The sequence below is a fragment of the Eurosta solidaginis genome, chromosome 2, assembly GCF_040869045.1.
Source record: "Eurosta solidaginis isolate ZX-2024a chromosome 2, ASM4086904v1, whole genome shotgun sequence".
Lineage (NCBI taxonomy): Eukaryota > Metazoa > Arthropoda > Insecta > Diptera > Tephritidae > Eurosta > Eurosta solidaginis.
The window spans coordinates 307,979,723-308,510,718 of NC_090320.1; the positions used below are offsets into that span (position 1 = coordinate 307,979,723).

Genomic DNA, 530,996 nt, shown 5'->3' on the forward strand with positions numbered 1-530,996 from the left:
ATAATACACGATATGTGATCTCCAATAGTGCGAAAACCTACAGAAAGCGAAAATAATTTAAATTAGAGTGAAAAAAGTCAGGAGAAACTTAACATAATATGGAGCGCCCAACTTGTAATATGTGTTCCTAAAGCACAATTTCAGCAGGGCTGTTTACACAAGTCGATTGTCTGAACGATTTTTCTACGTTTAATCAAATGTATAAGAGCAAATTTACATAAACGCTTTGGTCGCTTCAAAGCGAAGATAACGGCAAGGCGTTTCATTTTTTTTGCGTATAGCGCTGTCAAACCGTATGCACGCAACCAAATCGTGTATATTAATCCGCCTTTTTTTGCGATGCTTCGCCAGACTGATGCGTTCAATTTAAGGCCGCACCTATATATTGAGTTGAGAAATTGTCAAAGGTTTTTACAACCCTTTCGTTTCAAAGCGAAGAAAATGGCAGAAAGTCCCATTGTTATATTATGGGCCTGTCAAAGCGTCAGATCGAAGCAACACGACCAAAGCGTATTTGTAAATCCGCCTTAACGTATGGCGCTGTGAAAGTCCCTCGCAAATAAAACATTTTTTCTGCAATAATATTGTTGCTTTTTTATTTAAAAATGCTGTTACCACATTCTTGTATTACACAAATATAATGGACTTGGGTATAGAAAATGAAGAAATACAAAAAAATATTTTACCGATCTACATAAAAAGCTTTTAACAACAATTTGAAAAACTGCGTTTTCTTTGCTTTTTAGACTTAGAGAAATTAACCTCATTTAGTAAATTATTTTAATAAATATCTCTAAGGCAAGGTGCACATGAGGCTACGCGTCATAAAAATAAAAATAAATGTAAGGCGCGATAGCCTCCGTAGAGATTTTACGCCGAGCTTCTCTTCCAATTTGCGTCGTGCACCTTTTAATGTTTCCTGCAAATTGGCCGGACGGGACCTACTTGTTTTATGCCGACTCCGAACGGCATCTGAAAGGCAGATGAGTTTTCACTGAGATCTTTTCATGGCAGAAATACACTCGGAGTGCTTGCCAAACACCCGCTTAGACAAATTTTCTACTAATTGAAAAACCTTATTTCTAAAATTTTGATGTTGCTTTGCCCGGGGCGTGAACCCAGGATCTTCGTTGTAGTAGGCGGAGCACACTCTCATCACACCACCGCGGCCGTCATAAACGCGTATTCGACGCTGCAACCGAAATATGTACGCTGTGATGTCGAACACATGTACTTGAATGGAGAGCTGCGCACGAGGCGTCAACTGCATGAAAGCGACAAAGCATGAAAGTGGCATGTAGCTAGGCGTACAGCAATGTTGGTCGCTAGGCGTAAATAGTTACGCCTAGAAAAGAGCAAGAAGATGTTTGTTTACAATTTTTCGTGTGCAAACTTTTTTTTTACTCTTTTTCACTTATGCGCGGTGGTGAAAACTTTCCTTCTTAATTTCATACACAATCAACTTTTGTATAAGGTAATTATACAGCATAAATTAATTTGTTTAATTTTGTTAGAAATATTTTTCTTTTTGTAGCGACGCATAGTGTAACTTTTTTCACTTTTAGGATGCCAAAATTAATAACAGCCAAACCAATGGAGCAATTCATTTGAAATGTGTGGTTGCAGATATCTAAATCTGATTTGAGAAATAAAATGGGCGTGATCCGCCCACTTTTTCCCCTTGCCCTCATATAAGGTGAAATTTCACATAATCATATTTTCTACTTTAAAAGCATTTTCCAGTGCCAATATAAATAAAAATAGTTTATATTTATTTACTTTAGCTTAGAGGCTTTTGATTAATATTTAAAAAATTCAAACACAACATAGGTACATATATTTGTAAAAACTGAATCGAAATACATACTTATAAATAAAAGGTAATATTTTAACTGGTATAAGGTTAGTCGGAACCAATATCGTCGACATGCTCTGGTTCAGATAATAAGCCAATAACTTCACTAGTTAATGCTCGCCGCTTTGACCTAAGGGTTTTCCGCAAACTGTTTGTGAACGGGTCTGACGATATCAGCAATCTGGGCAGCAGATCCAAATTACTACAAATTCTGGACTTTTTTGTGGTGAAAAGTTCACGATAGTTTCGTGCATCTTTGTTTCTGGACTCTTGAGCTTCTTGCGAAAGTTGACCAACTTCTTTCCGGAATCTATTTTGGATATGTTCGTTCTTCTTTTTCATCTTTTCCTTCTTTTCTTCGCCCCGCACACACCAGGTCTTCATTTCCATTCGATAAGCGATGTGTAGCATACATTCCATGCATCGTATCCAAGAATGTAAAGGGGGAAATTCCGAAAGCCAGAATGCTTTTGTCAACATTTCGCTCCGAAAGGGCTCGCATATTGTTCATATCTTTTGGAGAAGCCCCACATATGTAGCACTTTTGCGATGATGTATGTATATGCCGACAGAGCGTTAGGTAGACGTTTATGTGATGTATACATACATATGTATATTCCCGAAGCACTCAATTGCTTAGAAGTATCACCCATAATGGCCGACCCTCAGGTAGGCGTGCATACATAACATAAGTTGATGGGATAGGGGCACAAATCGTTAATTATGGGAAAACTCATATGACGAACAATGAAGGCTATTCAGTGCACAAGTTTCCTTTTTCTGGGTTTTCTACCATTTCAGGTATAACTGTCTTTTTTGGGATCTAGTATTGTAGACTTGAATTTAGGACATACCATTGTTAGGTCACTGCGCTTCTTACGTGAGCGAGAGCATAGATACCTTAAGTTGGCGATTACAAAGAAAAACACAAAATTTCGCAATGGTTTGTTTTTTTATCTAAAAATATATGAAATTCCCTTTAATGTGTATGTATTCGTTCACTGGAATTGGGCGGAATCAGGCAAGTTTTATTCTATTGAAAACGAAAAATTTTCTAAGCTTACCAAACTTTTAGTGGCTGTCTAAAACAAAAAAAAGAAATTAAAAAAAAAATGCCTACATGGGTGAAACTTACCAAGGCTGTTATAAACTACCCAGGTATATTAAATAAAATAGTTTGAGGTCAAAACAGGTATCGAAAAATCCACCACGTGACCACAAATTTTGGATTGTGTAATGATTTTTACACTTGTTTCAATTATCCAAGTTTCATAATGCTTATCATGGTGATCGTGGGGTTTTTACTTTGCTGTGTATACATATTCTTAAAAGTTGGTTATTAATCTGTTGCATGTCAAAACATTTTTGAGATTGGAGAACATTGTTTTTTGGACTTTTGGCATCCTAAAAGTGAAAAACGTTGCACTGTGCGACGCTTGGAAGTAGAGGAATTGTAGCTACATGAAATATCTTGTACGCGTCTATGACATGTAGCCTCGTGTGCACATTGCCTAACTCTGAACTGGAAAATTTTCACCACGATATAAAATTAAAATGTTGCTGAACACAGCAGCACTTATGTGACTACATACATAAACCCTGTTTCAATCTTTTATGTCCCTGCACAGAACCTAAATTGACCGTTTTCAACAGAAACAATAATAGCAACCAAGTTTTTCCCGTTATGCCGAGTGCGTGTTAGAAATAAGTCAACACACTTGTACTTATCCACAATGGGAATATCAACAGGTCGAAGAGGGTTTTAGGGAAAAATTTCTGTGCGGACCTAGAATGCACCAGTGATACGGTGCGACTGAGGAAAGTCCTATCTATGGGAGATGCAGTCCAGAGACTATTAAAAAAGGTCCCCGGGCAATGGTCACACAGAAGTGAAGAGTTCCTTGAGGCAGATGATGCGGAAGAGTCATGTAAGAACGTCTACTAATACGGACCTGGCAATAAAAACTTTTGCCAAGTTCAAATCGCAGGGTCCAGATGGGATATTCACTGCTATGCAGTCACCTGCACTCGAAAGACTACAGGCTTATTACTTTGACATCTTTTGTAATTTAAACCCTAGGGGGATTAATAGATGCGTATATTAAATCAAATACGAATGAGAAATTATTATCTTGAATATCACATCATTACACTATAGGCAAGTCTGTCGATACTGCATTGCATAGGATGGTCATGAATATAGAGAAAGCCCTGGAACACCGGGAATATGCCCAATGTGTTTCTTGACATTTCTGGAGCTTTTAACAATGTCTCGAAATGAGCAATCATGGACAGTCTCAACTCGATTGAAGTAGCGGCCTTAACTCATTTCTTCGGCTCCATCTAAAGCTGCATATTGTTCACATCGCAACAAGGTGTATGCGAGGCAACAAAATCTGTAATTAGAGGAACACCGCAGGGTGGGGTTTTATCACCATTGCTGTGGACGCTACTTTTCAACCAACAGCTTAGGCGGTTTTACGGAGGACCAGTCAAACTTACGGCATAAGCAGATGACGTTTCAGTCATCACAAGCGGAGAATGCCTAACAACAATCAGCTCTCTGATGGATCAGGCACTTTGAAATGTACATGTATGGGCATCTGGAGCCGATTAGTTGGCAAAGGAGGGTGCATAACTCGCTGCATCCATGGCAGAAGTAGGAACAGGTGACCACGGGAAATCAGATGATTGATACTTTTTTTTATATGATTTGACACTTCAACTTCCGACGCAGAACGATTTTAACATTAGCCCATTTATTTACAAGAACAAAGTACATGGAATTTGAATTTATATTTGTTTGTACATATGTCACCGTGCCGCCATCTTGTATGGTTCCGCCGTGGCAGAATCGACGGTGGACGTCCCAATCCGTATGGGAGTAATGAAAAGGAGACAGGAGTTGCCTTTGATCAATCAAGCAGGAAAGTTGTCGACAATAGCGCGGGGCAGCAAAATTTCTGAGATCATGTGCAAAGCCTACGATATTATACTCACAAAGTGGCTCATAACTCTGAAGAGAGAAGACTGAAGGCTCACGATGGGCATACTAACTGGACACTGCCTTCTAGCGTCATATGCTTATAGATTAGGCCTTAGCAGTAACAGCAAATGTAGGAAGTGCGAGCTGCAGGAGGAAAGGGTTGAGCACGTTTTGTGTTCGTGTCCTGCGCCTGCTAGGTAAAGACAACAGTTATTAGCGGCGGCAGAGTTGCTAGGTCTCCGGGCACCAGTTAAGCTAGGTCCTAGAAAATTTCTAGTATTTGCCAAGAGTACGGAGTTGTACTATTTCATAAGTCCTGGCATCTAATTGGTGCTCATTTGCTTGGTCGTCAAACTAATTCTGGTAACATTATGGACACATTAATTGTATGTGGGGTCTACATTGACCGGCCAGTTAAACCTAACCGAACATGGAAAACTTTCTACGTTTCCTTTTTTTCTAACAGAGAGAAAACCTCTAGTTTTAAACTTTTCAGTGAAAATACCTCAGGAGTCATGCTATTTCCTTATGAGCCTCGCTAAGCAGTACACGAATCGGGGTAAGAAAATTTCCAAAAAACTGCAAAATCTTGAGTTAAGAGTAAGCCCCGGGATTTCGTACCTTATACTTGACGAGGCCTACAAAAAAAGTAGCATTATTGTCCAGGTATTTTTCGGTGTCACGCAGTGTTATTCGTGATTCTGTTGTACTCACACATCTTTGCGGAAGGGTGTTCTGCGCCGAAGGGTAAATTGCTTAGCCAATGTTGGGCGTAATAGCTTTTTCTGAATATAAATCCTATGGCCCCGTCCCTAATTTTTATGTAAATAAGTAAAATGCTTTAATTTTCACTCACGGATTATTGATACCGTTATCAAGACACGACTTTCGACACCTCTTCTGACATTTAGTTTCTAAGGCCGGTGTGGTGTGGTGCTAGCGTGCTCCGCCTACCATACCGAGGGTCCTGGGTTCAACTTCCGGGCAAGGTAACATCAAAAAATTAGAAAATAAGTATATCTAATCGGGGTCGCCCCGGAAGTGATTTGGCAAACACTCCTAACGTACTGCTGCCATAAAAAGCTTCTCAGTGAAAATTCATCTGCCTTGCATATGCCGTTCGGAGTCGGCATAAAAACATGTAGGTCAATTCGTAGGGAAATTTAAAAGGAGCACGACGCAAATTGGAAAAGAAGCTTGGCCCAAATATCCTGAGAGGTAAATCGAGTACTTAACTTTTTTGATCAAGTATATAAATAATAGTCCTTAGTTGGTCCAACACTATATACACCATCCATGGTATTTCTAGGCAGAGAACCGTTTCGCTAGCACTGCCTCCCGATGAAATGGGTTTCCGCGGATAATTTTCGAACCGGAAAAACATTAAGTTTCCGCCTCGGATTTTAAATTTTTTCATAAATACGCGTGCTCGAATACCGCTTTCAATCACTTTTGGAAATCAAAAATTAGACCACCAAGGTGCAAAACAGGCCAAACTTTTTTTTAAATGAATAAATATGATTTTGTCGATCAATGGTCAATGTTATGAAAATTAAACAATTTCGCGTGCTCTCACAAAGCAAGGAGTCTTATATTTAAGTATTCATCTAGCGTCCTTATTGTTATACTTACATACTTTATTGGCGCTTAACCGTTTAAACGGTTATGTCCGTCCAACAAGGCGCGCCAGTCGTTTCTTCGCTGCTATAACTGGCTTCGACCAAGGGCATTTAAATCGTTTTTCACCTGCTTCTTCCTATGCTTCCGATAAAAATATTTTCTTTCATCGCATTTCTTGGATTGCGGTGATATCTGCTTTTGCCTCCACTAGTATATGAACCAGCTGCACCAATCCCATTAAGGGAACGGACATTTAAGGTGCATGTCATCAAACATTTGCAGGGGTCGCCATCATTAAATGGTTGTCATTTTTATCCGTGAATTTTTGTTGCTTTTCATTGGAGTGTGGTTTAACGTGTGCAGGTCCTAATCGCAGCGCAAAAACTGCTCAGTGGCGATACTTGTACGTTTATATAGCGAGCCGCTTGAGCCAACTTCCTACATCTGCTATCATTGACCTAGCCTAATTTAAAGGCATGTGACGCCAGAAGGCAGTGTCCAGTCAGAATACCCGTCATTAGTCTACAGTCCTCTCTTTTTAATGATAGAAGCAACTTTGTTAGTCTAAGGTTGTAAGACCTGCACATAATCTTCGACACTTTACAGCCCCGCGCTTGAACCCACGCCTTTCCTGCTTAGTCGATCATGTGCACCTCTCGCCTTCGCTTAATTTCGCCCAGTCTAATTGGGACGTCTACGGAGCATGCTTCAAGGGATGCGCCCTTTTTAGCCAGTCCATCCGCTTTTTCATTCCCATCTATTCCCATATGCCCTGGGACCCAATATAGATGTATGCTTCTCCCTGTCCCGATTCTCTCCAGGGACTGCTTACACTTAAATTACTTGTACTGCTCCGTACAATAATCTGGGATCCAGAATAAAAAGCGAAGACAATGCCAACCCACAAACCAATCGGAGAACCAAAAAGTGCTTCCATAGACTGGGTAGAAAATTTAAAAACAGAATAGTCTTTCGAAGCCTATATTAATCTTTCATCATATCTATCCTGATATATTGCTCGGTATCATGGCCGGTGCCGAGAAAAGATGCGATGACCGTGATACAGTATATGTATATTGAATGAGGTTTAATCCTCAGCTGTAGGAGATTTGTGCAGACATGAGCATAGTGCAATGTTTACAAGTCAGACGGGTTCTTAGGAGGGGAGGGGAGACCTCCACTGAGTTATGAAAATAGGCACAACCTTTTTGGTGCTCTCATCTGGCGCCAGTAAGCTGGAATGTCTGGATTAACTTGCCGTTTAAAAGACTAGTGTATATCGTTATAAATTTTGCAATTTATGCAATGTTTTGACCATTGGAAAGTGCTATAAAGTTTCTTGAAAACAAGTCACTGGTTGAAAATTCCATTGAGAATTAAGGGTAAAAGTCTTATTGAGAGGTCCACTGCTAATACGCTACCAAAAATATCGAGAGGTGTCAAACGACGCGTCTTGACATCAGTATTGAGAATCCGAAGGCGGAAAATAAAAATTTTAACTCGCAAAACACTTATGTTCACAATTTTTTTGTGGGTACATCAAAATTACAACAACCACATGAAAATCGCCAACTTCAACTGCAAATATCTCAGGACAGAGATAAAGTTTTTATTTGCCGGATTATTGTTGTCGAGGTCAATACGCATCTTTTGACACCTCTCTCGATATTTTCGGTAGCGTATTAGAAGTCGACCCCTCAACTAGACTTTTACCGAATTAAGAACTAAGATATTAAAGTGATGTTTATTTCCTTATTGTAATGCTGATTTTATTTCATAAAAACTTACCACATCACCAAGAGGATAAATCCTCTTGTCATCACATTGAGCGCCGTTTGAAGCATCTTCAGTTAACGCTGATAAGGCACTTTAATTGACAGAAATCGTTAGTTTATCTGTCGAATGAATTGTCGCTTAGCGTTAAAACAAAATAGAGTAAACGGTTCTAAGGCTACAATTAAGTTTCAAATACGATCAGTTGATGCATACTAGAGCGTACGATTTCTCGAACTTGTTCGAGAAGAGATTTCTCGCGAGTCTCGCCTTTTCGCGAGATTCTCGAATCTCGAATTACTCGTAAGGCTCGCGAGCTTCTCGACTTTCAATTCTCGCGAGATTCTCGAATCTCGAAATACTCGCGAGCTTCTCGACATTCAATTTAATCGATTCATTGGCTGTTTTATATAGAGCTTATGATTTCTTCTGAAGCGCAAGCGAAAATTTCCACAAAAACACAACTAAAAAACACCGAAATGTATAGAATACTGCCAATGCAGCGTCTGAATTGAAAGTCGAGAAGCTCGCGAGTATTACAAGTATTTCTAGATTCGAGAATCTCGCGAGAAGCTGTGCGCTCGATGTCTCGTTAAAAAAATAAAATATTGTGAACAAAATTATATGTATAATAAATATGTTTTGAGTTAAATGTCATTGAAAAGCAATATAATAAAAAAAAATTCACAAGTAAAAAAAACCAAGTGTATAAATACTGGCCATACAGCATTTAAGATTATGTCGAGAAGCTCGCGAGATTTACGAGTACGTCGAGACACGAAAATCTCACTTGTGTTCGAGAATAAATCGTGAGCTCTAATTCATACTGAATTCCGAATAAAAATCGTTGCTGTTTTTCGACATAAACAGTAAGTACACATTTATTTTTATTTTTCCTATTTTTGTATTTAGAGTCTGTTTTTTTTTTTTGCAATTCTTGTCAATATTTTTTATATTTTCTAAAAAAATCTTTCTAACTAATACATGCATATCAAAAAAAAAAAAAAATTAAATTTCAAACAATTATTTCTTATGACTAAAGTCCAGTTAAACAAGGTACAATAAAATTTGTTTATGTGTTTGGTTTTTCGACATCTTATATATTTTTTGTATGTATTTTTAGTGTATGTACATATGTACGTATGTATGTACAGCTGATGGTAAAAAAAATATCAGCAAAAACTATTAGGAAATTTAGTCAGTTATTTTGCTCTTATTGAATGAATTTTATAACTAAACTATCTATAGGGGCATTCACGTCATATCTTTACCAACTTATCTGCTTAAAAATTATTTCTCTACAGTGTATTTTGTTTTTGTAAACTGTGTTAAAAATATAAACATATAAGCAACTAAGCTGACTATGTTTTTGAAAAATGCGAAAATTCGAGAAATTTTGAAAATGTTAGATTTTCACAAACTTCTGGAATACTCGAATTTTTTGGAAAACATTTTAAGATAACGATAACAATTTTTGCTGCTATTTGTGTACTCGCAGATGTACGTGCTTTCAAATGATTCGCATTTTCTAGTGACGACTAATAAATCATTTTTTTACAAAAATTGATGATTTGAATTTCGTTGTTTTTTATAGACAAATAAAAAATACATACAGGCAAATACATTCTAATCAGTCAACGACAATAGACATTAAAGCACGTGGCACGTCTTAAAAAACATCTAGCACATACACACATTCATACTTACTTATGCATATGTATGTATACATGCATACAAAACTTATTATTTTTTTTTTTTGTTAAGACTAATCGACTACTATATACAAACATACATAGGTATGTAATTCATACATACATATGTCATATTAACAGTTCAACCAAAGAGGATAGATATAATAATAGGAGCCGTCACTCGTTATTTTTTAGGCAATTACTCGATGTAAACTGTGAGGTAGTCGCTACTTTTTTTATGAGGGACATTTTTGAATTGCCTCCCATTTATCCATGCGGTGTTGTCACTTTATGCAAACGTGATTTTTGGAAAGAGAGTTAAATAAATAATTAAATACAGTCGGAAAAATAAACCCAAATACCCCATGAGAATGTATAGAAGACATTTATAAACGTCACGCACAGTTTACATCGAGTAATTGCCTAAAAAATAACGAGTGACGGCTCCTATTATATCCATCCTCTTTGGTTCAACCACGTTATTTAATGCGTATTTATGTATGTTTGTACACACATACATACATACGTATGTATGCGTGTACTTTGTTTATTCTTTTACATAAATCATTTTTGTTTTCTTATTTTCATATTGTATAAATTTCTTATATGTTACACAGTGTATATTCTCATAAAAAATATATAATAAAGAGTTATACCGTAGAAAAGATATAGTAAACATATATGTGTGTACATACATACATATGTAAGTATTCATTTTGAATATGTATAGTATGTATGTATGTATGTAGTTACATAAAACAATAGTTATCAAAAGATTTTTTACGTTTTAAAAACATTTAAATTCTCTAGTTCTAGTTTTACTTATTTATCTACGCATATTCATACATACATACACACGCACGTGTATGTATGTTTGTATGCATTTAGGTTTTCTTGTATACAATGTATATTTGTTTTAGATACATACATATATGTATGGGTATGTGTGTGTGTGTGTAACTATTTTTATGTATATATGTAATAATAATAAAAAAGACGACTGACAAAAAAGCGAGGTACATAATTCTTTGAATTCATTCTAATAAATAGATTCTGCTCCTTTCACTTGACTAATTTTATTTTTTATTTTTGTTAAATTTGACTTGACTTGATTTTAAAATTGTATATATGTGACCTGGAATCATGAAACGACCCTATTGTGCGAAAATACCGTTCTTCACTTTTTGAGTAATTCTCATAGGAAATTTAATGCTCTTTCCAATGGAACAAATCGCACTTTTCTATCTTTCTTAGTTTTTTCACAAATCGCATTCAAAGCCAAATCGGACCATATTCCAAAATTCGTTCACAACGGCCGGCCGCTACACAGAGTCAAACTAAACAAAAATTTTAAATGCGTTTTTCTCGAAAACTTGTTTTCGCACAATAGGGTCGTTCATGATTCCAGGTCACATACATATGTACTTTTTTGTTTTTGAAGAATGTTAGAAAAATTCAAGGCTCATCACGCTAAAGGTTCGACTAGCTTTTTCCTTTGTGAAAATAAGTCAGGGACCGTTAATAAATATATATATACATATATATATATATGTTGCTACATTTAAGTAAATCATATAGAAGATGGTCGTTGACACTGAGGATACTAGGAGCTTCGGAGCTAGGAAATTTGTTTTATAGAATCGGAACTGGAACCGAAAGCGGAAGTGGAAGCATGGTATAAAACACATACATATGCATGTACACATATTAAATTTAAAAGGAGTATGAATAAAGTAATATAAAGGGAATGATATCAGAAGTTTCTTTTGTCAGTGGTTAGGGTTGGTGGTATGAATTGCTAAGAAACTGAAAAGGCGACTTCTGTTATTCATCAGATTCCAAGCAAACGAAACCGAATAGAAGAATCAAGGCGCACCTATTTTGGGCCAGAGAGAATACTTAAAAAATGGAAGCACTAAAAAAAAGTGCCCAACAGAAAAATTTATATCGAAGTTGTAGCAGTCGTAATGATATCTGGTTATGTACATAGCTTCAAATTCTGAGATACACTTTAGAATCAAGAGGACGAAAATTTTGAGCTCGATTAATATTCGATTCATATATAATTAAATGGATCATTTATTTTTAGTATTCCAGTATGGAAAATATTTAAATAAAAATAAAAGTAATTTTAAGTTGTTTTCGAAGTCGCTAGAAGTCGTCCGGAAAATTGGCTTAGCCATTAGTTCTAAACGGTTTCTTCTAGAGCTTTAAATCAACTGATGTGAATGATGATAGGATATTGACTCCTATAAAAATGGAAAATCGAAAATTTTGTCGCTTAAGCCCATTTGGCGGTTATGAATATACATGAATCTGCATATATATGTATGCGTGTGAACGTTCTTGAGTTTTTTAAAACAATCTCCAACTGTAACTCAATTAAATGACATTTAACATAATCTTTTTTTGTTCCAGAAGAATCGTCTAAAGTAATGCATCGCAATTGTAAATAATTAAAGAAGTTTAACTCAGTATTTCTTTAAGTGTTTATATGGTATGCATTTATGTATATATGTATTTATGTAAGTAAAAAAACAATTTGTACTGTAAGGATTTTTATTTAACGTTCAAAACGTGCATTGGTGTTTTCGATGTATGCAGAAACACCCTGTATTAGTTGGTCAAATCTTTGAATCTTTTCCCTATATTATTCGAGTCTTAAATTCGATGACTAAAAACCAGGGCAGCACATTAAAGCAATTTTTTTTATCAATCAATGAAACAAAGAAAACCCTCAACTATTTCACTGCAGTTGAAGAAGTACATTGAAGATTTGCTTTAAGATTATATGAAGGAAAATTTTTTCCAAGCGGGCTCGTACCTCGGCAGTGATTAAAAGCTTTACAGTGAAAACTCTTCTGCTTTGCAGATGGCGTTCGAAGTCGGCGTAAAACAAGTATGTTCCGTCCTGCCAATTTGAAGGAAAAATTAAAAGAGAGGCTCGGCCTAAATTCTCTACGGAGGTATGTCGCGTCTTGTATTTATTTGTTTATAACATCTTCAGCTACGCACGTCTTGAGTTGTGGTAAAAAATTGTTTCGTTGATAGAAAAAAATTGTGCTTTTTTAAAATCCATGGGCCATGTGTCGTATTAGAGTACGACACGTATGGAAAAACAATTTCACTTAAATGATAGATATGAATCTGGCAAACTATTCGTAAAAATGATAATAAATTATGGATATTATGAGTGATCGTAGTCACTATTTCACTTATTTCCTTAATCCAATTCACGGCTTCAGAGCTATTGCGATTTAAAGAATTTATTTCCATCATGGATCGTATAACACGATACGGTCCCATAATTTTTGTTCATACTGTTGTGCAGCCCAGTTAAAATCCATGAAAGCTAAAGATTATTTAAATACGATTTCTTATTATGTTACGGTTCTTCTGGAAATGTTGTTATCTGTTTTTCTTTTGTTCAAACTTAATTATAGGCAACAGAATCTACAAATAAATGATATCTTTATTTTTGTGTGCATTGATTACGTTTAGAAACCCTTACGAAGCTTTGGTAGGAGCTGTCATTTGGGTTGAATGTGAGCACTCCTTTCCAACTCATTAAACTGTCCATAAAAGAGTACTTCACTTATCAATTTCTCAGCTATTATTCTTTGTGTCCGATCCATTGATCGTAGCTTTAACGACACATTTGATCCGATAAAATCGCAATCATCCTTGTTCAGACTTTCAGCGTAAAGAGCCGCCGCTGCCGCAGCTGCAGATGTGGATGCGGTTTCTTGTGATCCGCTCTTAATACGCACACTCGCTGTAGTAGCCGTCTCTTCTGATAAACTCTCATTTGAGAGTAATGAGTTCATGAGCATTTGACCAGCTGTTGTAGCAGTCGTCGATGCAGAATTTAATTTGCGCATATTTAACGGACCATATTTCTCATCAATGGATTCGGAGGAACGTCGTAAATTTCTCGGTAATACGAATTGACTAAAGTCTAATCCTTTGGCGGCAGCGGCAGCAGCAGCACTAACGCGCAAGTCTTGAGCAAAATCATCTGGATCTACACCGGTAAGGCGGTTCTCATCCGTGGAGCTGTATGAGCGATGCGATTCCGGCGGTACAGGTGGATGCGGTGCATGAAAATAATCGACGAGTTCACGTTTTATATCCAAATCGTCTTGATCTCTTGTGGTACGGCGACGTTTTTCATGCGTTACCATTGAATTTGTATTTGGTATTGGACTAGAACCGCCTTCGATTGGCTCCACAATAGCAACCGTCCCTATACCTCCATTACCACTTCCAAGAGCACCACTACTGCTAGCATTACTACCGCTGCTAGGCCCCGTAACACCACCAATACCAGTAACAATGGCGCCACCATCGCTACCTCCGCTAACGTTGTGTATGCTGGACGGTGTTGTGCGTTCGCGTTTTGTTAACATTTCATCTTTGTCTTCGATATCGGACGTTTCCATTGGCTTTTGTGGACTGGAGGTCATATCGCTGTTACTACTACCCCCAAAAAGGCTACGTGTTGCACTACTCCCCACATTAAGTTCACTTTGGGAGCTAGAGTAGGGCATTGGCAAAGGTACACGCAATTGATTCCGATCGCCACCGATGGGCGGTGAATATTGGCCGACGGTATTCCACGTGTCAAGTGTTGTGGTGTTCGCTATGAGCATCGGTAGGCTAATGCCCATCTATAAACAAAAAGAGAAAAGAAAAATTAAAATATTCCGTTCTAATATGTTAAGATTTGAATAAGTTTTTGTGGTATTGCAAAAGAAAAAATAAATAAATGTGGGATCGTAGAAGTAATGTCTTTTATTATTTAAAACGCTTTTAACTGCTTTATGGATACACCAAATTAGGACTTTTTCTTGCAATGATATTTTTCATAAAGCCCATTTCATTCGGATAATTTTCGCTGAAATTACTTAATATCCAAAATCTGGAAAAGTGACAACTTTGGTGTCCTAGAAAATATTGCTCCCCGTACAAAGCTTAACATTTCATACTAACACTTTAGCTCCTCACGATTTGCTATTGTACCCCAGAAATGAATATGCAGAGTAAATCGTTTGCAACATGTTGCTCATGCTAGCTGCGGGAAAAACTGGAAAAAGTGGTGGGACGCAAAATGGTTTAATTGTATGAAATGTTACGCACACAAGTCCGAAGGACACTATTTAACAAGTTCAACCTTTAAATTCAAATTAAAAGTAAAGTGTTTAACAAGTTAACTTTGAAATGGAAGTTGACACTACAGTAACGTTTTTATGTATAAGCCCTATAAGGCCTCAAACCTCAATAAAAAAACTTTACTTAGTACCAAAATGTGTGAAGCTAACAATTTAGACAGCACCAAATGCGTAATTTTGGGTGAAAAATTAGAAAGGCGGCGCATTTTCTCATACAATTCGCGTTTTCCAAATGACTCATTTGATAGCATTTCATTCGGCCTGCAAATGAAAGCCACATACCTGATTCACACGCACTTTAAGACATTCCTCGAGTTCCAATGAACAGTGATCCAGATACCGATAAAAATGTAACATGCAAATGCAACAACAATGTGATCCATATGTAGCAATTTTATTATACTCAGCAGCAGAGCTCACAGAGTATATTAATTTTGTTCGCATAACGGTACCCTGTAACGGCATAAACTAATCGAGGTAGATATACAGCCCAATTCTAAACGAAAATTTCGTGCGAGTTTTTTCCCTTCTCCCATTCCTCGTATTCTAAATAAAAATTCCTTGTGAGTTTCTTCACTTCTCCCTTTCTTCCTATTCTGAACAATGTTCAAAAAATCTGAAACCGGTTATGGGAGAAAAGTAGGTATTATGAATGTGAGGGAGAGGGAGATTTCTCTGCCATTTCTTAGGAATGTTTTCACTTGTTAAATTAAAGGGAATGCATTAAGATAGTTAAAGGAAATTGGTTCTTTTAAGAAAGAACACTTATTTGTACAAATTTGCGCTAAAATATGTATTTACATTCTATGACAATATTCTCACTGTTAATACAACAACAACAACAACAACAACAACAACAACAACAACAACAACAACAACAACAACCACAATATTCTTTATTTTAAGTCGAAAAGTATATCATAAGCAACGGAAGAGATCTTCGCATATTTGATGCAGCCATCCAGAAATTGGGCAAGGATTTTTTAAGAAGGCTTAAATAGATTTTGGCATATGGCGAAAGGGGAACTGAACTCGACTTGGCCGCCAGAAAATTGCTTTGCAGAATGAATGCAGGCAACTTGTGTTATCCCGCCGGTCTTCTTCTTATGCTCCTCTGTTGATGTTGCTGTGGCACCAATTCTTTACTCATTTCAGTGAATACCACATGAAATACAATTATGTGCATTGTTTATACCTTTTAAACAAAGTGGCAACAATAATTAAACTTTACAATTTTTTAAACAAAATAAGAAATGCGCAACGAAATTTCAAACGACAAAACAGCTGACTTCGAAAATTCGAAATTCCTATTCCCCAATTATTCTTCTCCCTAGGAGAAAAGAATTGGAGGAATTTTTCCGCGGGAATAAAAACATCCGCGAGAACAAAATTCCGCGAGAATATTTAGAATTGGTCTGATAGACTTCTACATATATAAATGATCTGGGCGAAACAAGAAATTCATTTAGCCATGTCCGTCCGTCCTTCCGTCCGTAAACAGGATAACTTGAGTAAATTTTGAGGTATCTTGATGAAATTTGGTATGTTAGTTCCTGGGCACTCATCTCAGATCGCTATTTAAAATGAACGAAATCGGACTATAACCACGCCCACTTTTTCGATATCGAAAATTTTGAAAAACCGAAAAAGTGCGATAATTCATTACCAAAGACGGATAAAGCGATGAAACTTGGTAGGTGGGTTGACCTTATGACGCAGATTAGAAAATTAGCAAAATTTTGGACAATGGGAGTGGTAACGGCCACTTTTAAATTAAGGTAATTTAAAAGTTTTGCAAGCTGTAATTTGGCAGTTGTTGAAGATATCATGATGAAATTTAGCAGGAACGTTACTCCTATTACTATATGTGTTCTAAATAAGAATTCGCAAAATTGGATGACGGACATGCCCACTTTTTAAAAAGAAAATTTTAAGTCAAATTTTAACAAAAAATTGAATATCTTTACAGTATATAAGTAAATTATGTCAACATTCAACTCCAGTAATGATAAGGTGCAACAAAATACAAAAATAAAAGAAAATTTCAAAATGGGCGTGGCTCCGCCCTTTTTCTTTAATTTGTTTAGAATACTTTTAATGCCATAAGTCCAACAAAAATTTACCAATCCCTGTGAACTTTGGTAGGGTTATATATCCTATGACGATAACTGTTTTCTGTGAAAATGGGCTAAATCGGTTGAAGCCACGCCCAGTTTTTACACACAGTCGACCGTCTGCCCTTCCGCTCGGCCGTTAGCACGATAATCGATATATCTTTACTAAACTTAGTTCACGTACTTATCTGAACTCACTTTATCTTGGTATTAAAAATGAGCGAAATCCGACTATGACTACACACACTTTTTCGATATCGAAAACTTAGAAAAATGAAAAAAATGCCATAATTCTATACCAAATACGAAAAAAGGGATGAAACATGGTAATTGGATTGGTTTATTGACGCAAAATATAACTTTAGAAAAAACTTTGTAAAATGGGTGTGACACCTTCCATATTAAGTAGAAGAAAATGAAAAAGTGCTGTGGGGCGAAATCAAAAGCATTTGGAATCATGGCAGGAATACTGTTCGTGGTATTACATATATAAATAAATTAGCGGTACCCGACAGATGATGTTCTGGGTCACCCTGGTCCACATTTTGGTCGATATCTCGAAACGGCGTCCTCCATAGGTCCTCCGTAGGTGATAACGATCACTCCCTTTTAAAATGCTCATTAACCCCTTTCATTTGATTCCCACATCGCACAAACACATTCTAGAGTCACCCCTGGTCCACATTTATGGCGATATCTCGAAAAGGCGTCCACCTATAGAACTAAGGCCCACTCCCTTTTAAAATACCCATTAATACCTTCCATTTGATACCCATGTCATACAAACACATTCCAGGGCACCCTACGTTCATTTTCCTAAATCGTGATTTCCCTTATTTTGTCTCCAAAGCTCTCAGCTGGGTATGTAATGTTCGGTTACACCCAAACTTAGCCTTCCTTACTTGTTTTTGTTATTTTCCGATTTAGTGTCAAAAACGTTCTGAGCCAGAAATCGACGGTATGGTTCCGCCATTATGAAATCGTTTAGCTAGTTCGCTCAAGCTCGCTTGTGAAAAAACCACTTATAACAAAATTGTTTTTAATCCATACTATACAACGTCAAGAATTCTCAATATATCAAGATCTGTTTGCTATTGTCATAAACAAAATTTCACATATAATGACGTATTATGTATTTTTCTTTTGTGTGCTGTGTTTTTATCTATGATCGTAGGTATGTGGGGATTTCTTCTCAGAAGCGCGCATTCCTAATTCGATTTTGGGGGATTAAAAAAAAAATAAATGTAAGGCGCGATAACCTCCGAAGAGATCTAAGGCCGAGCTTCCCTTCCAATTTGCGTCGTGCTCCTCTCCATTTTCCCTACAAATTGGCCGGACGGGACCTACATGATTTTATGCCGACTCCGAACGGCATCTGCAAGGCAGATGAGTTTTCACTGAGAGCTTTTCATGGCAGAAATACACCCGGAGCGCTTGCCAAACACTGTGGAGGGGCGACCCCGCTTAGAAAAATTTTCTTCTAATTGAAAAACCTTATTTCTAAAATTTTTGATGTTGCTTTGCCCGGGGTTTGAACCCAGGGCATCCGGTGTGGTAGGCGGAGCACGCTACCATCACACCACGGTGGCCGCATGGGGATTTGGGGGATTTGTACCTGAAAATCAGATACCTGGTAGCTCTGAATGCTAAGCCTTTATGTTAAGACCAGTTCCCAAGTAATGCAGGGTGTATCGAACTTGACTTCTTTTCGTATCTTTTGCCAGAAAATTTAAGGGTAGAATGGCGAAAGTTGGTTTGCAGCAAAACAGTTTTCCGCAGGGCATGCACTCCAAAGGTCGAGCTTCTACGGCGGAATTTTGAAATGACGCAAATTGTCGTCATCCTAAGAGCGTTGACTTTTTTGTTCGTTTATCAATTTCTTGCTTTTGTACTTGAAAATTTATTCATTTGCCATTTGTTTTGTTTGCCTTGTTATTTAGCAGCGAATACAAAATTCAGAGCAAAGTAGAAGCAAAACAAGCCAACTGAATAAAGCTTTAAAAATTGTTTCACGAGATGGGTTAAAAATAGAATCATTGGCTAATAAAAGCTAAATCAAGTTTAATATGAGATTTAAGTGTTTTTTTAGTTACTTTTGAAAAAATCATATCTATACTGCCAATGCTAGATTCCCGAGTACGCTACTTTTAATTCTAGGAATATTGAGCGTCTACGTTTGCGTAAAACGTCTGATTCACCCCCAATATGAAAATCATCTTGATTTTCTACGGGTATGCCACAACAATGTCTATTTACATCGGCATAGTTGGGCACAGTGCATTAACTCTATCACTAAAAAATCTTTTTTAAAATCAATTTGTGGAATGTTTCGTGCACTCTGCCCAACAAAACTAAGTAAATATTAATAAAATATTCTCAATAACACATCCGAACTGCCCATGAGCCAGATGTACCGTGTATAGTCTCTATTAAGCTAGGTGCAGACTTTTGAAAAGTTTGTCTGATTTGTTCGTCAGCTTCCAAAATAAAACTCTGAAAATAAGGATTTGATCACAATAAGGGTAACGGGACACGACTAAATGAATTTTATTAACAACAACTAGATGAATGCAAAAACTGCCTACACAAGCAAACTTTCGCCAGTTTCGTTGATTTCGCTACCATTATGAATTATGCTAAAGCAGCATAATTAACTGTTTGAAGTTGTTTTTACTGTTGTGGTGGGGTTTATAAGAAAGTTACGCATACGCCAAGGCCGTCAGTGCGGAGGGCGCAGTAATTTTTATTTCATTTTTAATAATTTTTTGGACGAATACTGCTTGTACATACATACGTATGTATCTCACTTCCGAAAACAGAATGCTTGAAAACATGTATGTGTGTATGTACGTTTGCTTTGAATTGAAACATTTGTAAAACAGACCACTATTGACTTTGTTTCGGCCCAAGGCGAATCTGTACAGGTTGATGGCAAAGCGAACTCAACCCAATTCACCGGGCAGAAAAATGTCAAGTCAAAAGAAAATGAGCATTGATATCGATAAACAGACATATTGGTTTGCCAAGGCAGAGTACCGCCTCTAAATTTTAAATTTTTGGAGTAAATAAATAAAAATATATATAAATGTAAGGCGCGATAATCTCCAAAGAGACTTTGAGGCCGATCTTCTCTTCCAATTTGCGTCGTGCTCCCATTAATTTTTCCTACCAATTGGACCAACCCGTTTTTTGCCGCCTTCGAACGGCATCTGCAAGGTACATAGATGAGTTTTAACTGAGGTTTAACTGTTTTTTTATGTTGCTTTGAACCCAGGATCTTCGGTGTGGTAGGCGGAGCACGCTACCATCATACCACGTCGGCCGCCAAAAAAGAAGATATTAAACTTCTATAAATTGCGTTATATTTTTATCTTTGATAAGCTTTTTACAAAAGCTATTTGTATAATTTCAGAATAAAAATTCACCAGCCATTTTTTATTTTCCTATTTTCTTACATTGCGACATTGCCCTGAGCTATGCAGGTGGAAGTTTCCAGTTCGTTCGATTTTTATAAATATTACGATCTCTGCGATACCTAGCGAAAGTTTTACTCCCTTATGTTGCATTATCATCGAGTTCTGGAGTATCTTTCCAGACTCAGCTCTACGGCAAATTATTCAAAAAACTAATGTAAGTTTACCCAAAACCAGAACCCCTCTACAACCAAAAATTTAGTTTAGTCAGCAGGTTTCATTGTCTGGAAAAGTAAATATTTTGGGTTTTGGGGAACTCATGGAAATTGTTAATGTAAATGTGGCTGAAACAAAGGTCTCTGTCGGTTAATTAAGGATTTCGTTTAGTTTAATTATAAATGGCATTTTACATGAGTCCATTTTCTGGTTGATAATTTGATGTTTAACCAATGTCACAAAGCAATTGACAGTTGAGCAAAAGGACCAGATTATCGACTCGTGTAAAAGGTTCCTAGCTGCATATGTACATATGTATGTATGTGTGTAGATATAAATTATACATATGAGTGGTAATTACTTTTTCTTTCGATAAATTCATTTCAAAAATAGACTCGTCTCTTATGATATTTATTGACAGCTTGCTTATTTTTTATATCAAATTCGATTTTTTTATGTACAAATGCACGTGATTTAAAATATCTTTCAGATACATATGTGTATAAACATATAATATACATATTAACACATGTATGTATGTAGTTAGCTGGGTATGTTCACATTATTTTTTCTTTATTTTAATTATGCTTTGGTTTGTTTGAAGATTTTCTCTTTTCAACTCGAATATCGGCAAACCCACAACAAAAGTTTAGTGACAGATAAACATATCTAGTTACATATGTATGAATATAGTAAATAAAAAAAAACGCACTTTGTCACTATCTTAGCGAATAATAAACAGCATAACAATATTTAAATGAGTGACTAAGCAAAATAAAAAATTATTTTCTATGAATCCACGAGCGTTAATTCCGTGCTGCGAAAATTTTAAAATGCAAAATTTACACACACCTTTCTTCCTTATTGGCTCACAATCACACATAAACACATATCTTGGCGCCACTGGCCGTACTTAATCTGTACACACATACATATGTATATATGTATGTATGTGGGTAAATGTGTTTGTGTTTAATAAAATGCGGAAAAAAATAAGTGGCCCTCGCGATCTTTCACAATCTTGTTGTTGCTACTTTGTTTGAAGCAAATAAATAGGTGTGGAAGTAGAAAAAGGCGCATCATTGCTGCAGCGCAAAAACACAAAGTTTTTCGAAACTACACCCCCCTTCCTCCCCCCCCCCCGCTCTTTTTTCCATGCCGTTTTTCAATAAACTTTGAATACTATAAATAAAATTTTGTATTACGCGCGTTTTCGTCTTTGAACAACAAATTAACAACAAAATATATTCACAACCGCCCAGCACATCACAAATGTAAACAAAACAGCAAACTTTTCGATTTTTTTTCTTATTTTATTTTCGAGGTTTTTTTTTCTTCTAAGAATTTATTTGCTCGCCGATGCACGAGTAGCTGGTCGGGGGTATTTACATACACTTTTGTTTGAATGCGGCGTCGTCGTCGTGAGCGTTAAAGTATTTGTTTGCCTGATAAGCGAATGACAGAGACTATTCACTATTTTTTATTTCAATATTTACTAGATTTATAAATTGAATGACGAGCGATGAAAATGTTGCGTACGCTGCTGCTACTGCTGTTGACGACTGCTCTGAATGTTTTTGCCCAAATGTGTTAAAGCACTTGGTAGTGCCCCATCACATCCATCGTATGAGCAGTGGCGTTTTTCAAGTGTGCGCCGCAGCGCCGCTCGATCCGCTGCTATCGCAAGCGCGCCAGCCCGCTGCCGAGGTGACGGCGTATGTACATTCGTATGTGTGTAAAGATAAAAAACAAAACCAAAGGCAGGTGGGCGGTGAGCACAGGGGGTGGGCATATACATACATATATATATTTATTTATTAGCAGCACAACTCATGCTAAAAACCACCAACATAAGCGCTTAACGACTTCTACCCCTAACCGATGCCCCCAAGTTCCACCGTACAAAGCCATTCACTTGCTTGCGCATCGGTGTGACGTTATTTACACTATACGTAAAAATACAAAACAACAGAAATTATAATAGCAATGTGCCTACAACAACAAAAGCTTAATACTGAAAAACAATAAAACAAACGAAAAACAAGAACATCAGACAAATAGTGAAACAGCAAAACATGAAAAATTCCATATTCCGTTCCGAGTAACACGCAAATACAGTGGAGCACGAATTTTGTCAACACCAGCAAAACAACAGAATGAACGACTTGGGGCAACAGCACCGGCAAAACCCCTCACTGCCCCGCTCTTCCACTAGTCATTGTTCCTTAAGAAGAGGAATACAAAATAAAAAGAATTGGAGGTAGGAAACGAACATAACAGCACAAGTAGTAAATATGTATTTATGTAGTATATACGCGTACAGCGCACACATCTACATTTAAATACATATACATACATACATATGTACGTTTTATTGCTTGTTTCAGTGTTTTTCAGTTCTTCAGCCTTTTCATTCTGTCTTGCTCTTATTTCTTATATGTAAAACCCTTCTCACTTCGTTAAAGCCCGTTCAATTAAGAAGTTTTTCATATAGAAAGGTAGATCGAGCGACACTGGTGCCATGTGACATGAAAAAGTAGCCAACTTCCAACTTATGTTGCAAGCAAAGCATAAGAATAATTTGACATTTGCTTTGGCTAAGGGTGCTTTCACACTTTGCAAGTGAAATTATTTTTACTACTCGTTGGTAACTTTTATAACATTTTTCGCAATTAAAAACTGCAATATAACAAATGAATATGACACCAAATATGTTAGCAAGTATCTTTCTTTCAAGTATAGTGAGAATGTTTATAGCAGTGCTTCGCGAAATTTTGTATGTGAATAGGCAAGGCGAAATAAACTTCAATAATGCTCCGACAACAAATTTACCGGCCATGTTCGGAATAAGGTCGCAAGACTCAATTTTACAAATTTCATAATAGGCCCTTCGGACAATCTGAATTCAATGGCTTTTTAGTTGTATGAGTTCTTTCAGTCCGCAATGTCGGAACCAAGATATCGTCTCGAAAAAATTTAGCTACTCTATTTTTGAAAACTTAAACAGCATTATACAAAAACCAACGACAAAGCAATACAAAAAGTCGAAAAAACCAACACTAGTTTTTAACTTGACCAGTAAAAGTCAATATTTTCGCAAAAAAGATACAAGAATAATAACATTCAGTATATAAATTTCCTGGAATACCACAATTGCAGAAATCGTTGCAAAATTGATAGATCAATATGTGAATAATAATAAAAAAAGGTTAAAAGAAAACTAAAAAACGCGCAAAGATGCCGTTTTAGTATCTGCAATCCACTTAGATATTTGATGTTGATAGCACCGTAGCAGAGGTTCGTGTCTCCGCTGTTAAGCACAACTCATTTTGTAGCGAGTTATTTAACCACTACCGCGAGTCTTCAACAACTGCCGCTAGATGGGTCTCTAATTTGTGCGAGTCGAGCGTTGGACAAGATGTTTCACATTTCTAGAACTTTGGGTTAACCGATAACGCTCGTTATCGATTACAATTCAATGTGACGATGACACGTCGATAGCATGCCGATAATAAACCGAGAACAAATAGACACCACGCCCATAACCCATCGATAACAATTTGACAATTCGCCGATAACGGTTGTTACCGATGACGAACCGTAAACACTTCGATAACACGACATCCGGTTTTCCTTTTTCTTTGCTGTGCCTTTCCTTACCACCACTCCCAGAGATTATGCCTACCTTACCCTACACTTACATACTTCCGTTATGCTAAAATTATGGATTTCACCATACCGTGAGCAAAAATTTAGGAGTTTTGCAACCTTATTATGTCGTATGTGGACCGACCCAGTCAATAACGCACCTCTAATAATAATGCAAGCATTGCAAATGGATTAGCGGGTTTGTAGTTTCATTGAAGATACATAATGTTTTGGCAACTCTATTCTCTTGAGTCGGTACCTCATTTTATTTGGCGCCCATGGCCTTTTTGCTTATTCATCGCTTGCGGTTGTGTATTTTTCAGCGCTGTATATTTTATTTCTTTTATTTTCATGTTGTGCGTATTTACATTTCGTCGTAATTGTTGTTGCTTTCATTGTTGCTATTACCATAGTCATTGTTGCTGTTGTTGTTCTTTGTTATTGTTACTCTGGTGTATGCGTGCGAGTTGGCCTGTGTGCATGTTTGTGTGCTTATTATTATTATTTTGTTAAAGCAAATAACAACAAGTAAGGACGGGACTGTCCTCGGCTGTGCCGCAGACTTCATACCTTTCATGAATGGGGCTGAACAATAATCTTATCCCATTCGTAATCTCCAAATAATCGGATGTATAAGATAAGAAATATATAGTGAACAGATGTACATACCTAAACGATTTTTAAGATAAATATAAAATAAAAAATAGCAAAAAAACCCCTTATCTGAACGAGCGGTTGTATGGGATATATATTATATATAGCTCCGATCGAAATGAGTTTTACAGGAAATCTTCTATGATATATTAGAATATATATCACCAAGTTTCAAGTTTTTATATTGGAAACTAAGGGAGAAATGGCCAAAAATGTTTCTATCTGAACGATCGGTTGTATGGGATATAACTATATATAGCTCCGATCAAAGTGATTTTTTCAGGATATCTTCTATGATATATTAGAATATATATCACCGAGCTTCACGTTTATACTTTCTAAATTAAGGGAGAAATGGCCAAAACTCTTTCTATCTGAACGATCGGTTGTATGGGAGATATATGTTATAGTGGTCCGATCCTACCGGATCCGACAAATGTCTAATATAATACAAAAATACATCCTTGTGCTAAATTTCATTGAGATATCTCAAAATTTGAGGGACTAGTTTGCGTCTTTCGAGGAACCAAGCCTTTAGTAACAATACTTTTCGCCCTTTTAAAGAACGCATAAAAGGGGGGGGGGGTACATTTTTCGCTGTCTGAGCTGCTCTATTTAAAGTTTTTGGTATACTGCCTTTTTATCTTTCGCACACATTGACGGAAGCTACATGTTTCACGCCGACTCCCATTGACACCTGAGAGTAAATAACCTGATTATTAGGTTTATCATCCAGGTAGAATAAGGAATAGTATGCCACAGTTTCTCCTAATTATAAATCTTATTGCACATAAATCAGACTTGCATAGCACTTTCAACTTTACTTATCTTTATAGTCACCTATTTCAAAACTGTATTATCACCGAAAATCCCTTTTCATTTCCTTCGTTTAAGTAACAAGACAAAAAACATTAAAAATACTTTTTGAAAGTTTTTTAAACAGGCTCACTCCTTGGCAGTGTCTCGACCAGCCATTGAAATGTTCTTTTCAAAAATTCAATTGCGATATACATATGTATCTGCTCAGAAAGTGAGATATAGAATTCACATCTGTTATGGGTTCTTTGAAAGGAAAAAAGGTACATTTACTTATGAAAACAAATTTTTTAAAAATGTTACGAAAATTTATCTGTCAGGAGTAAAACCAGTATTCCTTATTGCTAACAACCGCTTTTGCCAGTTTTTGCTGGGTATATTCGCGCGCGAACTGTGCACCTTGACCGTATCTTCCACAATAACCAAAAGAAAAATAGTTCAAGATATCTGACAAATTTAAGTCTGCCGTTGATTGCAGTAATATTTATCATATGCTATTTAAGGTTTAAGAATATGATACATACCTATATCGATCTTTGAGAATCGGCCATTTAATTCAGAAAAGTTTCGAAATCGTTTTATTATATATCACGAGGCTAATTATTTTGTAAATTGCGAGTGCTAGCAATGATAGCAATTTGTTCACCGTTGATTTCGTTAGACGCATTTGAGAACTACGTTTGAGATTAGCGAATATTTTTATTTATCAAATGCTTCTTGAATTAAAAAGGAATAAAAATGTTTATTGGGTCAGCACCAGAGTAATGTGTGAATGTTCATTTGTATGTACATATATGTTTAGTATGACGATGAATCAGGTTATGGGGCGGCGCTGCAGTGTTATGTGCGCAGCGAGCAACTAAAAATGTAAACAAACTGATTATCATCCAATCCAATGAATAAATAACATAGTCGTACTACCAGAAATTGTGCGACAGCGACATTCGACTGCAGCAACGACATTTAATCGACAATTGTAGGTACTCGTCGTCAATCTCGCTGTTGCCGCAGCTGCCGTTGCTGTTGACGTAGCTTGACGCTGCTGCATTTGTTATTGTTGATCGCATTTATAGTAAACGCATAATACCTACATACATTAATATACCCATATGAACATTTGTAAATATGTCTGTATGTATATGCATCCATATGTAGGTATGGATGGAAGAGTTGGTAAAAACCTAACGCGCTATGAGTCAATATGAGTTTTATAAAAATGTGTGTACAAAGTATGTAAGCTATAACTAACTAGGTTCCATATGTTGTCCCATCCAAACATTTATACCCTACGGCATATGGATTAAACTATCAGTCAGCCAGTACGGAGCGATCAAAGAAGGAGCGAAAAGGGACTCCCCCAATTCACACTCGGAGGAGCTCTTCGCGTACGAACTAAAATGCCACCGTTTATGGGCTTGCGGGTTAAAAAAATAAATTTAAGGCGCGATAACCTCCGAAGAGATCTAAGGCCGAGCTTCTCTTCCAATTTGCGTCGTGCTCCTCTTGATTTTCCCTACAAATTGGCCGGACGGGACCTACATGTTTTATGCCGACTCCGAACGGCATCTGCAAGGCAGATGAGTTTTCACTGAGAGCTTTTCATGGCAGAAATACACCCGGAGCGCTTGCCAAACACTGCCGAGGGGCGACCCCGCTTAGAAAAATTTTCTTCTAATTGAAAAACCTTATTTCTAAAATTTTTGATGTTGCTTTGCCCGGGAGTTGAACCCAGGGCATACGGTGTGATAGGCGGAGCACGCTACCATCACACCACGGTGGCCGCCGGGGCTTTCGGGTTACTTTCAGTTAATTTGGCTTACAATTTAAAATTTTTTTTGCCATTTATTACTTTACTTTTTTTAAACCGCTTAATTGTTTGAAACGGGCTACTTTTTTAAATCCATAATTTTTTTTTTTAAACCGGTAACCTTTTTGAATCTAGAAGTGTTCGTTGCGCTTTAAGTAATGTATCCGTTATAAAAAATCCGCATCCAATTAGTGATATTAAAAAATTATTTTGAGAATCAGAATTTATGGGTTTTGAAAGTTTCTATTGATTGTACAGTACTAAATACGTAATAGTACTCAGTATTTTCTTGCTGCTTGCCGCCGCTAATCGAATGTGAATTTGTTAGCATTATTGTTGTACTGTTTACCGTCGATGTTAATATTATTGCTATTTTAGTTGTCATTGTTGTGGAAGTTTTTGTGGTAAGGGGATTTCACTACTGTACAAATGGTTCAGCAAACTGTAATACATACTTTAAGGTGGAGCGCTAATATATATTAAAAATAGCATACTATGAATTATAAATACTGTGAAATTAGGGTAGAGCAAACATTTGGAATAAAAAATTAAGAAATGAGTAAAAACATTGCACTTTTTTGATGCCAATCGACATCTATTTGATCACTAAGGGGGGATTTTGTATAATTTCAGAGGAACCCAATATCAAAGAGGAAAATCTAAAAGGATATGCATATTTATTCCTCTGCACATCAAACATACCAAAGAGGTCCTACGGTTGAGGTTAATCCCTCGGAATATAACAATACTTGCACTTACAGATGGTTACTTCCCACTCAGCATTTAGGTAATTCAGTTTTGAATTCCCCTACATATCAATACAATTTGATTTCTCTTTCTGACTAAATACTGAGTTATCATACAATTGAACAAAAGAAATAATCAAATATGAATACTCTTGATGATCAAAAAGCGAAAATCATTTTTCGATCACATTTTGGAATCATTTTTGAAGTCCTTTGATGATAAAATTTTAATATTTCAAAAAGAATAATCAAATATGCTTACCTTTCGATGAACAAAAACTGAATACAGTTTTTCAATCACATTTTGGAATCATATTTGAATCAAATGTGTTTACTTTAGGTGATCAAACATTTATAATCATTTTTCATTCAGCTTTCTGAATATTTTCTGACTATATTTGTTGACTGAATAATGAATTTTATACTTGTTGAAATTTTACTTTTCATTAAAAATCTTATTTTTTTCTCATACACATATTTTTTCAATCATGAAGCTAAGAAAAAATATATAGAAATTTTATTATTTATGCAAAAGATATTCTTCAAGACAAAAAATAATGTAATACTGCTCGTGACCGAAGATTTCCCCAACCATTTCTCCACCTTCCGCTTCCCAGAAAATACATAATGATTGGACAATACAAAGGTTGTGAGCTATTTGAACCCCAGGTAAGTGAAACTATCTTGACATACCTGGATACGGCTTCAACATCCCGTATCGTATCCGTATTTTAAGATGCAGACGATAATGCTGATGTTGGATTTGTAGTCGCAGGTGTATATCGGTCAAGTTTGTTTGCTAGTTACCTGTGGTTCGAATATGAAATAAGATTATTATATAGTATCTTATTTTGAATGAGATGTGAAGAATAAATGCATGATAATCGCATTCAAAGATGATTCAAAAATCTCAACCAAAACGATTGAAATATGTTAACGAATATGATCAGAAAATACTGTGAAAAGCAGCCAAATATTACTCTAAAACAATTAAAGCTCCATTTTACAATGATATCAAATATGAATAAAAAGCGTTTCGAAATAGGAATCATAAATGATTATTCAAGAATAATCACATTTAAGGTACATTTTTCTCCCGACGATACATTAATTTTCGAACAGAAAATGCTTTTAAATTTGAACGTTTTTAATCATCTTGGGGTATGATAATTAAATATTTTTTGATCAAAATTTTCAAAAAATGCTGGCTGGGTTGTAACAAAAACCAGGGAAAAGGAGCTTTAAAATATAAATCGGGAACAAATTTTCGAAAAAAACATTGCGTATATTCAATCCAATTAAATGTTCATTCAAAATAAAACAGTGTTAAGAATTAATTATTTTCCATCTTATTGGAGTCATATAATAGCCCTTTATCTAAGTATGATAAAATATATTTATAAATTTTGAAACTCATATTCCTCCCCATATTTTATTTATTTATTACAGCGTAAGCCTAGTTTGAACAACAATTAATAAAACACAACGTAGAACTTATCTTCTAGCCTGCTTTTAAATACACCAATTTCTTCACAATTGTTTATTTCATTAGGCAATTCCTATGTTTGAGAGGGATCCAAAAACCTCTTTTTCATATGTGTCAAAAAGTTAGCTAATAATTTTACTTCTGTTTTTTTTTACGAACAGAATTGACTGAGGGTTCTTATGGTGTATAAGCACGTAATTTATTATCTCCAGAATTGTCGAAGAAACAATGTAATATTTAATTATTGAACATTTCATTATTTAATTTTGATCAACGTTTTCATTGAATCTTTTGTTTGGCCACCAACAACTTTGCCACTACCATCTGTCACTTTTATTGTATGATATAAAGATTACCATAAAAACTTTTATGGTGGTTTACTAATATTTACTTTTAAATTGTGATTGAAAATGAATGATTGTTTTGCGTTTTTTTCATGCTATTTAATGTCGGCCGCCGTGGTGTGATGGTAGCGTGCTCCGCCTACCACACCGAAGATCCTGGGTTCACGCCCCGGGAAAAGCAATAAAAACATCAAAATTTTAGAAACAAGTTTTTTTTTCAATTAGAAGTAAATTTGTCTATGCGGCAGTGTTTGGCAAGTACTCCGAGTATATTTCTACCACGAAAAGCTCTCAGTGAAAACTCATCAGCCTTGCAGATGCCGCTCGGAGGCGGCATAAAAAACAAGTTGCTTCCCAAGGCAGCCGGAGTGACTCGGAATTTTTTTTCCCCGACCAAGGGCTTTCCTTTCAATGTTACCCCATTTAAATTGTTGCGTCCCTCCCACAGTCATACTATTGCCAGGGTGTCACTAGTAAAAGATGGTTGCATCGTTCGGGCTGTTTTGGGTTAGAATCATACGTTCGTCGCCCGCGAAATTTCTAAAAAACCTTTATGGCTCCCTGCTGTTCACGTCCAAGGACGTCCCGCGATTCACTCTCAAGCGTACCACCGCCACCTTCTAGCAGCGACGCTGCCTAGCAGGCCATATCAACTGTCCGCCAAACGGTGCCTCCACCTAACGCGGCCGCTGCAATTAATCACTACAATCTACGTTGCATGGACAGTAGCAATAACGAGCACCAGCTTTTACCCCCGTCCTTCCCCTCCTTTTCCGACGACGCACTCGCGTAAGAAGGAGTCATCAACTCCTACTCCCCAAACCGTGTGTTCCATATACTAGCTTAGAATATTTGCGATCGCGACATCGGTTCAATCAGTTCATGCCTTGGCCGATGCCACCTTCAAAGATGCTCTGGGCTTAGAAACTGTCAACCGTCCGACCAGTACATTCGTTGGACCGTGCTGCCAAAACGCAAGTACCAACTCATCGACACCAGGTACTCCAGCAGAAATCGGACAGCTAACTCGACAAAGCCGATATGCTCCAAGGCGCCTTCACCCATCTCTGACTCTGACGACTGTACAGAGAGTTTTTCGCCGTGTAAATGAGAGCAGTGAAACATTACACGTTCTGCGCTTTTCAATTCGGAGGTACAGTGTGGATAGAAAGGATCCTCCTCTACCCCACGCTTATGTAGAAATTCCTTGAAGCCGCCGTGCCCGCTGAATATCTGTGTGAGGTGATAATTTAGTTCGCCGTGTTTTCGCTCGTACCATTCCGCTATATTCCGAACTATCATGAAGGTCCAGCGCCACCTAACTATTGTTCGTGACCTTGCCCTTTTCTTAGCATCTTCTGATCGTCGGCTGATTCCAATGCCATACAGATCGGCCATTTCACCTGAGTGTAGATCTATTGCGATTTTCCTGGATCGCGTCGTCGGACACCGTCCGATAAGCACATGCTATTCGTATAGCAGTAATAAGGTAGGCTGCTAGTATATCTTTTTGGTGGACTATTTTAGATCCGTGCCGTACTGGTGCTGCATATAATATTATAGAACTGGTTACTTTGGATAATAGCTGACGGGTAGCTTCGCCTGGGCTGCCGATGTTGGGCATTATTAGCGTTAGGGCTCCACTAACTCTAGATACTTTCTCCCTCACCGTCCTGAAGTGCTCCTTAAAAGTTAGATTTGACTCAATGATTACTCCTAGATATTTAAAGGAAGACTTTGAATTTATTTTATAATCTCCTATGGTTAGGACTGACTCATCCACAATCCGCTTTGAGTTCACCAAAACCACTTCTGTCTTATTGCCAGCCATCTCCAGCCCCATGTTCGTCAGCCATTCCTTTATTCTTCCCACGGCGTCATTACATAATGTTTGGAGCAGATCAAGTTCTTTGGCCACTGCTACTACGACAATATCATCTGCTTAGCCGACAATTTCCATGCCATGTCGATTTGTAGTACACCGTCATACATCGCATTCCAAAGACTTGGACCTAGAACAGATCCCTGAGAGATACCGGCCGTGGTTGCTTTGCCTTTATCACCCATCACACCATATAGTCTATTTCAACCTAACATCAGCCGCAGGGATAATACCTTAGAAAGTCAAGGCATAACCATCCGGTCAGGCGATGTTGACCTAGAAATAATTAACATCTATATTGCTGCTGCCACCTACTGTCCAAGTGGCTATCGCCCTGATATCAGTACGCTACTCTGTGGCGAAAACCGCCTTATCCTTGGCAATTTCAGCGCTCACCATGATCACTGCAACCTCTGGTATTCCAGCTTGCCAGTCAACAGCAGAGGCAGGCAGCAGAGCAAATAGACAATACGACTTTCTGCACGATAAACGGCGTAAGGTAATTGTCACAGCGCAGGGCTCATAAACTGCGTTCAATGGCAGCCGATGCTTACTTTAGCATCTGACCACCTGCCCATACTGCTTTCAATACAGCAATCTGCCAATTTCATCACCTCTGAAAAGCGGACTTTTATTAATTTAAAAAAAGCTAACTGGGAAGGCTACACAATTTCCCAAATCAATCTTTTGCTGGTCTCCCCATCCCGACTGATGTCCGGCAAGGCGAGCTTCTGCATGCTTTATTCCGGCCGGTAGAATGCCTGAAATCATACCCCATTTCCCAACTGAAGCCGCAAACTTGGCGAGAAAACGTGACCTAGCGAGACATCTCGGCCCTAGAGACCCCCATATTAGGATTATCAACTTGGATATTATGCGGCTGGTAAATGAACACAAACGTACCAAATGGGAGGAACATCTAAAGAACTGCAACCTCTCTTCGGGTGTTGCCAAATTGTGGTCAACCGTCAAATCCCTGTCCAATCCAACTAAACGCAACGATAAAGTATCCATAGTCTTCGGCGAAAAAACTTTATCTGATTCGAAGAAATGCGCGAGCGCCTTTTGCCGACAATTTATAATGCACCCTTCTGTAGATAAAGCCAGACGTCGTGCAAACAGACAGGCACGTATAGACAAACGCGACGTGCCGCCCATTACATTCACCCCCACAGAGCTTGAAGCAGCCATTCACAAGGCCAAGCCCTCCAAATCAATAGACCCGGACGGAATGGCCATGCCAATGCTAAAACACCTTGGCGCTTAGAGAATAAACTACCTAACGCACCTTTTCAACCTGTCGCTGAAGTCCTTTGTCATTCCTGAATAATGAAAAAATGGCAAGGCTAATTCCTCTTCTAAAGCTTGGCAAACCAGCTAACGAAGGTCAAATCGACCGATATCACTATTTTGCCAGTAGCGAAGACTTTGGAAACCGTTTTGCTCCCTCATTTCAAGGCAAATCTTCGCCTAGCCACGCACCAACATGGTTTCTGCAAAATACACATCACCACCACCGCGCTAAATGCCATAAACACCCAGATTAATTACGGACTAAATCAGGAAAAACCTCATCATAGGACGGTGCTCGTGGCATTTGACTTGTCAAAAGCTTTGAGACAATCAACCACGGCACGCTACTTCAAGACATAGAAGGCCCACACCTTCCCCCTTGTCTAAAAAGATGGACGCAAATTATCTGAATGGTCGGCAAGTGTCGGTTGAATTTAGGAACGAAATCTCAAAACCTAGGAAAATTAAACAGATGTACCACAGGTGGTGGAAGAGAAGCTTCTGTTTAATTTTTACATATCAAAACTCCCTTCCCCATCAGAAGGAGTTACAATCATTTCCTATGCAGACGACTGCACGATTATGCTAACAGGACCTGGCCTTTCAATTGATGACTTTTAATTGTAATGTGGAACCTACGGCTCTAACACCAATCTCCCTATGGTACGACCCTGTTGAAACAGCCACTTTGATGACAATTTGTGAGTGGTCGTGCCCATTGAATGTGGCGAAGCACTGTTAACACAACAACAAAAACATAAAAAACAAGTAGGTCCCGCCCCGCCAATTTGTAGGAAAAAATTAAAAGGAGAACGACGCAAATTGGAAGAGAAGCTCGGCCTAAAATCTCTTCGGAGTTTATCGCACTTTAACATTTAAGCCCCGATTCTAGTGTGGTAACAACATTCTTCACCACGGTAACGAAATCATGTGGCAACTTTTACACCCTTTTGGTATTCTACCTGCGAAAGTAGCCGGATAATTTTTTACCCACAAAAGTAGGTGGTTACATCGAAATAACCACACAACAGCTGTTGTTCATAAAAGGATAAAACTGAAAAATAAAGAATTGAAAGCGCAAATAAGTAAATATAATAGTAAAAAAGTGTTGCCTCTTGCTATACATATTTGTTTACATTATGTATTTTCACAGAATAAATTACAATATACCTATGTAGAAACCTAACATGCATAATATGCATATACACATCGTCCCGTTTATTCGTTAACCTCGTATCTACAAGTGAGACATTTTCGGTAAAGTGAACGCGGTTGCCACACCATTTCATTTGAGACCAAAATTCATCGAAAAAAGAACCTAATTTTTGTTTTATTTTATTAGTATAAAATACAAAACTTTAGGATGTTTCTATATAAAATTTGACTAAACATAGTGAAGACTTTCCCTTAATTCAAGCTGAAAAAACAAATATATGGGCATGTGTTATCTTATCCGTCAACTGCCTGACAGGCTGTTCAATATGGCTACTTTTCAGCGTTTTGACAGGCTGTTCAATATGGCGGCGCCTATCTTCAGCGGGTGATAGAAAGAGATACAGAATGAGACAGCGAATTTTGACGTTTATGCAGAAGATATCACACTTAGTCATCATTCACAATGATTATGTTGTTGATTGCAATGAAATAAAATGTATGGTGCAGTTAGGTTTTAGTAAGAAACGGTTCAAAATTTGCGTTCTGGTGTTGCCGAACTATGTATGTGGAAAACTCAGTAAATCATAAATGAAACTAGGCAATTTTGTTAGTGCTATTTTTATAGATGCTTACCTTTTCTCTTAGCGTTTAAACTTAATATCTGAGCCTAGATTCAGTAAGTGTGAGTTTTGATCCCAGGACTCAGGGATTCTGCTAGCGCCTACGGGAATTATTTTATACAAAACATTTCTTCCGAAGTCAAATCTCTTTTGCATTTGCTTCCTTCTGTCTTCGAGTTAAAATATTTCTTGTGCGAAGATACTTAGTTTCCTTGAACTCATTAAGCTGGGTGAGAAAGATTTAAATATCAAGTTCCAAACGAGAAGTAATACATCGAATTTCTTTGTATAAGTTTTGAAAGTGTTAGGCTCACGACAGAGTGCTTGCTATAAGCTATGCTAGGCGAGAAGAAATTTTTATTTTCATATATTTTACATAGTGTTGTATAACCGATCGAAATATCTAGCTATTATTAATATTAATATAAACCAGAGTTTTTTTTTTTTTGATTAGTCGGTTATTTCATCAACAATTAACGACAATGTGTTTGCCAACACTTTTCTTTTTAATGCCTGGCTTAGTTATATCCTAGGTGAAATGTTATTGTTCTGGTACATTTGACTGACTGAGCAATTTTTTATGGTGAGAGTTCCATTGAAGTAAATTCAAAATTATATGGGGGCTAACGAAAGTGTGGCGAATTTTTGGGCAATATTGTGAATTTTTACCTGAGTGAAAAAGAAAGAAAAGTACCAATCGTGGCTACTGCCTAAAAGGACCAAAATTGAAGAAAAGGGACCAGCGGAACAAATGGGGTTGGAAGGGACCATTTTTGGTCCAAATGGACCAAAGTGGCAACCGTGAAAGCGAAGAAAACTACCATTGAAATTTCTCAACAGACACTGGTGAGTTTCTTGGTGCTGACAGCGTTACCACTTGGGCCAGAATCGCGAATAAAAGAACTGGTAACTATATTCGGTTACATAATGTTCTGGGAACTATTTTACCGGTAACGCTCAGAATCGAGGCGTTAATGGTGTTGGGGAAAATTTCTGCACGAATGTACATACAAAAATTAGCTTCATCCTAATGTACTTTTATGCATGCATATCTGGGCACATTCACACAATTGTGTTTGTGTTTTTTATATGAGCATGTTTTGAAGAAACAATAACAAGAGTGAAAGAAAAACATTGACTCGAAACGTAAACACGCATCGACCGACGAACAAACAAAAGTATTTATGCGTTAGTTTTTATATATACAAAAACGTATACAAGTACGTTAATATGTATATAGGTATATCTATACAAATATGAACATATGTAAGTGTGTATCTGAAGCCGTGCGCATTAATTTGGGCTTTAAACCCCACAGGAAAAATTATAAATTGCGAAAAACGGCAGGTGGGTATAATAGTAGGGTTTTTCCAAATAAGTAACTCACATTTAGTAATTGCAGAAAACTAGTTGTTAACTAGTTGTAAAAGCATGGATTGTCGCTAAGGCAACTTACATATGTATCTATGAAATTAAACAAAGTCGAATCGAGATAGGTCCCACCAAGATTGATTCATATTTTTATTTTTGTCTATTTAATGATATGTATTGATAATTTTGAAAATCTGTATAACGTTTTGCCGCTTTCAATGAAGTATAAATGTATAAGTCTTATTCTTTTATATTTATTTATTTGAATTGCAAACTATTTTGTTCACCAGTGAATATGTGAACATAAATGCGCCCTCCGTCAATTACCTTCGTAGAATGAACACAAATAAAGTTTTAGCCAATGTATGCTTCAACCCCTGAAACAAATGTGTTTGGCCTTATTTTTAGATTTTAAGGCTGTATTCGAAACTCTAAGTATGCAAGTTTTTGAACATCCCACTAAAGCTGCAGCTTCAGGTAGGTTTCCCAAAAAGAATGTACTGTCGAACAATGTAATACTTTGGGTGTCGTCGTTGCGCCAACAGAAACCGTTACATATATGTATGTAGAACACGGTATTGGATGAAAGATATGGATAGGATACTCGCTCCAGAAGTATTGGGTACCCGTTAGTATCGAATCAAAAAGGCTCGATACTCAACGATCGGTAATGAATTGTCAAGAGAAACGTTCGGATCAATAATGTACTTTGAAAGGAGATCTCAATTTATCTTGGGATGTGTAAATATATGTATGCACTAGGGCCGGATTTACAAAGAACGTTCTGCAACCTTGACGGAAGACATTTCACAAACTGTTGATTGTGCATTCGCCACATTTAGCCGAAAATTCAATACGATACAGCGGTCGAAACTCTTGGAGGCAAGTAGTATCGCCATAATAGTATAGAGTATAAAGTACCGCAACGAAATTAGTGTCCCTAGTTATGTGATTTTCGGTAGTTGTTTAGTAGACCAAAAAATAATTTTTGTTTTTTCAGAGCATTTATGGTAGTTTAAGCAAAGAGGATAAATATAATAACAGACGTCACTCGTTACTCGTAGCCATTTGCTGGATGTTCTCTATGAGGTAGTCGCGGTTTTGTTTTTTTTTATTGGCTAGCTGTGCATAAAATGTCTTTTATAAATTCCCGTGGGGTATTTGTCGATAGTTTTTCGACTGTATTTAATTAATTATCTTTCCAAAAATCACATTTGCATAAGGTGCCTATACCGCATGGATAAATGGGAGACAATCCAAAAATGTCCTTCATAGAAAACATTCGGCATACATTTTTTGATTTCCAGCGAGTTACTTGCCACTCGTAGCAGACTGGTGGCTCCTATTATATTTATCCTCTTTGGTTTAAGCACCAGCCACCTTTGATTTCTCCTTAACTGAAAAAAATAACAAAAAGTGGAAAACGAGTGTCCCATGACGATACATATAGAATGTATGAGCAATGTATATTATCTTTATGCTAAGCGGGGTATACAGATCACAAGAAAACGCTCAAGTTATGTCATAAATTAAAATTCGATAATTTTATAAAAAAAAGTATACTTGGACTAGAGAAATCACAATACAGCTATGCATAACGATATTATTTTTTTATTATAGAAAAATCAACTATTTGAGGCCGACATCATCCACAGGGACAAAATATGAAAGTCCAGTAAAGCAATGCAGATTTGGATACTTCAAACATCTACATTACTAAGTTATTTACCAAACTGTATTGTTTTTTTACTAGAATCCTCCTAAATTATCTTACGAAAAATATATACATTTTTATTTTAAACCATGCAATATCGTAAAATATATAAATATTTCCAGAAATGAGAACCTAAGTTGGTTGTGTTAAGATATTGTTGCGGACTGAATGCTTTTATGTATGTATGTATGGTTGTGTATAGTTTAGTGATAACTGCATTATTCGCTGTTGCAACCGACATATCCTGACGGTGTTGTTAATTTTTCCTATTGCTATGTTGTTGCTTTGCTTACTTTATTTATTTTTTTCTTTCTTTGTTACACTGTTGTTTTTCCAGTTTATGCTGTGTTTGTTTTTCGCGCTGCTGTCACCACCGATTCTGCTCACTGACCCACAAGAAAAACAACATCTACCCAACAACTGAAACATAAAACAACGCCTAACAAAAACAATAATAATAATAATAATAAAAAAGTGAAAAACAATAAAACTAGGAACAACTGAAATGTGAAAATAATAGCAGCAACAGTGGAAGCGACAATAATACAATAGAAATGAAAAATAAGTGGAAACAGCTACGCTGACAAACTGGCAATGGAAGAATAACAGTAAATATGAGTGATATGTAGTTTAAACAAAACAAGGAATAAAATGGATTTTCGGGCAGGTGGAATGCTACAAATTTAAAAAAAGTAGAAATAATAACTATTATATTGTAATGCCTGGTATCTCATAAACGATTTTTTTTTGCAAATATACACTCCTCATACTCCTTCAGGAACAAGCCCGACTGCAAAGGGAAATATTTTTTCGACCACTCGAATCTTGAAGTCTGTGGATTTCAGTCACCGTGGCTTATCACGGGAAAATTTTAAGCTCATTAAGACTCCCGGCAGTCGACAAATCCCTGCCTTTATATATAATCCGCACGATATGCCGGTGCGTCCCTTATGTCTGTTGGGCGGGTTATGGTGTGTAATCCGTTGAGCATTTTTATTATATTTGAATTCCACATTATATCGCAATGAAGTAGTCCGGAGTTATGCCAATTTTGCGCTAACAGTCGCATATTTAAATTAGTATTAAAAGAATGGATATATCGTAATACATTAAAGGGATAGGTAACAAATTTTTGATAACAATTGTTGTTTTATGCCTAGTTTTCTTTCAATAAGACCAAGTTATGTAAGTGAACTCAAGCCCTCGGTTAACAAGCTAGCGGTATAAATAACAAGTAAAGGTGTCTAAGTTCGGGTTTAACCGAACATTATATACTCAGCGTGAGCTTCAATTGTACATTTCATTTCATATAAATTAGTTTTCTACATAACATGTGGCATCGCCCGTTTAAAAGAAAAATGTCTCCCTATTTCCTCTTACAGTAAAACTTGATAAGTGAAATATCATTGATACAAAACTATATTTTGCTAAGTTATAGCTTATTATTCTAGTCTACGATCCTCTTAAACTTTTTTTATATCTAAGTTGTCGTGGTCTTTAACCGATCCCGTCCATTTTTACTAGAAATATTGTCTGCTATAAGGAAAATATATGTACACAATTTCATTAAGATATGCTAATTTTTCTTCGAGTTATGGCTCCCGAAACATAGAAAATTGCTTAGTCAGGGGCGGTGCCACGCCAATTTTTTAAAATTTGAAGTTTTTCCTATTTATTGTTATAAATCCACTTGGGAAATGAAATACCATTGATATAAAGCTCTTTTTTGCAAAGATATAGCTTATTTTATTCGTCCACGACCCTTTTAAAAATCATTCTAGGTGTACTATTTACTATCATCCGATTTCGCTCATTTTCAATACTAATCTATTCTGGGTCCAGATAACTCCTGTACCAAATTTAGCGAAGATATCTCAATATTTACTCAAGTTATCGTGTTAACGGCCATACGGACGGACGGGCGGACGGATGGACATGGCTCAATCAAATTGTTTTCGATACTGATGATTTTGATATTTGGAAGTCTATATCTATCTCGATTCCTTTATACCTGTACAACCAACCGCTATCCTATCAAAGTTAATATACTCTGTGTGCAAAGCACGCTGAGTATAAAAATATCAAATATTCCATAGCGGTGCGGAGACACATTCATAAAATTCTCGGAAATGTTTTGCTCTGATATATTTTGTTTTGATCCTCATTTGCAAGTGTGACGACAGTTGAGCTCAAGCACACGGTCAATAAACGGAGAAACGTATAAACACGTATAAAAGTACATATAAAAAGCCACCAAAAAATTAGCACCTTATATTAGGTTGATTCAGATCGGAATTTGAAGCGCTTATAACACTAAACTGCTGGATCTCTCGGTAATCAGCAGAAAGTGTATCATTACATAGCAGCACTCTTTAGCTCCTCCTAATAAACTCATTTTGCGAGCGCTCTAATGAAGCTCGTTGCTGTAAAGTGTCGAAGATTATGTGTGGGTCTTATAACCTTAGACCATGGTGGAATCGTTCCGCCATGCCTTATACTATGTTCAAACAGAAAAATAAATTGAGGCTATTTCGATTTAAATTGAGTGGTGTTCATACAACTCTATTTAGCTTACACAACAGTAATTTGATAGCTGGTTGGCTCATCTCTACAGTAACAACATATCTTTGTTGAGACTGTCAAAATGTGCGTGTTGGTATTAGGTGAATGGAATGGAATGAAAACATAAAACTTTGAAACTTTTGTGTGTTGTAAGAAAATGTGTTCAATGTTTTGATTTTGCCATCTTCTTTTGACGATCCCTACTGCAGTGAAATGAAAGACATAAAATCAGCTGATGAAATGAGCCAACCATATAGTTCAGCCATGCGTAATTGACGTTTAAGTATACTCAATAAACACACTTTACAATGTTGCATTTGCAGTTTGAAACAATTTATTACGCAATTTTTTTTAAATTGGCAATTTATTATTACAATTTATTATATGACAAATTGCGTAATAAATTGCCTAAACAGTATAAATTGCCAATTTGGTGTGTGTTTGAACCTAGTATTAAACGTTGAGCACGGAAAATTGAGCAAAAGAAAAATGGTTAAAAAAATTAAGTCTTTTTTTTTGCGAAACAGCAGTTGCAGCATATCTCTGGAATATTTCGTAATTGTTAAGGTGCCTCCTACCGTGCAATTATTTAATTTTTACTCGGTAAAATAGCATAAACTGCGGAACTTAGCTGCTCTGGAACAATATTTAATAAAACCTGAAATTACTGACGACCTTGGCTTTATAGAAAAAAGGACAAGAACGATCTGTTTTATGGTGAAAGACAACAATATAAAGTACTAGCTGTCATGAAGCAAATAGTTAGTTGGCAGCCACAATTTTGAAATGATACAGAACTTCGCTTTTCGCGTAGGTCTAGAAATTCAACTTTGGCTGAGTAGGTAATTGAAAAATATTTCTCAAAAAAGGAAAATAAAGCACATAAAGCCACTTATGCTGCTGGTCCGTGAATGCTGACATCAGGTGGCGCCGTCCTGAGAGTTTGTCAGATAAAAGTAATAGGAAAGATCTATTAGGATATACAAGTTGGCGACGGCGAATACGCGAAAGATTCAATGAGTTGTATGCAATATACTCCAATTAAATTAAACAAAACCATTCAGAGAGGTAATTAAACTTGTATTGTGTTTAATGACATTTAAGCCCACAGCCATTGGTTAATGCAACATTGGAAGCAACTGTAGTCAGTGGCCCCGCCCCGCAAGTAAGAACAAGTTATTGATATTAGAGAAAAATTGTAAGTTTACAAACGGCGATGGTTACTAGGACATGTCCATCGCCGTTTGTAAACTTACAATTTTTCTCTAATATCAATTACAAAAACCATTGTATAAAGCAATATGAGCAAAGCTCGCTAATTAAATACATAAGAAAAAGTTATATTTGAAATTTTATTATACATATATGTACTTATTATGCTTGTTTCTTTGTAAATATATGTACATAAAAATAACAAACAAATAAATACTTAGCGTCTTGCTCCTTTCTGATTTTACGTATAAATTGACAAGACAAGACTTAGATGTTTTATACCGATACCGAACGGCAGCTGCAAGGCTGATACATTTTCACTGAGAAGCTTTTCAAGGCAGAAATGTACTCGGAGTGTTTTCTAAATCACAGCCAAGGGGCGACCCCGCTTAGAAAAACTTGTATTTTCTAGTTAAATGAAAAAACTTTTTTCAAAATTGTTGATGTAACTTTGGCCGGGCCTAACCCAGGACTGCGCGGCCGCCAAGTTTACATATGTACATGCCTGTTTTTTCTGAAGGAACCTGGAATTCGTTTTCTGTTCTCCATTCTATGCTAAAAGGGTAAAATTATTAATATTCTTACTAAATGTTCTATTTTTACTGATTTATAAAACATTGTTTGACATCTTAATCAACTAACTGCATTCCCTTAAGTCTTAAAAAAAATTGTGTTTACAAGTTTAACTTGGCGACACTCGTCTATGAAATAACGAGAAGGAAAACGATTTGAGTTCCCGTGTTATTTTCAAATGGCACAATGAAGAAGCGAGATTTATTTAAATTCTTTTTTGTTTGTCTATTTTGGAAAATATTTCCAATTAGGGATGCAAAAGATACATCGATGTTTTCGAAACAATGATGTTTTCCCCATTAGCTAGACGATACATCGTCGATACATCGGATAAAAAATCGAGAAACATCGACAACATCCACTCCTAACTATTTATAGAAAAAAAACGCGCTTTGAAATTTGGGTTTGCATCATTAGTAAGCTTTATAAATATTTTCTGTTGGTAGCACCTGGGCTCTTTTGTATCCATTGCGTTGTTGGTAAGTTATATATAAACTGTGCATAAGTTAAATGTGCATATTTGTTAATCTTTAGTTTGCTTTTATACAGGAAGCAATACTTCCCATAAAATTGAAAAGTAAAATTTGGAAATATTTTTCCAAAATTGATGATAAAGAGGCTGTGTGTAAATTATGAAATAAGAACCTAAAAACGTCAGGCAATACATCTAATATTCGTGGTCATCTGCACAAAGGACTTTCACTTGAATTTTAAAATGCAGAGCTACCAAGCAAGCGGGCGAAAGTGGCTATTACTGACGTTATAGACGTAGATGATGCAACGCCTGATAGCAGTGGTTTAAGTAAGCCCGAAGCTCATTCAAATGCGCGTAGCTGCATAGACGTCAATCCTTCGAGCAGTTCTGAGAGCGGTATACCTGTACGTGTATCGAAAAACTCAGTTGCTGGTACGAGTACATCACGCACACTTGTTCACAGTAAAGTCATGTGATGACTTCATTAACAAAATAAAAAGCATAACCACACATGATGAAGTAAAGTTCAATAAAATTACCGATGCTATAGCAAATTTTATAATCATTGACAACAGACCATTTTCCACTGTGGAAGGTAAAGTGTTTACGCAGTTAATGAAACAAGTTTGCCGCTATACAAAGTACCATGTCGAGAGGCTATAAAAGCTAGGATTGATGATAAATACGAGAAAATGAGTAATTTTTTTAATGCGTATATAAATAATGCTGATCATTTCATTTGTAGGTGTTACAATACATTTTTTGGATACGCTTAGATTCCTCAGTGGAACCCTGGGAATTTTTGAACTGACAGAACGCCATACACCTGCATATATAAGAGAAAAGCTTACAAATATTTTCGCAGAGTGGAACATTTGTATAGACATATATTCGGCAATCATTACAGATAATGACCACACGGTGATAGTCAATCGTGAAATGTTTGGAGAAAAAAATTATTCCTTGCTTTGCTCACAGGATTAATTTAGTCGTAACTAAATCTATTGACGATTCAAGGGACTGCGCCGATTTGATAAATAAAGTTCGAGAAATTGTAAAGTTCATAAAAAAGAGTGTTAGTGTAAGCGACGAAATAAGAAAACGACAAAAGGAGATGGGGTTAAAAGTAGGTCAAATCAAAAAATTGATACTTGATGTTCGCACACGGTGGAATTCGTGCTTTTACATGTTACAGCGGTTCATTGAATTGGTGCCCATTGTAGGAGCACTACTTTTGACTAGACCCCTAGCTCCCGCAATGACCTCAAGTCACGAAGTAGACTGCCTTAAAGAAATTGTAGAATTACTTTGTCCATTTCAAAAATTAACAAAAGAAGCTTCTGGAGACAGCTACGTAACGGTGAGCAGTCATTCCATTAGTAAATTGCGTCAATGAAGTCTTTGAAAATATTAAACCGAAGAATACAATAATTTTGAATTTCAAAGAGGAAATTGAAAAGAATTTACTAAAAAGATTTGCTGATTTGAAACATTCTGCGATTCTTGCGATTTCAACTGCTCTAGATCCTAGATTCAAGTTTATGCATTTCAAAAATGCCTTGGCCAAAGCCAAACTAATTAACTATTTAAATAAATATGTGCGAGAATACAGCGAACCTGTAGCTGATTGTGAAATATCTGACGGATCTGATAATGTTGACTCCGAATTTGACATCTGAAAGTATCACAAATAATTTACTCGCAAGAACATGAAATATGACTCACCTTCTGTTTCGAAAAATGCTGGTGAAACTGAAGTTCATATGTACCTTTCGTCTCCCGTTACACCAACAAAAGAAGATGGTATTGAAATTTGGGAGGATATGAAATCCGTGTTCCCAAAATTTGCGAATATATCAAGGATATACCTCCCCAACTTCGACACATCTGTGCCAAGTGAACGCCTGTTCTCAGAAGCTGCCGAAACCGTCACTCAGGATAGGAATAGGCTTTCCGGAAGTAGATTGTCAAAGCTTATTTTCCTAAACTCGATCTCAAAACTTTTTATGTAATTAAACAAGTAACATTTGTACCTGTGCATCACAATCATATTGATGAGTGCAATTAATGTTAAAGTTCCTTGAAGGAAATCCCTAAAAATACATATGTATATAAAAATGTTCCTATTTTATTAAGAAAGTGTGTGTTGTTTTTCAACCCATTGGCTTGTAATTAATGATAATTTTACACCGAAATTTGCGTTACACTAATGGGATTTTCCATTCAAACCCCATTTTCGTTTAGCGCGAGTTAGTATGGAAAAGCCCGTACTTTCAAAGTTAAAAAGTAACTTCTGGCAATACTTTATATCGGTTGTTTGATCTAAAATGAAAACATTGGAAAAATATCGACGTTTAGACCGATGTTTTTTAACATCGATGTCGAAAAACATCTATGTTTTTTTGGCAATGTTGCATCCCTATTTCCAATACTTCGTCCGGCTCAATAAGAAGACCTAGCCCCTTCAGGCTAAGCACTTCAGCAATAACATTCGTCGGCTGCAATGTGCCAATTACGGGAAGAAAAGTATAAGCTGTACCGTCGTAGTCCAGACGTAATCCAAACTAATATTATTTTGTGCTGGGTAAGTAATTAGCTTGTTTACGATTGCAATGCGCTATATGGAGAGGAAATAACACATATATCCATATAGGGGTAGGGATATACATACGTACATACATATGTATGTACATATGAGTCTCTAGGATGTTTTCTCGAAAATAAAGTGATGTGTCATTGGTAGATACTCACCGCACCAAAATATTTCATCTCTTTCTTCATGCGCCGATGATGAGAAGTGCTCGGCCCAGCTGCTGAGATCGCTGCTGCAACGGCTGCACTTGTCGTTTGCTGCGATGCTGTCGTTGTCGCATCATAAGCGTTAAGACCGTTTAAGCCTGCGGCTGCTGCTGCTGCAGCTGTAGCTACTGCGGTATGTCCATTCGTACCAGATCTGCTTGATGACCGTCCACTGCCACCACCTCCTGCTTCCATAAAATCGAATCGTTTAAATGCGTACCACTTGGACGGGTTTGGTTGAATGCCTTGATATAGTTTTACAAGCATTTTGTGCTTTTCGCGCCTATATTGTGTGAGTAAAACATTCATTTTGCGCTCCACCTCAGCCTTACTACATCCGAAACGTTCTGCTATTTCCGACCACGCTCGAAAACGGCATAATTTGTCTTTGTATTTGGGATCAGCACGATTCCATAGCTCCGTATGTATGCGATATTGTTCGATTAATTCTAATGCATCATCGTTAGTCCATTCCATGATTTTTGTACTGATTAGCATGTGCGGATGCGCGGTCGGATTGAAGTTGATTGGCGCCAGCAATGCGGATGATTGCGGCTGTTGCATCAGCGCGATAAGAGTAGGGAAATGTTAATCGGCGCTTTGGTGTTTAATATTAAGATATACCTAAGAATATGAACTCAAATCCGTTAGGCGAAATCCGTTTCGTGAATAAAAGTTGGTTTGAAGGAATGTTCTCAGAAATGCAAAGCTTTTTTATCGTTGGTCTTCATTTGGCTTTTGTTTACTTTTTCTCATTTTAGAAGGTATTTGATATTAATCTATGCATATCAAAAAACACCATATGAACACAGATACATACATATATACATATTTGAAGATATACGTATGATTTAAGCACTCCGATTATATATTTGTTCATCACATTAACCATTATTTGGTGGATACAAAGTCATAAAAAATAGGGGGATTTGCCGTGTCTTGCAAGGTGCACGTAAATATACCTACAAGACTACGAGGGCACCCCATTGCAAAGTTATAGCATAATGCATCAGTAAGAAGCGTAAAAAATGTGGCACATTAACATACATACATACATACATATGTATAACAAAATATGAAAAACAATTGCTCAATCTTTTCGTGATTGAAATGAGAGGATTAAGAGGAATACCGCATATAACTTTGTGCGTGTATTTTGTTGCTGTGACTTTACACTCCGTGCAATCGTTGCATTCCGGGTGCAATCCGTGCACCGTTTGGAAGGCAAAGCCTAGGGGAATTGTAATAATCATACTACAAGCATAACCATTTCTATTGCCATCGATGACTGGAGCCACAAAACAAAATTGGTTATGAAATTCAAAAAAATCCTCAAATCATAAATTAATAGGTTACAGTCTGGCTAGGGTATGTATTAGGCCGGGTCGATTTGTGGGGAGGCAAAAAAATCGCCCATTGCTGTGTGAAAATCATATTCTAGGGATCAAAATAAGAAACTTTGCCGAAGGAACCATACCTCTAAAATGAATTCTGATGTCCCCCCTTTGGATCATAGGGGCAAATTTTGAAAAATCCCACTTTGAAATGCCTATGTTTTTTCTTTTTTGAGTTTATTTTTCTCTTTAGAAATTTATTTAGTCAGAACATATGTAAATGAAAAAATGAATTTAACTTAGTAATAGAAAAGAAATTAAAATAAATTATTAGAAATTAGCGTTTTTACAACCCCCTTTTAAAACCAAGGCATCACTGTGATGCATTTGCATGTCGTAAACATAGTTGTGTGGGTTTTTTATTCAACCGTTTTAAAAAATGAAGGTATCGCTGTGACAAAATTGCAGATCGTAAAATTGCTTGTGTTGTTTTTTTTAAGCCACCACAAGACACAGTAGGTAGGATTGAAATTGCCCCTACCCAAAAGTTCGACCCAAAGGGGGGACATCAGAATTCGTTTTAGAGATATGGTTCCTTCGGCAAAGCTTCTTATTTTGATCCCCAGAATACGATTTTCATAGAGCAATGAGCAATTTTTAAATTGACCCGCCCTAGTATGCATATTAGCTATGGTTTGTTGGTGGTAACCAATAATCGAATACATCGTTTGCCACAAGGTTTGTTGAATCAAATGGTTTACCTTCATATATGAATGGAACCACGCCATCACTAAATTGTAGTTTTGATTCATAGGCAATATTTATATTTTAAGGAGTTATTTATTACAATTTTTGGAGAAATACAGTGGTTTGCATAAAGCTAGAAGAATAGCTTAAGCTGCAACCGTGTTAACTTTTCTATTGACAGTGAAGCAGCAATTAAGGCCAGGAAAATAACATTTTTTTTCGGAGTCGAAAAAGTCCTGGTAAAAAAATTGTCCAAGGTGAAAATGTTTGGATTTTCAGGTATCCCTATGGCAATATCATGTCGAATCATGCATCCTTTATATTTTTCGAACTTTTTCCATAAAAGTCCACATATAAAAGCAAAATCTGTACTTTTATTTTTAGAGTCTGATAGAACTAGTTAAACTCGGACTTTTAAAAATAAAAGTCCGGAAAAAAAAGTTGAATCAAGACTTTTATTTTTTAAGGCCAAAATAAAAGTCCGGCCTGATAACAAAGAAACGGCTTATCCGAAATAAAAAAAATTTTTAATTAAAGTTTTTTTATCGGACTCAGGTAATAAAAATCCGAAAATAAGTTGTATCTTGATCCAAATATATTAAAAGTCTAATACTGTTTTCACACAGACGGCTTATTGAATAACAAAGGCAGTTTTCTACATTAAGACGCTTATTGAGCTCAATCTTCCCTACAAAATTCGAATCTATAATTATTTCATTAGTAGCTAATCGAATGCCTAATGAAGTCAAAAGCACAATGCAACTCTGTTGGCAGCATTCCGCTTCTTAGTTTTTGGTGTGTTCAGTGCTTAAAAATGTCATTTGTCAAAGTAAATGTCATTGTCTGCATGGCGGAACGATACAAGGTGGCCGCATCGAACAGCTGATTATAACCTTTTTTATTTGATTTGATACATCAACTACCGGCGCAGTACGATTTTGACATTTGTCCATCGAATTTACAAGTACATGAAATTTTTTTTATGTTTGTAGGTATGTCACCATGCTCCCACCTTGTATCGTTCCGCCATGATTGTCTGTCTCATCCTTCATACTAATCGAGCAGTTACTTCTGTGTGAAAGCAAAAAATTTACGATTTCATTAGCAGGCGAAATGAGATCATTAAGTTTTTGTGTGAAAACAGTATAAAATTAATAGTTTTGCAAGGAATTATATTATAGAAGGAATAACAGTTTCCTGCCCCTCTTTAAGGCAATAATCTCGCATAGTACAGCATCTAAATGGGTGTTAGAGTGTAATCAGTCTCTGGAGAGAATCGGGACAGGGAGAAGCATATATCTATTTTGGGTCCCAGGGCATAAGGGAATAGATGGGAGTGAAAAAGCGGATGAACTAGCTAAAAAGGGCGCATCCCTTAAAGCTTGCTTTGTAGACATTCCAATTAGACTGGGCGAGATTAAGCGAAGGCGAGATGTGCACATGATCTACCAAGCGGGAAATGTGTGGGTTCAAGCGCGAGGCTGTTAAGTGTCGAAGATTATGTGTAGATCTTACAACCTTAGACTAACAAAGTTGCTTCTATCATTAAAAAGAGGACTGTAGACTCATGACGGGTATTCTGACGGGACGCTGCCTTCTGGCGTCACACCCCTTAAAATTAGGCTTGGTCAGTGATAGTAGATGTAGGAAGTGCGGGTTGGAGGAGGAAACGATCGAGCACGTTCTGTGCTCGTGCCCTGCGCTTGCCAGGCTAAGACTCCAGCTATTAGGAGTGATACAGCTGTCAGATCTAAAAGCAGCAAGTGGCTTAAGTCCTAGGATGCTTCTAGTATTTGCCAAGAAGACGGAGTTATTTTATAACATAGGTCCCGGTTCTTGATTGGGTTTTTCAGTTTGGTCGTTAAAGCAAAGTTCTGGTAACACCACGGAATCATACAGTCTGTGTGAGGTCCTCATGGACCGGCCAGTTCAACCTAACCTAACCCAGAGAAGAATTACAAAAAAAAGCTAGCTTTTCGGGAGCTTGTGTAGAAGTGAAATTCAAAACTTGGTCGTGTGCAAATTTTGTAGATTTTCTCTAATATCAACAAAAACAAAATAATAAAAAAAAAACAACAATATGAGCGTGTCTCGCTAATTAAATACATACACATATATAATAGTTTTTCATCAAGCTTTCAGACAGAAGGAAAGGTACTAGGGGCAGAAATTAAAGGAGAAGCTTTAATCAAACTAAAAATATAATTTTCTACAAATTGTTTTAAAACAGACAAGCGAAAATAATTCTCAAAACTAGATTGGATGATGCCCGGGTAATGCACGGGTACTCGGGTTATAAGGATCCGGGTAATACTCGGGTATTCGGTTAGATGCGAATTCATTCGTGCAAATAAATACAATACAATACAAAATATTTGAAAAAATGTATATAGACATAAAGTTATAATGGTTTTAAATTCACACTGTATGTATGTATCTACACATACATATGTATGTATTTTCCACAAATCCTAATGTAAACTGTGGGTATCTACAAAATCATAGCAGTATCTACACTTTTTGTAGGAAATCAAGTCATATAACAGGCTTCCCAATAAAAAACACCGTATCTACCCAGATATGGCCGATTTTTTTCAAAAACATTCTCAGATTTTTTACGACTACTTTCCTGTTCCAAAGATCTACATATAATATTGCAGATACTGCTCTTGCATAGGTTTTGTAACAAATTTCGCGTATAAGGAATCACAGTTTAAAATTTTTTTTTGCATAAAGCAAGATCACATAAAAATTAGTCTATTTTTAACTTTTATTTGACAAAAAAAAAAAACATGTTGAAAAGTATAGATGCAAACACGTTATGTTCAATATCTCGATTTCAGTTCAAACCTAGATGCCAAATTATTTATTAGACTGACAGCATACGTATGCTTGCAATAACTTTCATTCAAATAAAGGTATTGTAATATAATATGGCATTTGCAACAAGGTTTAAGGCCCCGGGGCAGCTTGAGTGCAGGCCATATGACCGTAGCAGGATAGCGCCATCTAATATCGGGCAAACGGAATATATGGTCCCGTGCCTAAGCTTTAAGAGAGATCTTGGGGCAACAATAGAGCCGGATGCGGAAATGGTAGATAATACTAAACACATGCTGTTTACTCTGTCGATCCCGATATAAGTACAACCAACAGGCTACCAGATTACTGCAGCGTTTTTCAGGCGGAAATTACAGCCGTGAAGAAAGCAGCATAAATTCTGGAGGAAGCATGTTGTTGTTGTTGTTGTTGTTGTGGCGATAAGGTTGCTCCCCGAAGGCTTTGGGGAGTGTTATCGATGTGATGGTCCTTTGCCGGATACAAATCCGGTACGCTCCGGTGCCATAGCACCATTAAGGTGCTAGCCCGACCGTCTCGGGAACGATTTATGTGGCCACATTAAACCTTCAGGCCATTCCCTCCCTCCCTACCTCCAAGTTCCATGAGGAGCTTGGGGTCGCCAGAGCCTCGTCTGTTAGTGAAACAGGATTCGCCGCGGATAGGTGAGGTTGACAATTGGGTTTGGAGAAGCTATATTTTGCGCTGGCAACCTGAAAGGTTGCGCTACACAGCTCTTTGAATCTGGTATTTTAGTCGCCTCTTACGACAGGCATACCTACCGCGGGTATATTCTGATCCCCTAACCCGCTGGGGTGAGGAAGCATGCTTAAGCTGCAGTTCAGTCAGGCGGCGGTTGAATGGTTGAAAGATATTAGTTAATGGAGTGAGGACAATCGACTTCACTCTTTCCCGAAATGTTTTCATATCCAGTCCAAAGTTTAAGCAATAAAAGATCTATAAAGCTACATGGCTGTTATCCAATCGAAAATTCGGCACAAAGTACAGGAAAAATTTAAAATGTTACCAAAAATTCGGTCCCAAGTCCGGGTGAAATTTCTGTCAGGACGAAAACGGCGACCTGGTAACTAATATAGTGTAAAAAAAACTAAATAACACGCAAATATGGTTCCGTTTTAGTATCTACAATCTACACAACTCCTTTTGTAGCATTTTATTTAACCACTGCCCCGAGTTTTCAATAACTGCCGCTAGATGGTTCTAACTCTCCTTTGCTCGCCTAGCCTAGAGAGTTACAAGCAAGCATACATACAAGTTAAGCTAATATAAGCGGGCTTAAAATAAACCTGCTCTTGCTATATTTGTATATGTGTGTGAAAAATGCAACAAATCATCCGTTTGTACCGCACACCAGTCAGTCAGGTGAAAATTCAGCAAACTATTAATATTTAAAAAATAAAACTAATACTACATTTGGTAGTTGCTGTATCACAGTTTGGTAAAATAACAAAAAAATATTTAAATACGTTTATTCGTACAAAAAAGTATAGTTTAAAAATAAATTGTTTGTACGGGACACCTGCGAAATTTATTTCATTTTATTTGAGTTATGGCTACATCGACTTTACAGACTAGATAACAATATTGACTTAGTACTAAAGACAAACTATCTTAAAATTCATTTAAAAACTAATGGTAATGAGATATAAGCTTTGACAAAAACAAGTCTAAATCAAAATTATTAAAGATTTTATCATATGTACTTAGTTAAAGCCCTCATTATGTGCCCAAAATTATAATAATTATATTTTGTGATTTTTATATGGAAGGGTAAATTGCATCTTAAGGATGTGAAGGTACATTGAAGTCTAGGAACCCGAGAAGATCCGGAGAATCAATAATTGTGAATGTCCAAAACGAACATAAGAGAATGAATAGTCCTTCTGCAAGCTGGAGACTAGAGACAATAAGCATACACCGGCCTGGGTAAGATAAGATGGGCTCACTAAAATGAAGTCGCTGCAAAACAAACCCTACCCAGCAAACACAGTTTCTAACGTTAGAGAAATATTGTAGTTTTACATTAGAATTCTAATGTAGTTCTCTCATGCATTTCGAATCGAAAACTAGGTTAGAGAACTAGGTTAGAATTCGACTGTGAAACGATTCGAATAACACTAGAAATGCGATGTTATGATTATTGTCACAGTTATCGATTATTTGCACGACATGATCACTCATTCCTAGTGTTATACAAACAAAATAAAAATAGTGGACATATTACAAGTTGCGAAATTAGTTTTTTTTTTTATAATAATAAATACTAGTAAGTGAAAATGAATCAAAAAAAGTTAAAAAAGGAAAGCAAGCGTACCTCAAACTAACGCTGAGCTCAATCTTTAAGTACGGTTTGATTTTTTATTATAATAGAAAAAGCTTTTGAAATATGTTCATTCTTAATACATAAGATAATAATCAAATAAACGTATTTGATATAATGAAACAATGAAAATTTGGCTGATTTTAAATAATTGAACTTAATTGCGCATCACTTCAAAAATTCTCATTAGAAACTCATTAGAATTTGACGTTAGAATTCTAACCCTTTTCTCGATATCGAGAAGGAAGTCCCAGTTTCGCAAATCGTCCTCGAACCTTCTACCTTAGAGAAATTAGAATTCGATTCGTTTTCTAATCTTTTTCTAACCTAAATGTTTGTTGGATAAAGATTGAGCTCAGCGTTGGTTTGAGGTACGGATGAGGAAGCGTTTTCTTCATGCCATTCAAATAGCACCTCAATAATCTGCTCGCTTTCCTTTTTTAACTTTTTTTGTTTCATTTTCCCTTACTAGTATTTATTACAATAAATAAAAATAACTTATTTCGCAACTTGTAATATGTCCACCATTTTTATTTTGTTTGTATAACACTAGGAATGAGTGATCATGTCGTGCAAATAATCGATAACTGTGACAACAATCATAACATCGCATTTCTAGTGTTATTCGAATCGTTTCACAGTCGAATTCTAACCTAGTTCTCTAACCTAGTTTTCGATTCGAAATGCATGAGAGAACTACATTAGAATTCTAATGTAAAACTACAATATTTCTCTAACGTTAGAAACTGTGTTTGCTGGGTAATGAAACAACTCTGTACTCTTTCCACTCTGCGGGAGTGTGATACATAGATCGGGTTCCAGATTATGGAAGCATACTCCAATTTTGACCACACTAAGTAATTATAGAGAATATTCCTTGTGTAAGTACATATCTTTAAAATCTTTAGCATATCGATTTACAAAATCTAACTTAGAGTAGGCCTTAGGGAAACCTGAGTGAAAAAGCACACCGAGATCCAGATTTAAAATCTCGATTTTCCCTTATACTATATAGCATAGCGTACTGCCCTTACCACACCAAAAAACCTGGGTTCAAGTCTCGCGCCAAGCAACATAGAACATTTTGAAAACAGTTTTTCAAAGGGGGGTCGACCCTCGGCACTAATTTCGAGTGTATTTCTGTCATGGAAAGCTTCTAAGTGAAAATTCTACTGCCTTACAAATGTCGCTGGAAGTGGTCGTAAAACATATAGGACCAGTCCCTCCAATTTGAAGAACAAAATTAAAAGGAACGCGACGCAAGATTGAGGTATATCGGAGGTATATCGCGCCTTATATTCTATGTAGAAAAATTGATGTAGTGATTATCTATACAGGTACAGGCTAAGCCTGTTTTTTAGATATGAACATTCTGAATTTTTATACCCAGCTGTACTTGTACACAGGGTATTATAACTTTGATTGGATAACGGTTGGTTGTACAGGTATAAAGGAATCGAGATAGATATAAACTTCCATATATCAAAATCATCAGTATCGAAAAAAAATTTGATTGAGCCATGTCCGTCCGCCCGTCTGTCTGTTAACACGATAACTTGAGTAAATATTGAGAGATCTCAATCACCAAATTTGGTACACAATCTTATCGGGACTAGATAGGTTGGTATTAAAAATGAGCAAAATCGGATGATAACCACGCCCACTTTTTATATATATAACATTTTGGAAAACACAAAAAACCTGATTATTTAGTAAATAATACACCTAGAATATTGAAATTTGACGAGTCCAGTATTGAGACTTGATAAAAATTTGAAAAAAAAAATTTTAAAGGGCGCGGCACCGCCCACTTGTGATAAAATCAATTTTACAAATATTATTAATTATAAATCAAAAATCGTTAAACCTATCGTAACAAAATTCGGCAGAGGTTGCCTTTATCATAAGGAATGCTTTGAAGAAAAATTAACGAAATCGGCTAAGGACCACGCCCACTTTTATATAAAAGATTTTTAAGAGGGTCGTGGACGAATAAAATAAGCTATATCTTTGCAAAAAAAGAACTTTATACCAATGGTATTTCATTTCCCAAGTGGCTTTATAACATTCAATAGGCGTGGCACCGCCCCTTTTTTGTCTAAGCAATTTTCAATGCTTCGGGAGCCATAATTCGACGAAAAATTTGGTGCACATGTATGCCTTTTAACAGGAAATATTTCAGTAAAATGGACTAAATCGGTTAAATCGGCTTCTTTTACATAAAAGATTTTGTAAAAGTGCGTAGATGCAGGTAATAAGCTATTTCTAGTAAAAGTTTGAAAATTTCGTTAGCAAGCCTGCCCTTTTTTTGTAATAATTGATTTTTCAATTTTTTTATCTTCAAACTTTTTTTCCAAGCTGATACTTATTTTAAATTCTTCTTCGGTATATTGAGGTATGATACATCTTAATATATAAAAAACACGTGTCACAACATTTTTTGCCGCGATGGACTCCTAAACTACTGAACCGATTTTGAATTTGTTTTGCACCCCGTGTGTAGTTTGATCTAACTTGAGAGATAGTATAGGTTATATCTCAGTTTATAAGCGCAATATTATTTTATTGCAAATTTTTTTATTTGTTTATACGTAATAATAAAATGTTAGACGGAAAAAGCTTATTAAAATGTATGCAGATAGGCCAAATTTAGGGCAGGACAACGTCTGCCGGGTATTCTAGTTACATATATGTACATATATTTCCATTGCAAAACCAAGTACATAGAACTTTTGTTTATGTTTGTAGGTATGTAACCATGCTGCTACTTTGTATCGTTCCGCCATGGCTGCTACTAATAAATGCACAACAACAATAAAGCAGCCACTCTTATGTAGAAGGCGACGAAGAGATATCTCATCTCACACATACAAATATGAAGTCATCAGCCGAAATATACATGTATACATACATATATGTAGCTGGTAACCAAGCATGAAGTTCGCGAAATTACTAGACCTTGGGAGAAATGGGTAAACGAGGAAACCGAGAGTATAAAAGCAGCGTAAACTGAGTAATAAGGGCTCAGTTTTGATTTAAGCACGCTATGGGTTGTGAAGTATAACTGTGAAGTACTACTCCCAAAGTAATTTAAAAAAAAACCTAGTTTAGTTTTAGGTATTTTTTGCAACAGGCAATTTTTCTATGAATTTTTATAATAATGAAGAAAAATTTAATGCATATTGGATAGGTTTGGCCACTGGTTTAGGTGTAAATTAGTAATGGATGCCAAATAATGAAATGCTCTTAGGATGATTTCAACATAAGACCGACGCCTTATTGTAGCCGTTATTTCGAGTTTTGAAGAATTTTCGCCGGAATTGTTAGCAGCGATAACGCAGAGATGATCAGGCTAATACCTTAATGGTGTTTTGTTACCGGAACGTACCGGATCTATATCCGGCCAAGGACCATCAACAGCGATAACACTCCCCAAAGCCTTCGGGGAGTGCATACAACAACGCAAAACAATGCTCAATTTGGCAAGTATTGCTGTTTTAATAATACCGATTTGAATTCTGGAACATAATTTTGGCATCCAAAGCAGGTAACAGCGAAGTTAGAGGAATGTTCCACAATGAAGGACACATATTAACATATGTATGTATGTACATTTAGTAATAAAAAATATGTTTAACTGCCAATTAAAATTTTAATAATAGCCGTGTTTTTTTTTTACACGCGTATACGTTTCGTTTGCGCGTAAAAAAAACGCCTATCCTCGCTTAGATAATGCTTAGGAGATCCATCTAGCGGCTGTGGTTAAAAAACTAGCTACAGCAACAGGGTGTACCGAAAAGCGGAGACACAACGCTCTGATGACCATAGGGTATAACATATAGCTGAATCAGTTGCGATGAATTGTGGACACACATAGAATACATAGAATTAATGTAGAGGGTGAAACAAAGACACATATTTCAGTTACATCTGAGTATAATGCGCATTGAAATTTAGTAGGACAAAATTTATGCACAGCAATTTCAGAGGTGTATTTAAAATTTGTCGCTTAGCAGTCCATATAAAGTTTAAGCGTAAACGGATATACGCGTGTTAAAAAACACGACTAATGTATGAAAATGGGAGCATTTCATTTTTTGTATAAAGATAAAAAATAAAAAAATGAAAGGCGCGATAATCTCCGAAGTGATTTTAGGCCGAGCTTCTATTCCAATTTGCGTCGTGCTCCTTTAAATTTTTCCTACAAACTGGCCGACTCCGAACGGCATCTGCAAGACAGATGAGTTTTCACTGAGTAGCTTTAATGGCAGAAATACACTCGGAGTGATTGCCAAATCATTGCCGAAGGGCGACCCCGGTTAGAAAAACTTGTTTCTAAAATTTTGATTTTTGATGTCTCTTTTGTTTTTTCACAAGGAACAATATTTCGGGCGTCGTTTGAGCTTTCAAAAAATTTCTTGAAACCCTCCGGTATATGTATGTATATTGTCCATGTAGTATGTAGTAGGAAGATACATAAATGTATGTATGTATATATAGCAGGTGTACTGTGATTGACAATTAGAAAAGTAAGCTAAATAGGCAAAATATGTACATATGTATACATTGCTATGACCAAGTACTTTGAGTTAAAATAACTTTGTCCATAGAAAAAGGGTGACACACTCGTAATTCTACGAATATTAATATATATATGTATGTATATACATATGGACATACATATGTACATATTTATAGATACAGACTTACATGTATATGGACTAATATCTACATATATGAATATATTTGTTTATATAAACGTAAGAATCTATAAGAGATACGAGTATTTGTTAATTTATTATTTCTTTGTCTCCATTAAAACATTTCGTTTCGAATATTGCCATTGTTTGTTTGTTATTTTGTTGATATTATATATTGCCTCTTTCTCCTTTGTGTTCAATTTACACGTGTACACATATGTATGTAATCTCAAATTTATACATAACTACGTTTGAATATATATATATGTGTGTGTAAATGTACGTAACATTAGAGCGTATCACAATGCATGCCTTGGGTTCAATATTTTTCTTTTGAGATTTTCAAGAAAGGAAGAAACTATTTTCGAAACCAGTGTAAGTAAGAACATCGAATTTGGATTTTTTTAAAAATTTGTCTTCTTTTTAAATTATCTTCGACTTTTAAATAAAAAATAGTGTTTTATTGAACTTATAGCTAATTAGGTTAGGAAAGACCTCACAGAGACTCAATGACTCCGTGTTCTTGCCAAATACTATGAAATTTCTAAGACCTAGCTTAATTGTTGCCTAGAAATAGTTGAAATACAAAAAGTTGATAATTTGCTTGGCTAATCAATAGAAAAAAGATACCAATCAGTCAAATATATTAAATTTGTTACAGCTAACTATATCAAACAAGGTCCACAGTAAGTATTATTAAATAAAGCAAATTATTAGCTTTTTAATAACTCGACTTAATCAACTCCAATACTTTGTCAAAGGCCGAATTAGGTTACTTTAAAAAATGCTACATATGTTATTCCGGATCTCTAGGTTTTAAAAAATCAAATTGAAGAAAACCAGATATATATAATTTTTCATTCCTTTTAAATATTTACAAGGCCAAAAATTCGCGCCCGCGGATTTTCCCCATCAAATCTTGTTTCGTGATACGCCCTAATGTTCACATGTACGAACGCAAAGCCATACAAACATATGGGCGAATCCCAAATAAGGTCCACCACGACCCGAAAATCAAAAGTGGTCAGAATTTATTTCTAACAATTGGGGATTAAGGATAAAAGATGTGTATGATGTGGAAACAAAAAAGTTTATTGTCTTCCTTATCCTGGGCAGAGAAACATAATTTTATGGAAAGGCTTCATTCATCCGTTTTTCGAATTTGGCTGTTTTACTAACAAAATATAACGTCCTTTCCTTTTATTGTTTCGCTGTTCAACCCAGATCTATGTATATACACATGTATATACATACATACTTACTCTTATTTAAATTTTTAGTATACTTTTAGCATAAACAAGGTATAAAAAACTTTAGAAAACGGAGTTTTTAATAATTGATCCTACCCTTATCCTTGTGATGCTTCCGTTACCAAAAACAAAAAAAATGTTCTTATCAGTAAACGTGGACTTGAAATAAAAAAAAGGTTTCAGATGCTGAATACTTAGGCTGAAGACAGAGTGGAGGCGAGAAGCGTTGCTATAATATTAAACTAGAAAGCTATGAAATTGATTTCTCTTGGAAAATTGTAAAAGTTGTCACACTGCCAGAAACGTTTCAAGCTTGTTAAATATATGAAAACAAAAATTGATTTTTACCTAGCATAGCTTTTAACGAGCACTCTGCCGTCAGTCGTATGTGTACTTCTTTAAAAAAATAAAATAATTTTTTCCGGACAGTTCGGGTAACATATTTTATATATTTCTATACCTTGTCTCGTCCGTTACCCACTTTCATTGAAGGATCCATATATGTATTGGTATACAACTTAATTTCTGTTTGCGGTTTCAGAAGTGTATAAGGTTAGCTTGCACTGGCTGGTCAATAAAGACCTCACATAACTGAATGTGTCCGTAGTGTTACCAGAATTTGTTTGACGACCAAACGGAAGAACTCCTATCAGGTACCAGGACTTACAAATGTTATAGAATAACTCTGTCCACTTAGCAAATACTAGAAGTTTTCTAGGACCTATCTTAATTGCTGCCTCGAGGTCTCTTCCTACACCTACTGGGGCTGGCGAAACCTAACTTATAAGCATGTGACGCCAGAAGGCAGTGTCCCGTCAGTATGCCCATCGTTAGCCTTAAGACCTCTCTCTTCAGAGATATGAGCCATTTCGCGCGTCTAATATCGTAGGCTTTGCACAGGATCTTAAAAATTTTGCAGTCCCGCACTTTTGACCACGCCTTTCCTGCTTGATGGATTATATGCAGCTCCTGTCTTCTTTTATTTTCTCCCAAACGAATTGAGATGTCTATTGTCGTTTCAGCGAGTGTTGTAGCAGTGTATAAACTGTTGATTGATTCTTAAAGATGTTAACAGAAATCTTACAAAATATAACGAAAATTAACATTTTTGTATCTCTTTTTCAGTTTGTAAGAAATGTTTGCTTATTTTTTTTTTTTTTTGAATGCGTTCGAATGTCGCGTCCATTACCCAGGACTTGCCCATATGTATGTGAAATATCTATCACTTGTTGTCTATGTTCAATTTGTTTGTTTTCTAGTTAGCTGCGCATTTGTACGTTTTCGATGATTTTTTGGTAAGTACTGATTTGGCAATTTTGCGCATAAAAATTTGGCCTATCATAAACATTAAAACAATAAAAAAACTCGTATTCTCTTATCATAATCAGCATAAACGGAATCTGATCTTGAAAGCACACGAAATATATTTAAAATGTTATGAAATTTACATAGTTTTGAATATAGGTACTTGTTTTATAATAGGATATGGTTCATTTTTATTGGGCTCGTTGCTTTTAAAGACATGCGCTCAATTTCATTCTGGAGAAATTACTAAACTTTCAATTCATAACAAATCAACATATATATATATGTATATATATGTATGTATGTATATGTATTTGTTGGTTGTTGGCCCAACAGTCCTTCTCAACCTCCATATTTCTGAATAATAATAATGTTTTTCGAGAGCGACGTTTACTCCTCAATTGTCTAATCAGTCCAAAATAATTTTCGTTGGTTATAGTGATTATACATACACACATTGAAATAGGCTGACATAATTTTCAGTGTTATCTCTAGTTCCTAAATAGTGTCTCGCGTTTAAAACCTATAGCTGCCTGAGATTTTATACTTCTTATCCTTTCACGAGCAGGCACAATTGAAGATTTTATAATTTGGAGTCTACAAAAAACTGGGGGGGCGATTCGTGCGCAATACACGTGGTAAGTGCGACATTATTATAAATGTCAAATGTTGAACTTGAACGTTTGCCGAACTCATCGATTAAATTCCGTCTACAAAGTTGTATTTGTCCGTTTTTGGTTGTATTTTAGTCTGTATCACAAGTATTATACATATGAAAATTTATCTTAGCGCAACAAATTATTATCTTTATTGATGTCGAAGAAAAAAATCATTTCTTAATGTAAGTAGTTCTGTAATGGGATTTCGGGTTCAATCCGTTGTGACGGTAATATTGCGATGAAGACGTAGGGGCAATATCATAAATAATGGGAGTAAGAGTTAAGTGGCAGTGGGCGATTGAGATCGAAAGAGGGATACACGAAATGAGAGGGCAGGAACAAGGATAAGTAGAAGATAGAGAAAAAGAGTGATAAAAAGGACAGGAAGAATCATTTTTCAAGCGTGGCGAAGCCAATTTACGGGCAAACCTTGGCCGCTAGCGCACATATGTATAGGTGCATATCTACATATATTAATTCAGAAATCCGCTGCTGCAGTTGGTTGGCTTTTCCATAGCCCATAAATTCTATGTAGAATCGGTCATAAAAACATGCGCTACTTAGTAGGCAACTGCGAAGTAAATTTTTCCACGTTGACTTGGAAAATATCTTATCGTATCCATCCCGATACATGGTCCGACATCATGGACGATGTCAAGATTTGATAAGATTATTAGCATGGAAAACCAGATAATAGGATTTGTGAAACTTTCATTCTGCCAACGACGCGTATCGAATAAGAATTATTAACAAGTTTTAAGCAGATACATACGAACAAAGTGAAGCGAGTAAAATCCTAACGGTTTCGGCGCCAAGGTCAAGTTAAGCGAGTAAAAGAAAACGCTTGGGGGCAGTATCGCATTTTGCGCTTGCGTTAAAAGATAAAAGAACTAACTGCTGCACTCAAAAACTTGTCAATCTCAATATTTTCAAACCGATACCACTCTTGTACTTCAAATACATTTCCCATACACTGTGTGCACAATTTTACAGCTTCGATGGATGGTTACACCCGAATAAGAGTTATCAGGTTCTCAGTCTTTTCAAATTTAATTTTTTTTTTTTTCAATAAAAAATATAAATAAGCATCAACATCCAAAAAGGTGTCCCTGGTACAGAGGTAGTGTGCTGGGTACCCATAGCGATGGTATCAGGTTCAAGTGACAGGGGCAGCTAACGATTTAGGTACTTTACGATTGGGATAACTAAGATCGTAATTTCACCTTTAATCGAATTAGTGTAATCTGTAATGAAAGTACCTGCAGAAACAATTACAGTAATTTTAATTTCAATTTCTTGTAATCATAATAATGATCATCAATCGATCATAATTAGGGCAAATTTGAAAAGTTCAAATTACTTCAAATGCCATTGTAATTATTATCACTCAGCTTTAATAATATAAAAATACGATATTAAAAAAAGACGATTTTACGAAAATCTCAGTTTAATCTTCTTTGGGGTGTTGGGAGGTTTTGTTGTATGTTCCGTAATTTATTTAAAATTTGTTTGTATTCTTAAAGAGGAAGATGTAGTTGTTTTTGTTTTACGAAGTACATGGGCATTTGATGTACATATCTGCAGGTATTGACATTTTAAATTTGTCATTTACGTCTTGTTTACATTTCATTTTTATCATTAGCGACATTTCGAAGGGTTTGCTATTTCAAATTCTTTGTTTTATGCAAAATCTAAAACCATATACATATGTATGTATGTATGCATATGTATGGATGTACGCACATAGAACACAATTTTATCGCGGCATTTTCGCGCGCATCTCGCACTTTGTTGTTGGTTTTACACACCCGCACTATGCATACCCAACGATGCACCAATGCACATATGTTTGTATGTATTTATGTTTTGATGATTTAGACAACACTGGACCTATTATGTCCATAACGTCTTTTACGCACCCGCATTTCGATGAATTAATTGCATTAAAATGACTGACCACTTCGATTGTACAAACAGTCAATAATTTCCTTTAGTTTTCTTCTTTCACTTGTGGAAGTTTGTTTTATTTTTGGTATCTATTTTGTTTTTTCTTCGAAATGTTTTCCGCCGTTTTCCGACAAATATTGCCATAAAACACTTCCAAACCTTGCGAAATCGATAAACGACTAAAACACTCCGCATTAAAATGAAATTTCTCAACTGCTGAGTTGTTCTGTGCTCAGTTGTGTTTACCTCAAAGCAGCGCTGCTCTGCTCAAAGTGCGCGACGTCAAAACAATACAGAAAAACAGAAAACAAACAACAATCGAGCTGAGCTGCGAAGGGTAAGTACAGCAAATATCTATGTTAATATGCCTGAATGTGTGTGAGGGACATAGTAAACGCAGCTCAATTTGCTGCCGACGTCACTACTCTCAATAATAAATATATATACATTTGTACATTTGTTTGTACGGATATACATTTGCTAGTACGATAAGGAAAAGGAGACTGGGGAGATAGAGTTGCATTGTTGACAGAAAATGAATGAAACTAAACGTACGTCGCTGAAGCGTTTATCGATTTGCTTGTGTGCACGGATGTATGTATGACTGTGTGCATATTGGGGTATGTTAAATAAAACAACAATAAAATATAAACATAACAAAACTTGCGCCAAGAATATTTGATGGAGAGAGCAGCGACCGAACGTAGCCGACACGGAGTATTGTACTCTGCGCCGTTGTCCGATTGTTTTCTGAGAATGGAAGGACCGAAGAGTAAAGAACGAATGTGTCAGAGTGTGGATGAGTTCCTGATGTTGTTGGTGTGGTACGGTATTAATTAAAGAAGCAGAAAAACAATAATAAATCAACAATAACAACAAAAACATTGTTGCGAATGAATGTGGAAAAAGGGAGGGTGGTTGTTGCACAAGGGAGGTAAAGCTAAATATGTAAATATTTTTCACATAAATATGTACATAGATTATGTGCTGTAAACATACTCAGCAACACAAATATGCATGCGTAACAAGAACATACATGCATACGTAGCTACACCAGTAGGCAGATGTAACGAGTATGTCGACATGCATTTCGTTCGCAATAATGAGCTGCTATTGTGAAATTGTTATTGTTGCATGTTGTTTAATCAAGAACAATAACAATAAACAACAGCAACACTACAACCAACTGCGATGTACAAACAAGCACCAAAGCTGGCGTTGAAGTAGGCAGCGCAGCGGCTGTCGGCGTTGAATGCGAATGCTGCTACACCTAGCCACCTAGGGGGCAACACACATCCACACATGTCCACATACATATGTTCACAACAGTTCAATTGCGGTTGTTTTCAGAGAAATGTTCGTCGCCATGCATGAATGTACATATGTATGCACATATATATGTTTGTGTAGTTATGAGTTGCTGACTGCTGCTTTTTGTTGTGAGTACATCAGCTTCCACTGACTCACCATTCGTTGTCGTTGGAATTTATAAGCGGCACACGCATACAAATGCATTTGTAGCGATAGCCAAACAAACAAATACAATGCGCAAAGGAATAGCAAAAAATGTACAAACAACAGACAGTGGCGGTTTAACAAATTTCAGCGTGACAATCAATTGGGGCCCTTTAGCAAATTTTCAGTTTAGTCGAGTCAGTGAGGGTTCAAGCATTTCCCGCAGTTGCATTACTTACATATGTAAGTACAATGCGGCAACGATGGGAGACAGTTTCGCAACAGATTTATTTACTATCTCCGAAATGATGCTAAACCGATGCACGTCGGGCCATTTTTGCAAACTTTTTAATTAAAGGCAGCGACTATTTTCGGAACCACTGCACTTGTTCGGAAGGGTATCAAAACTGTTAAAAATGCGATTACGTCGGGATGCGTCCGGTATAATTCGCGATTATATATGTCGATCCTAAACTATTTGTCCAGTTATTGTCCCTTTTGTACGACTTGGGAATGAAAATCACTCTTGCATTGTTCTTTAGTTCCTGCATTAGGAAGAATGCATACGTTAAAGATTTTCATAGTGTTTTAACCAAAGATTTCTGGGTCTACCATCAAACCACGGTGACTTATACAGCGATAAGCCGTTTGTGTGTCGTTTATCTTATTTTTATCGCTGTATGTTTGAGGACGCCTGGTTAGAAATGGTTATTATATACATACAAAAACAGTTATGTGAGTTCGTCTTTCGCCCAAAAACACAAGAATTACTCTGAAAGCAGTTTGATACCTCATATCATTCTGACTTCTTCTAATGAATTGTATTTGAATAATTTCATAACCAGTAGTTTAATAGAATAATTATCTAAATACAAATTTATTGGAATAAAGCCCAACACTGTTAACTACATACATACATATATGTATACATATATACGTAGTGTTAGCTGAACTTTAGATTGTATAAAGGCAACAAAAACAAGTAAGGAAGGCTAAGTTCGGGTGTAACCGAACATTACATACTCAGCTGAGAGCTTTGGAGACAAAATAAGGGAAAATCACCATGTAGGAAAATGAACCTAGGGTAACCCTGTTGTTGTTGTTGTAGCAATGCTCGCCCACCTAATAGCCGCGACCGATCACAAATTGTCATCAATATCCTCTAACGGGAGTCCAAGGAAACTTGCCGTTTCAACAGGGGTGGACCATAAGGAAAGGGGTGTTAGAGGCGTTGGTTCCACATTACAATTGAAGAGATGGTTGGTGTCATGTGGGGACACGTTGCAAGCGGGGCATACATTTTGTATGTCGGGGTTGATTCTGGATAGGTAAGAGTTTAACCTGTTACAGTATCCAGAACGAAGTTGAGCAAGAGTGACACGCGTTTCCCTGGGGAGTATGCGTTCCTCTTCCGCAAGTTTTGGATAATTTTCGTTAAGCACTGGATTCACCGGGCAATTCCCGGCATAAAGGTCCGACGCCTGTTTATGGAGTTCACCAAGGACCTGCTTGTGTTTTTTCACTTCATACGGCTGGGTTCTCAGGTGCCGTATTTCCTCAAAATGCTTACGGAGATGACTCCTTAAGCCCCTAGGCGGTGCTGGTTCATCAATCAGATGTCTGTTGGTATGCCCAGGTTTCTGGGTATTCAACAGGAACTGTTAGCATCTCATTTCTCTCCCTGATGGGGAGTATTCTCGCCTCATTATGTAGGTGGTGTTCTGGGGACATAAGAAGACCCTGTGGCGGTTCTGAGCGCAGTATTTTGGCAGCCTGTAGTTTCCTCCAGTGGGTGATTTTTAGGCTTGGCGACCATATGGGTGACGCGTAGCACGTAATCGGCTGGCTAATTGCTGTGTATGTAGTCATGAGCGTTTCTTTATCTTTTCCCCAAGTACTGCCAGCGATTGATTTGAGGATTTTGTTACGGCTCTGAATTCTCGGAACAATTGCGGCTGCGTGCTCACCAAAATTTAGACCCTGATCAAACGTCACACCTAAGATTTTGGGGTGTAGGACAGTCGGTAGAGTAGTGCCATCGACGTGGATGTTCAAAATGGTCGACATTTGGGGCGTCCATGTTGTAAATAAGGTCGCGGAAGATTTAGTCGGTGATAATGCCAGGTTTCGCGAGGCGAAAAAACTGGAGAGATCAGGGAGGTAGCCGTTTATTTTATTGCATAGCGCATCGATCTTTAGGCCTGGGCCTGTGGCCATTATTGTGCAGTCATCGGCGTAGGAAACGATTGTGACTTCCGGTGGTGAAGGTAGCTTAGATATGTAGAAATTAAACAAAAGTGGGGATAGGACACCACCCTGTGGCACCCCTTGTTTAATTCTCCTTGGTTTTGATGCTTCGTTTCTAAATTGCACCGATGCCTGCCGACCACCCAGATAATTTGCGGTCCACCTTTTAAGACATGGGGGAAGGGTAGACCCTTCCAGGTCCTGCAGTAACGAGCCATGGTTGACCGTATCGAAAGCTTTTGATAGGTCTAGCGCTACGAGTACTGTTCTATGGTGGGGGTATTGATTTAAACCGCAATTTATTGGGGTGCTAATGGCATTTAGCGCGGTGGTAGTGCTATGGAGTTTTCTGAAGCCATTCTGATGAGGGGCTAGCTGCAAATTTGCTTGGAAATAAGGGAGCAAAATGGCTTCAAACGTCTTTGCCACTGGCGATAGGAGAGATATCGGACGATACGACTCACCTATGTTAGCTGGTTTCCCAGGCTTTAGTAGCGGGACCACCTTGGCCATTTTCCATTTCTCAGGTATGACAAAGGTGGAAAGAGACAGATTGAAGACATGCGCCAAATATTTGAAGCCCTCTTTCCCTAGGCCCTTAAGCATCGGCATGGCTATGCCGTCTGGGCCCACTGCTTCGGATGGTTTAGCACGACCAATGGCGTCCTCAACCTCTTTAGCGGTGATGGTGATTGGTGACGGGCTGAATTTGTGTTTATGTGCGTGTCTATTGGCTCTCCGTCTATCTTTGTCGACCGTAGGATGCATTATATATTGTCGGCAGAAAGCGCTCGCGCATTTTTTCGCGTCCGACAGCACTTTGTCGCCAAAGGCGATGGAAACTTTGTCTTTGTGCTTAGTCGGATTCGATAGGGACTTTACGGTGGACCAAAGTTTACCCACACCGGTAGAGAGGTTACAACCTCTTAGGTGCTCCTCCCATTTCGCCCGCTTGTGTTCATCCACAAGCAATCTGATGCGTTGGTTTATATCCCTTATTTGGGGGTCGCCTGGATCAAGCTGTCTTATAAGGTCACGTTCTCTCGCTAAGTTTGCGGCCTCCGCCGGGAAGTGGGGCCGGATTTCGGGAATTCTCCCGGCGGGAATGAAATGTGCCGAGGCGGATTTAATGACCTTACGGAAGGCACGCTCCCCTTGGCGGGCATCAGTCGGGATAGGGAGGGCAGCAAAGCGGCTGTCTGTAAAGGATTTATATTCTTCCCACTTTCCTTTTTTGAAGTTTATGAAAGTGCGTTTTTAAGTGACGATGAAGTCGGCGGTACGCTTAAGCGAAATAAGTATGGGCAGGTGGTCGGATGCCAATGTTACCATCGGCTGCCAGTTGACGCAGTTTACGAGTTCTGCGCTCACGATTGGGATATCTGGCGAGCTATGACAGCTTCCTACCATACGTGTGGGGGCGTCTCCGTTTATTGTGCAGAACGTCGCTTCTTCTATTTGATCCGCCAACATCTCACCCCTACTGTCCGCCGGCAAGTTTGAATGCCATAGATCATGATGGGCATTGAAATCACCTAATATAATGCGATTGTTGCCAGTGAGTAAGGGCCTGATATTAGGGCGGTATCTACTGGGGCAACAGGTGGCAGGAGGGATGTAGATGTTGATGATTTCTAGGTTTGCATCGCCTGACCGGACAGATAGGCCTTGACGTTCTAAGACATTGTCCCTGCGGTCGATGCCAGGATCAAATATATAATATTGCACAGAGTGGTGTATGATAAACGCGAGACCGCCTCCATTTCCGCTCTCGCGGTCTTTCCTGTGGACGTTATACCCAGAGCAGGTCTGCAATGCAGATCTTGCTGTGAGTTTAGTCTCTTGAATCGCAGCAATGCGGATGTTGTGCCGCTTCATTAAATCGACTATCTCCGTAATCTTCCCAGTTAGTCCATTACAGTTTGACTGCAGGATTCTGAAGTGCATAAGGGGAGACGTCGCCACTCTGGGGGTAAGTGACGGGTGACTACGCCTAGGTTGTGGAAGGCCAGGACGCAATTGCTGTTGTGGCCTTGGGACTGGGCGCCCTTGGGCAAGCATTGGGGTACCCGGATGATTTGGGTTTGCGAACTGGCAACATGACGCGATGAAACCCGTCGGTGGGTTGCCGTCGCGGAGACCAGAACATCTGGGAAAGTGGCACCACCCAAGGCAGGAGCTGCATTGGGCGGATGTCGCAAACCTATATATTCTGTGCTGGCAGACGGTGCAAACGGAGGTAGGGACTAAGAGTCTGTTTCCATGACCTGCACGATTGCTGCCGGAAAAGAGGGGGGAGAAGACGGGGGCAGGGGCTGATGCTCAGCATTGCTACCAACTCTACTACGAAGGTAGTAGTTATGAGTGGTATCAGCTGTTTGAGTTGTTCTCGCCGTGGGGCGCGAGCAGTAGCGGGTACTTGTTGTGGCTTGCTGAGCAGCGGGGCTGCTTGAGGGTAGTGGGGGGGGGGGGGGCGCTAAGGCGTAGACTACGGGACGCCCTTGGGCGTGAACAGCAAGGAGCCACAAAAGATTTATAAAAGTTACGTGGACGTCGGGTTTTGGGATCAAGCCCAGAACAACCTGTCCGATGCAACCATCCCTTGCACTGACACACTGAACAGAGTATGACCGTCTTAAAAAGATTCTTTTCGGCAGATGCAGCAAAACCATTTCTCACGACCGGGGTCAGGAGACGGACCCGGATTGGATTCGATGTCTTCCCGGAGTAAGAGAATATGGAGCAGTCCTGCTGCGAGGAGCTGCTAGGAGGATGACAACGGACAATGGGAGGGACGAAACAAATTAGATGGGGTCACACTGAAATGACAGTCCTTGGTCGGGAAAAATCCCGAGTCGCTCCGGTTCATAGAACCGACTGCCTTGGGAAGCGTAGGGGTAATCCTGGAATGTGTTTGTATGACATGGGTATCACATGGAAGGTATTAATGATTATTTAAAACTGGGCTATTCAAAACTGAAAGTGCACCTGTATTAGTGAGAGCACAATCGTCGCGAAAATCGTGCGGGTGAAATGATTTTTCATTTAGTCGCTTACTAGCAAGCAACGAGCTAACAGCGACGATGTGTATCGCGCATAATTTTTCATAAATATTTTGATACCGATCAGCCGATACCAACCACTGATTTTGCTACGCCAAGTGCCAAGTGACGACTAACAAGCCAACCTAATAAAATCGCACTGCGTTTTTTTAGCGCACGCAAACAACCGGCGTTTTTTGCCCAAACCCAAATAAGCATGCGTTGCGACAATGTAAAGCATGTGTGCAAACGTCAAATCTAAATGTCACGTAGAACAAAAATTGGGAATCGGTTTTTACCATGGTGCAACGATACAAGGTGGCAGCATGGAACAGCTGATTATAAACTTTTTTTAATTGATTTGATACATCAACCTCCGGTGCCGTACGATTTTGACATTTGTCCATCGAATTTACAAAAACAAAATACATGGAATTTTTATTTATGTTTGTAGGTATGTCACCATGCTGCCACCTTGTATTATTCCGCTATGGTTTTTACGCAGCAAATTCAATTTGGGTTGCTCTCATACAAGTTGTATGTGCATGAGACATTTTTGACAGAAAATGACTTGCGTGCGTTTATATTAGGTTGGCTTGTAACTCAATTAACGACGACAGAGCGAATCATATGCGTGTGAATTGAGAGGGCACAATTGTGCTATGAAATGAATAGCCCTGATTTCAAACGTAGTGGGCCTTAGTTCTATAGGTGGACGCCTTTACATACAATTTTGTTTTTCATATTCATTTTCAAAATAATCAACCAATGTGAATAACTTGCATTTGGCCTATCTGTGGTATTAACTCCATTGCTTTTCGGAGGGAGGGGGGGGGGGGGGGGGGTTTGTGTGCAATTTGTCCATGATTTCTGTAAGTACAGTTTGCTGTGGTCTTCATCAGAAAAAAATATCATCCGAGGTTTGTTATTTTTATGTTTCATTGGAAGGCGTTTTTACGTAGCAGGTCTCACGCTTCGCACACAACCAAGGAACGGGATTTGGCTATGTCCTAACCTCCCTTTACCAGCCTGCAGAAGCACAATAAAGTCCCATAAACAATCTTAACACACACACACACGTACACTTTTATAAGACTTCAATTTTGTTAAAAATCTCGCAAACATTTCTGCTTTGTTGTTTTTGGTTCCGTGAAAATCTCTAAACTCAAACAACTTTTGTTATTGTTTTATTTATTTAATTTTGTTATTCCATTTAGAGTTGTTGTTGTTGCAAAACAAGGGAGGAAAACCAAATGAAAGAAATGAATGTTTGTTAGCAAATAAAGCAACTCAAATCAAAAAACAACAACAAAATAAAACAAAATGCTGGCAAGAGTTGGAGACTATAATTGTACAATAGAACATAGTAGTCATACAAAGTTACATACATACGTACATATGTATGTAAGATTGAATATAGCTTGGACGTAATAGCCTTATCTTTGATTAATTCGTACACCCTGTATCTCTGTTAAGAAGCAGTGGGTCATCATTTTAAATTTCTGTATAATTTTGAACTGAATACTATCCTACAAATGTTTTGTACCTATGACTCATTATTTTAATTTGTGTTTTGGTGCTTCATTGTGACAGAGTTTTTTTTGTCTCTCGATTCGAAGCTCTCAGCTGTCAAGTGTGGCCTGAAGTTCCATCTTCCTCGTCCCTTTCTTTTCGTTAAGTTTCAAAACTGTTTTGTAAAGTTTTCAAAGAAGCAAAAGATACTAAAGTTTTCATTTAAAATGTTTGGCGAGCATGCAACCGCAATTCTACCTAAAATCCATAGCCGTAATTAAATCCTCAAATCTATTGCCGGCAGCACTTTTGGTAAAGACAAAGAAACGCTCACTACCACTTACAAATCAATTGGTCGTCCGCTTGCATGCTACGCGTCTTCGATATGGTCGCCAAGTCTAAAGGTTACTCACTGGAAGAAAATACAGGCCTGACAAAATATTGCTCAGAATCGCTCCTTATCACTTTCTATGTCCCCAGAACACCACCTACACAATGCGGCGCGAGTACTTCCCATTAGGGAGAGAAATGAAATGCTCAACAAACAGTTTTTGTTGGATACCCAGAAACCTGGGCATCCCAACAGACATCTGATTGAAGAAGCCACGCCCCCTAAGGGCTTAAGAAGTAATATTAGCAAGCATTATGAGGAAATACGGCGCCTGAGAACACACGCTCCTTATCACTTTCTATGTCCCCAGAACACCACCTACACAATGCGGCGCGAGTACTTCCCATTAGGGAGAGAAATGAAATGCTCAACAAACAGTTTTTGTTGGATACCCAGAAACCTGGGCATCCCAACAGACATCTGATTGAAGAAGCCACGCCCCCTAGGGGCTTAAGAAGTAATATTCGCAAGCATTATACGGCGCCTGAGAACACACGCTCCTTATCACTTTCTATGTCCCCAGAACACCACCTACACAATGCGGCGCGAGTACTTCCCATTAGGGAGAGAAATGAAATGCTCAACAAACAGTTTTTGTTGGACACCCAGAAACCTGGGTATCCCAACAGACATCTGATTGAAGAAGCCACGCCCCCTAGGGGCTTAAGAAGTAATATTCGCAAGCATTATGAGGAAATACGGCGCCTGAGAACACAGCCGTATGTAGAAGAAAAATACAAACAGGTCCTCAGTGATATCCAAAAAAAGGCGTCGGACTTTTATGCCAGGAATTGGCCGGCGAACCCCGTTCTTAAAGATAAATACCCTGAACTCCCAGAAGAGGAAAGCATTCTTCCTAGGGAGACGCGCATCACTCTGGCTCAACTTCTGGACACTGTAACAGGTTTAACTTTTACCTATCCAGAACCAAGCACGGCATATATAATGCATGTCCTGCTTGCAACGTGTCCCAACATGACACCTACCATCTTTTTATTTGAAATGTGGAACCAACGCCTCTAACACCCCTCTGGTCCCTGTTGAAACTCCAAGTTTCCTTGGACTCCCGTTAGACAATATTGATGACAATTTGTGAGTGGTGGCACCTTTTGAATGAGCTAAGTACTGCTACAAAAACAACAACATAATAAAATTTTGTTTGTTAAACTTATGTCTGAATAACTGTCTTTCTCACGTATTTTAAAAGTGGCCATTATAAAATAAATTACGTTCAAAAGGTTGTATGGAAGAAAATGCTGATTTGAGCAACAAACAAAAAATTATCAAAAATCTGGAAAAATGTTTAGAGGCTTAAAGGCTTGGTTTCCTCGAAAGCGGTGCAGCTATATAAAATAAAAATAAATACATGGCGCGATTTATCTAAGAGGAGATTTAGGCCGAGCTTCTCTTCCTCCTCCTAGTTTGATTTTCCCTACAAATTGATGGGACGGGACGGTCGCCTTTATAGAGGCCGTAATATAGCAGCGACCTGGACTGTATGAGATGATGCAATGTTAGAAGGCTTAAGTGGCAAATTATGTTCCGTTCCAATGAAGCGTGATCCAGAGGCGGATAGAAATTTAACATGCAATTGCAAAAACAAACTGATTCATATGGATCACATTGTTGTTGCATTTGCATGTTAAATCTCTGTCCGTATCTGGATCACGCTTCATTGGAATACGAGGTTAGAAAACAGCGAAGTTGGTGGTAAGCCAAGACAACAACCCTCTGCGTTCAACGTTTTTATACTCAGCTGAGCAGAGCTCACAGGGTATATTAATTTTGTTCGCATAACGGTAATCCGTAACGGCGTAAACTAATCGAGATAGATATAGACTTTTATATATCAAAATGATCTGTGCGAAAAAATAAATTTATTTAGCCATGTCCGTCCGTCCGTAAACACGATAACTTAAGTAAATTTTGAGGCATCTTGATGATATTTGGTATGTGGATTCCTGGGCACTCATCTCAGATCGCTATTTAAAATGAACGATATCGGACTATAACCACGCCCACTTTTTCGATATCGAAAATTTCGAAAAACCGAAAAAGTGCAATAATTCATTACCAAAGACGGATAAAGCGATGAATCTTGGTAGGTGAGTTGAACTTATGACGCAGAATAGAAAATTAATAAAATTTTGGACAATGGGTGTGGCACCGCTCACTTTTAAAAGAAGGTAATTTAAAAGTTTTGCAACCTGTAATTTGGCAGTCGTTGAAGATATCGTGATGAAATTTTGCAGGAACGTTACTCCTATACCTATGTGCGCCAAATAAAAATTAGCAAAATCGGATGACGGACACGCCCACTTTTTAAAAAGAAAATTTTAAAAGTCAAATTTTAACAAAAAATTTAATATCTTTACAGTATATAAGTAAATTATGTCAACATTCAACTCCAGTAATGATAAGGTGCAACAAAATACAAAAATAAAAGAAAATTTCAAAATGGGCGTTGCTCCGCCCTTTTTTATTTAATTTGTCTAGAATACTTTTAATTGCATAAGTCGAACAAAAATTTACCAATCCTTGTGAAATTTGGTAGGGGCATAGATATGACAATAACTGTTTTCTGTGAAAATGGGCGAAATCGGTTGAAGCCACGCCCATTTTTTATCCACAGTCGACCGTCTGTCCTTCAGCTCGGCCGTTAGCACGATAATCGATATATCTTTACTAAACTTAGTTCACGTACTTATCTGAACTCACTTTATCTTGGTATTAAAAATGGGCTAAATCCGACTATGACCACACCCACGTTTTCGATATCGAAAATTTCGAAAAATGAAAAAAATTCCATAGTTCTATACCAAATACGAAAAAAGGGATGAAACATGGTAATTGTATTGGTCTATTGACGCAAAATATAACTTTAGAAAAAAACTTGGCAAAATGGGTGTGACACCTACCATATTAAGTAGAAGAAAATGAAAAGGTTCTGTAGGGCGAAATCAAAAGCCCTTGGAATCTTGGCAGGAATACTGTTCGTGGTATGACATATATAAATAAATTAGCGGTACCCGACAGATGATGTTCTGGGTCACCCTGGTCCACATTTTGGTCGATATCTCGAAAACGTCTTCACATATACAACTACCACCACTCCCTTTTAAAGCCCTCATTAATAAATTTAATTTGATACCCATAACGTACAAACACATTATAGAGTGACCCCTGGTCCACCCTTATGGCGATATCTGGAAAAGGCGTTCACCTATAGAACTAAGGTCCACTCCCTTTTAAAATACTCATCAACATCTTTCATTTCATACCCATATCGTACACACACATTCCAGGGTTACCCTAGGTTCATTTTCCTTCATTGTGATTTTTCCTTATTTTGTCTCCGAAGCTCTCAGCTGAGTATGTAATATTCGGTTACACCCGAACTTAGCCTTCGTTACTTGTTTCTCAATATCATTTTCAAAAGCGGCGAATAATAGTTTGGTTTATTGAGCTAATCTAGCTTATATCGGGTTAAAATATTTCATGTTCATGTTTTTAATGACCAATTTTCTTGCTCTGAGTTGTGCTCATTGCGAATGTTTAAAAAAAAACATTTACAATAGTAAAAAGCACAGATCATTGTGGATAAGACAAGTGTAGTATCTTCCGCGTAGACGTCAGTATTACAAATAAAACCGATCACCTGATTTTTAAAGTAACTATCTTGGTCTCATCAGCCTGCATCTCCTCATATCACCCGTTGAAGATAGCCGTATGTGTGGCCATATTGAACATCCTGTCAAAACGAGACATCATGTCAGGCAGTTTACGGATAAGATATCAGACTTGTTTGGTCCATAATGGCCTCGATCACCTCTTGAATCAATTGTTCAATTACTTGAATCATTTTTTTAATAGTGTTTTGCAAAAATTTTTGTAGACGACTGGTATATTGCATTATTTACACATTTTTAAATGTTTGTCTTATCTCTTTTGCATGGAAATAGACTAGCCAAGAAATTTTTACGTTTTTTGGTGTACAATACACATAGTGTTTGATGTACAATACACATAGAATATTTAATTTTAATTTAAGAAACAATGCACAATCAATTACATGGCGTAACCACACTGAAAGAAATGGTGCTAGTAAAATCAACAAATCGGTTCTGTTGTTCTTGACTAAACGGACATTCAGTGAAATTGATTAGTTCAGTCATTTCAACAGAAGAGAAATTGGCGCTCTTAAGTTAACAAAATTCTGTAAAATTGACTGATTCCTGGTCAATCTAACTGATTTTTCTGTTAACACAACTGATCTCACTGGTCATTTCAACAGCGATCAACAGTCAATACATGAGCAAATTTCAAAGAGAATTTTACGCTTATCGCGCTCTCTACTTTGTATTTATGACGATGGTGCCACTTGTTTAAAAAAAAAATACCAAAATAAGAAAACCACCAAATTGAAAAAACACACAAAATGGGAAAACAACAAAAAACTAGTCTTTCAGTTATCAATACAAAACGAAAACCCCTTTTTTGAATTTACTGTGCAAAAAATTATGAGATACCGGGACACCTATTTATTGGGTACAATTTTGCAACTTGTCCTCCAAGCGAAATGCAAAATTGCGCCCTCTTGTTGCAAAATTTTTGTTTGTTCGAACAGGATTTTCCAAAGTTAGTAACATTTTGTTCAAGTTTTTACGAATTTTTACTCACGCGAAGGAATTTAATAAGATAATAAAAACATCCTTTTTAATGTTGATGTTTCCGACAACATAAAAGTTTGAGCTGTTTTGAAATCATTTTAACTTAAAGTGTTACGAAAATTAAACTTGCCGTATTACATGTAAAGTTACTCCAGTGGTGAATTACCTTCTAGCGATTTGATTCTTTACTTTGTTATGTCAAACATTTATACAAAGTTTGTTCGAAACAATCAAGTGTGGCAACTACATGCGAGAGAAGAAATTGAGAATGAGCTGCAACTGAAAGAATTGAGAATCAGTTTCGTGACTACTATTTTCATTTCTATTTGCAAAGCGAAGTTCAAAACTATAAAATAAATAAATTAGAAAATATAAAATTTGGTGAAAATGCGTTTAAAAAACAAAATAATAAAGTGTATAATGTTTAATGTGTGCCAGCATATTTGATGTAAGCCCAATTGACGTTCGGTAGTAAGTGCCACCGTGGTGTGATGGAAGAGAAGCTCGGCGTTATATCTCTTCGGAGTTTATCGCGTCTTACATTTATTTATTTATATGGCAAGGTTTCGTTCAAAGCTGTCGCAACCACTTTTTTTGTTCATTTGACTATTAAAACGGTCAATTACGAATCAACGATTTGTACGCAGTTGATTAAACATCTTGTTGCGATGGATAAAAATTAACAGAAATTTCGGTTGAATTGACCCGTGATTAGTTTAGGTAAAGAACATAGCTCGAACTTTTCTATACAATGACGTAACCACATATGTATATATACATACCATAAGCAGGGTACAATTTCTAAATGTGCATTAGTTGTGAGAATTTTAATAAGTCTGGCTTAAATCCGCCAGATCTAAGATCCCAGGTGGAACTGGTAAGTAGCTCTACCAGATGGTCAAAGTAAGATTTTTTCTTTAGTGCAGCAATTTATTTCTTCCTTTTATGGTAAGCGTAACAACATTTATTTGGGGTCTCAGCGAGCTATGCCTACGCCCAAAAACTAACAAGCAGTTAGCACAGTTTATATTAATTTGAAGTATATGTGAGAGGTGTTTCCCATGATCGTATGCACGGGACAACTGTATATTACTTACCCACCCGGAACAAGATTTGAAAGTTTCTTGTTGTTGTTGTTGTAGAGATAAGGTTACTCCCCGAAGGCTTTGGGAGTGTTATCGATGCGATGATCCTTTGCCGGATACAGATCCGGTACGCTCCGGTAACACAGCACCATTAAGGTGTTGACCCGACCATCTCGGGAACGATTTATATGGCTAATTTAAACCTTCAGGCCATCCCTCCCTCCCCATCATCAAGTTCCATGAGGAGCATGGGGTCGCCAGAGCCTCGTCTGTTAGTAAAACAGGATAAGCCACGGATAAGTGAGGTTGACAATTGGGTTTGGAGAAGATATATATTGCGCTGGTGACCTGAAAGGGTTGCGCTATACAGCCCCTTGAATTTGCTGAAAGTTTCTTCGTAGTTTGCAGTGTTAGGCAACTGAAAAATAAAAGTAAAGATTTTAAGTAAAGTTTTAAAATTTTCACTAAGAAATTTTAAACATTTTCTGGGTATGCAGTTTTGAAGCTCCTTAAATTTCAATATTTTAAGTGTTAATTTGAGGCTTGGATTCCACAAGAAACTGCTATATTACGACCACTAAAAAATTGTCACTATACGCACCGTGATTAGAGGCACCGCTTTGCTATGAACTCGAAAATGACGCTCAAGAAAAGTTTAAGAAAAATTTCGTGTTAAATTTTGTTTGCAGTACACAGCTCTTAAGAAGTTTCTACTACCGGCAACTCTGTTTTTTCTAAGAAATAATTGATCATGGCAGAACTATACAAGATGCAGCATGATGACATACCTACAAACATAAATACAAGTTCCATGTACTTTGTTTTTGTAAATTCGATGGACTAATTTCAAAATCGTACTGCGGAAGTCAAATAAAAAAGTACAAATCAGCTATCCCGTCCTTCCAATTTTTTGCACTGAAAGAAAAAGACTGGTAAAATCAACCGAAATACGGGTCAATTCAACCGAAGTTTCTGTTAATTTTTATCCATCGCAACAAGATGTTGAATCAACTGCGCACAAATCGGTGATTCGTAATTGACCGTTTTAGTAGTCAAATGAACAAAAAAAGTTGTTGCGACAGCTTTCAACGAAAGTACCTTGCCATATAAATAAATAAATATAAGGCGCGATAACCTCCGAAGAGATATAAGGCCGAGCTTCTCTTCCAATTTGCGTCGTGCTCCTTTTGATTTTCCCTACAAATTGGCCGGACGGGACCTACATGGTCCCGACTCGGAACGGCATCTGCAAGGCAGATAAGTTTTCACTGACAGCTTTTCATGGCAGAAATACACTCGGAGCGCTTGCCAAACACTGCCGAGGGGCGACCCCGCTTAGAAAAATTTTCTTTTAATTGAAAAACCTTATTTCTAAAATTTTGATGTTGCTTTGCCCAGGGTGCGAACCCAGGGCATACGGTGTGGCAGGCGGAGCACGCTACCTTCACACCACGGTAGCACTTACTAACCGGACGTCAATTGGGTTTACATCAAATATGCTGGCACACATTAAACATTATATACTTTGTTATTTTGTTTTATTAAACGCATTTTCACCAAATTTTATATTTTATAATTTATTTATTTTATAGTTTTGAACTTCGCTTTGCAAATAAAAATGAAAATAGTAGTCACAAAACTGATTCTCAATTCTCTAAGTTGCAGCTCAGCTCATTCTCAATTTCTTCTCTCGCATGTAGTTGCCACACTTGATTGTTTTGAATAAAACTTGTATAAATGTTTGACATAACATTTTAAATAGATAACTTGTAAGTTATAGAAAAGTAAAGAATCAAATCGCTAGAAGGTAATTCACCACTGGAGTAACTTTACATGTAATACGGCAAGTTTAATTTTCGTAACACTGTAAGTTGAAGCGATTCCAAAACAACTCAAACTTTTATGTTGTCGGAAACATCAACATTAAAAAAAGATTTTTTTTATTATCTTATTAAATTCGTTCGCGTGAGTAAAAATTCGTAAAAACTTGAACAAAATGTTACTAACTTTGGAAAAATCCTGTTCGTTCAAACAAAACTTTTGCAACAAGAGGGCGCAATTTTGCATTTCGCTTGGAGGAGAAGTTGCAAAATTGTACCCGATAAATAGGTGTCCCGGTATCTCATAATTTTTTGCACAGTAAATTCAAAAAAGGGTTTTTCGTTTTGTATTGATAACTGAAAAACTAGTTTTTTGTTGTTTTCCCATTTTGTGTGTTTTTTCGATTTGGTGGTTTTCTTATTTTGGTATTTTTTTTTAAACAAGTGGCACCATCGTCATAAATACAAAGTAGAGAGCGCAATCAGCGTAAAATTCTCTTTGAAATTTGCTCATGTATTGACTGTTGATCGCTGTTGAAATGACCAGTGAGATCAGTTGTGTTAACAGAAAAATCAGTTAGATTGACCAGGAATCAGTCAATTTTACAGAATTTTGTTAACTTAAGAGCGACAATTTCTCTTCTGTTGAAATGACTAAACTAATTTGTTCGTTTGACAAAGAACTCGGTCGAACGAATAAACCGTAATTCGATCAATTTCACCGAATCTCAGTTAAGTCAAGAACAACAGAACCGATTTGTTGATTTTACTAGCACCATTTCTTTCAGTGTAGATTTAAATAAACCCAAAATGCGGTACGGATAAGATTTTTATATATTCTCGTAAGTTTACATACAGACCAACATAAATACTGTCGATTTTGATTCAAGGGGTTCATAAGGACCTGTCTTATCAATTTTTCTAAAATATCTTCAATGTATAGACCTGTTAGAATTTTATTATATTGTTACGAATATTAGCAACACTAAGGGGTACTGCCATCTCTAAGCCGATGCTAAGCAGTGACTGTATTCACATCAATAATTCAATCATTATAACTACACATATGTACGTACACACAGCGGAGAAGCAACGCACAAACACATGCAGATATCTTATCTGAGATATGCAATTATAATTGTGGAAGTGTCGCTCACAAACACACGCGCATATGAGAGCTATACACGTACATCTGTAGTTATAATTATAGCAGATAACCAGCTAGTAGATTCTAGAACAGAAGCGCGTAGAAGATGCATCGAGGAAATCAAAGAGTATAAAAGGCAGCAACAGTAGAGGCGCTACAATCAGTTTGAATTAAGTACGCTATCTGTCGAGCAATAGTAGTGTTATTGTACTTTAATAAAGGCCATTTTGCATTATTGAAAAGTGAAGTTATTTATTCAACGGTTTAGTGATTCGAACCTTAGTAGAAGATTTGAAATAAGCGGAATTGCAATATGTATGTGTATATACCCCATATAATAACACACAACAAAATAGTAAAAAACTCAGATTTCTCTGAGTTATATGCATAAAAAATAATATATTGTTAGCTTAATGTGAAAATGTGCTAAGTCACTTTTTACGAATTTTACAGGAGACGAAAAAAACTGAATAATTTTTGAAATAACCTTTTTTTCAAAACTGTGAATGAGGATACCTTAGTTGCAATACTTTTGAGTATAGAAGCTTTGAAAAAGATAAATAAAAATCATGTATGCTAACCCAGCAGCTATTTTATGACTTAGCACAATTTCCTCACTCAAAACAAATTTTTTCTCCTGACTTAGCACTTTTTACTCAATATGTTTCCCCATCACTCCTCCCCTTTAATGATTGAAATATAACACTAAAACTATATATTTCACAAATAATACTATTTATTTGTCAAAATATTTCTAACTATTTGCGACCACCGTGGTGTGATGGTAGCGTGCTCCGCCTACCACACCGAATGCCCTGCGTTCACACCACGGGCAAAGCAACATCAAAATTTTAGAAATAAGGTTTTTCCATTAGAAGACAATTTTTCTAAGCGGGGTCGCCCCTCGGCAGTGTTTGCCAAGCACTCCGAGTGTATTTCTGCAATGAAAAGCTCTCAGTGAAAACTTATCTGCCTCGCAGACGCCGTTCGGAGTCGGCATAAAACAAGTCGGTCCCGCCCCACCAATTTGTAGGAAAAATTAGAACAAAGGAGCACTACGTAAATTGAAAGAGAAGCTCGGCCTAAAATCTCTTCAGAGGTTATCGCGCCTTACATTTATTTATTTATTTTATTTCTAACGGTTCTGATCTGGACTGTTTTGCCGGATGGTGCGCATACAATAACTTATTTTTAAATTCAAACAAATGCTGTGTTGTGTCTTATTCCATAAAGACAAGTGCCACATACTTTTTCTACAAACTAAAATCTCTTAATCGTTGTCAAGAGTGTAAAGACTTGGTTGTAATTTTTGACTCCAAACTCTCTTTTTCTAGTCACATTGATTTCGTTGTTTCAAAATTTGTTGCAATGGTTGGGTTCAGTAGACGTAACACCAGTGACTTTAAGGACCCAATGACATTGAAGGCACTTTATATATCCTTGGTCCGAAGTGGTATTGAATATTGCTCAATAATATGGAATCCTTTCTATGAATCTAACTCCTATAATATTGAGAAAGTTCCACACATTTTTACAAAATTGCTTTACGTATGCTTCACTGGCCAGACAGCCTCCCATCATATACCAGCAGGCACAAATTGCTTGGTCTTCAGACTTTGTATGACAGAAGAACTTTTACCTCACTCACGCTTGCCTATAATGTAATAAACTTTAGCACGAATTGCTCTGATTTACCTAATTTGTTCATTCCATATATTCCACTGCGTGATCTTCGCCATAATAGATTATTTATCGAAATAACTCATAAAACGAATTATGCTATGAATGAACCTATAACTAGGACGACACATCTAGCAAATCGATTCAGTAATGTTATTAATTTTAATAACAGCTTATATAAGTTTAAGCTTGAATTGTTTTCTATTTTTAACTAGTCTGTAAGAAAGCATGTAGTTATCGACATGTAAGAATTGAAGTAGATTATAGTCAGCGCAAAGCATTTATCATACACCAAAGGCAGGTCCCAATTGGGTAAATCCAATTTCAAGGGGTTGCCAGCACAATATATAGCTTCTCCAACCCAATTGTCAACTCACCTAACCGTGGCGAATCCTGTTTCATTGACAGCCGAGGTTCTGGCGACCCCAAGTTCCTCATGGAACTAGGGGGTGGGGAGGGCGGGATGGCCTAGAAGGTTTAATGTGGTCATATAAATCGTTCCCGAGATGATCGAGCTAGTAGTACCTTAATAGTGCTTTGTTAATGGAACGTACCGGATCTATATCCGGCAAAGGGCCATCAACATTGGTAACACTCCCCAAAGCCTTCGACGGTGTCTTTATCGTTAATACAACAACAACAACAAAGCATGTACTTTTAGACTGAATGAATTAAATAAATAAATAAAATGCGCGCACAAAGAAATGACTAGTAATTCAGATTGATATTATTGACAGGTTGACTTAGCACATTTACACATCATTTCCCACAGCACGTAAAAATGAAAAATTTAAATATTTTTTTTTGTGATCGATGTATTTTGAATTCAGTTTTAAAACTGCATTGAAATAAAAAATTTTCAAAAAAAGTGACTTAGCACATTTTCACATTAAGCTAACGATATATATGAAAATTATCCATAAACATATCCCAATAGAAAGGTCGTAACCTAAAAATATTAAAAAAAAAATATTTTTGAAAGGCCATTTGTGTTTGAAACAAATTTTTCTTTTAAATATATCTGCAGAAAATCTGTCAACGTTTTAATATTAATTTCTAAAATCTATTTAATAGAGAAAGTATGAGCTGTCAATTAAGCAAACATTTTAAAATATGTCAATAATTCAATATAAGTAAAAAAATGTTTGAAAAACAATATTGAGTAAATTATCTAAGAAATCGAACAGCAATTTAACAGGTGATCTAAGCTGTTTACTATTGAGAACGTTTTTTTTTTTCAAACATTCGCTACTTGTATGAATTCACAATGGTTCTGGGATTGACTTTTAAATTTTATATTGCGGATAATAATAATGGCCGACCAGAAGAGAGAACGGTTATACCTCGTAAGTATTTTTCTCATGAAATAAAGCTGAACAAAAAAAGTGCGTACAGTTATACTATGTTCAAACAGGAAAATAAATTGAGGCAATTTCAATTTAAATTGAGTGGTGTACGTACAACTCAATTTAGCTTACACAATAGTAGTTTGATAGCCGGTGGGCTCATCTCTACAGCAACAACATACCTTTGTTCAGAATGTCAAAATGTGCGTGTTGGAATTTGGTGAATGGGATGGAATGGAAAACATAAAATTTTGAAATTTTTGTGTTTTGTAAGAAAATGTATTCAATGTTTTGGTTTCATTTTGAGTATGCCATCCTCTTTTGACAATTCCTACTCCAGTGGAATGAAAAAAATAATATCAGCTGATGAGATGAGCCAACCATTTAGTTGAGCCATGCGCAACTGACGTCTAAATCTACTCAATAAACACACTTTACAAGGTTGCATTTGCAGTTTGAAACAATTTATTACGGAATTTTTTTAAATTGGCAATTTGTTATTACAATTTATTATATGATAAATTGCGTAATAAATTGCCCAAATGGTATAAATTGCCAATTTGGTGTGTGTTTGTACCTAGTATTACAGTTTTGCAGATACAAAACAATTTTATATTTTGCGAACTAAACACATACATACATTTCCCAGGGCGCCACTCACAGGGGGCGCCAAATTTTCCCCAAAGCATAACTTCCTGGACAATTTGTATTTTTATTATAACTGATTTCTGGAAAAATGTTCTAAACTATAAAATGCATGCATATATTCGGAACACTTGCGCCAGGTTGGGGAATAATTGAAAGCATATATCTTTTTTTCTGACGTCCAACGTCACGATGGAATTTATTAAAAAATGCTTTAACAAAAACTGTGAAACGTGAATCTGAAACACTATCGAGCGCCAGACTACAAGCGGTTAGAGTTATCGCCAATGGGCTATAGAACTAGCAGAGGACACTAGCACCACAAGTGACACCAGAAGCGAAGCTACAATTTTGTTGAAAAATATACTAAATTTTAGTTTCATAACATTAGTTCATTTCTGGTATGAAATCCTAAGAAGGAGTCATCGTGTGCAGCTCAGATTACAAGATCCGGAGATGAATTTTAGAGAAGCGTATCATGATCTTAAATCATGGACGCCAAAAAAATATTTTGCCGCTCAAAAAATTACATGACATATGAATTTTAGGTTGCAATACCAGAAATATTGTACTGATTGAGCAAATGATTGAAGATTTAACATAAATGTTGTTCGTTTCAAGAATTAATTTTTTATGATAAAACTTGCAAGGTTTAGCGTTAAATCCATTCAGATGCCTAAATCTCAAACAAACCTCTAAGTTGAGATATGCTATAAGCATCAATTTTTTTTCTGCGTTTCGAGATTTAGAAACCCCATAGCTCCACTTAGAGCTTTATTCGAGATTTAGGCATCTGAAACGATTTAACGTTAAATCTTGCAAAATAAATTAAATCTCGAATAATGTATGCATATGGCAACTTTAAAAATATCTTGTCAAATATGAAAGTTAGAATTTAACAAGTAAGGAAGGCTAAGTTCGGGTGTAACCAAACATTACATACTCAGCTGAGAGCTTTGGAGACAAAATAAGGGAAAATCACCATGTAGGAAAATGAACCTAGGGTAACCCTGGAATGTGTTTGTATGACATGGGTATCACATGGAAGGTATTAAAGAGTATTTTAAAAAGGAGTGATCTTTAGTTCTATAGGTGGACGCCTTTTCGAGATATCGCCATAAAGGTGGACCAGGGGTGACTCTAGACTGTGTTTGTACGATATGGGTATCAAATTAAAGTTATTAATGAGGGCTTTAAAAGGGAGTGGTGGTAGTTGTATATGTGAAGACGTTTTCGAGATATCGACCAAAATGTGGACCAGAACATCATCTGTCGGGTACCGCTAATTTATTTATATATGTCATACCACGAAGAGTATTCCTGCCAAGATTCCAAGGGCTTTTGATTTCGCCCTGCTAAACTTTTTCATTTTCTTATACTTAATATGGTAGGTGTCACACCCATTTTACAAAGTTTTTTCTAAAGTTATATTTTGCGTCAATAAACCAATCCAATTACAATGTTTCATCCCTTTTTTCGTATTTGGTATAGAATTATGGAATTTTTTTCAATTTTCGAAATTTTCGATATCGAAAAAGTGGGCGTGGTCATAGTCAGATTTCAGCTATTTTTTATACCAAGATCAGACAAGTTTGTGAACTAAGTTTAGTAAAAATATATCGAATTTTGCTCAAGTTATCGTGTTAACGGTCGACTGTGTATAAAAACTGGGCGTGGCTTCAACCTATTTCGCCCATTTTCACAGAGAACAGTTACCGTCATAGAATCTATGCCCCTACCAAATTTCACAAGGATTGGTAAATTTTTGTTCGACTTATGGCATTAAAATTATTCTAGACAAATTAAATGAAAAAGCGCAGAGCCACGCCCATTTTGAAATTTTCGTTTATTTTTGTATATTGTTGTACCATATCATTACTGGAGTTGAACGTTGACATAATTTACTTATATACTGTAAAGATATTAAATTTTTTGTTAAAATTTGACTTAAAAAAATTTTTTTTTTAAAGTGGGCGTGTTCGTCATCCGATTTTGCTAATTTTTATTTAGCACACATATAGTAATAAGTGTAACGTGCATTTTTTTCAATACTGATGATTTTGATATATGGAAGTCTATATCTATCTCGATTCCTTTATACCTGTACAACCAAAAAAAAGTTTGACAGTTGTATAGTTATTGCTTGAGTCAAAATTGAGTCACTGATCGTAACACGTAATACGGGCCCTGTTTGTATGACATGCACCGGCTGCAGTGAAGTTGAATATTTTAGAGGAAATGTAAGAATAATCACGAATGATATGGTATTATACTATAGTATTATATACTCTATAAAAATAATAGAATATTGAGGCAATGACAACATTCAGACTTCTGGCGCGTCTTGCGCAAACTGCCTTTGCGCAGCAACCTCAACGAATGCAACTAAACGTTTTGGCGTTTTGGTTAACGTCCGTCCGAGTAAGATCGTGGTCGCTTCTTAACACATATACACACATAACACAACACAATGCGTGTCGTTGACGCCGTTTGCAAGCAGCCGGCTTTTATTTACATCTCACCTAGAGCTTTAACTGTGAAGATTTATTAAATCTCATATTTTAACCTGCACTGTCTCTACTATAGTTTTATTTGAAGTTTTATTTTTTCGTATTGAAAAAACTATAAAGTGGGGCCACTAGCAGAGTTTCAAATTTTGTGAAGCTTTTCAGCCATACAAATATTTTACATTCTGGAATTAGACACATACATTTTCAAAAAGCAAAGAAATATCTGAGTATTCCCTTTTGCTATATTTTGTTATTGTACTTACAAAGCAAATTTTGCAATGTAAGTCCTAACTTCAAAATCTTCAAAAAACCTCTGTCATTCATTTAAAAACTGCACATAACTTACAATATTTTCTTATCAAAAAATTACATGACATATTGTGACGGATATTAGCAACACTTATTATCATCTCTAAGCCGATACTAAGCAGTCACTTCTAAGTACGTAAACAAATCAATCATTATGTTTACACTTATGTACATACAAGCAGCGGAGAGATGCGCACAAACACATGCATATATCTGAGATACTCACAAAAGTATGCAATCATCGGTGGAATTATTACTCACATATACACGCACATATGGCTATGCGAGAGGCTATAAACGTGCATCTGTAGTTTATAGCTAAATTATAGCTGGTAACTAAGCAGTAAATTCTAGAAGAAGAAACTTTGAAGTATTTTCAAAGTAGTCTAATAAAGACCATTTTGCATTAATGAATATTGGAGTTATTTATTCACCAGTTTAGCGATATGAACGTTACTAGAAGGTTGCAAATAAGCGGAAGTTCCCTATATTCGTTACAATATGAATCATGGTTCAACTATATGGTTGGCTATCTCTACAGCAACAACATACCTTTTTTCAGATTGTCAAAATCTGCATGTTGGTGTTAGGCGAATGTAATGGAGAGCAAACATAGGTAATATTTTGCGTTTGCCATCTTCTTTTGACAATCCCTATGTCAGTGAAATGAAAAAAAAAAATATCAGTTGATGAGATGAGCCAACCATATACTTGAGCCGTGGTATAAATTGTAGGATAGGAAGGGATTTAATAAAGATTTAACTTAGCTCTTTTGCAAATCAGCTTTACTGGCAACTTGCGGGCGTTTATCAGACCCAAAAAACTTTGCAATCCGTTAAAACACCCACTACTCTCTGCATGCTTAATTTTTTTTTTCTCAAACCACTGGGAGCATATCATAAGCTCAATTATATGGTTGGCTCATTTCATCAGCTGATTTTAGTTTTTTCATTTCACTGGTATAGGGATTGACAAAAGGAGATGGCATGCGCAAAATGTAACCAACACATTGACAATTATTTACTTCCGTAGTGGTCACTTTGATAAAAAATTAGTTTCACATCAATTTAAGTTATTCTTTTAGTAAATGCAGCTAATTTAGCGAATTATATTCCCACAACACAGAAGAATTGCGAAGTTTTATGTTTTCTCTCCATTTCATTCGCCCAATACCAACACACAGACAGTCTAAACAAAGAAATGTTGTTGCTGTGGAGATGAGCCAACCATATAGTTGAACCATGGAGCATATTATAGGAATTTTTTATGTAAATAATTCCAACACGGACTTTTAAGTCATGTCTGGAATTTCAAAAATAAAATTTTATTTGTTTCAAAATTAAATAGTGTAATATATTTATTTTTATGTTAGATTTAAGCATTTTTAAACATAAAGTAAAGTAAGCTAAAAATGAAAGCGGAATGGTCGAAAGCGTTCATAGTAAGGCCGCGGGACAATCTGCAGTCGCATGTTTATATAAGACAGAAAAAATTTGTACCCTCATATGATAATGATGTAAGTTTTAATATTGTGGAATGTACGAGTGTATTAATCTCAAAAGACTTAATTTTAAAATTTTTAGCCCTGCCCCATTCCAATGAACTGGCTTATAGGGTGGGAGTATGCACGTATTTGGCTGCGTGAGCGCGATGATTACATAAGTGCGCGCTTGCGCAAATCAAAAGCGAAGAAAATCAAAAACGATTACACGTCTTGGTTAGCCAAACGGAAAGTTAAACCAAAAAAGCTAAGCTAAAGGATGAACTGAAGAATTACAATCCCTTTCCAAGCTTATCCGTTTCACACAAAAATAAATTATTCAAAATCTTGGCATTTCGTTTTTCATTTAACTCGAAACACTTTGATTTAACCGGAATGTTTCCATTTTAATTGTTTAAAATTTGTTTTCGTGTATTACATAATTAATCGTGTCTTTCAGTTAACTCAATAAATAATACATGGAAAAAAGAAATGTTGGTTTATTGTAAAATTAATAAATGTCGCAAGTTTTATTATAAACAGATGTAATTCAAAGTTAAATATTTTTGAGAAAACAAGAGTTCCATTTTAAAAATTACATTCAAAGGGATGTATGATCCTGCTATTGTGGTCTTTTTGTGTATTCTATAAATTTCAGCATAAAAATTAGATTCAATGGGATGTATGATCCTGCTATTGTGGTCTTTTTGTGTATTCTATAAATTTCAGCATAACCTCGCCAGTTCGCTATCTTTGTAGATCATAAATGTTGATTTGAATCAATTTACAATAGAACGTGTGATGTAAATATGTACTGTGATCCCTGGTTTTCGGAAATCATCACGGGATTCGCGCTGGGGCATGACTGAAAGTACAGTGCACTAAATTTTTGTACTTCTACTAAGCGTAATGTAGCTCTTATTTGCCAGTATTTACCTGTATTACGAAAGTAATAAATTAGATCGATTCATTCCCCAATATTTTGTTTGGAGGGAAATGTAAATTGAGGCACACAGGTCCTAAGTTGTACTTACTCCCTTATAGATGGGGCGTACCATAATTTATATATGTACACATGTACACATAGGGGTTTTCATGCCAACTAAACTTTGGATTTAGCATCAACGATTTCGCTAAGATTTTGTTATTGTTTGTGCTTGTCGATGAAGATTTCCAACTTTTTTCTTCCAGCCAATCGGGTACGAATTTTGAATAATTTCTGAAATATATATATTAATAACTTGGTGAGCAAATTTTCGACTTGAGACAAATTTTGAATCGTTTTTGATGAATTTTCTAAAAAAAGTTATACAATAAAAAAATTGGTTAAACATTTTATTGTTTCTTGTTTTTTTTTTGGTGTTTTCAAATTAATTAGGTATATAACTTTTGTTAGTGTTTTGTTTTATTAACTTGGTCATTAAAGAAAGACCACAGACTTAAGACTTGTGCTTCCAAGAGTATTTTTTAGAAATTTTATATATTTTATTTATAGATACAAAAATCTTAAAATTCACTACACTCCATTGATTGCAATTTTTTATTTGAATTGGCGTCAGAAAAGAAACGAACAACCTTTGTATGTATGTATGTATATTCCATTTCTTTAATCTCTTGTTGGGGAATACGACTGATAACAGTGATAATTGATTAGAAAGCTCCCATTTCACATAATTTTTTCTCAAAGCTTCGCGAGCGAACATTCGTTCCACAAAAGCATTCCGAGCTTTCGGCTGCATTGGCCATTTGTGACACTAGAGAAATTTGCCAATTTAATATTTAGTGTGTTTATGTGGCTCTTGGCTTTCCGCAATTCACCAAATATAGTGACTTGTAGCTTGTAGAGAGAAAGGCTCTTTTAAGGATAATTCACGAGAAGATTAAACGGTAGGCCAATTTTCAGAGTGGTTAAACAACGTCATCGCATGTCATATCGCTTGTTAAATACATAAGTCAGACATTTCAAAAAATTTCAAAAATTATTTGTTTGCATAAAATGCATTGTAAACGATGAAACTTTTATACTTCTCTATAATGACCTTAAATTTCTGATAAACAAGTAAGGAAGGTTAAGTTCGGGTGTAAGCGAACATTACATACTCAGTTGAGAGCAATGGTGACAACATAAGGGAAAATCACCATGTAGGAAAATGAACCGAGGGAAACCCTGGAATGTGTTTGTATAACATGTATATCAAATAAAAGGTGTTAATGAGTATTTTAAAAGGGAGTAATCCTTAGTTCCATAGGTGGACGCCGTTTCGAGATATCTCCATAAAGGTGGACCAGGAGTGACCCTAGAATTTGTTTGTACGATATGGGTATCAAATTAAAGGTATTGATGAGTGTTTTAAAAGGGAGTGTTGGTAGTTGTGTAGGTGGTCGCCTTTTCGAGATATCGGCATAAAGGTGGACCAGGGGTGACTCTAGAATACGTTTGTACAATATGGGTATCAAACGAAAGGTGTTAATGATTATTTTAAAAGGGAGTGGGCCTTAGTTCTATAGGTGGACGCCGTTTCGAAATATCGCCATAAAGGTGGACCAGGGGTGACTCTAGAATGCGTTTGTACAATATGGGTATCAAACGCAAGGTGTTAATGAGTATTTTAAAAGGGAGTGGGCCTTAGTTCTATAGGTGGACGCCGTTTCGAAATATCGGCATAAAGGTGGACCAGGGGTGACTCTAGAATACGTTTGTACAATATGGGTATCAAACGAAAGGTGTTAATGATTATTTTAAAAGGGAGTGGGCCTTAGTTCTACAGGTGGACGCCGTTTCGAAATATCGCCACAAACGTGGACCAGGGGTGACTCTAGAATATGTTAGTACGATATGGGTATGAAATGAAAGGTGTTAATGGGTATTTTAAAAGGGCGTGGGGCTTAGTTCTATAGGTGGACGCCTTTTCGAGATATCGCCATAAAGGTGGACCAGGGGTGACTCTAGAATACGTTTGTACAATATGGGTATCAAACGAAAGGTGTTAATGATTATTTTAAAAGGGAGTGGGCCTTAGTTCTATAGGTGGACGCCGTTTCGAAATATCGGCATAAAGGTGGACCAGGGGTGACTCTAGAATATGTTTGTACAATATGGGTATCAAACGAAAGGTGTTAATGATTATTTTAAAAGGGAGTGGGCCTTAGTTCTATAGGTGGACGCCGTTTCGAAATATCGCCATAAAGGTGGACCAGGGGTGACTCTAGAATGTGTTTGTACGATATGGGTATTAATGAGGGTTTTAAAAGGGAGTGGTGGTAGTTGTGTAGGTGGTCGCCTTTTCGAGATATCGCCATAAAGGTGGACCAGGGGTGACTCTAGAATACGTTTGTACAATATGGGTATCAAACGAAAGGTGTTAATGATTATTTTAAAAGGGAGTGGGCCTTAGTTCTATAGGTGGACGCCTTTTCGAGGTATCGCAATAAAGGTGGACCAGGGGTGACTATAGACTTTGTTTGTACGATGTGGGTATCAAATGAAAGGTGTTAATGAGTATTTTTAAAATGGAGTGGGCCTTCGTTCTATAGGTGGTCGCCTTTTCGAGATATCGCCATACAGGTGGACCAGGGGTGACTCTAGAATGCGTTTGTACAATATGGGTATAAAACGCAAGGTGTTAATGAGTATTTTAAAAGGGAGTGGGCCTTAGTTCTACAGGTGGACGCCGTTTCGAGATATTGCCATAAAGGTGGACCAGGGGTGACTCTAGAATGCGTTTGTACAATATGGGTATCAAACGCGAGGTGTTAATGAGTATTTTAAAAGGGAGTGGGCCTTAGTTCCACAGGTGGACGCCGTTTCGAAATATCGCCATAAAGGTGGACCAGGGGTGACTCTAGAATGCGTTTGTACAATATGGGTATCAAACGCAAGGTGCTAATGAGTATTTTAAAAGGGAGTGGGCCTTAGTTCTACAGGTGGACGCCGTTTCGAAATATCGCCACAAACGTGGACCAGGGGTGACTCTAGAATATGTTAGTACGATATGGGTATGAAATGAAAGGTGTTAATGAGTATTTTAAAAGGGCGTGGGGCTTAGTTTTATAGGTGGACGCCTTTTCGAGATATCGCCATAAAGGTGGAGCAGGGGTGGCTCTAGAATGTGTTTGTACGATATTGGTATCAAATTAAAGGTATTAATGAGGGTTTTAAAAGGGAGTGGTGGTAGTTGTATAGGTGGTCGCCTTTTCCAGATATCGACCAAAATGTGGACCAGGGTGACCCATAACATCATCTGTTGGATACCGCTAATTTATTTATATATGCAATACCTGCCAAGATTTCAAGGGTTTTTTATTTCGCCCTGCAGAACTCTTTCATTTTCTTCTACTTAATATGGTAGGTGTCACATCCATTTTACAAAGTTTTTTCTAAAGTTATATTTCGCGTCAATAAACCAATCCAATTACCATGTTTCATCCCTTTTTTCGTACTTGGTATAGAATTATGGCATTTTTTTCATTTTTCGTAATATTCGATATAGAAAAAGTGGGCGTGGTCATAGTGTGATTTCGTTCATTTTTTATACCAAGATAAAGTGAGTTCAGATAAGTACGTGAACTAAGTTCAGTAAAGATATGACGATTTTTGCTCAAGTTATCGTGTTAACGGCCATGCGGAAGGACAGACGGATAACTGTGTATAAAAACTGGGCGTGGCTTCAACCGATTTCGCCCATTTTCACAGAAAACAGTTACCGTCATAAAATCTATGCCCCTACCAAATTTCAAAAGGATGGGTAAATTTTTGTTCGACTTATGGCATTAAAAGTATCCTAGACAAATTAAATGAAAAAGGGCGGAGCCATGCCCATTTTGAAATTTTCTTTTATTTTTGTATTTTGTTGCACCATATCATTACTGGAGTTGAATGTTGACATTATTTACTTATATACTGTAAAGATATTAAATTTTTTGTTAAAATTTTACTTTAAAAAATTTTTTTTTTAAAAGTGGGCGTGGCCCTTCTCCGATTTTGCTAATTTTTTTTAAGCGTACACATAGTAATAGGAGTAATGTTCCTGCCAAATTTCATCATGATATCTTCAACGACTGCCAAATTACAGCTTGCAAAAGTTTTAAATTACCTTCTTTTAAAAGTGGGCGGTGCCACGCCCATTGTCCAACATTTTACTAATTTTCTATTCTGCGTCATAAGTTAAACTCACCTACCAAGTTTCATCGCTTTATCTGTCTTTGGTAATGAATTATTGCACTTTTTCGGTTTTTCGAAATTTTCGATATCGAAAAAGTGGGCGTGGTTATAGTCCGATATCGTTCATTTTAAATAGCGATCTGAGATGAGTGCTCAGGAACCTGCATACCAAATTTCATCAAGATATCTCAAAATTTTCTCAAGTTATCGTGTTAACGGACGGACGGACGGACATGGCTCAATTAAATTTTTTTTCGATCCTGATGATTTTGATATATGGAAGTCTATATCTATCTCGATTCCTTTATACCTGTACAACCATCCGTTATCCAATCAAACTTAATATACTCTGTGAGCTCTGCTCAACTGAGTATAAAAACAGCAGTCAACGCACACATCTTAGTTTTGTTTTATGTCAAATAGTCCAAATTATTTTTGCAAATGCCGCTCCGGCTTTATCTACATAACAGGCGTAGAGCATATGTAGTAGAGATTTACGCCGCCGCCGCACAGTAGACAGAAATTGAAAAGTTTGGACTTAGGACTTTAAATGTACATTTTCGTATTCTGCGATCTTTATCCATAATTTATTGTTATATAACTATTTTTCGTAAAACCTAATTTAGAAAAGTTATGACACTTTTAGTAACCGGGTTTCATATCGACATACCCTAAAGAGCATATGTGGACATCTAGGTATTTTTTCCAATTTCCAGGTATTTTGGCTTCACTAAAATAATTTTTACTATTTCTCAATAAAAATATTTGTCAAGGTCTAACCCAGAAGCTTTCAATTTTATTTTAAAAATATGTGGAAAATTCGCGAAAACTTGACGAAGTTTTTTCAAATTTGTGCATGAAAACAAATATCACTCAAGAAATGAGTGCGATTCAATTCGAAATCGACAATTTAACGGAAACGAAATGTGAAAAAGTTAAAGTCAGTCACTCTAGTACTAACCATGATTGATGGAAAAGCTTCATCAATTTTGAGGGATATATCCACGCAACGTTGTGACATATGTAAGGCTACCCCAAAAGAAATGAATGACCTCACTTTAATTTTTAACATAGACGTTGATACTGACATTTACAAATATGGGATGTCAACTCTGCATACGAGAATTCGGTTTATGGAGTGTATTATTCATATATCTTACCGATTAGAATTTAAATCGTGGATAGCGAAAGGAGATAATAAATCTAAATTGGAAGAAAAGCGGAGAGCCGTACAGAATTCTTTAAAAAATCAGACTGGTTTATTGGTAGACGTGGTAAAGCAAGGACACGGTACAACGAATGATGGAAATACCGTCGCTGACATTAAAACTACACTCAAAAAAAAGTTATCATCAAGGCGATGCCATCTAGGCATCAATGTGCAATTTTTGCTTATCTTTTTTTCGTCATCAATGATCTTATGTTATTGACATTTTCGAAATATTAGTTTGATACTTGTATTTGTCAAGTTAATAGACTACATACAAATGTAATGCGTTTTATAATCAATCTAGTATTAAATGTTATCATAATGAAACTAGGAAATTTATACAGGTATCATTTTGATACATTTTAAGGGCGAAACAAATATTTTCCATGGGCAAATCAATAGTCTAGATACAAAATTGATACTTTTAATTATACTTTTTGTAATATTTATCGTTGCATTGATACCACGAAAAAGATACCGTTTATAGTTTCATTTTTGCACATCGTGCATTAATATGATAGTGATACTTTTTTTTTTTGAGTGTACCGCCTCTATAACTGGTGTTAGTGAAAATCTCATTCAAAGATTCTCTACAATATTAGGGGCACTTTCATGAGGGTGTCCAATAGATGTACAAAAGTTCAACATATACGCCAGAGAAACCATTCGAGCTTACGTCGAACTATATGAATGGTATTACATGGCTTCAAGTGTGCATAAAATTTTAGACGGAGCTTCAATAATAGAGAAATTTGGTTCCATTCCTATTGGAAAGTTACCCAAAGAAGCCGCTGAATCCAGAAATAAAGATTTTAGAGCATATCGTTGAGACCATGCAAGAAAAATTAGCCGCAAAGCCACAAATGAGGAAATTTTATATAATTTGTTAGTTACTTCTGACCCATTTATTTCATCGAGGAGATCGCAATTACCTAGTAAGCAATATATTCGAAGAAGTGAAATCTCTACTACTGCTATTGCAAAACCTCGACTATGATACACAAAACTAAATAGTTTAGTTTCTCAATGTTAATTGGGTACGAATAGGGCTGGGACTATCCGCATATTCGAATATCCGGATATCCATAAGGATATCCATATGGATATCCGTTAACACGGATAAAATCCGGACGGCATGGATATCCGGTTAATATTCGTTTGTGAAACTAACCGGATATACGAATTTATGAAGATCCGGTTAATAACCGTATTTTTTGGATATCCAGTGAAAGCAACAAATTGATGTACCATATATCTTTATTTAACATTAATAACAATAAATTCGTTGGGCATTTAAATCAATTAACAATGAATACATGTAATATGATGTTAAACTATTTTCTTCTTATTCTTCTTATTCGTGAGATCACTGTTTTCCGGAGCTTCTTCTTGGGCATTCATATCAGCAGTACCCATTTTTCACATGATTTTTTATTTGGTTACGAAAAGCATCGGTCTCAACATGCTTCGACTGTTTGAACATCGGATCAAGACAACTCGCCATATGTGTAATACTGATATTTTCCAGGATGGATCTTCAATGTCTTCAAAAGAAAAACGTCCTCTCAAGTATGCAGCTACTTTTTCGTTGAATGTTTTTTCCATGCTCGTATCAGTGTTTTTAAATTTCAGATGCTTATTAATAATTTTATGAATGATGGGTTTCACTCTAGAAATTGTAATCTTGCAGTCACTTTTAAGCACATTTGCTGCAATTTCGAAATGGGTGAGTAAATCTATAAGAACATCAACTGCATCCCAGTCACTGTCCGAAATTGCGATATTTTGAGCGGTCTTGTTGTTGAAAATTGAACGATCAGCAATTACTGCAACAATAGAAGATCTAAGCTCTTTAACTCTTTCCAACATAAAAAGGACTGAATTCCATCTAGTTGGAAAACTTTGGATTAGTTTTTTAACTGTCTTTTTAGTTTGTATTAAATGTTTCTCGAGAGCATATTTACGTTTACTCGAATGATTGAAACTCATCACCAGTTGAATATTTGACTCCACAACATTCCGGTAGTTTCATTCCCAAACTAACACTCAATTGAAGTATATGTGCACTGCAAGGATGACTGGTTATGTCAGGGCTCAAACCCCGAACAGCATTTGTTACATTTTTCGCGTTGTCGCGTACAATAGTTGTGCCTTTTTCTTTGATATCCCATTCTTCCATGCCACCTGGAAGCGAGTCTACAAAATTCTCAGCTGTGCGGCTTTCAGTCATTTCTTCGGTGAGCAAAATAAAAGAGCTAGGCGTCCAATTAGAATCTAAATAATGCGCTGTAAGTCCCATATAGGATCGGGTAGCTCTTGATGTCCAGCAATCAGTGGCCAAAGCTATATCATATGCTGAACTGAGATTTTTCTTAACTTTCTCTATTTCACGGTTATACATGGCTTGAATTCTACCGGAAATTGCTTTGCGACAAGGAATTACATACTCTGGTTCGACGACATTAACAAACTTCTTGAATCCAGCACATTTCATCGCTGAAGTAGGCAATAACTCAACAGCAATCATAATAGCCAAGGCTTGTGTTTTTATATATTGACGTTCTTTGGATATATACTTATTGCTAACAGCTTGATCAAAATTACTTTGTGATGAACTGCTACTCGGCTTATATTCTGGCGCAGAGAGAGAAAAACTGCGTCCATACCATTCTCTTGAAGATGGAAAATCCGAAAGTGGCTCTATAGACTTGATGTCCATCCTTTGTTTTGTAGCGTTTTTTCACAATATAAACAAATGGCACTTTTCTTTTCACTTTTTTGGAAATGATTCCAAATCTTGCTGACCATTTTAGCACTCATTATTAGTTTAAGTTGACGCTTTGTAAAATTGTTGATGTTTGTAAAATTGTAGCTTTTTAATTTTTGACATTAATTTAATAATCTACAAACATATTTTGTGAATAATTTTTCGATGTTTGATTCGTTCAATTCTGATATGCAGATATTCAACTTTTATATTCCAGTATCCGAACATACGGATATCCGCATTTTCCGTTTGCGTATCCGGATATCCGGATAGCCGATTTTTTCTTAGCTATCCGGTTATTGGAATATCCGGTTTATCCGGATAGTTGAAAAATCCGGATGCAGTTCACAGCCCTTGGTACGAATATACATACTACATATGAAACGCAACATTTACTTAAAATAATAAAAATTGTTTTTATTTTAGTTTTTTTTGGTCATATACCTACATATATGTATATTTGACGATTTCATGGACTATTGACCGATGGAATAATTTTTGCTTTTAATTACTCTTTTGGTACTAACGAACAAGCTGGAATAGTGTAAGCATTATGTAAACAAAAAAAAATAAAAAATTAACGAACAAGCTGGAATAGCTAAATTTTTGATTTGAACCTTTTTTGGATTGTTAAATGCAAACTCAATATAAAAAAATTAAATATATAATATGAATTATCAAAAATTTTTGTTTTTAAATATTACCCAAAATTAAAAAGTGATTCGCAATAGTAAAATAAAAAAAAAACAAGTAAGGAAGGTTAAGTTCGGGTGTAACCGAACATTACATACTCAGTTGATAGCTATGGTGACAACATAAGGGAAAATAACCATGTAGGAAAATGAACCGAGGGAAACCCTGGAATGTGTTTGTATGACATGTGTATCAAATGAAAGGCATTAAAGAGTATTTTATGAGGGAGTGGGCCATAGTTCTATAGGTGGACGCCATTTAGGGATATAGCCATAAAGGTGGATCAGAGTTGACTCTAGAATGCGTTTGTACGATATGGGTATCAACTGAAAGGTGTTAATGAGTATTTTAAAAGGGAGTAATCCTTAGTTCCATAGGTGGACGCCGTTTCGAGATATCGCCATAAAGGTGGACCAGGGGTGACTCTAGAATGCGTTTGTACGATATGGGTATCAAATGAAAGGTGTTAATGAGTATTTTAAAAGGAAGTAATCCTTAGTTCCATAGGTGGACGCCGTTTCGAGATATCGCCATAAAGGTGGGCCAGGGGTGACCCTAGAATTTGTTTGTACAATATGGGTATCAAAAGAAAGGTGTTAATGAGTATTTTAAAAGGGGGTAATCCTTAGTTCCATAGGTGGACGCCGTTTCGAGATATCGCCATAAAGGTGGACCAGGGGTGACTCTAGAATGCGTTTGTACGATATGGGTATCAAATGAAAGGTGTTAATGAGTATTTTAAAAGGGAGTAATCCTTTGTTCCATAGGTGGACGCCGTTTCGAGATATCGCCATAAAGGTGGACCAGGGGTGCCCCAGAATTTGTTTGTACAATATGGGTATCAAAAGAAAGGTGTTAATGAGTATTTTAAAAGGGAGTAATCCTTAGTTCCATAGGTGGACGCCGTTTCGAGATATCGCCATAAAGGTGGTCCAGGGGTGACCCTAGAATTTGTTTGTATAATATGGGTATCAAAAGACAGGTGTATTTTAAAAGGGAGTAATCCTTAGTTCCATAGGTGGACGCCGTTTCGAGATATCGCCATAAAGGTGGGCCAGGGGTGACTCTAGAATTCGTTTGTGCAATATGGGTATCAAAAGAAAGGTGTTAATGAGTATTTTAAAAGGGAGTAATCCTTAGTTCCATAGGTGGACGCCGTTTCGAGATATCGCCATAAAGGTGGGCCAGGGGTGACTCTAGAATTCGTTTGTGCAATATGGGTATCAAAAGAAAGGTGTTAATGAGTATTTTAAAAGGGAGTAATCCATAGTTCCATAGGTGGACGCCGTTTCGAGATATCGCCATAAAGGTGGACCAGGGGTGACCCTAGAATTTGTTTGTACAATATGGGTATCAAAAGACAGGTGTTAATGAGTATTTTAAAAGGGAGTAATCCTTAGTTCCATAGGTGGACGCCGTTTCGAGATATCGCCATAAAGGTGGACCAGGGGTGACCCTAGAATTTGTTTGTACAATATGGGTATCAAAAGACAGGTGTTAATGAGTATTTTAAAAGGGAGTAATCCTTAGTTCCATAGGTGGACGCCGTTTCGAGATATCGCCATAAAGGTGGACCAGGGGTGACCCTAGAATTTGTTTGTACAATATGGGTATCAAAAGAAAGGTGTTAATGAGTATTTTAAAAGGGAGTAATCCTTAGTTCCATAGGTGGCCGCTGTTTCGAGATATCGCCATAAAGGTGGGCCAGGGGTGACTCTAGAATTCGTTTGTGCAATATGGGTATCAAAAGAAAGGTGTTAATGAGTATTTTAAAAGGGAGTAATCCTTAGTTCCATAGGTGGCCGCTGTTTCGAGATATCGCCATAAAGGTGGGCCAGGGGTGACTCTAGAATTCGTTTGTGCAATATGGGTATCAAAAGAAAGGTGTTAATGAGTATTTTAAAAGGGAGTAATCCTTAGTTCCATAGGTGGACGCCGTTTCGAGATATCGCCATAAAGGTGGGCCAGGGGTGACTCTAGAATTCGTTTGTGCAATATGGGTATCAAAAGAAAGGTGTTAATGAGTATTTTAAAAGGGAGTAATCCTTAGTTCCATAGGTGGCCGCTGTTTCGAGATATCGCCATAAAGGTGGGCCAGGGGTGACTCTAGAATTCGTTTGTGCAATATGGGTATCAAAAGAAAGGTGTTAATGAGTATTTTAAAAGGGAGTAATCCTTAGTTCCATAGGTGGACGCCGTTTCGAGATATCGCCATAAAGGTGGGCCAGGGGTGACTCTAGAATTCGTTTGTGCAATATGGGTATCAAAAGAAAGGTGTTAATGAGTATTTTAAAAGGGAGTAATCCATAGTTCCATAGGTGGACGCCGTTTCGAGATATCGCCATAAAGGTGGGCCAGGGGTGACTCTAGAATTCGTTTGTACAATATGGGTATCAAAAGAAAGGTGTTAATGAGTATTTTAAAAGGGAGTAATCCTTAGTTCCATAGGTGGACGCCGTTTCGAGATATCGCCATAAAGGTGGGCCAGGGGTGACTCTAGAATTCGTTTGTGCAATATGGGTATCAAAAGAAAGGTGTTAATGAGTATTTTAAAAGGGAGTAATCCATAGTTCCATAGGTGGACGCCGTTTCGAGATATCGCCATAAAGGTGGGCCAGGGGTGACTCTAGAATTCGTTTGTACAATATGGGTATCAAAAGAAAGGTGTTAATGAGTATTTTAAAAGGGAGTAATCCTTAGTTCCATAGGTGGCCGCTGTTTCGAGATATCGCCATAAAGGTGGGCCAGGGGTGACTCTAGAATTCGTTTGTGCAATATGGGTATCAAAAGAAAGGTGTTAATGAGTATTTTAAAAGGGAGTAATCCTTAGTTCCATAGGTGGACGCCGTTTCGAGATATCGCCATAAAGGTGGGCCAGGGGTGACTCTAGAATTCGTTTGTGCAATATGGGTATCAAAAGAAAGGTGTTAATGAGTATTTTAAAAGGGAGTAATCCATAGTTCCATAGGTGGACGCCGTTTCGAGATATCGCCATAAAGGTGGACCAGGGGTGACCCTAGAATTTGTTTGTACAATATGGGTATCAAAAGACAGGTGTTAATGAGTATTTTAAAAGGGAGTAATCCTTAGTTCCATAGGTGGACGCCGTTTCGAGATATCGCCATAAAGGTGGACCAGGGGTGACCCTAGAATTTGTTTGTACAATATGGGTATCAAAAGAAAGGTGTTAATGAGTATTTTAAAAGGGAGTAATCCTTAGTTCCATAGGTGGCCGCTGTTTCGAGATATCGCCATAAAGGTGGACCAGGGGTGACCTTAGAATTTGTTTGTACAATATGGGTATCAAAAGAAAGGTGTTAATGAGTATTTTAAAAGGGAGTAATCCTTAGTTCCATAGGTGGACGCCGTTTCGAGATATCGCCATAAAGGTGGACCAGGGGTGACCCTAGAATATGTTTGTACAATATGGGCATCAAACGAAAGGTGTTAATGAGTATTTTAAAAGGGAGTGGGCCTTAGTTCTATAGGTGGACGCCGTTTCGAAATATCGCCACAAACGTGGACCAGGGGTGACTCTAGAATGTGTTTGTACGATATGGGTATCAAATTAAAGGTATTAATGAGGATTTTAAAAGGCAGTGGTGGTTGTTGTATAGGTGGTCGCATTTTCGAGATATCGCCATAAAGGTGGACCAGGGGTGACCCTAGAATTTGTTTGTACAATATGGGTATTAAAAGAAAGGTGTTAATGAGTATTTTAAAAGGTAGTAATCCTTAGTTCCATAGGTGGACGCCGTTTCGAGATATCGCCATAAAGGTGGAGCAGGGGTGACCCTAGAATTTGTTTGTACAATATGGGTATCAAAAGAAAGGTGTTAATGAGTTTTTTAAAAGGGAGTAATCCTTAGTTCCATAGGTGGACGCCGTTTCGAGATATCGCCATAAAGGTGGGCCAGGGGTGACTCTAGAATGAGTTTGTACGATATGGGTATCAAATGAAAGGTGTTAATGAGTATATTAAAAGGGAGTGGGCCTTAGTTCTATAGGTGGACGCCTTTTCGAGGTATCGCAATAAAGGTGGACCAGGGATGACTCTAGACTTTGTTTGTGCGATATGGGTATCAAATGAAAGGTGTTAATGAGTATTTTTAAAAGGGAGTGGGCCTTCGTTCTATAGGTGTTCGCCTTTTCGAGATATCGCCATAAAGGTGGACCAGGGGTGACTCTAGAATGAATTTGTACTATATGGGTATCAAACTAAAGGCATTCATGAGAGTTTTAAAAGGGAGTGGTGGTAGTTGTATATGTGAAGGCGTTTTCCAGATATCGACCAAAATGTGGACCAGGGTGACCCAGAACATTATCTGTTGGATACCGCTAATTTATTTATATATGTAATACCTGCCAAGATTTTAAGGGTTTTTTATTTCGCCCTGCAGAACTTTTTCATTTTCTTCTACATAATATGGTAGGTGTCACAACCATTTTATAAAGTTTTTTCTAAAGTTATATTTCGCGTCAATAAAACAATCCAATTACCTTACCATGTTTCATCCCTTTTTTCGTATTTGGTATAGAATTATGGCATTTTTTTCATTTTTCGTAATTTTCGATATCGAAAAAGTGGGCGTGGTCATAGTCGGATTTCGTTCGTTTTTCATACCAAGATAAAGTGAGTTAAAGTAAGCACGTGAACTAAGTTCATTAAAGATATGTCGATTTTTGCTCAAGTTATCGTGTTAACGGCCATGCGGAAGGACAGACGGACGACTGTGTATAAAAACTAGGCGTGGCATCAACCGATTCCGCCCATTTTCACAGAAAACAGTTAACGTCATAAAATCTATGCCCGTACCAAATTTCAAAAGGATTGGTTAATTTTTGTTCGACTTATGGCGTTAAAAGTATCCTAGACAAATTAAATGAAAAAGGGCGGAGCCACGCCCATTTTGAAATTTTCTTTTATTTTTGTATTTTGTTGCACCACATCATTACTGGAGTTGAATGTTGACATAATTTACTTATATACTGTAAAGATATTAAATTTTTTGTTAAAATTTTACTTTAAAAAAAATATTTTTTTAAAAGTGGGCGTGGTCCTTCTCCGATTTTGCTAATTTTTGTTAAGCGTAGATATAATAACAGGAGTAACGTTCCTGCCAAATTTCATCATGATATCTTCAACGACTGCCAAGTTACAGCTTGCAAAATTTTAAATTACCTTCTTTTAAAAGTGGGCGGTGCCACGCCCATTGTCCAAAATTTTACTAACTTTCTATTCTGCGTCATAATTTCAACTCATCTACCAAGTTTCGTCGCTTTATCTGTCTTTTGTAATGAATTATCGCACTTTTTCGGTTTTTCGAAATTTTCGATATCGAAAAAGTGGGCGTGGTTATAGTCCAATATCGTTCATTTTAAATAGCTATCTGAGATGAGTGCTCAGGAACCTACATACCAAATTTCATCAAGATACCTCAAAATTTACTCGAGTTATCGTGTTAACGGACGGACGGACGGACGGACATGGCTCAATCAAATTTTTTTTCGATCCTGATTATTTTGATATATGGAAGTCTATATCTATCTCGATTCCTTTATATATGTACAACCAACCGTTATCCAATCAAACTTAATATACTCTGTGAGCTCTGCTCAACTGAGTATAAAAAACGAAATCGCGAACCTTTTCGAACCATGAAACCGAGTACATTGCATAGTATATAACCCTAACCATATAAATAAATTATTCAAGTTTTGAGGAAATGTGTGGAAAATGAGTTAACGGTAAAAATGTGATTTTTCCCATACATACAATTTTTTTATTTGCCATAACTTTTTTGTTTAAGACTTTATGACAAAATACTCGCGCGGTACTATATTTTCTACTAATTTGAGACTGTCTAGGCCATTTATTGTTCATGTCGAAAATTGGACGGGTATGGTCGAAAGGGGTATCAACGGATCACTTCCAGTTATAAGAATCCAATTGCGAAAGGTAACTCTTTCTATCCGTTCAAAATTAATGTAAAAAAAAACAAGCGCTTTCAATGCCAGCATCACGCAATTCACGAAGTTATGAAAACAAAACACTAAAAGAACAAATTATATTAAAAAAAAGAAGCAAACATGAATTCAAATAAAATGACTCAAGTCGAACATGTTTTCAAATTAATTTGTTAAAAAAGCAATATGGAGAACGGCAGATCGAGCGACATTGGCGCCATCTGCATGAAAAAGTAGCCAACTTACAACATTTTCTGCAAGCAAAGCATAAAAATAAATCGACATTTGCTTTGGCTAAGGGTGCTTTCACACGTTGCGACTAAAACAATTTTTCGAACTCGTTAGTACTTTTCTAACATTTTCACAGTTAAAAACAGCAGTTCAACAAATGAATAGGCAACAAATATGTGACAAATATTTTCCTTATATAGCGAGAATGTTTATAACAGTGCTTCGCGAAATTTTCTATGTGAATGGGCAAGGCGAAATAAACTGCAATTGCTAAGTCTGAGGTTCCTAAGAAGATTGCGTTGAACGCATCTACATATGTATGTATATGAAAAAGTTGATTGTGGCTTGGCCTTTACGGACTAAAACATGCACTTGAAATCTACCTTTAAAACAGCTTGTTCCGAATTAGGGACTAATTCTGAGGGATAATGTGCTGATTCGAAAATATTCAAATCCCACAAGCTTCCAGATCGCTAACGTGTATTTTAAGTGGAAGTCGTAGCCGTGACCTAAGCAGTAGTAAACTGGAGGTAAACAGAATCAATTAAAGGCATGTCAACTCATATGTTAGCAGACAGAAGGCTATTAAAGCAGCAAGTGGGTTACATTTTAAAAGCTGGATGCTGTAGAATTTTTGCGCCAGGTTGACCTAAGCTCGGTCTCTCAGGTACTAGCTTTTGTTTGTATACCACATAGAGATTATTTTTTGTGATGCAAGCTGGTTTATGAAATGTGTCCATCTCGTTGCTGGAACTTGGCAAAGACCAATCTAAAAATGTCTACATACATACATAAGTGCACATGTAGATACATATGTATGTACATAGTTGATTTTCCTGCAGGTATAAATAAGTCAGTGGTTTTTTTTTTAATATTTTTTTTTTATTTCAAGTTATTGTCGCTTTTGCCTGCTCCGACTGTAGATGTGGCGATTGGCTGACAGTGGTGTATTGGCAAAAGTTGAGAGCTCGCCAACAAAGCAAAATCATGAGTTCGTTGTTGTTGGTCTCCATTTTTCACCTTCTACACGCCAACGACGACGAAGTCACGGAGTCTTGTGCATTTTTCCATTTTCTGGTTGCGTCAATCAAACGAATTCCGTGTCTGTTGTCGCAAGTGAATTCGGCATTTTGTTCTTTGCTACGATTCGCTTTTGTATTTCCTTTCACCTTTTCATGTTGCAATTTGCGTTTTAACTGGTATTTGGTGCAACATTCCCACGCAATCATTTGCACAATATTAAAATTAAAAATACAACAATTTAAAATCATGATAAACAATTAAGCATTTATATTCTGCAAATACATGGAAATATAATAAAAAAAATGCAAATAGTGAGTTTAGTGACGACGAATTGTGCCACAGCTGTTGATGGAAAACCCACAAGAAAAGTGTGAGCAAATTTCGAATGATAATGAATATCTATGTATGTTGTACATACATTGTATGTACATATGTGTGTATGACCACATAAAGTAAAATTTTCAAATAAATACGAAAATTCAAAGAAAAAATTAATCGTAAATGGCAGGAAATTGCGTTTTGTCGTCGGCGGTAAATTGAAAACATCGACATTTCAATGAAGTTAAAAGTGAGTACAAAATTTTGGCAAACAATTCGAAACATATGCAGAATTTCTGTTAGATTACATATATGTATATATCCTATATATATACATACTATATGTATGGAATTGTGTATCTATGTAGGTAACTTTGGCCATTTGCGAATGTTAGTTTAAAACGCTGCTACACAAAATACTTAGTAAATTCAAATAAAAACGCAAAAGTAATTATCAAAAACACAGTTTTTTTTTTTGTGAAGACAAGTTGTGGGAGAATTAATAATTTGTTTCACATATGTACATGTGTACATATGCATTGAGCGTAAACCGTAACGTGTTTGCTGATGAAATTCACCACTACTCAGCACCCACCACCCATCACTCGCATCCAATCGTTTGCTTATTCGGCTAAATACACACTGACGCACATAATATGTTTCATATTATGCATAACGGTTTTGAAATAAATCACTCTAATTAAACTCAAATAATTATATCAAGTTTTTAAGTGCAAAATTAAGATTTTAGTGGCCACAATATGGTAACTGGAAGCCCTTCCCACATTGAAAAGCGGCATTTTTCAAGTGCCACATAAAACAAGTTGAAATCTGCAAAACATACATCCATACATACATACGCACATATTTGTATGTTTGCAGATGCCCGTATATAAGTAATAACATTATTTAAGCTTTGAAAAACTGATACGCGGCTTCGGTTAATGGTAAAATTTGCCAACAATATGTTGAGAAGGTGCATTTAATGTTGCAGTTGTTGTATTTATTATTATTATTATTATAAGATATAGACAGGTTTAAAACTTTAATATGAACGTAGTAGATTGACTACGTTTTGTGAGACAATTTTCACATTTTACCCTGCAGTCAAACTTTTTTTCCACATAAGTAAACAACTGGTATTTACAAAAGGGGGGCATCCTACAAGTCAATAGTGAGATTTCGGACAGAAATATACCAGTCTAAGTTAGTTTTAATGTAAAGGAAGAAAAAAATCAGACTCAACACAGTTAAAAGTTTGAGCCTAATAAGAAATTAGGGGGACTCATGAAAGCATATAAACTTATAAGGTGTAAAATTATATCCATTTACAAACGCTGCTATATGAACGCACCTAGTAATATTCTTGATAAACTTGATTGTTTATCAGCTGTATTATTGCCAAAAAAAATTTGTTTTGATTGCTATACAAATTAAAAAATGTCAAGATTAAGTGAAAAATCAAAACTAAAACGCCTTTACTTGCTGATGTTGGAGATTTCTGATGAAAATGCCTGTTGTAATGTCTGCAAGGTTGCATTCCTTTGAGTTTACCGCGTTTACACAATGAAATGTGCGCGTAAATTTATACAAATTGTGTAAATGATTTTTCATACAAAATTTGACAGCTCGTTTACGCACTAGATAAATTTATACGTTTACACAATTTATAAGGCATTTATACGGTTACATGAGTCCCGCTATTATTTTGTTCTACAAAATCAGACCAAAATTTGGTTTCAAATTCAGATTATACCGGTTTTCCTGGAAATAATTTCACAAAACTTGGTTTCAATTTGAAACTAAAGATGTCTACAATAGCATTTATTTATTTATTTATTTATATAGTAATTTGATCAGTTACAAATTACAAAAGTAGTCTAGTACAAAAATATACTTACAGACTACGTAGAGATAAACAAATGTAATACAAAATACAAAATAATAAAATATAATATAATTATGTATGAGCAATTACAGCTTTAAAAATAGGTTTAGATAATGAAAAGTCGATTTCTAAAGAATTTGAGCGAAGATTAAATTCTATTAATGTCCGCGAAATGGGAGCATTAGAAGCATAGAGGGTCCGAATAAACCCCGCATAAAACACGTTGCTATTTCTAACCGGCCTGTTTGGTACATGGAATCGAATACCATCGAGGAGAGCTGGCGCACCGATTCAACCATTGATAATGTCGAAAACAAAAGTCATTGACAGCAAGGTTCTTCTAGATTCTAGAGACTGAAGGTTGATAAGTGCACATCTGGCTTCGTAGGAAGGAATCGGGTCGGAAAAATTCAAAGAACGCAGTGCAAAACGAACAAAGCTTTTTTGCACACTTTCGAGTCTCTTGATTTGACACTCATGATAGGGTCGCCAAATGAAACAGGCATACTCCAACTTGGAGCGAACAAGTGAGGTGAACAGTATCTTAAGGGTATAAGAATCCGTAAAATTTGAGCTAAAACGCCGGATAAAAGCAAGAAGAGAATAGGCCTTAGCAACTGTAGAATTTAAATGTATCGAGAACGATAACTTAGAGTCGAAAATTACCCCAAGATCTTTCAGTTCTGTAAGAGTTGAGAGGCGGGAACCGCAAATGGTATAAGATGTGAATAAGGGATAACGAGATTTAGAAAATGTTACGTGAAAACATTTACTTACGTTTAACGGTAGATTGTTTGAATTACACCAGGCAGCGACATTGTCCAAATCGGATTGTAACTTATCTGAATCTGACAAGTTTGAAATGGTAGAGAAAACCTTTAAATCATCAGCATATAGCACAAAGTTTGATTGTTTAAAACAGACCGAAATGTCATTTATAAAAATTATAAATAGTAATGGTCCAAGAATGCTACCATGAGGTACGCCTGAGGTGGCAACAAAAGAATTCGAACGTGCATTTTGTAACACAACGACACAGTTCCGCTGGACAAGATACGATTTTAGCCAAGAAAGAGATCAATATTGAATGGCTGATTTTTTCAAACGCTTTAGAAATATCAGTATATACTGCGTCGACTTGAAGGCGACTGTTAAAGGCTGATAGGCAGAATTCAGCGAAAATCGACAGGTTCCTCACAGTAGATCTGCCAGACACAAACCCGTGCTGATTCTCTATGATTAGGTGCCTAACGGCAAAATACATTTTCTGTTTGACAATATACTCAAAGAGTTTAGAAATGGTAGACAATTTGGCAATGGCCCTATAGTTAGCAACATTGTTTTTGTTACCGTGTTTGAAAACAGGGGTGATGAGGGTCATCTTCCATGCATCCAAAAAAAAAAGGCGGTGGCATGGTTTCGAAATGATGTGACACGGATTCTAAGTAGCTTGCTCTATCTACTGAGTACATCTGTGACGGGGCTTTTACTTGCATATATATGTATTTGTTGATTTGGCCCGGTGAATCTCTTGCTGGGCTAACATGCACTTATCGATGCTACGTTGGTATAAAATAGTATTTGTTTTGTTGGTTTGATATGGGTTCGTGGTGAAATTCTTTCGCAAAATATAGTTACATATACATACATATATGTATATGTACACATGTACATATGGATATGCTGTACACAGATTAAACGTGTTTTCTTAAGTTGCAAGTCAGGCAGGTTGTTGCGGCACATAGCATGCGGTCATTTAAAAGTGGGAGGAGTGGCTTTGATTTTGCAAAATTTCCTATAAAAAATTAGTGATACTTTATACTGATATCTGTACTACATTTTAATTATGTTTAACTCATTTATGTACATGAATTACATATACAGACATGCCAAAAACAATGAGAGAAACTGTCAAAACATTTTGTGATGCGAACTTGAGTCTTAAGCTGGAGACATTGGTGCTTTATCGGTAACCGTATCGGTAACCTTTTAACAGCTGATTCGACCAACCTTATGAGAATCAATGCAATCGATTATTGGTGCCGCTAAGGTCGTAACCGTATCGTAGCCAACCAATTGGTTTTTGGTTTACCGTCGTAACGATAAACAGCTGATTACGTTAGGGATACGGATACAGCGATACGACATACGGCACCAATGACTCCGGATTTAAGTGCCAATTAATGGTGACTTATGCATAACCAGATAAAACAGCTGATCGAACCAATCTTATGGAAATCAATGTATTCGATTAATGGTGCCATACCATAACGCTAAAGCCACAACCATACCATAACCAACCAATTGGTTTTTGGTTTTTCGCCATATCCATAACCTAAAAATATTTGAGTTGGAGAATTTATTAACTTTTTATAAATTTTATTTACTATTTTGGATAAGTTTTGACTAAGAGACTTATTTTTTGTGGCATAGGTACATATGTTTGTAATTTTTTGCGTTTTCTTCATTTTTATCAAATTTTCACGATTTTTAGGTTAAGGCACCAATAACTGATGCAAATTTGATATGGATAAGTAAAATTATGGTTATGACTATGGCGTTAGGGTAAAGGAAGTTAAATTGGCCCTTTACTGAGTATTGTCGACAAATATCTATATCTAAAGACGCTGACAGGTTTTTACTGAGATTCCAACGCTTGTCGATGAAATTTTCTGCTGAACGTTCATCACTTCAACGTAGCAGTTAATTAAATGTTTAAACATGAGTACAAATACCCAGCAAAAACTGACATAAGTTGTTGTAAGCAATAAGGAGTTTTCACTCCTGATATATAAACTTTAAAATGAGGAAAAAAATAAAATCATACGCCTTATAATAACGCTTTATTTTAAACTTATTTACGCCACAGATAAGCCTTATCCCTAAGTAGATAAAAAATAAACACTAACCAAACGGAATATATGATAAATAAAACCCAACTATAGTAGATAAATTTTCGTAATATTTATCTTTCTTTTTATTTGAAAAATTAGAATCTGAGCAGCTCTCTTTAATTGAAGTTTTTGATACACTGCTTGATTATCTTTCCTAAACATTGGCGAGAGGTGTTTCACGCGGACCCAATTGACATCTGAAAAATAACTCCTTGAAGAGCATGATATACACTTCTTGGGCTGGCCGAACCACTGTCGAGGAGTGACCTCATCTTTATTGTTACTTGTCCTGTAATTTGAACACAGGAACTGAAAATGAGTTGGATGATTTTGGTGTGTAGGCATATCTTAAAATAAAGTATAAATTTTGAATTTAAAACAGTGAACCAGTCAGCTTGCGCCCACTTGCATAACGGCAAATTAACTTTTTAGCTCAAAACGACTTAGAGAGTAACCAATAGAGCTAATAATGGAATACAGTGAAGTATTAAATCATGTTTAGCAAATTTGCCACTGGAAAATTTTACTTGCAACTTTTTATCTTTAATTTTGCAAAAGTATATCATCCCCATGATATTTGAGAAAGAAAGATTAATAAAAATTTAGCCAAGGGCTTTGTTAGAGAATGTGGCCGAAGTAAATTCTAAGATGTCTATATGGACTGCGGTGTCTGAGCTGCAGTCTTCTCTGAGCAACTTAAGGTATCGCTGTCAGTCCGTCTTCCCAACTCGGCTAGTAACTTAGAAGCGGATGTCCTGGGGTATTATTCTGTAACTTGATTCGAAGAAAAATGCGGTTCAGAAGCTATAAAACCACATACATTTTTTTTAATCCGAAAGAAATTTCTTTCGAATCGATATACATGATAAGGCACCTGGGCATTTACTCAAGCAGCGCTTATGGCGCTTAACTCATCCCCATCCCTTCCAGCAGCTGCTAAAGGCCCCTTTTAGCCGTAGCGCACTTTGCAAAAATAACGCTTATTGGGTTCCTGATTACAGGAACATTGAAGATCTGGTCAGAGGCACATAGACCGATGAGCTTGCAAAAGCAGAGATATTGCTGGATGCAGCAAAGATGGTCGAGATGCATATTCAAGAGAATAAATCTTTAGGATCATTGCCACAACCAATTTCTTCTTTGCCTGTATGCTGAGAGAACGGGGATCCATTTTTACAGCATTGACAGGAGCTGCGGCGAGGAGGTCAGCAAAGAAACAGTCACACACTACCTGTGCGAATGCTCAACTAGCTTTCATTTTCCGAACCAAATGTTTTGAAAAGAGCACCGAATAACCTTACTAAAAGCAAAGTGCATCAAAATGGCACCTCGTGCGCTACATGGACTCCGGTCTTTAGCACACGGGCCACACGGCAACCAATCAAACAGGATTTGTACGTTTTTGGGGCATCTACAAAAAAAATACAAAGTTCAATTAATCAGCATTGTTACAATATTGGGGGTTTAATTGTAATTTACCCAAAATTTACAGCAAAATTATTAAATTTTTCACGAATACTTAAGATTTTTAAGAATTAATGAGCTTAACACCGGTAAATAATAATTATTATTCAATTATTATTCAATTATTATTTTTGGTTTTATTGGGAAAAACAGAAAAGAAGGAAACATTTACTGGCATATTGTGATGGTACCATTTTGAAAACCGCCACGTCATCATCGTCAGGCAATTTCGTAATGTTTATTATTTCAACAGGTTTCACCGCGGTCAAGCTGTTGAAATCACAATCGCCTAACCATTGGACTATTGTATTGTATTTGCTTTCTTGGCTAATTTCAGTATCCCATTTTCACGCTCTCAACAATTTGAGACATTCTGTCTTTACATTAATTTGCACTAGGTGTGCTTTTTGTTATTGGTATTGCCAACCGTGTGGCGGCCACCGTGGTGTGATGGTAGCGTGCTCCGCCTACCACACCGTATGCCCTGGGTTCCCGGGCAAAGCAACATCAAAATTTTAGAAATAAGGTTTTTTAATTAGAAGAAAATTTTTCTATGCGGGGTCGCCCCTCGGCAGTGTTTGGCAAGCGCTCCGGGTGTGTTTCTGCCATGAAAAGCTCTCAGTGAAAACTCATCTGCCTTGCAGATGCTGTTCGGAGTCGGCATAAAACATGTAGGTCCCGTCCGGCCAATTTGTAGAGAAAATTCAGAGGAGCACGACGCAAATTGGAAGAGAAGCTCGGCCTTAGATCTCTTCAGAGGTTTTCGCGCCTTATATTTATTTATTTATATATTGTCAAGAAAGCAAATACAACACAATAGCCCAATGGTTAGGCGATTGTGATTTCAGAGTTTGACCGCGGTTCGATCCCCGTTGAAACCTGTTGAAATAATAAACATTACGAAATTGCCTGACGATGATGACGTTGCGCTTTTCTAAATGGGACCATCGCAATATGCCAGTAAATGTTTCCTTCTTTTCAGTTCTTCCCAATAAAACCAAAAATAATAATTGAATAATAATTGAATAACAATTATTATTTACCGGTGTTAAGCTCATTAACTTTTAAAAATCTTAAGTAAAATTGAATGCACCATTAAAACATATGTACAAACATTTTCCACGAATATTTGGTTTTACTGGTCTGTAGATAATTAATTTGTTGTCCTTAAGACCAAGTTTATTATTTTTGTAAAATGTTTATTTTACAAGTTATCCTCGTCTAATGAGATAATAGCACCTGATTGGCACACTCAATTGACGGTGGTAAAGAGTAAAAATAACAAACAGTAGAAAACGAGTTATAAATAGAGACTTGCAAAGTGCATTGAGGGTCTGATGTGCTGAACGTCAAGCCTTCAATGTGTGGATCGCTAATGATAAACCCTCATGGGTTTTGAAATAGTCAGCTATACGGTCTATGAACTTTGTGTTTTTTTATACTCAGCTGAGCAGAGCTCACAGAGTATATTAACTTTGTTCGCATAACGGTAATTCGTAACGGCATAAACTAATCGAGATAGATATAGACTTCTATAATATAGAATCTATATATCAACATGATCTGGGCGAAAACAGAAATTCATTTAGCAATGTCCGTCCGTCCGTTCGTCCGTAAACACGATAACTTGAGTAAATTTTGAGGTATCTTGATGAAATTTGGTATGTAGGTTCCTGGGCTCCCATCTCAGATCGTTATTTAAAATGAATGAAATCGGACTACAACCATGCCCACTTTTTCGATATCGAAAATTTCGAAAAACCGAAAAAGTGCGATAATCCATTACCAAAGACGGATAAAGCGATGAAGCTTGGTAGGTGCGTTGACCTTATGACGCAAAATAGAAAATTAGTAAAATTTTGGATAATGGACGTGGCACCGCCCACTTTTAAAAGAAGGTAATTTAAAAGTTTTGCAAGCTGTACTTTCGCAGTCGTTGAAGATATCATGATGAACCTTGGCGGGCACGTTACTCCTATTAATATATGTGTGCTAAATAAAAATCAGCAAAATCGGATGACGAACACGCCCACTTTAAAAAAAAATTTTTTTCAGTAAAATTTTAACAAAAAATGTAATACCTTTACAGTAGATAAGTAAATTATGTCAACATTCAACTCCAGTAATGATATGATGCAACAAAATACAAAAATAAAAGAAAATTTCAAAATGGGTGTGGCTCCGCCCTTTTTCACTTAATTCGTCTAGAATACTTTTAAGGCCATACATAAGTCGAACAAAAATTTAGCAATCCTTGTGAAATTTGGTAGGGGCATAGATTCTATGATGATAACTGTTTTCTGTGAAAATGGGCGAAATCGGTTGAAGCCACGCCCATTTTTTATCCATAGTCGACCGTCTGTCCTTCCGCTCGGCCGTTAACACGATAACTTGAGCAAAAGTCGATATATCTTTACTAAACTTAGTTCACGAACTCACTTTATCTTGGTATAAAAAATGGCCTAAATCCGACTATGACCACGCCCACTTTTTCGATATCGAAAATTACGAAAAATGAAAAAAAAAATGCCATAATTCCATACCAAATACGAAAAAGGGATGAAACATGGTAATTGGATTGGTTTATTGACGCAAAATATAACTTTAAAAAAAACTTTGTAAAATGGGTGTGACACCTACCATATTAAGTAGGAGAAAATGAAAAAGTTATGCAGGGCGAAATCAAAAGCCCTTGGAAATAAATAAATTAGCTGTACTACAGATGATATTCTGGGTTATCCTGGTCCAAATTTTGGTCGATATCTCGAAAACGCCTTCACATATACAACTAAGGGCCACTCCCTTTTAAAACCCTCATTAATACTTTTAATTTGATACCCATATCGTACAAACACATTCTAGAGTCACCCCTGGTCCACCTTTATGGCTATATCTCAAAAAGGCGTCCACCTATGGAACTAAGGCCCACTCCCTTTTAAAATACTCATTAACACCTTTCATTTGATTCCCATGTCATACAAACACATTCCAGGGTTACCCTACGTTCATTTTCCTACATGGCGATTTTCTCTTATTTTGTCTCCAGAGCTCCCAGCTGATTATGTAATGTTCGGTTACACCCGCAATTAGCCTTCCTTACTTGTTAATGTTACTTTTTCCATATCTGGCCACACGGAAGATCCTGGGTTCACGCCCCGGACAAAGCAATTTTTAACCAAGTTTTTTCAATTAGAAGAAAATTTTTCTAAGCGGGATCACCCCTTCTGACATGAAAAGCTGTAAGTGAAAACTCGTCTGCCTTGCAGTTGCCTTTTGGAGTCGGCATAAAACAAGCAAGCAAAGCAAAACATTGGAAGAGAAGCTCGGCCTAAAATCTTCTCGAATGTTATCGCGTCTTACATTTATTTTTTTATTTATTTTTTCCGTATCTTGAACAAAGGAACCAGACTGAATTTTCGAAGATAATAATGATTGTGTTCACATATGACATGCTATTCCTTGCTCTACCTGGCCCATAAGTTTTATAATCAGGAAATTATAATATTTATACTATACTATTATAACTTCATATGGAAGCCTGATTTTGTGTGGGACTTATTATAAGTCTTAAAAGCTTATTTTAATTGATCAAAAAGTCTTAATATAAGGGTGTTAAATTGTACCTAATCTAATATACAAAATTCTTCTGTCACGGTTTTAAAGGCTTAACACCTCCGAAACGGCTTAACCGATTCTCATGAAATTTTGTGAGCATATTGGGTAGGTCTGAGAATCGGCCAACGTCTACCTTTTTTTCGCTACGTGCCTAGGGTCTTGAGATCAAAACGTGGACCCGGGTACCCCTAGAATGTGTTTATACAATATGGATATCAAATGAAAACTGTTGATGAGTGCTATAGTACAGGATAATTTTCATACAACTGGGAGGCTAGGGTCTCGAGATATAGCCCAAAACGTGGACCCGGGTACCCCTAGAATGTGATTAAACAATGTGGATATCAAATGAAAACTGCTGATGAGTGCTATAGTACAGGATAATTTTCATACAACTGGGAGGTTAGGGTCTCGAGATATATCCCAAAACGTGGACCCGGGTACCCCTAGAATGTGTTTTTAAAATATAACTTTATATGGAAGCCTGATGGATATCAAATGAAAGCTGTTGATGAGTGCTATAGTACAGGATAATTTTCATACAACTGGGAGGCTAGGGTCTCGAGATATAGCCCAAAACGTGGACCCGGGTACCCCTAGAATGTGTTTATACAATATGGATATCAAATGAAAGCTGTTGATGTGTTCTATAGTACAGGATAACCTTCATACCCCTGGGTGACTAGGGTCTCGAGATATAGACCAAAACGTGGACCCGGGTACCTCTATAATGTGTTTATACAATATGGATATCAAATGAAAGCTGTTGATGAGTGCTATAGTACAGGATAATTTTCATACAACTGGGAGGCTAGGGTCTCGAGATATAGACCAAAACGTGGACCCGGGTACCCCTAGAATGTGATTATACAATATGGATATCAAATGAAAGCTGTTGATGAGTGCTATAGTACAGGATAATTTTCATACAACTGGGAGGCTAGGGTCTCGAGCTATAGCCCAAAACGTGGACCCGGGTACCCCTAGAATGTGTTTGTACAATATGGATATCAAATGAAAGCTGTTGATGTGTTCTATAGTACAGGATAACCTTCATACCCCTGGGTGACTAGGGTCTCGAGATATAGACCAAAACGTGGACCCGGGTACCTCTATAATGTGTTTATACAATATGGATATCAAATGAAAGCTGTTGATGAGTGCTATAGTACAGGATAATTTTCATACAACTGGGAGGCTAGGGTCTCGAGATATAGACCAAAACGTGGACCCGGGTACCCCTAGAATGTGATTATACAATATGGATATCAAATGAAAACTGTTGATGAGTGCTATAGTACAGGATAATTTTCATACAACTCGGAGGTTAGGGTCTCGAGATATAGCCCAAAACGTGGACTCGGGTACCCCTAGAATGTGATTATACAATATGTATATCAAATGAAAACTGTTGATGAGTGCTATAGTACAGGATAATTTTCATACAACTAGGAAGCTAGGGTCTCGAGATATAGCCCAAAACGTGGACCCGGGTACCCCTAGAATGTGATTATACAATATGGATATCAAATGAAAACTGTTGATGAGTGCTATAGTACAGGATAATTTTCATACAACTGGGAGGCTGGGGTCTCGAGATATAGCCCAAAACGTGGACCCGGGTACCCCTAGAATGTGTTTATACATTATGGATATCAAATGAAAGCTGTTGATGAGTGCTATAGTACAGGATAATTTTCATACAACTGGGAGGCTAGGGTCTCGAGATATAGCCCGAAACGTGGACCCGGGTACCCCTAGAATGTGGTTATACAATATGTATATCAAATGAAAGCTGTTGATGAGTGCTATAGTACAGGATAATTTTCATACAACTGGGAGGCTAGGGTCTCGAGATATAGCCCAAAACGTGGACCCGGTTACCCCTAGAATGTGTTTATACAATATGGATATCAAATGAAAGCTGTTGATGAGTGCTATAGTACAGGATAACTTTCATACCCCTGGGTGACTAGGGTCTCGAGATATAGCCCAAAACGTGGACCCGGGTACCTCTAGAATGTGTTTATACAGTATGGATATCAAATGAAAACTGTTGATGAGTGCTATAGTACGGGATAATTTTCATACAACTGGGAGGCTAGGGTCTGGAGATATAGCCCAAAACGTGGACCCGGGTACCCCTAGAATGTGTTTATACAATATGGATATCAAATGAAAGCTGTTGATGTGTTCTATAGTACAAGATAACTTTCATACCCCTGGGTGACTAGGGTCTCGAGATATAGACCAAAACGTGGACCCGGGTACCTCTAGAATGTGTTTATACAATATGGATATCAAATGAAAGCTGTTGATTACTGATATAGTACAGGATAATTTTCATACAACTGGGAGGCTAGGGTCTCGAGATATAGCCCAAAACGTGGACCCGGGTACCCCTAGAATGTGATTATACAATATGGATATCAAATGAAAGCTGTTGATGAGTGCTATAGTACAGGATAATTTTCATACAACTGGGAGGTTAGGGTCTCGAGATATAGCCCAAAACGTGGACCCGTGTACCCCTAGAATGTGATTATACAATATGGATATCAAATGAAAACTGTTGATGAGTGCTATAGTACAGGATAATTTTCATACAACTGGGAGGTTAGGGTCTCGAGATATAGCCCAAAACGTGGACCCGGGTACCCCTAGAATGTGATTATACAATATGGATATCAAATGAAAGCTGTTGATGAGTGCTATAGTACAGGATAATTTTCATACAACTGGGAGGTTAGGGTCTCGAGATATAGCCCAAAACGTGGACCCGGGTACCCCTAGAATGTGATTATACAATATGGATATCAAATGAAAGCTGTTGATGAGTGCTATAGTACAGGATAATTTTCATACAACTGGGAGGTTAGGGTCTCGAGATATAGCCCAAAACGTGGACCCGTGTACCCCTAGAATGTGATTATACAATATGGATATCAAATGAAAACTGTTAATGAGTGCTATAATACAGGATAATTTTCATACAACTGGGAGGTTAGGGTCTCGAGATATAGACCAAAACGTGGACCCGGGTACCTCTAGAATGTGTTTATACAATATGGATATCAAATGAAAGCTGTTGATTACTGATATAGTACAGGATAATTTTCATACAACTGGGAGGCTAGGGTCTCGAGATATAGCCCAAAACGTGGACCCGGGTACCCCTAGAATGTGATTATACAATATGGATATCAAATGAAAGCTGTTGATGAGTGCTATAGTACAGGATAATTTTCATACAACTGGGAGGTTAGGGTCTCGAGATATAGCCCAAAACGTGGACCCGTGTACCCCTAGAATGTGATTATACAATATGGATATCAAATGAAAACTGTTGATGAGTGCTATAGTACAGGATAATTTTCATACAACTGGGAGGTTAGGGTCTCGAGATATAGCCCAAAACGTGGACCCGGGTACCCCTAGAATGTGATTATACAATATGGATATCAAATGAAAACTGTTGATGAGTGCTATAGTACAGGATAATTTTCATACAACTGGGAGGCTAGGGTCTCGAGATATAGCCCAAAACGTGGACCCGGGTACCCTGAGTGTGATTATACAATATGGATATCAAATGAAAACTGTTGATGAGTGCTATAGTACAGGATAATTTTCATACAACTGGGAGGCTAGGGTCTCGAGATATAGCCCAAAACGTGGACCCGGGTACCCCTAGAATGTGTTTATACAATATGGATATCAATGAAAGCTGTTGATGAGTGCTATAGTACAGGATAATTTTCATACAACTGGGAGGCTAAGGTCTCGAGATATATCCCAAAACGTGGAAAAGGGTACCCCTACAATGTGTTTATACAATATGGATATCAAGTGAAAGCTGTTGAAGAGTGCTATGGTACAGGATAATTTTCATACAACTGGGAGGTTAGGGTCTCGATATATAGCCCAAAACGTGGACCCGGGTACCCTTAGAATGTGTTTATACTATATGGATATCAAATGAAAACTGTTGATGAGTGCTATAGTACAGGATAATTTTCATACAACTGGGAGGCTAGGGTCTCGAGATACAGCCCAAAACGTGGACCCGGGTACCCCTAGAATGTGATTATACAATATGTATATCAAATGAAAGCTGTTGATGAGTGCTATAGTACAGGATAATCTTCATACAACTGGGAGGCTAGGGTCTCGAGATATAGCCCATAACGTGGACCCGGGTACCCCTAGAATGTGTTTATACAATATGGATATCAAATGAAAACTGTTGATGAGTGCTATAGTAAAGGATAATTTTCATACAACTGGGAGGCTAGGGTTTCGAGATATATCCCAAAACGTGGAAAAGGGTACCCCTACAATGTGTTTATACAATATGGATATCAAGTGAAAGCTGTTGAAGAGTGCTATAGTACAGGATAATTTTCATACAACTGTGAGGCTAGGGTCTCGAGATATAGCCCAAAACGTGGACCCGGGTACCCCTAGAATATGTTTATACAATATGGATATCAAATGAAAGCTGTTGCTGAGAGCCTTTAAGTAATTTTCATTGTGATATTCGATTTAGTCGCATCAACCTGGCAAAAATGATAAATATGCATGCGAATCCGAAATAAAGTCATGAATTAATAATACCAAAATACCTATTTACATACGTCCTATTCGATTTGCCTGAAATTTCGTGTATAAATTTGTCTATATTATTATTTACGATGCTTTTTTCCGGGAAGTATACCAGAGACGGACTGGGACTGGGACTGAGACTCGGAGTGGGACTGGGACTGGGAGGAAGGAAAACTTGAGAGAAAAGAAAAGAGAGAAGGAGACTGAGAAAGACATAGAATGAGACGAAGATGGAGATGAAGCGAAAAAGACGGAGGGAGGAGTGAATAAAAAGATGAGGAAAAAGTGTAGAGGGATAGGGCAGAGTTAGACGGAAAAAGCTTATTAAAATGTATGCAGATAGGCCAAATTTAGGGCAGAACAACGTCTGCCGGGTCTGCTAGTTACTTATAATAATTTCCTATACTCCATTGGCTCTAAGCCGTATACATGAATGATATATGTGTGTAAGTGCCGAAAAACAAGGAGTACTGTAAGGAATACGCCGTACAACCAATATCGTCCTCTTTATTTGCTAAGCCCGTACCTATGTTAGGTTAGGTTAGGTAGAACTGGCCAGTCCATGAAGACCTCACATTGACGGAGTAAGTCCGTAGTGTTACCAGAAGTTTGTTTTAACGACCAAACTGAAAAACCCTATCAAAAACCAGGACCTATGTTATAAAATAACTCCGTCCTCTTGGCAAATACTAGAAGCTTCCTAGGATTTAAGCCACTTGCTGCTTCTAGATCTGAAAGCTGTATCACTCCTAATAGCTGGAGTCTTAGCCTGGCAAGCGCAGGGCAAGAGCACAGAACGTGTTCTTTCGTTTCCTCCTCCAGCCCGCACTTCTTACATCTGCTATCACTGACCAAGCCTAATTTAAAGGAATGTGGCGCCAGAAGGCATTATCCTGTCAGAGTACCCGTCATTAGTCTACAGTCCTCTCTTTTTAATGATAGAAGCAACTTTGTTAGTCTAAGGTTGTAAGACCTGTATATAATCTTCGACACTTTACAGCCCCGCGCTTGAACCCACGCCTTTCCCGCTTGGCCGATCATGTGCACCTCTCGCCTTCGCTTAATCTCGCCCAGTCTAATTGGGACGTCTACGGAGCAAGCTTCAAGGGATGTGCTCTTTTTAGCTAATTCATCCGCTTTTCCATTCCCATCTATTCCCATATGCCCTGGGACCCAATATAGATGTATGCTTCTCCCTGTCCATATTCTCTCCACTGGACTGCTTACACTCTAACACGCATTTAGATGCTGTGGTATGCGAGATTATTGCCTTAGTTGCTGCTTGACTGTCAATATAGAAGTTAACACGACTGCAGCTTGTGCTAGTTTCTTCCAGGGTTTCTACTGCTTTGGTTACGGCTACTATTTCCGCTTGGAAAACGCTACAGTAATCCGGTAGCCTGTAGGATCTGTTTATTTCCGGATCAGCACAGTATACCGCAGTCCCTACTCCTTCCACTACTTTGGAACCATCTGTGTACACATGTATCGTCTCGTCCGCCATTTGAGCACCCTTGCGTCAACCGTCCACCTCTACTGTGGCCTTAAGATCGCCCTCGAAGCGCAGATAGGGAACCAGGTAGTATGTTCGTCTTGTGATTGATGACGCTATACTACTATGGCCGTATGGTCGGGTCTCAAGCTGCCCTGAGGCACCGAGCCTGGTTGCAGTTGTTAGCGCTATGTTCTTTGCTACCAAGTCTACAGGTGGAATGTGCAGAATGGCATACAGTGCATCTGTCGGGTTGTTTTCAGTGCTCCCGTAATGCTAAGCATTGATAGTCTGCATACCCCCTCTACTTTTTTGAGGTATGTTGCTTTTTGTGTGGCTTTCCACCAAACAAGAACTCCATAGTATAGGATAGAGCTTACAATCGCTGTAAAATCCCAATGAGAAAGAGAGGGCGATAAGCCGCACGTACACCCCAGCATTATTTTACATGCATAAAGTGCCGTTGAAGCCTTTTTCACCATCTCCTCCACGTTGAGCTTCCATGACAGCTTACTGTCTAGGATGATTCCTAGATACTTTGTGCAAGGTTTCTCCTGTAGGGTCACCCATCCTAGCTTAGGTCTGATCCAATTTGGGACCTTGTACCTCTTTGTAAACAAGATCATATCCGTCTTATCCGCGTTAACTTTCAACCCGACATTTGATGCCCAGGTATGAATATCCCGAAGCGACCGATCCATCAAAGAGCTAATCGTTGGAAGGCACTTTCCACTTATGACAATTGCAACGTTATCCGCGTAAGCCGTAAGTTTTACGGGTCCCTCATCAAATCGCCTGAGCAGTTGGTTGATGACCAGCGTCCACAGCAGTGGTGATAGCACCCCTACGTGCGGCGTTCCCCTGTCCACTGATTTCGTGTCCTCGTACAATCGCCATTGTGATGTAATCTTCCTGCAATTTAAGATGCAGCCGATCCATCTGGTTAAGGCTGGATGTACTTTAATGTAATTAAGACCATCCATAATCGCCCATTTAGAGACATTAATGAAAGCCCCGGCAATGTCTAAGAAGACTCCTAGAGCATATTCCTTATATTGCAGGGCTTTCTCTACGCTTATTACCACACTATGCAATGCGGTGTCTACCGACTTGCCTTTGGTGTACGCATGTTGTGTTGTGGAGAGCAGCTTTTCATCCACGTTGGACTTTATGTACACATCTGTCAGCCTCTGAAAGGTTTTGAGCAGAAATGATGTTAAGCTAATGGGTCTATAATCTTTGGCATACACGTGACCGATCTTTCCCGCCTTTGGTAGGAAAGCTACACGAGCAGTTCTCCAAGAGTGCGGTACATGATTCAGTCTTATGCACCCATCGAATATTATTTTAAGCCATTCCACGACCGCCCTACTTAAAACTTGTAGCATGGCCGGGAATATACCATCTGGGTTTAAACTTAGAAAACGTCTTCACTGCCCACTCGATCTTGGTATCGGTCACCAAGCCCGGCACTACCCGCTCCGTGATCGAAATGTGAGTGCTGTCTGCTGGCTCTTCTAAACCATCTCCCGATGGGAAATGTGTATCGAGAAGCACCTCAAGGGATTCCTCAATATTACGTGACCATTCCCCGTTCTCTTTCTTTATTAGTCCCTGGACTATATTTCCTTTTGCTATGACTTTTCTCAACGTGCTGCTTCGCTGGAGCATTCTATGTCCGTACAGAAACTTTTCCATGAGATTCTCTTCGCCCTGGAAATTTCACGCTTTCCGCGGTCTTTGCTAGGTTAAACATTTATTTTACCTGTCTTAGAAGACTCAGCTCATTGCAGGATGTAAAAAAATAGATATTCGCCTCTCTCGTTCGTATCTGCTCCTCCCCACGCATTGTGGTGCGCATTTGCATCCGCGCCTATGACCAACCGCTCTTTGCGCCCTTCGTCCTGTACTAGCCTCTTGCACTCGATCGGTGGAACCTCCGCAACATGGGCCTTGTAGAATACAAACATTTTCGGGAAAACGACGAAAACTTTCTGAAAAACTTTCGTGTTGTATGTAAAAACGTAGATACGCAGTAAATTAAGGAGCATACAAACTTGAAGATAATTTATTTTGACAAAGCAACAAACAGCTTCCCTCTATCTATGCCGTACTTCTCAAAATGTGTAATAACGTTGTTAACGAATAGACGTGACAATATTCCTTATAGAATAAGGCCTGATGCCATAAACCTTTATGCCATATGAAATAAGCCTTATATGAGGATCAAATTTTCTGTTGGGTCTCTGTAAGCATGTGAAGAACTGGGTTGGTGAATGTGTAAGGCATTTTGTTGCGGTTCATACACCATGAGGTGTTCCACCTGTGCAAATGTTGTATTGCAACAAAAGTAAAACAAAATAAAACATAAACAATGCTAGCAAAGAAATAACACCAACAAACATAACAAAATGCAGCCTTTTTATGTAGAGCAGCGTGTCATCGCATTCGCTTTTCCCTGTTTTGTCGTTTTCTTATGGCTTTGTTTTATACAGGAGTTGTTGTTGTTATTGTTACCTCTTTTGTTGCTGCAGAACTCATCTTGACAACAACATTATAGCATTGTTGCTGCCAGAATGCGTTGTACCTGGGCACAGTGGTTCACAGTCTAACTATAGGTTGATAGAGAAAAGTATAACTTATCTCGAGAATTTCTTTAAAATTACCGATTTTATAGTGCTCGGATATGTTCATCTTCCCTCCTTCTTCATTAAGCACCAAATATTGCAGGGCTAAACTCTAATCAAATTTAAATGTTGCTTAAACTTGCACCGAAGAACCAGTCCTAACTTACAAAATACACAAAACCATTTTCCGAGACCGACTTCAAAAATTATATCAAAAGTTGACAAAAACCGCACCTAGATTTAAAGCTTATGATTTATTTGTACTTTAGTGCTCTGCCCCCAAAATCGAGCCCGAAAATTCCAACCATCTCTAACGCTAAACTTAATCGCCAAAAGCCCCTAAAATAGTATCAAGTGCAGAGAAAAGTATGCAACATTTAGTACCATGTGGTCATAAGGAATAACCACCTAAGCTCTATGTAAAACTATGGGTGAATGTTGAACTTTGGGGACATCTTTAGTTACGCTAGAACTCCATATGGTACTAAATGCTGCATTGTTTTAGAGATTTTAAGCTATGAAGTTTTAGCGTAGCGAGAAGTGGAGTTTTGGGGCAGAAGTCGTTTTCACGTAGTATGCATCCCGTTTCACCAAATAATGAAAATACGACTGCGTGAAGATGACCGATCTATTATTTATTTCATCTTTATCGAAAATGTCGCTTAAGTGTGTATATCTATGTATATATGTATATATATATTACATACCTCATCATCATAATTGGCTCTTAACCGCCTAAGCGATTGTGGGTGTGTCGTAACAAGTTACGCCAGCATCCCTGTTTCGCGATAACTGACGCGAATTGGGAGGTCGAGTTTTCCTCCGCCTGTCTCACTCAATTCAGTGAATGTCTTCCAGTTCCTATGCTTCCAAACTGAGGCTTCAACTGAAATACATAATTCGTTGGACTATCGTCATATCTGCGTAAGGCTCATACAGCTCATAATTATACCTCCTTCGATACTTGCCGTCGGCATCACGGACAGGACCATAAATCTTCCGGAGAAGTTTTCTCTCGTACACTCTAAGAACCTTCTCACCTTCTCTCGTCACCGTCCATGATTCCGAGCCATACATCAGACAAGGTATGATGAGCGACCTGTAGAGCGTGATTTTTGATCGTGGAGGGAGGACTTTACTTTTTATTTGCGTACTCATTCCAAAGTAGCACTTGTTAGCAAGAGTTATTCTCCGTTTGATTTCTAAACTGACATTTTTTTGCTGTTAATGCTGGTTCCCAGATACACGAAATGCTTCACACTCTCCAATTTCGGTATACGTCAACAGTGACGTGGCTGCCAAGGCACCAATGTGCCGATTCTTTTTTGGATGTCAGCAAGTATTTCGTCTTGTCCTTATTTACCGCAATAACCACTTGCTTGCTTCTTTATCGAAACCCGAGAAGGCAGAGCTCACAGCGCGTTTATCCATGCCAATGATATCAATATCATTAGCATAAGCCACTTAATAACCAATAATCGGTTTAACCACTTTTTGAAACATTTTTCTACTTAATTGGAAACTCTCAATTCACTACTCTGTTTTCTAATATTATTCGATTTTAATTTAAAGCTTATTGGACAATTAGTTTAAAATAATTATTTTGTATTAAAACAAAACCAAAAAGGTCTCCAAAAAATCCATAAATAGAAACTTGTATAGATACATGTCTGGTTTTAGAACAAACCGCAAGAGTTTTAACTTGGTGCTAAAAATTTTAAAATAAAAAGTTTAATATGTGAAGAGCCCTGCCAGTCAAAGATTTTTTTTCGAAAATTCTTTTATACATATAAGGTGTTTGACATGATTTCTTACACAGATGTGATAGCTCAGTAGATAGAGCAAGCTGCTGGAATCCGTGGCACGTTGGTTCGAAGCCAGGCTACCGCTCACTAGTTTTTTTTATAACTGTAAGTGTAGACTTCTCTAGTTTCAAAATGAAATCCAGATTTGTGCACTCATTTTCAACAACTTTGGTTTAGTCATATATGTAGTAGAGAAAAGTTCCAGATCTAGGCTCAAACTGTTAACCGTGCAGTAATTGTACGCTCTTATAATACATAGTTTGTACCATCGAGGTTGAGTTCTCCTGTGGTGTTGTTCAACATCACTTGCCATTTAGTTTTGCAGGGAACTTAAATTCAGACATAGCAGCCCCCAAATTCCAATCTTCGCTAACGCGAAAACTCCATTGTCAAAAATATATAAAACGGTATCAAGTGCGCAAAAAAGTATGCAATATTTAGAACCAAATCAGGTTGCTGACAATGGGCTTCAGTCTTTCACACACTACGCTAGATATAAGCTTAGAAGGATATTAAGCAGGCTGATTCCGCGGTAATTGCAGCGGTTTGCGGGATCGCCTTTCTTGTTGATTGGGCAGATTACACTTATGTTTCAATCTACACTGAAAGAAAATGACTGGTAAAATCAACCGATATACGGGTCAATTCAACCGAAATTTCTGTTAATTTTTATCCATCGCAATAAGATGTTGAATCAACTGAGCACAAATCGTTGATTCGTAATTGACCGTTTTAGTAGTCAAATGAACAAAAAAAGTTGTTGCGACAGCTTTGTACGAAAGTACCTATGTTGCCATATAAATAAATAAATGTAAGGCGCGGTAACCTCCGAAGAGATCTAAGGCCGAGTTTCTCTTCCAATTTGCGTCGTGCTCCTCTTGATTTTCACTACGAATTGGCTGAACGGGACATGTTTTATGACGAGACTCCGAACGGCACCTACAAGGCAGATGAGTTTTCACTGAGAGCTTTTTATGGCAGAAATACACTCGGAGCGCTTGCCAAACACTGCCGAGGAGCGACCCCACTTAGAAAAATTTTCTTCTAATTGAAAAACCTTATTTCTAAAATTTTGACGCTGCTTTGTCCGAGGTGCGAACCCAGGGCATACTGTGTGGCAGGCGGAGCACGCTACCTTCACACCACGGTGGCACTTACTAACCGAACGTCAATTGGGCTTACATCAAATATGCTGGCACACATTAAACATTATACACTTTATTATTTTGTTTTATTAAACGCACTTTCACTAAATTTTATATTTTATAATTTATTTATTTTATAGTTTTGAACTTCGCTTTGCAAATAGAAATGAAAATAGTAGTCACAAAACTGATTCTCAATTATTTCAGTTGCAGCTCAGCTCATTTTCAGTTTCTTCTCTCGCATGTAGTTGCCACACTTGAATGTTTTGAATAAAACTTTGTATAAATGTTTGACATAACATTTTAAATAGAAACTTGTAAATTATAGAAAAGTAAAGAATCAAATCGCTAGAAGGTAATTCACCACTGGAGTAACTTTACATGTAATTCGGCAAGTTTAATTTTCGTAACACTGTAAGTTGAAACGATTCCAAAACAACTCAAACTTTTATGTTGTCGGAAACATCAACATTAAAAAAGGATGTTTTTTATTATCTTATTAAATTCGTTCGCGTGAGTGAAAATTCGTAAAAACTTGAACAAAATGTTACTAACATTGGAAAAGTCCTGTTCGTACAAACAAAACTTTTGCAACAAAAGGGCGCAATTTTGCATTTCGCTTGGAGGAGAAGTTGCAAAATTGTACCCGATAAATAGGTGTCCCGGTATCTCATAAATTCAAAAAAGGGGATTTTCGTTTTGTATCGATAACTGAAAAACTATTTTTTTGTTGTTTTCCCATTTTCTATGTTTTTTCGTCATAAGTACAAAGTAGAGAGCGCAGTGAGCGTAGAATTCTCTTTGAAATTTGCTCATGTATTGACTGTTGATCGCTGTTGAAATGACCAGTGAGATCAGTTGTATTAACAGAAAAATCAGTTAGATTGACCAGAAATCTGTAAATTTTACAGAATTTTGTTAACTTAAGACCGACAATTTCTCTTTTGTTGAAAGGACTAAACTAATTTGTTCGTTTGACAAAGAACTCGGTCGAATTAACCGTAATTCGATCAATTTCACCGAATCTCCGTTAAGTCAAGAACAACAAAATCGGTTTGTTGATTTTACTAGCACCATTTCTTTCAGTGTGGAGACATGCGCTTATCCGACCATATTTTGCATAGGAGCTGAAGAATGCTCTTCGCCGCCGTGTTTGAATAGCTCGGCGGTTATTCCTTCGTTACCTTGTTCTTTGTGATTTTTTAGACGGAATATTGTCATTCTCACTTTGTCATAGGCGGGTGTTGGAACGTCCTTTTCATTATCGGCGATTGGACTATCGGGTTCGTCTTCTCCCTCGCTAGATAGCAATGAGGGGAATGTTCCCTCCGCAACTTAAGCACACACTGTACGTCAGTTACCTGGTTGCCATTATCGTTCCTTGAAACCTTCCGTCATCCACCGGATTTTTTTGTGGAATTTTCGGGCATTATTTCTATGTGCCCGCATCTGAATCTCCTCGCACACGCAGCGTGGCCCCATAAGCAGCGCTCTTCTTTTCCGAGGTAGCCCGACATTTCTCATCGTACCAGTTCTTTTTTGCGTGCTCGACGTAATCCTATGGTCTCAGCCGCGGTGGTACGTAACGAAAGATAAATATGCTCCCACTGCTCGGACACATCGTCAGTTCGAACATTGCTCTCGGTGAGCAGATGTCACAGCCGAGTAGAGTAAGCCCCAGCTGTCTGTTTCGTGGGCAGCTTCTCGACGGCAAACTTTCCTTGTGTCACTGCGCGCACTTTGTTTGCTGCACGGAGGCATGTACGTATCTGGGCTACCGAGTTGATATATGAACCTCGTAGATCGCGCATCCAGGACACTGAATCTATGTCTGCTGTCGATCACTACGTGGTCGATGTGGTTTCGTGCTCTTCGATCAGGAGGCAGTCAAGCAGCTTGGTGTATCTTTTTATGCTGGAACTGCAGATGACCATATTCCAACATACATATCTTATACAACCGATTATTTGGATATTACGAATGGGATAATATTGCTCAGCTCCATTCATGTAAGGTCCTCTTTCTCCCTCGACAGTAGTATTGTGCTATTAAAAGCTACTTAAGGAAGAGAAAAGGATATGTCTTGGAAGATGCGGATCGTAGTTGGGCCAAGATATATAGGTTCAACCAGATTGTACGAAAGTGAAAAATTCAGCACAACAAAAATTTTAAAAAGAACTTCTCCTCGGAGGTATATACATATGTACATATATCTCTCCAAATCACCCTTATTATTAGCCGTAAAATGGGTATGAGAGAAGAAGAAATCACTCTATGCACATTGAACCACCCTAATCCAAAAAAAGAAGCCTAACTGAATAATAAAGCTTGTCAGTTATCTGAGGTCAACAAATGACACAGCTGAGAGCGTATGCACCCCAAGTTTGTTATTGGTGTATGTGTTTTGATTCATACATATGTGCGTATGCATGTATGTATATCCCCAAATGTACACAATGCACAAACGTCTGCTAAGTTTGCAGTGCACGTGCTGTCTGTGTGCGTCGAACTCATTATTTGCATACGCGATGGCCCCTAAATGTGCTCATCATCAGGAATGTATGTATATACATACATATGTACATACGTGTGCCTCTGTAATTTCAATGTATGTATATATGTATGCTTAAGGACTGCATCACCTGCTCACCTGCTTGCCTACGCAATACCTGTCACTTGAAATATCGAATGTGACACATGACAAATTCCCTTAAAACTACGCCCAACTCGCTGTTATATTTAAACAAGTTGTATGTATGTATGTATGTATCTCTTAATAACTTTTTTTTGTGCAAGGCAAACCCTGCAAAAACAGGCTTAAGCGGTTGTAAGCCGTAGGGAATACTGGTTTCAATCTTGACAGACAAACCTTATAATAAGGTAAATATTGTAAATCATACGCCTTATAATAACGCCTTATTTAAGACTTATTTACACTATAGATAAACTTTAACCCTAAGTAATATATACATATGTATATGTTAGTAAGTCTGTATCAGAAATTCTGACGTTCATATTTATAACGACATACTTAAAAAATTACCTGCCGTGAACCAAAATTCACGTTTTATTCCATTTTCCACGGGGACTTGTGGTCATTGAAACCACTTTTAATTTTATATATAAAGAAACTTTTATTCAATAAAGAATAAGCCTAAATGTGTGCGTCAATATCTTTTTTTTTTAATTTTTCGCCATCATGAAAATTTTTGAAAAATCAATATTGAAAATTAAATATTGATAAAACATTTTAAAATTACAAAGTTCAAAGTAACTAAAATACAAAGTTAAATAAAAATAATAAGAACCGTTGTTCACAACTTCTAGCATTATTTCCAAATTTGTAGTAAAATCTACACAACCAATTTGGATTATTACGCGAGTTAGAACGAGACCTAAAAGAATTTCTAAAATTGTTCCTAGAATTAGAACGCGACCTGGATTGATTTCGATACATTTCTGTTTTATTTTCGGCTAACTCCAAAGAAAGTTTCTGAAAATTCTCACACATCAAGGTGAGGTGGTTTTAACCAGATTTTCAATAACAGAATTTTAAACTTTTGTATCTGAAATTGTATTTACTAAAAAAACTTCATTTTTATTCATAAATTCAAATGTTATCCGCTAATTTTGTTAATACATTAATATTGTCAGAACTTGAGCTAGCCAAAATGGCATTTAAATTTTTGGGAAGTTTTCTCACACAAATTCTCTTTAAAATATTTTCACTAAAATTTGAACCGGCTAACAAAACTAATGGCCGATAAAACTCAGAGGGCTTTCAATCACCCATTTCTGAATCACTCAAAATTTTGTCTAGCTTTGAATTTTCACTAAGTGAATGTCTTTCTATCAAAACTTTTTTAAGTTCACTAAACTTGTTAGTGAGGGGTGGATTTTCGATAAAATCTAAAATTGTTACTATTACTTCTTGTGGAAGTGCTGTTATAATAGCCGTGTTTTTTTATACACGCGTATACGTTTACGTTTGCGCGTGAAAAAAACGCCTATCCTCGCTTAGATAATGCTTAGGAGACCCATCTAGCGGCAGTGGTTAAATAACTAGCTACAACCACAGGGTGTACTGAAAAGCGGAGACACAACCCCCTGATGGTCATAGGGTCTAACATATAGCTAGATCAGTTGCGATGAATTGTGGACACACATAGAATACATAGAATTAATGTAGAGGGTGAAACAAAGACACATATTTCAGTTACATCTGTGTATAATGCGTATTGAAATTTAGTAGTACTAATTTTATGCGCAGCAATTTCAGAGGTGTATTTAAAGTTTGACGCTTAGCAGTCCATATAAAGTTTAAGCGTATAGACATTTACGCGTAAAAAAACACGTCTAATGTGTTCGTATTTGGCATTCTCTTGGGTTATATTTTTATACTCAGTTGAGCAGAGCTCACAGAGTATATTAACTTTGATTGGATAACGGTTGGTTGTACAGGTATAAAGGAATCGAGATAGATATAGACTTCCATATATCAAAATCATCAGGATGGAAAAAAAATTTGATTGAGCCATGTCCGTCCGTCCGTCCGTTAACACGATAACTTGAGTAAATTTTGAGGTATCTTGATGAAATTTGGTATGTAGGTTCCTGAGCACTCATCTCAGATCGCTATTTAAAATGAACGATATCGGACTATAACCACGCCCACTTTTTCAATATCGAAAATTTCAAAAAATCGATAGATGCGTTGAACTTATGACGCAGAATAGAAAATAATAAAATATTGGAACATGGGCGTGGTACCGCCCACTTTTAAAAGAAGGTAATTTAGAAGTTTTGCAAGCTGTAATTTCGCAGTCGTTGAAGATATCACGGTGAATTTTGGCAGTAACGTTACTCCTATTACCATGTGTATGTTTAATAAAAATTAGCAAAATCGGAGAACGACCACGCCCACTTTACAAAAAAAATTTTTTTTTAAGTCAGATTTTAACAAAAAATTTAATATCTTTACAGTATATAAGAAAATTATGTCAACATTCAACTCCAGTAATGATATGGTGCAACAAAATACAAAAATGAAAGAAAATTTCAAAATGGGAGTGGCTCTGCCCTTTTTCATTTAATTTTTCTAGGATACTTTTAATGCCATAAGTCGAACAAAAATTTACCAATCCTTGTGAAATTTTGTAGAGGCTTAGATCCTAGGACGATAACTGTTTTCTGTGAAAATAGGCGAAATCGGTTGAAGCCACGCCCAGTTTTTATACACGGTTTTCCGTCTGTCCTTCCGCATGGCCGTTAACACGATAACTAGAGCAAAAATCGACATATCTTTACTGAACTTAGTTCACGTACTTATCTGAACGCACTTTATCTTGGTATAAAAAATGAACGAAATCCGTCATAGTCGGAAGTAAGGAAGGCTAAGTTCGGGTGTAACCGAACATTACATACTCAGCTGAGAGCTATGGAGACAAAATAAGGGAAAATAACCATGTAGGAAAATGAACCTAGGGTAACCCTGGAATGTGTTTGTATGACATGGGTATCACATGGAAGGTATTAAAGAGTATTTTAAAAGGGAGTGGCCCTTAGTTGTATATGTGGAGGCGTTTTCGAGATATCGATGGAAATGTGGACCAAGGTGACACAGAACATCATCTGTCGGATACCACTAATTTATTTATATATGTAATACCGCGAGCAGTATTCCTGTCAAGATTCCAAGGTCTTTTGATTTCGCCCTGCAGAACTCTTTCATTTTATTCTACTTAATATGGTAGGTGTCACACCCATTTTACAAAGTTTTTTCTAAAGTTATATTTTGCGCCAATAAACCAATCCAATTACCATGTTTCATCCATTTTTTCGTATTTGATATAGAATTATGGCATTTTTTTCATTTTTCGTTATTTTCGATATCGAAAAAGGGGGCGTGGTCATAGTCGGATTTCGACCATTTTTTATACCAATAGAAAGTGAGTTCAGATAAGTACGTGAACTGAGTTTAGAAAAGATATATCGATTTGTGCTCAATTTATCGTGTTAACGGCCGACCGGAAGGACAGATGGTCGACTGTGTATAAAAACTGGGCGTGGCTTCAACCGATTTCGCCCATTTTCACAGAAAACAGTTATCGTCCTAGAATCTAAGCCTCTACAAAATTTCACAAGGATTGGTAAATTTTTGTTCGACTTATGGCATTAAAATTATCCTAGACAAATTAAATGAAAAAGGGCGGAGTCACGCCTCAATCGAATTTTTTTTCGATACTGATGATTTTGATATATGGAAGTCTATCTATCTCGATTCCTTTATACCTGTACAACCAACCGTTATCCAATCAAAGTTAATATACTCTGTGAGCTCTGCTCAACTGAGTATAAAAACAGGGAACAAACAAAAGAGTGAATAGCGATATACAGTAAAACATCAAATTGCGAATAGTTATTTCCCGACTGTATTAATTTTACTTAAAACATTCATGGAAGATTTAAATTGTCAGGGCTGGCTGAACCACTGCCGAAGGGTGCACCCCTATAGAACAACTTTCAAAATTGGCAATCTAAATGAAGTTTTGAAATAGGTTGATTAACGATGAATAGGGAAATGTTTTATTATGATTTTATATGTGGAATAAAACTTACATTATGGTTAAAATATGGCATACTATTCCTATTTGTACCTGGTGCATGAATCTTAAATTCAGGTTATTGTACTCAATATATTATCTGCTAATAACGCCTTATGTAAGGCTGATTTAATTTGTTTCACTAGCCTATTTAAAAGGTCATATAATACAGCAAGTGGTATGCCTTATGTTAGCCTTATTTTAATTGATCTATTATAAATAAGGTTTTTGTATTCTACCTAATGGCTTATAATAATTCCTAATTTAAGTCTTTATTTTATTTGTGCTTACTTGCTGTAAGCCATGGCTTGATGACGAAAGTACAAAAAAATAAGGAGTAATATAAGGAATACAGAATACAACTGACATTCCTTATAGAATTAATGCCTAATGCTATGAGCTTTATGGCCATACGAAATAAGCTTTATAAGTACTAGGTATACATTTTTTGCTGGGAAGTTCCTGGTTGTTCATCTCGTTATATTTCACATAGTTACTCACTATTAAAGAAAAGTAGTGGGGCAGTCTTAAACAAAACTCCTCTTGTTTGACTCCAGTTTTTCTCTCATCTTATATGACACTCAATGCCCAAGTGGACATTGCTCTTCTGGCCACATCACTCCCACTCAAACTCGTCTTTGATACTTTTTTGTTTCGCAAAAGGTTGGGAAGTTCACAAGATTATTGTGTTTATGCCTCTTGCTCGCTCTTTCCATTTTCCTATGCAAAAATAACTGATTATTTGTTTCCTTATGACCATAGAGTACACATATACATACACATGTATATACACACATACATATATCTATAAGTATGTACATATGTAGATGTGTCTCTATCAGCTGAGAGGGCGGCATTCTTGTGGTTTCAACGCTTTCCTCGTACAATTCATTGTTTTTTAAGTTTGACAAAGTTGAGCATAAAAGAATGTATCGTGCTTGTGTGTAATAAAAGCCGAATTCAATATTCATCGCCCCTCTCTTTAGACTATGTATGTACATATATGTATAGAGGCATAAATCTATAAATGTGGGTGTAAAAGAGTTTCTACTGCTGACGTCACTGTGGAGAGTAACTGGTCTTATATAAATCGTCATCAGATCATTATAACTTCATGACATCGCCACTTTTTGTCGTCATGCAGATTTTAAAAAATTTGTGTCAAATTAACAACACAAATATTTGGAAAAATTCACACAAAATAAATTCGAGCTGCTGGATGACTTTTTCTTCAAAAATTGCTTACGAAAAATAAATATAAAAGATGCAACTTGCAAACTTTAATCGATTACTATAAATATGAGCCTTAATAATTTAACGTAAACATTACTTCTTACGTATTTGGCGCTTTTTATTTTAAATTATTCTCGATGTAAATTGGAGATTCCAAGGGAAGTTAGATCGTTCCCCACGTTGTACTTTTAACGGAGTTGGTCCTCCCTCTTTCCCTATTTTCGTAGGCGTATTTAGAAAGAATGCTTTCGTTGAGCTGAGTCACTGTCTGATGTCTTGAAGGGGATTAATTCGATTTGTTTGTTGGACGAACCTATCCCCAACCGGAACTCGCTATTGGCATTCCCAATATACAGAAAAGTCTCTCACATACATATAAAAAACAACATTTTAGTCTAAGTTCCTAAGTTTCTTGTTTAAATTGTTAATGTTAAAAAAAATGTTTAAACAAAATTATTTCAGCTGGTTCATGTGCACACATACATATGTACATGATGTGTGTGTGAAAAGATGTGTGCGTGGTAAAAAAGGAAAAATTACTTGTTGCGCTTAAGTTTTCTCGCTAAAATCGAAAATATTTGCGAAAAAATTGCTCTTTACATTGTTGAGTATTAAAGGAAAGCTAACAGAAAATATAGAGGAAGAGTCGGACGACGAATTTATAAACAGAGAAAGGCTTACGAGAAATGGAAAATGGTGAAAAGCTTAAATTAAATAAACTTATCATCCACTTCACTGCCAAAAGCTAATGCCTAGTTAATGATTAAATGAAAGCTACATATAAGCTTCATTAAAATCTTTAAGTAATTGGTACGTTCGTATGTATGTCTGCATATGCTCTCTTATTTTATATTTGCAGAGCGAAAAAGATTTGAAAGTTTTCTAAATGCATTTTCTTATTGTTTTCTTCTTATACCAATTTTGCAATATGTTTTTTATTTATTAAAAGTTGTGATTATAAACGGGAGAGGGAAACGCAAATACAATATATTTTAGGTTACGTATACGACACGGACTCCAAAGTTAACCAATCCAATAAACATTTAGGCTTGATCTACATTACTGCTCAGGTTGATAACGAGCAGGCTTCTCAAATCTTAAGTGTTGTTTCTCAACACTGGCTCAACTTGAAAATCATAAGGGGAATTATTTTTTTTTATATGGAAAAAGTTGAGAAAAAGATAGGTTTCAAGTTGTACTCAAATGTGATTCTGTAGCTGGATTCAAATGTAAAATTCTAATGTCGCAGCATTGCCATGAGAATAAAATAGAAAATGTATAAATGATTTTTAATTTATAACGCTCATTCATGGTACCAACCACCTACCCACTTACACATACATTCAACTCTCATGTAACCGCGATCGTCAACAAAGAACAGAGTCACAAAAAATCTGCAAGTCATTGGCATCACAAAACACTAACGGTCAGCCAGTTTTAAAGTACGAATTGGTCCGTCGCACAATCGCAAAATGTTGCCACCCAAATATCTTATATAAACTAAACAAGAATCTAAGGGTTACTGCTTTTAGCGACGTGGTAACGGCCGGCGGAATTTATACGTTGTTTGTTGTGTTTCTCTGTCTTTATCTCAAGTGCTGTCAGGAAGAGACTTGAAAATTTAGTGCGACTTTTTTGTATATGTATAATACCAAGTAGCTGGTATAATGTGACGCCGATGTTGACTAGTGTGTTATTTGGTATAACTCTGATATACTCGCTAATATGACACCTTGACTAGGTGTATGTAATGAATAGTGTGTAAACTGGTATGATGCTGATGCAGAGACTGGCAATTAAAATTTCGTAGGGTATCGCCAATTCCAAAAGCTAATATGGCAAACTAGTATTAATCTACCATGCAGACAATCTTAATTTTCAACTTCACTTTAACCCGATATCCAATGTGGGATATAAACTTGAAAATGTGCTGGATATAGATTTGAGAATTACAAATTTCTCAAAGGTTGCATAACGATTGGGGAATGATGTTGGATATCAAGTTGAGAACTATATATTACTCGAGATATGTATACTGTTTGGATGTTTGTTGGGAAATGACAAGTTGTTAGGAAAGCGCGATATAAAGCTCAAAAGCTTCCAACCTGCAACATTCGGAGTAAACAATTGTACAACTTGGATGCAAAAAATATATAGACTTATGTATGCAATAGTACGTATGTATGTATATCGCCCTGAAAAACTTTTGTAGCTGTGCTAAACTAACTAAACATGTATTTACTTCTCTCAAAGCTAAACGTAATATCTGACAAAATATAATTTTTTTCTTATTTTTACAGCGCCACAATTAAACTTAAATTTTGTTTACTGCGGACATTAATTTTTCATAAAATCGTGATTGCAAAAGCAAATGCTAAAAAATTTCCAGAATACCCACGTCAAACTTCTACTACTTAAAAACATTCCATGAAATTAAAACTGTTCCTCTAATAAATCATTAGATGCAGCGTAATTTATTTGCGCGTTGCCATAATATCGGGAAGAAAGTAAAATGGTAATCCCTTTGGAAGCCTAGATCAATGACCTTTTTTTTTTTTTTTTTTTTTTGTTAAATGGGAAGCTTAAACTATGAAACAATGAACCCATGGCAAAGCCAACGAATGTGAGATTAAATGCAAATAAATGAAAAAGAAAAGTACACAACAAAATCTGTGCAACAAAAAATCGTACATAAACTAATTACAAACTGCATTCCATGTTGAACTTTATCAACTATTTAGGTGAGGACAGAGAGAGAGAAAAAGAATTCATAATTCATTCATTAAATGTATATATATATGTATGTACATACATGTAACCGCATAATTTGTGTGTACATTTAATGCCAACACCAACAACGGTTCTGACACTCAAATAGAAGTTCGCTTTTAATATTTTGAACATATGGCGGCAGCAACTGTAACCAACCATATTGCTACAACAACAACTGTATCGCCACCACCTGTTGTGGATATGGCTACAGGAGAAGTGAATGCAACTCATACAGTGACCACAGGCATCAATCAAAAACAATTAACGCCAGCAGTAGCTGCAGCGGCAATTACAACAGCAGCGTTCTTAATCAACAACACAAATGTCGATGATATGGAAAGGGATGAGTATGCCGAATCATCAAATTCAAATTCTTCAAGCTCAACAATGGCGTCTAACTCACCAATGGAAACACCAATTCCTTCATCAAAGGTCGCGGCATCACAAATACAAATCAACTCACAGAAGGCGTCGTTACCTGCTACAAAAATACCAAATTCGCCACCTGTTGCTATGTGCGGACCTTTAAACTGTGAAGGCGACACAGAAAGTGCCAATGGAATAACGACAGGCGGCGTCTCATTGGCGTCAATTCAACTTGTCGATAATTGCACACAAACTGACATACTAAGTGAAGAAGAAGAAGAAGAAGAAAAGTTTATGAAAAATGTTGAGTTGGAAGGAAATGTTGAAGTCGAAAGTGAAGATGTGTGCCAAGTAACCAAGTTAAAAGAACCAAAATTTCGTGAAATAAATCACAAATTTTCAAAAATTCTTAAAGAAAATAAGGAACATGGTGAAGTTATGTTGACGGAAAAAGGCGCAGGTGGTATTGAGAAGAGCAGCCAAAGTTGTAGTAAAAATGAGTTGTGTGAGGAATTAAAATCTTCTGATTTAACAAGTTTCAGCGTTGACAATTGTTTAAAGTGTGTTCAGAAAAGTATTTTGAGTAGTGAAAAAGCGACTAATGGAATTGGTGAATCGATATCTGATTCGGATATTTTCCCGTTAAGGATGAATGCATTTAAAAATTCTGTTGAAGAAAAAAGGGCGAATAAATTAAAAACTAGAGGAATTGTAGGTGAATATGGCGAATATGAGCCAGTTGAGTGTATTTGTAATGCAGCAACGCAATTCGATTGTGGCCATGATGAAACGACCGCGAATTGTACGTATCAGGAGCGCATTATCGACTATGATAATTTTCGTATTATCGAACATGTTATCGATTGTGCACATGAAAGTTATTGCAATCATGGTGAGGCATGGAAGACTGAATATGAGGAAAATAAAGATGAAAGTAAGGATTTGAATTTTGCGTGCCGTGAGTTGGTTGCATTTATAGGTGAGAGTTATGAAATTATCGATAATGCTCAACGATCGCTAATGCAAGCGCAAGAACCAACAGAAATTAGCAAAAAAGTAGCCGAAATGGATCAAATAAAGGAGTCATCTTGTTCTACAAAGGATATTGAAGACAAAGGAATTTATCTTAAGGACCTGCGTGCTTCAAGTTTACAGCTTGTTGAGAAGGTAGATGATAATAACAACAAAGGTCATGCCAACTCGGCGATTCACTTTTTAAGTGGATCAGATGAGACTAACAAAAGAAATTCTAATAAAGCCTTGAAAACAAGTACAATCGCAGTAACCAATTCGGTTTCAAGTCCCATCAAACAGCGCGCTAAGGCCAATCAGCGTTGGCAGAAATTAGAAGAATCAACAGCGGAAATGCTGTTACCACCGCCATCGATGGCATTGGCTTTGAAGGCGTTAAAATCCAAATTGACGCCATTAGCTCCATCATTTCATCCAGCAAGGAAAAAGATGTCAACAACCACTCCAGCTGCAATAACGCCTGCAACAGCGGCCACGTCATCAATGTACACCTACGAGCAGACAGCCATTTATTATCAACAGCAGCAGCCACAGGAACCGCCACCGAAGCAACAACAACAACAGCAGCAGCAGCAGCTCCTGCAACAGACCACTACTACAACAATGTTGCACACAATGAGTCTCCATCAGCATTCAAGAGCTCAAGCGGAGCAACAACAGCGGCAATCACCACAAGTGTCGCCAATGTCTCAGCAAAACTTTTCCAAAAATTCTTTTCAGCATCAAAAGAAACAACAACAGCAACAAAAATTTCAACCTTTACAACAAAGTATACAACAAGCTCATAATTATATACCTTCATCATCATCATCGACAACACACCAACAACATTTTGCACAACATGGCAGCAATTCGTTAGGTGGAATGCCGCACATTCATTTGCATAGTGCCACCGGTTCAGCTGCAGCTCCAACTGCGCCCACATTAGCAAATACTGCTCTACCTGTGGCGGTTGGAAATGCGTCGCAACAGGCACACCTTTATCCTTTGCAGGTAATTTCATTGGCTGGGCCAGGTACGGTTACTCCGATGGGGAATAGCAACGGTATAAGTGCCACGCAGCAACAACAATCCAACACAGCTGGCACAGTTGGCAACGGACCCTTGGCCTGGTCACTCCTGGAGGCTACACCCATTTTTATCGATGCCACTGGCGAGTTTCGTTCTTTTTGTCCAACACATGGCCCTCCGGCATTGAATCCAGCAACGGCGGTCGGAGCCGCTAGAACGAATGGTGTTCAATTCAATCATTCAGCCACAACAAATCTTGCACTAGAAAATATATCCCAACATTCGCAGAATCCACATTATAAGCATCCATCACAACATCATCAAACGCCACTGCTATCCAATTTACCGGTTTCGTCGTCAACTTCCATATTGGCTGTTGGTGCTCCAACTATATCGATCAATGCGACAAATCGCCAATTGTCACAACAGCAGCAACAAAAGCACCAAGTACCAACAAAAAGTCAAAATCTCAACAAAAATATACATCACCAACACCAACATCAGCAGCATCAGCTACTCCACACACCCTATAATCACCAACAACAACAGCCAAAATTGGAGTCTAGCAATGACACAGTACAAATTTCTGGCAAAGGCAAACTTTATGGAGGTGAGTGAACGTTTTATTGCTTGCTTAATAAATGTACATACAGTGACGGCTGAAAATTCAGCACCAAAATTCAAATTGCCATATTTTACAGATCATGTTTATGGGTGATTCTCCGCGAGCTTACAGTTTTGTGTCTTTTCGAAATTTGAAATATATTAAAGCATTTTCTATGAACTAAATTATGTAGTTGAGTTAAATTCAAGTTTACTTAAAAGTTTCATGTTGAACTTTATTGACTAGTCATCAGTTTTATGAGGTTATAGTTCATAATACCCTACAAATGTCACAACCGTGGCATGTCCACAACCACATTTTTCATAACATTTTAGGTGGTAACTTTTTTAATCTTTAATTACACGAGTAATAAACTGTCATTATATTAAACACTTGCCTTAATCTGCAATATTAAATATTGTTTTAATGATAACATTTCTGTTTTCGCTTTGTAATTTGATTTTGAAAAGTGTCCATGAGTTTTTGAGTAGAAAATGTTATTCAAATCGTTAGGTTGGTACTGCTTTATTGCACACTGGTTTGTGACATGTGAGTGTGGATTTTGATCAGCAGTGACAGTGTCCCCACATATTTCCAAGTTAATGTTTGCAGTCTTAAAATAACTAATATCCATTTTTAAACACTGAAGAACTAGAAAAATGGTACGTATCAAAAAATCGTGTCACAACCGTGGCACTTGTATCTTTGTAGTTTTAAGTTAAGTACGGTCTATTGTACCATTTTTATACTCTGTTGAGCAGAGCTCACAGAGTATATTAACTTTGATTGGATAACGGTTGGTTGTACAGGTATAAAGAAATAGAGATAGATATAGACTTCCATATATCAAAATCATCAGGATCGAAAAAAAAATTTGATTGAGCCATGTCCGTCCGTCCGTTAACACGATAACTTGAGTAAATTTTGAGGTATCTTGATGAAATTTGGTATGTAGGTTCCTGAGCACTAATCTCAGATCGCTATTTAAAATGAACAATATCGGACTATAACCACGCCCACTTTTTCGATATCGAAAACTTCGAAAAACGGAAAAAGTGCGATAATTCATTACCAAAGACGGATAAAGCGATGAAACTTGGTAGGTGAGTTGAACTTTGACGCAAAATAGAAAATTAGTAAAATTTTGGACAACGGGCGTGGCACCGCCCACTTTTAAAAGAAGGTAATTTAAAATTTTTGGAAGCTGTAATTTGGCAGTCGTTGAAGATATCATGATGAAATTTGGCAGAAACGTTACTCCTATTACTATATGTATGCTTAATAAAAATTAGCAAAATCGAAGAACGGTCACGCCCACTTTTAAAAAAAATTTTTTTAAGTCAAATTTTAAGAAAAAAATTAATATCTTTACAGTATGTAAGTAAATTATGTCAACATTCAACTCCAGTAATGATATGGTGCAACAAAATGCAAAAATAGAAGAAAATTTCAAAATGGGCGTGGCTCTGCCCTTTTTCATTTAATTTGTCTAGAATACTTTTAATGCCATAAGTCGAACAAAAATTTACCAATCCTTGTGAAATTTTGTAGAGGCTTAGATTCTAGGACGATAACTGTTTTCTGTGAAAAAGGGCAAAATCGGTTGAAGCCACTCCCAGTTTTTATACACAGTCGACCGTCTGTCCTTCCGCTCTGCCGTTAACACGATAACTTGAGCAAAAATCGATGTTTCTTTACTAAACTCAGTTCACGTACTTATCTGAACTCACTTTGTATTGGTATACAAAATGGCCGAAAACCGACTATGACCACGCCCACTTTTTCGATATCGAAAATTACGAAAAATGAAAAAAAATGCCATAATTCTTAACCAAATACGAAAAAAGGGATGAAACATGGTAATTGGATTGGTTTATTGGCGCAAAATATAACTTTAGAAAAAAACTTTGTAAAATGGGTGTGACAACTACCATATTAAGTAGAATAAAATGAAAAAGTTCTGCAGGGCGAAATAAAAAACCCTTGAAATCTTGGCAGGAAAACTGTTCGTGGTATTATATATATAAATAAATTAGCGGTATCCAACAGATGATGTTCTGCGTCACCCTGGTCCACATTTTGGTCGATATCTGGAAAAGGCGTCCGCCTATAGAACTAAGGCCCACACCCTTTTAAAATACTCATTACCACTTTCGTTTGATACCCATTTGGTACAAACAAAGTCTAGAATCATCCCTGGTCCACCTCTATAGTGATATCTCGAAAAGGCGTCCAACTATAGAACTAAGCTCCACGCCCTTTTGAAATACTCACTAACTCCTTTCGTTTGATACCCGTATTGTACAGACGCATTCTAGTCACCCCTGGTCCACATTTATGGCGATATCTCGAAAAGGCGTCCACCTATAGAACTAAGGCCCACTCCCTTTTAAAATACCCATTAATACCTTCCATTTGAAACCCATGTCATACAAACATATTCCAGGGTTACCCTAGGTTCATTTTGCTAAATGTTGATTTTCCCTTATTTTGTCTCCAAAGCTCTCAGCTGAGTATGTAATTTTCGGTTACACCCGAACTTAGCCTTCCTTACTTGTTAATTTAACGTTCTTTTATAAATAATTTTATGCTTTTATTAGCTCAATTTAAAACAAAAAGTGAAAAGTGGTAAAAAAGAGTCCTTGCTCACTCGCACTACACTTGTCAAAACAAACTTCTTTTTAGTCCTCATTTTCGAAATTGCCACAAGTTTTAAATGATTCTGCTACATTCTTTTATTTTAAATGCTTTTTCAGAAAATTTAATTGTAAAATTTTTTATTTCAATCGGGCATAAATCTACCTTCTTTTATAGAAACTAAAAATATGCGAGTAGTTATTATTGGTGAACATTTGAAATTGGGTGCTATTTTTTTGATCACAGCTGTATGCCAATTCAATATTCGCATGTAATCTGAGCAAACCTACTTGTCATTTCATTTTTCAGTCTACAACTGACCATTGCTAGTTGACAATAACTATTTGAAATAAGAAAATCGACTATGTTTGTATAAAAAAACATATAAAATCACATTCACACATACAGCACTAATGATATTGTTTCTGTGGTAATGTTACCCCGTTATCCCCATTAATCGTCTATGTCAGGGAACATCAATTAAATTTATTGGCGGTCCGTTTTTTTTTTTCAAAAAGTATCACAGTGGCGGTCCGGAGGGTAACAAAAGCGTCGACAAACTAAAACTGCTTAGCTACAGAGAATTGTTAAACTCATCAGCTAAGCAAAACACTAGAAAGTTAGGTCAAGTGATACTGTCATATAAAGTTAGAAAAGAATAACAATAAGGATATTAAGATAAGTGATTTGCTAATTATTAAGAGAGGAAAGAATTGCTTGTTTAATGCTAAAAAGTGATTCCGAACTATCAATTATGCTTTAGGGATAGTTACAATTCTGACACAGACTCCGTAAGGGCTCATTTATTAAAAATTTTTTTTACATTGTTTCAGGAAAAGGGGCTTTAAATGTCTAGTTGGTCGAGAAGGAACATTAAAGTTAACTTCGCTTAGTAAAAGAGGACTTGAAACCAAAGCGTTCACTTATTTGATCATAAAAATTACTCCAAGCATCTCTCTCCGACTTGCAAGGGTAGAAATATTAATAAGTTTTAGCCGATTGGTATAAGGGGTAGATTATAAAAGGAATCCCATTGAAAATCCCTTAAGGCAAAAGTAAAAACTGGTTTTGAGTTGATTCCAACCTATCTGCATGAACTTGATAACGCGGATTCCAGACTAGCGTTACATATTCTACTAACGGTCTAACTAATGTTGTAAAAAGGGTTTTCGTAACATAATGATCGCTAAATTCTTTTGACCAACGCTTTACGAATGCTAACACACCTCTAGCCTTATGAAGGTTGAAACTAGGCTTGATATCCTTCGCAACTCCTAAATTAACAAACTCATACACTTGCTCAAGGTTATAATATAGGAAACTGGCTGCGGCGATCCACGCAAAAACACATGTACATATTTACATTTCATTAAGTTTAATGGCTTGTAATTTAAATCGCACCAACTAACTATGGAGTTTAGATATGGTTGTAACAATTTCTTATCTTAATCGACAAATCGGATTTAAAAAGCTTTTAATTACTGTAGATATATCATTAATGAATAGCAAGAATAGAATCGGGCCGAGATGGCTACCTTGAGGAACCCCGGCGTCTATGACATCGGATAGCGTATTTTTAAAAATTACTCTTTGGGTCCTGCTAAGAAGATAAGAAGAGATCCGCCGAGTGAGACTCGGTTGAAACCAAACTGGTCAAGTTTATGGATGAGTAACGAGTGACAAATTTTGTCAAACGCTTTACTGAAATCAGTATAAATAACGCCCGTATGCCGTTCCTAAATGTATAAATCCATTTGATACAAGCGTTGTGTTGAACAAGTCAGATATTGGCTGGTTGATGTGGACAGGACATTTTTTAAATATAAATGTAGGATTACTATAAGGACCGTATTTAAAAGATTCTTTTAAAGTTTTAAAATAAAGTAAAACATGTTCGGCCAATATAATTGGACAATTAACTGAGTTGTTCGAGTGCTGCAGATAGGGATAATTCTAGAGTTATGAATCAGTTTTAGAAGAATATTTGGATTTGAAAAAATTACGTACATACATTCTTGATACTTCATGGTTGAAGGAAATCCTTACACTTTACGTTTAGAGTTTACGAAACCATAAAAACACTTTGGGTTGGAGATAAAATTGTGACGAATATTAGCATCACTAAGCTGTTAGCAAATAATCACAACAACAAAACAACAAGCAACGACACTTATGTACACATTAAGGCAAGCAACATTTATGTACAAGACAACGAAAAGATATCTCACACACACAGATGTAGTCATCAGCTGAAGTAGTTAATCACATACACACACATATAACTAAATTACCAAGCAGGATATACAACAGTACTAGAAGGTGAAACGTCTAGACCTTTGGAGAAATATGCGGACGAGGTAACGGAGAGTATAAAAGCAGCGCAAGCCGAGTAATAACTAATCAGTTTTGATTTAAACACGCTATTGGTTGTGAAGTATAATTGTAAAGTACTACTCCCAAAGTAATCTAAATAAAGACTAGTTTGCAATACTGAATATTGCAGTGATTTATTAAACAGTTTAGCGATTCGAACGTTAGTAGAAGGTGCATAAATATCAGAAATTAGTTACAATATTCTTCTCGTGTTACAGATATAAGCTTTGTAACACTTTTTATTCAATTTGAAGTATTTCTGACGCAAATTAGGATACTGTAAGTAATGTCTGTTTAATCCTGATATTTTATATAATTGAAATGGTCGCGTTGTTTCTATTTTTTAAAGATTTGAGATTTTTAGTGAATCAACCTTGCGTTGGGTGACCATAGGAACATTTACGTTTGGGAACATATTTTTCAAATAGACTGTAAAAGGTACGTATTATTTAAATAATATCTGTACATACATATATGCGATATCAATGGAAAAATAAAGCGAATGGATTCCCGTTATTCATTAAATAATAGACAAATGTGATGAACAAAACGATGTAAATACTAACGGTTCCTTCGCAATTAATGAGAAAAATGAAACTATTTGCCTTGGGCGGTCTTTGTTAAAACAAGGTACGCAAATTACGGTCTGGATCTGGATCACGATCCGCCAGTTGGTGACCCCTGGCATATGTTTTCTTCGTAAGTAGCCAACAAAAAATGTAAACCTTATATAAGGATTATTTTATATGGGTAAAAGGCTTATGGCATTAAGAAATATTAGTTGTATGGCGTATTCATTATAATACTCCTTATTTTTCTGTACTTATGTCATCAGGCATAAGGTTTATCTGAAAGATAACATTATGTATAAGGCTTTAACCTATATAAAATAAGGCTTACGTCGATATTATATGCCATATATATAGCAACCTTATTATAAAGCTTATGGACCAAAAAACTAAGACCTGCATAAGGCCTTATTATAACATGCTGCTTGATGCATTAGAACCTTTTACATAAAGCTTATAACCCACTGAAAATCAATCTTACAAATCAAAAACTTGAAATAGAGCTGCACAGACAGTGAGATATATAGAATTTACATCTTTTATGGGCTCTTTGTAAGTACAAAGTACTTATTTGGTACTAATTTTGAAATAAAAAGAAAATCCAGTTTCCTTAGCCGAAGTTTACACACAAAAAGTTTTGTTTCTGATTATAGGCAACTTCTCTTTTGGAGTTGTGTATCATATTTACACACGGCGACTCTTCCTAAGCAAAATTTGGATGTTTTAGTTCAATTATAACAATTTCTCTTTAAAATCAACAAAAAGTTTTTCAATAAAAATATTACGAAAATTTATCAATTTAAGTTTAGGCAATATTTATGTTAATTTTTTAGTTTACCGTAGGGATAAGGCTTATTTGTACCGTAAATAGGCATACAATAAGGTGTTACTGTAAGACGCATGATGTACGATACTTACATTATTCTAAGGTTTATTTGTCAGGAGTGAAACCATAATCCTTATTGCTTACAACCGTTTATGCAAGTTTTTGCTTGGCAGATATACAGACCTATACTAATGTGGCATATTCTGCTTCCATTAAGGCTGGCCTATACAAAAATAAAATAACATTAAAGTCTAAAATGTCGCCATCAAATGTGTAGTCATCCAATTTCTTCAAACGTGGTTTTAAAACGGGTAGCGTTGAAAAGAAAAGAGATATGATCAGTTGGCAACACTCGTAATCGATAGGGAAAGGGATAGGAATATGGATGGGGATAGTGATAGTGATAGGGATAGGGATATAAATAAAGATTTTGACCCTGGCGGCCTATTATAATGGTGAAAAATTTCGAAGTATGTGGTAGCCAAAAATCACAGAGAACCTGTCTATATGTAGATAAATATCCACATATGCATTCCCCCCGTGGGTTAGGGGTTAGAATAAGCCCACCGTAGGTATACCGGTCGTAAAAGGCGACCATAATACCATGGCTAACCAATCCATGTGTAAGGTGACTTTACTCTAAAGGGAGCAGAGTGGACGCGGCGTATCACCTGCGGGATCCTAAGCATGGCTTTAAAAATCTGTCACCGCGGGGGAGCAGGAAAAGCCATTTGTGATATGATGCACTGCATCACATGATGCTTGTATTCAAGTCTCACCTCTTGTCAATAGGTTCAGCCCCCTTGTGGGAGAATCGCGGTGGCTGTGGTTTCAAAAAAGAGTTCACTTTATGACTAGCTCTGAGTAGACATAGTTTTCCCTTAGGGGCGCAAGACCCACGGGAATACGGCCTCTTGCTTGTCTCGATAAATTCATTGAAAGCTGACCCTGAGGGGCAGACGAAAGTGTTGGTCACATCCCATAATTGTGACAACCGCTGAAACACGGAGCGTAACGGAGAAACGTATGCCTATCAATTACGAGTGGGCCGGTGCTCATCTTGCCTTTTGAGATGTTTGAAGCTGCCTTAGGCTGCGTTGCGTAAGGATGCCTATAGGGATCCATTCGCAGAACGGACGACCACAGTAGGCGAACTGCTTTGCGATTATATTGCTGAGGCGGGAAAGCCTTCTAACACAGGTCTATGGTTGGAAAGGTTGACCACAGCCTTAAATTGTGGAATACACGGAGCGTAAATGGAGTGATACTGGAGTGCAAATTTGAGCAGAAATTGAAACGAAGATTGATAGTGATATCTAAGTGAAAATTGAAGCAACGGTCTTAAGCGGTGTCGAAGCAAAACAGTTGGTTCTCTCCTGCTTTGCGAAGATATTTCTGAGGCAGGTGCACGATAGTTCAAATATCAGATAGTTTTCTTCACAAGGAATTGATGCTCTCACTTTATAGAACATTGAAGTAGTTATTAATGCTGGAAAGACATTTGCACTGATGATGGTATCGGTAGTTAGTTCACAGCGAACGGGCGTTTTGAATCATAACAAGATAGTGCATAGCGTTAGAGGGAAGTGCCGCCTTAAGCAATATCTAAGCAAATGCACATCGTCGTCCACAATGTATCATACATTGTTGCTACGGCTGGGCAGAAAAAGTTGGTCACATTCCTTAATTGTGACAAAAATACATATATGTGTTAATCAGATATTGAGATAACAAAAATCAATGAAAGAGGGATACTGAGACAAGCACGGAACTCGCGGTGGTGTTGCTGTGCAACCGGGTGCCATTAACCCGAAATGGAATGGCTGGGTTAGATAGTCGCCCCCGGCCATACCAAGGCTGGTTGACTTGAACACCCAATTCAGCCGATTGGTACCAACTTGTTGGGCCGCCGATCAACGGATATTGATCAGTGTTTAAGTTACACCGTGGGGTTGGGTCTTCCATTGACAAGTACCCACGTAACTTCTACACTCGCATATGTATATGCATAGTTAAGCGAACTGTTACCGACCAAAAATGTACTCGTTGTATTAAGGATGAACCGCTTGATTCATATTAAGGATGAACCGCTTATTCCTGAAACAAAAGTGTCGTCTGTTTAAAAAGTTATCAGGCCATGTAGGTAAAATGTGGCTTTCATTAGGGGTTTATATAAGCTCTACGATGGGATATGGCCATGTTATAATGATATGCTGCTTAAGTGTGGTGTCACTATTTTTTGGTGGATGAAAGAGATCATACTTACATATTATATTTCATAGTCGTCAAGCGGCAACTTATTGCTTATGTATATTGGCACCGTATATGCAGACTCTCATATTGTTATAATGGCGCTTTCTATTCTTTGTCGAATTTTTTTGGCAACTTTTTCAAACTTTGTTGTAGCTGCATAAATAACTAAGTTGCTGCAGTGAAAATTATTATACAAACCATTTACTTATATGTATTTTATGTAGACACGTATATATATATATGCAGAATTCACATATGCACATAAAGACATCTCGCTGTATTGGAAAATTCAGTATTCTCTAAATAAATTTCATTTCCTTCTGCTTTAAACTCATGAGCTTTCCAGAATTGGTTGAATAAAGGAAATTAGAAACAGGTTTTTCTAAACGGGGCTGCCTCTCGGCAATGATTTGGCAAAAGTTTCTCAGTGAAAAGTCGTCGGCGTAAAATATGTCGGTCCTGTCCCGCCATGCCAATTTGTAGGAAAAATTAAAAGAAGCACGACGCAAATTGGAAGAGAATCTCTGTCTAAAACGTCTTCGGAGGTTATTTAAGTAAATATTTTGCATTTTAATTCATAAGACTTACCTAGTCCATTGTGCCAAGTATACTGGCAATGCAATGATAGGAGAGAGCATTGTCTGGGGAATAATCGGTCAGTAGTACTAGAACATAGTCAACGCAAAATCTCTAAATTTTACCTTTTTTGCTTACATTTTCTACTGGGTAGGTTACTTATACGCCTATTCATCTCCAGGCTTCCAAGCCAAAGTCCATATGTTCTTTACTAAAGCAACTACATAAATTTATTCGTGTTCATAGATGAGGGCCCAACATGTGAAGGTAGTTCATTTAAGTCATGAAGGAAAGTCATGGAAGACACTTAAAAATTTTAAAATTTTACACATGTCAAGTGACCGTTTTCCATAAAGCAGTGTGAATAAAGTGCTAATTCCGATCAGTGTAAATAAAAGCTGGATACAAAATAAATAAATAAGTTTAAGGCGCTATAGCCTCCGAAGAGAATTTAGGCAGAGCTTTTCTTCAAATTTGCGTCGTGCTCCTATTAAATTTTTAATACAAATAGGTGGGACGTGACCTACTTGTTTTATGCCGACTCATCTGCATGCCATATGAGTTTTCACTTAGAGCTTTTAATGGCAGAAATACACTCGGAGTGTTTGCCAAATACTGCCGAGGGGCGACCCCGCTTAGAAAAATGTTCTTCTAATTGAAAAAAACTTGTTTGCAAAATTTTGATGTTGCATTGCCCGGGGCGTGAACCCAGGATCTTCGGTGTGGTAGGCGGAGCACGCTACCATGACACCGCAGCATTGCAATTGCTTTTAAGGTCCCATTCTGCATTTACGTTGCTTAAAGCGTTGGCAAACTGGCTATCTATATAATTTTTCCGTAAGGTTGCCATCGATTCAACCTTTTTTCTTGCTTTACTTTTATGAAATTTGTGGAAATTTGATTGGTCAAAAAAATTTTGTTTAAAGTAGTTAAACTATTTACTGTAGCAAGTACCTATATTAAAAATTTTTTGGACAGAATAGTGAGTAAAAAACGAACATCACGTTCCTCCAGAAAAATATTGTGTAGTCTTATAAAGAAACATATAGAAATTCTTATAATTGGAACTTGTATGGAAATGGCATTTTAAGAGGCTTCATAAACATTTCGGACTTTTTATGAATAAGGGGGTAGACATATACTTGATTTCTTACTTTGGCCAATAATTAATTAATTTCAATAATACTAAAGATGTTATTTTTGACTGCAGTCGGTCCCAATCTTTCATTGTGGTCTTAAATGTTAGTAGTCATGATAAAAGTATAACTACCTCTCAACAATTCCCATGTGTTCTACTAAATAGGCCTGAGTTCAAATAATTTTTAGAGGTTTTTTGTACTTCATAATAAGAAACATGAAATTGTGGACATATTCGATATAGAAAACCTAAATTATGCCTGAAATGGAATTTAAACTTTGTTAGACGAGAGCTATAACTTACACCTAGAACCTTCATGCATCCCACTGCGCGGCGCCGTGCCTTTGACGTAAACATTTAAGAGGATTCGCTGTCAATTAGATCATTTTTTTGTATCCTTTTCCATATCAAATAGCATCACATGCATACAAATACAATTTATGAATATCTACTCACAATTTAAGTAGTCTTATTTATACAGCCTTTATATACGTACATTAGAGTGGCTCTATTTATTCATCCGTAATGTAATTCACTAATTTCTTTAAAGACAATCATCCTCGTTGACACGATTTCGGTATTCAAAAACCATATAAACAGAAGAATAAATATTAGAAAAACGATTTAATACTTTTAACAACAGTTTACATTTCAACTAAATAAATGGTCAACTTGATTGCAATGTTGGAACTGAATTAATGAATAACAGTCATTATTCAAATATTAAAACAATATACACAATATATGTTCATATAAACTATTATTTGGAATTATGATTAATACAAATGAAGAAAGTAGAATATAAAAGAAAACTGCTTTTCAGAGTACTATGATCATACTTATCTTCTTTTGCATAGACAAGATTTACATGAAAATTTTATTCTGTCCCATCAATGCAAATGATCATGACAATATAAAGAAAAAGTAACAATACTAAACGTTTAGTACGTATCACCTTATATTATTCCCATCTACTAGAGCTGTGTTGCAAATATTGAAAATTAACTTCAAATATTAATTAAAGCGTGTCTGTGTTGCTGGTTTTCTTTGTTCAATATTTAAAAAAAGTGAAAGTGATAATTAAAAATATTATTATATAGTCCTTTCTTGTTAAGCGCAATGTGAAGTGAAATTTTACTAGCGTGACATTTTACCGCCATAACGTCCGCCCCCATCACTACCTCCACCAAACATGCCACCAGCTGCATAACCACTATTTGAACGTTCATTGTATGTGCGATCGAAGCGTTCTTGCGTAGATCCCATAGGACGCCAGCTATTATCCTCTATTGGTTTCTGCCATTCTGAGTTGCTGTGCATGCTAGACATACCATTGCCGGTACACCATTTGACACCAGTCTTAAATATTGAAAAGCGCCTCTTTAGAAGCAAGTGAATTCTCTAACTGGTCATACAAGCGTGTTCTTAGAAAAATAGCCAAGCCTTAGTAAACGGAAGACGTACCGCAGATTCAAACCCAAATATTCAGAAGTATAAATCCAAAAACACTGAGTTTAAAGTTATTATTAGGTATAATAGCTGTGTTTTTTTTTACATCTATGTACGTTTACGCTTAAACTTTATATGTACTGCTAAGCGTCAAACTTTAAATACACCTCTGAAATTGCTGCGCATAAAATTAGTACTACTAAATTTCAATACGCATTATACTCAGATGTAACTGAAATATGTGTCTATGTTTCACCTCTAAAAATGTTGTGTATCCACTATTCATCGCAACCGATTCAGCTATATGTTATACATTATGGCCACCAGAGGTTTGTGTCTCCGATTTTAGGTACACCCTGTTCGGATACGCGTGTAAAAGAAAATAATTAAAAAAAATTTTTAAGTTAAACGGTTTTATTGAAAACAATACTTACATGAAATAATAATAATACGAAAAGCTAGAAAATAATTAGGTAGGGCGTTGATCAGACAATTAAATAAAAGCGTTGGGCGCGTGAAATTTCTAAAAATGTGAGGCGTAGCATAACCTGATTAAGGTTCAGTTGGTTTTACTTATGACTATCAATAGAAATATGACGCGTCCAACGCTTTTATTTAATTGTCTGATCAATGCCCTATATTGATAAGGAGTGTGATGACTAGTACCTAGGACCTACCTAATTATTTTCTAGCTTTTCGTATTATTATTATTTCATGTAAGTATTGTTTTCAATAAAACCGTTTAACTTAAAAATTTTTTTTTAATTATTTTATTTTCAAGTTTTTAGTCTTTATTTAATTGCCTATTATTTCTCATTCTATTTAGTTCATTTAGTGACTCATTATTACAAGGACTCTTTCCTGACAATTTGTTACAACCTAAGTCCTCAATACATAATCCATCCAAAGACTTTACTCGACTCTGCGCCACGTATGCTTGTCCCTCCTCCAACTCCAAAATATTTTGATGTCACTTCTACTGGACTGTATGCAATATTTGTTCCAAATATGAGCCAAATCGGGCATCATAGGTCGCTTTTTATTCATGTATGTATTATGTGTTCCAAATATGGACCAAATCAAATCGGACCACAAATACGATTTTTATACGATTTTTGTGAATATCTCGATCCATGCGCCACCTAGCGGCGATTTTTTTTTTCACAGGTAGATTTCTATTCTTGCATGTATTATGTGTTCCAAATATGAGCCAAATCGGACCACAAATGCGAATTTTGCGAATATCTCGATCCATGCGCCACCTAGCGGCAATTTTTTTCACAGGTCGATTTTTGTTCTTGCATGTATTATGTGTTCCAAATATGAGCCAAATCGGGCCACAAATGCGTATTTTGCGAATATCTCGATCCTTACGCCACCTAGCGGCGATTTTTTTCTTATTATTGCATTTTCATCGGGTTCTGAACTATATTCCAAGTTTCAAGCTTGTAGCTTATCGGGAAGTTACTTAAATTTCAATTACAAGATTCGTTCACAACGGCCGTGCGGCCTGCCTGTCAACTCAAGCTAAATAAAACCGTTTAAAAAACACGGTTATTCATACCATGAGTGTGAAATTTCTCATGTTCATGAGTTTTGATGCAGAAGCGAACATCGTCACAATCGCGCAAGATGTTGCGTTTGTAAATATAACAGCACTTCAGACTTAGCAGCTGAAACCTATTTCGGCTTGCCCATTTACATAAGAAAGTTTCACGAAGCACAGTTCTTACGCTTTGGTTGCAACAAAAGTTGAAGGTTGGCTACTTTTGCTTGTCAGATGGCGCTGGTGATGCCCTATTTGCCTCTCTCCATGCAAATATATGCAATCTACTAATCTGTCAGCGCACGATGCTGCATAAAAAATCGTATGTGTCGGGCCTATAAATGACCAAGCAACTGCTAACCTACGAAGTCGAAAGTCACAGTACAGCGCATGAAATTTGTTACTGATGCTTTTAACAACAACACTAACATACCCACACTGTTAAGGCCAGAGGCGCACGTAAACACATACGTTATTGTCACCTTACATGTGGCTACTGCGTAGCCAATGCGATGGTCGCTGTTTTACATAAAAATTTACTATATGTGGAAAATGATATAGTCGATCTCCTACTGCTGTGTGTGCCACTTTTTAAATGTCTCGCAGAGCCTGGTTGTATGGCCTGACCAACAATTCTCAACAAAAATGTGCTCACATAAAATTAAGTCGCACTCAAATATATACACATGCATACACATCCATACGTATGTAAATGTATGTGTTTGTTCATTCAGATGGGTATCTAGATATTTGTATTTAGAGTATGTAGTTTGCCAGATTTTCTGCCTTACTCTTCGGTCTAATGGTTATTGCGTGCGTCGCACAGTGGCGCCTTTTGAGTATTTTCTTTGCAAAAATCATAACTTTTGAACCAATGAAGATATTTTAAAAATTTAAAATGCAAATGAAAGCTAATTATTTGAAGTCAAACTCGAAAATTTTTAGAAAAATGCATAAACAAAATGTTTTTAGTAAAAAATAAAAAAAAAAAATGAGATTTGTCTTATGACGTATTTAAGCATTAACATATTTTAACATATTTATTAACATATATATTCATCCTGACACAACAATTTTGAAAAAATTATTTAACAGTGCCAGTCACGTGTGATACAATAAGGTATTCTGATAATTAAAAATACTTAACATAAAAAAGGGGAGAAGTAAGAAAATGAGAAATAGGGATACATTATAAAATGGAATACAATGGGAAAAAAAAATGAGGTATAAATATTTTGAAAAAATGAAATATAATATTTAAAAGTTCACATTCAATAATATAGAAGGTATTAAAATAGAGTTGTAGTGGTTAACAATTATAGTAAAAACTAAACACATTATTTGTAAATTGCAGTGTATTAGTAATAATCCTTAAACTAACTGGAAGTGAGTTCCAAAGACGTACCGCGTTGATAAAAAATTGACGTTCAGATGTCAGAGTTTTGTGTCCAGTGTAAATAAGCAGTGGCGACCTTGACAATTGAAGAAACTGAAGCCTCTGGTATAAATAGTTTGGTTCCTGCGCATGAATAACCTTATGTATGAACCACACTGTTCTGAATTTTAACAAATTTTCAAAAGAAATATTTAACAACTTTACGGCATACGCAGACACATGGTCAAGTCGTTTTAGCCTAAATACGTATCTGGCAATGTTGTTATAAACAAAATTAAGCTTAGTTTTACATACAGAGTCGCAATTAGCATAAATCTCACAGCCATACAGTAGCGTAGGTATTAAGTACGCTTTTGCAAGAAGAAGTCTAATGTGTAAAGGAGTGAAATACTGTGTTAGCCATAGTGTACGAAGCATTCCATACACTTTACCTACTCTACTAATGATATGATTATTCCATGTCAGAGTTTGATTAAATACCAAACCAAGGTTTTTCGCTGAGTCAACAGTATTCAATAACTGCACCGTCTAGCATTACCTTGTCTAAGTTTCGTGTATCGAAGGCTTTTCTGCGAATGGCTATACATTTAGATTTGGCAGGATTAATTGATAAACCATTCGCAGATGCCCATGCACTTACATTCGTCAATTCAGAGTTAATATCATTAATACACATGCCAACACGATCAAGAGGACAGCACACATATAGTTGACCATCACCAGCATAAATATGAACATTCCAATATCTTAGCGCATTTGGTAAGTCATTAACATACAACACAAACAACAAAGGGCCCAGGATTGAACCTTGCGGAACACCCCTGAGTACAGGTACAAAATTAGACCTATTGCCACCAAAATACACAGCCTGAGATCTCTGCACGAGGTAGGACCTAATCAAAGCAGTGGCACGAGGAGAGAAATTAAAAAGATTTTGTAGCTTGCGACATAGAAGCTCATGATCAACTGAGTCAAACGCTTTGGAATGATCGAGTAGAGTTAGAAAAGCAAGATTATTTCCATCAATTTCCATCCTAATGCTTTCTATGACATCCAACAGAGCCGAAATGCTACTTCGCTTTAGTCTGAAACCGGACTGACGGTCTGTTAGAAGTCTGTTATCATGCACATATGACATTATTTGCTTATGAAGGATACGCTCAACAACTTTAGACAAAAATGGTAGGATAGTGTAGGGTTATCTACTTAAATTAAATATACTGTATTTTTGTAAATTATTTTTATTTTACTTTACTATTAATGTTCTTTCAAAATGAAAATTTTCAAGTTAGTTATTTTCAGAATTTTTAAAAGATATAAAAATAAACGCTTTTTGTGAAATTAATTTTCAACAAATAAAATAATAATATTTTAAAGAAATAGTTTTTGTATTAACTATATTGGCGATCGTGCTTAAATTGTTTTTCTAAAGATGCTGAATAATTTCACGCGAATTTATAATATTTATCTGTGAAATACATTATTTTACATTCATAGACAATTAAGTCTATACATGTATCTTATCTGGATGACAAAATAACGCAGAAAATATAAAAAATAACTCATAGAGGAACATATCAATCAAATTTTAATGCAACTTCAGCTACTACAACTACCATTATATGCAAGAGCAAAATAATTTAATATCACTTTCACGGAATTTAATTTTTTTTCATCAAACTTTACAACTTTCCGAAATTTCCGTTGGTATTTTTTTGAATCAAAATACAAGCAATAACAATTAACTTAAGTGCAGCACCAAATCATATTGGAACAGTTTATGCCAAACGATTTTCATATGCAATAATAATAACCAATTTAAAGCCATTGCAACATCTTTGAAGATTCCTTGACAACAACAATAAATTATAAAAATTTTAATTGAAATTCACAGCAAGTTATTTAATCATATTTTTTATTTATTTTAATATTTTATTAATATTTAACTTTTTAATTATTTAAAAAAAAAAAATATTTTTTCTTGATTACCTTTTAATTGAATGGGATTTTTATTCATTCAATTAAATATTTTCAAATTTGTTTTTAACTTTACTTCACGTTTAAGTATTAGTTTTTCTCTTGTGAACTTCCTTTCCAGAGAACAATTACATTTTTAGATTTTAATGGTTTTACGTTCACCAATTAAAACTCGTTCTTTTACATTTTCAGAGAATTTAAATAATAACTCGAATAACACAATGTCTTTAAATCAAACACAAAATACAAACATTAATACGACTCCAGACACACATTCAGACAATTCTACACAAGGAGATAACTTTAGATTCAATTCAAATAAATCCCTTAAATTACCTCAATTTTGGTCGGATTGTCCTGAAACATGGTTTTTACTTATTGAAGGACAATTTGAAATAAATAACATTATTGATGATAATATAAAATTTCAAAATGTTCTTATTTCACTTCAACAAGAAACAATATCCAAAATTGTTGATGTTATCAATCCTCCTCCCTCTATTAATAAATATGATACAATTAAAAAAATTCTTTGCGAAAGATTTTCTCTAAGTGAAGAAAAAAGACTTGAAAAATTATTTTCAAATACTGAATTGGGAGATCGATCTCCATTTGAATTTTTTAGATATATGAAATCACTAACAAGTACATCATCTATTGTTAGTCAGGAATTACTTTTCAAATTATGGATCAGAAAATTACCACAAGATATTCAAATACATTTAACTTCAAGTAATATTAAAAATATTACTGATATAATTTCACTTGCAGATAAACTTTTTGATTTAATTAATAAACCACATTCTTCTAAAATTTCTTCAATAGCTAGTATTGAAAACAATGTTCTTACACAATGTGTAAAAAATTTAACTGATTGAACTACTACAATTTTTCAAAATTTAAATCAAATTACTACCGATATCAATGAATTAAAAATTCGATCTAGATCTAGAGAAAGAAATCAATCTAACTCCAGAAATTTTTCTAGATCTAGAAGTTTTAATAATGATAATAATATATGTTGGTATCATCGAAAATTTAAACATAATGCTTACAAATGTATTAAACCCTGTAATTTCAATGTAAATAAAAATAATCTAAATTCAAAATCATTTAAACTAAACAAATCCGTTATGACTGTGGGTAATAATGGAGTTAATAATCAATCGTCCCACCGTCTATTCATATTTGATAAATTCAATAAATTAAATTTTTTAATTGATACAGGTGCTATAGTTTCAGTTATTCCTTCTTCAAAATTTAAAACTTATAAACGTTTTTCTGGATCTTCTGGTTTTTGCGATATATTTTCCGTTAAGATTCCTATTTCAGAAAATAAATTTACAAATATTTTAAATGAATTTCCTCTTATTACGTGTGAACCTAATTATACTGAAAAAGTACAACACAAAACAGTTCACCGAATAGAAATAAAAGGAGTATCTCCTTTTTCTAAACCTCGTCGCCTAGATCCTATTAAATTAAAAATAGCAAAAACTGAATTTGAATTTTTAGTCAAAACTGGTATATGTAGACCTTCTAACTCTCACATCGCTTCTCCACTCCATCTGGTCCCTAAAAAAGATCCAAATGACTGGAGACCTTGTGGAGATTACAGACGACTTAATTTTATAACAATACCAGATAGGTATCCCTTACCTCATATTCATGACCTTAACATAGATTTAAAAAATAAAAAGATATTTTCAAAAATTGACCTCATTCGTGCATATCACCAAATACCAATGGCAGAAGAAGATATTCACAAAACAGCTATAACAACTCCATTCGGAAAGTTTGAATTCGTACGAATGCCATTTGGATTACGAAACAGTGCTCAAACATTTCAACGTTTCATAAACGAAGTATTTTCAGGTTTAGATTTTATCTTTGTCTATATTGACGACATATTAGTAGCTAGTAACAATGAGGAAGAACATATAGAACATTTAAAAACAGTTTTTAAAAGACTTGAGAAATATAATTTAAATACTAAACCTACAAAATGTATTTTCGGAGTTGAAAAATTGGACTTTCTAAGTTATGAAATTTCTAGTGAAGGAATCAAGCCTTCTTTTGAACGAGTTGAAATAATTTCTAATTTTGAAAAACCTCTCTCAATTAATAATAAGTTACAAAAATTTTTAGGTATGGTGAATTATTACCATAGATATATTAAAATGTTAGCAAAAGAACTTAGTCCACTACATGAAATGTTAAATTTTGCTATCAAAAATAAACTTAAAGAATTAAATTGGACAGAAAAAACTACTTCAGCTTTTGAAAATGTTAAGAACCTTTTTACAAAAAAAAACACTACTCACTCACTTTGATAAAAATGGTCAACTATCACTTGCTGTAGATGCATCAAATGTTGCAATTGGAGCAGTTCTACAACAAATAAGTAACAACTCCTTAGAACCACTTGCATATTTTTCAAGAAAATTAACTCAAACTGAAATAAATTACTCTACTTTTGATAAAGAACTTCTAGCAATATACAACTCTATTAAACACTTTAGACATTTTCTTGAAGGAAGAACATTTACTATATACACTGATCATAAACCTTTAACACATGTTTTAAATTCAAAAACAGACAGATCACCTCGTCAAACTCGTCATCTTGAATACATTGCACAATTCACCAATGACATTCAATACATTTCTGGCAAAAATAATACAGTAGCTGATACTCTCTCACGGATTCCAGATATTAATACAATTTTAACAAAAGATATTAATTTTCAAACATTATATGATGAACAACAAAAAGATGAAATTCTTAAAAAATTAATTTCAGATCTTAGTTCCAAAAATAATTTAAAAGAAATTAATATTCCTCTTCTAAATCTCAATATTTGGTGTGACATTACTCAAAAACCTTTTAGACCATATGCTCCTAATTCAATGAGAAAATTATATTTGATAAAATTCATTGTTTATCTCACCCAAGTGTTCGAACAACTAGACGTCTCATATAATCTAAATATTTTTGGCCAGAGATGCGTAAGGAAATTAATAATTGGGCAATTAGTTGTATCAATTGTCAAAAATGTAAAATTTCTAAATATACGAAAAGTCCTATTCAAAAAATTGATATTCCTTCAGGACGATTTGAACATATACATATGGATATAGTTGGTCCACTACCTATATCTAAAGAAAATCGATATATATTGACTATTATCGATAGACATACACGTTGGCCAGAAGCATATCCATTAAAAGATATTTCAGCAAAAACAGTATCAACTACATTTGTTCAAAATTATGTTCCTCGTTTCGGTATTCCACTCAAAATTACAGTAGATCAAGGTTCACAATTTACATCTAAATTATTCACTGAATTAACTGTTTTATTAGGGGCTCATAAAATTCACACTTCTCCATATCACCCACAGTCAAATGGAATGATTGAAAGATTTCATAGAACTTTAAAAACTGCAATTACAGCTTCAGACGACTCCTCACATTGGTCAGAGATTTTACCTTGGGTACTTTTAGGTTTACGAACTTCTATTAAAGAAGATTTGAAATGCTCTTCCGCTGAACTTGTATATGGACAAACAATTAGACTTCCTGGTGAATTAGTTGTTTCTAATTATTATAATGAAATTGATAACACAAATGAAACTCTTACTAAACTTAGAAAACACTTCTCAATTGTTCGATCAAAAATAACTCATCATATCAAAGAAAATGATTTTATTCCCAAAAATTTAGACAATTGTGAACACGTATTTCTTAAAGTTATTCATAAGTCTAATTTACAACCACAAGTTAAATAACCCTCGTAAGGCCATTTAAAGTTATTTCCAGACAAAATAAAACATTCAAAATTCAACATGGTAATACTATTAAAACTGTTTCAATAGATTTACTTAAACCTGCACATACCATTATGACTAATACACGAAACAAAAATACACTACACTCCACAAAAAAAATTTCATTTAACATTAATTAATATTTAATTTTATTGATCGTTTCACTGGAGGGGGAGTAAATGTAGGGTTATCTACTTAAATTAAATATACTGTATTTTTGTAAATTATTTTTATTTTACTTTACTATTAATGTTCTTTCAAAATGAAAAATTTCAAGTTAGTTATTTTCAGAATTTTTAAAAGATATAAAAATAAACGCTTTTTGTGAAATTGATTTTCAACAAATAAAATAATAATATTTTAAAGAAATAGTTTTTGTATTAACTATAGGTAGCAATGGGCCTGTACTCGTTATTTTTCTTATGTACAGGAATGATTTTAGCAACTTTCCAGCACCTGGGGAATACACAGGTCGTTAGTATGGAGTTAACTAGATGGGTCACATGTGACAGAATCGTTGGCAATATAATTTTGAGAAACTTCGCACTGGTTCCATCAAAGCCAGTAGCATTTGACTTCACGGCGAGTATGGCTTGCACAGTATCACAGTCATCAACACACATAAATTCAAGAGGACTGGCACCAACATTTACACGTTCACAGTAGTTGTCAAGACTAACACGAGGGTTTGATATAGGCCAACTAGCAAAATTAACGTTAATTTCATCTAAGTCAGAGTGAACAGGTAGGCTTTCTTTGGGTTTTCCCACGCCAATCGCCCTTATGGTATTCCAGGTTTGCCGCGAGTTCATTGCCAGGCTAAACTTTTCATCATATAACAAACGTTTCACTCTTTTAATTGCATTGGCAGCAGTAATTCGAGCCGATTTAAATTGGTTATACGTATCTGCAGTACGGTACTTTTTCCAACGCGAGTATGCTTTATTACGCACATTGATTAAATGTTTAATGTTAGCATTAAACCAAGCCCTACTGCACCGATTGACTACCTTAGTTTTTATAGGGACATAATAGTCGAAAAGCCAGTTGATTTTGTCCTGCAGAAAGTTTGTTTTATCTTCAACAGATGTGAAACTCCGGATGAGACTCCACTCCACCAACTCCACTGCAGCAGTAAGCGACTCATAATCAATTCGATTAAAATCACGATAAGTCACGGATACAGGTCTTTTGGTTGACTGGAAGTCGTAAATCATGAAAATTAAATCATGTTTTGAGAAACTTGAAGCAGACAATTGGTTATAGTGGAGGGTTTTTTTGAGGTCACTGACAAAGAATAAATCAAGGAGAGTGCTATTAGTACGAGTGAAGTGAGTAGGAGAAGAGGTGTTTGTCGGATATAGTCCAAGAGTTTCCATACTTAGTTTTAAACTGTTATCCTCAAGCAAATTGCTGTTGAAATCACCGGCAATTATGGTATTACTGTAGTTGCCTAGTAGTGAATGAACGAATTCGGTGAAATCCATAAAATTCACCTGCCGATTGGGTCGGTATACACATCCAATAAGAAGCTTATCATGATTAGAAACTATTTCAACAAACACATATTCAACAGGATCACCTTCACTAGAAACACAACTTAATATACAGGGCAAGCTTTTCTTTTACATAAATCGCAACACCACCACCATGACCATAGCGATCAGCTCTGTAAAGATTGTAAACACTTACTTTCACCAAACTGTTACTATGGCGTGAGGTAAACCACTTCTCAGAAACACAAAGAACGTCGATTGCCGAATCTTCAAAAAGGTACCTAAATTCGTTAATCTTTTTAAATAAACTTTGAGCATTTATATGAATTATATTAAGCCCGCTTGCTTGCTTGCCAAGGACACGCAACATAGTATAAGTAGAGTCTTTGGAACTCATAACATTAGAAGAGGACATAGTCACTAAAAGGACTTAAAAAAGAAACATTAAACTTACACTGCTATGCAACTCAAACAAAATGTAGTGTATTTACTTAACGAATAAAATATGGGGGTAAAGTATGAACAACAAGTAAGGAAGGTTAAGTTCGGGTGTAACCGAACATTACATACTCAGTTGAGAGCTATGGTGACAACATAAGGGAAAATAACCATGTAGGAAAATGAACCGAGGGAAACCCTGGAATATGTTTGTATGACATGTGTATCAAATGAAAGGCATTAAAGAGTATTTTATGAGGGAGTGGGCCATAGTTCTATAGGTGGACGCCATTTAGGGATATAGCCATAAAGGTGGATCAGTGTTGACTATAGAATGCGTTTGTACGATATGGGTATCAAATGAAAGGTGTTAATGAGTATTTTAAAATGGAGTAATCCTTAGTTCCATAGGTGGACGCCGTTTCGAGATATCGCCACAAAGGTGGACCAGGGGTTACCCTAGAATTTGTTTGTACTATATGGGCATCCAACGAATGGTGTTAATGAGTATTTTAAAAGGGAGTGGGCTTTAGTTCTATAGGTGGACACCGTTTCGAAATATCGCCATAAAGGTGGACCAGGGGTGACTCTAGAATGTGTTTGTACGATATGGGTATCAAATTAAAGGTATTAATGAGGGTTTTAAAAGGGAGTGGTGGTTGTTGTATAGGTGGTCGCATTTTTGAGATATCGCCATAAAGGTGGACCAGGGGTGACCCTAGAATTTGTTTGTACAATATGGGTATCAAGAGAAAGGTGGTAATGAGTATTTTAAAAGGGAGTAATCCTTAGTTCCATAGGTGGACGCCGTTTCGAGATATCGCCATAAAGGTGGGCCAGGGGTGACTTTAGAATATGTTTGTACGATATGGGTATCAAATGAAAGGTGTAAATGAGTATTTTAAAAGGGCGTGGGGCTTAGTTCTATAGGTGGACGCCTTTTCGAGATATCGCCATAAAGGTGGACCAGGGGTGACTCTAGAATGAGTTTGTACGATATGGGTATCAAATTAAAGGTATTAATGAGAGATTTAAAAGGGAGAGGTGGTAGTTGTATATGTGAAGGCGTTTTCCAGATATCGACCAAAATGTGGGCCAGGGTGACCCAGAACATCATCTGTTGGATACCGCTAATTTATTTATATATGTAATACCTGCCAAGATTTTAAGGGTTTTTTATTTCGCCCTGCAGAACTTTTTCATTTTCTTCTACTTAATATGGTAGGTGTCACAACCATTTTATAAAGTTTTTTCTAAAGTTATATTTCGCGTCAATAAAACAATCCAATTACCTTACCATGTTTCATCCCTTTTTTCGTATTTGGTATAGAATTATGGCATTTTTTTCATTTTTCGATATCGAAAAAGTGGGCGTGGTCATAGTCGGATTTCGTTCATTTTTCATACCAAGATAAAGTGAGTTCAAGTAAGCACGTGAACTAAGTTCATTAAAGATATGTCGATTTTTGCTCAAGTTATCGTGTTAACGGCCATGCGGAAAGACAGACGGACGACTGTGTATAAAAACTGGCCGTGGCATCAACCGATTTCGCCCATTTTCACAGAAAACAGTTAACGTCATAAAATCTATGCCCCTACCAAATTTTAAAAGGATTGGTTAATTTTTATTCGACTTATGGCGTTAAAAGTATCGTAGACAAATTAAATGAAAGAGGGCAGAGCCACGCCCATTTTGAAATTTTCTTTTATTTTTGTATTTTGTTGCACCATATCATTACTGGAGTTGAATGTTGACATAATTTACTTATATACTGTAAAGATATTAACTTTTCTTTTAAAATTTGAATTAAAAAAATTTTTTTTTTAAAAAGTGGGCGTGGTCGTTCTCCGATTTTACTAATTTTTATTAAGCAGACATATAGTAATAAGAGCAGGGATGCACCTTAACGTTAAGCTAATCGTTTATCAAAAAATTTCCACCGTTTCCGTTGAAACACTTCGAAATATTATCAATAAAGAAATTATCAAGATAAATTGTATCTCGTTTTTAACCGAAACGAAAAGCTTTCGTTAACGTTAAAAACGTTAACAAAAACGTGATACTTTATGTTTGAATTGTGCTGGCAATGCTATAGCCATGGTGAAGCCGTAAGGTGGTAACAACGAGCGCACATACACACACAAACTCCATATAATTTGTTTGTGTAATTCGTTGGTGGTAATGTCAAAAACACTCTGAGAAATGTTCGTACTGTCAAAATTCATGAGAAAAGTTGCAATCAGCTTGGCTATTGCTTTCACCTTTAATGACTCCGCCATCAATCAGCTTTGCCAGCATAGTTTGAAATTAATAATGAACATAAACGATTTGATTCCGTTTTGATATGGCATAAAACGAAACGAAATCATTTCGTTAATTTGACGTTTTTAACGTTAATAAACGAAACGAAATGACTTTGTTTCGTTTATTAACGTTAATTATCGTAACGAAATGATATTGGTTCGTTGGTTAAGCATGCCTGAATAAGAGTAACGTTCCTGCCAAATTTCATCATGATATCTTCAACGTCTGCCTAATTACAGCTTGCAAAATTTTTAAATTACCTTCTTTTAAAAGTGGGCGGTGCCACGCCCATTGTCCAAAATTTTACTAGTTTTCTATTCTGCGGCATAAGTTCAACTCATCTACCAATTTTCGTCGCTTTATCTGTCTTTTGTAATGAATTATCGCACTTTTTCGGTTTTTCGAAATTTTCGATATCGAAAAAGTGGGCGTGGTTATAGTCCGATATCGTTCATTTTAAATAGCGATCAGGGATGAGTGCTCAGGAACCTACGTACCAAATTTCATCAAGATACCTCAAAATTTACTCAAGTTATCGTGTTAACGGACGGACGGACGGACGGACGGACGGACGGACATGGCTCAATAACATTTTTTTTCGATCCTGATTATTTTGATATATGGAAGTCTATATCTATCTCGATTCCTTTATATATGTACAACCAACCGTTATCCAATCAAACTTAATATACTCTGTGAGCTCTGCTCAACTGAGTATAAAAAGAAGAAATGAATACGGCTAGATAGAAAATATATAAAAAATATTTATTGACGAGATTTGTCAAGCTCCTGGTGATCGTCGCAAGTGTTCAGCTCAACACGAAAGGAACGGTCCCTGTCCGGATTATTAAATAAGATAAACGAATGATTTTCATAAGATAGCGTGGCACTTCCCACTTATGATAAAAAGTTGTATTTAAGTAGTCACGTAATCAATAACTACCAAAATCGATAGACGTATTATTTCTTTTAAATGGCAATACTCTTATAAAACTCAAACGTCTGTTTTTGGTGCCACAATAATAAAGTGCTTCAAAATTTATCGTAAAATTTTACATGTTTTTTTTTTAATTTACAAGCCAAATATGTATTTTATTAATAACTAAAAGTTATTGAAAGTGGTTCAATGAAATTTTATTTGAGCTCAAGATTAAACAGCCAACGAATTTTGGAAAAGGGGAGTGGCACTGCCCATTTATGCTAAAAAGTTTGATCTTAGTAACCGCTTTACCAATTTGTACCAAACTCGGTAGACGTATTGATTTCTATAAAAATGTGATACTCGTTTGAAGGCGAAACGCCTAAGCTTTAAAATAAATTTGATAAACTTTAGAGAAATGCAATAACGAAAAGTATATATTTATAAATTACTAAATTAATTAATTATTTTATTTGAAATAAAAAATTAACTTGTACATAGATATTTTATTTTTCAATAAAGTAACAAAATTGATTAGTAAATCCCTTTTTCATTTTTGTGATAAGAAATGAGAAACTTATTTTACCTTAACATAGTCATCGTCACTGGAACATATATCTAACAAAGCAACCATTTCTGAGCTATACGCATCTGTAAGATCTTTTTGTGTTCTTACATACCTCATAGATAATATGACTGGATCAGAAGAGATAGCTAACATGTTGAAAAGGTCTTCGTTTTGTCTAACTCGCGATACTTAGCAGGTGTTCATACATCTATATCTTTTGTAGTCCTTGTTCATAGATTCTTGAGCTTCTTCAGACAATTCTCCTAATGGTAAGCACTGGTACTCTATTACATCTTTTCCATGTGCTGAAATTTTATGTACCGTTGGTGTAAGTTTCTTCTCAGGATACTTTTGATGCAGCATCTCTGTAGTTTTAGATGCATATTCTCTAATTTGGGTTCATTAACTGGTTCATGGCAGTTTAAAATATTTAAAATTACTCCCAATCTTTTCACAATATCTCTATCAACTCCTGTTATGCGAGCAGTCACTTCATCGTTTTCAAAAAATCTTCTTGAGGAGTTACCATCATTTGTATTTCCGTATCCATACTTTGGACAGTCAACTCTAAGGCCAATCTCTTTATAGAATGCATCCTGAATTATTTTTTTTCTCCTGTTTTGTTTCTCCTTACATGTTGTATTGTCGTCGAAAACTTCTCCTTGTTGTGGTAGTGTATAAGCCAGCTTCAAGACAAATTCCATACGTCTTATCCTAGCATGCAAAGGAGATATTCCATACTCATAATTTAGTTCGTCAGTTATTGATTCATCAAGATTTTCAAAGTCCTTTTGGCTCTTCTTACAAATGACATTTCATTGTAGATGTCGTATTTGTTATTAAGTTCAAAACTTTTCCATCGACCATTGTAGCATGATTTTCTTATGCTTTATTGTAATAACATTCCCCTCTTCAATTTCAATTATTGTTGGTTTTAATTTGGCAATTTGATTTTTTATATCACTCACTGTAGCTTTTATGAGTTCCGAAGACTCCTTCTCGTATTTAAATAATATCGGGTGGCACAATATAGTTGATGACGGACGTGGATTTTTCCAATATTCTGAAGCTTCATCTTTTAGTCGTAATGGAAAAATAGAAGCCATAAACATATTACTATCTGTAATTGGGTCATCGTCTACATTTATTCTTTGTTTATTTGCGCTTTGTCCTGATGATTCAACACAGCCCCACTTAGTTATCAAGGCTAGATCCTTTGGCAGTGATTTCAACTTTTCTTCAGTAAAACTTTGAAGGAGTCATGTAGACGTATGACCCATTAGGTTTTGTAGCTCAATTTCAGCTGATACTTCGGTTATTTTGGGACTTAGAGGAACTGCTTCTTTCTTGGCTTGAGAAATTTTTTTGTATCCAGGTAAAATATCGGCATTACGTTGCAACAATGACTTACGCAATATAATATATTTTTTTTTCGTTAAACCGAGATCTTTAAACAGCGCCAAAGCTTCTTCGGGAGTGCATTTCCTAGGTAGCGCATTTGGTGGTTTGGGAATGCTCTTTTTGATCCTCATCAGTCGCACTGGATTTGCTACCGCAACTGCTTCTGTTATATGAGACTTCACGTTTTCTTCGTCTTTTTTATATTTAATAGCCAGTGCTTCTGAAAGATGAGTTGTGGCCATAGCTTTTGTGGTATCAGACAGCTTCCTTTTCCTTGCGTAGGTAGAACACTCTTCTATGGGTTTTTTGGTCTCCCTCTAGTTGGATTGGTTGACGTGCTAGGCGTTTCTTCGTCCAATAAAGTTTTGTCAGCTAGCAACTTTTCATGCTTACATAGAAATTTTGAATTGTTACGATAGACGTCCTTCCATTTTCTTTCTATCATAATGTATTGTAAACCAATTTTTTCTTCCAGGCCTTCCTTTTCTTTAATGCTGGTTTCACTCGCTAATTCTCTCATAATAGCCTCAACGAAGTCCCGTCTTGACTTTGTAGATTTAAACACCGCAAATAGTTTCGAGTTTTCTAGATACATATTAGAATTGGCTTCGAGTGTATCTGACTAAATATTAAACTGTGAACTATATTTAAAAATACTACTCGCTTACTTAAGTAAACAGAATACTTAGTTCCTTAATCTCCAAAAGACGAATGATAATGTGCATTGTATGATGGATAGCTTTATATACCCACTCAAATTATTAAAATTAATTTCAGGTATACAATTCGTAACTAAAAAAAAGTATGTTGTTAACAAGTTCCAATAACAAAAACGAACTTACGGCCGTACTGAATTATATATACCTGCTCAGGCGCGTATTTATGCCCAAGGTTGTTTAACTTTATTTGATGTAAAAAGTGAAGTTGCAGCTGGACACAGGTAGACTTTATGAATTTAGGTAACTGAATATTTCACAAATAACTACTGTTAATTTGACGGAGCACATATTTTTACATTTTTTTTATTTTCCATCAAAATTTTAAAAATGGCCTAAAAATAGGCATTTCGAAAAACAGGTATATCCGCCAACTTTTACCAAAAAAAAAAACAATTTTTTTTTTTGTTTCAATCCTAAATTAAATTATCTTTAATAGCTATACAAGAAAACGACAACCGGCCGCCCTCCTTACTTACAAAACCATTTTAAATACAACGAAAAAGAAGAAAAATTTCAAATTTTTCCCAATGTTGAAAATTGGTCAACTTTGAGCAGCTCTCCCTAGTAAACTATAATTTCTGTGAAAAAAACATTAGAAACATGTATTAGATTTAGCGAACGCTTTCATGATTTTTTTGATTTTTGCCATGCTTTAACGGTAGAGGCGCCACTGTGCGTCGCCTCTATGTGTATGTCTAGTATGTCCTGTGTGTGACAGTAGGCTTGCTGCTATCGTTGCCTGATGCTGGTGACAAGTTAAAAGCTTTTTTCGACATTTCCGTCGACATTTGCTCTATAAAGTAATAACCGTTGCGTCTTTGTCTTTTTTCGTTGGCACTCGACTGCTCATATCATCTTATAGAATTTGGTGGAGGTCATTCAGTGCAACAATGGATGCTCATCTTTGTAATTTAGTTACAAAAATATATAACTACACGTTTCATATTGACGAGGTTTTTACGCTGTAAATACTTCTATGATGGCCGTAAAAATTTGAGTTTAGTTTGAAGTTATTTAGTTCCTTTTTCTTTTTTTTCATTTACATATCATATCAATTTTCATATTGGTAAATCCATGAAATACATATTTAAAATCTGTGTACAAAAGGCTTTAAGCTAGCTTAAACACGACAAACTCTGGAAAAATTTATGAAATGAAAATCCTTCTTATTATTGCTTTTCTTTAGAAAGAAAACGATCGAACCTCGGGTAAGTCATAACATTTCCCCACCACTAGGCAATACTGCTTGTATCTTTTTTTTCGCTTTCTTCAGTTTATCCCATTTTCAATTTTACGCTGGCAAATCAACTCGAAATATTCTTTCATTCATACATACATTCATACATACCTATAAATGCACTCTCGAGTTGAACAACGCTAGAGAATGCTGGCTTTTTTCACCATTCGATCTAATTCAGCATGTCTGCATGTATATACATATGTGACGCATAATGCGATGTGGTGAAAGTCCCACTAAAAGCAAGAATCCGCGCACAGTTCACAGCGAACAACCACACCAACTGCATTTTCCACCAGTTGATTTTGTCTTACATCTTAAAGTTTCGCCCTCATTATATTTTCATAACGCCCCTAAAAAGTGTAATCCCAAAAAAATAACAGATCTGATTCTTAAAAATTAATGTAGAGACAGATTGTTTCAAGAAAACAAATACAAGCAGGGTAGCCCTGTGGTTGGGCAATTGCAGTTTAAGCCAAGTATGTGGTGGTTTTCAAAATGGTAACATCGCAATATGCCACGCTCAAGAAAAATTCTAAAAATTTCTGAAAACGAAGAAAATGGAATAGATTTTGCGCCAAGTATTCTTGATTGCAAAAAATGAAGAAACATATTTTCTCAAATTAATAACCATTGTATAAAGCAATATGAACAAAGCTCGCTAATTAAATACATGTGATCATATTGATATAATAGTAACAGCGGAAGTATTAAAAAGAAATACTGTAAAAATCCGACCAAATGTTACTAAGCTTTCTAAAGCGCGCCCAAATCATATCCACACTATTAGGAATAAACTACATACATAGTGTATGTGCCTACATGGTGAATAAAAGGAATAGAAACAAAAAGGCAATTCTTAGGAGACCAATTTTGTAGCGAGCAACGGGACATTCATATGGCTGAGTAGCTAAAGGCATCTGTCTTTGCACTGATATGAATGTTGGAGATTCGAGTTCAATACTCCAACCAACCATCGCCGTTTGTAAACTTTGCAATTTTTCTCTAATATCAGTAACAAATATAAATTCTTAAAAATTAAATGAGCATACCTTTAACTATACAAATGCAAACGCCGTAGTGAATAAAGCAGAAAAGCGGTTTTTACCACTTGCAGGTTATCTCGAAAACTAGCACCAATTGAATAATGTAATAGTCTAGAACAGGGATCGACTGCTAATACGCGTCCAAAAATGTCGGCGGAAGTGTCAAACAACGCGTATTGATATCAGTATTAGGAATCCGAAGTCGTAAAATAAAAGTTTCACTTCGTTTAAAAGATATTAACGAAAAACCGAATTCGGATCCCTCCGAAACCGGGAGTTGGATCCATAGTATTTTTGCGCAGAACACCTTTCTGCGTTGGCGGCCTTGGGTCGCGCTTATAAAAAATTACTCTGGCCGGTGCACCAATGGGGTGGGATTAAAATTAAATGCGTGCAAAATCCCTTTGTACACAAAATTTTTTTAGTGGACAACAACATTACAACAACCACATGGAAATTGCCAGCTTTAACTGCAAATATATGTGGACAGAGAAACAATTTTTATTTTCCGCCTTCGGATTATTGTTGTCGAGATTAATGCGCGTATTTTGACACCTCTCCCGATATTTTGGACGCGTATTAGCAACCGACCCCTGTTCTAGACTTTTACCTGAATAATTTTCAAACCGGATTCAGATTAAACGGGCCGAAAACCATCAGAAAGTATGGGCTTATTTATATTTTTCGGCCTGTGTAATTATTATGAAGTAATTTGAAATCTGACATAATAATTATGTGGCTTCCAGGCATAACCGAAAAAGTCACTTACAGCTGCTTTCGAGAAAGCCAGCCCTAAAATTTTTGAATTGTTTTTCAAAAGTTATAAACTTAATTGACTTAAATCATTGTTTGCGTTACAAAAGTTAGAATACTTATTTAAAAAAATTGTTTTTCTGTATGCCGGGATAACTATGAGTTGTTCGGTTATGGCTAGAAAAATGTAGTTGTTTGGTTGACAAATCTCTACATTATGAAATGAATGTTGGATATTCCAGTATAAATTAATATTTTTCGAACTAGAACAGAATTATCGCATTATAAGTTGATACAAGTTCTAATTCTATTCTTGGCAACTACCCCGCTGTGCCAATTTTAAAAAGGTGTTCTTAGCTGGCTCAGTCGTAGGTAGTTCTGAGATCATCGCTGCCTTTGATTGATTAATTTATAGACATATAGCTCAGACTTGAGAGCTGTAAAGACAAGTGTTGCTGCAAGTCGACTTTCTTAGTTTACTTCTGCAGGGTAGAATTCAATATTTTTTTCAATTTCGATGGAAGAAAATAACTGTTATTTTTCATGGCATATGCAAATGTATAGAGAGACATGCAAGAATATGCATTTGAAAATAATAAAAACCAATAAAACTGTCGTACAGGAGTCAGTGTGACCACGGAGAAAAATTCATTTTATGATAATCAATTGAATACTCGTGTTGGTCTCACCCATCAACTTACAAATTACCATAGTTTCCTTCCTGTTTATTGCCCTAGTTGACTTAATACAATGTTGGTTCGACTTACACCCTTATTCTAAGCTGGTAACAACATTCTTGTTACCGGTTAGGAAAATAACAAAAAATTTACCGGCAGAATAGGTGGTAACGTCTTGTTACCACGCGAAATTGCACGTGTTTGTTAAATATTTGTTTGATAAAAAAAAAAAAACAAAACAAAAATATATTCATGTTAATTTATACGAATTTCTTAACAATATTAGTACTTTTTAACACAAAATTTATTTCACATTTTTGTTTTATTCTCGATCGCACATCTTTGTTTTTTTGACAATATAACCGTGTAGGCCAAAATCCCGGTAACATGAACTAGTAACGATTTTTGGTTACATGATACTTGATAACATATCCAGCACGAGGTTCATGCATAAAAAGATACATCAAGCTACATGGCTGTCTCCTGATCGAAATACTCGCAATCAGATCGATCACGTTGTGATAGACGGACGGCATGCCTCCAGTGTTTTAGATGTGCGCACGATCCGAGGACCTAACATCGACTCGGACCATTATCTCGTTGCAGCCAAAATACGCACCCGCCTCAACGCGGCTAAAACCAAGGAACAAAAAACACAAGGAAAGCTAGACGTCGAAACTAGACGTCGCAACTCGACTCTCACACCTGATCTCTGAGAGCTAAACTCATCCTGAAGGAATACAGGAGCAGTGGGACCATATCTCCAAAGCACTTCGTACTGCCGCCGAGGAAAAATTGGTTACCGGCGGCGACGAAAAAACAATTGGTACGATGAAGAATGCCGCGTTGCAACCGAAAGAAAAGACGCTGCCTACAGGGCTACGTTAAAAGCGAGCGCGCCAAGAGGAGTGTGTGAACGCTATCGTGAGTTGAAAAGGGAAGCGAGACGCCTTTTCAGGAAGAAAAAAGCAGAAGCAGAAAGGCGTGAGTGCGAGGAGCTTGAGCTGCTAGCCACCAGGAATAACGCCCGAAAATTCTATCAAAAAATACGGCGACAGGCGGAAGGTTTTAAGACCGGGCCAAACTCCTGTAGGAATGAAAACGGCGACCTTGTAACTGATGTCCAGAGAGTGCTTAGATTATGGAGGGAATACTTCTCTGCTCTCCTAAATGGAGGCAGCAATTCACCGCGCAGAGATGAAGAACCCGATCCCGCAATCGATGATGATGGAATATATGTCCCCCCGCCCGATTATGACGAAGTTAGAATAGCAATAACCAGATTAAAAACAACAAGGCCGTGGGCGCTGATGGATTGCCTGCGGAGCTATTCAAGTTCGGCGGCGAGGAGTTGGTAAGGCGCATGCAGCAGCTTCTTAGCAAAATATGGGCTGACGAAAGCATGCCCGACGGTTGGAATCTAAGTGTTCTTTGCCTAGTCCACAAGAAGGGGGATACTGCAAAATGCACCAACTTAATATCGCATATAAGGTCCTTTCAAGTGTATTGTGCGAAAGATTGAAGCCCATCGTGAACCGGCTGATTGAACCTTATAAGTGCGGCTTCAGACGTGGTAAATCTACCATCGACCAGATTTTCACAATCCGCCAAATCTTGGAAAAAACCCGTGAAAAGAGAATCGACACACATCACCTCTTCGTCGACTTTAAATCCGCCTTCGACAGCACGAAAAGGAGCTGCCTATATGCCGCTATGTCTGAATTTGGTTTCCCCGCAAAACTTATACGGCTGTGCAAAATGACGTTGAGCAACACCATCAGCTCAGTCAGAATTGGGAAGGACCTCTCCGAGCCGTTCGAAACTAAACAAGGTTTCAGACAGCGTGACCCGCTATCGTGCGATTTCTTTAATTTGATGCTGGAGAAAATTATACTAGCTGCAGAACTTAACCGCACTGGAACAATATACTATAAACGCGTGCAATTACTGGCATATGCTGATGACATTGATATCATCGGCCTAAACACCCGCGCTGTTAGTTCTGCTTACTTCAAACTGGAAAAAGAAGCGGTAAAGATGGGTTTGATGGTGAATGAGGACAAAACGAAGTACCTGCTGTCATCGAGCAAAGAGTCAGCGCATATGCGCCTTGGCAACCACGCTACTGTTGGCAGCCATAATTTCGAAATAGTAAAAGACTTCGTTTATTTGGGAACCAGCATCAACACTAGCAACAACATCAGCACTGAAATCCAGCGAAGAATCAATCTTGCCAATAAATGCTACTTTGGGCTAGGTAGGCAATTGAAAAGTAAAGACCTCTATCGGCGAACGAAAATCATACTCTACAAGTCACTTATCGTACCCGTTCTGCTATATGGGGCAGAAGCATGGACCATGACAACAGCAGATGAAGCGGCTTTGGGAGTGTTCGAGAGAAAAGTTCTTCGAAAGATTTATGGACCTCCACGCGTTGGCGATGGCGAGTACCGAAGAAGATATCAACATAGTCCAGCGATTTAAACCCAGCGGCTGCGCTGGCTAGGCCATGTTATGCGAATGAAAGATGATGCTCCGGCCAAGAAAGTGTTTCTATCGGAACCTGCCTATGGAAGCAGAGGTAGAGGGCGGCTCCACTCCGTTGGAAGGACCAGGTGGAAAACGATTTAAACTCCCTTGGTGTGACCAATTGGCGACGGTTGGCGGAGCGAAGGTGCGACTGGCGCGCCTTGTTGGACGGCCATAACCGTTTAGACGGTTAAGCGCCAATTAAGTAAGTAAGTAAGATACTTGATAACAAATTTACCGGTAACGTTCGGAATAAGGTCGGTAATACCTTACGAAACAGGCTTAATATAAAAGCATATTAATGTTTGTGTACAAAATAAGCAAGGAAGTGTAAGTTCAGGTGGCACCGAACAATATTATTTGTAGATGTGAACTTTAGCCACTCACTTACTTTTCTCCCTAAGCATGAAGGAATTGAAAAGGAGCATTCCACCAATTAGTTTCATCCAGTATTATTTACTGAGTTATTTCTTTTTCCCCATAACATTCGATATCTCAATTACCTCCCACACTTTTGAAAATAACGTAAGGGGCTGGCTATTCGTCCATGAAGTTTTTCTTATCTTCCAAAGTAAAGTATATTCAACTAAAACAGTTAAAAAACACTAAAAAAACTCAAAACGAGCTTTGGGAATTTTTGTACTGGTAATGATGGACACAAGAATTCCGAAACTTCAAGTCTGAATAGAACTTTGTCAATATTGGCATTCTAAACAAATTAAAAATGAAGAAGTAAGAAAGGCCAAGTTCGGGTGTTTTAAATTACCTTCTTTTAAAAGTGGGCTGTGACAGGTGCATTTTCTAAAATTTTACTAATTTTCTATTCTGCGTCATAAGGTCAACCCACCTACCAAGTTCCATCGCTTTATGCATCTTTGGTTATGAATTATCACACAGTTTCGAAATTTTCGGTATCGAAAAATTGAGCGTGGTTATTTTCCGATTTCGCTCATTTTAAATAGCGATCTGAGATGAGTGCCCAGGACCTTACATACCAAATTTCATTAAGATACCTCTCTATGAGCTCTCCTCAGCTGAGTATAAAAATCAATGAGCATATCTACTCACAAAGAATGGACAAGTATCGTAACGCAAATATATACATACCTATGTATGCACATATAAAAACTAACTAAAAACATTTGGCCCAATTTACCTACGAGAACATCTAGGCCAAGCTTCTCCTCCAATTTGTATCGTGCTCCTTTTTAATTTTTCCTACAAATTGGCGGTACGGGAACTAAATAATCCGAACGGTAGCTGCAAGGCAGATGAATTTTCACTGTGAAGCTTTCCATGGCAGAAATATACTCGGAGTGTTTACCAAACCACTGCCGGGGAGCGAGCCCGCATAGAAAAACTGTTTCTTAGCTAAATAAAACATTTTAATAAATTGTTGATGTTGAATTGCCCGGGCCTTGAACACGGGACTTTCGGTGTGGTAGACGGAGCACGCCACCATCACACCAAGGCGATTGCACATGTAGACGAATGTATTCGTATTCCACTTTTTGCTGAAGCTGTTAAAGACCTTCACACTTTTACACTTTTTAGCAGCAACACAATTTGTGCACTTCGATTAGCAGACACAATGTTGCATCAACCTTGACCTGTTTAAACTAGTCGTTTTTTAGCTCATTTTATACTTATCCTTTCCGCTGGCAAATGTACGAATTGTGGGTGGCGTTCTGTTACGATTTGGGTAATGGTGTTGTGAGTTATTGGCGCCTATTTGACGCTCCAATTTTTGTCTATTTTTTTCAAATACATACATACATTGTCACCAACATACATCACACATACATACATACATAAGTACTATGGTCACACATATGTACATATGTAGATATTTATTTATTTACCTTTGCGAGAGAAGTTAACATGCATTTATGTATGCATGTATAATGATTTATGATGGAAACGGGGGTGACGAGAAATTATGACGTTATCTTTTCTGGAAAAAAATGTTACCCACATATTGCAGTCTTGAATTGATTTGGATCATATTGCGCTCTGCAAAACATCGGAATTTATAGGAAACGGTACCATTTTTCCTATTCAGTGGTAAATATTCTGCGAAAGAAAGATATTAAGCTGCGAGAAAGCTGAGAAGAACCAACAGCGCAACATTGTTTTCATATAATTGCTACCGGAGCATCCCACGGTTGATACGGGAAAAGTCGTACACATTTTTTTTTTAATTTTTAGACCTTAACTAAAGAAATAATATAACTTTTTGAGACAAAGTATAAAGTGCATTAATATTGTGTGGTATCAATTAAAATGGAAACCTGACCTTGAAATATTTGTATATGTGTGTGAAAAATTATGAAAAAGCTTCCGTTTGAATGGGACACAAGTCAATCAGGTGAAACTTCAGCGAAACTCTTAATAATAAAATAAAAACAAATACTATATTTGGTATAGGTTGTATCATGATAAAAATATTACACGGTAAAACCGATGAGAGCCAAACGTTTGACGTTTGAACAAATTTTAAAATTCTCACCACTCTGACATTTTTATATTGATTTTGTTTCCACAACAAAAAACAATAAGTAGAGACATATCATTACCAAAGATGGATAAAGCGATGAAACTTGGTAGGTGCGTTGAACTTATGACGCAGAATAGAAAATTAGTAAAATTTTGGACAATGGGCGTGGCACCGCCCACTTTTAAAAGAAGGTAATTTAGAAGTTTTGCAAGCTGTAATTTGGCAGTCGTTGAAGATATGGCAGGAACGTTACTCCTATTACTATATGTATTCCTAATAAAAATTAGCAAAATCGGAGGACGACCACGCCCACTTAAAAAAAAAAATTTTTTTAAGTCAAATTTAAAAAAAAGTTAATATCTTTACTGTATATAAGTAAATTATATCAACATTCAACTCCAGTAACGATATGGTGCAACAAAATACAAAAATGAAAATAAATTTCAAAACGGGCGTCTTTTTCATTTAATTTGTCTAGGATACTTTTAATGCCATAAGTCCGAACAAAAATTTACCAATTCTTGTGAAATTTGGTAGGGGCTTAGATTCTAGGACGATAACTGTTTTCTGTGAAAAAGGGCGAAATCGGCTGAAGCCACGCCCAGTTTTTATACACAGTCGACTGGCTGTCCTTCCGCTCGGCAGTTAACACGATAGCTTGAGCAAAAATCGATATATCTTTAATAAACTCAGTTCACGTAATTATCTGAACTCACTTTGTATTGGTGTAAATAATGGCTGAAATCCGACTATGACCACGCCCACTTTTTCGATATCGATAATCACGAAAAATGAAAAAACTGACATAATTCTATACCAAATACGAAAAAAGGGATGAAACATGGTAATTGGATTGGTTTATTGACGCAAAATATAACTTTAGAAAAAACTTTGTAAAATGGGTGTGACAACTACCATATTAAGTAGAAGAAAATGAAAAATGATGGTCGGGGTCACCCCTGGTCCACCTTTATGGCGATATCTCGAAAAGGCGTCCACCCATAGATCTTAGGTCCACGCCCTTTTAAAATACTCATTAACACCTTTCATTTGATACCCATACCGCACAAACAAATTCTAGAGTCACCTCTGGCCCACCTTTTTGGCGATATCTCGAAAAGGTGTCCACCTATACAACTAAGGCCCACTCCCTTTTAAAATACTCAATAACACCTTTCATTTGATATCCATATTGTACAAACGCATTCTAGAGTCACCCCTGGTCCATCTTTATGGCGATATCTCGTAAAAGGCGTCCACCTATAGAACTCAGGCCCACTCCCTTTTAAAATACTCATCAACACCTTTCATTTGATATCCAACAAACGCATTCTAGAGTCACCCCTGGTCCACCTTTATGGTGATATCTCGAAAAGGCGTCCACCTATAGAACTAAGGCCCACTCCCTTTTAAAATACTCTTTAATACCTTCCATTTGAAACCCATGTCATACAAACGCATTCCAGGGTTACCCTAGGTTCATTTAGCTAAATGGTAATTTTCCCTTATTTTGTCTCCATAGCTTTCAACTGAGTATGTAATGTTCGGTTACACCCGAACTTAGCCTTCCTTACTTGTTTTTATTTAACTTTGTCGTTATGTTACTTTGAACTTTGTAATTTGAATATGATTTTCAATATTTATTTTTCTATTTTCAAAAATTTTCATTATTATTCAATTTTGCATCATGAAAATGTAACATTTTCTTTTCAATAATTTTTGTGTGGATATTTAATAAAAATAAAGCCTCCTGCACTATATACGATTAATAAAAATAGTTTGAAATTATTATTAGGTAGCAAAAAAGTAGAAGATGTACAGAAAAAACTTCGGTTTCGAACAATTTTCTTCTAATTCGATACAGCGTCGACAACAAATTTCTTTTCGCTTCAAAATTAGATACACAACGAAAATTTCGACAGAAATTAGTTGTCATAATACCAATTTCAAATTCGATTTTCGATGTTCGACAGCCAGCGAAGATCGAAGAACGCAAAATGCTCATAATAGGGCCTTAAACTATACAGCGTAGCGTAAATTGAAGATTTTCCATGCAATGCTCGTTCTATAGACTTGATCATTTTACTTCTAAGCCAGATTTTTATTCGCTACACGTAAGCAGAATACGTTTAGGCACTATCGGTTATGAAATAAACACTCAAAAAAACTTCCTCAGAAGATAAATATTGGAGGGACTTTTAGCAACAGGCAAGGAAACTTTTCCTCAATTTATCCTATGAATTTTTATAATAATGAAGAAAATTGTCATGCATATTGGAGAGGTTTTTTTTTTGTTTTCAGAAAAATTTTATTGTTTTGAGAAGAAATTCCTATGGCGAGAAATCATTCCCATTTTGGAAAAATATATTTGAGTATGAAATTGATATCTGTGTCCCATATTTACACAGCTTAGATAGCTCCCCCAGTTTCAGTTGATTATCGAAAACTTAACAGCTGTTTGGTGTAAAATATCTGCATAAATAAATAGTTTATAAAGTTTATAAACAATAGTCGTCATGCTTTTGCACACACAAAATTTTAAAAGTAAATAGTGACTTCTTGCCATAAAAAAATGCGTACAAATTAATGTAAATATGACCCTGTCAAATTTCAATTTTAGATAATAAACCAAATCATAATTCATAAAGAATATTATTGCAACCAAAATTAGAAAACTGTTTCCGTACTGCACAAAATTCTATATTTTTTGAGAAAACTAATGTATTGATATTAGAGAAGAATTACAAAATTTACAAACGGCGATGGTTACTAGGACATGTTTCTGAAATTCACTTCTCCATCAGATAGCTTTTCGGGAGCTGAGTATTGAACTCGAAATCTCCAACATTCGTACTTTATACTAGTGTGGAGGCTGCCTTTATCCACTCAGTCATATGAATGCCCCGCTGCTCGCTTTGAAATTGGTATCTAATATTGCCTTTGTCGTTGCTATTCCTTTATACACCATTAGGTACATATTAATTCTATATGTTTTTAATCCTAATTGTGTGGTATACTTATAGGCACGCTATCGAAACATGCCCTTGTAACCACCGCCGTTTCTAAATCTTGTAGTTTTTCTCTAATATTAATAACAATAACAATTGTATAAAGCAATATGAGCATGTCTCGCTAACTACATACAGAAAATTTATGTATTTAAAAATACATACTTAGTATGTCGACTGATGAATGGAATATATTATATGTGGAGCCACGCTGATGGGATTATGGTTAGGTTGAACTGGCCGGTAATAAACACCTCACATAGACTAAATGTGTCCATAGTGTTGGCGTGGTATAAAACTGGAACTATTTTTTCTATTGGGCTGTTTTACGAAAAAAAAACATCGACCTTGAACCCCTTTTGCACTAACTCCTAAATTATTTTTTTTTGTTTGACTAGATGATTTTAGAACTGATTTTTAATAGATATTTCAACTCTTCAGATAGCAGGACTGTTTCCATTTTCCTTGCATAGCTGGTTTCCCAAAGGTGGAAACAGGCAAGTTGAAAACATGCGCCAGGTAACTCAATCCCTCGTCCGGACGCTCTGGTTTGAATTAACGATGGCATCTGGATCTCTTGTGTTTATGCTAATGTCGCCTCCGTAAACATTGGCGATAGAAATTTTGCCATTGTGTTTCGAAGAATTTCAACAGGGTACTCTAGAGTTCACCATAACTAAACAAAACCGACAGAAAGGTTACAGTTCTTTAAAAGTTCCCCCCCATCTCGCTGGCATATTATATCTCAGATTTGAGAGGCAACAGAATATTGCTGTCTCACGTTATCTCGTTAAGACTCCTGCATCCGCTGGGAAATTTGGTGGAATAGAGCGAGTCGCATCCGGACACTTCCTTCTTGACAGAGATCCATTAGGATATAGAGGCAGTGAAAGATTTGTCAGCATACGCTTTATAGCCGTGTTCCTTTGCTTATTTCAAGTAAGAAAAGTGCGACGTTCAGATGTGATGTTTCTGCAGGTCGTACTAGCAGGAGAAGCTTAAGTAGGTGGTGGAACATTAGGGTTAGCATCTGCTGCCAATTAATGCAGTTGATAGATCCTGCGCTTACGGTGGACATATCTGAGGAGCTATGACAATATCCTACACGGCGGCGTCCCCTTAACCAAGCAGATCTCTGGCTATTTATTTTTTCCACAAGCCACGGAGTGCCACAACTATTAAGGCGCATTAAACCATTCGCCGTTACTTCTGTAATGGAATTCACTAAATTTTTTAACCACATTTGTCATCGCTTTATTTGCGAATCGATAACTATAACGATTTGGTTATTCAGTAACTATTTTGTATCGATATTTGTTTATCGACGATCAACTGTGTTGTTAAATAAACGGCATGTAAAATGGCTGCGTTAAAAATCACGAATTTAATATTTCTGGCAATTTTAATTAAAATAGAATATCGGATTAATTAAATACTTTCAAACGCGAAAAGTTGCTTTATTTATAAATCAAATTGCATTTGAGTACTTGGCGTACGTTTTATCACAAGATGAACATTTCGCTCCAATTTTTGTCGCATTCGGCTTTTCCATTCAGTTTTAAAAACCTAGATCCCGCTAATCCTGGAGATTCCATCAAATAGTCCACCATCTGACTTAGGTGCTCTGTTGTGGTACGGCTTCTCCTTTGAGTGCTATTACTTGTTGACGCCATTCTATTTTAATGTGAGAAATTGGTTATGTCAAGAAATATGAAATTAATACCGGATTTACTTACATTTTGTTACAATAGGTAAAAACTTACACAATAGTGGCTTTTAAAAGCAATTAGTATACGGAATTTATTTATTTTTGGCATTCCTTTTGTACTTCTGACATTCTTTAGGTTTCGTTAAGCTTGCTGACACCTTCTACTATTAAAACGAAATTTAAATGTCAACTATTTCGAGTCATTAGAACTAAGTTAATGAATAGTACAATCGATAAAGCAAGCGACAAAATCGTTAATTAAATCTCGACAAATCGCATCGTTATAAGTTAGTGAATTCCAGATCCGGTACGTTCCGGTAACAAGCATCATAAAGGTACTAATCCTCTCGGTAACGATTTGGTATGACCACATGAAACCTTCTAGGCCATCCCTCCCTCCCACACCCTAGATCCATCAGGGGTTCGGGGTAGCCAGAGCCTCGGCTGTTAATGTTACCGGATTCGCCACGGGTAGGTCAGGTTGACAATTGAGTGGGAGAAGCTATATATTACGCTGGCAACCCCTTGAGAGGGTTGCCCTACACAACCCCTTGTATGAATTAGGTATTTTAGTCTCCTCTTACGACAGGCATACCTTCCGCGGGTATATTCTAAGCCCACTAACCAGCTGGGGTTCGTCAATTATATTTACGCGTCTACGCAATAGCACTAATGCACCTCTTTTCGAGACTAGCTATAATTTTTCTAAAATGGCACAACCTTCCCGCATGAGTAACTTAGCAAGTTAGGAATTAAAGTTACTTTGTTTCAATTTACTGAATTCCCTATCAGGTAAGATAAGCTCCGTATTTATAATTTGCACTGATTTTAGCGTAATTTTTATAACAAAAAAAGAACTTGGCAATTTTATAAAATTTGTATTTGATAAATATGTTTGAGTGGTTCATTTTGAAATAAGCAAGTAATTTCCACCACTTTTGCGTAAATGGTTGCTTACTTACAACAAAATTCTTTTATAAATTGGTCTATCATCGAAGGCTGTTGAACAAGCCACTAACGCGTCCAGATACAAGTAACTGGCCACTGAAGTCAATCGGCATGAATTGACTTATAGTTCATACAAAATAAATTACCTTTATATGTACATTAGGGCGGGTCGATTTAAAAATCGCTCATTGCTCTGCGAAAATCGTATTCTAGGGATCAAATAAGAAACTTTGCCGAAGGAACCATACCTCTAAAACGAATTCTGATGTCCCCCCCTTTGGGTCGAACTTTTGGGTAGGAGCAATTTCAATTCTACCTGCTGTGTCTTGTGGTGGCTTAAAAAAAAACAACACAAGCAATTTTACGATCTGCAATTGTGTCACAGTGATGCCTTGGTTTTAAAAGGGGGTTGTAAAAACGCTAATTTCTAATAAATTTTTAAAATTTTTTTTCTATTACTAAGTTAAATTCATTTTTTCATTTGCATATGTTCTGACTAAATAAATTTCTAAAGAGAAAAATAAACTCCAAAAAGAAAAAACATAGGCATTTCAAAGTGGGATTTTTCAAAATTTGCCCCTATGACCCAAGGGGGGGGGGACATCAGAATTCGTTTTAGAGGTATGGTACCTTCGGCAAAGTTTCTTATTTTGATCCCTAGAATATGATTTTCACAGAGCAATGGGCGATTTTTTTGCCTCCCCACAAATCGACCCGGCCTAATGTACATATATACATATGTACATATTTCGAACTGATTTTTGCATATTAAATAAAAGTAGATCGTAGGTAAGCAATGCCGATCAAGTTAGTTGACCATGTTTGACCGGAATTTGGAAATCTATTGAATTTGTTTTACTGGAATTTTTGGTATGCAGGCTTCCGAGTGATCAATGGAATGTATCATAATAATTGAGCATTTGAGGCAGCGCAGTGATTACGGAATGTATGTATGTTCATAAGGCCGGCCCTTCGTTGTATGGAGGAAAAAGTGTTTGGATTTTCGATCGCACCCCCTAGAAAAATGGGAGTAGAGCAAAAACGAATACATATAAAGTTTTATGTCAATCTATAAAGATTTAAATGTTGCGCGAGGAACTTCATTTTCGTTTCATGGAAAATGGTAAATTTTAGCCGATTTTCTAATTCCTTTTAATTTTCTATGTCGTTTTTAGCTCCAAGCTTTTGCAGTCCCTTAAAGAACTATTTACTTTTCACCAAAGCGTCTGCTGAGCTCTAAAGAACATTTAAAGGATTTATAGAGCTTCTCAAATGAAATAATGGCATAGCAATTTAAAAAAATTTATGTCGTTTTATCAAGTTACAATAAAATACAGATTCAGCAGCATTGGCAAGGATCAAAAATAATTTTTTATACTCAGTTGAGCAGAGCTCACAGAGTATATTAAGTTTGATTGGATAACGGTTGGTTGTACATATATAAAGGAATCGAGATAGATATAGACTTCCATATATCAAAATAATCAGGATCGAAAAAAAATTTGATTGAGCCATGTCCGTCCGTCCGTCCGTCCGTCCGTTAACACGATAACTTGAGTAAATTTTGAGGTATCTTGATGAAAGTTGGTACGTAGGTTCCTGAGCACTCATCTCAGATCGCTATTTAAAATGAACGATATCGGACTATAACCACGCCCACTTTTTCGATATCGAAAATTTCGAAAAACCGAAAAAGTGCGATAACTCATTACAAAAGACAGATAAAGCGACGAAACTTGGTAGATGGGTTGACGTTATGACGCAGAATAGAAAATTAGTAAGATTTTGGACAATGGGCGTGGCTCCGCCCACTTTTACAAGAAGGTAATTTAAAAGTTTTGCAAGCTGTAATTTGGCAGTCGTTGAAGATATCATGATGAAATTTGGCAGGAACGTTACTACTATTACTCTATATGTGCTAAATAAAAATTAGCAAAATTGGATTAAGAACACGCCCACTTTTTAAAAAAAAATTTTTTTTAATTCAAATTTTAACAAAAAATTTAATATCTTTACTGTATATAAGTAAATTAAGTCAAAATTCAACTCCAGTAATGATATGATGCAACAAAATACAAAAATAAAAGAAAATTTCAAAATGGGCGTGGCTCCGCCCATTTTCATTTAGTTTGTCTAGAATACTTTTATTGCCATAAGTCGAACAAAAATTTACCAATCCTTCTCAAATTTGGTAGGAGCATAGATTCTATGACGGTAACTGTTCTCTGTGAAAATGGGCGAAATCGGTGGAAGCCACGCCCAGTTTTTATACACAGTCCACCGTCTGTCCTTCCGCTCGGCCATTAACACAATAACTTGAGCAAAATCCGATATATCTTTACTAAACTTAGCCCACGTACTTACCTGAGCTCACTTTTTCTTGGTATAAAAAATGGGCGAAATCTGACCATAACCACGCCCACTTTATCGATATCGAAAATTACGAAAAATGAAAAAATGCCATAATTCTATACCAAATACGAAAAAAGGGATGAAACATGGTAACTGGATTGGTTTGTTGACGCAAAATATAACTTTGGAAAAATCTTTGTAAAATGGGTGTGACACCTACCATATTAAGTAGAAGAAAATGAAAAAGTTCTACAAGGCGAAATCAACAGCCCTTGGAATCTTGGCAGGAATACTGTTAGTGGTATTGCATATATAAATAAATTAGCAGTACCCGGCAGATGATTTTCTGGATCACCTGGTCCACATTTTGGTGGATATCACGAGAACGCCTTCACATATACATCTAAGGGCCACTCGCTTTTAAAACCCTCATTAATACCTTTAATTTGATATCCATATCGTACAAAAACATACCAGAGTCACCCCTGTCCCACCCTAATGGCGATATCTCGAAAAGGCGTCCACCTATAGAACTAATGCCCCCTCTCTCTTAAAATGCTAGTAACACCTTTCGTTTGATACCCATATCGTACAAACATTCTAGAGTAACCCCTGGCCCACCCTAATGGCGATATCTCGAAAAGGCGTCCACCTATAGACCTAGTGTCCACTCCCTCTTAAAATGCTCAGTAACACCTTTCGTTTGATACCCATATCGTACAAACATTCTAGAGTCACCCCTGGCCCACCCTAATGGCAATATCTCGAAAAGGCGTCCACCTATAGACCTAATGCCCACTCCCTCTTAAAATGCTCAGTAACAGCTTTCGTTTGATACCCATATCGTACAAACATTCTAGAGTCACACCTGGCCCACCCTAATGGCGATATTTCGAAAAGGCGTCCACTTATAGAACTAAGGATTACTCCCTTTTAAAATACTCATTACCACCTTTCATTTGATACCCATATCGTACAAACACATTCTAGAGTCACCCTGGCCCACCCTAATGGCGATATCTCGAAAAGGCGTCCACCTATAGACCTAATGTCCACTCCCTCTTAAAATGCTAAGTAACACCTTTCGTTTGATACCCATATCGTACAAACATTCTAGAGTCACCCCTGGCCCACCCTAATGGCGATATCTCGAAAAGGCGTCCACCTATAGACCTAATGTACACTCCCTCTTAAAATGCTCAGTAACACCTTTCGTTTGATACCCATATCGTACAAACATTCTAGAGTCACCCCTGTCCCACCCTAATGGCGATATCTCGAAAAGGCGTCCACCTATAGACCTAATGCCCACTCCCTCTTAAAATGCTCAGTAACACCTTTCGTTTGATACCCATATCGTACAAACATTCTAGAGTCACACCTGGCCCACCCTAATGGCGATATCTCGAAAAGGCGTCCACCTATAAGACTAAGGATTACTCCCTTTTAAAATACTCATTACCACCTTTCATTTGATACCCATATCGTACAAACACATTCTAGAGTCACCCTGGCCCACCCTAATGGCGATATCTCGAAAAGGCGTCCACCTATAGACCTAATGCCCACTCCCTCTTAAAATGCTCAGTAACACCTTTCGTTTGATACCCATACCGTACAAATATTCTAGAGTCACCCTTGGTCCAGCTTTATGGCGAAACCTCGAAAAGGCGTCCACCTATAGAACTAAGGATTACTCCCTTTTAAAATACTCATTACCACCTTTCATTTGATACCCATATCGTACAAACACATTCTAGAGTCACCCTGGCCCACCCTAATGGCGATATCTCGAAAAGGCGTCCACCTATAGACCTAATGCCCACTCCCTCTTAAAATGCTCAGTAACACCTTTCGTTTGATACCCATATCGTACAAACATTCTAGAGTCACCCTTGGTCCACCTTTATGGCGATATCTCGAAAAGGCGTCCACCTATAGAACTAAGGATTACTCCCTTTTAAAATACTCCTTACCACCTTTCATTTGATACCCATATCGTACAAACACATTCTAGAATCACCCCTGGCCCACCCTAATGGCGATATCTCGAAAAGGCGTCCACCTATAGACCTAATGCCCACTCCCTCTTAAAATGCTCAGTAACACCTTTCGTTTGATACCCATATCGTACAAACATTCTAGAGTCACCCCTGGCCCACCCTAATGGCGATATCTCGAAAGGGCGTCCACCTATAGACCTAATGCCCACTCCCTCTTAAAATGCTCAGTAACACCTTTCGTTTGATGCACATATCGTACAAACACATTCTAGAGTCACCCCTGGCCCACCCTAATGACGATATCTCGAAAAGGCGTCCACCTATAGACCTCATGCCCACTCCCTCTTAAAATGCTCAGTAACACCTTTCGTTTGATACCCATACCGTACAAACATTCTAGAGTCACCCCTGGCCCACCCTAATGGCGATATCTCGAAAAGGCGTCCACCTATAGACCTAATGCCCACTCCCTCTTAAAATGCTCAGTAACACCTTTCATTTGATACCCATATCGTACAAACAAATTCTAGAGTCAGCCCTGGTCTACCTTTATGGCGATATCCCTAAATGGCGTTCATCCATAGAACTATGGCCTATTCTCTCTTAAAATACTCTTTAATACCTTTCATTTGATACACATGTTATACAACCACATTCCAGGGTTACCCCAGATTGATTTTCCTTATTTTGTCTCCATAGCTCTCAACTGAGTATGTTATGTTCGGTTACACCCGAACTTAGCCTTCCTTACTTGTTTTCTTTAATTTTCCGGGACCCTTTCAACATAATTTTAAAATTTCGAGGCGAACTTTTTCATATTTTTTTATTTCGTATGGGGACCAAAAGAGTTTACTAAACCTGAGCCTGAAATAAGCAAAAGGGAGTAAATTTGCATGCATAAGCAAGGCTTTAAATAACCACAATATATGCGATTTACCTCCGAGGACATTTGGGCCGATCTTCTCATCTCTCGGAATGGCAGATGAATTTTCACTCAGAAGCTTTTGATGGCAGAAATACACTTAGAGTGGTTGCCAAGCCACAAGTATGTCAGGGCGTATGAGTGATTTTTGACCTTGTGATGTACCAAGTCTCACATCAAAACACTTTTTTTTAGCAGTAGACTTTATTATTATTAGTCAAGTATTCATAAAATACCAAAGGCACCTATGAAAATTGGTATTTCGAGAATTTCGTATTGAAGTTTTGGGTTGCTGTTTGACACTTATGCAAATAATTTAATTTGCGAAAATGTTGGTTCCCATGTTATTAAACTTGTTTCCCTCTTCCTCTTACGGTAGTGACACCATTTCTTTTAAAGTTTGGATGTTTACTGTGAGTCATACATACTTCCAAAGATCTTAATATTTGTTCCGAAATAGGGGAAAATATGTCAAATTTGTCGCAGCTTAATGTAGTGTTCGTCGGTGGTGACGTTGTAAAGCTTCAACCACAACAATCTGCCAATGACTTCGCTTGGTTTCTTAGGTGAGCATTTAAGTTTTTATATAACTTTTCGTTTAGTGTTTTGTTTTAATAACTTAGTGAATTGGGTGACTTAAAAAAGGCTACAAAGAACATCAAAATCTTAGAAACAAGTTTTTTCAATTAAAAGAAAATGTTGTAGGCGGGGTCGCCCATTGGCAGTTTTTGTCAAGCACTCCGAGTGTAGTTCTATCATGAAAAGCTCTCAGAGAAAACTCATCTGCCTTGCAGGTGCCTTTTGGATAAAACAAGTAGGTCCCGTCCCGCCAATTTGTAGGAAAATTATGTGCCTACCCACCACAACAATGTAACCTTACATAAGGCTAATGTCCTTTGGCCAAATGGCGCCGAGTATGAGGAAATAAATCTGTAGATAATATTAGTTGAATAGAATAACCCTTAAAATAGTCATAACATAATGCAATGCAACAGGGAGAGGGGGAAATATTAAGATTTACAGATCAATCACAATAGGAATTAATTATGCTATTATCATAAGACAAATTTATTTTAAAATTGGTTTGATCAAAAACCAAATAAAATTAGTTTTCGAAAGATATTGACAAGTTTTACATATGTACATTTATGTATTTGTTCAGTAAACCACTTTAAATTGAACAAGTTTGGATAACTTAACATAACATAGCACGTATTAATATCTTTTTCTCTCTTTGAAAATGTACACACATATTGTGGCGAATATTGACATCACTAGGCTAGTTAATAATCACGCAACAACAAAAACATGAAGCAGCACACACAGACGTAGTCATCAGCCGAAGTTGTTATTCACACATATGCACACATATATGTAGCTCAATTACCAAGCAGGAGAGTATACAAGCAGCGCAAGCCGAGTAGTCAGTAATCAGTTTGATCTAAACACGCTATCAGTTGCGACGTGAAGTATAATTGTGAAGTATAATTTTACTACTCCCAAAGTAGTATAATAAAGACCATTTTGGAATACAGAATATTGGAGTTATTTGTTCAACAGTTTAGCGATTCGAACGTTAGCAGAAGGTTTCAAATAAGCGGAATTTCCCAAAATTCGTTACAATATATATGTATAAGTCTTATTTGTAACGTAAATAAGGTCAAAATAACGCGTCATCATCGTATGGCGCATAATATTTCTTATAGCTTACAACATCTTATGCGATATTTTATTTTTTATTTTTTATAATGACGGACGGGTTTAAGATCGAATATATGTACATCCGCCAGCATTGCATCTCCAGTTTGCCGATAAACTCGTTAACACACCAGCGAATTCAAATCAGAAAAAACCAGAATAAATGTTTGGCTGCGTTGGCTTGAATGCTTGTGGGTTGCCTTCTTTTTGCGTAGCTGTTTGTGTGTGTATGGGGAAAAATGTGAAGGGAATTTCCATGTTAAATGACTATCGACTATTGTAGAGTTGGCTAAGTAGCTAAGCGACTACTGCATTGGTGCCTGCTTTGCTTATATTCAGAATAGTGAGATATGTATGTACTACATATATACAAACAACAGCATTTATATATGTACATATGTATGTTTATATAATACGTGTATTTTGACTGTTCGGAGGCTGGTTTGATTATTTGATGTAAACTGAAGGTATGTATTTAAATCAATGTACCTATGCAACTCAAAATTTATTAAAAATCTATTATACATATATATGTATGTACATATGTATGTATGTACATATGTATGTTTGTTATAAGTTACTATGACTCTTTAAGGTTTAGTATCTGAATTAAGGTTTCTTCTACATACATACATTATTAACCATCAAAATATTTGCACCTTTCATAGGTAAGGCTTATAACCAGGGCAACCAAAAATATGCCTTTTAGTTTCAAACAATAAGTTTTTTTTTTAACGTTAAATACGAATCCTATACGCATAAAAAAGGAGTTGGAGCTACATTTGTTAAAGCATGTTTTTATACATATGTTTATCATATTTAATATGAATCAAAGATGCTCAATAGAGACATACATGCATATGTACGTCGCCGATAAATACCGCCGCCAATTTTCGTCGTTTTACGCATGCCGCCCCCGAATGTCAAAAATATCGGCGCGGCGGCGGCGTTCGACTGTTACTATATTTTCTACTCATTTAAGACTGTCTAGGCCATTTATTGTTCATGTCGACCCCATTCACTAAGTTATTAAAACAAAACACTAAAGGAAAAGTTATATAAAAAATTTAAATGCTCACTTTGCATAATTTTTTCGAAAAATTAATAAGGAAATGACCCAAGTCGAACACGCTTTCAAATTGTCCTCAAATTGTTAAAGAAGCAAGTTACCCATAAAAAGTGCCGATTTCTATACCCCGATTGGCTTAAAGAACAAGCGAAATAAGTGATGCAAAATCCTTTAGTAGGTTCCAGGGGTTTAAACACACCTTTGAAACGATTCTTACCTCATACTTAAGTTTAAAATATATGTACGTATGATAAGGGTTTTAAAAATCTTCAAACATCTATTGATTATTTGCGAAACTATAAAATAGCGAATGAAATGTTAATTTTGATTTTCACATTTCATCATTCAAGTCGTGCGGTTTGAGATTTCCTAAAGCTGGAGACCCTATCCCCAACTACTCCCTTATAGTGAATCACATTGATTATAGCCTATCAACAAAGTTTAAATATCACCTACACGTTACTGCACCTGTTACAAACGTGAATATGTAGGCACATATATTTACCAGGTGAGGCGTTGTTGTTCGCAAAAGCTCTCCCAAGATAGTCGAACAAATGTGAAATAGTCTGAAAACTGAAGCTACGCGGTTATCCATGATGAGCTCTAATATCATAAGGCCGCTAAACGACAGTTTTTCAACTTAAAATCGGTCCACTTCAATTCTAAAATATCGTTTTGGTTTAACGAAGACTACCCTGCAAAAATCGTTGGATCATGTGGTCCACTGGAGTACTTACCATTGTACTCCACTGTAATGCAGCAATGGACCAACTCATATTTCTACACGAACATATTGTAAGCCGATCATTGCTCGTTGTTAACGATTGTAATCACTACACGATGTTTATTGGACTGTGGGTACTCCATGGATTACTCTGACGTAATGCGGAGCTGGAGTATATGGTCCCGTCCTAGGACATCGCAATGTTAATTGGACCATATTTTTTGTATGAATTGTGGTTAATTTTGGAGCACTCGGTTGGTCCATAGCGAGTACTCCATACATGCATGCATGGAGTACTCGCGATTTTTGCTGGGTATTGAAATTAATGTTTCGAAGACGAACGTCTGCAAGTTTTGGTCTACATTTTAAACCTTTTATCCAGGGTCCTTGTAAAATTTAAATTATGTAGATGCGCCGAAGATTATACGATTTCTCTTATACGGTTTATGATATCGAGGGCGACATCCTTGGCAGAATAGTTACTCCCTAACGTTTCAAGGTGTTTCTTTGGTGTGGCTGGGCTGCATAGCGCTACAAAACATCTGTCAGAAAGTTTTCGGAGCTACACCTAGAGGTTCTAGGTAAGTGAAGTGGACGAAAGTATGAGTTCGAAGTCGTAGTCCTATAGCTTCTGTGCTGGCATATGGTGTGAGGGCCAGGAGGCGTGGTAGGGACTAGTGGTCGAGATTGATACTGTTCGCACATCAGGAATTGTAGCTCTTAAAAACACTCGAAAAAACTGGTGGCGCCCTTGGCGTGATGAAAAATAGGCCAGCATTTGTCCTAATCCTTAAAACTGTGCCATGATAGTCATGACTATTAATAGACCAGCAAGGAGCCACAAATCATTTAAAGAAATCGTGTCAACGACGAACATTAGGAAATAGCCCACAACATCTCCTTCGGTGAAACTACGCTCTGCACGAGACCTATAGTCAAAAGTGTGACCATTTTAAATATTTCTATTTTTTCGGCAGGTACAGCAGTACCAGTCCTTAGACCGGGGTTAGGTTCGAACCGCCCTGAGGTAAGTGAACGAAGGACAGTCACTCCGCAAAGAGCTACTCCTGAACGATTTTTTTTTTAACTATCCACGAGACTTTGAGGCAAAACCCCCGGATGTTTCCGAAATGGTCAAAACTTTGATTTCCGTAAGTACATATCAACAAAACCTTTACTAAATATAGTTTTTTTAAATAAAAATCAAGCTTTTTAAGGCAACAACATCACCACGTCGGCCTCGCCGCGGACGCCGGTATATAATAGTGCCTACGCCGCCGATAAAGTCATCGGCGTAAACCTCTACTACCATTTAAGTGACTTCCAGAGTATCACTCACGGTGCCCTCGAGCCAAGTAGCTCTTAATGCAGCGCTGCATGTCACGCACAGAAAGTTGCCGAAGCTCATACTGAAACGCATCACTCCTATAATTCAGTGCATCGCCGTCCAATTGGAAGACTACAATTTGGAAGACTACTCTTTGGAAAATAAAACGTTTTGGGAATTACATTTGAATTTATAACCAAGGTTAGATTGTGTATCAAAACTTGTATTAATAAATAAATAAATAAAATAATCAACAAAACGAAATTTCCTTAAGGAGGCCCGCCCAAAAGGATTTGTATTCGGACAGACTTTTTATCAGGATAAAACCTCAAACAGCGTTCTCGGTGGCATTTTTTAGTAAATCGGGAGTAGTGTGGCTATTAAAACTGTTTTGAAGAAAAAAGGTCTTCCTAAACAAATTATATTTCTTAGCTTAGCTTATTCAACTACCTAACGTTTTTATTCCAGTCTGGAAGCAACCTTCTTATTAACGGTTACGAAAATTATAGGGAACTTTTACACATTTTTTAACGTCACCATAAAATCATAGTTCGGGGTAGTGTACTATATTTTTATTGCATTGCACTTTCATACACGTTTGCGTGCGCACTATTTTTTCCAGCTTAGTGATAGTGCTGCCTTTCTCCACTACGCCTAAAAAATGTGTTGTATTCGTTTTATTTTCTCACTACCACTCAGCTGAGTGAAAAAAATTCAATTATTCGAAATTTTCTATGCTTTTTAAACATAAAAACTTTAACTACAAAGCCACATAGCAAATTTATACTGGGTTATCCGGCCTCGGTATCTCTAGAAATTGCAGCAAGAACTGCATCATATCGATAGGCCAAAAGCCCTCGGGACTCGTTCTAATAACATATAAGATGGTATCTTCATTCGCCACAGTTCTGGAAACAAACCAAATAAACCTTCAATATATGACTCTCACATTTTCTCTACCCATTATCGGGGAAGTTAAATCAGTAGCCACAACCTTATTTCCCAGGAACTGAAACTATAGGAAATTAAATGGTTTCAATCCCAGCTTCTATAAGGGAGCAGACTTTGCTCGTAATAGGTTTTCATCTTCGCACATGCTACTTTTATATATGTATGTTGTTTCCTTGCAATTTTACTCTCTTCCAACCTTTTTAAACTCTTCTAAAAGTCATTGGCTTTTCGCTCTCCAGAATGGCTGCTGGTTATTCGCCGGTCGGCAGAACCGGTAATTTTGTATAAATGATGGCTTTCGCTATATCCCAATTAGCATTAAGAACAAACTTGTGCAGGATAATTTGCTGTTCGTTATATGCATTCGAAGGGAAGATCTATGTATCTATCTAGCACAGTTGAATTGTTAGGGAATATTTTGAATAAGGTGCCACGATTTTCCAACTTTTTTTTTCGAGGGGTGGAGGGGTCCTAAAAATCACAAAATTATCATCCGCAACTCTAGGAAACTCTTAGCTTATGAAATATAAGCTTTTTAATTTCCAAATTTAGTAAAATTTCAACTTAAGTCCTGCACTTAAAATTCGGATCGCACATGTCGATAGCGGTTTTAAAAGACGCGTATTTGCGTCAAGATTCAGAATCCGAAAGCAGAAACTATATTTTTTATCCCGTTTAAAAGTTATTCGCGGAAAACCCGTCGATACTATTGTCGCTTTTTTCGTTGTTGCTATTAAACAAACGAAAACATATGAAGGTGGTGAATAGTGTTGCCAGCTCCGCAACAATATCTTTTTATCTTGGCACGTCGACATAAATGCAAACAAACATACACTATCAATGTGTTTTGTTTTTGTAATTCTCTGAATAATTGGAAATTAATGTATTTAATTTACCGAAACGCGAGATTTTTAAGTAAAAAAAAAAAATAATAATAAAAAACAGACTTTATAGAGATTTTTATGCTGATTCCAACGGTATATTTCTTTTTTGGTGCAAATGAAAGGTTTGGGGTAATTCCATGTCAAAAGGCGAAATTATGAATTTTTCAAATCAAAATATCTCCGAAACTAGTGCATGGATTTCAAAAATTAAAAAATCGAAAATTAACTTATAAAAATACCTTTCATCTGATGTATATATATCTTTAACTTTTCTAGTCTTTATTAACCAAAAATTTGAAAAAGCTCTTTTTTGGTGGCCATGCACAGTAATTCTGCGTAGAACACCTTTAAAAAAATTACCCTTAACCGATCCGACACCGGCAATAAGAAAACTAACATAAAGACTCACCTCCAAACAAACCCGTCATAGGGTTTTACAAAAACTAAATACATTGATAGTGTATGTTTGTATTCCGCGAATAACTTTTAAACGAGATAAAAAATATAGTTTCTGCTTTCGGATTCTGAATCTTGACGAAAATACGCGTCTTTTGATACCGCTATCGACATGTGCGACCCGAATTTTAAGTGCAGGACTTAATTTGGAAATTAAAAAAGCTTATATTTCATAAAAGAAGAGTTTCCTAGAGCTGCGGATTCCATTTTGGTGATTTTTAGGACCCCCTCTTCCCCTACAAATCAACAAAAGTTTGAAAATCGTGGCACCTTATAGAAAATCCAACCCGAATTGTTGAAAAAAATTCTGGGATAAAGTTCCTTCCCTTCAATCTCTTAGATAGAGTGATGTTTCACCCAGCCGTTGGTATGTAAGTATATGCGTCCATAAAAAAAAATTAGCTTCCTTCTTAGAAATGGTGGCTGGGATATTTGTTGTAGTTGTACACACACATACTACATATGGATATGTTAATTTGGATGCATTGAGATAGCATGAGTACTTTCTATTTACAAATACAATAGAGTGGCCAGACTTATTTTTCTAATATGCTGGATAAATGCAAGAAGAGATTGGCTGTTATATTTTCGTTATTCTCGTATGGTAATTTACTATAGCGTCGGCGTAGAGTGTAAACTAATTCAAAATGATTTTTGATGCAGTTCCATAGAGGAGGAGCTAATGCATCAACCAGGCATAACAGTAACATCAAATATTGGCCATATACAAAGTAAATTTATTTATTTATTTAATTATTTATTTATTTCTTACAGCTTATACTAAGCCTAGCTTATACCTAGTATAGCTTATATATAGTAATTAATGTATAATCTAATTAAAGTAATTTATATGCATCTATTGACTGCCCAAATGGAGTGAGAAATGGGTAGCAGACGAATGACAACAATGCAAGGAGTTTGCCAGTTGTATCTAACGCTGTTAACGTATTTAAAGTGCGATGCACTTATTAGGTTGAGTGATGCGTTACAGTATGAGCTTCGGCTACTTTTTGCGTACGTGGGAAAGCTTCCTAGTGCCAGCGTAGAGTAATCGGGATGTATGCAATGCTATTGATGATTCGAAAGTCTGCCCATCTTGCACTAGAATGGCAGTGTTCTACAGTAATTGTACAATTTGTGTTTAAATTCCCTTATGTTACTAGATTTAACATCATTTGGTAATTCATTGTAGAATTTTAATCCTTTATAGTAGAAATTACATTTGTCTGCTTCCGTTCTATAAGCAGGTAGAGTAAAATAATTTCTTCTTCTTGTATTTACGGAATGTGCATTTCTTATATATTTTATGCTACTTTTCAAATAATCAGGCAAGTTGGCTTCTATTATGTTTCTAATAAACTTCATCGTATGATAAAACAGTACCTGTTTAATGCTTAGCCAATTTAGAGTGGCGAGCATATCTCTGAAAATGTGTCATAGAATTTCCTAAGAATAAATCGCATAGCTCGGTTCTGTTGTTCTTGCATTTGCATTTGTAAATTTGGTTATCTCTCATAATGAAGAATAAAGTTGGACAATATATGAAGTGAGGTTCGATTATCGATTTGTAAACCATTACCTTGTACCATCTACTTAAGTACTTGCAGGTTCTTTGCATGAAATATATCTTTTTGGCTATTTTCCCAACCGTGTAATCGATATGCTCACTAAAGTTGAGTTTATCATCGATTTTGATTCCTAAATACTTGATAGTACTGACTTTGTCAATAGCTTCGCTGTTTATATTTAGAAGTGGTAACTCATTGTTTTGAAAATTCCATCTTGATATAACCATAAATTTTGTTTTGCTTATATTGAGTCTCAATCTATTCGAGCATAACCAATCATATACTCTATTTAAGTCTTCTTGTAATTTTATATATATTTCAGTGATATTATCTCCACTAAGCATCAACAATGTATCGTCAGCAAAAATTTTAATATCGCAGTACTTTAGAAAATTTGTTATATCATAAGTATAGATATCAAACAATATAGGTGCCAGGACAGACCCTTGCGGAAGTCCAACAGGCACCTCTCTTTTTTCTGACAGGGATGATCCAATTACAGTTCTTTGACTTCGCTTCATGATAAAGTCTTGGAACCATTTTAGCTCCGTTTCAGTAACACCTATGCTATAAAGTTTTTTTAGCAATAAATTTTGATCAATAGTCTCAAAAGCACGTTTTAAGTCTTAAGGAATACAACTATTATATGTTTATTTCTGCTCAGATCTTCTTTCCAGTTAGCTAAAACAAGGTTCAAAGCACTTTCACAAGAATGTTTTTTCCGAAAACCTGATTGCTGCGGTATAATAACTTTATTATGATCTAGGTACTTCACTAGCTGGTTTTTAACAACAGTTTCCAGTATCTTTTCATCACACGCTAACGTGTTAATTGGTCTTATCTCATCAGCTCTTATAGTATTCTTGACTTTCTCTATTGGTACCACAATTGAAGTTTTCCAGAGGTTAGGAACTACCTCTTTGTCTAGACTTTCACTTACAATTTGAGTATAAAAGTATCCCGTGTATGTTATAGAGTCCCTTATGACTCCTTCATAAGTTTTTTCTTCCTATTTTATTTTTGAATTTACTTACTATTTCTAGTATATCGCTTAAAGATACCTTCTGAAATTTGAAAGTAAGAGTGCTACTTTCAACAGCCGAAAATGCTACGTTATTGTCATTAACTGGAATATTCGAGCTGATTTTGACTATACTGTCAATGAAATAGTTATTGAGGGACTGGGCTATTTTATTCTGCTGAGTATATAGTTGGTCGTTTATCAATATTTTATTGATTCCATTAATTTCTTTGGACATACATATGCTTTTCTTCAAATGCTTTCACATTGCCTTACTATCCCCAACATTATGTGTGATTCTTTGTTCCATATACTTGGCCTTTTTAATCTTTATAAGACGTTTATACATACGCTTTGTAAGGTTTTATTCGTTCCATTCACCTGTTCTTTGAGCTATTTTGTATATATTGAATTTATATTTGTGCAGATTCGCTAGTTCAGAGTCGTACCACTTGTTCATAAGTTTCACAGAGATTTCTTTTGGGTATGTTAATGTTGTCATTGCATTCGATAATGTATTTTTTAGGAATGAGACCTTGTTTTCGACACTGTCGTAATTGATTGACAAGACTGTCACATGCATAATATTCCCAAGGCATTATGGTTCTTTTAGCCCTCATTTGAAATTCTCTGTCTGACTTGATTTTGAACTGTATGGTTTCGTGATCAGAAATCTGATGCTCTTCCAATTTTTCGCATGAAATGGATTCACTGTTCGTAAAGAGCAGATCAATCATTGTTTCGGTATTATCGGTCTTTCGGGTGTAAAAATCTATTTTTTGTTCCATAGCAAAAGACCTAAATAGGTCAACTAACTGCTTGCTATATGTCGTGCTTCTGTTAAGATTTATGTTGTAATCCCCAATGAAGACGACTTTGTCATATGTAAGACAATTGTTGTTTAGAATTTCGTTTAGATATGAAATAAAGTCAGCATCACTCGCACAAGGCGAATGATAAATCAATCCTATTTGATACTGGGGAGAGATGTTTTTGATTTTTATCATTATACACCAAATATTTTTGTTAATAGTATTATTGTAAACTATTTTATACTCTATTGAGTCATGTACATATACTAAAACACCCCCTGTATATATGCTATGTGAATAACACCGTAAAGGTTTATATGTTGATATCTCTAACTCTAGGCTCTAGGTTTGTTATTTCATCTGTGCAACAGCTTTCTGAACAAAGAATCAGATGAGGTTTCCGAACTTCGGTAAGGCGTTCTAGCTCACCTTTATTAGAAACAATACTATTTATATTTAAATATATACAGTTCAGCCTCGTTGCTAAACGCGCACTTTATTTTTTAACTGTGCCTGTTTTTTGTACGCTGGGCAGTCTTTGCTGAAAGCGTGATGATTTACATCTACTTCAATCACTTTCTTTTTCACCAGTTCACAACAGTTAATACATTTAATCGTATTTGATGTACATTCCTTGCTGTCGTGGGATCCAGCACATTTGCTACAAGCCTCTTTATTAGTACAATCGCTCGCTTTGTGCTTGCATATATCCCTAGCACTTTAAGCATCTCAAAACACTTACGTGTTCGTAAGCGACACAGGTATCCCACTCTATATACAGTCTCAACTTTATGATGAGTTTAGTTATTATGCTTTTAATGAAAATTTCAAATAGTATTTTGCCTGCCATGTAAAAAAAATGTTTAAGTCGAAGCCGACGATTTATTTTTTAAGAACTAAGGCACACTTCATGGGAAGCTAACTCTGAGTTAAAAAGATAACTTGCTGTTTTCTGCAAGTGAGCCTTAACCACAAAACATAAAAATACTCTGTCCTGTTTCTGTTTTTTCATTCATTTCATTTTTCAGATTTTTTGGATCGTTCGCTTTTCAATTCAAAGATCTTTCTTAGATTTTGCAACCAAAACATGTGTAGTTAATATTTTTTTGTTTATTTAAAAGAATTCCTTTGCCAGTAAACGCAACATTTGTTGCAAGAGAAGTAATATTTCATGGCATGAGCGAAGGAATTTAGTTGTCGAAATATTAAAAAAAAAAAAAATGTTGCGATACCTACAATTTGGAATGTTTCAGAAAATACGAGACATTTGGCAGCATTGTTTGCACGTAAACTTGAACCACCTTACATTCTACGCACTTGCGTTTAACTTCATATAAGAGTACAGGCAGAGATTGAAGAGATAAGAGAGGAATTTTGATTTCTCAAAAAAATTCCAGTTAAAGGGACGACGAAAATTCCACAACAGCGAATCTCTAAAAAACCAACAACAAAACGCAATCTCGTAATGTCGCTGGCAGCAGGTTTGACCGTCGCACAGTGTTTCGTGTAGAACAAGCTAGCTGGAAAATATTATTTTATGAAATTTTCCGTTTCATATGCAGTCATTTATTACAACTACGACATTTTTTTCACCCATATGTTCTTTTTTTTATTTTTTTTCCAAAATTTTACTTCATATGCATACATTTGCTTATTTCATATACAGTAACTCATGTGAATAAGTGACATAGATCCAAAAAAATGTAAAGGACTTAAGAATATTACCTTATTGTACTTAAATTGAATGGAATACAAATCTTAATACTCTAAAAAATTCTAAAAATTCGGAAAAAAAAAATTAAAATTTTTTATTAAAATTCGTCGAATTTTTTAAATATAATTTAGTTTTTGTTATAGATCGTGACAAAATTTCTTACGGGAAATTAGTTAAAATAAATTTGCGAAAGCGAAAATTGTAAGAATTATCCAAAAAGGGGTGTCTACTTATTTATGTGAGTGACTGTACATATGTATATACATATTTTGTATTTATTTGAGTATTTCTCCTGGCACTACAATTTTTACAAAATTATTTTATAGTACCAGTCAGGAATGTAAAAGTAAATTACAATAATAATAATAACAATGTAAATAATTAAATTAATTATGTCAAAATTACTTATTACAAAAACTTAAAAGTAAAGTATCATACAAAGTAGAAAAGACAATAGATTTAAATTGAATAAAACCTGATCCAACAAAAAGTTATAGGGTAGGTTACCTTTTATAATTATGTTATTATTCGCTATCATCACTTTCATTGGATGAGTCACTTGTGGAATAGTCATGAACATCAGCAACACTACTATGAAAGCTTGAAACAACTGGGGTATTTATTGACTCCTCAACATTATCGGGGGACAGTAAATTTAAGACTTCTGAAGTCAGACTTTTAAATTTTTCTTAGGTATCTCCCTAAAACTGTTAACTAAAGGATCCGATGTTATAAGCAACATATTCATAAGATCACTATTCGTGGCTTCACGCGTCTGCTTTTGTGTGTTATAATCCCTGAATCGTCTCAAATCTTTGTTACGGGCTTCCTGTGCTTCCTCGGAAAGTTGACCAATAGGTAAAATTGCTGATTTTATAATTTCAGTACTATGCACTAAGAATTTATGAACTGTAACAGGCATACTAAACCATGTATAGAGATCTATGTATAGTTTTTTAGTCTCGACCGCAAATTTTTCAAATCTTTGGATATTTATATTGTACGCAGATGCTAATGCGCGAAGGAGAGTGTCGAATCTTTTGATGAGCGTTACATCCAATCCCGTAATCTCAGCACTAGCCTCAGAATTTTCGAAAAACCTACGAGCAGTGTTGCCTTCATTGGTATTGCCGAAACCTGGTTTTGGTTTATCTTCATCAATCCATTGTATGTACCTGTTTTTATGGCTTGGTGACTGGTGCGGTAGGTTGTGACAAGTTGAAGTCAATGATCTTCGCCTTTTTGCTTTTGGTGTGCTCTTGTTGACCTTGCGCGTTTATTTTTGTATGTTTTATGGCTACGTGTTTGTTCCCTGTACCAGGGAATTGATTTTGCCGTTTGTAGATCAGCTTTAAAGGTTCAAATATCTCTTCGGAGCTGGTATGTACATACATCCTATTTGATATGTAGAGATAACTAAATCTACAAAAAACAAAATTAAAAATAGATGTGCAAAGAAATTGCAATGGTTTTTTCTTTCGACTATTAGAGAATACTTGCGACTATAACGTATGTAAAATTAAGCCCGGATGTCAGCGGATGTATGTAACTTTTTTGTCCCTAAAGTTAAAAATATAGGGAAAAAATACCTTTTCTTCTTAATAACGGAATGTTAAATATGTTGAAAATACTCTAATTGTGCAAGAATTACTATTAAAAAATTTTACTTACCTTCGAGCTTAGAATTCATCAAAAAAATTATGTAAAATTGTTCACTTAAAAGAAATATGAATCTTAATATTCAACAAGAATTTTGCAAATTAATCAATGCATTTTACGGCCACTCCTGCCTTCTTACTTCAATTACTCATTATATATAAGCAAAAATCTCAAAACAAAAACCAAAAATCCCGTTATTTTGTTTGTTTTCTTTAATTTCTCATTACACTTTTCTTGGAATAAGAACTTTGTTTTTGTCCAGCTAGCTTGTTCTACACGAAACACTGTGCGTCGTTTAATTTTTCGCTTTTCCTATAAACTGGTTAATGTAAATTTGAGCTCATTTTATCAGAGTCGTACTCTCACGTTTTAATATCATTGTATGTAGATACCCAACAAAAAATCGTACATGTACCTATACAAAATAAGGCCCATAGCAGCAGCGCTGCTTGCTTCCTTCTATAAGCGCTAAATGCTTATAATTCTTGTAGTGTAGCACAATAGGAGGAAGTTTTCACAGATAAGAAACTAAATACAACGCATATTACGTCTCCCCAGAGTCGTTTTCTTTTTTTCTGTTTAAATCTTCCTACAAATGGTGGGACGGTTTTACGCCGACCTCGAATGGAATCTGTAAGCAGATGTATTTGGCCGGAGCAGCTCTTCATAGCAGAAATATACTCGGAGTGTTTCTTACCACTACAGAGAGGGATTCCGAAAATTTGTTTCTAATTGAAAAAAACTGGTTATAAAGATTTTGATATTCCTTTTCCCCGACCTTAAACCCAATTTATATCGCTACCATGAAACTGTGTGGCTATACGAGACACGTAGGAAATTCAGTTTGTAAATATTGTTTTCTTTTTGTTACTCAAAAATATTCTGAAAACTCTAAATAAAAAATTCCGCAATTTTCATACAGGCTTCTCCAATTTTCGAAATTTTTCGCAAACGCTTTTGAGATTGGTGTGTATAGTTTAAGTTATTCAATTAATGCATTTTTTAGTTGAATTACAGAAAATAAATAAAAGAATATTGTAATAAATTTTGGGAAATTCTGCTATCGTTGAAATCTCTGAACTGTCGAATACATAACTCAAATATTCAGTATAGCAAAATGATCTTTATTTACAGTACTTTGGTGGTAGTACTTCATAATTAGATTACTCGTGTATTTCCATTATAGCGTTCAAAATCAAACTGATTGATGATTCCTCAGCTTTCGCTCATTTTATACTCTCCGTTGCCTCGTTCGCCTATTTCTCCTAGGGTGTAGACTTTTCACGAACAGCTTCTCGAATAGTTTCTAATTTATTTCTCATTTATGTACTCATATTCACATGTGTGTTGTTGCTATATGCGTGTACATGTTCTAGTAATAATATCTGTTGTTTACGTACATGAGTACTAACGTCTAAGCTCTTATGTACTGTTACTGTTGCCTTCTATGCATATGCGTGTATATGGGTGAGTAATATACATCGTTTATTTGCTGTTAACATGAATGTGTGGGTGATTACTTTGCTGTTGTTGTGCATTTATGTATTTACTAGCAGCATACTGACTTATCGAAGCTGATAATTTCGCCACAATATGATTGATGAAATTCGCTAGAATTTGCCACTAATATCACGTGAAATCTAGATATTCTGGATACAGGCTTAGTGGCTTCCCATGAACGAACATCCATCGTATTAAGTTTCACGATCAGTGATCCAAGTAATTTTTTTTAAATCGCAATAGCTCTGAAATGGTGCATCAGTGTAATGACATAAGCGAACGAACGACAAAAAATACGCTAGATCCATAACTTATTATAGTTTCTAGAAATAGTAGAGATAGTTGCATAGCTATAAATAGTGAAAATAGTTTTCAGTCACTGATCGTAAGATATAATACTGGACGACAAGAATTTGTTCAGCTATTTATTATTCAGGAATGAACAAAATTGTTGTTGAAAAGCTTAAGTGGCTGCTGAAGGTTTTCTTCATGATAAAAACATTAACATGTAAATAACCCATTTCTGACATTATTGACGTTTTTCGACAATGAAGAGAGAACGGTTATACCTTGTAAGTGTTTTTATCATGTGTTTTTTAAGTTTTTTTTTTTTAAATTTATTTGTGGTCTGTAAATAATTAATTATTATATTAATTTGTTGGCTTCAAGGTCGTTGGTTTTAACATAACATTAAATAGCGATTCAAGGGGTTGATAAGTGCAATACAAAGCTTTATAGCATCAAAGCTTCCGCAACCCATCTGTCACCCTCACCTACGAGGGGAATCCTGTTACAAATGTGAATATATCATACACATACTTGGCAGGCGAGCCCCTGGCGTCCCCAAGTTCCTCGTGGAACTACGGGGGGGGGGGGGTGGGCGGGGGGAGGCGAGATGGTCTAGAAGGTTTAATGTGGTCATATAAATCGTTCCCGAGACGGTCGGGCTAGTATTTTAATGGTGCTCTGTTTCCGGAGCGTACCGGATCTATATCCGTCAAAGGACCATCAACATCGATAACACTCCCAAAACCTTCGGCGAGTGTCTTTGTCATTACTACTACAACAGCAATAACAACATAACATTAACTTTTTTGTTTTCTTATTTTGTATAAATGAAAATAAATAAATGTAAGGCGCGATAACCTCCGGCGATTTTAGGCCGAGCTTCTCTTCCAATTTGCGTCATGCTCCTGTAATTTTTTCTACAAATTGGCGGGACGGGACTTACTTGTTTCTTGCCGACTCCGAACGGCATCTGCAAGACAGATGAGTTTTGACCGGGAACTTTTCATGGTAGAAATACTCTCGGAGTGCTTGCTAAACACTGCCGAGGGTCGACCCCGCTTACAAAAATTTTCTTCTAATTGAAAAACCTTGTTTCTAAAATTTTGATGTTGCTTTGGCCGAGGCGCGAACCCAGGATCTTCTGTGTGGTAGGCGGAGCACGCTACCATCACACCACGGTGGCCGCTATTTTGTATAGATATGTATTTTATTAAATTATTATTTGTTTGTACATGGAATATGATATATTTTAAATATATTGGTACTGAAAACTTAAGAAATCAATTAGAAAATTAGCCTAAATTCAAAAACTTCAATTGAATGCTTAATAAGAAACTATGGACGAATGAAATCAGCCTTAGGTTAGGTTAGGTTGAACTGGCCGGTCCATGAGGACCTCACATAGACTGAATAAGTCCGTAGTGTTACCAGAAGTTTGTTTTAACGACCAAACTGAAATCAGCCTTATTTAAGATGAAAATTTTTAGGCGGGTAGCTATGTTTGCATATATGCGTCCGTACGTGTATTACCACAAGTGAGCCAACCGACGAGTGTTAGTGGGAGGCATTAGAGGTGGTGGCAGTATATTACCGACCGGTCTGCAGCTACTGAACTGCTCGATACCCTGTCTTAACATAAAATTATTTTGTTTGTTTGCTTGTGAATTCGCTCTGTCTCTCGAGGATGAATTGGTTACGAAATTGAGTACATGTGGCAGTTGGCAATCCAAACAGAAAGCGCAGTCAGCGTTCATTGCCCGTTCGGTTCGGTCTGTTATTTGAAAGACGTGTGTTCAAGTCTGAAGCGAATAGTCCGATTCTAACATTCAACCCGAATGGGTTTTAAGTGAGTTTAGGAAGCGGTGCGGGATCTTTTCATTTTTCACAAAGTACACACAATTCAATTGCATACACACACACAGCTAATTTTATACGAATTGACACATATGCATATATGTGTATATAAGTATATTTACATGCATATATAACTTTGTGTTATGTGTATACGTATGTATACTTACATATGTATGTATCTACATAATAAAATAGTAATGAAATCAAGTGAACAAACTAACAGCAACGTTATCGTAAAACACCGAAAACGAAAAGAGAAATTACAAATAAGTGAAAAATATATAATAAATGTATCTGTAGGTATGTTTCAACAAAAAAAAAAATACTAATAAAAAAATTACGATTAATAAAAAATGTGGCTGCAGCAACTTTTCGTACATTTTGCGAATTGGCAGCACATAACGGAGGAATGCAAAAAAACCAAATTGCAAATCGAAAACTCGTAAAAGAAATTCCAGTTTCGAACAAAGCACACGAGAAAACAAATACGAAGGACATAGCGTAATTTCTTAAGATTTCTTCACTGTGAACGGGCATGAATTGCTAAATTAAAAAAAAAAAAGTTTAGTGAGGAAGAAACCACTAATTGAAAAGTTGAATAAAACGATATTGACAAAAAGAGCAAAAAAATAAATTTAACAAAAATTTATGTACCTATACACACGTACATTTAATTGCACATATACCAATCCATACATAGATATGTACTTACGTACATAGTATATGAAGATGGATTGAAGTGAAACAAAAAAGCCTTAAAAATTTTAAGAATGCATGAAACAATTCATAATCGATGCTGTGGATGCAGTTATTATTGCAAAGGCAGGGAGAGGGTGGGCGGTCTAAAATATATGTATACCTACACTCACAAAGTAGATAATACATAAATTCATGCTTATCTACACATGAATGCTTGCATTTGCTTTCTTCGTCTGTTTCTTAGCTTTGAACAGGGGAATCACATTGCCCGCTTTCTAAAACAAAAAGAAGGCAAATAGGCGATAGGGCGCGGTACAATATCGCCGTACACACACGCGCTCAATGAAAAGCGTATAGGTACATACATATGTAGCTAGCGATAATTGTGACCCGCTTACCATGCGACTAGAGCTGTTACTTGCTGCCTAGACTAGCTGATTGCCAAAGCGAGTAACAGATTACAGAATTCTCGATTTCAATCGAGATATCCGGTGTAGAATTGTGTCGAACAGTTGAAAAAGTTTATATAAATATATTTAAATAATAAGGCTTATAATAATGAAAGCAAATGACACATAAGAAGATTCATGGAAAATAGAAATAACAAAAAGTCCAAGAAAGAAAATACACCAACTTAAAATCCTCACATACTCATACTTACTTCGATACATGTAGGTAAACGTACTAGTATCCGGTCACGCCTTTCTTAACTTTAAGATCACCTCATTTTCATGCTATAAATGCTACCCCGAATAGTAAAATTGTTTTCAATGGTGGGAACATTTCCTCATAGTGTAACTTACACATATACCGTGTAGAACTGTCAACTTAAAAAAAAAAAAAAAATTAGTATCCCGACAGAAAAATTTATTTCCTTTCGTTTTTGTACGAATTAAGCGGGGATTGCCCTCATTGCTTCTGAATGTATGAAAACATTTATTTGAAGCAATTTTTATTTTAATCTATATAATAATTTGGGAAAAATTTGAACAACGTGACATCAGGACGGACAAGACGATAGCTGTGTTGATTATACCCTGTAAATCTCTTCAAAGCCTTTTCTCCGGTGAGTGGAATTTGAGCCCGCACTCCTACGATGGTTGACGTGTTAAAAACTCATTCAGCCACTCATGCCTTAGTTGTAAACTTTTTATCCCAATTGCCTTCCTTGCATATTTTATTTTTTTGCACAGTACATCTGTACATATATACTTTGTATGTAATCATGTGTTAAAGTTATGCTTGTTGTTGGCGGTTTCATAGAAACTGGTATTTTTGTTTTTGTTCTACTTATAGAACTACAAAGAATTAACCAATGTTGTCTATTTGTATGAATTAAGCGGGGATACTTTCCTTCCGTTTTTATGTCAGTATCCGGAAGCTAATTTTAGACCGATATTTTCTTAGTTTTTTCTTTAGTGAATATAAAAGGTTTCATAAAATAATAATTATTAATTTTATAATATTTTTTTCATATAGATGTCCCACACCATGATTGAACCATGGTCCCACACAATATCGGAACTATTAAACAGTCTTATCTCAGTTTTTCTTTAAACCCCATTTTTCAGCAGAAAATACATTGAAGTAAAGTTTAAGGGGCTTATTAAAACATATTATGAGATAAGGCGATTTTGAATAAAATTTTGGATCAGCGCGTTTTCCGAACCAAATCAAAGGTAGAACATTTTCAACGCTCCATTCCATTCCCTTTTGTTTAGGTCGCAATTGAGTTGGTAAATAATGTAGTTTAGAAAGGGTTTTTTTTGCTTTGTCTTCCTATTCTTTTTCTTATATTTTACTTCACTCGCAGTTTATTGTGTTCAACCACTTCTTGCGAAATCTTCTAATCCGCAATTATTATTATAATAATTTAATTTAATTAAAGTCGTTGCGCGTTATTCATTTATATTGGCGATTCGTTTATATTCGATTTGGTAAAGTGACAATCCATAGGCTATCGAGGTACAACCACATCAAAATACAGTCCACCGCAACAAGGAAAACAGCAGCAGTTTTCAAAAGATAACCCGCATCATTTTAGTCAGAAGAAGATATATTGGTATGGTTTCCGTGACGACCAGGACATCTTTTGTGGAAAACCTGCGGTTTGCTGACTAGCCTGACCATGTTGGGAACGATTAGATACGACTACATCGAACCTTCCAGATCATCACTTCTTCCTTTAGGGACTTCTAACATGACTCATCCTTCGTGAGGTTGAATATTATGTTCTAAAAGCTATAAATTTTGCTGCAAAACCTAAACATCGGAAAACCTATATTTGCAATCCGAAAAGGAGAGCTTGAGGTCTATTTTCGTTGAACTGCGTATTTCCGACTCTTGATGAGGCGGGCTATCCCCGTTTTTGATGTTGCCAGCTTAATGTCGCGACTTAATATCCGTCTACTTACGTTGCGACAGCTCTGGTTTAAAATAAACTGTACCAGCTTGCAATTTCCGGTCGAACCAACCATATAGTCTACGAAAACAAGGAGAATGATGGTGTCTGGCTGAAGAAGACTGTGTCCAATGTGTCTTTATTGGTGATGCGCTTATTTGCGGTGTCTTTTACTTCTGCCACAGCATCCATTGTGGATTTACCTCTCCGGAAACTATGCTGCTTGTGAAACAGTTCTCCCCCATCTTCTAAGTTCTCTAGAAAAGACTTGTCTTTAGGATGGTTTTGCTGATAAATACACAATTTTCCTCAATCCATATTAACATTCCGCTTACGTATGTCGATGTTAGAGTACTTCTTCATGGTACCAGGAAAGTGAAAACTATGAGGGAACGGATACCGAGCAATCAATAGAAGAAATATGTCATGCAAACCCACGGTATTCCCCTAAACACTGAGCAGGGTCTATATATCCATTTCTTGAAAATAATAACAAAAGGGGCACATAAGTTCGAATAAAACCACAAATTTTATACAAAAAAAGGTGTTCGGACACGAAACTTACACTAATCTTAGTATAGTATATTATTATATTTCGAACGGAGATAACTAATTTTATTACGATAGGTTTAAAAATAGTTCTTTATTTTCCTAATTTTTCAAAGCGCTCCCACTATTACTTTTTTTTAACCAAATCAGCATGCGAACTGTACTCTTCGTCCTCGCCCCCTAAAACAGTGAGTAGTAACTCTTCAGCTATGAACGCGATGTAACTGAAATTTTGTGAGCATACTTAGGAAATATACAGGATTGTGATTGTGTACTTATTTGAGACCATTTATAGGTGATTATTCTATTAATGGCAAAAGAAGGGCAAAGTGTCGGGACACTAAGAGTGTCCGGATACTAGTGCGTTTACCCTATGTATGTACATATGTACATTGGACTGCTTGAAAAAAGTGTTTCTTTCAGCAATGGTAAAAATCTAGAACAGCGGTTTCTGCGTGAGAAGTAAACAGACGCACTCTAGTCTCAGTATTAATAATTTGAAGGCAGAAAAAAAAAGTGCGACTATCGAAAGATATTCGTGAAAACCCAAAAATTTCTATGTTCACCTCCCGAGGCTGGGGGTGAGATCAAACGCTAGTTTGCGCTGAACACTTTTCTGCATTAGAGGCCTTATAAAAAACTACCCTGGGTGGGCCCAACGCCAATCATTTTGATTTACAATCAACGATTTCTCTGCTTCTTCGATCGTTATCAAATTTGAATGTCAATTAACAATCAAGTATTGTAAACAAATTTTACTGATTTTTGTTGGGATTCAAGGGGTTGATAATACCTCATGGACCTAGGGGTGATGGGCGGCATGGCCCAGAAGGTTTAGTGTGGTCATATAAATCGTACCCGAGATGGTCGGGCTAGTATTTTAATGGTGCTTTGTTACCGCAAGTACCGGATCTATATCCGACAAAGAACCATCAACATCGATAACACTTCTCAAAACCTTCGGGGAGTCTCTTTGTCGTTAATACAACAACAACACTGATTTTTGTTGAACCACGGTGCGCTAACCGCCATTTTGGTACCTTGTTCCTGAAAATAAACAAACGAAAATTATTAGTTTTTAAGTTTGATTGCAATAAAATGTTTGCACAATCAATGATTGAAAGGGAGACATGTCTGCAATCAATGATATAAGCAGATACTTGATTGCAGTCACATTCACACAAATGATTGTAGATTGTAAATCTATTGTGATACAGGCATGCTTAACCAACGAACCGATATTACGATAATTAACGTTAATAAACGAAACAAAGTCATTTCGTTACGTTTATTAACGTTAAGATCGTCAAATTAACGAAATGATTTTGTTTCGTTTTCTGCCATATCTAAACGAAAAAAAATCGTTTATGTTGATTATTAATTTCAAACTATGCTGGCAAAGCTGATTGATGGCGGAGTTGTTAAAGGTGAAAGCATTAGCCAAGCTGATTGCAACTTTTCTCATGAATTTTAACAGTACGAACATTTCTCAGAGTATTTTTGACATTACCACCAACGAATTACACAAACAAATTACATGGAGTTTGTGTGTGTATGTCCGGTCGCTGTTACCACCTTACGGCTTCACCATGGATATAGCATTGCCAGCACAATTCGAACATAAAGTATCACGTTTTTGTTAAAGTTTTTAACGTTAACGAAAGCTCTTCGTTTCGGTTAAAAACGAGATACAATTTATCTTGATAATTTCTTTATCGATAATATTTCGAAGTGTTTCAACGAAAAGGTGGAAATTTTTTGATAAACGATTAGCTTAACGTTAAGGTGCATCCCTGTTGTGATATTTATAGTAATTAAAAAAGCGAACACCCATTATTAAAATTGCTATATTTTACTGCTCTGTTAGTGAAGTGTCACGAGCTGGACACGGTTTATAATAATTTAATACTCAATTATTAAATTTTTGGTTTTCTTTTTTTTGTTATAACGTCCTAGAGAAATTTGCTTCCTGTAAAGACCATACGATTTTTTACCAACTCTTCCAATCTCCACACAAAGTCCTTCCATAGTTTTTTAACGCCGGAAAGAAAATGTCTTGGCTGCTTTGTTAGTTTCGCTCTTTATACTGACGTATTTCATGCAATCTTTTTGGAAATCCATATAATTGAAAATTTTCCCAAAAATGTATGTGCATTGTTAAGCAAAGTGGTAGGGCGCTCTGCATACAAGACAGGGAACAGAGTTCGAACCCGTTTCAATCCATGAAAATGTTTTAGAATTTTATTTTTAAGAATGATGTACTTATCCACAGCAAATGTATTTATTTCAAATGTTTTGTATTGACCGACTTCAATGAAGAATTTTTTTTTTCACAAGAACAAAATATTTATTGATGCGACAGGATCATAATTCAATCACAACCCTGCTAGACAGCTGTCAGTCATTTGAGGCATCAATTGACAGATATGGCTGATGGAAATTTACATCACAGCCTAAAGCAAAATTTCTATCAGGTTTTAGAAGCGACATGATAAACCTGATGTAAACATTGTGTATACATGTATGCATACACATACACACCATGGTTTTCCATACGAATAAAAGGAAAAATTTATGCGAGTGTATTAGTGGTGTCAAAAATTCTGTTAATGGGTTGGAGTTTCCGTCAGCTCTGTTTAGCAGGGAACTGTATTGTTTCTTTGCGATTTTTCGAAAAGTATTAGTAGTAGAAATATAAAACAATCAGTTTACAAATACCCGATAAGTACTGAACTGCATAGTTCCTCAGAACAATTGTTTTGATTTTATGATGAATTTATTAACTTTGCTATGATGTATTAGTGTGGCTGAACATAGGTAATTTTATGAAAAGTAATTACACCAAGGAATCGTGCACTTTCGACAACATATAAACATACGAAACCTAAACCAATTTAAAATTCCTCGTTCAACGTCAAAAACTCTACTAGTAAATCGATTTACGATAAAATGTCATAAGTAAATAATAGAGATGCCATAACGGAATATACTCATTGAGCGTGTTAACCTATTCATTCCTTATGTTCGGAACATCCGTCTTCATTTAAGAATTTGTGGAATCCTTTTAAATTTGGAATATTATGTATATGTATACGTATTTGGAATATTTGGATGAGGTAGTATCAAATTAACGTGTTCCGAATACTCTAAAATAACGGTTTATCCGAAACACTTCCAAGAATACTTAAACGCAAAAGAGCTTTCCGAAGTTTCAGAATAAAAAGGCAAATACTCTATGTGTGGCAGGACCGCACAAAAGCTTAACTCTTCGGTCAAAGTCAAGGCCGGAATATATAGTTCTAAGACAATAAGCCATTTTCTTTTATTGATTTTTTGTAATTTCATTGCGGCTACGGGGTAGAGTATCACAACCTGTTAGCATTTACAAATTTATTATCACTATTATACTACTAAAGGTACTTTTCTACTACAATTTTCGCTGAAGGAGATTGAATTATTCCCCGTTTTCCTTGTTCCCCGCAACCCTTCCAGATTTTTAAATTTGGGAGTGTCAAAGCTCTGTCATCATTGGAGAACAAATCTCTAGTAACTGAAACATGCGACAGGATTATAAATTGTTGTTCAATGTAATATTCATAGTTGCCATAGAGTATTCCTGTGTGAGTAAATCATTAGCAGCAGGCTGCATCAACATCTAGCAACTTTCCGGAATGGTGAAGTTTTCTCGTTTTAGAGTGAAATGTTGTTTATTAAGGATCAATATTTCCTTAGGCACAAAAACCTTAACTGTTACCTATGGTCGAAGAACACCAGTTTATTGTTTAAATGCAAATTAAAAATAAAATAGACGTGCTGGAATATAACTGTGCCATGTTTGAGAAAAATAGTATGGTTATATGGTTGCAAATTGAAAAAATTAAATTTAGGTATATTGTTTATAAACTAGTATGGATTCACAGCTATATGAGCTTCACGCAGACATGAACATAGTGCAGCGAATAAAAGTCCAAATGTCTCGTTGGTTAAGTCCAGCTGTGCTGGTGAGAGAATATTCCGCGTTTGAAAGACCTCCATTCAGTTACAATGAATAAGCGATAGTAATGGCGTTTTTTTTCTGAAATAATGTGCCCTGTTACTTCTTATCTGCTCCCTCCTAAATTTGGGTGTTCCTTCCATAAATTATTTCCAAATGAAAAAGAATCAGTATAATACACTTGGACATATGTATATGTATATGTACATATGTGTACCTCTGTATGGATATTTGTATGAACAAATATATTGGTGCAAAAAAGCAAGATGAAGAAATGAAAGTGTCCCAACAAAAATTTATATTAAGCTTATTTCACATGGAAAAAAGGCTTATAGCATCAGGCCTTAATGCTATAAGGAATATTAGTTGTATGGCGTATTCCTTATAATTCCCCTTTTTCTGCACTTATCTCATCAGGCACAAGGTTTATCTTAAAGATAACGTCATGTACATATTAGGCTTATAACCCATATAAAATAAGGCTTTCACCAGGAATAATAATACGCCATTAGGTAGAATACAACAACCTTAATATAAGGCTTATGCACAGAACAAAAAAAAGGCTTATTATAGGACACTACTTGCTGTATTATACGCTTTTATATTAGATTTAAAAACCAACTCGAAATCAGGCTTACATAAGGCATTATAGTTAGATAATACACTGAGTACAAAAAATTAACATACATATATTAGTTTTTAGTAATTCTTTGCAAGCAACTTTCACAATAACTATCAAGTGTCTTATATCCACTATCTTATAATTTTCATTAGCTTCCCAACATTGATGTTAACTATCAAAATACCGAAAATAAAGTTCCAAATCAAGTTTTCTTAAAAATATTACGAAAATTCATTGACTGTAGTTAGGTTTTATTTATCATGTACCTATCTCGTTTAAGTTTAGGCAACATTTATATTTATTTTTATTTACCTTAGGTGTAAGGTGTTATTTGTAGCGTAAATAAGCCTTAAATCAGGCGATATTATAAGGCGTATTATGTACTTTATTAACCATATTCTAAGGTTTATCTGTCAGGAGTGAAACCAGTATTCCTTATTGCTTAGAACAGCTGTGCCAGTTTTAGCTGGGGATAACTCGGCTAACCTTACTGTGTGCGAATCTAAATTTAGTTATTTCGAGACTTACCCGGGTATTTCGGGGGTTGCCGCTTTGTGGAGATGGTTGGTGATGATTTTCTGGTGGTGTTGTGCTGCTACGCGGACACTTCGCTGGCGCTGTGTTGAATGCGTCGATTTCTAATCAAGAAGCAAATATGACAACTAAGACGGCCCATACATGACACAAAAGCCATGCGCAAATATAAAACGACGGAATTTGTGCAAATGAAAATTTTGACATACACGGCTCAAAAACACTGCGCAATATTCAATTTTAATGTAGCGCAACAAATGAAACATGTGTTTTAATTCTATAAAAAAGGCACTAATTGTATAAAAAAAACACTATTTATTTTCCACCGTGCTAATTCACAGTATAAGTCGAAAAACTCGCACCAGAAGCGTTTATTTTCTATTGTATTTATAATATATATATTTTAGTTGCAAGACCATCTCAACTCATTGCAGCACTGCGAAATATTCATTTTTCAACTAACACAACAAATGAAACATGTGTTCTAATTATATAAAAAATTATTATGTATTATTGAATTTGTGTGAGTTCCTGTTACAAACTAGAGATGGTCCTTACGCCTTCGATATTAACATTTTTAAGCAACAATTACTGATGTTATATTATCAGAAACCAAAGGTAAACTGTGTAACATTCACCACACACGAAGAAAAAAGAATGTGCAATATTTGCAGACATGCGTAAATATCAAAATCGTTTTGATTTTAGCGCAGTTCTCTGCGCAAATAGCGCAACCAGTGCACACACCGGGCAAATCCTTGTGCAAATTGGTAATTGGCACAAGGATACTTGAGCCGTGTAATTGGCGTACATACAATCAATTGACAGGCTGTTTCGCATACTTAGCATACGTAAAATCATATAAAAGTTATATGAATCGATTCGTATTGATCAGCCGCAGTGCATAGGCCTATTTTTGTTAAGAAATATTACTCTATTTGTTTATAATTAATAGAAAAAGTTTTTTGTAAATTCGAACAATTCATACAAATATCGTACGTCATTTTCGTGCACAAGCGCTCCATCTTTGGGAACAATTATCTAAGTGTTCTAATGCGAATTTCAAAGACCTAAACCTTTATGTACAAGCGCGCCGTCTTTGGGAACAATTATCTAAGTTTTCTAATGTGAATTTCAAATTTTATGTATACTCGCTAAATTCGAAAGCACAAATGTTTCACCTACATACAAATATGGTTCCCCAGTCTCTACCAAAATCCTAACAAATTTTTCCAAAATAATTTGTAGCGTACCAAAAAATCTTAAATAAATTAATTTTTGACCGGCCCATTTTTTGTGGCAAATTTCACTTAAACGTAAATACATGTCTTTATTTAACAGATTCTTTGTTTTTTTTTGATGTTTTCAAAAAAACATGAAATCACAAATAATGAGTTAACTATTGTTGAAACTATCTAATTTATTTATAACAATTAATGGCAAATTTGCCCGAAAATGTTTTTGCATTTGCAGATTTAATCCTCATTTTAGAAAAAGTACGTCTTATACTGAACGAAAAAAAAAAGTTACAAAAATATAACATTAAATTTTTTATATTGCCTTTTATGCTAATTTATTTTACTTCTTATTTTATTTTATTATATATTCTCTTATTTCAAATTGGTTTATTATTATTTAACTGCAACTTGACTGAATCGGAAAATTTCACATTGTATATTAAACGAAACAAAAAACGTCCCAAAAACGTCTTTAATTTTAGGTCAAAACGGCAACCGGCATCATAGCGTGCATAGTCAGTATATTACCCACTATATTTATTATTAGGCTAACTTTGTTGGATTATATATCCATTAATCGGATGCTTAGATCCCATAACCCAAATTTTTTTATGTCGCTTAAAGATATGAAATCAATTTTATTTTAGTAAATATGTTTGCGTGAATAACTTTAATGTTTTTGTTTGTTTTTCTTTTCTTTCTAATTTATTCTGCTTTGTTATATCTTAGTATTGTATTGTTCCGGCTCGAAGGACCAATGTTTTGCGTGGCAGTGTGGACCCGGGAAAGTCGGGCGTGTGCGTCGCAAATAAAAAGAAAGCAAAGAAAAGAATTAGCAGCGAGTAATGACAAATGTATTCACGTTATAACCAATATAAATTCTTAGCTTTATTTATTATCAAAAAAAGAATTACTTCACAAACCAATTCGAAAGAAGGAGCCAACCCGTGAACAAGTCCGCGGCACCTGCCGATAGCTAAATTTCGTTGAGTTTTTCCCCTTCAAAGTTAGCTCTCAGCTGGTGTTAGCCGTTACCGGTATTAATAATAAAATAACTAAAGTACATGTTAGGGTGGTCCGAAATATTTAGGCTGGTGGCCTAAACAATGAAGGTATCCGCTATTCTACTCGAAATTTTTGTTTTGTGTCACACTTACATATTATATATGTATTTATACAAAATTAAACGGGTGGCGTGAAATAGGCTAAATTCCTTTAGCAAATTTCTTCGTTTTTAACTAAAAGTTCATTTCTTTTTTTAATTATGACACAATTGAAGTAAATGGGCGATATATGTATATGGGTTATATAATTAATGTAGATCCGCACGGCAAAAATAAGAAATGCAAAAAAAAATTAAATACATAAATAAATTACAAAATGTAATCTAAATATTTGTATACATGAATGTGATAAATATGTACTCATACTAAGTGTTTCCGAAAACTACAATTTATAAAATAAAGATTGATATTAAAAAATGAAATATACGAAAATATACGCCATAAAAAGTTCCACTCCACCGCTCAATCAAAGCCAATTTTCAACTCGCTGATTTCTCTTGACGCTCGTGGCCACGCATTTACAAACCAATTAACATAAATACATACATACAAATCCATATAAAATACTATCTCTACTGCTTTGCTGAAAGAAATTCTATTAGTTAGATATTAAAATATATACAAAAAAAAACAAGTTTATAGATTTGCAACAACATCTGTTGCGTAATACTTTTGTTATAAATTATTTCATATAAATGTTTTAAATATACTAAATCAAATACGCAATAATTTGTGACTTTATGATCAATTCGCTGAAAAAAGGCGAAAATAAATTCAATAAAAACTATACGGGAATGCCTACAAATAATTAATTAATTACTTAAAGTTACAGCGTGTTATAATACGTAAGTATAACTAATTAACCCTTTTCATCCAATAATAATAATAAAGTTCATAAATAATTGGACAACGAACCCTTCACATTTATCAGGTTAACCCTACATATGTATATACAGTTCTTTTCATTGAAATTGTAGTGGTCCATTGCAATTTGCTTTTCCTAAAATTACCTCAAACACAAGTAAATATTTATATTTGTTTTATTACCATGTTGATATCATGGCGGAACCATACATGGTGGCAGCACAGTGACATACATACATACAAACATAAATAAAAATTCCATGTACTTTGTAATTGTAAATCGATGGACTAATGTCAGATTCGTACTGCGCCGAAGTTGAACTGCCAAATCACATAAAGAAAGTACCAATCAGCTGATTTCCGGCGGTCACCTGTTCCTGGTTCCCCCATGATTGATATGCAAAGAATGCAGTAACTTCAAGCCTAAATTGAAAGTATCAACAAAGTCACTTTCTTTTATAATCCACATTACATAATTGACACGCGAGCTGATGCAGTGAAAACATAAACAATTATTTTATTACCTAAAATATAGGATTATTTATGATAGCTCTGCTTAGGCTTTGGTAATGAGGATGTTACTTGTGTAAACGGCTTCGCATCACTACTTTAGTTCCAGAGACGTTTTTAACTTTGCTTCTAGGTCAAAGGTCCTCGACCAGGGTCCATAATAAAAATAAAAGAAGAAATGTAATGCGCTATAACCTCCTGCAACAGCGCAAAGACTCCCTAGAGTTTATTGTATAGGAGTGAAGTCAGTAAATTAAACTGGCGACTCGTTCACTTAATAAAACTGTCCAGAAATCAGAGCTTGGCCACTAGATTTAAGTCTTGCGAGACTTTGTACCGTTGCAAAGCCAAATGGAATAGCATTTACTTGTCAGCGAAGGGCTAGGTAATATATTGGATAGTTTTCACGAAAGCCGTTAAGTCCGTTAGAGTATTAGGCACACACATAGGTTTCGCACAATTGGGTGGAAAACTACCCCATATGTTACCGGGTGTTGATTTCATGGCATGATTTAAAATCGCCGAACTTCTACGCGTATTATATTTCAGGTATCGATAACATTACGCAAATACCCTGGTAATTTAATCGTTTTAAAAAAACGTTTAGGACTATGCGCAGGATGAATAATCTTCCCCTTCCGCTTGTATAATTTTACATGAAATCGAGTCTATGTGACACCATACTCTTTTCTCTGGGGATATATTATATAAGCTTTGGGCATTCAGGATATGCCTATAAGATCGTATCCATCCTCTCTGTGTACCACTCATCAGTATCATGCTTTTCTTGGGATCTGGATGCCCTAAAAAAATGGTTCTCTTTTTGTGACCATATAGGCACTTAGTATATTAAAAACGGCAGCGTTCCAAAAAATCTGGGCCCGTATCGTGTTGTAGGATCCGTGATCGAATTACATTTTTTAAATCAGAATAGCTCTTAAATGGTGAAATCTTTGAATGACATATATATGCGTACTTATTAGATCCATGTTTTATTACAATTTTTGTAGTTTGGCGGCCGCCGCACAGTGGATTTTTTGCATGATTTAGGCGCGAAAAATTAATATATTTCATTCAAATCAAGTGTATATGTTTGTATGCCTTACCCCCCTTCAGTGGGGATGGGCGAAGGGGGTGCGGGGTTTTGGGGGTTATTATAAGAAATGATAATTACCGTTGTATACTGTGGACATTTTAAAAACAAACTACATTCAAATTAAAAAAAAAAATGACTTGAAAATGTTTACTTTTTCGCGTCTAAACTAGGCAAAAATTCCACTGTACGGCCCAAACACATTCGATCTTAGCTTCGTTTTAGTTGCTACAAATATTGATTGAAGAATAAAGATGTTGCATGCGCGAACTTCAGTGGAAAGCAGCGGAGCTTCACAAAATTCTAGTAGGTCACTTCCACCACACCAAAAACTTTAACACAATTTTTAACATAATTTAAGCACACAAAATACACTAATTGGAGTTTTAGAGTGTAAAAATTAAAGATCTGAACAGATTAGCTGAATAAAAAGTGTACAAATAATTGTTAAATAATAAATACAGACAGTGATAGTTTAACAAATGAGTGGTGAATGTGACCTACTAGAGTTTTGTGAAGGTTGCTTCACACTATTTTTCGTGCCTGCAACATCTCTATCTTAAAATTGTCTCTGGTTGCTACGTTCTTAAGCCGGAGTCATTGGTGCCGTATGTCGTATCGCTGTATCCGTATCCCTAACGTAATCAGCTGTTTATCGTTACGACGGTAAACCAAAACCCAATTGGTTGGCTACGATACGGTTACGACTTTAGCGGCACCAATAATCGATTGCATTGATTCTCATAAGGTTGGTCGAATCAGCTGTTAAAAGTTTACCGATACGGTTACCGATAAAGCACCAATGTCTCCAGCTTTAGTCCATAGCCAACGCAACTGCAACGTCAAAACAACACAAAAGGAATTAAAAAAATTTAAGTTTTGTTGACGTCCCAATTTGTTCTTGCAATTTCTGAAACATCTTTGAATTTCCAAAACGATTCAATTCAATTTTAAACATAGTTTTGTATTCACGTTACGTTGGTTTTATTAATTTTTCATCATGACAGAAAATCAAAATCTGACTCTTTTGTGAACATTGTGACAGGAAAAACTTCGAACGACGCTGAAGTCGAATGTGTTTTGGCCTTAAGTGATTAAAATAGACTTCAAATTTGTAAAGAAATTTTGTTTGAAGAACAATATACCAAATTGAAAAGGGAGCCTACCAAAAAATAAAACTGTATTGTCAGGGAAAAGAATGGTACCTACAAATTTTATTTTGTACTAAGAACAAGTTTTCGTTACGAAAAAGCGAAGTGAGGCGATCTTTTTGATAATTTTTTGATATGCTGCCTTTCGTTTAACGGTCTGTTTAAGGTCACAACAAACTTCGTGCATTTATTGATATGCATAAATTGTGGGTACAACCGGCAAAATATATAATAAACATATGTATGTACATACATATATTTACCAAGTAGATGAATTTTTGTAGAGTAGAGAATTTTTGTAAAATGTACCCCAATAAACAAGTGAATCTAATTCCGAATTTGATTTGAATTATGAAACTATTCTAGAACGTTAGTTTTCAATTTGAAGAGATCTTAAGAAACATTCAAGAAACGGGCTTCGATTTAACTGTGGTGCGCTCATTTTTCAAATATCTCAATTAGAAAATTAGTAAAAACTCCAAATTAAAAATGTGTTAATGGTTGATAATTATGGTTTGTTGGAATTTGAGAGTAAGATAAATTCTCGAATGTATCTCAATTCGTGATTGAAGAAAAATGTTTATTGGGATGTGTTGTACATAAACTGAATTCCATGATTCAATTACTCGCCAATGAAGATAAAGCTTTGACACTCTGCATTTTGACATGAGAGTTACTGTAAAGCATTTTGAGATAAGCCGTTCTTCGACCTATTTCTGATGGGCGTTTTTGTGACAAATCCTGGAATGGAAAATTTTTGAAAAATATTTTGAGATAGGACGACTTCGAACTGACAGCCGACATGGCGTGATACTCTACTCAGCAGCCGCAATGAACTGACAATAAATAAAAAAATGCCTTATTGTCCTAGAACTTTATATTCCGTCAAAGTCAAGACAGACGAGTAGAGCTTTTGCGCACAAGGATTATTTACCTTTTTATTTTGAAACTTCGGAAAGCTCTTTTCCGTTTAGATATTCATGGAATTATTCCGGATAAACTGTTAATTTAGAATATTCGGAACTCCTCACGATGGAGAAAAATGTTCTAAACATACGGAATGAATAAGCTAACAAGCGCAATGGGTAAAACATTTCGTTATTGCATTTCTAATATTTCTAATGAAATGAGATTTTATTCGATTTTCGAGTTGAGTTTTTGAGATCTGAGATCAGTTCTCAGGAACCTACATACCAAATTTCATCAAGATACCTCAAAATTTACTCAAGTTATCGTGTTAAAGGACGGACGGACGGACGGACATGGCTCAATCAAATTTTTTTTCGATCTTGATGATTTTGATATATGGAAGTCTATATCTATCTCGATTCCTTTATACCTGTACAACCAACCGTTATCCAATCAAAGTTAATATACTCTGTGAGCTCTGCTCAACTGAGTATAATAATACTTAGGAATTATGCAAATCACTCCGTGGCAGTTCGAAGCTGTTTGCCTCCTATTTTTTTACTAATAATATCTTTAACAGATTTACAAAGAAATAACACAGTTAATGGAGCAAACCCAAATATGAGTTGTTCAAATCAATATTCATACTGAAAAGATTTAGCAATACATAAAAAATGAATATTCTAATTGCACAAAATTTCGGCCAATCAAAAACAATAAAGTACAAAATGAGAAGCGATCTGGCGGTTAGACAAAAGTCTTGCTCGCACATGGCCACCAACGTGATTATATATTTCCTTGACCCCGCTAAAATCCTTTAAGCCACATATAGCATAGCATGTGCATGTGTGCGTTTACTTATTGAACTGAAGTCATCATTGGAACTGAAAAAGATACATCGACCTTACATTTTTTCTCAGATTTACTCTCACTATATTCAGCTTCGATACTTTACTCGATATATATGTGATATGTAAATTCACAATAAAATTTTGCTTATGCGCACATTAGTATGTATGCATGTGTGTACAACGTAGGTAGGCAACACAAAATTGTATGTACGAATATAAGAAATAAGACCAAGTAAGGGCGGGACTGTCTTTTGTCGTGCCGAAGACCTCATACCTTTCATAATTGGATCTGAGCAATAATTGTATGCCATTCGTAATATCCGAGTTATTGACTGTATAAGACATGTAATATATGGAGGACAGATCACACAAAGTTTCACGCTTCTTGTTGCACAAACCATACGTTGTATAGGTATATAAATATATCGTCGGCTTATTAGAGCAAGAGCCCGTGACTGCCAGGACTTCGTCATTTTATAAAAGTTGAAATTTCATCACTGCATACTTCCAACCGAAACATGATCGTTAGTATATTATAAAACTTGAGTCATAGTGGCTTTAACAGATATCGTGCAAAAATTTTGCAGAAAAATATACCTTTCTTTCGTCATTTTATAAAGACTGATTTTCATATATGGCCTTCTTCACGATATAAGAAGCCACTAGCTTCATTGCCAGACACTTTCCATAGTGGCTTTGATTAGCCAGACACTTTTAATCCTTCTAAACTTCAAAGAACATCGAAGCAATTTTATACTGAAATTCGAATACAAAATCTTTAAAAAAAAACTTTTGAATTTTTGTTTGCCGTAAAAAACTTTCAGTTTAAGAAAAAGTACAGCTTTGCATTATAAAAAGTGTCTGGCTGGACAAAGCCACTATGGAAGGTGTCTGGCAATGAGGCTAGTGGCTTCTTATATCGTGACGAAGGCCATATATGAAAATCAGTCTTTATAAAATGACGAAAGAAATGTATATTTTTCTGCACAATTCTTGCACGATATCTGGTAAAGCAACTATGTCTCAAGTTTTATAATAGACCAACCATCCTGCTTCAGTTGGAAGTATGAACTGGCGAAATTTCAACTTTTATAAAATGACGAAGGTCTGGCAGTCACGGGCTCTTAAACTATATATGTATCTAATGCCCTCCATCAGAAATTTTAACAAAAATGAGTACTAGATGGTGATCTCTGACTCATGAAGGAGCACGACGCAAATTGGAAGATATGATCGGCCTAAAATCTCCTCGCGCCTTGTATTTATTGCTCAATTATTACGGAAAATGTATAAAATGTTACGGTGGCGACAAGTATAAAAAAATAAATAAATGTAAGGCGCGATAACCTCCGAAGAGATCTAAGGCCGAGCTTCTCTTCCAATTTGCGTCGTGCTCCTCTTGATTTTCCCTACAAATTGGCCGGACGGGACCTACATGTTTTATGCCGACTCCGAACGGCATCTGCAAGGCAGATATCTATACGATACTTCGTCGGGGTACTTCATATTATTAGCAATTTACAATATCAAACCGGTTTTTTTGTTTTGCTCATAGGGGGTATTAAATATAAGCCGACGAAATATGTATGTATATAATTTTTTCACATAACAGTTTATGCTACATACGTATGCAACTTGAAACTTCTCTCTGACTAATACATCTATGACATGAAGCTCTTTCTGGAAAATCGGTTTAATGGTGGTGAATGTATTCTATAGTGCTCCGATCCGGTCGGAAGCCAAAATATACCCGCTCAACCAATTTTGTCAAGATGTCTGAAAAATTTAGAGACTAGTTTGCTTCCAATTAGACAGACGCGCAGACGGACATGGCTAAATAAACTCAGAACGTTATCCCGATTATTTTGTATGCTTGTTGCTGGGTGTATTTGGTGGGGTCTATCTTATCTACTTTAAGCGGGAGTCATTGGTGCCGTTTGTCGTATCGCTGTAGTCGTATCCCTAACGTAATCAGCTGTTTATCGTTACGACGGTAAATCAAAAACCAATTGGTTCACTACGATACGGTTACGACCTTAGCGGCACCAATAATCGATTGCATTGATTCCCATAAGGTTGGTCGAATCAGCTGTTATAAGGTTACCGATACGGTTACCGATAAAGCACCAATGTCTGCAGCTTTAAGGATTAACAATTTTGAGATTCGAATCAAACTTAATATACGATTTCACGAAAGGAATAGAAATGAAAAATAAACCGTTATGATAGAGCTTATGCCTCATAACCTCAATATAGTGAAATCAGTTCTATAATAAGGAATGTTGCATACACTGAACTCTTCGCGAATATTAGACCTTATGTTGCAAATCTTTTGATCATATGAAATCAACCTTATACGAGTGAATACAAATTTATAACTATTCTTCGATATCCAAGTCACTACTTTTCGCAGCTACGTAACTTATACAGGATATTGGTAGATTCTCAATGACAAACACATGTTAGATATTTACAGGGGATAGAATTAAGCGTTTTCAGCAAACACAACTGTTGATATGTACATCCTTCATATGCATACAATTAGTAAACGCTTTGTTCAAAGTAATCACTCAAATCATACGTCATATTATTATTTTCGTTACATTCACTCAACGTGTTTATTCGGCTGTGGTTATGAATAAATTCTCATCTATCTAATATATAAAATTATTCTGTCACGGTGTTAGAGGCTTAACTTCTCCGAAACGGTTGAACCGATTCTCATGAAATTTTGTAAGGATATTGGGTAGGTCTGAGAATCGACCAAAGTCTACCTTTTTTTCGCTACGTGCCTAGGGTCTTGAGATCAAAACGTGGACCCGGGTACCCCTAGAATGTGTTTATACAACATGGATATCAAATGAAAGCTGTTGATGAGTGCTATAGTACAGAATAATTTTCATACAACTGGGAGGCTAGGGTCTCGAGACATAGCCCAAATCGTGGACCAGGGTACCCCTACAATGTGTTTATACAATATGGATATCAAATGAAAGCTGTTGATGAGTGCTATAGTACAGGATAATTTTCATTCAACCGGGAGGCTAGGGTCTCGAGACATAGCCCAAAACGTGGACCCGGGTACCCCTAGAATGTGTTTATACAATATGGATATCAAATGAAAGCTGTTGATGAGTGATTTAGTAGAGGATAATTTTCATACCCCTGGGTGACTAGGTTCTGGAGTTATAGGCTGACCGTGGGCCTGTGAACGCCTAGACAATGTTTTTACATTGTGGGTATCAAATTGAAGCTGTTGATGAGTGCTTTAGTACAGGGTAGTTTTCATGCCTATTGGTGACTAGGGTCTCGAGATATAGGCCAAAACGTGGATCAGGGTAACACTAGGATGTGTTTTTACATTACGGGTATCAAATTGACACTGTTGATGTATGCTTTAGTACAGAGTAATTCTTACACCGCTGGGTGACTAGGGTCTCGAGATATAGGCCAAAACATGGACCCGGATACCCCTAGAATGTCTTTATACAATATGGATATCAAATGAAAGCTGTTGTTGAGAGCTCTAAATTTCATTGTGATATTCGATTTAGTCGCATCAACCTGGCAAAACTGATAAATATGCATGCGAAGCCGAAATAACGACAAGAATTAATAATTCCCACATACCTATTTACATACGTCCTATTCGATTTGCCTGATATTTCGTATATAAATTTGCCTATATTAGTATTTACGATGCTTTTTTCCGGTAAGTATACCAGAGACGGACTGGGACTGGGATTAGGACTAGGACTGGGACTGAGACTGAGACTCGGAGTGGGACTGGGCCTGAGACTCGGAATGGGACTGGAACAAAATACATACCACCCTCTGGGACTGGCAATAAGAGATGAAGAAGAAGGAGAAAAACTTGAGAGAAGAGAAAAGAGAGAAGGAGACTGAGAAAGAGATAGAATGAGACGAAGATGGAGATGAAGCGAAAAAGACGGAGGGAGGAGTGAATAAAAAGATTAGGAAAAAGTGTAGAGAATAGGGCAGAGTTAGACGGAAAAAGCTTATTAAAATGCATGCAGATAGGCCAAATTTAGGGCAGAACAACGTCTGCCGGGTCTGCTAGTCTATATACATATATAAAATTCAAATTCAATGTATGTATGTATGTAGGTATAGATCGAGTTGCGTCCTAAACGGATCGACCGATCACAACCAAATTTACACAACCCACTAGAAAACTCCCAAGGATGGTCATAGGTTAAAAATAATGTCGATGTATAAAAGAGGCGTGGCACCTTCCATGCAAAATAAATATTTGGTACTACATAACTCTGAAGGTATTCATGCTTGAACATTGAAATTCGGTAAGGAGTTATATGAGGTCAATCCCTAACACCCCCAAGAAAATGTGGGGTGGGGGTTAAGGGGCGTGGCACCTCCCATATAAATGGAATTTATCATACTGCATACCTCTGGATGTAGTAATAGTAGGATAATGAAAATTGGTAAAGAGCTATATGAGGTTAAGTACTAACACCTCCAGTAAAATGTGGAATTGAAAAAAGGGGTGGCACTACAAATGGGATTTTTCAGAACTATGGCTGCCGTACAAACTTGGTCATTATAACAGCTAAAGTTTGTCTACAGAATTGTTTGGCTGTTGTTCCTTTTGGATGTTTAGTAATCGTCCGCCTTTAAAATTTTTTGTTAACTTCAGTCTATCCACATCTTCTATCTATATATATATAAAGTTAAAATTATGAATGTTTGTATGTAGGTATAAATCTGGTTGCTCCCTAAACGGATCGACCGATCACAACTAAGTTTGATCACGCAGTAGAAACCTTCCAAAGATGGTCATAGGCTAAACATAACTTCAATATAAAAAAAGGGGGTGGCACCTACCATACAAATCGAATGTTTGATACAGCATAACTGTGGAAGTATTCATGCAAGAACATTGAAATCCAGTAAAGAGTTAAATTGGATCAATCCCTAACACCACTAAGAAAATAAGGGGTGAGTAAGAAGGGGAGTGGCACCTCCCATACAAATGGAATAATAAAAATTGGTAAGGAGCTATATGACGTTAGGTCCTAACTGCACAAATAATATATGGAATTGAAAAAAAAAAAAAACAAGACAAATGGGATCTTCAGAACTATGGCTGCCTAAAAAACTTAGGTTATTTCAATACGTAAAATTTAATTGCAGAGTTGGGTTTGGCTGTTATTCCTTTAGAATTCTTTTATGTTACCTTCATGGTTTGTATATTTGGATACGCCTGGAGAAACCGGAAAAAAAACATTTCTGTTTAATTTGATATAAATTGATGTAAGAGCAAAAAGAGAAATCACTATGGCAGTTACTTTCTCAGATACCGCGGATACCCTTTGTGTGGTGGACGTACAACTCCGCATTTAAATGACCACTGTCTGTAAACATCTGATACACCGATGTGCAACATAAGCAAACGGTCAGGCCAAAGTGAGGATGTGCGATGTGTGCACCATGACTCATATACAGTCGTTGCAAGTTTTAGACCAAACCCCTAAGAATTTAAGATGTAATCACCATCCCAAAGGTGGTGCTATCCTGTTACTTGCTGGAACAGCCGCAGTTGAAGTATATGCGTACTTTTTCGTCTATAGACGGCTTTACGTACAAAAATTTACTCTCTTTAAAAATATGAGAGGACAATTTGGCGGAAACACTTCAGCAGCAGCTTTTGCTAAACAACTTCTTGAAATTAATTATGGCAAAATTCCAATTTCTTTACTAACAGATTTGATTTCTTTTCCTGCAAGTTTTTGAGAAATTATGGCATCACCTGAAGCTTTAATAGCTAATGTTTCTTCCAAATATTGAATTTATCTTTACAAACTATAAATGGCTTTGAGAAAAGAATTTTAGGCACCTTAAAATGAGGATGTTAATATCACTAGAACCAATACAACTTATCACTCTGTTAACACAGTCGTGGAAGAGTCCCAAGCTGTGCATATCCGATTGAGTTTATTTGCTCTTTTGATCCCTCAGAAATTTCTCCTCATCGATTGATCCTTAAAAAAGGGCCCATAATATAATAATATTTATGCTTCGTTATTTCGATTCTCCACGCTTATGTAGTGGGACAAGGCTTTTCATCACAAAACTTTTACGAATGTCATTGAAGCAATTCATTTTATCGGAAAATTTCGAAAACACAAAAGTTTAAAACCAAGGATTCCATTGAAAGCGATAGATCTGTCTTTTCAATTTTAAATGCTCCAAATTTCCTATCCTTATCAATGAAGCTCAAGGACGATCATTAGCTGCGAATCAAAGGATTGATGAGCGCAATACAAACCTTTAAAGTTTCAGGGCTTCTGCAACTCAATTGTCAACCTCACCTACGCGAGGGGAATCCTGTTACAAATATGAATATATCACACAACAACAGTCGTTAGCTGTAGCAGAAGTCAACCTTACCATCTCATATTTTACCCATGGCCAGTTACGCGTAGCCCGCATATTTTTATAGAAACGTGGGGTAAAACCCACGGGCATAAGCTAGTTGTCTCTATTTTTGCTTTAATTAAATTTCTATTTTTTTGTCTAAAACAGAAAATAAAAAAATAAATAAAAACAGAAAATTTTAGTATCAATGAAATTTTATTATGTTATAATGTGTTGTTGCTTGATGTTTATTATTAATAACGTTTTAATGTTTGTTTCTCGTTTTATATTTTTATTTTTTTATTTTTGTCTTTTATGTATCGATCAATTTTTCAAAAACTAGTAATTGATAATAATTGTTATTCAATTGGTGAACTAATTGACCTTGCCATATGAAATGAGTCTTGGGAAAATGAACGAAATCAGTAGAATGCCACGCCCACTTTTATATAAAAGAGATTTTAAAAGACAGTAAAGAAATATAATAGGGTATATCTTTGCGAAAAATTTATTTATATCAAAAGCATTTTACTTGTACAATGTATTTATATCATGAAAAAAATAAAATTGGAAATCGGCGTGGCCCGGCCCTATTTTGATCAAGCATTTTCTCAATTATTTGGTTGTGTGTTACTTCTCAGTCTAAGCCAACCAAGCTCAGCTGTATCAAGGTTTGAGTTCGACCTAAATTAGCGCTGAAAAAGGAAGACATAGCTTAGTTCGCCCACCAACAATTCAATAAAGAGTTCGTTGTCCAAAATTTACATCTGAAAAATAATTTTTGTTTATGAATTTCTCATACAACAACCTTTTCAGATATTCTAAATATAAAAGTATTCAAACGAAAACTGCCCGAAAACCAACTAAAAGATTCAATTTTTTTAAATACAATAAATAATATAACAATAATCAATAAAGATCTTTGATTTAATCGTTTATAACGAAAGTAATAAACAATAAAAAAAAAACACAAATAAAAAAAAAAAAACAAATAAAGTTACTAAATTTGTAACAAAGTTGCTATTAAAATGGTGACAATCTGCCTAATGCCTACAGCTCTCACACACGTAAATATTTTCTAACGGTAAAGTGTTTCAAAATAATAAAAATCGACAAACAAAAACTACAAATACAAAAGTAACGAATAAGAAGGATCGTATTTTGCTAGTATTTGCCATTGACATGGTTCGTTTGAATGTTTCAACTACACAAGAACAACATACAACAACAAATCATCATCAATTGCATTATGTTAACAGCAATAATTACAATAGCAACATTATACACAATGCAGGAAGTCTAAACAATAGCATTCCTTCGCCTTCATCGTCTACTTCCAGTTTGAACAGTAACGCGTCTTCGTTCGAGCCACACCAACATCGACATCAACTTCAGCATTTGCTTCAACAACAACCACAGCATCAACCGACTCCCAATATAGTAATGGTTGTGCCTCAACAGCAACAACAACAACAACACGCACAACAGGTTCAGTATGGTCAAGCGCCAGCTGTGTCATCACAGCATCAACATCAACATAGCCAACCAAATGTCCACCATATTCATCATACGACTTCAACACAACCCAATTCGATTGGGATGCCCGTGCATCAGCATCAACAGCACCCACAACCATCACAACAATCACCATCTGAAGGATCAACGTCATCTCCGCCACTGCACTCACAACAACATGCACCAACGCCAGCACAAAGCGGTCAGTTAGTGCAACCAGTATGTGCTGTGCATCATCCACAACAGCATCAGCAGCAATTAGCGTTGGTAGCGGCCATGCATCAGCATTTGGCCGGTCTGGGACATCATCCGCCCCAGCATATACACCATCCATATGGACCACACATAACGACAGCACAAACGCAACAGAACACTGCCTCGCCTGGTTCAATATCAGCATCACAAGCTCAAGTCCAGGTCCAAGCACTAACTGTGCCGACTCCAACGTCAACACTGAACGCACAACACCAATCACAAGCCGCCCAACATAGCCAGCAAAACTCGGTTGATAATGGGCAAGTATCCGTGTGCAGTACTTTAAGTGGAAGCATTGGAATAGGAGGAGGAGGAGAAAGCAACTTAGGTAGTGATAATGGTCCGGGAATACCTCCTAATGGCCCGTCTAGCAGTGGCGAGGGTAGCAATGCTTCAAACAATTCAATTGTAACTGCACCTCCCCCACCACAACCAGCGTCTGGCCAATTGTATATTCAATATTCTGGCGAATATTATCCAGCGGAGTATTATATAACACCACATCCACACGATGGTATGTGCCCACAGCATCCTCATCATCATCAAACGTTATGCGCCGTTCCAGCGGATTATGGTAAGTGTGTCATTCTTTATATTTATTACACACCTTTTGTTAATTTAATTTAATAGAATATCTTGAAAGGGATCAAGCACCACTAAAATGTTTACTGTTTATAGCTTTCATGAAAATGAAATTGGTCAGAATATCAAAATTGTAAGTCCTGAAAGGGGAAGAGATAGACCCACCAATAAGTATTCCGAAATGTTTGAATGACGGCCTGAATTAATTTAACCATGTCCGTTGCGCGTCTTACTGAACGCAAAAAGGTCCCTCAATTTTTTGGATATCTTGATAAAATTTGGCGAGCGGGTATATTTTGGAGTCCAATTAGATATCCGATCGGATAGGACTACTATAGCGTACAACCAATTTTTCAGAGAAAAGGGTCTTTTGTCATATCAGACAGAAGCTTATAACTTCACCAGATGCTTTCGTATATAACCAGGGACGGAAAATAATAATAATTTTTTTTTTTCGGAGTCGAAAAAGTCCTGGCCAAAAAATTGTCCTAGGTGAAAATGTTGAGTTCCCAGGTATCCCGATAGCAATATCATGTCGAATCATGCATCCTTTTTATTTTTCGAACTTTTTCCATAAAAGTCCACATAAAAAAGTAAAATCTGTACTTTTATTTTTTGAGTCCGATAGAACTAGTTACACTCGGACTTTTAAAAATAAAAGTCCGGAAATAAAAGTTAAATCAAGACTTTTATTTTTTAAGACCGAAATAAAAGTCCCGCTTTATAACAAAGAAACGGCTTATCTGAATTAAAAAAAAAATATTTCGGATAAGCCGTTTTTTCCCGAAATAACTTCGGGACTAATCCTGAATCACTACAGGATTATGTCAGGATAATTTTAAAGATTGTCTTCTATATGCATTCCCGGCTGTTTCGGGCTCATTTCAGTTTTATTTCAGAATAATGGATCAATGTTTGCACAAAAGCGAATACAATTTTACCATATAATATTAAAAAACATTATCCATTTACCCCGACATAGTCCAAAAGCAGTCCTGAACACGCAACCTACCAAATACGTAACAACCAAACATTTGTTTGTTAAATACGACGTTGATAACCTTTCATATAATATCCATAAGCTATATATGTAGTTACAAAATTTGTATATTATACCATTATATTAAGTTTTTTTATAGTGTATATTCGTTAATTTCTCAAGAATTCAATGTGTGTTTTCGGACTTAACTCAGCTTTTGATTTTTTCCTCTTTTCCTATGGTAATAAGCAAGAGAAAGAAAAAAGGCAATTTTGATTAAAGTTGTATTTATGACTTCTATGCAAAGCAAAACCAAAAACTTACGATGTATTAGTAAAGTATTTAAATTTTACCGGTTCGTAAATTACCGCAGCCAAATTGAATGGAACTTTGAGTAGCCTAATAATTTAGAAATTAGATTATCTTGAAGTATTCTTTAATCAGCAATACCTAGTATCAACGAAAAGTGGAATTCTTATGCACATAGCTTCGGTTAAAATTACGTGTATTGTTGTTTTTTTATACCTTTCATGAACATGAAATGATATATCAACTTTGGTCCGATGTTTGTAACGTTGAGAAATATAGAAGATAGACTCACCATTAAGTATACCGAATTGATCAGGGCGACGAACTGAGTTGATATAGCCATGTCACTCTGTCCGTCCGTCCGTCCGTCTGTCTGTTTCAACGCAAACTAGTCCCTCAAATTTTGAGATATCTCAATGAAATTTGGCACAAGGATGTATTTTTGTATTGTATTAAACATTTGTCGGATCCGGTAGGATCGGACCACTATAACATATATCTCCCATACAACGGATCGTTCATATAAGACGATTTTGGTCATTCCTGCCGCAATTTAGAAAGTATAAACGTGAAACTCGGTGATATATATTCTAATATATCATAGAAGATTTACTAAAAAAATCAATTTGATCGGAGCTATATATAGTTATATCCCATACAACCTGTAAAAATCATTTCTTGTAAAAATTATTTCGATCGGAGCTATATATAATATATATCCCATACAACCGATCGTTCAGATAAGGGGGTTTTTGCCATTTTTTGTATTTATCTTAAAATCGTTTAGGTATGTACATCTGTTCACTATATTTCTTATCTTATACAGCGCATTATTTGGAGATTACGAATGGGATAAGATTATTGTTCAGCCCCATTCATGAAAGGTATGAAGTCTTCGACATAGCCGAAGACAGTCCCGTCCTTACTTGTTTTCCTTAATGACAACTCTCCAATTATTTGACATCCAATCGCATAATACTAATTCCACAGTAGTCATATTTGTATGTCGAGAGGAATGTTATTAGCATGAAAATTGTATACAATATATCGCAAAATACTAACATTATACATGTTTTAATAAAAATTTTGTTATTCATCGCCACGCTGTAAATTAGCAGATAAATCAGTAAGTGAATGAACCTCTTTTTTGAACTCGAAATTCAATATAATATTCTACATAAAATTTAAACCTTGCTGATGAAGGAACTTAGCAGTTCTCGAAATCGATCTATACAGCTAGCTTTGGCAGTTGTCTAAATTGTTTTCTTCTATTCTAATAAAAATTTTTTTTTTCATTTAAAAAAAATTATAATAATAATAATGATAAAATAATTATTGTTAGGCCTTGAGATCGATTTGAAGCACAACAAAAATTGTTATAACAGCAAAAATTTATAAAACCCATATTTAATACGTCATAGTTATTTTTTTGTCAATAAATACCATGGTACATTTTACCAAAATTGAAATTAGCTTAGAAAAGCATTTTAGATCAACAAGCCCCACTCAAAAGAAACTCACATCTCCCAAATAGTATACATTGAAAATTTAAAAAAGTTTACGGGATTTGTAACATCTTGCGAAACACAAGAAATGAAAAAGGAACATTGAAACTGTTTTAGCGCTAACAGCACTTTTCCTGAATAAAATGTTAAAACATTTTATGGACATTTTTTGAACTTTGAATGTATTTTCGCGCACTTCGCGTATAGTTTTAAACTCTGATTATATACACTTACGGTCAAAAAAAAACCGACGAAAATTGTTTCCCCTCTTACAGTATTTCTACGGTCACTACAGCCACGCAAAGAACGTTTTTAGTTCTTTTGGTCAATATTGATAATACCTCAGCTCATTTGGTGATATGTTAAGACAGAAAAGTTAGTAAGTACGTAGCAGTTTTCGTAAAAGCAATGATATTTAATAAAAGTAATAGTGTTATCCTTAAGAAATAAATTTACATAAGAGTCTACTAACCGCATATAACCCGAAATGTGAATAGCGTAGGCGAGGTATTTACAGATTCTTTATTCAAGAAAAAAAAAATATATAGATATATATATTTTTTTTCCGTTTTTTGCAATGAGCTAGCTTTGAAATAAGCACCCTAAGTTCCTTTATTCCCTATTCTTTTATATGTAGAAACAGGGTGTAAATTTGTGTACCTGTATTCTTTCCGTTTTGTTACTAAAGAAATAGTTTAATTTAAAAATAAAAAATACTTTAAAAATCTTTTTGTTTATCATTTATTTTGCGCTTGGGGGGTTTCGCAAGCAAAATCGATTCACCTTTTTATTCCTTTAGTGTTAATTCATGTTTTTCCGCGAATTTCAATAAAAAATTGGGGAATCTTGCAATCCATTTTTGAGTATCTACATTGAGTATCTAAACTAGAGTCTTGAAACTTAAAACAATCATAACTCGATGATTGATTTAAATGAGGAAGAAAACTGTCGTACAAATTCAAAAAATCTACTTACTTTTATAATCTCGTATGGCGAAGATGTTTTTCCAAACTTGCGAGTGGCACTTCAAATACTCATGACTATCTCAGTATCAATTGCTAGCTGCGAACGTTCATTCAACAAATTAAAACTGATTTTGACATATTTACGATCAACGATGACGGAAGGTTGCCTAAGTGGCCTAACATTATTAAGTGTGGAAAAAGAAACATTTTAAATTGAAAGGGAAGGAAAATTTGCACATAGATATTAGTTTTACTAATGCATTATAATCATATTATTATTAAATATGTATTTGAGTCTACTTCCTTCCTTCCTTAACTGGCGCTTAACCGTTTAAACGGTTATGGCCGTCCAACAAGGCCCGCCAGTCGCTCCTTCTCTCTGGCAACCGGCGCCAATTGATCACACCAAGGGAGTTTAAATCGTTTTCCACCTGGCTCTTCCAACGAAGTGGGGGCGGGTTTCGATAGAAACAGTTTCTTGGCCGGAGGGTCATATTTCATTCGCATAACATGGCCTAGCCTGCGCAGCCGCTGCTTTTTAATTCGCTGGACTATATTGATGTCTGCGTATAGCTCGTACAGCTCATTGTTAAATCTACTTCGGTACTCGCCATCGCCAAGGCGTATAGGTCCATAAATCTCTCGAAGAACTCTTCTCTCGAACACTCCCAGAGCCGTTTCATCTGATGTTGTCGTGGTCGATGCTTCTGCACCATATAGCAGGATGGGAACGATAAGTGACTTGTAGAGTATGATTTTCGTTTGCCGAGAGAGGACTTTACTTTTCAACTGCCTACCTAGTCCAAAGTAGCATTTATTGGCAATAGTGATTCTTCGCTGGTTTTCAGAGCTAATGTTGTTGCTAGTGTTGATGCTGGTTCCCAAATAAACGAAGTCTTTTACTATTTCGAAATTATGGCTAGCAACAGTAGATTGGTTGCCAAGGCGCTGACTCTTTGTTCGATGCCAGCAGGTACTTCGTTTTGTCCTCATTCGCCATCAAACCCATCTTTTCCGCTTCTTTTTCAAGTTTGAAGTAAGCGGAACTAACGGCGCTGGTGTTTAGGCCGATGATTGCCAGTAATTTTACGCTTTTATAGAATATTGTTCCAGAGCGGTTAAGTTCTGCAGCTAGTATAATTTTCTCCAGCATCAAATTAAAGAAATCGCACGATAGGGGGTCACCCTGTCTGAAACCTCGTTTAGTTTCGAATGGCTCGGAGAGGTCCTTCCCAATTCTGACTGTGCTGATGGTATTGCTCAACGTCATATTGCACAGCCGTATAACTTTTGCGGGGAAACAAAATTCAGACATAGCGGCATATAGGCAGCTCCTTTTCGTGCTGTCGAAGGAGGCTTTTTAAAATCGACGGAGAGGTGATGTGTGTCGATTCTTTTTTCGCGGGCTTTTTCCAAGAATTGGTGCATTGTGAAAATCTGGTCGATGGTAGATTTACCAGGTCTGAAGCCGCACTGATAAGGTCCAATCAGCCGATTCACGGTCGGAATCTTTCGCACAATACATTTGACAGGACCTTATATGCGATATTAAGACGGCTGATTCCGCGATAGTTGGTGCAGTTTGCAGTATCCCGCTTCTTGTGGACTGGGCAAAGAACACTTAGATTCCTATCGTCGGGCATGCACTCGTCCGCCCATATTTTGCGAAGAAGCTGATACATGCCTCGCAGCCGTATTTGCATAGCTCCGCAGGCAATCCATCAGCGCCCGCGGCCTTGTTGTTTTTCAATCTGGTTATTGCTATTCTGACTTCGTCATATTCGGTGGGGGGGACATTTATTCCATCATCATCGATTGCAGGATCGGGTTCGTCATCCCTGTGCGGTAAATCTCTGTCTCCATTTAGGAGAGCAGAGAAGTGTCCCCTCCATAATGTAAGTACTTTCTGGACATCAGTTACAAGGTCGCCGTTTTCGTTCTTACAGGAGTTTGCCCCGGTCTTAAAACCTTCCGTCTGTCGCCGAATTTTTTGGCAAAATTTTCGGGCGTTATTCCTGGTGTTGAGCAGCTCAAGCTCTTCGCACTCGCACCTTGCTGCCTCTGCTTTTTTCTTCCTGAAAAGGCGTCTCGCTTCCCTTTTTAACTCGCGATTGCGTTCACACACTCACCTTGTTGCGCTCGCTTTTAACGTAGCCCTGTAGGCAGCGTCTTTTCTTTAGGTTGCAATGCGGCATTCTTCATCGTACCAATTGTTTTCCCGTGGCCGCCGGTAAGCAATTTTTTCCTCGGCGGCAGTACGAAGTGCTTTGGAGATATGCTCCCACTGCTCCTGCATTCCTTCAGGCTGAGTTGAATTCTCAGAGAGCAGGTGTGAGAGTCGAGTTGCGAAATCATGGCAGTCTGTTGCGATTGCAGCCTTTGGACGTCTAGCTTTCCTTGTGTTTTTTGTTCCTTGGTTTTAGCCGCGCAGGGGCGGGTGTATATTTTGGCTGCGACGCGATAATGGTCCGAGTCGATGTTAGGTCCTCGGATCGTGCGCACATCTAAAACACTGGAGGCATGCGGTCTGTCTATCACAACGTGATCGATCTGATTGCGAGTATTTCGATCGGGAGACAGCCATGTAGCTTGATGGATCTTTTTATGCATGAACCGCGTGCTGAAAATGACCATGTTTCGAGCACCGGCAAAGTCAATCAGCCTCAGTCCATTAGGAGAAGTGTCGTTGTGTAGGCTGAACTTTCCGACTGTAGGGCCAAAAACACCTTCTTTGCCCACCCTGGCGTTAAAGTCGTCAAACACGACTTTTATGTCATGGCGGGGCAGCGCTCGTATGTGCGTTCTAGTTGTTCATAAAAAGCGTCGGTGCATGGGCGCAGATGAATGATATATTAAAAAATTTTGCTTTTATTCGGATAGCGGTGAGACGTTCGTCCACAGGCGTGAACGCCAGTACTTGACGACAAAGTCTCTCTCCCACCACGAATCTGACGCCGAAACTGGGCTTATTTGTATGGCCACTCCAATAGATGTCCCAATTTTTAATCTTCTTTCCTTGCTTCGTCCAACGCATTTCTTGAATGGCGGTGATGTCAGATTTTGATTTGACGAAGACATCAATCCCATTCAGGGAGCGGACGTTCCAGGTGCATGTCCACAATTCATTGTCATTCAAACGCTTGCCATGATCGTAATCAATAAAGGCTTTTCTTTTTATCCGAGGCATGTTGTTGCTTTTCATTGGAGTGTGGTTTGACGTGCCGGGTTCCAAGCCCAGCGCAAAACCCGCTCAGCGGGAGTGAAAATATTGCTTGCGCGTTTATATAGCGAGCCGCTTGATCCATGACAGAAGCCCGCCTGCAGCCGCACCTCGTGGTGGGCAGACACTGCTGATGAAAGATACCCTGGCTAACCCTTAAACCGATTATGTCAGATGTTTAGTGGCTACCCAGAAGATACTTGGCCGCAAGCGACCGGAAGTAGTGAGCTGCTTGAACCGCATGCTAAATAATCGCTCTAGCTTTTCCCAGGTGAATGGCGATCAGCTTTCGTGGACTTCTACACACGGCTCCACCTTCAATCTGAGTCTACTCTGCTCTTAGCTTACACTGTTACGGAAACATCCACATCTTAAATACTTATGATTTAAATTTCACGTAACAGGTTTTAGAAGTAAGTATACAGGGCAGCAACAGTGATGCGTGCTTTTGTGCTGCTTAAAACTCAAGGTTTATTTACGTACAAACAATCACTTGGATAAGTTTGGTTGAAGTGGCCGGTCAATAAAGACAGTCTATGGTCAGGTACCAGCGGCGTGGCCGGCGCGCCGACAAATTGATCGGCGTAAACCTCTGAATTGAATTGCTGGACTTCAAAGTATCACATTGTCCACAACTAATGAATATGGAAACATATTGCTGTTGTCAATGGTATGTTTGACGATCTGGAACAGTATTATTAACTTCTTTTGTTTATATGTATTTAAGGAAATCAACGTTTCGACCATTTCGGAAAGATCCGCGGTTTTTTGCCTCAAAATCTCGTGGATCGTTCAAAAAAATTCGGGAGTAGCTCCTTGCGGAGAGAGGGAGAAATACTTTAAATGGTCACACTTTTGTAGCGTAGTTTCACTGAAGGGGATGTTCTGGGCTAACTCTAATATCCGTCGTCGGCACGATTTTTTTAAATCATTTGTGGTTACATGCTGGTCACGCACAAAGGCGACTTACGGTTGCTATAAATTATCTACTAATAGTTATGACTCTCGTGGCACAGTTTTAACGATTAGCATCAATGCTGGCTTATTGTTGATTGTGCCAAAGGGCGCCTTCAGTTTTTTCGGCTGTTTTTAAGAGCCCCGACGTGCCAATAGTAGCAATCCCGACCACCAGTCGCTACCACGCATCCTGGCCCTTATACCATATACCAGCACAGAATCCATAGGACCTCGACTTCGAACTCATACCTTCGTCGACGTTACTTTCCTAGAAGCTCTAGGTGTTGCTCCGAAGACTTTCTGACGGATGTTTTTGTCGCGCCATGCTTCCGAGCTACACCAAAAAAACACATTGAAACGTTAGGGAGAAACTATTCGGCCAAGGATGCCTCCCTCGAAATCATAAGCAGTCTAAGTGGATATCGTTGCGTAACACATGGGTGAAAATCGTATAATCCTTGGCGCATCTACATAATTTAAACTTTGTCAGAATCGTGGATAAAAGTCTTAAAATGTAGACCAAAATTTGCAAACGTTTGTGTTCGATATTGTAACGAATTTCCTGCAAATCCTCTTATTTGCCCTTTTGCTAGGATCGTATCGCTAAACTGTTGAATAAATAACTCCAATATTGAATAATGGAAAAATGGCCTTTATTAAATTACTTCACAATAACACTCAAACTGTGCAACGAATAGCTTAATAACCAAACTGATAGCTTAAATGAAACTGACTTTCAAAATAATAGTGCTATTGCTCGCTAGATATCGTTTTACTCGTAACTGCTTGACAATTCAAATCAAAACTGAATTACTTCTTACTCGCTTGCCCCGCTTTTATAGTTTACGCTGCATACTTCTAGGCTCTTCGATTTCCAGAACTTACTAGTTGTTTCGGCTACAAAATCGCCAGCCACAACTACGTGCACAAATTATTGCTCTCTCTTGTGACAACTCAGATAAGATATATGCATGTGTTTGTAGTTTACAGTCTCCCGCACGCACATAAGCGTATAAGTAAATTCATCGGTGTGTGACATCTCATCTCTCGCTGCCTTGTATGTAAATGTTGCTCGTCGGAATGTGTACATATGTGTAGACGCAATTATTGATTCGTTTATGTAGATACATAATGATTGAATTATTGATGTGAATTCACGTTACTGCTTAGCATCGGCCTGGAGATGGCAGCACTCCTCAGTTTTGCTAATATTCGTAACACTGCCCTCCACCTAAGTCTGATCGTCCCGATCAGACAAATCTCCCAATCTAAACGCCGCTAGCATCGCCATATGTACCACTCTTCTACTCCGTGGTTTCTCAATGCTTTGTATGCGGTAGATGATATCACTGATCTTCTTCACAACCTTGTACGGGCCTTCCCAATTGCACCGAAATTTGGATGGAACATCTTTCCGCCGGTGAGGGTTATATAACAGTACCAAATTTCCCTCCCGGAAACCTTCCGAATTATTTTCCTTGTCGTACCTGTGTTTCATCTTACTATTCATTATCCTCGATCGTTCCCTCGCACTCTGTTGCTCGACCAATGAAGAACTACTTCGCAGAGCTTGCGCTGGACGGATTTGCTTTGCATAATCAGTATCGTTCCGACGCTTCACAACAGTAGTGTGCCTTGGCTTGAAACCACCCTTGCATTCTTTCTTCGTTTTAGTACGTCCGTTAGGGCTTTTCAATGCCAGTGTTTCTCTCACAGGTACCTCCGGGTTTGATTTGTTTGGCCCATTTGTTCCATCAACCTTTACCTTTGAATTTCGTGGCCTTCGTCGAGTCTTCTCCACCAGTACCCGATTACTGCTGAACCCTTTTTCCAAAGTAAAGTTAAGTGGCACATCTTGGTTCTCATAACGCATCACCCTTCTCTGCATATCGATCTTGATGTCATGGTCAACCAAGAAATCCACTCCCAATATAACTTCATCAACAATCTCCGCCACAACAAATTTGTGTAGAACCATGACCTTCCCAATCAATACTTCACATATCACTTCTCCCTGAACTTGGTTATACTCGCCAGTGACCGTACGCAACTTTGCTCCAGGTAACGGTTTTACTCTCCTGTTGACCAAGTCAGATCGGATCAAGGAATGAGATGCGCCCGTATCTACAGTCAGTATTCGTTCGTTGCCATCCACATTCCCTCTGACGGTAAGACAGCTCGATTTTCTACCAATTTCAGACACAGATATCACAGGGCATTCAATAGCTGGATCTAGCTCTCTACCTCTTACTCGCTCTTGCTCATCTCCTCCAGCTTTGCGTTTACGCCCACCCACATTGTTGGAACTATTAAGGCCAAGATCGCAATGACGTGCAATGTGACCGGACTTCCCGCATTTGAAGCATTTGATAACTTTTTCACTCCGCTTTTGCGATCCTTTCAGCGCCTCCAATATTGCGTCTACCCACTCTGGCCTTTCTACTTCCACACGGCGTGCTTTGAAAACTGGCTTACACAGAAGCGACGCTGTTTCCTGAGTCAATGCATGGCATACCGTTTCAGAAAATGTTTGCTTTGGGTTCGCGTATGTGGCTCGCTTCGTTTCGACGTCCCTTATGCCATTTATAAAACTCTGGATTTTTACCCTCTCGGTGTATTCCACGGGTGCGTCCGCATTTGCGAGATGAGCCAACCTTTCAACATCTGAAGCAAACTCCTGCAATGTCTCATTTGCTTTTTGGTAGCGGTTTTGCAACTCAATTTGGAATATCTGTTTTCTATGCTCGCTTCCATAACGTCGTTCTACAGCAGCCATCAATGCTTCATAATTGTTCCGCTCTCCTTCGGGAATCGTCTGTAGGATTTCCGCTGCTGGCCCCTTCAATGCCACGAACAATGCAGCAACTTTATCTTCCGCATTCCAGTTGTTCACTGCTGCGGTCTTCTCAAACTGTAGCTTAAAGACCTGGAAAGGAACAGAACCGTCAAAGGATGGTGTTTTTACCTTTGTATTACTCGCTGAAACTGCTGGACGATTTAATTGTAACTGCTGAATCCGATCTTTCAAAGCATCCATCTCAGCTTCCATTTTATCTTGTCGTTCACTAAAACCCTCCAACTGCGATGATATGCGATCCTCTTGCGCTTTCAACTGCTGAGCCAACTGAGATATCATATATGTCTTCTGTTCTTCCAGTTGCGATGCCATATATGTCTTCTGTTCTTCCAGTTGAGATGACATTTGCGACGAAATTTCTGAAATACGCGTTTCTTGTGCTTCGATCTTTGGTGTTATTTCTGACGACATTTCTGCAATATGTGTCTTCTGTGATTCTAGTTGTGATGCCATATATGTCTTCTGCTCTTCCAGTTGTGATGACATTTGTGACGACATTGATGCTACTGTCGATGTTTGTGCAGATATTGCAGCCAATATCATGTTCAAGTCTGTGCTCGTAACTGTCTGCGATGTTTCGTTTTCCTCTTCAATTTTTGTTGTCTCCTCGCCATCAAGATGAAAGACATACTCCTCCACATCAATTCCTTCTGCTTCCATTGCCACTCGTAGCCGTGCCTGAAGTTCGAGTTTAATGCCGCTTGTATTCAATCCACGGCTCTCCAACTCCTTCTTAAGTTGCTGGATCTTCAATTCACTGAACTTTGCCATGTCCTTGTTGTCTTCTGGAATTTATTCAACAATTCCTCTTCTGACACCAATTGTAACGAATTTCCTGCAAATCCTCTTATTTGCCCTTTTGCTGGGATCGTATCGCTAAACTGTTGAATAAATAACTCCAATATTGAATAACGGAAAAATGGCCTTTATTAAATTACTTCACAATAACACTCAAACTGTGCAACGAATAGCTTAATAACCAAACTGATAGCTTAAAGGAAACTGACTTTCAAAATAATAGTGCTATTGCTTGCTAGATATCGTTTTACTCGTAACTGCTTGACAATTCAAATCAAAACTGAATTACTTCTTACTCGCTTGCCCCGCTTTTATAGTTTACGCTGCATACTTCTAGGCTCTTCGATTTCCAGAACTTACTAGTTGTTTCGGCTACAAAATCGCCAGCCACAACTACGTGCACAAATTATTGCTCTCTCTTGTGACAACTCAGATAAGATATATGCATGTGTTTGTAGTTTACAGTCTCCCGCACACACATAAGCGTATAAGTAAATTCATCGGTGTGTGACATCTCATCTCTCGCTGCCTTGTATGTAAATGTTGCTCGTCGGAATGTGTACATATGTGTAGACGCAATTATTGATTCGTTTATGTAGATACATAATGATTGAATTATTGATGTGAATTCACGTCACTGCTTAGCATCGGCCTGGAGATGGCAGCACTGCTCAGTTTTGCTAATATTCGTAACAATATATTGACCTCAATACTCTTCGTTTCCGGCCTTATGGTATAAGAGCTCATTATGGATGACCGCCTTCAGTTTTCAGACTAGTTCGACTTTCCCCTACGTTAGGCTAGTAGAACTCCCGGTCATGTGTTCCACTGTCTTGAGAAAGCTTTTGCTTCACCACTTTGAGTGTTCTTGCGAAGGACAAAGCCTAACCTGGTTAAAAAATGTGCCTACGTGTTCACATTTGTAACAGAAGCCGTCTCGTGTTGGCCATATTTAAACATTGTTGATAGGCTATATCCAATGTGATTCACTCCAAGCGACTATTTGGGGATATGGCCGTCAACTTTAGGAAATGTCAAACCGAGAGACTTGGGTGTTGAATGATGAAGTGTTTAGTTCAACAAATAAAGTGATTTTTCAAACCCTTCTCATACGTGTTGAAGATATATGCAACATAAGTATGAGCTGAGAATCATTTCAAGCCACTGGAGCCTACTAAAGGATTTTGCATCACTGATTTCGCTTACTCTTTCAGCCAATCGGGATATAAAATTCGGCACCTTTTTCGGGTAACTTGCTCTTTTAACAACTTGAGGACAATTTGAAAATATGTTCGACTTGGGATACTTTCTTTAAATGCATTGTACTTTATTAATTTTTTGAAAAAATTATGCGAAGTGAGCATTTAAATTTTATTACATAATTTTTTTTTAAGTGTTTTGTTTTAATAACTTGGCGAATTCGGTTATGCGAAATCCGTGTTAAGCTGGCATTGAAAGCGCTGTTTTCTCAAATAACTTTTGAACGGTTAGAAAGTGTTAAATTTCGCAATTGGATTTTTATAATTGGCAGTGATGCGCATCCCTTGATACCCCTTTCGATCAAATCGGACCAATTTTCGAGATGAACAATAAATGGCCTAGACAGTCTTAAAAGAGTAGAAAATATATTCCCTCAGCGGGTTAGGTCAGAATATACCCGCGGTAGGTATGCCTGTCGTAAGAGGCGACTAAAATACCAGATTCAAGGGGCTGTGCAGCGCAACCCTTCAGGTTGCCCGCGCAATATACAGCTTCTCCAAACCCAATTGTCAACCTCACGTATCCGCGGCGAATCCTGTTTCACTAACAGACTAGGCTCTGGCGACCCCAAGCTCCTCATGGAACTTGGGGGTGGGGAGGGAGGGATGGCCTGAAGTTTTAATGTGGCCATATAAATCGTTCCCGAGATGGTCGGACTAGCACCTTAATGGTGCTGTCTTACCGGAGCGTACTGGATCTGTATCCGGCAAAGGAACATCACATCGATAACACTCCTCAAAGCCTTCGGGAAGCAACCTTATTGCTACAACAACAACAACAACGAAAAACGTCGCTAATCGGCGGCGGCGGCGGCGTTTATCGGGGGCGTATATCTCTAGTTGGTATACCTATCTTCAGAGATATGCGAAATTTTTGTGAGTCTAATATAATAGGATTTGCACATTATCTTAGAGATTTTGCAGCCCGCGCTTCTGTTCATGCCTTTCCTGCTTAATTTCTATCAAACGGATTGGGACGTCTACCGTCGAATCAGGTAGTGCTGCACCTTCCTTTGGCAAATTCATTTGCCTTTTCGTTACCTTCTATCCCTTTAATACCGGGAACCCAGAATCGATGTATGGTCCGTCGATGTACACGTGCATAATATATTCTGCCATTTCTGCATCCTGGCGTAAACCCTTTAGCTCAATTGTGGCCCCCAGATCACATTCGACGCTCAGGCGGGGGAATATATATTCCGTATGCCCGTTTTTAGATGGCGCTGTATTGCAATGGCCTGCTTGGCAGAATGGCATGCAATGCTACTGTCGAGGTAATTTTTAGGGATCCCGTTATGCTACTCATTGATAATATGCATACTTCCAATTTTTGGTATACGTACAAACAATTTTATTCTGAAAATGATTTTTTATAACATCTTATTCCAAACAAGTAAGGAAGTCTAAGTTCGGGTGAAACCGAACATTACATACCCAGCTGTACACTTGAAATGATGTTGTTTGTTTTGTGTGCTTAATAGTGTTACAAGGATGCGCAATAATACATATACATATGGGTCTATTCTGAACTAATTTTAGTTTAAAAGAAGCAAAAAGGATACAGAGGGCCCTTGAGCGGGTTTTAATGCAGGTTTCCTTCAGAAATGGGGATTTCCCTACTGTTTATTTTAAAATAAAGATATAACAAAACAATAAAAATACGATTGGAATAAAACTATTTTTCGCTAAGATTTAACTTATTATTTTTGCCTACGACCCTTTCTAAAGTCATTTATATAAAAGTGGGCGTGCTCCTTAACCAATCTTATCCATTTTTACTAGAAATATTTCCTGCTATAAGAAAAATGTGTGTATCCAATTTTGATACGAAATGTAAATTTTTCTTCGAGTTATGGCTCCCGAAACATTGAAAATTGCTTAGACCAAAAGGGGCGGTGCCACACCCATTTTCAAAAATTTTAGTATTTTCCAATTTAATGTTATAATTCAATTTAGAAAGTAAAATTCTAATGATACAAAGCTCTTTTTTGTAAATATATTGCTTATTTTATTCGTCCACGACCCTTTTAAAAATCTTTAATATAAAAGTGGGCGTGGTCCTTAACCAATTTCGTTAATTTTTCTTCAAAGCATTCCTTACAGTAAAGGCAACCTCTCTGCCGAATTTTGTTACGATAGGTTTAACGATTTTTGATTTATGATTAATAATATTTGTGGGTGGTGCAACACCCATTTTAAACAATTTTTATATTTAATTTTTATCAAGAGTCTCAATATCAGTCCATACGTCAAACATTCTAGATTATTATTTACTAAATAATCAAGATTTTTGTGTTTTCCAAAATGTTATATATATAAAAAGGGGGCGTGGTTATCATCCGATTTCCCTCATTTTCAATACCAATCTATTCTGGGTCCATATAAGCTCGTGTACCAAATTTGGCAAAAATATCTCAATATTTACTCAAGTTATCGTGTTAACGGACCGACGGACAGACGGACATGGCTCAATCAAACTTTTTTCGATACTGATGATTTTGATATATGAAAGTCTATATTTCCATTCCTTTATACCTGTACAACCTACCGTTATCCAATCAAAGTTATAATACCCTGTGTACAAGTACAGCGGGTATAAAAATAGCCAGTAGACAATTGCATAAACTTCACTCAATGCACTGGTAGAAGCAGAGAACTTAAATTGAATTTACAGCTTCTGTGAAAATCTTAGTAGAGGGCATTCTTGAAAAAGAATGAACTAAAAAAGTACCTGTAATCGCTTCTGTAAAAAAATTTATTGTTTCCCTCTTATAATCCAAATAACTAGCAAATCAAATCGTAAACCGATTTCAACCTTTATCTTCTTTTAATTAGATAAACAAGTATATAGAAAAACTGCAACGAATTTCGCAAGGTCAAAAACTTAGTAGTGTAGAAAATTGCAAGTAAAACTTTGACATAACTTTTATATAATGGTGTTTTTTTACATTGGCTGTAAGTTAGTATTTAGTTGCATGCTCCCTGTTCTTTAGAATTGCAGCACAGCGACGTGGCGTTAATTTAACAAGTTTTTGGCATAAGTATTTCAACCGAAATCGCCACCTACGCGCTTTTTACAGCTTCTCATAGCTGCGTATTCGATGTTGGCTTACGTAGAGCTACTGCCTTTTTGACATCAACCCACAAAGTTTTCAATGGGGTTTATATTTGGTGACTGTGGCGTCCATTCCGTGACATTGATCTGGCTATCCCCAAAAAAGTATTTGCTACTTTGCTCGCATATTTCGGATCATTGTCATGCCGGAACGTCCAAAAAACTGGCATTTGGTCTCTGGCATGATGGTCTTCAGTATATCAATATGTATATGAAGCGCCAGTAATAATTTCCCTAACCCAATGAATGGGTCCCACGCCTAGCCAAGACAAGCATTCCAGGCCATAATACTGGAAACTCCATGATTTACGGTGTTTGTTGTTTACTTCAGATGCTATTCGGTATTATATACGGGGTATTCCATCCCATTTCGACCAATTTTGAACCCGACCCCTTTAGAATTGGCTGAAAGTTTTTCTTCTTTTTCTAGGTTACGAAAGACGTTTTTCAGAATTTTTTCAAATTTTTTCATCCAACTCAAAAAAAGTTATGAATTTAAAAAAAAAACACCGTTTTTGTTTTCAAAATGCTATAACTTTTTCTAAAATTGACCGTTTGGGATCTTTTTTTTTTTTAATTTGTTTTTAAATTTACTTTTCGGAAAAAATACAAAAAAACTTTTAAAATTTTTTTTTTAATTTTTCAGTTTTTCGAGATTTTTCGAATTTCGCCATTTTTTTTTTTTTTTGCTGAATGCTATAACGTGGTAGGTCGCTCCAACGTTAGGGCAAATTGGCTAGGTGAATAGACAAATCCAATTGGACGCAGCTTTCCGAGATGCAAATAAAAGGATTTATAGGTGATGAGATTGCAATATCAAAATATGATGAGATGCAATTACGCTTTATTCGATGAAAATGTTGTATGGTGGCATTTGTGTAAAAATGGTGTTGAATTTGTAAAAGTTGCAAAAAAAAATTGTTGCATTTAAAAACAAGGATGTTGAAGTTGAAAAAATTGTGATTCCCTGGCGCTTGAAAAAAGGCTTCACTGGCCACCTAAGGTTCCCACTGATAATTAAATATTCCAAATCTCTATGCCGCAAGGAAATCCTGTCCTGTTGATTGGGTTTTGTGTCGCCCTTCTCTTTTAGAATTTTCGATCGACGCCGCGCTTTTACATGAAGGCGGTTAGCCTTATATTAAAATTTACAAATTGTTGAAATTATACGGCACTACTCTGATCCTTTCTGGATCCTCGCGCACAGGGAATTTCTTTAAAAAAACTTAATCACAAACACAAGTTAAATATATTTCCTTTTATTCGAAAAGCGGCGCGCGCACTGTAGCCCGATATGATGCTATATGTTACTTTATTTTTGTTTTCCTCCCTCCAGTTACCCCTTTTATACTATCCCAACCGCTGAAAAGAACCGTTTCCATTTGCCGTTTCCCACGGTCTTTCTTTTGTCTATCGCAATCGACCACCCTATAGCTATCCCTGTCCTTATTCTCTCCATGGCCTGCATGCCCATCTGGCAATCTTCCAAATAAAGCTTTTTTCATCATTGTGAATTTACGTGAGTTCACAATGGTGTTTTTGTGACATTTACATTTGACGTTTCTCGTGTTTACATATTTGATAAACACACTTATAATTTTTATTATGTTAAAAATTCTGATGTGCTACCAAAAAAAAATATCGAGAGAGGTTTCACACGACGCGTATTAATGAAAATTGTATCTCTGTCCGGAGATATTTGCAGTCGAAGTTGGTGATTTTCGTGTGATAGTTGTTCTGTTGGGTATTCAACAAAAAAAACTGTGAAAATAAGTGTTTTGCGTGGATATAGTTTTGGTCTCCAAACCGGTGTTGGACCCACCCAGGGTACTTTTTTATACGCGCGGCCCACAGCCACCAACGCAGAAAGGTGTTCTGCGCAACCATATTGTGGATACCACCCCTGGTTTAGGAGGGACCCGCTGGTAAAAATTCGGTTCTTTTGTCCATATGTTTTAAATTTGTATTTTAATGTTGCTGTTTTGACAGCGTGTACTACGCACATACCCATGATTCAATCACAAGAGGTTTGCTCGACAGACACATTTTTTGACAATTGCAGCCATTTTGCTCCCAAATGCAATAGACATCCGTTAACTGTGTTGTTTCTTTGCGAATTTTCGAAAAATATTAGTAGTAGAAGTAGGAATCAATCAATCAGTTTACAAATACCCGATAAGTACTTAACTGCAAAATTCCTTAGAACATTTATTTTAATTTTATGATGAATTTATTAACTATGCCATGATCTATTAGTGTGGCTGAACATAGGTTTTATGAAAGGTACAGACACCAAGATATCGTGCACTTTCTTAAACCTGCATATGAACATACGAAACCTAAACCAATTCAAAATTCATCGTTCAACGTCAAAACCTCGACTATTAAATCTTTTCACGTAAAAATGTCATTAATAAATAAATGGAGATGCCATAACGCTATGTACTCATTGTTAACTTATTCAGGTAAAAGTCTAGAACAGGAGTCTACTGATAATACGCTTCCAAAAATATCGAGAGAGGTGACCTCGACAACAATACTCCTAAGGCGTAAAAGAAAAATTGTATCTCTGTCCGGAGATATTTTCAGCTGAAGTTGGCAATCTTCATGTGGTTGTTGTAATATTTTTGTGCACTGAAAAAGAGTTTGTGTACAAAGGGATTTTGCACGCATTTAATATTGATCCCACACCATTGGTGGACCGGCCAGGGTAATTTTTTATAAGCTCGGCTGAAGGCCGCCAACGCAACCCGGAGTCATTTTTCGGTTTTTCGTCAATATCTTTTGAACGAGCTAAAATATTTATTTCCGCCTTCGAATTATTGTTATCGAGGTCAATACGCGTCTTTTGACACTTCTCTCGATATATTTGGGCGCGTATTAAAAGTCAACCTTCTGTTCTAGTAATACCGTATGTTCGGAACATTCGTCTCCATTTAAGAATTTGGAGAATCGGCTTATATTTGAACTATTATCCATATTCGGACCTCGTGAGGTAGTATCAAATGAACGTATTCCGAATATTATAAATTAACGGTTTATCCGAAACGCTTCCATGAACACTTAACGGAAAAGAGCTTTCCGAAATTTCAGAATAAAAAGGTGAATACTACCTGTGTAGCAGGACCGCACAAAAGCTTAACTCTTCTGTCAAAGTAAAGGTAGGAATATAAAGTTCTAAGACAATAATCCATTTTGTTTTTGTGAGTTCATTGCGGCTGCTGAGTAGCTTATCACCCCATGTCGGCGCAAGTTAAAAATCATGCTATCTCAAAATATTTTTCAAAAATTCCCAATTCAGGATTTGTCACAAAACCGCCCTTTATTAGAGTTAGATTGAAGAACGCTTCATATCAGAATGCTTTTCATTAACACCCTCTTATGACAAAATGCATTGAACTTATGCTCATGTAGGGAGTTTGGGAAAGAACTTTTGAGATAGTGCATTTTTGAATAAAATTTTAACGTACGGCATTCTTCAAACAGTTTCTGAAAGAATGACCAAACCAACAAAACTGTATCAATCCACGAAACATTTAGTAGAAAATAAACTATTTCTCCAAAAACTTTTGGAATTTACAAATTTATTATCACTACTAATATACTACCAAAGATACTTGTATACTACAATTTCACTGAAGGGGATTGAATTACTCCCCGTTTTCCTTACTTCGTAAAAGCAACCCGTCCAGATTTTTCAATTTGGGAGTGTCAAAGATATGTCGTCATTGAAGAACAAACCTCTAGTAATTGAATCATGGCACATACCTATGAGGCTCTCTACAAAAAGTGGGCCTGGTCGTTCTCCGATTTTGTTAATTTTTATTAAGCATACATATAGTAATAGGAGTAACGTTCCTGCCAAATTTTATCATGATGTCTTCATCGACTGGCAAATTGCAGCTTGCAAACGTTTTAAATTACCTTCTTTTAAAAGTGGGCGGTGCCATGCCCATTGTCCAAAATTTTACCAATTTTCTGTTCTGCGTCATAAATTCAACTCACATACCATGTTTCATCGCTTTATTTGTCTTTGGTAATGAATTATCGCACTTTACCGGTTTTTCAAAATTTTCGATATCGAGCAAGTGGGCGTGGTTATAGTCCGATATTGTTCATTTTAAATAGCGATCTGAGATGAGTGCTCGGGAACCTACATACCAAATTTCATCAAGATACCTCCAAATTTACTCAAGTTATCGTGTTAACGGACGGACGGACATGGCTCAATCAATTTTTTTTTCGATCCTGATGATTTTGATATATGGAAGTCTTATATCTATCTCGATTCCTTTATACCTGTATAACCAACCGTTATCCAATCAAAGTTAATATACTCTGTGAGCTCTGCTCAACTGAGTATAACAAGACAGCCTATTAAACTTTTGTGATTGTAGCGGCATAAGTGTGACACGAAAAAATTTAAATTTAGGTACATTCGATTTTTGAATACAAAAACAAAAACGATTAAACAGCAATATGTCGGCACTCTGATGTTTGGGAATGTACTTAGCCTTTTGTAGCAATATAGGAGTATTACATATATGAGAAAGGGTAACCTACTGAATATCTTAAATTAGTTCACAATTTTCAAACCACCTTACGCTAGTAGCGTAGTTTTGGATCTGAAACATGTACTACATGGGTGAAAGAAACTTTTTTTTAAAAGGCACACTTATGTAGATATGTATGCATATACTGGCTTAAAAATATATATGTCACATGCCATCCATAGTGGTCTATGCTTTTGTGCTAACTTCGCTTACACTTCATTAAATTTAAATGAGCGCTTGACTTCATTCACTGCTAAAGGTGTCTCGCCGTCTCGCCTGCTACTTTACTCGGCTCTTTAATCCTTATCTAGTTGATATGTACGTTAATATGTATGTATGTATGTATGTATATTAGACTGGGTCGATTTATTAACCGATATCGCGCCATCGATTTTTATCGCCAACAATTTATAACAGTTTTTTGCAAAAAAAATAGTATTTTTTGGGTTTTGAGGAGTGTTTTGGTCGAAAAATTTACCCTTTCGCCATTTTTTTTTCGCAGGTTCGAAAATTATTTATTTTTGGTATGCGTAGTGGAACTTTTTTTTCCTGAGTCCAAATCCTATCGAAAAACGAAAAATCGATGGCGCGATATCGGTTAACTTTCGTCCATACAAATCGACCCAGGTTAATGTATATACTTAGCACATGAAGATAATAACATCTTGGCGAAAAATATTCCTGTTTTCAATTTAGGAATGGATAATTGCCGAATTTATAAATATTACCTCATTATGAAAACTTATATTATTAATTATGTTTACCCCCCCGGGTATCTTTGGGAGACACATATATCATTTCTGCATTCAAAAACTTTTTTTTAACAAGGTGGGGATGATTTTTACCCATAGCAATTACTTCCTCACAACTAAAAACCAAAAAACTTAATATATATGCATTGAAATTTTTTGCCGTTTTTTTCAAAAATCGTACTAAATTGGGAGAAATTCCTGGAATTTTTATGTTGTTATGTAGTTTTTTCATACGTCGCACATTGTCTTGACTTTGCGCAGAAATTTCTTTTGCCAGCATTATGGTGTTGGTAGTGTTGTTTCGATACGAGTAACTATTGATATTTTTCGAAGTTTATTACCTCTTATGTCAAGTTGAAATCGCCGGATCCAGATGGATTATTCCCTGATATGCTGCAGATATAACGATTATAGAATGGCTTAAAATAATCTTTGAGGGATGCATAAAACTGAACCATGTCCCGCAATCCTGGAGAACGGCTAAAGTAGTCTTACCGAAAGCGGGAAAAGCCAGTCATATTCACGCGAAAGACTACAGGCCTATTAGTTTGACAACTTTTCTGCTTAAAACCCTAGAGAGATTAATAGATGTGTATATAAAATCAAATATGAATGAGGAAATATTCTCTTCAGCACAACATTCTTACACCAAAGGCAAGTCAGTGGATACTACAATTGATAGGGTGGTCATGAATATAGAGAAAACCCTGAAACACCAGGAATATGCCCTAGGTGCTGATCTGGACGTTGCCGGAGCTTTCAACAATGTATCGTAAAGAGCAATCATGGACAGTCTCAATCTCGATTGAAGTTCATCCGGCTTTAACAAGTTGGATCGGCTCCACGTTAAGCCGCAGAATGATCACGTCGCAATGGATTCTAATCGAGATAACTAAATTTTTTAACAGAGGAACGCCGCAGAGTGGGACCTTTTCACCAATGTTGTGGACGCTGGTTATAAACCAATTGCTTAAGCGGTTCGACGAAGGACCAGTCAAACTTACGGCATGTGCAGATGACGTTTCAGTCATCATAAGAAGCCTCACAACACCCAGCTCTCTGATGGATGTTGTTGTTGTTGTTGTTGTAGCGATAAGGTTACTCCCCGAAGGCTTTGGGGAGTGTTATCGATGTGATGGTCCTTTTCCGGATACAGATCCGGTACGCTCCGGTAACACAGCACCATTAAGGTGCTAGCCCGGCCATATCGGGAACGATTTATATGGCCACATTAAACCTTCAGGCCATCCCTCCCTCCCCATCCCCAAGTTCCATGAGGAGCTTGGGGTCGCCAGAGCCTCGTCGGTTAGTGAAACGGAATTCGCCGCGGATAGGTAAGGTTGACAATTGGGTTTGGAGAAGCTATATATTGCGCTGGCAACCTGAAGGGTTGCGCTACACAGCCCCTTGAATCTGGTATTTTAGTCGTCTCTTACGACAGGCATACCTACCGCGGTTATATTCTTACCCCCTAACCCGCTGGGGAATCTCTGATCTCTGTCTCTGATGGATCAGGCGCTTCTGGTTATACATGCTTGGGTATCTGGAGTCAGGTTAACCGTCAAAGCGGTCCCTAATTGGAGTAAGCCTAAACTTCGAGGGGTAACCCTACAACAATACAAAATATCATATGAAAACTCCATATGGAAGAGAGAGCGAATATAGCATCCGTGGCCCTGTGTGCATGCCAGAGAATACTAGGTAGCACGTGGGGCTTATCGCCCAATTCTCCATTGGGTATTTAGGGCAATTGTCAAGCCCATGGCGTACTATGGGGTCCTAGTTTGGTGGACAGCCACACAAAAAAGTACGCATACCAAAAAACCTGAGGGGGTATGCAGAATATGTACCAATTCAACTAATAACTACCCCTGGTGCCAGGGTGCAGAAATGGCAGAACCTATTGTACACGTGTATAAGGATAGTTCCAAATTAATGGAAGGGATCGGGTCTGCTGTTTACTGCGTCGATCCAGAAATTAGTAGATCCTGCTACTGCAGCGTCTTTCAGGCGGAAATTATAGCCGTAAAGAAATCAGCAGAAATTCTGGAGGAAGCGTGGTTAAGCTGCAGTCTCGTCAATATACATATATTGATTGTGGCGGCGATTAAGGCAATCATCTTACACATTACTTCATCAAAAAGTGTTCTGGAATGCAAAAAAGCATTGGGAAAACTTCGCTCAGCCCGGACCGATGAGTTCTCAATGGAGGGTGCAACACTCGCTGAAACGAAAATAGGCATGCCAATCCGTTTAAGAGAACTTAAAAGGAGACAGGAGCTGCATATGATCCGTCAAGAAAAGCGTGGACAGAAGCGCGGGGCTGCAAGATCATAAGCAAAGCCTGCTATATTGGACTCACAAAGTGGCTCATATCTCTGAAGAGAGAGGACTTAAGGCTCACGATAGGCATTCTAACTGGACACTGCCTTCTGCTTATAAGTTAGTAACAGCAAGTGTGGGAAGTGCGAGCTGCAGGAAGAAACGGTTGAGCACTTTATGCGTTCATGTCCTGTTTGCGCCAAGCTACTAGAAACGGCAGAGCTGCCAGATCTCGAGGCAGCAATTAATCAGGTCCCAGAAATCTTCTAGTATTTGCCAAGAGGATGGAGTTATTCTATGACATAACTCCTGGTATCTGATTGGGGTTCTTCCTTTTGGTCGTCAAACGAATTCGGGACACACTCAGTTTATGTGAGACCAGTTCAACCTTACCTACCTCTTATAGGTACCTTCTTAGATATCGAATACATGGGCACAGTATCGAGGTATCCATTACTCATGCCGAATAACGCCTCCGGTATTGATGTTAATTTTGCTCTAACAATTTCAGCAAAATGTTAAGATTTGCTTATTTGGCAAAAAGAACAGTAAAAAGAATGTATTCCGCTCTAAATTGGCTTTCAGAAAAAAGGCAGCGTTTGGGAATTTTTAGTTTTCGTAAAGAAATCATCATCTTTAATTGGCGCTAAACCACGTAGGGGATTTTGGCCAATAAATTCATAAGTCCTCGGCTTCCAAATACGCCTGCCGACAGAAATTCCTCTCTGAGCCGGAGCGTCTTTATAAAGTTGCATAATATGACCTATTTAGCGGATTCTTTGGGCCTTTTATTCGTTGCACTATGTTCATATGTTGGCGGCCATCGTGGTGTGATGGTAGCGTGCTCCGCTTACCACACCGTATGCCCTGGGTTCACACCCCGGGCAAAGCAACATCAAGATTTTAGAAATAAGGTTTTTCAATTAGAAGAAAATTTTTCTAAGCGGGGTCGCCCCTCGGCAGTGTTTGGCAAGCGCTCCGGGTGTATTTCTGCCATGAAAAGCTCTCAGTGAAAATCTCATCTGCCTTGCAGATGCCGTTCGGAGTCGGCATAAAACACGTAGGTCCCGTCCGGCCAATTTGTAGGGAAAATCAAGAGGAGCACGATGCAAATTGGAAGAGAAGCTCGGCCTTAGATCTCTTCGGAGGTTATCGCGCCTTACATTTATTTATTTTATTTTTTATGTTCATATCTGCGTAAAACTCACACATCTCATCATTAACCTTCTTTCAATACACGCCGCTGGCATCACCTTAAAAAATAAATACTAGGCGCAATATACCTCCGAAGAGATTTAGGCCGAGCTTCAGTTCCAATGAGAGCGTGATTTTTTTTTCGTGCGAAAGGAATTTACTTTTCAGCTGCCTACACAGTTCAAAGTAGCACTTGTCGGCAGGACTTGTTCTGCGTTTGATTTCTATCCGTAAAAAGTGGCACAAGTTCTTGGTCTTATCCTCATTTTTAATAAGCATGATACGAGTAAGTTCGAGTACTTTCCCTCAATACTTTTTTAGGTATCGATTACTTTCCGCGATCCTTTTAAATGAGTACAGGTATCGAGAATATGATGGTATTGGCACAACGCTAGTTTTTGATTGAAATAAACTCGAATTCATGGAGTTTAATTTAAAAAGGCACAGTTTAAATAGTGGCAGACTCGTGAAACATTTTCGGTTAATGTCATATGGTTAGATCCTTACTTTTTTAAATTAAAAAGTCCATAAACGGACTCAGATCACAATTCGAGAGTCTTGGAAGTTTCCATTGTGCAATATATTTATTAACTAGAATTTTACAAAAATCCATATTCTCTTTTTTATATTGATTTTTGATCTTTTCAGCTAATAGTTTAATTTTTATGAGTGATTTTTCTGCGTAATGGGAGTGACCAGCTTTACTAAAATGTGTTAAATGTTATAAATAAAAAGGTATACAAAGGTTAATTCTAAGTGAAATCTAATTCGTCGATATTGATCTTCCTCAAAAATATATAGCTGTTTTTTTATTTTCCAACTGTCGAGTGAAATTTTTAAAACGTCCCGTTTTTTTTAGGACAATTTAAGATTTGTCGGTAAACTTGAAAAAGAAATCTTGCTATCCTAGTCTTAATAAGTAAAAATTATTTGAAATTAATACAGCTCAAATTTATTTCGGCTATGAACTAATTGACGTGAACAAGGTTTTGAACATTCTTTGTTTAATATTCAGGGCTGTCATGGAATCCAATTGTTGTCGGAATCGGATTTAAAAACGACAAAATAATAACTTTGGTGTCATGAAATCCAGTGTTATCGGTTTAATGTTCGAATTGGAATTAGTGTCGGTTTTAGGTGTCACAGAATCCGATAATATCGATTTTGCTATCGGAAACAATCCAATCAGTTAAATGCTGTTGGATTTAATTTTTTCCTAGTTGTATTTCTCTTGTAGTTGAGTATTTTCTAAAAATGTAAGTAAATAAAAGTTTGTTACGGTCTGCTGCTACGATCTACGGCTACGATCCACTTGGGAGCGTGTTCACGCGAACACACCTAGGGATGTGGCGAAAGTTGCGATAAAAAGATATCGAAAAAACAAGAAAAAGACAGACCGGCCATCACTACGGAAAAAATCTTCCTTTTTTTTGGAAGATTGAGTTTCCGCCGAATACACATAAGGAAAGAAAAAAATTTGGTAAGGGAAACTAAATCAAGAAAAATCGCCGAGTTGCCGGCCAAATCGACACCAAATTAGATGATGGTGGTAAAACGTATTCACCGATGGTGGTTTTAATTGATTATTGGGACTTACAACGTGAACATTTTCCCATCAATGAAACAACGCCAGAATTAGATCTGCATTTTAACCTATCAACCATTAGGCATGTTCAAGTGGCAATTGTATGCTGCGCAGAAATAAAAAAAAAAAGGGGAATTGGGTGGTAATATATCTTAACCTAGGAGGACACTACCACCGGCGTAAAGGCCAGCACGAAGCTTTATCGCCACCTGGGTCTTTTGTTCACCTCGGACCACCGCGCCAACCACCACCAACGGTGCCTACTATTACCACGGGCATCACCATCGGTAGTACCTCCCCCAACTCCTTCATAAGCGCAACCACGAGCGCAACAACCATCAGACGTACCGCCACACCAGTTGCAACGCACGTAGCGGGGCCACGTACATAGGCTTGAGGCCATTAAGGTTAACACCAACAACAGGCGGTTCCACCGACCCCAAGACTAGCGCACCTTTATTAACTGCGCTCATACCGGCAATAATACCAGCCGCATCCTTACTAGCCGCGCTCATGCCGGCAATAACACTACTAGCGCATCTTTATTAACTGCGTCCATACCGGCACTAACACTACTAGCGCAACCCTTACCAACTACGACCAGATTGGGCTACAATAAACCTGCTACAATGACAATCACAGGACAACGAATATAGGCCTGCGGGCATTCCAATTGCGATAACGAACATCAGCGGTTAAAGCGGTGAGTTCGTTCCACTACTGAACTAAAATTATGTATTTGTAGCCTTAACCTTTTTTTTTAAATTATATTTTTGACTCCGCAACATTATATAATGTTAATGTAACCACAACTAAATTAAAAGTGAATTGTTTATATAAAACACAAAGACCAATGTGCTAAATACCTTTGCACTGTAAATAGGATTGCAATTTGGTAGAAAAATGGAAAAATGAATTCCCTGTAGTTAAAGGCACTAATATTAAAAAAACATAAAAACAACTCAAGATTGATAATAATGTAAAGTTTATGTCCTATAACTAAAAACCACGAAGATCAATTTAACGTAACTATTTAGTGTTGCTAAAAAGGGTATAAAGCTAATTAAAAGAAAAAAAAACCATATTCAAGTATATATCTATGTAATGTTTAAGTCATAGTAAATTGCTTTTTTTCTACAAGTAAAAAAATTTTAACCAACAAAAAAACAAATCATATTTTTATGGTCATGGGTGTGCAATTTATACTGCCTGTGAAACAAAGAAAAAGGTGTTTCAGGTATTAAAATCTGCTTTGCGTTGTGGTAAAATTTTACTAATACATTTTTTTTTATTGATGCCATCGTGGCGAATATGATTTTGGGAGTGAGCAAAAGTGTTGATATTGTTTCGGTAAGGAATAAAGTTTTATTGGTAATTCAAGCTCAGTTGCATTATTAGTAAAATGCATTAACTCTATATTAAGAGACACAAATAACAAGTAATGCGGGTTGGCTTGCGTTAGCAAAACAAAACTTTTTGTTGTATACATTTTTTTTTGGTGACTGAGTCGAACTAAACCCGAAACTAACACTTACATGTAAAACAGTTTACGTTTCACTTGAACAAGTAAAACGATTTCAGTAATTGTACTATAAGTTTAAAAGGTTCATGTTTTACCTGAACAGGTGAAAGACTTCGGTAATTTTTCCATGAATCTAAAAGCTTACGTTTTGCTTGAGCTTGTGAAACAATATTTTTTGAGGGGTAGGATTTACCCCAAGTTTAGTCTTAGTTGCGTTTATGACTAATTTTTCAGCGCATAGTACATATTACTGTCATTATACTATGTGTAATACCGAATTGATGTTTAGTTAAACTCAAAGTATATTTAATACAACAACTATTAATTTTGTAAGGGGGACCCAATTAGCAGAAGTTGTATCCAAACTGTACAGCCCTAAGATAGATTTGTAAAAAAAAAAAAAAAAAAAGGAGAAAAAAAAGGGCATTTGACCAAAGTTCTACAAAAAAAAAGATTTTCTTTCATTACATATATAGTATATTTTTATTTTAGTACATATATAGCCTTTTTGATTGCTATACAATTTTTTCAAAAAAATTTGTTTATAAGCTTAAATAGGTTCCAAAACCCTTGTAGTAAGAAGTAAGAGAAAACAAAAGAGAAATCTATGTTAGTAGTAATAATGAGCATTGAATAAATTTGTTGACAATATGGGAATGCTGACTTCCTTACTTGTTTAGAAGGCACTTAGGGCACACAGGTAAGGGGCCACCGAAAATTAGGTGCGTCGGTGGCCATGGGTTTTGAGGGTGGGCTAAGCACCGGGCGTCGCAACAACACCCGCGGCGCCCCTCTATATATTCGGCCCTTTATGTTTATTTTCCTTTTGGTTCTTTTATTTTATTTTCAGCAGTTTTTTTTTGAATTTTGATTTCAGAGTGGTAACCGGTCATGTCCGGTTCGGTAATTTTTTTGGCGTTAGTTTTTTTTGAATTTAGATTTTGAATATGTCAACGGTCTGTCCGTGGCATCCGGTTCGACCGGATGTCGTTTTAATTTGTATTGATAAGCGTTTTGAGTCGGTCTCTGCGCTTCTGTCGGTTTATTTTAAATTTTACAGCTTTTAGTTTTGATAGGCATGATAGGAATTTTTTTCTGTTTATGGCGCAGGAACAGTAAGGTTGGCAAGGACCCGCCCCAGCCGACAATGACTAGCCACTGTGCACCACCACATCATGCCGACCGCCTTCCTTACTGCTTTCATCGTAAATGCGATTCCATAACAGATGGCGCCCAACGGGATTTGGTGCCCGAGGCGCTGTCGCGCTGGTCATTCCGGGTCAACTTGTGAAGGTGACCATCCCACCAGTCCGAGGTGAGCAGCCGCAGGAGCAGCCACCTGCGTTGCGGTGGGATGGTTAGATGGATCAGGTTGTCCGGAGTAATCATCGTTGACAGTTGCTGAGGGCGCCATAACAGATGGCGCCCAACGTGGCAACTAAGGCGCTGGCCGCGAGGGTCAGTCGGGTCAACCCGTGAAGTTGACCATCCCACCAGTCCGAGTGAGCAGCCACAGAGCTGTCACCTACGTTGCGGTGGGATGGTTGGACGGATCAGGTTGTCCGGGCTGGTCATCGGGGGCAGTGGCCGAAGGAGCCACGGACTTCACGTCAATCTCCGGAATTTTTTTTTATTATTCACCCGGTGAGGCAGTGCTGCACGCACTTAGTTTTTTTTGTAATTGGGGTTTTGTTACCGGAAGTTGTCCGTTAGTCGGCTTGGAAATATGTGTCCGCTAATTTGGGTTTATTAATAATTTTTTTTGCAATGTTTAAATTTTTATAGTTTTTTTTTTAGTTTCCGTCTTTTTGCCGAATTTGTGATGTCTGGTGTGTGTGTATGTGTTGAAAGGACCCCAGCTCATCCCACGTCTCAGGTGACAACCCATAGTGCCACCTGGATTGTGACGGGTTGAGCTGGGATTCAAAGCGGCACCCTTCTCTGCCCCACCGGACTGGGGGAGCGGCTCCGAAGCGCTCCACCCATAGCGGCGGAGGCAGGAGGGGTGTCCCGGGTGAATGATCGGGAGGCCTCAGCACCCCCAGCCAGTCCCACTAGCGAGTCCCTGAGACCGCCTCTGCGTTGCGGCTGGGTGTGTTGGGACCAACCTGTGTGTGTAGGAAATTGACCCTAGTGGCCCCAACCAGTCCCAGAGGTAGGTCCTTGAGACCCCCTCATGCGTTGCGGTTGGGAGCACTAGGGACGAGTATGAATGAGTTTGTGTTGTTTTTGTTTTTTTTTTTGTGGTCCTACTGCCTTCGAAGGGGATGCCAGCATTCTCATCACACCCCTTCCGGGAGTAATGGTAATTTTTTTTTATTTTTTTTTTTCTTTTTTTTCCAAGATTTCTTAAATTGATTTTTTTTTAAACTTACAATTTTTTTGTTTGGGCGTTTTGGCGGTCGGGGACATCTCGGCCAGTATTCTCCCTGAGCACTGACCTCATAGGATGTTCACGCGCGTACTCACCGAGGACCGTCCACACTTAGGTCGGACTAGCCTTTCGGAGTTTTGACGAGTTCGCCATATCAAAATGTCTACACTTTTTTTTATTTTGCATTCCTGTGGGAGCGATACCCACTAGGAATCATCTTTCGGAGTTTTGACGAGTTCTCCATAACAAATGTCTAATTGCCGCAAAGCCCTTTTAACTAGGAAACAGAAATATTCCCAAATTGACTTAATTTTTTTTTTGATAGACCTATGTTGCCCGGCTGGCTTCGTAGTAGGACTTTGAGACTCTTATCTCAGGGGTGAGTCGTGCCCCACGTTGCTTGTCGTCGGAGATCCCTGGCAATAGCTTCCCACAGATGATCCGGCTTCCTGTTCGCTTCATCGTCAGGTCTTCAAAGCGAAGCAGGTTTGTTACGGTCTGCTGCTACGATCTACGGCTACGATCCACTTGGGAGCGTGTTCACGCGAACACACCTAGCGATGTGGCGAAAGTTGCTATAAAATGATATCGAAAAAACAAGAAAAAGACAGACCGGCCATCACTACGGAAAAAATCTTCCTTTTTTTTGGAAGATTGAGTTTCCGCCGTATACACATAAGGAAAGAAAAAAATTTGGTAAGGGAAACTAAATCAAGAAAAATCGCCGAGTTGCCGGCCAAATCGACACCAAATTAGATGATGGTGGTAAAACGTATTCACCGATGGTGGTTTTAATTGATTATTGGGACTTACAACGTGAACATTTTCCCATCAATGAAACAACGCCAGAATTAGATCTGCATTTTAACTTATCAACCATTAGGCATGTTCAAGTGGCAATTGTATGCTGCGCAGAAATAAAAAAAAAAAGGGGAATTGGGTGGTAATATATCTTAACCTAGGAGGACACTACCACCGGCGTAAAGGCCAGCACGAAGCTTTATCGCCACCTGGGTCTTTTGTTCACCTCGGACCACCGCGCCAACCACCACCAACGGTGCCCACTATTACCACGGGCATCACCATCGGTAGTACCTCCCCCAACTCCTTCATAAGCGCAACCACGAGCGCAACAACCATCAGACGTACCGCCACACCAGTTGCAACGCACGTAGCGGGGCCACGTACATAGGCTTGAGGCCATTAAGGTTAACACCAACAACAGGCGGTTCCACCGACCCCAAGACTAGCGCACCTTTATTAACTGCGCTCATACCGGCAATAATACCAGCCGCATCCTTACTAGCCGCGCTCATGCCGGCAATAACACTACTAGCGCATCTTTATTAACTGCGTCCATACCGGCACTAACACTACTAGCGCAACCCTTACCAACTACGACCAGATTGGGCTACAATAAACCTGCTACAATGACAATCACAGGACAGCGAATATAGGCCTGCGGGCATTCCAATTGCGATAACGAACATCAGCGGTTAAAGCGGTGAGTTCGTTCCACTACTGAACTAAAATTATGTATTTGTAGCCTTAACCTTTTTTTTTAAATTATATTTTTGACTCCGCAACATTATATAATGTTAATGTAACCACAACTAAATTAAAAGTGAATTGTTTATATAAAACACAAAGACCAATGTGCTAAATACCTTTGCACTGTAAATAGGATTGCAATTTGGTAGAAAAATGGAAAAATGAATTCCCTGTAGTTAAAGGCACTAATATTAAAAAAACATAAAAACAACTCAAGATTGATAATAATGTAAAGTTTATGTCCTATAACTAAAAACCACGAAGATCAATTTAACGTAACTATTTAGTGTTGCTAAAAAGGGTATAAAGCTAATTAAAAGAAAAAAAAACCATATTCAAGTATATATCTATGTAATGTTTAAGTCATAGTAAATTGCTTTTTTTCTACAAGTAAAAAAATTTTAACCAACAAAAAAACAAAGCATATTTTTATGGTCATGGGTGTGCAATTTATAATGCCTGTGAAACAAAGAAAAAGGTGTTTCAGGTATTAAAATCTGCTTTGCGTTGTGGTAAAATTTTACTAATACATTTTTTTTTATTGATGCCATCGTGGCGAATATGATTTTGGGAGTGAGCAAAAGTGTTGATATTGTTTCGGTAAGGAATAAAGTTTTATTGGTAATTCAAGCTCAGTTGCATTATTAGTAAAATGCATTAACTCTATATTAAGAGACACAAATAACAAGTAATGCGGGTTGGCTTGCGTTAGCAAAACAAAACTTTTTGTTGTATACATTTTTTTTTGGTGACTGAGTCGAACTAAACCCGAAACTAACACTTACATGTAAAACAGTTTACGTTTCACTTGAACAAGTAAAACGATTTCAGTAATTGTACTATAAGTTTAAAAGGTTCATGTTTTACCTGAACAGGTGAAAGACTTCGGTAATTTTTCCATGAATCTAAAAGCTTACGTTTTGCTTGAGCTTGTGAAACAATATTTTTTGAGGGGTAGGATTTACCCCAAGTTTAGTCTTAGTTGCGTTTATGACTAATTTTTCAGCGCATAGTACATATTACTGTCATTATACTATGTGTAATACCGAATTGATGTTTAGTTAAACTCAAAGTATATTTAATACAACAACTATTAATTTTGTAAGGGGGACCCAATTAGCAGAAGTTGTATCCAAACTGTACAGCCCTAAGATAGATTTGTAAAAAAAAAAAAAAAAAAAGGAGAAAAAAAAGGGCATTTGACCAAAGTTCTACAAAAAAAAAGATTTTCTTTCATTACATATATAGTATATTTTTATTTTAGTACATATATAGCCTTTTTGATTGCTATAAAATTTTTTCAAAAAAATTTGTTTATAAGCTTAAATAGGTTCCAAAACCCTTGTAGTAAGAAGTAAGAGAAAACAAAAGAGAAATCTATGTTAGTAGTAATAATGAGCATTGAATAAATTTGTTGACAATATGGGAATGCTGACTTCCTTACTTGTTTAGAAGGCACTTAGGGCACACAGGTAAGGGGCCACCGAAAACTAGGTGCGTCGGTGGCCATGGGTTTTGAGGGTGGGCTAAGCACCGGGCGTCGCAACAACACCCGCGGCGCCCCTCTATATATTCGGCCGTTTATGTTTATTTTCCTTTTGGTTCTTTTATTTTATTTTCAGCAGTTTTTTTTTTAATTTTGATTTCAGAGTGGTAACCGGTCATGTCCGGTTCGGTAATTTTTTTGGCGTTAGTTTTTTTTGAATTTAGATTTTGAATATGTCAACGGTCTGTCCGTGGCATCCGGTTCTACCGGATGTCGTTTTAATTTGTATTGATAAGCGTTTTGAGTCGGTCTCTGCGCTTCTGTCGGCTTATTTTAAATTTGACAGCTTTTAGTTTTGATAGGCATGATAGGAATTTTTTTCTGTTTATGGCGCAGGAACAGTAAGGTTGGCAAGGACCCGCCCCAGCCGACAATGACTAGCCACTGTGCACCACCACATCATGCCGACCGCCTTCCTTACTGCTTCCATCGTAAATGCGATTCCATAACAAGTTTATTTTATAAAAATAAATGTAAAATTACATATATTTTCATTCTTAATAAGGGAGAGCATAAAAATTCAATGCAAAACAGTATTTTGATTTAATTTATGGAGAAACATCCAGATATTGCGAAGGGCTTCACGAAGCACATCATCTAAAATCGTTGACACCGTGCTTCTTCCTACACTCATGTTAGAATCCTGCCAACTGATCTTTGATAGGATCCTTCAGCTAACAATCGTAACGTAGCTGCTAGATGCAGCACTGGCAGAACTTTCGAGCGAGTTAAGCGTCCTTCAATGGTATCCAATACCATTCGGAAAGCCTCTTTGTTTATGCGATAGTATGCAATGTAACTGCAAATACACTATAAATGTTTAGAAACCCACATTAAGAAATATTTTTTTAATTACGCTGTCTCTGGAAACTCAAATGGATTGCTGCGATCTCTCAAAATTTTCCGTTTGACCTTCTCGCAACTTTCTTCTTCCAATAATATAAATGCTACAACTGCTGATGCCATTTCGATGTCAATAAATTTGTTTATTTCTGTTTAAATGCACAGAACAACTATTTTATAAAATTTTGCCAAAAAAAATTAACATCAAAATTGCCGGTGCACCGCAAAGCAGCTGATTCGAACATCGGTTTTATTTACATTCGAAAAGAGCAAAACCAATACGGTTTTATGACACCAATTTAAATCAATATTGGTTTGTAATTCCGACAAAACGCAAAACCGACTTGGATTCCATGACAGCCCTGATTATTACTATTTTGAAAGCTTAGAAGGACCTTGCCACGGCTTGGCCAGCTCTTATATCAAGTAAAATAAGAATAATTATAATTTTTCTTTTCCTTTTCTTTCGAAAGTACTTATTATATTATATTAGTTTATGCTTTGGTTTTACCCCACGTTTCTATAAATATAAGCAATATAAATAAAATAAATTTTAAACCTTATTTAAGGTTGTGTAATTGCAAATTTAGGTATTCGCTGAAAACTATAGGATATACATACGATATTTTTTGTAAAATTATTTGAAGTATAAATAAAAAGATTTTTTGATGATATTATAATTACCTAAATTTGTATGGCGCCATAGTTCTGAAAAATCCCATTTGCAGCGAAGGTGCCACGCCCACTTCTTCCTCACTCCACATTTTCTTGTTATGGATTGTCCTCATACAATTTCTTACTAAATTTCAATTTTTTAGAATGAATACTGTCAGAGCTATGTAGTATCATATATCTCATTTATATGACAGGTTCCACACCCCTTTTATGTATCAAAATTATTTTTAGTCTATGACCATTCTTGGAAGATTGGGTATTTGGTGATGATCGGTCAATCCGTTTAGTACGCAACCCGATCTATACTTACATACACAATGTGAATTTCATTTACATACATACATATATATTTAATATTAACATTTTTACCTGTTATCTTTTACTTTAGGCCCAACAACAGTACAAATGGTTTCACAAAATCGGCCTGCGCCTATTCCAGTGCCATTACAACTACCCCAGGGCCAAGTGATGCAGCAGTATGTTAATGAAAACCGCCCGTTCGCACATGTTGTTTTATCGCCACAGTACCAGCCGCTTCATGCCACCCAAGGACACATACATACGCCTTTCGTAAGTTATAAAAATAATTACATACATACAATTCCGAAAAAAATATTGCACAAATAATAAGTCACGCAGTAAAAACATATCCAAAACGAAAAAAATATGTCCAAAAGGTAGAGCTTACGACTTCTGAAACTTGTTCAAGAAGAAATTACATACGCTTAAAGGGCCTGGAAAAGTTGACATAGTCATAACGCCATGGTCATAACCATATTTTTACTTACCTAACCTAAAAACCGTAAAATTTTCATAAAATTGAAGGAAACGCGAAAAACTACAAACGTATAACACAAACAATAGGTCTCTTAGTCAAAACGTATCCAAAACAATAAATAAAATATGGGAAAAGTTAGTAAATTTACCAACTCAAATATTTTTAGGTTATGAATATGACGAAAAACCAAAATCCAATTGGTTGGCTATGGTATGGTTATGGCTAGGGCGTTATTGTATGGTATTTCATTGATTTCCATAAGGTTGGTTGGATCAGCTGTTTTATATGGATATATATATCTACGCCAACTTTGCCAGGGCTTTAAGATGGAACAAGGTTTATGCTTACATTAATTAATTAATCATATATCGATATGCCAAACGAAAATTAACACTGGGACGTTGGTGTTTGACGAAAACTAGCGATTTCACTTTGTGCTTGATAAAAACTATCACTCAAACTGAGTTTCTTGTTTTTTACAACGTGTTGGATAATAATATAGGTGTTTTATATTATTATTATTATTTTCACAGAAAAGAGTTGACGTCATAAAATCTATGCTCCTACCAAATTTCAAAAGGATTGGTTAATTTTTGTTCGACTTATGGCGTTAAAAGTATCCTAGACAAATTAAATGAAAAAGGGCGGAGCCACGCCCATTTTGAAATTTTCTTTTATTTTTGTATTTTGTTTCACTATATCATTACTGGAGTTGAATGGTGACATAATTTACTTATATACTGTAAAGATATTAAATTTTTTGTTAAAATTTTACTTTAAAAAAATTTTTTTTTAAAGTGGGCGTGGTCCTTCTCCGATTTTGCTAATTTTTTTTAAGCGTACATATAGTAATAGGAGTAACGTTCCTGCCAAATTTCATCATGATATCTTCAACGACGGCCAAATTACAGCTTGCAAAAGTTTTAAATTACCTTCTTTTAAAAGTGGGCGGTGCCACGCCCATTGTCCAAAATTTTACTAATTTTCTATTTTGCGTCATAAGTTTAACTCAAGTTTCGTCGCTTTATCTGTCTTTATGTAATGAATTATCGCAATTTTTCGGTTTTTCGAAATTTTCGATATCGAAAAAGTGGGCGTGGTTATAGTCCGATATCGTTTTAAATAGCGATCTGAGATGAGTGCTCAGGAACCTACATACCAAATTTCATCAAGATACCTCAAAATTTACTCAAGTTATCGTGTTAACGGACGGACGGACGGACATGGCTCAATCAAATTTTTTTTCGATCCTGATTATTTTGATATATGGAAGTCTATATCTATCTCGATTCCTTTATATATGTACAACCAACCGTTATCCAATCAAACTTAATATACTCTGTGAGCTCTGCTCAACTGAGTGTAAACAGTAAAATCAACCGATATACGGGTCAATTCAACTGAAATTTCTGTCAATTTTTATCCATCGCAACAAGATGTTGAATCAACTGCTCACAAATCGTTGATCCGTAATTGACCGTTTTAGTAGTCAAATAAACAAAAAAAGTTGTTTCATTATTCTTTACCCATAGTTTTGTTTTGTTTAGTAGTCAAATAAACAAAAAAAGTTGTTTCATTATTCTTTAGTAGTCAAATAAACAAAAAAAGTTGTTTCATTATTCTTTACCCATAGTTTTGTTAAATAATTATTACTGTCGCTCTAGGAATACCAATCAAAACTGTTAATACGAAAGGGATTTCTGTTCTTTTGAAAAAACCAGTGCAACTATTAAATTAACAGAGTTTATTGTCGAAATGACACTACCACACTTTTTCTAGAATAATAGTGTAACGAATTTAGTGCAATTCCGCTTATTTGCAACCTTATGCTAACGTTCGAATTCACTGTTGAGTAAATAACTCCAATATTCAATAATGCAAAATGGTCTTTATTAGACTACTTTCACAATAACACTTCTACTTCTCAACAGATAGCGTGATTTTAATCAAACTGAATACTGCTTACTCAGCGTTAGCTCCGTAACTCTGTAATGTCTCGTTCGCATACTTCTAGGCGTTTCTATTTCTAGAATTTACTACTCATTCACCAGCTATAAATTTATCAGCTAAAACTACAGATGCACGATTATTATAGCTTCTCGCATAGCCCATGCGCGTGTATATGTGAGTGATACTTCCACAGATGATTGCCTACTTTTGGGAGTATCTCAGATATATGCATGTGTTTGTGCGTTGCTCACCGCTGCTTGTACGGATATATGTATAGACACATTGATTGATTTGTTGATGTGCATACAAGTCACTGCTTAGTATTGGCTTAGAGATGATAGTGCCCTTAGTGTTGCTAATATTCGTCACACGTATATGTATAGACATAATGATTGATTTGTTGATGTGCATACAAGTCACTCCTTAGTATTGGCTTAGAGATGATAGTATCCCTTAGTGTTGCTAATATTCGTCACACTGCCCTCCACCTAAGTCTCTCGATCTAAACGCTGCCAGCCTTTCCAAATGAACCACTTTCATTTTGGTTCCTGGTTTGCCAATGGTTTGTATGCGGGACACTACATCGTTGATCCGTTTTACAACTTTGTATGGACCTTCCCAATTACACTGGAATTTCGGTGACAACCCTTTTTTTCGTTGTGGGTTGTATAACAGCACCAAATCTCCTTCCTGAAAACCTTCCGAATTAATTGCTTTGTCGTATCTGGCTTTAATCTTGTCACTCATAATCTTTGCTCGTTGCCTTACAAGATCGTGTATCTCTCTCAGCTCTTCTTCCAAGACATCAGTGGATTTCCTGACATTTCTCTCCGCATCGGCATCTATCCCAAACTTCAAATCAACTGACAGTCGAAGGTCATTGCCAAAAATTACCTTTGCGGGAGTTTGGCCCGTTGTCTCATGCACTGCCGATCGGTAAGCCATCAAGAATAATGATATGTGTGTATCCCACTCCTTATGGTACTTGTCTATAACTTCCCTTAAATGCTCATCAAGGGTTCTATTGAAACGTTCCACCATACCATCGGACTGAGGATGCAATGCAGTTGTCCGTTTTTTCGAATGCCCAATGCTTTACACATTTCCTGGAACACAGCTGATTCTAATTTCCTGCCTTGATCAGAATGTAACTCCATTCGTACACCATACCTTGCAACCCAATTGTTTATTAACACTTCTGCTACTGTTTCCGCTTCTTAATTTGGGATTGGATATACCTCTGGACATTTGCTGAAATAATCGATAACCACAAGTACATATTTGTTTCCGCAGTTGCTAGTAGGAAATGTACCTGCGACATCCATAGTGATTCTTTCAAATGGCGCACCTGAGTTATATTGCTTCATCTGGCCATGACTTCGGGTTTTGGGCCCTTTCACTCTGCTGCAAACCGCACAGTTCGCAATCCACTCAGTGACCGACTGACGGCAACCAACCCAATATAATCTCTTTTTAATCTTCTCGAGCGTCTTCGTGATTTCAAGATGACCTCCGCTTGGACTATTATGCAGCTCACTGAGCACGTCAGGAATCCTCTTTCTGGGAACAACTATCAGCTTCTTCTTGCATTGACCACCCTCACTCTCCCATACTCGATGCAAGCAAAGCACGTTTCCTCTCTGGTTTTCCAATTGAACGGCTGTAATATGCAACTACCTTCTCGTGTCCATCAACCAGTTGTGACAAAACGCCTCGTATAGCATATCCGCTCGCATCTGTATCTAGAATAAACGTTGCTCATGGAATCGGATATGCCAACTTTGAGGCAGTGCACAAACGCTCTTTCAATGTTTGAAAAGCCACTCCATGCTCCTTCTTCCATTCAAAAGCTTTATATTTCCTTGTAAGCTCGTGGAGGCTATGCGCTACGCTGGCAAAATTTGGTACAAATCGGCGGTCTTGGCCAATCCTCTACAGCCTCTATCTTTTCGTTCGCAGTGCAGATGCCCTCTGTCGTTACCTTGTGACCCAAATAAGTTACTTCCTTTTTAAACAGCGAACACTTTTTGGGACTTAGTTTCACATCAGCGCCAGCTGTTCTCTGGAAAACCTCCTCCAAGTTTTTAAGATGTTCATCAAAGTACTTGCCCAATACGATGATGTCGTCCAGATACACCAAGCAAGTTTTCCAATGTAGTCCTTTCAATACCTGATCCATAAGTCTCTCAAAAGTAGCTGGTGCATTACATAGTCCAAAGGGCTTTACTGTAAATTGCCAAAGACCATCACCGACACTGAAGGCTGTTTTCTCTTTGTCTTCCTCCTTCACTTCCACTTGCCAGTAGCCGCTTTTCAAGTCCAGTGTGGAAAACCATTTCGTACCAGATGGCGAGTCCATAGTGTCGTCAATTCTTGGCAATGGGTAGCTATCCTTTTTCGTAACGTCATTCAACTTACGGTAGTCCACGCAAAACCTCATTTTTACATCCTTCTTCTTTACAAGTACTACCGGTGAGCTGCATGGACTAGCTGATGGTTCGATGACGCCGCTGTCGCTCATTTCTTGTATGATTTGACTCACAACTTCCCGTTTCGCCAGTGGAACACTACGTGGAGCTTGACGGGTCGGCCTCGCATCTCCAGTGTCAATTTGATGTTTCAAAACGTTGGTGCGGCCTGGTTAGGAGCCATCATGGTCAAATATGTTCGCGTACTTTAGGAGCAGTTGTTTTGCCTTACTCTGATAGTCTTCCTCTAGCCCCTCCGTCCATGCCGTAATGTCATTTGAAAGATCAGTGTTGCTGGTTGAAACGTGTTCCTGGAGCTGCTCACAGTTAATAACTACATCAGCCCCTTGGCATCTTCCCAATATAGCTCCTTTGGTCAGTTTGATTGGTGACTTGAACTCATTGAGTACTTTTACCGGAATACGTCCATCTTGTATTGTCATAGCCAGGGTTTTTCCTACAAGTACATTCGGTGTTGATTTGTTTGCTGCTTCGACAACCCACAATTTGTTTGTCCCACAATCTCCATCAACCTTTGCCCAGATGACTGCTTCTGATTTTGCTGGTATTTGCTGACTTTCTTCCACCAAAACTCGTTTACTGCTGTAGCCTTTCTCGTAGCCGAAATTAAATGGCACATCCATGTTCTTATATCGCATCGTCTTGCTTTGCATGTCGATCTTGATGCCTTGGTCGATGAAGAAGTCCACTCCAATTATGATTTCGATGATGTAGTACCATGACGTTCCCAATTGCTACTTCACATGCTACTTCTCCAATTACCTGGGTGTCCTCTCCCGTGGTTGGCGTAATCTTGCTCCAAGCAATGGTCTTATCTTCTTGTTGACTAAATCTGATCGAATGATGGAATGAAATGCACCCGTATCTACAGTCGATAAGTGCTTACAGGAGTCCCTGTCTTCGTAGACCTACCTCCGGTGAAAAACACGGATCAATGTCCGTTGATCTTCGGCCCAACAAGTTGGTACCAATCGGTGAGCTGGGGTGTTCAAGTCAACCAGCCTTGGTTTGGCCGAGGAGGACTATCCATCCTCCCCTTCCATTTTCGGGTAATGGCACCCGGTTGCACGGCAACTCCACCGCGAGTTCCGTGCTTGTCTCAGTGCCCCTCTTTCATTGATTTTGATATCTCGATATCTGATTAACAAGTTAATCAGATTGAGATATTGTGTTTTGTCGCAATTTAGGAATGTGACCAAACTTTTCTGTCCTGCAGTGTTACAACAATGTATAATACATTGTTGACGACGGAGCTGGTTTTGCTTAGATATTGCTTAAGGGCCGCACTACGTTGACAAACAGAGTGACCTTGGCACCTATTATGCTCCGTATTAAACTCCATCACAATTAATATCAAGGGATGTGACCAACCTTTTCCGCACACAGACCTGTGAGTGCCGAGTGCCCGCCTCAGCAATGTCTCTCGACATCGCTTAAGACCACACTCGTTGACAAACATTGCGCGCCATATTGTGCTACATTTGGCTTCCATATTTGCTACTATTATTTCACTCCAATTTCCACTCAATTACGCAACAATTATGCTCCATTTTACACTCCAAATTACACTCCTACCACAATTAAAGGGATGTGTCCAACGTTTTCCGATCACAGACCTGTAAGTGACCGAGTACCTGCCCCAGCAACATCTTCGCATAGCAGTCGGCCACACTGCAGTGATTTGACAACATCAAATCTTGCCACATTTTTGGATGTGGCCATCCATTCCGCGAACGCCTCCTATTCGCTACGCAGTCTAAGGCAGCCTCAAACATCTCAAAAGACGAGATGAGCACCGGCCCACTCGTACAATTATCGATTGTTTTTCGGCTGGCAATAGACGTACGTTTCTTTTCCACCATCTTTCTTCCGTGTTTCAGCATGTATTTCCGGTATCTCCGGTTGCCACAATTATGGGATGTGGCCAACCTTTCATCTGCCCCTCAGGGTCAGCTTCTCAATGAATTTGGGTATACTGTGACAAGCAAGAGACCGAATTCCCCTGGGTCCTTGGCCCCCCAAGGGAAAACAAGTCTACTCAGAGCGTGTAATAAAATGAACTCTTATTTGAAGCAACAGCCACCGCGATGCTCCCACAAGGGGGCCATCCCAGGACAGGAGGTGAGACCTGAGTACAAAGCATCGTTCGATGCAGTGCACCAGATCACACTGGCTTCTCCTGCTCCCGCGGTAGCAGTTTTTATAAAGACCTTGCCTAGGGTCCCACAGGGTGATACCCGCGTCCACCCTGCTACCTTTCGAGTAAAACACCTTACTCATGGATTGGGTACCCATGGTATTATGGTCGCCTTTTACGACCGGTATACCTACCGTTGGTATATACTTTCCCCTAGCCCACAGGGGTAGCACCCGTATCTACAGTCAGCAAACGTTCCTTTCCAGTAAGATTGTTTGACCTTCTTCCAATTTGCGAGATAGAGATTATGGGGCATTCAACTGCGGGAGCCAGCTGTCGCCCCTTGCGGTTGACTCGCTTTAGTTTAACGATTGAATGGACTTGGGGATTTGCTCATCTCCTTCAGGTCTGCGTTTACGGCCACCCACATTGTTGGAACTGTTAGGGTTGGTGCTGCAATAACGTGCAATGTGCCCTGGCTTTCCACATTTAAATCATTGGCGGCACCATCGTTTTTCTGCTACGTTCCTTTTAATGCTTCCAAATTCTACCCAGGCTGGCCTTTCCCCTTCCACGCGACGAGCTTTGTATGCGGGCTTACTCAAAAGTGAAGCTGTTTTCTGAGTCAGTGCATGCGATACCGTTTCAGCAAATGTTAGTTTTGGATTCGCATATGTAGCTCGTTTCGTTTCCACATCTCGTATGCCATTTATGAAGCTCTGGATTTTTACCCTCTCAGTGTATTCCACGGGTGCGTCCGCATTTGCTAGATGGGCCAGCCTTTAGACATCCGACGCAAACTCCTTCAAAATCTCATTCACTTTTTGGTAGCGATTTTGCAACTCAATTTGATATATCTGTTTCCTATGTTCGCTTCCATACCGTCGTTCTACAGCAGTCATCAATGCTTCATAACTGTTACGTTCGTACTCTGGGATGGTCTGTAAGATCTCAGCAGCTGGTCCTTTTAAAGCCACGAACAATGCAGCAACTTTATCTTCGGCATTCCAGTTGTTCGCTGCTGACGTCTTCTCAAATTGGAGCTTAAACACATGGAAAGGAACAGAACCATCAAACGTTGATGATTTTACCTTCAGAGTAGACGTTGAAGTGTATGGACGGTTCAATTGTAACTCCTGACTCCGATCTTTCAAAGCATCCATCTCGGCCTCCATTTTATCTTGTCTTTCACTAAAAACCTCCAGCTGCGATGAGAATTTTGCTTCCTCTGCCTCCAGCTGCGAGGATATGCGATCCTCTTGTGCTTTCAACTGCTCAGCCAACTGAGATGTCGTATATGTCTTCTGTTATTCCAGTTGTGATGCCATATATGTCTTCTGTTCTTCCAGTTGGGATGACATCTGTCTTTCCTGGGCTTCAATCTTGGATGTTCTTTCAGTTGTGTGTCCATCTTGGATGTTACTGTCGATGTTTGTGCAGATATTGCAGCCAAAATCGTGTTCAAGTCTGTGCTCGTAACTGTCTGCGTTGTTTCGTTTTTCTCTTCAATTTTTGTTGTGTCCTCGCTATCAAGATGAAAGACATACTTTTCCACGTTAATTCCTTCTAATTCCATTGTCTCTCGTAGTCGTGCCTGAAGTTCGAGTTTATTGCCGGTTGTATTCAATCCACGGCTCTCCAACTCCTTCTTCAGTTGCTGGATCTTCAATTCGCTCCAGTTTGCCGTGTCCAAGTTGTATTCGAAGTCTTTGGAATTTATTCAACAATTCCTCTTCTGACACCAATTTTAACGAATTTAGTGCAATTCCGCTTATTTGCAAACTTCTGCTAACGTTCGAATCACTAAACTGTTGAATAAATAACTCAAATATTCAATAATGCAAAATGGTCTTTATTAAACTACTTTCACTCCTTTTATACTCTGTAATGTCTCGTTCGCATACTTCTAGGCGTTTCTATTTCTAGAATTTACTACTCATTTACCAGCTATAAATTTATCAGCTATAACGACAGATGCACGATTATTATAGCTTCTCGCATAGCCCATGTGCGTGTATATGTGAGCGATACTTCCACAGATGATTGCCTACTTTTGGAGTATCTCAGATATATGCATGTGTTTGTGCGTTGCTCTCCGCTGCTTGTGTGGACATATGTATAGACATAATGATTGATTTGTTGATGTGCATACAAGTCACTGCTTAGTATTGGCTTAGAGATGATAGTATCTCTTAGTGTTGCTAATATTCGTCACAATAGCGTAAACTTTTACATCAACAGAGTTTTCTGTTCATATGACATTAATACCTGTGGAAAAAATAAAAGCCGGATATATATTTAAACTTACGTAATTTTTTTTATCTGTATAAATTACACATATGTACATTTCATTTCTAATGATTTTATTGCTATATTTAGTAATATTAATTAAAATAATAACTTAAATCTAAATTCAAATAAACAAAACTTGTTCCGAATTACCATCGACAGCTTTGTACGAAAGTATGTTGCCATATATATGTACGTAAATATGTGAATACATATGTAAATACGCATGCTTGCTACATATATATTTGCTAAATATGTATGTACATTAGGGCGGGTCGATTTAAACATCGCTCATTGCTCTGTGATAATCGTATTCTAGGGATCAAAATAAGAAACTTTGCGGAAGGAACCATACCTCTAAAACGAATTCTGGTGTCCCCCAATTTGGGTCGAACTTTTGGGTAGGGGCAAATTTTGAAAAATCCCACTTTGACCCGTTTAGAGTGCTCCAATCGAGTCCAAATGTATGACCGACCCTCACTAACACCCCCTGGAACCCCCTGGGGGTTCACCATACAATCATAACGTTCTAAATAGAGAACTTGTAAATTATAGAAAAGCAAAGGATCAAATCGCGGGAAGGTAATTCACGACTGGAGTAACTTTACATGTAATTCGGTAAGTTTAATTCTCGTAACACTTTATTTTGAAACAATCCCAAAACAACTCAAACTTTTATGCTGTCGGAAACATCAACATTAAAAAAGGGTGTTTTTTATTATCTTATTAGATTCGTTCGCGTGAGTGAAGATTCGTCAAAACTTAACAAAATGTTACTAACTGTTTGTTCAAACAAAACTTTTGCAACAAGAGGGCGCAATTTTGCATTTCGCTCGGGGGAGAAGTTGCAAAATTGTACCCGATAAATAGGTGTACCGGTATCGCATAATTTTTTGCAGTGTTATGCACAGTAAATTCAAAAAAGTTTTTTCATTTTGTATTGATAACTGAAAAACTAGGTTTTTGTTGTTTTCCCAATTTGTGTGTTTTTTTGATTTGGTGGTTTTCTTATTTTGTGGTTTCTTTTTTTTTTTTTTTTTGACAAGTAGCACCATCGTTATTAGTATAAAGTAGAGAGTGCAGTGAGCGTAAAATTCTCTTTGAAATTTACTCATGCATTGACTGTTGTTCGCTGTTGAAATGACCAGTGAGATCAGTTGTGTTAACAGAAAAATCAGTTAGATTGATTAGGAATCTGTCAATTTTACAGAACTTTGTTAACTTAAGAGCGACAATTTCTCTTCTGTTTAAATGCCTAAACTAATTTGTTCGCTTGACAAAGAACCCGACCGAATTAACCATAATAATTCGATCAATTTCACCGAATCTCCGTTAAGTAAAGAACAACAGAACCGATTTGTTGATTTTACTAGCACCATTTCTTTCAGTGTACAACTTAACCTTCAACGTCAAAAACTCATGGAACGACAGTTGTAAAATATACAAATATAACAATGTGTTATATTCGAAAATACGAATAAATTTTTATTGAGTTCAAAATAAATTAGAGCAAAATGCCGCCAATATGCAGCAGCCAAAAAGTCAACATAAACTATACGAAATTTAATGCTTTTAATTTATGTCATAGCAGATTTCGCGTAAGATTTGAATATGGTTTTGAGTTTTTAAAGAACGTTTTGGGTTTTTAAAAGAACGTTTTGGGAGATTGAAAGTACTCAGAATACGTGTAAAAGATGACGAAATCCACAATTTGTGTTCGCATTGGTTTCTTGTATGCTGTATACTTCATAACATTCGGCTACAAACTACACATGCCGATGCCCAGACAATCAACTTGCATGGCGATGAAGTAGAAGATGTTATGACAAATTGCCGTCTTGAAACAATTGAAGCAGATCCCAAGCGCCTCGCAATATAAAGGATAATGATATCTACACTAATATTTTGATTGCACTTTTTTTGCAATTTCGAAGTAGATTTTGTATGAGTTCGGTGTGCGTCCAATGGCACAATTAGTGGCGCAGTGAGGTTTTCTTGCGCCCGGGACAAAATATTTTTTTGGCGCCCCCCTTATTTACACAATATAATTTTATATATTCAAAAATTAATAAACCAGTAAATTCGTAGGCTGAAGATATCATCTATAAGTAGACTCAAATACTTATTTAATTATAATAAGATTATAATGCATTAGTAAAACTAATTTCTATGTGCAAATTTTCCTTGCCTTTCAATTTAAAATGTTCCTTTTCCACACTTAATAATGTTAGGCCACTTAGGCGACCTTGCCTCATCGTTGATCGTAAATATGTCAAAATCAGTTTTAATTTGCTGAATGAACGTTCGCAGCTTTACTACTTTTTATACTGAGATGGTCAAGAGTATTTGAAGTGCCACTCGCAAGTTTGGAAAAACATCTTCGCCATACGAGATTATAAAAGTAAGTAATTCTAAAAAAGTTTTAGGTTCAACTTCTTTTCTACTGCGAAGTAATATCTTGCAGTCACATATTTCGATAAAAAGTTTGTTCCATTGAAATCTGTATTATAAAATTCACCCAACTTCTTACAATTTCTTTCTAAGTCGTTATTATCCTTGTTTAACAAATTTCCAATGTCTAAGAGAAATCCAAATTTGAAACTAAAGCCATTTAGTCGTGTAAATCTTGTACGTATTTGTTGGAGACGATAGAGAACACTTTTCGTTACGCGAGAAATTTCACAAGACCAACATCTCTAGCCGATTCAACATCCCATTTTTCCCAAAGAGACTTCGCTTTTTCTATTGCTTCTTCACAGAGAGTGTCTCGAATTTCGGATAGTTCAGTCGCTAATGATTTAAGATCATGATACGCTTCTCTAAAATTCATCCCCGGATCTTTTAATCTTTAAGATTTCATACCAGAAATGAACTAATGTTATGAAACTAAAATTTAGTATATTTTGCAACAGAATTGTAGCTTCTCTTCTGGTGTCACTTGTGGTGTTAGTGTCCTCTGCTAATTGTTCTAAGTGTTCTACTACATTATCTAGCCCATCGACGATAACGCTAATCGCTTGTATTCTGGCGCTCCATTGTGTTTCAGATTCACGTTTGAGAGTTTTTCTTAAAGCATTTTTTAATAATTTCCAGTGTAACGTTGAACGTGAGAAAAAAAGATATATGCTTTCAATTATTCCACAACCTGTCACAAGTGTTCCGGATATATGCATGAGTTTTTAGCATAGAAATTTTTTCCAGAAATCAGTTATAATAAAAATACAAATTATCCACGAAGTTCTGGTTTTGCGGACCATTTTGCGCCCCCTGTGAGTAGCGTCCGGGGCAAGGTGCCTCCATTGCCTTCCCCCCTTACTACGCCACTGGGCACAATTTCAAAGTTTTCGAGAGGTTGAACAAAAGGTGTTATACATATATCATTATCATTAATTGGAGCTTAAGCGCGTAGGCGATTTTAGTTATTGCGTTACAAGTCAATCCAGTTGGGTGCACCAAGTGAGAGGAGTCCTCCCCTACTTGCACCTCCCAACATAGCGGAGGTCTTTCCTTTCTTCGCTCCCAGGGTAGGCAGAAGTTGAGGTGTGTTTGTAAGGCCATATAGATATATATTGTCGCGGTTTAGATCTGCTGGTAGAACTATCTTCTCCAGCATCAGGTTGAAGACATTACTCATGTTCGACATGAAGTGCTTTGCAGGATACTCAATTTCAGATATAGCAAGTCGACAAAAAGACGGTGGCTGTCGAGTCATTTGTCATTAATGTTCTGCAGGATTTGGCGTATCATGAAGATGTTGTCGATATTATATTTGCCAGGTTTTGAAGCCGCACTGATATGTACGTATATTCCGTCGTTAGGGATTGAGGTATCCCCATACCTTAAGAATATTTTTTACGTATGCTAACAGGCCATTATTTCCTGCAGAAATCTGACTCGATCTTTAAAACCTTCCGTCACCCGCCAGATTCTCTCATTGAATTTAACCTTCTCAGACGGAATCTATATCACGGCGTTCTTCCTCAAATTTCTCTCTTCTAAGTAGCATTTTTTTTTCGTCTTCTCGAGGCAGCACGACATATCTTTCCATACACGTGGAAATGTGCTCCCACTGTGCGTATCTAGACTTCAACAAGGTAGTATCCAATTCGTCATTGGAACCTCGTGGCGTGCACATGTTTACGACATTAAAGTTTTTCTAGGGATTGAGCGAACCCGGAAGTAAATCTGTTACGATGGTTGGGACTGCGTGGGGTACAGAGCCGGGTCCAATAGGGATCTCACTGCTCTACCTTGGGCGTGGAAGTGGCCAATTTGTGGAACCCGTAGTCCGTCAGTTCCTAATAGTATGGCAGGTGATGATTATTTAAATAGTGTAAACTTTGGTAAAATCAACCGAAATACGGGTCAATTCAACCGAAATTTCTGTCAATTTTTATCCATCGCAACAAGATGTTGAATCAACTGCGCACAAATCGTTGATTCGTAATTGAGTTAGTCGTCGCTTGGCACTTGGCGTAGCAACATCGGTGGTGGGTATCGGCTGATCGGTATCAAAATATGTATGAAAAATTATGCGCGATACATATGCTTCTTGCTAGTAAGCGACTAAATGAAAAATCAATTCACCCGCACGATCATCGCTACGATTGCGCTCTCACTAATACAGGTACACTTTCAGTTTTGAATAGCCCTGATGTACATGCATATAGTACACAGCATACATACATATGTAAGTACAAAGTAGAGAGCGCAGTGAGCGTAAAATTCTCTTTGAAATTTGCTCATGTATTGACTGTTGATCGCTGCTGAAATGACCAGTGTGTTAACAAAAAAATCAGTTAGATTGATTAGGAATCTGTCAATTTTACAGAATTTTGTTAACTTAAGAGGACAATTTCTCTTCTGTTGAAATGACTAAATTAATTTGTTCGCTTGACAAAGAACTCGGTCGAATTAAACATAATTCGATCAATTTCACCGAATCTCCGTTAAGTCAAGAACAACAGAACCGATTTGTTGATTTTACTACTTAGCACCATTTCTCTCAGTGTACAAGGATTAATCTCCGTGCACAACCCAATAGGAGTCCATGCGACTGAACGTTTAGGAAAACAAAAAATAATAACTTTTGAAAAAAATGCTCCATTTATTAATTGATTTAACACATTCGGTTTCAATTAATTTCAGTGGAGTTTGCGAGAGAATCAATTAATTTTTCCATACAAAAATTAAGAGCGGTAATTCCCGCTTTTTTTCACTGAATAGTTTTTTTTTTTAATTTGCTGGACTAATGCCATGAATTCCCGCTATGACCATATGAACTTTCTTCGCACTTTGCTCGGGGATTCCCGCAGTTTGTTTTATTGAAGGCAGTTCTAAGCAAAAAATATACGACTGGTACGTTTAAACTTTGAACGGGGATTACCCATATTAGAATTAGTTGAACTGTGGTTTTCTTCATGATACAAAAAATGGAGGTAGTTCCATTTAGTGTGACGTTAGCCACTTGACTTTTGCGGGGACAATGACAATTTCACCAGAAACAAGCTACCAGATGTTACGAATTTTTCTAATTTTGATGGATAATTTTACAGTGTAGCTCTGCAGGTTAGCCACTAGTTATGAAAGTGTTTTTGCCCGTTATCCCTTTCGGCCCTGTTGGGACACATATGTACATCCCAGAAAAAGTTTTCTTTTAACTAAAATCTTAATTTTCCATTTAAGCTCATTAAAAACTGTCCCGTCTGTTATATTGAAGTTCAGGTAACGGTCATACGTGTCGCATTAGGTTTATTTATTGGTATAAATATGTCCCGTTTAGAGCTTGCCGACATTATCTAACTTTTAGTAATTAAAAAAAAAATGTATTATAAATCTGTTCCTGTCCCAACGGGACCTATACGTCCCACTCAAAACACCGAATGGGACACATATGTCCCACGCCCTAGACCTCCCTGGAGGGGGTAGAGACTCCACTTCAAAATTTTCTACTTTTAAGGCCTATACTAAAGCTAAAATAATCAATAAACCAGGAATTTTCCTGCTGGTTGCTTTCAGGTTCGAAAGGGTTATACCAGGGGTCACCTTGGGGCAGTCCTGCCTATACACATTCTGTGCCCTTTTAGCATTGACATAGATGTGTAGACTTTGCAGGTACACTTTTTCTCAACATGCCTTGAGAAATATCCACTGTATGGGGCATGATAATAGGGCCATGCTAGAACAACAGGATTTTTCGTGTTTTTTTTTTCTGTCTAGGGGTCAAGCTGCCAGAAAGATAAGAGTCATTAACCAATGTATGAGTCATTATCCACTATTTTTCAATAAAATTGCATGTTTTACTGTATTCTCAATCGATATGTAGGCACATAAATCGTGCTAAAGCATATTATTACTGTCTCAGATGACCATTGCGTTTTCATCCTAAAGGAAATTTCCAACCCGAAAAACCACAATTTCGCCTTAAACAGTAACGGTATGGCAACGCTTATGGCAAAACAACAAACATTATGAAACTTCAAAAATCCCCAAATACGTCAAAAAATTTTGAGCGGAACTATCTTGTTTTTTGTATCATGGTTTTCTTGTTATCGACAGTAGTCTAACACTTTACCAACACTACCACTGTACAGTGTTAAAAAGTCAACTGTTTTTGGCGGTTTACAGATTCGATTCAAAATGTGCGGTAATTCCCGGCATTGCTTTACTGAGGGGCACTTGAAGGACGGGAATTCCTGCAGTAAAGCCGAATGTGTTAACATAACTTAACACAAAGTAAAATGCAACGTAGCACATTTGGGGAAATGCATCACCAGGTGAAGTAAATAAAAAAAGATGTGCGATATCTGAAACGGTAGGGATGTATTTTCGACGGTCAGAAGAGTGTAAAATGTGTACCCGCTTTGTAAATATAAGACTAGAAAAATAAATATCTTACTACGAAAGCCAATACATAAACTACCTTTTTCAGTAAATCAGTGCCACCTAATGCCAATGCAAAAGGGAATACAAAGGACCAGTGCGAGTTTACATTAGTTTACATTTTAGGATCGAATAAAAATAAAAAATTCAATTTATCCACTTAAACTGTGATGAACATTGAAATTCATTGAATGCGGCCGTACTTTCACTTGCAAAGTGTAAATGCACCCAAATCAAATGTCAAATATTTATTTTGCTTTGGTAGCAACGAAAGTTGGAAGATGGCAAATTTTTCATGTCAGATGACGCTAGTGTCACTCGATATGCCGTTCTCCATAAAAATACGTGCAATCTACTCATAATCATTGTTGCCATTTTAGATGGGCTCGAATCGTAACATACGATCACGGATCGGTAACCGTACGCCATACGAAAGAAAATTACGTGATACGTCAGACGTATAATCAAAATGGGATTATAACATACGATAGCGAACGGAACGTAATTTATTTTCAATTCACAATAATTTTTACGATCCACATTAGATTGGATCGTATTTTTAGCTCACAATAGATTTTGAACTGTCAAATTGGTTGCAAAAAATATAAAAAATAAAGTAAATAATTACGATGGATCCAATTTTATTGTTTTTTTTGAGCTCAAGTGATAGCAAAGGCGATGAAAAAACTGTCCGAAGGCGGCTAAGAGAACGCAGTAACCAGTTGGACTTATCGAACAAAGCGTAAGCATATCATTTATGTATTATTTCTTTGTAATAAAAAATTATTTCAGGTTCTTGGAGAGATTTCGCTTAACTAAAGAAGCTTTTAGTTACCTTCTGGAGAAATTAAATTTGAAGCAAGCCGATGCCAAAGCGGTTCCTCTAATTTTGCAATTGGCAGTTACGCTTTCACTTCTTTGCTAGCGGTGGCTACCAGCAGATGGAGAGGAAGCTGTGTGCGGAATTTATATGCTTTGAACCAGATGACTCCCAAAGCTGTAAAGAATGGTTCGTGGAAAAATATAAAATACCTGCAGGTAAATTTAATAATAATTGTTGTGAAATTATAGAATAATAGTTATTAATTTTTTAGTGATTGGATGTGTGGACGGTACACATATAGGTTTACAAAAACCTATAGCTAACGAACACATGCACTTCAACCGTAAAGTTCCTTCGTTTGGAAACATTCCGATCAAAGAAGGGATTTGGAGGATGGATTTCAACAGAACAGGCATCGAAATTCCTGACTTTTAGGTAAAGTTATTGGGTGCAGCGAACTTTTTTGTACCAATAATTAATTTATACATTTACATAAGAGATTCTGGCTACCCACTTGAGCCGTGGTTAATAACCCCATACAGAAACACATCAGACGGTTCAGATGAACAGTATTTTAATGACATTCACTCTAAAGGAAGGAGTATTATTGAGAGAACAATTGGCATTCTCAAAGGGCGCTGGAGGGCTCTAGGATATGACAAAAGAGGAAGATATTATCCTGCGAAAATGGCAAGATTTGCAAATGTTTCTGCTGCATTACATAACATTTGCATTAAATTTAAGATACATTATGAACCGTCAAATCTTCACTCCGAAGATCATATTCTAAAATTGAGACAGGAGAAACAAACCAACTTACCAATATAGGAAAATCGATAAGAGATCAAATAAAACGTTCACTTTTAAGGGTGTCCTAAGCAATAATATGTTCCTAAATAGCTTCAAGCGGCAATAGCGGCCACCGTGGTGTGATGGTAGCGTGCTCCGCCTATCACACCGTATGCTCTGGGTTCAACTCCCGGGCAGAGCAACATCAAAATTTTAGAAATAAGATTTTTCAATTAGAAGAAAATTTTTCTAAGCGGGGTCGCCCCTCGGCAGTGTCTGGCAAGCGCTCCGATTGTATTTCTGCCATGAAAAGCTCTCAGTGAAAACTCATCTGCCCTGCAGATGCCGTTCGGAGTCGGCATAAAACATGTAGGTCCCGTCCGGCCAATTTGTAGGGAAAAATCAAGAGGAGCACGACGCAAATTGGAAGAGAAGCTCGGCCTTAGATCTCTTCGGAGGTTATCGCGCCTTACATTTATTTATTTTTTTTTAAATAGCTTCAAAATTAAGCCTGGCAGTATTTAAATAAATGAAATTATTTATTAAATTCAATATTCTATTTCATTTTTATTTTAAATATGTATATAGTGTATGTACCAAAATAAATATCACAGTACTTTAAATTATTCTTCAGGTAATCTTTGTAAAACATAAATCAATTCATTTTCTAACTTAAAAACTAAAAAAAAGAGAATTCACAGTCAGTTTCTTATATCTAAATATGCATATAATAGTAAATATTCTAAAAAAATTAATGAGGTCTTCTCACTTTAATATGCAGCGTCTCCAATTCCAGTTTCTTTATTTGCAAGTCGAGCTGACTTGCCTCTTTTTGCCTGCGATATTTTTTTTCTTTAATTTGCAGGATGCGCTGCTGCACCAACAGGAACCGTTCCTGAACGTCCAGCTTTTCGTCCAACCCCCTTTGAGCATCGGACGCGGTTTTTAAATGTTCTTGCAGTAAGGCCATTTTTTGTTCGCTTGAACTTTTTTTGCGGGGCGTTTTTGACTTACAATTCTCAATATCAACACAAAGGGGTCTATTAGACAGATAAGACTTCAACCAATTCAAGAATACCGAGTGGAAACCAATGAACTCCAATTTCTTCAGTAGACGCTGATGAGACACCTTGTCAAATGCCTTGGAAAAGTCTGTATATATGGTATCCACCTACGAACCGACTTTAAAGGCTGATATGCAAAAGTTCGAAAAAGAAGCCAAATTAGTGACTGTAGAGCGACCAGAAACAAACCCATGTTGGCGCGGATCTATAATGCTCTTAACAACAAAGAAAAGTTTTTCCTTAATAACTATTTCGAAAAGCTTAGAGCAAACTGAAAGCTTAGCAATGGGTCTGTAATTAGAGACATCATTCTTATTTCCAGACTTAAAGATCGGCGTGATTGACGCGGACTTCGACCTGTCAATAAATAATCCAGAAGATAGAGAAAAATTAAATATGTAGCAAAGCGGAATGCATAAAGTAGAGCTACAATGCTTCAGAACAAATGCACGATCGAAGTCGTACGTTCACGTATGTCATAATCCGAAAATCATGTTTTTACGTGACGAGTTATACGATCACGGATGTTACGATTCGAGCCCTGTTTTCAAGCTAGATTTAGCTTTTTTTCTTCTCCGTTTAGCTTGAAAAGTATCGATTTAGCTTTAATATTTTCTTCAACTTTTTTCAGACATTTTTTAGCTTTTTTTTAATTTTAGAAACTCTATATAAACGGTTTGGTGTAGATTCAAATTAAAGAACATCGAATCAATTTGGTCTAAAGAGGATAAATTAAAACAAGAGACGTCAGTCTGCTACTCGTAGCCATTTGCTCGATGTTTTCTATGAGGTCGTCGCTGTTTTTTTTTTTTGGCTAGCTGTGCATAAAATGTCTTCTTATACATTTTCGTGGGGTATTTGTGTATATTTTTTCGACTGTATTTAATTAATTAATTACTTCTTCTCCCAAAAATTAAAGTTGCATAAGGTGCCTACACTAGTGTTGGGAACTATCGAGTTATTCGATAGTTCACTCATTTTCATTCATTCGATAGTCATTTGAAATTCGTTCATCACTAATTTCTCGAATTACTAGTTTTATGTATGAATGATTCGTTCATTACTATTGTAACGAATTTACTGCAATTCCTCTTATTTGCAATCTTCTGCTAACGTTCGTATCGCTAAACTGTTGAATAAATAACTCCAATATTGAATAATGGAAAAATGGCCTTTATTAATTAACGAATTAACGTCACTACTTAGCATCTGCTTAGAGATGGCAGTACCCCTTAGTGTTGCTAATATTCGTAACACTGTTTTTTCGAATCGTTCGTTCTATTTAAATTTTTACTGTGCATATATCAGTGATCTCAATTAAAAAGGTATTAAAATAAATTTTAACGCTTAGCATACTTCAACAGCATCGACAAACATTTTAAGCGTTGTAATTATTTCAAATTTGTATCTGAGGAAGTGATTTTAACTATTTAAATTGTGTAGAGATATTTATAATGTGGCCTGGATTGAAGAGATCTTCCGTTTGGAAGTTTTTCACCAAAAATGGCAATTAAGTTAAATGCCATATATGCAAAAAAAATTAAAATTTTCTGGAAACAAATTAGATTTAAATGACCATCAACGCCGTAAGCATCCGTCTTCCTCAGAACAAAGGAAAATAACTTCAGGAGAAACAGCGCCTGTAAATTACAGATTCAAAACTAATGCTGCGAGCAAGGCTGGACTCCAACGCCAATGTTCCAAGGCTTGTCAAGCGATTTTGGCTCATAGTAGAACGTAAAAAATTTTTCACGCGAGACAATAGACTAAAGAACGCTGGAAGTGTGCAAAATATTCTTAATGCTATATAGATGTTAGGAAATAATACTTCCATCTTCAAGTCATGGAATTTGTTCAGAAGTTGAAATGGTGGCAGCTAATCACATCCCAAATTTGCTAAGTGGATGGCTTTGAGATGAACGATTTCATCTATTAGACCCGTAGAAATATCGATGCCATAAATCGTGCAGAATGCCGCTGCCTTTTCTCTGAGCTCTTCTTCCGTCAGATCCTGATACTTCAACAAAAAACTAAATTTAATCGCAATGTCATTTACGGCTTAGAAACGTCTTGTCATGTTACCAATCAAGCAGTCCAAAAGAACGTAAAAAACCTGCTGTTTGAATTGAGTTTCGGAATCACACTCAGGTGATTCGCCAGGTAATTCATCGAACTGGTGCTTACTTATCTTCCTTCTTTTCTATGCGAAGGTATTGACAACTCCTATACTCTCTGCCAGAACCTTACATTCTTGAAGTATGATCCCTGAACTTCTTCAACTCATCAATCAGGCTACGTATATTTTCTGTTTCCACGTCCAGTGTGGCATTTCTAGCTTGCAGTACCAGATTTCGATGGTTGATTACCATCAACACTTTGAGAAAAATGAAGGCTAAGAGGATACACTCAAATTTCCCCATATAAGCTTCAATACCTTTCAAATCCGTTACTGTTTCTGAACTCAGATACAAAAGCTTGAATTCATCAATAGCTTTCAATATTTGGGGAATGTGAGTTGCGAAAGTTTTCACACTATTCACACGAGCAGACCATCGTGTTTGTGACATTCTGTGGAAGGAGCAATTAGTTTTTTCCTTGAGAATTTCCCATCTCCGAGGGCTTGCGCTAAAGATATTATAAAATTTCTGCATAATACCGAAACATGTGATGACTTCTGCACAACATTCAGCAGCTTGCACTCCACATAAATTTAAACTATGACAAGCACAAGATGCAAATATTGCCAGGGAGTTATCTCTCAGGATATGACTCTGCGCTCCTTGCCCACGGCAGACATACAGTGGAATATTGTGCTTTTTTAGAGTGCTGCGAATCAGCTCAGCGATAGCTTCTCCTGTTTTTGCGTTACAATCGACAAACTCTAAGAAGCGTTCTTGGATTTTCCATTTTCCGGAGTCCCTGTCTAATAAAACATAACGCAATATAAAAACAGCCTGCTCAATATGCGCCGAATCAGGGGTTGCATCCACTATTACTGTGTAATACTTGACGGACTTTCTCTCGCCTTCTATCTTTCTAATTACTTGACTTGCACAGATTTCTATGAACTCATTTTGTATTCCATCAGACAAATAATGTGCTTGGAGGCGATTCTTTTTCGTTTGAGATTCCGTCACCTTCTCCAAATGTTCATAAAACAGAGGGGCATAATTGCTGATCAGTTCCAAAATACGAAGAAAGTTCCCTTTTTTCGGATTTCCGATCAATGAATTATCCCCTCTAAATGCCAATCCTTTTTCTCCAAGAAATAAAACAACATCAAGAATTCTGTAAATTATCTCTCTCCAGCGAGCTGCTTCATTTTTAAGGGTTTCCGCTAAGAGAAAATCCACTGAACTTGCATTTCGAATTCTTATTTCATATTGGCGCCACTCTATATAGCAAGTTTTATGATTTTGACTATTTTCATGTTCAGGAATTTTGTCATGTAGCCTTTTCCAACCTTTTTCTTTAGAATAACCTGAAGACTTTGTCAAAGCTGATCGGGTATTTTCGGAAATTTAGCTGAAAAGCCGGCATGGAAAACAAAAAGGCGCTTCTTTTGTTGCACTCCAAACGAGCCAATCACGCTTTACCTTTTCTCCGTTTTTATATTCAGCTGAGCAGAGCTCACAGAGTATATTAACTTTGTTCGCATAACGGTAATCCGTAACGGCATAAACTAATCGAGATAGATATAGACTTCTATATATCAAAATGATGTGGGCGAAAAAATAAATTCATGGCGTCCGTCCGTCCGTAAACACGATAACTTGAGTAAATTTTGAGGTGTCTTGATGAAATTTGGTATCTAGGTTCCTGGGCGTTCATATCAGATCGCTACTTAAAATGAGCGAAATCGGACCACAACCACACCCACTTCTTCGATATCGAAAATTTCGAAAAACCGAAAAAGTGCGATAATTCATTACCAAAGGCGGATAAAGCGATGAAAATTGGTAGGTGCGTTGAACTTATGACGCAAAATAGAAAATTAGTAAAATTTTGGACAATAGGCGTGGCACCGCCCACTTTTAAAATAATGTAATTTAAAAGATTTGCAAGCTGTAATTTGGCAGTCGTTGCAGATATCATGATGAAATTTGGCAGGCAGGTTACCCCTATTACTATATGAGTGCTAAATACAATTTTTTAAGTCAAATTTTAACAAAAAAATTAATATCTTTACAGTATATAAGTAAATTATGTCAAAATTCAACTCCAGTAATGATATGGTGCAACAAAATACAAAAATAAAAGAAAATTTCAAAATGGGCATGGCTCCGTCCTTTTTCATTTAATTCGTCTAGAATACTTTTTATGTCATAAGTCGAACAAAAATTTATCAATCATTGTGATGATGGTAGGAGCATAGATTCTATGACGATAACTGTTTTCTGTGAAAATGGGCAAAATCGGTTGAAGCCACGCCCAGTTTTTATAAACAGTCGACCGTCTGTCCTTCCGCTTGGCCGTTAACACGATAACTTGAGCAAAAATCGATATATCTTTACTAAACTTAGTTCACGTACTTATCTGAACTCTCTTTATCTCGGTATAAAAAATGGCCGAAATCCGACTATGACCACGCCAATTTTTCGATATCGAAAACTACGAAAAATGAAAAAAATGCCATAATTCTATACCAAATATGAAAAAAGGGATGAAACATGGTAATTGGATTGGTTTATTGAGACAAAATATAACTTTAGAAAAAACTTTGTAAAATGGGTGTGAAACCTACCATATTAAGTAGAAGAAAATGCAAAAGTTCTGCAGGGCGAAATAAAAAGCCCTTGGAATATTGGCAGGAATACTGTTCGTCGTATTACATATATAAATAAATTAGCGGTAACCGACAGATGATGTTCTGGGTCACCCTGGTCCACAATAGAACTCAGGCCCACTCCCTTTTAAAATACTCATTAACACCTTTCATTTGATATCCATATTGTACAAACGCATTCTAGAGTCACCCCTGGTCCACTTTTATGGCGATATCCCGAAATGGCGTCTACCTATAGAACTATCGCCCACTCCCTTTTAAAATACTCTTTAATACCTTCCATTTGAAACCCATGTCATACAAATACATTACAGGGTTACCCTAGGTTCATTTTGCTAAATGGTGGTTTTCCATTATTTTGTCTCCAAAGCTCTCAGCTGAGTATGTAATGTTCGGTTACACCCGAACTTAGACTTCCTTACTTGTTTTAGAGTAGTATGGAGTATGATTTGAAGGAAATGGCGACCAGAGTTTAATGATTTTCAATTTTAAAACAATTTTTTATAGCAACAAAATATGTATGTATCTATGAAATCCTAGTTAGAGTACTGTCAATACTGCTTTGCCTTGCCGGGCCCCCAAAAACCTCCCGTGCCCCAGGGCAATTGCCCTGGCTGCCCCGCCCCCCCCCCTCTCCGCGGCCCTGGTTGTTGTTGTAGCGGCATAAAATCTTCCTAATGGTTTGGGGGAGTACTGACATATTGGCCATATGAATTAAGGTAAGACCAAAAAACTCAGTGGGTTGCGAACCCTTTGCATAATATCTAACAAAGGCATTTAAATTGAATATTTGCATTATTTAGGCAAGGTGCACACGAGGCTACGCGTCATAGACGCGTATTAGTCGCTGCAGGCGAAATCTGTACGCTTTGATGTCGAACACATGTACTTGAATGGAGAGCTGCACACGAGGCGTAAGCTGCATGAAAGCTTCATGTAGCTAAGCGTACGTACGCTTGAAAAAAAGGAAGAACAAGAACCATAGAATATTATTTTAAGCCATTCCACGACCCCCATACTTGAAATTTGTAGCATGGCAGTAGTCATCTGTCCGAAAGGACTGCTATGATGAACCAGCGCCACAGTCAGTGACTGCTTTGCCACATCACTCATCTTCTCGGGAAAAGCCGGAATCTTAGTGTTATCTCCCTTTGGCACCTCCGAGAAAGCCAGAGTCTTAGCGTTAACTCCCTTCAGCACCTCCGAGAAAGCGGGAGTTTTAGCATTATCTCCCTTTGGCTTATCTCCTACTTCCGTAGTTGGAACTTCCTTCTGACTCGCAGCTTTCGAGTAGTTGCTACCTCGCTATTGGGGCCCATCTGTCTTACAGCTTTGGGCCTACTTGTCTTGTCTATGTGACTGCCCTGCCTCGCGGCTCTGGGACTGGGTCCTTTCTGCCTCTTGAAAGCAGGCTTGTCGCCTTCCGCCGAACGTTGCCTCTTCTGCCATTCGACGATTCTTCCTCCTCTTACCGGTTGCAGAACCAAGGGTTTCTCGCGCAAACCTTTTGAACTGCCTTCGACCTACTTCTACCGCTTCATGGGCCCATTCCAAGCGCTCGATCTCCACTTCTGCTGGGTCGACCATTACTCCCAAGCGTTGTACAATTCTTAGTGCTGCACGGTACTGCGAGAGAGCTCTTTTATTTCCCCTGCTCCGTGCCCTTCTCCACTCTTCTACACCGTTTTCATTTGTGTGCTTCTTCAACACGGAGTTCATTGAATCAGCACTACTCTCGCTCCCCGAGTCCGACGCATCGCTTAATGCGTATATGTCGTCCTTGGCTTGCGACTCAGTCCTCCTCTTGTCATCGTCCTTATTACAATTATGTAATGAGTCGTTCATCTTGGCCGTACGACCACCTGCCCGACAATGCGGGCTCAGCGGTCCAGTATTATATACGCGAAAAGAACCGTCCGCCACAGCAGCGCCCCTTACTGTGGTAAGGTCATCAATACTTCCCGAGGTGGCCCGGTATCGGGAAGGCTCCGTTCGAATACAGCCGAATTTATCCCCTGGCTGCAAATCGTGCAATAGACAAGGTCCGCATAACACCCTGGATTAAGGGGTTGGCAGTTCTTGGTCACCGACATCCCGACAGTTCGGCTAAGCCCTTACACCAACGACAAGGTGCCTACCCTAGTGAGGGCTTAATAAAGTTACTACGCCTCGATTTCTGCCTACCATAGTGTCAACAGTATATGTTCTTAAGCTCCTAAAATTTTTTAAATCTAGCCCAGACAAAGAGGATAAGTTATAATAAGAGCCACGAGTTTGCTACGAGTGGCGAGAAGAATGAATTGATGCCGAAGCTTTTCTATGAGGGATTTTTTTCAATTGACTCCCATTTATCCATGCGGTGTAGGCTAGTGTTGGGAACTATCGAATGAATTCAACTATCGACAGTTAGTAACTGAATGATTTTAACTATCGAATGAATTTTTTCATTCATTCATTTGATCTGCTCTTTAGCTAGCCTAAGGCCAGTACCGATTTTTTTTGTAGTACATTTACTATACAAAAGAACAATTTCTAGATTGTTTTGCTTATCCCCCGGGGGATGTGTTGGTGTGACTAAAATGGGGTAAATTTTGCTTCAAGTAAGGCAAGATGCACACGAGGCGTAGCTTCATAGACGCGTACAAGATATGACATGTAGCTACGATTTCCCTACGCCTCAAGATCTGCACACGAAGTTACTTTCGAGCGTCGCTACAAAAAGCAAACAATTATTGAAAAGAAATAAGAAATTAAATTTCTTCAGGTGTATCCGTCCCCGAAACCGAAGGAGAATAGGTATTAAAAGTTGTTTGCATCCCCGCGCCTTTGTAAATTATGAAAGGCAACTTTACACCACCGCGGACTAGAGAAAAAAGTGATTTCTATTTTCCACCACTCGTAACTGGTGGATGGTCAACAATGTCTAACCAAGCTTTTATTGACATTGAATACTCTTTTTCGTTTTGGTAATATACTTTTATTAACTAAAATAACATTTTCTAACTAATTACACAAATTTGCATACAAAAAAATGTTAACAAACATCTTGTTCTTCCTTTTTTTCAAGCGTACGTACGCTTAGCTACATGAAGCTTTCATGCAGCTTACGCCTCGTGCGCAGCTCTCCATTCAAGTACATGTGTTCGACATCAAAGCGTACAATACGCGTCTATGACGCGTAGCCTCGTGTGCACCTTGCCTAAATAATGCAAATATTCAATTTAAATGCCTTTGTTAGATATTATGCAAAGGGTTCGCACGCAACCCACTGAGTTTTTTGGTCTTACCTTAATTCATATGGCCAATATGTCAGTATTCCCCCAAATCATTAGGAAGATTTTATGCCGCTACAACAACAACCAGGGCCGAGGAGAGGGAGGGGGGGGGGGGGGGGCAGCCAGGGCAATTGCCCTGGGGCACGGGAGGTTTTTGGGGGCACGGGAGGTTTTTGGAGGCCCGGCAAGGCAAAGCAGTATTGACAGTACTCTAACTAGGATTTCATAGATACATACATATTTTGTTGCTATAAAAAATTGTTTTAAAATTGAAAATCACTAAACTAAAATCATAAGCAGCCAATCAAATACTATGGGGCATAGTCATAGTCGAAATAAAATGTGATTTTAAGTTAGATAAACGTTTTGACACAATTTTATAAGCGCTATCTGTCAAAAATGCCTAAACTAACTTAAAATCACATTTTATGTCGACTTCCCAAAGACTTAAGTGGTCGCCATTTCCTTCAAATCATACTCCATACTACTCTAAAACAAGTAAGGAAGTCTAAGTTCGGGTGTAACCGAACATTACATACTCAGCTGAGAGCTTTGGAGACAAAATAATGGAAAAGCACCATTTAGCAAAATGAACCTAGGGTAACCCTGTAATGTATTTGTATGACATGGGTTTCAAATGGAAGGTATTAAAGAGTATTTTAAAAGGGAGTGGGCCATAGTTCTATAGGTGGACGCCATTTCGGGATATCGCCATAAAAGTGGACCAGGGGTGACTCTAGAATGCGTTTGTACAATATGGATATCAAATGAAAGGTGTTAATGAGTATTTTAAAAGGGAGTGGGCCTGAGTTCTATAGGTGGACGCCTTTTACGAGATATCGCCATAAAGGTGGACCAGGGGTGACTAGAATGTGTTTGTACGATATGGGTATCAAATTAAAAGTATTAATGAGGGTTTTAAAAGGGAGTGGTTGTAGCTGTATATGTGATGGCCTTTTCGAGATATCGACCAAAATGTGGACCAGGGTGACCCAGAACATCATCTGTCGGTTACCGCTAATTTATTTATATATGTAATACGACGAACAGTATTCCTGCCAATATTCCAAGGGCTTTTTATTTCGCCCTGCAGAACTTTTGCATTTTCTTCTACTTAATATGGTAGGTGTCACACCCATTTTACAAAGTTTTTTCTAAAGTTATATTTTGTCTCAATAAACCAATCCATTTTTTCATATTTGGTATAGAATTATGGCATTTTTTTCATTTTTCGCAATTTTCGATATCGAAAAATTGGCGTGGTCATAGTCGGATTTCGGCCATTTTTTATACCGAGATAAAGAGAGTTCAGATAAGTACGTGAACTAAGTTTAGTAAAGATATATCGATTTTTGCTCAAGTTATCGTGTTAACGGCCAAGCGGAAGGACAGACGGTCGACTGTTTATAAAAACTGGGCGTGGCTTCAACCGATTTTGCCCATTTTCACAGAAAACAGTTATCGTCATAGAATCTATGCTCCTACCATCATCACAATGATTGATAAATTTTTGTTCGACTTATGACATAAAAAGTATTCTAGACGAATTAAATGAAAAAGGACGGAGCCATGCCCATTTTGAAATTTTCTTTTATTTTTGTATTTTGTTGCACCATATCATTACTGGAGTTGAATTTTGACATAATTTACTTATATACTGTAAAGATATTAATTTTTTTGTTAAAATTTGACTTAAAAAATTGTATTTAGCACTCATATAGTAATAGGGGTAACCTGCCTGCCAAATTTCATCATGATATCTGCAACGACTGCCAAATTACAGCTTGAAAATCTTTTAAATAACATTATTTTAAAAGTGGGCGGTGCCACGCCCATTGTCAAAAATTTTACTAATTTTCTATTTTGCGTCATAAGTTCAACGCACCTACCAATTTTCATCGCTTTATCCGCCTTTGGTAATAAATTATCGCACTTTTTCGGTTTTTCGAAATTTTCGGTATCGAAAAAGTGGGCGTGGTTGTGGTCCGATTTCGTTCATTTTAAATAGCGATCTGATATGAACGCCCAGGAACCTAGATACCAAATTTCATCAAGACACCTCAAAATTTACTCAAATTATCGTGTTTACGGACGTACGGACGGACATGGCTAAATGAATTTCTTTTTTCGCCCAGATCATTTTGATATATAGAAGTCTATATCTATCTCGATTAGTTTATGCCGTTACGGGTTACCGTTATGCGAACAAAGTCGATATACTCTGTGAGCTCTGCTCAGCTGAGTATAAAAACGGAGAAACGGTAAAGCGTGATTGGCTCGTTTGGAGTGCAACAAAAGAAGCCCTTTTTGTTTTCCATGCCGGCTTTTCAGCTAAATTTCCGAAAATACCCGATCAGCTTTGACAAAGTCTTCAGGTTATTCTAAAGAAAAAGGTTGGAAAAGGCTACACGACAAAATTCCTGAACATGAAAATAGTCAAAATCATAAAAATTGCTATATAGAGTGGCGCCAATATGAAATAAGAATTCGAAATGCATGTCCGCACTCTTGGAGAACTGCTCGTGTAGCTTTCCTACCAAAGGCCGTGAAGATCGGTCACGTGTATCCCAAAGATTATAGACACATTAGCTTAACATCATTTCTGCTCAAAACCTTTGAGAGGCTGATAGATGTGTACATAAAGTCCAACGTAGATGAAAAGCATGAAAAGCACAACACAGCATGCGTACACCAAAGGCAAGTCGGTAGACACCGCATTGCATAGGGTGGTAATAAGCATAGAGAAATCCCTGGAATATAAGGAATATGCTCTAGGAGTCTTCTTGAACATTGCCGGGGCTTTCAATAATGTTTCTAAATGGTCGACTATGGATGGTCTTAATTACATTAAAGTACATCCAGCCTTAACCAGATGGATCGGCTGCATCTTAAATTGCAGGAAGATTACATCACAATGGCTATTGTACGACGCCACGAAATCAGTGGGCAGGGGAACGCCGCAGGGAGGGGTGCTATCACCACTGCTGTGGTCGCTGGTCATCAGCCAACTGCTCAGGCGATTTGATGAGGGTCCCGTAAAACTTACGGCTTACGCGGATGACGTTGCAATTGTCATAAGTGGAAAGTGCCTTCCAACGATTAGCTCTTTGATGGATCGGGCGCTTCCGGATATTCATACCTGGGCATCAAATGTCGGGTTTGAAAGTCAACGCGGAGAAGGCGGATATGGTTTTGTTTACAAAGAGGTACAAGGTACAAGGACCAGGGGGCCTACTCTGTATTGCGATGCGAAAGGCAGTGCGATGCGAAAATAAATTGCGATGCGAAAGGTAATTGGAACTCTGTAGCGCTATCGCATCGCTAACAATGTCGCTTTTTTATTTTTCGCTAATTTTTTGCTTGAGTATGCATCACTGACCAAACTCAAAGAAAGAGAACAAAAGAAACAAGGCGATTACAATTTCGGCAAACGATTAATTTTTGTTGAACAAATTAAAAAAAGGATTCTGTAGCATTATGGAACGATTTAAATGAAGAAAGGATTGATTTAAATGAAGAAATCCTCCCAGTTCAGAAATTGAACTGGAAGAAGTGAACGTGATAAATACAGAAAACGTGGAAAATCATATAATGGGAAATATTGCTAGTTGTATCAGAGAACAAATAAAAAATGACATGATTTCAAATAGAAATGCTTTATAAAAAAGTGGTTTCGATTTAATTGTTATTTATTTATGTATTTTAAGTCCACTAGGATTACAAATTGTTGCTTTTGTGTTTGTTTTGTTTTTTGAGTTGTCCTATATATTTTTAAATGAATATAAAGATATCAATTTAAAAAATCATCAATTAATACTTACATATTTGAACAATGCGAATGCCTATTACTTGTAGCAAGAAAAATGCGAAATGAATGCTGTTTGACATTCGCTTTCGCTTTACAGAGTGCCGGCAATGCGAAAAGGGAGAAAAATTGCGAATGGGCAAAATGTGAATGCGAAAGTCAAAATATACATGCGAATGTCAAGATACAGAGTACCGATTTTGCGATTTCGCGTATTTTTTCTTTCGCATCGCAATACAGAGTAGGCCCCCAGGCCTATGTTAGGAGGGGTGACCTTACACGAGAAACCTTGCACAAAATATCTAGGAATCATCCTTGACAGTAAGCTGTCATGGAAGCTCAACGTAGAGGAGAGGGTGAAGAAGGCCTCAACGGCACTTTATGCATGTAAAAGAATGCTGTGGTGTACGTGGGGCCTATCGCCCTCTCTCTCATTGGGTTATTACAGCGATTGTAAGCCCTATTCTATACTATGGAGTTCTTGTTTGGTGGAAAGCCACACAAACAGCATACCTAAAAAAATTAGAGGGGGTATGCAGACTATCTATGCTTAGCATTACGGGAGCCCTGAAAACAACCCCAACGGCTGCACTGTATGCCATTCTGCACATTCCACCTGTAAACCTGGTAGCAAAGAACATTGCATTAACAACTGCAACCAGGCTCGGAGCCTCGGGCAGCTTGAGCGCCGACCATATGGCCATAGTAGTATAGCGTCATCAATCACAAGACGAAAATACTACCTGATTCCCTATCTGCGCTTCGAGGGAGATCTTAAGGCCATAATAGAGGTGGACGCTTGGCGCAAGGGTGCGCAAATGGCGGACGAGCCGATATATGTGTACACAGATGGTTCCAAAGTAGTGGAAGGAGTAGGGTCTGCGGTATACTGTGCTGATCCTGAAATAAGCATATCCTACAGGCTGCCGGATTACTGTAGCGTTTTCCAAGCGGAAATATTAGCCGTAACCAAAGCAGTAGAAACCCTGGAAGAGAATAGCTTAAGGTGCAACCGTGTTAACTTTTATATTGACAGTCAAGCAGCGATTAAGGCAATAATCTCGCATAGCACAGCATCTAAATGCGTGTTAGAGTGTAAACAGTCTCGGGAGAGAATCAGGACAGGGAGAAGCATACATCTATATTGGGTCCCAGGGCATATGGGAATATATGGGAATGAAAAAGCGGATGAACTAGCTAAAACGGGCGCATCCCTTGAAGCTTGCTCCGTAGACGTCCCGATTAGACTGGGCGAAATTAAGCGAAGGCCAGAGGTGCAAATGATCGACCAAGTGGGAAAGGCGTGGGTTTAAGTGCGGGGCTGTAAAGTGTTGAATATTATGTGTAGGCCTTACAACCTTAGACTAACAAAGTTGCTTCTACCATTAAAAAGAGAGGACTGTAGACACATGACGGGAATTCTGACTGGACACTGCCTTCTGGCGTCACATGCCTTTAAATTAAGCTTGGTCAGTGATAGCAGATGTAGAAAGTGCGGGTTGGAGGAGGAAACGATCCCGCCGCTATTGTCAAAGCGGTGAATATTTTGTCAAATATTTCAAATTATGTATAAAAAAACAACATTTTTGAATTGAAATTTTTTTCTCGTGAGTTTATTAAAAGAAAAATTATAAAAAAACTAAAAAAAAACATGCAAAAATGTAAAATTAACTTTTGCAACTCGTCTGCCGTAACAGTTCGTGGTTTCCAACAAAGCGTTGCCGCTAGAAACGGTGCGTGTACCGGCCGCTCTTTAGCGGTCGTAACATAGCGGTACCGCTTTTAGAGGAAACCAAGCCTTTATTAAATAAGGCTTATACATTAGGGTGGGTCGATTTGTATGGACGAAAGTTAACCGATATCGCGCCATCGATTTTTCGATAGGATTTGGGCTCAGGGGAAAAAGCTCAACTACGCATACCCAAAAAAATAATTTTCGAGCCTGCGAAATTTCATTTTTTTTTTTTACTTTTTTTCGACTTTGATTTTTAAGGTCCTACTAAAAAAAATTTCATATTTTTTTTTTTCAAAAAACTGTTACCGACAACGTTTTTAGCGGACATTTTTGGGTCGGACAGGGTGAAAATGTTACAATCAAATGAAAATTTTTTAGTAGGTCATGAAAAAAACCTTAAAAATCAAAGTCGAAAAAAAGGCAAAAAATGAAATTTCGCAGGCTTTTTTTGGGTATGCATAGTGGAACTTCTTTCCTGAGCCAAAATCCTATCGATATCAGTTAATAAATCGACCCAGTATATTATACATATCCTATCCAAAATCAGGCTTACATAAGCTGTTGTAATTAAGGGGTTGAATGAGGATTGGTGTGGTAGTATAACCTTATCATGAGTTTTATTGCACATTTAAAATTGCTTGGTTTTATAATAAGACACCATCTGATTTAAAATTCCTTTATTCATATTCATAATAACCTATTTCAAAACTTTATTTAACGGGGGGCCACTCATCGGCAGTGGTTCGGCCAACCCAGAAAGTGTCATGAAAATATTCCCTTCAAAATTCACTTGCCTGATATCGTTTAGAATCGGTGTAAAGCACATACCAAAAACTTGAAAAAAAGGTTCTCACACAGTGTGGAATGTAGAGTTCACATCTTTCATGGGTTCTTTAAAAGGACAAAAAGTAAATTTCCTTATTGAAAATAGTTTTATAGGAGTTCTTATTTTGCAAATAAAAAAAAATTACCTCAAACATATTACGAACACTTATAGACCATAGTGGAGTTTTATTTATCATGTATCCCTTTAAATTAAAACACAGATAGCATCTGCTAACTAATTTTTTTTTTTTTTAATTTTTATGAAATTGGAGTTAAAATTAATTAAAATTGTATATTCTGTTAAGTCTTTTATGGAAAAAATAATTTTTCCTCAAAAATATCATGAAAACTAATAGACTAGTGAAGGTTTTATTTGTCATGTATCCCTTTTAAGTTAAAATACAGCAGCATCTGTAAATTATTATTTTTTATGAATTTGGAGTCAAAATTTTTATTTTTATTCTGTTATGTGTTTTATGGAAAAAATAAATAAAACGGAGAAAGTTGCCTTTTAGTTTTTTATCTTAGGCTTAAACATTTTTATTTAGCCCTTTTTAGCTTTTGTCAATCTAGCCTTTTTTTTGAAAAATTTCTGGCAACACTGCTCATAATACATAAGATGGTGCTAAACGCATTTATATATTGCGTCATGCTTTTTAATATAATGTCAGATAGACAATTGTAACTTGTGTTTTTGCTTTTATTGGAATAAATACGGTCGGCTTTTGAAGTTCTCAAATTCTTTTATTTCTACTCATAAATAATGCTGTCACGGAATGTAAAATGCAAATAAAAGCAAAAGCGATAAAGTGCTACATGCACCATATTGGGTTAATTCATTTGTTTATATTTGTTTGACATAAGAGTCCCTTACAAGAGAATCATATTCAACTGTCAATAATACATTTTTATTGGTGCCTATAAATCGATTTCGTATGCATCGATCATATCGATATTATTAACGACCGCGAATCGTCATCTTTAGCCAAATCAGTACACAATTGTGAATCAAATTTGATTCACAATGCAGTACACGTCATATGTTTAAACATTTCTTACCTATTGTGGATTGGTACGCAATGTTCCGACAAGCTTTAATATAATTTAAAAAAAAAAAAAGAATTCTGTTTTGTTAAGTTTTTATAGAGAACTATGTCGTCGCTGAATGATAAAAGATCCACTAATACGTGCAAATCAAGTGAAAAGATGTTTGTAAATGTAAGTATGTATGTAAACGATAGAATGTCGTTAATTCTATACGACAGCATGTACACGTTCAAAAATATCAAGAGGGGTATCAAAAGACGCGTTTTGAATCCAGGGTAAAAGTATAGTTGAGGAGTCGACTGCTAATACGCTACCATAAATATCGAGAGAGATGTCAAACGAAGCGTCTTGATATCAGTATTAATAATCCGAAGGCGGAAAATAAAAATTTCAACTCGTTCAAAAGATATTAACGAAAAACCGAAAAATTACCCACGGGACCCTCCGAATACGGGGGTGGGATCCATAGTATTTTTGCGCAGAACACCTTGCGTTGGCGGCCTTCGGCCGTTCTAATACTGAGGACCCCACCTCCGGTTTCGGAGCACTCCGGGGTAATTTTTTTAATTTTTGAATTTAGTTGCACCTTTTTAGCATAATTTTCTATGAGCCATCTGTCAAACCCTATTTTATTTTGACTATGACTATGAGCCAATAACTGTAAGTAAGACTGAAGTTTGGTTGTGAAGTGCTCCTTAAGTAGGATAAGTTCTGATTGCCTATTTCATTGCTCCGATGTCAGGCATCTTTATTAGGCTGTATGCACTGTGGTTTCTATAGATGCCTATTCAAATTTAAACATTCTTATTAGGCGCTCCAGGGTCGGATATATCATGAAAAATATTACCTAAATTATATACATAATATATGTATGTATTTTATGGTACAAACATATGGGTCTGTATTAAATGCATTATTTAATATTACTTTTAATTCCAGATTACTGCCAATGGCACGTCCCACTATTATTCACCGTTGCCAACTGGTTTCCCACCTGGACCCGGTGGTGGGCCAGCACATTTTCATGCTCTATCAACTGGAAATGTACAGCCACATCAACAACAAGCTCAAACATCACAAACATTAAACCAACAACAGCAACCACACCAACCCTTGTCGCACTCTCCTTCGCCACCAAACAGCTATCATAAGGATGAACGGACCCAACGCCAGCACACAAAGTTATTACGGAAACTTGAACGGCAACGTGAAATGAGTAAGGGAATTTTGTATGCAGACTATGTATAAAAATACCTGCACACTCATGTTTTAAATATTTTATTTATTTAAATTAAACTTTCTTATAAAATTCGTTGGTACAGATCTAAATACATACATTTTTAATTTATTTACACTATTAGATTCTGGCGTGTCGACCCCAACGCATTCTCCATCCCCTCGTCGAAGCGATGTTAACGGACATCAGCCACTTGCATTTGGAAACAACAATTGCATTATAAGTGGGCCTCTTAATCATAATCAGAACCAAAATCATAGTATGCCGACATCCGGAATATTAACATCGGCCGCAACAACATCCACTTCTGTTACACCCACAATTAATTCAAGTAGCTTAGCAGGCAGCCAAATTCTCCAAAACACCAATCACAATCAGTATAATGCACAGCAAACACAGCAGCCATTGAACAACCATTTTCAAACTCGCCGAATTTCTCAAAGAAATGGCAATTTACCAGTAAATTCCCAACATGCTACTGGATCAGAATATAGTTGCATTGTACATTTGGCTGACACTTCGGAAGACGGAGAAGATGTTATATGTAATACTATTGAAGACGAAGAGGAGTACCAGGCCACAATAATAGAACAGCTTTCGTTTATAAAGAAACCAGATGTAAATATAATTTAATTTTATCTTACCGATATACATAGCCACATCTTTTCAATCAACATTTGAACTCTTCTACGAAGTATAAGTAAAAAAGGCTATAATAATTTCCTTATTTTGTTAGGTAATTAATTTAACATCAAGATCTGCAAAAATTATTTGGGAAGCACCTGTAATCAGTGACCCTCAAATAAATACCAGAAACCTACGCTATAATGTATTATTTAGTGACCGTGCCAAGGACTGCAAATACAAGAGTCTCTATAAAGGGGCATCATACGATTGCATTGTGCAAGATCTGCAACCTGGACAGGTATACGTAGTCCGGCTTCAGGTTAGTACACTTATGTACATATATTGAGAAAACATAAACATTTTAAAACATTAAAATTTTGTATTAGGTTCATTATGAAAAACTGCAGGGTTCTGCATCAGATCCAACCGAATTTACGACGCCTCCATGTGAGCCAGCTCAACCAATGCCACCAAAACTAGTAATGCGAACAAAAAATTCATTGCATTTACGATGGACGAGTACAATCTGCAATGGGTCGCCCATTCAACACTACTTACTGGAATATGACGAGGGTAAAAGCGGTTTACCAGCGGCATCCCGATCTGCATGTCAAGCTTCTGAAAACGATGTATTGCATTTTGTAGAGGCAACGAAAACCAAAGGCAAACACTATACCCTCACTAAACTGCAACCAGCAACTATTTACCATTTTCGTCTTGCTGCTGTGAATGAAGTTGGTGCATCATTATATTCCACTGTTTGCTCATATAGCACATCGAGCAACCCGCCATCAGCACCCAGGCCACCGAAACTTCAAAGTAGCAGTTCGAATTCTCTTCGCCTTTGGTGGGAAAGACGGCAACAGGATAATGATTATGTTTTACAAATACTTGATCGAGAATCAGGACACGGCTACCTTAACGCTTACAATGGGCCCGACTGTGTTCACGAGTGTTGCCAACTGCGTCGTGCAACGTCTTATCAGTTTCGCTTGCGTGCTGAAAACGAAGCCGGCAGCTCCCCTTGGTCTAGTGAGGTCACCTTTCAAACGTTACCTGAGAAACCAGGAAAACCAGGTAAACCACATGTTAAGGGGAAAATACATGGTACACATTTCCGAGCGCGATGGGATCCTCCCACAGATACGGGAGGTGGAGAAATTCTTCGCTATTTTCTTGAAATTACATCTGGTGCCAAATTTGAACGGATCTATAGTGGCTCAGATACAGAAGCCACGTGTGATCGTCTACAACCAGGTACTACATACCAGTTACGCACCTCTTGTGAAGGTCCTGCAGGTCCTAGTCCGTATTCTGATGTGGCACATATAACTTCAGAAGCTATAGTACCTGCGGCACCACCACCACCATATTATGACAATCCGCCAGGCCCATATGCAGCTGTTTTAAGACTTGATAAGCCAGAATACAATGGTGGGGCGCCAGTACAAGAATTTGAAGTTCAAATGAGACGGCCCTCAGATGAACAGTTTGATATTGAAAATAAAACTATTGAGCATTCAATTATATATCGTGGACGAGAAGCGTATTGTGTAGTTAAGGACTTACAACCTGGTTGTCCTTATGAAGTACAAGTTCGTGCCATCAACCGTATTGGTGCAGGCGCTTGGTCATCATGGTTTCGTTTCTCAGCAGCTGCTGCACCTCCTAACGCACCTAACAATTTAAAAGTAGTGGTTAGATCGGCGACACATTTATTTGTGAATTGGCAAGAGCCAATTTGTAATGGTGCACCGATCTTAGAATACTGCTTGGAGAATGCAACTGGTCAAATTAATTCCGACTCTATTTTAGAGAAATCATCAACACGGACACTCTCATACCAAACATGTTATCAGGGTGGGCAAACAAGCGTTGATTTGCGTAATTTATTACCATTCACTATATACTACTTTCGTGTAAACGCTATGAATATGGCGGGTGTCAGTAAGTGGTCAACGAATATAAATGCACAAACACCAGCTGCTGTTCCTACTGCTCCACAAATACAAGACTGTGAGTTTACCGCCAATGAAGTATCGCTTAACTGGACAAAACCTGAATGCAATGGAGCGCCCATTACTGCTTACGTCATTGAGTATGCTGAAAACTCAATTACCACAACAGATACTAAAACAACTTACACAGTCACCGAATTAATGCCAGAGACGACATATAAATTTCGTTTACAAGCCATAAATAGTATTGGTGCTGGGCCATATTCTGCGTACGCGAAGTTCACAACGTTGCCTTCACCTCCAGCGCCTCCGTCTCTTGAATGCACAGGCGTTGGCCATAATTTTATAAAATTAAAGTGGGGTGAGGGAAAGAATTTGGATTTTACCAAATATTATGTAGAAATGTTTGTACATCGTGCAAAAGAGTATCAGATTGTATATTCTGGTACAAATTGTATGTGTAAAGTAAATAAATTGCAGGAGAGAACGTCCTATACCTTTCGAATATATGCTAGTACCGATCGTGCTGGTATTGGAGATTATTCTGATGAATACATTTTTAGTACAACTCCGACTTTGCCAAGTAGTATTAAAGCGCCTCGTGTAGCCATGGAAGGAGCTGCTGCATGTTTGCTAGCACATGGTGCCGGCGGTGTAGGGGCCTTCATCCCATCTGGAATGCTTCCTGAAACACCAACTAGCTTTATCGCGGGTTTTGGAAATTTGTCGTTGGGTGTACCACTCACGCTCGAATGGCAAAATTCTAAGAACACTTTCAATGATCGCGTTGAGTATATATTGCAATATGCTATTGGAAAAGATGGTGAATTTAAGCAGGTGAGTTATAGCTACATTTATGAATGTATTCATTTTTATATATATTAAGCTGTGTAAAAAACCCTAAGTTTGTTTTTTGTTGAAAGGACCAGAAAAAAATATTAAGCTAACTAAGCACCATTTACATTCACTGTTTCTCATAATAAAAGTAACCGCCGTAGGGATGCGAGTCCGACTCTTCTAAAGCTCCAAAAATCCCGCTATTATTGAAAAGTAATCCCGGGATTTGTAACATCTTTCGAAAAAGAAGAAATGCGGACGAAAAATTTCCACATTGTTGCACTTTTTGTGCTAACTTTTTAACTTTAAAAATTCCCGCGAGCTTTGCGTTTAGTTTTGATCCTTACCTCCTTATGTATAAAAAAAAAAATAAAATAGGTTATAAAGCTCTTTCAATTGGAAATTCGTATGAAAATGTAATTTTTAAAAGCTTTATAAACCATTTTTATTTTTTTGTGAGTAATGACTCTATTTATTTATTTTATGTTATAGAGTAAACTATATTTAAAAAAGAAAATTGCCAAAGCATTTGCAGTAGAAAATATTGCAAAAATTTTAGAAGAATTAAATGACGAACACCGTGGTGCTCTGTGTTAAAAACTCTTTCCAGTGAAGTAAGATTTATTTATTAATATTCAGAGATTTTTTATAACCAGAGCTGCTCAACCCCTATACTCTTATAGCACTTTTAGGTAATTAGCTGGCAACTGTTAAAACTCCTCCAAAAATATCGGGAGAGGTGTGAAAAGACGCGTTTTGGACCCATCCGCAGCGGAAATTAAAAATTGTATATATTTTTTTTTTATATGTTTTATTTTTTTTTTATTTACGTTGTGGCAGCGCACTGCCCTCAAGTGGCCCGATGAAACCAGCCTAATCCTGTTTTTTTTTTTTTTTTAATTCATACATACTATTTTTTATTTTTGTTTTTGTTTTTTTTTTTTTTTTTTTTTTTGTATCCTAATTCTTATTTATGTGTTATTTGAGTCTTTGAGAGGCAGTGGCTTCAAGCGCCGAGATCTAAAACCGCTCAGATACAGAGAAACTCATCAGCTGAGAAATATAGATTCACAAAATACAATAGACTAAAAGTATAAATATAATTTTTTAATTATTAAGAGAAGATAGAAGCGTCTTTTTTATGGCACAGAGGGAGTCCGAAACATCAATTATTCTCGAGTGAGAGTTATAATCTTCACACAAACATAGAAAAGGTTCGTGCAGTTGGAAATTGCTTCTGCATTGTTTAAGAATTATAGGTTTATAATGCCTTGAAACTCGGCATGGAATATTCAAGTTTACTTCGTTCAAAAGAAATGGGCTTGAAATCTATCCATTTAAAAGTCTAGCCATAAATAGTACACCAGCGTTTCTCTACGACTTGCAAGTGAAGGCAGATGTATTATTTTTAATTGATTAGTGTAAGGAGGAAGATTATACGGAGAGTCCCATTGAAGATTTCTCAAGGCGAAAAGTAAAAACTGTTTTTGAATTGATTCTAGTCTATCCACTTGAACTTGATAACGCGGATTCCAAATTATCGATCCATTGTCTAATATCGGCCTCACCAATGATGTAAAAGGGTTTTTGTAACGTAAGGATCACTAAACTCTTTTGCCCATCTTTTCACAAATGCTAAAACTCATCTCGCTGTATTGACTGTGGCATTAATATGAGGGTTGAAACTAAGTTTGCAATTCATTGTAACTCCCAAGTCAACAAAAACATCAACGCTTTCCATAGTTTGGCCATTAATTGTGTAGGAAGCTGGCTGTATGTTCCCACGTGAAAAACACATGGATTTACATTTTTCTATGTTGAGAGGCATACAATTCGCATTACACCAAGTAACTAAAAGATTTAAATCCGCCTGGAGTACAGAACGTTCTTCAACCGACGCGTATGACTTAAAAAGTTTTACGTCGTCGGCATACATTAAAATTTTAGAATATTTTATAGTTGTGGAAACATCGTTTATAAAGATCAAAAACAGAATAGGACCGAGATGGCTGCCCTGAGGCACACCGGAGGGAACATCGATGACATTCGAACAAATGTTTTTAAAAATGACTCTTTGAGTTCTACCGCAAAGATAGGAGGAGAGATCCAGCGAGTTAGGCCAGGTTGAAAACCAAGCAATTCGAGTTTATAAACAAGTAATGAGTGGCGTACTTTGTCGAATGCTTTGCTGAAATCAGTGTATATAACGTCGGTATGATGATTGTTTCTAAACCCATTAAAGACATGAGTTGTAAATTCAAGCAAATTGGTTGTGGTTGATTTGGCTCTACAAAAGCCATGCTGAGAACTATCTATCAATGTAGAAATCGAAAATGTAAGGTGATTAGTAACGATTGCTTCGAAAAGCTAGGGATAGCGAAGAGCTTTGCTATTCCACGATAGTTTTCAATAGACGACTTGCTTCCTTTTTTATGGAGTGGGATAAGAAAAGATTCCTTCCAAGCCGTCGGGAAAATTCCATTTTTTAAAGAGAGGTTAAACAGATCAGTAAGGGGCTGGTAAATGTATTCCGCACATTTTTTAAGAAAACATGTTGGGATCAAATCGGGACCGTATTTGAAGGATTCTTTTAGGGTATTTAGAAGTAGTAGAACATCTTCAGGCAGCAAATGTGGGGCATATATTGAGTTACTACAATGGAGCTCATACGGATAGATTGTAGGTGATGAATCAACCACAGCAGAGTAATTAGAGTGAAAGAGTTGAGCGAAGAAGTTTGCAATCTCTTGATCGTCGCTGGAAATGCTATTTCTAAACTTTATGGCAGAAGGAAACCCGTTAGTTCTGCGTTTAGAATTTACGAAATCATAAAAAGACTTCGGATGGCAAATAATGTTTCTTTTAATTTTACATATGTAAGCTTTATAACACTTTTTATTAAGTTCAAAATACTTATGACGGAAAATAGCGTACTGTGCATAATGAGAATGTAAACCGGTTCTCTTACATAATTTGAATAAACGTGATTTCTTATTTTTTAAAGCTTTTAAATCTTTAGTAAACCAGGCTTGCACTGGTTCAATGTACGAGCATGTGCGTTTGGGCATATGTTTTTCAAATAAAGTATAAATGGTTTTATTAAAATGTAAAACGTTTTCCTCTACATCCTCTTTATATCGAGGCCACGTTATCTCAGAAAGCTCTTTATTTAAATTGTTGAAATTAGTTTTGGAAAAATCAAAGCATCTGGTAGAGACACGTGTTTTGTTAGTGCAGCCGACTTCGTTGCTTATGATTTCGTAAGTTATCTCAAGAGAAGGATGGTAAACGTCTTCCGGCAAAATAAGAGGTTCACGCCGATTTATAGCGAATTTAGATATGTCGTCAACAAATGCTAAGCTAAGAATTTTCCATACTTATTCGGAAAGAAGCTGATCTGATTAAGGCAAAGATCAGTAATTCCATCCAAAAAGTCATTGTTATGCATCTTGGATGATGCGGGGACAATATTGTGATCAACGGTATTCCAAGATATATGTGGCAGGTTAAAGTCGCCTAAAACAATCATTGAGTCCGTGGACTTTATCATCGAATTGACTGATTGTAACAGTGAAATATGGTGCATATACACTGATAGATCAGAAGACGGTGGAATATAGCAAACGGCTAAGTAAATATGACCCCGGCCTAGTAAGATTCGGATGCATTTAAACTCGATGGAATCAACTTCGGCTAAATTAACATCTTCAGATGGAATTGAAAGATTCAAAGCGTTAGGTGAGTCTTCTATCAAAAGATATTTACAAAAAACCGGAGCGCGCCGAAACCGGTGGTGGGATCCATCTTAGTATTTTTGCGCAGAACACATTTCGGCATTAGCGGCCTTCGGCCAAGATTATAAAAAATTACCCTGGATAGGTCCAACACCGGTTTGGAGATCAAAGCTAAACCTGCGCAAAACATTTTTACCCACAGTTCACGTGTTCATCAAAATTACAACAACTACAGATACAAATTTACACTTCAAGTTAAGGCGAATTCAGTACAAAGTGTTGTTATCCCAATAGCTCGTTGCTTCTTCTTGATAATCATCCTTACAACGCCTTGTACACCATAATGTTAGTTAATCGAAATCAATGAAAGTTTTAGTTTGACTGATTTAGTAAATTTCAAAGCACTCCCGTATGCCCTCACATATAAATAAAATTCATGTTTTGATTTTCATATGTAAGTGCAAAGCAAAAGCACTTTCATATGATGAACGAGCACTTCGCTATAAAACATGATTCAATTACTACAGGTTTGTTCTCCAGCGAAAATTGTAGTAGAAAAGTACCTTTAGCAGTATATTAGTAATGATAATAAATTTGTAAATGCCAACAGGTTTTTGAGGCAATAATTCATTTCCCACTACATATTTCGTGAATTGATTTAGAGATATGTTGGTTTGGTCATTCTTTCAGAATTTGTTTGAAGAATGCCGTACGTAAGAATTTTATTCAAAAATACGCTCTCAAAATTTGTTTCAGAAACTCCCTATCTGAGCATAAGTTCAATGCATTTTGACATAAGAGGGAGTTAAAGAAAGTCATTCTGAGATGGGCGTACTTCAAGCTAATTCTGATATAGGGCTTTTTGTTTTTTGTGAGAAATTTTTGAAAGGTATTTTGAGATAGGACGATTTCGAACTGGCAGCCGGCATGGGGTGATACTCTACTCAGCAGCCGCAATGAACTGACAAATAAAAGAAAATGGCTATTGTCTTAGAACTTTATATTCCGGCCTAAATTTTGACAGAAGAGTTAAGCTTTTGTGCGGTCCTGCTACACAGGGAGTATTTCCCGTTTTATTTTGAAATTTCGGAAAGCTCTTTTCCGTTTAAGTATTTATTGAAGTGTTTCGGATAGACCGTTAATTTAGAATATTCGGAACACCTTAGTTCGATACTACCTCACGAGGTCCGAATATTCCAAATAAGTATATACATAATATTCCAAATATAAAACGATTACATAAATTCTTAAATGGAGACGAATATTCCGAACATACGAAATAAATAAGTTAATACACTCAATGAGTACATTCCGTTATGACATTTTATCGTGAATCGATTTACTAGTCGAGTTTTCGACGTTGAACGATGAATTTTAAATTGGTTTAGGTTTCGTATGTTCATAGGCTTACGAAAGTGCATGATTTCTTGGTATCCTCACTTTTCATAAAATTACCTGTGTCCATCCACACTAATAGATCATGGCATGGTTACTAAATTCATCATAAAATTAAAAAAATTAAAAAAAAAAATTCTAAGTTCAGTACTTATCGGGTATTTATAAACTAATAGCTTCTTATTCCTACTACTAATATTTTTCGAAAAATCGCAAAGAATCAAGACAGTTAAAGGACGTCAATTCGATTTTGGAGCAAACTGGCTGCAATTGTCAAAAAATTGTCAAAAAATTTGTCAACCGAGCAAACCTCTTGTGATTGAATCATGGTTATAGAAAACAAATTTACACTAACACATTGAAAACTAAAGATTATTGAAAAATATTATGGCACTGAAAAAAATTTGTATTCAATTGATTCATTAAGAAAAACTTACTCCAGTCTTTTTAAGGTTTAGACCTCGGAATTTGAAATAAAACTTGGAAACTTACATACTCCTTTATTTGACATAATGCTAATGGTATTAAAAGCCACGATATGTCGCATGTGCAAGACCAGGGTTCGCAAAATTTTGTACTTCGCAAATACCTTGCTTCCTATGTCATACTCGAATTTCGCGCTCAGTTCGAAGTTGAACATCATGAAATTCTCCACAGGTCTAGCCTGAAATACTTTTTCGTGGTCTCATTCATTTCTGAGTTAAGACTCGAGCAGTTGCTGAAACTTTGCATCTATCCAGATTAGATATTAATGAAGCGAACTCGTTGAAATATTGTATTTGGACTAACTTTGGGTCGCCAGCAACATCGATTCTAAATTTAAAACAATGGGCGTGGCTCCGGCTTTTTTAGACTCAGTTTTTCACCAAAATTCCGAAGCTGTAACTCCGGTAATAATTCACGTATCGTAAAAAAATTGGTGGGGATAATCTGAATGCCATATTAATACAATAACAAACGAAGTAAATATCAACCGGTGGTGAGTGAAGTTGTAGTGCTGGACTTTGAGAATTAAGTTTGATTACTCTTGAGTATTGTGACGATAAAGCGATTCGCGAAATGTTTGAAGCAATCGATACATTAAAACTTTTGAACATTTTGAATATTTAAAAATTTATTTTTTAAAAATTTATTTTTTAAATACAAGAAAAATGTCAGTTTACTTATATACAATTTTGTACACGTATTGTGATTTGCACTTCAATATAAACAATCTTGAGCAGAACTGTTTATAACAATTCAATGAATTTATGAATTTGTGCTAAATAATTTTTTGCATCGAGCTTGTTTTGAAATACATATGTATGTACCTTATATTCCTTTATCAAATATGTATGTATAAAAGCATTTTTAAATATGTATTGTAACGAATTTATTGCAATTCCGCTTATTTGCAACCTTCTACTAACGTTCGAATCACTAAACTGTTGAATAAATAACTCCACTATTCAATAATGCAAAATGGTCTTTATTAAAGTACTTCACAATAACACTTATACTTCGCAACTGATAGCTTGCTTAAATCAAACTCAATGCTGATTGCTCAGATTGCGCTCTTTTATACTCTTCGATTTCCTCGTTCCATAATTCTAGGCGATTCCAGAATTTACTTATTTACTAGCTATAAAATTATAACTACAGGTGCACGTTTATAGCTTCTCATATGCGCGTGTATATGTGAGTGATACATGCACAAATTATTGCCTACTTTTGGGAGTATCTCAGATATATGCATGTGTTTGTGCGTTGCTCTCCGCTGCTTGTATGGACATACGTGTAGACATAATGATTAATTTGGTTATGTGCATACAAGTCACTGCTCAGTATCGGCTTAGAGATGATAGTACCCCTTAGTGTTGCTAGTATTCGTCACAGTATGTACACATTTGTCTACCTGTATTATTTTGTTTAGTTACAGAAGAACTAAATTTGTTTCATTAAACATTTTGGGAAAAATTTAAACAACGTGGCATCAGGACGGAGAAGGCGACAGCTGTTCCGATTATACCTTGTAAAGTTTTTCAATTATACTGTGACGACTATGAGTGATACTAAGTGATACTCACATCCCTAGTCTGATGCTAAGTAAATAAAGTCACAACAACAATAAAGCAGACAGTCGCTTGTATCTACATAAACGAATCAATCATTATGACTACACATATGTAGGTACACGCAGCTGAGAAGCAAAGCACAACCATATGCAGACATCTTATTTGAGATGCTCCTAAATGTAGGCAATCATAATTGTGGAAGTGTCGCTCACACATACAAGCATGGGGTATGAGAGAAGCTATAAAATCGTGCAATTTTAGTTATAGCTGAGAAGTTTGAGAGCTCATGGACAATGCTAGTAGATTCTAGAAGATGCGAACGAGGAAACCAGATAAAAGGCCGCAGATGTAGAGGCGCTGGAATTCAGTTTGATTTGAGTTGTCAAGCAGTTACGACTAAGACGATATCTAGCGAGCAAATGCAGTATTATTTTGAAAGTCAGTTTCCTTTAAGCTATCAGTTTGGTTATTAAGCCATTCGTTGCACAGTTTGAGTGCTATTGTGAAGTATTTTAATAAAGGCCATTTTTCCATTCTTCAATATTGGAGTTATTTATTCAACAGTTTAGCGATACGAACCTAGCAAAAGGGCAAATAAGAGGATTTGCAGAAAATTCGTTATAATTGGTGTCAGAAGAGGAATTGTTGAGTAAATTCCGAAGATTGGGAATTTCATTATGCTCAAAGATCTGTTGGCTTCCCATGATTGGTCGGATCTCTATGCTTGCACTGATGTCGATTCGGCTATCTCTATATTTTACAGTACGCTTGATAGCTTCTTTGATACCTGCATTCCTACTCGCTATACCCTATGTTCGAATAAGCCCCCTTGGTTTTCAAGGCAACTTATCAGACTTAATAACATCAAATCTAGGCTTTATAAGAGGTTCAAGAAATCTGGAGCATCTGCTGACCTCTCTAAATATCTAATAGCTCGTTCTAAATTTCACCGTCTTAATCAGCTTTGTTATAAAAATTACTTGAGTTGTTGTAAAGCCCATTTTTTTAGAAATCCAAAAAAGTTTTACAGTTTCGTAAATTCAAAGCGGAAAACTTCTGGGTATCCTTCCTCATTAACCTTTGGAGGTAAAAAAGCTTGCACTGATGACGACGTTGCTGAACTATTTTCTGAGTTCTTTAAGTCCACGTATTCATCCAGTGGTTTTCATTCTGGTCAATATCCCTATCGCTTAGATAGCTCGAATTACATTAGGAATCCTGCTATTGATGGTAATATTGTTCTTCAGAGTCTTCAATCTTTGAAGCCCACCTTTTCTCCGGTACCGGACGGTGTTCCTAGCTGCGTGCTTAGGTACTGCGCCGAAAACATGTATGAGCCTATTTTAAAATTTGTTGAGCTATCTCTGGGATCTGCGTCATTCCCGGCACTTTGGAAACAGTCTTTTATTATACCCCTGCATAAAAAAGGTAGTAGGTCAAAAGTTGAAAACTACAGGGGTATTGCTAAACTTTCAGTCATTCCTAAAGTCTTTGAACAGATTGTCACCAATCAACTGCAATATCAGTGTTCTAGTCTTTTATCTCCATGCCAACACGGTTTTATTCGTCAAAGGTCAACCACTACAAATTTGCTTGTATTCACCTCTATAGTTATGGAAGGATTTTTAGCGAACAAGCAAACGGATGTCATCTACACGGACTTCAGCAAAGCATTTGATACCGTCAACCACGAGTTGCTTATTCATAAGCTTGATTTACTGGGCTTTCCGTTTCACCTATTAATGTGGCTGAAAAGCTATCTTTCTAACCGGACCCAAAAAGTCCTGTTCAAGTGCAATCTGTCGGAATCGTTCGGAGTTTCCTCCGGCGTACCCCATAGAAGTCACCTAGGCCCCTTGCACTTTGCCCTTTTCATTAATGACTTGCCACAGACAATTTTATATTCCCATACTATAATGTATGCGGATGATGTAAAACTTTGCTACACTTACTGTCCCACCGATTTGAGTTCCTTGGATCTTCTTCAGGCCGACTTGGACTCGTTCCAATGTTGGTGCACAACAAATTTATTAGCTTTAAATTGCTCTAAATGTAAGCATATGACATTTCACCGAGTGAAGCCAGCATTGAAATCTTATGTAATAGATGGTACGCCTTTGGAGCGTATATCTATTGCAAATGATCTAGGTGTCCTTTTTGATCCGAAATTGAATTTTAACATGCATATTTCATCTATAGCCAACAAAGCGTTGGGTTTACTTGATTTGTTAAAAGATGGACTAAAGAGTTCGATGATCCGTACCTCACTAAGGTTCTTTACACATCGCTGGTTCGTCCATTACTCGAGTATTGCTCATGCGTTTGGTCCCCTGTTTCTCAAAAGCATATAAAGCGTCTTGAGTCAGTTCAAAAGCAATTTTTGATATTTGCATTGCGCGGCCTTAATTGGGACTCAAGTCTCCACCTTCCTCCATACAGAAGTAGACTTCTTCTTATTAACTTACCCACTCTGGAAAATCGGAGAATATTACTGGGGGTATTGTTCATCCATAAGCTCATTATTGGAGAAATTGATTCCGCGGACCTCCTCAGCCGCTTGTTTTTTGCGGTTCCCCCTAGAGTATCCAGACACTACGTTCCTTTCTATTTACCCCTTTGTCGACGAAACTTTGCTAAAAATAATCCTCTTCTTATCTGGTGCGCGCACTACAATGTATAGCTGCATCAGTCTTGAATGTACTTTTGCCACTATACGTAATGCAATACTTGCCTATCTAATTTAAGAGATACAAGCTAATTTAATTTGCCGGCATTTTATTCTTCGATAAAAAAACAGGAACTATCTGGTTTAAGGATGGAGGAACATTTATCAACATGTCTCATTATGAAGGAACAAGACAGTACTGTGTTGATTGGAATCTGGTGCATTTCAACAACGTAAAAAACATGCTTTTTCAAGAGTCACTGACCGGAATCGTATGCATTCCGGCAGTATAATCTTATGGGTCAGGCATCGAGCTGATTGGAATCCGGTGCATTCCAACAACACAGGTCATGTTACTTTTTTATGCCTTGTGATGGCGTATCCTCATTACACTACTCTTAGCACTGCCGGATTCCCATGACATGCTGATTGGAATCTTGTTGCATTCCAACAGGGAGATTGGAATCCACTGCATTCCGAAATCATGCTGAGCGGAATCTGATGCATTCCGCCAGTATAAGATTTCGGCATAAGATCTTATTTCTGCTCATATTTCTTATTATTATTATATTCTGAAATTAAATAGTAATGTTCATTAATATTTCTTTGTTTGTAATATAACATTGTTGAAAGCTCGATATATCTTAAATTTTATCTTTTGAGTTGTATATTTATATATCTTTTATATTATGCAGTCGACCATAGTTTGTCGTCGACTTTAAATAATAAATAAATAAATAAATAAATAAACTTGGACATGGGAAAGTTCAGTGAATTGAAGATCCAGCAACTGAAAAAGGAGTTGGAGAGCCGTGGATTAAATACAACCGGCAATAAGATCGAACTTCAAGCACGGCTACGAGAGGTAATGGAGTCGCAAGGAATTGATGTGGACGAGTTTGTCTTTTATCCAGATGGGGACGAAACAACAACAAAAATTGAAGAGAAAGCCGAAACATCGCAGACAGTTACGAACACAGACTTGAACATGATATTGGCTGCAATAACTGCTCAAACATCGACAGTGGCATCTCAGCTGGAATCGCAGGAGACACGTTTAACATCCAAGATGGAAGAACAGGAAACGTATATGTCATCACAATTGGAATCGCAGGAGACACGTATAACATCGAAGATTGAAGCACAAGAAACGCGTATGTCAGAAATGTCGACACAGATTACATCGAAGATTGAAGCACAAGAAACGCGTATGTCAGAAATGTCGACACGGATTACATCGAAGATTTAAGCACAAGAAACGCGTATGGCAGAAATGTCGACACAGATTACATCAAAGATGGAGACACAACTGAAAAAACAAGAGGCACGCATAACAGTACAACTCGAAGCGCAAGAGGCGCGTATATCATCAAAACTCGAAACACGTATGGACGAGAAAATAATGCAGTTTGAGGAAAAAATCGAAGCCGATGTGGATGCTTTGAGAGGTCGTATACAAGAGTTGCAATTAAACCGCCCAGCTGTTTCAGCAAGCAATCCAAAGGTAAAAACACCATCCTTTGACGGTTCTGTTCCTTTCCAGGTCTTTAAGCTACAGTTTGAGAAGACCGCAGCAGTGAACAACTGGAATGCTGAAGATAAAGTTGCTGCACTCTTCGTAGCACTGAAAGGACCAGCTGCCGAAATCTTACAGACTATTCCAGAGTACGAACGGAACAGCTATGAAGCATTGATGGCCGCTGTCGAGAGGCGTTATGGAAGCGAGCATAGAAAACAGATATTCCAAATTGAGTTGCAAAACCGCTACCAAAAAGCAAATGAGACATAGCAGGAGTTTGCTTCAGATATTGAAAGATTGGCTCATCTTGCAAATGCGGACGCACCCGTGGAATACACTGAAAGGGTAAAAATCCAGAGCTTCATAAATGGCATACGAGATGTGGAAACGAAGCGGGCTACATATGCAAATCCAAAACTAACATTTTCTGAAACGGTATCCTATGCACTGATTCAAGAAACAGCGTCGCTTTTGAGCAAGCCCGCATTCAAAGCACGCCGTGTGGAAATAGAAAGGCCAGAGTGGGTAGACGCAATATAAGAGGCGCTGAAAGGATCGCACAAGCGGAGTGAAAAAAATCTCAAATGCTTCAAATGCGGGAAGCCCGGTCACATTGCCCGTCATTGCGATCTTGATCCTAGTAGTTCCAACAATGGGGGTGGCCGTAAACGCAAAGCTGGAGGAGATGAGCAAGAGCGAGTAAGATGCCCGCCAAGGGGAGCGTGCCTTCCGTAAGGTCATTAAATCCGCCTCGGCACATTTCATTCTCGCCGGGAGAATTCCCGAAATCCGGCTCCACTTCCCGGCGGAGGCCGCAAACTTAGCGAGAGAACGTGACCTTATAAGACAGCTTGATCCAGGCGACCCCCAAATAAGGGATATAAACCAACGCATCAGATTGCTTGTGGATGAACACAAGCGGGCGAAATGGGAGGAACACCTAAGAGGTTGTAACCTCTCTACCGGTGTGGGTAAACTTTGGTCCACCGTAAAGTCCCTATCGAATCCGACTAAGCACAAAGACAAAGTTTCCATCGCCTTTGGCGACAAAGTGCTGTTGGACGCGAAAAAATGCTCGAGCGCTTTCTGCCGACAATATATAATGCATCCTACGGTCGACAAAGATAGACGGAGAGCCAATAGACACGCACATAAACACAAATTCAGCGCGTCACCAATCACCATCACCGCTAAAGAGGTTGAGGACGCCATTGGTCGTGCTAAACCATCCAAAGCAGTGGGCCCAGACGGCATAGCCATGCCGATGCTTAAAAGCCTAAGGAAAGAGGGTTTCAAATATTTAGCGCATGTCTTCAACCTGTCTCTTTCCACCTTTGTCATACCTGAGAAATGGAAAATGGCCAAGGTGGTCCCGCTACTAAAGCCTGGGAAACCAGCTAACATAGGTGAGTCGTATCGTCCGATATCTCTCCTATCGCCAGTGGCAAAGACGCTTGAAGCAATTTTGCTCCCTTATTTCCAAGCAAGTTTGCAGCTAGCCCCTCATCAGCATGGCTTCAGAAAACTCCATAGCACTACCACCGCGCTAAATGCCATTAGCACCCAGATAAATTGCGGTTTAAATCAATACCCCCACCATAGAACAGTACTCGTAGCGCTAGACCTATCAAAAGCTTTTGATACGGTCAACCATGGCTCGTTACTGCAAGACCTGGAAGGGTCTACCCTTCCCCCATGTCTTAAAAGGTGGACCGCAAATTATCTGGGTGGTCGGCAGGCATCGGTGCAATTTAGAAACGAAACATCAAAACCAAGGAGAATTAAACAAGGGGTGCCACAGGGTGGTGTCCTATCCCCACTTTTGTTTAATTTCTACATATCTAAGATACCTTGACCACCGGAAGGAGTCACAATCGTTACCTACGCCGATGACTGCACAATAATGGCCACAGGCCCAGGCCCAAAGATCGATGCGCTATGTAATAAAATAAACGGCTACCTCCCTGATCTCTCCAATTTCTTCGCCTCGCGAAACCTGGCATTATCACCGACTAAATCTTCCGCGACCTTATTTACAACATGGACGTCCCAAATGTCGACCATTTTGAACATCCACGTCGATGGCACTACGCTACCGACTGTCCTACACCCCAAAATCTTGGGTGTGACGTTTGATCAGGATCTACATTTTGGTGAGCACGCAGCCGCAATTGTTCCGAGAATTCAGATACGTAACAAAATCCTCAGTACTGGCAGTACTTGGGGAAAAGATAAAGAAACGCTCATGACTACATACAAAGCAATCAGCCAGCCGATTACGTACTACGCGTCACCCATATGGTCGCCAAGCCTAAAAAATCACCCACTGGAAGAAACTACAGGCCTGCCAAAATACTGCTCTCAGAATCGCCACGGGCTGTCTTCTTATGTCCCCAGAACACCATCTGCATAATGAGGCGAGAATACTCCCCATCAGGGAGAGAAATGAGATGCTGACTAAACAGTTCCTGTTGAATACCCAGAAACCTGGGCATCCCAACAGACATCTGATTGACGAACCAGCACCGCCTAGGAGCTTAAGGAGTCATCTCCGTAAGCATTTTGAGGAAATACGGCACCTGAGAACCCAGCCGTATGAAGTGAAAAAACACAAGCAGGTCCTTGCTGAACTCCATAAAGAGGCGTCGGACCTTTATGCCAGGAATTGCCCGGTGAATCCAGTGCTTAACGAAAATTATCCAAAACTCGCGGAAGAGGAACGCATACTCCCCAGGGAAACGCGTGTCACTCTTGCTCAACTTCGTTCTGGATACTGTAACAGGTTAAACTCTTACCTATCCAGAATCAACCCCGACATACAAAATGTATGCCCCGCTTACAATGTGGCCCCACATGACACCAACCATCTCTTCAATTGTAATGTGGAACCAACGCCTCTAACACCCCTTTCCTTATATTCCACCCCTGTTGAAACGGCAAGTTTCCTTGGACTCCCGTTAGAGGATATTGATGACAATTTGTGATTGGTCGCGGCTATTAGGTGGGGCGAGCATTGCTACAACAACAACAACAACAGCGACTAAGAGGTAGAGATCGAGAGCTAGATCCAGCTATTGAATGCCCTGTGATATCTGTGTATTGGTAGAAAATCGAGTAGTCTTACCGTCAGAGGGAATGTGGATGGCAAAGAACATGTACTGACTGTAGATACGGGCGCATCTCATTCCTTGGTTCGATCTGATTTGGTCTACAGGAGAGTAAAGTCATTACCTGGAGCAAGGTTGCGTACGGTCACAGGCGAGTATAACCAAGTCCAGGGAGAAGTGATATGTGAAGTTCTAATTGGGAAGGTCATGGTTTTACACAAATTCGTTGTGGCGGAGATCGTTGATGAAGTCATATTGGGAGTGGACTTCTTGGTTGACCATGACATCAGGATCGATATGCGGAGAAAAATTATGCGCTATAAGAACCAGGACATACCACTTAACTTTAGTTTGGAAAGGAAAAAGGGTTCAGTAGTAATCGAGTACTGGTAGAGAAGACTCGACAAAAACCACGGAAGTCAAAGGCAAAGGTTAATAGCTTGAATGGGCCAAATAAAGCAACACCAAAAGTACCTGCGAGAGAAACACTGGCATTGACAAAACCTAAAAGACGCAGGAAAACGAAGCAACGAATTTCCGAGAAAGAATGCGAGGGCAGTTTCAAGCCGGAGCGCACTACTGTTGTGAAATGTGGGAATGATACTGAGTATGCGAAACCAATTCGTCAAGCACAAGCTCTACGAAGTAGTTCATTGGCTCAGCACCAGAGTGCGAGAGAACGATCCGGGATAATGAGTAGTAAGATGAAATACAGGTACGACAAGGAAAATAATTCAGAAGGTTTCCGAGAGGGAGATTTGGTACTGCTATACAACCACCACCGACAGAAAGGTGTCCCATCCAAATTTCGGTGCAGTTGGGAAGGCCCGTACAAAGTTGTGAAGAAGATCAGTGACACCATCTACCGCATACAAACCATTGGGAAACCTCGATGTAGAAGAGTGGTTCAATTGGAGATGCTAGCAGCGTTTAGATCGGGAGATTTGTCTGATCGGGGCGATCAGACTTAGGTGGAGGGCAGTGTGACGACTATGAGTGACACTAAGTGATACTCACATCCCTAGTCTCATGCTAAGTAAATAAAGTCACAACAACAATAAAGCAGACTGTCGCTTGTATCTACATAAACGAATCAATCATTATGTCTACACATATGTAGGTACACGCAGCTGAGAAGCAAAGCACAATCATATGCAGACATCTTATTTGAGATGCTCCTAAATGTAGGCAATTATAATTGTGGAAGTGTCGCTCACACATACAAGCATGGGGTATGAGAGAAGCTATAAAATCGTGCAATTTTAGTTATAGCTGAGAAGTTTGAGAGCTCATGGACAATGCTAGTAGATTCTAGAAGATGCGAACGAGGAAACCAGAGAGTATAAAAGGCCGCAGATGTAGAGGCGCTGGAATTCAGTTTGATTTGAGTTGTCAAGCAGTTACGACTAAGACGATATCTAGTGAGCAATAGCAGTATTATTTTGAAAGTCCGTTTCCTTTAAGCTATCAGTTTGGTTATTAAGCTATTCGTTGCACAATTTGAGTGTTATTGTGAAGTATTTTAATAAAGGCCATTTTTCCATTCTTCAATATTGGAGTTATTTATTCAACAGCTTAGCGATACGAACCTAGCAAAAGGGCAAATAGAGGATCTGCAGAAAATTCGTTACAATACCTTTTAAATATCTTCAAGAAATAGATTGAAAGTTGCATAGCAAAAAATACGTGGCTTCGGTCCAGTGTGTTTGCAAACAGTTCGATTATTTAAAATTTGCTTTAAATTGTATATTGACCTATCTTAATTGAAAGGTCGTAACTTAAAAGTTTTATTTACGAGGACGTATCCCAGAAATTCTGCTGATAAGGCTGTATCTCAGCGAAGTATCTCAGTATACCAGTTGAATATATATAATTTGTTTGTCACAAAAGCTTTGGTTTCAGTTTTTTACGGATACCAGTTTCGAATTCGACCTCAAGGCCTAGAACTATTTTTGTTGTTATATCGGCCTACTGATTTGTAATATCGCGAGTTAATATCGAGCTCAAGGCCTAACAATAATTATTTTATCATTATTATTGTTATAATATATTTTTATGATAATTGGTTTTTTTGTTATTTCATTTTATTTACTTCTCGCAATTCGCACAGGACATAAATTGGCAAATCGGAATATACATTCATATGTCTTCTATAGTGAAGTTTAGCTTTTTAAGTCGCTTACGAATTGTGAAAAGGGATTATAGTAAATTGGATTTATATCTATTTTGTCATTTAAAACCTTCACTCACCCGGACTTATTCCGTATTTGCAATACCGAGATCCCAGGACCATGAATATCGAAAAAATTGGCATCTTAAAAACGTCTAAGGACAGAATCTTTGATAACTTGAAACTAGCTAGTAGTCGACTTTTTTACGGAAATACCCTAAATATAATATACCACTAAAGCTAAGCTGAAAACTAGATTGGCACAACATAAATCAGATATAAAATATTGCCAAAATTCAATACAAAAACATAAATAATATCAGAATAATTTACTATTAGTTATGTATGAAAAGTTAGCTATTAAACTTGTTGTCAAATCATGCTGGGGCGACCAACTCTAACTTCTCTCGACCATCGCTTCAAAAAATGGTCGGGTCTTTAAAAAAAACAAAGAAAGATAATAGAAATAGTTTATTTGAATTGTTTGTAATTATATGTAATATAATATACAATTATAATTTTTGTTTTCCAGATATATCGTGGTTCGGAGACAAAGTTTACGATTGAAAATCTCGAACCTGGAGCTAGCTATCAATTTCGTGTGTGCCCTATTCGCGTTACATCGTCCGGTGAAGATTTAATGGGCCAATATACTTCAGCATTTCGTTATCAAGTTCCACCTCTTACTGCACTAGATGATATAGACAGCAACTTATTCGAAAAAATGTCTAATATATTTGGAAATGGTGGAGTAGACCATAATGGCGGTAACGCTTCCATGGGCTGTCATGGTCATTCGCACATGGCTCATCATGTTCACACTATGCATACACACCATTCACATAATCATCCCTCCCACAGTCAATCACATCATAGTAGCAGGCAATCAGCGTCCAGTCTACATCATCGTTCTATAAGTGCATCTGCTGCAAGTCCAAATATTTGCAGCACAAGTAAGATCATAAATGGTAATGGTAACAGTAACAACGGCGGAAGTACCATACTTATAGGGCCCAATTCCATTGGTTTAATTCCATTGGGTGCAGCGATGGCCAATGAATTAGCCGCGGTGGGTTTTGCAAGCTGTGATGATCCATTACATCATCACCATCATCATCAATTTAATGGAGGCAGTGGTTGTACGAGAATAGACTCGGAAGGATCTTCTTCGACTACAGCATCATTTTTGTCTGCTACCGCAAGCACTCTACTTACAAATAATGCGCTATTAGCTCACGGCAGTGCGTCAGCCAATCATGTACAACAGCATGGTGCTATACGACGATGCATTACCAAGTTAACTGCATTATATACAAATCGTAAACGTTTCTCCGACCAAGAAAAAGCAGTTTTATTTATGGTTTGCTTTCTATTTTTTACCTTTTTATTTGCGACTCTTGTTAAGGCTCTCATGCGATAAGGTATAACGGCATTTATATACGAAATTAATAAACATGTAAATGCTGTGCATAACCACTAAGAAATATGGGATTCAAGGGGTTGTGTAGCGCAACAACTAAGAAATATGTATGTATACAGCATCGTTTAGCGCAATAAAAAATTCAAAATGTATAAAGTATTTATTGTGAATTAAGCATGTATGTACTATAACATATTTTAATTGAGCTTAACTGAAATGAATTTATCTAATTTCTTATGTAGTGTTTACTTGCATAAAAGCATACAAATATAATACCTACATACATACATATGTACATACTATTACCGAAATTCATAAAAAATAAAATATGCGCTTTGTAAAGTAACATTTCCATAAAACTTTTCTATTTATATAAAGATTTGTAATCCTGTTTTATTTTATAGAAATTCTAGGAACATGTATGTATGTATAAATATACAAATGGTGGAAGTTTAGTGGTTTTCAACATCTTAAGTAGTAAAATAAAAGTATTTTTTTATGCAATCAAATCAAAATAGCTATAATTATGCAATATCAAGTGAAATTATAAAATTAAAAAAAAAGCACGCACTTTCCTCACATTAAATGTGTAATGCATTTGCATTATTATTTTCGTTACAATTTTTACCACACAATTGGCACCTGTGATATTTAAATTTTAGTTGAAACCCTTTGACACAGTTAAAACATTTTCAACATCCAACAATGTTGCTTTTTTGATACCTGACAGTACTTAGCACGTATTTATGATCTTTCAGCGGTTGCGTTAAATTCGGGAATTAAATATAAAAGTTTCGTAATAAACTATATGCATACATGTATACATACATACACACGTACATAGATAATTTTAAATTAAAAATTTATAGTTACACATATTCAACACTATTGGTCTATCCACGTCACCATGATTATCAATCTATCTGTTTAAAAGTTATTTTTGTTTTTATGTTAGATTTAAAAGAAAAAATATATAAGCACATAAGATGTTAACCTGATAAGCACGCCTACGTGAATTTCCCTTATATTTTAGAAATTAAAACATATGATTAAATTTCTGTTGACTTTATGTGTATTTCATGCCTTTACACATACATATGAATTTAGGTTAGGTTAGGTTGCGCTGGTGGGTCACATAGACTGAATGAGTTCGTAGTGTAACCAGAAGTTTGTTTAACGACCAAACTGAATAGCCCTATCACAAACCAGGGCCTATGTCTTGGCAAATACTAAAAGCTTTCTAGGACTTATGCCACTTGCTCCTTCCAGATCTCACAGCTGTATCACTCCTAATAGCTGGAGTCTTAGCCTAGCAAGCGCAGGTCTCGAGCACAAAACGTGCTCGATCGTTTCCTCCTCCAATCATCCCTTCCTGAATCTGCTATCTCTGTCAGAATACCCGTCATGAGTCTACAGTCCTCTCTTTTTAATAATAGGAATAGTTTTGTTAGTCTAAGGTTGTATTGGGTCTACGCCTTTCCCGCTTGATCGATGTGAGGCGTACACACCTTCTCTTAATCTCGACCAATCTAATTGGGACGTATACGGAGCAAGCTTCAAAAGTTGAGCCCTTTTTAGCTAGTTCATCCGCTTTTTCACTCCCATCTATTCCCATATGCCCTGGGACCCAATATAGATGTATGCTTCTCGCTGTCCCGATTCTTTCCAGGGATTGTTTATACTCTAGATGCTCTGCTATGCAATATTATTGCCTTAATTGCTGCCTCGCTGTCAATATAAAAGTTGACACCGCTGCAGTTTCAGCTATTTTCTTCCAGTGTTCCTACTGCTTTAGTACCGGCCACTACTTCCGCCTGAAAAACGTTACAGTGATCTGGCAGCTTGTAGGATAGGTCTATTTCAGTAATTTAGATGTCAATTCAAATATAGTGGAATTGAGCTAGATAAAGTTTAAAATTGGCACTATTTCACTTTTGAGAAGTATGTACTTTACTATATACGAAGGGTTTCGTTCAAGCCTCAATAAGTGGACATTTAACTTTTAAAATATTTTTGTTATTAAATATTGAAATCTATATAATAGGGTGTGGTCGAGCTGCGGCTGTTGCAGCAGTGTTAATTTTCTTGACAAAGCGTCACGTGTAACAAAATGCAAGAATTCAATATATTTTTATTTTAAGAAAAGCGCGTGTATAATATGCTAAGAATATTGTTAATGCCCAAGCTTGGATAACATTCCTATTAGTCAATTCATTGAGATAGGTAGAAAAGGACGATATTCTGAAGTTTTTATCACAAGTGTGATATCGAAAACTTTTACCAAAACATACAATAATTCCAAACTTTTTTTTTGCAGACAATAAATATTTACACCTATCTTAGCTTTCGAGGTTTGCGTATTCGAGTTAATCTGTATTAAATTCTTTAGTGTGTTACATTCGATATCGATCCAGATTGCGATAAAGATTTATGTAGCTTGCAATTACAACATGCAAGCGCATGCTAAGTCTAAAGGATTGAAAACTTTTCAGATATTAAGTAATTAAAATAGTGTTTTACTTCAAATCTAGTTGCCTGACATATTATATGTTTGGCTGTATGTTTGTCTTATATAATTGTTATAATCAGGCATGTTCTGCAAGCTATTACGAAAACTGTCGGCATAAAACTTTCTTAACAAAATCGACTAATGTCACTTTCAAACAAAAAAAAAAAACCTGCTCTCAGATGCAAACGCATGTGTAAATAATTATAAATGTAAACTTAAAAGTAACAAACTTGTTAATGGTTAAGACTACATTTGTCACAATTGTGGAGTTAAAAATTCAATGCTCCATACTAACCGATGTGCATAAGTCTTTTATGAGGCTTGCGAAATATATGTCTAGAAAAGTGTTGCACTGGGTACAAATTTATTATTGATAATTGGAAAAGTTCCATGTCAAAACGTCATAAGTCCACATCGAATTATTCCGGGTGTACGTACGTAACATATTTTTCTTTTTAATATCCTTTTTTGGCAAGGTACATATTAGGGCAATCGGTCAACCCACTTACTTCAAATGTTCAATAAAAAATTTCGATTTTATCTATGTTTTACCTGTTTTTATAAAATGTTCCAAATTTTCCAGGAATTGTTCGAATGATGGCTTTTTGCTATTAAATTAAAAAGAAAAGTCTCTAACATCGGACGGGAAATGCTTTAAAAACTCGGATTTCGTAGTACAGGTGCCTCTTTTCTTTTTCCAAGATGTATCACATTTTTAGCATATTTTTCTAATTTATAATTTAAAAAAAAAATTTAAATGTACACCCACAGCGGTGAAAAGCACCAAAACAAGAAAGCAAACAAAATTTTTAAAATTTAAAGTATCAGTAATTTACGTGTTGACCCCTGTCTCCTAAAAGACAGCGGTGTAGCGGATAAACTACAATGCATTGCTTATGGAATTATTTTACATCATTTTCTGAAGGCCTTTTGTTGTGCCTACGGAGACGCGCAAGGAAACTCTATATTCTGAACTTTTATCAACTGTCAAAAGGTCAAGGGTCAAGCGTAGTTAACGGTTCCTTACTATTCAAGCTTCAACTCTCCTTCGAAGTAATTTTCTGTAGAAAATATTTTTAAAAACAAATTTTATTCATAGAGGTTTTTCGAAATATTGCGAATAAAATTAAGCATTTTTTTTTTTAATTATTGTATTTTGTCTGAAATTCGTGGCATTCTAATATATGTACATACATAATAGACCATGATACAAATAGCGTAAACTAAAACCGTTGGAAGACAAATGTTAAATTTTTGATGTTTGTTAACCAAAAATTCTCTCAGTTTGGCAATGATTGTGTGCTCTGTTTCTGCCATAAAAAATAAAATTCCCAACAAAAATTTGGAGTAAAAAAATATTATGCTTATAAACACCTCATAATTTGCTTCTTATATGACTCTTTCCGGAGTCATGTACTAGGATTGGAACAGGAATTTCGAAGAAAAGTCATAAAAGTAGGATATACCGTCAGCTCTAATAAAATATATGGAGGACTCAATAGACCAATGGAGGCAGTTTTGTGGTTACAATGAAAAATCACGAAATACATACTTACATTGTTGAAATACTGATCATCACGGAGATGATAAAGACTGCAGCGGCCATGCTAATTTAAATCAGGAACAGCAATACACGTTATAAATTATGATTTTATTCAAATTGAATAGGAAGGAAAATTTTTTTCAAAATAAAATACATATGTTTTGTTGATCTAAACTAGTCTTGTTTGCTGAACAGTCTTGGCATACAGCTCATAATTTCCTTCATATCGGAATCATAAATACTCTTATGTATATGATCATATTTCTGAGACCCGCATTCTTCACATATTCGAGACTCTTTAATCGGATTTATGTACTAGGATTGGAACAGGAATTTCGTAGAAAAGTCATAAAAGTAGGATATACCGTCAGCTCTAATAAAATATATGGAGGACTCAATAGACCAATGGAGGCAGTTTTGTGGTTACAATGAAAAATCACGAAATACTTACATTCTTGAAATACTGATCATCACGGAGATGATAAAGACTGCAGCGTCCATGCTAATTTAAATCAGGAACAGCAATACACGTTATAAATTATGATTTTATTCAAATTGAATAGGAAGGAAAATTTTTTTCAAAATAAAATACATATGTTTTGTTGATCTAAACTAGTCTTGTTTGCTGAACAGTCTTGGCATACAGCTCATAATTTCCTTCATATCGGAGTCATAAATACTCTTATGTATATGATCATATTTCTGAGACCCGCATTCTTCACATATTTGAGACTCTTTAATAGGATTCCTAAATTATGAGCGCTCCTAGAATGGAGCGGATGTTTAACAAAAATTTTGAATTCAGAATACTGAAATACATACAAACATGTAACAATATTGCCGTGAATAAAGTTCTTGGTAATTCCTTCCAGTACTCTGGCCATTCTTTAATGTTTTTTTTTTGTTTTTCGCGGCTAACTGCAATAAAATATGAACATATTTTCTTTTTCTATTGTCGTCTTGCTTTAAGTGCAATTAACACACAAAAGGACGGTTTGGCTGCTGCTCGTTAACAGAACAAACTTCTATGTTGTTGTTGTTGTTGTAGCGATAAGGTTGCTCCCCGAGGGGTTTGGGGAGTGTTATCGATGTGATGGTCCTTTGCCGGATACAGATCCGGTACGCTCCGGTACCACAGCACCATTAAGGTGCTAGCCCGACCATCTCGGGAACGATTTATGTGGCCACATTAAACCTTCAGGCCATCCCATCCCTCCCCACCCTCAAGTTCCATGAGGAGCTTGGGGTCGCCAGAGCCTCGTCTGTTAGTGAAACAGGATTCGCCGCGGATAGGTGAGGTTGACAATTGGGTTTGGAGAAGCTATATATTGCGCTGGCAACCTGAAGGGTTGCGCTACACCCCTTGAATCTGGTATTTTAGTCGCCTCTTACGACAGGCATACCTACCGCGGGTATATTCTGACCCCCTTACCCGCTGGGGTAACAAACTTCTATCCATTTTGCCCGTATATATCGTACTTTTGGGAAACTGTTTGTTTCCCTACACATATACATACATCGTGTTTCCATATCAGCAGTTCATTTTAACTGTTTCGAAACAAATTTATTTTTTAATTTATACAATTTTTTTCCTTGGGCATGTATTTTTTTTTTACAAATATCGAGTTTCATTTTATGTTATCTATAGTCAAAAAACCAGTAGTGGCCGACGCAAAGAAATAACGGTTAGCTTACGCTATTTGCATCATGTAAGAGACTTTAGTAAGGAAACTTAATGAATATTAAAAAATATATACATATTTACGTAAACAATAGTTAAAATATTTGTAAGATCCTAAAATGAATATACATTCCAAGTATGTTTGAGCTCTAGGCCAATATATACATATGTTTATTAAAATACAGCAAATGTGTTTAAACAATGTATATTTATTTGTCGAATGGTTTGTCTTGCCAATATTTCGACTTCAATCTGAAGTCATCTTCAGGACTGAAAAAAGAAACGAAAAACATTTATAGAGACATTGGTACATACATACATAATTATACAATTGTCGCAAGTGCCAACTTACACTTATGACTGCACCTGGTCGACTAACTTCATATTTTATATTTTAACAAACAAGGGTAAAAGAACATTAAAAAACATAAACAATAAAATACAGTAATCGTAAACAAATTTCGTTTCCTTTGATGTTGTCTCATTATTTCCAAGCATCCCGGTAGATCATGCCTTGGAAATTATAGCTTCCAAGTGGGATGATATAAAGAACCATACAAATCTCACGAAGGAACTTTTTATGAATATGGTTCGGTTCTGCATAAGAGATAATAGATATTTTAGTTTCAACAATAAAATTTATGAGCAACGGTCAGGAATGCCTATGGGGTCACCAGCATCTCCTGTAATAGCGGATATTGTGATGGAAGACTTGTTACAGAAATTCGAAGAAGATTCACACCACAAGCCACGTTTATTAACGAAATATGTGGACGATTTGTTCGCCATCGTAAAAACGGATGCCGTGGAAGATATGCTTAATATTTTGAATGGATACAATAGGAGCATCAAGTTTACTGTTGAAGTCGAAACTGATGGACAGCTGTCATTTTTAGATACCTTAATAATAAGAAGGAATAACCTACTTTCATTTGATTGGTACAAGAAGCCCACTGCATCGGGTAGGCTAATCAATTATAACTCGAATCATGACAAGGCAACGATAGTCAACACAGCCAAGAATTTTGTCAGAAGAGTTCTCTCCATTAGTGATGAAGTCTACCACGAGGAGAATATAAAAGCAATAAAAAACATATTAGAGAATAATGAGTTTCCAACACATATAATACAGAGCTATATAAGAGATTATTTCGTAAAATTAAATACAAATAAACCAACTAATGATACAAAGAAAATGTATAAATCGACCACATTTGTATCTGGTCTGTCTAATAGAATAAAATATTCAAACATATATGACAGAGAGAAATTTAAATTAGTTTTCACATACAACAATACGTTGCAACGGAGGATTTTTAGCAATACGAAAAGCAGAATAGAGAAATTTGATAAATCGGACGTTATATATAAAATTAATTGTAATGGCGACGGGTCCCACGTATGCGACAAAGTATATGTGGGGACAACTAAATCGAAATTGAAGACGAGGATTTCCGGACATAAATCAAATATCAAAAATCGTGACAACCCTAATGACAATAAGACAGCTTTAACTCAGCACTGTAGAACCACTGGACACTCTCCCGACTTGGAAAATGTAACAATAATGCAGCATGAGAGAAACAGCAATAAACGCTATATACTTGAAATGTTACACATAATAAATACACCAAGTGACAAACGCATAAATTTCAAATCAGACACAGACCATTGCGCCTACGCCTATAGAGAACTTATCAACAACAACAAAAAAGGCTTATAATAAGAGTGTGACTTCGTTTGCACAATTGTTCACCTGCTGCTGATGTGAGCGTCGCTTACGGTTGGAGAATTAATGTATTGTTGTTTGTATAAAAATTTGTTTACGATTACTGTATTTTATTGTTTATGTTTTTTAATGTTCTTTTACCCTTGTTTGTTAAAATATAAAATATAAAGTTAGTCGACCAGGTGCAGTCATAAGTGTAAGTTGGCACTTGCGACAATTGTATAATTATGTATGTATGTACCAATGTCTCTATAAATGTTTTTCGTTTCTTTTTTCAGTCCTGAAGATGACTTCAGATTGAAGTCGAAATATTGGCAAGACAAACCATTCGACAAATAAATATACATTGTTTAAACACATTTGCTGTATTTTAATAAACATATGTATATATTGGCCTAGAGCTCAAACATACTTTGAATATATTAACTAAAAGGCCGGAATACAAGAAATTAATATACATTCCAATTATCTATCTAGTCTAATTTCTAATATCTAATATCTAATCTAATCTAATCTAATATCTAATATCTAATATATATTATAAATGGGAAAGTTTGGATGTTAAGATGTTTGGATGTTTGGATGTTTAGATGTTTGGATGTTTGGATGTTTGGATGTTTGGATGTTTGGATGTTTGTCCAGACGTTTGTCTTTGTGACTCAATAACGCAAGAACGGCTGGACCGATTTGGATGAAATTTTGCACACATATAGCCAATAGTCTAGAAGGATCTACTAGCTATATATTTTTCAAAAGGGGCGTGGTCCCCGCCCCCTAGGAACAGTTATAATTTAATTATTATATTTTTTCGTCTTTGCGACTGAATCACGCCAGAATGGCTACACGGATTTTGATGAAATTTGGGACACAGACAGTAGTCTACTAGCGAAATTTTTTTCGAACATGGAAAGAGGGGTGGGGGTCCCACGACCCTTCGAGAAATTATTTTTCATAATTTTTACACATTATAACTTTACGTATACTGGCCTTCACCAATATCACAGACTCAAGGGGTCAAATAAGTCGAGGGCTTACAAAGTAAGCAGTGACACCCTCCGCCCGCCCCCCTTTATCTCCCCCTCTGGTGTAAAATCCATAAATTGTTATAACTCAATTTAAATTTTCTCCTAAATCAATAGTTTTTGGTATCTGGTACATACAGAACGAGATCTAGACAATTTTGGAGGAACGATCAGTGGTCCTCTCCTCTACTCCCGCCATCCGCCCTCCATCAATTGTTTTTATTAGCACGCTTTTATTAGCTTTACCTGTATGTTTCTATCTAACTTTTTATTCGCTCCAATGCGCCTGCTGCCTTATTAACATGGTTTTATAATTAGCTTCACCTTATTTGTAATCCCGTAAGGGTCATACCGAGACCCTTCCGGGATCATTTCTGGATGGTTTTCGGGATCGGTCTGGGATTACGCCGGGGTAATTTCGGGACTTTTTCGGGACTATTTCGGGATCATTTTGGGACCCTTCCGGGATCATTTCTGTATAGTTTACGGGATCCGTCCGGAATCCCGTCGGGGTTATTTTGGAACATTTTCGGGACTATTCCGGAATCATTTCGGGACTATTTCGCGATCATTTGGGGACCCTTCCGGCATCATTTCTGGATGGTTTTCGGGATCCGTGCGGGATCTCGTCGGGGTCATATGGGGACTTTTTCGGGATCATTTGAGGGCTCTTCCGGCATCATTTCTGGATGGTTTTCGGGATCCGTCCGGGATATCGTCGGGGTCATTTGGGGACTTTTTCGGGATCATTTGGGGGCTCTTCCGGCATCATTTCTGGATGGTTTTCGGGATCCGTCCGGGATCTCGTCGGGGTCATTTGGGGACTTTTTCGGGATCATTTTGGGGCTCATCCGGCATCATTTCTGGATGGTTTTCGGGATCCGTCCGGGATCCCGTCGGGGGCATTTCGGGACTTTTTCCCGACTAATACGGGATCATTTGGGAACCCCTTCGGCATCATTTCTGGATGGTTTTCGGGATCCGTCCGGGATCCCGTGGGGGTCGTTTCGGGACTTTTTCGCGACTAATACGGGATCATTTGGGAACCCTTTCGGAATCATTTCTGGATGGTTTTCGGGATCCGTCCGGGATCCCAATAGGGTAATTTCGGGATTATTAGGGGATCATTTGGGAACCTTTCCGGCATCATTTCTGGATAATTTTCGGGATCCGTCCGGGATGCCGACGAGGTCATTTCGGGACTATTTCGGGATCATTTGGGATACCTACCGGCATCATTTCTGGATGGTTTTTGGGATTCGTCCGGGATCCCGTCGTGGTCCTTTCGGGACTTTTTTTCGACTAATACGGGATCATTTGCGGACCCTTTCGGCATCATTTCTGGACTATTAGGGGATCATTTGAGGACCTTTCCGGCATCATTTCTCTATTGTTTTCGGAATCCTTTCGGGATCCCGTCAGGGTCATTTTGGGACTTTTTTGGGGCTAATACGGGATCATTTGGGGATCCTCTAGGGGTCGTTTAGTGACTTTTTCTGTTTTATTTCGGGATCATTTGGGGACCCTTCCGGCATAATTTCTTGATGGTTTGCCGGATCCATCAGGGTCATTTCGGGACCATTTTGGGATCATTTGGGGACCCTTCCGATATCATTTCGGGATCCGTCCGGGATGCCGACGAGGTCATTTCGGGACTATTTCGGGATCATTTGGGATACCTACCGGCATCATTTCTGGATGGTTTTTGGGATTCGTCCGGGATCCCGTCGTGGTCCTTTCGGGACTTTTTTTCGACTAATACGGGATCATTTGCGGACCATTTCGGCATAATTTCTGGATAGTTGTCGGGATCCGTTCGGGATCCCGTCACGGTCATTTCGGAACTATTAAGGGATCATTTGAGGACCTTTCCGGCATCATTTCTGGATAGTTTTTGGAATCCTTTCGGGATCCCGTCACGGTAATTTCGAAACTATTAGGGGATCATTTGAGGACCTTTCCGGCATCATTTCTGTATTGTTTTCGGAATCCTTTCGGGATCCCGTCAGGGTCATTTTGGGACTTTTTTGGGGCTAATACGGGATCATTTGGGGATCCTCTTGGGATCGTTTCGTGACTTTTTCTGTTTTATTTCGGGATCATTTGGGGACCCTTCCAGCATAATTTCTTGATGGTTTGCCGGATCCATCAGGGTCATTTCGGGACCATTTTGGGATCATTTGGGGACCCTTCCGAGATCATTTCTGGATCCGTCCGGAATGCCGTAGGAGCCATTTCGGGATTTTTTGTTCCTTTTCCGGGATAGTTTTTGGACCCTTCCGGGATCATTTCTGGATCTGTGCGGTATCCCATCTGGGTCATTTCCGGACTATTTCGGGATCATTTTGGGATCCTTCCGGAATCATTTCTGTATGGTTTTCGCGATCCGTCGTTGATTCCCTCGGAGCCATTTCGGAACCTTTTCTGGAGTATGTCGGGTCATTTGGGGACTTTTTCGGGATCATTTTGGGGCTCATCCGGCATCATTTCTGGATGGTTTTCGGGATTCGTCCGGGATCCCGTCGGGGTTATTTCGGGACTTTTTCGCGACTAATACGGGATCATTTGGGAACCCTTTCGGCATCAATTCTCGATGGTTTTCGGGATCCGTCCGGGATCTCGTCGGGGTTATTTGGGGACTTTTTCGGGATCATTTGGGGGCTCTTCCGGCAACATTTCTGGATGGTTTTCGGGATCCGTCCCGGATCTCGTAGGGGTAATTTGGGGACTTTTTCGGGATCATTTGGGGGCTCTTCCGGCATATATTCTGGATGGTTTTCGGGATTTGTCCGGGATCCCGTCGGGTTCATTTCGGGACTTTCGCGACTAATACGGGAACATTTGGGAACCCTTTCGGCATCATTTCTGGCTGGTTTTGGGGATCCGTCCGGGATCCCGTCGGGGTTATTTCGGGACTTTTTCTCTACTAATACGGGATCATTTGCGGACCCTTTCGGCATCATTTCTGGATAGTTGTCGGGATCCGTTCGGGATCCCGTCACGGTCATTTCGGGACTATTAGGGGATAATTTGAGGACCTTTCCGGCATCATTTCTGGATAGTTTTCGGAATCCTTTCGGGATCCCGTCAGGGTAATTTCGGGGCTTTTTCGGGATCATTTAAGGATGGCTTTCGGGATTCGTCCGGGAACCCGTCAGGGTAATTTCGGGACTTTTCCGAGACTATTTCGGGATCATTTTGGACCTTCCCAAGATCATTTCTGGATGGATTTCGGGATTTGTCCGGGATGCCGTCAGGGTAATTTTGGGACTATTAGGTGAGCATTTGAGGACCTTTCCGGCATCACTTCTGGATGGTTTTTGGTATCCGTTCAGGATCCCGTCGGAATAATTGCGGGACTTTTTCGGGATCATTGGGGTCCCTTCCGACATCATTTCTGGATGGTTTTTGGGATTCGTCCTCCATCCCGTCGAGGTCATTTAGGGGTGCGTTCGAGATCCCGTCAGGGTCATTTCGGGACTTCTTCGGGTCTATATCGGGATCATTTCTGGATGGTTTATGGGATCCGTCCATGACCCCTTAAGGGTAATTTCGGGACTATTAGGTGATCATTTGAGAACTTTTCCGGCATCACTTCTGGATGATTTTCGGTATCCGTTCGGGATCCCGTCGGAATCAATGCGGGACTTTTTCGGAATCATTTGGGATTCCTTCCGGCATCATTTATGGATGGTTTTCGGGATTTGTCCGGGATCCTGTCAGGGTTATTTCGGGACCTTTTCGGGGATAATGCGAGATCATTTGGGGATCCTCTAGGGGTCGTTTCGTGACTTTTTCTGTATTATTTCGGGATCATTTTGGGACCCTTTCGGCATAATTTCTTGATGGTTTGCCGGATCCATCAGGTTCATTTCGGGACTATTTTGGGATCATTTGGGGACCCTTCCGAGATCATTCCTGGATCCGTCCGGGATGCCGTAGGAGCCATTTCGGGATTTTATATTACTTTTCCGGGATAGTTTTGCACCCTTCCGGGATCATTTCTGGATCTGTGCGGGATCCCATCTGGGTCATTTCCGGACTATTTCGGGATCATTTTGGGATCCTTCCGGAATCATTTCTGTATGGTTTTCGCGATCTGTCGTGGATCCCCTCGGAGCCATTTCGGAACTTTTTCTGGAGTATGTCGGGATAATTTAGGGACCCTTCCTGGATATTTTCTGGATGGCTTTTAAGATCCGCCCGGGAGCCCGTCAGGGTCATTTCGGAACGTTTTCGGGATCATTTTGGAACACCTTCAGGGATCATTTCTGTGTGGGTCTCTGGATACGTCTAGAATCGTGTCGCTGTCATTTCGGGTTTTTTTGGGACTATTCGGGGAACTTTTGGAGACGTTTTTGGGGCATTTCTGGATGGTTTTCGGGATCCGTCCGCGATAGCGTGCGGGTCATTTCGTAGCTTTTTCTGGATAATTTCGTGATCAATTGGGATCCTATCAGGTTATCAGCTCATTCAGTTCTTTTTTTTACTCAATTACAAAAATAAAATGCATTAGACAGAAAACAAAATTTTAAACAGATAATAAGCAGGCTAACGCGAATAGCCCATATATTTAAATTTCTCCTTGCGGACGGGGGCCGCGGGTAAAGGCTAGTATATTATAAATGGGAAAGTTTGGATGTTTGGATGTTTGTCCAAACGTTTGTCTTTGTGACTCAATCACGCAAGAACGGCTGGACGGATTTGGATGAAATTCGGCACACATATAGCCAATGGTCTAGAAGGATCTACTAGCTATATTTTTTTTGAAAAGGGGGAGGTCCCCGCCCCATAGGAACAGTTATAATTGAATTATTGTATTTTTTCGTATATGTGACTGAATCACGTCAGAACGGCTTCACGGATTTTGATGAAATTTGGAACACAGACAATACTCTACTGGCGAAATTTTTTTCGAACATGGAAAGGGGGGCGGAGGTCCCACTACCCCTTCGAATAATTACTTTTTAATAATTTTTACACAGTATAAGTTAACGTATACTGACCTTCCCCAATATTACAAACTCAATGGGTCAAATAAGTCGAGGGCTTACAAAATGAGCTGTGAAACCACCCTCTCCCCTCCTCTCCCGCTCTGGTGCAAAATCTATAAATTGTTACAACTCAATGTAAATTTCCTGGTAAATAAATAATTTTTGGTATCTGGCTCATACAGATCGAGATCTAAACAATTTTGGAAAAACGATCAGGGGTCCTCTCCTCCTGCCATCCGCCCTCCCTCAATTGTCACGCCTTTAATAACCTTTCCCTGTATGTTTCTATGTAACTCTTCATTCGCTCCAACGCGCCTGCTGCCTTATAAGCATGATTTTATAATTAGCTTCACCTTCACGGGATCCCGCCGGGGTCATTTTGGGACATTTTCGGGACTATTCCGGGATGATTTCTGGACTATTTCGCGATTATTTGGGGACCCTTCCGGCATCGTTTCTGGATGGGTTTCGGGATCCGGCCGGCATCCATTCGTGGTATTTTCGGGATCATTTGCGTACCTTTGAGAGATAAATTCTTTATGGTTTCTGGGATCACTACGGGACTTTTTCGGGGTCATTTTGGGTCCCTTCCGTACTCATTCCTGGATGGTTTTAGGGATCCGTCCGGGATCCCGTCGGGGCTATTTCGGGGCTATTTTGGGATCATTAGGGGTATCTTCCGGCATCATTTCTGGATGGTTTTCGGGATCCGTCCGGGATCGCGTCGGGGTCATTTTTTAACTTTTTCTCGACTAATACCGGATTATTTGGAGACCCTTTCCGCATTATCTCTGAATGGTTTTCGGCATCCTTCCGGGATCCCTTCGGGGTTATTTGGGACATTTTTGGGACTATTCCGGGACTATTTCGCGATCATTTGGGGACTCTTCCGGCATCGTTTCTGGATGAGTTTCGGGATCCGTCCGGCATCCCATCAGGGTTTTTTCGGGATTATTTGCGTACCTTTGAGAGATACATAAATTCTTTATGGTTTCTGGGATCGCTATGGGACTTTTTCGGGGTCATTTTGGGTATTTTCCGTAATCATTCCTGGATGGTTTTGGGGATCCGTCCGGAATCCCGTCGGGGCCATTTCGGGATCATTAGGGGTATCTTCCGGCATCATTTCTGGATGGTTTTCGGGATCCGTCCAGGATCGCGTCGGGGTCATTTTGTAACTCTTCCCGACTAATACGGGATCATTTGGAGACCCTTTCGGCATCATTTCTGGATGGTTTTCGGGATCCCGTCGGGGTCATTTCGGGACTTTTACTCGATTAATAGGGATCATTTGGGAACCTTTCGCCATCATTTCTGGATGGTTTCCGTGATCCGTCCGGGATCCCGCCAGGGTTATTTCGGAACTTTTTCGGGATATTTTTCGGGACCCGTCTGGGATCCCGTTGGTTCGGTAACCTTCCGGGATCATTTTTGGATCCCGTCAGGGTCATTTCGTGACTGTTTCGGGATCATTTGGGGATCCTTCCCGGATAATTTCTGGATGGATTTCGGGATCCCGTCAGGGTAATTTCGAGACTTTATCTGCCTATTTCGGGGTCAATTGCGGACCCTTCAGAGAGCAATTCTGGATGGTTTTCTGGATCCGTCCGGGATCCCGTCGGAGTCATTTTGGGACTTTTTCGGGATCACTTTGGGACTCTTCCGGGATCATTTCTGGATGGTTTTCGGGATCCCGTCAGGGTAATTTCGGGACATTTTCAGGACTATTTCGGGGTCAGTTGCGGACCCTTCAGAGATCATTTCTCTATGATTTTCGGGATCTGTCCGGGATCCCTTCGGAGTTTTTCGCGACTCTGGGATAATTTACGGACCTTTAGAAATCAATTCTGGGATCCGTCCGGGATCCCATCAGGGTCATTTCGGAATCATTTTGGGACCCCTCGGGATAATTTGTGGATGATTTTCGGGGTCTGGGATCCCGTCGGAGTTATTTCGGGGTCATTTTGGGACCCTTCCGGAATAATTTCTGTATGATTTTCGAGATCTGTCCGAGATCGCGTCGAAGTTTTTTCGTGACTTCTTCCGGGCTATTACGGGATTATTTGCGGACCCTTCAGAGATCAATTCTGGATGGCTTTCGGGATCCCGTCAGGGTCATTTGGGGACCTTTTCGGGACTATTTCAGAATCGGTTTGGGGCCTCTCCGGGATAAATTCTAGGTGATTTTCGGGATCATTTGCGGACCCTTCAGAGATCAATCCTGGCTGATTTTCGGGATCCGTCCGGGATCCCATCAGGGTCATTTCGGGACATTTTCGGGACTATTTCGGAATCATTTTGGGACCCCTCCTGGCTAATTTCTGGATGATTTTCGGGATTTGTCCGGGATCCCGTCGGCATCATTTCGTTACTATTTTGGTATAATTTATTTATTTTATTTATTAACATATAAATGTTTATCCTAACACAACAATTTAAAACAAAATTAAAGTGCCAGTCACGTGGGACTCTTCCGGGATCATTTTAGGTCTCTTCGCAACAGGTAGTTCAGCACACATGCCTTTTCAAATTATGAGCTTTTGCATTTACTGCAAATTACTCGTAAGTAAAATTCGGTATGTTTTATCTTTAATATCGAACACAGCTTTTTCTTTCTATTTTTGAGCTTTTTAAATGAATCCTGTAACGAACTGCTATAACTATAATTACACTTTTTGTAATATTTTAACCAACTAAATAACCGAAAAGGCAACACTATTTCCATCTACAAATTCTTTCGTTTTAGCTAATTGTAGTTTCACTTCTTTGTTCTATGAGTAGTAATTCTTTCAACCCTGTCATATCAATTAATTTAACTTAAAAACAAAATGTATTTTTTTTTAATTCGAAAAAAACTGTATTGTACTATTCATGTAAGCGTGCCTTTCAGCTTATCAGCTCATTTAGTTCTTTTTTTTTGTTTACTCTATTACAAAAATAAAATACATTAGACAAAAAAAAAATGTTAAACAGTTAACTTGATAAGCAGTCAAACGTCGCCTGGCTCGCTTTTTCTTTAGCAGCTATTAGGTGGTTTTTGTTTTTGTACATTGTGAAATTATACAAGTGGCGAATGTTTGAAAAAAACTAATATTCTATAAAAAAAAATAATAAATACAAGACGCGATAACCTCCGAAGAGATTTTAGACCGAGCTTCTCTTCTTATTTGCGTCGGGCGACTTAATTGTTCCTACAAATTGGCGGGACGAGATCTACCTATTTTATTTCGACTCCGAACGGCATCTGCAAAGCAGATAAGTTTTCACTCGGAAGCTTTTCATGGCAGAAATACACTCGCAGTGTTTGTCAAATCACTGCCAAGAGGCGACCACGCTTAGAACAACTACGGACGGCGGCCGCGGTCTGATTTTCTATAGACACATTTAAAAGAAAAGTTGGCTTGAAACATTCGTGACAACCGTTCTCCCTTCACAATTGTTTTCTATTTCTAAAATTATTGAATTTAATAAAAACAGCACACATAAAAAACTCCCAGACTGACTCAAGTGCGCAAATAAGATGTATTTTAAGAATAAGTAATCGCGAAACTTGTAAATATATCATTGAAGAGGGATATAAAAAGAGCTCAGTAAAAAGGCACAAATCATACAGCTTTACTGAATCCCTATTTTTTTAGTTATGAATCAATAAAAATTATTTAATAACCAAATCATATTTTTATAACCCCCTTTGGAGTACATAACTATTTATAAGTTTTACGTTTATTTAATCTTAAAATAAGTCCCACTTTTTCTGCCAGCTGTTCATATAATACACAAAAAAAATGATTGCCCAGAAGTGAATCAAATAACTATAAGTACCGTATTATTTCTCTATTTTTAACTACTTGTTTTTAATTGCTTTTAAATGGTTTTTTGCATTTTTACTTCTTAAATTGATATGTCCCCTCCTATTTTCACAGGAATCATTTGTACTAAAAAAGGATTAGAATTAATAATTTATTTTTGTCAAGTAACACTTATACTTACATTACAGTACCGGCTTAACTCAAGCTATAATATGAAACGCATTAACAAAGAGAATTATTATTACACATTATTTATTTGAATTTTAACTTTTTTCGTGTCTTTTTTTTTGTGGTTTTTGTTTATATTAAAGTACGTTATTTTTGCAGCCTTTTATTTTGTTGCGAATAGTTTAACAACAAATCTTCTGTACAAATAAGAAACTAATTATTCGTCCGAAGAAATCTTAAAAAATATTCCTCCAAATTTTATGTATGTATGAAGAAAACACTTCATGATTTGTGCCTTCAGCCAAAACAAACAAAAAGCTCCTTTTTTATTAATAGCTTTCCGCTTTAACTGAGATTCTTAATATTTCAGGTCCTCAAGGTCCTCACCAATTGTGATTTTCAAAGATTTTGGTATGATATAATACAATGCACCCTCAGTAAAAATTTGAAAGTGTTACAACCAATAAGAACGGAGTTATGCCAATTTTGAATGTGTAAATCTGTAAATTTTAAATTTGTTGGTTAGGGCCTTTGTGACCTAAGCTAACGATGAGTACATTCAATTGGTGCAGTAACTATAATTCTTGTGTATAAATTATCTACAGGAGTAGCAAAAACATTGTGTGTATGAATGTAGGTATATACCATAGATCAAAGTTACGCAGCTTAAAAAGACTTGCTTGTTTCCAAAATTTTGGTTTTCCGCAGAAGGTTCAGTTTCAAAATTATGTGTATCTTTATATCTGGCTGGTTAAGTCCTATTTTAGAATGGTCCCGGCTTTCTTTGGCCATTAAATTGGATGAGACTTCCAGGGAAAGTCTACAAACGTCCTTAGAACATACTAAAATTAGGTGCATTGAAAAATCATATCTGCCCTTAAAGCTATTGATTTTGATAATGATGATGATGGTGACGATAAAAAAAAAACTTGAAAGAAAATATTGCGAGATGTATGTGAAATGTAAACTGAATAAAAAAAACTATGTGCATTATTTAGTAACGGTTTAAGGTGTATTGTAAACAATTATTACTATATACATACATATATATAAGAATGGTACACAGATGACGAAATATAGCAAAAACAACAAAAGCAAAATTTATTATAAAGAAAATATTATTATTATTATTTGTTTATTATTAAAATTATAGCATAAATGATGCAATACACAAAATATTAAGTCTATATAAAAAAATAATTTCAAATATATATACCTAAATAAATATGTTATATATACACACATGTATATATATTATATATACATATGCTATATAATAAAATACAATAATATACATAAAAAAAGTGTTGCTTGTTTAATTAATTGTTTGGGATAAAAGATGATATCGCAATAAAAACATTACGAAGTTTTTAGATCGTAAAAAAAAATAAAATAAAACAAAGAAGGAACCGTCATCTCACTTCTGGCTCGATTCTATTTTTAACGATCTATAATATACAGACATTTGTATTCTAAATGCATGAAAAAGTATGTAATACAAATTTCACACAGAAGCTTAATGCAATAATTAGTCAAGTTTTCTACATTAAAGCCCTAATTAAACTCAATTTTCCATACAAAATACAAACTCGTAATTATCTCATTATTGCTTTATTGAATGCCTAATGGAGTCAAAATTTTAGCATGTTTTGCTTCTTTGCAAATGACAGTAAAAAATAAATTATTTTCAATAATTTACGAAAAATAGCAAAACTCCAAAAAATTATAAATTTTTTTTCGTTGCAAGTGCAGCAAAAGATAAAGTAGCTTTTTCAAAAATAGGCACATATTTGGTTAAGTGCAACATCTGTGAGTAGTTGCCCATGTATTTTATTTTGATTGTCTCAATAGTTAAAGAGGAAACGGCTGCAATCCATTTAAACTATTTTTTGTAAAATCGTAACATTTTTTTTGGGACTGCTGACAGATGTTCGCTTAATGAAGCAAGTGACCGTGTGCGAAAAGGAAAACTTAATTATTTCATTAAACAAAATTGTGATTCGATTAAGTTTCTGTGTGAAATTGGTATAAGATTCATATTATTTTAAATGGAAAACATATTTATTCATCCAAAATATTCGTGCTGTATTAGTGAACAAGTATGAACAATTTATTGGTGCATATCCCAACCAGCATTTTTTGAAAATTTTGATCAAAAAATATTTAAATATCATACCCCAAGGTGATTAAAAACGTTCAAATTTAAAAGCATTTTCTGTTCGAAAATTAGTGTAACGTCGGGAGAAAAATGTACCTTAAATGCATGGCTCAATTATATGGTTGGCTCATCTCATCAGCTGATTTTATTTATTTCATTGCATGGTCGATGGGATTGTCAAAAGGAGATGGCAAACTCAAAATAAAACCAACACATTGGCAACGTTTCCTTGTTTTAAATTATGTGATTACAATATTTATAAGGACCATTTAGTTGATGGTATTGGTACTGTCAGTTAAATTCATCAGCAAATATTTATAATCAAAATATTTTTTTGTTATACATCTAGTTTATAAGGTTTTCTTAAAAATCATTGACAAATTCGTTGCAATTGAATTGCCTTAAAAATCTTTGCAAACTTTATGCGATTGTTGAATATTTTTTAAATAGAGCATAAAAAGCTTAGAATAGGAACGTAGGAAAAAGCTTAGAATTATTAGATTCTTAGATACTTTTTAATCAATATTATTTCAGTGTGTGTTGTTCGTTTGTTGTACAAATTCGTTGCATATTAATTTTTAGATCAAGAATACTCAAAGGTGTTGTGGAATCGTCTTGTTGGTCAATCGCGCGCCGCAATATCCATTGGTGGGAATTGACTGTGTTGGCAAAAGATATGCTGAACTGTAGAGGAAGAAACATTTTATAAAATTTAATAAAATCAAAAATGATAGTTGTGCTAAAAAGGGGTAAAGTATTGTATGTTAAAGTATAGCAAAGTCTCAGCGGCCTTGTCCTGGTGAAAATTGAGTTTGAATAGGTCTCATTCTTCATTCTCAGAAACATGTACGAATGTACCCCTTAAGATATTAAAACTCCCCAACGCTTTTTTTGCAATAACTTCAAAAAAAAAACTCATATTCAAACCGGTGTCCTATTCTGTTTAACTTCTACATATCAATAGCTATCTTCACCACCAGAAGGAGTCACTATTGTTTCCTACGCCTATACTATAGGTTCCTACATCTATGAGCTTTGTAATAAAATAAGCAGCTATCTCCCTGATCTCTCCGGTTTTGTCGCCTCGCGAAACCTGAAATTCTCACCGACCAAATCATCGGCGATCTTATTTACAAAATACACGTCCCAAATGTCGACCATTTTGAACATCCACGTCAATGGCACTACGCTACCGACTGTCTTACACCCCAAAATCTTGGGTGTGCCTTTCGTTCAGGATCTACATTTTGGTGAGCATGCAGCCGCAATTGTACCGAAAATCCAGAGCCGTAATAAAATCCTCGAATCTCTTGCTGGCAGTACTTGGGATAAAGATAAATAAACGCTGATTACCACTTATAAAGCAATTGGCTAGCCGAAGACGATGCCTCAAAACTAACAACCAAAAGCAATAATTATCATTTCACTGACACAAATTTTATAGTTTTTTCTTCCGGAGTTGGACACAATCTTTTCATAATATTACTTAACAATTTAAGATTAGACATTTTTTTCAATTTTTATTTTGACTTACCAGCAACAACAGAATCATGTTTAATTGTACGCCGCACAATCATTATAGCATCATGTAACGAAGCTCAGTTTCTTCCAAAAATTGTTCGGCACCGCCACGTAAAATCAATGTACATGTTCTGGCATTAACGCAACCTTTAAATAATTATAACCTATGAAAATAAAATCAATATCAAACCCACTATCAAACCTTGGAAAATGTTGAAACCTTCACCACCAACTTGACGTTCTTCAAAGTAATCACATTGACCTAAAACCCTTGAATTAATATCATTAGCTGTAGTCATAACAGTACCACAACAAGCTTTCATTGTACGTTTCAAATCTTCTTCTGGTACACGCTCAGCCTTCAATTCCAATTCTATATTTAATAATGCGATTTTATATTTTTTGTATGACTTTGGGTCCATCAAAGGAAAGTACAGCGTCCACAACCATTTTAGAAAAGAAATCTTTTTGTTGATGAATAAGTTGCTGTGGCAGCGCCTTTTTCCAATAAAGCACGTTGTTGTTCCATGTCATATTTTGGTCATGCATAATTGTAATGCTTTATGTATAGCTTTAATGATGATATGTGCATGCACGCCTTCCTCAGCATATGGCTTAACTTGCTTTAAGATTTCACCTGCTTAAAGTACTACTGAAGTGGTGCCATCGCCGACCTGATAAGATAAATATTTTTATTCTACACATTCTAATATAACAAAACCGGCGACCAACAACAAAAAATCCTACATTGTTCTACAATTGTTAGTATGAGAAAATGAGATGGCCTAACTGCAATGTCCGATCCATATATGCTTGCCTTTTCTTACATGCCATGTACCCTGAAATACGTCAACCAAATTTTCTGCGAGTCCGCCATTTGTTTTCAGCTTTCCGTACTAGCGGTGGAAAATTCTAGTAGTTTTTTAATTAATTAAAAAAGAAAACGATAGAAAAATAATGCAAAATCAATTGCGTGACTAGTGTGTTATTGCACATCGAAAATTGAATGGATAAGAGAAAAAGAAAAAATTATAAATATTAAATGCTATTAAACAATTTAGTGAGCTGCAAATAGAGGCGCAACAAACGCCATTTATGGCGTCCACCAGCAAATAATCAGCGGAGATATTGAAAAAATTATAATTGTGATATTTTTGTGCAGAAAATAATAGAAAATATCAGTGTATTAGTGCCGACTGAAAATTGTCTACATTTAATTAAAGTAAAATTAAGAAAGAAGAAGGAATTCGCAATTGGCATTGGCAGCGACGTCGACTTCGAATTGCTCTGGTGAAGCAGGCAACAGGAATTTGGAAGTATACCATCGTTGACTAATTTAATTACAAGTGAGTACAATAGTATGAAATATACATAATATATGAAGTGATTATCTATATATTAATACACTAACAAAATTTCCATACAATCAATTGACAGGCTGTTTTGCATACTTAGCATACGTAAAATCATATAAAAGTTATATGAATCGATTCGTATTGATCAGCCGCAGTGCATAGGCCTATTTTTGTTAACAAATATTACTCTATTTGTTTATAATTAATAGAAACAGTTTTTTGTAAATTCGAAAATCTGTGCAACTATCGAAATTGCCATCTGTAGGACGCATTATGTTCACAAACCCCCCTGAGTAAATAGCTCCAAATTCTCAATTGTTGCGTTGCTCAAATGTTTCATCTCTACATATGTATATATTTGTACACGCCAAACGGTGAGAGAACTACTGCTTCGCTCATTTTCTGTTGAAATAAAATATTGTTCCCCATTGTTTCCAATTACCTATATTGGTTTGTACCAAAATCCTTAAAAAATTGTTCTAAAACAATTGTTAGCGCACAAAAAAACTTTAAAGAGAAGTAATAACTTAACCGGACTATTTTTTTAGACAAATTTTACTTACACGTAAAAGCATAGGTCTTTATTTAACAGATTCTTTGTTTTTCATTTTAGGTGCTTTAAAAAAATGAAATCAGAAATAATGAGTCAACTTTTGTTCAAACTCACTAAATTTATTTATTTATAATAATTAATTGCAAATTTGACCCAAATGTTTTTTGCATTTCCAGATTTTATGCTCATTTCAGATATAGCAAGTCTTATAGTGAACAAAAAATAAATAAATTTGCTACAAAGATATTATATTAAAATTTGTATATTGTCTTTTATGCTAATTTATTTTGATATTTCTTATTTTATTTTATTATATTGTAACGAATTTGCTGCAAATCCTCTTATTTGCCCTTTTGCTAGGTTCGTATCGCTAAACTGTTGAATAAATAACTCCAATATTGAATAATGGAAAAATGATCTTTATTAAAATACTTCACAATAACACTCAAACTGTGCAACGAATAGCTTAATAACCAAACTGATAGCTTAAATGAAACTGACTTTCAAAATAATACTGCTATTGCTCGCTAGATATCGTCTTAGTCGTAACTGCTTGACAACTCAAATCAAGCTGAATTCCAGCGCCTCTACAATTGTCGGCTTTTATACTCTTTGATTTCAACCTTCGCATTTCCTAGGCGCTTCCCGAATCTAATAGTCCAGCAGCTCTCAAACTTGTCAGCTGTAACTACAATTGCACAAATTTATACATCTTCTAGGCGCTTCCAGAATCTACTAGTCCAGCAGCTCTCAAACTTCTCAGCTGTAACTACAATTGCACAATTTTATAGTTTTTTCTCATTGCATACTTATAGGAGTAGCTCAGATATATACATGTGTTTGTGCTGCTCGTATACGTACACGGTACATATATGTAGACGCAGTTATTGTTTCGTTTATGTAGATACATAATGATTGAATTATTGATGTGCATTCACGTCACGGCTTAGCATCGGCTTAGAGATGGCAGCACTCCTTAGTTTTGCTAATATTCGTAACAATATTATCTTTTATTTCAACTTAGTTTATTATTATTTAAATGCAACTTGATTGAATCGGAAAATTTCACGTTGTATATTAAACGAAAAAAAACGACCCAAAAACGTTTTCGATTTTAGGTCGAAATATAGCATAGGCAGTATATTACCCACTATCTATATATTAATACGCTAACAAAATTTCCATACAATCAATTGACAGGCTGTTTCGCATACTTAGCATACGTAAAATCATATAAAAGTTATATGAATCGATTCGTATTGATCAATCGCAGTGCATAGGCCTATTTTTGTTAACAAATATTACTCTATTTGTTTATAATTAATAGAAAAAATTTTTTGTAAATTCGAAAATTTGTGCAACTATCGAAATTGCCATCTGTAGGACGCATTATGTTCACAAACCCCCCTGAGTAAATAGCTCCAAATTCTCAATTGTTGCGTTGCTCAAATGTTTCATCCAGGCATGCTTAACGAACGAAACGATATCATTTCGTTACGTTACGTTAACGTTAATTTGACGTTCTTAACGTTAATAAACGAAACGAAATGACTTCGTTTCGTTTATTAGCGTTGATTATCGTAACGAAATGATATCGTTTCGTTCGTTAAGCATGCCTGGTTTCATCTCTACATATGTATATATTTGTGCACGCCTAACGTTGAGAGAAACACTGCTTCGCTCATTTTCTATTGAAATAAAATATTGTTCCCCATTGTTTCCAATTACCTATATTGGTTTGTACCAAAATCCTTAAAAAATTGTTCTAAAACAATTGTTAGCGCACAAAAAAACTTTAAAGAGAAGTAATAACTTAACCGGCCTAGGTCTTTATTTAACATATTCTTTTTCATTTTAGGGGCTTTAAAAAAAATGAAATCAGAAATAATGAGTCAACTTTTGTTCAAACTCACTAAATTTATTTATTTATAACAATTAATTGCAAATTTGACCCAAATGTTTTTTGCATTTCCAGATTTTATGCTCATTTTAGATATAGCACGTCTTATAGTGAAAAAAAATAAATAAATTTGCTACAAAGATATTACATTAAAATTTGTATATTGTCTTTTATGCTAATTTATTTTGATATTTCTTATTTTATTTTATTATATTATCTTTTATTTCAACTTTTATTTATTATACTCAGTTGAGCAGAGCTCACAGAGTATATTAACTTTGATTGGATAACGGTTGGTTGTACAGGTATAAAGGAATCGAGATAGATATACCAAAATCATCAGTATCGAAAAAAAATTTGATTGAGCCATGTCCGTCCGTCCGTCCGTCCTTTAACACGATAACTTGAGTAAATTTTGAGGTATCTTGACGAAATTTGGTATGTAGGTTCCTGGGCACTCATCTCAGATCGCTACTTAAAATGAACGATATCGGACTATAACCACGCCCACTTTTTCGATATCGAAAATTTCGAAAAATCGAAAAAGTGCGATAATTCATTACCAAAGACGGATAAAGCAATGAAACTTGGTAGGTGGGTTGAACTTATGACGCAGAATTGAAAATAAGTAAAATTTTGGACAATGGGCGTGGCACCGCCCACTTTTAAAAGAAGGTAATTTAGAAGTTTTGCAAGCTGTAATTTGGCAGTCGTTGAAGATATCATGATGAAATTTGGCAGGAACGTTACTTGTATTACTATATGTATGCTCAATAAAAATTAGCAAAATCGGAGAACGACCACGCCCACTTAAAAAAAAATTTTTTTTAAAGTGAAATTTTTACAAAAAATTTAATATCTTTACAGTATATAAGTAAATTATGTCAACATTCAACTCCAGTAATGATATGGTGCAACAAAATACAAAAACGAAATAAAATTTCAAAATGGGCGTGGCTCCGCCCTTTTTCATTTGATTTGTCTGGGATACATTTAATGCCATAAGTCGAACAAATATTTACCAATCATTGTGAAATTTGGTAGGCGCTTAGATTCTAGGACGATAACTGTTTTCTGTGAAAAAGGGCGAAATCGGTTGAAGCCACGCCCAGTTTATATACACAGTAGATCGTCTGTCCTTCCGCTCGGCCGTTAACACGATAACTTGAGCAAAAATCGATATATCTTTACTAAACTCAGTTCACATAATTATCTGAACACACTCTGTATTCGTATAAAAAATGGCCGAAATCCGACTATGACCACGCCCAATTTTTCGATTTCGAAAATTACGAAAAATTAAAAAAATGCCATAATTCTATACCAAATACGAAAAAAGGGTTGAAACATGGTAATTGCATTGGTTTATTGACGCAAAATATAACTTTAGAAAAAAACTTTGTAAAATGGGTGTGACACCTACCATATCAAGTAGAAGAAAATGAAAAAGTTCTGCAGGGCGAAATCGAAAGCCCTTGGAATCATGGCAGGAATACTGTTCGTGGTATTATATATATAAATAAATTAGCGGTACCCGACAGATGATGTTCTGTGTCACCCTGGTCCACATTTTGGTCGAAATCTCGAAAACGCCTTCACATATACAACTACCACAACTCCCTTTTAAAATTCTTATTAATACCTTTAATTTGACACCCATATTGTACAAACACATTACAGAGTCTCACCCCTGGTCCACCTTTATGGCGATATATTGAAAAGGCGTCCACCTATAGAACTAAGGCCCACTCCCTTTTAAAATACTCATTAACACCTTTCATTTGATACCCATATCGTAAACAAATTCTAAAGTCACCCCTGGTCCACCTTTATGGCGATATCTCGAAAAGGCGTCCACCTATAGAACTAAGGCCCACTCCCTTTTAAAATACTCATTAACACCTTTCATTTGATACCCATATCGTTCAAACAAATTCTAGAGTCACCATTGGTCCACCTTTATATCGATATTTCGAAAAGCCGTTCACCCATAGAACTAAGGCCTACTCCCTTTTAAACTACTCATTAACATCTTTCGTTTGATACCCATATTGTATAAACGCATTCTAGAGTCATCCCTGGCCCACCTTTATGGCGATATCTCGAAAAGGCGTCCACCTATAAAACTAAGACCCACTCCCTTTTAAAATACTCATTAACAGCTTTCATTTGATACCCATATCGTACAAACCAATGCTAGAGTCACCCCTGGTCCACCTTTATGGCGATATCTCGAAAAGGCGTCCACCTATAGAACTGAGGCCAACGCCCCTTTAAAAAACTCATTAACACCTTTCTTTTCATACACATATCGTACAAACAAATTCTAGAGTCACCCCTGATCCACCTTTATGGCGATATCTCGAAAAGGCGTCCACCTATAGAACTAAGGCCCTCGCCCTTTTAAAATATTCATTAACACCTTTCATTTGATACCCATATCGTACAAACAACACATTCCAGGGTTACACTAGGTTCATTTTTCCTGATATTCCCTTATTTTGTCTCCATAGCTCTCAACTGAGTATGTAATGTTCGGTTACACCCGAACTTGGCCTTCCTTACTTGTTATTATTTAAATGCAACTTGATTGAATCAGAAAATTTCACGTTGTATATTAAACGAAAAAAAAAAACGATCGAGTTTAGGTCGAAATATTGCATAGGCAGTATATTACCCACTATATTTATTATTAGCCCTACAAGACGCGAGAGCAGAAAGCTGATGTGTTCACCAACACATTCACACAAAAGTATGGCGATTACTAATACATACAAACGTTGTGTTGTTCATTTTTGTCACGTTTGTCCGAAACTGTGCGTACCTGCCCATAAATAACCCAATTTGTGTTCCTTTCTATTATTTCCGGTCAGTTTTGGGAACACGAGGACGATATTTGGAAAATATCAGAACAAAGCTATTATTTTCTGAAACGCAGACTTAAAAATTTCAGAGCGCGACGTGATTTTTAAATTAATTAATTAATAAATAAAATAAAGGTTATTAAAATAAAAAAATATGAAAAGAAGGCATTTTGCTAATTGCTTATCGAAAGAGAAAAAGCTCTTTGACGATAACGTTAAAATGTTTAAAGAACTTGAAAAGTCCTCTCAAGATAAAGTGCAAAGTGTTGCTAATTCTTTGGAAAGTGTTGCTAATCCTTTTGAAAGTGAGGCTAATCATTTGAGTAGTGAGATTTTCCAAAGTCAGTGTTTACCAGTTGAGAGTGTTCGAATTGATAGTGATGAAAGCGTTGAAGAGTGTTTAGGTGCCCAAAGTTATTATGTAGAAGAGGGTGCAGGTACGGATCTGAACGACTTGTTAAGAAGTTGGGCCATAGATTTTAAAGTTCCTCATAATATTATAGACGGACTTCTTCAGGCACTCCAGAAGGGCGGGATAAAGGATGTGCCGTTGTGTGCCAAAACTCTTTTAGACACCTTTCGAGAAAAAGTCAGTGTAGAATCTATGCCAAATGGTGAATTTTTGTACTTTGGTATACAAGACCAACTAGTTTCTAAACAATTTTCATTTTTGGAGGCACAAGAAGAGGTTTTAATTGATGTGGGAGTAGATGGCCTGAAACTATTTAACAGTTCAAGTCGAGTTTTATGGCCTATTCTTGGAGCACTAGTACATTTTCCTAGTGTTGATCCTTTTGTTATAGCTAGCTTCTCAGGTTTTAAAAAGCCTGAAAATATTAATGATTTTATGGCTAAGTTCGCTTCAGAGGCAAAATCCCTGCGAGAAAACGGCATTGCTGTCGGTCCCAATAAAGTGTTGTTAAGATTTGATGTGCGTGTGTTCATTTGCGACTCCCCAGCTAGGGCGTTTGTTAGTGGTGTTATGTCATTTAATGCCAAACATGGATGCCCCAGGTGTCATATAGGGGGTGACTGGGATGGGAAAGTATATTTACCCACAACGTCTGGTATACCCAGGACGGATATAAGTTTTGAGAAGAGATCATGTGTCCCACCACAGTCCTCAATTCAGGCAACAGAAAACCGTTTTAGAAGATGCCAGCTTTAAAATGGTTTCTCAGTTTCCACTAGACTGTATGCATTTGGTAGATTTAGGTGTCGTAAAAAGGTTTTTAAAATATTTGAATAGCGATGCAAATATCCGAAAGATAAATGAAAATATTAAATTTATTTCGAATTACTTTGCGTCTGAATTCTGTCGTACTGCGAGAAGTTTAGATGAAGTTAGTCGGTGGAAAGCAACGGAATTCAGACAGTTCCCGCTATACACAGGCATTTTTGTTTTAAAAGACTGCATTAGTAGTGAGTTGTACTTCCTTTTCCTACTACTACATACCGGCATTCGACTTCTTTCAAGTGAAGGTCGTTTAGGTCTGAGGCTGATGTTGCCCAAGATATATTAGAGCATTTCGTCACGCAGTTCAGTGTAATGTTTGGGAAGGAAAGCGTTACTTTCAACATACTTGTCAGAATGTGTCAAAAATCTCGGTCCTTTAGATTCCTTTTCTGCTTACAGGTTTGAAAATTTTATGCAATTTTTAAAAAAGATAGTAAGAAAGCCAAATCAAATATTGCAACAGCTGTTTTTAAGGTTGAAAGAAAGGCAGGATGTGAGCTCATCGATTCACAAACCGTCCAAGCTAGGCTCTTTCGATATTGATTTAAAGAAAGATAAAGACTGTTTTTGTTATAGCAAAAAAGTCGGCCCTATAAAGGTAGTAGAACTTTTAGGGTCAGGAGAATTGGAAATAGTACAATGTACTGTTTTTCGGAAAACAGAAAATTTTTTCGATGTACCTGTTAGCTCCTCCGATAGTTTAGGTATTGTTGTTGCAAGTGAGCCAAGCTTAAATTTGGTTGATTTAAAGAGAGAAGATCTTACGGAACAAGTGCAGAATCGAAAAATAACTTATAAAAATATCTTTCATCTGATGTATATATACATATCTTTAAATTTTCTAGTCTTTATTTACCAAAAATTAGAAAAAAGCTCTTTTTTGCATTCGTGAACGAGCTGATATTACCTTATAACTCTTATGTTTATTGTTATGTTAGCCGATCCAACAACGGCTGCGCCATGCACAGTAATTCTGCGTAGAACACCTTTCCGCGTAGGCGGCCTTCGGCCGCGCTTATTTAAAATAACCCTGGGCTACGCCATGCCAAGTCCGGGTGTGTGGTATAACCGTGGCTACCGCCACGGTGATGTCCTTCCGCATATTACCTTATAACTCTTATGTTTATTGTTATGTTATCCGATCCAACACCGGCTGCGCCATGCACAGTAATTCTGCGTAGAACACCTTTCCGTGTAGGCGGCCTTTGGCCGCGCTTATTTAAAATAACCCTGGGCTACGCCATGCCAAGTCCGGGTGTGTGGTTTAACCGTGGCTACCGCCACGGTGATGTCCTTCCGCATATTACCTTATAACTCTTATGTTTATTGTTATGTTAGCCGATCCAACACCGGCTGCGCCATGCAGAGTAATTCTGCGTAGAACACCTTTCCGCGTAGGCGCTTATTTAAAATAACCCTGGGCTACGCCATGCCAAGTCCGGGTGCGTGGTATAACCGTGGCTACCGCCACGGTGATGTCCTTCCGCATATTACCTTATAACTCTTATGTTTATTGTTATGTTAGCCGATCCAACACCGGCTGCGCCATGCAGAGTAATTCTGCGTAGAACACCTTTCCGCGTAGGCGGCCTTCGGCCGCGCTTATTTAAAATAACCCTGGGCTACGCCATGCCAAGTCCGGGTGCGTGGTATAACCGTGGCTACCGCCACGGTGATGTCCTTCCGCATATTACCTTATAACTCTTATGTTTATTGTTATGTTAGCCGATCCAACACCGGCTGCGCCATGCAGAGTAATTCTGCGTAGAACACCTTTCCGCGTAGGCGGCCTTCGGCCGCGCTTATTTAAAATAACCCTGGGCTACGCCATGCCAAGTCCGGGTGTGTGGTATAACCGTGGCTACCGCCACGGTGATGTCCTTCCGCATATTACCTTATAACTCTTATGTTTATTGTTATGTTAGCCGATCCAACACCGGCTGCGCCATGCAGAGTAATTCTGCGTAGAACACCTTTCCGCGTAGGCGGCCTTCGGCCGCGCTTATTTAAAATAACCCTGGGCTACGCCATGCCAAGTCCGGGTGCGTGGTATAACCGTGGCTACCGCCACGGTGATGTCCTTCCGCATATTACCTTATAACTCTTATGTTTATTGTTATGTTAGCCGATCCAACACCGGCTGCGCCATGCAGAGTAATTCTGCGTAGAACACCTTTCCGCGTAGGCGGCCTTCGGCCGCGCTTATTTAAAATAACCCTGGGCTACGCCATGCCAAGTCCGGGTGCGTGGTATAACCGTGGCTACCGCCACGGTGATGTCCTTCCGCATATTACCTTATAACTCTTATGTTTATTGTTATGTTAGCCGATCCAACACCGGCTGCGCCATGCAGAGTAATTCTGCGTAGAACACCTTTCCGCGTAGGCGGCCTTCGGCCGCGCTTATTTAAAATAACCCTGGGCTACGCCATGCCAAGTCCGGGTGTGTGGTATAACCGTGGCTACCGCCACGGTGATGTCCTTCCGCATATTACCTTATAACTCTTATGTTTATTGTTATGTTAGCCGATCCAACACCGGCTGCGCCATGCAGAGTAATTCTGCGTAGAACACCTTTCCGCGTAGGCGGCCTTCGGCCGCGCTTATTTAAAATAACCCTGGGCTACGCCATGCCAAGTCCGGGTGCGTGGTATAACCGTGGCTACCGCCACGGTGATGTCCTTCCGCATAGTAGTAAAAATATATATTTTCCTTTTTCTTTATTAACTGAAAGGTGGCACGTTAATATTTATATTTGTTTTTTCTTTGTTGATGTGGCAGCACAGCTTTGTAATGTCATCGATAAAATATATACATACATAAATGTGAATGTTGCTACAAAAGCGCGATTTATTTAATAAAAACATTTAAATTAAGTAAAAACAATGCAAGAATTATATGTGGAATATACTAAAATGAAATTTAAGTGTATCGTTGCCAATTTATATAGGTATTTATGAGCATAAAAGTTTTGAAAGATGTGTAAATTGTAAGTGAGAGTGCTGTAGAAATTTGCTAAATTTGCAAACTTTAACATCAAATAACTCGTAAACTATAAGTCTGCGCACTTTAAGTTATATATATTTGTGATCGGGAGAACTCCCTCTTTCATTTGATACCAAGTTTAACCCCGAACTCGGGGGGTGCTAAACTAAATCGCTGCCGGCCGCGCTTATAAAAAATTACCCTGGGTGGGTCCAACACCGGTTTGGAGACCACAACTATATCCGCGCAAAACACTTTTACCCACAGTTTTTCTTGTGGGTACCACAAAATCATCAAAACAACACCAACCACTTGAAAATTTTCAATTTTGTTTGCAAATGTCTCCGAAACGAAATAAACTTTTAAATTTCCGCTTTCGGATTCGTGATCCTGGATCCAAAGCGCGTCTTTTGACACCTCTCCTGATATTTTTGGACGAGTTTTAGCAGTTGTGAGCTAAAGTAAAGAATTACCGCCCTTGCTATCAATTCACTGCACTATTTATTTATTTTACATTATAACAAAAGTTTTTTTGGGCTTGAGAACTGTCTCACATCCAGTTTGATATGGGTTAGAGTTATTTAATTACTCTATACACCAAGTTAATCACCAGTAAAGTTTTATTTATTCCTAAATTTTTTTTTTTTTTTTTTTTTTTTTGTGGATTTGTCTGTATTCATTCGAATACAGCTGGTTGGTTAAGATGTTTGTGATATCACCTTATACACCATGTAACAAGATTTTTGTAGAGTTGTTTATGTTGCCAAAAAACCAACAGTGGATGTTTTGGAGTGGATTTACATTGAATTTTTCTTTTTAATAATATTTTTATATCTACTCTAATTTCTTCATTTCGATATTAATTATAATTTATATTCTATGATTACATTACATTTAGATGTTTGTTTATATATATCTACATTGTGTATTTGTATTTTATATTTTAATGTATGTAAAGCGAGAAAAGAAAATCTGTGATTTTATTCTAAATCTAATAATTCAAAAATTATTCCTAAATGTCTCTTAAACTTGCACGAATATTTTAGCCAAAGTTAGATATGTGCAACAAAATTAGCTTGGTCAGCTGACTTCTATCGTTTTTAATGCCCCAACAAGAAAGCTATCGGTTAGGTAGCTGTGATGTATATTACATATTGCGGCATATTCATAGACGAAATTTAGTTGGTACTTAAAGTTAGTTGAAGCTTTTTCGACAGATAGCCAATAGAAAATTATGTCAAAAAGCTGTAACTAACTTTTAGTTCTTAACTAAGTTTGACTATGAATGCGCCCCATTGTTTTGTATAAGATATTAAACGTATATTATGCTTTTTATAGATGTGCTGAGAGTTTTGATGGAGATTATTTATAAGATGGATCAAATTGAACAGAATGTAAGAAGTAGGGTAATAGGGGACGGAGGAAAAATAGTATTAAAATTCACAATGATTTTGTATTTAACTAGATCTTTGTATTTTACAATATTCATGCAAAGTACTTTTTGTATTCTTTAAACTTAGCAACGTACACTCAGCTATAATCAAAGCGTACTAATGAAAATGGTGGAGGAAATAAAGCAAGATGTAAGTATTGTTTTTATTTAATTAATTTTACTTTTCACTTCAATTATTCTCTAATGGCTTAGGCTTTTTTGTGTATATACAAATCTTTGCTATGCAGAATATTAGTTTCATTCCCCTAACAATAGATTACTTACTTCTTACTTAATTGGCGCTTAACCGTCTAAACGGTTATGGCCGTCCAACAACGATAGATTATTATCTTAAATATACAGCCCAATTCTCAATCTTTTTCCCGGGGAGATTTCTCCCGTTATTTGCCATCCTCAACCATTTTTGTATGGAGAATGGGAAAAATCTCCCCGGGAGAAAGGTTGAGAATTGGGCTGATAACGAAAAAAGGTACCGACCATATCTCAACCAAACTACTTCGTTGCTAAAGCTCACATCTGAGTATATAATGTTTTGTAACACCGATTTTCAACTCGTTTCTTGTTAATATCTATACTTTAACAATAAACCTTCACTTTAAACAGGCGGTACCGAAGAGTGAAGTTTTGGCGCAACAGCACTTAATGCGAGAGTGCAAGGTTACGCTGAAGAAGGTGAAAAGCTCTGTGCGCAAAATTACTGGGGAAGTCAGAGACAAGTACATGGATGAAGTTGCCAGCGCATTGCCTCCCCAGAATGTATTAGGTTCTAAGGGTGGAAGAAAGATTGAAGGTAGAGGTGTATGCTGTAGCAATGGTAATTTGACTCAAAAAGTTCTCTTTTACCATAATTTAATTTCGCTTTCATACTTTAGAAGGCTCATATGTTCAAAATTAAGGGCATTTCAGAGGACATACCCCGAGTAGTAAAAGAAATTTTTAGTGACACGTTGATGGAAGAGTACAACTGGGCGGGAGCAGCTGGAAAGAAAAGTCTCCAAAAGCTTTCCTTGTTCGAGACATTTCTTCGCGGTAAGATGTTATAAAGAGGGATGTATTATAAATTGTATTCCTATTTTGATTTTTGGTACGTTTATAGATGTATTCATACACCAAGGGCATGCATCATATGAAAAAGGAATGAGGAAGGCGGTTGAACTCAGCCACCACAGGATGACACAAAGGAAATTCGGCAAAAAGCAAAAATTAGTTACTATATGTATATACATAAAATGATGGTATAGGAAGAAGAAGACATAGGTTAAGAAAAATATAATAAAGTAAAAATTAGTATACTAAAATGTAAAAGCAACAAAGCATCAGAAGATGTTGCTGGAACCAGTGTATAGGACTTATATAGAAACAATGTTGCGGAATTAAAATCATTATCACTACCAAATAAGAAAGGAAGTAATAAATAAATTTAATTTATATTTTCCCCTAACCTCTATAATATATTACAATAATTATTGTTCCTATACATTTTGTAAGCACTGTAGGTTAAACTAAGAACCTAAAAGATTTTCATAATCCCTTCAAATATAATTATTACTTAAAATATGTAACTAGCTATTATCAACATATTATTGTGTTGTTGTTGGTGTACAGCTGTCTCTCGAACCTGTGCCAAATAAAAATTGTATGAAATGAGAAGCATTGGACATGTTTGAGAGAGAGTTGTATGACGTGGTCTGAACCAAACTTACAGCTTTGATAATTTTTAGTTATTGCGAGCTCTCAATGATATATTTCTATTCATATTTATGGTTACCAACTGTTTATATATTCTTTTTTTATTGAATAATTTTTCAATGACACACTTTAAACATTTTTTTCATGGGCTGGTACAAGCCAAAGGAATCTTTATTAAAGCAACTACAAGCGAGGAGGCCTTCGACGCATCGTAGGAATGCAATACATACGCATATATATACATACATATCTACTTTTTTTTTGATTCCCTAATTATTTAATCACACCACGTATATATGCATATTTAGTTATATGTTTTTATTAATATTACTTATATACATTTTTTTTGCTAACACCTCCAAATTGTTTCTTTTGCTGTGCATACATACTGTATGTACATATGTGTATACATGAAGATATACATACCTAAGGCCGATTAAATCGAAGTCGGATGACATTTCCTAGTAAATCCTTTCTTTTGTGTAAATTGATTATTTTATTATATACGCTGCGCTGGCTAGGCCATGTTATGCGAATGAAAGATGATGCTCCGGCCAAGAAAGTGTTTCTATCGGAACCCGCCTATGGAAGCAGAGGTAGAGGGCGGCCCCCACTCCGTTGGAAGGACCAGGTGGAAAACGATTTAAACTCCCTTGGTGTGACCAATTGGCGCCGGTTGGCGGAGCGAAGGAGCGACTGGCGCGCCTTGTTGGACGGTCATAACCGTTTAGACGGTTAAGCGCCAATTAAGTAAGTAAGTAAGTATAATACTTTTTGTTAAAGATTAAAGATACGAACTAAGCGGAGTAATTATAGTTCTACTTTTACTACAAGTATATGATATTTAATGAGAAATGTTTTCTTTAATTGAAATTTAAAACTTCATATATAAATAGTTCAACTAGATTTTTAAGAAGTATTTGCAATGGATTGAATTTTGTTTCAATAATAATAATTGTAATTGGCGGCCACCGTGGTGTGATGGTAGCGTGCTCCGCCTATCACACCGTATGCCCTGGGTTCAACTCCCGGGCAAAGCAACATCAAAATTTTAGAAATAAGATTTTTCAATTAGAAGAAATTTTTTCTAAGCGGGGTCGCCCCTCGGCAGTGTCTGGCAAGCGCTCCGATTGTATTTCTGCCATGAAAAGCTCTCAGTGAAAACTCATCTGCCTTGCAGATGCCGTTCGGAGTCGGCATAAAACATGTAGGTCCCGTCCGGCAAATTTGTAGGGAAAAATCAAGAGGAGCACGACGCAAATTGGAAGAGAAGCTCGGCCTTAGATCTCTTCGGAGGTTATCGCGCCTTACATTTATTTATTTAATAATAATTGTTATAATGGGTAATTAGTTTGTTTTACTTTGGTTTGAGACACAGGAGTTAGTGGTAATGTATCGGGGCCTCAATAACATCTATGAGGCCAATGGTAGGGCGGGTACAGAGACGGCCACCAATCGTTGCAACAATGAGCTGCCATGCATAAAGGTAGGTATGTCATATTGATGAAGTGTGGCATGCAAGTGCGTTTGTTGTTTTTTTCTGTTTTTATATTTCCTTATGCTAGTGTATCCCAGTGTGCAAACTAAATTATTCTGTTTGGCCATTGACTGGGGAGAGTAGTGCTGTGCAGTGATCACGTTAAGGAATCCACGAAGCTGAAGCTCCGGGCCTGAACGCCAGTGCACACGCCGTGTCATTGCACCTTGCCACAAGCACTGCTGCTATTTTGTCCTTGAATGTGCCTATCGCCCACTCAGTCAATGGATATCATAACAATCGATAATCGCACCACGAACCTGGTATCGATATATCGATATTTACATGCTCTATGCAGCTCTATCACCAACAGCTAACAGCGAATCTAGAACAAAGTTCATTAATTATATTGTGTGCATTCCGTTCTAGTCGTTTCGTCGGAGTGGTCGTGCGGGTCATCCTCGGCTCAACTGCAATTTGTCTGGCTTTTTTAGTTGAGCCGAAAATTTAAATAGGCCTCAAGGTTGGCTTTGTGCTTTCTTCTGGCGGAGTTGGGAGATGCAGTGCTTCACTGACTTGGAGTCAGATGGTGACTGTGCACTCCTAAAGCACCAAATACACGACACGAACATTCCCGCGAACATTCCGCAATCTTGTTCGCAGCTTTGGCCATACACCATACGAACTTTTGGCCGAACATTAGTTCTCTTTCAGACAGCGATGAATACGGACAACAATTGTGCTGCAGCAATATTGCTCGCTGTGGCAATTAATTAATTAATTAATAATCTTTGCTTTTTACTTGCCACAATGATGGCAAAGATTTATACATTTCAATAAATTCACTCAGAAATTTTTATTGTCCATTTTACTTTTCCGCGCACGTCTGTCCCGTTCAGAAATTACTACGATTATGAGCTATTTCGCCATACACGCACGAACATTTGCGCGAACTGGCAAACACCACCATACACGACAGAAAAGGTCGCAGAAACATGACATAACGGGAATGTTCGCGGAAATGTTCGTGTCGTGTATTTGGCGCTTAACAGGAATCAGTGAAATTATAAGTGAACGCATATTGAAATATTGGAATTTAAAACCTGGCGTGGGCCACATAAAACCAACTCGTTTTACATATAACGGATCGTAACGGGACAGTGTCTAGCACATGTCAACAGGCCATATACTAGAAATTAGAAAATTCTTGGAATTATAACGGAACAAATTACGGCATATAATTGGACAATTGGTTGCTGAATAAGCAGCTCGTGTTAAAATCTATGCAATACTCAGTGCATATCTACATTTAATTGCAATTTTGATTGCAAAAATTTTGAATTCACTTTATTAATAAATTCGACAAATTGATTATAACCTGGCGTGGCGCCATTGAAACACAAATCTCAATTTAAATTACGAACAATTACTGAAATTGATATCAATTTGCAAGCTGCTACACGTGGTTCTGGCCTCTATGGTATTACCATTGTGTACAAGCTGTGGAAAAATAAATATTAAAAACTTTACTGATTTTGTTGACTGGCGTGAGGCCATGAAAAACCTATTGAAAATACTGTCGGAATATAATCTGATTTTATGAAGATCTTAAGAATCCCTACCACAGAAATTAGTGCCTAAAGCGTATTGATGATGAAGGCTTAGCACCCTGGGAAATGGATCTCTCTGCGCAGTTATGGCAGGTTGTCTGAAAAATTTTCTACTTACTATTCCAAAAACAAAATACAATTTTTAAAATTTAGAAAAATTAAAAAATACCAATAATTATCTTTAGAAAAAAATTACTGTTCTGGCCTTGAGCTCGAATCGAACCTTGAATCATTTATCAATAGGCCGATAAAAACAAAAACAATTGTTAATAAACCATGAGCACTTGGGAATGTCAAACAAAGTAATTGACAATAAACAAAAATCCAGCATTATCAGTGATTTGCACGAGAGGCGCAACACTGAATAAATATAGTTGGTAAAAGGAATAGAAGTAGCGAATTTGCCAGTCAAACAAACCACCGCTGTATAGCTAAATGGTTAGCGCAGCGTGTCTAAAGCGCACTGATGATGAAGGCTTAGCACCCTTCGAAATGGATCTATCTGCGCAGCTATGGCAGGTTGTCTGAAAAATTTCTACTTACTATTCCAAAAACAAAATACAATTTTTCAAATTTAGAAAAATTTTAAAATAACAATAATTATCATTAGAAAAAAAATTATTGTTCTGGCCTTGAGCTCGAATCGAACCTTGAATCATTTATCAATAGGCCGATAAAAACAAAAGCAATTGTTAATAAATCATGAGCACTTGGAAATGTCAAACAAAGTAATTGACAATTTCTGGCCTTGAGCTCGAATCGAACCTTGAATCATTTATCAATAGGCCGATAAAAACAAAAACAAAAAAAAAATAATAATTTTATTGTGAACTCTCCATTGAATATACTTGAAGCGCCATCCTTGCGTGTAAAATTAATAAAAGAGCTAACGACGGATATAATGCAATCGGATGATACATGTTTAGCTTTACTAGCACGTAATGAATCCAATTTATTAGTAGAAGTGCTGGAACAGGCACAGGGACAATGGCAGATGTGTTCAAATGGAGTGCCCAGTAAAGAATTTATTGTACATCAAGCTCTAGGAAATAGACAGCATTTTACATCCTTAGTTGCTACGAACTTGAAAAGCGCGCATAATATTTTAGACAAAGGATTACGTAAAAATTTGTTAATGAATTTTCTAATACCATACAAGTGGGCAATATACATAAATGGTTAACGGAATATAGTGTGGATGAAAGTCCTCAGCAATTGCTTGAAATTCATAAATTTTTCTATGCAGACTTTCAACGTATTGCAATAATTTTAGATTTTCTAGAAAGATTTGCAGAAACCTACAAGTCAATAACGTTGGATACTGTTTTAAATGCGCGAAGCGTTCTAAAGTTACTCTACGATCATGATGTTAATGCAAGGTATTTTTGTTGATACACAGTTTAATTGCATATTAGAGTTAAGTGTGAGCAGAGCTGGGTAGGGTAAAGCCACTAGTATCCGCACACTTAGAGGGCTTAGAATATACCCGCGGCATGTATGCCCGTCTGAGGCGACTAAAATACCTAAATGATTGAATGGGTTGTGTAGCGTAAGCTTGCTCCTGCGCAATTGTGGATATCCACACCAAAAAGCTAAAAATTTATCTTTTAATGCAGCTCCCTTCCACTTGTTGATTTCTATCGAAATTTCGAATAGCGAATTTAAGAACGCAACCAAGTCTTCATTACGTTGACTTAAAACCATCATATAAGATTATTTCTGACTAGTATTTGCAACAATCTTCCTCATTGTATGGAGATTCATATCAAAACAACACATTTACAAACTCGTCGCACCAAAACGTAACATTTACATTTTTCAATGTTGTTGTTGTTGTTGTAACCTCACACATTTTTCAATAGGTTATAATGGCTAAAGTGACATATTAATTTAAAATACAAGTAGCTCCTTCGTTTTGTGCTTATTAGGAAGAACTTACTCCGACTTACTAAAAAAAACAACTTTCGTTAGGTATCCATGGTAAAATAAACTTTGCCAATTTTATCGAAACTATTTATGATGTAAATGTTTATTTGGTAGCCGAGGCTCTGACGACTTCAATTTTCATGGAACTAGGGGCGGGGGCAGTATGGCATAGAAGGTTCAGTGTGGTCATAATAAATCGTTCCCGGCATGGTCGAGCTTGTAAAAAGGACCATCAACGTCAACGGTAAAAGTCTATTTGAGGGGTCGACTGCTAATACGCGTCAAAAAATATCGAGAGGTGTGAAAAGACGCGTATTGACCTCGACAACCATAATCCGAAGGTGGAAAAGAAAAATTTTATTTCTGTCCGGAGATATTTGCAGTTGAAGTTGGCGATTTTAATGTGGTTGTTGCAATGTTGGTGTACCCACAAAAAAAAATTGTGAGCATAAGTGTTTTGCGCGGATATAGTTTTGGTCTCCAAACCGGTGTTGGACCCACCCAGGGTAATTTTTTAAAAGCGCGGCCGAAGTCCGCCAACGCAGAAAGGTGTTTTGCGCAAAAATACTATGGATTCCACTCCCCGTTACGGAGGTACCCGCGGGTCATTTTTCGGTTTTTCGTTAATATCTTTTGAACGAGTTAAAATTTACATTTTCCTCCTTCGGATTATTAATGTTGATATCAAGACGCATCGTATGACACCTCTCTCGATATTTTTGGACGCGTATTAGCAGTAGACCCCTCAACTAGACTATTACCCAAATAAATACTGTTATTCCGCCTACTTCTTTATTTGGAGGATTTCGTTCTGACTCTCCACCGCCGGCCGAGATACGCGAAGTACACCCCCAGTGGGTTAGGGGCTAAGAATATACCCGCGGTAGGTATGCCTGTCGAAAGAGGCGATTAAAATACCAAATTGATTCAAGGGGTTGCCAGCGCAAAATATATAGCCTATCCAAGCTGTTGTTGTTGGTCGCCATTTTCAGTCAATAGATTTTTGCTGGGATGGTCCTCCAGGTATGCCGCCCGCATCTACTGGACCAGGTGGGGCAATGACACCACATCGAGTTATGCCAAGGTATATACCACAACAGCAACCGGGTTGTGCAATGCCACGACAGCAGCAGCAACAACCTATCTGCCAATGCCAAATCAGTCGGGCTATCCACCACAACCTGGTCCACCTGGTTGTCCTCCATAACCTCAAAAGCCAGGCTATCCTCTACAACAACCAGGTGCACCAGGTGGTTACATGGGTGAAATGATGCCACCAACACAACCTGGACAGGCGCCAATGCCCAGTCAGCCACCCATGCCGGGTCAACCCCCAATACCCGCACGTCCTGATTACAATGTATGCTAATACAACTAATATATTTCAAATATTGCTGATGATTATTTTTATACTCAGTTGAGCAGAGCTCACAGAGTATATTAAGTTTGATTGGATAACGGTTGGTTGTACATATATAAAGGAATCGAGATAGATATAGACTTCCATATATCAAAATAATCAGGATCAAAAAAAATTTGATTGAGCCATGTCCGTCCGTCCGTCCGTCCGTTAACACGATAACTTGAGTAAATTTTGAGGTATCTTGATGAAATTTGGTATGTAGGTTCCTGAGCACTCATCTCAGATCGCTATTTAAAATGAACGATATCGGACTATAACCACGCCCACTTTTTCGATATCGAAAATTTCGAAAAAACGAAAAGTTCGATAATTCATTACAAAAGACCGATAAAGCGACGAAACTCGGTAGATGAGTTGAACTTATGATGCAGAATAGAAAATTAGTAAAATTTTGGACAATGGGCGTGGCACCGCCCACTTTTAAAAGAAGGTAATTTAAAACTTTTGCAAGCTCTAATTTGGCAGTCGTTGAAGATATCATGATGAAATTTGGCAGGAACGTTACTCCTATTACTATATGTACGCTTAATAAAAATTAGCAAAATCGGAGAAGGACCACGCCCACTTTTAAAAAAAATTTTTTTTTAAAGTAAAATTTTAACAATAAATTTAATATCTTTACAGTATATAAGTAAATTATGTCAACATTCAACTCCAGTAATGATATGGTGCAACAAAATACAAAAATAAAAGAAAATTTCAAAATGGGCGTGGTTCCGCCCTTTTTCATTTAATTTGTCTAGGATACTTTTAACGCCATAAGTCGAACAAAAATTAAACAATCCTTTTGAAATTTGGTAGGGGCATAGATTTTATGACGTTAACTGTTTTCTGTGAAAATGGGCGAAATCGGTTGATGCCATGCCCAGTTTTTATACACAGTCGTCCGTTTGTCCTTCCGCATGGCCGTTAACACGATAACTTGAGCAAAAATCGACATATCTTTAATGAACTTAGTTTACGTGCTTACTTGAACTCACTTTATCTTGATATGAAAAATTAACGAAATCCGACTATGACCACGCCCACTTTTTCGATATCGAAAATTACGAAAAATGAAAAAATGCCATAATTCTATACCAAATACGAAAAAAGGGGTGAAACATGGTAAGGTAATTGGATTGTTTTATTGACGCGAAATATAACTTTAGAAAAAACTTTATAAAATGGTTGTGACACCTACCATATTAAGTAGAAGAAAATGAAAAAGTTCTGCAGGGCGAAATAAAAAACCCTTAAATCTTGGCAGGTATTACATATATACATAAATTAGCGGTATCCAACAGATGATGTTCTGGGCCACCCTGGTCCACATTTTGGTCGATATCTGGAAAACGTCTTCACATATACAACTACCACCACTCCCTATTAAAACTCTCATTAATACCTTTAATTTGATACCCATATCGTACAAACTCATTCTAGAGTCACCCCTGGTCCACCTTTATGGCGATATCTCGAAAAGGCGTCCACCTATAGAACTAAGCCCCACGCCCTTTAAAATAATCATTAACACCTTTCATTTGGTACCCATATCGTACAAACATATTCTAAAGTCACCCCTGGTCCACCTTTATGGCGATATCTCGAAAAGGCGAACACCTATGGAACGAAGGCCCACTCCCTTTTAAAAATATTCATTAACAACTTTCATTTGATACCCATATCGTACAAACAACGTCTAGAGTCACCCCTGGTCCACCTTTATTGCGATACCTCGAAAAGGCGTCCACCTATAGAACTAAGGCCCACTCCCTTTTAAAATACTCATTAACTCCTTTCGTTTGATACCCATATTGCACAAACGAATTCTAGAGTCACCCTTGGCCCACCTTTATGGCGATATATCGAAACGGCGTCCACCTATGGAACTAAGGATTACTCCCTTTTAAAATACTCATTAACACCTTTCATTTGATACCCATATCGTACAAACGCATTCTAGAGTCACCCCTGGTCCACCTTTATGGCGATATCTCGAAAAGGCGACCACCTATACAACAACCACCACTCCCTTTTAAAACCCTCATTAATACCTTTAATTTGATACCCATATCGTACAAACACATTCTAGAGTCACCCCTGGTCCACCTTTATGGCGATATCTCGAAAAGGCGTCCACCTATAGAACTAAGCCCCACGCCCTTTTAAAATACTCATTAACACCTTTCATTTGATACCCATATCGTACAAACATATTCTAAAGTCACCCCTGGTCCACCTTTATGGCGATATCTCGAAAAGGCGAACACCTATGGAACGAAGGCGCACTCCCTTTTAAAACCCTCATTAATACCTTTAATTTGATACCCATATCGTACAAACACATTCTAGAGTCACCCCTGGTCCACCTTTATGGCGATATTTCGAAACTGCATCCACCTATAGAACTAAGGCCCACTCCCTTTTAAAATACTCATTAACACCATTCGTTTGATGCCCATATTGTACAAACAAATTCTAGGGTCGCCCCTGGTCCACCTTTGTGGCGATATCTCGAAACGGCGTCCACCTATGGAACTAAGGATTACTCCCTTTTAAAATACTCATTAACACCTTTCATTTGATACCCATATCGTACAAACGCATTCTATTGTCAACCCTGATCCACCTTTATGGCTATATCCCTAAATGGCGTCCACCTATAGAACTATGGCCCACTCCCTCATAAAATACTCTTTAATGCCTTTCATTTGATACACATGTCATACAAACACATTCCAGGGTTTCCCTCGATTCATTTTCCTACATGGTTATTTTCCCTTATGTTGTCACCATAGCTCTCAACTGAGTATGTAATGTTCGGTTACACCCGAACTTAACCTTCCTTACTTGTTGTATTATTTTCTTTAGCAACCACCTGCACCTGGTACTGGTATATATGTATCAACAGGCGCAACAGTATGATCAAGCCCAAAGCCGTTTAGATCCCGATCAGATGCCAAATCCGATAAGCGTTATCATTGAAAATCAGCGCTGGTGGTGCTTTTATTACTTGACAGGCGACATCGCCAAAGCTCAAAATGCTGAGGTAAGTTTTTTGTTATATTAGAGTGTATAGAATAAAAATCTTTCTGTTATCAGGTCGGCGATGGCACCACTTCAGTAGTACTTTAAGCAGGTGAAATCTTAAAGCAAGTTAAGCCATATGCTGAGGAAGGCGTGCATGCACATATCATCATTAAAGCTATACGTAAAGCATTACAATTATGCATGATAAAATATGACATGGCTGTACATGTCGAAGCGCCAATCAAAGGAACAACAACGTGCTTTATTGGAAAAATCCTCTGCCACAGCAATGTCCTCCAAACTTATTTATCAACAAAAGGATTTCTTTTCTAAAATGGTTGTGGACGCTGTACTTTCATTTGATGGACCTAAAGTCATACAAAAAATATAAAATCGCATTATTAAATATAGAATTGGAATTGAAGGCTGAGCGTGTACCAGAAGATTTGAAACGTACAATGAAATATTGTGGTGGTGCTGTTATGACTACAGCTAATGATATTAATTCAAGTGTTTTCGGTCAATGTGATTACTTTGAAGAACGTCAAGTTGGTGGTGAACGTTTCAACATTTTCCAAGGTTTGATAGTGGGTTTGACATTGATTTTATTTTCATAGTTTATAATTATTTAAAGGTTGCGTTAATGCTAGAACATGTACATTGATTTTACGTAGCGGTGCCGAACAATTTTTGGAAGAAACTGAGCTTCGTTAAATGATGCTATAATGATTGTGCGGCGTACAATTAAACATGATTCTGTTCTTGCTGGTAAGTCAAAATACAACTTGAAAAAAATATCTAATCTTAAATTGTTTAGTAATATTATGAAAAGATTGTGTCCAACTACGGAAGAAAAAACTATAAAATTTGTGTCAGTGAAGTGATAATTATTGCTTTTGGTTGTTAGTTTTGAGACATCGTCTTCGAGTGCCTTCAGATGTTGTTGTTGTAGCAGTGCTTCGCCCCACCCAATAGGTCTGACCAATCAAAAATTGTCATCAATGTCGTCTAACGGGAGTCCGAGGAACTTGCTGTTTCAACAGGGGTGGACTATAAAGAGAGGGGTGTTAGAGGAGTTGGGGGTCACAATTTTCCCGCGGTAGGTATGCCTGTCGTAAGAGGCGACTAAAATACCAGATTCAAGGGGCTGCGTAGCGCAACCCTTCAGGTTGCCAGCGCAATATATAGCTACTCCAAACCCAATTGTCAACCTCACCTATCCGCGGCGAATCCTGTTCAACTAACAGACGAGGCTCGGGCGACCCCAAGGTCCTCATGGAACTTGGGGGTGGGGAGGGAGGGGATGGCCTGAAGGTTTAATGTGGCCAGATAAATCGTTCCCGAGATGGTCGGGCTAGCACCTTAATGGTGCTGTGGTACCGGAGCGTACCGGATCTGTATCCGGAAAAGGACCATTACATCGATAACACTCCCCAAAGCCTTCGGGGAGTAACCTTATCGCTACAACAACAACAACATAAAGAGAGAGGTGTTAGAGGAGTTGGTTCCACATTACAGTTGAAGATATGGTTGGTGTCATGTGGGGACACATTGCAAGGAGGGACATTTTGTATGTCGGGGTTGAATCTGGATAGGTAAGAGTTTAACCTGTTACAGTATCCAGATCGCAGTTGGGCTCGCGTTTCCCCAGGGAGCGTGCGTTCCTGTTCTGCAAGTTTAGGGTATTGTTCTGTGAGTACTGAATTCACCGGGCAATTCCTGACATAGAGTTCCGACGCCTGTTTATGGAGTTCACCAAGAACCTGCTTGTGTTTTCTTGCTTCATACGGCTGAGTTCTCAGCTGCCGTATTTCCTCATAGTGCTTACGGAGGTGACTCCTTAAGACCCTGGGCGGTGTTGACTCATCAATCAGATGTCTGTTGGGATGCCCATTTTTAATATCTTACGAGGTACCTTCGTACATGTTTCTGAGAATGAAGAATGAGACCTATTCAAACTCAATTTTCACCAGGACAAGGCCGCTGAGACTTTGCTATACTTTAATATACAATACTTTACCCCTTTTTAGCAGAACTATAATTTTGATTTTATTAAGTTTTAAAAATGCTTCTTCCTCTACAGTTCAGCATATCTTTTGCCAAAACAGTTTGGCGATGTGTGTGCGCAGGACAGTGCCTTCGCTACTTTATAATGAATGTCAATTCCCATCAATGGATATTGCGCGCGCGATTGACCAACAAGACGATGCCACGACACCTTTGAGTATTCTTGATCTGAAAATTAATACGCAACGAATTTGTACAACAAACGAACAACACACACTGAAATAATCTTGGTTAAAAAGTATCTAAGAATCTAATAATTCTAAGCTTTTTCCTACGTTCCTATTCTAAGTTTTTCATGCTCTAATTAAAAAAAAAAATATTCAACAATCGCATAAAGTTTGCAAAGATTTTTAGGGCAATTCAATTGCAACGAATTTTTAACCAAACTTTATAAACTAGATGTATAACAAAAAAATATTTTGAATATAAATATTTGCTGATGAATTTAACTGATGTAACCGATACCATCAACTAAATGGTCCTTATAAATATTGTAATCACATAATTTAAAACAAAATATTACTATGAGTACCTACGTTTATTATTGCAAAATTACGAAAAAAAAGAAAATAGCATAAATTACACTCAATGTAAAACTATTCTAAACTAAAAAATGTCAAAACTTAAAAAAATTTAAATCGGTATTTAAGTGTAAATAGATCCATGAAAGCATCGTAAAATAACTTATGTTTTTTGGTAGTTTTGACACTTCGTTCAGTGTTAAACGCATGTTCCACGCAGGTTCCACTGAGTTCCACAATAGTTTGAAGGGCCCATTACTGATACTTAGCATAGACTTGACTTGACTTGAGAACTGTCACTTACAGTTCTGTTAAATGAACATTGCATGTTACTGATTACTCAAAACTTAGCAACACTTAACTTGACTTAAGGGCCCATTACTGATACGTAGCATAGACTTGACTTGGCTTGAGAACTGTCACAGTTCTGTTAAATGAACATTGCATGTTACTGATTACTTAAAACTTAGCAACACTTAACTTCACTTAGAAGTCTGTTAAATTTTGATTTTCTAAGTTACGTTTACATTTGGAGATGCCATTTGCTTGTTTCCATTTCATTTTGACATTTTGTCATACAAATTGACATTTATTTAAAAATAAATTTCAACGCTGATTATGATGCCAGATTGTATGCGCCAAGTGGAGTATAATCGTGGCTAAGTTGCCAAGTTTACGCCAAGTCAAGTCCAGTTTATGCTAAGTATCAGTAATGGGGGCTTTAGAAGTCTGTTGAATTTTGATTTTCTATGTAAGTTCTAAGTGACGTTTACATTTTGAGATGCCATTTGTTTGCTTCCATTTCATTTTGACATTTTGTCATACAAATTGACATTTATTTAAAAATAAATTTCAACGCTGATTATGGTGCCAGGTTGTATGCGCCAAGTGGAGTATAATCGTGGCTAAGTTGCCAAGTTTACGCCAAGTCAAGTCAAGTCTATGCTAAGTATCAGTAATGGGGGCTTGACACAGACCGAAGTGTCAAACGGCAATGTGTTAGAAAGAGAAAGGAATTGTTTCCTTCTCATACTTGGAAACCTGTACTATGGACTAGGCAGTCGAATGTCATATAATGAAGGAATTGATGTTCGGAGTTTTTTCAAAATTTGCCCGAAATCCAGAATCGCAAAAGGGACTGTAGTTAAGTACGAAAATGAAAAAATGTAGTTAGGTTTTGCTCCCTCTTTAGCAGGAGATTTTCATTTTAAAAATGTAATGTACAAACCAATGTTCATTCTATTACTTTTTTAGCAGGAGATTTTCATTTTAAAAATGTAATATATAAACCAATGTTCCTTCTATTACTCATTTTATCTATGGAGCTTCACATGCACTTTATAAAAACGTGCTTTTTATTTTTACGAACTTATTCCTCAATGAAAACAAATGAAACACGTATTAATGTAAGCATTAATCATGTTTCTTACTTCTTAAATATTATAAATGTGTTAAAAGTAGCAGGACTAAAATAATATTGACAAATCTGATATGTCAAACTAATTTTATATAATAAAAATGATTTCATAAATTGCATGCATTTTATACATATGCATTATATTTTAAATTTTCTCTAACTATTCGTTTTGTGCTGATTAATTTTGCTTATGCATAACTTTCTTTGGCTATATAAGATAACAATTCAGGGGCCGTTTTCACCATCTTCGGTGAACGCTAGCAAACACTTTATTTGAAAGAAATCGTTCAGTGATTCGTCAAATAAGGGTTACTTTAAAATAACGAACGTTAAAAGTTCCCCTGTCTCATGAGCAAAAATGAAATACAACTATTTTTATAACATGAAGATAGATAGAAAATTTATTGGGGATCAACGGTCGCAGATCTATTGTGCGCTCATCAGATTGCGTCGCGTTCCAGGAGGATATGTTCCACCGTCTCTCCTAATTGATCACGAAATCGACATGAATACAAAATTATGTTTTTTATTTAGTTGAACGGCGATAGAAATTCTTATATTTTTCATGAAATCTAGGAAACTTCAAGAAGAACCCTAAGTTTTTAATTATTTGTGTTTTGCTTTGACGTTGGCGGTGCGCTGCTTATAGATTAAAGCAATTAAAGCGCGTGTGTTCAAAGTCAGATGTAGACGCAACGCAAGTGCCAAAACGACTCAAAAGTCACCTTAAGCTTAGTTGCTTCACGCGTTATTTATCATCATTAAATAAAAATGTTGGATTTCGTAAGAAGCTAAACTTAGGCAAGATACACACGAAACACAGCTTCGTAGACGCGTACAAAATATGGAATGCAGCTACGATTTTCTACGCCTCCAGATTTCTTATGCTGTACCTAATACGCGTCTATGAAGATACGCCTCGTGTGCATCTTCCCTTAGATTATTTTCAAAGAAAAAATGCTTTGTTTTTTAAACTTTGCTAATATTCACATACATGTCTACTACTATCGGTGTCGCTTCCATACTACTATTCCGTTATTTAAAACAAAAAAAATTAGTTCTGAAAAATGCAACCTTGTCACATGCGTTCGCAAACACGGTTGCCATACCATGTTTTCATTTAGGACCAAAATGCATCGAAAAAAAACTAGATCTAAAAAAAGACCAAATTTTAGGTTTTTTATTGGTATACAAACAATTGGGATGTTTCAATGGTTTAATATATAAAATTTTTAAAAAGCAGAATCTTGATTTTAATTCAAACTGCACAAACAAAAATAAAGTGCACCTTTAGGTATTATATGTTGACATTTCTAGGATTAGTCTATTTTATTAAAGAACGGTTAAAAAATTTGCGTTGTGGCAAACTCAGTAAATCGTAAATAAAACTAAGCAGTGGTGTTAATGCTATTTTTATAGATGTTTACTTTTTCCCTAACAGTTTAAACTTCATACCAGAGCCTAGATTCAGTAAGTGTGAGTTGGAACTCAGACTAAAAATCAAGCGTCTTAAAAGTTTCAACTGTGTAATAACTGAATACCGATCGAAATATCTAACCACTAAAACAAGTATTTTTTCTGATAAGTCCGTTGTTTCATCAAAAATTAAAGACAATATGTTTTCCCGAACATTCAACACTTCCCTTTTTAATGCCTTGCCTAAATTATCTACCGGGTGAAATGTCATTGTTCTGCTACATTTTATAGACAGAGCAATTTTCGTGGTAAGAATTCCATTTAAGTGTAATTATTTATACGATTATTTTATACGATGTTTCATGATTAAGTTGAAACACAACTTTTCTAGTCTTTAGATTTACCGGAAGTGTCGGCCACCATATTTATTTTCAAGGTTGCCCGCTATTTTCATATCGATAGTTTTACAATATTTACAATAGGGTTGCTTAACTTCTAATAACTTAAGTTACATGTACATAATGGGTTTACAGAAGTAAATTGAAAATTATGTGTGGGTAATAGATTTGCCGAAAATTTTATTAGCAGTGTTTTGAATTTTTGTTTCAGTGAAAAAGAAATAAAAGTACCAAATCCGTGCCGAACAAGAACCAAAATTGAGAAAAAGAGACCAGCGGACCATATGTTGAAAAGGGCCATTTTTTGTCCAAATGGACTGAGGTAGCAACCGATTTCTCAAATGCAAGCTTCCACATCAAATACATACACATAAGTACTTCGACATTAAGCTGCAGACATAAGCCGGAGTCATTGGTGCCGTATGTCGTACCGCTGTATCCGTATCCCTAACGTAATCAGCTCTTTATCGTTACGACGGTAAACCAAAACCCAATTGGTTGGCTACTATACGATTACGACCTTAGCGGCACCAATAATCGATTGCATTGGTTGCCATAAAGCGCCAAATACACGACACGAACATTTCCGCGAACATTCCGCAATCTTGTTCGCAGCTTTGGCCATACACCATACGAACTTTTGGCCGAACATTAGTTCTCTTTCAGACAGCGATGAATACGGACAACAATTGTGCTGCAGCAATATTGCTCGCTGTGGCAATTAAGCGTAAAAAAAAGAGAGAAGATCGCAAAAAAAGAATTTGGTGCAAAGAATGGTTTTAAAAACGAGCAGTTCTTGGACAAAGTGAGCTTATTAAAGAACTGGAATTCACGTCACAAAATGATTTTAAAAATTACGTTCGTATGAGCAAGGCAACATTTGACCAACTTTTACAAAAAATTTTGCCACTCATAACGAAACGGGATACAATAATGAGAGAAGCGATTCTCCCTCATCACCGCCTTGCTTTAGCTTTAAAGTCGCATAATCATTATTCTTTTTAATTCTATTACAATAATCTTTGCTTTTTACTTGCCACAATGATGGCAACAAAGATTTATACATTTCAATAAATTCACTCAGAAATTTTTTATTGTCCATTTTACTTTTCCGCGCACGTCTGTTCCGTTCAGAAATTACTACGATTATGAGCTATTTCGCCATACACGCACGAACAATTCGCGCAAATGTTCGCCAAAGATTAAATTATTTTGATTTTTGGCGAACATTTGCGCGAACTGGCAAACACCACCATAACGACAGAAAAGGTCGTAGAAACATGACATAACGGGAATTTTTGCGGAAATGTTCGTGTCGTGTATTTGGCGCTTAAGGTTGATCGAATCAGCTGTTATAAGGTTACCGTATCGGTAACCTTTTAACAGCTGATTCGATCAACCTTATGGGAATCAATGCAATCGATTATTGGTGCCGCTAAGGTCGTTACCGTATCGTAGCCAACCAATTGGTTTTTGGTTTACCGACGTAACGATAAACAGCTGATTACGTTAGGGATACGACTACAGCGATACGACATACGGCACCAATGACTCCCGCTTTACGAAATACATTTGCCGCCTTCCAGTGAGTTTTACAGCTCCGGGTAACGCTCAATTCTCGCGGGAGTGCTCTGGATCATTGAGAGACTTGAGAAGCAGATGTCGTGAAATTTTCGCACACGTGAAATGTGATAGGCAGATGCCGCCTCTGTTTTTTATTTAACTCAAACCATTGTGAATGATGACAAAGTGTGATCTCTTATCTGTCAACTGCCTGACAGGCTGTTCAATATGGCTACTTTTGAGCGTTTTGACAGGCTGTTCAATATGGCGGCGCCTATCTTCAGCGGGTGATAGAAAGAGATACAGAATGAGACAGCGATAGTCAAATACGAATCAGGGGATCCAATCACTTTGGAATTTTGACGTTTATGCAGAAGAGATCACACTTTGTCATCATTCACAATGACTCAAACGGCGAAAGGCTAAGCAGCGACATCTATTTTTGAAAAAGTAGGTATATTAAAGGCAGCGTTGCCAAACTAAAAAGAAGTAATTAACAAATTATATGGCTCACAAATTAAACCAGACTTCTATCTGGATTTATCTGGCTCAAATCGTTGTTGTTGCATTTACATGCAAAATTATTTATTTGGCTCAGGATTTTGCCACCGGATGATGGCAATTGTCGCGTTGTAAGCCAAAGTATTTTTGCATAAAACCTTTTTGACCACCACAATACCACAGATTAAGTGTAAACTTTCACAAAAATAATACATTTTCTCGAAAAATCACATCGAATAACTGCAGTCCTTGTTTACGAATTAAGAAACAATGAGAATGGCAAACACGAACGTGTATGAAATATACAGCCCTATTATTATTATAATATTTTACTTTTGGTAACTCTGTTTGATCGTCATCGTGTCCTGATCACGGTCGTTAAAAAACGAGCAATGATCGGCTGATGGTGGTCCGCAAACGCATTGCAAAGGAGTATTGTTAGATTACTCCAACATGAAGCAAATGGAACAAGTAATCCAACAATTTTTGCAGGGAAGGCTTCTATGCCGTTGCGTCTGGCCTTCCGATTGACTTAGCTTTCGATTTCAAGTAACGCCTGTTTAAAATCGGATGTAGCGAAAATTGTTCGAAAACCAAATCGAAAATATTTTTAAAAATTGTTTCACAGAACTTGCGTGGGAAGTTGCCGATTGGCACACAGATTTAAATTTATACAAAGTTAACTGCCGTTGACTACGAAACCATGATTGTAAGCACTTTTACGTTTTTTACTGCAGATTCTTTGCAGAAAAATCTTTGTATTTTACGTTTGAAAAACTGCGTCAGAAGATAGTAGAAAATAAGAGTGCAATAATAATAAAGTTGAAGCCATTTACTCACTTTTTCAGCAGCTCTATTAAAGCAGTAATCATTTTGAATGATAACTAATGCCCCTATTACCGTTTACAACTCAACTCTAGTTGAGTCCCATTGATACTAATCACTACTCCTGGGAATCCTGTTTTAGAGTAAAATAAAATTTTTGCTGTTTGGGTTTTAATCCACTTCGCACAAATATGCTCCCCAATAATATCTAAAACCAGTCCAACACCAAAATCATTTCCACAGCATATTTGATAGCTGCCATCAGCAAGGAATCTGAGCGTGGCGCATAATTTTAAAATACGAACGCGTATGCGGAAATGGTCCTTATTTTTGTTTAGTAATAAGCAAAATGCTTCCTTTAAAATCTGCAAAAATAACTTCATTAGAACAACTAAAAAGAACAATGTCGTATCTTAAAAGGGAAAGTCCCAAATTATATATGCGTTGAAATTCAAAGTATTACTAGACGTTGGCTGTAGTTGCTAAAACTCAGCTGTTCTATGATGTTGCCACATATTGCTGCAGAGTTCGATTTGGGTAGTCCCTACATATGTATGTATGTACGTAGTTAAAAATAAGTCCCGGTTAAAGTAACATCGAAATACTTTATAAAAAGGTTTTCTAAGCGAGGTCACCTTTCGGAAGTGGCTTGCACGCCACTCCGAGTATATTTCCGCCATGAAAAGCTTCTCAGCTAAGAGGTTTTGGTACTATTCAGCGTCAAGAACGAGTTCGGCTGCGGTTTCGTTTTGCGTTTAGGATAGCATTTCCATCCGGGTTCGTCGCGGTTTCACATTCTGGTACGATTTTTTTTTTTTTGGTTTGGTTGCGATTTTGATTCGAGTTCGGTCTCGTTTTTGTTTTGGATTTAAATGCCTATATCAAACCCCACTAGTACCGGTTTCGGTTCTGGACCCTGTTGTTCGTATTTTAGCTTTCAAATAAAAACGTTACCATTATCATGAGTAGCAAAATATTGGTGTATTAAATAAGAAAAGTGTACACGTTCTTTAACAACTATTTTAAGCTAACATTTAATATATTCTTTAAAGCCCTGGATGACTTGTTTGCAACTGCTCAATTGAAATTGATAACTGTTCTAGGCGTTGGACTAGCTGTAACATATTTTCTTGAGCTTTAGCTGCGCTGAAATCGTTAACACTTTCTAGTGAATCTTCTTCGGCAGCAGCCAGCTCAAAATGTAGTTTTGCCAAACTCTCCTGTTGTTCACGTATTTTTGTCATCTGTTCCATAGTGCAGCCTGAACCTAATTAAAACCATAATTCGTTACTTATGATTGTTTAAAAAGGTATAATTCGTTACTTGAACAGTGCAATATAAGCTGTAAACGTACCAAATGCCTTTAGTTTGCCAGAGTGAAAATCATCAAGAAGTCCCAAAAGAGCCCGTTCCATATGCTTTACGTCCGGAACTTCTGATACAAATGAGTGATGTTTAATAGGGCGATCGTCAAATCGGTCGCTATTTGGGCCACTGTCAGCGTTGCTGGTGTTGAACATTATAGAAGGATCTAGGCCTTTCACTTTCCGTGGCACGCCTTTATTATAAAAGCTATCAATTTTCTCTTTATCTGTGATTTGATGATTGACCATAAAATCGCTATTATTACAAAATGATTCGCTGTTGATTACTGTGATACCGTTTACACTGTGGTCGTCAGTTTCTTTTCAGCACAATTATTGTATCGTGAAAACCGTATGAAGCGTAGCGGTTTAAATTTGTAGCAGGATTCAATGTACAAATCAAAAGAACATAAACATTAATGCAAAAAAGGGAAAAAACAATTTATAAACTAAATGGATTTAACGAAAATAAAACAAAAATTATAGATAAGTGACTGTCTACAAAATAATAACGCTCATATATATGAATGTTTAAGAGCATAACTAATCAGCGCTTTAAATATATAAACTAAGGTAAAGCCAAGTTAAATATTTAAATCAGCATGCTGTCGGGCAGTAGAAAAAAAAACGGGTTTAAGCAATTGAGCAGTCAATTTATATCAACATATTGTGACGAATATTAGCAACACTAAGGGATACTCTCATCTCTAAGCCAATAATAAGCAGTGACTTGTATGCACATCAACAAATCAATCATTATGTCTATACATATGTCCATACAAGCAGCGGAGAGCAACGCATTTATCTGAGATACTCCCAAAAGTAGGCAATCATCTGTGGAAGTATCACTCACATATACACGCGCTTGGGCTATGCGAGAAGCTATAATAATCGTGCATCTGTAGTTATAGCTGAGAAATTTATAGCTGGTAAACGAGTACTAAATTTTAGAAATAGAAACCCCTAGAAGTATGCGAACGAGACATTGATGTGTTCGCAGCCTTTGATTGGTCGATCTCCGCTCTCTATGTGCATATGTAAAGCCAACAACCGTAACAAAAGGAACATCAGCGACAGCAGGCGAAAAACATGTTTTTTATTTCTTCAGATAACTGTTGTCTCTCAAGTCAGTCTATTGTAAAAATTCGCTTGATACCCGCAAGGGATGCCAAAATGTTAATGTTTATTAGAAAAGCGGTATAAGATTTATTTCTGTATCAAGCGAATTTTTACAATAGACTGACTTGAGAGACAACAGTTATCTGAAAAAATAAAAAACATGTTTTTCGCCTGCTGTCGCTGATATGCCGACTCTATAGTTGCTAGCCGAGTTTCGCTTAAAATCGTCTTAATTTTTTCTTCTTCCCCATCGGGAATGTCCGCTGAACCCAATTCATCGCGAGCGTCATTATAGCGCTTCCAATAATCCGATAATAGATTGCGCCTTGCCACCAGGTAACCCTTCGTCCTCTTTTGTTTCGAGACCTTTTTGTTGTTTGCAGCAAAGTTAAGAATTAACCTGGATAGGCCTTCCTCCTTTTTAATAGACATATCTAAATGATTGCGATAATTTGTAGTGGACTTAATTGTTTTACGAGCGTAGCTAACAATTAAACAATTGGCGAGAGACGGGTCCCCGCAAGGGATGCCAAAATGTTAATGTTTATTAGAAAAGCGGTATAAGATTTATTTCTGTATCAAGCGAATTTTTACAATAGACTGACTTGAGAGACAACAGTTATCTGAAGTAAGATGCACAAAGCATAGCTACCGATGAAAGGTGCACTCTCAGCATATATTCATGCGTTTTTATTAGGGTTGCTGTGCTGCCTGATTGTATTGATCTTTAACATTCCGCCCACCTCGTCCATCCAGTGCGACGAAATTTTCCAGTGACAACCGCCCACGATGCGAATCAATATCAGGGTCGGTCGGTAAGGGGACTAGCTTAGAGATGGCGCGCTTAAATGTTGACGTGGCAGTGCGTATAGTTGCCACCCTCACATTACTATCGCTACCTGGGTGTATCTCTACAACTCGACCAAGGGGCCATTGCAACGGAGGAGAGCGTTCATCTCGAAGCAACACTAAATCGCCGATCTTAAGGTTCTGACACGTCTGCTTCCATTTGTATCTGACTTGCAACGCCGGAAGATACTCACGGCTCCAGCGTTTCCAGACATCTTGTTGAATCTGCTGTAACAATTTCCATCGTTTCAGCCTATTTGTGCTTAGTTCAAGGAGGTTGGGCTCAGGGATAGCGACCAACGGACCGCCCACCAAAAAGTGGCCGGGAGTAAGTGCTGTTAAATCACTGGGATCATCCGTCACAGCACATAATGGCCTTGAGTTTAGCGCTGCCTCTACTTGTTTGAGTACAGTAAAGAACTCTTCGAAAGTTAGTGTTGTTCGGCCTATGACGCGTTTTAAATGATGCTTTGCTCCTTTGATTCCAGCATCCCATAGACCGCCGAAATTCGGGGAGGCTGGTGGTATAAAGTGCCACGAAATGCCTTTGACTGCCAAAAACCGAGCTGCAGCTTCAAATTGTTCTTTACAGGCCGCAAGGTCAGCCTTAAGTTCTGCATTCGCACCAACAAATGTAGTTGCGCAGTCGCTGAATATGTGAGAAACAGACCCTCTCTGCGAGATAAACCGTCGTAGAGCAGCTAAAAAGGCATCGGTGCTTAAATCGCTAACAAGCTCCAAATGAACGGCGCGAGTAACAAAACATACAAACAGTGCGATATACCCTTTGTAGCTGTGATGGCCTCTACCCTTTGTAGTGCGAATATAATACGGTCCACCATAGTCGATACCGCAATAATCAAATACTTTAGCTGGATTGCAGCGATGTGAGGGGAGGTTTCCCATAAGTTGCGTGAGTGTTGTTGGGTTTTGCCTGACGCATTTTATACATCTATGAATGTACTATTTGACGGCTGGTCGTGCTTTGATAATCCAATAGCGCTGTCTTAAAAAAGTAAGAGTTGCCTGTGTACCTCCGTGTAAGGTAGTTTCATGTGCATGTGCAATTAACAGATTGCTCAGTATTCCATCATGCGGTAAAATGACTGGAGAACGTTCTTCTTCTGAGAGAAATCGCGCGTTTTGTAATCGCCCATTTAACCGAATGATACCATCTTTATCAAGAATTGGATTGAACTTAAGAAGCTTGCTTTTTGTATTGATCGGTCGGTTCATGCGAAAACAAGACAATTCGTTATTAAAATGTATACTTTGAACGTGCCTTAACCAGAATTTCAACGTTTCTGCCCGCTCTTCGGCAGAGCACCATGAAGTAGCTTCGTGTGGTTTCTTCTTTAAGACTGCGATGAATCGTCGAACAAAGGCGGTGACTGCTAGCAATTTGTTAAGATTTGAATACTTGGAGATTAGTGCCGTTAAAAACGAGGCAGAGTCGCTTAATGGCGTTGTGACCAACGACGAAACAATTCCATCACTCTTAGCTGGTTCATGGTGAGTTTGTTTGGGCCATTGGTGAGGTGGCAACTGAAGCCATTTCGGTCCATCCCACCAAGTAGAGAGCTCCATTAATTGTGACGGCATGCAACCACGCGATGCTACGTCTGCAGGATTGCTTGCTGTTGGAACGTACTTCCAAGAGTCAATCGATGTGTAGGCTTGAATTTTGCTTATTCGGTTACTGACATATTGTTTATATTTTCCAGGATTTGATCGGATCCAAATGAGTACCGTTTTTGAATCAGACCAACAATACTTTTCAAGAGACGGTAGCTGAAGCGTTTCAGAAAGTTTGCTTGCAAGCTTGGCTGCCAAGAGAGCACCGTTTAATTCCAAACAAGGAATGGTAATTTTCTTTAGTGGAGCGACCTTTGTCTTTGCTGCTAAAATCGAAACTTGAACGTTGCTATGCGATGTGTTAATTCTGAGGTATGCTATCGCAGCATATGCAATGTTACACGCGTCGGAAAATACGTGCAGTTGAAAACCTCCAGACTTGGGTTCTACACCAAGCCACCTGGGAATCCTTAGACGTTCAATTTCACCTAACTCTTTTCTAAATCGTTGCCATTCCAGCTGCAATGGGTCGGGGATGGGATCATCCCAGTCTAAACCTACTAGCCACAGCTTTTGACACATAGCTTTTCCAGTTACAGTTATGGGGGCTAATAAGCCTGGAGGGTCATACATTTTTCCGATGTCTGATAGTTGCTGACGTTTGGTGATTTGTGTCGGTGAAGAAGTCAAGCTAACTTTGTATGTTAAGGAGTCTGAATCACACAGCCAATAAATACCAAGAGCTTTCGTCTCGCGGTCTAGATTTAGGTTACAGCAAATGGTTTTCTGCTGGTCATCTATGCTTAAACGCTGCATGAAGTCTGCGGAATTTGAGCTCCATTTACGAAGAACGAACCCACCTCTTTCGAGTAACTTTCGGAGTTGGTATTGCACTTCCAATGCCGCTTCAACGGTGTCAGCTCCATGCAAGCAGTCGTCGACATAAAACGACTCTCGTAAAACCTTTGACGCCTCCGGATAATCTTTCTCTTCATCGTCAGCTAATGTTCGCAGTACTTTAATTGCAATTCAACCCGTATGTGACGGTTAGCATCCGATATGCTGCTGCCCCACCCTCGTCATTTCTCCAGATAATGCGCTGCATGTCAGCGTCTTCTCGACTTACCAGAATCTGGCGATAACACTTTTCTATATCTGCCATGAAAGCAATGCGATGTAGTCGCCATTGCATAATTATTTGGCTTAAGTCGCTTTGTAACTTCGGCCCGACATGGAGGCAGTAATTTAAAGAGATGTGCCCTCCCGGTTTACGGGACGCGTTAAACACGGCACGCAATTTAGTTGTAGAACTTGATTCCTTGTACACGCCATGATGCGGTATATAGCAAACAGCTTTTGGTTCGTCGTTTTCAACTACTTTTTCCATATGCCCTAAAGATAGGTACTCTGTCATGAAGGCCGTGTACAGCTGATTCATTTCAGGGTTATTTCTAAGTCTACCTTGCAGAGAATGGAAGAGATTGATAGCGTCAGATTTCGATCTTGATAATTGTGTAAGGTCACAGTCTTCTTTGAACGGATAACGAATTTGATACCGCCCTAAACTGGTTCTCTGAACTGTGGAATTGAAAAATTCTTCGCAGAATAGTTCGTCTTGTGTCATCGTGGACATAGGTTGAATATCATCGCATTCATGGAACTTCCACATCTGCTGGACTAAACTGCTTAAGTCATCCGCAATTGTTGTAGTACACAGCGTTGTACATAGCTGAGGAGATGCAGAGCTGGGTATACGCCCATAAACAACCCAACCAAGGTGTGTATTTTGTGCTATAGACGCACCACAGGCGGTGTGCTTGACATCACCTTTTAATAATAGACCATAGAGGTCTGCGCCAATGATGACGTCAATCGAGCCTGGCTCGAAGAAACAGGGATCTGCGAGTGTAAGGCCTAAAAAGTCCGTGTATGGTTTTGGATTGACTCTCTTTAATGGTAAAAGATTTCCCAACCTTGGCAAAATGAGCGCAGAGCAAGTGACCCTAAACGATGGTTCTGTAGGTGATGTTAAAACGAATGAGGTTATACCTTTTGATTCGCCAACGCTACGACCGCCGACGCCTGTTATGGGAATTTGCATCCGATTCCTACGAAGTCGTAATTGTTGAACGGCATACTCGCTTATAAAGGATGCTTGCGAGCCGTTGTCGAGTAATGCCCGCAGTTTTATGTAATGCCCCGTCAATGACTGAGCGTTGATATACGCCGTAGCTAGCAAAACAGCTGGAACACTGGTTTTAGCATGGCTAGGAGTTTGGTTATCGCAGTGGTCTGAACACATGTGAAGTGCAGCGACGCTACTACGTGGTGACGACAGGCTGTCGTGAAGAAGAGTGTGGTGCTTCAGAGAGCACCTAAGACAAGTATATGATGATTGACATTCATCCGCGGAGTGATTTGCTTTAAGGCAGTTTTTACATAGTTTGAACTTTAAGACCAGTTCCAGCTTCAATGCTGGTTGTTTCTTCTTAAACTCAGCGCAGTACATTAACGCATGCTTACCTGCACAACATACGCAACGTCCGATATTGGTTTGATGAGTACGAACTGTACCAAGAGCTATTGGCTTACTACTGAATGATGCTTCTTTCGATTTGGTCTTATGAGCCGAAGAAACTGCTTCTAGTCCCTGAATACGTTTTTCGAGAAATTGTACCAGTGTTTTATATTCGGGTATAACATTCGCCGATTCAAATGACATTTCCCATTCCTTATCTGTTTCCGGATCTAACTTCTCAGTTACAAGTAGGACAAGCCAATCATCCCAATGCTCTGTAGGTCGTCCAAGCTGTTGTAGTGCGCGAACTGATTCGGTGACAGTATCCAATAGTTTTCGCATGGCAACGTATGACTCATTGCTGATTGTTGGAAGTTTGGTGATATTTCGAAGATACGACTTAACGAGGCGACGCTTGTTATCATAACGTTGTTGAAGCATATCCCAGGCTATTGTAAAATTCTTCTCCTGTACAGTGACACTGCGAATAGCGGCTTCGGCCTCACCAAGTAGACTGCCTTTCAAGTAATGCATACGTTGTACATCCGATAAATTTGATTCGCTTATAACGCATGTTGTGAACATGTCCTTGAAACTTAACCATTTGTCAAAGGAGCCATCGAATTTGGGCAGCACAATCTTCGGCAGTTTGGACGTAGATGTGTTGCTCGACCCGCCACATGTAGTATTAAGCATGGCTGATCGAGAATCTTCACGATGATTGCTGTCGAGTTCATCGATTTCGTCGTGTATTTCGCCTAGTGCTTCGCAATATGCCGACTCTATAGTTGCTAGCCGAGTTTCGCTTAAAATCGTCTTAATTTTTTCTTCTTCCCCATCGGGAATGTCCGCTGAACCCAATTCATCGCGAGCGTCATTATAGCGCTTCCAATAATCCGATAATAGATTGCGCCTTGCCACCAGGTAACCCTTCGTCCTCTTTTGTTTCGAGACCTTTTTGTTGTTTGCAGCAAAGTTAAGAATTAACCTGGATAGGCCTTCCTCCTTTTTAATAGACATATCTAAATGATTGCGATAATTTGTAGTGGACTTAATTGTTTTACGAGCGTAGCTAACAATTAAACAATTTGCGAGAGACGGGTCCCCGCAAGGGATGCCAAAATGTTAATGTTTATTAGAAAAGCGGTATAAGATTTATTTCTGTATCAAGCGAATTTTTACAATAGACTGACTTGAGAGACAACAGTTATCTGAAAAAATTCGCTTGATACAGAAATAAATCTTATACCGCTTTTCTAATAAACATTAACATTTTGGCATCCCTTGCGGGGACCCGTCTCTCGCCAATTGTTTAATTGTTAGCTACGCTCGTAAAACAATTAAGTCCACTACAAATTATCGCAATCATTTAGATATGTCTATTAAAAAGGATGAAGGCCTATCCAGGTTAATTCTTAACTTTGCTGCAAACAACAAAAAGGTCTCGAAATAAAAGAGGACGAAGGGTTACCTGGTGGCAAGGCGCAATCTATTATCGGATTATTGGAAGCGCTATAATGACGCTCGCGATGAATTGGGTTCAGCGGACATTCCCGATGGGGAAGAAGAAAAAATTAAGACGATTTTAAGCGAAACTCGGCTAGCAACTATAGAGTCGGCATATTGCGAAGCACTAGGCGAAATACACGACGAAATCGATGAACTCGACAGCAATCATCGTGAAGATTCTCGATCAGCCATGCTTAATACTACATGTGGCGGGTCGAGCAACACATCTACGTCCAAACTGCCGAAGATTGTGCTGCCCAAATTCGATGGCTCCTTTGACAAATGGTTAAGTTTCAAGGACATGTTCACAACATGCGTTATAAGCGAATCAAATTTATCGGATGTACAACGTATGCATTACTTGAAAGGCAGTCTACTTGGTGAGGCCGAAGCCGCTATTCGCAGTGTCACTGTACAGGAGAAGAATTTTACAATAGCCTGGGATATGCTTCAACAACGTTATGATAACAAGCGTCGCCTCGTTAAGTCGTATCTTCGAAATATCACCAAACTTCCAACAATCAGCAATGAGTCATACGTTGCCATGCGAAAACTATTGGATACTGTCACCGAATCAGTTCGCGCACTACAACAGCTTGGACGACCTACAGAGAATTGGGATGATTGGCTTGTCCTACTTGTAACTGAGAAGTTAGATCCGGCAACAGTTAAGGAATGGGAAATGTCATTGGAATGCGCGAATGTTATACCCGAATATAAAACACTGGTACAATTTCTCGAAAAACGTATTCAGGGACTAGAAGCAGTTTCTTCGGCTCATAAGACCAAATCGAAAGAAGCATCATTCAGTAGTAAGCCAATAGCTCTTGGTACAGTTCGTACTCATCAAACCAATATCGGACGTTGCGTATGTTGTGCAGGTAAGCATGCGTTAATGTACTGCGCTGAGTTTAAGAAGAAACAACCAGCATTGAAGCTGGAACTGGTCTTAAAGTTCAAACTATGTAAAAACTGCCTTAAAGCAAATCACTCCGCGGATGAATGTCAATCATCATATACTTGTCTTAGGTGCTCTCTGAAGCACCACACTCTTCTTCACGACAGCCTGTCGTCACCACGTAGTAGCGTCGCTGCACTTCACATGTGTTCACACCACTGCGATAACCAAACTCCTAGCCATGCTAAAACCAGTGTTCCAGCTGTTTTGCTAGCTACGGCGTATATCAAAGCTCAGTCATTGACGGGGCATTACATAAAACTGCGGGCATTACTCGACAACGGCTCGCAAGCATCCTTTATAAGCGAGTATGCCGTTCAACAATTACGACTTCGTAGGAATCGGATGCAAATTCCCATAACAGGCGTCGGCGGTCGTAGCGTTGGCGAATCAAAAGGTATAACCTCATTCGTTTTAACATCACCTACAGAACCATCGTTTAGGGTCACTTGCTCTGTGCTCATTTTGCCAAGGTTGGGAAATCTTTTACCATTAAAGAGAGTCAATCCAAAGCCATACACGGACTTTTTAGGCCTTACACTCGCAGATCCCTGTTTCTTCGAGCCAGGCTCGATTGACGTCATCATTGGCGCAGACCTCTATTGTCTATTATTAAAAGGTGATGTCAAGCACACCGCCTGTGGTGCGTCTATAGCACAAAATACACACCTTGGTTGGGTTGTTTATGGGCGTATACCCAGCTCTGCATCTCCTCAGCTATGTACAACGCTGTGTACTACAACAATTGCGGATGACTTAAGCAGTTTAGTCCAGCAGATGTGGAAGTTCCATGAATGCGATGATATTCAACCTATGTCCACGATGACACAAGACGAACTATTCTGCGAAGAATTTTTCAATTCCACAGTTCAGAGAACCAGTTTAGGGCGGTATCAAATTCGTTATCCGTTCAAAGAAGACTGTGACCTTACACAATTATCAAGATCGAAATCTGACGCTATCAATCTCTTCCATTCTCTGCAAGGTAGACTTAGAAATAACCCTGAAATGAATCAGCTGTACACGGCCTTCATGACAGAGTACCTATCTTTAGGGCATATGGAAAAAGTAGTTGAAAACGACGAACCAAAAGCTGTTTGCTATATACCGCATCATGGCGTGTACAAGGAATCAAGTTCTACAACTAAATTGCGTGCCGTGTTTAACGCGTCCCGTAAACCGGGAGGGCACATCTCTTTAAATTACTGCCTCCATGTCGGGCCGAAGTTACAAAGCGACTTAAGCCAAATAATTATGCAATGGCGACTACATCGCATTGCTTTCATGGCAGATATAGAAAAGTGTTATCGCCAGATTCTGGTAAGTCGAGAAGACGCTGACATGCAGCGCATTATCTGGAGAAATGACGAGGGTGGGGCAGCAGCATATCGGTTGCTAACCGTCACATACGGGTTGAATTGCTCACCATACCTTGCAATTAAAGTGAGCTGACGATGAAGAGAAAGATTATCCGGAGGCGTCAAAGGTTTTACGAGAGTCGTTTTATGTCGACGACTGCTTGCATGGAGCTGACACCGTTGAAGCGGCATTGGAAGTGCAATACCAACTCCGAAAGTTACTCGTAAGAGGTGGGTTCGTTCTTCGTAAATGGAGCTCAAATTCCGCAGACTTCATGCAGCGTTTAAGCATAGATGACCAGCAGAAAACCATTTGCTGTAACCTAAATCTAGACCGCGAGACGAAAGCTCTTGGTATTTATTGGCTGTGTGATTCAGACTCCTTAACATACAAAGTTAGCTTGACTTCTTCACCGACACAAATCACCAAACGTCAGCAACTATCAGACATCGGAAAAATGTATGACCCTCCAGGCTTATTAGCCCCCATAACTGTAACTGGAAAAGCTATGTGTCAAAAGCTGTGGCTAGTAGGTTTAGACTGGGATGATCCCATCCCCGACCCATTGCAGCTGGAATGGCAACGATTTAGAAAAGAGTTAGGTGAAATTGAACGTCTAAGGATTCCCAAAAAACCCATTCAAAAACGGTACTCAGTTGGATCCGATCAAATCCTGGAAAATATAAACAATATGTCAGTAACCGAATAAGCAAAATTCAAGCCTACACATCGATTGACTCTTGGAAGTACGTTCCAACAGCAAGCAATCCTGCAGACGTAGCATCGCGTGGTTGCATGCCGTCACAATTAATGGAGCTCTCTACTTGGTGGGATGGACCGAAATGGCTTCAGTTGCCACCTCACCAATGGCCCAAACAAACTCACCATGAACCAGCTAAGAGTGATGGAATTGTTTCGTCGTTGGTCACAACGCCATTAAGCGACTCTGCCTCGTTTTTAACGGCACTAATCTCCAAGTATTCAAATCTTAACAAATTGCTAGCAGTCACCGCCTTTGTTCGACGATTCATCGCAGTCTTAAAGAAGAAACCACACGAAGCTACTTCATGGTGCTCTGCCGAAGAGCGGGCAGAAACGTTGAAATTCTGGTTAAGGCACGTTCAAAGTATACATTTTAATAACGAATTGTCTTGTTTTCGCATGAACCGACCGATCAATACAAAAAGCAAGCTTCTTAAGTTCAATCCAATTCTTGATAAAGATGGTATCATTCGGTTAAATGGGCGATTACAAAACGCGCGATTTCTCTCAGAAGAAGAACGTTCTCCAGTCATTTTACCGCATGATGGAATACTGAGCAATCTGTTAATTGCACATGCACATGAAACTACCTTACACGGAGGTACACAGGCAACTCTTACTTTTTTAAGACAGCGCTATTGGATTATCAAAGCACGACCAGCCGTCAAACAGTACATTCATAGATGTATAAAATGCGTCAGGCAAAACCCAACAACACTCACGCAACTTATGGGAAACCTCCCCTCACATCGCTGCAATCCAGCTAAAGTATTTGATTATTGCGGTATCGACTATGGTGGACCGTATTATATTCGCACTACAAAGGGTAGAGGCCATCACAGCTACAATGGGTATATCGCACTGTTTGTATGTTTTGTTACTCGCGCCGTTCATTTGGAGCTTGTTAGCGATTTAAGCACCGATGCCTTTTTAGCTGCTCTACGACGGTTTATCTCGCAGAGAGGGTCTGTTTCTCACATATTCAGCGACTGCGCAACTACATTTGTTGGTGCGAATGCAGAACTTAAGGCTGACCTTGCGGCCTGTAAAGAACAATTTGAAGCTGCAGCTCGGTTTTTGGCAGTCAAAGGCATTTCGTGGCACTTTATACCACCAGGCTCCCCGATTTTCGGCGGTCTATGGGAAGCTGGAATCAAAGGAGCAAAGCATCATTTAAAACGCGTCATAGGCCGAGCAACACTAACTTTCGAAGAGTTCTTTACTGTACTCAAACAAGTAGAGGCAGCGCTAAACTCAAGGCCATTATGTGCTGTGACGGATGATCCCAGTGATTTAACAGCACTTACTCCCGGCCACTTTTTGGTGGGCGGTCCGTTGGTCGCTATCCCTGAGCCCAACCTCCTTGAACTAAGCACAAATAGGCTGAAACGATGGAAATTGTTACAGCAGATTCAACAAGATGTCTGGAAACGCTGGAGCCGTGAGTATCTATCGGCGATTTAGTGTTGCTTCGAGATGAACGCTCTCCTCCGTTGCAATGGCCCCTTGGTCGAGTTGTAGAGATACACCCAGGTAGCGATGGTATTGTGAGGGTGGCAACTATACGCACTGCCACGTCAACATTTAAGCGCGCCATCTCTAAGCTAGTCCCCTTACCGACCGACCCTGATATTGATTCGCATGGTGGGCGGTTGTCACTGGAAAATTTCGTCGCACTGGATGGACGAGGTGGGCGGAATGTTAAAGATCAATACAATCAGGCAGCACAGCAACCCTAATAAAAACGCATGAATATATGCTGAGAGTGCACCTTTCATCGGTAGCTATGCTTTGTGCATCTTACTTTCGTTAACAAGAGCTTTTGATGTGTTCGCAGCCTTTGATTGGTCGATCTCCGCTCTCTATGTGCATATGTAAAGCCAACAACCGTAACAAAAGGAACATCAGCGACAGCAGGCGAAAAACATGTTTTTTATTTTTTCAGATAACTGTTGTCTCTCAAGTCAGTCTATTGTAAAAATTCGCTTGATACAGAAATAAATCTTATACCGCTTTTCTAATAAACATTAACACAGAGTATAAAAGGAGTTAAAGCTGAGTAAGCAGTAATCAGTTGGATTAAACAGGCTATCTGTTGAGAAGTAGAAGTGTTAATAAAGACCATTTTGCATTATTGAATATTGGAGTTATTTATTCAACAGTTTAGCGATTCGAAAGTTAGCAAAAGGTTGCAAATAAGCGAAATTTCAGTAAATTCGTTACAGTATCATTGACACCGTTGTAAAGCAGCTTACTCCCATTTTCACTAAAAACTATTTTTTGATACTGATGAAATGGGGGACGATTTCCGCACATAGTTGTCAATGAAAAGTGTATGTTTAATCAACATAACCTCAAAATAAGCTGCCAAACTATATAGTAAACAATGCTTGTACTTGTACACTATGGAAGAGGAAAGCGGACGTGCACCGAATTTCTTGTGCTCGGCGACTTGCTTTGTGCTGTCTTTCTTCTGTTCTCAAATTTTCGTTTTGTAAATATTCCTTTTTAATGAAGAACTTTTTGTTGATTTTATACACAAATATTTATATTTTTAAATGGAATTTTTAATAAAACTAAATAAATGTAAGGCGCGTTAACCTACGCAGAGAATTTAGGCCGAGCTTCTCTTCCAATTTGCGTCGTGCTCCTTTTTAATTTTTCCTACAAATTGGCGGGACGGGACCGGGACCTACTCGTTTTATGTCGACTCCAAACAGCATCTGCAAGGCAGATGAGTTTTCACTGAGAGCTTTTCGTGTCAGAAATACACTCGGAGTGTTTGCCAAATACTGCCGAGGGTCGACCCCGCTTTGAAAAATTTTCTCTTATTGAAAAACCTTGTTCCTAAAATTTGGATGTTGCTTTGCCCGGGGCGTGAACCCAGGATCTTCGGTGTGGTAGGCTACCATCGCACCACGGAATTTTTAATACCTCACAATAATTTTTTAAATTTTCAATAAACCAAATTTTTAAAAAGAATTTAAATTAAATTTGGCATTTTGCTTAGAAAGAGTCCTCGTGTGTAAATATGATACGCAACTCCAAAAGAGAAGTTGCCGATTATCGGCAAAAAAAAAAACTCTGCGTGTGTAAGCGCCGATTTAGCAAAAATCAATTGAAAAGCAAAAACAAAATTAACAACTCGCTCAATTTATTTTTGTTTTCTGAAACTTTTTTTAAGTGAGCAGAAAAAATTTGAAATTTTAGAAAAAAAACCCCAAATACATATTTTATTCTTCTATATTTCTAGTTCAATGCTAAGAAGGTTGAATGTGGTTATATTAAATTGTTCCCGAGATGGTCAGGCTGCATCTTTAATGATGCTTGTTACCGGAACATACCGGATCTATATCTGGCAAATGACCATCGACCTCGATAACCCCCCATTAAACCTTCGGGAACATGACCACATTGAACCTTCTATGCAATCCCGCCACCCACCCCCTAGCATCATTCGAAACTTGGTGTCTGCAGAGCTTCACCAGCTAAATATTTGTACGATACTTTCATATCTGTTATAGGTGAGGTTGACAACTGGGTTGCGGAAGCTGTGATGCTTTAAAGCTTGTTTATTGCGATTATCAACCCCTTGAATATTCTTACAATTCCATTTGGATCATAAATGGTGGAAGTATAAAAAGGAGCACGTGGTATGAAGATTTCGGTGCGTATTACATCAGCGCAGCAAAGTAGTCCGTATTTTTCAAAACGCCAGCTTGCGAACAAATACGGAAGCGATGGAAAGAAAGCTATGGGGTTGTATTAACAAACTCATCTCGCATTTGTGAAAATAATTTCAAGGAAACTGATTTTATCAGCTGTCCGTCATATCTGAGTATTTACGTGCTTGGTTGAATCTAGGATCTGTTTCCATTCGAAATGAATTGAGCCCTTCAAGTTGGACACAATTAAGCAAAATATATGTTTCCGATTTGGATACTCAAACATAAAGCCCTTTCGCAACCAGTTTTCGAAATGTACCTGAGCGACTCGAGATTTTTCCCCACTAAGGGCTCTCATTTCAGTGTAACCCCATTTAATTTGTTGCGTCCCTCCCACAAATTGTCATCTTCCCAGCAGATCCCTGCAGCGGGACTGACCCATATTCTCCTGCTCCGGGAAGGTATCGAGCCCAATCCGGGACCTGTACCTGATCCCGGTCCAGAGAAATCGTTTTGCTGCGTTTGACGGAAAAGAATAGTTTTAGGACGGTCACACTCTTGTCAGTGTGTCACGTGCAAGGGATGGTAACACCCGACGGGATGTTCTGGGCTAGACCCCAAAACCCGACGTCCTCGTAACTTTTACAAATCTTTTGTGGCTCCTTGCTGTTCACGCCCAAGGGCGTCCCGTAGTCTGCGCCTTATCGCCCCCCCCCCCCCCCCTCCCTACTACCCTCCAGCTGCTGATCGCGCTCCATGGCGTCACCGGCTCATACGGCCGCTCCTACTCATAACTACAATATCCGTAGTAGAGAAGATAGCAATGCCGAGCATCAGCCCCTGCCCCCGTCTTCTTCACCTACTCTTATACCTATATGACACTACTTTATTTTCGTGTATTTCATCTTCAATTTTTTGTCGCACTCCCTCCTAATACGGTTTCAGTACTAGTGTAAGTGCGTAAACTATATTCCAAAATACAAAGAAAATACAATCCAGTTTGTATTTCGTTAGGTTTATTTGACATTCGGTCGTTTTTTCTTAATTCTTTCTGACAAATCAAAATTTTGTTTTTAGTTTGAAAATTTTGTGCATAAATACACAACTAAAATGAACTTTTGTGTGAAATAAGTGACTCACCTATGGCGGAACGATACAAGGTGGCAGCATGGTGACATATCTACAAACATAAATAAAAATCCCATGTACTTTGTTTTTGAAAATTCGATGGACAAATGCCAAAATCGTACTGCGCCGGATGTTGATGTATCAAATCAAATAAAAAAGTTTATAATCAGCTGTTCCATGCTGCCACCTACCTTGTATCGTTCCGCCATGGACCCACCAGAGCGCGAAATAACTTTTTCGTGTTATTTGTATTGTTTTTGTTGTGAAAAATGATAACGAAAAAATAAAATTTAAAACATAAACAAAAACATGTCAAATTTTTTTATTTTGTGGACAATATTGGTCTCTCTTTCTCTTGTTGGAAATTGTTTTTGTAATTTAACTTTCCGATAAAGTTTCGTCAGTTTTTTTAGCTTGAAATCCAAGCAAAAATAAAGTAGTGTCATATAGGTATTACCGGCACTAGCATTCGAGTAAGTCAGGGAAACATACTACTAGTCCCTACAACCTTTTGCACCGTTTGCCAGCACAGAATAAGTATGTTGTTCTCAAAACCTCTGTAGTCTTTGAGATGCATATGACCGATCTTCCCTGCCTTTGGTAGGAAAACTACACGAGCAGTTCTCCAACGGTTTTAACTCCCCCGGTGGTGCCTCCTCAGTAAGGGTGGATGCAACATATCGACATACCACATTTATCTTATGAAAACTAATACTCTCGGTCTATGGCTGACGAAATATAGCAAATTTCACTTTGTGGCTGACAAAAAACAGTTGTTGTTGTTGTTGTTGTTGTAGCAGTGCTTCGCCCCACCTAACAGCCGCGACCGATCTTAAATTGTCATCAATATCCTCTAGCGGGAGTCCAAGGAAACTTGCTGTTTCAACAGGGGTGGACCATAAGGAAAGGGGTGTTAGAGGCGTTGGTTCCACATTACAATTAAAGAGATGGTTGGTGTCATGTGGGGACACATTGCAAGCGGGGCATACATTTTATATGTCGGGGATGATTCTGGATAGGTAAGAGTTTAAAAAAAAAAAATAAATGTAAGGCGCAATAACCTCCGAAGAGATCTAAGGCCGAGCTTCTCTTCCAATTTGCGTCGTGCTCCTCTTGATTTTCCCTACAAATTGGCCGGACGGGACCTACATGTTTTATGCCGACTCCGAACGGCATCTGCAAGGCAGATGAGTTTTCACTGAGAGCTTTTCATGGCAGAAATACACCCGGAGCGCTTGCCAAACACTGCCGAGGGGCGACCCCGCTTAGAAAAATTTTCTTATAATTGAAAAACATTATTTCTAAAATTTTGATGTTGCTTTGCCCGGGAGTTGAACCCAGGGCATACGGTGTGATAGGCGGAGCACGCTACCATCACACCACGGTGGCCGCAACCTGTTTACAATATCCAGAACGAAGTGTGTGAAGAGTGACACGCGTTTCCCTGGGGAGTATGCGTTCCTCTTCCGCGAGTTTTGGATACTCTTCTTTGAGTACTGGATTCACCGGGCAATTCCCGGCATAAAGGTCCGACGCCTGTTTGTGGAGTTCACCAAGGACCTGCTTGTGTTTTTTCGCTTCATACGGCTGCGTTCTCAGGTGCCGTATTTCCTCAAAATGCTTACGGAGATGACTCCTTAAGCCCCTAGGCGGTGTTGGTTCATCAATCAGATGTCTGTTGGGATGCCTATGTTTCTGGGTATTCAGCAGGAACTGTTTGGTCAGCATCTCGTTTCTCTCCCTGATGGGGAGTATTCTCGCCTCATTATGCAGATGGTGTTCTGGGGACATAAGAAGACAGCCCGTGGCAATTCTGAGAGCAGTATTTTGGCAGGCCTGTAGCTTCTTCCAGTGGGTAATTTTTAGGCTTGGCGACCATATGGGTGACGCGTAGCACGTAATCGGCTGGCTAATTGCTTTGCGTGTAGTCATTAGCGTTTCTTTATCTTTTCCCCAGGTACTGCCAGCGAGGGATTTGAGGATTTTGTTACGGCTCTGAATTCTCGGAACAATTGCGGCTGCGTGCTCACCAAAATGTAGATCCTGATCGAACGTCACACCGAAGATTTTGGGGTGTAGGACAGTCGGTAGCGTAATGCCATCGATGTGGATGTTCAAAATGGTCGACATTTGGGACGTCCATGTTGTAAATAAGGTCGCGGAAGATTTAGTCGGTGATAATGCCAGGTTTCAGCACTGAAATACAGCGAGGAATCAATCTTGCCAATAAATGCTACTTTGGACTAGGTAGGCAATTGAAAAGTAAAGTCCTCTCTCGGCGAACGAAAATCATACTCTACAAGTCACTTATCGCACCCGTCCTGCTATATGGGGCAGAAGCATGGACCATGACAACAGCAGATGAAGTGGCTTTGGGAGTGTTCGAGAGAAAATTTCTTCGAAAGATTTATGGACCTCTACGCGTTGGCGATGGCGAGTACCGAAGAAGATTTAATGATGAGCTGTACGAAATATACGCAGACATCAACATAGTCCAGCGAATTAAAACGCAGCGGCTGCGCTGGCTAAGCCATGTTATGCGAATGAATGATGATGCTCCGGCCAAGAAAGTGTTTCTATCGGAACCCGCCTATGGAAGCAGAGGTAGAGGGCGGCCCCCACTCCGTTGGAAGGACCAGGTGGAAAACGATTTAAACTCCCTTGGTATGACCAATTGGCGCCAGTTGGCGGAGCGAAGGAGCGACTGGCGCGCCTTGTTGGACGGCCATAACCGTTTAGACGGTTAAGCGCCAATTAAGTAAGTAATGCCAGGTTTCACGAGGCGAAAAAACTGGAGAGATCAGGGAGGTAGCCGTTTATTTTATTGCATAGCTCATCGATCTCTGGGCCTGGGCCTGTGGCCATTATTGTGCAGTCATCGGCGTAGGAAACGATTGTGACTCCTTCCGGTGGTGAAGGTAGCTTAGATATGTAGAAATTAAACAAAAGTGGGGATAGGACACCACCCTGTGGCACCCCTTGTTTAATTCTCCTTGGTTTTGATGTTTCGTTTCTAAATTGCACCGATGCCTGCCGACCACCCAGATAATTTGCGGTCCACCTTTTAAGACATGGGGGAAGGGTAGACCCTTCCAGGTCTTGCAGTAACGAGCCATGGTTGACCGTAACAAAAGCTTTTGATAGGTCTAGCGCTACGAGTACTGTTCTATGGTGGGGGTTTTGATTTAAACCGCAATTTATCTGGGTGGCAATGGCATTTAGCGCGGTGGTAGTGCTATGGAGTTTTCTGAAGCCATGCTGATGAGAGGCTAGCTGCAAATTAGCTTGGAAATAAGGGAGCAAAATGGCTTCAAGCGTCTTTGCTACAGGCGATAGGAGAGATATCGGACGATACGACTCTCCTATGTTAGCTGGTTTACCAGGCTTTAGTAGCGGGACCACCTTGGCCATTTTCCATTTCTCGGGTATGACAAAGGTGGAAAGAGACAGGTTAAAGACCTGCGCTAAATATTTGAAACCCTCTTTCCCTAGGCTTTCAAGCATCGGCATGGCTATGCCGTCTGGGCCCACTGCTTTGGATGGTTTAGCGCGACCAATGGCGTCCTCAACCTCTTTAGCGGTGATGGTGATTGGTGACGCGCTGTATTTGTGTATATGTGCGTGTCTGTTGGCTCTCCGTCTATCTTTGTTGACCATAGAATGCATTATATATTGTCGGCAGAAAGCGCTCGCGCATTTTTTCGCATCCGACAGCACTTTGTCGCCAAAGGCGACGGAAAATTTGTCTTTGTGCTTAGTCGAATTCGCTAGGGACTTTACGGTGGACCAAAGTTTACCCACACCGGTAGAGAGGTTACAACCTCTTAGGTGCTCCTCCCATTTCGCCCGCTTGTGTTCATCCACAAGCAATCTGATGCGTTGGTTTATATCCCTTATTTGGAGGTCGGATCAAGCTGTCTTATAAGGTCACGTTCTCTCGCTAAGTTTGCGGCCTCCGCCGGGAAGTGGGGCCGGATTTCGGGAATTCTCCCGGCGGGAATAAAACGTGCCGAGGCGGATTCAATGACCTTGCGGAAGGCACGCTCCCCTTGGCGGGCATCAGTCGGGATAGGGAGGGCAGCAAAGAGGTTGTCTGTAAAAGATTTATATTCTTCCCACTTTCCTTTTTTAAAGTTTATGAAAGTGCGTTTTTCGGTGACGATGAAGTCGGCGGTACGCTCGAGCGAAATAAGTATAGGCAGGTGGTCGGATGCCAATGTTACCATCGGCTGCCAGTTGACGCAGTTTACGAGTTCTGCGCTCACGATTGAGATATCTGGCGAACTGTGCCAGCTTCCTACCATACGTGTGGGTGCGTCTCCGTTTATTGTGCAGAACGTCGTTTCTTCTATTTGATCCGCCAACATCTCACCCCTACTGTCCGCCCGCAAATTTGAATGCCAAAGATCGTGATGGGCATTGAAATCGCCTAAGATAATGCGATTGTTGCCAGTGAGTAAGGCTCTGATATTAGGGCGGTATCCACTGGGGCAACAGGTGGCAGGAGGGATGTAGATGTTGATGATTTCTAGGTTTGCATCGCCTGACCGGACAGATAGGTCTTAACGTTCTAAGACATTGTCCCTGCGGTCGATGCCAGGATCAAATATATAATATTGCACAGAGTGGTGTACGATAAACGCGAGGCCGCCTCCATTTCCGCTCTCGCGATCTTTTCTATGGACATTATACCCAGAGCAGGTCTGCAGTGCAGATCTTGCTGTGCGTTTAGTCTCTTGAATCGCAGCAATGTGGATGTTGTGCCGCTTCATGAAATCGACTATCTCCGTCATCTTCCCAGTTAGTCCATTACAGTTTAACTGCAGAATTCTGAAGTGCATAGGGGGAGACGTCGCCACTCTGGGGGTAAGTGCCGGGTGACTACGCCTGAGTTGAGGAAGGCCAGGACGCAATTGCTGTTGTGGCCCTGGGACTGGGCGTCCTTGGGCAAGCATTGGGTTACCCGAATGATTTGGGTTTGGGACCTGGCAACATGGCGCGATGAAACCCGTCGGGGGGTTGCCGTCGCGGAGACCAAAACATCTAGGAAAGTGGCACCATCCAAGGCAGGTATTTCGTTTTCTGACTGACAAAAACTAGCAATTTATTTTTGTTTTTCTGCTACAGGGTCTCAAATTGTAAAGAAACTTTGAGTAATGCAAATTATTTGCAATAGCTGAACGTTGCGACTGTAATGAAATAGAGTAATTGTCATTTTATTCATTAATCATAGCAATGAGTGGGGCGTCTTCATCCATTCGCAAGCCTTGACCTAGCCAACGAAGCCTTTGGGCTTTAATTCGTTGCACTATCAAATCTGCGTAAAGCTCAGCATTAAACCTCCATATGTACACGCAATTTTTTATTACAAAATGGAGTCGCATTTAACAGTAGTCGCCCTGTTGTTGTTGTGTTAACAGGGCTTCGCCCCATTCAATGGCCCCTTGGCGCCACCAGCTCATACGGCCGCTCCTAGTCATAACTACAATCTCCGTAGTAGAGTCGGTAGCAATGCCGAGCATCAGCCTCCATCTTCTTCTCTTTCCAGAACTAGAAATCGTGTAGGTCAGGGAAATAGACTCCTAGTCTGCTCTGCAGACCTGCTCTGGGAATAACGTCCACAGAAAAGATCGTTAGAGCGTAAATGGAGGCGGTCTCGCGTTTATCATCCACCACTCAGTGTAATATAATCTATTCGATCCGGACATCGGCCGCAAGGACAGTGTCCTAGAACGTCATGGAATATCTGTCCGGTTAGGCGATGTAAACCTATAAATCATCAACATCTACATCCTTCCTGTCACCTGTTGCCTCTGTGGATACCGCCCTGAATTCAGAGCACTACTCACTGGCGATAATCGCATTATCTTAGGGGATTTCAATTCCCATCATGATCTATGGCACGCAAACCTACAGGCGGACGGCAGGGGTGAGATGTTGGCGGACCAAAGAAATTGCGCAAGGATTTTTTAAGAAGGCTTAATTAGATTTTGGCATATGGTGAAAGGCGAACTCAACTCGACGTGGCCGCCAGAAAATTGCTTTGCAGAATGAAAGCAGGTAACTCCGGCGGATTTGTGTTAATCCGCCGTCTTCTTCTTATGATCCTCTGTTGATGTTGCTGTGGCACCAATTCATTACTCATTTCAGTGTATACCACATGAAATGCAATAATGTGCATTGTTTATACCTTATTTCTCAATTTCAAACAAATTCGCAACAATAATTAAACTTCATTTTTTTAAACAAAATAAGAAATGCGCAACGAAATTTCAATTGACAAAACAGCTTACTTCGAAAATTCGAAATTCCTATTCCCCAATTTTTCTTCTCCCTAGGAGAAAAGAATTGGAGGAATTTTCCGCGGAAATAAAAAAATCCGCGAGAATATTTAGAATTGGTCTGATTGTTTCAAATTTTGGGTTTTCTCTTTTGTCGAGAAACTTTGGCGAGATGTTCAATTGAATAGCAGCTGTTTTGCATTCGTTTAAAATTGTTTCCCATTGGTTCCTGATCAACTTCAAATCAGCTAATAAGGCATCTAGATGTCGGACCTCAATATCTATGGTAGCGTTTCTAGCTTGGAGGACCACGTTTCTTTTATTAATGGTAGTCAGTATTTTGAACCAAATTGAGAACAGCAAGATACATTCGAACTTGTTGTTGTAATTGAGAATGCCGGTAACATATCCGTATGCTTGCGCAGTCAAATCTGGCTTTTTTCTGAAAGCCTATGAAGAGAGCTCGGTACATTTTTTTTAGGATGTCCCATCTTTGTGGACTGCTGCTGAAAATAGTAAAACATTTTTGTACAACTCCGAAGAAAGTAATTGCAGCCTACAACATTCTGCAGCATTAACACCACATAAATTGAGAATGTGGATTGTACAAGGCGAGTAATCAGCATTCGAGGTTTTGTCGAGAATGTGACGTAGTGCTCCGTTGTAAGTTCCTTTCATATTGGCGCCGTTATCGTACCCTTGTGCACGACAATCTTTTAATGCAATTTCAATTAGATCAGCGATTTTCTGTAACCAGTTTTTTGGTTACAATTCACGAAAGTCAAAAACCGTTCTTGAATTGTAAAATTTTCCCCCAGCGGGTTAGGGGATCAGAATATACCCGCGGTAGGTATGCCTGTCTTAAGAGGCGACTAAAATACCAGATTCAAGGGGCTGTGTAGCGCAATCCTTCAGGTTGCAAGCGCAATATATAGCTTCTCCAAACCCAATTGTCAACCTCACCTATCCGCGGCGAATCCTGTTTCACTAACAGACGAGGCTCTGGCGACCCCAAGCTCCTCATGGAACTTGGGGTGGCGAGGGAGGGAATGGCCTGAAGGTTTAATGTGGCCACATAAATCGTTCCCTAGATGGTCGGGCTAGCACCTTAATGGTACTTTGGTACCGGATCTGTATCCGGCAAAGGACCATCACATCGATAACACTCCCCAAAGCCTTCGGGGAGCAACCTTATCGCTATAACAACAACAACAACAATTGCAAAATTTGTTGCTTTCGAATTGAAATGGAGTTAGCGCAAAATGAACGTAGTCAACGTGACTGTGGCAGCACTTCGATTACCAACGAGTTCAATACAACCCTTCAGAGATGTACCAGTGGAAAAAAAAAATTCTGATCTTGCATCCCTAGCAATTTTCATCCTTCTTTTTTCTTGCGAACAACCAACCTGATCGGACGTGCTTGCTGATACAAAAATCTGAACATCGATATAAAACAATTCATTTCTTTAAGTTTTAAGCTTGTATAATTAAATAAAGTTAGCAAAAACTTTAATCGTTTAAACTTTGTCATTTTACCGAGTTTTGCGAGGTAAACTCATCAAAACCTCCAAACTGGTGACCCCGACGTGATCGGGAAGCACGTGCAGCGCAAGAATACATCTTTAACTACATATTAACGTAAGTAATTCAAAATGGTGGGAAATGGTGTAACAGCCGGCGATTGCACCAGCTCAAACACAAAAAGCGTCAGAAACGACAGCTCCGGCGAATTCCGTTGCATTAGTATACGCGCACCTGCCAATTCCACCAATGGCAAGCACAAACATAGGGGCATGGTTTACCTCTATGGAATTTTGGTTCACAGCTTCGGGCATCACTGCTGATAAGAGGAAAACTGTAACAGTACCAGCTCTGGATCCAAATGTTTTAAGCGAATTGGGTGACGTCATCACAGCGCTACCACAAAACGACAGATTCGACTTTGTCAAACAAAAAATCATCGAACATTTTGCGGACAGTGAACAGCGGCGGCTTAATCGTGTCTTATCTGAACTACCACTTGGCGATAAAAAGCCTTCCGAGTTTTTCTTCGAGATGAGGCGCGTCGCAGGCAACACTCTTGGCGATGCCGCTCTCAAAAGTCTATGGATCAAGCGATTACCTGAGTTTGCACAGCCAGTAATTGCAGCCTCTTCTGGTTTAGCCTCCGAATTCACAAAAATAGCAGACACCATAGTAGATGCGATCTCTCCGCATCAGCTAAATCGTATCAAATCATCAACATCCAGCGAAATTGATGAATTGCGTGCTGTCGTCATGGAGCTTGGTAAGAAATTCGACAAATTCACAATGCGTTCACGATCCCGTAGCCGCAAGCGAACACACTCTCGACACAATTCAAAGGCTCGCGACCGTACTGATACCTCACGAAAATCATCAACTCCCCAAGACTGTTGGTATCACCAAAAATATGGTAGCAATGCCAAAAAATGTCGTAGTCCTTGTCGTCATGGCAAGCACACCCAATCAATAACGTCAGAATCTTCTTGATTGTCAAAGCGCGTGGCAGGTTGCAACGAAGGTCCTGTCATCGAACGCAACGTACTTCGTCTACAAGTACACGAACGACAAACCGGGAAAAAGTTTCTCGTTGACACTGGTGCTGATGTATCCGTGCTTCTTATAATCTCAAAATTATACGACATCCGACCAACGGCCACAAAATTGTACACAGCAAATGGTTCTGCCATCAAGGTTTTTGGAGAAAGGCGAATTAGCCTGGACCTTGGGTTGCGTCGAGATTTTCCCTGGTCCTTTATTATCGCTGACGTAACAACGCCGATAATCGGCGCTGACTTTATTCGATTTTATGATTTGCTAATCGATATGCGCCGCAACAGGCTCATCGACAATTTAACCAAATTAAAATCATCTGTAACTGCTCCAACGTTGTGTAAGGCTACTGATATTAAGACGTTCGACACAACAGGCCCATTCGCTGATCTTCTCTCCGAATTTTTTCAAATCACGAAGCTTGCACCTCACGGTTCTTTAACAAAATCAACAGTCGTCCATCGCATTTTGACTACAGGTCAGCCAGCCTTTTCTAGACCACGACGCCTTGCTCCCGCCAAGCTCGTAGCCGCACGTAATGAATTCAACTTCCTGCTAAAGGCAGGCATTTGTCAACCCTCCACTAGCAACTGGTCCAGCCCGCTACATATGGTGCGAAAGAATGATGGCACTTGGAGGCCATGCGGTGACTATCGCGCGCTCAATGCTCAAACGTTACCCGACAGGTACCCATTACCGTTTCTAACCGATTTCAATTTACGAGGCAGGACAGTTTTCTCGAAGATCGACCTACAACGTGCATTCCACCAAGTTCCGATTCAAGAGGATGATATACCGAAGACCGCTGTCACTACGCCATTCGGGATGTTCGAATTTAAGTTTATGACCTTTGGCCTCTGCAACGCCGCGCAGACCTTCCAAAGGTTGATAAATGAAGTCTTGCGTGGCCTCGACTACGTATTCCCTTACATCGATGACATCTGCATCGGTTCTTCGTCGCTCGAACAGCATAAAAAAGATTTACGTGAAGTATTCAAACGCCTTCGGGATAATAATTTGGCAATAAACGTTTCAAAGTGCGAATTTGGTGAAAAAGAACTCAAATTTTTGGGACATCTCGTCGACGCGAAAGGCATCCGTCCTCTACCCAAGCGCATAGTAGTTATTCGCGATTATCCCAAGCCGGCAGTAGCAAAAGAGCTAAAAAGTTTCATCGCAATGGTAAACTTCTATCGCAAGTTTTTACCCAACGCCATTGAGTACCAGTCACATCTGCAACAACTCATTACAGGCAATAAGAAAAACGATCGTACCATTATTAAATGGAACAAGGAAGCTGTTCAATCGGAATTGACTGGTCACAAATGTTAGGTATAGTATGGTAACGCCATGGCCGGGGATAATTCCCAATCACAAGCAGCATTGGTTGGCCTATTGTGCTTTAAGCTTTTCATTTTTTCTTCTTTATCATTGTAATTTGCTGACAGTCGTTTTCGTACATTGCTTCAATAAAGTTCGTGTATTCTTAAATCGTATGTCTCCTTTTTTTATTAACCAGAAACATTGGCGACCGTGACAGGACGGTGAAGCAAGCATTTCGTTATAAAAAACAAAATACAACTATACATATAAAGGTGCTCGCTGCCGTCAAGAACACAAACAAAGTGGAGTACATGGAAAAGAGAACAATTTGGAGCCTCAAATTTTAATATACAGAGCAGTACATGTTCTCGTATACATATCGTAATTAGTGCTGCATTGGTATAATACACACAGCTTACGCACATAATCACAAGCATATAGTTTTATATTGCGGTTCTTTATATTGCACTGTTTGGTTTTCTGAGTATATGTACATATATATCGTAATTATTGCTGAATTTGCCTGAACACAGCCTACGCACATAATCGCAAGCATATTGTTTTATATTGCGGTTCTTTACATTGCCCTCAATCGCATTCGCACCGTTTGTTTTTGCTTAATACGGTAATAAGCAGATTGCATATAAAGGGAAAAGTACTGTTTTCAGCGAAAAATATCACACCATATCTCCGTTTTATTTTTTGGTGCTTTACTTTGGCTTCAGTCCGTGTGCACGTTTTGTTTTTTACTTTCATACGGGAACAAGCAGTTTGCAAATTAAATAAATTTGAGGAAACAACAATCAACACACAATTTTTGAGATCTAAAAGCCGGCAGCATGCCGACGGATGATGATACCAATGATACATCGGTGGAATTGCCACCGCTGCGTCAACAACGCAGTTCAATGAAGCGGAATATCACAAACCTTAAAACTAAAATTGAAAGGGAAGGTGCTACAGCTGACGCCACGATTCTAGAGTGCCAATTGCAAATATTGGAATCATATTTCAAGCAAGTATGTCATATACAAACCCAAATTGAAAAACTTTGCTTTACAGACAATGGCCGCAGTGATTTAGAGGAACTCTTCATCACGACCAAGTCAAAATTATTAGGATTCTTGAACAAAGCACGTCGATCAAGCAGCGCTGAATTAAGCTATTTTAATACAACGACCCCTTCGCTTTCTTCACATCGCTTGCCGAAATTAAAGTTGCCGAAATTCGACGGCAAGTACACAGAATATTCTCGATTTATACATACGTTTGAGTCGTTGGTAAACGAGGACTCGTCCTTATCACAAATTGACAAATTTAATTATCTTCTTGATTGCTTGTCGGGGGCTGCGCGAGCAGTTATTGAACCATTTGACGTTACCGAAGCAAACTATCAGCGAGCGCTGCAAAGATTAAAAGAGCGCTTTGACAATAAAACCCTAATTTTTATTGAACATATAAAGATTCTGCACACGTTGCCATCAATGAATAAAGGCGATCACATCGATTTGCGATCACTTATCGACAACGTTGCTTCTATTAAAGGGGCTTTATTATCGATTGGCTCCGAGAAGGACATAATGGAAGCGTTGCTAATTGATATTATTTTAACCAGGTTAGATGCTGACTCAAAAAAGGCTTATGATGAACGCCAAGAATTTAAAGAACTCCCATCGTTTGAAAAGTGTTACACTAATCTAAGCCATCGTTGTCAACTTCTCGAGAGTTGGAATAAGCGCTCCCCTGACGTGGCTAATCACATTCCCAATTCAAAGGTAAGCAAATCAAAAGCGTTCGTCACCTCCAAATCAAAATGTGTCTGTTGCCAAGCAGGCGACCATCTCATTCATCGATGTATGAAATTTCGCAACATGAGTGTGGCCCAGAGATTTGACTTAGCTAAGCTATCATCCCTATGTATTAATTGTTTGGGTACAGGTCATGTGGTCGCTAAGTGTCCATCACAAACGCGATGCCGGGTGTGTAACACTTTGCACCATACATTGCTACATAGAGTGCCTTCATCTGGAGAGACACCTCTTTCATCTTCATCGACCTTTTCGTTTTCGCACTCTGGTTCAGCTCCAGCATGGAAGTCCGGATCAAACCAACCAACCAACCAAAATTTTACATCGCAAACACCTACTACATTATTGGCACGGGCTACTGGTTGCTCTATCATTCCAACAGCAATCGTTTTGATTAAGGATGCTTGCGGCATCTTCCAACCAGTTCGTGCCTTATTGGATTCTTGCTCTGAGCTGAATTTTATAACGCTTGAAACTGCAAAGCGTTTACGTCTACATCAAATTCGTTTCAATCAGGAAGTAGCAGGGATCGCAGGCGCTAGCGAAAGAGTATCCACTAAGGTAGAAACCACGATTCAGTCACGGGTTTCAAATTTTAATTGTACTGCAGAGTTTGCGGTTGTCAATACGATCTCATCAAGACAGCCTAGCCAATATATAGATACAAAAAGTTTAGAATTTCCTCCAAACGTCAATTTGGCGGATCCCTATTTTTTTAAGCCACATAAAATAGATCTGCTTATCGGAACAGACATTTTCTTCGAACTTCTCGATGAAGGAAAATTGTCTCTCGATGGGAATCAATGCCTTATAGTTAATACTCTTCTAGGGTGGATAGTAGGTGGGAAATACGAGAATCACAGTACCTTGCGGTCGAATGCATGCTACTTTACGAAATCACTATCTTCACCTGACTTATCCGCCCAACTACAACGTTTTTGGGAAATCGAAGAGTATAAACAAGAGCAACAACTCTCTGAAGAGCATGTGGCGTGCGAAGCCCATTACGTCAAAAATGTTACGTACACAGCAGATAATCGGGTTCAGGTTTCCTTACCATTTATTGGCTCACCTAAAGCACTTGGCAATTCGTTTCAGAATGCTTACAGGCGGTTTATATCTCTAGAACGCCGTTTCAAAAGAGACTCAGAGTTAGGAAAATCGTACACCGAGTTTATGAAGGAGTATGCCGCACTTGGGCACATGTCTCCGATCAGTGAGGTCGACATCAGTCCAAATCATTATTTTATACCGCATCATGCTGTGCTTCGCCCAACAAATGTAACAACCAAATTGCGTGTCGTATTTGACGCATCTCATAAAACCTCATCTAACGTATCCCTCAATGATTTACTTATGGTAGGCCCAACGATCCAGCCCGATCTCATAACAACTTTGCTTAAATTTCGCCTTTACAAACATGCATTAACTGCTGACATTTGTAAAATGTATCGCCAGTTCGGGATGTCACCGAAGGACAGACAATTTCAACTAATTGTATGGAGGGATGAACCACATCTTCCTTTACAGTTCTATGAATTAAATACTATAACATATGGAACGGCTTCAGCACCGTTCCTAGCAATCCGCAGTTTATTTTTTATTGCGGAAACGTATGGCAATCTTTATCCTCTTGGCGCACACGTTTTGAAATCCGATCTATATGTAGACGATGTCCTTACAGGCGCCGATACTCTAGAGGAGTTAAAGCAACGCAAATTCGAATTAACCCAGTTATTAGCGATGGCCAAACTCGAACTCGCTAAATGGAACAGCAACTGCATTGAACTTTTCACGAACTCAGATGAGGTAGCCATTCAGCTGGCCAGCGGCGTTACTAGTACACTGGGAATGTTATGGAAACCAAGGTCAGATCAATTTTGTTTCCAATTTAATGACGAACCCCACAGGAATACTACAAAGCGTTTGATTCTTTCAAAGACAGCAAAGATATATGACTTACTAGGGCTTTTGAGTCCAATTGTAATTCGATGCAAGATGCTTCTCCAAGCACTTTGGTTACACGGTGCCTCATGGGATGAGGAAGTGCCCAAGCCACTTTCCGATTTATGGGCTAGCATAGAAGATGATCTACCTAATATAAACACAATTTCCGTTCCTCGCTACGCATTTACTTCACCGTCACAGAGAGGCGAACTGCACGGGTTTTCAGATGCCTCTGAGCGAGCTTATGGATGCTGCATTTATACCAGAATTTGGCACAATGGTACGTATAAAATTAATTTGCTTATTGCCAAGTCTAAAGTAGCTCCAGTAAAGGCACAGTCTGTACCAAGGTTGGAGCTGTGCGCTGCATTGCTTTTAATACGAACATGGAAAAAGTTTGAAGTGAACCTCAAGCAGAATATTAACACAGTATATTTTTGGACGGATTCAACCACGGTCCTTCAGTGGTTAAAAACTCATTCCTCGACTCTTACTTCATTTGTCGCCAACCGGGTCTCGGAAATCCAGGAACATTCGCAGGGCATCATATGGCGACATGTTCCATCGAAGGATAATCCGGCCGATTTAATTTCACGCGGCTGCAGTGCTGCTGATCTATGTAGCACAATATGGTTTTCTGGCCCATTATTCCTTAGTAAGGAGTCAAAACATTGGCCGGAGCTGGTAGTCGTCACCGACGCACCAGTGGAAGAGCAGCGTAAGCCCAAACGAACTCAATGCTATAAAACAAATCACATAACACACATTGTAAATGATATCGTCAATCGAAATTCCTCATACATCCGCATCCTTCGCATAATAGCATTTATTCATCGCGTATATAACACAGTTCCACCGCAAAGAAAGATGCAAATACAAGATGTAGAACCCATTTCTGCTGCGGAACTCAATAATGCATTCAATTTTGTTGCCGTAACCTTACACCGCGATTTCTACTCTTCAGAAATTAATGCATTAGAGAACAATAAAAATATACCTCCATCGTTTCAGAAACTGTCGCCACTCTTGTGCCAACTGCAAATATTTAAGAAGATGCACACCGTCGTTAGAGTAGGCGGACGGTTGTTGCAAGCACCTATTCCAATAGAAGCAAGATGCCCGCTAATACTGCCTCACGACCATCGTTTCATAATCCTCTATATAGAGCACTTACATCGCACAAATCTTCACGCTGGACCGAAGGTTCTATTAGGTTTGCTCCGACAGCGCATTTGGATGTGAGGGCTAGAGAAACGGTACGCAAGGTTGTGCGACAATGTGTTCATTGCTTCAAATATCGACCAATATTGCAACAACAAATCATGGGACTCTTACCAGCGGACCGATTTCATACAGAGCGGCCATTTTATATTTGCGGAGTGGATTTTTGTGGACCTTTCCTTACCAGTTACCGTATCAGGAGTAAAGTTCCCTACAAAACCTATGTGGCGATCTTTGTGTGCTTTTCGACGAAAGCAATACATATGGAATTAGTTTCCGATTTAAGTGCCGATGCGTTTATATACTGTCTCAAACGATTTATAAACCGGCGAGGCGTTCCACATCGAATTTACTGTGACAACGCAACAAATTTCGTGGGGGCTCACAACAAATTGCAAGATTTTTACCATCGCTACTTGTGCGATCAAAGTCGAAAGGAAATTTCCGACTTTTCGTCCATCACAGGTTTCGAATTCCATTTTATCCCACCGCGATCGCCGCATTTCGGTGGGCTCTGGGAAGCTGCTGTTAAATCAGCAAAGCACCTTTTTACCAAATACTTATCCCAAGGTGGTCTCACGTATGAGGAACTCTTGACAGTCATAGTTGAAGCAGAAGGCATTCTTAACTCTCGTCCATTGGTAACAATGTCAAACGATCCTAATGATGGAAGCGTCTTGACGCCATCTCACTTTCTCATTGGTGAAGCGATTAGGAGCGTACCCGAACCCAATTGTGACACCAACAAGCTATCATATTTATCACGATGGCAACGCATCACCCATATAAAAAATCTGTTTTGGCAACAATGGCGGCGTGACTACCTCCATGAGCTGCAGCAGCGATCCAAATGGCTAACTGACCAAGCTAACGTAGAACTTGATCAGCTTGTACTTTTATATGAAGATAATATACCATCTAACCAGTGGCCATTAGGCCGAATTACGAACGTTATCCCAGGTCCAGACAAAAAGGTCCGAGTGGTGGAAATTAAAACAGCAAAGGGAATTCTTCGCCGACCAGTTCATAAACTAGCCCCATTACCATCAGGATATTGAAAGGATCCTTTCAACGGGGGCAGGATGTTCAATCGGAATTGACTGGTCACAAATGTTAGGTATAGTATGGTAACGCCATGGCCGGGGATAATTCCCAATCACAAGCAGCATTGGTTGGCCTATTGTGCTTTAAGCTTTTCATTTTTTCTTCTTTATCATTGTAATTTGCTGACAGTCGTTTTCGTACATTGCTTCAATAAAGTTCGTGTATTCTTAAATCGTATGTCTCCTTTTTTTATTAACCAGAAACAGAAGCCGAAGCTGCATTTGATCGTTGCAAATCCGAGTTGGCAAACGCGACACTGTTAGTTCATCCGTCATCCAGCGCAGAATTAGCACTCCATGTTGATGCATCAGATACAGCCGTGGGAGCTGCATTACATCAAATTGTAGACGCGGAGCTTTAACCTCTCGGGTTTTATGCGCCAAAATTTTACAAACTCCTCATACGAGGACGACACAACAACATAAGCATTGAACGCCTAAAGCCCGCATTCTTAGCCAGCGACGACTATGAAAATTCAAGCCATACTCATGAGACGGAAACATCGACGAATACACCCGAGCCCATTCCTACGGCAAGGGATAGTATATAGCCAGAAGAGCCTTCGGATACACCGGACCCCATCTCAACGACAAGCCACGTTCCTCCTGAACATGATCGAATGGAGACACCGCCTCCTGTATCGACGAAATCTACGCGTTGTGGCAGGCAAGTAAATATTCGTTTACGATACCGGTAGTTTTGTCTAGGCGGGGAGTATTGTGGCAGCACTTCGATTACCAACGAGTTCTATACAACCCTTCAGAGATGTACCAGTGGAAAATAAAAAATTCCGATCTGGCATCCCTAGCAATTTTCATCCTTCTTTTTTCTTGGGAACAACCAACCTGATCGGACGTGCTTGCTGATACAAAAATCTGAACATCGATATAAAACAATTAATTTCTTTAAGTTTTAAGTTTGTATAATTAAATAAAGTTAGTAAAAACTTTAATCGTTTAAACTTTGTCATTTTACCGAGTTTTGCGAGGTAAACTCATCAAAACCTCCAAATGACTAGCATCAGGCATAGCATCAACGATAATAGCAAAATATTTGGCTTTCTTTCCTTGATCTAATATAGTTTCCCTCACGTTCTTTGCACAAATTTCTATAAACTCGTTCTGAATGTCTGGAGAAAGATAGTGAACTTGTAAACGTATGTGCTGCTGTTGTGGAATCCTAACTTTCTAGAAAGGATCTCTAAGTATCGGATCATAATGGCTTATGAGATCTTAGATGCCCAAAAAATGTCCATTATTTCGTTCACCGAGATATATACATTCACCATTGAAAGCTAGGCCTTTTTCGCCCAAAAATAAAATAGTGTCCAAAATTCTATATACAATTTCTTGCTACTTTTGAGTTTCAGTGATTAGCTGTTCATTGATGAGGGTATCAATTGTAGCCTCCTTTTGAATTAGATTTTGTAAAGATCGCCATTGAATATAACATCTAATGCGATCTTGACTATTTTCGTGTGATGGCAGTTTATTGTATAGCTTCTTCCATACCTGGAATTTCGATTATCTGCACAACAAATTTTAGGCCGATTTAAAGTATTGGTGCTTAACAGAAGACATGGTAGGCAATAAAAATCATTGCTACTGGCACTCCACACTAACCAGTCACGCTCCATTTTCTCTCAATTTGGCAAGATTCTGTTTAACAACGAGGTAGGAAATGCCTCATCATGACAATCACGTGCAAAAACAACAGGACACATGACCTCGACGAATTATTTCGTGGACTTCTTCAGATCGCAAAAACTCATTATTCACGGTACCGATATCGAAGTCGTTTAAATAATCTAGACTTTGATACAGAATTGCTGGTATTTTTGGAAGACTTTTTGGATGAACCTTCATCAGTGTCACCACGAAAACTTGACGATTTCGGATTCATGTAAACATACATTTTTGTTGATGTTTTTATGGTCTCCTCACTGTTCGAAGGCCCTAGCAAAAAATCATTATCATTATTCGTTGCTTTTGAAATTCGGCTTAAAATTTGCACATGGCACAACTAAAGACTCTCCTGAATTAAAAAAAAATGTTTTAGTACCTCTAAATCGTGGGCCCCCTGAGAAACCCCGGGCCCGGGTGGAATCACCCCACCCCCTCCCCCCACTCTCCCGGGCCAGCATTTACTGGCATATTGTGATTGTACCATTTCGAAAACCACCGGGTTATCATTTTCAGGCAATTTCCTAATGTTATTTGTCAGAGGTTTCACCGAGATTCGACCGAGTTTTGGGTTAAGAACGGTAGAAAAACAACAACAACAAGAAGGGCATTATCGTCACTATAAACAATCAAATAAGTCTTTGGAAACACGAAATTTACTTTAACTGAAACAAAAGACAACCTTGACCTAAAGAAAATAAAGATACAAATAAAAAACATTACATTAAAAAAATTAATGCATCTATGTATACTTAACATAATAAATACCTAGTAATTGGTATGCGTTTTGAACAATAACACATGAAAAAAAAAAATAGAAAAATAAGACAATCAAACTTTTAGAGACAATATGTGTTAATTACTGACACGTAAGCAAATTCAGCGTTATGCGAAAGATCCTTCAGAAAGTAGGTTAAACACCAGCGGATAACTCGTAACAGTGACTGCAAATATTCAGCCAGGCTATGTGAAACAAAATTTAGAAACCAATTACCTTTGAGTAACTTTCGTGGGCGTGATTTAATGTCGATTCCTTCATCATTGCTGACTCCGCCAGCACTTGAGCTTCCATGCAGACAGCTTCGAGGACGACGCTCATTTATATACATTACTTTTGCTGATGCTAGATGTCCTCTTTCTGAGGTGTGTTCAATAGAACAATTAGCCGAGTTTCTACTACGTGTTGTATCACCACTTGATATATTCTTCAACTGCAATTGGGATTTGGTTGCACAAAGTTCATTAGTTAATGCGACTTAGTTATCGCAAAGCTATATGCACATGACCCGTACGCCATAAACAAATTTTTAAGGATCCGTATTGTACGAATCCACAATAAATATAGTGAAAAATTATTCAATGGTGCGTAAGCTCAGCGAAGTAAGCAATAGATAATATTGCTAATTCAGTCCGTGTGAAAATACAGAGCCGTTTACTCACTTGTCCTTCGTAAGTATATAAGGACCCGTGAAAATGTGGCCATGTGCAGACACTTCGTATACTTACATTAATTTTTTGCATTGTTGGAGATGAAGGTATCGCTGCTGATTTAGGAGCTGTTTGTTCTGTGTTAAGATTATTCTGATCTTCTTCGCCTTCGACGTCATTCGGAACAAGCTTTTGTCGTTCTACAAGCTCATTTGTATCCATTTTAAGACCAAATCAATATTTCATATTCGCACCAGCTGGAAAACCACTTTTCTTGTGCTTTTAAAATCTTTTAAATTTGTCGATTTATTGGCCAAATGATTACCTATAATGCTATCATTAATTTAGGACCTTAGTACAGGTAAACCTTTACAATGCTTAGGCCTTTTATAAAACTTGTATTAAAATCAAAGGTGACATTAAAATTCTATAAAAAATCTACTAATTCTGCCCAAAAATTTATAGTAAAAAGTTTGACATAAGATAATGCAATAATACTGCATAACAATGACTAACGCTGCACTATTGCGCTGATATCAAAGAGGATAGAAATATAAGACGTCAGTTTGTCAGTTTGTATTTTTTGCGATATTCATATAATTTTAAATTGCTTCCACACATTTTCATGAGGTATTTTTGTTTGTTTTAATAGATTGTATTAATTAAACAATTCATCCTCTTTCCAACAATCACAATATAAACTTCTTAAAAATGTGTAGAATGTACTTTTCTAATACCCGCCAAGTAGGTACATTACAAATAATCTTATTATTTCTATCCTCTCTGACTCTAGGGCGCTTTCAGGACATAAAACTGTTTCGTGCAAGCACAGAAAATCGAGGTGTGGGACTATGTCAGTCTGTATCAAAGTACCTTGGAATGGAAGTTTTATTAGAAAAAATATTGGGTTGATAAAAGTCTAGAACAGGGGTCAACTGCTAACACGCATCCAAACTATCGGGAGAAATGTCAAACAACGCGTCTTGACATCAGTATTGATAATCTGAAGGCGGAAAATAAAAACGTTTACTTGTTTAAAAGATATTAACGAAAAACCGAGAATTTACCCTGCGTCCCTACGAAAGTAAAGCTGGGTTTCATAGTATTTTTGCACAGAACACCTTTCTGAGTTGGCGGCTTTGGGCTGCGCTCTTAAAAAATTACCCTGGCCGGCCCAGCAGTGGGTGGGATGAAAATTAAATCCATGCAAAATCCCTTTCTACCCACCAATAAGTATACCGAACTGATTAGGTTGAAAATCTGGTTTGATTCAGCCATGTCCTTCTGTCTGTTTGAATGCAAACTAGTTCCTCAATCATCGTTGACCTCGGTCTTGTATATGGCGCATATCCCACACAAACGGTTGTTAAGGTTTCTTTTTGTAATTTCTGCGTTATTTTAACAGCTAGAAGCTTTATTTCACAAAATGCTTGCGTATGCAAAGTCTTTAAATTTTAAAAATGACTACAAATACATATAGCATTTATTGTTGTCTGAAAAAATCGTAGAGTTTGGTCGTAAAAATGCATTTATCCCATACAACCGATTGTTCAGATCAGAAACCTTTCGTGATTTCGGCCCCATTTGACATCCATAGCTTTCAAATATCACCAAATGATTAATGGTATGGCATATAAGGTTGAATAGAAAAATCATTTAATCGGTCAACAAGAAACGTGATAATAGCCGTATTTTTTACACGCGTATACGTTTTTTTCCGTTTTGGGAATCGAATCTTCCAATTCCAATAAATGGCAAGAGGACTCTTAAATAGCCTCTTAAATCGCCAGGTTAACAAACGTATAAAGGTAATATACTTGCAACATTTAGACGTGCCTACGCAACTAACACATGTCGCAAAGTAAAAACCCGTAGCACAAATTTTTTCCTTGTAATTGTTAAATATATGGCTTGTTACCATGTGCTTTTTCAAGATTTGTAATTCTTCGTTTGAATTATTTTTTTATGTCAGTATTATAATTTCACTCCCATCCAGCAAGTGATACCCCCATCATACCCAAGCCAGTGGCCTCAGACATCCTCCCATTGTCATAGAAATACTAATTTAGTCATCATGTGTCGTGTTGATTTGTTAAATAATTAAGCGTTTTCGATAATTCCCAGTGGTGACTTGTTTCCCTTATGTATATTATTAATTTTTTAATTGTAAAGTTGTAATTATAATCTTATTTTTGTCAATAAATTTTCGTCATGTCAGGTGTTATATTTTAATGAATTTATATTAATTCTGGTATATATTAGGTTTATATAGCGTAGCAATTATATGTAAAATGTGAATATATGTACATAACCGTACATTCAATTATGTATTATGTGAATTTCTATCCGGTTACATGTGTACATGACTGTACATTAATATATGATAAGGGTATTTTCAATCCCGTTACTTGTACTTTTTGTCCTTTGTGGAGTTATATGTTATCACAATTTATATGTAAGGTATAATCTCTACCCCGTTATATAAATAGTTCATATAAAAAATTAAACTTTTATCATATCCAATCTTTGTACTTTTGTCCAATTTAGTTTATATTTTTCCAATTTACAGTTAATGTCTCATGTCAAGTTGTATTCATACACAATTTAAAAGATCCCGAGCAATAGATATATCTCTTTTGATTATCCATGTAGCTTCATGCGAAGATTTTGTATTAAATGTTGTCCATAACTGTTTTATTTATCTAGATTACTAATTTTTTTTTTAGTAGTATTTTATGTATTTATTTTAACTTTCGATTTTAATGTTACGTAGAACTAATCGCACATGCAGTAAAGGCAATTGATGAAGGAAAGTAGCATTACTGTTCTTTTTACAGTTTCGTAGCTCCGTTATTTCATACAGCATTTTTCTTCCATTATACAAAGTTTTTAAGTCTTGTTTTGTAGCTCTATTATCTTCTACAAATTCAATTTTAATGTTACATATTATTAATGTTTTTTATACACGAATGCCTTTTTAATTAGACAAAAAGTTAATTTTAATTGAACAAAATCTATAAATTTTACTCTACATAGCATATTTCTTTTTCACAAAACCGTTTTACACTTAAACTAATGTGTAATTATGGCGACATTTTTAACAAAACAATGTTACTGCTTCGGCGGTATACTTGCGATGGCGTATACGTTTAAGGGCGAATTAATGGTGACATATAACCATAACCAGATAAAACAGCTGATCGAACCTACCTTAAGGAAATCAATGTAATACGCCAATTACACGGCTCAAGTATCCTTGTGCCAATTACCAATTTGCACAAGGATTTGCCCGGTGTGTGCACTGGTTGCGCTATTTGCGCAAAGAACTGCGCTAAAATCAAAACGATTTTGATATTTACGCATGTCTGCAAATATTGCACATGCTTTTTTCTTCGTGTGTGGTAAATCTTACACAGTTTACCTGGGGTTCCTAATAATATAACATCAGTAATTATTGCTTAAAAATGTTAATATCGAAGGCGCAAGGACCATCTCTAGCTTGTAACAGGAATTCACACAAATTCAATAATAAATAATAATTTTTTTATACAATTAGAACACATGTTTCATTTGTTGTGTTAGTTGAAAAATGAATATTGTGCAGTGCTGCAATGAGTTGAGCTGGTCTTGCAATTAAAATATATATTTAATAAATACAATGGAAAATAAGCGCTTCTGTGCGAGTTTTTCGACTTATACCGTGAATTACCAGCACTGTGGAAAATAAATAGTGAATTTTTATACAATGAATGCCTTTTTTATACAATTAAAATATATGTTTCATTTGTTGCGCTACTTTAAAAATGAATATTGCGCAGTGTTTTTGCCGTGTATGACAAAATTTTCATTTGCACAAATTTCGTCGTTTTATATTTGCGCATGGTTTTTGTGTCATGTATGGGCCGTATAATCGAGTTAGCGTTATGGTATGGCAACATTAATCGATTACATTGATTTCCATAAGGTAGGTTCGATCAGCTGTTTTATCTGGTTATGGCTTTATGGTTATAAGTCATCCTTAATTCCCGCTTTACGTTATCCTCGCTTAGATAATGCTTAGGAGACCCATATAGCGGCAACTAGCTACAGAACATGTTGTACCGGTGGTGGCCATAGTGTATAACATATAGCTGAATCGGTTGCGATTAATAGTGGGCACACACCATTTGTATAAGTGATACATAGAATTAGTGTAGAGGTGAAACATAGACACATATTTCAGTTGCATCTGAGTATAATGCGTATTGAAATTTAAGCCGGAGTCATTGGTGCCGTATGTCGTATCGCTGTATCCGTATCCCTAACGTAATCAGTTGTTTATCGTTACGACGGTAAACCAAAACCCAATTGGTTGGCTACGATACGGTTACGACCTTAAGCGCTAAATACACGACACGAACATTTCCGCGAACATTCCGCAATCTTGTTCGCAGCTTTGGCCATACAACATACGAACTTTTGGCCGAACATTAGTTCTCTTTCAGACAGCGATGAATACGGACAACAATTGTGCTGCAGCAATATTGCTCACTGTGGCAATTAAGCGTAAAAAAAGAGTGAAGATCGCAAAAAAAGAATTTGGTGCAAAGAATGGTTTAAAAAACGAGCAGTTCTTGGACAAAGTGAGCTTATTAAAGAACTGGAATTCACGTCACAAAATGATTTTAAAAATTACGTTCGTATGAGCAAGGCAACATTTGACCAACTTTTACAAAAAATTTTGCCACTCATAACGAAACGGGATACAATAATGAGAGAAGCGATTCCCCCTCATCACCGCCTTGCTTTAACTTTGCGCTTTATAGCTAGCGACAATAGCTTTGAAGACTTAACATTTTTGACAGCAATTGCGCCCCAAACTACTTATTTTTTTTATAACTGTATCCTTTGTGGCATCAGGATCTACTTCTTTAAATTTTTCGATTAAAGTCGCATAATCATTATTCTTTTTAATTCTATTACAATAATCTTTGCTTTTTACTTGCCACAATGATGGCAAAGATTTATACATTTCAATAAATTCACTCAGAAATTTTTTATTGTCCATTTTACTTTTCCACGCACGTCTGTTCCGTTCAGAAATTACTACGATTATGAGCTATTTCGCCATACACGCACGAACAGTTCGCGCAAATGTTCGCCAAAAATTAAAATATTTTGATTTTTGGCGAACATTTGCGCGAACTGGCAAACACCACCATACACGACAGAAAAGGTCGCAGAAACATGACATAACGGGAATGTTCGCGGAAATGTTCGTGTCGTGTATTTGGCGCTTTAGCGGCACCAATAATCGATTGCATTGATTCTCATAAAGCGCCAAATACACGACACGAACATTTCCGCGAACATTCCGCAATCTTGTTCGCAGCTTTGGCCATACACCATACGAACTTTTGGCCGAACATTAGTTCTCTTTCAGACAGCGATGAATACGGACAACAATTGTGCTGCAGCAATATTGCTCGCTGTGGCAATTAAGCGTAAAAAAAGAAAGAAGATCGCAAAAAAAGAATTTGGTGCAAAGAATGGTTTAAAAAACGAGCAGTTCTTCAATAAATTCACTCAGAAATTTTTTATTGTCCATTTTACTTTTCCGCGCACGTCTGTTACGTTCAGAAATTACTACGATTATGAGCTATTTCGCCATACACGCACGAACAGTTCGCGCAAATGTTCGCAAAAAATTAAAATATTTTGATTTTTGGCGAACATTTGCGCGAACTGGCAAACACCACCATACACGACAGAAAAGGTCGCAGAAACATGACATAACGGGAATGTTCGCGGAAATGTTCGTGTCGTGTATTTGGGGCTTAAGGTTGGTTGAATCAGCTGTTAAAAGGTTACCGATACGGTTACCCATGGTACAATTACCAGGTAGAAGCATTAGCTAAAATGCAACCCTCCCGTGTATTTTGTTGTTGCCGATTGTACATAAGCTGTCATTCGTTCTTTCAGTTTCTTCTGTCAAAAGTGATGGACATAGTGTACAAGTACAAGTGTGTTGACTTATCTGTCAAGCATTCTGACAGGCACTCGCTGGATTCGGAATGACAGCGAATTCAAAATGGATACCATTACCGAATGCTCCGAATGATTGAAAAATTGAAAAAGTCCATACGATTGGTAGTCAAAAATGTTGTCGTTGAGACCAAAAATGCGACTCTAGACCTGAGATTTCCATCAGGTGAGCGAGGCTGTTTGTAGTTTTGACGTTTATCGCTTAGTGAACACACTTGGTATAGGTACACTATGGTGATGGAAGAAGAAAAATGTCACATGTAATTTTCGTCAACAAAGCCAAAACAAAAAAAGAAAAAGTTGGTTTGCTGATGAAGCTGGAGGAAACATGCATTTTAAATGGAAAATAAAGGTAATTAGCTGATTTTTAAATGATATATATTTAACTAATTGTTATTATTTATTTACATATAGCAGCTGAATCTCTTCTTCAACGTTTCCAGCGCATCAACTCTTGGTAATTCTATACGACAGCATGACACTGATAATATGCGTCCATAAATATCGAGAGAGGTGTTAAAAGACGCGCATTGACCTCGACAACAATAATCAGAAGGCGGAAGTAAATTATTTTGTGTTTGACAAGAGATATTTGCAAAAGAAGATGAAAATTTTCAATTGAAAATTTTCATGTGCGCGTTGTAATGTTGATGATATTGGTACCCACAAAAAAAATTGCGGACATAAGTGTTTTGCGCAGATATAGTTTTGGTCTCCAAACCGGTGTTGGACCCACCCAGATTAATTTTTTATAAGCGCGGCCGAAGGCCGCCAGCGCAAAAATACTATGGATCCCACCCCGGTCACGAAGCACTCCGGGGTCATTTTTCGTTTTTTTGGGAATATCTTTTGAACGAGCTAAATTTTTTCTTTTCCGCCTTCGGATTATTGTTATTGGATTTGGTGCTGCATGTTATCTTGCACTCAAAGAAATGGAATATGATAAGAAATTTATAGATTTTCTGTCGAAACGTTTATATGATCGCATCCCTTTAAGATTATCACATGGTATATGTAATGGTGAACCAGAGCAAAGGTATAGTGGTTTATTAAAGTTATCATTACTTATGGCCTTAAAAGATGTGGCGTTGTCTAGTGCCTCAGCGTGTACTTCTGCATCACTGGAACCTACATGCGATTTGAACTGATGATGATTTGGCACATAGCTCTATAAGGTATACGAGTTTACACTACTGAATTGTTTAGTTAATTTGAAAGTAATTTATTGTTAAATTTTTATAGATTTGGTATTGGTTGTTTTACCACCATTGAAGAGGTTGATTATATTACCGATACCTGCATCAAACATGTCGAACGTTTACGTGAAATGTCCCCATTATGGGAGATGGTGCTAGAACCAATTGATTTGAAAAATATCCAATGGTCGCAACATTCATTTTGTTTATGATATATAAATAAGGGACCGTTTTGTATTGTATGCATCTTTTAGTGTATGTATTTATATTCCAAAGCAGTTTAATGTAAAGTAAGTGTATTTTGTAAAGTAAAAATTAAGTAATTTAGTAACCTAATAAATATCGAAGATACATATATACATAATAACGTTTAACGTTGGAAACTCGTCGTGTCGGTATTTGAGGTGCAGATTCCTTTGAAGGATATGTACTCCATGTCTTTAGATGTAATCTTTTTTAATTAAAAAAGCACGGTTGTGTTGGATACTAGTTCGGTTGTAGTACTGACTTCAATTACGGTTCCGGGTTTTCCTTCTGGCTCTAGCCAGGAGGCTTTTGTAGCAATTTCGGCTTGGAATATTTCCGTTTTCAACTCCAGTATCGGTTATACTCCAGTTTTTTTCTTGTCAGGAAAACCGGAAGATCATTGTGAGCCTATGAACAGTATAAAAATAATTAATGGTTATAAACTTGATGTTCTTTGCAAATCCGTCAGGTAATGCCATTTTCGAATTAAAATGATTGCGTAATCGTAAAGGATAAAGGAAAACTAAAAATTATTTTTGTTTGCATTTAATAATTTCAAATATGTATTGGTGAATATATATTTATTTATATTTATCACATAAACCTTTTCTTAATTATAAAATATTATATACATACTAACCAGGCAATAAATATCAAGATTAAAACGATTTTCGCTATGTGCAGAAATGCAGCTAAGTTGTAATGGAAGTGTTTAAAATTAGGTTTTGACAATTACACACATGCAAACATAGGTACATATGCGTTAAATAAAATGCAGATGAAATCGATTCACATCCACCACATCTCAATAAATTCACTTATTGATCTTATATTTATGCCTGTATTCACATATGTACATACATATTTATACACATATACATGTATGTACATATTATTTTGACGGCAACACCTGTCGGATTAAAAGACCTTATCAATTTCATTCTTTCTTTGGACGCCTAAGGTTTTAAAGTAATGTCATACACATGAGCCTGTCTCAATAGCCCCTCGCTTTGCATCACTTTAGACCATGTACGTTCTCTTACGCCATTTTCGACTATTTTCTAGTAAATTCTGTCACAGCAAAGTAGTAGCAATTTATTTATTTATTTTATTTATGAAGATTATGCCCCCTCGAACATTGTAAGACTACCTCCAAATAATATACTTACCTTGTTACTGTTATTGATCATTTCGATTCTACTTAGATCCTCAAAAATGCGAGTTATGTTGTTCCTCTAACTCGTGATTTAGTCTAATATTGTTAGAGCTTTGTATATGCGACGCAGATATCACACCTGATCCTTTTTGGGTTGATGCAGTCCAATATTAAATTATCTTGTAAATATTTTAGAGTAGCTTGCTTTTTGCCATTATCTGCTTGATGTATTTTAAAATCACTATATAAATCTCTGATAGTTTTCCTGCCATCTATGTACTCTTTAGAAGAAGAAGCTCTAAGCTTTGCACACAGAGTATATTAACTCTGATTGGATAACGGTTGGTTGTACAGGTATAAAGGAATCGAGAGAGATATAGACTTCCATATATCAAAATCACCAGTGTCGAAAAAAAATTTGATTGAGCCATGTGCGTCCGTCCGTCCGTCCGAGTAAATGTTGAGATATCTTCACCAAATTTCGTACACGAGCTTATCTGGACCAAGAATAAATTGGTATTGAAAATGAGCGAAATCGGATGATAACCACGCCAAATTTATATATATACTAGCAGACCCGGCAGACGTTGTTCTGCCCTAAATTTGATCTACATACATTTTAATAAGCTTTTTCCGTCTAACTCTGCCCTCGCCCCACTACACTTTTTCCTAATCTTTGTATTCACTCCTCCCTCCGTATTTTTTGCTTCATCTATCTCTATCTTCGTCTCATTCTATCTCTTTCTCAGTCTCCTTCTCTCTTTTCTCTTCTCTCAAGTTTTTCTCATTCTTCTTCATATCTTATTGCCAGTCCCAGAGGGTGGTAAGTATTTTGTTCCAGTCCCATTCCGAGTCTCAGTACCAGTCCCACTCCGAGTCTCAGTCTCAGTCCCAGTCCTAGTCCTAATCCCAGTCCCGTCTCTGGTCTACTTCCAGGAAAAAAAGCATCGTAAATACTAATATAGGCAAATTTATATACCAAATTTCAGGCAAATCGAATAGGACGTATGTAAATAGGTATCTGGGTATTATTAATTCATGTCTTTATTTCGGCTTCCCATGCATATTTATCAGTTTTGCCAGGTTGATGCGACTAAATCGAACATCACAATGAAAATTACTTTAAAGCTCTCAGCAACAGCTTTCATTTGATATCCATAATACACACATATTCTAGGGGTATCCGGGTCCATGTTTTGGCCTATATCTCGAGACCCTAGTCACCCAGCGTTGTAAAACTTACTCTGTACTAAAGCACACATCAACAGCTTCAATTTTATACCCATAATGTAAAACCACATTCTAGGGGTACCCGGGTACACGTTTTGGCCTATATCTCGAGACCCTAGTCACCCAGGGATATGAAAGTACCCTCTACTAAAGCACTCATCAACAGCCTTCATTTGATGTCCATACTACACACACATTCTAGGGGTATCCGGGTCCATGTTTTGGCCTATATCTCGAGACCCTAGTCACCCAGCGGTGTAAAAATTACTCTGTACTAAAGCACACATCAACAGCTTCAATTTGGTACCCATAATGTAAAACCACATTCTAGGTCTATCCGGGTCCATGTTTTGGCCTATATATAGAGACCCTAGTCATCCAGCGGTGTAAAACTTACTCTGTACTAAAGCACACATCAACAGCTTCAATTTGATATCCATACTTTAAAAACACATCCTATTGTTACCCTGATCCACGTTTTGGCCTATATTCGAGACCCTAGTCACCAATAGCTATGAAAACTACCCTGTACTAAAGCACTCATCAACAGCTTCAATTTGATACCCATAATGTAAAAACACTATCTAGGCTTTCACGGGCCCACGTTTTGGCTTATATCTCGATACCCCAGTCACGCAGAGGTATGAAAATTACCCTCTACTAAAGCACTCATCAACAGCTTTCATTTGATGCCCATACTAGAGATATACGCCGCCGATAAACGCCGCCGCCGCCGCCGATTTTGGTCGTTTTTCGCACGCCGCCGCCGAATGTCAAAAATATCGGCGTGGCGGCGCGGCGTCCGGCGCGTTACTATATTTTCTACTCGTTTAAGACTGTTTAGGCCATTTATTGTTCATGTCGAAAATTGGTCGGATATGGTCGAAAGTGGTATCAACGGATGCGCATCACTGCCAGTTATAAGAAACTAATTGCGAAATTTAACTCTTTATAACTATTCAAAAGTTATTTAAAATAACAGGCGCTTTCGATGTCAGCTTAACACGGACTTTCCATCACCCAATTCAGCAAGTTATTAAAACAAAATACTAAAAGAAAAGTTATATAATAAATTTATATGCTCACTTTGCATTTTTGAAAAAATTAATAATGAACAATTAATTCAAATAAAATGACCCAAGGCGATCATGTTTTTGTTACCCTGATCCACGTTTTTGCCTATATCTCGAGACCCTAGTCACCAATAGATATGAAAACTACCCTGTACTAAAGCACTTATCAACAGCTTTCATTTGATATCCATATTGTATAAACACATTCTAGGGGTGCCCGGGTCCACGTTTTGGCCTATATCTCGAGACCCTAGTCACCAATAGATATGAAAACTACCCTGTACTAAAGCACTTATCAACAGCTTTCATTTGATATCCATATTGTATAAACACATTCTAGGGGTGCCCGGGTCCACGTTTTGGCCTATATTTCGAGACCCTAGTCACCAATAGGTATGAAAACTACCCTGTAGTTAAGCACTCATCTACAGCTTTCATTTGATATCCATATTGTATAAACATTGTTTCGGGGTATCCGGGTCCACGTTTTGGTCTATATCTCGAGACCCTAGTCACCAATAGGTATTAAAACTACCCTCATCAACAGCTTTCATTTGATATCCATATTGTATAAACACATAAAAAAAAACTTGACTTAATATTATTTTTTTAAATAGAAAAATCAAGCCTTTAAAGTAAGAACACCGGCGTACGCCGGCGCGCCGCCTACGCCGCCGCCGCCGGTATATAATAGAGTCTACGCCGCCGCCGCCGATAAAGTGATAGGCGTAAACCTCTAGTCCATACTACACACACATTCTAGGGGTTTCCGGGTCCACGTTTTGGCCTATCTCTCGAGACCCTAGTCACCAATAGGTATGAAAACTACCCTGTAGTTAAGCACTCATCTACAGCTTTCATTTGATATCCATATTGTATAAACATTGTTTCGGGGTATCCGGGTCCACGTTTTGGTCTATATCTCGAGACCCAAGTCACCCAGCAGTATAAGAAATAATCAGTAGTAAAGCACACATAAACAGCTTCAATTTGATACCCATAATGTAAAAACACACCCTATTGTTACCCTGATCCACGTTTTTGCCTATATCTCGAGACCCTAGTCACCAATAGATATGAAAACTACCCTGTACTAAAGCACTTATCAACGGCTTTCATTTGATATCCATATTGTATAAACATTGTTTCGGGGTATCCGGGTCCACGTTTTGGTCTATATCTCGAGACCCTAGTCACCAATAGATATGAAAACTACCCTGTACTAAAGCACTTATCAACGGCTTTCATTTGATATCCATATTGTATAAACATTGTTTCGGGGTATCCGGGTCCACGTTTTGGTCTATATCTCGAGACCCTAGTCACCAATAGGTATTAAAACTACCCTGTACTAAAGCACTCATCAACAGCTTTCATTTGATATCCATATTGTATAAACACATTCTAGGGGTGCCTGGGTCCACGTTTTGGCCTATATCTCGAGACCCTAGTCACCAATAGGTATGAAAACTAACCTGTACTAAAGCACTAATCAACAGCTTTCATTTGATATCCATATTGTATAAACACATTCTAGGGGTGCCGGTTCCACGTTTTGGCCTATATCTCGAGACCCTAGTTACCAATAGGTATTAAAACTACCCTGTACTAAAGCACTCATCAACAGCTTTCATTTGATATCCATATTGTATAAACACATTCTAGGGGTGCCTGGGTCCACGTTTTGGCCTATATCTCGAGACCCTAGTCACCAATAGGTATGAAAATTACCCTGTACTAAAGCACTCATCAACAGCTGTCATTTGATATCCATATTGTAGAAACACATTCTAGGGGTGTTCTGGTCCACGTTTTGGCCTATATCTCGAGACCCTAGTCACCCAGGAGTACGAAAAATACCCAGTATCAAAGTACTCATAAACAGCTTCCATATGATACCCATATTGTACAAACACTTCCTGGAGTTACCCAGGTCCATGTTTTGGCCTATATCTCGAGACCCTTGTCACCCGGTATCAAAGTACTCATTATACAAATCTTCCCCGTGGAAAAATGCATATATATACCAATTTTCATAATAATCGGTCCAGTAGTTTTTGAGTTAATCGATGACATATGTACATACAATTTAATTTTTTTTTTTTTTTTTTTTTTTTTGTTGTTTAAGTTACTTCATTGCGCGTATATAAAATACCGGATGAAGATCGAATTAAATTCGAATTATTTGGCCAGCACAAAAGCTAAAACGCCAACGCCAATTCTTCAGATTACTTTGTCACTTATAGTTCCAATTTACATTGTTTGAGAAAACTAGTGATGGTATTGTACATTTTGTCTCCATATTTCTTCTGTATATCAATTAATGTGGTGTGATTTTGTAATAATGGGTATTTACTTCTAATGTTTGCATATTTGTTGCAGTGGAATAAAATGTGATTAGTATTTTCTATTGTGTTGCATGCTTCACAGCTATTGTCATCATATATGTTCATTTTGTTTAATGTATCTTTGCAAAATGTGTGATTAGATAATATTCTGTTGATTACTTTTATATCTCTTGGTTCGAGTTTGGTATTTTTCTTTTGAAACCATGGTTTTTTTTATTATTTCTGAGTAAATTTGTCCGTAATCTTTGCCTTTGTTTGTTATTTTTCCTTTATAATCTGTCTCCCATTCTTTCCTTATTTTGTTTTCAATTTCTTTTATGGCATCTTTAATGGTCCAGGGTATTCTAATTCTTTCTCCATTCTGGTTTGCATTTTTTGCAGCTTCATCTGCTTTCTCATTTTGATTAATGTTTTTGTGGGCAGGAATGTAATGTATTTCTATTTTATCTAAATTTGATGCGTTAATTATTTCAATGATTTCTTGTACAATGTGGTTATTACTTTCTTCATTTTTTATAGCAAAAATGCTGCTTAGGCTGTCTGTAAGTATTGCTATTTTATTAAAATTTTGTATAATGGCAAATTTCACCGCTTTTTGTATTGCTTTTAATTCAGCTGTCATCGATGCCACTTTTTTATTGCTATAGAATGATTTAGTAGTGTTAGATTTTTCATGAATAAACGCAGCTCCCATTATATTGTCTTTGATTGATCCATCCGTAAATATTAATTCAAATTGTTGTGATTTAATAGATGTATTTTTTCCTTGAAGATTGTATTTATAATATTCTTGTTACATTCTTTATTTTTTGCCGTATTTTTGAAAAAATTGTCGTCTGTTACTATTTTCCTTAATGATTGTTTTTTAGTATTGATTGTTGCAATGTTGTAAAAAATTAGTTTGTATTTTTGGTATATTTTGTAATAGCTAGTATTCTTACTTAATTTATCTGTGATTATTATCTTTTTCATTGGTAGGTTATATGCTATACATTTTATGATTCCTTTAGCTGTTGCCATTTCTAGCCTGTAAATCGTTGGCATCTCCGCAGCCATGTGGTATATAACATGTGTTGGTGTAGATCATATTAGACCAAGACAACGTCTTAGATTGGTATTACTACATATTGGTAGTTTCTGTAAATCCGATTTTGGGATATTAGCAAACGTGGAAGCCGCATAATCCATTTTAGCTCTCGCGAAAGCTTTATATAGGTGTAAAGCCTTCGGAGGTGCTATACCGAATTTACAGCCGCTCAAAATATTTAAAAATTGGCATGTTCTATTAGTTTTGTCAACTATTTTGTTGATATGCTGCATACAAGCATTATTGGTACTAATATATCTTCCTAAATATTTGATGTTTGTTACCTGTTCAATCGACGTGCCATTCATTTGTATATTTATTTGTGATTTTTTCTGATTGAAGAATATAGTTTTGGTTTTATTAAGATTTATTTTTAATTTAATTGTATCACATTCGTTAATAAATTCTTGTATTTTTATTTCTAGTAATTGTTGTGTGGTGTCTTTCTTTTTGTTAAAGCATACTAAGAAGAAGTCATCTGCGAATTGGAATAGTTTACAGTTTTCATTAGTTATTTCATGAATGTGTGTTGTATAGAGATTAAACAGAGTTGGACTTAATCCACTTCCTTGAGCCAGTCCATTTGTTGTTTCAATTTTTTGTTTACCTAATATCAGTGTACGTTGTTTTAAAAATGATGTTATCCATCTTATTACTTTGCTATTGATCTGGATTTCGTTGAGTATGTTTTCTAGAATTTCAATGTCTACCGAGTCGTATGCTTTCTCCACATCAATTCAGGCCGCCATTACTTGGTATTTGTTTTCTTTGTAATATGCTACTGTATTTATAAGGTCATTTATACAGTGTGCTGTTGATCGATTCTTCCTAAATCCATATGATCTTTCCGGTAATAGTTTATGTTCTTCGATTTGATTGTCAATATGGATTTTTATTATGCCTTCCATTATTTTTGCCATCACTGACAGTAGACACATTGGTCTGTATTTGTAAATATCTGTTGAATTTCTTTCTTTAGGAATCGGTATGATTTTGATTTCTCTCCATGTTTGTGGTATCAACCCTTCCTGCCAGATACTCTCTATTATATTGAATAACTTTTTCTTTTCTGTCTCTTGTAGTTCTAGTATCATACGATATGAAATTTGGTCAGGACCATTAGCTGAATTAATATTTCTGCTGTGTAGGAATTTGAGGAAATTCTCCAAATTCATTTCCTTTAATGGTATGTCAGTTCTGTTTGTTATGTTATTGTCCATAACATTTCTCTCCGAATTTCTTGCAATAAATTGTAAGTATTTTTTTGAATCTTCATTATTCCAACAGTTGTTAATATTTTTTTCACATTTATACTTTTTGATGTTTTTTATTTTATTCCACATTGAATTAGTGTCAGTTTTTGAAATTTCATCTATGAGTTCATTAAAATTTTTCCTCTTTTGTTCTTTAATATGTTCCATCAATTTTTTCCTCGCCACAATCAATTCTTTATTGTTTTGTAATGTTTTATATTGATAAAATTTTTTTTGAGTTGCGTTTCTTATTCTGAACAATTTTTCGGTTTCTTGCGTCCACCATTTTTTTGGTATATATTTGTTGTTATGGTTTATTTTTACTGTATTGTTTTTTATGGTGTTTTTAATCGCATTATTAAATTCTTCTAAACTGTTTCCTATTGACATTGTACTTATATCTTTTAGGACTTTGTTCATAATAATTTTTTTGGATTTTTGTGGTTTTAAAAATTCTTCGAATAGATTTATTATTATTGGTTTATGATGACTATTTGTGAGTTGATGTGTTGTTTTCCAATTATTTCTAATATTATGATTTAAAAATGTGACATCTATTGCTGATGATGTATTGTTTATTTCAAGTGTATGTTCCCCGGCATTGAGTGTTTGAAATCCGTTGTCCATGACTAAGTTTTCCAGTATATTTCCTTTATTGTTTGTTGTTTCAGGGTCCCACATTGCCGCTCTGGCGTTGAGGTCACCTCCAATCAATGTTAAGTTGTTAAATTTTCTTGAAAAAATAAATATTTTTTCCATTTCAATTTTAAATTCTTGAGTTGAAACGCTAGGTGCAGAATATACGCTTATTATGTTTATATTTCTTTTAAGATTGATGGTTGTAACCCAGATGTTTTCAATTTTACTTGGTATCTTAAACAAAGTGAATTTAATATTTTTTTTAATGTAAATTCCTACTCCTCAATATCCATCTTGTCTATTTGTAAAAGCAAAGTTATAATTATTTATATTTGAATCAAAATTGTTTGTTAGCCATGTTTCGGCTAAAATGGCTATATCTATTTTATTATTTAAAAGATAAATTTCAAGTATTTCTTTGTTCCCTTGTTTTTTCAAGCTTTAGATGTTAAATTGTAAGATCTTGATCTGATCAGCCATTAGGGTCATGGGTTATTAGTGTTGTGTCAAAAATATTGCTAATTTTATTAATTGCAATACGAATATTGCTCAGTAACTCCATAGTATTGTGGTTTAGTCTCTCATTTACATTTGATGCTAAATGTTTTGTTATTTCTACACTTAGTTTATTAAAGACTTCTTGTGTGTCTTTAATTTTATTTGTGTCTATAGTAATTTCCGTCGTTATTGGTTTTATTGCCGCCCGCCATTCATTCATTGTGTTGATTGCGTTTTGTTGTTCTCTCTGTCTGTTTTTGTTGATGTTTTTAACTACCTTCGCATATGGTACCATTTTGTGAATGTACTCTGTGGTATCGTTCCCAACACTTTGTTTTTTCGCATCCTTCTTCTGTAGTTGTGGGAAATTTTGTTCAAAGTTGTCTAGTAGTCTAGTAGTTCAAATCTGTTACCCAAAATGTTAGTTACTTTTTTATGTGCATCTTTGTATGAACTGTTGTCTAATGTCATTGTTCTTTTGATTATATATGCTTTTACTCGTGCAGGACAGTCTTTTGCAGTTGGCGAATGTTGAAAATTACAGTTAACACACATTATTGTTTTGCACTGTTCTTCTGAAAGATGTACCTGATAACATTTTTTGCATCGTTCGACCCTTTCTTTGCAATTCTGCGCAAAATGGTTGTACCTGAAGCATTTGTAGCATTGTGTTATGGTAATGAATGGTTTTACCATTATATTTGTATGTGCATAAATTATTTCGCCCGGTAGTGTTTGTCCCTTGAAAAATATTTTTACACGTCTTGTTGGAATTCTTTTTTCTTTGTCATCCTTATCTTTTCTTTCTATTCTTACCATTTTCATTATAGGTACTGTTGAAATAATGTCTTTTTGTAATTCCTCCATTGTCATTTCCGTTGGAATATCAAAAATGACACCCATTTTTGAAAGGCAATGTTGTAGAATTTTAGGTTCGTAACCTTTGTTTTTAATTGTGTCATCATTACAAATTTTATTAGCTGTTTCTGCGTTTTTACAAATAGTTTTTACTCTACCAAAACCTACTTTGCTTACCTCATCCACTTCTTCGTAATTAAGAATTTTTAGAAGGTTGGCTACGGCTATTACATTAATTGAATTTCTTTCTGGTCCAGTTTGTTTTTTGTCAATGTATACCACAAATGGTCCTTTGTGATCTTTGTCATAGTATAGATATGAATTTGTTGTCATATTTTCCTCAGGTTTATTGTTCGTCTTTATATCCTCGTTTGTAATCATTTTTGGTGTACTTTGTTGAATAGTTGTTGCTTGAATGTTGTTTTTATCCACGATATTTGCTGAAGTATTTTGTTTCGCTTGTTTATGAATATTTGTTTGTTGAGTGAACAATATACTGTTTTCTTCATTTGTCAAATCCGGTGTAATTTTCTTATCTATTTTCGGTTTTTTATTTCTGTCTCTATATTGTTGTACCCAGGAGCCCCCAGGCTCCTCGGTGTCCACCTCCATTTTGAGGTTAGGTTGACTTAGTAGTTAGTGTATTCTTATTTTGTTTTATTATCTTTTTATCTAGTAAGATTAACTTTTATTTAAGTCAAATTAATGTTTTTATCGTTTAAATTTTATTAAAACTCGTCTCCAATTAATATTAATTACTTTTATAAAAAATTGCTCAAGACACGCGTCTTTATACTTTCAGGGATGCCAATCCAATAAACATTCATTTTTAAACGGTTTTATTTAGCTTGAGTTGACAGGCTGCACGGCCGTTGTGAACGAATCTTGTAATTAAAATTTAAGTAACTTCCCGATAAGCTACAAGCTCGAAACTTGGACTGTAGTTCAGAACCCGATGACAATGCAATAATAAGAAAAAAATCGCCGCTAGGTGGCGCAAGGATCGAGATATTCGCAAAAGTCGCATTTGTGGTCCGATTTGGCTCATATTTGGAATACATAACACATGGAAGAATAGAAATCGACCTGTGAAAAAAATCACCGCTAGGTGGCGCATGGTTCGAGATATTCACAAAAATTGTATTTGTGGTCCGATTTGGCTCATATTTGGAACACATAATACATGGAAGAATAGAAATCGACCTGTGAAAAAATCGCGGCTAGGTGGCGCATGGATCGGGATATTCACAAAACTCGTATTTGAGGTCCGATTTGGCTCATATTTGGAACACATAATACATGCAAGAATAGAAAGCGACCTATGATGCCCGATTTGGCTCATATTTCGAACAAATATTGCATACAGTCCGGTAGAAGTGACATCAAAATATTTTGGAGTTGGAGGTGGGACAAGCATACGTGGTGCAGAGTCGAGTAAAGTCTTTGGAAGAATTATGTATTGAGGACTTAGGTTGTAACAAATTGTCAGGAAAGAGTCCTTGTAATAATGAGTCACTAAATGAACTAAATAGAATGAGAAATAATAGGCAATTACTAAAAACTTTAAAATAAAATAATAAAAAAATTTTTTTTAAGTTAAACGATTTTATTGAAAACAATACTTACATTAAGTAGTAATAATACTTAAAGATAGAAAATAATTAGGTAGGTCCTAGGTACTAGTCATCACACTCCTCATCAGTCTAGGGCGTTGATCAGACAATTAAATAAAAGCGTTGGGCGCGTGAAATTTCTAAAAATGTGAGGCGTAGCATAACCTGATTAAGGTTCAGTTGGTCTTGTATATGACTATCAATAGAAATTTGACGCATCCAACGCTTTTATTTAATTGTCTGACCAACGCCCTAGACTGATGAGGAGTGTGATGACTAGTAACTAGGACCTACCTAATTATTTTCTATCTTTAAGTATTATTACTACTTAATGTAAGTATTGTTTTCAATAAAACCGTTTAACTTAAAAAATGTTTTTAAATTATTTTATTATATATATAGATAACATTTTGGAAAACACAAAAAACCTGATTATTTAGTAAATAATACACCTAGAATTTTGAAATTTGACGTGTGGACTGATATTGCGACTCTTGATAAAAATTTTAAAATGGGCGTGGCACCGCCCACTTTTGATAAAATGAATTTTACAAATATTATTAATCATAAATCAAAAATCGTTAAACCTATCGTAACGAAATTCGGCAGAGAGGTTGCCTTTACTATAAGGAATGCTTTGAAGAAAAATTAACGAAATCCGTTAAGGACCACGCCCACTTTTATATAAAAGATTTTTAAAAAGGTCGTGGACGAAAATAATAAGATATATCTTAGCGAAAAAGAGGTTTGTATCAATAGAATTTTACTTTTTAAATTGAATTATAACATTAAATTGGAAAACACTAAAATTTTTGAGATCGGTTAAAGACCACGGCAACTTAGATATAAAACAAGTTTAAAAGGGTCGTAGACTAGAATAATAAGCTATAACTTAGCAAAAAATAGTTTTGAATCAATGATATTTCACTTATCAAGTTTTATTGTAAGAGCAAATGCGGGCACATTTTTTTTTAAACGGGCGGTGCCACGTGCTATGTAGAAGAGTAATTTATCTGAAATGAAATGTGCAATTGAACCTCACGCTGAGTATATAATGTTCGGTTACACCCGAACTTAGACATCTTTACACTGAAAGAAAAAGACTGGTAAAATCAACCGAAATACGGGTCAATTCAACCGAAATTTCTGTCAATTTTTATCCATCGCAACAAGATGTTGAATCAACTGCGCAATTGATCCGTTTTAGTAGTCAAATGAACAAAAAAAGTTGTCGCGACAGCTTTGTACGAAAGTACCTATGTTCCGGCATTTGCAAGGCAGATGAGTTTTCACTGAGATCTTTTCATGGCAGAAATACACTCGGAGTGCTTGTCGAACAGTGACGGGTGGCGACCCCGCTTAGGAAAATTTTCTTCTAATTGAAAAACCTTATTTCTAAAATTTTTATGTTGCTTTGCGCGGGGTGTGACCCAGGGTCTTCGGTGTGGTAGGCGGAGCACGCTACCATCACACCACGGCGGCCGCCATATACATATGTAAATATGTGCATACATATAGTACACAGCATACATAAGTACAAAGTAGAGAGCGTAGTGAGCGTAAAATTCTCTTTGAAATTTGCTCATGTATTGACTGTTGATCGCTGTTGAAATGACCAGTGAGATCAGTTGTGTTAACAAAAAAATCAGTTAGATTGATTAGGAATCTGTCAATTTTACAGGATTTTCTTAACTTCAGAGCGACAATTTCTCTTCTGTTGAAATGACTAAACTAATTTGTTTACTTGACAAAGAACTCGGTCGAATTAACCATAATTCGATCAATTTCACCGAATCTCCGTTAAGTCAAGAACAACAGAACCGATTTGTTGATTTTACTAGCAACATTTCTTTCAGTGTACTTGTTAATATAAAGTATCGATCAATTATTGTTCTAAATTATTTTTCCATTGATAACACTGGTCAACAGTGAAAAATTTTCCAGACTTTTTTTAGTCGTTTTAAGTAAATTTAAGGGTGCTGATTACGAAAAAATTATTTGTTTCTTTCTAACAGCTCTAGTTTTTAATTTTCGTATAGGTGTTAAATTCTTACAAAAATGAGAATTTTATATACTTTTTTTAATGATTTTAATGATTTAAAATAAAAGTCACAAAAAAATTTGGAGATGTTACAAGAAAACACAATAAATACTCTTAGTCAAAGCCAATACGAACGAACAGTAATTGAAAAGTGCAAAAGCGAAAGACGCAAACTTCAATTTTATACAAAATAAGGGAAAATCACCATGTAGGAAAATGAACCTAAGGTAACCCTGGAATGTGTTTGTATGACATGTGTATCAAATGGAAGGTATTAAAGAGTATTTTAAGAGGGAGTGGGCCATAGTTCTATAGGTGGACGCCATTTAGGGATATCGCCATAAAGGTGGACCGGGGCTGACTCTAGAATTTGTTTGTACGATATGGGTATCAAATGAAAGGTGTTAATGAGTATTTTAAAAGGGCATGGGCCTTAGTTCTATAGGTGGACTCCTTTTCGGCATATCGCCATAAAGGTGGACCAGGAGTGACTCTAGAATTTGTTTGTACGATATGGGTATCAAATGAAAGGTGCTAATGAGTATTTTAAAAGGGAGTGGGCCTTAGTTCTATAGGTGGACGCCTTCTCGATATATCGCCAAAAAGGTGGACCAGGGGTGACTATAGAATTTGTTTGTACGATATGGGTATCAAATGAAAGGTGTTAATGAGTATTTTAAAAGGGCGTGGGCCTTAGTTCTATAGGTGGACGCCTTTTCGAGATATCGCCATAAAGGTGGACCAGGGGTGACTCTAGAATGCGTTTGTACAATATGGGTATCAAACGAAAGGTGTTAATTAGTATTTTAAAAGGGCGTGGGCCTGAGTTCTATAGGTGAACGCCTTTTCGAGATATCGCCATAAAGGTGGACCAGGGGTGACTCTAGAATGTGTTTGTACAATATGGGTATCAAACGAAAGGTGTTAATTAGTATTTTAAATGGGAGTGGGCCTGAGTTCTATAGGTGGACGCCTTTTCGAGATATCGCCATAAAGGTGGACCAGGGGTGACTCTAGAATTTGTTTGTACGATATGGGTATCAAATGAAAGGTGCTAATGAGTATTTTAAAAGGGAGTGGGCCTTAGTTCTATAGGTGGACGCCTTCTCGATATATCGCCAAAAAGGTGGACCAGGGGTGACTATAGAATTTGTTTGTACGGTATGGGTATCAAATGAAAAGTATTAATGAGTATTTTAAAAGGGAATGGGCCTGAGTTCTATATGTGGACGCCCCTTCGAGATATCGCCATAAAGGTTGACCAGAGGTGACTCTAGAATTTGTTTGTACGATATGAGTATCAAATGAAAGGTTTTAATGGGTATTTTAAAAGAGCGTGGGCCTTAGTTCTATAGGTGGACGCCTTTTCGAGATATCGCCATAAAGGTGGACCAGGGGTGACTCTAGAATGCGTTTGTACAATATGGGTATCAAACGAAAGGTGTTAATTAGTATTTTAAATGGGAGTGGGCCTGAGTTCTATAGGTGGACGCCTTTTCGAGATATCGCCATAAAGGTGGACCAGGGGTGACTCTAGAATGCGTTTGTACAATATGGGTATCAAACGAAAGGTGTTAATTAGTATTTTAAAAGGGCGTGGGCCTGAGTTCTATAGGTGGACGCCTTTTCGATATATCGCCATAAAGGTGGACCAGGGGTGACTCTAGAATGCGTTTGTACAATATGGATATCAAACGAAAGGTGTTAATTAGTATTTTAAATGGGAGTGGGCCTGAGTTCTATATGTGGACGCCTTTTCGAGATATCGCCATAAAGGTTGACCAGAGGTGACTCTAGAATTTGTTTGTACGATATGAGTATCAAATGAAAGGTTTTAATGGGTATTTTAAAAGAGCGTGGGCTCTAGAATTTGTTTGTAGGATATGGGTATCAAATGAAAGGTGTTAATGAGTATTTTAAAAGGGTGCGGGCCTTAGTTCTATAGGTGGACGCGTTTTCGAGATATCGCCATAAAGGTGGACCAGGGGTGACTCTAGAATGCGTTTGTACAATATGGGTATAAAATGAAAGGTGTTAATGAGTATTTTAAAAGGGAGTGGGCCTTAGTTGTATAGGTGGACGCCTTTTCAAGATATCGACTTAAAGGTGGACCAGAGGTGACTCTAGAATGTGTTTGTACGATATGGGTATCAAAGGAAAGGTGTTAATGATTGTTTTAAAGTTATATAGATGGACGCCTTATCGATATATCGCCATAAAGGTGGACCAGGGGTGACCCCGACTATCATCTGTCGTGTACCGCTAATTTATTTATATATGTAATACCACGAACCGTATTCCTGCCAAGATTCCAAGGGCTTTTGATTTCGCCCTGCATAACTTTTTCATTTTCTTCTACTTAATATGGTAGGTGTCACACCAATTTTCCAAAGTTTTTTTTTAAAGTTATATTTTGCGTCAATAAACCTATCCAATTACCATGTTTCATCCCTTTTATCGTATTTGGTATAGAATTATGGTTTTTTTCATTTTTCGTGATTTTCGATATCGAAAAAATGGGCGTGGTCATAGTCGGATTTCGGCCATTTTTTACACCAATACAAAGTGAGTTCAGATAATTACGTGAACTGAGTTTAGTAAAGATATATCGATTTTTGCTCAAGTTATCGTGTTAACTGCCGAGCGGGACGACAGACGATCGACTGTGTATAAAAACTGGGCGTGGCTTCAACCGATTTCGCCCTTTTTCAAAGAAAACAGTTGTCGTCCTAGAATCTAAGCCCCTATCAAATTTCACAAGGATTGGTAAATTTTTGTTTGACTTATGGCATTAAAAGTATCCTAGACAAATTAAATGAAAAAGGGCGGAGCCACGCCAATTTTGAAAATTTCTTTTATTTTTGTATTTTGTTGCACCATATCATTACTGGAGTTGAATGTTGATATAATTTACTTATATACAGTAAAGATATTAACTTTTTTAAATTTGACTCAAAAAAATTTTTTTTTGTAAAAGTGGGCGTGGTCGTCCTCCGATTTCGCTAATTTTTATTAAGAATAGATATAGTAATAGGAGTAACGTTCCTGCCAAATTTCATCATGATATCTTCAACGACTGCCAAATTACAGCTTGCAAAACTTCTAAATTACCTTCTTTTAAAAGTGGGCGGTGCGACGCCCATTGTCCAAAATTTTACTAATTTTCTATTTTGCGTCATAAGTTCAACTCACCTACCAAGTTTCATCGCTTTATGCGCCTTTGGTAATGAATTATCGCACTTTTTTGATTTTTCAAAATTTTCGATATCGAAAAAGTATCGTTCATTTTAAATAGCGATCTGAGATGAGTGCCCAGGAACCTACATACCAAATTTCATCAAGATACCTCAAAATTTACTCAAGTTATCGTGTTAACGGACGGACGGACATGGCTTAATCAAATTTTTTTCCGATGCTGATGATTTTGATATATGGAAGTCTATATCTATCTCGATTCCTTTATACCTGTACAACCAACCGTTATCCAGTCAAATTTAATATACTCTGTGAGCTCTGCTCAACTGAGTATAAAAAATTGGGGTTTGCTTTTGTAAATTGTTGCATTTTTTGTTTTTGCACTTTTCTACTCCTGTGGGATAAGTTTTCGGGTAGTCGAAAATATCTCAAAAACTAGAGCTGTTACAAAAAACATAAATGATTTATGGTATCAGCAAACAAAATTACATCTAATGTGATAAAAATTTCCTTGGAAAATTTTGAAAAGTGGAAATTTGTTCCGCAGTGTAATACAGTTGTATATGCGTTACTGTACCTGATTATATATAGTAAGCTGAATTAACCGATAATCATAAGAATCAAAGCTCTATTAAAGTGAAGTAAGCGGAAAATTCATCATATCATAATCTAATAATTTTTGTTGTAAAGTGACTCAAGTCGAAACCAAGTCACTTTTTGATAAAACAAAGAGGAAATTATTTCTTTCTAAGTAAAAAAATATAGTACATTAAGCATCCGTTTGGACGGGACACTAGTCAATATGGTGAACTTCAGCGAAACTGTTAATATTGTGGCGAATTTTAGCATCACTATGTTGTTAGTAAATATTAATCATCATTTACATACATACATGGAAGACGACGAGAAGTACTATTGGTTGTGAAGTATAATTGCGAAGTCGTATTCTAAATAAAGACCAGTTTGCAATACTGAATATTGGAGTGATTTATTTAACAGTTTAGCGATTCGAACGTTAGCAGCAGGTGCATAATAGTCGGAATTCCCCGAAATTCGTTACAATTGGTGTCAGAAGAGGAATTGTTGAATTAATTCCAGAGTTGCAGAGCACAACAAGGGCATGGCAAAGTTGAGTGAATTGAAGATCCAGCAACTGAAGGAGTTGGAGAGCCGTGGATTGAATACAACGGGCAATAAATTCGAACTTCAGGCACGACTAAGGGAAGCTATGGAATTGGAAGGAATCGACGTCCATGAACACACTTTTCATCCTGTTGTGGAGGCAACAACAAAAATGGAAGAGAAAAACGAAACATCGCAGACAGTTACCAGCACAAGACTGAAGCCCAGGAAAGGCAAATGTCATCTCAACTAGAATCTCAGGAAACCGTATAACAACCAAGATGGAAACTCAACTGGATGAAAAGAAAACATACATGGCGTCACAAATTGCAGAACAATTAAAAAAACAAGAGGCACGCATAACATTACAGCTCGAAGCACAAGAAGAGCGTATCTCAACAAAGCTGGAGGCACAGGAAACAAAATTTGTATCGCAGCTGGAGGCTTTTAGTGAACGACAAGATAAAATGGAGGCCGAGATGGATGCTTTGAAAGATCGGATTCAGGAGTTACAATTGAACCGTCCAATCACTTCAACGTCTACTCTGAAGGTAAAATCCCCAACGTTTGATAGTTCTTTTCCTTTCCAGGTATTTAAGATCGAATTTGAGACGACCTTAGCAGCGAACAACTGGAATGCCGAAGATAAAGTTGCTGCATTGTCTCAATGAGTTCGAGTCACCACTCAAACTGACCAAAGGAGCTATATTGGGAAGATGCCAAGAGGCTGAAGTAGTTATTAACTGTGAATAGCTCCAGGAAAATGTTTCAACTAGCAAGATTGATCTTTCAAAAGACATCACGGCATGGACGGAGGGGCTAGAGGAAGACTACTAGAGTAAGGCAAGACAACAACTGCTCGTAAAATCCGCAAACATATTTGACCAAGATGGAGATGCGAGGCCGATCCGTCAAGCTCCTCGTAGTGTTCCACTGGCGAAGCGGGAAGTTGTGAGTCAAATTATATATGAAATGAGCGTTCATGGAGCTCACCGGTGGTACTTGTAAAGAAAAAGGAAGGAAAAATGAGGTTTTGCGTGGACTACCGCAAGTTGAACGACGTCTCGAAAAAAGATAGCTGCCAAGTATTGACGACACTCTGGACTCGCTATCTGGTACGAAATGGTTTTCCACACTGAGGCCCTATTCAGTAACTATGATTTTTGAAATGTACATTTCATACAAATTATATGAAGAAAAAGTGTACATTTTAAAACTCACAGTTACTGAATAGGGCCCCTGGACTTCAAAAGCGGCAACTGGAAAGTGGAGGTGAAGGAGGAAGACAAAGAGAAAACAGCCTGGCAATTTACAGTGATGCCTTTTGGACTTTGTAGTGCACCAGCTACTTTTGAAAGACTCATGGATCAGGTATTGAAAGGAATACATTGGAAAACATGCTTAGTGTACCTGGACGACCTCATCGTATTGGGAAAGAACTTTGATGAACATCTTAAGAACTTGGAGGAAGTTATCCAGAGAATAGCTGTCGCTGGTCTGAAACTAAGTCCCAAAACGTGTTCGCTGTTTAAAAAAGAAGTATGTTATTTGGGTCACAAGGTAACGACAGAAGGCATCTGCACTGCGAATGAAAAGATAGAAGCTGTAAAGGATTGGCCAAGACCTCAGAACCTGCATGAATTGAGAAGTTTCCTTACAAGAAAAGATAAAGCTTTTGAATGGAAGAACGAGCAAGAAGTGGCTTTCCAAACATTGAAGGAGCGTTTGTGTACTGCCCCAATGTTGGAATATCCGATTCCAGGAGCAACATTTATTCTAGGTACAAATGCAAGTGGATATGCTATAGGAGGCGGTTTATCACAACTAATCGATGGGCAGGAGAAGGTAGTTGCATATTACAGCCGATCAATTGGAAAGCCATAGAGGAACTATTGTGTTACACGGAGAGAGTTATTGGCATTGGTAAAGTGCATTACACATTTTCGCAAGTACCTTTACGGGCAGCGCTTTCGCGTCAGGACAGATCACGCAGCGTTGAAATGGCTTTTGCAGTTCCGTAATCCAGAAGGTCAATTGGCACGGTGGATCGAGCGACTACAAAGCTACGACTTTTCCATTGAGAATCGAAAAGGCAGTACCCGTGGAAATGCTAATGCAATTTCACGAAGACCATGTAGTTTGGAATGCAAGCATTGTTCAAAGGCCGAGGCTAAAGAAGACATTATAGATGTCCGGCTAATGACTATAACGTGTACGGATGAATGGGACAAGGAACAACTAAGAAAATGTCAGCTATAAGATACAGATCTGCCACTTGTTATGTAAGGACTCCAACGAAACGAAAGACCAATAAGAGAGATGTCAGCAGAGAGTCCCATCGCGAAGTTATATTGGGCACAGTGGAACAGTTTAGAATTTATATCCGGTTGCCTGCATCGAATATGAGAGAGTGAGGATGGTCAATGCAAGAAGAAATTGATAGTTGTTCCCAGGAAAAGGATTCCCGACGCGCTCAGCGAGCTGCATAATGGTCCAAGTGGAGGTCATCTGGGAATCACGAAGACGCTTGAGAAGATTAAACAGAGATTCTATTGGGTTGGTTTCCGTCAGTCGGTCACTGAGTGGATTGCGAACCGCGAGGTTTGCAGCAGAGCGAAAGGGCCCAAAACCCGAAGTCATGGCCAGATGAAGCAATATACATAACTCAGGTGCGCCATTTGAGAGGATCGCTATGGATGTCGTAGGTCCATTTCCTACTAGCAACTGCGGAAACAAATATGTACTTGTGGTTATCGATTATTTCAGCAAAGAGCCAGAGGTATACCCAATCCCAAATCAATAAGCGGAAACAGTAGCAGAAGTGTTTATAAATAATTGGGTTGTAAGGTATGGTGTACCAATGGAGTTACATTCTGACCAAGGGAGAAATTTTGAATCAGCGGTGTTTCAAGAAATGTGTAAGAAATTGAGCATTCGAAAAACTCGGACAACTTCATTGCATCCTCAGTCCGATGGTATGGTGGAACGATTCAGTAGAACATTGGAGGAGCACTTAAGGAAAGTAGTGGACAAGTTCCATAAAGAGTGGGATACACGCATACCATTATTCTTGATGGCTTACCGATCGGCAGTGCATGAGACAACAGGCCAAACCCCCGCAAAAGTAGTTTTTGGCAATGACATTCGACTGCCAGCTGATTTGGAGTTTGGGATAGATGTTGATGCGGAGAGAAATGCCAAGAAATCCACTGGTGTCTTGGAAGAAGAGATGAGAGAAATACACGATCTTGTAAGGCAACGAACAGAAATTATGACTAACAAGATGAAAGCCAGGTACGATAAATCAATTATTCGGAAGGTTTTCCGGAAGGAGATTTGGTGCTGTTATACAACCCACAACGAAAAAAAGGTTTGTCCCCGAAATTGCAGTGCAATTGGGAAGGTCCATACAAAGTTGTAAAACGGATCAACGATGTAGTTTACCGCATACAAACCATTGGCAAACCACTAACCAAATTGAAAGTGGTTCACTTGGAAAGGCTGACAGCGTTTAGATCAGGAAATTCGTCTGATCAGGACGATCCGACTTAGGTGGAGGGCAGTGTGGCGAATATTCACATCACTAAATAAATGCAAAACAAAAAGCAAGCTACATAAATATATTAATCATCATGTACACACATACATACAAGCAGCAGAGAGATACTCAGACACGCATGCATCATCAGTCGAAGTATTACTCACATATACACACGCATATGGTTACACACTACAAATACACAACGATATTGACACAACGTTGGGTGGTATTGTGGCTGAGCTTGCGAAGACGCCGTTCACAATTTTGTATAGAAAATCCCAAAGTGTGCAGGTTCGAATCTCAGCGGCGCCACATAGAGTTCGATGTTTCTTTCTAAGTATTTTCTGTTTTTTATTTTTTCTATGCTTATTTTAATTTGAGGAATAAAACAACATATTTAAAGCGTTTTTCGCAAATAATTTTCATACTTTTTCTTAAATTTTCATTTTTGTGATCTGCCCCGGCCCATCTCACAAATTAGTGATTGCTTTTGTGAGGCTGGAGACGCGAGACAGCTTACAGAATGGCAAATTGTCTCAAAAGTGATTTTCACCCCAAATAGCCTCCAATAGTCACTGTTGTTGTTGTAGCAATGCTCGCCCCACCTAATAGCCGCGACCGATCACAACTTGTTATCAATATCCTCTAACGGGAGTCCAAGGAAACTTGCCGTTTCAACAGGGGTGGACCATAAGGAAAGAGGTGTTAGAGGCGTTGGTTCCACATTACAATTACCATCTCTGGTTGGTGTCATGTGGGGACACATTGCAAGCGGGGCATACATTTTGTACGAAAGTTGAGCAAGAGTGACACGCGTTTCCTTGGGGAGTATGCGTTCCTCTTCCGCGAGTTTTGGATACTTTTCTTTAAGTACTGGATTCACCGGGCAATTCCCGGCATAAAGGTCCGACGCCTATTTATGGAGTTCGCCAAGGACCTGCTTGTGTTTTTTCGCTTCATACGGCTGGGTCCTCAGGTTTCCTCAAAATGCATACGGAGATGACTCCTTAAGCATCTAGGTGGTGCTGGTTCATCAATCAGATATCTGTTGAGATGCCCAGGTTTCTGGGTATTCAACAGGAACTGTTTGGTTGGAGAGATCAGGAAGGTAGCCGGTTATTTTATTGCATAGCGCATCGATCTTTGGGCCTGGGCCTGTGGCCATTATTGTGCAGTCATCGGCGTAGGAAACGATTGTGACTCCTTCCGGTGGTGAGGGTAGCTTAGATAGAAATTAAACAAAAGTGGGGATAGGACACCACCCTGTGGCACCCCTTGTTTAATTCTCCTTGGTTTTGATGTTTCGTTTCTAAATTGCACCGATGCCTGCCGACCACCCAGATAATTTGCGGTCCACCTTTTAAGACATGGGGGAAGGGTAGACCCTTCACGGTCTTGCAGTAACGAGCCATGGTTGGCCGTATCAATAGCTTTTGATAGGTCTAGCGCTACGAGTACTGTTCTATGGTGGGGGTATATATTTAAACCGCAATTTATCTGGGTGCTAATGGCATTTACCGCGGTGGTAGTGCTATGGAGTTTTCTGAAGCCATGCTGATGAGGGGATAGCTGCAAATTTGCTTGGAAATAAGGGAGCAAGATGGCTTCAAGCGTCTTTGCCACTGGCGATAGGAGAGATATCGGACGATACGACTCACCTATGTTAGCTGGTTTCCCAGGCTTTAGTAGCGGGACCACCTTGGCCATTTTCCATATCTCGGGTATGACAAAGGTGGAAAGAGACAGGTTGAAGACATGCGCTAAATATTTGAAACCCTCTTTCCCTAGGCTTTTAAGCATCGGCATGGCTATGCCGTCTGGGCCCACTGCTTTGGATGGTTTAGCGCGACCAATGGCGTCCTCAACCTCTTTAGCGGTGATGGTGATTGGTGACGCGCTGACTTTGTGTTTATGTGCGTGTCTATTGGCTCTCCGTCTATCTTTCTCGACAGTAGGATGCATTATATATTGTCGGCAGGCGCATTTTTTCGCATCCGACAGCACTTTGTCGCCAAAGGCGATGGAAACTTTGTATTTGTGCTTAGTCGGATTCGATAGGGACTTTACGGTGGACCAAAGTTTACCCACACCGGTAGAGAGGTTACAACCTCTTAGGTGCTCCTCCATTTCGCCCGCTTGTGTTCGTCCACGAGCAATCTGATACGTTGGTTTATATCCCTTATTTGGGGGTCGCCTGGATCAAGTTGTCTTATAAGGTCACGTTCTCTCGCTAAGTTTGCGGCCTCCGCCGGGAAGTGGGGCCGTATTTCGGGAATTCTCTCGGCGGGAATGAAACGTGCCGAGGCGGATTCAATGACCTTACGGAAGGCACGCTCCCCTTGGCGGGAATCAGTCGGGATAGGGAGGGCAGCAAAGCGGTTGTCTGTAACAGATTTATATTCTTCCCACTTTCCTTTTTTGAAGTTTATGAAAGTGCGTTTTTCGGTGACGATGAAGTCGGCGGTACGCTCGAGCGAAATAGGTATGGGCATGTGGTCGGATGCCAATGTTACCATCGGCTGCCAGTTGACGTAGTTTACGAGTTCTGCGCTCACGATTGAGATATCTGGCGAGCTGTGACAGCTTCCTACCATACGTGTGGGGGCGTCTCCGTTTATTGTGCAGAACGTTGTTTCTTCTATTTGATCCGCCAACATCTCACCCCTACTGTCGCCCGCAAGTTTGAATGCCATAGATCATGATGGGCATTGAAATCGCCTAAGATAATGCGATTGTTGCCAGTGAGTAAGGCCCTGATATTAGGGCGGTATCCACAGGGGCAACAGGTGGCAGGAGGGATGTAGATGTTGATGATTTCTAGGTTTGCATAGCCTGACCGGACAGATAGGCCTTGACGTTCTAAGATATTGTCCCTGCGGTCGATGCCAGGATCAAATATATAATATTGCACAGAGTGATGTATGATAAACGCGAGGCCGCCTCCATTTCCGCTCTCGCGGTCTTTCCTGTGGACATTATACCCAGAGCAGGTCTGCAATGCAGATCTTGCTATGAGTTTAGTCTCTTGAATCGCAGCAATGCGGATGTTGTGCCGCTTCATGAAATCGACTATCTCCGTAATCTTCCCAGTTAGTCCATTACAGTTTAACTGCAGAAACCTGAAGTGCAAAAGGGGAGACGCCGCCACTCTGGGGGTAAGTGACGGGTGAATAAGCCTGGGTTGTGGAAGGCCAGGACGCAATTGCTGTTGTGGCCCTAGGACTGGGCGTCCTTGGGCAAGCATTGGGGTACCCGGATGATTTGGGTTTGCGACCTGGCAACATGGTGCGATGAAACCCGTCGGGGGGTTGCCGTCGCGGAGACCAGAACATCTAGGACAGTGGCACCACCCAAGGCAGGAGCAGCATTGGGCGGATGTCGCAAACCTATATATTCTGTGCTGGCAGACGGTGCAAACGGAGGAAGAGACTAAGAGTCTGTTTCCCTGACCTGCACGATTGCTGCCGGAAAAAAGGAGGGAAAAGGACGGGGGCAGGGGCTGATGCTCAGCATTGCTACCAACTCTGTTACGAAGGTAGTATTTATGAGTGGTATCAGCTGTTTGAGTTGTTGGCGCCGTGGGGCGAGCAGCAGCGGGTACTTGTTGTGGCTTGCTGAGCAGCGGTGCTGCTGGAAGGTAGTGGGGGCGCTTAGGCGTAGACTACGGGACGCCCTTGGGCATGAACAGCAAGGAGCCACAAAAGATTTATAAAAGTTACGTGGACGTCGGGTTTTGGGATCAAGCCAAGAACAACCTGTCCGATGCAATCATCCCTTGCACGAGACACACTGAACAGAGTATGACCGTCCTAAAAAGATTCTTTTCCAGCAGATGCAGCAAAACCATTTCTCAGGACCGGGGTCAGGAGACGGACCCGGATTGGATTCGATGCCTTCCCGGAGTAAGAGAGTATGGAGCAGTCCTTCTGCAAGGAGCTGCTGGGAGGATGACAATTTGTGAGACGGACGCAACAAATTAAATGGGGTCACGCTGAAATGACAGTCCTTGGTCGGGAAAAATCCCGAGTCGCTCCGGTATATAGAACCGACTGCCTTGGGAAGCGCCAATAGTCACTAGAGACGGCTTACTGAATCCCGCTGCTAATCTCTGCCGAAATTTTCGTTGTGTATCTAATTTTGAAGCGAATAGAAATTTGTTGTCGACGCTGTATCGAATTAGAAGAAATTTGTTTGAAACGTAAGTTTTTTGTCTTTATCTTCTACTTTTTTGCTACCTAATAGTAATTTCAAACTATTTGTATTAATCGTATATAGTGTTTTTTTATTAAAATTAAATTTTATTAAAATTAATATCCACACAAAAGTTATTTAAAAGAAAATGTTATATTTTAATGATGCAAAATTTATTGATAATGAAAATTTTTGAAAATAGAAAAATCAATATTGAAAATTGAAATATTGTAAAACATATTAAAATTACTAAGTTCAAAGTAACATAATAACAAAGTTAAATAAAAATAATTGAGTCAATATAATTTATGAACCCTAAATATAGGTCCAAGGTCGTGAATACAAAACAACTGCTTGGAAGACTGGTTTCAAAAATTGGAAAAAATCCGTTTATAACAAAAGGAACTTGCAGAAAGGATCAGGTAGAAAAAATGCCGAGTGCATTCTCGTACCCGATGCTCAGATGGGACAATCCCTAGCGCAAAATCTGAGAATTGTTGCCAATTTCAAAAGGTTGGAATAGACTTAGCTCTTATGCATTGTTGCAGCCATTCATCTTTACTGGATAGCAAGTCCATGAATGCTTCTGTGGTCATTATGAAGTTTAGTCTGTAACAACATGTTTAGAAAGTTACAATGTTTAGAAAGCTACAATTACGCATTGAAATTCATTTCAGCGTTTTATACTTCTGGCTAGTTGCAGTACTCAAGCTTATTTCTTTTTTTTCCGGTTTTGGGAATTGAATCTTCCAATTCCAATAAATGGCAAGAGGACCCTTAATTGCCTCTTAAATCGCCAGGTTAACAAACGTATAAGGGTAATATACTGGCAATAGCCGTGTTTTTTAACACGCGTATATCCGTTTACGCTTAAACTTTATATGGACTGCTAAGCGACAAACTTTAAATGCACCTCTCAAGTTGCTGCGCATAAAGTTTGTCCTACTAAATTTCAATACGCATTATACTCAGATGTATCTGAAATATGTGTCTTTGTTTCACCCTCTACATTAATTCTATGTATTCTATGTGCGTCCACAATTCATCGCAACTGTTTCAGCTATATGTTATACCCTATGGCCATCAGAGCGTTGTGCCTCCGCTTTTCGGTACACCTTGTTGATGTAGCTAGTTGTTTAACCACAGCCGCTAGATGGGTCTCCTTAGCATTATCTAAGCGAGGATAGGCGTTTTTTTTTCACGCGCAAACGAAATGTATACGCGTGTAAAAAAAAACAGGGCTAATATTTAGATGTGCTTAAGCAGCTAACACATGTTGCAATGTAAATACGCGTCGCACAAAAGTTTTCCTTTATTATTTTCTTTTATGTAAATCCAGTTTTAGGCAAAAGTTGACAATTTATATAATGAGTTGTTATGGTCCACTTGGGTGATTCACCCTTGGAACGTACCAGTGGCTAGTGATAGGGAAAAGGTTAGGATTCACCCTCACTCATGTCTGCCTGGGGTGGTTACCCTTCAAAAAACGCGATTACCCTAAAATCCAACCCCGAAATTTAGAGAATTTTTGCCCTAGTTGTTCGTAGTTCAACAATTTTTCTTGGGGGGCTCTAAGCAGTCTTGTTTTGGCTTTGGAGCCTATGATGTAGCCCCCTTATTAAGAAACCCGCGCTTATCTTATTTTTTTTAAGTTGCATACATACGCTAATACAAATGAATTGTAATTAATAAATTTTATAAATGGGAATGCTGACGTCTCCCCTTATTTAGAAGGCACTAGGTAACTCAGGTAAGGGGCCACCGAAATTTAGGTGCGTCGGTGGCCATGGATTTGAGGGTGGGAATAAGCACCGGGCGTCGCATCAACACCCGCGGCGCCCCCATGTATATTGGGCCCTTTTATCGTTTTGTTTTTATTTTTCAGCCCTTTTTGTTTGTTGTTCTAATTTTCATCTTTTTTTTCATTTTTTTTTTCCGGCGATATAACCGGTCGTATCCGGTTTTAAAATTTGTTTCCCTTGGTTTCCGGTATGCTAGTAGTTTCCCGTTGTAATTTAAATTTAAATTTGAGTCTTATTTTCGGTAAAATTTTTGCGTTTGATTTATTTTTGAATTTCGTTTTGAATTTAACGGTCTGTCCGTGACATCCGGTTCGGCCGGATGTTGCTTTAGTCCATTTGAGCGTTTTGAATTAGTTCTGCGCTTTTGACCTTTTTTCTGTTTATGGCGCAGGACAGCAAGGTTGGCAAGAACCCAGCCCAGCCGACATGACTAGCCACTGTGTACCACCAGATCATGCCGACTGCCTTCCTTGCTGCTCCATTAAAGTTGCGAAACCATAACAGAGTCTTGAACTTCTTCTCATGTGATTGAATCATGGAGTACAAAAATAAGAAAAATCTTCAAATTTATACACGTACACGTGTATATTATCAAATATGACAGCTGACTCATGATGAAATGACGTTTTTCCTTATTCTGACAAGTTCGGCATGCATAATTTAGAGGGTTGTCTATCATACAGAACTGCCTTTGAGTTCTACTACGATCGTAGTAGATTTTTCTATACGTTTTGAAATATTATAACTATATAACCCTTCAAAAAACGCGAGTACTCTATAAATAATGTAAGGAATACTCCTTTGGGAGTACAGGACTGCTCCAAATCTAATCTGTATTCATACAAAAAATGTGCTCCAGTTAACATTGCGATGTCCTAGGAGAGGAGTAGGTGATCCCACTCTCGCTTTGTCTGTGAGTATTCCATATAGTACATACGTGAGAGTACTTTACAAAGTACTTTCACTGTAGTAATCCATGGAGCACCCACAGAGGATCATATGCAAAAGTACTAAAGAGGAATTGTGTCGGAAAGAATTATCGAAGTGAATTTAATTTAAAATGAAAGTAAATGAAGAGGGGCAATACAACTTTTAAATTTTATACTACAAATATTCTTATGTTATTTAGCATTTGCGTGAATAAAGAAACTAATATAATATACATACGCATACGTGAATAAAGAAACCAATATAATATGTATACATAAAACCAGTGCGCTGTTGCATTTTATCAGAGTTGTCATAGTAAAATTTTATTATTACCCTTCAAAAAACGCGAGTGCTCTATAAATAATGTAAGGAATACTCCTTTGGGAGTATAGGACTGCTCCAAATCTAATCTGTATTCATACAAAAAATGTGCTCCAATTAACATTGCAATGTCCTAGGAGAGGAGTAGGTGATCCCACTCTCGCTTTGTTTGTGATTATCCCATAGAGTACATACGTGAGAGTACTTTCCAAAGTACTTTCACTGTAGTACTCCATGGAGCACCCACAGAGGATCATATGCCAAAGTACTAAAGAGGAATTGTGTCGGAAAGAATTATCGAAGTGAATTTAATTTAAAATGAAAGTAAATGAAGAGGGGCAATACAACTTTTATATTTTATACTACGAATATTCTTATGTTATTTAGCATTTGCGTGAATAAAGAAACTAATATTTCTCTATACTGTATACATAAAACCAGTGCGCTGTTGCATTTTATCAGAGTTGCCAAAGAAAAATTGTATTATTAGTTATTGCATGCATTATTTTACTTTTGGCAACTCTGTTCGATCGTCATCGTGTCGTGATCACTGTCGTTAAAAAACGAGCAATGATCGGCTGATGGTGGCCGCAAACGCATTGCAAAGGGTATTGTTAGAGTACTCCAACTTGGAGAAAATGGAACACGTATTATAACACGGCGTTATAACCGGTCGTATCCGGTTTTAAAATTTTTTTCCCTTGGTTTCCGGTATGCTAGTAGTTTCCCGTTGTAATTTAAATTTAAATTTGAGTCTTATTTTCGGTAAAATTTTTGCGTTTGATTTATTTTTGAATTTCGTTTTGAATTTAACGGTCTGTCCGTGACATCCGGTTCGACCGGATGTTGCTTTAGTCCATTTGAGCGTTTTGAATTAGTTCTGCGCTTTTGACCTTTTTTCTGTTTATGGCGCAGGACAGCAAGGTTGGCAAGAACCCAGCCCAGCCGACATGACTAGCCACTGTGTACCACCAGATCATGCCGACTGCCTTCCTTGCTGCTCCATTAAAGTTGCGAAACCATAACAGAGTCTTGAACTTCTTCTCTTGTGATTGAATCATGGAGTACAAAAATAAGAAAAATCTTCAAACTTATACACGTACACGTGTATATTATCAAATATGACAGCTGACTCATGATGAAATGACGTTTTTCCTTATTCTGACAAGTTCGGCATGCATAATTTAGAGGGTTGTCTATCATACAGAACTGCCTTTGAGTTCTACTACGATCGTAGTAGATTTTTCTATACGTTTTGAAATATTATAACTATATAACCCTTCAAAAAACGCGAGTACTCTATAAATAATGTAAGGAATACTCCTTTGGGAGTACAGGACTGCTCCAAATCTAATCTGTATTCATACAAAAAATGTGCTCCAGTTAACATTGCGATGTCCTAGGAGAGGAGTAGGTGATCCCACTCTCGCTTTGTCTGTGAGTATTCCATATAGTACATACGTGAGAGTACTTTACAAAGTACTTTCACTGTAGTAATCCATGGAGCACCCACAGAGGATCATATGCAAAAGTACTAAAGAGGAATTGTGTCGGAAAGAATTATCGAAGTGAATTTAATTTAAAATGAAAGTAAATGAAGAGGGGCAATACAACTTTTAAATTTTATACTACGAATATTCTTATGTTATTTAGCATTTGCGTGAATAAAGAAACTAATATAATATACATACGCATACGTGAATAAAGAAACCAATATAATATGTATACATAAAACCAGTGCGCTGTTGCATTTTATCAGAGTTGTCATAGTAAAATTTTATTATTACCCTTCAAAAAACGCGAGTACTCTATAAATAATGTAAGGAATACTCCTTTGGGAGTATAGGACTGCTCCAAATCTAATCTGTATTCATACAAAAAATGTGCTCCAATTAACATTGCAATGTCCTAGGAGAGGAGTAGGTGATCCCACTCTCGCTTTGTTTGTGAGTATTCCATAGAGTACATACGTGAGAGTACTTTCCAAAGTACTTTCACTGTAGTACTCCATGGAGCACCCACAGAGGATCATATGCCAAAGTACTAAAGAGGAATTGTGTCGGAAAGAATTATCGAAGTGAATTTAATTTAAAATGAAAGTAAATGAAGAGGGGCAATACAACTTTTATATTTTATACTACGAATATTCTTATGTTATTTAGCATTTGCGTGAATAAAGAAACTAATATTTCTCTATACTGTATACATAAAACCAGTGCGCTGTTGCATTTTATTAGAGTTGCCAAAGAAAACTTGTATTATTAGTTATTGCATGCATTATTTTACTTTTGGCAACTCTGTTCGATCGTCATCGTGTCGTGATCACTGTCGTTAAAAAACGAGCAATGATCGGCTGATGGTGGTCCGCAAACGCATTGCAAAGGGTATTGTTAGAGTACTCCAACTTGGAGAAAATGGAACACGTAATCCAACAATTTTTGCAGGGTAGTTATTTGCATGCAATATTTTACTTTTGGCAACTGTGTTCGATCGTCATCGTGTCGTGATCACTGTCGTTAAAAAAAGGGCAATGGTCGGCTGATGGTGGTCCGCAAACGCATTGCAAAGGGTATTTTTAGAGTATTCCAACATGAAGAAAATGGAACACGTAATCCAACAATTTTTGCAGGGAAGCCGTTACTAGAATTGTTTAGCCAAAAATATTAACGTAACTTTGTATATTCTAACAGAATATAGACAACATTTATTACTTTTGATAAAGCTTTTTTCTTCATAATAAATAATTTTGCTTTTATTTTGACAGATGATGGGAATGTGCTTTTCTAAACGATTGAATTTATCGAATTATCGAACAATGACACTAGTCACCACCACAAATCGCATACCCAGATTGCGCATTCACGAGTTCAAAATTGCTTCGTTCTGCGCAACTACGGCGCAGTTGACTCTTGAGCGAATGAAAAAAGAGCTCAAGGAAAATGGTCAATTCAAACGTCACAAAAAACAGCTGATCGAATGTATACATGCGCATTGCACAATCTTCTTGTGTGATTTGTGGAATGAGTGTCATAATACCGAATCAAAATTCGTTCGATCAGCTCTTTCGACCACAGTCGAAGATCGAATTTGGCTCATAATGGGGGCCATAGATATGACAAGTTTGGCACAAGCTTAAAGTGCCTTTAAAGACCGAATCGCAACAGACCTGGGTAATTGTTTACTTTAGCTCAGAACTGCTAAAAAATTACCCCGGGTGCGTCCAACACCGGTTTGGAGACCAAAACTATATCATCGAAGAACACTTTTACCCACAGTTTTTCTTGTGGGTACCACAAAATCATCAAAACAACAACAACCACATAAAATGTTCAATTTGGTTGCAAATATCTCCGAAACGAAATAAAATTTTGAATTTCCGCTTTCGGGTTCGTGATCCTGGGTCCAAAGCGCATCTTTGGACTCCTCTCCCGATATTTTTGGTCGAGTTTTAGCAGTTGTGAGCTAAAGTAACCAATTACCCAGACCTAGGGCCCTATTCGCTAGCTGTGAGTTTTAAGGTGTACCCAAGAAATTGTGTAAACTTTGAAAGTCTGATTCTGTAAAGCAAAACTGTGAACAAAAAAACTCACTGATAAAAACTTCGTGAGTTTTCTTGGCAGCCAGTGTACACTTTTATGACATTCAAAACTCATATGCACTGTTACAGAATGACATTTTTGTTTTCATGGCGTTTGATGAATATTTTCTCACTGACATACGACTTTTACATTCAGCGCTCATTCAGCAAAACAATGTGCACAATAATTTACAGAATCGCATGAAAATTTAAAGTGTATATTGTGTGTGCAAATGAGTTTTCAATGAGTGTACATTTTTCAGTTTTTCACAGTTGTGGTGATTTCTTTACTACAGAAAATGTCGCCACTTTCAGCGGCAAATATTTTCAAGATTCTCACTTAAAATGGTCAGTGCCACCGTGAATGACTTGAGAAGAACAAAAATTGTAACCATTTTTACAAAACAATTCAGTGTGTGATATCTTCTGCATAGACGTCAAAATTCCAAAGTGATTGAATCACCTGATTTGTAATTGACCATCGCTGTCTCATTCTGTATCTTTTTATATCACTCGCTGAAGATAGGCTCCGTCATATTGAACACCCTGTCAAAACGCTAAAAAGTAGCCATATTAAACATCCTGTCAGTCAGTTGACAGATAAGATAACACACTTACCCTTCAAAAAACGCGAGTACTCCATAAATAATCTAAGGAATACTCCTTTGGGAGTATAGGAGTATTCCAAAACTAATCTGTATTCATACAAAAAATGTGCTCCAATTAACATTGCGATGTCCTAGGAGAGGAGTAGGTGATCCCACTCTCGCTTTGTTTGTGAGTATTCCATAGAGTACATACGTGAGAGTACTTTCCAAAGTACTTTCACTGTAGTACTCCATGGAGCACCCACAGACGATCATATGCCAAAGTACTAAAGAGGAATTGTGTCGGAAAGAATTATCGAAGTGAATTTAATTTAAAATGAAAGTAAATGAAGAGGGGCAATACAACTTTTATATTTTATACTACGAATATTCTTATGTTATTTAGCATTTGCGTGAATAAAGAAACTAATATTTCTCTATACTATGGTATGTATACATAAAACCAGTGTGGCAACTCTGTTCGATCGTCATCGCGTCGTGATCACGGTCGTTAAAAAACGAGCAATGATCGGCTGATGGTGGTCCGCAAACGCATTGCAAAGGAGTATTGTTAGAGTACTCCAACATGAAGAAAATGGAGCACGTAATCCAACAATTTTTGCAGGGTAGTTATCATTCACAACGTTCACTGAATTTTTTAACCACATTTGTCATCGCTTTATTTGCGAATCGATATCTATAACGATTTGGTTATTCAGTAACTATTTTGTATCGATATTTGTTTATCGTCGATCAACTGTGTTGTTAAATAAACGGCAAGTAAAATGGTTGCGTTAAAATTCACGAATTTAATATTTCTGGCAATTTAATTAAAATCGAATATCGGATTAATTAAATACTTTCAAACGCGAAAAGCTGCTTTATTTATATATCAAATTGCATTTGAGTACTTGGCGTACGTTTTATCATAGATGAACATTTCGCTCCAATTTTTGTCGCATTCGGCTTTTCCATTCAGTTTTAAAAACCTAGATCCCGCTAATCTTGGAGTTTCCATCAAATAATCCACCATCTGACTTAGGTGCTCTGTTGTGGTACGGCTTCTGCTTTGAGTGCTATTACTTGTTGACGCCATTCTATTTTAATGTGAGAAATTGGTTATGTCGAGAAATATGAAATTAATACCGGATTTACTTACCTTTTGTTACCATAGGTAAAAACTTGCACAATAGTGGCTTTTAAAAGCAGTTAGTATACGGAATTTATTTATTTTTGGCATTCCTTTTGTGCTTCTGACATTCTTTAGGTTCCGTTAAGCTGTGCTGACACCTTTCTACTTGTAAAACGAGATTTAAATGTCAACTATTTCGAGTCATTAGTACTAAGTTAATGAATAGTACAATCGATAAGGCACGCGACAAAATCGTTAATTAAAATCTTGACAAATCGATCTTTATAAGTTAGTGAATTCCACTACTGATATATCGAGTTGGATTAGGGAAATATTTGCAACTGGGACTACGCGTAGTCATAAGAATTTTCTATCATTTCATTATTCACATCGCAAGAAAAATTCCATAATTGAGTAAAATTCTTATATTCACACTGCTCTTAAAACTGTTTTAACTTCGAAAGCTGTCAGGAAAATGTGTACGGGAACCACTTTTTGGCCAGCTGAGAAACATGAGCTATATTTTGACAATTGTCGATGAATTTTCGTGTGAAAACGTAGAAGGTAAAGAGAAGGATTGTAGACCTCGTACAATTTGAAACTTTAGCAAATATAATTACAAGATCTGAGATCTAAGTTTTGTCGTCAAGTTACATAGAAGTGAAATAATAGGAGCTCAAATATCAATTTCAATCCTGCAAAATCTTATTACCATCGGAGAAAAATATTACTGCAGTGCGTTCACATACCAAAATTGTATTTGTAAAAAAAGGATTTGTGGATTGGTAATTGTGACGTAGGTGGGTGTTGTATCTAATAAGATGAATTGAAGAATAATTTAACTTCACTATTGTCGTTTTTTTAGCGATTTGCGTACTGACAGCAACAGCGTCATAGTAGTCGACTCTGTAATGGAGGTACACCTTAACGAAACTGAGTCGCGTTACTTTGGCGATTTGTTTTTATGTTGTGACGTAGAAAAGGCTGGTAAAATACCTATACTCAAAGCAATGGAGTTATACCGTTCAGCTAATGTGCCAAACGATATACTTGTCGAGGTATTTTATAGTATATGAAGTTAGTTTCGTAGCATTGAAATTGTATCACATTACTTGTCCTTAGGTTACTGCCCTAGCCGGTATTCCAGGGGCTTCTCCACACATCTCGCGGGTACAGTTTTATTCCTGCTTAAAACTAATTGCTGCATATCAAGCTGGAATGCAATTACGTCAGGAGATTATAACATCTTCCATACTTTTGCCTCTGCCGCGTTTCAGCTGGAAAGATTCGCCTTGTAGTAATGATCCGAATATAGCAGCTTGTACCATTAAGGTTCTTCATAATGCAAATGGCCCAAATGTAATACCACCGCCCACAGTTGCTGAGCGTAAAAATTCTTTACCTCAAAGGCTGGGGGATTGGCAGGCAGAAACCACTGGATGCAATTCTCGTCAAAGTTCTTCAACGATCCAAACACCTTTACATAAACACCAAGACTCTATAACGAACTCAGATGTACATAGCACTGATTCTGAAGTTGATCAAAATGAATCTAGTTGTGATAGCGGTGGACGTACTGTTGATGCAGGAAGAAGCAGTGGTGAAGCAGTAAGTAGTAGTGTGCCACAACACTATGTTGTAAGTTTATTCATACCAGTTATATGCCAATAAATATATTTACGCATGCTGCCATTAATAAGCTATCAATTTATCTAAAAAATATTTTTTCAATTTTTCCAAATTTCCATCTTGATATTATATATGTATTATGTTTTCTTAAGCATCGACCTCGTGGATCACCAGAAGCATGGAGTACTAATAGCGATAGTCCTACGCCAACAAATAGTGTTGCAGAACGTCAGTGGGCTAAAGAAACTCTTTGGCAAGGTTTGTTAGGAGATGAGCATCGTCAGCTACTGGGTACAGAGGAAGAGTCATCAGATCGTCATAGTAGTGATGATGAAAATGAGGCTGACCTAGAAAGTGTATACCAAATTACTCCAGAACAACGTGATTACTATTTCAAGCAGTTCAAAGCAGTGCAACACGACATAAATGGCTTGCTTTCTGGTCATGTTGCAAGGTTCACAAATTTATTTTAATTACGATAAAAAAGTATATCTCACAAAACTCTTTGCAGGGTATTTTTTGAAAAATCAAGAATACCTGTGGAGGAACTACGACACATTTGGCAACTATGTGACGTGTCCCGTGATGGAGCCTTAAGTTTGGCTGAATTTACAGCTGCTATGCATTTGGTGGTGTTACGTCGTAATAATATACCTTTACCAACAAAACTGCCGTGTTGTCTTCATCCAAGTGTTTTACAATATGTTTCTGCAAACACAATACCACAAGAACCACCTGAAGGAGATCTTTTGCACTTGAATGATGACGAAGAAGAAGATAAAACTGATAATACAGTAATTGTACCTAATGCTTCAATTGTTTCACGTGTTGTCAATGAAAAAACTGTTATGAATATCAGTACTATATCATCATCTTCACAGGTAATATATTTGTTTTACAGAGTATTTAACTTTTCAAGTGCTCTCATTGCTTAGGCGAGCACAGGGTCGAAAGGAAATCAAGTATCATTGACACCGCCACTTTTGCCACCACCAATCAACAATAGCAGTAAATCAAATTCACCAGTTACTGAAACAAATAATACTCCGCCCGATTTGCCAACTGGAAATATTGTTGCTAAAATAAAAGATAGAAATCTATGGGGTGCCGCGGTATAAAATGTCTATTAATATATTTTAATATGCGATTATAATTGCTTTTTATCTTTTTAGGATCTACCCCCCACACAATGGACTAAGTTTACAGAGTCTCCTACATCAAATGTGTCTAGTCCTGGCCCAAAACCTGTAAATTTTGATATGCAGCGAACAGCACAAGCTGTAGTGTCTGATCCTCAGATTTTGCATCCTGTACCATTGCGAGTTACTCCTGTTGGTAAGTTAAAAAAATCAAATTTACACAGTTAATACCTATATTATATATAATCTCATTCATAATACAAGGAGTGAGAATAGTTATGGGCTTCATGAAAAATGCACTTAGTACTGTGGCGTATCTCTTTTATTAATTTCAATTTTTTTCATAAATGACAGCAGAATAAAAAATTTAAATAAATTTTTACTTCAATTTCATAAAAGATAAAAAAAATAATAATTGGAAAATATTTAATCGGAATCATTCCGTTCTTGTCAGTTCGTCTGAGTGGTGCTGCAGTGTCATCCTCGGCTCAACCTCAATATTTTCGGGTCCTCTAATTTGTTCTTCTGGACTCACCAACCGAAAAATTGTGGTGTAAACTCCTGTAATTTATTCTTCTGGACTCACCAAACAAAAAAATGCGGTGTAAAATCCTCTAATTTGTTCTTCTGGGCCGTGTTGTTAAGTTTTTTTTAAACTAAATTTATATTATTATGAACAATATATGCATATAACCATTTTTTCATTGCCAAATATATGAGAAAAAGCGGTAGATGCTACAGATTCTTTATAGAAAGGGCATGGTAATCAACCGATTTTGTGATACTTGTCTAGGACAATTCTATTGTGACGAATATTAGCAACACTAAGGCATACTATCATCTCTAAGCCGATACCATGGTTCAATTATATAATATAATTGAACCATGGCCGATACTAAGCAGTCACTTGTATCTACATAAACATATCAATCATTATGTATACACATATGTACATACAAGAAGCGGAGAGATATGCACAAACACATGCATATATCTGAGATACTCACAAAAGTATGCAATCATCGGTGGAAGTATCACTCACATATCCACGCGCATATGAGAAGCTATAAACGTGCATCTGTAGTTTATAGCTGGCAAACAAGTAGTAAATTCTAGAAGAAGAAACGCCTAGAAGTATGCGAACGAGACATCACAGAGTATTAAAGGAGTTAAAGCTGACTAATGAGCTCCTCATCGAACTTGGGGGTGGGGAGGGAGGGAATGGCCTGAAGGTTTAATGTGGCCACATAAATCTTTCCCGAGATGGTCGGGCTAGCACCTCGTCCGCAAAGAGAAATTTAAATATATGGGTTATTCGCGTTAGCCTGCTTATCAAGTTATCTGTTTAAAATTTTGTTTTCTGTCTAATGCATTTTATTTTTGTAATTGAGTAAAAAAAAGAACTAAATGAGCTGATAACCTGTTAGGATCCCAAATGATCCCGAAATTATCCAGAAAAAGCTACGAAATGACCCCCAGGTTATCGCGGACGGATCCCCAAAACCATCCAGAAATGCCCCGAAAGGGTCTCCAAAAGTTCCCCAAATAGTCCCAAAAAACCAGAAACGACAACGACACGATTCTAGACGTATCCAGAGAACCACACAGAAATGATCCCTGAAGGTGTTCCACAATAATTCCGAAAAGGTTCCGAAATGACCATGGCTGGCTCCCGGGCGGATCTCAAAAACTATCCAGAAAGTATCCAGGAAGGGTCCCTAAATTATCCCGACATACTCCAGAAAAAGGCCCGAAATGGCTCCGAGGGGATCCACGACGGATCGCGAAAACCATACAGAAATGAACCCGGAAGGGTCCCAAAATGATCCCGAAATAGTCCGGAAATGACCCAAATGGGATCCCGCACAGATCCAGAAATGATCCCGGAAGGGTCCAAAAACTATCCCGGAAAAGTAACAAAAAATCCCGAAATGGCTCCTACGGCATCCCTAAATGACCCTGACGGGATCCCGGACAGATCCCGAAATGATCTTGGGAGGGACCCCAAATGATCCCGAAAAAGTCCCGCAAGGAAAACCATCCAGAAGTGATGCCGGAAAGGTCCTCAAATGATCACCTAATAGTCCCAAAATGACCCTGACGGCATCCCGGACAGATCCCGAAATCCATCCAGAAATGATCTTGGGAGGGTCCCAAAATGATCCCGAAATAGTCTCGGAAAAGTCCAGAAATTACCCTGACGGGATCCCGGACGAATCCTGAAAACCAATCGTAAATGATGCCGAAAAAGTCATGAAATGACCCTGATGGGACCCCGAAAGCATCCCGAAAACTATCCAGAAATGATGCCGGAAAAGTCCTCAAATGATCTAATAGTTCCGAAAATAACCTGACGGGATCCCGAACGGATCCCGACAACTATCCAGAAATGATGCCGAAAGGGCCCGCAAATGATCCCGTATTAGTCGAGAAAAGTTCCGAAATGACCCCGACGGGATGCCGGACGAATCCCAAATACCATCCAGAAATGATGCCGGAAGGGACCCCAAATGATCCCGAAAAAGTCCCGCAATTATTCCGACGGGATCCTGAACGGATACCGAAAACCATCCAGAAGTGATGCCGGCAAGGTCCTCAAATGATCACCTAATAGTCCCAAAATGACCCTGACGGCATCCCGGACATATCCCGAAATCTTTCCAGAAATAATCTTGGGAAGGTCCCAAATGATCCCGAAATAGTCTCGAAAAGTCCAGAAATTACCCTGACGGGTTCCCGGACGAATCCTGAAACTTACTTAATTGGCGCTTAACCGTCTAAACGGTTATGGCCGTCCAACAAGGCGCGCCAGTCGCTCCTTCGCTCCGCCAACCGAATCCTGAAAGCCATCCTTAAATGATCCCGAAAAAGTCCCGAAATGACCCTGACGGGATCCCGAAAGGATTCCGAAAACTATCCAGAAATGATGCCGAAAGGGTCCGCAAATGATCCCGTATTAGTCGAGAAAAAGTCCCGAAATGACCCCGACGGGATGCCGGACGAATCCCAAATACCATCCAGAAATGATGCCGGAAGAGCCCCAAATGATCCCGAAAAGGTCCCCAAATGACTCCGACGAGATCCCGGACGGATACCGAAAACCATCCAGAAATGATGCCGGTAGGTACCCCAAATGATCCCGAAATAGTTCCGAAATGACCCCGTCCGGATCCCGGACGGATCCCGAAAACTATCCTGAAAGCCATCCTTAAATGATCCCGAAAAAGTCCCGAAATGACCCTGACGGGATCCCGAAAGGATTCCGAAAACTATCCAGAAATGATGCCGAAAGGGTCCCCAAATGATCCCGTATTAGTCGAGAAAAAGTCCCGAAATGACCCCGACGGGATCCCGGACGGATCCCGAAAACCATCCAGAAATGATGCCGGCAGAGCCCCCAAATGATCCCGAAAAAGTCCCGAAATGACCCCGACATACCCAGAATAAGTTCCGAAATGGCTCCGAGGGTATCCACGACGGATCGCGAAAACCATACAGAAATGATTCCGGAAGGATCCCAAAATGATCCCGAAATAGTGCGGAATTGACCCAGATGGGATCCCGCACAGATCCAGAAATGATCCCGGAAAAGTTACAAAAAATCCCGAAATGGCTCCTACGGCATCCTGGACGGATCCAGAAATGATCTCGAAAGGGTCCCCAAATGATCCCAAAATGGTCCCGACATGACCCTGATGGATCCGGCAAACCATCATGAAATTATGCCGGAAGGGTCCCCAAATGGTACCGAAATAAAACAGAAAAAGTCACGAAACGACCCATGGAGGTTCCCCAAATGATCCCGTATTAGCCCCGAAAAGGTCCCGAAATAACCCCGACGTGATCCCGGACAAATCCCGAAAACCATCCACAAATGATGCCGGAAGGGATCCCAAATGATTCCGAAAAAGTCCCGCAATGATTCCGACGGGATCCCGAACGGATACCGAAAATCATCCAGAAGTGATGCCGGAAAGGTGATCACCTAATAGTCCTGAAATTACCCTTAAGGGGCCCTGGACGGATCCCGTAAACCATCCAGAAAAGATCCCGATATAGTCCCGAAGAAGTCCCGAAATGACCCTGACGGGATCTCGAACGCATCCCTAAATGACCCTGACGGGATCCCGGACAGATCCCGAAATCTATCCAGAAATGATCTTGGGAGGGACCCCAAATGATCCCGAAAAAGTCTCGGAAAAGTCCAGAAATTACCCTGACGGGTTCCCGGATGAATCCCGAAAGCCATCCTTAAATGATCCCGAAAAAGTCCCGAAATGACCCTGACGGGACCCGAAAGGATCCCGAAAACTATCCAGAAATGATGTCGGAAAGGTCCTCAAATGATCTCCTAATAGTTCCGAAAAGACACTGACGGGATCCCAAACGGATCCCGACAACTATCTAGAAATGATGCCGAAAGGGCCCGCAAATGATCCCGTATTAGTCGAGAAAAAGTCCCGAAATGACCCCGACGGGATGCCGGATGAATCCCAAAAACCATCCAGAAATGATGCCGGAAGGGACCCCAAATGATCCCGAAAAAGTCCCGCAATTATTCCGACGGGATCCTGAACGGATACCGAAAACCATGCAGAAGTGATGCCGGAAAGGTCCTCAAATGATCACCTAATAGTCCCAAAATGACCCTGCCGGCATCCCGGACAGATCCCGAAATCCATCCAGAAATGATCTTGGGAAGGTCCCAAAATGATCTCGAAATAGTCCCGAAATGACCGTGACGGGATCCCGAAAGGATTCCGAAAACTATCCAGAAATGATGCCGGAAAGTTCCTCAAATGATCCCTAATAGTCCCGAAATGACCGTGACGGGATCCCAAACGGATCCCGACAACTATCCAGAAATGATGCCGAAAGGGTTCGCAAATGATCCCGTATTAGTCGAGAAAAAGTCCCGAAATGACCTCGACGGGATCCCGGACGACTCCCAAAAACCATCCAGAAATGATGCCGGTAGCTATCCCGAAATAGTCCCGAAATGACCTCGTCGGCATCCCGGAACTTATCCAGAAATGATGCCGGAAAGGTCCCCAAATGATCCCCTAATAGTCCCGATATTACCCTGATGGGATCCCGGACGGATCCCGAAAACCATGCCGAAAGGGTTCCCAAATGATCCCGTATTAGTCGCGAAAAAGTTCCGAAATGACCCCGACGGGATCCCGGACGGATCCCGAAAACCATCCAGAAATGATGCCGAAAGGGTTCCCAAATGATCCCGTATTAGTGGCGAAAAAGTCCCGAAATGACCCCGACGGGATCCCGGACCGAAAACCATTCAGAAATGATGCTGGAAGAGCCCCCAAATGATCCCGAAAAGTCCCCAAATGACCCCGACGAGATCCCGGACGGATCCCGAAAACCATCCAGAAATGATGCCGGAAGAGCCCCCAAATGATCCCGAAAAAGTCCCCAAATGACCCCGACGAGATCCGGGACGGATCCCGAAAACCATCCAGAAATAATGCCGGAAGAGCCCCCAAATGATCCCGAAAAAGTCCCCAAATGACTCCGACGAGATCCCGGACGGATCCCGAAAACCATCCAGAAATGATGCCGGAATAGCCCCCAAATGATCCCGAAAAAGTCCCCAAATTACCCCGTCGAGATCCCGGACGGATCCCGAAAACCATCCAGAAATGATGCCGAAAGGGTCCCCAAATAATCCCGCATTAGTCGCGAAAAAGTCCCGAAATGACCCCGACGGGATGCCGGACGAATCCCGAAGACCATCCAGAAATGATGCCTAATGGGACCCAAAATAACCCCGAAAAAGTCCCGTAATGATCCCGGCAACCATCAAGAATTTATCTCGAAGGTACGCAAATGATCCCGTAAGTACCCCTACGGGATCCCGGACGGATCCCGAAAACCATCCAGAAATGATGCCGGAAGGGTCCACAAAGGATCGCGAAATAATCCCGAAATGATTCCGGAATAGTCCCGAAAATGTCCCAAAATAACCCCGACGGGATCCCGGACGTATCCCGAAAACTATACAGAAATGATCCCGGAAGGGTCCCAAAATGATCCCGAAATAGTCCCGAAAAAGTCCCGAAATTACCCCGGCGGGATCCCGGACCGATCCCGAAAACCATCCAGAAATGATCCCGGAAGGGTCTCGATATGACCCTTACGGGATTACAAATAAGGTGAAGCTAATTATAAAACCATGTTAATAAGGCAGCAGGCGCATTGGAGCGAAAAAAAGTTACATAGAAACGTACAGGTAAAGCGAATAAAAGCGTGCTAATAAAAACAATTGATGGAGGGCGGATGGCGGGAGTAGAGGAGAGGACCACTGATCGTTCCTCCAAAATTGTCTAGATCTCGATCTCTATGTACCACATACCAAAAACTATTGATTTAGGAGAAAATTTATATTGAGTTATAACAATTTATAGATTTTACACCAGAGGGGTGATAAAGGGGGGGGGGGGGGGGGGAGGGCGGAGGGTGTCACTGCTTACTTTGTAAGCCCTCGACTTATTTGACCCCTTGAGTCTGTGATATTGGTGAAGGCCAGTATACGTAAAGTTATAATGTGTAAAAATTATTAAAAAATAATTGCTCGAAGGGGTCGTGGGACCGCCACCCCTCTTTCCATGTTCGAAAAAAATTTCGCTAGTAGACTACTGTCTGTGTCCCAAATTTCATTAAAATCCGTGTAGCCATTCTGGCGTGATTCAGTCGCAAAGACGAAAAAATATAATAATTAAATTATAACTGTTCCTAGGGGGCGGAGACCACGCCCCTTTTGAAAAATATATGTTGTTGTTGTTGTTGTTGTAGCGATAAGGTTGCTCCCCGAAGGCTTTGGGGAGTGTTATCGATGTGATGGTCCTTTGCCGGATACAAATCCGGTACGCTCCGGTACCACAGCACCATTAAGGTGCTAGCCCGACCATCTCGGGAACGATTTATGTGGCCACATTAAACCTTCAGGCCATTCCCTCTCTCCCTACCCCCAAGTTCCATGAGGAGCTTGGGGTCGCCAGAGCCTCGTCTGTTAGTGAAACAGGATTCGCCGCGGATAGGTGAGGTTGACAATTGGGTTTGGAGAAGCTATATATTGCGCTGGCAACCTAAAAGGTTGCGCTACACAGCCCTTTGAATCTGGTATTTTAGTCGCCTCTTACGACAGGCATACCTACCGCGGGTATATTCTAATCCCCTAACCCGCTGGGGTGAAAAATATATAGCTAGTAGATCCTTCTAGACTATTGGCTATATGTGTGCAAAATTTCATCCAAATCGGTCCAGCCGTTCTTGCGTGATTGAGTCGCAAAGACAAACGTCTGGACAAACATCCAAACATCCAAACATCTAAACATCCAAACATTCAAACTTTGCCATTTATAATATAAATATTAGATATTAATATCATAATTTGGTTTTGTAGGTACCGTTGCTGCAAACGCAATAGCTACTGCTGAAGCTGTAAATCAGGATGCCTATGATATGCCCAACAACCAAGACTTTAGCCCTAAACAAACCTCTACAATCTCTACAACTAGTACAATGGTAGCGAGTTCTCATAATAATTTTAGTAATGCAATAATCATGCATAACCGCGAGTCTCTTCAGAACAATGACTTACGAGCAATTCAGCGACCACAAGCAAAAAAGTTGCCCACGAAAAATGTAGGAGCCCTACCACCTCCACCACAACGGGAGTCGAGTTTCGGAAGCGTAAGTAGTGCAGCTGGTGTAACAAATAGCTCACTTGCAAATATGGTGATAGCTGGTAGTAGTGACGGAAATGAATTGGTTAATGGTAGTCAACAAAACAAAAAAGATCGGCCCCCACTACCACCTCCGCGACCACATCGACATGGTCGTAGCAGCAGTTTGGATTTAAATAAATTAAAAATCTGTGCTCCTGTTGGTCAACAGCCTGAGGTAAAAATACTTACAAATAAAATTAGTTTAGGTAATGGCAAGTTAAAAGCTTGTTTTATTTGGTATATTTTAATATTACATATGTGGATTATATCCCGATTATTTTAGATAACTGCGCAAGCAAGTTTCGACCTTCAGACATCTACTGGCTTTGCCGATTTTACACATTTTCCTGATGATGTGGTATATATATGCAAACTCCTTCTTGTTGAAATTTATGGGCGTAACAATAATATATGTTTTTGTTCTTTAGAGGGACGGAACTTCCGAACATCAGCAATATTCATTGCCTCCTACACAATCATCGGTATCAATGTCATCAGATGCAGCTACGGATTCAATGCCCCCGACACGATTCTCATTGCAGCAATCAAATCAAAGAGTTTCAGCGTTTGAAGTATATAGAAAACCAAATGCTCTACAAAATTCTCAATCCCCTGTGGGACCAGATCTCGTAATGCGAAATCATCCACAAATGCAGCAACAGCTTAGTGCTCATCAGGCTCAGGCACTGCAACCTTCTCTTTCTATGGCTACACCATTTGGTGCCGTTGGCGCTGCTGCAATCGCACAACCAGCACAGGTAGTGACAGTATTGCCGAATGCTGATCAGTATGAAAAACGTGTAAATGCTATTAGTGAAACTCTGAAACATGTTTCCTTCAAGCAAGACAACAATATGGGTGATGTACTAAGACATCTCCGTGAACAAAACAATCTTCTTTTACGCTTGTGTAACGATTTAAGTGACGAATTGCTCTCCGTACAAACGCGCAAAGAAGAATTGCGATTAAAAATGGAAGCCTTAGCACTCACTGAGTCATCGATTCTGAATAATTCACAACAGCAAACACAAGTGGGACTGCGAACTAGTTCGTCTGTTTCAGCGCCAGTTACAGCCAATATGACTGGTGGTTCTGGTAGTTCTGGGGTGCATTCAAACGTGTGAACTGTATACAATATATGTAAAGTGCAAAGCAGAATTTAATGTGGTTCATACTTACACATTTTTCTCTTTCTGACCATTGGAAAAGTTGTACTATATACATATGTACGTGAGAACGGATTTGGGAACTAAGTTATTAAACTTTTTGCAGGGAAGACTTAGGAATTCCTTTTAACCAATTAGCTTTTTTTTCAACCTTGCTATTTGGACAAATAAACAAATAACTAATTTTTATTTTTGATGAAATTAGGCCTTGAAATGATATTGTTTAAATTGTGTAAGAGCAATTATATCAGAATCTTGGATACATGTTATTGCACTTTCATCTACGATAAGTATAATTATGTACATATATTTTTAAGTCCGAATTTAACTTGAACAAATTTGAGGCAGAGTTGTTTTTAAATTTGTAGTATGTTGCATTAAATGTTCTATTAATGGAAGCTTTATGACGCCTAAAAAAAGGCATCTGTAGTGGCAGGGTCATAGATAGTAGTTAAAACAAGTTTTCATACAAATATATAGATACACAAATATGGGGAAGATATTGATGTGCTGTAAAAGGTGTAAAACGAAAAATTTATAAAGAGTTAACTTGCAGATTAAAAAAAGTTGTATTGTTTTTCCACGTATACTTTGTTATTAAAGTTGATGCATTGCGACCTTTAGTAGGATCTATTGTGTTTTACAAGTATTCTTACTCTTATATTATTATTATTTACCAGTTTTGTAAGTCTTGTAAGGGGAGCAACTTTTTAAATCTAAGAAAAATATTATTTATTTATGTACAGTTGTAATTTGAGTCAAACCACGTCAAGTGTGTAAAATTTGAGCAATTTATCTGTAGCCGTTTCCGAGAAATTAATTTCACAATTTCATCATACATACAATTTCGATTGCTTTAAACATAAACAATTCACTACTATTTTCATATCAATAGGAAATCTCCTAGTACTTTTTCAGAAAATCCACTAATTTTGTAAGGTCGGTGATTTTGGGAAATTCGGAGGCACACCTCACGTGGTTTGCGTCATATACTATTTTATATGCTTTTGTGCCTACATATATCTGTAGGGTGTATGTAAATGTGCTGTGTTGGGAGCTAACATCGATGTTCATTCCCAAAACGTTGTGTTTTTTAAAAGTACGAAATAACTACTTTGGAGGGAAGAAAAACATAAATATTCATTCCAAATTAGTAATAGATCGCTCTCATACAATTTAGTCTAGATAGTTGTATTGTGCGGGATCTTGTTTACTTTAGTCCCATTTTTATAACTTTTCGATATGTCTAGTGTATAAATTTATGTAAAGTAGTATGAATGGGATTTACATACGTATATGTATAATGTACCATGGAAATATGTACATTTTGTTAATCTTATATTTGAAACCAGGTATAGATGAAGGTGTTACGTAGAATTTTTCGTTTGTCCCTCTTAAAATGCTAAGATCAGCAGTTTTTAATGATCATTATAAAAAATATCTGCTTGACAAAGTATTATCTCATATGCTTCATCCATGCCTATCCCCATTCATAATGCACCCTATGAATGTGTTATGGTATAAAGAAAATAAGCCCTTCAATAGTTTGAATGCTAGGTAAATGTTGATTAATTGTCAAACACGAAATATTGAAGTATATTCAATTAATTAAATAAACTACTAATTATATGGTATGTATAACCACAAATGTACGTTGAAGGTAGTTTACTAAATAAATGATAATATAAACTATCACAATGATTATGTTTTAGGGAATACGCATAAATTTGTAAGCTAAGCTCATGTATAAAAACCGAATAAAATTCTATTTCCTAATATAATACAACGTGATGAATACATTTTAAATTAATCTATATTCACATATGTATGCACGCTAATCTGCCCTAAATTTGGCCTATATGCATACATTTTATTAAGCTTTTTGCGTCTAACTCTACCCTCCCCCCCTCTTCACTTTTTTCTAATCCTTTTATTCACTCCTCCCTCTGTCTTTTTCGCTTCATCTATCTCCATCTTTGTCTCTTTCTATCTCTTTCTTAGTCTCCTCCTTCTCTCTTTTCTCATCTCTCAAGTTATTTTCATTCTTCTTCATCCCTTATTGCCTGTCCCAGAGGGTGGTATATATTTTGTTCTAGTCCCAGTCCCAGTCCCACTCCGATTCTCAGTCCCAGTCCCACTCCGTAAATAGGTATGTGGGTATTATTAATTCATGTCCTTATTTCGGCTTCGCATGCATATTTATCAGTTTTGCCAGGTTGATGCGACTAAATCGAATATCACAATGAAAATTACTTTACAGCTCTTAGCTCTAACCACCGCGTGAGGTATACGCAACTTGTGTGAAAGCTTGAACAAAATCGACCGACGCATCTCTTCAAAAACCGGCGACCAACTAACACACATTTTAGCCTTTCTTTTCATATATAGATTTTTATTTTTCACTTCACTATAATATTAAAACGAAATGCAGATATTCGTTGCTTTTGAAATTCGGCTTAAAAATTGCACATGGAATAACTAAAGACTCCTGAATTAAAAAAAAATGTTTTAGTACCTTTAAGCCGCGGGTCCCCTCAGAAACCCCGGGCCCGAGGGTAATCCCCCATTCTCCTCCACCCGTCTCGACGGGCCTGGTGATGTGCTATACTTGATATCATTCGCTATAATATTTTTTATTGATAAGCACGTTGTTTAATTAAACACCAACCAATTACACGGAAGTACCACCTGAAAATATGAGTGTCGGTGCGTATACGTAACATTTTATTAATACATATAAACATTTAAAAAAAAATTGCAATAAAATAGTATTGCGACTATAAACTGAGATATGACCTATCCTATATTTCAAGTTAGATCAAACTACATACGGGGTGCAAAAGAAATTCAAAATCGGTTCAGTACTTTAGGAGTCCATCGCGGACAAACATAGTGACACGTAATTTTTATATATTAATTATAATATAATATATATACAGTATATTTTAAAAACTGTTCCTTATAGAGGCCGATGATTATGAATTGAAAGACTATAGACAGCTTAGGTTTGAACTGCATTGTGTTATGGATACGCATCTTTGGTGGAAGGCGGTCGGCATGATGTGGTGGTGCACAGTGGCTAGTCATTGTCGGCTGGGGCGGGTCCTTGCCAACCTTACTGTTCCTGCGCCATAAACAGAAAAAAGTTCCTATCATGCCTATCAAAACTGAAAGCTGTCAAAATCAAAAACCCTGACAGAAGCGCAGAGACCGCCTCAAAACGCTTATAAATTCAAACTAAAACAACATCCGGTCGAACCTGATGTCACGGACAGACCGTTAAACATTCAAAAATTTAAAATTCAAAAAAAAAACTTCAAAAAAACTAAGCGCAAAAAAAAAATTACCGAACCGGACATGGCCGCTTACCAACGTTGAAAATCAAACTAAAAAAAACGGCTGAAAAATAAAAATATAAAAAAAAGGGCCGAATATATCTTGGGGGCGCCGCGGGTGTTGTTGCGACACCCGGTGCATATCCCACCCTCCAAATCCATGGCCACCGACGCACCTGAATTTCGGTGGCCCCTTACCTGTAGACCCTACGTGCCTTCTAAATAAATGGCGACGCCAGCATTCCCATTTTAAATATTAATTTATTTATAATTCATTTCTATTAACGTATGTAAGCAACAAAAAAAATAAGATAATGCAGGTTTCTTAACTAGGGCTACAGCATTGTTGAACTACGAATAGCTAATTACACTATGAAAATGTAGGTAAGTGTGTGTAGTGCATAAGTGAGAGAAAAAAAAAAATAATCCAACAGATAACTTTATTGGGCCGAAATCGAAACGAAATCTAATATGAATACTTAAGTCTGACTAAGCTTGTTCTGTTGGGGGTTCTTTTCTTTTCTCTTACTTTTGCTCGTAATATTTTAAATTATACAATTATTTACGTCTCCCCCTTTTTTTTTTATAATCGTTATAAACGCTATGTGTGAGAAAAAAATGTAATTAAATGTACTTATGTATGTATAGTAAATATACTACATACAACGTAAGAATTTGGTCGAGTACCCCTTTTCTGTTTTCCCTTCACAAAACATATTTTAGGTCTATAAAGTTGGGATACAAATTCCGATAATTGGGGCTCTCTTTCAAAATTATTATGTTGTTGTAGTAGAACTTATTTTTGAGTTTAACAAAATATCAATTTGGTATAACGCATAGTATAATGACACTAACATGTAATATGTACCAAGAAAACTTGTTATAAAAGCAATAAAGATGAAATTTGTTTAGCGCTATGTATTATATGCACGTATATTATTTGCTTCTGGTTGTTCGAACGATATTGCTAGCAATAGTGAGTCATATGTATAGATTTATATATATAGATATTGTATTTGAATGATATAAGAAAAGAAAGTTTAAATCTTTTAGCCAATTCGTGCATAATTTTTTTTCTAACAACCCACGGTTGAGCTCCAAAAATGTATCGTTAAAACGTTTCACGTGATAAGGACGGCTTATTATCAATAAAATTTATAGAGCTAACTTGAAACATTTTAAAGCGACAAAATATATTATTAAAATGATATAAAAAAAGGATGTATGCCCTTTGCTGTAAAGCTAACAATTTCAAGTATTCAATAATAAAATTTGACGGGAAAAATCGACCCTTATTAAATGGTTCAACCGGACTGTATAAAACCCTCTAAGTACCACTTAGAAGTTTCTTTAACTACCCTGCAAAAACGCTCTCGTCATTCCACGTCATTTGACTAGCTATTATACAGTCATAGGTTATATTCCTAGTCACATTTGCATGGCCGTGGGTAAGTTTTATGACCAAATTTTTTGTGGGGTAATTATTTTGAAGTTCATACATGGCTAGTACTTTCATGACCGCCAGAGTACGTAACGTGGGCCTCTGCCGGCGTGGTTACTGGTGATGTTGTTGTTGCTGGTGAAGTTGTCGCTGTTTTTGGTTATGGCGCGCGGTCTTGGGCGCGCTGTGTTGGTACTGTTGGTGGTTGTTGCGTTCTGGTCCGAGGTGATCAAGTGAACCTGGTGGCAATAAGACTTCGTGTTGACCTTTACGATCTGGATGACTTGGTGCTAACTTTGGCGTTCGTTGTATTACGCTGCAGTGTACTGCTGGCCCTGGAGGCGGAATTGGTGTCGGATCCTTTTTCCAAAGGTGGTGGTGTACGTCGTAAACGTAGAGAAAGGAATTTATCTTCGGATACCAAGGGTTTCTCATCAACAATTTGTTTAGTGCCGTCCGAATTCGAATCGGAATCACTAGAACTTTCCTCACTAGGTGTGACTGTGAAACGCCGACCTACTACTTCAACTGGATATTCTTTACGTTGAGCTTGTGTCAACACAACACAACAGTTGTCAGGTTTGTTACCACCCAAAATAGACGAGTAAAAACGAGGTTTGTCGGAATGAACTGGTCGGTACTTTGCGCTATCGACTCTTTCCTAGTTTCTGGGCATTTTCCCGTTTGTTCTTTTGGTAGTTGGGTGAAGGAATCGGCCTGCAATTCCTCGTTGCGTTCTTGTGGTTCTTCACAATACTCTCTTGAATATGTGCACAGCACGGCGAGGGTGTTTTGCGATGAGTTAAATATAGTCGGGGATGTGCAGTTGATGTAAGCAATAGTGTTAATGAAGCAGGAGCTGTTCTTGACGCCCTTGCCTCTTTGGTTTATAAAATTTTCCGATTAACTGCGCAAAAGAAACGCCAACTCTTGCTTTTTCCCGGCCGGAAAAACGTGCTATTTTTTTGCTTTCCTTTTTCTAAATTTTTCCACGTCTTCTTCGTTTTACTTGCGGCCGGAAACTCATTTTTCATTTTTTTTAGTGATTGCCGGTCTGTTTTTTCCTTGTTTTCCGATACTTTTTATCGCAACTTTCGCCCCATCACTAGGTGTGTTCGCGCGACCACGCTCCCAAGTGGACCGTAACCGTAGACCGTAGCAGCAGACCCTAACAATTGTTTTAATCTGATAGAAACATCAATTTATAATATTTTGTTTACCTTGGAACAGTCGATATGAGTATTCTTAACTAGTTTGATTTTTATTCAGTGTTTTAAAAGGGACTCTACATTAAATATTTTAATAAATATATAAGTCTTATGTATGCACATACATACATATGTGAATGTTAATTAAAACTCTTTCACAACTAAATTTGAATCGCTAGATTTTTTTTAATCAAATAGTCTTTAAAATTGTAAGGTAGATGCCATATTTTTCTGCCTCAAAGTAATAATTTGCAATGACTTAGAAAGTATTTATTCTTTTAGGTTCTTTTTGTTCTGAGCTAGACTTCTAATAACTTGAGTAGCTAAAATTCCCACATTTGCATATGCTCGTATATATGTATGTAAATGTGTATCTACACATCGTTCAAGGCCATGCATAAAAATCAAACTTTTTATATAATCTGTAGACCCGGCACAGCCAATAGATTCTGAGGATGGCAAAACTATTGTTACAACAAATATATTGTGACGAATATTAGCATCACTAAGTGATACTAAGATCACTAAGCGGTTATTAAACAAAGGAACAACAACAATAAAGCAAGCTGCCACTCTTGTGTACGTAAACCAATCAATCATCATTTACGCACATACATACAAGGCAACGGAGAGATACTCACAAACACATGTAATCATCAGCCGAATTAGTACTCACATATACACGCATATGGCTACGAACTACAAACGGCCACCAGACACGCACATAAACATAAATTCAGCGCGTCACCAATTACCATCACCGCCAGAGAGGTTGAAGATGCCACTGGTCCCGCTAAACCATCCAAAGCACTGGGCCCAGACGGCATAGCCATGCCGATTATTAAAAGCCTAGGGAAAGAGGGTTACAAATACTTAGCACATGTCTTCAACCTGTCTCTTTCCACCTTTGTCATATCCGAAAAATGGAAAATGGCCAAGGTGGTCCCGCTACTAAAGCCTGGGAAACCAGCTAACATAGGAGAGTCGTATCGTCCGATATCTCACCTATCGCCAGTAGCAAAGACGCTTGAAGCCATTTTGCTCCCCTACTTCCAAGCAAATTTGCAGCTAGCCTGCCATCAGCATGGCTTCAGAAAACTCCATAGCACCACCACCGCGCTAAATGCCATCAGCACCCAGATAAATTGCGGTTTAAATCAAAACCCCCACCATAGAACAGTACTCGTAGCGCTAGACCTATCAAAAGCTTTTGATACGGTCAACCATGGCACGTTACTGCAAGACCTGGAAAAGTCTACCCTTCCCCCATGTTTTAAAGGTGGACCGCAAATTATCTGGGTGGTCGGCAGGCATCGGTGCAATTTAGAAACGAAACATCGAAACCAAGAAGAATTAAACAAGGGGTGCCACAGGGTGGTGTCCTATCCTCACTATTGTTTAATTTCTACATATCTAAGCTACCTTCACCACCAGAAGGAGTCACTATCGTTTCATACGCCGATGACTGCACAATAATGGCCACAGGCCCAGGCCCACAGATCGATGAGCTCTTCAACAGAATAAACGGCTACCTCCCTGATCTCTCCAGTTTTTTCGCCTCGCGAAACCTGGCATTATCACCGACTAAATCTTCCGCGACCTTATTTACAACATGGACGTCCCAAATGTCAACAATTTTGAACATCCACGTCGATGGCACTACGATACCGACTGTCCTACACCCCAAAATCTTGGGTGTGACGTTTGATCAGGATCTACATTTTGGTGAGCACGCAGCCGCAATTATTCCGAAAATCCAGAGCCGTAAAAAAATCCTCAAATCCCTTGCTGGCATTACCTGGGGAAAAGATAAAAGCCTTTTACGTGCTACGCGTCACCCATATGGTCGCCAAGCCTAAAATTTACCGACTGGAAGAAGCTACAGGCCTGCCAAAATACTGCTCTCAGAATCGCAACGGACTGTCTTCTTATGTCCCCAGAACACCATCTACATAATGAGGCGAGAATACTCCCCATCAGGGAGAGAAATGAGATGCTAACCAAACAGTTCCTGTTGAATACCCATAAACCTGGGCATCCAAACAGACATCTGATTGATGAGCCAACACCGCCTAGGGGATTAAGGAGTCTTCTCCGTAAGCAGTTTGAGGAAATACGGCACCTGAGAACCCAGCCGTATGAAGCAAAAAAACACAAGCAGGTCCTTGGTGAACTCCACAACACAGGCGTCGGACGTTTATGCCGGGAATTGCCCGGTGAATCCAGTACTCAAAGAAAAGTACCCAAAACTTGTGGAAGAGGAACGCATACTCCCCAGGGAAACGCATGTCGCTCTTGCTCAACTTCGTTCTGGATACTGTACCAGGTTAAACTCTTACCCATCCAGAATCAACCCCGACATACAAAATGTATGCCCCGCTTGCAATGTGTCCCCACATGACACCAAGTATCTCTTTAATTGTAATGTGGAACCAACGCCTCTAACACCCCTTTCATTATGGTCCACCCCTGTCGAAACAGCAAGTTTCCTTGGACTTCCGTTAGAGGATATTGATGACAATTTGTGATCGGTCGCGGCTGTTAGGTGGGGCGAAGCACTGCTACAACAACAACAACAACATGTACTAAAAACAGAGAAAACATAGGATGGACGAAAATACCGACTCGTTTTTCGCAGGAGTTCTGAAAGAATTTGAACTGGTTTAACAGTAGGCAAACAGTCGTTTTTCACAAAAGGTTGCATTGCTGGTATGCTAAATTTCACCATAATCTGTGCCTTCAAGCCTCAAAAGCAACCTTTTGTAAAAAACGACTGTTTGTCTACTGTTAAACCAGTTCAAATTCTTTCAGAACTCCTGCGAAAAACGAGTCGGTATTTTCGTCCATCCTTGAGGCAGCAAACACGTCGCAGATGTACTAAAAACAGAGAAAACATATCATAGAAAACTATAAATAATACCAGAGCAGGGGGGCAATTCTTGTTCTGTGAAACGGTGAAAAGACACAAAATTTCAAACAAAAAGTTATTAAACGTATGGAAATTTGTTTTCTCTTCATCGTTTCACAGAACCAGAATTCCCTCCCTGGGGGCCAATTGACGTTCTGTGAAGTGATAAAATGAAAACGAATTTTCATACATATATTTGAAAAAAATTTTTATGATTTTTTGCCTTGTGCAAATGCCCCAATACTTTTCAAAGGAATTGAAAACGTAATAGAAAAGTTTCCAATTACATTATAAGGAATGCCAAAAGTAATTAAGAAGTTCATATTTCTTAAAGGTTGGAAAACTTTTTGTGTAAAAATTATTTTCGCGATTCAGAGGGTGATTGCAAGTGGTCATACTGCAGGTAATTATTATTACTTCCTCTATCTAGCATTTAAATAAGTATATTTGAGATAATTGTTAACAGGAAGTTTAGTGACATGTTTTTGTTGCGATAAAAATACTTCCCGCAGGTTTTGGGTCACCAGAGCCTCGGCCGCTAAAGAAACAGGATTCGCCATTGCTGGGTAAGGTTGACAATAGGGTTGCGTTCATTTTATCATTAGACCTCCTTGGTGCAAAATCCAATTTTTCTATAATACGAACACCTGCCTCGGTAATTGTATACGACAGCATGACACTCTTAATACACGTCCAAAAATACAATATAATTAAAGAAGGTATCAAAAGACACGTTTTGGATCCAGGATCGCGAATGCAAAAGCGGAGGTCAAAAATGTTGCGTCTATCAAAAGATATTACGGAAAACCGAAAAATTACCCCGGAGTGCTCTGAAACCGGGGTGGGCTCCATAGTATTTTTGCGCAGAACACCTTTCTGCACTGGCAGACTTCGGCCGAGCTTATAATAAATTACCCTGGGTGGGTCCAACACCGGTTTGGAGATCAAAACTATATCCGCGCAAAACACTTATGTTCACAATTTTTTTGTGGGTACACCAACATAATTATCGTCAAAATTACACCAACCACATGAAAATTTTCAAATTCTTTCGCAAATATCTCTTGACCTCCGCTTTCGGATTCGCGACCCTGGATCAAAATACGTTTTTGATATCTCTCTTGATATTGTAACGAATTTTTGGAAATTCCGCTTATTCCAAACCTTCTGCCATATATTTAATACTCCTATATTGCCAATAGGAAATGCTCGCAATGTGGTTTGAATTCGAAATGAAAACAAGATAGCCTATAAAATTTTTGCGATTGTAGCAGCGTAAGTGTGACAAGAAAAAATTTAAATTTAGGTACATTCGATTATTGAATACAAAAACAAAAACGTTTAAACAGGAATATATCGGCACTCTGATATTTGGGAATGTACCTAGCCTTTTATAGCAATATAGGAGTATTACATATATGCCTTCTGCTAACGTTCGAATCGCTAAACTGTTGAATAAATAACTCCAATATTCAACAATACAGATTGGTCTTTATTATACTACTTTGAGGGTACTTCACAATAACACTTATACTTCACAAAGTAGCCAATCGCAATAAAAATCTAATAAAATAATATCACCCGGAGAGTCCCCCACATCAACCGGAGTAAGATTTATACACGAATTAACTTATAGTTTTTCAATTACTTTTACCATTCCTTTGAGGAATGGAATTCGAAAATACGTTTTTCCTTATAATGTAGTTGAAAAAAATTTGAATTACATTTCCAATTCCTTTCGAATGTAATGGGGTAAAAATTACATTTTTACAAAGTAGTTTTTTCAATAAAAAAAATAATAATCCATGTACTCAAAAGAAATGAATTACTTTTGGTAATGTAACCGAATTGCATTTATCCAGCTCTAAATAATGCAACATTCAAGAAAATGTTGTATCTAGCCTAAGCTTGGCTATATTTTTTTTGTAAGAAAGCAACTTTATTTTGTTTGGTCCGGGGTACCCCCAACATATTAGGGATACCTAAATAGAAATAAGTAAGAAAGTCTAAGTTCGGGTGAAATCAAACATTACATACATAGCTGTGCATTTGAAATGCAGTTATTTTTTTGTGTGGTTAATAGTGCTATATGGCTGCGTTATAAGACCTTTGGGAAAAATGGGCGTCTTAACCGATTTTGATTATCTTCGCTCAGTCTATAAACTTTGGCAAGCATAGTGTCTCTGCCAAATTTCAATGTAATATCTTTAACGGCTTTTGATTAACGGCTCTTCTAAATGTGGTGCCTCACCCATATCCCAAAATATTTTGCGTCATAAAACCAATCCATCTACCAAATTTCATTAGCTTAGCGGTATCTCTTTTCTTCCATTTTTCTAAATTTTCTATATCGATAGGCGTGGTTATCGTCCGATTTGGCTCATTTTCAATACCAATCGATCTATTCTGGGTTCAGATAAGCCCGTATACCGAATTTGGTGAAGATATCTCAATATTTGCTCAAGTTATCGTGTTAACGGACGGACGGACGGGCATAGCTGATTTGTCAGAGTTTTTTTTTCGTTACTGATGATTTTGACAGTCTCTATCTATCTGATTCCTTTATACCTGTAAAACAACCGTTATCCAATCAAAGTTATAATATCCTGTGTACAAGTTGGGATCGCCTCTCGGCAGTGATTTGGCAAGCACTACGAGTGTATATCTGTCATGAAAAGCCTCTCAGTGAAAACTCATCTGGCTTGCAGACGCCATTCGGAGGCGGCGTAAACCATGTAGGTCCTGTCCCGGAAAAATTTAAGGAAACACGACACAAATTTTAAAAGAAGCTTGGCCAAAGATCTTTTATCGCGCCTTGCATTTATTTCTATAGTCAGTTGAGCAGAGCTCACAGAGTATATTAACTTTGATTGGATAACGGTTGGTTGTACAGGTATAAAGGAGTCGAGATATATATAGACTTCCATATATCAAAATCATCAGGATCGAAAAAAAAATTTGATTGAGCCATGTCCGTCCGTTAACACGATAACTTGAGTACATTTTGAGGTATCTTGATGAAATTTGGTATGTAGGTTCCTGAGCACTTATCTCAGATCGCTATTTAAAATGAACAATATCGGACTATAACCACGCCCACTTTTTCGATATCGAAAATTTCGAAAAACCGAAAAAGTGCGATAATTCATTACAAAAGACGGATAAAGCGATGAAACTTGGTAGGTGAGTTGAACGTATGACGCAAAATAGAAAATTAGTAAAATTTTGGACAATGGGTGTGGCACCACCCACTTTTAAAAGAAGGTAATTTAAAACTTTTGCAAGCTGTAATTTGGCAGTCGTTGAAGATATCATGATGAAATTTGGCAGGAACGTTACTCCTGTTACTATATGTATGCTTAATAAAAATAGGCAAAATCGGAGAACGACCACGCCCACTTTTAAAAATTTTTTTTTTTTAAAGTCAAATTTTAACAAAAAATTTAATATCTTTACAGTATATAAGTAAATTATGTCAACATTAAACTCCAGTAATGATATGGTCCAACAAAATGCAAAAATAAAAGAAAATTTCAAAACGGGCGTGGCTCCGCCCTTTTTCATTTAATTTGCCTAGAATACTTTTAATGCCATAAGTCGAACAAAAATTTACCAATCCTTGTAAAATTTGGTAGGGGCTTAGATTCTGGAACGATAACTTATTTCTGTGAAAAAGGGCGAAATCGGTTGAAGCCACTCCCAGCTTTTATACACAGTCGACCGTCTGTCCTTCCGCTCGGCCGTTAACACGATAACTTGAGCAAAAATCGATATATCTTTACTAAACTCAGTACACGTACTTATATGAACTCACTTTGTATTGGTTAAAAAATGGCCGAAATCCGACTATGACCACGCCCATCGAAAATTACGAAAAACGAAAAAAATGCCATAATTCTATACCATATGCGAAAAATATAACTTTAGAAAAAACTTTGTAAAATGGGTGTGACACCTACCACATTAAGTAGAATGGAATAAAAAAGTTCTGCAGGGCGAAATAAAAAAAACCCTTGAAATCTTGGCAGGAATACTGTTCGTGGTATTATATATATAAATAAATTAGCGGTATCCAACAGATGATGTTCTGGGTCACCCTGGTCCACATTTTGGTCGATATCTGGAAAACGCCTTCACATATACAACTACCACCACTCCCTTTTAAAAGCTTCATTAATACCTTTAATTTGATACCCATATCGTACAAACACATTCTAGAGTCACCCCTGGTCCACCTTTATGGCGATATCTCGAAAAGGCGTCCACCTATAGAACTAAGCCCCACGCCCTTTTAAAATACTCATTAACACCTTTCATTCGATACCCATATCGCACAACAACAACAACAACAACGGGTACGATAAGTGACTTATAGAGTATGATTTTTGTTCGCCGAGAGAGGACTTTACTTTTCAATTGCCTACCTAGTCCAAGGTAGCATTTATTGGCAAGATTGATTCTTCGCTGGATTTCAGTGCTGATGTTGTTGCTAGTGTTGATGCTGGTTCCCAAATAAACGAAGTCTTTTACTATTTCGAAATTATGGCTGCCAACAGTAGCGTGGTTGCCAAGGCGCATATGCGCTGACTCTTTGCTCGATGACAGCAGGTACTTCGTTTTGTCCTCATTCACCATCAAACCCATCTTTACCGCTTCTTTTTCCAGCTTGGAGTAAGCAGAACTAACAGCGCGGGTGTTTAGGCCGATGATATCAATGTCATCAGCATATGCCAGTAATTGCACGCTTTTATAGTATATTGTTCCAGTGCGGTTAAGTTCTGCAGCTAGTATAATTTTCTCCAGCATCAAATTAAAGAAATCGCACGATAGGGGGTCACCCTGTCTGAAACCTCGTTTAGTTTCGAACGGCTCGGAGAGGTCCTTCCCAATTCTGACTGAGCTGATGGTGTTGCTCAACGTCATTTTGCACAGCCGTATAAGTTTTGCGGGGAAACCAAATTCAGACATAGCGGCATATAGGCAGCTCCTTTTCGTGCTGTCGAAGGCGGCTTTAAAGTTGACGAAGAAGTGATGTGTGTCGATTCTCTTTTCACGGGTTTTTTCTAAGATTTGGCGCATTGTGAAAATCTGGTCGATGGTAGATTTACCAGGTCTGAAGCCGCACTGATAAGGTCCAATCAGCCGGTTCACGGTGGGCTTCAATCTTTCGCACAATACACTTGAAAGGACCTTATATGCGATATTAAGAAGGCTGATTCCACGATAGTTGGTGCATTTTGCAGTATCCCCCTTCTTGTGGACTGGGCAAAGAACACTTAGATTCCAACCGTCGGGCATGCTTTCGTCCGCCCATATTTTGCTAAGAAGCTGCTGCATGCGCCTTACCAACTCATCGCCGCCGAACTTGAATAGCTCCGCAGGCAATCCATCAGCGCCCACGGCCTTGTTGTTTTTCAATCTGGTTATTGCTATTCTAACTTCGTCATAATCGGGCGGGGGGACATATATTTCATCATCATCGATTGCGGGATCGGGTTCTTCATCTCTGCGCGGTGAATTGCTGCCTCCATTTAGGAGAGCAGAAGTGTTCCCTCCATAATCTAAGCACTCTCTGGACATCAGTTACAAGGTCGCCGTTTTCATTCCTACAGGAGTTTGCCCCGGTCTTAAAACCTTCCGTCTGTCGCCGTATTTTTTGGTAGAATTTTCGGGCGTTATTCCTGGTGGCTAGCAGCTCAAGCTCCTCGCACTCACGCCTTTCTGCTTCTGCTTTTTTCTTCCTGAAAAGGCGTCTCGCTTCCCTTTTCAACTCACGATAGCGTTCACACACTCCTCTTGTCGCGCTCGCCTTTAACGTAGCCCTGTAGGCAGCGTCTTTTCTTTCGGTTGCAACGCGGCATTCTTCATCATACCAGTTGTTTTTTCGTGGCCGCCGGTAACCAATTTTTTCCTCGGCGGCGGTACGAAGTGCTTTGGAGACATGCTCCCACTGCTCCTGTATTCCTTCAGGATGAGTTATGCCCTCAGAGAGTAGGTGTGAGAGTCGAGTTGCGAAATCATTGGCAGTCTGTTGTGATTGAAGCTTTTCGACGTCTAGCTTTCCTTGTGTTTTTTGTTCCTTGTTTTTAGCCGCGTTGAGGCTGGTGCGTATTTTGGCTGCAACGAGATAATGGTCCGAATCGATGTTAGGTCCTCGGATCGTGCGCACATCTAAAACACTGGAGGCATGCCGTCCGTCTATCACAACGTGATCGATCTGATTGCGAGTATTTCGATCAGGAGACAGCCATGTAGCTTGATGTATCTTTTTATGCATGAGCCTCGTGCTTGATATGACCATGTTTCGAGCACCGGCAAAGTCAATCAGCCTCAGTCCGTTAGGAGAAGTTTCATTGTGTAGGTTGAACTTTCCGACTGTAGGGCCAAAAACACCTTCTTTGCCCACCCTGGCGTTAAAGTCGCCAAGCACGACTTTTATATCATGACGGGGGCAGTGCTCGTATGTGCGTTCTAATTGTTCATAAAAAGTGTCTTTCACCTCATCGTCTTTCTCCTCTGTCGGCGCATGTGCGCAGATGAATGATATATTAAAAAATTTTGCTTTTATTCGGATAGCGGCGAGACGCTCGTCCACAGGCGTGAACGCCAGCACTTGGCGACAAAGTCTCTCTCCCACCACGAATCCGACGCCGAAAACTGAATATTAGAGTGATTTATTCAACAGTTTAGCGATTCGGACGTTAGCAGAAGGTTTCAAATAAGCAAAATTTCCCTGAATTCGTTACAATAGAAAATTATGTAAAAAAGCTGTCACTAAATTTAAAACCTATTTTATTTTGACTATGACTATGCGCCAGTGCAAATAACACAGGAGCATTATATTGCGCTCTGATAGTTCACATATTTCACAAATATTTTGATTTTATTTGTATATTTGGGCAGAATGTCAAGAAGAAACAGCCGAATGTCAAAAGAAACTTAACGAAATACAAACTGGCTCGTTTGTTTTTTATGAACTAGATTGTATTTTTCTTGTATTTCGTTAGTTTTTTCAAATATAGTTTATACACTTACACCAGTACTGGGGCCCTATTCAGTAACTGTGAGTTTTAAAATGTACACTATTTCTTCATATAATTTGCATGAAAGAAAAATGTATATTTCAAAACTCATAGTTACTGAATAGGGCCCCTGAAACCGTATTAGGAGGGAGGCCGACAAAAAATATAAGAAAAAATACAAGAAAATACAGAGAAAATAAGGTAGTGTCATATAGGTATAACAATGGAGTTTCAACACGATTGTGTAATTTGCCTAACAAATATGAAATATAAAAGCGTTTCTGGTGTTTTAAATTGGGAAACAACTTGCGAGATTTGGTGATCGTCTGCGACACGGAGGTAGCCCAGCATTCTCATAATATATCGGCTGTGTTACGTTTGGGCCCGTACTCACCAATGCTCAATCCGATTGAGATTATTGGGTCCAAACTGAAAACCGAAGTTAAAACGACTCTTCGAACGCCTATTATAAGTGGCGCCGGATTGGGTGAATAGCGTTTCAATATTTAGAAAATACCATAGACGCCACCAAGTCAAAATTAATCGGAGGAGATTGCTCAAGTGCAGCGCAGCACACAACAACATTCCACGCAGATGCTATGCTAAATATGACAGTGTCACAATAATACCAAAAAATATAACTTTTGAATTAATTTTAAATTTGGATTTATATATTCTCAATACAAGTTTACGTTGTTTCAAGATACGCTCGTATTTTCTCTTTACAAATTTACACTTTCCCATTATATGTTGACGTTTCCCATTATAAATTACATTTTCCCCTTGCAAAATTATATTTCCTCATTATAAAATGATAATTTTTCAATATATTTTACGTTTTTCAATAATGGGTGTAGAAAAATACTTGCTAACATATTTTACCTCCTACTCATTAGAAAATGCACTTTTATATTGGGAAAAATGTTGGAAAAATACAAATTAGTGACATAAATAATGACACTACGTCTCTGCTTTTAGGCTCGGTTTTGCAGTACAAGTTCAACTCGGTTTGTCAGTTAAACTACGCTTAAACCTATTCTGCAGTTTTTCAGTCCACTTTAACTGAAGTTTAAGCTTAGCTTAGCTAAACTCTAGTTAACCTATGATTTGCGTTCGTTCGAAATGACGTCGAATATACCCAATAAGCATTTGGGCTTGAGTAAATTAGAGCTCATGTTGATAACTAGCATACCATTGAACGCAAAATTGCAGATTCCACAGCATATACATGTACTTGAGTGCATGCGGTGTACAGTTAAGTATTTCAGTATTTTGTCATAGTGCTTTGGAACAGGTTATGTCTAAGACGTATTTTGGATCTCGTCGCTGTGAGAGTACGTTTGCAGTCACATTTATTAAGGGTCCTCGGTGATGAGTTTGTCTCGTTTTCAACCACGTGCAATCGCTCTCTCTACTTGCCAACATTGGTGAAAAGACGGCTAAATAACTTAGAAGCTTGATTTCGAAATTAATAAGACAAGTTGGGGGGAGGGGGGGGGGGGGGGGGGGGGTAGGGGTTGGTAGCCGCATTACTGTCTTAGCTGCTTTTGATTCTTTACACACCAATACGTTTTCTAAAATAGTTTATATTGTGAAAATTACTTTGACAATATACACAAGTGTGTATTCATAAGTGAATTCAGTGCATTGTGTCGGCGAACTGGGGCATTTTTTTGCTAACTTGATAAAGAGTAAGTCGGAAGCGAAGCGAGCACGTGAATGCACCCAACTGGTGTGCGCCTGGAAGAGTCGTAATTATTGGAACCGAACACGGCCTTTAATAGTCTGTGCAAGATGCCCAGGGCGGTTATGTGTACAGGAATGGGGACGCAGTAATGTTATAACCACCTGTTGCAACCACTTTATATGCTCAGGTGCCTGGTGAAACGGCAATGTTAGCCACAACAAATTTATATGGTCCAACAACGGCTTAATTGCAACACCGACGGCACATATATTCCAATAATAGCTACATCAGCAACGCATCCTCCACCCCCACAAGCCTGGCAATCGACCGCGCGCAACCTCATCGGCAGCGCCTACCAAACGCGACAACCACCATCGCCAGTGCCCACAACAACCACCTCGACCGCGCAACGACAAAAACCAGACACCATCAATATTGAGCCACCACCATCAGCACCATCATCGCGCGCAAAAAACAACAGCAGGGCCGCCGAACATAGGCCTGCTGCAACAGCACCAGCTATAACAACAACAACAGGGCCGCCGAACATAGGCCTGCTGAAACATTACCGGCAACAACAACATACCCCAACAGCAACAACGGGCGGCACAACAGGAACGGTTGCCAGCTACAACAACCACAGCAGAGCAGGCGAAAATAGGCCTGCTGATACAGCCACCAACTACAACAGGGGCTGCATTTGGAACGGGGTGAGTTCGTTCCGTGAACCGGAAAGCCAATTTTTTTTGTAGATGTATACATTCTGAGCCCACCTGTAGCTACATTAGTCTAAACCTAGAAATTCTGAAAACTATGTCCACATAAAGTTCGAGATTGCATAATCTAAATTGTAAATCTTTACGTGCGCAGTGAATAGTGTCTAGCGTTTAATTTTAGATATTCCGCGCCAGTTTTTCAGTCTAACTTCAGCGTTTTATTGTATGTAAAAGGGAAGGCAAGCAGTTTTCAGTATACACGTGGGACACATTTAACATTTTAGAATCTTACATTGCAAACCATTAAATTTCAGAACCTTTCAAGAAAAATAACACAATTCGAATTATTTTAGTTTAGTTTTCATTGGTTGCCATGTGTTTGTATTCAAATAACGCAGGAATCCTTTCATGACAAATCTACCGCTCATTCAGATAAATAAACCCCACCATCTTAACTTATTTAAGTAACGTGTGATTTCCCAGATATTAGTCACCAGAGTATACTAACAACCAGAGCAATACTTTCGTCATATTTCTATAATATATGTATACATTATAAAACGGTCGCTTGAATTTATTAGTTTTCATCATCGGCTGTTCGATATTCAGTCAATTTCGAAAGTATTCACCTGGTGATTACTGCATAGCTATTTCCCGAAAAAAATTTCCAGGACAAATTTATATCTTATCGGAAGGTTAAATTTTCTGGAATCAGTTTAGAGTGCTCTTTTGTGGGTGCGTTTTCGCAATGAATTGAGCGAAAGACAGAATTGCTTTTTTTTATTCGGTCGTGGATGAAGTATTGATTGCTTGTTTTCACCTACAGTTTGGATACCTACATATGTAGTAAGCCTATTTTGGCATTATCTTCGATTTCTTGCAAAGCTAATTTAAAACTACTTCGGATTCCAAACTTCGGACATTTTGACTAATACGGGTTCACTATTATATTATGCTGCTCACTAACTCAGAATGTTCATGTTAAGCACGCGAGCTTTATAGTTTGGTTACAGAATATGACTTATCTTGGTACGTCGTTTAAATTATTATGAAAAAGGTATGCTCGAAATATACATACATACATATACACAGACATGTTACATATGTCTGTTTAACTTATTCATAAGAATCATCAAAGGATTCCTAGCTGGGGTTTTTTTTTATGTTATGCAGTAAACTGCTCATTATCTTATATATAAATAGACAATATGAAAAAATGTGGAACCGTTTTCTGCTAAAGTAACAATATATACATAAAAAAGTTTAATGTTGGAAACTCGTCGTGTCGGTATTTGAGGTGCAGATTTCTTTGAAGGATATGTACTTCATGTCTTGAGATGTAATCTTTTTTAATTAAAAAAGCGCGAGTGTGTTGAAAATTTTAAATTGAGTCGCTATGCCACAGAAGTTTCGGGTTCAGCGCCATTGCATGGTTGTTTTGATCCAATTTTTCATTTGGTTCCTCTGTTCGGAACCGATTTTGCTTTCGGTTTAATTTGTGGATACTAGTTCGGTTGTAGTACTGACTTCAATTACGGTTCCGGGTTTTCCTTCTGGCTCTAGCCAGGAGGCCTTTGTAGCAATTTCGGCTTTAGGCGGGATCTAGTATCGGTACCTGTTATGGAAAAAGTTCGGCTTGAAATATTTCCGTTTTCAACTCCAGTATCGGTTATACTCCGGTTTTTTTTCTTTTCAACATGTGGATGATATAAATAATCCAAAAATAAATCTATAGCATGTAAAATATAATTGTCTAGCAATATTTTCTCTTCGTAAACTGTTTCTGGCCCTGATAAGGGCCGCTTTTCGTAGGTATAATTGTTCAGCAATTTTTTTCTCTTTGTTGACTAGTGGTGGCCTTGATAAGGGCCGTTTTGCGTATACTTGTGTAGCATATTATCGCTCTTTGTAAACTAATGGTGGCCCTGAAACAAGGGGAGCTTACTGCGTCTGGGTTTCACAGCTTATTCGTGGTACATCATGCATATCCGTTTGTGTGCTGCAGCTGTTCCGTGCCCAGTATTGGCCTTTCGCTCCAACGGTGTCACTTAAAAAAAAGCGAACATATAGAAGGGACTTTATTATTTATGCTTCGTCCTTCCTTCACGTTGTAGCGGTGAAAGTATTGTCCGATATTTTGGTAGACAACTGTAGGAATGACCGTTGGGGATGATGAAACAACTTCCATTTTTTACAAGCTCTTGATTAGCACTGCTAAGTCATACATAAAATTCTATTAAATTTTTTATCTTACAACATTCGGGAAACTGAATATTTACATCAAAGACGGTAAATATAGCGATGGAGTGGAGTTGGGCATCAAATTTACTCTCTGAGCTCCCACAATAAGGTCACAGGCCTGAAAATGGAGCGAACAAATTAAGTCATTTTAAGGAAGCTAACGCCACAAACTTTTTCCCAATATTTCCTCTTCCTTGGTCTCGCGGGGTAATTCTTTACTTTAGCTCACAACTGCAAAAACTCGTGCAGGAGAGGTGTCAAAAAATGCGTTTTGGACTCAGGACGACGAATCCGAAAACGAATATTAAAAATTCTATTTCTGTCAAAAAATATTCCCAAAAAACTGAAAAACGGCACCGGAGAGCGGCGGTGGAATCCATAGTATTTTTGCGCAGATCGCCTTTCTGCATTGGCGGCCTTCGGCCGCGCTTATAAAAAATTACCATGAGGACCAAATCTAAATCCGCGCAAAACACTTTTACCCACAGTTTTTTTTGTGGGTACACACACCATCAAAATTACAACAGCCACATGAAAATTTTCAACTTTGTAAATATATCTGGAAAGAAATAAAATTATCAATTTCCGTTTTCGGATTCATGGTCCTGGGTCCAAAGCGCGTCTTTTGACACCTCTCCCGATATTTTTTGACGAGTTGTAGTAGTTGTGAGCTAAAGTAAAGAATTACCTAATAAATTTTCACATAAAAAGTAAATAAACAAAAAATGTAAACATAAACAAAGTTTGACATTTTATAAATAGCTTCGAATGAAAAAACATGTAATATGCAACTCTGATGCTTTTACCTGGTTAAAAACGCGTGCACACTAAGCGGCGCGACATGTAGCGGTAGCGGCGCTTCACCTTTTTGCCTATTTGATCAACATTGCCGCTCATGGTCACGCCGCGCAGTGCTGCTGCCGGTAGGTGTGAATTATTCCATAAGAATACATGCAAATAATATTTTGAGGCGCAGTGTAGTGCAGCTCAGTGTGGCCTTAGCTTTATTGTACCATGGTATGTATACATAAAACCAGTGCGCATTTTATCAGAGTTGTCATAGTAAAATTTTATTATTAGTTATTTGTATGCAATATTTTACTTTTGGCAACTCTGTTCGATCGTCATCGTGTCGTGATCACGGTCGTTAAAATACGAGCAATGATCGGCTGATGGTGGTCCGCAAACGCATTGCAAAGGAGTATTGTTAGAGTACTCCAACATGAAGAAAATGGAACACGTAATCCAACAATTTTAGCAGGGTTATATTTATACAAACATTTAAACACTTAACATATAAAATCAAACATCCACACTATCCCAGCTGTTCGTTGTTGTTGTAGTTGTAGCAATGTTCGCCCCACCTAATAGCCGCGACCGATCACAAATTGTCAACAATATCCTCTAACGGGAGTCCAAGGAAACTTGCCGTTTCAACAGGGGTGGACCATAAGGAAAGGGGTGTTAGAGGCGTTGGTTCCACATTACAATTGAAGAGATGGTTGGTGTCATGTGGGGACACGTTGCAAGCGGGGCATACATTTTGTATTTCGGGGTTGATTCTGGATAGGTAAGAGTTTAACCTGTTACAGTATCCAAAACGAAGTTGAGCAAGAGTGATACGCGTTTCCCTGGGGAGTATGCGTTCCTCTTCCGCAAGTTTTGGATAATTTTCGTTAAGCACTGGATTCACCGGGCAATTCCCGGCATAAAGGTCCTACGCCTGTTTATGGAGCTCACCAAGGACCTGCTTGTGTTTTTTCACTTCATACGGCTGGGTTCTCAGGTGCCGTATTTCCTCAAAATGCTTACGGAGATGACTCCTTAAGCCCCTAGGCGGTGCTGGTTCATCAATCAGATGTCTGTTGGGATGCCTAGGTTTCTGGGTATTCAACAGGAACTGTTTGGTCAGCATCTCATTTCTCTCCCTGATGGGGAGTATTCTCGCCTCATTATGCAGATGGTGTTCTGGGGACATAAGAAGACAGCCCGTAGCGATTCTGAGAGCAGTATTTTGGCAGGCCTGTAGTTTCTTCCAGTGGGTGATTTTTAGGCTTGGCGACCATATGGGTGACGCGTAGCACGTAATCGGCTGGCTAATTGCTTTGTATGTAGTCATGGGCGTTTCTTTATCTTTTCCCCAAGTACTGCCAGCGAGGGATTTGAGGATTTTGTTACGGCTCTGAATTCTCGGAACAATTGCGGCTGCATGCTCACCCAAATGTAGACCCTGATCAAACGTCACACCCAAGATTTTGGGGTGTAGGACAGTCGGTAGCGTAGTGCCATCGACGTGGATGTTCAAAATGGTCGACATTTGGGGCGTCCATGTTGTAAATAAGGTCGCGGAAGATTTAGTCGGTGATAATGCGAGGCGAAAAAACTGGATAGGTTAGGGAGGTAGCCGTTTATTTTATTGCATAGCGCATCGATCTTTGGGCCTGGGCCTGTGGCCATTATTGTGCAGTCATCGGCGTAGGAAACGATTGTGACTCCTTCCGGTGGTGAAGGTAGCTTAGATATGTAGAAATTAAACAAAAGTGGGGATAGGACACCACCCTGTGGCACCCCTTGTTTAATTCTCCTTGGTTTTGATGCTTCGTTTCTAAATTGCACCGATGCCTGCCGACCACCCAGATAATTTGCGGTCCACCTTTTAAGACATGGGGGAAGGGTAGACCCTTCCAGGTCCTGCAGTAACGAGCCATGGTTGACCGTATCAAAGGCTTTTGATAGGTCTAGCGCTACGAGTACTGTTCTATGGTGGGGGTATTGATTTAAACCGCAATTTATCTGGGTGCTAATGGCATTTAGCGCGGTGGTAGTGCTATGGAGTTTTCTGAAGCCATGCTGATGAGGGGCTAGCTGCAAGTTTGCTTGGAAATAAGGGAGCAAAATGGCTTCAAGCGTCTTTGCCACTGGCGATAGGAGATATCGGACGATACGACTCACCTATGTTAGCTGGTTTCCCAGGCTTTATTAGCGGGAGCACCTTGGCCATTTTCCATTTCTCAGGTATGACAAAGGTGGAAAGAGACAGATTGAAGACATGCGCTAAATATTTGAAACCCTTTTTCCCTAGGCTTTTAAGCATCGGCATGGCTATGCCGTCTGGGCTTTGGATGGTTTAGCACTGAATTTGTGTTTATGTGCGTGTCTATTGGCTCTCCGTCTATCTTTGTCGACCGTAGGATGCATTATATATTGTCGGCAGAAAGCGCTCGCGCATTTTTTCGCGTCTGACAGCACTTTGTCGCCAAAGGCGATGGAAACTTTGTCTTTGTGCTTAGTCGGATTCGATAGGGACTTTACGGTGGACCAGAGTTTACCCACACCGGTAGAGAGGTTACAACCTCTTAGGTGCTCCTCCCATTTCGCCCGCTTGTGTTCATCCACAAGCAATCTGATGCGTTGGTTTATATCCCTTATTTGGGGGTCGCCTGGATCAAGCTGTCTTATAAGGTCACGTTCTCTCGCTAAGTTTGCGGCCTCCGCCGGGAAGTGGGGCCGGATTTCGGGAATTCTCCCGGCGGGAATGAAATGTGCCGAGGCGGATTTAATGACCTTACGGAAGGCACGCTCCCCTTGGCGGGCATCAGTCGGGATAGGGAGGGCAGCAAAGCGGCTGTCTGTAAAGGATTTATATTCTTACCACTTTCCTTTTTTGAAGTTTATGAAAGTGCGTTTTTCAGTGACGATGAAGTCGGCGGTACGCTCAAGCGAAATAAGTATGGGCAGGTGGTCGGATGCCAATGTTACCATCGGCTGCCAGTTGACGCAGTTTACGAGTTCTGCGCTCACGATTGAGATATCTGGCGAGCTGTGACAGCTTCCTACCATACGTGTGGGGGCGTCCCCGTTTATTGTGCAGAACGTCGTTTCTTCTATTTGATCCGCCAACATCTCACCCCTACTGTCCGCCCGCAAGTTTGAATGCCATAGATCATGATGGGCATTGAAATCACCTAAGATAATGCGATTGTTGCCAGTGAGTAAGGCCCTGATATTAGGGCGGTATCCACTGGGGCAACAGGTGGCAGGAGGGATGTAGATGTTGATGATTTCTAGGTTTGCATCGCCTGACCGGACAGATAGGCCTTGACGTTCTAAGACATTGTCCCTGCGGTCGATGCCAGGATCAAATATATAATATTGCACAGAGTGGTGTATGATAAACGCGAGACCGCCTCCAATTCCGCTCTCGCGGTCTTTCCTGTGGACGTTATACCCAGAGCAGGTCTGCAATGCAGATCTTGCTGTGAGTTTAGTCTCTTGAATCGCAGCAATGCGGATGTTGTGCCGCTTCATGAAATCGACTATCTCCGTAATCTTCCCAGTTAGTCCATTACAGTTTAACTGCAGGATTCTGAAGTGCATAAGGGGAGACGTCGCTACTCTGGGGGTAAGTGACGGGTGACTACGCCTGGGTTGTGGAAGGCCAGGACGCAATTGCTGTTGTGGCCCTGGGACTGGGCGTCCTTGGGCAAGCATTGGGGTACCCGGATGATTTGGGTTTGCGACCTGGCAACATGGCGCGATGAAACCCGTTGGGGGGTTGCCGTCGCGGAGACCAGAACATCTGGGAAAGTGGCACCACCCAAGGCAGGAGCTGCATTGGGCGGATGTCGCAAACCTATATATTCTGTGCTGGCAGACGGTGCAAACGGAGGTAGGGACTAAGAGTCTGTTTCCCTGACCAGCACGATTGCTGCCGGAAAAGAGGGGGGGGGGGGGGAAGACGGGGGCAGGGGCTGATGCTCAGCATTGCTACCAACTCTACTACGAAGGTAGTAGTTATGAGTGGTATCAGCTGTTTGAGTTGTTGGCGCCGTGGGGCGTGAGCAGCAGCGGGTACTTGTTGTGGCTTGCTGAGCAGCGGGGCTGCTGGAAGGCAGTGGGGGGGGCGCTAAGGCTAGACTACGGGACGCCCCTGGGCGTGAACAGCAAGGAGCCACGAAAGATTTATAAATGTTACGTGGACGTCGGGTTTTGGGATCAAGCCCAGAACAACCTGTCCGATGCAACCATCCCTTGCACGAGACACACTGAACAGAGTATGACCGTCCTAAAAAGATTCTTTTCCGGCAGATGCAGCAAAACCATTTCTCAGGACCGGGGTCAGGAGACGGACCCGGATTGGATTCGATGCCTTCCCGGAGTAAGAGAATATGGAGCAGTCCCGCTGCAAGGAGCTGCTGCGAGGATGACAATTTGTGGGAGGGACGAAACAAATTAGATGGGTCACACTGAAATGACAGTCCTTGGTCGGGAAAAATCCCGAGTCGCTCCGGTACATAGAACCGACTGCCTTGGGAAGCTGTTCGTCATTTGTTTTATATCACAGATTTGTAAGCGCAATTTATTCCATCAAAATCTTCTTTAAAGTTCATTGCATATTGTATTTGTTGTTGGATACGAAGTCCTTCTATTGTTAGTCTTTTCTGCGTATTTCCTTCTATGTCTAATATTTGCGCGTTATCAAAGTCAGCTGTATGATCGCTTTTTGTCAGGTGTTGAGCCAGCGCAGTGGACATATTTTTGTTTTTCGCGTCTGCTTTGTGCTCGCTAATTCTAATTCCCAAAGCTGTAGCATCATCCAGGATGATCAACTTCATTCAAATCATCCTTGGTCACAGAAAAGAAATACTGCCAAAAACTTTATCGACAAAATTTATAAACTCAGCGACCAGGAGTTCAGACAAGAAAGCAACATGAAAATTAGAGGTATTCTATACAAAAACGGATACCCTAACGCACTTATGGAAAAATGGATTACAACAAATATTGATAGAAATGAAAGAAGCAGTAATAATGTAACAACAAACATACAACCCAAAAGATTTACTGGCTAAGCATACTAACCAGGTTAAACAGATAACAAAACATTAAGCACATACATACCCAACAACAAAATAAACTTTGCCTCTCGACCACATCACACACTCAGATCGGTATTTACAAAAATCAAAGACAAAATAAAGAAAGACCAAGAACACAACGTAATATATCAAATTAACTGCAATGGTAAAGACGAAGAAAATTGCAATAAAGTATACATAGGCATAACGAAGAGAGCATTGTGAATTATGACTAAGTTGACTAAGTGTGATATCTTATCTGTCAACTGCCTGACAGGATGTTCAATATGGCTACTTTTTAGCGTTTTGACAGTGTGTTCAATATGGCGGCGCCTATCTTCAGCGGGTGATAGAAAGAGATACAGAATGAGACAGCGATAGTCAATTACAAATCAGGTGATCCAATCACTTGAATTTTGACATCTATGCAGAAGATATCAAACCTAGTTATCATTCACAATGGAAGAGAGCTTTGGGAATTAGAATTAGCGAGCACAAAGCAGACGCAAAAAACAAAAAGATGTCCACTGCGTTGGCTCAACACCTGACAAAAAGCGATCATACAGCAGAATAAATTGCGCTTACAAATCTGTGATACAAAACAAATGACGAACAGCTGGGATAGAGTGTGCCTGTTTGATTTTATATGTTAAGTGTTTAAATGTTTGTATAAATGTATATAAATAGCACCCATTAAAAAATTGTTTAACTATATATTAAGGTATGTAAGTGAAAATTTGTGTTTTAAATATTAAATAATTGTGTTTTCTTGTTTTAAATAAAGATAATTACTCCCTGAAGAGGGCACAATATCGTGTCGAAACGCGTCGGAGTTAAAAAAGAAAAATTAAGTTTTTTGCTTTAAACTCAACGGCCAATACAGCTCTGAATAAGTACAAAACAAAGAATTTTCCTTGGCCTAAATCAATACATATTTTTATAATGAGGCCGACATATCTTAAAATACTTTTCTGAAAGTAAAATTTTTCGAATATTAACTAGCCTTGAGCCAGATTTAAAGCAAATTGCACCAAAAAAAAATTTTTTTATAATAGGGCCGACATATCTGATCTCACGCTGTTAAAAATTTTCCCAAATTATTTAGTAAAATTATAAATTAAAAATTGCTTCAAATAAATGCTTTCATTCATTTAAAAGCATTCAGGGCAGTCCCCGCTAAATTCATACAAATAAAGGTATATTAAGATATAATATGGGCAATTTAAGTTGTGGCTGAAACTTAAATGAAACTTTGGGCAAGGCGCACTTTCATGAAATTTTAAAAAGCATTAGCTGTGTTCGGCCAGCAAAAAGTATATACAAACGTGTACTAATTGTTACTGAACCTCATTCGGCGAGACAAAAAACGTGTTTAATTTGCAAGAAATCAGTTAATTGTATTTTTATGGGTGATGTAATAAAAAAAAATGTTATATTGCGTTTGTGAATGTAAAGGAACTTCAGACTTAACAATGGATGTTTTTCCGACTTGTCCGTTCCACTCATGTACAAAATTTCGCGAAGCACTGTTATAAACATTCAACTATACAAGAAAAATACTTGCTTACATATTTTGTCTCGTATTCATTTGTTAAGTTGCAGTCTTTTGCTGTGAAAAATGTTAGAACAGTACCAACGAGTGGGACAAATAATTTCACCTGCAAAGTGCGCCAGCACGCTTAGCCAAAGCTTGGATCAAAAATTTAAAGTTGGCTACTTTTTCATGTCAGATTGCGCCAATGTCTCTCAATGCCGTTCTCTATTAAAATACGTGCAATCCACTTATAAAGCATAAATAAGATCGATTTTAACGTATCTATATCAAAAACTGCTTATGTGACGGGGCTTTTAGATACACTATGCAGCCCTGTTTCTTTATTCTTTGTGAAATTTTTCTTTCCTTTGCTATCATAAATTTTTTTCCGCTTTGCGGCGTTAGGAAAATTGTACGCAGATTATTTAGGAACCTAACAGTATTGTAGATTTCATAAATACTTAATTTTAAGTAACCGAAATAAATGTTTGTAGGGAGTATGGAAAAGTTTCTAGTAACTCTATAAGAACCATTGCCGGTATAGGTCACTACACTGGGCCATCTATTATACGTTATTGCAGTCTAAAATTCGATATATATTTGGGAAGTGTAAAGAGGTTTGTGAAAGCCAGGTTCATGCAACGGGGGTCTTATAACTCATCCCGCCTTTATGCGTAAATGATAATTTCGGTGTTGACATTAGTAGCGCTTATAAGGAGCTTTTTTCAACATTTACGAAGGCGTGGCAGTCCAAATTCATACTACATCATAAGGGCCCCGGCTACTCAATATACAATGAACGTAAGTTATATTGGACAACAGCGAACTGAAGTTGGTAACGGTGGCTCGACGGGAATGATTGGCAATGAATCAAGTAATATTCACGCAGGCATCATTGGCAATGTTATGTAATTAAAAAATAATCTACGAAACGATTGCTTCATGCCTTATTTATAATTATATTTATTTTAGTACTTTTAATGCGGATGACGATCGATGCAGTTACGAAATCACTAACAAAAATGTAAAAATTGTCGGCAGTCCCGGTACTCATGATCATGGTTCATCGAAAGTGAAATTAAAAAACATTGTTGACTACAAATGGGAATTGAAAAATTATCCTGGTCATTTAATAGCAGTGCACATTGATGGCAAACACATTGCCTATGTTATTAATGGTAAATTATTATTAATTTAAAATTAATAATAATCATAAAAAAAATTCTTAAATTCTGAAATTGGTACAGTAAATAACAAGACCTCACGCGTTGAAGGAATGGTGCGTGTAGTAAAAGCTCAATCAGGATTGCGTGCACTCATTAAAGGAATGTCTGGGGAAGTACTTGACCTGCAATTTGCTCATATTGAGAAAGAACGTATATTAGCTTCTATTGATATGAATTCTCTTTATATACATAAAATTGAAATGATCGAAGGCAACTTGTTGTGCAACCTTGTTGTCAAGATAGAAGATCCAATTCCAAATTATTCCCCCAAGTTTGACAAAATATCGTGGTGTCCTTTTATCGATGTTCCCGGTGAAGACGACGAGGATAGCCAACTTATTGTTTGGGCAAGGGGTTCAACTTTGCAATGCTTCAATATAAACGTTATCGTTTCAGAATATGATGTAAGTACATTCATCTTAAATAAATATCTTACATCAACAACATGAAAAATGTACAAATAATTAAATTTTTTAGATGCGCATAATAGATCCTAATTCAATATCGACTGGCTATTTAAAAGTCTATGATGAATTGTGCATAGTTAGCTGGGTAGCGCTTTCCCCAGATGGTTCGACGTTAGGTGTGGGTAGCACTGATGGTGTTATACGCTTTTATCAGGTTTATATGCACGATAAAGAGCCGCGGTGCTTGCACCAATGGAATCCGCACAATGGGAAACCAATTTCTTCCTTCTTTTTCTTGGACAATTTAACAAAAAATGTATCTGAGTAAGTAAATTATGATACTATGTGCTTTTAAAGGAGGGATTGAGCAACAGAACTAACATGGAACTAGCGAAACAACGATTATCGTGAGAAATCTTGCGAATATCCTAACAAAACCCCTTTTACTCAAATTCTTATTCGTAAATTTTTTTTAAATTCTTATCTATCACAAATCCCTTTGGAGGTGCATCGCAATTCCAATGTGAACGCAATCCTTTGGCATGTTCCATAAGGAACCTCATAAATAAATGATTGATACATTAGTGATTATTTTAAACTTACAGAACTTACTGGAAATATGCTTTAACTGGAGCTGCTAACAATACCGAATTTAAAGTATGGGATTGCAGTACTTGGGATTGCCTCCAATCAATCAACATTACTACTGCCATTGATGATCAGAAACCACCGCGTTTTATTGCCGAAATTGATCGAACATCATCATATTTAGTTATATCAAGTTTAGAGACGCGCACCTGTTATATTATGCAAATTGTAAATAACAGTAATAGTACAACATTAAATAAAGGATCTGATAGTGAAAGTAACAACAATTTGGCAAATATTAGCAACAGTAGCAACAGTAGCAGTGGTAGCTCCAAATCAATTTCTAATAAAAATCAACTTCCACTGGTGTATATTAAGAGCATATCAGAGTTTCCATTAAGTTCTGGAATTCTATCGTTTTCAATTGTTGATGCTGCCGTAAGGCGCTACAAATGTGGTAACGATAATTACCTATGCGACGAATTTGACGATTATGATGAGGAAACTAATTCGACATATTGCGTGGTAGTACGAATGTTTATTGTGCAGTCTAAAAGTATGCAAGAATGTCGTATTTTATATCAACCATCCGTTACCGAACATACGGACGTTCGAAGCACTCTATCGGATGAAAGTGGTGGAGTTTGTGTATCTAAAGATTCATCTTTAGATAATGGAGCTAAAAGAATGGCAAGCAATCTGGATTCAAATAAATTATCACATTTAAGTGTTAAAGCAGAACAACATGATACAGAAGATGCCAATCAAGAAAATGGTACAGAAACAAATTCTTTAGGATCATTACTTGGTAGAACTAAAGTTCCAAGTCTTAATGTGACTAACCAAATAACAACGACGACGACGTCCGTTGTTTCTGTAGCGGCAGCAGCATCTGCTCTGCCAAGTGCAGTGACCGTCGATGATGCTCGATCACGAACAGCTTCCCCTCAAACAAGTAATAAAAATTTTTCGCAAGTAAATCTAATGACACCGGATGCATTTAGTTCAACTTCTACTGGTACGATATTTAAAGCTCCCCAATTAAAATTATAAGATACCGCTTTAATTTGTTTAGTAACATGTGCACAATTTTATTGCAGATAAAAAAACCCCTGATTGTGTCAGTTCGGAAGTACTGAATACGATATTGATGTTAGCCAGTGTAGCGGGCCAGTCAACAGCACCAAAAACGGATGGCATAAATATATTGAATCTTGTTAATAATAAGATGATCGAGGATCAGGAACACCAAAAAATGCAACTCAAACAATCTTTAGATGCGCAAACAAAATTTATTGGTAATTGAAAAACAAAAAAATTCCGCTTAACTTCATGTGCGCATAAACTAAAGCTCTTATATTTCTGATTCGAAAGCTATAGATAATAATCCGGGGCGTAATATTGTCAACTTAACGAGCGGTGGATCCAGCCCGAGCCGCGAAGTTCAGGAGATTATGTCTCTACAAGAGAATGATAGCGGTGATGAAGATTTGTTGGAGGAAACCGGAAGTACTATAAAAGTTGATAATAAAGCAGCAACAAAGCAAATGGATAGCAAAGGTTTATATGAGATAAAATACTTTATATTTGTCTTTTGCAAACTACGTATCTTTAATAGAAGCGTGTGCATCCTCTCCTAAATGTAACTCAACAACCAACGTTCAGAATTGGCCTAAAGTTCCAGAGATGCAAAAGGTTGTTACAAAACATTCAACAGAATTACAAAACGCCGCGAATTTAATTTCACAAGCTGTAAATACTTCTTCAGCAAATAACCTTAATAATATTCATACTGTCCCGAGTCTTATCAATCCTAATAATGGCAGCACTGACAATCTTGCTGCACAAGTAGCTGATAGCCATTTAGATCTCACAGAAATAAATGGAAAAATTAATGAATTAATTGGTATATTTTATAGTTTGTATACTGGTCAAAAAAAAGTTTTCAGCAATTTATCTCTTCAAATGTTTTATAGACCTTGTTAAAATGCAGTCCGTGCAAATTAACAACCTCCAAGTAGAATTAACCAACATGAAGAAGGCAAATCCAATGGCATCCACAAAGAGCATGTCCGAATTTTCATTTAAACTGGAAATGCAGCTATCGAAACTAATGGAACAGTACTTGAAACGTTACGAGAATGAGCACAAGAAAAAATTAACTGCTTTCATGGCCGGAAGGTATGCCGTATTATGTTTTAATAATGTTTAAAATACTAATATACCAGTGCTATTTCACTTACACAGAGAACAGCAAAACAGAGAATTACGGGACAGTTTTATTCAAATTATGAACCAATATATTTTAACACATCTTGGAGAAGTGGTGTCTAAAGTTATAAATATTGAAATTCAACGTCAGTTAGCACCTATGTTATCTGCGAAAATAGATCATTTACAGCAACAGATACAAATTGATATTAGCCAAAAGTTGACAGCATTCGATCTAATGCTCAAGGATAATATTTCTCAAGTATGCAAAAGCAAGGTAAATTAACTGTTGAAAAGTCTAACATTCTAGTAATTTACTAAACGAACATTTATTTTTAGAATATAATTGATACTTTTGGAAAATCAGTTTTGGTTGGAGTTCAAGGAAGTTTACAGGCTGCATTCATAGAGTCCATGTCTAGCAGCTTAATACCGGCTTACGAAAAGTCATCACAAAATATGTTCAGGCAACTACATGATGCGTTCATTGATGGAATCAAAGAATGTGTGTAGGAAATAAATTATCTATCGACACCATTTTTAATGTTTTGAATTATTATTTTTTTTTTGTTAAATAGTTATGGAGCAGTTCGACAATCATCTGCAAAATTTGCAACCGATGCATGACTCCACACAAGAGGTGCTCAATGAATTCTCCGGTTTTCGTCAACATTTAGACTCCACATTAACCAAACATCGTAATGCGGTGACGGAAACAATGCTTGAAACCCGTAAAGATTTAAAAAGTTTAGAAATTCTTCTTTCACGGCAGATCCAAGAAACTCTTCGTTCTGAGGTTACTACTTAATTGGTTTTTAAATGAAATACAAATTAATTAATATTGAATTTTCTTACAGATACGAAGATGCTTCGAAAATCAAACGGCTGTTCTGCGCTCGCAAACCAACACTCCGGCACCATTGTACGATATGAAAGACACTATAAAATTACTGCTCCATCAAGGACAAACAAATAAGGCATTTCATCAGGCGCTATTGGCAAATGATTTAAGTTTGGTAGAGTTTACGTTAAAGCATGCCGATCATCAGGCAGTGTTTACACCTGATTGCTGTCTGGAACAAAAGGTACTTTTATCGCTAATTCAGCAGATATCGGCCGATATGAGCAATCACAATGAAATGAAACAAAAGTAGGCTTTTATTTAAACGACTTTCTGATACATAATAATTTTTGGCTTGCATTTTTAATCTTTCTAGCTATTTAGCAGATGCTATACTTGCTATAAACCCTATGGACCCTATTACGCGTGAGCATGCTCCTAAAGTTTTGCAGGAACTATTTCGAAACTGCCAACAATTCTTGAATAATTATTCCAAAAGTCCACAATGTAGTAATGTACGCATGTTGATGAAGGCAGTCGTCTCGTACAAGGATCAATTTTAATATATGGCTTATTGTGGTCACATGTCAATGTTGCCCACCATGCGTGCCCAGCCTGCGTCAATATATCCAAGACTGGTAAATTCGACATCAACTGCATCCATAGCAGACATGGCATATCTTTTAAATCACAATAGTGGTAATTCAGTGAAGACGCCTTGTAATAGTCAACTAAAATTACCGGCGCTGGATTAGCTATCGATATTTAATTTCAATTATTCTAATTCAAATGAAATGAGTCATGATTGAAAAATCGGTCATCATAAAAAAAAAAATTATAAGGTATGAATAAAATTGAAGTCTTGTAAGGTTTCATAAAATATTTTCTGCAAATCTGAAGGATTGGAGTAATTTTGCTTTTAAAACCTAGATATAAGAGGAATTATGTATTTTTATTTTTAGTTGTTTTTGTTTACCTTATGTTCACTAATAATTTTACTTTCAACTGCAATTTTTTGTTCTTAATTAACTATGAATGAATTAATTATATCTACAATAAGAGTGGTGGCATTTAAAATATTTTGTTGTTGTTGTTGTTGTAGCAGTGCTTCGCCCCACCTAACAGACGCGACCGATCACAAACTGTCATCAATATCCTCTAACGGGAGTCCAAGGAAACTTGCTGTTTCAACAGGGGTGGACCATAGGGAAAGGGGTGTTAGAGGCGTTGGTTCCACATTACAATTAAAGAGATGGTTGGTGTCATGTGGGGACACATTGCAAGCGGGGCATACATTTTGTATGTCGGGGTTGATTCTGGATATGTAAGAGTTTAACCTGTTACAGTATCCAGAACGAAGTTGAGCCAGAGTGACACGCGTTTCCCTGGGGAGTATGCGTTCCTCTTCCGCAAGTTTTGGATACTTTACTTTGAGTACTGGGTTCACCGGGCAATTCCCGGCATAAAGGTCCGACGCCTGTATGTGGAGTACACCAAGGACCTGCTTGTGTTTTTTCGCTTCATACGGCTGTGTTCTCAGATGCCGTATTTCCTCAAAATGCTTACGGAGATGACTCCTTAAGCCCCTAGGCGGTGCTGGCTCGTCAATCAGATGTCTGTTGGGATGCCCAGGTTTCTGGGTATTCAACAGGAACTGTTTGGTCAGCATCTCGTTTCTTTCCCTGATGGGGAGTATTCTCGCCTCATTATGTAGATGGTGTTCTGGGGACATAAGAAGACAGCCCGTTGCAATTCTGAGAGCAGTATTTTGGCAGGCCTGTAGCTTCTTCCAGTGGGTAATTTTTAGGCTTGGCGACCATATGGGTGACGCGTAGCACGTAATCGGCTGGCTAATTGCTTTGTATGTAGTCATGAGCGTTTCTTTATCTTTTCCCCAGGTACTGCCAGCAAGGGATTTGAGGATTTTGTTACGGCTCTGAATTCTCGGAACAATTGCGGCTGCGTGCTCACCAAAATGTAGATCCTGATCAAACGTCACACCCAAGATTTTGGGGTGTAGGACAGTCGGTAGCGTAGAGCCATCGACGTGGATGTTCAAAATGGTCGACATTTGGGACGTCCATGTTGTAAATAAGGTCGCGGAAGATTTAGTCGGTGATAATGCCAGGTTTCGCGAGGCGAAAAAACTGGAGAGATCAGGGAGGTAGCCGTTTATTTTATTGCATAGCTCATCGATCTGTGGGCCTGGGCCTGTGGCCATTACTGTGCAGTCATCGGCGTAGGAAACGATTGTGACTCCTTCCGGTGGTGAAGGTAGTTTAGATATGTAGAAATTAAACAAAAGTGGGGATAGGACACCACCCTGTGGCACCCCTTGTTTAATTCTCCTTGGCTTTGATGTTTCGTTTCTAAATAGCACCGATGCCTGCCGACCACCCAGATAATTTGCGGTCCACCTTTTAAGACATGGGGGAAGGGTAGACCCTTCCAGGTCTTGCAGTAACGAGCCGTGGTTGACCGTATCAAAAGCTTTTGATAGGTCTAGCGCTACGAGTACTGTTCTATGGTGGGGGTTTTGATTTAAACCGCAATTTATCTGGGTACTAATGGCATTTAGCGCGGAGGTAGTGCTATGGAGTTTTCTGAAGCCATGCTGATGGGAGGCTAGTTGCAAATTTGCTTGGAAATAAGGGAGCAAAATGGCTTCGAGCGTCTTTGCTACTGGCGATAGGAGAGATATCGGACGATACGACTCTCCTATGTTAGCTGGTTTACCAGGCTTTAGTAGCGGGACCACCTTGGCCATTCTCCATTTCTCGGGTATGACAAAGGTGGAAAGAGACAGGTTGAAGACCTGCGCTAAATATTTGAAACCCTCTTTCCCTAGGCTTTTAAGCATCGGCATGGCTATGCCGTCTGGGCCCACTGCTTTGGATGGTTTAGCGCGACCAATGGCGTCCTCAACCTCTTTAGCGGTGATGGTGATTGGTGACGCGCTGAATTTGTGTTTATGTGCGTGTCTGTTGGCCCTCCGTCTAACTTTGTCGACCGTGGAATGCATTATATATTGTCGGCAGAAAGCGCTCGCGCATTTTTTCGCATCCGACAGCACTTTGTCGCCAAAGGCGATGGAAACTTTGTCTTTGTGCTTAGTCGGATTCGATAGGGACTTTACGGTGGACCAAAGTTTACCCACACCGGTAGAGAGGTTACAACCTCTTAGGTGCTCCTCCCATTTCGCCCGCTTGTGTTCATCCACAAGCAATCTGATGCGTTGGTTTATATCCCTTATTTGGGGGTCGCCTGGATCAAGCTGCCTTATAAGGTCCCGTTCTCTCGCTAAGTTTGCGGCCTCCGCCGGGAAGTGGGGCCGGATTTCGGGAATTCTCCCGGCGGGAATGAAACGTGCCGAGGCGGATTCAATGACCTTGCGAAAGGCACGCTCCCCTTGGCGGGCATCAGTCGGGATAGGGAGGGCAGCAAAGAGGTTGTCTGTAAAGGATTTATATTCTCCCCACTTTCCTTTTTTAAAGTTTATGAAAGTGCGTTTTTCGGTGACGATGAAGTCGGCGGTACGCTCGAGCGAAACAAGTATAGGCAGGTGGTCGGATGCCAATGATACCATCGGCTGCCAGTTGACGCAGTTTACGAGTTCTGCGCTCACGATTGAGATATCTGGCGAACTGTGACAGCTTCCTACCATACGTGTGGGGGCGTCTCCGTTTATTGTGCAGAACGTCGTTTCTTCTATTTGATCCGCCAACATCTCGCCCCTACTGTCCGCCCGCAAATTTGAATGCCATAGATCATGATGGGCATTGAAGTCGCCTAAAATAATGCGATTGTTTCCAGTGAGTAAGGCTCTAATATTAGGGTGGTATCCACCGGGGCAACAGGTGGCAGGGGGGATGTAGATGTTGATGATTTCTAGGTTTGCATCGCCTGACCGGACAGATAGGCCTTGACGTTCTAAGACGTTGTCCCTGCGGTCGATGCCAGGATCAAATATGTGATATTGCACAGAGTGGTGTATTATAAACGCGAGGCCGCCTCCATTTCCGCTCTCGCGATCTTTTCTGTGGACATTATACCCAGAGCAGGACTGCAATGCAGATCGTGCTGTGAGTTTAGTCTCTTGAATCGCAGCAATGCGGATGTTGTGCCGCTTCATGAAATTGACTATCTCCGTAATCTTCCCAGTTAGTCCATTACAGTTTAACTGCAGAATTCTGAAGTGCATGAGGGGAGACGTCGCCACTCTGGGGGTAAGTGACGGGTGACTACGCCTGGGTTCAGGAAGGCCAGGACGCAATTGCTGTTGTGGCCCTGGGACTGGGCGTCCTTGGGCAAGCATTGGGGTACCCAGATGATTTGGGTTTGCGACCTGGCAACATGGCGCGATGAAACCCGCCGAGGGGTTGCCGTCGCGGAGACCAGAACATCTAGGAAAGTGGCACCACCCGAGGCAGGAGCTGCATTGGGCGGATGTCGCAAACATATATATTCTGTGCTGGCAAACGGTGCAAACGGAGGTAGGGACTAAGAGTCTGTTTCCCTGACCTACACGATTGCTGCCGGAAAAGAGGGGGGGAGAAGACGGGGGCAGGGGCTGTTGCTCAGCATTGCTTCCGACTCTACTACGAAGATTGTAGTTATGAGTGGTAGCAGCTGTTTGAGTTGTTGGCGCCGTAAGGCGCGAGCAGCAGCGGGTACTTGTTGTGGCTTGCTGAGCAGCGGGGCTGCTGGAAGGTAATGGGGGGGCGCTTAGACGTAGACTACGGGACGCCCTTGGGCGTGAACAGCAAGGAGCCACAAAAAATTTATAAAAGTTACGTGGACGTCGGGTTTTGGAATCAAGCCCAGAACAACCTGTCCGATGCAACCATCCCTTACACGAGACACACTGAACAGAGTATGACCGTCCTAAAAAGATTCTTTTCCGGCAGATGCAGCAAAACCATTTCTCAGGACCGAGGTCAGGAGACGGACCCGGATTGGATTCGATACCTTCCCGGAGCAAGAGAATATGGAGCAGTCCTGCTGCAAGGAGCTGCTGGGAGGATGACAATTTGTGGGAGGGACGAAACAAATTAAATGGGGTTACACTGAAATGACAGTCCTTGGTCGGGAAAAATCCCGAGTCGCTCCGGTACATAGAACCGACTGCCTTGGGAAGCGTAAAATATTTTGTGAATTTCACCTTTTTGTTAAAAAAAAAAACTATAATAATTTGTGTGGTGTCGAATATGTAAGTGCTTGTCGGATTGTGAACATGAATAAACAAACTCATTCATATTTTACTCATGAAATGTTTTTATATATTTAAAAAAAAAAAAAAAAAAAAAAAAAAAAAAAAAAAAAAAAAAATTTAATCTCAAACTAGTGCCACGATAATAACTACCTCACTAAGGCTTTGACTTAACTTTGCAAATTAGCCAGGATTATACTTCTATTAGCGCACATAATCTGGCTTCATATTTGCTCTCTATCGAATTTCAGAAAGCCGGAATGGATCTTTCAGAAGCGCTGATTAGTGAGATATACCAGCAAAAGAAGAAATACAAATGAAATATCAAATTACAAAAATGGTTTACAAAAAAAAAGAAAAAAATCCATAAACGATTAAAATCAACCCTCAGCGGGTTACGAGGTTTAGAATATACCCGCGGCAGGTATCAGCGTAAGAGGCGATTAAAATACCTAATTGATTCAAGGGGTTGTCAGCCAATTTATAGCTTCTCCAACCCGATTGTCAACCTCACCTACCCGTGGTGAACCCTGTTTCTTTAGCAGCCGAGGCTCTGACGACACCAATTTCCTCATGTATTTAGGGAGTGGGAGGGCGTAATGGCCTAGAAGGTTTCATGTGATCATACTAAATCGTTCCCGAGATAGTCGGGCTAGTACTTTAATGACGATTGTTACCGGAACGTACCGGATCTGCATCTGGCATAGGACCATCAAAATCGACAACACTTCCCAAAATCTTCGGGGAGTGTCTTTATCGCTACGAGAAGATTAAGAACTTTATGAGTGTCGGTTCTTGGCCTGTTCATTTATACATGTCTTATTTTGTTGCAGTTTGGGAAACTTCCATTTGAGTCCAATAAGAGGATTACACTTGAGTACAAGGTGAGAACGATCTTTTTCTCAACTTGCGAAACAGCAGTTTTCTCCTTTTTGTTCTTAAGTTGAGGAAGACCGCTTGAGATTTGATAAGTTTGCTACTTGAGCTCTAACGTCACTCAACCACAAGTGTTTAATGGGATTACTAACGTATATACATGTACAGGAATCTGGGCCGTTTTGGCGCTGCTCCTAGCCCTGGGCTTCATAGAAAGCTCGGTAAAAGTCTAGTTGAGGGGTCGACTGCTAATACGCTACCAAAAATATCGAGAGAGGTGTCAAAATACGCATATTAATCTCGACAACAATAATCCGAAGGCGGAAAATAAAAATTTTATCTCTGTCCGGAGATATTTGCAGTTGAAGTTGGCGATTTTCATGTGGTTGTTGTAATGTTGTTGTACCCAAAAAAAAAAAAAAAACTGTGAACATAAGTGTTTTGCGCGGATATAGTTTTGGTCTCCAAACCGGTGTTGGCCCACCCAGGGAAATTTTTTATAAGCCCGGCCGAAGGCTGCCAACGCAGAAAGGTGTTCTGCACAAAAATACTATGGATACCACCCACGGTTTCGGAAGGATCCGCGGGTTATTTTTCGGGTTTTCGTTAATATCTTTTGAACGAGTTAAAATTTTTATTTTCCGCCTTCCGATTATTAATATTGATGTCAAGACGCGTTGATTTACACCTCTCTTGATACTTTTGGTAGCGTATTAGCAGTCGACCCCTCAACTAGACAATTTTTACAATTTTTAATATCCGCTTTGGATAATTTTTATTAGGTCCCAAACAATTTTATATTAAAAACTAGCTGACCCGGCAAGCGTTGTTTTGCCAAAAACAGTATTTCTGCTTTTTAGTTCAATAGAAAAAACAAACTTACCATTAGAGTGTATGGTTGTACTTATAATCGAAAGCGTTGTAGACAGTGAAAGTATACTTTATTTATGGTAGTAAATTATTCGTTCTTAAAGTTACAAACATAATTTAAATTACGACTCTTAGTTGGCGGCCACCGTGGTGTGATGGTAGCGTGCTCCGTCTACCACACCGTATACCCTGGGTTCACACCCCGGGCAGAGCAACATCAAAATTTTAGAAATAAGGTTTTTCAATTAGAAGAAAATTTTTCTAAGCGGGGTCGCCCCTCGGCAGTGTTTGGCAAGCGCTCCGAGTGTATTTCTGTGGTGAACCCTGTTTCTTTAGCAGCCGAGGCTCTGACGACACCAATTTCCTCATGTATTTAGGGAGTGGGAGGGCGTAATGGCCTAGAAGGTTTCATGTGATCATACTAAATCGTTCCCGAGATAGTCGGGCTAGTACTTTAATGACGATTGTTACCGGAACGTACCGGATCTGCATCTGGCATAGGACCATCAAAATCGACAACACTTCCCAAAATCTTCGGGGAGTGTCTTTATCGCTACGAGAAGATTAAGAACTTTATGAGTGTCGGTTCTTGGCCTGTTCATTTATACATGTCTTATTTTGTTGCAGTTTGGGAAACTTCCATTTGAGTCCAATAAGAGGATTACACTTGAGTACAAGGTGAGAACGATCTTTTTCTCAACTTGCGAAACAGCAGTTTTCTCCTTTTTGTTCTTAAGTTGAGGAAGACCGCTTGAGATTTGATAAGTTTGCTACTTGAGCTCTAACGTCACTCAACCACAAGTGTTTAATGGGATTACTAACGTATATACATGTACAGGAATCTGGGCCGTTTTGGCGCTGCTCCTAGCCCTGGGCTTCATAGAAAGCTCGGTAAAAGTCTAGTTGAGGGGTCGACTGCTAATACGCTACCAAAAATATCGAGAGAGGTGTCAAAATACGCATATTAATCTCGACAACAATAATCCGAAGGCGGAAAATAAAAATTTTATCTCTGTCCGGAGATATTTGCAGTTGAAGTTGGCGATTTTCATGTGGTTGTTGTAATGTTGTTGTACCCAAAAAAAAAAAAAAACTGTGAACATAAGTGTTTTGCGCGGATATAGTTTTGGTCTCCAAACCGGTGTTGGCCCACCCAGGGAAATTTTTTATAAGCCCGGCCGAAGGCTGCCAACGCAGAAAGGTGTTCTGCACAAAAATACTATGGATACCACCCACGGTTTCGGAAGGATCCGCGGGTTATTTTTCGGGTTTTCGTTAATATCTTTTGAACGAGTTAAAATTTTTATTTTCCGCCTTCCGATTATTAATATTGATGTCAAGACGCGTTGATTTACACCTCTCTTGATACTTTTGGTAGCGTATTAGCAGTCGACCCCTCAACTAGACAATTTTTACAATTTTTAATATCCGCTTTGGATAATTTTTATTAGGTCCCAAACAATTTTATATTAAAAACTAGCTGACCCGGCAAGCGTTGTTTTGCCAAAAACAGTATTTCTGCTTTTTAGTTCAATAGAAAAAACAAACTTACCATTAGAGTGTATGGTTGTACTTATAATCGAAAGCGTTGTAGACAGTGAAAGTATACTTTATTTATGGTAGTAAATTATTCGTTCTTAAAGTTACAAACATAATTTAAATTACGACTCTTAGTTGGCGGCCACCGTGGTGTGATGGTAGCGTGCTCCGTCTACCACACCGTATACCCTGGGTTCACACCCCGGGCAGAGCAACATCAAAATTTTAGAAATAAGGTTTTTCAATTAGAAGAAAATTTTTCTAAGCGGGGTCGCCCCTCGGCAGTGTTTGGCAAGCGCTCCGAGTGTATTTCTGCCATGAAAAGCTCTCAGTGAAAACTCATCTGCCTTGCAGTTGCCGTTCGGAGTAGGCATAAAACATGTAGGTCCCGTCCGGCCAATTTGTAGGGAAAATCAAGAGGAGCACGACGCAAATTGGAAGAGAAGCTCGGCCTTAAATCTCTTCGGAGGTTATCGCGCCATACATTTATTTATTTTTTTTAGTTACTATTAAAACGTTGTTAGTAATATGTTTAAAGCCCTTATATATATTCGATTTTTACCTGTATATGAGTAACTCTTATTTTTATGTTACGTATACGCACTGTTAGCGTCACTGTATCAGACCTACCGCTTTCATTTGATACCCATGTCGTGAACACACATCCACTGGTAGCCCTAGTCAGTATTAAGATCTAAATCCCGGAAACGGATTGAGATGTCATCCACCCAATAAAGTTCAATTAACTCACCGGGCAGGTAAACTCTTCCTCACTTTAAAGTCAACATTAACGACTTTCGTTTTCTCATGTGCCCTATAAAATGAAGCTTGCATTTGATTTAGATTTGGCAACGTCACATTAAAACTGTAAAGTATAATACTGTAACGAATTTACTGCAAATCCTCTTATTTGCAACCTTCTGCTAAGTTCGAATCACTAAACTGTTGAATAAATAACTCCAATATTTAGTAATGCAAAATGGCCTTTATTAAAGTACTTCACAATAACACTGATACTTCACAACCAATAGCTTGCTTAAATGAAACTGATTGTCGCGCCTCCACTGTTGCTGCCTATTTATACTCTGTGATTTCTCGTTCGCATCTTCTAGGCGCTTCCATTTCCAGAATCTACTAGTTGGCCATCAGCTATAAAATTACTACGTTTTTAGCTTCTCATATGCGCGTGTATGTGTGAACACAATTATCATTGCATACTTTTGGGAGCATCTCAGATAAGATATCTGCATGTGTTTGTATGTGTGAGCGACACTTGCACAACCATTGCATACATTCGGGAGTATCTCAGATTTATGCACGTGATTGTGCGTTGTTCTCCGTGTTTGTACATATGTGTAGACATAATGATTGAATTATCGACGTGCATGCAAGTCACTGCTTAGCATCGGCTTAGAGATGATAGTATCCCTTAGTGCTGCTAATATTCGTTACACTGCCCTTCACCTAAATCTGATCGTCCCGATCAGATAAATCTCTCGGTCTAAACGCTGCCAGCCTTTCCAAATGAACCACTTTAATTTTGGTTCGTGGTTTACCAATGGTCTGTATGCGGTAAACTACATCGTTGATCCGTTTTATAACTTTGTATGGTCCTTCCCAGTTACACTGCAATTTCGGGGACAAACCTTTTTTTCGTTGTGGGTTGTATAACAGCACCAAATCTCCTTCCTGAAAACCTTCCGAAGTAATTGCTTTATCGTATCTGGCTTTCATCTAGTCACTCATAATCTTTGCTCGTTGCCTTAGAAGATCATGTATCTCTCCCCGCTCTTCTTCCAAGACACCAGTGGATTTCTTGACATTTATCTCCGCATCGGCATCTATCCCAAACTTCAAATCAGCTGGCAGTCGAAGGTCATTGCCAAAAATTACTTTTGCAGGAGTTCGGCCCGTTGTCTCATGCACTGCTGATCGGTAAGCCATCAAGAATAATGGTATGCAGGTATCCCACTCCTTATGGTACTTGTCTACTATTTTCCTTAAATGCTCCTCCAAGGTTCTATTGGAAATAATCCATAACCACCAGTACAGTGCTAGCAGGAAATGGACCTGCGATCCATAGCGATCCTTTCAAATGGCGCACCTGAGTTATATTGCTTCATCTGGCAATGACTTCGGGTTTTGGGCCCTTTTGCTCTTCTGCAAACCTCGCAGTTCGCAATCCACTCAGTGACCGACTGACGGCAACCAACCCAATAGAATCTCTGTTTAATCTTCTCGAGCGTCTTTGTGATTCCAAGATGACCTCCGCTTGGACCATTATGCAGCTCGCTGAGCACGTCAGGAATCCTCTTTCTGGGAACAACTATCAGTTTCTTCTTGCATTGACCATCCTCACTCTCCCATACTCGATGCAAGCAACCGGATATCAATTCTAAATTGTTCCACTGTGCTCAATATGACTTCGCAATGGGACTCTCTGCTGAAATATCTTCTCTGTTTCGTCTTTCGTTTCGTTCGAGCCCTTGCATAACATGTGACAGATCTGTATCTTCTAGCTGACACTTTCTCAGTTGTTCCTTGTCCCATTCATCCGTACACGTTATAGTCATTAGCCGGACATCTATAATGTCTTCTTTAGCCTCGGCCTTTGAACAGTGCTTGCATTCTAAACTACATGGTCTTCGTGACATTGCATCAGCATTTCCATGGGTACTACCTTTTCGATGCTCAATGGAAAAGTCATAGCTTTGTAGTCGCTCGATCCATCGTGACAATTGTCCTTCCGGATTACGGAACTGCAGAAGCCATTTCAACGCTGCGTGATCTGTCCTGACACGGAATCGCTGGCCGTAGAGGTATTTGTGAAAATGTTTAATGCACTCTACCAATGCCAGCAGCTCTCTCCGCGTAACGCAGTAGGTCCTCTCTGGTTTTCCAATCGAACGGCTGTAATATGCAACTACCTTTCCTGTCCATCGACCAGTTCTGATAAAACGCCTCCTATAGCATATCCACTCGCATCTGTATCTAGGAATCGGATATGCTAACATTGGGGCAGTGCACAAACGCTCCTTCAATGTTTGGAAAGCCACTTCTTGCTCCTTCTTCCATTCAAAAGCTTTATTTTTTTTTTGTAAGCTCATGGAGGCTATGGGCTACGCTGGAAAAATTTGGTACAAATCGGCGGTAATATGTGCACAGCCCAAGGAAACTTCTCAATTCATGTAGGTTCTGTGGTCTTGGCCAATCCTTTACAGCCTCTATCTTTTCGTTCGCAGTGCAGATGCCCTCTGTCGTTACCTTGTGACCCAAATAATTTACTTTACAGAGCACACTTTTTGGGACTTAATTTCAGACCAGCGCCAGCTATTCTCTGGAAAACTTCCTCCAAGTTCTAAAGATGTTCATCAAAGTTCCTGCCCAATACGATGATGTCGTCCAGGTACACCAAGCATGTTTTCCAATGTAGTCCTTTCAGTACCTGGTCCACGAGTCTCTCAAAAGTAGCTGGTGCATTACAAAGTCCAAAAGACATCACTGTAAATTGCCAAATACCATCACCGACACTGAAGGCTGTTTTCTTTTTATCTTCCTCCTTCACCTCAACTTGCCAGTAGCCGCTTTTCAAATCCCGTGTGGAAAATCATTTCGTACCAGATAGCGAGTCCAGAGTGTCGTCAATTCTTGGCAATGGGTAGCTATCCTTTTTCGTAACGTCATTCAACTTCCGGTAGTCCACGCAAAACCTCATTTTTCCATCCTTCTTCTTTACAAGTACTACCGGTGAGCTCCATGGACTAGCTGATGGTTCGATGACGCCGCTGTCGCTCATTTCTTGTATGATTTGACTCACAACTTCCCGCTTCGCCAGTGGAACACTACGTGGAGCTTGACGGATCGGCCTCGCATCTCCAGTGTCAATTTGATGTTTCACAACGTTGGTGCGGCCTGGTTTGGAGCCATCTTGGTCAAATATGTTCCCGCACTTTACGAACAGTTGTTTTGCCTTACTCCTATAATTTTCCTCTAGCCCCTCCACACATGCCGTGATGTCATTTGAAAGATCAGTATTACTAGATGAAACGTGCTCCTGGAGCTGTTCACAGTTAATAACTACTTCAGCCTCTTCCCAAAATAGCTCCTTTAGTCAGTTTGAGTGGTGACTTGAACTCATTGAGTACTCTTACCGGAATACGTCCATATTGTTTTGTCATAGCCAGGGTTTTTCCTACAAGTATGCTTAGTGCTGATTTGTTTGCTGCTTCGACAACCCACAATTTGTTTGTCCCACAATCTCCATCAACATTTGCCCAGATGACTGCTTCGGATTTTGGTGGTATTTGCTGACTCTCTTCCACCAGCACTCGTTTACTGCTGTAGCCTCTCTGGTAGCCGAAATTAAGTGGTTTTTATATCACATCGTCTTGCTTTGCATGTCGATCTTGATGCCCTGGTCGATTAAGAAGTCAACTCCAATTATGATTTCATCAACAATTTCTGCCACTATAAAATTGTGTACTACCGTAACGTTCCCAATTGCGACTTCACATGATACTTCTCCTAGAACCGTGCTGTCTTCTCCAGTGGCTGTACGCAATATTGCTCCATGCAATGGTCTTATCTTCTTGTTGACTAAATCGGCTCGAATGATGGAATGAGATGCACCCGTATCTACAGTCAGTAAACGTTCCTTTCCATCCACATGTCCTCCGGCAGTAAGATTGCTCGACCTTCTTCCAATTTGTGAGATAAAAATTATGGGGCATTCAATTGAGGGAGTCAGCTGTCGTCCCTTGCTGCTGACTCGCTTTAGTTTAACGATTGATTTGTCTTGGAGATTTGCTCATCTCCTTCTGCTCTGCGTTTACGACTACCCACATTGTTGGAACCGTTAGGGTTGGTGTTGCAATAACGCGCAATATGCCCTGGCTTTCCACACTTAAAGCATTTGGCTGCATCATTATTCTTCTGCTGCGTACCCTTCAATGCTTCCAAAATTGCGTCTACCCAGTCTGGCTTTTCCACTACCACGCGATGAGCTTTGCACGCTGGCTTACTCAAAAGTGAGGCTGTTTCCTGAGTCAGTGCATGCGATACCGTTTCAGCAAATGTTAGTTTTGGATTCGCATATGTAGCCCGCTTCGTTTCCACGTCTCGTATGCCATTTATGAAGCTCTGGATTTTTACCCTTTCAGTGTATTCCACGGGTGCGTCCGCATTTGCAAGATGAGCCAATCTTTCAATATCTGAAGCAAACTCCTGCAATGTCTCATTTGCTTTTTGGTAGCGGCTTTGCAACTCAATTTGGAATATCTGTTTCCTATGCTTGCTTCCGTAACGTCTCTCTAAAGCGCTCATCAATGTTTCGTAGTTGTTCCGCTCATACTCTGGAATGGTCTGTAAGATTTCCGCAGCTGGTCCTTTTAACGCTACGAATAGAGATGCGACTTTATCTTCAGCATTCCAGTTGTTCACTGCTGCGGTCTTCTCAAACTGTAGCTTAAAGACCTGGAAAGGAACAGAACCGTCAAAGGATGGTGTTTTTACCTTTGGATTGCTTGCTGAAACAGCTGGGCGATTTAATTGCAACTCTTGTATGCGACCTCTCAAAGCATCCACCTCGGCTTCGATTTTTTCCTCAAACTGCGTTATTTTCTCGTCCATACGCGCTTCGAGTTTTGATGATATACGCGCCTCTTGCGCTTCGAGTTGTACTGTTATGCGCGCCTCTTGTTCTTTCAGTTGTGTCTCCATCTTTGATGTAATCTGTGTCGACATTTCTGAAATACGCGTCTCTTGTGCTTCCATCTTGGATGTTAAACGTGTCTCCTGCGATTCCAGCTGCGATGCCACTGTCGATGTTCGCATCTTCTCGGCGCTTCCAGAATCTACTAGTCCAAACTTCTCAGCTGTAACTAAAATTGCATGATTTTATAGTTTCTCATTGCATACTTTCAGGAGTATCTCAGATATATGCATGTGTTTGTGCATTGACTCTCCGCTGCTCGTATACGTACATGGTACATATGTGTAGACGCAATTATTGTTTCGTTTATGTAGATACATAATGATTGAATTATTGATGTGAATTCACGTCACTGCTTAGCATCGGCTTAGAGATAGCAGCACTCCTTAGTTTTGCTAATATTCGTAATTATGTATTATGTTTTCCATTCCATTCCATTCGCCTAATTCCAACACGCACATTTTGGCATTCTGAACAAAGGTATGTTGTTACTGTAGAGATGAGCCAACCGGCTATCAAATTACTATTGTGCAAGCTAAATTGAGTTGTATGAACACCACTCAATTTAAATTGAAATTGCCTCAATTTATTTTTCTGTTTGAAGTCCACTCCAATTATGATTTCATCAACAATTTCTGCCACTATAAAATTGTGTACTACCGTGACGTTCCCAATTGCGACTTCACATGATACTTCTCCTAGAACCGTGGTGTCTTCTCCAGTGGCTGTACGCAGTCTTGCTCCATGCAATAATCTTATCGTCTTGTTGAGTAAATCCGCTCGAATGATGGAATTAGAAGCACCCGTATCTAATGTCAGTAAACGTTCCTTTCCATCCACATGTCCTCCGACAGTAAGATTGTTTGACCTTCTTCCAATTTGTGAGATAGAGATTATGGGGCATTCATTTGAGGGAGCCAGCTGTCGCCCCTTTGCGGCTGACTCGCTTTAGTTTAACGATTGAGTAGATTTGGAGATTTGCTCATCCCCCTCAGCTCTGCGTTTACGGCCACCCACATTGTTGGAGCTATTAGGGTTGGTATTGCAATAACGTGCAATGTGCCCTGGCTTACCACACCTAAAGCATTTAACTGCATCATTATTTTTCTGTTGGGTTCCCTTTAAAGCTTCCAAAATTGCGTCTACCCACTCTGGTCTTTCTACGTCCACACGATGAGCTGTGTATGCTGGTTTACTCAATTTATAAAGCTCTTAATCTTTACCCTTACAGTGTATTCCACGGGTGCGTCCGCGTTTGCCAAATGAACCAACCTTTCAACATCCGAAGCAAACTCATGCAATGTCTCATTTGCTTTTTGGTAACAGTTTTGCAACTCAATTTGGTATATCTGTTTTCTATGCTCGCTTCCGTATCGCCTCCCTAGAGCACTCATCAAAGTTTCGTAGTTGTTCCGCTCTCCCTCGGGAATCGTCTGTAGGATTTCAGCAGCAGATCCTTTCAATGCCACGAATAGTGCAGCAACTTTATCTTCAGCATTCCAGTTGTTCACTGTTGCGGTCTTATAAAACTGGAGCTTAAATACTTGGAAAGGAACAGATCCGTCAAAAGATGGAGTTTTTACCTTCGTATTGCTTGCTGAAACAACTGGGCGATTTAGTTGCAGCTCCTGTATACGACCTTTTAAAGCATCCATCTCAGCCTCGATTTTGGTCTCAAACTGCATTATGTTTTCGTCCATACGGGTTTCTAGTTGTGCAGAGATCTGCGATGTTACCTGTGCTGAAATATGTCCCGACATTTCGGATATACGTGCCTCCTGTGCTTCAATCCTGGATGCTATTTGTGACGACATTTCGGATATACGTGCCTCCTGTGTTTCAATCCTGGATGTTATTTCTGACGACATTTCGGATATACGTGTCTCCTGTGATTCCATTTGGGATACCATATATGTCTTCTGTTCTGCCAGTTGAGATGTTATATTTGCCTTTTGTTCTTCCAGTTGAGTTGTTATATTTGTCTTTTGTTCCTCCAGTTGGGAAGCCATTGTCGATGTTTGAGCAGATATTGCAGCCAAAATCATGTCGTACTCGTAACTGTCTGCGATGTTTCGTTTTTCTCTTCAATTTTTGTTGTTGTCTCGTCCCCATCAGGATAAAAGGCATACTCGTCCACATCAATTCCTTGCGACTCCATTACCTCTCGTAGCCGTGCTTGAAGTTCGATCTTATTGCCGGTTGTATTCAGTCCACGGTTCTCCAACTCCTTTTTCAATTGCTGGATCCTTAATTAATTTAACTTTGCCATGTCCTTGTTGTCCTCTGGAATTTATTCAACAATTATTCTTCTGACACCAATTGTAACGAATTTACTGCAAATCCTTCTATTTGCAACATTCTGCTAAGTTCGAATCACTAAACTGTTGAATAAATAACTCCAATATTTAATAATGCAAAATGGCCTTTATTAAAGTACTTTACAATAACACTGATACTTCACAACCAATAGCTTGCTTAAATGAAACTGATTGTCGCGCCTCCACTGTTGCTGCCTTTTTATACTCTGTGATTTCTCGTTCGCATCTTCTAGGCGCTCCCATTTCCAGAATCTACTAGTTAGCCATCAGCTATAAAATTACTACGTTTATGGCTTCTCATATGGGCGTATATGTGTGAACACAATTATAATTGCATACTTTTGGGAGCATCTCAGATAAGATATCTGCATGTGTTTGTATGTGTGAGCGACACTTGCACAACCATTGCATACTTTCGGGAGTATCACAGATTTATGCATGTGGTTGTGCGTTGCTTCTCCGCTGCGTGTATGTACGTATGTGTAGACATAATGATTTAATTATTGATGTGCATGCAAGTCACTGCTTAGCATCGGCTTAGAGATGATAGTATCCCTTAGCGCTGCTAATATTCGTTACAATACTTTTATTTGCTGCAAACTTTTAAGCTCTAATTTAAACTTAAGTAAACAATATGTTGTTGCGGCTGAACCTGATAAGTCGCCGCTATTTTTTGCTGCTATGAAAAACGCAAAGTGCAGTGGTTCGAATCTCACTGGCACCTGTTTTTATTACGTTTTTTTAATTTACGTTTAAACCCAAAAATAAATTTTAAAGGGCAGATGAGCTGCTGGTAAAAACGAAAATTCACATATAAGCGGATAGAGATGAGAAAACGGCCCTTAAGCCCTAACATCAACATCATTTGATACCCATATTTTACAAACACATCCAAGGGTTACACGGGCCCACGTTTTGCTCTATATCTCGAGACCCTAGTCACGTATGTATGTATGTATGTAATTAATTCTAGAAAGCTAACAAACTCATTGGCTTTGTTTTAATAGGAATAATTTAGTTATTGGTTTTATCTATGACAATAGCAATACATTTTGAGCGAACTATTATTGATGCAATAACTCTGGCTACCGTATAAATTCAGACGACTTATGGTTCCGGTTAAGGTTTTTGTATAACCTGACATACGCACTGTAGACTCAAAAACGGCCAAGCCAGGTTTAGTTTGTAGTCTGAGTGTTATGTCAATGCCGTAATCGTTACTAATGTCCTTGACAATAGAATGATGGGGTGCTGCTAAAACTGCTTTCTGTATTGAATTTAAGTAAAGTACGCGGCACTGTGGATAGTTTTTTATTTGTTCGTTAATCAATTTTACTATATAACGAGCGGCTTCCTGAACACGTAAGTCATTAGTTGGCATTTCAGTGCGTTGATAGCATGTGCACCAATGTGATGGAATCCCCGCATTCTCGCACGTACGTGTCTCTGGCACAGGTAGAAATAAACTAATACCTCGCGGCATTACATCGATGTCGCCTAGTTCTTTGGTGCGAGTTCGTAATATTGATGGTAGCAAATTGTTCAAATTCAGAATATCTAGAATTGTTGCGTATACGTCATAGAAAGTTGTTAGTCGTTTAGTGTTGTGTTCCATGTTAGTTACGGCTTCAGAGTATTTTTGTTTAAACCATGTAGGGTAAATAGCAATAAGGAGTGGTTGACGCTCTTCCATTATACCTTGATATGTGCGACCAAACGTGCCATACTGTAACCCATGATCGCTTATCAATAAAATTATTGTTTTGTTCAAAATTTGGGACGACTGAAAATTTTCAAGTAAATCAACAAAATCTTTGTCGAGTAGTTTCGGCATGTAAATTAAATCATGTGTCATAGATATCAACCAGAAAAAGGAAAAAAAATTTTCAGTTTGTAAAAATGGTATTAACTTATGGATCATTTCGAGGACAAAATCGACGGTGCGACGTCCAGCCATACAAAAATCCCTATTTTCCATATAATAATTTGTAATATACTTCTCCATTTCTTCAACTAGGGGCCGTATATAATAATCAGTCGGTTGTTGTTTAAAAATATTATCCGCACTGAATAGGCTGGTTTGAGCGACATCTTCAAGAAAAGCTGTTAAATATCCAGATTCCTTAAAGCGTTTCCAAATAAACGGGCAATCATCAAGGTATCGTGACTTTCTTGGAGCTGCACAAGATAGTTTGAACTCATCAGCAGATAAACCCGTTAATAGGGGAATTAAATTTGGATAGGTGTCGTCCGCCACTTTATTAAAACCCCAAAATTCAACATAGTTAAGATATTTTTTAATAAAGGCAGTTGTACTTTTCATGTGCCGCAAGAAGTTTAAATGTGACACGCTATCAATACCAAGTGTCATAACCGAAAGTCGTTGTGGATTACCATCGTTATCTGAATTATTATTTTTTAAATTTAAATTATTCAATTTCATTTTATAGGTTTTCTTATTTTTTCTTCTATTTATTTCGGACTTTTCTTTTATGTGCTTTTTAACTTTTGTTTTGTTTAATCCGAAAAAGTGATAATCTTCGTAAAAGTAATGTTTTGGTTTGTACGAACAACGAACTCGTATAAATTCAGTTTCTGGTGAAATTTCGATTGACTGATTGTATAATAATTTAAATGGTATTGTGTTATCGTACATAGTTGTTGATGTAGTATGATTGTGTTTTAGGGTTGAATAATGACAATTGATCTTATTGGTATCGTTTATTTTATAACGATGCATTAATTCCTCATCCGTCATCGCCCACCAAAGACGTGAGCCGATGTTACTTGTATGCGTAGGTGCTTTGTCGCATGTCAGATTTGGTGGTGAGCCCATATATTGCAGAATGTGATAATTGGTAACATCAAAATAAGGTATATGACAGCCGGCCGTATACACAAAGTACGCTCTTGTAACATTATAATCTGCTTCGACTCGTGCCAACAACTCGAAACGATCACGAAATCGCATAAGTTTTGTTCGAAAGTTATAATCAACGAACAAGTAAGTGACAAAACATAAACATAATAAAATAAATACAATTTTTTTGCACTGACGGCGATTATTTGTTGCGCTATGTATGTAACGATAGTAATGTTGTAAGTCGCGTTTCGTCATGTATTTCGGATTCAAAAGGTATTTTCGTCTAAAATGAAATGCAAGAAAAAAATATATATATTTATTTGAACCCATTATTTACGACGTCTGTTGTCAAAATTTCAAAATCCACTACGACTTTTTTTGTGAATAGGTAAATTTTTCAATACATTGGTCCATTTAATTAAGCTAGTGTTTACAATTATTTTATAATATATATGTATATGCCCCCGCAAAGACACAAATAATAGGGCTATGTAACAAGAGGATATTGACCAGCTCAAATAAAACAGGTATTATCTATGTACCTCTAAAAGGAACTTTATGTGAACAACTTTAGCTTTAACTAAAATTAGATTAATAAATGATAAAATTGGAAGACTAATTTCGTTTGTATCTTAATAACTTAAATAAAGGCTTCACAAAAGTATTTGTTTAAAATGCTTTCCTTGCATTTAAATAAAATAATAAATTTATTTTTCAATAGAAAATATTTATTTTTGAAAAATGAATTATTTATCCTCAAGCGTGTAACGAAGCTTTTCCTTGCCCCGGTGCTTCTTCAATAAGTGCTGGGGTATACTCGCCGTGTCCAAGGTTCGCTTACAATAAATTTGTATTTCGGGGCACCTTGCAAATCGTTTTCATACAAAATTCACTTTATTTCTTTAACTCCTTAAACTATAATATAAATGTATAAAAAGATGTGTATATATGTATAATTCACTTCATTTGATGCTTGCTATATGATTAGTGGTGGGCTAACGGTCCCTCGTGTCCCGTTAGGACGCCTTACTGGTCGCTGCCTGGGGGTGTTTCTCCTACGGTTAGCGACTGCGCTGTCTCTGCTGAGGCTTATGTCGGTGCGTCTGCTTGAGTGTAGCTCTGGTATGGTTGACGTCGTATGTTTGCGCCGCTCTGCTGCGGCCAACGTCATATGCCTGTGTAATTCTGCTGCGGCCGGCTTCGTATGTTTGCGTGATTCTGCCGCGGTCAACGTCGTATGCTTGCGTTACCCCGTTGTGGCCTCCGTCGTACGTTTGGGTAGGATATTTCTGCAGAGGCTTACGGTGGCGGCGCGCGGATTCGTGATGCTGTGGGCCTTCACTTAGCAGGGAGCGAGCGTGGTCTAAAGCATTGTAGAGCGGTTAAAACCACGGCTCTCTCCTATGAAACGCACTGTCGGGCGATGGTTAAAACCGATACGCCTTTCAGATGCCCTTCAATTGCTGCTCAGGTGACGATCGCACTTCGCGTTCCGTTAGGCGAGATCCGTAAGCCTCGGTACAGACGAGTTTGACGTTTCACTTCTCCTGCGGATGCCGACGTACTTCTGCCGCGGTTGGCGTTTGGCTGAGCGCGGGATCACGATGCGGTGGTGGACGTTTGCTTACGGGGGAGCGAGCGTGGTCTAAAGCGTTGTAGAGCGGTTAAAACCAGCTTACCCACAATTCTCAGCCCACGACTTTCTCCTATGAAACGCACTGGTTAAAACCGATATGCCTTCCTGAACGCTTCAGTAGCAACTCCGGTCGCAACCACAACCGCGTGCTGACTGACCTGCTGTCTTGTGCCCTTTTCATAGCCACTGTTCTTGATGTTGCTAGCATAGTTCTTTGCGTTGCCATGGTTACGGTGTTGCTGTGGAGTGCCGCGCCCACTTGTTGCGCTAGTGATGTTTCACTTGTTTGTGTTTCGTGTTGTGTTGGCTATGTAGCTGATCGTGTTCTTATGTAGAGTTTTATTTGTGTTGCGTTGCCCGTGTTATGTTACTGATCCTGTGTTGTGGGTCGGTGGTTTTGTGTGGGCCAAATTAATGGTTTATATTTGGTCCTCACAAGCGTTTGCCACGGCAAAATGTCAGCACATTGAGAACCAAATTAAATTCCTGAGTGTGTACAAGACAAACTGACGAAACAAAAAAAAATGTAAAAGAAACGCCAAAAAATTGTGAGTATTTTACAAAAAAATGAATGCAACTGCATTCTGAAATTAACATGCTCCCGTTCATTAGGCAAAAATATGTATATTAATGATAAAAACTGAAGATTGTGTAATTATTAGTGTATATTATAATTGTTAATGTATATAAGAACTATTAACGTTTACTAATTACAAAAACTTAAGGTTGAATAAAATGAAATAAATAAAAATTGACTGTAAAAATGTTATAGCATTCACGTCCGCTAAGGTGTTAACGGCCTGCATTGGAAAAGTGAATGAGCGAGATTTAGGTTTGCCTCCATTAAGATACAACAATTAATGGTATCAGATTTAAAGAGAAAACCAACTAGTTAAGTCCACTACGCGTAAACTTATATGCCACATATCATATTCATATTTTGCATCAGTTTGCCTTTTACCCACTTAGGAATGGGATTTGGTCCTCAATGTGCTGAAACTTTGCCATGGTAAAGGCTTCAAGATAAATAATTCATTCTTCACACATGATTATTTTATTTTAAATATGTAATTATGTAATTATTTTGTTTAAATACAAGGGAAAGCTTTTTAAACATATGTATATGTATTTTTGTTTGCTAAGTTACTAAAAACATAGTCTACCCAGTTTATCATTTATTAATCTAATTTTAATTAAAATTGAAGTTGTTCACATATATTTCGGAGGTAAACTGTAACTGATAATGGCCCTGCTGTACTTTCCTCGGAAGGACCATAATGTTAAAACTGAAAACCTAGCCAGGTCCTTGGAAAAATCGAGCCTGCTTTTTTGACTGGGATGGGATATTTATTAGGTGGTATGTGCGATGGTATATCGCCTTCATATTCTTATATACATATGCATGTATGAGGGGCGTAGTATCAAAGGCGGCAATATCCACTTTTTGACAAAGTTAGACACATCAAACTGTTAATTTCTTTTTTATCAATACTAAAACTCCGAAACCCAGAATTATCCCCTTGTAAAAAGTCGCAAAAATGTATGCGGCAATCTCTATCATTTCAAGTGATATGAAAACATGATTTTCCGTTTAGTATTCGTATGAGCGCAGGGCATATAAGAGCACTTCTAAATTAAAATAGAAAGCTATACAAGTTCTGCGGAAAACAGCTCGAAAGAGGTTACGAAATCCACCTATATGCAGCAAAATGTGAAAGATAAAGAAAAGATATTTTAGAATTTTGTCGCTGAAACGAAAATCCATAAGCTAAGAGCAACTGCGGTTTTTGCTCAAAGAAGCCAGATTTGATTTCATAACATTCGAAAGTCAAAAAAATTTCGGTCTCCCGGCTCTAGACCAAACGGCGTACTACTAGAGGCAATTGTATCTATACAATTTTATAATCGTTAACTTACTTAACAAATTGTGTTTTATATTAATGGACGGAGAACGAGTATGGAAAAGGTTCTAACGAAACTACTTCCGTTGTATTGAACGGATTCAATAAGATCGATTTTGATCCAACTATAACTACCGCCAGGCTGATGGCGGATGGTTGCAGTAGGCAAAACAAAACCACCGGACTGATTGGAATGTTTTGAAAATGGCTTTTTGCACAAGCGCGCAACGACGTGCAGAATGTCGCAGCGGGTTTTCCGGTTGTAGGCTGTTCCTTCTTGCTGCTGAAGGGGTATTCGGTACCATAGAAAAAGATATCAGAAAGGTGGAAGTTATAACGCACTTCTGAAATTTGACTTCTGAAATTTGACTTCTTAATTTTGACTTCTGAAATTTGACTTCTGAATTTTGGCTTTCTGAAAAAAGGGTTCTGACTAATGTTTTCTGAAAAAAATGTGTTTCCGAATTTTTGTTTCCTGAATTTATGGGGGGAACCTAATTATGGACCACAGACCACTTCATTTAGATACTAATCGCGCATTATTTGCAGGGTATATATGTATGTATTCTTTCAAAGTTTGTGAGAAAAATTGTGTGTAAGAGCTACTTTCCAATAAGCCGTTAGCCCATAAGTATTTGCTTAAAATCTTAGTATAAACAACATTTTCCTTCATACGAGATCTATTCACTTACATATTCACATGTATATATGTATGTATGAACATTAAGAATTTTTTGAATAGGAATAACCTACTTTAAGATAAGCGACGTTAGATTTAATCGAAATATCCATATGTAGATGTTCAAAATATAATAAAAAGAATAAACGATTTTTTCTTACAAATATCCACTAATTCTTTTACTAACAGTTGACATTATTTAAGTAAACATAAACCAATATTATCCAATAAGTATGTACATACATATGTACATAAAGAGTTGAGAGAACGATGCTTACTCGTAGTTCCCATCTCTATATACATTTTTATCCTTGCTATAATAGGTTGGCTGCATTCCTTGCTTTTATCCAAAAATAAGATGCTATTTCTATGTAAATATTTGTTTAACAATAGCACATACGTTATAATAATATTTTATTTTTAGTTCAGTGCTATTTTCATTGGTAAAAATATTTATAGCTGCATGTGTTGACAGTTCTCGTAAATTGACGTACTACAACCCCGTTTGGCGCATGAGCATAATAACAGGGATGCTGCAAGCCGCTTTCATGTTAAAAATATACAATTCTCAAAAAAATGAATAAGTATTTTGTATTAATACTCGGTAGAACACCCAGTATGGGAAACTTAGTTTTCCGAGTTCCAGACGCATTTTCTGAGAACTTTATGTCTGTGATGAAAATATTCTATGCGTCTTTGATTTGAAGCTTGAAAATGCACAAAAAGTTTTATATTAATTCAATGATAAATATCATTCAAAAAAGAAACAAATCAAGTTATATAGACGTTTAAAAGGAACCCAGGAATAAATCTTTTATATAAATAATTTACATACGAGTGTCCTTGCAATGACTTTTATTAGACGAATGTTTTGGTGCCATTTGGACAATTAATATTTAATTTAAAATACTTTTTTCCAGTACCCCTTAATCCGACTCAACCACACCTTAGCACGAGCTAAATGAAAACTGAACGCGAAGGAGTCATATCTCTTTGTTGACTTATCTTTTGCTACATCAGTGACCTGTTTCGTCGTGATAATAAAGAATGAAGGGATATTTGACAATGTGACAATTTTGAAACCCAACAGGGACAAAAATAGTGTGATTAAATTTTACAGTTATCAAAGAAAAAAATCTTACCCATTTGTTAAAATTTAATTTCGAATTTGTGAAAGATAGGGGGTGTTTTCAAATAAAATACCATCATAAACGATTGCAGCACGACAAGAACAGTATTTACATGATACACTTATAATATTTCTCAGCGCACAAGTCCATCTTGTTGTTGTTGTAGCGATAATGACAGGCTTTGATGGGTGTTATCGATATTGATGGTACTTTGCTGAACATTTCTCCAGTACATTCCGGTAACAAGTACAAGTCCGACTATCTCGGGAACAATTTAATATGACCACATTAAACTTTTTAGGCCATAACGGTCCCCTCCTTCCTGTTCCATGAGGAACGAGCTGTCGCCAGAGCCTCACCTGCTAAATACTTGTATGATGAATTCATATATGTAAGACGATTCCTCTCGGGTAGATAAGTTCACTTACTGCCTTTTAGGGATTTTAATGCCAATTTCTGCGACACCATTTAACTCATTAACTTAAAAATTCAAATTTAAATTTAAAGATAAAACAAGATTTAAAATTTGTTTTATACTTCGAGTATCTTAAATTTCCCAACCAAAATAAATATATATATTAACCTCATAAATAATTATATATTACTGCTTTTATTCTCTGGAAATTGGTTATACATAGAAATGCTGTATTTTAACATTAAAATAACATTATAGTAAAATTTTACTTTAAGAATGATTTCAAAGCATAAAAGGATGGAAAACGAATATAAAAGGAGTCAATTTTATGGTTGTAGTACGAATTCATTTAGTGTACGCAAAAATAATTTTAAGGAAACTGATTTTATCAGCTGCCCCGTGAGTCCTTTCAAACGTGCTCGGTTGTATTCAGGAGCTGTTCCCATGTTAATTGAACCGAGTCCTTCAAGTGTGAGTACAATTAGGCAAACACCATATTATGAAAAATATATTTTGCAGACCATTAATGGATCAACATGGTTGCCCTAACACCGTTGATCTACATATATGGTATAACGTTAAGGGTTCTAGCCGAAATTTTAATTATTTATTACTTTTCGAACTAAATATTGGCACGGACATTATGAAACTAAGGTTAGGAAGAGGAAAAAACTTGTACTCAGAGATAGGACCTTATTTATTTCAAATAATGCGCCAAGTGTTAGAACTTACGCTTATCACAATATGATGGTCGCCAAAATAAAGATTTCATACAGAAAAAACAAAATTATGCAAGAGCTGGTTCCTCTCCCTGTTAGAGGATTCTTAAAAAAGTTTTGTTATGACTGCCCAATGTTATTATACGAATAACTTGTAAACGAAGACTTGCCGGCGTAGTGGGGTATGTAGCATGGAAAAATTAGAATTATAATTTAGTACACCAATGACCCCAAAAAACTGAAAGCTAAGAAATTATCACCTACAGCTAATAGTCTGTAGTTCGTTGACCCAGTAAAAAGCTTTGATTCCCTTTGAGACCCTTATCAGGCTATGAAAACGGAATGTTCTCAGTAAAAGCTTATGCAGCGAGAAACCATTACTCCCCCGAAATAAAATGTGAATGGGGAGTGAGAGATGAGATCACTATACGAAGCCCAAACTAGAGATGTACTAACCTAATCAAAAACAAAGGTTAATTTTCAAAATACTTAATGGTTTGTTGCCTTAATTTTTCACTAGGCAAATTACACATTATGTGTATTTTTTACACGTATATTAGACTAAGTCGATTTATTAACCGATATCGCGCCATCGATTTTTCTATAGGATTTGGGCTCAGGAAAAAAAGTTCCACAACGCATACCCAAAAAATAATTTTCGAGCGCGAAAAAAATGGCGAAAGGGTAAATTTTTCAACCAAAACACTCCCCGAATCACAAAAAATATTTTTTTAAAACTGTTTACAACAGGGAGTGTTTTGTTCGAAAAATTTACCCTTTCGCCATTTTTTTTCGCGGGTCCGAAAATTATTTTTTTTTGGCGATAACAGTTTTTTCAAAAAAAATATTTTTTGGGTTTTGGGAAGTGTTTTGGTCGAAAAATTTACCCTTTCGTCATCTTTTTTTCAGGCTCGAAAATTATTTTTTTGGGTATGCGTAGTGGAACTTTTTTTCCTGAGCCCAAATCCTATCGAAAAATCGGTGGCGCGATATAGGTTAATAAATCGACCCAGTCTAATATACATACATATATACTTAAACTTTATATGATCTGCTAAGTGTGTAATTTTATCTACACTTCTGAAATTGTTGCGCAGAAAATTAGTACTGCTAGTTTTAGTATGCATTATACAGAGTTGCTACTGAAATGTGTCTCTCCAGTTTATCTCTACACTCTTTTCCACTTTTATGACCGAAAAGTGTGCGAGTCCCCTAATTCATCGCAACCGATTCAGCTATAGGTTACACAATGACCAACAGAGGTGTATGTATCCGCTATTCAGAACAACACGTTTTGTAGCGAGCTATTTATAATTGATTCTAGATGGGTCTCTTAAACAATTATTAAGTGATGATAAGCGTTTCTTTAACCGCGAATGCAGTTGTATATACATGTGAAAAAAACTACGGCTATTATTGATATTGTGCTCAATTTTAACGGCTTTAAATTAGTGGATGTTTTATTAAGATTGACCTGATATAGAACGGCCCCTAACTGGAATGCTGTTGATTTCACACGGCGAGCAGATTTAGTAGGTCGTGGGCGCTAGCTTTCGCGTGATGGCCCGTATATACGGCACAATTATTGTGGATTTTAACTGCTCATGACTTAAAAAGTAATAAAGATATCGATCTCTACTTTACCCAATTTCTAGAACGATCTTTCATTTGTAACTAATCTTAAAAAACCAAATTGATTTTTTTCAAGTAAGGGGTCTTCTCTCGCGGAGCTTAGAATATATCTTACTGCTGAGTAGGTATACATTATCTGTGGTCGCAAGCTATAATCGCCTAAGTCCTATCTTTAAGCGATTATTGCCCATGATCAAAAATATGTAGCCGAAATAAGAGTCTGGTATCCTGTTTGAACTGTGATCAGTCAAACATGGAATTGATTCCATATTTATGCATACCTTATTAGCATGTATGTAGGTGGATAAATAGTTTGATATACATACGTACATATCATATATTCAAGTTGACTCATATACGACTACTAAATGCATTCATATTAGCAAAGATTCAAAAGGTTTGTATGTATGTACATACACACATATAGAAAGTGCTATCGCTCATTACACGACGATAAGTAGATATGTACATATATGCGAATGTGTATGAAGCTTTAAGGACGCAGCACAATGAAATTTTTCATATAGATGCTTTTAAGCTTATGTATTCCCGTAACAATCAACCCAGATGTTACGTTATACATATGAAGGAACTTCAGGGCAATTGAATTCTTTTTCGCCCTGCCCATTCACATACAAAAATTCGCGAAGCGCTGTTACAAACATTCTGCCTATACAACAAAAATACTTGCTAACATATTTTGTGTCGTATTCATTTGTTATATTGCAGGTTTTAATTGCGAAAAATGTTAGAAAAGTTAGCAACGAGTGGGAAAAATAATTTCGATTGCAAAGTGTGCCAACACCCTTAGCTGAAGAAAGTGTCAAATTCTTCTTATTTTACTTTGCTTGCAACAAAAGTTGCAAGTTGGCTACTTTTTCTGTCAGATGGAGCCAATGTCGCCCAATTTACCGTTCTCCATAAAAATACATGCAATATACTCATTATGCATAAGATTGAGTTAAACGCATCTATATGAAAAACTGCTTATGTGATGGGGCTTTTATTGACCTTTTTTTAGTCGTTTAGGCGAATGGTACACATTCAGGAAATACTGCCATTATTTATGGATGATGATTTATTGGACGTTTAGTATGGAATATTGATGAATCATGATCCAGATTATTAATATCTTGAAATAAACAATATTAATTGAAATGCAGCCCCTCTGCCATTTGCTATGAAGGCAAAATATTGCAAATAAAACCTTCGTGTTTTTGCGAGCAATTTAATACAAATTATAATACTATTATTAAATATAACAATGTTTGAAATTGAAAATTTTACCTCATTAATTCATCAAGCAGCGTTTGTATCTACCTCAAATATTAGTACTAATGATACACATAGATCTCGTGCATCTGTGCACGTATCTGCAGATATCAGAGCGTTAATTCGACAAAAAAGAAAATTACGAAAGAAATGGCAAACTACTAGAAATCCAGCCGATAAGACTTTACTAAATAAGGCCACAAGCGAACTTAAAGAAAAACTAAAAGAATTCAGAAACAAATCGATCTCAGATTATATTGAAAACTTAAATGACAATATTAATGATTATTACAAAATATGGAAAGCTACGAGATACCTGAAACGCCCAAAAAAGAGAAATGTACCTATAAAGGACTGTAATGATGCATGGTGTAGATCTGATAAAAGCAAGGCAGATGCATATGCCAAACACTTGGAAACAACATTCACACCCTATACAACCAGTCATGACAACGAAACCGATATACTTCAGTTTCTTGATGCTCCATGTCAATTATCGTTGCCTATCAAACATACAACACCTAAAGAAATTCGTATTGAAATCGAAAAGCTTGGCAAAAATAAATCTCCAGGATACGACAAAATTGATGCTAAAGTAGCCAAGTGCTTACCAAAAAAAGGTATAATGTTTTTGACACTAATATACAATTCTATATTAAGGTTAAGTCATTTCCCTACGCAGTGGAAATGTGCAGAAATTGTGATGGTCCCCAAGCCTAACAAACCAGAAAACGAAATAACCTCATATAGGCCCATCAGTTTATTGACACTGTTCTCAAAAATATTTGAGAGAATATTTTTACGTAGAATCTCGCCAATACTTAAAGAAAATAATATAATACCTGACCATCAATTTGGTTTTCGGCGATATCATGGTACACCTGAGCAATGCCACCGATTTGTAAATTTCATTGTTGACTCTTTTGAACGAAAAGAATACTGTTCAGCTGTGTTTTTGGATATACAACAAGCATTTGATAAAGTTTGGCACTATGGCTTGCTATATAAAATTAAAAAATTATTCCCCTCACCAATTTATCTGATTCTAAAGTCGTATCTTGCTAATAGATCCTATTATGTAAAAGTTAATAATGATACCTCTACCATAACATACATTAAAGCAGGCGTACCTCAGGGAAGCGTTCTCGGAACAGTCCTTTACACAATTTTTACATCCGACATGCCAGAAACTGAAAATGTATTTATTGCTACATATGCCGATGACACGGCTGTACTAGCGTCCAATGTATCTCCAATCGAAGCTTCCAACCTAGTCCAGAAGGAACTAAATGAGATCCAGTCCTGGTTAGACCGTTGGAAAATGAAGGTCAACTCAAATAAATCTGTGCATATGTTATTCACATTAAGGCGAAATGACTGCCCCCCTTGACGTATTTATGGTAATACCATTCCAAAACGTGACAGCGTCAAATATTTAGGCTTGCATTTAGACAAGCGGCTAACATGGAAATGTCATATTCAAGCCAAAAGAACGCAGCTAAAAACTAAAACTAAAAAACTATATTGGTTACTTGGACCTAATTCACCTCTATATCTCGAGATTAAACTCTTATTATATAATATTAAACCAGTATGGACTTATGGCATACAGCTTTGGGGTACAACATCAAATTCAAATATAGAAATATTACAAAGATATCAGTCTAAAACCTTAAGATTGATCACAAATGCCCCCTGGTTCATCACAAATAAAGCCATCCATTCAGATCTAAATATTCCGTTTATAAAAAATGAAATTAATAGATTCAGTGCAGCATACCTACGCAGAATCAGCTATCATGACAACCTGCTGGCTATTACGTTATTAGATGAAACCAACGAAATCATAAGGCTTAAAATACATCATGTTCTAGACCTACCGTTTAGAACCTAACTAAAAAAAAAAAAAAAAAAAAAAAGTAAAACATAATAATAATCAAACTACTAATTAATTGATTCTCTACATCTAAATATGTATATGTTATCATATGTATATGTACGTTGTACATTTGTCACTGTATTATTATTGACCTCACTGGAGATCAATAATACAAG

General features: G+C 37.8%; 10 protein-coding genes and 2 long non-coding RNA genes across 29 annotated transcripts; 8 read left to right on the plus strand and 4 right to left on the minus strand.

Moving 5' to 3' along the window:
- Positions 1-8,855: 8,855 nt before the first annotated feature.
- LOC137241431 (serine-rich adhesin for platelets) lies at positions 8,856-63,289 on the minus strand. Of its 9 annotated transcripts, none has more exons than XM_067769027.1 (4): positions 63,090-63,289; positions 62,794-62,861; positions 45,949-46,775; positions 8,856-14,595 (listed from the first exon to the last, which is right to left on the minus strand). In XM_067769027.1, the coding sequence occupies exons 3-4, from the start codon at positions 46,558-46,560 to the stop codon at positions 13,456-13,458; spliced, it is 1,752 nt and encodes a 583-aa protein (XP_067625128.1). In that variant the 5' UTR covers positions 46,561-46,775; positions 62,794-62,861; positions 63,090-63,289; the 3' UTR covers positions 8,856-13,455. The 9 variants fall into 9 exon arrangements, with proteins under 9 accessions (XP_067625128.1, XP_067625131.1, XP_067625129.1 ...); XM_067769030.1 differs by lacking the exon at positions 62,794-62,861 and having other exon boundaries at positions 45,949-46,551; positions 46,621-46,775; positions 62,914-63,289; XM_067769028.1 differs by lacking the exon at positions 62,794-62,861 and having other exon boundaries at positions 8,856-13,378; positions 13,437-14,595; positions 62,914-63,289.
- Positions 63,290-88,283: 24,994 nt separating this feature from the next.
- On the plus strand, positions 88,284-88,891 carry LOC137242931 (uncharacterized). The gene is made up of 2 exons (XM_067770188.1): positions 88,284-88,491; positions 88,559-88,891. Exons 1-2 carry the CDS (start codon positions 88,387-88,389, stop codon positions 88,730-88,732), a joined length of 279 nt encoding a protein of 92 aa, XP_067626289.1. The 5' UTR covers positions 88,284-88,386; the 3' UTR covers positions 88,733-88,891.
- Positions 88,892-105,813: 16,922 nt separating this feature from the next.
- mtgo (miles to go) lies at positions 105,814-324,454 on the plus strand. Its single transcript, XM_067769037.1, has 8 exons — positions 105,814-106,075; positions 137,496-140,986; positions 267,098-267,279; positions 302,323-302,599; positions 302,745-303,238; positions 303,357-303,566; positions 303,634-306,042; positions 323,219-324,454. Exons 2-8 carry the CDS (start codon positions 138,100-138,102, stop codon positions 324,104-324,106), a joined length of 7,347 nt encoding a protein of 2,448 aa, XP_067625138.1. The 5' UTR covers positions 105,814-106,075; positions 137,496-138,099; the 3' UTR covers positions 324,107-324,454.
- On the plus strand, positions 206,473-217,976 carry LOC137241437 (uncharacterized). The gene is made up of 3 exons (XR_010950001.1): positions 206,473-206,901; positions 217,368-217,480; positions 217,960-217,976. It is a non-coding gene; the product is annotated as an uncharacterized lncRNA (long non-coding RNA).
- A 20,794-nt stretch (positions 324,455-345,248) lies between the features above and the next one.
- Positions 345,249-357,109, minus strand: LOC137241441 (uncharacterized). The gene is made up of 3 exons (XR_010950003.1): positions 356,648-357,109; positions 345,443-345,914; positions 345,249-345,387 (listed from the first exon to the last, which is right to left on the minus strand). It is a non-coding gene; the product is annotated as an uncharacterized lncRNA (long non-coding RNA).
- Positions 354,585-360,224, plus strand: LOC137241440 (uncharacterized). Of its 4 annotated transcripts, none has more exons than XR_010950002.1 (5): positions 354,585-356,098; positions 357,654-357,716; positions 358,190-358,400; positions 358,459-358,615; positions 358,683-360,224. XR_010950002.1 is itself a non-coding variant. In XM_067769046.1 (5 exons), the coding sequence occupies exons 1-4, from the start codon at positions 357,459-357,461 to the stop codon at positions 358,479-358,481; spliced, it is 366 nt and encodes a 121-aa protein (XP_067625147.1). In that variant the 5' UTR covers positions 357,100-357,458; the 3' UTR covers positions 358,482-358,615; positions 358,683-360,224. The 4 variants fall into 4 exon arrangements, 3 of the variants coding, with proteins under 3 accessions (XP_067625147.1, XP_067625145.1, XP_067625146.1); XM_067769046.1 differs by lacking the exon at positions 354,585-356,098 and adding an exon at positions 357,100-357,527; XM_067769044.1 differs by lacking the exon at positions 354,585-356,098 and adding an exon at positions 357,100-357,527 and having other exon boundaries at positions 358,190-358,615.
- A 926-nt stretch (positions 360,225-361,150) lies between these two features.
- On the plus strand, positions 361,151-371,096 carry LOC137242932 (T-complex protein 1 subunit eta-like). 2 transcript variants are annotated; one of them, XM_067770189.1, is made up of 5 exons: positions 361,151-361,341; positions 368,565-368,742; positions 368,796-369,302; positions 369,358-369,491; positions 370,807-371,096. In XM_067770189.1, the coding sequence occupies exons 3-4, from the start codon at positions 369,086-369,088 to the stop codon at positions 369,435-369,437; spliced, it is 297 nt and encodes a 98-aa protein (XP_067626290.1). In that variant the 5' UTR covers positions 361,151-361,341; positions 368,565-368,742; positions 368,796-369,085; the 3' UTR covers positions 369,438-369,491; positions 370,807-371,096. The 2 variants fall into 2 exon arrangements, with proteins under 2 accessions (XP_067626290.1, XP_067626291.1); XM_067770190.1 differs by having other exon boundaries at positions 361,241-361,275.
- Positions 371,097-378,387: 7,291 nt separating this feature from the next.
- On the minus strand, positions 378,388-414,110 carry LOC137241439 (coiled-coil domain-containing protein 28B). 3 transcript variants are annotated; one of them, XM_067769039.1, is made up of 5 exons: positions 413,933-414,107; positions 413,686-413,864; positions 413,174-413,390; positions 378,786-379,115; positions 378,388-378,698 (listed from the first exon to the last, which is right to left on the minus strand). In XM_067769039.1, the coding sequence occupies exons 2-5, from the start codon at positions 413,827-413,829 to the stop codon at positions 378,478-378,480; spliced, it is 912 nt and encodes a 303-aa protein (XP_067625140.1). In that variant the 5' UTR covers positions 413,830-413,864; positions 413,933-414,107; the 3' UTR covers positions 378,388-378,477. The 3 variants fall into 3 exon arrangements, with proteins under 3 accessions (XP_067625140.1, XP_067625144.1, XP_067625141.1); XM_067769043.1 differs by having other exon boundaries at positions 378,786-378,863; positions 413,686-414,110; XM_067769040.1 differs by having other exon boundaries at positions 378,786-378,866; positions 413,686-414,110.
- Positions 403,648-410,691, plus strand: LOC137241438 (uncharacterized). Its single transcript, XM_067769038.1, has 2 exons — positions 403,648-408,452; positions 408,501-410,691. Exons 1-2 carry the CDS (start codon positions 405,257-405,259, stop codon positions 409,412-409,414), a joined length of 4,110 nt encoding a protein of 1,369 aa, XP_067625139.1. The 5' UTR covers positions 403,648-405,256; the 3' UTR covers positions 409,415-410,691.
- Positions 414,111-455,536: 41,426 nt separating the features above from the next.
- Reps (RALBP1 associated Eps domain containing) lies at positions 455,537-468,735 on the plus strand. Of its 2 annotated transcripts, none has more exons than XM_067769048.1 (10): positions 455,537-456,063; positions 456,133-456,325; positions 456,390-456,875; positions 457,049-457,350; positions 457,408-457,777; positions 457,832-458,008; positions 458,069-458,231; positions 465,459-465,958; positions 466,067-466,141; positions 466,212-468,735. In XM_067769048.1, exons 2-10 carry the CDS (start codon positions 456,179-456,181, stop codon positions 466,905-466,907), a joined length of 2,916 nt encoding a protein of 971 aa, XP_067625149.1. In that variant the 5' UTR covers positions 455,537-456,063; positions 456,133-456,178; the 3' UTR covers positions 466,908-468,735. The 2 variants fall into 2 exon arrangements, with proteins under 2 accessions (XP_067625149.1, XP_067625148.1); XM_067769047.1 differs by having other exon boundaries at positions 455,539-456,067.
- Positions 468,736-495,257: 26,522 nt separating this feature from the next.
- Ge-1 (Enhancer of mRNA-decapping protein 4 homolog Ge-1) lies at positions 495,258-501,251 on the plus strand. Of its 2 annotated transcripts, none has more exons than XM_067769049.1 (14): positions 495,258-495,807; positions 495,872-496,077; positions 496,147-496,529; positions 496,603-496,856; positions 497,138-498,138; positions 498,221-498,418; positions 498,495-498,680; positions 498,739-499,026; positions 499,097-499,301; positions 499,368-499,608; positions 499,671-499,836; positions 499,910-500,127; positions 500,189-500,481; positions 500,549-501,251. In XM_067769049.1, exons 1-14 carry the CDS (start codon positions 495,578-495,580, stop codon positions 500,733-500,735), a joined length of 4,056 nt encoding a protein of 1,351 aa, XP_067625150.1. In that variant the 5' UTR covers positions 495,258-495,577; the 3' UTR covers positions 500,736-501,251. The 2 variants fall into 2 exon arrangements, with proteins under 2 accessions (XP_067625150.1, XP_067625151.1); XM_067769050.1 differs by having other exon boundaries at positions 498,501-498,680.
- Positions 501,252-517,398: 16,147 nt separating this feature from the next.
- Positions 517,399-524,174, minus strand: LOC137241445 (uncharacterized). 2 transcript variants are annotated; one of them, XM_067769051.1, is made up of 2 exons: positions 524,052-524,174; positions 517,399-519,840 (listed from the first exon to the last, which is right to left on the minus strand). In XM_067769051.1, exons 1-2 carry the CDS (start codon positions 524,105-524,107, stop codon positions 517,722-517,724), a joined length of 2,175 nt encoding a protein of 724 aa, XP_067625152.1. In that variant the 5' UTR covers positions 524,108-524,174; the 3' UTR covers positions 517,399-517,721. The 2 variants fall into 2 exon arrangements, with proteins under 2 accessions (XP_067625152.1, XP_067625153.1); XM_067769052.1 differs by having other exon boundaries at positions 524,017-524,143.
- Positions 524,175-530,996: the final 6,822 nt, after the last annotated feature.

What these genes read in the sequence shown, in the direction of transcription:
- LOC137241438 (XM_067769038.1), top strand. Translation starts at nt 405,257, where the DNA reads ATGCCGACGGATGATGATACCAATGATACATCGGTGGAATTGCCACCG. An exon ending in TACCAGAATTTGGCACAATG is followed by an intron (nt 408,453 to 408,500) that starts GTACGTATAAAA and finishes AAGTAGCTCCAG; the next exon opens with TAAAGGCACAGTCTGTACCA.
- mtgo (XM_067769037.1), top strand. Translation starts at nt 138,100, where the DNA reads ATGGCGGCAGCAACTGTAACCAACCATATTGCTACAACAACAACTGTA. An exon ending in GACACATACATACGCCTTTC is followed by an intron (nt 267,280 to 302,322) that starts GTAAGTTATAAA and finishes TTTTAATTCCAG; the next exon opens with ATTACTGCCAATGGCACGTC. An exon ending in CGTTTATAAAGAAACCAGAT is followed by an intron (nt 303,239 to 303,356) that starts GTAAATATAATT and finishes TTATTTTGTTAG; the next exon opens with GTAATTAATTTAACATCAAG.
- LOC137242931 (XM_067770188.1), top strand. Translation starts at nt 88,387, where the DNA reads ATGAAAGCGGAATGGTCGAAAGCGTTCATAGTAAGGCCGCGGGACAAT. An exon ending in TACCCTCATATGATAATGAT is followed by an intron (nt 88,492 to 88,558) that starts GTAAGTTTTAAT and finishes TAAAATTTTTAG; the next exon opens with CCCTGCCCCATTCCAATGAA.
- Reps (XM_067769048.1), top strand. Translation starts at nt 456,179, where the DNA reads ATGGAGGTACACCTTAACGAAACTGAGTCGCGTTACTTTGGCGATTTG. An exon ending in CTATATCATCATCTTCACAG is followed by an intron (nt 457,778 to 457,831) that starts GTAATATATTTG and finishes CTCATTGCTTAG; the next exon opens with GCGAGCACAGGGTCGAAAGG. An exon ending in GAAATCTATGGGGTGCCGCG is followed by an intron (nt 458,009 to 458,068) that starts GTATAAAATGTC and finishes TTATCTTTTTAG; the next exon opens with GATCTACCCCCCACACAATG.
- LOC137241439 (XM_067769039.1), bottom strand. Translation starts at nt 413,829, where the DNA reads ATGGATACAAATGAGCTTGTAGAACGACAAAAGCTTGTTCCGAATGAC. An exon ending in CAACAATGCAAAAAATTAAT is followed by an intron (nt 413,391 to 413,685) that starts GTAAGTATACGA and finishes TCCCAATTGCAG; the next exon opens with TTGAAGAATATATCAAGTGG. An exon ending in TGGCAAACTAAAGGCATTTG is followed by an intron (nt 378,699 to 378,785) that starts GTACGTTTACAG and finishes GGTTTTAATTAG; the next exon opens with GTTCAGGCTGCACTATGGAA.
- LOC137242932 (XM_067770189.1), top strand. Translation starts at nt 369,086, where the DNA reads ATGGACCTAAAGTCATACAAAAAATATAAAATCGCATTATTAAATATA. An exon ending in ACGTTTCAACATTTTCCAAG is followed by an intron (nt 369,303 to 369,357) that starts GTTTGATAGTGG and finishes AATTATTTAAAG; the next exon opens with GTTGCGTTAATGCTAGAACA.
- Ge-1 (XM_067769049.1), top strand. Translation starts at nt 495,578, where the DNA reads ATGATAATTTCGGTGTTGACATTAGTAGCGCTTATAAGGAGCTTTTTT. An exon ending in CATTGCCTATGTTATTAATG is followed by an intron (nt 496,078 to 496,146) that starts GTAAATTATTAT and finishes AAATTGGTACAG; the next exon opens with TAAATAACAAGACCTCACGC. An exon ending in ACTGCTTTCATGGCCGGAAG is followed by an intron (nt 499,302 to 499,367) that starts GTATGCCGTATT and finishes TCACTTACACAG; the next exon opens with AGAACAGCAAAACAGAGAAT.
- LOC137241431 (XM_067769029.1), bottom strand. Translation starts at nt 46,560, where the DNA reads ATGCAACAGCCGCAATCATCCGCATTGCTGGCGCCAATCAACTTCAAT. An exon ending in AGATGAAATATTTTGGTGCG is followed by an intron (nt 14,596 to 45,948) that starts GTGAGTATCTAC and finishes TTTTGTTTATAG; the next exon opens with ATGGGCATTAGCCTACCGAT.
- LOC137241440 (XM_067769044.1), top strand. Translation starts at nt 357,459, where the DNA reads ATGCTTTTTATAGATGTGCTGAGAGTTTTGATGGAGATTATTTATAAG. An exon ending in TGGATCAAATTGAACAGAAT is followed by an intron (nt 357,528 to 357,653) that starts GTAAGAAGTAGG and finishes CTTTAAACTTAG; the next exon opens with CAACGTACACTCAGCTATAA. An exon ending in TGGAGGAAATAAAGCAAGAT is followed by an intron (nt 357,717 to 358,189) that starts GTAAGTATTGTT and finishes CACTTTAAACAG; the next exon opens with GCGGTACCGAAGAGTGAAGT.
- LOC137241445 (XM_067769051.1), bottom strand. Translation starts at nt 524,107, where the DNA reads ATGCAGCCAACCTATTATAGCAAGGATAAAAATGTATATAGAGATGGG. An exon ending in TATAGAGATGGGAACTACGA is followed by an intron (nt 519,841 to 524,051) that starts GTAAGCATCGTT and finishes ATTTCATTTTAG; the next exon opens with ACGAAAATACCTTTTGAATC.